This window comes from Melospiza georgiana, chromosome 9 (assembly GCF_028018845.1).
Source record: "Melospiza georgiana isolate bMelGeo1 chromosome 9, bMelGeo1.pri, whole genome shotgun sequence".
Classification (NCBI taxonomy): domain Eukaryota; kingdom Metazoa; phylum Chordata; class Aves; order Passeriformes; family Passerellidae; genus Melospiza; species Melospiza georgiana.
Window position 1 is genome coordinate 1,618,091 of NC_080438.1, and position 565,921 is coordinate 2,184,011.

General features: G+C 49.2%; 18 protein-coding genes across 43 annotated transcripts in view; 9 read left to right on the forward strand and 9 right to left on the reverse strand.

The window, feature by feature from the left end:
- Nucleotides 1-7,891, reverse strand: part of CRIP2 (cysteine rich protein 2) — a 15,060-nt gene extending 7,169 nt beyond the window's left edge. Inside the window, exon 1 of the mRNA XM_058030095.1 lies at nt 7,811-7,891. Coding sequence (XP_057886078.1) covers nt 7,811-7,853 — 43 coding nt within the window. The 5' untranslated portion in view covers nt 7,854-7,891. The remainder of the gene's footprint in view (nt 1-7,810) is intronic.
- An 8,474-nt stretch (nt 7,892-16,365) lies between these two features.
- On the reverse strand, nt 16,366-90,196 carry MTA1 (metastasis associated 1). Of its 2 annotated transcripts, XM_058030092.1 has the most exons (21): nt 90,090-90,196; nt 76,113-76,180; nt 73,686-73,779; nt 66,711-66,837; nt 66,478-66,541; nt 61,201-61,318; nt 59,505-59,607; nt 57,441-57,540; nt 55,805-55,993; nt 54,623-54,697; nt 47,926-47,984; nt 41,570-41,685; nt 40,611-40,762; nt 38,797-38,986; nt 38,325-38,414; nt 36,350-36,502; nt 35,489-35,524; nt 29,720-29,731; nt 24,918-24,949; nt 21,939-22,090; nt 16,366-18,014 (listed from the first exon to the last, which is right to left on the reverse strand). In XM_058030092.1, exons 1-21 carry the CDS (start codon nt 90,115-90,117, stop codon nt 17,876-17,878), a joined length of 2,097 nt encoding a protein of 698 aa, XP_057886075.1. In that variant the 5' UTR covers nt 90,118-90,196; the 3' UTR covers nt 16,366-17,875. The 2 variants fall into 2 exon arrangements, with proteins under 2 accessions (XP_057886075.1, XP_057886076.1); XM_058030093.1 differs by lacking the exon at nt 29,720-29,731.
- Nucleotides 90,197-96,876: 6,680 nt separating this feature from the next.
- On the reverse strand, nt 96,877-172,607 carry PACS2 (phosphofurin acidic cluster sorting protein 2). Of its 9 annotated transcripts, none has more exons than XM_058030083.1 (25): nt 172,480-172,607; nt 145,825-145,912; nt 142,785-142,874; nt 138,138-138,263; nt 135,959-136,121; nt 134,821-134,894; nt 133,996-134,076; nt 131,892-131,951; nt 130,564-130,721; nt 128,747-128,837; nt 127,940-128,017; nt 127,102-127,223; nt 126,482-126,614; nt 125,751-125,855; nt 124,220-124,326; nt 123,404-123,558; nt 120,154-120,264; nt 117,528-117,636; nt 115,713-115,745; nt 110,842-110,884; nt 107,556-107,598; nt 106,018-106,153; nt 102,720-102,946; nt 100,005-100,118; nt 96,877-99,155 (listed from the first exon to the last, which is right to left on the reverse strand). In XM_058030083.1, the coding sequence occupies exons 1-25, from the start codon at nt 172,605-172,607 to the stop codon at nt 99,037-99,039; spliced, it is 2,694 nt and encodes an 897-aa protein (XP_057886066.1). In that variant the 3' UTR covers nt 96,877-99,036. The 9 variants fall into 9 exon arrangements, with proteins under 9 accessions (XP_057886066.1, XP_057886065.1, XP_057886069.1 ...); XM_058030082.1 differs by having other exon boundaries at nt 126,482-126,617; XM_058030086.1 differs by having other exon boundaries at nt 126,482-126,617; nt 127,940-128,014; nt 134,020-134,076; nt 172,480-172,598.
- Nucleotides 172,608-172,924: 317 nt separating this feature from the next.
- SEC22B (SEC22 homolog B, vesicle trafficking protein) lies at nt 172,925-180,109 on the forward strand. The gene is made up of 5 exons (XM_058030629.1): nt 172,925-173,081; nt 173,306-173,415; nt 177,141-177,301; nt 177,616-177,762; nt 178,102-180,109. Exons 1-5 carry the CDS (start codon nt 173,007-173,009, stop codon nt 178,254-178,256), a joined length of 648 nt encoding a protein of 215 aa, XP_057886612.1. The 5' UTR covers nt 172,925-173,006; the 3' UTR covers nt 178,257-180,109.
- Nucleotides 180,110-187,618: 7,509 nt separating this feature from the next.
- Nucleotides 187,619-282,184, forward strand: NOTCH2 (notch receptor 2). Of its 4 annotated transcripts, XM_058029807.1 has the most exons (33): nt 188,443-188,459; nt 198,303-198,384; nt 207,994-208,253; nt 208,922-209,260; nt 217,395-217,517; nt 232,877-233,110; nt 234,351-234,506; nt 235,942-236,130; nt 237,189-237,302; nt 238,397-238,510; nt 241,775-242,008; nt 242,495-242,605; nt 244,205-244,397; nt 246,436-246,581; nt 247,091-247,210; nt 247,307-247,459; nt 250,865-251,093; nt 254,440-254,641; nt 257,784-257,937; nt 259,497-259,681; nt 260,432-260,564; nt 263,385-263,630; nt 266,250-266,362; nt 266,891-267,420; nt 268,136-268,483; nt 269,315-269,457; nt 270,368-270,578; nt 271,231-271,327; nt 271,781-271,949; nt 276,567-276,868; nt 277,169-277,316; nt 277,568-277,665; nt 278,566-282,184. In XM_058029807.1, exons 2-33 carry the CDS (start codon nt 198,314-198,316, stop codon nt 279,904-279,906), a joined length of 7,206 nt encoding a protein of 2,401 aa, XP_057885790.1. In that variant the 5' UTR covers nt 188,443-188,459; nt 198,303-198,313; the 3' UTR covers nt 279,907-282,184. The 4 variants fall into 4 exon arrangements, 3 of the variants coding, with proteins under 3 accessions (XP_057885792.1, XP_057885791.1, XP_057885790.1); XR_009114782.1 differs by lacking the exons at nt 188,443-188,459; nt 242,495-242,605; nt 244,205-244,397; ... (18 more) ...; nt 277,568-277,665; nt 278,566-282,184 and adding exons at nt 187,619-187,688; nt 240,533-240,853 and having other exon boundaries at nt 241,775-241,859; XM_058029809.1 differs by lacking the exons at nt 188,443-188,459; nt 241,775-242,008; nt 242,495-242,605; ... (19 more) ...; nt 277,568-277,665; nt 278,566-282,184 and adding exons at nt 187,619-187,688; nt 240,276-240,316; nt 240,533-240,570.
- Nucleotides 282,185-285,888: 3,704 nt separating this feature from the next.
- Nucleotides 285,889-286,808, forward strand: REG4 (regenerating family member 4). Its single transcript, XM_058030582.1, has 5 exons — nt 285,889-285,970; nt 286,059-286,156; nt 286,237-286,374; nt 286,454-286,559; nt 286,701-286,808. The coding sequence occupies exons 1-5, from the start codon at nt 285,907-285,909 to the stop codon at nt 286,772-286,774; spliced, it is 480 nt and encodes a 159-aa protein (XP_057886565.1). The 5' UTR covers nt 285,889-285,906; the 3' UTR covers nt 286,775-286,808.
- A 1,004-nt stretch (nt 286,809-287,812) lies between these two features.
- On the forward strand, nt 287,813-291,030 carry HMGCS2 (3-hydroxy-3-methylglutaryl-CoA synthase 2). Its single transcript, XM_058030271.1, has 9 exons — nt 287,813-287,925; nt 288,101-288,540; nt 288,755-288,880; nt 289,144-289,308; nt 289,379-289,547; nt 289,632-289,802; nt 290,298-290,404; nt 290,494-290,619; nt 290,701-291,030. The coding sequence occupies exons 1-9, from the start codon at nt 287,813-287,815 to the stop codon at nt 290,805-290,807; spliced, it is 1,524 nt and encodes a 507-aa protein (XP_057886254.1). The 3' UTR covers nt 290,808-291,030.
- Nucleotides 291,031-291,489: 459 nt separating this feature from the next.
- PHGDH (phosphoglycerate dehydrogenase) lies at nt 291,490-294,988 on the reverse strand. The gene is made up of 12 exons (XM_058030074.1): nt 294,761-294,988; nt 294,375-294,526; nt 294,127-294,192; nt 293,997-294,051; nt 293,824-293,922; nt 293,588-293,720; nt 293,360-293,508; nt 293,020-293,172; nt 292,772-292,904; nt 292,452-292,579; nt 292,038-292,266; nt 291,490-291,789 (listed from the first exon to the last, which is right to left on the reverse strand). The coding sequence occupies exons 1-12, from the start codon at nt 294,896-294,898 to the stop codon at nt 291,632-291,634; spliced, it is 1,593 nt and encodes a 530-aa protein (XP_057886057.1). The 5' UTR covers nt 294,899-294,988; the 3' UTR covers nt 291,490-291,631.
- A 4,230-nt stretch (nt 294,989-299,218) lies between these two features.
- Nucleotides 299,219-335,206, forward strand: LOC131086982 (myomegalin). Of its 8 annotated transcripts, XM_058030311.1 has the most exons (44): nt 299,219-299,271; nt 306,140-306,198; nt 306,369-306,547; nt 306,978-307,088; nt 307,510-307,586; nt 308,250-308,373; nt 308,448-308,602; nt 308,865-308,967; nt 314,749-314,868; nt 316,349-316,468; nt 316,700-316,792; nt 316,902-317,117; nt 317,629-317,787; nt 318,135-318,248; nt 318,419-318,556; nt 318,838-319,017; nt 319,245-319,439; nt 319,707-319,856; nt 320,841-320,919; nt 321,436-321,524; nt 321,694-321,810; nt 322,226-322,363; nt 322,666-322,781; nt 323,375-323,502; nt 327,678-327,766; nt 327,862-328,010; nt 328,112-328,427; nt 328,518-328,686; nt 328,794-328,910; nt 328,989-329,463; nt 329,993-330,228; nt 330,452-330,503; nt 330,867-331,081; nt 331,240-331,422; nt 331,960-332,166; nt 332,319-332,444; nt 332,544-332,663; nt 332,753-332,930; nt 333,012-333,136; nt 333,336-333,437; nt 333,551-334,107; nt 334,178-334,316; nt 334,418-334,464; nt 334,653-335,206. In XM_058030311.1, the coding sequence occupies exons 1-44, from the start codon at nt 299,252-299,254 to the stop codon at nt 334,683-334,685; spliced, it is 6,615 nt and encodes a 2,204-aa protein (XP_057886294.1). In that variant the 5' UTR covers nt 299,219-299,251; the 3' UTR covers nt 334,686-335,206. The 8 variants fall into 8 exon arrangements, with proteins under 8 accessions (XP_057886294.1, XP_057886287.1, XP_057886289.1 ...); XM_058030307.1 differs by lacking the exons at nt 299,219-299,271; nt 306,140-306,198; nt 306,369-306,547; ... (3 more) ...; nt 308,448-308,602; nt 308,865-308,967 and adding an exon at nt 310,086-311,481 and having other exon boundaries at nt 333,551-333,738; nt 333,970-334,107; XM_058030309.1 differs by lacking the exons at nt 299,219-299,271; nt 306,140-306,198; nt 306,369-306,547; ... (3 more) ...; nt 308,448-308,602; nt 308,865-308,967 and adding an exon at nt 310,086-311,481 and having other exon boundaries at nt 333,551-333,738; nt 333,970-334,107; nt 334,184-334,316.
- Nucleotides 335,207-335,425: 219 nt separating this feature from the next.
- Nucleotides 335,426-343,077, reverse strand: PRKAB2 (protein kinase AMP-activated non-catalytic subunit beta 2). Of its 6 annotated transcripts, none has more exons than XM_058030324.1 (8): nt 343,019-343,077; nt 340,190-340,360; nt 339,844-340,010; nt 338,905-338,998; nt 338,215-338,335; nt 336,944-337,077; nt 336,615-336,683; nt 335,426-336,267 (listed from the first exon to the last, which is right to left on the reverse strand). In XM_058030324.1, exons 2-8 carry the CDS (start codon nt 340,343-340,345, stop codon nt 336,190-336,192), a joined length of 819 nt encoding a protein of 272 aa, XP_057886307.1. In that variant the 5' UTR covers nt 340,346-340,360; nt 343,019-343,077; the 3' UTR covers nt 335,426-336,189. The 6 variants fall into 6 exon arrangements, with proteins under 6 accessions (XP_057886307.1, XP_057886304.1, XP_057886306.1 ...); XM_058030321.1 differs by having other exon boundaries at nt 340,190-341,806; nt 343,019-343,043; XM_058030323.1 differs by lacking the exon at nt 343,019-343,077 and adding an exon at nt 341,700-342,603 and having other exon boundaries at nt 340,190-341,358.
- A 550-nt stretch (nt 343,078-343,627) lies between these two features.
- On the reverse strand, nt 343,628-346,608 carry LOC131087013 (flavin-containing monooxygenase 5-like). Its single transcript, XM_058030360.1, has 7 exons — nt 346,420-346,608; nt 346,181-346,343; nt 345,380-345,522; nt 344,945-345,144; nt 344,506-344,855; nt 344,193-344,265; nt 343,628-343,985 (listed from the first exon to the last, which is right to left on the reverse strand). The coding sequence occupies exons 1-7, from the start codon at nt 346,543-346,545 to the stop codon at nt 343,628-343,630; spliced, it is 1,413 nt and encodes a 470-aa protein (XP_057886343.1). The 5' UTR covers nt 346,546-346,608.
- Nucleotides 346,609-348,528: 1,920 nt separating this feature from the next.
- LOC131086984 (flavin-containing monooxygenase 5-like) lies at nt 348,529-353,668 on the reverse strand. Of its 2 annotated transcripts, none has more exons than XM_058030316.1 (9): nt 353,552-353,668; nt 352,037-352,194; nt 351,644-351,832; nt 351,405-351,567; nt 351,016-351,158; nt 350,474-350,673; nt 349,854-350,203; nt 349,541-349,613; nt 348,529-349,333 (listed from the first exon to the last, which is right to left on the reverse strand). In XM_058030316.1, the coding sequence occupies exons 2-9, from the start codon at nt 352,166-352,168 to the stop codon at nt 348,988-348,990; spliced, it is 1,596 nt and encodes a 531-aa protein (XP_057886299.1). In that variant the 5' UTR covers nt 352,169-352,194; nt 353,552-353,668; the 3' UTR covers nt 348,529-348,987. The 2 variants fall into 2 exon arrangements, with proteins under 2 accessions (XP_057886299.1, XP_057886300.1); XM_058030317.1 differs by lacking the exon at nt 353,552-353,668 and adding an exon at nt 352,630-352,731.
- Nucleotides 353,669-355,423: 1,755 nt separating this feature from the next.
- On the reverse strand, nt 355,424-358,273 carry PLPP6 (phospholipid phosphatase 6). The gene is made up of 2 exons (XM_058030328.1): nt 357,812-358,273; nt 355,424-356,180 (listed from the first exon to the last, which is right to left on the reverse strand). Exons 1-2 carry the CDS (start codon nt 358,212-358,214, stop codon nt 355,810-355,812), a joined length of 774 nt encoding a protein of 257 aa, XP_057886311.1. The 5' UTR covers nt 358,215-358,273; the 3' UTR covers nt 355,424-355,809.
- A 393-nt stretch (nt 358,274-358,666) lies between these two features.
- FAM78B (family with sequence similarity 78 member B) lies at nt 358,667-361,979 on the forward strand. The gene is made up of 2 exons (XM_058030327.1): nt 358,667-358,929; nt 360,546-361,979. The coding sequence occupies exons 1-2, from the start codon at nt 358,667-358,669 to the stop codon at nt 361,066-361,068; spliced, it is 786 nt and encodes a 261-aa protein (XP_057886310.1). The 3' UTR covers nt 361,069-361,979.
- Nucleotides 361,980-366,491: 4,512 nt separating this feature from the next.
- PRDX6 (peroxiredoxin 6) lies at nt 366,492-375,334 on the reverse strand. The gene is made up of 5 exons (XM_058030330.1): nt 375,150-375,334; nt 372,087-372,243; nt 367,994-368,140; nt 367,439-367,585; nt 366,492-366,987 (listed from the first exon to the last, which is right to left on the reverse strand). The coding sequence occupies exons 1-5, from the start codon at nt 375,239-375,241 to the stop codon at nt 366,856-366,858; spliced, it is 675 nt and encodes a 224-aa protein (XP_057886313.1). The 5' UTR covers nt 375,242-375,334; the 3' UTR covers nt 366,492-366,855.
- A 51-nt stretch (nt 375,335-375,385) lies between these two features.
- On the forward strand, nt 375,386-388,993 carry TADA1 (transcriptional adaptor 1). The gene is made up of 8 exons (XM_058030318.1): nt 375,386-375,474; nt 375,697-375,788; nt 376,795-376,860; nt 382,913-383,010; nt 385,050-385,259; nt 386,253-386,404; nt 387,129-387,291; nt 388,148-388,993. The coding sequence occupies exons 1-8, from the start codon at nt 375,401-375,403 to the stop codon at nt 388,298-388,300; spliced, it is 1,008 nt and encodes a 335-aa protein (XP_057886301.1). The 5' UTR covers nt 375,386-375,400; the 3' UTR covers nt 388,301-388,993.
- A 28,610-nt stretch (nt 388,994-417,603) lies between these two features.
- On the forward strand, nt 417,604-430,470 carry LOC131087014 (tumor necrosis factor ligand superfamily member 4-like). The gene is made up of 3 exons (XM_058030361.1): nt 417,604-417,795; nt 427,645-427,687; nt 430,133-430,470. Exons 1-3 carry the CDS (start codon nt 417,604-417,606, stop codon nt 430,468-430,470), a joined length of 573 nt encoding a protein of 190 aa, XP_057886344.1.
- A 29,551-nt stretch (nt 430,471-460,021) lies between these two features.
- LOC131087015 (uncharacterized) lies at nt 460,022-464,550 on the forward strand. The gene is made up of 6 exons (XM_058030363.1): nt 460,022-460,168; nt 460,857-460,901; nt 461,567-461,624; nt 462,336-462,366; nt 463,105-463,178; nt 464,225-464,550. Exons 1-6 carry the CDS (start codon nt 460,022-460,024, stop codon nt 464,548-464,550), a joined length of 681 nt encoding a protein of 226 aa, XP_057886346.1.
- Nucleotides 464,551-565,921: the final 101,371 nt, after the last annotated feature.

Here is a 565,921-nt window from a genome sequence, read left to right on the forward strand (position 1 = left end):
GGGCGGGAGGGAGGGGCAGTGTGACGGGGCAGAGCCACAGCCATTGCACCAGGGTGCACAGGAGACTCCTGAGAGCACCCCCAGCAAGCACACGAGAGACGGACTTTGGGGACTCACGTGGGTGGGAAGAAACTCCAAATCCACGTCCTGCTGATGACACACAGGCTGTAGAACCAGACCCAGGCAGGAGCAGACAGCAGGGCCAAGGGATGCCCCACCAGGGCCTGGATCTGGCCTGCCTGCCCGAAGTTGCCAGGGCTATTCCCTGCTGGCTCCAAGCCCAGGGGCAGGGAGGGCCCGTGTCTCCCCAGCCCCTCACAGAAGGCAGCACACGAGGAAGGGGCCAGAGCCGCCCTCCTTTTCCTCTGCAGCCCTCATCTGCCTCTGGGAGCAGAGAACCAGCTGCAGGGTGAACAGCCCCCCGGACCCCAGGGACCCCCCAAAACCAGGGGAATACGGATGTGTCCCAGCACCCCAGTGCCGTGGGGCCATGGCAGGAGCCCTGCATCCCCCCAGCCCTCCAGCAGGAAGGTTCCTCCGCGGGTGACCGGGGCGGGAAACCGAGCGTGATGGGCTGAAAGCCGAGCCGGGGGCTCGGGGCCAAGGAGCCGCTGGGCCGTGTCACGGTGGATGCACACACAGCCAGGCCGGGCTGCGCTCCCCCGGCCCGGCCCAGCGCCGCCGCGGGCACAGAGCAGGGAGGAAGCTCCCGGCGGATGTTTTCCACAGGCCACGGCAATTACAGCTGGCCACTGCTCCCACCAGCTCCTTCCTGCTCCCGCCGTACAAAACGCTCCCCCAATGACCCTCCCCCCGCCTCAAAATAACATTTCAGCAGATGGAAATCCTGGCTCCTCCCTGCCAGATGCACCCCCCCGCCATGCATCCCTGAGGCACGCAGGGCCAGAGGGATCCCAGCGGGGCACGGGTAGGAGGGAGGGGAGAGCACCCGGAGCACCCCGGGCACAGGGACAGCCCGGGAACCACGGGGGCTGCCCTCGCCTCCGCATGCAAATGGTGGAAATGCCGCCCAGCGGCTGCTCGGGCATCCTCTGGCTGCAAACAAGGATTCCCGGGGGATGCATCCGGCACCGGCACAGGCGGGATGGCTCTCCAGAAGGCATTGTTTGCGCCGAGCGGAGGAAGCAGCTTGGAGCCGCTCCGGCCCATTTCCAGGGCAGCAGCCTGCGGCCACACCATCCCATAAATCACCGCGGAGGGAAGGGACCAGCGCCCAGATTTCCTGTCACTCGGCCACAGCTGCTCCGCTGTTGCATCAGCTCCAGAGGAAAAGGCTCTGGCCACATCCTCCTGCTCAGGGCAGCCCTGTTCTCACCCGGGGCCCTGCACAGCCGGGCACCGTGGATGGCAGTGACACGTGTGCCCCCGAGCAGGGCACCGTGGATGGCACGGGGCACACGTGTCACTGCAGCCAGCCTCTGCCACCAAAGGCCGTGCTTATGATCCCCCTGCTCTGCCCCCGAATGCCCCCTTGCACACTCAGCCCTGCAGCCAGGCCAATCTAAACCAGCTGGGCAGGGTTAAGGGTGCCTGACTGCAGGAATTTGGCCTCTGCCACATGTGTGTGGCTCGGGGTTTGCCAGCCCTGTGTGGGTGGGCACAGGGTGCCTATGGATGATGAACCCCCAGGAGAGGTGGAGGCACAGCTGGGGACACATCTGGCTGCAGGATGTGCAGCCTGTGGGGTGAGGTGGGTTTGCTTGGTGCAGGCTGTGAGGTGGGTTTGCCCTGTGCAGGCTGTGGGGTGGGTTTGCTCAGCGCAGGCTGTGGGGTGGGTTTGCTCAGTGCAGGCTGTGGGGTGGGTTTGCCCTGTGCAGGCTGTGGGGTGGGTTTGCTCAGTGCAGGCTGTGGAGTGGGTTTGCTGTGTGCAGGCTGTGGGGTGGCTTTGCTCAGTGCAGGCTGTGGGGTGGGTTTGCTCTCTGCAGGCTGTGGGGTGGGTTTGCCCTGTGCAGGCTGTGGGGTGGGTTTGCTCAGTGCAGCCTGTGGGGTGGGTTTGCTCAGTGCAGCCTGTGGGGTGGGTTTGCTCTGTGCAGGCTGTGGGGTGGGTTTGCTTGGTGCAGGCTGTGGAGTGGGTTTGCTGTGTGCAGGCTGTGAGGTGGGTTTGCCCTGTGCAGGCTGTGTGGGGTGGGTTTGCCCTGTGCAGGCTGTGGGGTGGGTTTGCTCTGTGCAGGCTGTGGGGTGGGTTTGCCCTGTGCAGGGACACCAGAGGCCAGGAGCAGGCAAGCAGCCGAGGGGGCTGTCCAGGCACACTGATCCCATGGCTCCACAGCAGCCCCGCCCCACAGACAACGCGGCTCAGCCCTTAATTAGCCGCCGATCCCAGACAAAGCAGCTGGCACAGGCCAGAGGTGGGTGCATCTTCTCAGGTGGGAAGAGAGCATCCCTCCTCCCAGTTTCTGTGCCGCCGGCCCCAGGCCCTCGCACAGGTATTTCCACAGCCTGACGTCAGTGCTGCTCCCAGGCGGAGCCTTGTTCACCGAAAGGAGCCACAACTGCAGCTGCGTCTCTGCAAGGGCTGGGCTGTGCCCCATCCATCCACCGCAGCCCTGGCAGGGCACGGGGGAGGGCTGGCAGTAAGGATGGCAAATCCCCACAGGGATCCAGAGACAGGCATCCCTGGCAGAGAGGGATGCTGTCAGACTGACTGTAGATTCACTTCAGAGCAGTTGCAGACACAAAGGAATGGAGAAAGGAAAGTGCAAGGAAAGGAGCCTGGTAAATGGCTGGAAACAAAGCCGAGAGCCGTGAGCCAGCAGCCTCATCCCTTCCCCAGCTCCTCACAAAGTGGCCAGGAGATGGAAGAGGTGGAAGGACAGGTTGAGGATTTCCTGCCCTTGCCATGCCAGGCCATATCCCAGGCATGCTGGCCTGCCCAGTGTCTGCAGTGCCCTCCCGTGTCCCCAGCCCTGGCACAGGTCCTCTCCCCCATCCCCAGCCAGTGCTGACGCTCACACCGCACCCTGATTTGTGGCCAAACATATATATTTAGCTTCCCTGCAGCAAGGCAAGGCAAGGCAGCCCTCCAGCTCGCTGGGCTCCCTCCAAGTGTGCAACAAAGCCAGCTCAGTACAGCCTTGCCATGGAGCACAGCCTGGGGAACAGGGAATATCCTGAGGGGCTCCCACTTCCAGCCAAGGGGAGAGACAAGGGCTTGAGCCCCCGTGTAGCTGAGCCACTCGGCTGCAAGAGAAGGTTGGTTGATTTCCAGCCCCAGCCTTGGTGCCCAGCACTGCTCTCATCCCCTGCTGCTCCCTGCCTCTCCTCTGCCACAGCCTCACCTACTCCTGCTCTGGTTTGCAGGAGGTCCCTCACCATTTTCCACAGGGCTTCATCAAGCAGCATCAGAATGGGATGTGTGTGAGGCTGGGCAGCGGCCTGGCTGTGTCTGTGCTGGGGGAGGATCAGCAATGTTTCCAGCCAGGCCTGAGCCCAAGGAATCAGCTGCTTTCCACAGCAGCCCTGCATGTGAGGCATGGCAGGCAGGACCCCAGGGAGGGCAGGGGATGCAGCCCACACTGCCCAGGGACACCAGCACAACAATCAGAGGCCCACCTGCAGCCCTGCCCTCGCCCAGCACACAGCCAGGCACACACCAAACGCTCCCTGGGTAGCTGCTGGCTCAGAGCACACTGTTCCTTCCTTCTGCACTCTGAGATGTCATCTCTGGCAGGCAGTGCCGGGAGAATAAGACAGTTTCCTGGCCCGTTTCAGCAAGAGCAGGATTCTGGGACATGCTGGAGCAGCCAAGCTTGTCAAAGCACCCCTCCTGCCCCATGGCTCCTCACCTCTCCACCCTGCTGGCCCCCCACAGCTCCAAGCAGGGTTCGGCCCAGGGCTGAGGATGCTCAGGGGCCACAGCACTGGTGGGACAGCTCTCCCCGTCCTCATGCCGGGAACCATCTCCCACCATCACCTCCCTGGCAGCACCAGGCCCTTGGCAGGAGCAATGGGCACCACCACAATCAGGAGTGGCAGCACGGCTCATGCTCCAGGCTCAGTGTTTGATTGCAACACTGCTGTGACAGATTTTCCATTACTCCTTGCTTGGGCGTTCCTGCTCCGCCTTTCCCTGCCTTTCCTTTCCAGTCCCACCACCTCACCTCTCCCCATCCCCGTGCTCCTGCCAGGGAGGGAGGGAGGATGGGAACATGGGCATCTCTGTCTGCCTGGAAGCTGGGACACGGCTGCAGGACTCCATAATCCAGACACAAACAGAGCCACCAGGACCAGCCCTGGGTCGCACAGGGCTGCCCCCAGCACCCACAGCCCTGGGGCAGCACCACCCTGCCAGGAGCCCCAGCAAAGCCCAGGACACAAGAGCAAGGGGACTCAGCCCTCACACCACTCCGTTCCACACTCCCACAGACCATTTTCCATAGCCCGTGCTTTTTCCTGAGGGAAAAGCTGATGCTAATCAGCCTGTTCTTCAGCTTCCCACAGAGGCATCCCTCCCATGGGCAGGGCTCTGCACAGGAGCAGGGAAGTGGAGCATCCTTAGTTACCGCTCCGCAAGGTGCTCCCAGAGCCGGCAGGAGGCAGTTCCCGAGGAGCCCATGCTGCAGGGCAGTGCCCACACGGCCTGGAGAGCCGCTTCCTTTGGTAGGGACGGCAGGAATGGGAATGCAGCCCTCCTGCCGCTCCTGCCCCACCGCCTCCCTGCCCGGAGCCAAGCACAGCGGTTACTCATTAATTGCACAGTGCCTTCTGCAGCTTGAATTTCGCCGGTGCCGTGCTCGGCAGGGAGAGCAGCCCGGACCTGGCAGCACCCCGTGTGCCCCCGGTGTGCCCAGGCACCTGCTGCACGCTGGGCTCAGGCCTCCCTCATTTCCCAGCTGGATGTGTCCGTGTCCTCAGTGCCCCTCTGGAGAGCAGCTTTAAGCCTGGGGGCTGCTGAGTGACTCGCACCTGCTTTGGCGATGCCCCTTTGGGAACAGACAGAGCAGCAGCTTCCCCCAGGCCGGGCAGCGAGCTCCCCAAGAGCCGGAGCCGCCGCACGTGTGCTCGCTGCATCCCTGGGGCTTGTGGCTGCCCCGTGCTGGGACGGGAAAACAGGAAACCCCCTGCTGCTCTGGGAAGAAAGGATGGGAGGCGGACACGCTTGGCCAGGGCTCCCGGTGACCCTGCAAAACTCATTTAAGGCTCAGCAATGCGAAAGGGAGCTGGGGAAATGTGGTGGCTGTTTGGCTGCAGGATACTCCGGTTCCCCCGGAGCTTCCTGGCAGCAGCGAGAGCCCGAAGGCGGCCCCGAGCCCAGCGCTGCCACCTGCTCGGGGGACGGGAATGGCCCCGCTCCTCCTCTCAAACATCCAGCAGCCTCCCAAAGCAGGAAAGTTAGCCCCAGCCGTTCCTGGAAACAATGTCACAGACCTCAACCTCCTTTCAAAAATTTGAAAAAAAAAAAAAAAAAAGGGGGGGGAAAAAAGCCAAAAAACTATTTTTATATTTCCCCGTGCTTTTTAAAGGAAAAAAACTCATTCTATAGCTCAGGAAACGCCCACATCCTCCTGACTGCGCAGGGAGGAGCCCACTGGATTTTTCCAGGGAGCATGAAGCAACAGGCACGCTGGAAATGAGTTTTCCATGGGCACCGGGAGTGCGGGCGCTGCGCGGGGCCGGGAGCGGGAGCTTCTCACACATGACCGGGGCTGCAATCCCAGGCATTCGGGCAGCCCGAGCTGCCAGCGCTCATTCAGCACGGCCAGGGAGGCTCCCGAACAAGCGGGGCTTTATGAATCACCTCCCGCTAAGCTTCGGGCCGGCCCAGGAATTCAGGAGCGGCACCAAAGCCCGGACGCGGAGCTCCCTCCCATCGCTTTCCCAGCGGAGCACGCCCGGGATCCGCACCCCGGAAAGACGGCTCAGGATTTGCATGGAGCTTTCCTGCATTGAATAAACGGACTCAGGTTTATTCTTCCAGAGCCTGGGCGGTTCCTCAAGGGAAAGCTCAAGGCATCAGCAGGGACGTGCTCCTGCCCATCTCAGCTCTAAAGCACAGAGAAGGTTTTTGCTCCCGTTTCAGCTCAGCATCACCCCCTCTCCCCAGGTGTCCCTCGGGGGCAGCATTCCCTGCGGGAAGGTGTGGGATGGGGGCTGGCACTGCCCCGCTGCCAGGCACCTGCCTCCAGGGCAGGGAGCAGCAGAGCCCGGGACAGGGACACGGCACTCACAGAAACCCTCTGGGGAGAGAGCAGCTGGGGCCGGGGGTACAGCCCTGTTCCCCCCCACACCACATCCTCAGGAGACCCACAAGTGCCCCAGGACACGGGGAGAGAAAAGAGCAGGGACACCGCTGGGGGCCGGTGCTTCTCCTGCTGGCACAGCCTGGCCTCCTGCTCGGGTCCCTGAGCCCAGCCCCGACCCTCCCACGCAGGGCAGGCTCATCCCTGGAGCCGGGGGAGCAGCTCTGCCCCCGGGTCAGTGCCCAGCTGGCTGGGGAGGCACTATTTTTTGCTTAAAAAGGAAAAGATTCATACAAAGAAAGACATCCAAGGGGCCAAGCCCTTCCCACCCACACACAAATAGGTTTATTTAAAGGAGGAAGACAGCAAATTCCTATTTCCCTGTGTTTACTTGGAGATGGCCGGACAAGAATGAAAGCACCAATGCCTCCAATGCTCAAACATCATCAGGACCCTTTGGTATTTCTCCACCAAACAAACACACTGAGGCAACAGGGGCCGGACCCCGGAGCAGGGGGGGAGATGGGCAGGGAGGGCCGTAGGGAGGCAGCTGCACCCCGCGGTCAGCTCGGGCCGGAGTCCTGGATCCATCCCCAGGGCCATGCCGAGCTCACGGAGCGGGCCCGAGGTGCTCCCCCGGGGCAGGGTCCCCGCCGGCCTGGCACTGCCAGGGCTGGGGCAGCTCCTCGGGGGCACCAAGGCCGGGGAGGCTCAGCCGCTGCCCCAACCTCGCTGCGAGCCGAGCCGGGCCGGGCCGGGCGGCGGCGCTCAGCCCGCGCTGCCTGACCGGACACACGCCAGCCCCGCTTCCCAGAGATCCTGACCGGCCACAACCCCAGCAGGGCCCTCCGAGACCTGCGGGGACTGCCCTAACCCAGCCCGGGCGTGCTGAGATGGACCTCCGAGCCCAGGAGCTGCCTTTGAAAAGGTCCCGTAGAAACCCCAAAGCCTTCGTTAGCTCGCCCAGCGGGGAACAGCCCGCTGGGGGCTGGCGGCGCGGCCAGACAGGAGGGGTGAAGGGCACACCTGGGGCCAGGTTCGCAGGGAATCAAAGAAACCGGCTGCCAGGAGGTTTTGTTTGCACCTGCCGCTGCCAACTTCCCCGCCCCAAGAGATCCTGCGGACTACGGGAGCCCCATCCCGGTACCGGCCGTGTTGGGTGGGCTGGGCTCCCCTGACCCAAGGCAGCAGCACCGGGGGGCAGGAGCCAGCCCCTCTCCGCAGCCCAGGTGCGGGCACACAGCCCAGCCAGGGCTCCTCACCGCCTGTTCCCCCCCCCAGCCCAGCAAGGCCGGGCTCACCCAGACGCTCTGTGCCCCAGGGCGGGCGGGCAGCACCCTCAGCACAGGGGATGCGGAGCGGAGGGTCCGCTCCTCCTGCCCGGGGGGAGAAGGAGCCGCTGCCGGGCCGGTCCCCGAGCCCCGCGGGGATGCGGCGGAGCGGATACCGGGGCAGTACATCCCATGGGGCAAAGGGGATGCACCGGGGCTCGGGGAAGGGGAAGGCAGCGATGAGCGCTGGCTCTGGGCTGGGGGACCGCTTTGAGATCCCGGGGATGCGTCTGGGCGCGGGGAAGGGGATGCGGGGCCGGGCCCCGGGGATGCGCTCACCGAAGTACACGGTCTTGTCGCACTTGGGGCACTTGGATGCCATGGCGGGAGAGCGGAGCCGAGCCGAGCCGTGCCGTGCCGAGCCGTGCTGTGATGTGCCGCGCCGTGCGCCCCGCTCCGCCCGGCCCCCGCCCACCGCCGCCCGGGGGGAGCCGGGGCGGGGCTGCCCGCCGAGCGGCGCCGGGCTCGGCACGGCTCGGCACGGCCCCGCTCCAGCCCAGCGCAGCAGGTGCCCGGCCACGGCGGCGGAGAGAGCACCCCCTGCCCTGGCTCCCATCCCCAAAGGCTAAAATCGGGACACGAGTGCTCCCGACTTCCCTTGCCTGGGAAAAACCCTCCATAATAAACAGGTTGTAGTTGAGCGACGCGACTTGTGGGGTTTTACCGGCCCCAAAGGCACCGGCCCCGGCTGAGTCCGGGACATGAGTGAGGGGTGGCGATCCCGGGCAGCCCCCGCAGAGGGGCTCGGGCATCTCCCACCGCCCGTGCCCGCCCCAGCCCCGCTTGCTGCCCGGCTCCAGCGCCCGCGTCCCCGGCTCCCGGCGCCATTCCGCTCCGTTGCCATGGAAACTCCCATCTCAAAAACCCCTCCGGCTGCGAAGGGATGCTCAGGGAGCCGTGAAGCCACGGCGAGGATACCCGAGCAGCCGGGATGCCGTGGCGAGGCAGGGGAGCCCCTCTGTGCCCCGCGGCGGGGCCGTGGTGGGCGCAGGGCCGGGGGTGACAGGGGTGGTGACAGAGGTGGTGACAGGGGTGGTGACAGGGGCGCAGGGCCCGCGGCTGGGGAGCTGCCGTGTTGGTAAACAGGACATCTGCCGCGCCGCCAGCGCAGCCCTGCATTATTCATCAGCGGCAGCCTGGCCCTGCTCCGCCGCCATTGTCACAGAATTCCTTTCCCTGCCGGCAGCTGCTGCAGCTGCCAAGCGCCCGCCCGGCCCCGGCGCAGCCTTGGGAAGGGAACCCGGGCTCCGGGACGGGACACAGTGACCCTGCCGGCAGCACGGGGCCGGGGGTGCCCCGCAGCGGCTCCTCCTCAGCCCCTGCGCCCCGCGGCGCTGCAAGGCCCAGGCCCCCCTGTCACTTCCTGGCCAGCTGCTGCCACAACAATGCGTGGCTTTGTCGCCGCGGGGTCCCTGCGGGGCAGGTGGCAGCGCTGCCCCCACGGCCCCCGGAGGGGCTCAGCCCTGCGTGCCCCACCGCGGAGCCAGCGTGTCCCAGCCCGGGCCTGCGGCGTCCGGGGAGGGCAGGAGCTGCGATTTGTGGAGCTTCTGATTTCCAACAGAGCTTCTGATTTCCAGCAGAGCGGCTGCCCGCTCCAGAACAGCCCCAGAGCACTCCTGTGGTCCCTCTGTGTACCCGGTGTGGCTGCAGCCCTAAAGCACCCCAGGGCAGCAGGCAGAGCCAGCACAGCGTCCCCTCGCACTCACACACTGAGGGAACGGCCTGAAAAGGCTCTCCTGTCTAAATCCTCCCCATTGTGAGGCGGCCTCAGCTGGTGTTCCAGCCCTGGGGGCTGAGGGGTGCAAGAGGAGGAGGATGAAGGCTGCATTCACCTTGTGGCCTGGTTGGGGAGGCCCCAGGAGAAAGCCTGGGCACCGCCACGCTGCAGAACCAGCACCCAGAAGGTGCCGGCGGAGGGCTTTTCACACATGGAGGCTGGAGGGAATTAAGACAAATCACCTAAAGGTGTGAATCCCTGCCTGCAAATGCGCTAAATCCCAAGCGGATATGTTGGTCAGGAGCAAAGTGGCTTTAGCTGGTCGTGTCTTAATCTGCCCCGATTTAGGCTGGGCGTGCTCCTGCACTGAGGGCAGGGATGTGACAGGTGACTCGGGTGCCGCAGGCAGAGCCAGCAGGGATGGCCGAGCTGCTGTGGGGACAGCACGGCCAGTGCCAGGGGGGACAGCCCCTGCCGAGGGGACACAGGATGCTGGCAGGGGGGTGGTGGCACGTGAGGGACTCCCCCGACCCCGCTGTGCCTCTCCCCTGAGAGCACATTAATAATTTTCACCAAAGGATGCATTTTCCGTCAGAAACTGGAGGGGCCCATCCCTGCCCGAGGGCCGAGCTGGAGTTTCCCTGGCAGCGGGTGACAAAGGCGCCTTTCAGCGGCCCGGGGAGGTCTCTGGCACGGGCCATGCCCCCTGCAGCAGTGCCCGGGGTGTCCCAGCCGAGGGGAGGTGATGGAAAAATGAAAATGGAGGTGACCCATTTTCCTGCGGCCCTTGGGATTTCCTGAGCTGCAGCCTCCGGCCTGGGGCAGCCTCAGCGCCCCGGGGCACTGCCCGTGCCTCAGTCCCCGCTCCGGGGCTGTGCGGGGCCTTTCCCCGCCATTTTAACCCGGCCACTTCCCTCAGTGCTGCGGGGAGCGGAGCAGGAGCCACATCCCTGCAGCATCCCCTCCTCAGCTGCAGTGAGCCCCAACAGGCCCATCCTAAAGCTGAGCCCAAACAGACCCATCCTAAAGCTGAGCCCAGAGCAGGCCCATCCTAAAGCTGAGCCCGAACAGACCCATCCTAAAGCTGAGCCCGAACAGACCCATCCTAAAGCTGAGCCCGAACAGACCCATCCTAAAGCTGAGCCCGAACAGGCCCATCCTAAAGCTGAGCCCAGAGCAGACCCATCCTAAAGCTGGGCCCAGAGCAGACCCATCCTAAAGCCCATCCTGGAGCTGGTCCTGCAGCCCTATCCCGGCACCAGCAGCTGCCCAGGGCCCAGCAGGGGCTGCGGGACACAGGGGGGCTTTGCCTTTGGGCTGGCCCTGGAGCAGGGATTGCCTCCACTGGGAGCCTGCAAAAGGTGCGAGGCTGGGACCCCTGCCCAGGGCAGGGCAAGCAAAGAGCTTTGTGCAGAGATTAAGGGAAAGTGAGAAATAAATAAGGAATAACTCCCTCCAGGCTGCCTCTCCTTTGGCTCACCTCTCTCCCCCTCCCCGCGCCGACTCCCCTCAGCTCTTTTTTCTTCATTCAGATACAAATACCACAAAAACTCATGGACCAGACAGAGCTGCTCCTAAGGGGAGCTGGAAAGCCTTCCTCTGCTCTCATGTTTTCTGGCACTTAGGACCCCTTGGATTTGTTACAGGGCAAGAAGAGGCTGGGAGGGGGGCAGAAATTAAAGAGGTTATGGGAAAATCCCCTGCTGCTAGCTTGGTGTGCCCAAAGATCAGTGATCCCTGTGTGGCCTGCAGAGCCTTGGCTGGTGCACCATGTGCAGCCACAGGCCCAGGGCCCTCTGTCCTTCGTGACAAGGTCACCCCAGGGTGACACACTTCTCTTTTTTCCACCCCTGGAACTCCCATGTCCCAGACACAGCCCACAGCCAGGACTGGTGGTTAAGAACAGCCACTGCCCAGGGACACCCCAGCTATAACAACTCTGCCTCAGATCCTTGCGGCAGGCAGGAATTTCATGGAAAAAGTGGTTGGGCTTCCTTCCCTTCATGGGCTGGGAGCAGCTCCCTGTGATGGGATGCAACAGAAAGAGCCTTTCACGAAACCTGGCAACGCACTTTTTTCTTATTGCATTTATTCTCCACGGCCCTCCTGGATGCCAGCGTGGGTCTGGCTGTCCTAGACGGCGAGCAGGGCAGCACCCTGCCTGCAACAGGGGATATCTGTCCCCCAGAACGAGGAGCTGGCTGGGGTGGGGAGGCAGCCAGGGGACAGCAGGGGACAGCCCCACGCCCGCCGGGCACCCAGCCCTGCTGCCCGAGGGTCGCTGCACAGCTCTGGAGGGAGCATCGGGAAGGATTAGCAGGAGCCGAGGGCAGATGGAGGGGCAGAGGAAGGGCGGCCGAGGGCTGGCAGGGGCTGGGGCTCGTCAGGCAGCACATGCCGCTGCCCCGGGCTCGGCACGTCAGCGCCCGGCCCGGCGCCGCGGGCCCTGCAGCTCCAAGCACCCGCTCCTCGCTCCTCTCCTTTAAAAGGCATCCGAGCCCCTGCCCTTATCAGGCAGGGCCGATAGCGCTGTCACGCCTGCGATAAACAGGTTCACAGATTTTGTCCTTGCCATCTGGAATGGATGGATGTCCCCATTGTCCCTGTGACCGCTTCCCGAGGGGCCGTGGCTGCCAGCCCGGCCTGGGTCGGGGATCCCAGCGCGCTGCACAGCGGGGCTGAGGGTGCAGAGCTCGGTGTGAGCCCCTGGGGCAGGAATGATCCTCCCGAGGGTGCAGAGCTCGGTGTGAGCCCCTGGGGCAGGAGTGACCCCTGGTGTGAGCCCCCTGGGGCAGGCAGGATCCTCCCGAGGGTGCAGAGCTCAGTGTGAGCCCCTGGGGCAGGAGTGACCCCTGGTGTGAGCCCCTGGGGCAGGCAGGATCCTCCCGAGGGTGCAGAGCTCAGTGTGAGCCCCTGGGGCAGGAGGGATCCCCCCGAGGATGCAGAGCTCAATGTTAGCCCCTAGGGCAGGAATGATCCCCCTGAGGATGCAGAGCTCAGTGTGAGCCCCTGGGGCAGGAGTGACCCCTCTGAGGGTGCAGAGCTCGGTGTGAGCTCGGGGCAGGAGGAATCTCTCCATGATCAGCCGACCAAAGGCAGGAGGGCAGCTGCAGAGACCTGAGCACAGCTCTCAAACCCCGTCAGAGCCACGGTGGGACTGCAGAGAGCAGCCAGGGGTGGCCACTGCAGAGCTGGCACCGGCGGCTCTCCCCAGGTTTTCCAGGGAAAGAAAGGGTGTCCCAAGGAACGGGCTGTGCTCAGAGCCAGGCTGCAGAGGCAAAGTTCAGCTCAGGGCAATTGGCCATAGAGCCCTGGCACAGCCACGGCCCCCCCGGCCACGCTGTGGGCAGAGGTCGGGCTGGCCATGGCGCAATGTGGCTCTGAGGGCCGGCACTGCAGCAGGAGCAGTGTGCCCAGGGGCTGCCCAGCTTCCATGTGTCTGTGCCCCACATGCACCTCCAGGACACTCCCAGTGAGCCCTGGGGTAGGGAAGGGACTGGACACACATAACCCAGCACCTCACGAGTGCTGCAATGTCCCCACAGCACCATCTTCTCCTTCTCCATCAGCATCACCCACCCACCCACCCACCCACCAGGATGCATTTGGCCTTGGTTCCCCCAGACATTTTGGGCATCTTCCTGGAATGCAGGGAAACTGAGCTTGGCTTCTCATCCACAGTCTCCACACATTCACCTCCCTCCTGTCCTGCCTGGGGGCAGCCAGAGCACAGGCAGGGGGAACAAACTCGCTCCTGCTCAGATGGAAAATCTCTGAATGAGCAAAACTTGGCTGAAACCCTCTGGCCAGAACCTGTAAATCTGCTCCCCATGACGCTGCCAGCATCCCACAGAGCACTGGATCCAGGTGGAGAGTCCCCTTGCAGGAGGGAAGGGAGGAAGCTGTCTGCAGAAAGATGCTGAATTTATGTTATTCATTCTCATTCCAGGAATGTGGTGAATGAACTTGCAAAGCCCAGGGCAGGAATCAAGTGTGCTTCAACCCTGACCTGCCCTGACTTTCTTCCAGGCTGAAGAAGAGGTGGAGACAAGCCCCAGCCCCACAACCCATCTGAATTTACTGTGTGTCTTTTCTTGAGACAGCTTTCCTCCTCCTGCATGGGTGAAACGTGATTGTCAGAGACTGAGTCTGCCACCAGGTTTTGAAGCTGCTCAGGCAGGGCAAAACCCTTCTGTCAGTGCCCAGGCAGGGAACGAGGGCAGGAGGGACAGGGGGACGTGGGCCACCCCAGCCTCCTGCCTTGGCAAGGGCCATAAACACCACCCACACTCCAGACACGTTCATGTTCTGGGGATCACGGCAGATCCCATCACTGTTGGCTCTTGCAGGCTGACCTTGAAAGGCACTGACTGCATTTACAGGAAAAACCCCAAACAAACCCTCTCTCATCAGCCAGAGAGGGCTGTCATGCCTCGACTTGCCTTTCTGCAGTGATCTTTCCTTTCTCCCTCTAATGCTGCTGCCAAAGCTTATTTGGGTTAATGGTGCTTTTACGTCTGTGCCCTCTTGATGGATTAAGGAAAATAGAAAAGATTCAAGGTGCAGTTTCTGTAAGTTAGTCAAATTCCTTCCTTCTCCTTATAGTCAAAATCTGCCACATTTTATTTGTGCTGTCCCCACAAATCCCCCAGCAGGCTGGCACACCTCCCGTGCCACTGCTCATCCCCTGTGAACCGGCGAGTGCCCCCTCCTCGTGTGGCAGTGGGAAGCAGCTCCGCCGTGATGCAATCCCACCATCCCAAAGAGCCTCTCCGGCTTCCCAAGGTCTGGCTTGTGTAACACTTGCACAGAGAGCCAGAGCCCGCAGCAGAGCTGGCACCGGCTCCAAATTTCCATTTCAAAAGAAAATTTCAGCGTGTATTTTGTTTTACAACTCTCCAATAGTGTCCCAGTTACAGCCCTCCTCCCACAGCAGGAATGCCAGGTTTGGAATTGTTAGTTTTGGTCATACTTTGCTTTTTTTCATATTGTTTCATCAGTGCTGTTACGGTCAGGGTGCTGCCTTCATGTTGCAGCAGCAAAAGCAGAGATCACAGAGAGCTGCTACTGACAAACTGGTAAAATGCAAAATGCAATGTAAAAAAGCGCCCCCAAAACACCCAAGTTAACTTAAAAAAAAATGAAATCTGTAACAAAAGCATTTTGGCATGAAGTATTGTAGGAATGTTTGGATTTTTGTTTTGTTTTTAAAATACTTTCCTGAGCAGCTTCCTGCTTCTTTTTAAGCCTGTAAAATTGCAGGCATGGCATGGCACTGAGTCTGGAGGCCAGCATGCTCCATCCACGTGAGCACAGTGCTCTCCCGGGGATCACAGCTGGGCCTGTGACATCTCTGCTCCCACGTCCGCATGGCAGAGAGGGGAAGGAGGGACTGGGATGCCAGGGACACACAGCTAAGGGAAAATACCCAGATGAACATGGCAACACTTATTACATCCCAACAGACCTGGCCTGTCCGGGTGGGCAAGCACTTCCCAGCTCCAGCCTCTCCTCCCCCTACAATCTCAGGGGCTCTGAAGCAAGGAGAGGAAGGGACCTGGAAAATGGGACATTGCCCCAGCTGTGTGAACACTTCTATTTTGACAAGGCTCTAGAGCACGAGGGTGAATAACCAAAGGCAATTCCTGCAGCAACAGCACAGGAATGTGAATACAGAGGAGAGGCTGGCACAGGAGGGGCTGTGGCAGCAGCAGCTCAAGGGCGTGATCCCTCAGGCTTGGACGGGGCAGTGCCTGGGCCTAACACTCCCTGCACTTCCCAAGAGGCAGCGTTTTCCTTTGGTGGCCAAAGGGATCTTCCAGCCTCCCTCCCAAGCTGGTACAAATGTAAGCCAGTGAAACAAACACATGGCAGGGGAGCCTGCTACCGCACGCCAGAAAACAGCATCTCTATCGAAGGACACGCAAGGGTCCTTCAAAGTTAGGGCAGCACAGGACGTGCTCGCTCTCCTTGCCTGGACTCCTTCCCAGAGCAATCTCTGGAGCTGCTCCAAGAAAGCTTTTAAGCTGTTGGAAACCGCAGGGCTGGCACCCCCAAGCGGTTCTTGTGCTCTCGGTGCAGCCGGAGCCTCTGCCGGGCTCATGGAGAGCTCAGCCCCGGCCCCGGAATCCCCAGCACGGCAGCAGCCCCAGCACCTCGGGCTGTCCGATCTGTTCCACCCCCCCGGGCTGTCCGATCTGCTCCATCCCCGGGATCCTCAGCACAGCAGCAGCCCCAGCACCTCGGGGCTGTCCGAGCTGCCCCAGCCCAGGCACTGCGGGGGCCAGCTCGGACCCGGGGTTTTCCAACGTGATGTGTTCAGATTTCCTTTTGCTACCGGAAGGAATCCACGAGAGCGCTTGCCCTCACAGAGACAGAAGTGTTACAAAACCCTCCTGCAGCCGGTGTTTCTCAAGTACAGAGGGTTCATCCTAAGGATTGATGGTGACAAAGTAAAACTGCCAATGGTCACTGGTGCTGCTCGCAGCCGGAGGGCTTTTGTGCCCTTCCTGAGTAGCACATGCTTCAGGGATGTCTGTCCTGTCTCACTTTTAAGCTGAGGACAGGAAAGCCTGACCTGTAGCACAGGATACACTTGGACCTGCCAGGGTGCACAGGTGCTCACAGCCACGGGGTGAATCTCAGCACTCCTGAGCAGCACACGAGAGCAAACACCACGGAGCCCATGCTGCTCATGTGGGAGGACAGAGCAATGCAGAGGAGCCCATGCTGCTCATGTGGCAGGACAGAGCAATGCAGAGCTCAGAACTGCCCACGGGCTGGGCTGCTGACCCCCAGGGATGTCCCTCTGCCACACGCCAGAGGCAGGCCCAGAGCAGCAGGACCAGGAGCTGCTGTGGACAAAGGGCTCATTCAGAGGCCAGCCCCACATCTGCTGCCTGTTTGAGGAGGAGGAGGAGGAGGGAGATGCCTCTGAAGCGCAAGGAAATGTTTGAACTGCACAGGGGAGGAATGAAACTACGAGTGACTCGGACTCTTGCCCTGTAGTGCTGGCCCAGGGACCCTGGAGAGCAGGACACAGCCCAGGGATGGGATGGAAGGTGTACAGGTGGAACCTGAACAAGGGCGGCTTTTCAGAAGAGACAAAAAGCAGATGTTTCACAAAAGCTCACTTTCCAGGTTTATTAAGTAAAGTTAACTGAATTGTTTTCATTTTGTGGGGATTCCTTTCCGTCTAACCCGGCGGGTTAACAGAGTTGCACAGAATCACGGTTGGACTGTGATAACCCAAATACAACTTTGGCTCATCTCACCGCTGACACATATGGAATGACTTGGGGGTTATTACATGCTGTGTCTGCTTGAGGCAGGTACATGTACAGATCAGCACAAGTTGCAAATGATAGTTTACATCCTTTCAAAACCGAGCAGGGCATCCAGCAAATGCACTGCCGTGACAAGACATATGAAAAAGAAATGATACAGACTTGCAAATACATAAGAAGTTGAAGAGATGCAAGAAACCTCAAACACAAGAAATGTCAAGGGGGAAAAAACCACTTAAATTCAGACACAATATGTTCAAATGAAAACCCAGCTGCAATTTAAAGTCCCTTCAAAATGGGAAAAATACAGTAACGCAATTAAAGAGAAACCAGGTCTCATCCTGGGAAACGTGTCCAAAAGCACTGATGCACAAACAGGTTCAGAGTTCTAAGCAAAATGTCCCTGGGCATTGGTGTACTTGACTCTTGGAGCCAGAGCAAAGCAATTCATTACACTTGCTGGGCCTACTGCTAGCAGCATGTAGGATCCCAGGTGTCACAGAGAAGGCAGCACGCAAATGCTGGTTCCTGGGAGAAACGCCACGAGCCACAGCTCCCAGAGAGCAACTAGAGTAAGGACACCTAATTCTGGCAGCCTGGCTCCACTGCACACAGCGTTAGTGTAATGTTCTGCAAGGTTCTTCAGTTCTTAGCTCACTCCTTTCTCAGCCTGAGTTGGTCTGTCTTGTGCATGAGCACAACTGGCTGTACAAAAAGATCCAAAAAACAGAAGGGACAGGACCAAAGAAAACTGGCTGAACCTGGGGCTGGCTTTCAGCTCCTATTTTCAAATATCAGTCAAAGATTGGAAATTTATCTACAAAAGAAATAATATAAATGAAATTAAAAAAATGGCACCGTCCACAAAATTAAAAAAAAAAAGAGAAAAGAAAAGAGAAATCTTACAACACAGCCTCATAAAATGGCTTTGCAACGATAGCTCAGTCACAAAATGAAGGGTTCTAGCTCTTCGTACATCGGAAGAGGAAACAAAGCTAAAAAGTACTAGTCCACATTCTCTTAATAAGTTAAACTTACTTTCCCTCCCCCTTCTACAAAAGGGGTAGAAGCAAAAGGGAAAGGAGGCTACTAAAAATTAAAAAAAAAAAAAAAGAAAAAAAAGGAAAAGATAAGAAAAAAAGATAGGAGAGAGTGCAAGAGAGAGAGAGAGAGACGACAGAGAGAGAGAGCAGTCTGTGGTCAGAGGCTCAGAGCAGGGCCGAGTTCCTTTTAAGGGTTTAAAAGATGCAAAACAGTTCCTCAAAAGTTCCCTCTCTTCAACAGTTAGCTCAATGCTGTAGCCATGGAAACTCGAGTGGGTACTGCAGGAGATTGCCGGCGTTAATCCTCGATGATGATGGGCTCGTCGTTCATGGGCTGGCGGAGCTGCACCGCCTGCATGGGCCGCAGGATAATCGGCTTGTAGGGGCGTCTGGCGGCTCGCTTGGCTTCCGAGGAGGAGAGCAGCTTGCGGATTTTCCTGCAGACAGGAGGGAGAAAGGCACGGATTACACAGGCTCCGCTCCTCCAGGGCAGACGGGGCCCGCACACGCCTGCTGGGCTGGCTGGCGATGGCTCCTGCTGCAATGGCTGCCCTGGGAAACTCACATTCTCTGATTTATAAACCCCCCAGTGAATAAATCTGAACAGGAAACTGCAGCCTCTGCTCCAGAATCCCTCCTCTGGAGAAGGCATTCTGGTCCAGCCTGGTAGGACCAGGGTGCCTTGCTGGGAACAAAGCACTGAAATAGTCAGGACAGCCAGTTTCCACACCATTGATTTATTCTGAATTTATTTTGATGTGCTGCAGGTAGCTCTGGGGAAGTTTACAAAGCCAAGGCAACACCAACAGGGTGTTTTGTTTCCCCTTCTCCCTTCTCCCACACTGCATGTGCCCAGCCCAGAGATGGGCAATATTCACACCTTGTATTTGGTTAAGGATTTCCCTATATGTACAACACTGGCAACAAATCCTATCAGATGCAGGAAGCTGTTTTCCATATGGACAGAAAGACACACCAAAGCTTTAAAATTACCAAAGTAAATTAGACAGAGACAAATACTGAATGATTGCTTGTTTTTCTTAATACTTCCTTTATATCTGAGCCTGGTATCATTAAAAAACCCCATCCAAACCCAAAAACGCAGCAACAAGGAAAAATGTACTGTGTCATTAAAATGAGGCATTCTTCTATACAGAGGATGTTGTGGTGGTCAAAGGCACACAGAGATTAGAAAGGAAAATAATAAATAGTCACAAGAGTTCTCACTATGTACATACTATGTATACCCACCAGTACCCACTATGAGTCTTCAGCTCAGGAACTGGGGCAACAAGAAGGGTCTGATAAGGCAGCACTGCCTTCCCTCACAGGCTCCTGACAGAACAAGGTTTTGCCTGACCACGAGAGACAAGAGAAGAAGGGCTCTGCAGCCCACATTTCAGCCACCTATCCCCCAACTTCATTTAAGGAACACTATTGAGGCCAAAACCCCCTTTTGTTGGTTGTGGTTTTGGCTGGTTGGTTTGGTTTATTTGTCAGTGGAAGAGAGAGCTTCTCACTGAGCTGATGCCTATCACTGTGCTATGATTTCTGCCTTTAAGATGTGATGGCTGCTGAAGAAAGTGGTCAAAATACCTCCCTTATCCTCAAAAACTTACCCTTAGCACCACCAGAACTGACAAACCATCAACTGCAGCTGAAGATTTTGAATCACTTATCAGATTTGGTCATCTCTTCACTTGGTTTTTTTGCCCACTGAGCAGGACAAGCTGCTGCACTTAGACACATTTTTTGTTTGCCCAGTGTCCTCATTTCTCCAGCACCCCCTCAAACCAAAAGGGTGAGGAGAGGTGAAAACAAGCTGGCAAAGTGGTGGTGGGGGAGAGAGAAAATAAAATCCTGATTTAATGACTTTTCCAAGATGTTTGACTGCAGTTGATCCCCTTTGAGCCAGCAGAGCTCCTTGCAGCATCCATGTGAGCTCCATCAGCCAGGCTGCCATCAGAAACACGTCCTGCAGCACTCTGGATTCTGATCAGGTCACCGCTGCCTCCGCTTGCCTGAGTTAGAAATGCCAGCTCCTCACTGGGAGCCTTCAATTCAAAACTTACCCTTTTCATTCAACCAGCTTTTCAAACTGCTCCTTCAGAGCCACAGAGTTTTCCAGCACCTCTGTTGCGTTCTCAACAGAGCTACACAGAAAGGGGAGAGGGGGGAGCGTGTAAAACTTCAGGGAAACCTACTTGCTGTGACTGAAAACACAGCCTGACCCTCAGCTGGAGGACGAGATGCAGATATTGCAGCTAGATTGATTGCTAGGGAGCCAACACAAAGCTCAAATTGTTTCAGAGCTCACAAACAAGTCTTACATTCCTGACACTGGAATGCAGCAGATGGTTCAGGGAAAAGTTAGAGGTGAAATGCCCGACAGAAAACCCGTGCCACTGACAATGCTCCCTCGCTCAGGCTTCCCTGCTCTTCACAGCCTGCCAAAAATCTCCTTTCACCACTCATCACTCAGCTAAGCAGCATGGCTGTCAGACAAAGAAGCCTGGGTGTTTTTTTTTTTCCTTTTCTCTCTCTCTCTCTCTATTTTTAAATGGAAGTGATAAGATCTTACTGAGCTGATGTCTATCACCACGATTTTCATTAGAGTTGTGCTGGTTGCTGTGGGACTGATCCTTCCTGCCTCTGTCAGTGGTTCTACAGTAAATTATTGTCACAACCAACACCAGACTGGGTGAATATTGTCACAGTTCTGTCCAGGTCAAAGGGCAGGACCTTGTACTGACAGGCTGCCACCACGTACCTGGAGTATTTAATGTGCCTTGGATGGTGCAGATGTCAAAAAGAGCTCCCTAGATGCAGGATTATGAAACAAGCCTTGAGCATCTAAGGAGTGCATACCCTGTGTCCCCAATGGCACATGAATCTGACGGCTGCAACAGGATCCCAGTACCTCTCTATCAGAGCAATGAAATCCTTCTCTCACTTTATTTTCAATTCTATATGGAATTCCATATATAACTTCTTTCTTTCACAGCATCTTGCAGGCACAGAAAGGAAAAGGGAAAGACATGGCAAAGATATGAGCTGGTGTGAAATGCACAGTTGCATTAAAGGTGTCCATAGGAACAAGTCTGACCAGGAAATTAATTTCAAGTGTCTTCTGAGTTCCAACAAGGTGTTTCCTGGACTGAAACCTGATCATCCAATAGATCAGTGGTTAGTAACTTAAATGTTACTGGTACTACCTATTCTACAAAGCCCATCTTTGATGCTAGGCCCACAGAATAGTTCCTTGACTCTTGAAATGCTTTGTAGGTTAAAGGAGAAGTTTGGAGATACCAGGACTCCCAACTGTGACCTTTGTGCTGAACAAATGAAGACTCAAGAGCAGTGCCAAATTTAGTAGTACCAGAAGAGACAAAGCACTAAAACTCCCAACCTCCTTGGTCACTTGAAGGGCTCAGACATCCAGTAATTGCCAGGTCCATCTCTGCAAGTGGAGGGGAAGGTAAGTGCTGCTCTGCTCCTGGGGCACTCACTGATAGTGCAAGTGTTGATAACTCCAGGCTTCAGACCAAGACAGAAGCCAGACACCACGTCTGCTGCCAGGGAGGGCTGGAAAGCAGGGCTGCAGCTTTGCTCTGACCTTCCTCAAGGTTACCCAGAAGGGAGGCATCAAGTTCTTGGGAGGAAACCACACAAGCCAATTTTTCTCTAACTTCTCATCACACCCAGGAGCAACACTCCCATCCTAGGAATACCAGTACTGGGAACTTTGCCTGAGGGATTGGGTCACATAGCTTCTACCACTCTGTCAGCAGTTTGTAAACAGTTTGAAGTGAAACTCACACAAGGAAAGTTTCTTCTACTATTTTTATCCTGTGGGCAGACCAACAAGAAGAATTAGGACTAGCAGAAGCAGTACCACCAAAGGAGGAAGATTGACACTGTGGGACTAAATCTCACTGCTACTGGTGGCAAATGCAAATCACTGACAAATGAGTCAGCTCAGCCTGTAGAAACCCTCTGTCACTGGCAGGTTCCAGGAGCCCTACACACGTGGAGATGTCTTGAGGGGTAATGCCAGAGTTCAGCATGCAAGAGGACATGTGTGTAGGAGGCTCTGCTGCTCACTGTCACCCATGAGCCAGGAGAGCCCTATCCTGTCCCACTGAGATGGCACCTGTGAGGGCACTGATGGGTCTGAACCAGGTGAATTCCCACTTCAGCCTTCCTCCCCTTGGCATCCATCTCTACAGCAACTGCTCTGCAAGAAGAACAAGAATCTGCTTTCTCATGATCATTTCCCTCCCTCTAACCACAGCACCAGCTGCAGCACCCACAAATCAACAGACATCCCCTTAAATCCTCTGGAACACCACATTTCCTACCTGGTTTCTTCAGTGGCCATGTAAAAAACATCATCTGGTGCATCAATCCAGTTCATCCTCCTCCTTTTCACCGGAGGCATGGATCCACCACGAATTAATCGGACTTTTGTTGGGTATGATTTCCCATTGAGCAGCAAGTTTCGGCTTGGTCCCTAACGTGATACATAAAACAGCACAGTCAGGGCCTGCAACAAACCTGCAGCAACAGGTGCTAAGCACACAAAGGAAAAGAGAATTCAAGTTTTTGTATGGCTTGCTGAGAGTTTAAGGTAAATACCTCCCCCTCTGGCCCAGGACTGAACACGGAATTCACACATAAGCAATTGTTCACAAGCAGAACAAGTCAGGCGCCTTCGATATGCAATAGGACAGCAATACTTCAGCGACAGGACAAATAATAAATGGGAGGCATTACCAATATTTTGTGCCTTGTGTCTGAAAGATGACATCAAGTTCAAAAGATTGAGCATCAGACTCAGATTTCAGCCACTACCATAAATCTAGAGCAACTCTATTGATTTCATGGAAGGAAATTAGCTACAGGGCAAATCAAATACAAGAATCAGAATTTACAGTTATTCTGGAGTACCAAACTTACCCACGTCCTTTTTGTTCTAGGGAGGTCAATATTTAATGAGGATAGTATAGAATTAAATATGTTGTTGAAAACAAATGTAGTACTACAAAGCTTAGCAGCTTTCATGATAAAACCCTGTTAGTATTGAACACCACAGACCTCCCATAACAACACATTTTCTTTGCAAATCAACACAGGCATCATTTTCCAGACTCACAGTAAGCCCCTTACACTCAGCTGGAAAAACATGAGCTGTTATTAAGAGAGGTGCAGATGAAAGGGAGCAAAGTGTTAAGCTTCTCAAATGCAGCTGTCCTTGATCACTGAAGTCCAGTGCTGCTGCCCCTCTTCCTGCTGATCAGCACATTGAGAAATCCCACTGAAATCAGTAACACTGAGCAGCTGGGAAAGATGCAAAATGAAGGCCCAGAAAATTTGATATGCATGAATTAAAGCTGGTCAGAAAACACCCTGGCATAAACTCAATTGTGGTATTTCACAGGCCATCTCCCCAGATGCACCAAGGCTTCCCCTTCTGCCCACGGAGTGGGAAACTCAGTGTGTGTGTGAGGGATGTCTGCCCTGGGAGACCCACCTCAAAAGGAATGGTGTGGATATGGGGACTTCAAATCAGGTCATTGCAATAACGAACTGAATTTTAACATCCTGACTTAGAAAGGGAGGAATTCAGTCTAAAAAACCAAGGGGGGAAACCCAACAAATCCCTGAGTATATCCCATTTTTTATCTGAGCAGAAAACAGAAAATGATAATAACTTATTTTTTGACCAGCCTTAATCAACTGCTCTACAGCAAGATCTGCTTCCTGTAGAGCATCAGGGCTTTAGAGCTAAACAAACAAACCCCCCACCTTTTAAAACCCTAAGCTCTTTAAAACTGTTGCATACAAGTGAAGTAAGAATTTAATTTCTTAGTTGCCCAGCTCCATATTATACAAGACAGCTTCAGCACCACTGCAGACCACTGAAACACTTCAACAATTGCTTTTAGATTTGACATTTGTTAAGCAAAAGTTTTCAAATAAAAGCTTTTCTGGTGGCTTTAATTTTACCCCCTTCAGGTTTCTCCAAGAAAATCCATTCATTAAGGTTGCAAAGCATATTTTCTCCACATATGCAAGATACACAGGAGAACAACTCCTGAAAAAGTTACTGGAAATACCTAGAAAGGGCACTCCTGTGCTTCCAGGCTGCCCTTTCTCTGCCTACATGGTGAAATCTATTTTGAATGATACATCCTAAATGAGGACCTTTAATTTTTCATTCACACTTGATTGGGCAACTTGGAATCGAGGCAGTGCTGGGAGTTTCACACTAAAACACCTAAAAAGTATGAAGTCATCAGAGATTTCTCCCTCTGCTCTGAGTTGGTTTATTCAGCAGACACAAACAAGTAGCCAGTCTTCTCAGTGACACGGGATGAAGCTGAATTGATGGAGGAGTACAATTTACCACTCCAGATGGAGGAACAAACCAAAGGAATGCTCTGTCACCCCAAGAAGCCTGGCACACCCACGCTCTGGCCTCCCCTCAGGCCAGTGCTCACCTCCCCAGACGCTGTCAGGTTGAATAAAGCCTGTGACCACTGTGCAGTGACCATCAGCCACCCCTGCTGCTGCTGACCCGTGTCACAGGGACCCTGCTGACACCGATGCCTTGTGGCACTGCAGCTAACGAGGCAAGCTCCCCTTGATCAACATCAGGAGATCATTTTGGGGGGGAAAAACGCATGCTTGAAGTTGTTTCCCATAAGCCACGTGCAAGGGGGGAAGGGATGCACAGCCTTTGCACTGGCCCCTTCACAATTTAGTGAGAAAGCATTCTGCCAGAGACACATCAATCAGACTGGCTATTTGCTTCTGTCCTTTGATTAAACTCAGCACAACAGATGAAAGGCTACAAATATTTTTTACTCAAAAAAAAAAAAAAAAAAAAGAATGTAAAATACAAGCATTCTCAGCAGGTAACTTGCACACCAACTTGCTAAAAAAATGTAAAAAGAAACTGTTTTCCAAACAAACCCTTCCATCATTTAAACTTTTCTCCTTCAGGGAAACACATTCCACCTAGAAACACATCCCAGAACTTTGCTGGAAGCAGCCACTCAGTTTCTGCATGAGCAGAAACAAAATGCTCTGTTCAAAACAGGATCTCATTTATAGATATAAAGGTAGATAGATTTGAGTTTTAAATTGTATTTAACAACTAAGATGATTTAGATGCCCCAAAACAGTATTTTTTCCTTTTTCAGTGAATTGGGAATTATGACCAGCTGCAAACAGCAAAGGTGGAAGTGAAGCACTACGGTTTAATGGGGTGTTCTATCTACTGTGGGTTAATAATTCTTCTTTTCCCTGTTTTGGTTAAATGAACATTCTCTTACCATTTGTCTGGTTTGTCCGTGGTTAGGCAGACCTAACAAACAGGAAAGAGAATAGAGCTGGTAAGACCATTGCTTTTCCAAGACAGAAAAAAGTACAAAATCAAAACACACGCAGCTATGATTACAACTGTGTTGTTTTGCTCAGCTAGAGCTGCCTCCTGAACTGACTCTGCCCTCCTAGGAAGGTGACTGAGAAAAGCTCCCTTGGCAACGTGGTTTGAAGAGCAGAGGCCCCAAGTCACAAACACGTTCCACTCACCCAGCCCCTTCTCCATGTGCTCAAACCCTGCTTCCCACTAGCACTAGAAGCACACCTCCCTTTCAGACCCCAGCCTTGCTGTGCATCTGGGGAAAAACCTGACATTCTCCTTCACTCTGAGCAATTCACTGACGTCAAGGAGGAGAAAGTGGAAGGCATTATTCACTGTCAAGGCAGCAACAAACAGAATCTTCCTTATCCTCCCTGGGTCCCCTGGGAACTGCTCAGCTCTGACGTCAGCTACGGGCTGGGAGCAAACAGAGTGGATCTGCTGGACCTGCCACGAGCAAACACCTCCTGAGGCACAGAGCACAGCCACTGAGCTCTTCCAGAGCCCTCTCCCAGGCACACACAGCACCAGGGCCTGTGCTGTGCTCTCAGGCACCCCTCACACTGCCCCCAGCTGCACTGAGCGCACACAGGAGCCTGCAGGGGTCTCAGGGAAAGGCCTGCTGCTGTCAGGCAGCACAGCCTGGCACACCATGGACTGGGAGACCCAGTAAAGCTGTTTGCTAGCACTGTTTGGTTTTACAAGATGCACATTCCCAGAAAACACCACTTCATTACCATCTGTGCACCAAACCACCTTCCTCAGCCCCTTCTGGCTGAGAACCAAAATGTCAGTGCAGCAAATCCAACAGGTCCTACAGGACAGGCATCAGCAAATGCTATTGCTGTCTGTAAAAGGTCTCAGTATGAATCCTCCTTTCACATTCAGATGATCTTTGAATCTTCCCATTGATAGAGAGTTAGCTGGGATTAAAAACTTTTTAAAGAAACCAGCAAGAATGAACTTTCACAGCTCATGGTCTGTATCCCAGCAGGTTCCTGGAAGTTCTCATTGGTAAAACTGTTCTTGCATCAAGTGTGACAGAAAACACAGGGCACAGTAGTGTCAGGAGCAAGGAGGGTGAAGCAGGGGACATTTCCTGAGCATTGAGTACATCACAATATACCACACTAGAATCATCAGTTTATATCAAGTGTATTTTCCATCCTGTGTAGATGTTAAACTGTTGGCTGCTTCAAATGGGAAGACACATGGTCTCAGCTCTTGCTGCATTTTTGTCCACAGAGATGGAGAAATAGCTGCCAAAAATATCTCCAGCAGGCCTGCAGGACAGATGTACCAGGCACCAGTAAGAAGGCCAGTAACAACCTTTGGGTGTTGACAAAGGCAGTGTAGGCACCAGATAATCATTTGTTTTTACATGGGAGCAAGCACAGCATCCAAAACACAGCTGTGAGCAGCTGTTTGGGATGGATGGATGGACAAAGGGCTCCGTGGATGCTGGGAAACAGCACAGCCAGCAGGATGCAGCCAGAATCTGTCAGCCTCAGAGCTAAGCTCCAGCACTTGTTACTTTCCTCCCCCTTCCATAACCGAGAGATTATGTTTTCTCCATTCACAGAAACCCTGAGATGTAAATCAACTGATGCTAGTCCTTGGATTGAAGCCACATATTTTCTTTCAACCACACTCCAGATCAGTTCTTTTCTTGTAGCAAGAACACCCCTGATGCCAGAAAAGACTGTCCTGATATGTGGCACTGCTGCACTGACTATTGCTGGGTGAACAACAGACAGTAAACAGTGCTACTTCCAAGCACCAGAATGAAACCAGAATATTCCATGGTGAGAAGCTGAGGGATGCAAACTAAACAAAGGCTGAGCTGCTGCTCTGCTGAGCCCCAGAGCCCTCAAGCAGCACAGAAGCAGTGCTAACAGCAGGAACACAGCTCCCTGCCAGACTGCCATTTCTGGGATAAAGCTGCCCATGACAACTTTTTGCTGCAATAAAAGAGGACACAAAACAAAGCTACAGCTTCAATGCAATTTATACCCTTGCCTTCACAGCAATAAGGTATCAATTAGCATATTAATATTGGTGAATTAATCCATGAATTTTCACTTTAGTCACACTTCAATAACTGGAGTCTGAAAGAATGAAAACAGGCACTAAAATGACCTTATTCAGTTTGCAATTAAAAATAATATCACAGTAAGAGCATATGCAGCCAAGGCACTGCTATTAATGAGCAACCTCCATGCACAATCACCACCAAAGAGAGGCACAGAGACAGCACATCTGTAACCCACTGTGGAACTGCTGGCAAGTCAACAGGATGCATCTGCTCTGGAAACAATGGATTTTCACCCAAAAGCTTTTGGTGGCTTCTGTGTGAGAGAGGAAGCCTGGGAGACAGGCACCTCTAAAAACGAAACCAAACCTGTGTCTGTGGGTGAGTGGTGGCACAGGCAGAGAACTCACCATGCCAGACCCACACCTGCCCCACGTGCCTGCTCCACTTTCACAGAGGAAGATTTGAGAGATGTCTCTCCATGCATCCACAAGCAGGTTAAAAATAAGATAGCGTAAGAATTTAAATCAGGAGCAAAATATAACAGTTCTGGCAGCTCCTCTCCAGGAAAAAAAAAAATAATCTGAGTATACTTTATGGAGGAAGGTCTAGAGAATTCACAGGGTAGAAAATGTGATTATTCCTTCTGATGAGATCTAAGGTCCAACTGCTTGAATTTGCACAGCTCCACATCAGCATCAACACTGACCTCCTCCAAATGTCAGAAAAACACACAAACAACAAAAGGAAGAGTTTTCAGGATTCACCATACTTCTAAAACCACAAAGTGTAAAGGTATACAGTGACAAATCTAAGCAGGTCTTCCACTCTTTTGCAGCCAAAGAAATTGAAATATACTCTCAAAACTCCAGACTAAATGTTAGGGGGGGTAGCATTGAAAAGAACCCAAAGCTGTAGAAAATCTCTTGCCATCCAATTCTTCCTGCCAGTCTCCTCGATACACTGAAATAACAAAGTCAATTGAAGCTATAGCTGCAGAGAATCATAAATGTCCTTTGCCACAGCCAACTGTACACCTCACTGACATGGCAATGAAACAGCTGATCACTGCAGAGAATAACTGGCACCCTCAGGGCAGGGCTGCTCCCCACAGCTCAGTGCCAAGGACCTCAGAACTGCTCCTCAAGCTAAGCACAGTCAGAGATTTGGGATGAAAAGCAGTCCAGCAGATTACTATGCCCCAATGATCCCTTCATTCCTGAAGTACCAAAGCTGCAGGTGAACAGACTCTGTCCCAAAGAAATACAGGTGGGGAAGGACTGCAGTCAAACAGCAACACAAGTCTGTTACTGCTGCTACTTGGCAGCTCTGTGCTGTCTTTTGAGGACAGGGAAACCACCTCTTAGCCAAACAACCTGTTCCAACAATCTCATGTCATTTGCATCTCATGGTTTAGGATTTGTTAAAAAAACAATTTGAACGAGAGAATGCCTAAACCTCCAGCAGCAACTACAGCACTGCTGTGGGAGTAGGGGACAGCTGGCACTCAAAAACACAAGAGAGCAAAGGAGAATCTCATTTCCCAATGGAAAGCAAACCAGCACATCTGGTCCCACTGGATGCCTGACTCTAGACATGTTCTTCGCTGCTCCAGTCCCATCCTCTGAGACTCAGCACCTCGATGGCACAATCCCAAAGTTACCCCCACTGCTCACATTCTGCCTGTTGTGCCAGCACCACACAACACACAGCTGCCATGTGGAGAAGCAGGAGAGCCAAAACCCTCAGCAGTGAGCCAGTGCAGGCTGGAGCACAGGGAGATTCCCATGAAGTTACCACAGCAAGCTTCAAGAAGCTGCTGAAGCATGGAGAACTTTCTGCTTGGTCAGAAACCAGCCAGTGCTTTTCCACACCTGAACATACACCTGCTGCTGGGGATTCACAGCCCATTTCAGTCTGACACAAGTCTGTACACAACTGACCTTGTACCAAGGAGGAAGACAGCCCAGCTTCCAGCCTGGACACAGGGCAGAGTTAGTAAACTTGTGTTTACTCAAAGTTACTGACTCCAATCTTCTGCACATCCACCACACACAAAAATTGTTTCATCAAGCAATTAGTCACAGATGGCATTTGGTTTCTACTTTGTTTACCCACAAGAAGTATCATGCAGAACATGTAATATGCACTAAGACTCAGAAGCACATCTTCAATCACAACAAATGCAGAGAATTTCACAACCAGTGACTTCACTATTGCTTTCTAAAATTCATATAACTCTTCATGTGCATTTTCCTTTTCCAAAGTAATCCTCCTCCTGGGACTCCATCATTCCCAGCACTAACAAAAACATCAACAGTACCACATTTGTGAGTAAGCTAGAGAAAAATATAAAAATTCATGCATGAATAAGGCTTGATGAACAGGGATTTCAATTCCAAGTTACTGGTTCACTCAAGGCAGTTTCAGTGTGTTGACATACACACACACACATTTTTTGCCAGCTTGCAAGAACACCTCAGCACCCCTGCCTCTCTTATAACTACCAGGAGTATTTTACCACTGTGAGTGTCCACCAACAACCAGAGGCTACAAACTTTCAGAAATGTAAGTGCCACAAGCAGAACAGAGCATAAATTGTGCCAAACACCACCTAGACTTAACATTTTCTTTAAATTCTATTGTACATGAAAACAATGTTAAAATTGCAATTTACTTACCTAAGTAAGTTCCTACCAAGATTGGCAAAGGAAAAGGAAAGAAAAGATTTAAGGTTAAAAAAGGGAAAGATTCAAGTAGCTCAGAATACAGCAGCTCAGCCCCATGCAACCAATAGAGATACACAGACTGGTTTGGCCGTAATGAAACACAGAAGTGATCACAGTTCTCTGTTGGACAGATAAAACCAAGACAACATCAAACACACAGCAACTCCAAATGAGAGATTTTGCAAAGAGCAGCTTTAATTTTGGATGGGTAAGTACTGGTCTGTACCCAGCTCCTTCCACCAAGCCCTGCACATCAACATCCCTGGATTTTGACAGCACTTCCTAAAATGCTTGGTCCAGCAGGTCACAGTCACTTGCTGCAACCACAGCCCCTCCCAGATGATGTGTCTGCTCATGCAAGGCTGCACCTCCTGCTACAAGCACCTCAAGAACCCTCTAACACTTTCTGAACAGTGGCATCCAACTGCAGAGAGCCAGCAGCTCTCCTTGGATAAGCATACTGAGAAGGGAGAGCTGCTCTCTGTCTCAGGCTTGACTCAATCAATACTGTCCACTCACATTCCAAAAACAGCATCGTGGTGGATTCTGCCTGCCTAAGGCAGACACCAAGTGCTTAAAAAAAGAGGAGACAAAACTATGCACCTCTCTGCTTTAGGATTTGCTGATCCAAGCTATCTAAACTAGAAAGCACTGAATTATTCACTGTTCTTAGCATTAGGAGTATTTTGCATCATATACAATATACATACATGTGTGTGTGCATGTATTAGATATATATATATATATATATATAAATGATATGTGTCACACATTCCACTCAATTACAAATTCAGGCTTTGTACTATCCAGGGCACTTGCAAATCTGCCCTTGCTCTGTTATACATTAATTTCCTCTCACATTAATTACACCTGCTCTCTACCACTGCCTGGGGATATGCACTCTCCTCTCAATCAACATTTGCATCTTACTCCATGCCACCACTACCAAACGAAATAGTTTTCACTAGCTGATCCACAGAGCATGATGCCCATCTGCTGATTTTATTTTCAGATCTTTCTTCACAACACCAAAAGAACCTAATCAGAATATCAAGGCTAAACTGAAGGCAAGTGAAAATTGTTTCACTTAGCATCTGAATAAAAAAATCCCATATGAAATCCTCAAAAATAATCATTACTTTAGGCAAATCTTAAAGGGAGAAGGTTGCACAGGCACATGGCTATTGGGGTCTCTAAAAAGCAGTTCAAGCAACTTGACATTCTTCCCAGCTGTGCTGCAGCTGGCACTGAACATTTGCCCTCTTGTCACTGGTCAGCATTACTGGGGTCTGGATTCCAACAGGTGAAGCCAGGCCTTTTCCCCAGCACCCCACCATTTATTAAAGGATTTGCCATTTACAGTAATTCCTGGATGGGCACATTTCCACTGGCTGGTCATCCCTCAGTTTTTAGAAGGACAGCTGGGGTCACTGGTGATAAAGGCAGAATTTTAATGCAACTTATGCATACAGGCACGTCCAGATTTTCTGCAAGTCTAAGTCAGAAAAAAACACACATATATATATGTATGTGTGTGTGTATCAAATATTGAGATAGTTTTGGTCCCCTACATAGCTGATGTTAGACAACTTCCCTATCTTTCCACCTTGACAGTTGCTTTTGTTCAAGAACAGTCCTTCCACTGCCATCCTCATCTCTTGATAACTGAGCTAAGGCCATGCCAGGCTGGTGAATGCTTCCACTTTTGGTTCATTCACTTTTCCCAAAAAGGATGTGAGAAACAATGAACCAGAACATGTTAAATTAGACTGACATTCCATTTGGGTTTAGAAATCCCCAGCAGCAGAAGCAAGGTATTCCAACAGTTAATTAACCTCACTCAAAAATCTGCAGCTTTTTTGCAGCCAAAGTCCCCAACTGTACCTTCTGGCTACTGCAGCTTGTTATTCCACTCCCAGCTAGACTGAAAGCCCCCTATTATTAGACTTCTGCTGTTCCTGTCAGCAGAGACAAGCATCTACAACTTCCACTTTGACAGAAGCAGTTTCCATTATACTGAGTGTTTTCCAGTCCCTTCCCTGTTTTCATGGCTCTTCTATAAACCCTCTCCAGTTTTCAGCATTCCATCCACCACCAGGTTATCAATGCAAGTTTGTTGCTGGGAAAAGCCTTCCCTTTATTGCAGCTACTCATTCATGTTCTCCCTCTTTCTGCCAATTTTAGGAGTGCATGTGATGACCCTGAAAAACAATTTTGATTAGATGAAAGCCAGCACGGTGTAAAAGAGAGGGGAGAAAAATAAAAATCCAACAATGCTGTCTCCCTTCCCCCAGCAGGAATTTGCATAGCCAAGTACCACACAGATCCCACACAATCAAGTAAACAGGTTCCTGCACACAAAACATCCTCTCTCTCTCTCTCCCCAGAGGAAGTTTCATGGCAAACACTGTCATTTGAGCTCCAGAACACTACTGAAAAAGCAATAAACTACTGATTTTTTAACATCTCACTCTATTTGACAGCTTATGAGACTCCATGTACTTTTCATGTTCCAAAAATAGGATTCTGTAGCAATTTGTCCATGCTAAGTTAATGCTGAAGGAGAGCTGGGAAGTGTACTCTATCCCTAATGATGCCTCCAACATGATTTAAAGAGGAGGAAAACAAAATAGATGAAAGAACTACAATCTTCTTGTAAAATAAAGTGGAAGCAGTGAGAACATGACATTAAGACTATTTTCCTGTTCTTGGAATTCAGGCACTGGTCAAAATTCAAAATGCCTGGCCAGATATATCATATTCAGAGCTTGAAGAAGTGTGGGTTTCAAGGGCTAAGCAGAGATGAGTCAGAAAAACTAAAGTTACAATTACTTAGCTGGAACTACAGTAGCAAGAGAAAAAAAAAAAAATAAACAAATAGACAGAATTCCAAAGGAAAAATGTGAACTGACTCCTTGAAGTTCATCAATTGTAGTGTATAAAAACGTACCTTAATGCTTTACACTATACAGACACAAGCTGCTACGTGGCTCTTTCCTGCAAATAAACCTCTTGATTATATTCTGCTTTACACCCTGGCCTTGAGGAAAGCCTTACAAAACCATCATGACATAATTTCATAAGTGTTCAGGCTTCCCCCTGTGTTTGGAGGTGATGGCCCAGCACCATGAGCCTTTCGTCACCAGCACAGAGACTTCAGCTAAAGCCCACCATAAAAGATGGCACTGTCCCCTGTCACAGACTTTGGCACAGTGACCTGTCCAAACCCTGAGATGTCTTCCAGGTGCCACCAATGCAGCACATCAGCAGGAAGCAGAAAAAGCCCTGGATAACAGATACAATTTGGCACTAGGTTAACATTTCTTTGGAAACTATTTAAACACAGGTGGACAAAGTGTCTTCCTGCACCTAAAGTTGCACAGAAAGAATTTCAGCCTCTCTGTGCAGACATCTTAACACCATCTTTTTTTTTTTTTTTTTTTTTTTTGCAGTACACACCCCTAAAGTGACCTAAACTAGTCAGTATGTCAAGAAGAGATGAGAAACATGAAAATAACACCCTCAATTTCCCATAATATCTAGGTAAATGCAGAATCTGACCAATTATAACAAGTCAGGCTTATTCTCAATATTTTTCTACTATTATAGGTCAACTATAACCCAAAAAAATCAATTATTCTGAATAGATGGGTTTATTTCAATCCTTTTATACTCACTCACTGGCTCCTAAATTGTGGCCACAAGGATTCATCACTCTCATTGCCATTCACCTCTTCTTCAGGGCAGTTCCAACTGGTGCCCTTCCTGCCAGCAGCCCCCCAGACTACTAAACCTGGATGACTCCATCCAAAACCAAGGAGAAGCCTCAGTGCCACAACCCCAGTCCTTCCATGGCACAAGAAACCAGTTGTATCCACACCCACAACCAGCAAGGTTTACCAGTTCACACACAAGGCAGCTGGGAACCAACACACAAACTGGCACCAGGACAGAAAGAGATCACCAAACTTCCACCATCTGCTTCCCTGTGCCCAGCAGATCTTGATCCAAGTTCTTTAAATGTTGTTTCCTTGCAGGTGGAACCCTTTCCTCTCAGTCCTGGCAAAGCTTCCAGCAACCCAGGCTCAGGAAAGATTACAGATGCAAAACTGCAGCGTGGCAAACATTTTCCATTCACGAATAAATCTCAGCCAACAGGTTCAAGCTGAACTGCTCACAAGAATATCCAGTTAACACTCACTAAACAGATTCTGGGAGTGAACTGGATTCTGCTACCTTGCAGTTACAGGAACAAGTACTCCAGCAAGTATTTCAGTGGCTGGCTGAGAACAGACCCAACAGGAAGAGCAGCAGGTGCTCAGGAAGATCCAGGCCCTGCACAGCTACACACACCTGCTTCAGAGAAACACAAACTCTGAGGAACAGGTACTTCCCCAAAAATCACCTTTGCAGATGGCTCCAGCAACAGTTCTAAGTGAATGGAGCACTAAAACAGGGATCCTCCATTTCCAGAAAATCATGTTGGGTTATCATCAGGTCCAGTGCTCTCTGCAGAGATAGCATTCCAGAGGGAAGGATCTGTTCTACCTCCTTCCTCTGGGCCACAACATCTCTGAGCTTCCCAGGTGTGCCATCTGCTGAGGAGGACATTCAGCAGGGAGCAGCAGCAGCCCATAAGCAGGTATTCACCAGGTGCTCTGGAAATTCTGTGAGTTACTCTGCACCTACATCCCTCATTACTGGACAAAGCCTCTGAGGAAGCCAAACTGACCAATGCAGCAGGGATTTGTTACTCTTCCCAAAAGACAAGTTACAAAGCACATAAAAACTCAGCAACAGGGTATCAAGGAATAAATTCCCAAGGAGAGCAAGACAGTAGCACAAACCCTGTCATCACTGCTGCATTCTCCACATACACTCATATTTGCATGCATGTAAATATGGGTAACAGCCATCCACTGTCTCAGCCACAAAACACAAGGATTATCATCAGGGCATGCAGTGCTGGCCAGTTCATGGCAACATGTAAGCTTTTGTGTCTGCCTGTTCACAGTGACATTTTGTGGTTGTCTGTCTCCTAAATATTCAAAATTGGTCTGTTCTGCTACATTTGGAGAAGTGACATCATATATACGTCACAGGAATGTATAGTATATATTCCTGCATGATCACAAATGAAAGATTCTGACATCTCTTCAGTACTCAGAACAGATTAATTTTTAATCAATGGAAATTTTGAAAATCATTTTCTACTGCCTGCAGAGAACGTGCAGACAGTCTCTAACCAGTGAGACTGTCCACTCTCACAGGAAAATACAGAGGGCTGAACTTGGGACTTGATGTAAATACTGTCTTCTACTTCTTTTGGTCCAAGCGAATTCAAAGCAGTTCAAGACATGTGAAACTTTGCTTTCTTAGAAGTCAAAAAGTGAAACAAGCCCTATTTTCAAACCAACCATCACAGCTTTCTGCAGTTTCACAGAACTGCTGGAAGACTGTTCTGTCAACTTGAGGAATTAGGAACCAATTCTCAACACAGGACTTCACGTCTTCAGTACAGTTGCACAACTTGTTGCCTGCATGTGAAAAGCCTGAAAGGTGAGCAGCAAAACCATGGCTGGAAGTGGTTACCCAAGGAACACTTAGACATCAACACAGAAGGTGCACACAGACTCATTAGCCACAAAGCACAGACAAGCCAGCAGATGAAACTAAAAATCACTCTCCTAGCATAAGCTGAGCGCAGCTTCAAGGTCTTACCCCTGCTAGGCATCAACAGGCGCTTCTTCATGTTGCCTGATAGAGCACAAGTGAACAGAAAAGAGAAAAACATCACATCAGCAACCTGAACAGCAGCAGTTTTAAAAGTTCTTAATGTTAAAACACAATCAGATATCATCAAATGTTTGTAATTATATAAGCTACTTATAAAGTTAAAATTAAAGGTAAAACTGAGAAAGACTCGCTCCCTCCCTGCTGGAGTCACCACTACACCAACTGTTCCTTTCCCCTGTTAAGGAGAGCTACCTTCTGTGTTCTTACTCCTGGTATGACCATTTCAACAGACCCTTTTCTCTCATCTGACAGAGGCTGCACTTTCTCTTCCCTGACACTCTCAAGCAAGAGCAGTTCTTCAGAACAGAGACCTGGAGTCCGCGCCGGGAACATCCTGCTTCTATCTCCCACTTCAAACACCTTTCCCTTGCCTCCTCTTCTTGAGGAGCTGAAGCCCAAGCACAGAGGTGGCCAGTAACAGGGCCAACAAGGGAAACCTCACTCAAAAAGGCTATCAGGGTGCTCTTCACACTACTAATTTAAAAACTGAAGGGAAGATTCTCCTTTGCTATCCCATTTGCAAGGCTGGCCAAGGCAGGCAGAGTTCCACTAGCACAGTGACTTTGTGTGCATGCACCTCCTAGGCAGTACACACCGTGTGCCTCACCCAAAAAAAGGAGAAATAGGACAGGTGGCTTTTACAAAAGTTAAAAATAACCTCCCTCAAGATTCAGAAATTCAGAATTTATATAAAGGACTATGAGTTTCGATAATCTCCTTGTATACCGAAAGGAACAGAAGAAAAAGCCTACAGACACAACATAAACTTTGTGGAAAAATATTTACCATCCATTCCATTGTGTTGTTCATAGCTTCTTTTTCCCAGGATAGTTGGGGACCCATTATTAATGACAGGTGTAAACTTAGCAGGAGTCAGATTGTTGAGAGAACTGGACAAGCTCTTTGCAGGATCTGGTTTTGGAGGACATGGATGAGACTCTGGTGGAAAACAGCAAAGTAGAATTTTTTTATTAGCAAATATACTGGAATTATAAATCTGAAAACAACCTGCAAACTTCCCAGGTTACCAAGTACACCTTTTCTTAATAGTTTGGAGATTTCTACTGATATAAAGCATTTCCATATATTTAGGAATTCACCACTACTAAAGACATGAAAGTCATTATCATACTATTACCCTAAAATAAGACTTGATAGCAAAAGCACTTTGTATCTATTTCTGTAACACTGTTCTCCAATAATTTGGGGTGATTTTTGGGGTGCTGGATACTACAACCCAACTTTGGCCATGTTGGTCATGCAACACACCCCTAAACTCTGGGGAAATTACAACTCTGACAGTCTGCCAGAAATTTCTCCAACAGCAAAAAAAAAGTGAAGATTCAAAGACCCACTATAAAGAACACAACATCTGAATTCAAGCTTTGGGCCAAGGCAGACATCAAGCCCACTCTCTTCAACTTTGAGTTGAGAAAAGACTTTGAGAAAGTTACAAAACACAGCAAATGGGAACTTCAACTGAGTCCTCCCTCACAGGCCCAACAGCAGAATAAGATATAAATTCAATCCCACTAACACCACCAAAAAAACCTCCTTGCCAGTCCTCCCTCCATTGCCATCACTCTTTTCTCCCAGCTCAGTAATCCAGTGGAGACCCTGACACAGTGCAAAGAAAACTCAAAATCTGCTGCTACTTTGTGTACAATTATTAAAATAAGGATTTTGTCCAGCAGCATATTTCTCCCTTCATTTGCTCACTTTTGTTGCACTGCATGTTTCCAAAGGTTTCTCAATCCATGTACCCCATTAGTACACAGCAGAAGTACAACACCCAACAGAGAGCAGTAAATATTTAATACACCCTCAGCCTTACAAATCAACAAAAATGTTCAAAGAAACCTGAAATCAACTCCAATGCTGCTTATCTAAATGAAAAGGCAATCAACTTCCTTGCTAAGCTGGAAGCCTTCAAAGAGGAGACACTGTTGTTTGGCTGCCAGAACAACCTGAGGGATGTCTGCAGGGCAACAGGGAGCACTGGGGAAGAGCATTTGGCATTTGCCTGGAGTCAGCACTGCATGTTACACAGCATCACTCTGGATGCTTCCAGCAGCTCAAACTTACACCAAAGTTCTGCATGGGGCTACACAGTCCTGCCCCATAGATCAGCTCATGAGGCAAAAGTCCTCAAGAAAACTGTGATTAAAAAAATAATAAAAATCCCATCAAAACCCAGGAGGAAAGTGAAAAACAGAAGTATGATCCCTCTGTCTAGATTCAGCACAGAACAGCCATCAGCTGATTCACAAGCTGTGGGACACAGTGCTGTCCTAAACCCAAGAGGCTTCTTGGAGGACCCAACTGCACAAACTACCTCAGACAGCCCAAAACCAGAAGTGAATTATCAAATGTTCCCAAAACATGATGTTAGTGCCTCCACTAGCAGATGGTAACTTGTCTCCATATACATCAGAAGCCACAGCAAACACATCCCTCCCTTCACTTGAACAAGTTTTTGATACAGCTTTATGACCCCACAGTGGACTGCAGAGACACTGGCTCTGCCAGATAAAGCATGAAAAGTAAAAAGGACAAGGTAAAAAGAAGGGGTTTAGGTTTTCTTTTGTTTGTGAGGTGGGGTTTTTTGTGCCCTGTTTCTTGTTTGTTTGTTTGTTTTTAATCCAGAATGAGCAGCCAAATCTGGATCCAAGTGGATAATCCAAATGGTCAGCAGAGTATCTAGGAGGGTGTTTGCTGTGTTTGGGGGGTTTTGCACGTGATGGTTTGGTTGGTTTAATACCTAAATACCGGAGTACTGCTTCTAAAGGCTTTCGAACGACTTGCTTTAATAGCAATGGGTTTTCTGATGCCTCAGGTAAACGGGCTGTGCCTGTAAAACACAGAAAAATAATTAGAGGGTGAAGACATTTAGCTATTATAGCAAAACCAAGTGAGTAACTCCAGTGTCCCGAAAGAGCTTCGCCATTAAAAGGAATTTTACAGGTGGCAAGCAGATCCTGGCAACAGGACACAAACACAGAGTGCTCCATGTAATGGCAAACACAAATGTTTTAAAACAAACAACTCGTGAACTTTCAAAGTTATTTTGCCCAGCCTACCATCAGTTAGAAGGCTCTGCAAGCACACCTAGGTTTTATGAAAGCACTAGCTACGTGCAAGAGAGCATCTCAGCAAGCTGCAACTCAGAACTTTCCAGGACAGGAGTCTCCAAGGACTCCTTGGCAAGGAGGTCCCAGCTGCAGCTCACTCACATTCTGCTTTGATGGCTGCACTGTTGATAGGCAGATAGGGGTGTCTTGCAGCGTGCCAAGGGCGCAAGATATCTCGACATAAACGTCTGGCAATTCTGGTCAGTTTTGTTGTGTGCAGATAGAAAGCTTGTCGTGTCTTCATAGCAAACTTGGGACTGCCACTGTTCCGTACTGGCACACCATGAGGACTCTGAAGGGAAAGGAAAACAAAAATGGCTTCTGAAAAAAGTAATTACTAGAAAGTACAGCTGTTAAGAAGAGTAAATATTATATAAAATCACTTTCAACTACTGATTCTCAGACACAAGAACAGAAATGGTTTTACAGATTAAAATATTTTTAACACAGTATTCCCCATTTCCCAAGTCTTACCCCTAATATCTCAAAGGATAAAATGAAGGTAAATCTTTTCACTTTGCAGGGAAGCATTTATTCCTATGCTGTCACAAGCTTTAAGGCAGGGATCCAAAAGCCAGACATGAAGAAGTTACCTGCTGCTATCACATGATTTAGAGCTTACAGGCTCAACAGAAAGACTCTCCAGTTTTGGGTGCTCAGGGTTGCTCTGGAGGTACAATGCAAACTCTTACAACAAAGCATTTGTCAGAAGGAGGGCAAAATCAGAAAGAGCTGCATAACAAAAATATACACCAAAAACCTCATTTTCCAAAGCAAATGTATGGCATGCAGGAATGGTTTTGGTTCAAAGCTGCAAGAATTTCTTTTAATTCTTACTCGTAACAAATGTACTCACAGATAGATTCCATATTTATTGCATATAATAAAGAATACTACTGGAAGACATTTATCAGCTACTGAGAACCAAAGTAGTTATCTTCTTTATGAAAAGCAACTAAGTCAACCAATGAAATAATGCAAGCAGTACCTTATCTCAGACCAACCCATAGCTGGAAAAGAGGAAGAAATTTCAGTTTGGGGAGAAGGCTTTTCCTTCTATGACTATTTACATACTTTTAATTAACAAACAAGAGGTATAAGGCAGTTATCTCAGCAATTAGGAGGCTTCAGAGGGCAAAGAGAAGCCTGGATAGGATAAACGTTAAACAAAAGAAATGTAAAGGGAATGACAGCAAAGAATAGGAGAGAGGAAAGAAATTTTCCTGAAATAAAAGTTCAGTGTGTGCTATCCTTCTATCCATGTGATACAGTTACCTTCTCCAATCAGCTTAATGTCTAATGCTTCCAGATTAGACTACTACCAAATTAATAAAAAAATCTGAGAATTTTAGTTTTTGAATAAGAGAGAAAAAAATGAAACAAACAGCTCATACAATCCTAACTCAAATATATCCAAAAAAAAGGAGGACTATTAAAAAAATTAGGATTAGGTAGAAAAACAAGATAAATGAGCTCCAAAAAGTCACTAGCTATTTGGGGTATATCTAATTTTGAATATGCCTTGGGAGAGTAAATAGGTTTCAGGAAATAATTAATTCTTTTGGAGAGAAAAAAAACAGTGCTGTTCCCCCTACAGCAAAAATCATGGAAACCAAATACCAGAAACACTGGCTGGCAATTCAGTTTCTCCCATCTCCACTAAGTCATTTTAAGCATTTGAAGGCTGGTTTGCTAAACAAACGATGGGTTTCTTTCCCTCAGGGCAGTACTTGGCAACAAATTACTTCTAGCGAGGTTAATGCGCCAACTTCTGCTTGACACTGAAATACCAAACCCAAGGACAACAACGAGGGCTGCAGGCATTCTTTTGGTGGTTAAATATTTAAGAGCAGCGAGCAGGCAGTTAGGTGGCACGGCACTCAGCTTGCCAGGCAGAGGCAGCAGTGGATACCCACCAAATTATTGCGGTTTGGTCCAGGCCTCTCCCCATCTAAGCGCGTTGGCATTTTCAAGCCACCGTATTTCTTCCAGTAGGTCCAACAGGATGCACAGAGGCGACACTGCATGTTAGGGGGACCCCAAGAATACCACTGGTAAGACTGGGTGGCTAGAGATAACAAAGGTGGAAATTATATATATCCTTACACAGGATCACTTTTCAGATCTTATTCTCTTTAGAAGCAGCACAAAAGCAAACATCCCCCCCCACCCACACAGAGCAAAGTTCAAACAGACCTTGAAAATTGAGGATGGCTTCACTGCCATCACCACTGTTAAACATACTTGTGATTTCAGCAGAATTGATTACATTAATTAATCTGCATTCCTTTTTAAAAGCTAACAGAAAGAAACAATTATTAAGATGGGAAGATTTCCTGCCAATGGATGAGAAGGTTCTCTTTTTGCAAGAGAATTTCTGCACAACATGGGAAACAGCAAAGATTGCCTTCAGGAACTTCCCATATATTAATTTTACAACTGAAAAATGTAGAGAGCCTGTGACTTGACCTCTCATACTACATCATTCCAGCATCTCTACAGGCTCCCCATAAAGAAGCACAATCATGAGAACTCAGTGTAATATCAGGCAGCAGATCAAACACAGTGGGGTCACATAGTTTGAAAACTACTAAAAATGATGACAAAAATTGTCAAATTCACACACTAGTGATCTAAATATTCACTCAATAGTTACATGCAATTATGTAGAACATTTACTAGCTGCCCCTTTAGTACTTCATAATTCTATTTACAAATGTAACACTAGTAGTTAAAAAACAAAACAAACACTAAACAAAAACAATCTCAAAAACCTCCAAACTTTTAAATGCTGCAATATCCAGTTCTGCCCCCACCCCAGCACAAGACAGCTTTGATTTAACATTTCCATCTCAGCTGCCATTGTGGCACTTACTGTAACAGCTCTCACAGGCCCGTCCTGCTCCTGCGTTCTGTGCCTGGACTCCAGTGCCATTTACCACTCCTGGTTTGACATTATTTACATTGATCTGGTTGGGGTTTGGCTTGTTACTTAGGACACAAAGCAAAAAGAATGACAAGTGTTAATTGAAGCATGCAATTTTTTATTTGACTTTTGAAGGTATGGCCCAAAATGGTTGAAGACTGAAATTTCATTCAGTATGTGGCTTCCAGAACCAGCTGTAATTACCAGCAATCTGACTTTTATGAACACACTGTCTCTAATAATATTTAATTAATACTGATAATGAAAATAACTACAATGATAGTTGGATGTCATTTACAAGACTTCAAAACCTTTTAACAAACAATAAACCAGTCCAGGTAGACTTATACCTTACTCACTATCCCAGACATGTGAATCCAGGTAAAAACAGATCTCACAAGTCCTCAACATGAGAGATATTTTACTTAAATCTCCAAAAAGAAAGCTGGGGGCAGGAGCAGCAGGCAGAGAGAGGACAGTGTCTGCTTTAATCAGGGAAATACAACCCTGGACTGCAGTCACAAATATTTCCATGTTGTCTCACTGCAAGGGTTTGCATCATGTGGCCACAATTCCCACAAAAACACCCAACATACAACAACATCTGGGTCACCCAGCTCATCCCTATACCCTCTTCTAAAACGATGATTCTGGAAAGGCCAAGAGCTACGAGCTAAAGCAAAAGCTACTGGTGGGAGCTGAGAATGGAAGGCCAACAAAACCTTGGCATGGAGAGCAGTATGGAATAGCACAGAATCTGCAGAGGAAGAAGTGTCTGAGGGGGAAAATGAGGCCTTCAAAAAATTGGGCATGGGAGGGAAGGAGGAGGACAGAGTATTGCTGGGACAGGACTTCTGGAGAATGGAGGAAGGTGGAACAAGTTGTACATGAAGTTTCACATGAGGAGTTTATCAAACATGCAAGGACTCTGGAGTTCTGTTAGGGTTCACATTATAGAAGCAGCAAAGAGCAGACAGGCTTTGGAGCCAATTGCTGAACATGAGCCCCAACTGCAATGCTGGTTACATTCCTATCGTCTTCCCCTACCTGAAGACTGAAGGGAGTGGGCATATTCCTTTTATTTCCAACTAACAAACCCATTATTTGGAAGGAGAAATATCTTAAAATGGCTTTCTGCAACCTCCTTTTCTTACACATCATTTGCACACTGACACAGGAATCACAGTGATTGCAGTAACCCAGAATACTTGCTGTGTTTCACCCAGGCTAGAGCTACAAAAACAGCATTGTGGGAATAGAGCCAAATCAATTTCTTTCTAACGGGGCACCAGCATCAGGTTTCATGTTCTCAGCAATGGAGTTTCAACTGACATAATACTGAAGACAACTGGAAAGCTGATGCTGGCCCCACAAGCCAGAAAACATCCTTCTTCTCTGAAAATGTCCAATCAGACCCTGAGATACAGAGCTCAGTAAAGCTCCATTTTGACAGAGACAAAATAAGTTCTGCTGTGAATGAACTACAGGAACTACACACAGGTTCCATAAGGAGGGAAGAGTGTGTTTGTCCAGTACAGGAAAAACTTCTGAGAGTGTTCTCACTGTAAAATTCAGAGGCTTTTTGCAGCAGAGAAAGCTCAGGAGGCCAAATGGCACAAGTAGTTTGTTCTTATAGTGCACTGAGCAGCACATATGCAGCTCAAAAGCAGCAAAGGAGATTAAAAAAAGACATTTAGATGAATTCACAAGGCTGAATACTTTTTCATCTCCTTTTGCTTATTAATTTGCCCAGCTCCTGCAAAGATGAAAGTGTTTCAGGGTGCTTATCAGAAGGGCACCGAGTTCTGACCCCGCACATGGCAGGAGATCCCAGGGCAGTTTAACAAAGGGGCAGTTGAAAGAGGGAACATTCACGCTCCTCTGCTCTGGGATGTCACTATAGTAACCTGCTGCAAAAGAACTTCTGCCAATGATTCACCAGCAAACTCCATGTGCAAACATTGCCCCAATGCTGCAAAACAAACAGCCCTCCCAGACACACTGCTACAGGCAGCGCTGCTCCACAGAGCAAGAGACTGAAGTAAAGAAAACCAAGGCCTTATGCTTCAACATCAGGCCTGTTGCTTCCCTTCTACACCTTGGATTTATTCCCCAAAAATATAGCAAAATAGTCTGACATCCATCAGCAAAGCCCAACAAAGCACATCCAAAGAACTGGGACTAGAAAGGAGGATCATGGCCTGACTCCATTATCCTCTCTAAAACCATTCACAAGCCTGTATTAAAATACAAGTGGAAAGCGTGCACTGGTGCAAGCTGATCACCAAACCACACTGATCAGAAGGACTAACATGCTGTAGTTGAGGTAAACTCCAGGATTCTGCAGCACTACAAGTAGTGAAGCTGCAGCAAGCACCAGAGAGTGTCCTGCTCCAAAGCTACGGTCAAGTTTCTGAGTGGCAGTAACAGTAAATTTCAGGCAGATAATGTTTTCATCATATGAGAAGCAAAAAGCTCTTAATTGTTGATGATATGTTAATTAAACTTGTTTGATATCACCAAAGCTGCCACAGCTATTAGCAAGAGAATCAGATGAGTAACCGGATGAATCATTAAGCAATTAATGAAGCTGAAGCTAAAGATGCAAATAAGGTAGTGAGAATACTGATGGTATGGCAAACTGTCATTTCCAGTTCTTGTTTCAGGAATGGAAGTCTCCTAAAGGGGTTTCAGTTATGAAGGAGCAGTCAGTTCTGCTGGAACAGGGACCATGAAGTGCAGATTTCTGGGCTGTACTCTTCAGCTCAGTCCCAAGGGAAGAGATGGAGGCAATAAAGCACATGCAGAGAGAAGCCTGTCAACAGAGACTGAGACCCCTGCACAAAAAAACCCAACTGCAGATAATCCTGATCCCCACAGAAGGCTGATAGCCCTTCAGTAGATAAGCAGACAGCATTTGGCCCACAGCACAGTGATAAAATTTTTGTTGTTAGAAATAATTATAACTTAATACCATCCTGTGAATATTTCCTGTTATTGAAGAACCCATTTGTGCCGGATGCAACAAAACAGGTTAGTAATAAAGCCTTAGAAATAAAAACAATTTTAAATCCCTTTTTAAGGCACATTTGTGCCATTCACCTCTAAGCACCTAATGGAAGTGTCTGGATCCAGGCAACAGAGGTGAGCTTTTCTCATGGCTCTCCAACCTCCTGTAAACACCCACTTCTAAGAGCAGGTCTAATGGCCATTAAACAATGATTTCTGAATAGGGGCAGCTTTCTCCAACAAAGTGTTGGGGATTGCCATTTTAACTAGCACAGTACAGAGGGAAGAGCAACATTACACCTTTTAAGTTTTCCATGTTGCCATGGACCTCTGCACAATGAAACAGGGAAGAAAAACGATCTTGCTCCTCAAGCAGAGGACAACCAAGAAACAGACAAAGGAATTATCTTCAGCTTGTTAGGCAGTTGCCCCTTGTAGTGAACCAAAGCTTTGACCTATTCCTCCAGTTTCCCTATTGGATTCACAAAAGGGGCACAGTAGGGAGAACAGTTATTTCCCTGCTTCACAGCCTTTGAGATGCTGCATTTGCAGCTTGTCAATGTGCTTTGAGATTCTCAGATAAAATGCTGTAAATAGAATGTATTCATTAACACATACAGATGTAGAGTTAAAAGTTACATTTTGGAGACTGAAAATCGTGTGCAGCAGTTCAGTCTTCCCTTTCTGTTCTTACCCCTTCTGGTATCACTTAGATCAAAGCAAATGAGGGAAAAGCCACACAAAACTGGATGTCTCAGTCTTCACAACTGCAGATGTCCTAATCCCAAAAAGCACAAGCTACATAATCAGATCTTCATCAAAAAGAAGATGGTGCCTATGATGCCTGTAAGATTAGTAAAACCAGAGTACAGCTTCCACAACAACCTGAAGAGTATGTCTGGGTACACACAAGAAGGAGAAAGAGTCTGAGACTACACCTGCATGAAGGTCTTCCAAGCACTGCACTCACTTTGGAGGATGGCAGGACGAGGATGTGAGAATGTGGAATCTCTTTGTGTGTTCAGACTTCTGTTGCTGCTTCACACTGACACAGACAGTGCTACAGAAAACAACTGAAACATTTGTTTTTCAGTATTTTCTGAGTTTAACTGATTTTACACTTTTTCCTTTCACCAGGAAAGCACATCAGTGCTTTTCAGTCAAAGAGTTTCATTGCAAAGCCATATTTATAGACATCAGGTTCTGTCGAGTCAACTACAAATGTCTGCCCCAAAATCAGGGTTATTCTTGGAAAAGGTACAGAAATGCTTATTCATTCTGAGTCAGAAGAGTTTTTCTAAGACTTTGGTGTAGGGCTTGATAACCTCACATCAATTACCTGTATGACCCTCCATGCTTCAGTTACCTGCATCAAAAAATTTGGGGCACAGTTTCAAGTTAAAAGATATCAACTCTAAAGCTTTACACAGAGCTGCTATTTGTCACTGTGTAACATGTACATGACCTTTGAAGACAGCTTCTATTCTTTTTCTTATTATCTTCCTCCTCTCTGCTAGATTTTCCTATTTACCATCAGAGAAACAAACCAGAGCCCTATCAATGGAAGACAGCCAGAGGAAAAAAAAGGTAAAATTGTTTGAGCATGATATCCTCCAGGGTCTCTCACTGCCAACAATTTTACACCAGTTACTGTTAAAATGGGTTTCAATCAGGTGATACACTTCTGCATAGGTCTTGTGACAGCCTACATCAAGTAATTTATTTTTGAGGTGACAAGTGGATCATTATGGCTCAAGCCTAGAAACAGGAATGGGCTCAGTAACATGATAAGGACAAATCAATAACATTGATATTTAGATCCCTACACCATGCATTGCTATTACAAGCCAAGAATATAATCTCCTTCTAGGTCACAAGATAATGTAGATGTCATACAGTCTCTATATGCCAGCCCTTGTACTCAAGCTTGTGTAGAAGTAATCCAAAAAGCTTCGAAATATTTAATTGTTGCCACCTTTAGAGGTGTTAATAGAAAGAACACAGAAGAAGCATTCATGTGAGATTAAGTAAGTCAGTCATGTAATTGCTGCTTTCCCCGATACACATGAAAGGATATTGAAGGAGGAGGAAAATGTATCCCCTATTTTATGAACTAAATAATATGCAAGTTCAGGTACAACACTGATAAAATGAACTGTGACTGGAAATCACAGCCAGAGACAGAAGAGCAGCCATGTGGGCAGAGCCAGGTCTCTTCCTGGAGCAGGGAGCTAAGCTGCTGATTTGATTATGTGTTCTCTAGGTAGGAAAAAGAATTACCTGGCTGAGGGATAAGATGCCACTCCAGGCAGCCATTATCAAATGAGCACCACAACCTTCCAAACACAAAGCCCTCCCTCCACACATTCTAATCCAAGAGAACAGCAGGACTGCCAGGCTCTCTCATCTGCAATATCCTTCTGCATCTGCAGTCTAAATTATACTGCCTTTTGCTTTATGAGCTTATCACATTGTGAATTCATGCTTAATTTGATGTCCAGTGTCCCCCTGCAGAGTAACACCATCCACAAAAAGCAATACTGTTGAAAAATGGTGTGACAAGAAATCCATTTGGCTTCACTCTGAATATTACACCTCACTTTTAGTAAATTCACCTGAGAGGTATTGACATATGATCATGGATCCTCTATTTTCAGAAGAAATAAGGGGCTGTCTTGCAAGCTAAATATATAAAATTTAGTTTTATCTAAAGTAACAGAACAGATGGTAGAAGTTCATAAATATTTAAAAGGAGACAGCATAAAAGAGCAAAGAAGTTATTGGGGATAATACACAGGGGAGCATATCTGGGAGTGAAAGTTGAAAAGTGAAAGGAAAGGGTAGACTGGAAGTTCTGCATTCTAACTAGTACTGACTTGGTGATGCAGATGAAATCCAGGAGAAGACAAACTAAAAATTTTGTTTTAAAACATATGTACACCTATAAATAATTACACATTTTTTTTAATATATAATGATATATAGCAAACATGCATTGGTGATCCACTGCTGAGAAAAATTAAGAAAAACAGATAATTATTAAGCAGTTAATTAGCTACCCTTTTGTTCACAACCATGCTGACCTGCCAGCAAGTCCCCAACTCCCAGTCCATACAAAAATAAAAATTAGAAGATAAGTAATAGTCACTTCAGGATGGGAACATTGCAGAGAATGCAGGAAGTGAGCAACACTTAGCACAACATCCTAACCAGAAAATAATAATATTGGTAGGACATGGAAAATGCTACACCAATCCCTCTACAATGAGATAAAAAACAAAACAAGGGATACTTACTAGTTGGGTATATACACTTGTTTTAGCTTGCTTTCTGCTTCTGCTGCTTTCAATCGTTTCTTTGAATAGAAAAAAGAAAATGGTTAAAATAAAAAGAAAATAAGAGCCATCTCAGCTGAGTCAAGTAGTAAACCTATAAAGACTTCAGCAGCTATTTACTGAGCAGCTACCATTAAATCTCTTTCCAACAAGAAAATGTTCACTGAAGACAACTGCGGGCATCACATAACTATGTAGCTTTTCAAAAAAATCAAATAGATGTCAAGCAAATATAAACAAGGACAAACTTTTCATTCCCATTCACTTCAAAGTAAATCCCTTTTTAAAAAAGTTTTTATTTCCCCTGCAGAAGAAAATCTGATATGTCACTGTCAATTCTCCATGATAACATTCACCAGTTGGACAAAAAGAGATACAGCAATACAACCTCTCCATCACAGTTCCCCAACAGCTGCACAATTCAAAGTTTCAAGTAAGACTTTTGTGTTGATACCCCTAAATTTCTGAAGGCTCAGTGACACAGGATATTTTTTTCTTTTGACATTAGTAAGTTCAATAACTCCTTTTATACTCATACCTCCACTATTTAAGCAATAAGAGAGACACTGTGAGATTCAAGTTTTCTCTTTATTACATTTGCTAAATAAATTTAGGGTGAATCTCTGGAGGTGTCTAGTTCAAGCTCTGCTCAAAGCTGATACCAGCTGTCTGCACAAAGCTGTGACACCGTTCTCCAGACACACCAGCAGTATGGGAATATTCCAGACAAACAGGCTGGCTTAACATTTGCTATGCAGCAGCCTCAAGGCACAGTCTAGGAAAATAATTGTAAAGCTCAAGTCAGTATCTCCAGAGAAGCAGGAAGCATCAGAAAACATCATAAAATTGAAGAGTGTGTCACTGAGGAGCTGGACAAACATAAAAATTGTTTTTACAGAGACAACACAGACACGCAGAAACAACAAAGTAAATGTTTCCTGTAAGCATAAAGCTTTTATTAGGACAGTTTTAAGCAACCATTTTCCATAGGACACACTGGCAGTTCCTCACCAAAGCTCTCTGGACTACTGAAGAACTCCCCTCTTCCCTTTTCCTGCAAATAACAGTCACCCTACCTTAGAAACCAAAGTGAAGTTGTCAGACAAGAGAGCAAGGAATGAGAAAACAGAACCTCTGAAAATCATCCTAAGGCAATGGCCATACCTACAGAGAGCTGCACTCCTGGCTGACTCCTTTCTGCTGCCATGGGCCACTTTCCCTGATTGCCTCTGGTAAACTCCACCTAGGACAAGAACTGCTGCCTGAAAACTGGCCTCCAGAGAGCCCAAACAAAGACCTGCTGGAGACAATCCTTATCAATCCCACAGATGGGCAGGAATCAATAACACACATCTTGCTGCCAGTGATGGAACTGAAGAGGCTCTCCTGAATATGAACTGCAGGTTCAAACAATGTTTTCAAGACACCGTAACTGAGCATCCTGATGTAAGAAACAAAACACCCCAAGAGGGGCCCCAAGAAATGCTGTCAACCATGGTTCTCCAAACAGCACCAGAAATCCTCCTCTACCTTACAGAGACACTACACAAAAAAATGATCCTTTTAACAAAATGCATGCTCAGATGCCCCTCAGCTCAGGAACTGGAGCCTGCTCCACACACAGCCTCAGCTGAAAAAGAGGATTTCATGCTCCAGGCACAGACTGCCACAGGCACCTGCATCAGCAGATGAACAGCTCCAGAGCTCATAGTCCCCCCAGGAAATACATGGAAATCTAACACCAGACACTGCCAAGCAGCTTAAAACACTGCTTGATGACCAGTACCAGAATCCAATTTCCTGGAGACTGGAAATTCAGGAAACTTACACCGGTAGAGGACTGTAGTGCTTTTGAAGTTTCTAGTTTGTGAGAGGAAAAAAGTGCAGTTTTCTTGACAACATCTCCCAAGGGGACTGTCTGGCATCACTATGTTATGACAGTTTTGGAAATGTATGAATGCAAGAGCTTCATCCAAGCACAAAACATTACCAGTAAGTACAATACTCTCCTGTGCACAACATGAAGCCACTTGCCTTGGGGATGTGGCTGCTTTAGGGTATTTTGTTCAACAGGTGATGGATGTTAACCTCACCTCACAGGTTTCCTTTGTGACTGATGACCATGGAGCAAGCCCTGAGCTAAGAAGTGCCCAAAGTCACCTGGACCTCATAACATCCTCCTCTCCTCCTGCTGCCTGGGGAGCAGCACAGCACACAACAAAGGGCAACACACCCCTATGACAAACAGCACAGCAGGAAAATGGAGGGTTTCCAGAAGGCACCACAATGCCCTGGGTAAGAAAAGGATCTGCACTAAGTACCTGTGGCTGAGGGCAATCAATACAGATATGATGGGTTTCCTATTTCCTGGCAGTGACTGATCCCAGAAGGTACAAAAGAAAGGTGCCTGAAATGTAGTTGTGCACAATTTCAGAATAATCCCTTCCCTGAGAGAGTGCTTTGCTAGGTCCTTTGCCAGTTATTAATTGATCTGTGCCTGAAGCATATTTATGCTATAAATTCTTAATACTGTCTGATGTAGTTATGAATGTCCTCACTCCCAAGAAAAACCCAGAACATCTGTAACTTTTTCTAATGTCTGGCCTAAAAAAAAATCTTTTTTAATTATTTATATACACAGATCTTAAGTATATCCTCTTATTTACCTCATCATATTTTCCCCATCTATAAAAGGAAGATACTACCAACATATCTATCCCACAGGGACCAAGGGATTAAAATCTAAGCACTGCACATTCAACTTGGTGCAAACATCTGTCTTTTATATATCCTCTCCCACATTTGCCATCCTACCCACTGAGCCTGAAAGAGTTTTATAATAGGTGACATATCAGAGCAAATGTTTGTGGTCATTTTCTAAAGAGTGAACACTTACAAAGAGGAAATAACAGCAGTAACCCAGGAACACTGTGGATACTTCAATATCCACAGCACAAGAGTGGGGTTGGTGGACAGCATGGGGATACCTAAGATATACTCAAATATTAAGTCTTTATTAGTTTGATAGGAAAGACAAATTACACCTTCTGGGTTCAGAGGAGAATTTTCACACTGTTTATTGTTTTTTCAAACCTCTGAGCATACAAGTGTTGAACACACAACGGAGGTCAGGGAGGTGGGACAGAAGAGGCAATTAGTGTGTGATGCATTTGGCAGAAATGCTCCCAGCTGCTTGTGCTCCAGCAACACATCTCAGAATGGATGGGTTGTACCTATGGTCTCTGACAGTTCTGGCAAGGAAGTGACCAAGTTCCATATTACCACAGGTTTAACAGGAGGTGTTTGGGGATAAAACATCCCACAAACGGGGAAAAACCTTTCATTTATGTTATTTCTACACTTCAGCACGCAGACCTTTATGAAGGCTGGTACATTAAGACATCACTCACAGCTCTGGGCTAGGTACAAAGCAGGCTTACATCCCATCCCTTCAGAAAGATGTTTTCTATCTGCATCAAGACTGACCCAGAGATCTCAACTTTGTGGAGTCAAATGGAAGGGCATTTCCACTTTCCCCAGTGGGTTCTCACCATGCAGACCTTAAAACCAGCTTCCACTGTCTATTCCTCCTTTACTTCTCTAATGCCACTTCCACATAAAAAATAGAACAGTAGAAATTGATAGTATTTGATCTTCCCCTTGAAGTTATCTGCTTCTCAGAAACAAATAAAAATGGAAAAAATAAATTAAAGCCTTGAACTCTCAGAAAGAATGTGACCAATTCAGACAGTTATTTGCCACTGCCATGTCCCAAGCTTGTCTCAACCTATGAAAAATTTAATGTTTTAAAGTTTTCAGGACTTCCTCTAATGATAAGCACAATAGTAGAAGCATTTAGTCTTTTAAAAAATCACCCTGGAATTCACAACTACGCAAGAGCTCAACCTTTAACTGAATGAAAATGTAGGCACAGCCAAACACCACATCAACCCTCAGAGCTCTCAAATCACTGGGAGAAGTCAACAAACAGCTGTCAACCAGTCAAAGCCATTTCAAACCTTCCTTAATCAGAAGCAGACACTCCTGTGTACTGACACAGAAAGTCTGTCCCAGGAAAAGAACACGTTCAAAGGAGACCCAGGATAGTGAATTTGGAATGCACCACCCTCATTTTGCTCATGACAGCTCTGCAAGGCTGTTATTGACAGGACAGCTCTTGGGATCACTGTGGACAGGCATTCAGGAGCCTGCACTAAAACACCAATCCTGTGTTGACATTGTAGCAGAATCAGTCCTAGCAGTTCTGTTCTTGGGGTCAGTCCTTCTCGAGATGACTGAGCTCCTACTTATGCTGGCAATCTTCAAAAGGTTATCTTCAAATAAAAATTACTGGGTAAGAGATCCAAGTGCACGCTCCAAAAGAAGCCAATTGGCACACATCTCCATCTCAGTGTCCTACTCACAAGACAAGGCAGTGCTGCACTGAGCCTGCTGATCTCAGGTACACCAACAGGAGTACAAGTTAGTGTTCAGCTCTCAGAATGGGCCTTCTGTCAAAGGAACTCAAAATGTCCCTTCCTCCATGGCAAGAAACAGAGAGACTGTGATTCAGTACTATGGCAGTGTTTTCTCATGCCAAGAAAACATCAAGGGAAACAGAAATCCAGAAGGATGCAAACAGCTCCCAACTAACTCTTGCCTCTTCAACCAAGCAAGCAATTGGTTGGTGACACAAATCTTCATTGCTATGTTTTCTAACTCACAGAAATAGACAATTTAAATGCACTTTTAATGTTCATTCAACCAAAGATTTTACAAGAATAAGCAAGTTATTAATACTTTTATTAAACCCTGTAACATACAGATTTGCAATACAATTTAATCATGTTCTTGGAAAGAGGGAAGTGGAAGTGCAAAAACTCGAGGTACACACTTTGCATATCCCTACTTGGGATACTTTCTATATCTTATATACAAAAATGCTGTCAGCCTCAGAAACATTTTGTGGTATTAGACCAAGGGAAGAGTCTGCCTAGAACAAACACTGTGAAGAAACAGATGGAAAAAATGGCAACAGATGTACTTTGTCAAAGACACTGCACTCATCAAGTAAAACACAAATTATTATTACATCAAGTAATACACCATTATTTGAACTACAACTTCCTATGCTTTCTCTTTGTGGTTACATATAGATAGATCTCTCAAGCTTTTTATAAATGTTTCATGGTATTATTTGCTTGTACAAGCTGGGAATTTGAGATGAGGTCTTCAACTCAGTTCAGACCTAATTGATGTGGTATCTCTGCACTGCAGGTTCTACCTGTTCAGCTTATACTGTCCCCTAAGAGCAGAGCCTCTAATTGGAAGTTTTCCCCAAATCCTACACCCTGGTGAACTCCTGGGCAGTACATGTAAGGTGCAGCATAACCACAAGAGAAAACCCAGTGCCCAGGAACAGAACAAACCAGTATAAGAAACTTTAGGCTTAAGGTGTTCTTTAACTGCTGCAAGAGCAAATAATTAAAGTCTTCACATAATTATCCCCTCTGCAATTTTGCCTATGTAAAAATGAACTTTAGGAAAATGGAGAAAACAATGGGGAAGGAAAAACCATGAGCATTATTCTTCCCAACCATGCCAGCTTCCATCACCATCTCGTGTTTCTACCATCCACTTTCTAACTGGAATGAAAAGTTTCAGTCAGAGAATGAACTTGGGGAAACAGTGGAATGAGGATGCCACTAATACTTTTATTAAAAGTGAAATATAATTGAAGCAAAAAAGAGTTCTCATTTGTCACGAGGGGACCTCTAATTTCAACAGTGCCCCAGCCAGAAAGAAAATGGTAAAAATCACATTACAGCACATGGCAAACACTGGTCAATGCCTCAGGCACCTAGTCTTTACCCCAGGTTGAACTTCCAAAGAAACAAGTTAAGGCAGGACATTGTCACAATTCCACTTTTTCTAATACCTCAACTAGATGCTTCATCTTAGGACTGGTAATTATAATGAAAAACCCATTCTAAATTTCTTCCATCTTTTACTCAGTTTTCCTGTCAAATATTGTGAGTAGTTTTCAGCAACTGATACTCTGCAAGAATTTGCATGCTGCTTGCATTGTGCTTGCTTTATGTCAGGGACCAGCCTTTGTATTTAAACAAGCAGAGATAAAAATGATGGTAAACACTACTCAAAAGTTGCTTCTCAAGTAGAACAAGCCTGGGAATTCGAGGCAGTGACACTTCCCAGGTAAACACTTGACTCACAGAGCTAACATGGGGCAGCCTCGTGCATCTGCCACCCAAATCATGGGCAGCAGGGCTGGGGAACCAGGGTGGGGCCTCCTGCACAGCCACTGCCCCTCCAAGAAGTCACTGAAGGGAACCTTGAACTCCACAGTCAAACAGCAACTGCCCCGCCTTCCCTCCTCTGCTGAATTCCAAACCAGACATCAGAAAGCTCTGAGAAAACAGGGTAGCAGCAAACGTGAGAAGAATGCACTCTTGCCAACGCTGTTTGTATCCAGAAGGGCTGATGAGTTTAGGGACAAGAGATTGCTCTGATCATAACTCATAACTCACCTGTTGGAAAGGCTGAACCCCGAGAGGGAGAACAGAGAAACAAGGCTTGGATTCACAGGCAAGGAAAACAATTTCTGTTAGAATGAAGGAGGTGGTTTTGACTCTCTTACCTGCTGAACATATCTGTCTGTAGTTTTCCACATATAGTAATATTCTATAATGCTTGTTAAGGACTTCCATGGGAGCTGGGGAAACAAAGGAAAAACAGCATTTATTGAAGGGAGCTGGCACACAGTCTCACTGAAATTCACAGGATTCTTCTGACTGATGGTTGCAGCAGTCTTGCAACTACTAGCCCTCCTCAAAAAAAAAGCCAGTCTGAATCTACAAAGGGGATTAGATGCACATGGGACCCATGTTAAATTAAATGCCCTTTCAAAATACTCTGAGCTTTCAGTGTACAAGTGGAACAGGCTGCAGGTCAATCTTCATGCTGCACTGGCTGACAGCAAACCATTCCAGAGAGGCACAATGTGGAAGGAGTCCCACAGCTCAGACTCTGCTTCAGCAGCAGTTAAGGCAAGAGTCACAACTACAGCATCACAGTTCTGATAAGTTTGGCTTCAATGGAGCTGGCCCATTAAAAAAAAAAAAACAAAAAAAAAAACAAACCAAAACAAACTGCTAACAGAACTGTGCCCTGCCAGCTCTGTTCTCTGTGTGAGAAGCATGAGGATTTCAGCAGGACCACAGAGTGTGCTGCTGTTTCCAAGTCCCTCTAATAGATTAGAGCACAGGACAAACAACACTGAAACTACTTGTTTTGTTCCAGAGCATCTGAACAATGACACAGTGAAACTTGGCTCTTCTTACAGGGCTCCATTCAATCTGCAGGCTGAGCACCTAGGGTGGTGCTTTGGCCAAACTACAGAACACTTCCCTTGCATGCCCAGGATTTCTTTTGAAAACTTTCAAAAGGCCCTTTCTGAAACCATACTGTAAAGGTGACTACATTTTCATGTTTCAGAAGGCCAAATACTTATCTTCCTTTAAACACAAATTACTCTAGAGCAGCTTGGCTGTCACAACAGTTTCCTACATCCTCCCTCGGCTGTAGTGGAACAGATGATCCTAAATTAATCTTTCTACAGGAAAAACTATCATCATCTGTGGTTTGAAATTCTGACTGTACACCAGGCTGTCACTAGTATGAGGTCTGCCTTTCCCCACTTTACAGCAAGACACACTCCAGTTCAAAGCCCCCTTGCTCACACAATGAAGAACACAGTTTAGACAAGCTGCAAGCCAGCTCTGCCACCAGTCACCACAGGGGCACCTTTTTATATACTTACAAAATCTTGCTGAATGTCAGTGAAATCTTTTCCATATTTTTCTAGTGCTTCCTCAAAGAGGTTTGCCTCTGAAGCAGACCACTCCTCCATCTCATCTCTGCACAGGACTGGCCCACCTTGTGGCACAAGTGCAGAGATTGCCTTGGAAATGTCATAGACATTTTTGTGCAAAGTGTCCATAGCATGGAACTAGGGGGTTGGAAAGGAGAAAGAAACATAAGGACAAGTATCTGGGGGGGAAAAATGTTCAACAGTGAAACAGCAATGACAAATTCTGCACTGAGATGGGAAGGTGTGGTATTCTGTATTTAAGGAAAAGTCAGTAAAAGCTGGTTGCCACCTCACACTGACTGTAGCTGTCAGTGCACAAACCTAACATTCATTAACAGTGAGGTTTGTGGAGCACAAGTTCTTGTGTATCAATTATTCCTATCAGCTCCTCACCAGCAGCACCACTGCAGCACTGCTGGTGAGAAGAAGCACAGGATAGATCCACTCCCCCCAGGACTGAGCCACCATCCCCAGATGGGGCATGGAGATAAGAGGTCCAAGGGAGTTTCCTCACACACGTAGCCATGCATGTTCTTTGTCAAATAATCCACAAAAATTTCATATATGAAAAACAAGAGCAGCAACACATGTACACATCCCCCCCCTTAAGGGCAGAAACCTCAACAAAGATTCAAGTTAAGTCACACATCACAGCTGAATAGGAAAAAAGAATGACTCTCAGGGGCAATTACTCCTCAGAAAGCTGAGCTATGGCTGTCTGCAACTTGTGATTTATAAGGGCTGAGAACATGCTGAGAGGGAGGAATTGCTATTAGTAAATGAAAGCTTGGCTTTATTTCCACGTTTCTGCAGTTTTAATCAGGATGTTATTTGCCTTTCATCATACCAGTTTTGTGTATGTGCATAATTAACCTACACTGTTCTAGACTGGCATTTGTTCTATGTATAAGTTTACATTACTCCAGTAATGAGGTGAGGCTTTCATAACAGTTCTCTGGAGACTTCAGATATTTTATTCAAATTTTCATTCAACTTTCTGCAGCATGAAAGTTCAAGTTTTTTCCCTTACCTCGATCTACTCAGCAATATTTATGATTATGAAATGTTAACAATATCACTACTCCTCAGGTACTCTCAACTGGCAGTCAAAGAGAACAGTATCAACTGACATCTCTTATCTGACCACAAGCTTTTCCCCCAGACATCCTTGGTCAATCTCACCCAAGGATGCCAGTGACAATCTGGTGTTGGGGAAGTGATGAAGAATGGCATTCTGGCATTGTAACACTACAGACAGGCAGACAATAATTTGTGTTCTTCTCCAGAGAGCTACTGAGCCCGTGCAAGGGATGAGCTGTCAAGCATGTCATCAGACTATTTTAATAAAACTAAGCAAAAAAAAAAAAAATTGCCTCATAGTATTATCTGTGATGGATCATAAGAGGCACAAGGCCAGAAGAAGTTACTTCATCTGTAACTAAAGGATTCCTTTTCAAAAGCAGGGTCTGCTTCACAGCAAGCCACAACTACAATCCATCTGTCCCTTCCTCTTTGCCAACTGTTAATGCTGAGGTGAATATTTTGCATCTCTCACAAACTTAAGGTCCCCTAAAGAAAATCTTACCAGTGTGATGTCCCTGGAGGCTGCTGCAGCACTCATGTGCAAACTTGGCTGTCTGACAGAACTACTGCAATCCAGGGCTCGGGCAAAAGTACCAACAGACCTGAAAGGAATTAAACACAGCGTTAACTTCGCGTGCAAAACCAGCATAAATATAAACACCCCGACAACACCTTCTGAGATAAGAGACTCCATTTCCCAGTTACAAGATTACATGGCTCATTCTGAGCCACAGACCATTCTCTCCAAATGTGGTTTGTTATTGTGAGCACTTTACTTAGCTCCTATGATTGAAGAGGCTTAGGCATGGCAGAGGAAACAGAGGAAGAATCAGGGGTCACCAATGGGGAGTTTTGAGCTACTCTCTTATCCCTTATCTCCCAACAGAATTGAGCTGCAACAGGAACAGAGCACAAGCAAGCTTTATGAATGACAATAATTTCCTTCACAATGACAAAGAGCAGTGCTGCACTGTCCAAAAGGTACAGAGACAGATGCCAAGAAAAGACACAAAAAATGCAGCAATGCATTTTTCTAAAAGTTTCAGAAAATTTGAAACAATATTATTTTACAACTTAACATTGTATTATATGTATTTCATAAAGCCTGCATAACACAGCAATTGTCAAATACTTCACAACTCATCATCTCTGCATCTGAAGCCACAAGCCCCATGCTCTTCACCTTATTCCTAAAGAAATTAGTTGGAGAAACCTGTAACAAGCATTGGTTCTCAAAATTCCTACTCCCCCTCTTGCTTGCTACACCACATGGGTGCAACACTTGTGCTGCTGCACAGTGAACTGGAGCTGAACTCCTCTGAGCAACAACAACAACAAAACAGGCAGGCTGGGTTTTCCCCCTGCACTCAGGTGACTTCCCCAAAGCAGCTGAGAGCACAGAGGAACAACATTGGTGCCAAGCAGTGCAGGAGTAGGAAAGGTAAATGTTTGACAAGCAGTTGTCATCAAACATCTAATTCTGGCCAAAACCCAAACAAGCCTCCCCCATCAGTGTCTGTGGTGACTCACACCTCACTCTCCTCCCAGTCACTATCCCTGCCCCACAACTCCCCCGAGCTCAGCTTCAGCTGAACTGATACTTCTGTATGTGTGAACTAATTATAAACTGGAACACTTTGCTGATTCTGAACAGAAGCAACTCCTGCACTCATCTTTGCAGTGATTCTCATTACAGCCTGCACCTTGCAGCAGCAAACCCAGTGGGCAGCACTGACTGCCACAAAGAGCCACTCAAACCAGCTCTGCCAGCAGAAGGTGGAAACGCCCATCACAGAGCAGCTCCACTGTCACTACAAACCAAACCACGTGAAAACCCAAGAGGGGGAAGGGGAAAAAAAGGCAGACAGAAGCAGGGTTCATCTATAAAAGTACCACCTAAAACACAGAGAATTTGGAGAGTGTTACTGTGTATTTTTTCCCTAAATTATTCAGTCATCAATTGCTATGAGAGCCTAAAATTTATTAGAGGCTTCTGTTTATAGAAATGGATACCAATGAATTAGCTTAAGAACCTTTTATAAAGGAAGAGCTGATCAACAAAGATTGCTTTGGGCTTAAATGAAAACATCAGTAGAGATTTGCAAGGTTTTATTTTATTATGCCTACCTCTTGGAATCTAGGCATTAGAAAATATCCTCAGCCCATCATAAGCATTTACCAGAATTCTTAGCAAACCATTAATGGATGTTAAAGTGTCACTGGCTTTGAAAAAAACAGTAAATGGACAGCGCAAAGAACTGCCAAGAATTTAATTCACAAAGTCTTCTGCATGCTGACTAAAGTATTCAAAAAACCCCACCAACTACAGGATCATTTTCACATGCAACTTGCTTTGCTTTTATGAAACCAAGTTGTAAACCTGAGGAGCTGTTCCTAAAATCATGCTATTCCCATGAAGGCACGTAAAATGTACCTCATCTTAAAATGGAGCAAGTGAATCAAGCAACCAGAACCAGCACTCATGCTCATACAACAAAAAAGAACACAAGAAAGTGCCTGGAAGAGTTACAAACACTTCTTCAAAGGAGAGGTGAAATACTCTTACCGTGCTACCACCAGGAACTGGTCTATCTGCTTGTCTACTAGTGGGTTAAAGGCTTCCCAAACTTTTGTTTCAAGTTTTGACTGATCTCTTCCATCATCCTCACCTGGTTGAAAAACAAATCAGAATTATTCAGTATGGCTCTTTTAAAATATGAGTACTTTCTAGATTCCTTTTTATCTCACAGTAATGTCACTGTTAGCCCATCTCAGTTACTCTGCCTAACAGGCCACTGTGAAAATTTCACTCACTTATTTGTAAGTGACAATTTCAGCTTGACAGACACAGCAACACAGCTCATCCAAATTGGGCAATCAGATTTTCACAAACTGGTGTCAGAGGATGTGTCATGGAAAACAGAGTGCATCTTTCTCCAAACGAGACAGTTTCTTTTCAGTCTCTTTCCCCAGCTCATCTGTCTTCCTCCTTTATCTTGCAGCAGTTCCAGGAAAACAGAGGAAAACAGACACACTCCAAGCTGCTCTGAGCAGGCAAAGAGTAGCTGGTTCAAGCCATCTCAGCTGCTTTCTAGGAGGGAAACCATGGCATCAGACACTCTTCATTTTCCTGAGTCTAAACAAGCCAGAATACCCTGGCAAAATACAGGAGCCACTGAGACTTTTTCTTTCTGCTTCCTTTAAAACATCTGGCAATTGTCCTTCTCTGAAGCCCCATGTTGGCCCACTGAGGGAACAGGATGCCTTTCAGATTAGTTCATCCTCACTTAGGAGACTGGCCCAGCTGTTGGATAAATACTGGTTCCATAGACAAATTAAACAAGAATCCTGACCCTTTTTTTTTGCCTGTCTTAACATGAGACTAACAGTGTCAGGAGAGCTTCTAAGCAAAGACAGAAGCACCTCTGCTTTCCACATCCTGGCCCATTCCAGACTGGATGTGGTCTTCCCAACACAGGTCACAACCCTCTCTCTCCTAGGAGCAGCTTATGGATAGACCTTGCCCTCTGCATTACACAGGGCTCAGGGAAGAACAATTAGATACCAACACTCCTCATCCCTCTCAGTTTTTCCACCCACTTTAGGATCTGTAGGGTATTGCAGAGACAAATCTAAAGTTAGTTACTATCTGATAAAGATTCCTGCTTCCTGCTACTTGTCCCTCATCCTCAGGCCCTCATGGCCCCACTGCTCCATGACACAGGCTGAAGTCTCAATGCATTGCTCCAGCCAGCAAATTCTTCCTCCTGCCTGTTCTGCAGGTGAGAACTCTAGGCTGGCAGCCAACACTGGCATGGGGAGAGGGCTCCAGGGAAAAGGCACCCAGCAGTAATGGGCAAATTGATGAGGGCAGACAGCATTTAATTGGCAGTAATTTGGGAGGGGCACTTATAGGGAAGTGAGGCTTGATTAAGAACACAAAAGGCTTTACAGATGTGATGGAAATTTGTGTTTCCCATGGAAATTCTGAAATCTCTTAATAAAAAGAGTGCAAGCTCCAAGAGAGCCCATTAATTCAATTTATTTCAACAACTTTTATGATTTGGATGAATGCCCATTTAAAGACCCATTTGCAAGAGAACTAATTGCCTTCAGTGGGCAACAGCCTCCCCAAAGGCAGCCACTGCTGCACACATGGCCTGGCAGTGGAAACCATCTCCCACACCTAGGCAGGCCTCACACAGAGAAATGGCCATGTTCAACATGAACTCTTGACAATTTAAATAAATTACAGAAATTACCCTCTTTTAGTAAGTCTGTTATATCTGCCTGGTATCTGTTTCCAACTCGAATCTCTCCTTTATCAGCAAGCAGGGTCTTTTGTTGAGGATCATACACTAGTGAATAAAAGAAGAAATCCTAAAAATAAAACAAGAGCAAAAAGGTAAACAGTGTTATTAGCTTTTACTCCCAGCTTTGCAACCATACTACCAAGTTTTTACAGTTTAAGTGTGGTTTCATTACATGTATATATAGATTTTAAAATTGGGTGAACAAAAAGTAAATAAATGGAGTTTTTAAACTGGTGGTTTAAGTGCTGCTACTTTCTTCTATATTACAAGTCTTAGCTCTCAACAGCAGCCTCTCTCTTAACATACAGCCTCTCAAATTGAAGTGAACAAAGCTCCTCTTGCACACGCAAGGCTCAGAAGGGCCAGGACACAATTTTAGTCACATCAGTTGTTTCAGAACACAAAATTGCCACATCCCATGCAATTCCCATATTCCAAACCAGGAGGATTAGACATCAGTGACCTATCCACACAGGAACACCAGCACATATTGAAGCATAACTTCAGAATGTTACAGCCAGACTAATGCAACCCCAGACAAACCCTGTGGCCTCGGCTGGGCTTGCTCTAATCTGTCAATGTCTCTCATGCTGCAAGGCCCAAAGCTGGACAAAAACCAACACAAGTGGTCTCAGAAGGGATGCAGAGAGGGGATGACCCCCTTCCCTCCATCTGCTGGCTACACTGCTGCTAACACAGACCAGGATGTGCTCAGCTTTCCCTGGCACAGGGATGTGCTGCTGACCAACTTCTTGCCTGCTACCATCTAAGCTTAAAGCAGCACATTTCTTTCTGCTCATTATTAGGAGAGGGGCAGCAGATTTGGCAGCAGCAGTAATTAGCTGCAGGTGGCAATCCACTAATTTGTTGCTTTTGTTCAAGGAGATGTGGAAAAGGCTAAAATAGCTGCTTGGCTTCCGCTACCTTGGTGTGTAAAATTAAAGCAAGAAGGAATTCCAGAATGAGAATGTTCTGCCAGGGCAGAGAAAGGAACCAGCCAAAAATTTTAACTACCTAAAACTGTACAGTTTAAGTAATTAAACTTTTCTGCATGGATAAGTACTGAGCTATAGCCATTGACCAGGTATGCTCCATCAAAGTATAGGGTGCAGCTCTGGGCAGGACTAAAGCTCTGGTAGGACATGGAACAACAGACCTTTTGTAACCTCTGTCCACAGCAAAATGTTCATCAGGAAGGAGAACTGTCTCAACAGAAACAGGATGTGCAGTATGCCATTTTCCATATCTCAGGTTTCTGGCTTATTTTTTCACTCCCCTTATTTCTCTGGCACTAGCAGGCACCCTGTTTAAATACATCTCATTTCATGCTCACCTCATTTTTCCCTTTCCCTATATTTGTATGTGTCAACAGCATGCAACAAAAATTAGGACAAAACCAGTGAGAGTTTCAAGCCCTGTTCAGCTTTATGAAGAGGTGGCAAAGGAAAAGAGAGTCTCCCAATCTGTCATGCACAGCCCCAGAAAAAGAAGAATTACTGCAAGTTTCCACAGTAACATGGCAAAAATTCTGGAAGACAACTGAACTTCAACTGGAAAGGTTGTCTGTAGTTGGGTTTAGGGTCAGAGGATTTGATTGCATCCTAAGCAAATGATACTTTTGAAAAAACTCCTACTCCCACAGACACCAGGGTCAAGTTACATCAACCTACGGGCAGAAGGCAGCTTCAGAGCATAAGAAAACTCATTTCTATCACATCTATGTAAAGAAATCTGGGTCTCCTGCTCCCTGACACACTCAAAGCTCGAGACATTGCAATAGTTTGAGAATGTATCACTGTGGAAATAAAATGTAGGGAAAGCTTTTGTCTCACAGGCTTCCAGGTTATAAATACAGTGTTTCATTTGTTCCAGCTCCAAAATATCTGACTGCAGGACAAAGTATATGCAGTGCAACATTAATGCTTTGAAGGCATGTTGCCCAGCAAACATACAACACACTGCAGAGTAACAACACAGTGAGCCCCAAAGAAGACCAATTCCACAGGCAATTTCATTAGTCTTTTTTGGCCAAGCAAAGTCATACATTGTGGAGGAGGTTTCTCCCATGATATTTGATTGTTAGACGCCCTATTGCTTTTCTTTTATTGGTTATCACTATAAATTTTGTCTACAAAATCTCAATTAGTTTCAGGTCACCCATTTATGTCTTGTCCATTTCTGTCTCAAATCAATCAGGTCGAACAAAAGAATGAAAATCCCCTGGTCTCTTCTCCCCATCCAGAGCCTCCTCAACAGAGGAGAGATGGAAGCCTGGGGGCCCAAGTGTGAATTCTACAGAGACTGCAACCCCTAGAGGTAATGCAACACCACTGCCATCTTCCCTCACAGACACTGAGATTCATTCCTGCAGACTGAGTGGCACTGCTGAAAACATGAATACACATCAGCTCAGTGCCAATGCAAACTAAGAAACAAACCAGATCCTCGTGTACTCTAAAGCATGTGTGAACTCCTGACCACCACTATGTGATGAGAGCAATTTTTCACAAGGGTTTCACAAGAGTGATGCTCACAACAAAGTAACACTGCTCTTCAAAATCCTCCACACTCATTTGTGCTGTCAAACTGTGTATGCGGGGTTTGCAGCAGTCCGAGAAGGGTTTTCTCTTTTCATTTCAGAGCCCAGGAAACGCCCAACACATTCAGAAAAAATTAACATGACCTGCCAAGAGTTAAAATTGAATCATGACTTTCTGCCTCTCCCAACTGCTAGAGAGACAGATCTGCTCAGAGCTCCCCTACCCAAGCCCCTAAGCTACCCATAGCTATGCCAAGAACCAAAGTCACCAAGAAACTGGAGAAAGAAAAGCCAAAGTACACCACAGAAATAATGGTTACTTCATTGCAGCTTGCAAACTTACTTTCATGTATTTGATATATTTTAACCAGAGAACATTTTATTTTTAGGGGGCTACCAAAAGGAACAGATATGCCAGACATCTGCTCAGCAGGCAAATTCACACAAGCCTCTGGATATAGCCAGGCAGAGCAGTAAAATAGATGTACATTCAAAACAGGTTCCTGCAGAATAGGGAAATCTAGTGCTTTTGCCATAATTGGCTATTATCTCCATGGGAATTAGGTGTCTATAGAAAACTCAGGTTCTCTAGTTGCCTTTTTTTCCCCTCTATTTCCTGCTATTCTTCACTTCTGCTACAAATTTTACAGGCACAGTGAAAGAGTCAGAGCTGGTCCCCTCCAGCCTGCTCTCCAAACATGCAAGGCAATCTTCCTGAGGAAGATGACAGAGAAAGGGTGGAGGAGGAGAACAGAGATAGCAAAAATGTCATTTTGCTTTGCTTACTACCTTCCTAAAAAATTCTGTCTGGATGTTTAACCTGCTTCAAGGCTGAAAGCCTACTTTTAATGGTCATAACATTTGGGAAATCAAATACCAGGTTCCCTAGAACTGCTTAGGCTTTATTGACAAAAGTCACGTTAGAAAAAAAGGAACTACCCTGAAACATTTTGAAAGCAAAGGTTGGATGAAGAACAGGAGGCATGGGGAAAGAAGAAACAGTTCAAAACAATACCACGAAGTGTTAGGAACCCATTGGGCAACAACTATCTCCTTTTCTTAATCTCTTTACCCTCCACCCAAGCATATTTGTGTTCCTGAGCTTTTAATTTCTTTACCATCTGTCCAAGTTAGTTTGCACCACAGCAAAATGCCATGCTAAGTGACAGGACACATTCAGGGAACTCTCTCATTCTGTGAAATCTCTAAGTGCCTGCTCAGTTCTAAAAATAACCCACATCACTCATCTCGCATTTTGAAAGTTCAAAAGAATGGGAAAGAAAATTATCTTTCTGTGCATACATCTGCAGCTGAGCATTGCATGATCAGAGGAAAGCATCTCTCTTCACTCTCAGCACACCTACCTGTAACACCAGTGATAATAAAAATATGTTGGGAGCAACTGAGAACAAACACTACTTAAGAGCTGGGTACTAAAAAATCTGAAATCATTTCAGTTTGATTAACTTGTGCTTTCAAACTGGCATATCCTGGGCTTCTAGCTGGTTACAAGCACTGCTGAATACCACGTCCCTTGTTTGATGCTCTGCCATTTGGCAGCCTGCAGCAGAGCTGACATTTTTTGGTTTCACATTCCAAAGAGAAACTCAACTATTTAATCCCTGTGCCTTGTTTAAAATTCTCTTAAACCAAAGTATCAGATTGAAACTAATCTGATGCTTAAATAAATACTGAAGAAAGCTACAAAAGCATTTAAAAAGAAAGTCCAGCTATGAGAGAGACTGCAGTATGCTCCTTGCAAAAAATGGCCTCTTTTCTCCTTTCTTAAAGGCCACTAACGGCCATCACCCTACTGGTTTTAATTACAAGATTTCCTCTCTTGCATAACATTTCAATGTTTTCAGATGCAAATTATTTGCTTGCAGATGTGTTCAAATAATAATATCCTGAAGTTCTTTGCTAATCTCCACAGTAAATCTCTCACAGACTGTCAGACTCCAAGACTGTCTAACCCAGAGGTCCAGCCACAACTAAAGGTATAGAAATAGAACTTCTAAAAATACAATGGTAATAACTTAAAATCACAAAATACCTGAAAAAGTAAAGCCCAATATTTATATTCTGAATGGTGTTTAACCGTGCAAGACAATTCAGTTTCAAGTTTTGGTCTGAGATACCTTTAAAAAGAGACTGGGTAAATTTCTGTCAGATGTCACCTGACAAGCAGTTTTTCAAGGATTTAAGTGTCAGTGGTGGTCTATGAAGGAGTCCAGATAATTATTTTGACCAACGAACACAAAGAACAGGGAACTAAGCTCCTCAAAAATCTGAGGCAAGATCAAGCTTAAAGCATATTAACATAAATCTGTATGATTTCAGGATAAAGCAAATACAGAGAAGCACAGCTTGCTCCCTGCTCTACAGTTACAGCATCTCCCAGGGTTGGAGCTCTCAGCCTTGCCACACTGATGAGCAAGTTGGGTTCGCTTTACAGAAGGAGAGGCAGTTCACTGTCACACAGAGATGTAAACACAAGGTCTGGCCCCCAGACCCACAAAGTTTTATGCACAATGATGACTGTACAGAGCCTAAAGCTTCCCACTGTCAATGCCCAGTACATGCAGAAATGAAAGAATTCTTTTTAGAAAACTTGCAAAAAGGCACCAAACCTAAATTGTGCCAGAAAAAAACTGTTCAAGCTTTAAAATGCACAAAATGGTTCCTACCTCCCGTTCCAGATACGACTTAAGGGATTCTGTCTCATTTAACAGAGTAACGCTGCATTTGCCTCTAAAAAAAGAGAAACACATCTCATGAAAAAATACAACTTAAATGCTCGTGTGATTCACAAGATGGTGTCACTGAAGTTGTACACAGAACTTGAGCTTACACTGAAGAGCACTTGAAAAATAACAGTGTTGTGTGATTTTTTAATAAAATGGCAGAAAACAGTCATTACCTAATGTGTGTGGCTGGCAGAGATTCCAGCTGTCGTGAGAGAAACAACTCACGGTGTCGTAGCTGATGCTTCTGTTTCTCTGGTAAATCAACCATTTCTGGATTTTCCATCTCCTCTTCCATTTCTCCTAGTCATAAAGAGACAAAATTGATCAAGAACAAGACATGGATTGACTTGGAGCAAGTCAGAATGACCTGCTCCAAAACCTTTGCTAAATAACAAACTTTAATTACATTGAATTGGCCATTTGAACAATTACATGATTAGTAATCTTGAATGCCTGTGAAGAATTTTATTTATTCACCACCACCACCAAATTACCCCAGGCACACACAGGTCACACCAAGCTGGAAGACACACAAATCTGCTACCAACAGAGAAGTTCTGGGAAGAGAGAGAGAGAGAGAGACAGAGAGAGCTGCTTTTGGAGGCCATCAGTGCATCAGACTCATCCAGCAGAAGCTGACACATGATGAGTGAGGCATACTGAAGTCTTTCCTCTTTGCCAGGCACAAGTTATCACAAACCCTACTCCTCTTTCAGGACATCCCACTGTCCCACGCCAGCTTTAACAGCTTCTGCAGGAAATGCCCACTGGAAAGGGCAGTTTATTTAATTAGTGTTTATTTTGTACTCTCCTCACCCCAACCACAGCCACAGGATTAACTGGAATGTAACCAAGTGCCTGGGGCCACTCCTGCCACCCTGGTTGCCCAACCCACAGCACACACACCCAACTGCAGCACTCCCGCATTGCAGCAGCCAGGATCCACCACCTCTGCCTTGGAGCTATCCAATCTCCATCCAACCAGTTCTCAAACATACACCAAAGTAAATACATGAAATCCCACCCACACTGACATGCAACTGATCCCAAACATCTTCCAGCATCTTTCTTTTAGGAAATAAATTGTATGTTTTGTGTTTGTTAAGAAGTATTCTGCCACTTAGGCCAGCTAAAGCTGTAAAGGGCAAAATACTCCAAGAAAAAAACTCCAAAGATCCTCCATGGCAAATGACTGAGAAAGGAGAGATCAGACTTTTCCCTTCTCTAAGAAATTAATGCAGTCACTTGTATTTTGCAAAACCACAGGCAAAGTTTCCCAGACTGTAGCAGAATGAGCTGTAAAGCCTCATGCATGAATTGTAAAACTCTTAATTTTACAGCAGCATTACTCTAAAAGAGCAGACTTATGCCTCCAGCTTAATTCAACAGTTGTTGCCAAAAAACATTTCTAATGAGAAACACATACAGACACAGTCATGATTTATATACCCTTAAGATTAGTTAACTAAAATCCCCATAGTTATCCCAAAAATAAAGCAAACAAAGATCTCCATTTTATAAAACACTAAAATTGCATTTAGTTTAAAACAGGCCACCATTACACCAAAGGTGGTGACAAAAAATTATGTACCCTTCAGGTTGCCCACAATTTATCACCATTTTACTGCCCTGAAAAAAAGACCTGCAGTTTATTTGCTCATCAGGTAGGCTGCTCCAGCAAGGAAGGAAAAAAAAAGCAGCATAATTAACCAGACTTCAACACACAATAGCTGCTACACCACATGAGCTGGTAACCATACAGCAGCATGTACTTAGGTTTTAATATTTTCCTGGGAACTAGAACACCAAATTTACATTTGTTGCACACTCTCATGGGTCTGCAATTTATTTACTGAAGTGGATTCTGTTTTAGATGAAAATTAATATTGTGACTGCTAGACTACGCTGTAAATATACCACGAACAATCCAGCAAGTTCCAAGCTCATGTGCCTGAAAACTGAAGGATGCACAAAAGAAAAGGGAATTCATGCCTGTACTTACAGCAGCCTTTAGAAATTACAGTAGTGCACTGTATAATGCAGGGAAATACTACAAGGAGCAACCTCAAATAGTTTGTATCTTCAGTATATTTGATAGCCTACAGCTTTTAGAAATTACATTTTTCTAAAAAGTATGTCAACCCCTTTGTGCCAATGGAATCTACCGACAAAAGGAAAGCACCCAGCACAACCAAACTAATCCCAGAGACTGCATCCCGTCAGGTAGGCTCACCTTCCAAGCAGTATTTTATTTATGTGCCTTGCTTTTGTAATAAAACACAGAAGGTGGAGAGCACACATGTTCTTATGGCAGCTCTGCTATGAACAGCCTCTCAAAACCAAAAAGCACAATATATTTCTTTTCAAAAACAGACAGACATTTCTACAGATAACAAACATTTCCCTCACACACAGCAGTAAAACTGTCACAGCACCCCCAGACAGAGGCAGGAACATTCCAAGAAATAACAAACAAACACATCCATATGAACATTGCCCCTCCTTTTTCACAGCCATGATTTAACCCTGAAAAAAACCAGACCTGACCAATGTACTGGGAACCAAGGGATGGAGGAGAGAAAGACTGGATCTGGGACAGGAACCTCTCCCTCACTGAGGTCAGGCAAAAGCTGCTGGACAAAAAGCACCCAGCAGCACCTCACTCCCAGAAACAAAGCACCCAGCAGCACCTCACTCACTCCCAGTAACAAAAAGCACCCAGACAGCTCAGGCTGAGTCAGACCATGAAGCACAACAGGGGCTGTCCCAGCCCCAGGACAAGTCTGACATATCTGCATTTCACCTTCCCACAGCTCACCCACTCACACTAACTGGAGCAAACACCACCATCAAGAATGGAGGCATCTGAGGGAAAAAAAAAAAACCTTTAAAAAAATAGAAACATATATTTATAAAATATCCAAGGAATCTTTTCAGACAGATTTGCCTGCATTCCTTACAGTACTGTGGAATAAGTGGTATGGGAATACAGGAGGTGCAGTACATTGGGACTTCAGTGCTCTCATAAAGCCTTACTTCAAATTAATCTTTCTGCTTGATAGATGTGCCTGTGCAGATTTGAAACTAAACATTTAATCTTAATACAAACAGTAATATATCAGCTATGCAGCAGTAGCCAGTGGAATGCTGCAAGAAGTGTATTAGATTAAGTATTATTTGATATTTAATGGCAGAATCATTAATAGCACATTAGCAAAGCTTGAAGATGACTTACATTAGGAACAAGAGATAGGCAGATTAGGCACAAACAGCAAGACTTGTGTGAAAGCTAACATATATGGGGAAAATAATTAGAAAGAGTAAACTTTGAGTTGGCAGGAGAAACCCAAGAGGCAGTAATTGTAATTTAAAATGACTGGGTGTGTGAGATGTGAAATTAAGCATCAATATTTGCTAGACACGAGAAAGAATAGCAATTTGCTACAGATCAGATTGGGCTCTCCAGAGCATCAAAAGCAGAGAGCAGCAGCCCTTTCTCTGCATTTTGGGTGTCATACAAGTAGCTACATGACAGAATTCAGAAATGCACGAAGGTAAACAAGACACAGAAATCAGGTTTAGAGAGCAGACAAGGTTTACCAGCTTGGGAAACAGTCTGCAGTAACACAAAAATTAGTTAGCATGGCTATAACCAGCAAAATAATGTAAAGAATAAAGAAATAGAGTGGGGCCAAATCATTGGGAAACACAGTAAAACCAGTGCTACTGACCTGCACAATAGCAAAGGAAGCTGCCACTCGGGCTGCTTTAACAGCTTAACTAAGGACCTTGGAGGAACATTCTAGAAATGCTGCATTTGAATAAATTAAAATACAACAACCTGGAAGAAGGTTCCTTCTTCCAGGTTCAGTTTCAAATGCCTCGTATGAAGCTGTAGCCTTAATCCTTTTTTCTCTACAAAAAAACAGATTTTGACTCATAGCTGTAGAAAACATGGAGAAAGTTTTAACAGGCAGGAATCCCTACACCTTGAGACTTGAGAAGGAGTTTGCCACATAATCAGTGTGGATCCCCTGCATGAAGCTCTGGTGGTCACCTCTTGTCATGGCCACTGTGTCAGGTAGCAAACAGACAATATTTTGGACACCTTTATCTTTCCTCATTACATCACTCCCACAGAGAAAAGACACAGTTCCCCTCCTCTCAGCAACAACTGAGTCAAGGTGTCATTAGTGGATATATGAATTGGACTCCTCCTAAATCTGCATGTGTGGGGCTGGGAGAAAATAAAGAAGGAGAATAAAATGGAAGAAATTAAAAGAGATAATGAAGTTTGACAATAGCTTCACAAATTTAGATTGGTGTCATTTAAAATGTAAAGAAAATTCTCAATAAATGCCTCTGTACCTGTTTAGGCACAGAGGTATCATGCAAACATCTATTTTCAGAAGCTTTGGTACTTCCAAAACCAAGCTGCCCTGTGTGCCAGAGCACCTGCTGAAAACCAGCCACAAATCTGCCAATCCAGACAGTGCTACATCAGTTCCCCAGCCACTACCAACTGGTCAGTCACAGCCACAAGTATTTAAATAATGATTAAAAACTGTGTCAGACATTATATAAAGAAAATACATAGTGACAGCATCCAACAAAAGGTTGAGGAGTGAAGTATCTTTCCCATTTCTCTTCCATCAAGTCCTGTCTGCAATCTTGCTTTCTAAGTCTCTCAGCAAGAACTAAAAACAGTGTCTTACTGGTGAAGCAAGTTCATTTCAGAAACAGTTGGAGAAACTCCCTAGAATAATCTGTGAGGTGATTAAAGAGGCTTATGAATAAAAAGCACTAACAAAGCATGGAAGACATCATAAGGCTGAAAGATTTATAGGACAGCCCAGACAAGCTTTACATCATACGATAAAAATAGTAAGATCACAGATTAAATCCAAGAATCAGGTTACATACATCAGGTACCAATTTATAGTCACCAACTACAGAATAAGGCTCTTCCAACACATTTCCCTGTATACAGACTTATGAGAACAGACAACATTTCAGAATTGCCTGTTTCAGATATCTGATGGATCACCCAAGCTAAAGTGACCTTTTTTTTTTAAAACTTCAAAACATTGACTTCACAATTACATCTTTTCCTTCCTTTACTGGAAGAATAAAAAAATAACAAAATATCCATACAATTTTTCCATTCATGCCGTAGCAGTATCATCTCCCCACTGCTTAGCTCTCTCACTGCACTGATCTCAACAGTAGGTCTAAAATAAAGGCATCTTAAACAGAAGACTGTGTGAATCCAGAAATGGCTGCAGTCAGAAAGCTCCATTAATCAGCTGAACAAAGGCAGTTAAAAGATCAGCGATGCAGACACGTACATCTACTGCAAATGCATCAAAATGAGGCAACAGGAGACTTTATGGAAATGAACTCAAAGTCAGTGACAGTGTGCAATATCTGTGCTAGAATCCTAACATCTCTAAAATTTAATTTCATTATATCATGCAGGATGTTGATTTTTTTTTCAGAGTAAAGAACTAATGGCTGCCCAAAAAGCTTAATTCTGTTCTCTCTTCTCCCTTCTTACAAAGAACGGAAACCACAGAGCAGCACATCTATCTAAATAAATGGAAGTCATTCAGTAGCAATTTTATTCTGCACCAGAAAGAAAGATACTAGACAAAATGCTAGTTACTAATGAAATTTACTCTAAGAGGCAGACTCGGTTGTCTCTGGTTGCTCTATTATTAGGATTTTGCTATAGATGAATTTTCCCATCTTTCAAACAACACATATGAACAATGAATTATTTGTTTGCATTAAAAAAAAAACCCACTTAGATTTCTTATCACAAAGAGAAATCAGCATTTGCAGGTTCAAAGAGCATTTATGTGGGTCCAAATTATTTTTCATTTTCGGTCTCAGCTCAGTGTTTCTGTGAACCCTTCCCACCTGCTTCCTTTACTGAACCTAGTGAAGTGAGACACAGATGAAGGAATCAATAGCCACGTTGTTTATGGTGAGGCTCCTATTGAGCTTCAGCATCCTCAGATAAAATGAATACTGCTGCACTGAAGAGATCTAAAAAAGCTTTGCCTGCCATCACAATTCTGTGATACAGCAAACTCTCCCTCAACACCACGACCTCTTTTCAAGGTATGGCTGCAATGGGGGGGATTATTTGGACAGACTACAACAGAAAATACTCAAATTTATCAGTAAGGGATTAGTTTTGCTGCATCTTTTCCCCAATGGCATTAAAGCAGTGAGAACACAGCAAGCCATTATATTCCTTGCTAAAACTGAGTATCTGATTCAATCAATCCCCAGTCACTCTATTGATACACACACCAAGCAGCACATTAAAGACAGTGATGCTTGCCAGCTAAATCACAGTTCTGACATGCCCATATCTGATTGCTTCCCTCTCATTTATAGATGTGCCCTGAATTACAAGGATTCATAAGGCTGTCCATGCTTTTTACTAAATTTTAAGCAATCTGAACAGCTACAACTCACACAGTTTGCTGCTTACAAGAGGAAAGTTACTCCACTTGCTTCCCAACAAAAGGGCTTTAAGTATTCAAAATAGTGATAGGAGAGTCTCAGATTCTCTGTTTTCAAAGTCTATTTATTGAGCATGTTCAGACAAAAGCTGTGTCACTGCAAGAAATATTATTAATATTGAAATTCAAAGAGAAATCCTGTTAGTCAGGTTTCGAGCTGGCCATGTTTCAAGTTGCTTTCCCATAATCAGTCTACTTGATTCCCTCAAATAATGTTTGAGGGGTTTTTTAATATACAAACCAAACAATTAATGAGAAGTTATATTAACAGGGAGAATATATTCTCTCGCCCCAAAATTAAAAAATTAATTTCTGTGGTGCAAATAAGATGTCTTTACTCAGCCCTAGCTGAAACCTTCTGTCTTGTCCCCACCAAAATCCAACCATACACAAATGAGGTATTAAAAGGTTTAAGGAAAGGGGAAAACAAAACAAAACAAATTAAAAAAGAGAGTCAGGTAGAAAGACAGAAAAGTCAGCCAAACAAGTAATGCAAACTGCTAAAGATGACTACAGAAAAAAATACATTTAAGATACTGATACTTGAAATCCCAGAGCTGTCCCCAAGTCTGACAATTCTGTGCAGAAGCATTTGAACACAAAGCAGCTTACTTGCATGTTTGTCTGCCAGTACAATGAGTGTGCTGGAGATGTCTCTCCTCCTGTAGAAACACACCACCTTTGCTTCCACGTTTCCATTGGCAGTCTGAAACAGGGAACACAAGAACAAACTGATCCCTGACCAGGAACTTGATAAATTATCGGGAATTTTGCACAAGAGCTACACAGAGCCTGCACACATTGCCTCACACACAAACTCCTGTTGCATGATCCCTTCCAGGGGAGGGAAATTCCAGGCAGTTTGGCTCTGCCCTGGTAATGGCTCCTGAGGAATCACCACTTTTAAGTTACAGATGTTTCAAGCAGAGAAAACCACACTTACCTGCCATTGCAACCTATTAACAAGTCACTTTGCTACTTTTGAGGTGATGCCTATATTAAAGAGCCCTCAAAGGAATCTTTAAAAACCTGTGAAAAATAACTGAACTCAGATCTAGGCTGTTCTCCAAACTCTACAGGGCAGTAGAAAGGCAAGAAAGAACCCAGCCATTGTTACTTTTGCAAAAGAAACGACATGAGATTCTCTGACAGCACTGGTGAGCTAAATAATGACCAACACACAAAAAAATCATTACAGAAGGAGGACCAAAGAAGCTGCACCAGACAATAAACTCTTTTTGTATGTTGTCACTGAAATAAAGTCAGAATTTTTGAAAGATTATTTACTTAACACTCTTAAAATGAGATAGGTGATCAAATGTAAGATGGCACCTGTCAAACAGTGCAAGTGGCTTTTGACAAACTCTAGGGGAAATAAACCTACTGGTTTGTAACAGCCCCAGCCAATTTACTATCTCTAAAATCAAATAATGCAAAAGTAACTCAAGAGTTGTAGCCTACCACTGAAGACTCTTTGAAAACCATAATGAAGGCACAGTTCCCAAAAGCAGAAGATACAAATTCCCTGCTAGGGAAGTCTCCAAAAAAGGGTAGTAAACCAGCAATGTGTCCACAAGGAAACAAAATAAAAATTTATGTACGTGCTCATTTCTAAGATGTGAATGAACAAAAAATTTCAACTTTTCTAATACCAGTTTTCTTAACACAAATTAAAAAAAAAACCAACACAGACATCACTTACGTGCACAGATATTTCCCTTACAGACCAAAAGTCTTCACTAATTTCTCAGAATTTCTACCTTCTTCTGGTAAATAATTCAGAACTTTTAAATTTTGAGAAACTAAAAAACAAAGGCAGGAACCATCTTGTTCAAACACAGACAGCTTCCATGTAAATTCATCTGGTTTATTTAATTGCCAAAATTTCATTTACACTCAGTTAAAAATAAACGAGTTGGCATTCATTTCAACCTGAAACATCCATTTTTAAAGTGTAGGCCAGAGAAATCACAGCTCAAGCAAGAGTTGCACCAAGATGGGGGATCCAGGTTGAAAGTTCATCTTTTTTTAAAGGTGAGGGAAGAAGGAAACTGAAGAGCAAGAGGGGAAAGCACTTTCCAGGAACGTGAACAAGAAACCTGCACCCTGTAATGGACTGGAATACAGACAGTGATACCTCATGGATAGGGATCCACTGGGAACATTTTAACAATTCACTCATGTTTCTTTAAGGCAAATGAGACTTTAAGGTATTTCAGTTAAAGACCTCCACGGGGCTACCAAGGATGCCCTAGCACTTCGATTTTTATTGGTCATGAAATTGAAATTGGTCATGAAATTGATACATTTTCTCTTCCAAGTATCTGTCTGAGAACTCCACCTTTTCCAGGACTGGTGGGTGAAGAACACCTGATACCAGTCAGGTATTGCAAATACCAACCAAACCTGCAAACCCAAACCAGCAATGTGACATTCCCTCTGTGAGGGCTGCCCTAATGTCAGGGCAATGTGTTAAACCTGAACACATGGTGTGTTTAGGATACAACCAGTGGCTTCAGAACCCTCTTCCCCCCTCAGCCAGGTCAAACTTCAGCTGCCTTCCCACACAGAAGCCCTCATGCTTCCCTGCTCAATCCATTGAAAGGCAATTTGGCAGATCAAGCTCACTGGCCCAACAGGACAATCAGCAAAGACAAAGTCTGAGCAAGCAGATCACAGCTGCAAACCTTTCTCCTGAGCAAGAGTCCCCCACAGGAAAAACCAAATTAAAGCTCTCCATAGGCAAACTCTTGTGTTTTCTTCATATCCTGTGATCCTGGCATGGAAGTGAAGAACTGCAGAAACCTGCCCTAAAGGTGGGCATCATCACCTTGAGAATGACATGCCACTGATACTCAGTTCTTTCATACCAAAGGAGAACAAAAGGTCTTAAAGCACTCCAGAAAATTATCAGAGAACAAATGTATTTTTAAGCTTCTAATTACCAGAGAACTGCTAAAGAATTGTTTTGATTTTAATCAAATCAAACAGATCATAAATTCAATTAACTTCAAAGACTTGATGTAAAATAATGTTTACCTTATTGAGCTCTTCTATTCTTCGTATCAAATAGGGGTTACTTGAAGAATTCTCGAAGTAGACATAATCTGACAAAAAGAAAAAAAGACTCTTTAAAATATGAACTGCTAAAAATCAAATCAAAACCTTTATGAGCCTGGAGAGCAAAGCACGTGATGTTCCTCCTCTCTCTGATCAGATTATTTCCACTTAGACCACACTGTTGTCTTTACTTGGTTCCTGTTCTTACCAAAATCCAACCACTCCTCACCATCAATATGTGATCTCTCTCTTCCCCTCCAGTTTACAAGTATGGCTCATTTACTTAGAACACAAATAGTTTCTCACCTTTTTCTCTACTTCTTGATCTTTTACACTTATGTGATCCTAGAATGCCCTCAACAAGTTTCCATATCGCTGTCCAGACTTATCAGCAATATTTGTATTTTGAAGTGGGATAAACTTCTAAAGTTATAGGAAAAAGACAAGTTCTTACCAAAGGTAGTGCCTTAAAAAAAAAACAACAAACCACCCACCAAAAAAAAACTAAAACACCACAGAAACATGCATGAGTGCCATATAAATTATTTGGTGTTAGGGAACTCCAAGCCTCAGCACTCTGTAAGGAAACAGATGCTCATGAGCTCTGAATGGACTGGCCTGTCTCTCCCAGTGCTCCAGAAGCCCTAAGCCTGAACGGAGACAAAGAGGGACCGAATCCACCTCCTGCTGACGAGGTGCTGACCTTGCACATAGATCTGACAACAATTCCTTCCACGACTATCTAAGGCGATTTCCCTCCAGACTTCCCAGCTCATTTGTGTTTGGAGGAAAACACCCGTAGCCGCCGGGCACGCCTCAGGTGATCTTTTGCAATGCCGGCATTAGCACGATGCTCCGGGATGAGCTGGTGTTCAGCAGCGCTCAAACAGGGACAGCTCCTCAGGGTTACCCTCAATCCCCCTGAAATGCTGCTCAAAAGGGCAGTGGGACGCACAGACACTGCCCCCTCCTCCCCAGCCCAGAGAAGGAAGACATCCCCCAAAGGGCTCTGCTCCTGCAAAAACTGCACCAGGAGAGTTAAGGGGACCCTTTTATCTCAGGGCATTTAGCCATCACAGCCCTTCCAGCTGCCCCGTGTGACACCCCTGGAGCTGCAGACACACCTCTTGTCAGACTGCTGCTCACAGGTCTCTCTGGATTTACAGACCCACCCACTTGCTGCGTGGGACACCAGAGCACAGCACTGACCACCGGGCAAGGGACCCCAAGGAAGCTGCTCTTGCAAAAATCCCAAATGCCCTCCTGCCCTTCAGCGGGGCTGGCTGCCTCAGGAGCAATTCACTAACCAAGAATCCCATGGGTTACGATCCCAAGAGCAACGACTCTTAACAAACCTATTTTCCAAGCTCTTGTCTTGTTAGAAAGTGTGCTGTTGTCAAGACACCTTGATAGTGAGGTGCCAGCCTGGTCGTGGTGGGATGACCAGTGAAGAGTTTCAATGGTTATGCTCAGCACGGCTCTTGGGTTACCGAGCCACAGAGTGGAACCAGGGCTAAGGAGCACTGAAATAGCACACTCAATTTTTGATATTTTTGTGCATTCTGTGCTCCAGGCCTCTCAGGCTGATCATCAGCCATCTTCACACACGCCAACAAGCACCTGAGCGACTCCAAAACTGTACTCCCAACTGCAAGAGTCAGTTCCTCTTCAATATCACATCCCTGCAGCCTTTAAACTGGTGGAAGGTCTCAAGTGAGGAACAGAGTCTGGACATCTGGTTTGCAGAAAATTTTGTGGGCTGGTACCAGAAATGGTTAAAACACCCAAGTAACTAAATCCTAAATTTCCATTCCCAAACGCTAGCTCTGTGCAGCACATCAAACAGGAAACAACAGGCTCAACATTACCATGACCAACTCTACCAGAAGTCACAAAACCAAACAGATATTTGGCAGTTTCAGCAATAACAACTGCTGACTGAAATAACAATGGTGGGCATTAAGCAATTTACTGATCAGCAGAGTAAAGAGAAATAAGGTGTCTCTCCAAGCTCACTGGCCACTTCTCACTGGAAGGCTCCAACAAGTGAAGAAAGGATGAGCTCTTTCCCTCCAACCCTCCAGTAATTCCTAAGACAACCAGCTACTCCTCACTTCAGGTACTTTGACTGAGGCAGATGCAAAAAATATTATTTTGTAAGCACTGTGCCTGAAAATTATAAATTAAAACTAAAAATGCCAATTTATGTCTTGAAAATATAACCTTGACTTTAATCCCATGGGTTTCAGGTGGCTGTTACAAATGCTCATAGCTGACATCATTTTTAATCAGCTTTTTGTGTGCATGTACACGCATATCTTCTCAGAGACACATTTTATACCTCAAGTGAACATTAACTTCATTTTTTACGTAACTCCAGTTCATTGATTGTAAAATCTGGCATGGATTTAAAGAAAGCTTATCACAGATGAGTGGTTTACCAAAGAACAGCAGACAGTGGTATCCAATAATAAATAATAAACCCCTCCATTGCTGTCCAAAGGCAGAACCAAACCTGGCCCTCAGGATGCTCCAGGAGCTGACACATGACAGTGCACAGCTGCACTCCTGGGCCAGTGCTTGGTGACTTCACCATGCCAAATCCACAGCCCAGTTCATCTCATCCATGTTTCAGACTAATTCCACAACTATGCTAAGCATTCCACCACTATCCATGCAGCTAATGGAGACCTATTTCCCATTGCTCAAATTACCTGGAAAAGGGCTTCTTCCTCTCTGCAAGTAATGCAGAGCACACTGCAAGCCACATAACACAAAATAATGCACATCAGAGGAAAGTGTCTGCATTTTTCATAAAGATTTTAAATACTAGAACTAAAATTAAAATGCTATCTTGAACAGAGAGTGGTCTGAACTCCTGTTCCACACGTATGACATGGAAATTTTAAGTTCAACAAACCATTCTCCACACTGATGCTCGGGCTGGTGAGAACAGCTCTGAAACTCCACAAGCATCCAAGCCCAAGAAGCCTGGTTTCCTGCACAGGTTTAAAGCAGGCACACCACTGGGCCCTACACTGCCTTTCTCCTTGAGTAGCTCTTCCACCTCACCACCAGCTTCTCCCCAGGCCTTTCTCACACTGCCTACCCCACTAATGTGATTCCCAGTTTGCTTTCAGGGCAGTGCCTACACACACACAATAAAGAGAAACCTTCCACAGGCTGCCAACAATCCAGCTGTCAATGGGAGATGTCCTGTATGTGCACAGGGGGGTCCTGTATGTGCCAGGGGTCCTTACCCTGGGCTGAAAGGGGGATGGGGAAGGAGACAAAATTAGTCTCTAGCCAACAGGGAGATCTCAACTCCTACTAAGAACAGGACGGAAGAGTTCACTAAAACAAAATAAAAGGTCTAGGGACAGAAAGGTAGAGCCTGATAGCAAACACAACAAGTCAGGCCCTGCAAACACAACTGACTGTCCTTGCTGATTTATTTGCTTTCCTACCTACAGAATTGAAGAAAAGGACTAGTCTAAAACGGCTCTGCATCCCACAAGCATGACATGCCCCCTAACCACCACAAAACGCACATGAAGGCAATCCCTCACCACCCAGTCTGAAGAGAGTTTCAACCCCACACCTTCCCAACAGCTGCTGGCTTCAGCTTACCATCCCTGAATTAATCAGCCATAATTAATGGCATCACTCATGCATGCCAGTTATCTGGGATCAGGCTACAACAATCACTGAGGAGTGTGGGAATACCAAAAGGCAGTGAGGACCATCACACAGATCATCACCCTCTGACAAACTCTAAATGCAGCTCTTCCCCTTGCCTGTGCTGTTATAGAGCAGAAGCACCCACATACAGAAATCTATGCAAAAAAAGGCTTTATATCCCATAATGCTTTTTCTGAACATGCACAACACAACTTGCCAGAAAGCAATGCTGTGTTACACAGGTAATGACTGAACTGCTAGAACACACAGACACAAGTACAGCAGCTAAAACTGGAATGACAGCCTACAGAGCACAGAGGAGGAAAATTTTCCATAAAGGCAGTAAGATAACAGTTCTCAATTCACAATTAACATCACAGAATTTCTTTTTGCTCTCATATGCTTCTAAGACATTATTGCAAAAGAGTTTCTTTCTCTGTCTTCTTCGTGTTCAGCTGTTGCTTATGTCTACATCAGTCCATGGAAAAGAAAATCAGGAGGGGGTACAGCAAAATAAATAACACACTCTGTCTAGAGGTCATATATTTATAAGATTAGACATGTCTGAGCTACCTAATAACCTTATGGGCTTTTAGGTGATCAAGTTGCAAAAATGCCCAAAAGTATTTTTATCCTTGCCAAGGCACACTTGCCTTCCAAGCCACAAGTGCTTTCTGAGGGCTGACCTGGCTGAGTATTCCCTAGCTCACCCCCAGAAGTCTCACACAGTGGAGACTACCCAGGGTATCAGGGAGGCTGGAGCCCTCCTCTTCCCACACTCACTGCCACTGCTGGCTACAATCTGCAATTCCAGGCACCAGATAAAGAAGTAACTTCACAGTTGTAGCTATTTCCCCTCCCCAACCCACAAAGCTGCTGCCCTGAATTAGAGATGAGCATCAAGAGAGTGCAGAAACTTCTGATGACCTGCTTATTTTATGACTTCTTTTACAGGAAATATGTGGCTCCTCATACTCTGGGCTCTCCAGCTTTGGGCCAGTTTCCTTCATTAAGTTCCAGTGTTCAAATTATTCACCAGCTTTGTCCCTGAACTGTCAATCATTTTACATTCTGGATAATACAATCCCTCTTGGTATGAAAGAGGAGGTTGGAGAGGCAACCCTACAAGTCGTGCAATCTCACCTGGCAGAGCCCAAGTCCTACTGCCTTCTGGCTCTTCAAAAAGCAGCAACACTCCCAGCAGCAGTCACCCAATGAAATGTTTAGTTAGAGCAGAGTTTCAACAGAGAAAGCCTCACCAGCACAGTACTTTCATTACCAGAAAGGCAAAACTGAAACAGTTCTTTCTATTGAAAAAGGAATTATGGGGTCTAACACATCTGGCAATGCACACAAATCAGGTATTTACAAATTAATGTCTCTCACAGATCAACAAAGGTATGGAAGATACACTGCCAGCACAGGCTCAATTTAAATTTTACAGGACAGCAGGATCTGTGGCTACTGCATGCACTGGATGCATCAGGCTGAGGATGAGGCAGCACATGCTATGGGGAACACCAGCACTGCCACCCAACCCCTTACAAGTTAAAACAAATACCTATAAAAGCACTACAGCCAGCTAGTGAGGGACATGGCAAAAGCAAACATCTCCCCTGCACACAGTTACCAGCAAACATCACTAATTTAGCAGGGGTAAGTTGAAATACCCCAGTTAAATCAAGGCAGCTCTGCTCTGTTTCTTGAGCAAGGATTATCTACACATTCACAAGGTAAACAAAATGTTCATGCTATATTTTCTTCCAAATGTGCAGAATGAGAAAGGGACAGCCAATGTTACTTGGCTGTTTTGAGATGCAACCTATGGATCACTTTTTCTGACAGGCCTCCAAAAATCCAGATTCAATATTACCCAAAACATAAGTCAAAGGAAAAGCAATTCATGGCAAGATCCATCTAACAGGACAACAGATTATGCACAGGCCTATAAAAAAGTTGATACAGTTGTTTATCCATGCCAGGTGTTATAGCAAGAGTTATTGCAACAACAGCCCCAACAAGAACAAAAAACCCTTTACCAAAACACTAAACTCTGAAGGACCTGTAATATAAACAATACCTAAAGTACCTTCCATAGAGAAATCTATTCAAGGTAAGACATAACCTATATTTTTGAAGTCAAAAGAAAAATAAATCAAAGTTAATGACATGCAACTTGCTTGGACAAACTACTGATTGCTTAATCCATTTTAAACTCTGAAACATTATGATATTTGGAATTTTCCAGATGTTTTCTGTTCTTTGTTTTCTATCATTGCAAGGGAGGGGGCAAGAAAAATTCCTGTCCAGCCATCTAGTATAATTTTTTTGCCTGATTCTTAGTGAAACAAGGTTGATGCAACTCCATTATTCATGCATTAGTTCTTCCCTATTAACTCCTGAACCCTTTGTTCAGACATTTCACAAATGGACAGAAGTCTCCAAGATAATTAAGTTCTGATCATTGTTCCCTATACAAAAGGCACAGACACAAAAACTACAAGTGAGAAAGGTAAGACAGAGATATTAAATGGTTCCTGTTTCAGAAACAATTAACAGACTGGGTTTTAAAGCAAATCACTGGAGATTGCACAGTGTTTGGAGGAATTATCAGAAGTCCTTGCTTGCTGATGCACCTCTCAACTCCCCCATCCCATTGTCAGGGCTGCTCAAGGCAGGTCCTGGGCTCAATTAACTTCTAACCTGATTCACAATGGCCAGGTGTGCTCCCAGATATTCCCCCTCTCACAGCAATCACCTAGGGACTGAAGATCTCAGCCCTGTATGTACCCAAAGCTCACACAGGTGGCACCTTTCCCAGTAAAAGTGTACAATTCCCAAGTAAAGGGAAGAACCACCTCATGGAAGAAAACCCACAACTTCTGGACTGCCAATATCCTTATTTCTGCTCCTCACAGCACTGCTGGCTGTTTTCACTTGCAGACATCTATGGAAACAAAACAAAGGACAGGATTATGGGTGCCAGCTGCACTTCATGGTAAGAACTGTGCCATACTAGAGTAACTGCTACTAGGGATGCCACCCCAAAGGGGACAAAAAGTTTGCAAAAAAGACTAGAAAAGAAACTACAAGAACCCTAGAAATAAAAAGAAGCTTCCAAAGCACTACCCTGAGGACAAAGAAGCAATTTTCCTGTTAGAAATCAATTATATGGCAGTTCAAGAAAACCAATTTCAATTAATCCACTCCCAAAACTCCAGCTATAACTAAGGCACATTTGCATGTGGCACTGACACTTCAGGTTCACTGAGCCAACTCCCTCCAGCTTCCTGCAGGACAACCCTATGCTAAATATTCCTAGAGGACAACTTCTTTTATTCTGTGCTTTACAGGAGACATCAAAGCACCATTTGAAGGCCTCTGGACACAAAGCCTCTTCTGCCACTTCAGTTCCCAAGAATGCAGCCATACCAACATTTTCTGCAGCAGCAAAGTTGTGAACCTATGTAATTTCAGCTGCATCCAGTGCCATTCTTTGTGCATCAATACCATGGAAATAGTTCAGGCTTAAAAAAAGAAAAACCTTCCCCAAGGGGTGTTGTAAGGGAAGGCCAGGATGGTCTAATTTACACAAGAGTCACTTGAGCAGACAGAGAAACCAGTGAGAGTTCCTTAAATCATGGGGGAGTATTTGGAGGGGGTAGGGGGATGGAAGAGGAGTATCCTCAAGCTACACCCTAACAAAAATCACCATCTGCAGCAGCCAAGGAAACAGCCTGTTCCGTTGTAATTGTCATTGCTAAGGAGAGATAAGAAAAGCATTCTTTTCCAAAAGATATTTAGGCAGCAAAGAAGATGACAAGAAACTAGCATTGTGTTCCCTGCAAGAATCTGGAGAGCTGCAAAACAAGAACCTCTGTAGTACTCAAGACACCAAGTTTAGCATCACCTTGAGAAAAAAATAAACTAAAAAAAAAGTTGTGTTTCTCGTTCAGTTTACTTGCTTCTTTAAGGGCAACGTTGAACTTCAGTTTGCCAAAGTGAATTAACAGCTTAGGCCACGGTATGACAATGCATTGAGTCCAAAGGTAGGGCTTTGAGTGCCACATCAGAAACATCATCACAGCTTCACAACGCAAAGCACGGACAAAGTGTAAACTCCTGCCAGCATTCCTGCAGATGTTTCTTCAAACCAGAGTGCCAGTGAAGCTGATTCATCCTCCACCCTCTCATACCACCCCCTCAAACTGGGACAGCCTCTCCCTGCATGGCAGGAGGCGTGCACATGGTAAACACACTTAGGCACTCACATGGGTCAAAAAACTGTCTCCAAGCAAACCAAGCCCTGCCCAAGCTGTGCTAGCCTGGCAGAGGAAGGGGAGAACAGCCACAACTGCTTCAATGGACACCCTACCGAAAGAAACAGCCACAGAAACTGTCTCACTCATGTTCAAATTTGCTCAGATGTTGACAATTTAACTCTGTAAGGACAAGCCCTGTGCTAAATCAGGAATGATCTGTTCACGCCACACTAACTTCATGCTTGGTCAAGTGTCATCTGTCCTCCTACATCTTGCATGAAAGCATAAAGCCCCCAAATTAATTAATAAGTGTGCAATTGAACAGAAACATGACCATGTTTCTGACCCATGATCTGGCAATGCACAGAAGCCCATGAAGACTCAGCAGCTTGCAAGTAACACACGTGTAAAGGACTGGAGAAGCCCAAGTCTTTCCTCCACCTGCAAACTCACTTTAAAGCCACCAACTAACTTCTTTGCTTTGCTTCACTGATCAATGCCAAGTAAAAATTATTTCACAAAAGCTTCTCCTTCCTAAAGGTGGTCCAGCCAAAGAGCTGGAAGAGAGGAACATGTGAATAGTTTCTTTGAGGCCCAAAAGCTGGACCAGTACTTTGCAGATCCTTCCAGATTTGATTTTACAAATAAAGAGGGACAAGGAACCACTCCAGATCTTCAAAAACACTCTGAAGCAGGGCCTCTTTGCATACTGGATTTATGGTGGTGAACTCCAAAGACCCAGAACCAAAATATCTTACAGGAGCACCTCTCCCAACAGTTCCTGTTACCCAAACCTCATGGGAAACTGAGGCAAAGCAGCTGCAGGACTTGGTCACTCACCTGCTTGGGGATTTAAGAAAAAAATAATGTGCTTGGAAAGCAACAAGATAGAGTACAAAAAACACCTTAGTTGATGCAGAAGTAACACAGATTTCACAGGTTACTTTTTGCCAGCAGATGCCCAGAACTACCAGAAGCCAGCCTCCAACAGCTCATACCTTTGCTTTCAAGTGACCCCAAACTGCTCAGGAGTGCTTTATACATCAAAATAAAAACAGTAACAGCAACCATCTCATTCTCTCCTCATCCTACTGGGGAGACTGGGCACCTCATGTCTTTAAAGAAATCAGGACGATTAAACATGAAAAGTTGCTTGAAAAAAACTGGATGCAAGTGGAAGGAACATTTTGACACTCACCAAAACCCATCTAGTTAAACAAAACAAGTTTTAAAGTCTTTTTTCCACACTTTTTAATCAAGTGTCTTTTCTGCCCCCAGCCCAGCCCTCCCAGAAGTGTTCCCAGGCACAGCCTCCCACCCAGCAGAATTCCCCAATAAAAGGCTGACAAATACTGATATGGGGGAGAGGAGAAAGGGCAGGGAAGGAAAGGGAGACTGCAAAACATGTTGAGATAAACTTGTGTAACTAGAAACAATGAAAGGAAAAGATCAAGAAACCCACTGCCTAACTGTTGCTGAAAGGTGATAAGCTAGAAGCTGTCCTAAATTTATTAGGGCAAATGACTGCAGAAGCCTATTAGTAATTTTCAAGAATAAACTCTCATTTTTTAATCTTTACAGGTTATTTAATACCTCTCTACTAAACCCATTCCCAGCTCAGGTTCCCTGCAAAGTCAGAAAACAAAAACCCAGCAAGCACAAGCAAAACAAGGTTATTGCACAGGAAGCCCTCCTGTCACCCAAAACACACACACACTGACAGGAGGTTTACAAGTGATCCTGCAGTCAAATGATCTGAACTGGCTCCAGATCCAGACTCCAGCAACATGTTCTATGCAAGCTTCCTTAACAGCCCTCAGTTCTTCACCAGGAAAGCTCAAACAATGATTACTGACATCATTATTGTGATGCCAAGAGGACTGGTGCACCATCCCTGTGCTCAGAGCTCTCTGGCAGCACGAAGGAAAACAAGAGCTGCAGGCTGGATGCCAAGGGGGAGCAGGGAATGGGATGGGGGCAGGTTAAAGCAGTCCCCAGCCACACATGCCCAGCACCCTAAGGTAGCAGAGAGAGGGTGTCATACTGCCATTCCTAAAAACTGTGGGGACTACACTGATGAAAGATGTGTGACTGCAGCACACACAGGCAAAGTAGTAGCCAGTAAATTCTGGAGCTGAAGCCTCCAGCACACTGGAATAAAGCTGCTGTGAACCTTGGGTGCCCACATCAGGCACTGTGGGTCATCATTTCCCTCACTTCAAAGCTGTTAGATGCAGCAAGTACCTCTATGCTCAACTGCCTTGTGATTGCCAGTTAAACATACCTTAAATGTACCACAGCCTGAAAAAACAGTGATAATTCTGTAGCTGAGCATGCCCCCAAACAAGAGGGTAACCCATAAAAGTCAAAAACCCATAAAAGACTCCACCTGAAAGTATTGACTGACATTTATCTCAGCAAAAGTGTTGTCTTCAGTAGTTCTTCCTGCATCCTTCCTATCAGTTCTTTCCCCATCCCCTTGTTGCCTGCCCTCCCACTGAGCCCATTCAGCTGTTCACACAGTCCCACAGTGAACCAGATTGGGTAGCTGATGCAAGATTAAAAATAATCCAGGAAAAAACAAAAAGTGAGGAGGAGGGAGGTGGAAAAAAAATTAAGTTCCTCAAATCAGTGCAAGATGAAAATGCAAAAAAAATCATTGTTTCACTGCATCAAGGGAAAGGCCACAGGGTCACAAACCTGCAGTGGGGCTCAGCCAGCTGCCAGCACTACAGGAGCACTTGTCACACCAGAGTTAAACTCTCCTGGAGAAGGTGGAGACACACTACCTGCTGGAAAGTCTCTTGATACCAAGATGACCTGTTCCCTGCCAGGCAGCTGACACAGCACTCCCCTGAAAGCAGAGCCTGGCACTAGCCAGAACAATGAGCATGTCTCTCCCACGTGCATTTTTTCATCAGAGGCCCCAAATTCCAGCTCAGAGGTCCCAAGCTTCCCCGATCTGGTGTTTATCCAACATTCCCATACGCTCTGTGATCATGCAGGCTGCCAGCCCTGCCCATGAAGAGGCAAACCAGCCCACCATGACTCCTTCCAAGTGAAAGCAGTCCACTTTCCTCGTGCTGCCATTTGTTTCGTGGCTGCACAGCAGCTGTTAAGAAAATCTTCACTTCTGCTACACCGGAGGCAGGCAATCCCAGGGTTTCCTACAGGCCAACAACTAAGATCCTCCATTTCATTTTGGAATTTGACACCCTGGCATTCTTCCCCACACATTTCCAAAGTTTTACATCCCCCCTGAACTGTGCTAGCTTGTGACAGTCCCATCTGTATTGGAAACCAACTCCCTTCCCATCAGAAACCAACCAGGAGAAACTTGGCAGGATCCAGCAGAGCCAGCTGCTCTTTCCAACAACTGGATGCCCCCGGCCAACTTACCCCAGAGAGGCTGACAACCATCCAAGGGGCAGCTCCTAAGCCCCCAGCACGGCCCCTCTGCTTCTCACACAAAGGGGGAGAGCCCAGCCCCACAGCACGGGCTCCTCAGCTCCTCTACCCAGCAACACATGAAGAGAGCAACACACTCCATGTCCACTTGTTGTCAACCCACCAGTGGCTTCTGAAAACAACCATTCATGGTGCTTCATGCCCAGGCCTAAAGCAGTGACCATCTTTTCTGAGGGAACAGAGCTTCCAGGAGCAGTATTGATCTGTGGTGAGCAAGCTGCTTTTGGCAGCTGTCAGGTCTGGAGCTCACGCAGCACATCCGTAGTCACAAGTGTAACAAGAGATTATCTGCTGAGTGTTTGTCTTCCAGTGGGAAGTGTATGAAATGACTGTGCACAAATCCCAGCCTGGATTTAATCCTGCCCTGGAGTTCACACACAACTCCAGTGCACAAAACCATTAGTGGGAGACAGCAGCAGCAGAGGTCAGAAAGAAGTCGATAACACACACACTCCTGGGCCCGGGCTGAACAGAGCTCCCACACAGAAACAGCTGCATCCATCCATATGCTGATCTTGGTAATACATCAAATCAAGACTCCATCCATATGGACCATAGCAGAGCACTGCAACCCTGGCTTCCAGCCAGCTGCCTTGCCCTCTGCCCAGAAACGCTGTGGAGCAAAGCCTGGGCAACATTTCCAAGTGCAGGAAGGACAAAAAGGTAACGGAGACCAGCCAAAATGGGTATTCCAAAGGCAAATCCCACCTGACCAACACGACTCCCCCATCTGGGACGAAGATGGCTCTGTGGCTGAGGGGTGTTGGACACCTTGACTCGTGTCAAAGGCCCTGCTAAGCCTCCCATAGCATCCTTCAAACAAAAATGCTTGAAAACTGGATGATATGATAAAGGTAGGGCGAAAACTAACATCAGGTTTAAAGGATCACAACCAGCACTTGCAACCTCCACTGGGCTGCTGGTCACTAATGGCATCCCTCAAGGATCAGCCAGCCCTGCTCAGAAACAGGGATAGGATGGGGGATAATGGGAAGGGGGACCCCAGCTGGAACAAGAGACAATCCAACTAGGCACATGGAAACAAATATTTTCTATAAGCATGGCCAAGCACTGAACAGGGCCCAAAGTAAGAGTGGCATCACCATTCTTAGAGCCTGGGATGGATACAGCCCATCCACTGAGCACTCGGATCTACCAGGAGATTTTTCTAGCAGGAGGTCAACCTAGAGGTGCTTTCCCACCTTCTGTGGGATCCACAGTACAGATTTAGCCACACAAAATGCTAAGAGATGACATTCCCCACAAGACTTGGCCATGCAATGCTGAACAAAAATTTCCAGGAAACTATTCCCTCTGCAAGTCACACCAGGGTGAATTTCCACAACTCATCTTGCCTATCATCCTACTCTCAGCACCTCCAAACCAACATAATGCTACAGGCATGCTATCAGCTTGGGCAACCCAAGACACAAAGCTGAAACAGCCAAGAGTCAGCTCTTACACCTCTGTGAAACCAGGTGCAACCAGAAAAAAAGTACAAACACGACAAAAGCAGCTGCATTTTTCAAAAAGTAAGGGTAGGCCAGAAGAGCAGAAAGAACAGAAAGTAGTTGTTGATGGAGAGCAGCCAGACAGGATGGCTTGGCCACCTTTGCTATATTTTTTCTCTTGTTTACTTTACTTCGGTTTTGCAGAACTCCACAAGAAACAGGACATTTTGAAAAGGAGGGAACTCCACAAAAACATCGTCCTATACAGCCTATAGACTTGGGGAGAAGGAAGCTCCACAGAACAGCTTTTATGAAGGAAAATGGCTGAGCACAAATTCATGCCAGACCACCCTCAGTTTATGTTCCACAAAACACAGTCCCAAACCCCGCTGCCTCTCCTTTCTCTTCACGTGAGCCAAAACAAAGGACAATCAGACAGGAGCACAACCCTGAACAGAAGACTAATGGGAAAGCACACAACAAAACAAGAGTGGAAGGGGAGGCCAAGATCTGCAGGACGCGCCTCACAGCAGCCCCCCGCTCCACCAGCAGCCTCTGCCCATCTTTGTGCTCCTTATCGCAGCAACTCCTCCTGGCTCCCCACCCCGGGAACCTCGCATGACCCCCCATCCGAGCAGCCTCTCTCTGCCCGCCGGGCCCATGCCGGGCCTGGCCCCATGGCTGCCGTGCTCCAGCCCCAATCCCCCCTCCCACCCTGCCCCGGCCGCCGAGCGCCCACCGCCTGAGCCTCGCTCGCCCGGCTCTCCCCGCACCCCCGCGCTCCGCACGGCCCCACGCGGCTGCCGCCGCCCGCCCCGGCCATCCCGCTGCGCCCCCCGCCCCGGCTGCCCCAGCCCCGGGCGCGGCGCCCCAGCTCGCCCCGCGCCGGGCCCCGCAGCCCTCACCCCGCGTAACCCCGCGGCAGGCCGGCAGGCGGGCGGGCAGGCCGGGCCTCCCTCCCCGGGCGGCCCCCAGGCCCCTGCCCCGCGCCCGCCGCCCCGGCCCCCGCCCCGGGCCTGCCCCGCCGGGCCCCGAGCGCCGGCCGCGCGCGGGAAGCAGCGCGGGGCGGGCGGCGCCGCCGCGGCCGCTCTTACCTCCGACCCGGTACATGTTGGCGGCCATGCCCGCGAGCGGGCCGGGTGCGGGGCGCGGGCCGCTCCCGCCGCCGCCGCCTCCAGGTGCCGGATCCGCTGGAAAATGGAGGCTGGAGCGGGCGGCGGGGGAGGGGAGCGGGGGAATTAAAGGGGCCGCGCCGGCGGACGGGGAGGGAGCGAGGCGGAGGGCGGGGCGGCGGCCCGGGCCCAGCGGCGGCGGCGGCGGCGGGAGGGAAGGAAGGAAGGAAGGAAGGAGGGGAACGAGCCAGAGCCGCCCGCCCGCCCGCGGCGTGTGAGGGCGGCGCTCCGGCCTGCGAGGGGAGGGACGGGACGGGAGCGAGCGGCACGGCCTCCTCACACACACACACACACACACACACACACACACACACACACACACACACACACACACACACACACACACACACACACCCTCTGCTCACACACACAGCCTCTCCTTGCACACGCACGCGGCCTGCCCTCGCACACTGCCCGCCCTCACACACACGCACTGACCGCCTGTGCACACCTGTGGCACACACACACACACTCACACTGACCGCCTGTGCACACCTGCACACACTGACTGCCTGTACACACACACGACACCCCTACCATCACACAATCCTCCTCACGCAGCTCTCTGGGCCTCACACAGGCTCTGCTCTCCTCATGCCCTGACATGGCATGGGCAGCCCTACACACGCTGTGGAGACTGTCCTCAGGTACACACTGACACACACACACACAGAGACTGTCCTCAGGTACACACTGACACACACACACAGAGTGGAGACTGTCCTCAGGCACACACTGACACACACACACACACACACTGACACACACACTGTGGAGACTGTCCTCAGGCACACACTGACACACACACACAGAGTGGAGACTGTCCTCAGGCACACACTGACACACACACACACACACACACAAACACACACAGTGGAGACTGTCCTCAAGCACACACTGACACACACACACACACATACACAGAGTGGAGACTGTCCTCAGGCACACACATACACACACACATACACAGAGTGGAGACTGTCCTCAGGCACACACTGACACACACACCACCTGTGCTCACACGTGTGTGCCTGTACTCTCAGTCTGTCTCATGTGCTGGTATTCACACACAGCCTCCATCATGTACAGGCACCACTGGTGATTTCGGACAGCCCTCACGCTGCCTTGTCCACACACACACAGAGCCTTCCTCACACACACCCAGCCACCACAGGCCATGCACACCCAGGGCAGGAACAGGGTCCCTGCATGACACAGCCCTCCTGGTGCACACCCCTCCTGCTCACACCTACACCCGTGTGCTTCCCACACACATCCCTCCAGCCCTACACACCTCTCCTGCTCACACTCCCCACTCCTGCACTGTCCCACTGGTGTCCCCTCTGTGCCTGTGTCCCCACTGCCACGCCGGGGCTTTCCCCCCTCCTCAGGGGTCAGCCTGAGAGGTGAAATGATGGCTTTAGCTTTCCCTTGCCTACTGAGCTGTGGGTGTCACTGCTCCTGGGCACACCAGGGCTGCTCCACACAGGTACATCCCTTCTTCTACAGCCCTGCCCAGCTCCTGTCCAGGTGTCTCCCCAGCAGCCCTGCAGTGGTTACACAGTTGTGGAACAGCTGTCAGCTCCAGATCACTCTGCAAAACTTGCACATTGCCACTGCCACTTCCTCTCCTACAGGAACTGGCTGATGCCAAAAAGCACCCCAAGAAACCACCATTCTGTGGTACATAACACCTTCACAGCAGGTCCCCAGCAGGAGCTGACAAAGTGCAGCAGTGAAGGCGACAGACCATCCCCCAAGGACTTCTCCATGCACGTGGCCAAGGCTGGATGGTGGTGCTCAGTGAAAAGCTGCCCCTCTGATGGCCAGCAAAGCAGACCTGGGGCACTGATCAGCTCTCAGGCAAGGCAGGATGAGTACCTTTGGCTCCAGCACAGAGCTGGAGAGTCACCTGGTGTTACCCAAACCAGGACCTCTCCACACAGTCACACAATTGAGGATGGCCAAAATATATCTGTCATGAAACTCTTCGCTGGAGTATGTGATCGACAGTGCAAACAGTCAAACCCTTTACTGGGTATGGGCTGGGCAGAGCTGCTGCCTGCACTCTAAACACACTTCTCACAAAGTACTGAAACACTGCCCAAAGACTGCCCAAAATACATACATTTTTCAGAAAGAACAGGGCTCTTGTTAAAATTTGCTTTGTGTGTTAGGGAAACAACCCTAATCACCACATTTCTGACAGTCCTCAGATGCCAGGAGGGCGCAGGGCTCTGCTTTTATGTTCCCACTGTGCACGAGGGAGCATGGCAGAGTGAGGAAAACACTTCTGGGGGTGAAAATCGGTCAGCCAGGAAAGGTCAGTGTGCCGGGGAGCGGGGCTGTGATATTTCCTCCTTCCGAGGCACCGGGGGAGCGCGTGCCGGCACTGGCGCCGGGCACACCGCAGGACACGAGGGCTTGGCCACTCTGCCGAGCTCAAAATAATCCAGCAGGACACAGAAAAATTACCCAGAGCAAATATTTACAAATGGCGTCCCAGCGCACTCGGTAGCTGCACACGGAGAAGCGGATGGTCACACGGCCTTGATTAGTTTTTCCAAATGCTAAATTGTGGTTTAAACCATAGTGAGAAAAGCGTGTTGGATCTTCCCCGCTGTTCCTCTTCCAGGTTAAGCAGCAGCTGTGGTCAGGGCCAGGGTGTTGTGCAGTGGGAGGGAGGTGAGCTGGAGCTGCCACACTCAGCCTGGCAAGGAGAGAGCTCCTGCAGTGCCCCATCTGCCACCACCAAACCCCGCTCCCATGGGTGCCACTGACTCCCACCGTGCAAACCCGGACCTCTCAGAGGGCTTTTGGTGCATCCTGGCAGGCAGAACTCACATTGACACTTCTCCCATGGTACTGAAGGTCTGAGCACATGGTACCCAGAGCTGCAAAAGAAAGATGCCAGTGCTTTGAGAGCCGGGGCTGCCTGGCAGAAATTCATCTGTCCCAGTGCATGTGAATGAGGGAGGCTCTCCAGGCCCATTGCATGCAACCTGCTACACTCTGACTCAAAGTCATTCTTGTTCCACCCAGCCCTCATTTCTTTCTCCTCTTTTTCCAGGCAACAGCAGAGTGTGCCAAGGGCCCTTGACTTGGTGCTCTCCCTGCTGATGTGGGGCTGGTCCTCTGCTTCCCCCAGCAGCACACGAGCCTTCCCACCACCCCAGCCTCTCCACTCACACCCATATTCACTTGCTGAGACAGATTCCTCCATGGGCTCTAAAAGGTGATGTTCAGGACGTGCTTCTTTCATAGAGCCAGGCCATCAGTGCAAGTTTACAGCTGAACCTGTGCAGAAAATACCCAGCCAGAACACAGCCTTCACGTGTTTGTCTCCCCCCACCCCCCCATTTCACCACCAGCCATTTCACCACCCCCTCCATGGCTTTAGGTGCTGTTTCTGCCCTCCAGAGTACTGATCTTGCCCTCTCCTGAGCTACCCCCATTCCTCCTGCCTGGAATGATCCAATGCCTGCTCTGTGCCACCATGTGTGGGCTTTGTGTCCCCCCTTCCAGCAAAGGGCTTGGGCCATAAATGCATCTGCACCTGGCTGAGCATCTGAGCTATCCACAGAGACCTGTGTCCCTGCAGAGCGGCCTGGCCTGCTCTGAGGGGCTCCCTTCACCCCAGCTCTTGGCTCCACCAGCTGCCACCCCTCCATCCCTCACCCTTGGGTCAGGACAGTGTAGGGACACAGGCTGCTCCAGCACAGCATTCCCATTTCTGCCTCCAGCATCCTGGATCCTAAGGACTGTGGCCAAAGGCCCATTTCTCACAATTTCTTCTTCACCTCCCTTCCTCAAAACAACAGCTTAGCTCTCCTCTTTCCTTTCTCTCTTCACCTTCTGACTCCCCAGCACCAAGCCCAGGTTCCTGGAATCCCACACATCCCTGAACATCCCACAGTCCTCCCAGGAGCACACACAGCTTCAGGCTCCCCTTGGTACCCCAACACCACCGTGTCCATCCAGTGCAGCCCGCAGATGAGAAACAAGCACCAGCCTGGTCCTTCCCTGCTGTGCAGAGGTGAGGACTGAGTGCTGGAGAGGGCACTCAGTCGTGTCCAGGAGAGCTGCAGGAGGTGTGAGCAGATCCTTCTGGGAGAGGAGGCAGCTGGGAGAGCAGCAGGGCTGCAAAAACTACGGAGAGGGCTCGGTGCTGGGAAGGACGTGCCAATCCACCAGCTCTGCCCTGGAAGTGGCAGCTGGATAAATAACACAAGAGAACCCCCAGGGCAGAAAGCCATGCTGCTGTTTCCTCCTGCAAACAAGTGCCCCGGGCATGCCAGAGCAGCCCCTGCTGAGAGACGACTCAGGGGACGGGTGTGTGCTTTCATGTCCAGTTTTATTAGTGTTGCATTAGTACCATAAAATAGTTGACGAGGTCGAGCACGTTGCAGTTTGTTCCAAAAAAAAGGCTATTTACATTTAATCTGTCTTCATAAAAAACAACCCTAGAACCCAAACAATACAACAATGAAACAGATGGACAGCTCGGGAATCTACACAGTGGTAACGTCCCCTCTCAGGCCGGACAAGCCTGGTGGCACGCAGCCCCGGGATTCAGGCGCTTCCCATGGCTGGGGCACGTCCACAGCCAGGCAGGCCACGCTCCAGCCACTGCCCAGCCAGGGCTGCAGCCAGCAGCTGGCTGGATGTGGCCCCAGAAGAGTGGCCCTCTTCCTAAAGGACACCAGCAACCTGCTGCTTCGCAAGTTGGCACGTCCCCTTCTGCCCCAGTCTGTCCCAAAGCACCAGAGTGATCCTTCCTGCAGGAGCCAGCCCTGCCAGGAACATCTCCCATGAGAATACCATTGAAGAGGCTCCAGGAAACCTCCAGGAGATGCTGCTGCTCATTTCTGGCCTTCTCCTGTCAGGTTAAGCCCAGAGAGAGTGCTACATTAAAATGCCACCACTCAAATATCTGCTGAGATCAAGGGGACAGACCCATCCAACCTAATTTCCAGAAAGCTCCAGGGTCCCAAGCCCTTTACAGCAGCATGGCCCCACTGTCCTAATCCCAGTTTCCCAAACCCTTAGCACACCAAGCAGCAGAAAAAGACCACTGGTTCTGCTGCCTCTTGACATGATTTCCCTCTTAACTTTGGAGATTCCAGGGGCAATATCCTCTGTCCTGGCTCTCCAGTGCTCCTGCCAGCACACGCTGCTGGTGAGAAGCATGACGTTGCTGCAATCACAGGTTAAGCACAGGGCAGTGTGGTTCCTGGCTGAGTGTGATGGTGGAAAGCAAACAAGCACATCTCCTCAGCCCCAGAAACCTTCCAGCCACCTACCCCTGCAGGATAAAGCCACAAGCTTTATCTCCTGTTCTAACTAAAGCAGCCACACACAGCCAAAGAGACCACGGGTCTCCCCGAAGTCATGTGTAATTCAGGAGGGCTCTGCAGTCACCGCTGCCACAGGAAGTGACAATTGGGCAGCACGGAGCTGGAACAGCCACACGAGATGTCCCTGACACCGAGAAGAGCCAGCCCTGGCTGAGCACTGGCAGGGCTGGAGCCCAGCCTTTGTCTCCAGGAAACTCAAGCCAGAGGAGCAGGAAGCGCTCAGGGTGCAACACGATGCCACAAACCCCTTCCATCTTTCATCTGCTCTCCGGAGCTGCTAAACTAGGTCAGCTCAGCACGGAGCCAGCCCCTCCCAGAGCTCACCCCGAGCCAGAGCCAGCCGGGGGCCTGGCCCACAGCAGCTGGAACAGAAACCAGAGCTCCGAGAAGCCACAGCCAGAGGGGCAGGAGACACCGGCCCTGAGGGGGCTGGGGTGGGCTCTGGGACACACCAGGGGACACCACCTTCAAAGCACCTCCTGGCTAGAGAGCCACTCAGGTGCTGCCCAGCCCAGGCCCTGCCTTTGCTGTCAGGCCACACAGCTCCAAAGCAAGCATGAGGGAGATAGCCCCCCTGAGTTTCTTCATTTGAAATGTACCTTCCCTGCGCAAACTCTCCAGAGCTGAACACAGAGCTCTCTGCTCTGAGCCATCCTTCTGCACTCACTGACACGGCCATGACCACCCAACCCCACAGGCTGGCACAGCTCTGCAGGCACGGGCCCTCTGCTGCCCCAGAAACTTCTCCTCATCCCACAGTGGTGATCCTTCAGGTCAGTGGAGCTCACTCCCAGCAAGAAACTTCCCCAGAAACTGTGGGGAAGCTGGGAAACCTGAGATCAGTCACTCATTCATGGGACCAGATCTAAAGCTCCTTCCCAAAGCAGTCTGAGCCATGTGCTTTGACACTCTTTTTTCTTAGAGACAGAAAACTGTTTCCACTCCAGACAGGGACAGAAACAGCTGCACAAAGAGGCTCCACAAGAGAAACAACAGAGGCACAACAACCTGATCAGAGCTGTGCCACCAAATTTGCATGCCAGCCCTTGCCTCCAGGGCCAGGAAACACCACAGCCACCCCTGGGCACACAGCTGCCCACAGGCAGGCCCAGCCTGCCATGCTGGACTCCCTTTGGGATAACAAGGCTGAGGAGTCAGGATGTTTTCTTGCATGGAAGACACAGTTCAGAGCAACAACAGCTTTCCATACAGGGGAAATCAAGCCCTCAGGTGTACAGAGAGGCTCCCGATGAATTTGCTCGTATAAAGTCAGAACAAATCACAAACCAACATGAAATGCAACGAGCAGAAGTGTTTCTCTCACACATACACACACACACACACACACACACACACACACACACACACACACACAGAGTACAGCAGGGCAACACACATTTGATAGGCAGGACTCTGGAAACCCTGTCCTAGCTACCAGATTTCTTCTTTACAGTAGGTTGAAATACAAAGAGGAGCACAGTGATGGTTCTCCCCTCACCCCCCAGTAAACAAAGTTATTGCAGTCAGTCAGTCAGTCCAACCCACCTCTGCAGCAGCACCACCAGAGCTGCCCAGGCTGCACACAGCTGGAGCCCAGCCCAATCACCCTTGTCACAACAGTGTGAGATTCAAGGGAGAAATCACACACTGACTAATCTCCTTTTACAAAGCTTTTTTTTTGATGCAACAGCCTCGATAAAGATGTGATGTGCTTATACACCCTCTCCCACGCTGCCGCTGCTAGGCAACGCTGTACAGCCCCAGAGCATCAGCTCAGGTCACCCAAAAACATCAGCTGAGGGACACAACAACATCCCCCTACAGCCCAGCTTCTGCCACAGCCAGGAGCCAGCCCACAGCAGGCAGGAGGAACACAGTATTGCAGCTAGACAATGTGTCCTACCCAGCAGCGTGCCACCAGGCTGGGGACAGTGTCCTCCTCCCTGCTGATTTGAAGGGAATACCCAGCCCCTGGCCATGGAGGGTGCCCTTGTGCTGGGAAAGGTTCCACAACATCAGCTGGTGAAGCAGCCCAAGCTGTGACAGGCAAGCTCTCACCTCAGAAGCTCCCTGCCAGCAGCACACCACCAGTACCTGCCCTGGGAGCCAGCTGGGCCCCAGGCAGAGCAGGACCTGCTGAGCAGAGCAAAGCAGGCTCCCCACGCCTTTGGAAACTCAAGGGTAAGGGTTCAGGGAGAAAAGAAAAAAAGAGTTGAAAAGCATCACTGCCCTCAGAAAAGTGCCTTCTGGAAATGCTCACAGAGCCTGGCTTGCCCACAAGGGGGGAGCCAAAAGGGCCCATCAGAAATTTCAGTCCCTTAGCCTGAAATGCCAGAGATGTCTGTTCTTTCACACTGCAACAACACCCTGCTCCCCATAGCCCAGCCAGCACCTGACAGAGCAGCCTGTGCCACCCCAGGTGTGCAGTGTGACACATGGGCAGGAAGGCAGCTGGACACACAGAATGCCTGCCTGGCTCCCAGTCCAGCCACTACAGTGATGCATCACTCCACAGACAACGGCTCATCTTCCTGGGTTTGTGGGGTTTTTTTGGCAAATTAATATTTTTTCCTGTTATTTTTTATTTTATTTTATTTTTTTTTTAGAAAGCATTAAAAAAAATCTGCAGCTGTTGAAAAAAATCCTTTCCCTTTCGAGGCTGGACGAGGTTTTATTGACAGGTAAATAATCGGTGTGAGCATGTAATAGCAGCGACCCCACTGACGTGGTGCCCCTCAGCAGCACAGCCAGCTGGGGAACACAGAGACTGGCCAGGTTTGGTCATTGTCACAGACCTGGGACACGGGAGTTTCCTTGTACTGAGTGATTCCCTAATTCCTATTCCTGCCCAACCCTCCTCAGGCATCGCTTCAGCACCAACACCTGCCTCTCCCTATGGCAGGCTTCATGCTCCGAAGGGGATCTCCTCTCCAGACCTCCCTAACTCTGCAAGTGGCTTTGTTTTCCACACCAGACAGTTGAACTCCCTCCAGACTCGCTGATCTCTCATCCTTTGGCAGCAGGAAGAAAGACTGGCCATCCTTTTCTCCTAGAAATACAGAGTGGGAGCCAAACTCATGGAACACACACGAACTTCTGCAAATCTGTTTGAGCTGATCCACGGCTCCCCCAGCCCACTCACACCAATGAGGTCTCAGGTTAATAAGCAGTGCAGTTACTCAGCTATCTGCTCGTAAGTGGTAGGTGTTCTTGGGCAGGTTGCCTGCTCCTGCCAACTCCCCCACAACTTCACGTTGTCAGCACATCTATATTTAAGACTGGTTTGTTGGTTGGTTGGTTTGTTTTTTTTTTTGCCTTTGTTTAAAGGGGTTTCCTTCCTTTGTAGTAAACTTAAGAGTTAATAGAAAAAAGTAATTCCAAAGTAATCCAAGCACATCTGTAATTAATTCTGCAGGAGAGGGCAGAGCGACGCGAGTCAGAGTTGGCACGCAGTTCCTGGCTCCTGGTGTGCAGTCCTCGGCATGGGCAGAAGGTCCCTGCGCCGAGCACAGCTAGAAGTTGGATTTGGAGTGTCCAAATATGCAGATGGGAAAGTGCTTGACATGAGAGGACCACTGTGCTGCCAGCTGAAAGAACTTGACGTCGTTCCACTCCACGCCGTCGATCAGGACTGCAGGGGAGGGTGAAAGGAGAGCAGAGTTAGGAAATGCTGAGGGGAAGTGGGCAGCCTGAGGCAGCTCTGCCACAACTCCCCTGCAGTCGGCAGAGGGAGCCTGGCCACGCTCAGCTGCTCTGCCCCACTCAGCTGCACTCACAGGGAGAAAGGAGCACACCAGGTTTGGGGAGAAGAGCTCAGGTTGTTGTTCCAGCATCACTCACTGACACCAGAGCTCCCCACGCTGCTGATTGCAGTGTCACCTGATCCTGCTTCTCAGATTTCCTCAGCACACCTCATCATCTTTTTTGGCACTCTCACCAGGACACCCATGTGTCCCAGAGAGCTGACACATGTCCTGTGAGCGCCCCTCATGCCTGCCAGGGACCAGGCCAGGATGAAGGAGGTGACCCAAGCAGGTATCTCTGTTGGGGATGACTAACTGAACAGGCTACAGGGGTATTTTTGCTCCTGGATGCCCAGCTCCACTGACAGTCACTCCAGGTCTGTCTACAAGATGCATATATGGCTGTGGCATGAGCATGTGCCAGTGTCCTGCCCGGAGGGGCAGCCACAATGTCACCACCTGCCACCAACAACACTTGCACCAGATGTGCAAGAGAAGCAGGGGATGACAGAGAGGGGAATGGAGCCCTGTCCAACCCTTGTCCTCATGCAGAGCACTGACTCAGAGCCAGCTAAAGGAGGATTTTCCCACATCCCAGACCTGTTAAAGCCTTCCCCATGCTGGGCACACCGAAGCCCATTCCCCAGGAATATCCCCACCACGCTGGCTTTGTCCTTTGCCTGGAGGACAATCCCAGCATGTGAGCATTGCCCCAGCAGCCAGAGGGATGCACTCACCACGCAGCATGTTCTGCTGATGTTTCGCTGTGCAAATCAGCCTGCTGATTCCTTCAATACACTGGCTCTTTGACTCAACCTCCTTGTCCTTTGTTTTCTTGGGCAAAAACATCACTGGAAGAAAAGCAAACCAGCACAAGGTCAATCTGTGCCACTCACAGGAGCTGCACTGATTCTTGTTTGAGCTTTTGCATTTAAACATTCCTGTCTGACAATTCTTACTCCTAAGGTCCTCAATTTTTGGCAGGAGTCTGTCAGTGCTGAGCACCATCACTGATGCACATGAGCATCTTATTCCTAAATGTCTCTTTGTGAAGCCTTCCCAGCTCATAATCCTGATCCCAAAGGGCATGAGCTGGGCCCTCTGTTGGGACACCATATAGGGAAAACATTTGCATCTGCAGTGCCAGGCCTGCTGCACTGCTCAACACAGCCTGGAGAGCAGGAGGGATTACAAAATGGGGGCAGCTGGTGGGGAGGGAAGTCATAAGGAGAACTAAAAAAGGGTCCAGCTCTCCAAAAACTGTCCAAATGCATGAGCAAAGATGTACAAACTGATTTCACAAAAGCTGGTGCTGTTGAACACCTCTGCTGCAGGCTGGGCCACCCCAGGGTAGAACGTTTGGAGTGTCTCAGAACTGTCCCAGCAGCAGGACACTCCCAAAGGGGGTCACCAGGGCTGGCAGCTCAGCACCACAGCTGTGCTGGCCTGGCACTGACCTGGCTGCAGGGCTGTGCACCCATGTCCTGCAGCCCAGGAGGCCCTGGCAGCCTTCCCTCAGAGTCCACCAGGAGTGACTCCCAGGCCCACGGGCAGAGGAGGTTGTGAAGGACAACTACTGGCAGGCAAACTATAAATGCAGAACTGCCTTGTGCTTCCTTGAAAATAATTTGTTGCAGAGCTGTTTTCAATTTCTAAAATGTTTCACATTACCAAGGCCAGGAGCAAACACAAAATCACTGACAACATTCAAAATGCCATTTTGTTAGTTTGGTTTGAGAAAATGAAGCCACAAGTTTAAGAGCAGGAGAGCATTTATCTTCTACTTCCTTTTGACCCACAAAGCATTCTGTGCAAAAGCATAAGAATTATAAAATCATGGAATTACTGAGGTTGGAAAAGATCTCCAGGGTCATTGAATTGAACTGCTAATCTAACACTGCCAACTGCATCCCTAAACCATGTCCCCAAGTGCCACATGTCTACATCTTTTAAATACCTCCAAGCACAGGGGGATGGTGGCTTCATCACTGCCCTGGGCAGCCCCTTTTGGGGCTTCACAACCCTTTTGGTGAAGAAATTTTTCCTAATAGCTAATCTGATTCTCCCCTGGCAAACCTTGAGGCTACTTCCTCATGCCCTGGGAGAAGAGAGTGACTGCCACCTTGCTCCAATCTCCTTTCAGGTAGAGAGTGATAAGGTCACCCTGAGCCTCCTTTTCTGTGGGCTCAACACCCCCAGTTCAGCTGCTCCTCCCAGGACTTTGCTCCAGGTTCTGAATGCCCTCACTGGCTCTTGTGGGGTGGGTGCAGGAGGAGAGTGGGAGGCCACAGACTCCACTTCAGGGGTACTCCTGTTTTGTCACCTCACAGGGATCTGAGATACTTTCTGGGCTTTTGTTTTCCCTTACATGCCTCTTTCATTCTCTGTGGCTCTTTTGAGCTAAAGGCTCATAGGATGGGGATACCATCCCAGACAGTAAAGCCATCCCAAGTTTCCAGCACACTGCCAGAAAGGAGGGGCTCATTTACCCTCACTGGTGCTGGGGCACGAGCTGCCTCTTATCTAATCCAATACCCCAACACAGCACCAGCAGGCTCCCAAGGAACACAGGGAAACTGTGCAGGCATGTCCTGGCTCTGTCCCCAACTTTGCCCTTTTGGGCTATACCATCTTTTAACTTCAGCCACCAGGGGTGAACACATCCCCTTTTCACCTCACGCAGAGCAACCACCCTTCCAAACCCTGTCACTTCACACAGCCACTCCTCAGCAACTGATTTGGATTTTGGGGGTAAAAATAGGACTGAGGTGCTGCAATCCAGCACGGACAAGTCAGGCAGCCCTGGAGCAGCAGCACAGGGACAGAAGGATGTTGAGTTTGTGAGGTCCCAGGACAAGGTGAGAGATGAGGAATCTGACTCCATGTTCTCAGAAGGCTGATATTATAATTACAATATATAATATATAATATATAATATATAATATATAATATATAATATATAATATATAATATATAATATATAATATATAATATATAATATATAATATACAATATGTAAGATACAATATGTAATATAAAATATACAATATATACCATATACTATATACTATATACAATATATACCATATACTATATACTATATAATATCCTATTATATTATATATAATATTATATTATACTATACTAAAACTATTCTAAAGCAAGAGAAGGATACAGACAGAAGGCTTAACAAGAATGAATAATAAAAACTCGTGACTGACTCCTCAGAGTCTGACACAGCTGATGGTGATTGGTCATTAAGTAAAAACAATTCACAGGAAACCAATTAAACAGGCACCTGTTGGTAAACGATCTCCAGACCACATTCCAAAGCAGCAAACACAGCAGAAGCAATCAGATAATGATTGTTTTCATTCTTTTCTGAAGCTTCTCAGGAGAAGAAATTCTGGGGCTTTTTCAGGAAATATGACAGGGACAGAAGGACACCTCACCTTTCTTGTTCTTCTCCTTTGTCACCACGGTCATGGACATGGTTGGCGTGGTGGCGATCTCGCCGCTGGCGGGGAGCCTGCTGACCTGCAGGGACCGGAAAGTGCATTTCAGTGTGTTTTTGGTGGTGGAGGGGTCCTTCTTCTCTGGGTCTCTCTTCCTGTCCATGGGTGGAGCTGCAATCCAGTAATCCACCTGCAGGCCCATCAGCTCAGCACCGAGGCCCTGGCTGGGAAACAAGAGGAGGTGGTAATTCCTGCGTGCCTCTCAGCAGGGCTCTGTCAGAGTGGCTGCATTGCTGGTCAGAGGATAAACTGCTGGCAGTGACATTTCATAGTGAGACTCTGCAATTACAGAAGCCCAAGAAGCCACCCCTGAGAGATGCAGCTGGGTCCCACTGCACAGAACCTCAGTGAGCTGAGACAAGCTGACCTGCTGCAGTCACGAGGGCGAGCAGTGGGAAAGGGAGCACACAAGCACTTCCCCCTGTGACACAGCAGCAAAGGCAGCTCCTGAGGTGGCCCAGATTACTTCACCTTTGAGAGGGAAAAGAGGCTGTAAGCACCTTGCTGCTGCCCTCTGAGCACTGATGAGTGACTCTGTCCAGGCACAGCACTGCCAAAACCAACTCTCAGCTGGGGTGAACAAGCACTTGGCAGGTCCCTCAACATCAGGCACTCAATTCCCAGTCTCCCTGACTTGCTTCTTGCAACTGCCTCTCCCCAAGCCTTGCCACTTGCTGGGGAATTCCACTGCTGGAAAAAAAAATGTTCTGCCAGCCCTGTGATGTCTGCTAAACAACAGCAGATATCAGGATATGCTCTCTTGTTGACAACTCCTTGCATCATGTGGTAGCAGCTGTGCATCACCAAAACCTGCTGCCAGGTTTTCCTGAGCCAGCAAAGGTAAGATGAGCAGCCTGGGAAGCTCCAGCCCTTTCCTGCCCCTGCCTCTCACTGATAACCCTGAGGGGAGCAGACCTACAAGTGACAGCCTATACTTCTTCCTACACAGTGACAACCGGCGTTGAATAATACACAAGTACTAGACAAAAACCTAAATTTATCTACTAGTCTGTGTCCCCAGTTTGAGAAATGGCAGTTGTTAAGGAAGATAAATCTGTGATCTTGAATGAAATATGCATCCCTCTGCACCACCCGTCTAATAAGGAACTCAAGGTAAAACAAGGACACCCCATCCCTACAGTCCTCTCATTTCCTTTTCTTTGCCATTTATTCAGCTAAAAGTCAGACTGCAAAGCAGAGTTCATCTTTGATGACTAAAACCAGGGTTTTGGTTCTCAGGGCAATACTCAGAAGTGAGATTCTTTAAGGATGATGCTTTGATTGAGTTGCAAATCTCCTTTGCATCACATTTCTCAACTCAGTCATAAAGACAAAGCATCCCAATATTCACTAGGCCCAGGCAAGATTTTATGTTCCCTTCCCAGTTAAACACATGGCTCAATCATTCAGTTTTACACCCTCCACCCCCTGTGCTGTCACTTAGAGATCAGGGGAGATGGAACAATGTTGAACCTGCAATTCCTCATTTCTTGATGATTTTGCCACACAGTATGAAACCAAAAAGTACCAGATTCCTAGAGCTGGAGTATCAGGTTCAGATTTATCACATCCATGGCTCACAGCTTTAATATTCCATGCTCTTGGGGTCACCAGTTTCCAAACTACTTCCACCTTTGGAAAACCCACACACAAAGCTCACACACAAGAATTCAGCTCTGCTCCCTGGAGCCTGGCCAGCCCCCAGCTCTCTCTCTCTGCACTGCCAGGCAGCTGCTGCTGGGGCACAGGGGCTCTCCTGCCACCCAAGCACAGGGACACACCAGGAGGGGCCTGGGAACTGGGCCCTGGCACCGGTGAATGGGCACTAACACCTTCCAGGGCTGGGCACCTAAACTGGCACTGTCACATCTCCATTGCCTCCTGTTCAAAGGGAACTCTTCAGCCACTCTGAGAGGTCAGAGGTTCAAGGTCACTGCAGGACACCCTGGAGTGGGATGACAGGTCCCATTCTGTCCCCAGCAGGCACAGCAGGGGATGGTGCTTAGGCAGAGCACATCAGCCCAGCCTCAGAGCATGCCCTGGCACTTCCACAGCCTGACAACTGGGGATGCTAGAGAGGAGGTCCCTGAACCATCCTTTAGTAGCCATTAATGGATCTGCTGTCTGTGAATCTGTCTGACCCCTCTTTGACCTGCTGATGCTGCTGCCACAGAAGCAGCAGGGGCAGATGTGGTCCCTTCCTCTCTCCCTTTTAACTGAGCTCTGCAGTGCCACTGTGTGCCCCCAGCTGTTGTGCCACAGCTTCAGAGAACCCCAGAACTGCTGGGGAAGAGACCCCTAGAGGTGACCCAGTCCAACCCCCCTGCCAAGGCAGGGCCACCTGGAGCAGGTGATGCAGGGATGCAGCCAGGTGGCTTTGGGATGTCCCCAGAGAGAGAGAGAGAGACTCCACAACCTCCCTGGGCACCTGTCCCAGTGCTCTGCCACTCTCTACAAACCCAACCCCCCCTGACTTTGCACACCTTGAGTGGTTTATCATTTTCCTCTCCTCTCCTCAACTGCAGAGTTCAAATGTTTCTAGTTTCCCCTTCTCACAAGACTGCTGCTATGTTCCCTTAGAGGCTATGGGGAGTTAACAAAAGCAAGGGGAACTTCATGAAGTGCCTCTGAGTATCAGAGCTGCACACAGAGTGTCAGACAGCTACACCAATGCTTTGTGCAGCAACAAAATGAAGAGTCCTGCCCAGGCCAAGTCTTACTGGCAGCTTTCTAAGGGTTTTCTCCCTTCACCCCTAAAATTTTCAGCTAAACCAGAGCTCAGTATTACCTGTAGGTGCAATCCCCTTGCTGTTCAGGTGTGCTTTCAGGCACACACGTGAATAGGAGCTGCAGTTCCACCTTACAACTGCCAGCATTACCCTCACAGGGAGTCACCTTCCACTCACTTGGCCTTTACAAACACAACAATCATGAGGGATTAGTCTGGCACCCACATGTAGTAAAGAGTCAGTAATTTTTTTGAATACACATCTTCCCAAGAGAATCCTGCTCTTGAGACAGGCAGCCTTCCCCCTAAGTGTAAAATCCCCCCTGCCCTCCCCAGCCCCCTGGCAGCCTCAGCAAGGACACAGTCACTCCAGAGGCAAAAGATGTGAAGGAGAAAGGTGACAACTTCCTTTGCTAGGGATGAAGGAAGAACTACTGGTTTTCCTCTGGAGTTCTCAGCCACGTGTATGCCAGATAAGCCAACCAAAGGAGACAAAACATGGTTTACCTTGGGGAGGAGAAGCTGCCTGTAACAGATGGTGAGGAAGGGGGCGTGGGGGAGGCTTCTTTCACAGCAGGAGACACGGAAGGCGGGGTGGAAGAGAGGACAACGGAACTTGAGGGAGCGGCGTCATCAGAGTCACCTTAAAAAAAGGAAGCCAAACTGTTTGTCTGGGTTTGTCTCACAGCACACAACACTGGCATAAAGCTCAATCTCCCTGTCCACGCTCCTGCTGCACAGGTTTTGCTCAGATTCAACCCAGAGGTCAGCTGGCCCATCAGTTCTGACTGGCTCCACACTTCTGAGGGGCTCTGTGTGTCTGGGTCCAAGGCAGGCACAGACACTGACACTCCTGGGGCTGCTCCTTTGGCATCTGCTCTCCAGGGTTTGCTCCCAGCTGATTCTGAGCCTCCTGCACAGACACTGACCCTCCTGGGGCTGCTCCTTTGGCATCTCCTCTCCAGGGTTTGCTCCCAGCTGATTCTGAGCCTCCTGCACAGACACTGACACTCCTGGGGCTGCTCCTTTGGCATCTGCTCTCCAGGGTTTGCTCCCAGCTGATTCTGAGCCTCCTGCACAGACACTGACCCTCCTGGGGCTGCTCCTTTGGCATCTGCTCTCCAGGGTTTGCTCCCAGCTGATTCTGAGCCTCCTGCACAGCCACAGCCCAGCCCACTGATCTCCTTCCTACAGGGAATCTCCCCCTGCAACCACTGCAGGGCAGCACCACTCCTGGAATCCAGCACCTCTGGGCAACCACAGGGATCTCCCCCTTCCATCTGCCTCCACCCTCCACAACCAAGGGCTCACCCCCTTCCTGCTGGCCCTTTGGGATGGTGGGAGCACTGTGGCAGCAAGGAGTGACCCACAGAAGGGCAGCCTCCATGCACAATCCTGTGTGTCACCCAGGCCACAAGAATCTGGGATTGACAGTGAAGCAAAACAAGAAACAATCCCAACACAAGGAAAACAACAGTCCTGTGCATATGGAGGGAAAAAATAAGTTCACATTGACAAAACAGCACCACTCCATGTCTGTGTGTGTAAGCAGACAGTGTTCTTCTGCATATCAGCTTTGTGCTCCCCCAGTAAAAAATAAATGGGCCTAAAATGTTGCCCACCCTGAAGTTCCCAGGCACTGAGATCAATTTCATTCAGGAATTGAGCCCACTGCAGGGAGACAGGCATGAACTTCTTATGAACTGCCTCCTCAGGCTGAAGCAGGAACCTCAAACAAGTGTAACAGTGAATCCACCCCACTGACAACATTAGAAAAATGGTGTTTGCACAAACATGAGAGTAGAGCTTCCCTGGATGTAGGTGTGGGAATTTCAGCTGGCCTGAAGCTCCATGTAAAGTAACAAAGACAAAAGGGCCTCTCCCAAGAGAGAAGGCTCTCTTTCTGCAGACAAACCACTGGGAGCTAATAAAATCCAACTCCACCTCCCAGCTCCAAGGCATCAGTGATGGAGGAGTCTGCCCAGCCCGTGAGGTCAGGCTGCCATGCTGCAGCACACAGAAAGCACTCACAGGATGGTCCTTACCTGATGTTGCAGAAGATTGTTCCACTATTCCAACCTTCACCACCTAAAGGGGGCAAAACAGAAGAGCTCCATCAAACAAGAGCTCCCTGAACTTGAGGAACCCAAACCCCAGCCCTGAGCTCATCTCTGCACTCCCCTAGGCACTGTCCCTGCAGTCAGAGAAGTTCAGGAGTCCTCTGAGAGCCAGGCAGGTCCTGGCAATGTCCAGCCAAGCAGTGCCAGCTCACAGCCCTGCCCTGACCCACACAAGGGACAGCACAGACCCTGCAGGGCTGTCACACACCTGCCCAGCTCTGCAGCCACCAGCTACAGGGGGGAGAAGGGTCAGAAATATCCCTTCAGCACTGCTCTGATGCACCTGCTGATTACAGACACGCTGCTTCCACTGCAGCATAGCTGGGGTTTGTGAGGAAACCACAGAAGCAACAAAGAACAGCTTCTGATCAGAGTTATCCATTCTCTAAACAAGGGAAGTGTCCAGCAAAGAAGATAAAGCCCCTAGCAAAGCCTCTGGAGGCAGACAGGGACAAACCACCACATGGACAGGTCAGAAGGATCCAGATCACACTGTAATAAGGGCACAAACGTGTGTGGCCAGTCACCAGCTGGTACACCAAGATTAATGACAAATGTCACTGGCAATAGCTTGTGGAACAGAACGTGCTGCAAACAAACTCCCAAGAACACACCATGCCTAGAAAGATAAAGTGGCCCTTGGTGATATAAAAGCAGAGGCCTTCTGCAGTGATAATCTGCTATGGTACACAGGGATCATCACTCTTAACACTGCAGAGAAGAGAGCCTTTTTAAGGCCCTTAAGAAACTTGTCTCCAGGGCTAATGTCTACCCTACACAAATGCTGACAAATGGGAGAAAGCTGCCAAGGGAGCTCAGGTCAATAAAAACTGCTTTAGAATGAGCACTGATGACACACAGGCTGTGTGGTTTGAAAACAGAAGTTCAATAATTTCAGACGTGACCATGTCTGGATCACATCTCTAGGGAGCACATTTCTGTAATACAGGGTCCAAAAACAAAAAGGAAAAAAAAAAAAGTTAATTCTTAGAAGCAAAATACTTTGCAGAGTTTAGGGGGCAGGGAGATATATGCTCAACAGTAGATCCTGGAGAGTTGTCAGGCTCTCTGGTGGATTCTCATTTAGATGCAGTCTTGAAAAAGCCCCCATGAATTCAGCAGTGTGTACACAGGTTCCCTGAGGGCTCACTGGCTTGGGAGAGGAGGCATTTGTGCTGTATGTGTTAAACACCAAGAGGATGTTCCACAAACTGTCACTGCCTGTGAACAAGGGCAGCAGGGTTAGGGGAGGGACCAGCCACACAGAAAACTGCCTGCAGCCACCTTGATCTGCAAGCCAGGCAGGAAATCTCTTCTGGCCTTTTCCTCCTGGTTGGCTGACTGAAGATGCTCAAGTTCAGCCACATGGCAGGAACACGAGGTTAAACACTCTCCCTTCCCTCCACTCAGGAGGGGCATGAGAACACTGCAGGTCCAGCAGGCCTCCATCCAGGAAAGCTGCACAGCCAGCCCCCTGTCCCTCCAGGAAGAGGCACATCCTGTTAACTCTCCTGGACACTGCCTGTCAGCCCAAGGCAGCCTGAGCCTGGCCCCCTGCAAGGCTCCACTCCCACCACTCTGAGCCCAGCTGAGCAGCACGGCACTGCCCTGCCCATTTCTGGGGCACAGACTGCACAGTCCAGCTGCAGGACACCAGGTTTTGCACCCCAAAAGTGCAGCCAACATCAGCTGCAAACCCAGAAGTCACTGGCTCCCTCTCTTCCTTGTCCAACAGCTCTGAGCAGGCTGCAGCTGAAGGGAAGAGCCTCAGTGCTCATGTCCATGTGAGACACCTGCAATTGGGATTTCACTGGGTCAGGAATGCTTCAGAATCAGGAGCAAGCAGCACTGATTTCACCCTCACCACCAGTGACACAGGAAGTCAGTCTGTGCTTTCAAGGCAAGTTTTTTGGGGGGCTGGCAATGGTATGTACACACCAAAGCAATTCCACCACTTTCACATAACCAAATCCAGGCTGGAAAAGCACTGCTAATGTCAGGACGACAATCATTTCAGAGAAACTGGATAAGCACTCTGAGCCCCATTTGCTTGCACAAAATACAGGACTAAATCAGTCCTGAAAAAAAAGCTTGCAGAGCCCAACAACAGTCTGGGATGTTCCAAGTCCTCTAGGCTTTCCATGTTAGTGGGAAAGGTGAAACAACTGTTTTGTAAGAGCAGTCCTTCAGTAGAAATTGCAGTTCATGGGAGATACAAGTTGCCAGCAAAGCTCATCAGCAGGGCACAAATTCGGGAGATGTGTCTCTCTGCCTTTGCAGAAGGCCTCTCCCCATCAACAAACAAAAGCAGATTGTCATCTCAGGAATACTGCAGAGAGACACTCTCACTGTGAGGAGACACAGAGTGAAAGCAGGGTCAGCCTGAGGGCAAGAGAGACTAAGCTCTTTAAATGCCTAGGGATTTCAGAGGAGCTCTGATGCACTGAGGGACACAGAGGGGACACAGAGGGGACGTGTCAGGGTCACACCGAGCAGGCACAGCAAGGCCAGAGGGCAAGGCAGCAGCAGGAACTGGGAAGAGGAGATCCCAGAGCTGAAGAGCAGCCAAGGGGTTTCTTCTAGCTGCAGGTCAACGACTTTACACCTAAAACTTAATGCATTGAAGAGCATGATCAAATAAGGGGAGGGGAGCTACAAAAGGCAAAGAGCACACAGTGCATGAAATACAGTGACAGAAGAACAAACATGGCCCTGTCCAGACACTCTGCACCTCAGATGGGAACACTTAAGGACAGGGGGAAAAACGAGGGACTATCCCAAATAAATAACAGGGGTATAAATTGCCTTCCTGCCAGGATGTACTCTTAACTTCCCAGGAACAGATGGGATGCTAAGAGGATGGGAGACCATCAGTGACAAGCATGCAGAGAAATCACAGTGAAACAGCAAATTTGGCCAAAGCAATCAACCAGGGCAATGCTAGGCACAGCATCCCTATGATCAGGTTTCCAGGGACACATCACATTCCTGTCTGAGACGTAAAATACACCCTGTAGTTTGTTGAAGTGTCTTAGAGGTTTGCTTAAATATCAGGCAGCTGCATCCAACCATGAGACAGATTTTCACACTGATCATTTGCCTTAGAGCACCCAATGGCTTCTGCTCCACTCCAGAAACCTGGTAAGTTTGGGTTAACACCTGAGAACATATCCCAGCTTGCTTGAGACAGCATCACCGCGACAACACTCACCCCGACAAAGGGAATGAACTTCTGCGAAGATTCTTCGTCGGGGCTAAAGGCAAAGAGAAGAGAGTTGTTAGCAGCTCGCCTCCACCCCGCGCCATACTCACTGCATAGGTGGCATTCCAGCATGCAGCAGGGACGGACAGGATGCAAGCGCCACTCCAGCCTCCTCTCGAGGCCCCTGCCAGCACCGGGAGCCTGCAGGGGCGGCAGAAGCACGGCCCAGGGGGGAGCACAGCCTACGGGGCAGCACAGCCTACGGCAGAAAGGCTCTTCCTCCCTCCCTCACGCTCCACAGAGAAACATGCTCGGACGGCGTGGCAGTCACCACAGACACACGGCCTCCAACTGCGAGGAAACGGATCTGTGCCACCACAACACACGGCGCTGGGTGTTACTGACTGGAGTCCGGGGCGCTGTGCCCGCACCGCCTCACCGTGTACCCCCTTGGAGCCGGGTGCCACGGCCGGCACATCTCCCTTGGAGCCGGGGGCCACGGCCGGCAGATCGTCCGTAGAGCCGGGTGCCACGGCCGGCAGATCTATGGGACACATCTCCCATGGAGCCATGTGCTACAGCCGGCACATCCCCTTGGAGCTGGGGGCCACGGCCGGCACATCTCCCTTGGAGCCGGGTGCCACGGCCGGCACATCTCCTGTGGGGCACATCTCCCATGGAGCCATGTGCTACAGCCGGCACATCTCCCATGGAGCAGGGTGCCACGGCCGGCACATTTCCCCTTGGAGCCGGGTGCCACGAGTCGTGGCCCTGCCGCGTTACAAGCCGGGACCTGCCATTACTGCCGCAGCACTGGCACGGCCGCGCCCTCATGGCCGCGCCCTCATGGCCGCGCCCTCATGGCCGCGCCCTCATGGCCGCGCCCTCATGGCCGCGCCCTCATGGCCTCCCTGCTGCCGGCAGCTTCCACAGGCACAGCCCCGGCACCGGACACGCAGCCATAGCAGGGCCCAGCCCAGCCAAGGGCACACCAGCCCCAGAAACAGGCGGAGACAACGCCACACACATCTGGAGAGCCCCTCTGCTCTGGGCCCCGCCAGGAAGATGAGGGTGAAGAAAGGCAATGAGGCCACAGTCAAAGCCAGCAGGAATTAGGGGGCAAAGACAAGAGGAGGAAGAGATGGACGAGGAGGAAGGCAGGCCAGAAGGGCCTGCAGAGCCATTGCTCCCTTCAGTGGCAACAGAGGTCAGGCACATCCACATGTTTGGAGGAGCTACAGCTCAGCAGAGGGAAGTGACTGCACAGGCAAGACACACATTTCTCAGTGACTGAGCACAGGAAACAGGTAGGAAGCACACAAACACAGACTTCTCATGTTTCTCTTCCTGTGCATCCCCCAGTGGTCAGAAAAATCCATCCAGCATTGCTTTCATCCAGAATTTAGCTGGGAGTAGCATAAATACTGCAGGTCTTTCTATGCTGTTTCCAGCACAGATCAGAAATGCACCAAATGCACAAAGGTTGTTAACCTGTGCGATCAGCACAGGTTGGACACTTTCCTCTAAGCCCCAAGGAAAGGATGCCATAAAACTGCAGTGAACATGACTCAGCCAGAATTCCCTCTGGTCTAAAGCAGAGCACGATTTTGCAAACAGCCTCTTGCTTTGGCTCAGCTCTGCTGATCCATCTTTAAGAAAAAGCCAGGGCCATTGTTCCCTTTGTACCTCACACCCTCAGGCACTGCAGCCTCGCTGCTCTCCTCAAGCACAGGACAAAGTGACCAAGTCCCTGATTCCGTGCTGGAAGGCAGGAAGGTCCCATCTTTGCAAACACCTCTGCAGGGCCCAGCAAACACATCTCCTACAAACAGGACGTTTCGAGCTCCAGGTTTGCAAAGGGAAAGGAGAAAACCACAGAGCTGTTGGGAGAGGCACAGAACAGAGGCTCAGCTCTCTTCTCTTTCCTTCAGCTCCCTGGGTTTGGAGGCTGGCAGAAAGTGAGCCCCACTCACCAAGAGGGAAGCACCACAGCCACCCAGTGATCTCTCAGCTACTGATGGCTTTGCTCTGAGCTCTGAACAAACCAGCCATGTCCAGTTCCAGCAGAAAACTCGTTCTTGTTCCCCTGAGAGCTCTGATTCCCACTGCAGAGAGCTCAGGGCCAATTCTGAAATACATCATTTGCTTCAGCCACCATTTATCAGGGCCCACAGCGATGCACAGGCTGCTCCTGAAGCAATGCAGCTGGATTTCAGCTCAGCCAGCCTAGTCCTGTCACACATCCTCCTGGGAACTCTGCTCTTGCACATGAGTCTCTGGAAATGCAGCTTATCAGAGCAGCTGTTCTTCTTGTGGATGAGAGAAAAGATGAGAAGACCATGCTTGCTCTTCATTTCTTCCTTCATGCTCTTCCCAATTTTTGTTCTTCAGGATCTCAAGATCCCAAAACATGAATTCAGAATCCTTTCACCTTGGTAACAGCTGCTTTGATTCTTCCTCCTATCACAGCCCTGCAACTGAAATATCTCCCAACTCTGGAAAGGTAGCTAGGGTTAACTCCACAGAGGGTTAACTCCACATGCCCAAGGCTTTTTTTTCCTTTTTTTTTTTACCCACAGGGCTTCTGAAGGCCCTGCTACCTCAGCTGCAATTTAATGCCAGATGTGGCCCAAGTTTGTGATTTTTAGCAGTAATTGATGTGACCAGGAGGGTCTCAGGCACCACCTTTATTCCAGTCAAGTCCTGAAGGAGGCAACAGAAAAGAGAGGACTTCTGTCACTGAAGGACTGTCAGGCCTCTGGGCCATTTCAGGCCAGGCACCACCACCACCACTCACCTATGCCATGAAATCTGTCCTGCCCCCTGGGCAACTCCAGCTGTCTGCTGGCTAACACTGTCCTGCTTCCACCAGGGCCAAACCAAACAAGGGACAAAGCAACACCAGGTCCTCACGACACATCACACGAGTCTCCTCTCAGCCTTCCCAAAAACCTCCTTTCCAGCATCTTCACTTTCCTGTGGTGGGCTGGACATAACCAACAGGACATCCATCATTTCTCGAGCCTTGACTCTCCTCTGCTGCACTCCTGTTGCATTTCCAGCAGCTGCCCAAGGAGTTTCCTGCAGTAACCAGCAGGTAAGATGAGCTCTGCTGAGCCAGAGGAGGGAACAGGCCCCTCTTGGCCAGCCAGATTCAGGTCCAGCAGCTGCTGCAGGGTGTGTTTGAGGAGAAGCACTCAGAGCAATGACCTGGACTGCTCAGCCACTGCCTTGCAGGGCCTCTGAGACACACAGCTGGCAGGATCAGTGTAATCTGTGCTCCCTACTGCCCAGGAGCCCTCCAATCCAAGGGAACTGGGAGCAAGAGCTGGGAAGTGCTCCCAAAAGCTTTTGGTAAACACATAACCAGGCAGGCAGTGATCCAGCCCTTGCCCTGACAAGTGAGCAATGCTTCCATTTCCAACAGCCAGGCTGCTCCCCAGGTCCATGCAAGGGCTATCCAGAAGCCACAGGGCATGAGCTGTGCTGGGCACTGAATTACAGTGGGTGACACCAGCCCAGCAATCCAGCTGCACTGGGAATTGTGAGAGCTGACTCTCAGGCCTCAGACACTGCAGGGTTTCTTTCAAGAAAGCAATGCAGAGACACATCAGTGACATGCACCTCGTGGTGAGAGGCCCACCCCATCCCCAGGGTCTCAGCTCCCCAGGTGCTGCCTGGATTGCACTGCTCCTTCAGAATTCAGCAACCAGGGCTCCTCCCAGAGCTCACAGACACAGTCAGTCACCCAGTGTAACTCAGAGGAGCTGCAATGGCACTTCATTTCCTTTGAGAACCCCCCTCCTCCCAGCCAGCCCCTGTGCTTTCAGGTAAGGTCAGCAGGTGCTGCAGAAGACCAGGACAAAGCTTTGGCACCATTGCAGTCCATCACAGGCAGTTCATGCGCCAACCTTTGCCATGACAAACAGAACAAGGGCACGGGGAGAGAGCGGGGTCAGAACAGGGACAGCTGGCAAGAGAGTTGTGAAGCAGCTCATCACATACAGCTACATCCTAGAGACTGGCTGGGCTTTCCTTGCACCACTAGGACTTGTTTAACAGAGCAAATGCCAGGATTCTGGGAGAATTCTTTTGCAATGAATTTGTAGGTAGTGCTGCTTGTTTCTACCTGGACCACTGCCTTGAAAGCTGGCCTTGGAGAAGCCATTCACCTCTGGCCTCAAGGGGGAGGGAGTTGCAGTAACTTTGTGTGCTGAGTACAAACTAAAAAATGCCCAATAATCATATGATTGATATCAGGGACCCTGCAGAGCATGGGGGGTTTGGAGGCAGCTCAGAGAGCACAGCTCCACTGCCAGCACACATCTGTCTTCTCTTTCTTAAGCTCAGAGAAGTCCCATATGTTTGGGGTGCTCTGCCAGTAAGAGACTAGTCCTCAAATTTTTGATTACAGGGAGGAGATTTGCTGGTGTGCACTCAGATACTGCACAGCTGATCCTCACCCTGAGCCACTGAGTGCCACCTACAGCACTCCAGCTCCAACAGATGGGAACTGAAAAGCCTTTTCTCAATCGTGATCCTTCTGGAGCTATGCTGTCTTCTGATGGCTAAGGGAAAAGGCAAGGAAAAAACCCACATTCTCCATGTTGTACTGCTCTAAGCTACTCTCTCACCAAATCCTTCGTTCCCACTCAGTCTACATCCTGGGAGCCCAAATGTGTGGTCCAAAGGCACAGCAGTCACTTTCAATGCTGCATTCTGCCAGCAGATGCCATGGTTTCAAATCAGTGAGCAGAATTCAACCCAAAGCACAAACTGTGCATCCCAGACCTGCAGGAGCTGTTAAACAAGGCACAAATCACCAGTTCACTGGGAAAAGAGAGAGGAGCTGGGAGAGGGAACCTAAAAGGAACTGATACCTTATGGTAAAATCAAAATGAAAGCTCTTTTTCCTTTTCAGCAAGCAACCAAAGAAAAAGATAAATGTGTTATTATACTTACAACAAAGTGATACATTTGTTTAGATAGTGCTAATGGAGACACAATTTCTGTACTGTTTTTAACAATACCCTTCCTAAATTGCTGCCAGTGACAGGGACCCCCATTCCTAAAGGAAAGCACACAGGAGACACTGCCCATGCTCCAGTGAGAGCCTCTGACTCACTCTCCTTTGCTCACAGGGCACTGACCTGAAAGCAGAAGTTATTTTAAGGCAGACACACAGAAATACTGAGAGATTGCAGGTTATGCCAGAGTCTGACTGTGAGTTTCAGCAATCTCTCTTCCCAATAACCTCCTAAATGAAAACTATGAATCTAAATGGACCAGACCAGCCTGGTAAAGCAGTCCTGCACACTGCTGGGAGGGATACAGCTCAAATACATTTCAGCTGTTTTCCAACAAAGTGCTGAATTGACCTTCTGGACACACTAGAAACTCAAAACCTTTAAATGTGTTGTAATGGCACAAATGAAGCTGTAACAGGATGGAGGGGGCAGAGGAAAGCAGTGCAGAACCCAGCACCTGAAGGGTGCAGAGGAAGAACCAGGCAGCCTCAGAAGGAATTCCCACTGCACTGGGGTGTCTGAGCTCCCTGCTGGTAACCAAAGTAAGTCTTCATACCAAAAACTAGATGCAGAACTGAAGGCAAGAGCTTCAAGTGCTCTGTAGCTCTTTAAACTTCATCCTTATTATCATGTTAACTTTAACAGAAGTCCACAAATACATGAAGAGACTAGACTAGTGTCTTTTACTTGACTAGTCAGTCTGGAAATACAGGAAAAACATGTAGAATGGGTGAAATTTCACTGAATCATTTCTGCACAGTAATGTGAGAGCAGACAGGAATTCCACAGGAGTGCAAAAGCAATATACTATGAGAATTTCCAAAAAGAAGGGGGAAAAGTGATGCTAAGCACACTTTCAATTTCTCCCAATTCTTAGGCAAAGGAGACACTAATAAGGGATGTTAATGGACCAAAAATGAAAAAGCAAACAGAAGTAATTAAAAATTAACAACATCCAAGTCTCATAGGGAGTTGCTAGTCCCTAACTGAGGAAACTCACATCAGCTGAGTTCAAATCTATCATTCTCCTCTGTCCCTTGATAACAGTGCTTCTCTACCCTTCAGTGACACTTACTCTTCCTCCTGGACCATGGCCACAGGAGGCCCTACCTACTCCTGAATCTTGTTTTAAGTCTCCAATCCTCCCTCCTACAGCCTGCTTATCCCTTAAGAGAAGCTGAAATGAAATCTGGTGAATGTCAGCCCTCCCCAGCAGGAGTCCTGGTAGCTTGCAACTGCCAATCAACAAGGATTTTGTCTCTCCTGCAAGAAGCTCTGCTATTTACACTCCAAAAAGAAAGGGGCTTAGTTCCCTAAATGCCAATGTAAAAAAGGTCAGCTCTCACAGAAGATACTCTGTGAGAGAATGCCAGGGTCCAGTCTGACACACCTAAGATCACTGTGGTGAGACATCTCTGGAACATAAGCATATAAACCCTGTCCATCCCCATCCTGCACTTCCCCAAACCTCTTACATCTTGAAAAAACAGAATCTCTGCACTTAAAGCAACCCTGCTGCTGTAGATTCCCTGAGTGGGACACACTGCTGGGTGCAGCCTCCCAAGGCCTTTGCTGTTCGGTTTTCAGACTGCTGGCACAACATGAGAAAAGCACTTTACTCTCAAGCAGCAGCTGGTGCTGGGAGCCAGCAGGATGGAAGGGCCATACCTCTTCTGTTTGTAGGTCAGCATGGCTTCAGCAATGGGCAGCTGGTGAGCACAGTTTGCCCCTGCTATGTACTGAGTTATCCGGGACACGACGTCGGGCGCATCCGAAACTGCAGAGAACACAGGAAAAGCATTCAATGACTGCTCACACAATGCCAGCCCTGGCCTCCCTCAGACCTGCCAGCCCTGGCCTCCCTCAGACCTGCCAGCCCTGGCCTCTCTCAGATCTGCCAGCCCTGTTCTCCCTCAGACCTGCCAGCCCTGGCCTCCCTCAGACCTGCCAGCCCTGGCCTCCCTCAGACCACTGCCAGCCCTGTTCTCCCTCAGACCTGCCAGCCTTGGCCTCCCTCAGACCTGCCAGCCCTGTTCTCCCTCAGACCTGCCAGCCTTGGCCTCCCTCAGACCTGCCAGCCTTGGCCTCCCTCAGACCTGCCAGCCCTGTTCTCCCTCAGATCTGCCAGCCCTGTTCTCCCTCAGATCTGCCAGCCCTGTTCTCCCTCAGACCTGCCAGCCCTGTTCTCCCTCAGACCTGCCAGCCCTGTTCTCCCTCAGATCTGCCAGCCCTGTTCTCCCTCAGACCTGCCAGCCCTGGCCTCCCTCAGACCTGCCAGCCCTGGCCTCCCTCAGACCACTGCCAGCCCTGGCCTCCCTCAGACCACTGCCAGCCCTGGCCTCCCTCAGATCTGCCAGCCCTGGCCTCCCTCAAACCTGCCAGCCCTGGCCTCCCTCAGACCACTGCCAGCCCTGTTCTCCCTCAGACCTGCCAGCCCTGTTCTCCCTCAGACCACTGCCAGCCCTGGCCTCCCTCAGACCATGCCATCCCTGGCCTCCCTCAGACCTGCCAGCCCTGTTCTCCACCTGCTGGTGGTGCCCACCAGCTCTATACCTAGCACAAGAAGCTCTGCCTACCCCAGAGCACAGTAAAGCTGAACGCGTACTCAGCATTTCTGACCAAATCTGGGGTCTTTTAGATTTGTTATAAGCTTTTCTTTGTCCCTGCCCAGAGTCAGCTTTAGATATTTCATGCCTTGGCTGCAGGTGTCTGCTGGACAAAGTGCCTGGCCATGTCTCCCAGGTGAGCTGCTCTTACACCAGCACTGAGTTACCCGAGTTTCTGATGAACTCATGGCCCTGCTCAGTTGGCTAAAAAGACTGAGGGGCACACAGGGGTAGGAAGAGCACAAAGATCCTGTGATTTTGTGAGACTGTGGTTCATTCAAGTTGACACAAAGACATTTGCTAAATGCCTTCCATACTTCTTTGGTTTCTACCAAAGAGCCTCAACTGTGAGATCCCAGGAACACAAGTGACCTTCAACAGGCACTTCCATACTTTAAAATGGGCATTTTAACCCAGACTCTTTGTATTTGAACAGTGAACTGGTAAGAGTTATGGTTCTCTGCCAAATCTACTTGTGCCATTATGGAGTTCCTGTGCAGCTGCCACCACACAGACAAAAATGCAGAATGTACAAAGTCTGCACTATACAAAAATGAGGTGGACTTTTCCTTATAGCATACAATCAACCAAGGAACAGATATGGCTCTTTCTGGGTTTCTACAGGCAATGAAGTATTCCTAATTCAGACACAAAAATCAAGTCTGTATTGACATTTTTCTGCATTTTCAAGTGCACCAAGTAATTAAACGAAACCAGTTCCATACACCAGTTCTTCCCTGAATTCAGGATTAAGGGAAAGTGTAGCTTGGAAAGCATACTAGGAGATTTTTAGTCCAGCCTCCTGCTCCAAACAGGGCTGACTTCTGCTGGAAACAGCTCTCAACAATTACCCCTGAAGAGGTCTCTCTCCTCCTCTCATGGCTAGAGGACTTCCAGGAACATTCTGGGAGTCTCAGGAACTCTGCAATTCCAACAGGGAGAACCACATTGCAACACTCGTGGTGCTACACAAACTTCAGAGCTTTTTCCTTCTAATGAAATTTCTGTGTGGGCAATGCTGCCACAACAGCATCAAATCTCAAGCCTTCACATAGCCCTTAATGTGGCAAATCCTCCTTTCTCCTGTTCCTTTCCATTCTTGAAGAAAAGGAGGGAGAAACTGTAAGCATTCATATTTTAAACAAATTAGTACTTTGACTGAAGTAAGGTTTTAATCTGGCCTAGAACAAACTCAGATCAGAACAGGAACTTGTTGGTCTGACCTAGGGCAGCTCCCACTTGTTACCACACTGGTGAAGAACAAAATTCTTCTTTAATGAGAATGTTTTCAAGTCTGCTGGCAGGATCTTTCTCACACACAACTAACAGAAGTTAATCTTCCCAGAGCTTCCAGTTTTCCAAAGGTTTTAGGCTGCACAGTTCCTGACGGAAAGCAATGTACTGAACTTAGGAGCAAGACCTCCACATCAAAGAACAAAGCTGAGAGCTAGGTAACAACAGCATGACTCACAGGCAGCTAGTTAATGCCTCTGGGAGCCAATAACTGATTGCAAACCACCATGGGCAAGACTTAGAAAGGTCAGCATCTGAAATGGGAATGTGGTGGAGTGAGGAGAAAAGAGGAACAAAACCACTTGTCTGCTTCCTCTTGTATTTACTTGACCTCTGCTAAAAGTACTCACTCGAGCTTTTCATCCCACACAGGCCAGACAGACACAGAGTCTTACCAGTGGTCTGTGCTTCAAGTTTGTTGAACAGATCTCTCCAGGCCAGATCTTGGAAGAAGTTGTTGTATCTATAATCTACAGACCCCAGATACTTGGCCACTGGATGGGAGCCTAAGAAAGAAAGGAAAACATCACAGCTGTGCTCTCCAGCACTGGGTTTGTTTTGTAAGGAATTAAACCCCAACATCAAAACCACACTGGACACCTCAGAAATAAATTTCTTCAATTATAACCAAGTCATTTAGTCCAGCTTATCTCTACAAGAGCATGCAAATAGACTTCCCAGTGCAGACTGCTTCAACACACTGCTATCTTTCACTTGAACCTTCCCCCTAACAAATTAAATTTTAAAAGGCCAAAGGAAACAGGACTGGGAAACTGCTGAGGAAATAAATGATTTGGAAGGCACAAAGGTTCTACAGCTCTCCATGTCTCTCAGTTTTGCAAGCAGCTCTCCCCAACAGCCCTTCCTGCCCACAGGCTGCACCACAGCTGTTCTGCAACACTGAGAAGAGGCAATTGCCCCCAGGCAGGAAAAGCAACCCAGGGAGGCTTGTTTAATCTGTGGAGAAGGGCTAAAAGCTCAATAAATAGGCTGCAATTTGAGGCAGAAAGCAGAGCCCCAGCATCACAGGACCCAGTGAACACTGGCAGGTGCAGCAGGTCCCTGCTCACTCTGGCTGAGCCTCATAGCCCAGCTCCTCCATAAGCATGGAAAGATCTCCTGCAGAAGCTTTGTGTGTCCAGCCTCCAGCCCTGCATGGAGATCTGAGTGCACACTGACACTGAGCAGGACAGGGAAGGTGTTCAAGTGACAACCTCTGCCCTGGGAGGGTTCATTATGTTAAGCCACCTTCCTTTAAGGCCATCTATGTCCCCAAAACAAACAACACCCCCTAGCCACTACCTCCACAGTCTCTGAACACAGGAGAAAAGGTGTGCCAGGATCACCCTGCCCAACCAACCTGGAAATCAGGCTCAGCACCAGCCCTGAACATTTACACTCAGCCATGAAGCAGCCTCAGAACTCCTCTTAATCACATTATTTTCCTCCTTCCTGCACACCAAATTTGCCCATCAAGCCTCACTTCCAGACAGCTGAGTGAACTGGAAACCTGAGAAATCCCTTCAAGATGACCCCAGTTGCTGAACTGCTCTCACCATGCTCCAGGAAAGCTCTGGTGGAAAAAAAAAAAGACCCAAACAATAAACACACTGTCTCGGGGCTCCAAGCCTCCAAGCTGATTTCCAGCCTTCAAGGAGAGGTGAAAGCAGGAGGTGCCTCTGAGCTGCCTCAGGCTCAGGAGAGGCTGGGACCCCACATTTCCCCTGCAGGGAGTTTTGAGCAGGGCACACAGCACAGCTCTGCACCCTGGGCTGGAGAAGCTTTCCCACACTCTGCACATGGAAACAAGTAATCAAAGCAAGGCTCCCAAGAAGTCCTACCCATGGGAGCTATCTAAAATGTTCAAATACCCCAAACAGCAAAAAAAACCCCTCAACATTCGATTTTCCCCTTTTCAGCTAGGATACAGTGTTTTAGACAGCAGAGGAGTCTTACAGCCATGCAATCAGTGGCATGGAGCAGGACTGAATCTCCCAGTTCATATGTTTACAGACACTGAGCATTTCTGATTGCTAATAAACCACTGAGGGCTGACTCTTCTGTCACTGGAGAGTGTAGCTGTGGACTCAGAAGGTAAACCCATCCATGGAGAAACCCTAGTTCACCACCAACCCCATTTCAAAGGTATTGCAAGCAGCAGAGAGGCTTTTCCTTTAAGACATTCATGGCATGGTCACCATTCTGTCTTTGGTGCTTTTTCAATTGTCAGAAATGAGAGGTGGCTCCTCAATCACTTTAATGAACTGCCAGAGAGCTGGCCAGAAATAAGCACTTGATCCAATCAGGAAATACTGCAGACTTCTGTGGAAAAGATCCTGTTAAAGAAGTTACTATATTTAAAGTAGAATCTAAAAAGAATCCACAGTTCTGAAGCATTTCATTATCAAAGTGTCTGGTTCATTTTTTTTGTTTTTTGATTACAAAACAAAGTTTTAAGATTAAAAAACCAACCTAAATCCAAACACTAGTTAAATCTTGTGTTTCACTTTCAAAGAGAGTATTTTCAGATCATTAAAAACTGCAGGACAGAAAACTCTTATTCTGAGGCCAGGAGACAGTCAGCAAGTGAGCAGCAAAGTCTCAGACACAGATTCTCATTCAAAGCACATTTAACCTTGCAGAAATTAATATTTTTTTGTTTTTCCTCCCTAAAGGGCTCTCTCTTCTCTTCCTGCCAACCACTTTGGAAACGAAATGCCTTTTTTTACAGAAGGATTCCGTTCTTTCTTTTCCTCTGCCTTTTTTATTTAACTTTTGCAAATGCCACCAATGAATGGACAGCCTAACTCCAGTGTTTACGGTGCTGAGAAGCAGCTTCTGATTCCTATAGGAACTTCCATCAGCTGCCCCCAAACCCAGAAAACTGGAAAACACTGGCAAAAAGGGCTTTTCAAGTGTTCTTGCATCACTTACATGCTCTGTCCACACAAGCCAAGCCCCGGAGCACACCAGCAGTGCCCAGATGTCCCTGCCCACTGCACCAGTGACTCCCCTGCTTCCCAGGCCTTGCCACCACCACATTCCTGACTGCACCAGGCCCCTGGTGCTGCTATCAGGGCGTTCCACCTCCCTCAGCACAAGCAATCCAAGCTGGGGAATGTTCCACCCAGGCAGGCTTGATGAGCTGCTGAAAGGGCAGAGGTAAAGTGAGGGAAAAACCTGAGCAGACCAGCACGAAAAGTAAAGGTCAAGAGATGCATGTAATTTGAATAATTCAAATTCTCAGCAGTTTCAGAGCCTTTTAAAAAATTTCAACCCCTCTTCTTAATAGTTTCTGAGTCAAGCCCAGGGAGGCCAGAACAGTTATTGTTTTGGGAAACGTGGTGCCCACTGAATTTAACATTTCAGCCAGGGAGAAGGGTTTCCAGAACAATTCTGTGCATAAGAGTCTCCCTGTATGGGGAGGAAGTACTTAACCCCTTGCTTCAAACAAAAGCAGACTTTGGATCAGGAACTTAGAGATGGAATTCACTCCCACAAGAGCAGCAACATCAGCACCACACAATCATGTAATAATTTGCCTCATTTAACCCATAGCCAAAGCTCCAGAAAGGCTTCTCCTGAGGGAACACAGCAGATTTCACCCATTCCCCTCCCTGTGAGGAAACACCATTCCTTATTTACCTAGAGGGATGATCAGAAATTTCATGTAGCCCAGCCAGTCGGGGGTTTTGTGAGACAGCTGCTCTACAAAGAGCCTCAACACAGCACTGAGGTAATTCTGGGCTCCTGCCACTGCAATTTTAATTGGGTTTGGAGGCTGTGAATTGCAGTTACAGCTAGACAGAAAAAGAGGAAACGTATTTGTAATTGTGCCTTCAACCACATATTTCAGAACAAGCAGCAAAAAAAAGACAAACCAAAAAAACTGGTTAATAACAATTATAGCAGAAGAGAGTTTGTTCAATACACAAGGCAATATTGCAATGATTCTCAGCAGCTTAAAACATTATTCATAAAATACAACATTCTTCAGTAATTTCTTAATTGGTCTCCCTGCTCCTTCTTTTGCACATTTTGATATTCTAAAGGGCTGGGCTCAACTATATAGGTTAGGATGTACCTAACTAACTGCTGGGTCAGAGAACACACTCAGGTACCCACAGCCTCCAGCAGGTAAGCAGGGAGTGCCTTCAGGAACTGAGGAATTATTCTGGCAATTGGAAGGGAGACCAAGAACTATTTAAAACCCTTTTATTTGTTTTGCATGCACTGCACCCCCAAGGCAGCCCCCAAGGCACAGTCTCTGATAATCACTGCTGCTGGGGGCTTGCATGTCCCACACGAGGCAGAACAGCAGAGGTGGTGAGTGCTGAAGAGCCACAGAATGCAATTCTGACTTCAGGAGGGCAGACTGGAAAGGTTTCATGCAGTAGTTGAGAAATGAACTCGCTGAGTCCTGGGGCACAGGAGCTGAGAGGCTTTTAGGTGAGAACTTACTATCTCTGTATCCTGGAGACAATTGTGCTGAAAGCTGCCTGAATATCAGCAGAGGAACATGTGCAGACCACTGGCAAGGTGTGCTTTTGCAAGACATCTGAAAGGTACTGAGGAGAGAACAGAACATTTTGAGTCCTTTTTTTCAGTACAGTTTGTCACAAGAAGAAAATGTGCCCCCCTCAACCTCCTGAGTATTCTCACACCCACTCCTGGGCACTCTCCCTGTGTCTGAAGGTGATGTGGCTGTTTCACAAATGCCTCCTCCCTGCACAGCAGCCAAAGGAAAGTTCTCCTAGAAAAATGGAAGCATCTTCTTGACAGACACAACACCATGTCCCAGAGATGCAGCACAGTTTTTACAGCCACAGAGGGCAGGGCCAGCAGAGCATTCACTGAGCAGACAGCCCTGGGAAAGAGCAGACACTGCTTACCTGCCTGCTTCTGGCAGTGCAGCTGCAGCTCTCTGATTTCCATTTTAAAGAAATGCAGTGCTCTGCCCACCCTTAAACGCTGAAGAAAGGGAAGGGGGCTACCACACCCATGCTCCTTGTGAGGAGTTGTTTCCCCTCCATGCAGCTGATGGGGGCACCACACACCTCAGGTACACATGAACATTAATTATAGCACTCAGTAATTATCTCACACTTTCAATTTCTGCATGACTAATCTATACACTCCAGTCCATATCCCTCATGCCCTCTGATACTGCAGGCACAAGCTGCCAGAACCCCTGGAAGGTGATCTACAGTATCTTCTGTCCATCTCTAGTAGGCATTTCTGTGTCTTCCAAGAACAGAGACAGTGGAACCAGCAGCTCAGATGGTATTTTTGCTCTCTCACACATTGAGACCCTAGTTCTTTCAGAAACAGAAAGCCAAAGCAGACAATGCAACTCCACAAGCCTGGCACAAGTTCCCCAGGCAAGGGCCACCCAGCACGTGTACATTGGTCCTCTTCCATACGTATTTCACTGCTTTCTCAGAATAAGGCTCCAAAAGGAGGAAAATTTGCTCCAAATTTGTAAAAATTCCCAAATTTGTTGTCAGCAAAAGGAAGTATTGGTCAGAGTTCTCCTTAAAACAACCATCACTCAGCAAGGATAGGGTGATTCCTGCAGTCAGCAGTCACAGGCACGTGTACATGGCTACAGAGCTGATCCAAAACATTTTCTCCTGTTCACCACCTGTGCTCAGAAATCTCAGCCTAAACCACCACAAGGTCAGACCTTCCTTTGTCCCAGCCTACCACAGTTTAGGGGGCTTCTGAGTGCAAGGGTTTAGCCACACTCCCAGTGCTGCTAACCACAAGGAATGGCATTGTTTGGGGAAGAAAACACCTCTGTGGAAAGGCTCAGGTGGCAAAGCTTTATAAGATCCCAGCATCTCCTGGCCAGATGAAATCCAGGCTGTGGGCACTGAGCACTCTGCAGGCAGCAGACCCTGCTTGGTCAGTGCAGAGCTCAAGGCCTGTCCATTCCTGAGGAAGAACAGTGCAGGAGAACTGTGCTCCAGGTGATGCCTCCTGCCCTTACCTGGCCTTGCCAGTCAGATGTATTGACAAGGATAATGTTTTCTGGCAGCTGGTCATCAGAAACCAGGATGTGATTCAGCTGATCATACACTGTTTTCCTGGGGATCTGGAAATAAAGACATAGAGAAGGAACAGTAAGAGGTGTCAGCTTTGGCCACCAAGCCTGCAGCTCCAGCTCTTGCCATTGATGTGCATGCTGGCCAGTCACCCCTCAGCAAAGGCACACTGGACACTCTGCAGCTTCCCCAGTGTTAGCCACCATGGATTTGTTGGCCACTACTCCTTCTGCTACGCACTTTTACTTACATCACTTTATACCAACCAACTAACAGCAGCCCAGGAATTTAACATTCATAAAAGCCAGGAACAATCTCCTTCAAGGAGGGAAATAAGTGAGTCCCACAGCTAACAAAAGCACAGCACATATGCTGTGCACAAGACAGTCCCTAGCAATCTGCCTTATTTCAAAGGAGTAATTCCTCAACACACCCCTATTCATTTCTCATTCTAACAATCTGCTCCAGTGCTCTGAGTTTATGGCTGGCTGACAAAGCTCCAAGCTGGCAAACCCCAGCGGACTGCATGGAAGAGAACATTTTAGCCAAGACAAATTCCCTCCTTCCTGCAGCTGCGGGGCCCAGTTCCTTCCCAGCAGGGACAGAGCCCCAACCAGAAGGACAAGGAGAGAGAGGAGGAGCAGGGAGTGGCTGGAGGGCAGCCGAGCCAGCCGACCTGTAGGTGGTGCCGGGTGTCCGGGGAGCGCTCGTTGTCCAGGCTGTTGGCTCTCTCGTTCTGCGGCCGCACCGGCTGCCTCTCCTTCAGCGACGTGCTCCTGCCCCGCCGGCCCGTCTGCTTCCCCTCAGACCTGCTGGGAGACTCACACTGCCAGGGCAGGCACGCTTCTGAGCGAGACACGGCCCCCAGAGCCCCGCCGCCCGTCTGGCAGCCCCAGTGATGCCAGCACAAGCACTGGGGAGGGAATTCTGCACGGAGATCTGAGCTAGCTTCAGCCCGGCTGCTTCTGCTTCTGACAGCACAGCTCACAGCTCAGCACATTGCCAGGAGTCCCAGGATGACTTCCACAGCCTGTGCTAACACCCACACCCCCTCTCTGCTACTGCTGCACCAGCATCATAAGATCCAGCCAGGCAAACTGCAGTCACACGCCCAAAGCAGCACAGAATACCTCTGGGCAATCATTTACCAAGTGCTCTAGACCCATTGCTCAAGGGCCCAAACACAGGAGGATGTCCTTGCAGCTTACTGCCTTGAGGCCACCCTGACCAAGTCCTAGCACACTGTCCATGACACCCCTGAGCAGCCTGCAGCAGGCACAGCCCTGTCCTCTGTACCTGGTGGATGGGATGATGAGGGACTCTGTCTTTGTGATCTTCCCACTGGGTGGGAGCTTCTCCACAAACACATCTGGAGTGGGGAGCTCAGCCTCCTGGACCTCAGCTTGCTGGTTAGACTCCTGCCAAAACACAGGGAACAGAATTAGCAGGAACAAACCCTCTGTCTCACCTTGAGAGTTTAGCTCTGGCTGGGGCACATTGAGCCTGCCTCTTCCAGACATCCTCCTCACTGCCAAAGGGGGGAACCAGGAGTGGCTGTCTGGGGCTACCTGTTCCCAGCTCTGCCTCACAAGGCAGCTGGAGGGAGGAAAGGTGTTCAGAGATGCTGTTTGGAACAGGCACTCTCACAGCTCAAAGCCAGGGACATGCCTCCTCATGCAATGCAGATGAATTCATCTTACCCAAATGAACTAGCTAAGACAGAAAGAGATGAGAGAAATGTTACACACCCCACGTTCCCAGCACAGCAACTTGAGCTTTGAGATTTCTACCCCAGGACCAGCTTGATTTCTGCCCCATCAGCTTAAAGTAATACTTCTGTCTGATCAAATGGAACAGCCTTGAGCATCCTTTATGTGCTCAGTGGCAAACTTTGGGCTAGCTGTTTGAACAAAAGTCAAAGAGAGCATTTCACCTGCAAAAGGCTGAAAGACAAGAAGCTCCAAACTAAGGCCAGGAGGAGAACTCAGTGCCATCTTCACTGCAGCTGATTTTACCCATGGAAGTTGTGTTGCATGTGCAGCTATACAGACAGACAGATGCACCCCACAGAATGCAGCCCACAGCTGACACCAAACTGACAGGAGGAAGGTCAAAAAGTGCATTTTCAACTTACATAAGGGACAGTGTCAGAAACACTGTCGCCTGCATGTTTGGTTCCAAGACTCTTTGTCTTTTCAGGCACTTCTACCTGCTTGAGAGAAGAAAAGTCCTCAGGAGGTTTAGCATCAGCACAGTTTCCAGCCATGCTCTCTGGGTCAGGCTGTTCAGAAGAGAGGCTTCTCCATTTAAACATCAACAGCTCTGCAGCATGGCCAGCAGTGCTCCCTGCTCACACATCACTGTGGGATGTGGCAAAGCTGATGCACAACACACAGGAGAGGCAATAAAATGCTCTGGGGTGGGACTGACACCTTATGCCCATTCAGGAGGGAATGGAAAAGCAGCTGAGCTGCCCCTGACCATTCACTGTCAGCCACCAGGAAAGATACCCCAACATCAGCAAAGAAAAGCTTCCTCCACAGAGTGCTAGGAAGTCCCTAAAACTCCCAGGCAACATCTCCCATCCTGGCAGTCATTTCAGGCACATGGGAAACTGAAGCTATTTACACCATCAGCAAGTATTCAATACATAACATGAAGATGCACCCTCGACTTAATACCATATTTGCATTAAAACAAAACAAAACCAACAACAACAACAAAAAAAAACCAACCCAAAAAACAAACAAACCGCAACAAAAAAAACCCAAACTGGCCAAAAAATCTCCAGTCCCCAAGAAGTCCAAATGAGATTTCTTAGCAGAAAATTTGTATCTCTGCATCCAAATCTTTGGGAAGTTGGGGGTGTCAGAGAGGGTGTTTCAATTTACACATGCAATTGGAGAGAGTGCAGGGAGGTAACACTTGAAATGTGACTTACAGGACTTGGTGGCTCTCTCTGGCTCCTGATGCTGTGGATGCTCCCAATTTCTGTCTGAGAGCTGGAGTGTGACAGTCCTTCAAAGTAAGGTCTAAATAAGAAAAGTAAAACCCATTTCTTATTACCAAAAACTGACAGGGCAAGTCCACCACACTCAGAGCAAAGCAGCACAACAGTTCCCAGAGGATCTCACTGCTCCCCAGTGGTTCCAGTAAAACAGGCTACTTTTGAAAGGAGAGGAGGGTGTCCAGGACAGTAAGAGAAGCCAGAAAAGTCTAGGCATTCCTGAATTTAGCTTCTGACTGACATACAGCAAGCAGAATTAAAGCTTCCCCCACACCCCAACACTCTGCTCCTGGCTAAGTGATTCTTGGGCTAATATACATTTTGTTTCCAGCTTGCATCTGGATTTGGCTGCCAGCCCTAGGCTCCAATTACACATTTGCTCAGTAAGATAAGGTACCACACACAATCAGATTATGCTTCCACTCCAAAGGCAGCTCATCACATCAGGCTACAAGACTCAATTACAACGTAAGGAACTGATTTTTTGTTGTTGTGGGGAAAAGCTGCCTCAAAGGCATCAACATTTATCACATCCTCTTCAAGATATGAACACCAGAACTGGACCTAGGAAACTACAGAGTGTCTCCCCAGGACCACACACAGTAAGTTCTTACTCCAGCAATCACATAGCCCAGCACAGTTTGCTCCTCAGCTCCAGGGAACAGGACATGAGCTCTCGGTGTGCAGAGTGGAACATTTTGGTTTGTTGCAAAGCAGCTGCTTACCACAACACATCTATTTTCAAATCCCTTCATGGTAGGGCCAACCAGCTGGCTGGAATCTTGGGTTAAGCACCAAACACCTGCACATGCCAGCAGCCCCACCATTTCCATTGCTGCCCCAGTCTATCCTTGGCATCTCCTGGCTCACTGACAGGGAACAGCTCTCTCCAGACCCAGAATCTGTTCTCAGCCCAATGAGGTTATTCAACATTAATGAGGCCATAATGACACCTGGTAATTAGCAGATTTAGCAGATGCTGTGCTGACCAGCTGCAGTGGTCAGTGCCATAAGTCTGTGTTTCAGAGCCATCACACACTGAGGGCCTGAGCCTGCAACCACACCCCAGCCAGAAGCAGGAGTCAGCTCAGTCTCACGTTTTCAGCCTTTATTGAGCAGAGTGTGACACAGCTGTGTTAGCTCAGAGCTCTGCATCTGCTTGAGACCCTGAGCCAGCAACTCCCAGCTCAGCCCCACAGTGCTGGGACTGACCCACAGGAGCTCTTTAAGAGCAGGCTGGAGCACATCCACATGTGCTGCAGTCAATGCCTTTGGGCCCTGAGGAATCCACTTGTTTCCTGCAGCTCTGCTTCCTTAATCCCTGCAAAGACACTCTTTCCACACAGGGTGTTATTACAGGAAAGGTCTTTCCAGAAAGACAGTGTGCCTTGTTCATCCCTGCCTCTACTCCTGCCTTAGCACACATTTCCTCCCTGGTTCTTCATCCCTGCCTCTACTCCTGCTTTGGCACACATTTCCTCCCTGGTTCTACCTTCCCTGTGCTCAGGTGGCAGGGCAGCAGAACTTCTGCAAAGGGAACAAGGAAGAGCTGGGACTGAAGGGAAGTCAGACCCTCCCACACCTCTAGATCACAAGCTGTCACTCTCATTCTAACACCACCATGTCAGGAGGGGGAAAGAAACCACAGAAGAGTGGGAATAAAACTGTGGCTGACAAAGCTACAAGCCCCAGCAGACTGGATGGGTTTGCCAGCCATCTCTCTGGCCCAGCAGAAGCTGCCTCACACTTACTTTAGCTTTGGCTTTGGAGTGCTCAGGACACTGTCATCATCCTCCATTTCTGGCCCGCTGTCACTGGGGTTCTCTATATCCAGCGTGTCATACAGAAGGTCCAAATCCTCCTCCACCTCTGGAACGTGCTCTGCTGGGTCCTGCTCCGAATCCAGAACCTACACAGGACAAAAAGAGGCATCACCAGCTCTGCTAGGAGCCAGACTGATCCCACACCAGCCCTGCAGGACACCAGTCCTGGCAGTAAGATTCTATTCCTGGTGCTAGGATACTATATCCCAGGAACACTAAGTACATGAGAAATGCTTGTCTTGGATCAAGCCTGTCAATGCCTGGTTAAGCAGGAGTTACATGTTGGAGCATGCCATTGGTTATGTCCAATAAACAAAGCTTTAAAGCTCCAAAGGAATCTCAGTCCTCCTAGAATCAGCACAAAACTCCAGTATCCCCAGCAGCGTAGCCTGTATTGGTTTTCACTGAGAAAGCTGCCCTGACTCCTCCTGATTTGATACCCAGAAATGTCCACAGGAGGCGCCTGAAACCTGGAGGAGGATCGGCTGCCAGCGGCGAGGCAGGAGCACCAACACCTCCCACCCAACTCGCTTCACACACAGCCCGCAGCAAGCAGGGGCAGCGCCCTGACCAGAGCTTGCTTTTGGAGCGGCAGCTGCAGAAAAAGCAGCAGCAGCTGCCTGGGCTCCAAGGCTGCTGACTCTGCCGAGCTGGGCTGGCAAGACCAGCAAAGCTGCTTGGAAGAGCAAGGCAGCACCAGGAGTTCCTCCCTCTTTCCCACAAGCCACAGAATCAGCCCCACAGCCAAAGGAGATGCTGACTGGTTTTGTGTTGGATACTTATGGCTACACAGGTTTCTGGACCTGTTTCATCCTCTCCTGCTCGGACCAAGCAGCTGACTCTTGTGGATTGAGCTCCCCATCCAAGTTTTTCATGTCTTGCCTGGCTGTTCTAGTAAGATGATCAAACAGGCTGGGCTTTAACCTCACAAGCAATACACACCATTTGGACTGCTTGCCTTTGAACGGGTCACAGATAATTTCAAAGCAATCTGCAAAACTAATGGGTATGCACACAGCTGCCAAAATCTGCTTTTGATAAAAGTGCATCTACAAAACGCTTGTTGACATTTAGAAATTGGCCCTCAAGCCTCCCTGCAAGGCTAGGGTGTAAGGAAAGGTCACATCCACTGTGGACTTGAAAACAAAATGAAGGGAACAGAAGGAAACAGGGGAGTGTTCCTGAAGACTAAAGCAAGATGCACCAAGCAGAGGGCAGCACACAAGGCAGGGAGGTTTACAGAAGGAATTACTCACCTCATCAGACACTTTAAACCTCTTCAGCAATGCCACAACCTTCTGTTTGAAGTTTTGTTGCTGCAAGTTAAAGACACTTTTACATAAGTAAAGCATTAAGTGAGCTGTTTTCTCCCAGCCTGCAAGAAGCCAGACACATCCGACACTGGTGCTACCCTGCTGTTTAAAATCAAACAACATCTGGCACCACCTCTCTGCTGTCCTTACACTGAAATCAGCTTCTCCACACCCATGATAACTTCATTACCACCAATGGTAAGTCCCACTCCAACGAGCACTGCAAATCTGAAAGATGGCACTCCACTTTTGGCTGGACACACAATGGATAACAATTTTTATCTGCCAGATCACCTCCCTGTGCCTTTTTGATATATTCCTGGAAAACACCTGAAAGTCAACTTCTCTGATTCTTAACAAGGGTGAGCCAACATAGAGAACTACCCACTGACCCCAAGAACAAATGTGATTTTTACCACCAAAGCATGAGGGGTTTTTTTTGCAGGAGTTTGCATGGCAGGTTCATTTATTTCACTAGCAGCACTGGTGAAAAGCTGTGGCACTTATCCTCAGCACTTGCCCCATCACACAAATGTTCCTTGAGTGGCACTCCCAGATCCTGGGCACAGCAGGAACCAAGGCCAGAACAACACAAGGCACACTGCTGCCCTCCCTTTGTGCTTGCTCACCCACAGGGGCTCCCCTTTTGCAGATCAAAGAGCTGAGGTTTGCCCAGCCCTTCTCTGCCTGTCACTGACAAACCTGATGGGCACATCCTCCAGAAGGGCCCAGGTCTCAGTGCTGGTACAGAGCATCTGAGGTGGCATCCTTGGGTCAGGAGGAAAGGGAGAAGGAAATGGCTGGAACCTGAACATTCTGAGGTGAAGAAAGTTGCTCATTTGCTGACTCTCCTGAGGTCCTGCCAGTCCAACTGCCTACTCCCAACTCTGGCCTCAGACACTTCACACAGACTGCACCCTTTATCTCTGAGCTCCTACCCTGCAGCTGAAGCTTAGGTGAAATAAATCCAGGACACTGTCCCTAGACAGCCCTGTTTCCACCCCCAGTGCATCCCTGAGGCTGAGATGCTCTCACAAGAGTGACAGTTCTGCTCTGGCTCAAGCAAACCCACCCATGACAACACCTGGGGGCAGTTCAGCAGCCCACAGAGGGGACACTCAGCATGCAGCAGCCAGGGGGACATGGCCAGAGCTGTTTGCTGGCCTGAATGGTTTTACAGAGAGCAGATCTGGTTTGGAGCTGGGCTGATGGTAACTTAACTGGCATCACCAAACCCAGTTTTGCACCAGCTGGACCTCCAGCATCAGTTCAGAGGTCAGGGCTGGAAGGGCTTTCCTCTTATGGGTTCCTTGCTCAATACCAGGTGGTGGATTTTGTCCTGACTGGTCACTGTTCAAAACAATATGGACACCAAGGGTATGAACTAGCACACTCCTGGTCTCACAGGAAGGGTCTTTATAGTGACAGATTCAGGTCAAAACAGGGTTTATTTCAGACCTCATCAAAATGTGGATTTCAGAAACAGCCTCAGACCATGGTGTGGTGAAGCTCAAGTCCCTGCTGCACACAAGTGCAGCTTTGCAGGCACACCCATGCTTGTGGGGGAGGGTGGACAGCCACATGCATCTTTCTAAAGCTTCTATATATACCATATCCAGCTACTTCTCTTGTCTCAGCACCACATGCACCACCTGAAGTTTATCCATCAAGCTCCAACCCCTGACTAAGCCACTCCATTCTGAGAACTTCTCACCGGCCTCTCCCATGCAGAGCATTCCTTCACTTAGAGCCACTTTCAGGACTTACATGAGCATGGATCCTGCACTGCCTCCTTCATGGGGATGGAATTTCATACACTTGCATGATTTTTGGAGCTCCTTCACCTTGCAGCCAAGGGCCACTCAACACATGCACACACCTTGGACGGTCCCACTGCCTGAACTGGCTGCTTTCTCTAGCTGTTCACATGCTGTGACCATGCCCCCAAGCTCCATGCTGGGCCAGCATGCCTGGTGTCCCACAAGCCACATGCACTGCACATCCTGGCCAAAGGCCATCAGTGTTAGTAAAACTGATTTCCACCGACCCTGGTTATGGACGTCGTTCTTACTATCGATCTCCGCTGCTTCTTGGGCTTCCCCATCTCGTACTCATCATCATCCAAATCCTGAACAGAAAGAGGAGTCCCGTGTTACCTTTGTCTTTCTGAGACACATGAGCATGCCAAAGTGTTCTTTCTATGCAGATGAACCTGCTGCTGTGTCTTCCAGGCAGCCAGCATTTGCCTTAATTGCAGTTATGATGGTAGAGGGAAAAGGAAGTGAGACAGGTCTGCAGGGACAGGAATAAAAGCTTGGAGAAGCAACACAGCCCTAGCTCTACATTCAAGGAACAAGGACAGTCACAGCCCCACATCTTGGTGGGTCCCTCTCTCAGTCCCCTCTGATAGGTGATGCCAGAGTCTGAAGGCAAGTAAGACCCAAACTCAAAAGCATCTCACATCCAGTCAGGGATTCTCCATAAGGACCTATTGCGAAAAAGGTATTAAAGACTAAAGGCTGCCTCAGACCCCACTGGCCCTTTAATTACAGCTGGAGATCCACGTTGGCTCTTTGAATCCAATGAGCACTATAGAAGCAATTAAATGACTCCCTGACCATTAAGCAGAGAAGCACAAGGATGCCAATGTTTTTCCAGGGAGCTCAAGTCCAAACACGTGAACAGATAAATCACAGCATGGTAGAAGAAATGGGTTACTGTGCAGGCCCTCTCCAGTGCAGCTGAACACTTGGTAACAGTCTCACACTGGCGTGGTTTAGATCCAGAAATAGGCTTTTAGTTTCAAGCAGGAGCTGGGAGTGCACATGCTCCACTGAGCCCTCTCAGGGAGAAGCCATGCCCTGAACAGTACCTGGCCCTGCACGGCATCATCACTGGCCTCCTGCTCAGAAGAGAAGCTCTCGTACTCTTCCTCGGAATAGTTGTCTGAAAGGGAAGGAAAGAGGGGAAAGATCCTGTGAAACTCCTTCAAGGTCTCATCTCAGGAGCAGAAAAGGCCAGCTGAAGGCACAAATCAAGAAAGGAGGCACACAAGGAGAAGATAAATTAGCAGGCATCTATCCCTGCTAGAACCAGTGAGATGGGAATTGTCTGGAGGAAAGGAATGAGGAGAAACACACCCAGTAAGAAGGAAGGACCAGGACACAGAGAAGGCTCCTCCTCCTCTTAATAAGAGGAGGAAACTTCCTCCCATTGGAAAGTACCAACCACCTGGTAGACAGCAGCAAGTAAAGAGGTTTCTCCACAAGGGAAATTCTTTTTCCCCCTAACCTGTGCATAACTGACTTAAAGGGGCAAGTGAAACATGACAAAACCTTTATGGAAATGGCCCTTCAGGTGAGCTGCCTGGCCCTAGGCAGCAACACACAAACACCACATGTGCACTACCTTCAGCAGGTCACTCTTCCAGCAGTGAGCAGAGGGCTGGTACCACATAAAAACATCACCACAGGCCTGAACCCAGTGACTTCCCTATACAGTGCACCACATCATGGATTTACACTCATTAAGCCAGGCCATCACTCCCAGCAAAACGTGCTGCAGGCTTGCAGGTCTCATCTAAAGTTAATGAAATTTATTGTAGAAAAATTTTCCTTCTTTTCAAAGGAAAAAGAAGATGGAAGAGTAGCTTAAATGTGAATCTCCTGAACACAACACTGATAGCCAGGTGAGAAGCTACAGGCTCCCAAAACATCCACCAATAATGCAGGGAGAGCACTGGTGAGGACACAGCCAAGCCTTGCTGATGGCTCAGGTGTGGTGTGGCATGCAGGAGAGCTCTGACAGCTGTCCCTGTCACACTCCCTGCCTGCACAGCAGCACTTTTGCAGAGTGGCTTTTCTTTGCACTGATCACTCATGGACAGAGCAACTTGTGCAGACCAGTCCTCATCTGTCCCAGGAAGCAGCCAAGCCCAGGTGGGGTAATTTAACTCCAGCTGGCTCAGGAGGACACTCAGTGGTCCTCAGAGAACGTGGTTGGACTCTCACCTGTAGACTTGATTTTCTGGCTGGCCTGCATCGTGCTGTCCTCGTGGTCGATTGGCTGACTTGACAAGGAGAAGATCCAGATTTCTGCCACCTTCACCGGAGCCTCTTTGATGTTGCTGAAAAGGCTCAGAACCTGGCCACCTTCTGTAGGGTGCTGCATCACCTGGGACAGAAATTAGGCAGAACAAATCTGCATTTAAGTGTATTTAAACTTGTATCATTTGCATACTACTAGAGTTTTTTTATGTTAATGGAGTTACTCTACATTTCCAGGACCTTGTAACCACAGGAGCCACTTGCAGGCAATCCTCGAGGCTCGTTGAGATTTTATCTGACTGCTAATGAAAGTGATGGAAGGAAACAAAACAAAATTCTGAACTTAAGAGCTGATTAGCTCACCCTTGAAGCAGAGTACTTGACTACCTCATTACTATGTGTTTGCTTCCCAGCACAGAACTGATTTGAATTATCAAGTTACCCACCTTCTGAACACCTAATTAAGGAACTTGATATTGCCTTAAAACCAAGCAAAAGAGCCGGCAAAAGCAAAAATTCTTGGTGAGATACAGATGTAGAGTGCCTCCTAAAGCAAAATATCCTTGCTGTGGAGAGCTGACACACAAATCTCAGAGGAACTGGCCACCAACCACAGGACAATGAAGCAGCAGGGCATGACAAACAAGTCAGAGGGACATCCTGGTGCAGGTTTCTCCTTCCTTTGCCACTCCCAGCTCAGAGGTTTCTCCCCAGAATGTTGTGATCTTCTCTTGCCCCACCAGAGTGAGTGAGCCCAAGCCCTCACCTGCACAGCAACACACACCAGGCTGCTCTGTGCCTCCTCACAGGGACCTGAACAGACCTGAGCTGATGAGGAACATATGTCCCCTGTTCTGAAACTGCTCACTCTCAACTCCAATTCACTGCTCTGTTTCAACAGCTTAAGAGAACTTTTTATATTTTTTTTAAAGAAATGAGTCAGTGGAGTTTAGGGGTCATCATCCTATAAACTCCAAAGGGGAAGGGAGGGCTTGTAAAATCAGTTTTCCTGAAGACTTCAATTTCATAAATATTCCAGATGAGCTGGAAAGCAACTATTTCCTAACATGGTGAACCTTGGAACATTTTTGACCTTCTAACCCCAGTCAGCTGACATTACAAACAGACATAAGAAAAACCACATGTAGCAGCAGCAAAATGCCCAACACTCAGAAGTTCACCAGTGACTCTAACTGATGAGCCCACATGTTTTCTGCCTTACAGCAGTATTTACTTTCTGCTTGTCCAACAAATCAAACAGTGCAGGAAAAATGTTAGCTGCAACACCATGCACTTGGCCAAATCAAATAAGGAACTCATCATTCACTGCAGGGCTGAGGGAAGCTGCACTCACACAAGAGAAGCACACTTTAGAGTGAATTATTTAATATAATAATAACTCACCACAGAGTAACATTGGCTTATTTTGGATAAAAGTCATTTGTTGACAGAATGCAGTCTGATGAAAAATATTGGTGTGAAACTGAACTTGCTACTGCTAAGCCCATTTCTAAACACTCAGACACTGAAACAGCAGAGATTAAACAGGGCATGAAGTAACAAAGCATGGAGCTATGCCATTCAGAAAGCCTTTGTGAATAATTTATCCATACTTGACTCCAGCATTAATTTTATCATTTACTTCTCATGAATAGAGCTCCACCTAAATTACCAACAGCCATGAAATAACAATGGCCAAGGGTTTTTCAAGCAAAATGAGAGAAATTGCTTAATCCTGAACTCTCATACTGTGGCACTGAGAAGCACAGCAAATCTTGCTTTAACTTCACCACTTCTCAGGGTTGGCAGACTTGCCCAAGTGACTCTGTTTCATTCTGCACTTTTGATCTGGACCCCCTGACTCTAATAAAGCCACAAAACAATACCAAAACCCTCAAAAGGTCACAAGCTATCCTTGTGACAGCTTTAGCCATTAAGAGATGAGGCAGAAAACGCTCGATATTATTACTCAGTAATAAAATCTGGTTCAAATATTGCCCTGTGAATACCGATTGCAGCTATTAAGACTGCAGCTATTTGAAACCCCGTCAGGTCCTTCTCAATGAGGCAGGTGACAAGAGTGGGTTTGGAGGGAAGGGAGGATGTCCAGGTGTGCAAGCAGAGCCTGTGGAGAGCAGCTCACCTCAGCCATGTTGATGCATCCCACAGCCAGGGTCTTGTAGCCTAAAATGGTTCTGTTCTTGTAGCGCTTGCGCCGCTGCAGCATGATCTGGAGCTTGTTGCCTTCTCTCTTCAAGAAGTGAGGGTACTGAGGTGGGAAACACAGTGCAAAAGTTCATTTTGCTTCCTGGCAGTATCTCCCAAGCTTCAGGGATAACCTCCATTCCTAAGGAACTGCCCCAGGACTTTCCTGCAGCTCAATCACACTCAGTGCACAGTTCTTCATTATCCCGGGGAAGACTCAAACAGCTCGGACAGGCACTCCAAAAACACAACCCAGGCACACAGAGCTGCTGCTCAGTTTGGGAAGGGCTGGGCCCAGGGAGATGAGCAGCCTCCAGGAGACACTGTCCCCAAGAGCTGATGCCCAGCAGTGGAGCCTTGGTGCTGCCCAGCACAAGGCAGGGACAGCCACAGACCCCACAGTCCTGGCAGGACACTGCCTTCCCTCAGCACAAGGACACTTCTTAATTGGTTGTATTTTAATTAATTAAGTCAAGGAAAAAAAAACAAAACTGTCCTACTGCCAGGTTATGTTGCAGAGACATAAATCCTCCCAAGGCATGTTCCATACAAGAAAATACATTTGTTCATACACCTCCTCCCAGAAAATACATTTGTTTATACACCTCCTCCAGGAACAGAAAGCTGTGAAGCCAAGCAGAGACTATTAGGGAATGAGTAAGGCTAACCACAACCATAACCGTGAAGGAGGAGCTGTCCAAAGGAAGAAAAGTCTTCAAGGAAAGATAAAGCAGCAACCTGACCAGTTCTCATGCCAAGAAGAGATGAGACTGGGACATGTGCTTCAAATATACAACATAAATAGTACTAAATAACCAGCAGACAGGAGAACCTAATTGCCAGGATCTCAAAGAGGACATTCCCAAGCAAAGGATACTTCTTTTGCAGGGAAGAACTACTTTCTTTTTTTTTCCTTGGGACATTATGAAAATTAACTTCCTGCCCATCAAAACACTTGATAAAATCACATAGCAAACACCCCCAGAAACCCCTGAGACCCTAATTTGCAGTCCAGGGCAAGCCTGACTGCTCTGCAGGGAGCTGGGAGCAGTGGCCACCCAAACAAGAAGAATACTAATTAGCTGATCTACTGCTCACTGCCCGAGGCAGAGGCACTGCAAAGAGAGGAGCAACAACCCACCTGACTAAAAGACAATCCCAAAACACAGAGCCTGTGACCCTACAGGTGTGCAACATCCCTAAAGAAGGATGGAAGAAAGTTACTGGAGAGAAAGGGGCAGGAGGGGCTCAAAAAGCCAGAAGCACCTTTCACACTCAAATTTAACATTTCACTCCTTCTGGGGCCCTTCTACATGTTGGAAGGGCAGCAGGGAAGAGGGACTCCTTGCTCTCAGCCCACTCCTCACTCTCAGTTCACAGCATTTGAGCCACACCAAGGCTGCCCAAGTACAAACCCAGAACTGAAGTCCCAAGTCACCCTTGGTGCCAGCCAGCTCAGTTTGAATGTGTCCAGTTTTTTGGGAGTATACAGCTCAAGTCTGCAGATGTACAAGTTTCTGTTTGTCTCAGCTGTGCTGCCTGGCCTCCTCTGATGGGCATTCACAGAGGGGGTAAAGGAAGGAACAGACTCAGGCCACCGAGCTCCTCCATCAAGAGCAAGGGCCTCCAGAAGAACAGATGAGCTATCTGATAGCACAGTCCAGCTTTTTTAACACCAGCCACGACTTAGCAACTCCCCAGAACTGCTTCAACACAAACTTTTCAGTGACTGTCAGTCCATGACAGAAACTGGAGAAGAAAATAGTTTGGCTCAAAACATTTGAAAGCTTTTAGAGGGAGCACCAAACACCTCAAGGCACCTCTGTGGGGTGAGAAAATGCACACACCAGAACAGTGAGAGTCAGGGCAAGTCTTTTTCTGAAGCCCCAACAATGTAATCTCTCCCATCTGGAAAGGTTTATTAGATTAAAGACAGGAATTAAGTGCAGAGCTCTTAATTAATGCCAGAGAGCTGTGATGTTGTGCTTGGAATATGTGGGGAATTTCCCTGGGCTCCGTGAACCCACAGCAGTGTGGGTCAGGAGAAGCAGACGTCCCAGCAGGAAGGGTGATGACAGCTCACCTGCCAGAAGGGTGAATTTTAGCTTCTGCTGCTGGCTCAGCTTTAGCCCTAGCTGGGAAGGGAAGCAGGACTGAACAGGACACAGACCCCAGTCCCAGCTGTGTGACAGGGCAGCAGCAAACTCCTCCTTCACTCTGAGTACAGGCAGGCCAGACACACCAGGGGATGCTCACTGTTGTACTGTCACAGACATCTTTTCATGAAAAATCCTTTCCTTAGGATTTTTCCTCCTGAGAAGCTGGGAGGCCTCAGGAACAAAATGTAAACAATGATTATCTGCTGCTGTGGAATGCAACAGGTGCATCTGGGATTGGTCTCGTGTGGTTGTTTCTAATTAATGGCCAATCACACTGAGCTGGCTCAGACTCTCTGTCTGAGCCACAAATCTTTGTTATCATTCTTTCTTTTTCTGTTCTTAGCTAGCCTTCTGATGAAATCCTTTCTTCTATTCTTTTAGTATAGTTTTAATATAATATATATCATAAAATAATAAATCAAGCCTTCTGAAACATGGAGTCAGATCCTCATCTCTTCCCTCATCCTCAGACCCCTGTGAATCATGGTCACATTGTACCAGCCAGCAGAACACCCCAGCTCAGCTCTGCCAAGGGAACTCTCCCTGCAAAGGGCAGGAATGTCACCCAGGAGAGGGAACTGAGCAGGCAGGCAGCACAAAGGCACGAGGGGCTGCAAATCCAGGCAGGCAGCACAGAGCCAGGCACAAGGTGTTGAGAGCTGACCGTGCAACAGGGAGATACTGACTGCTGCAAGACAACAAAACCCTGCTCTGTGACACCCACATGCTTTTACTTTGTGGCCCATCACCACTCTCAAATATATCCCAGGCACTAAATTCACATTGGAGATGAATTAAGCTATGGCTGCTAGCTAGAAGTAGCTCTCAGCCATTGTCCAATTAAGCAGCAGTAACAGTTGCCATAAAAATCCAGCTGTGCTGTTTCATGAATGCTTCCCAAGCCTTTCTGCATCCAAGACCACCAACCCTTCCTGCAGCCAGAGACCAGCAGCTCCTCTGTGCTTTAAGCTCACTCACCTCTGCTGCAGGCTCAGTGTCACAGCCACTCCGGTCCCCTGCTCTGGCTCAATCCCCAGCCCCATCAGGGGAAACAGAGTTCAAGGCAGTGCTCTGCACCCTGCTGCAGCATTGCTCTGAGCCCCAGGAAAAAACCCAACGCACCACAATCCAAATGAACTCAAAAAGATCTGCAGACCTGGCTCCTTGCTGACACAGGACTGGCAGAGGGAGACCTGGCTTGTCTTACAGCTTTGCTCCCAGCCATGGGAAAGCTGCAGCCACAGGATGCAGGTGTGGATATTCCTGGCATCCTTGGTTATTCCTGTTCACAAAGCAGGGGATGCAATGCTGCAGTTAACCCAGCCATCTGCAGGGTTATCATCTGTCTGCAGTGAAAGCTTTCCTGCTTCACGCTGCACAGGTCGGGGTAGCAACCAGCCTCACATCATCACCTGAGCCTTTCTCCCTACCACACCAAAGTCCTGAAGTCAAGCTCTAACCCACAGTCACAAAACACAGATAATCCAGGTATGAATGCTCCTGAGGTCTGTCTGCCTCTGCTCTATGTGTGCAGGATCCTCTCTCTCACTTTCAGCAAGCCAGCCCTTATTTACCTCATTTCCCTGCTCAGGAGGCAGCACCAGGGCAGCAGGCTTTGAAGAAAAGAGCAACCAAAAGATGCAGTTGTTCCAATTCCCAGCTGTTCCTGTGACTCCAGAGCCAGGAGTAACTATGAGCACACTGCTCCTGCTTCCCCAAATGGTGCCTCCCTCAGCAACTGCAAATCACAGACTCACCTGACTCGCTCCTACTACTGCCTTCTGTCAGCCTGACACTGCACACCACCCTCATGGCTGCCATCCTCCACTGCCTGCTCATTGAAAGGCAACAAAGGGCAAAACAGAGCAAAAGACTTGCTTGGCTTCAGCTCCTGCCACAGCCATGCCTTGAAGAGGAGAGCCTGCAGAGCCTTCCTGCTCCAGGATGCCCTGTGGAGGGGCTGGGAGCCAACACCCTGAGAGGAGATTCAGACAAGCTGTGCTGCTGCTGTTGCTCACCAGGACCTGCAGCCAGAGCCACCAGGCAGCCCTGCATCACCTCAGAGCCTCCAGGCAGCCCTGGGAGCCACCAGGCAGCCCTGCATCACCTCAGAGCCCCCAGGCAGCCCTGCATCACCTCAGAGCCACCAGGCAGCCCTGCATCCCACCAGGCAGCCCTGCATCACCTCAGAGCCCCCAGGCAGCCCTGCATCACCTCAGAGCCCCCAGGCAGCCCTGCATCCCACCAGGCAGCCCTGCATCACACCTGGGAGCCTCCAGGCAGCCCTGCATCCAACCAGGCAGCCCTGCCCCACACCTGGGAGTCACCAGGCAGCCCTGCCCCACCTGGGAGCCCCCAGGCAGCCCTGCTCCCTGCAGGCCAGCCCGGGGAAGCAGCAGCAGCAGCCCCGGCAGGAGCAGCCCTACCTGCAGAGAGAAGGTCAGTGCCAGCTCTGTCTCCACGTGTCCACTCGGGGGCAACACGATCTCGTGGGAGCGCAGGATGCGCTTGGAGCCCTGCAGGGAAACAAAGTCCAGCGCTTGTGAATTGCCCCAAGGCACCTCTCACATCCCATCCCATCCCAGCCCTGTTTACTGCACACCAGGAAACGTTGTCAGGGACTACCACACACAAGCGAACGGATGGCTCTGACCTTGTACTTCTGTGAAATATTAATGAGATGAAAGGGAGATATTCGACTAATAAAGATTTGGGCATATTTACTGTCCCTAACTGCAACAATGCAGCTTTTGTTCTGCCAAACCCCAGCACTGAAAAGCTGTGAGCCAACCCCCATCCCCGGAGTCCAAGTCTCTCTCCTATTTTCACTGCAGCCAATAGGTACAAGGCTCTTGTCTCCTGGGTCTGGAGCTGCAGCATCATGCTTAAATCTCTGGTGTTAGCCATGGCAGGCTGGGCTTTTCTTTTTGTGCACACACCCCTCCCCGGGGAACATGGAGACTTCAACCTGTTTAAACAATTGCCAGTAGCTAGGGATATTAAAGAAAAAATTCACTAAGCATCTCAGTGGAGTCTGGAGATTTAATGTATCACAGGGCAACTCCAAATGAACCCTGTGTGTGGGCTGCCTTATGCTAACAGAGTTACCAGGCTATTTACTGTGTGAGCATTTCATTCCAGGCAATGTTTGAAGGAAAACTAGCAGGAAAACATGACAGACTGCTGCCTAGCAAACCCTTCTGCACTGTTCAAACACAGTGCAAGTTTCAGAGGTCTCTGGCTCAGCGTTCTGCTGAGGCTGCAGATCTGGCTTTGTCCAGACGGGCACAGAACTGGAGCTCTCAAAAAAGCAGCATCTGGGAAATCAGAGACAGACTGGGGGGGGGGGGTAAACACCTCCAAGCTACATCCAGGGGGAAATGTGGTCTGCCCCATCAGCCTCAGAGAGCATCAGGAGATGAGGCAGCAGCAGAGACTCATCTCCATCCCCTCCTCCCAAAGACAGGGCTCAGGCTGTGATCTGCAGCCCTGCCCAGCTCCAGCTCCTGTCTGGGAACACCGGGGTGCCTGAGCCCCAGCAGATGTGACAGCACACACAGAGCACAGCCAGGCACCCAGGGGCTGCCCCCAGGACAAGCAGCACACGTGCCAGCCAAGCACAGCCAGCCTGGCTGCTGGCAGCAGCAGCTGCTGCTCCATTTGTGCAAAGCTCCTAATGGCAGCAAGGCTTGCTTTGCTGGTTACGCAACCAGAACCTAATGAAAGCCCAAATATAGCTGCTTTTAAAAGAGCACAGCAGATAAACAGAGCAGCGGCTCAGGAAACACAGCTGACAACTCTTTGAACATCTCTGCTCTGGAGGCTGCAAGGAAACATGGGAGATGCAGGTAGGATGCTCTCATTAGGTCTGGATTCAGTCATCCCCCTCTGGAAGGGCTCTGCTGTCTGACAACTCGAGTGCAATTCCCCACACAAAGGCAGTCGTTTGACAGAGACCTTGTATCTGATGATCCAGTGCCACCAGCCTCAAACAAAAGCCACGTCAGAAACCTGAGTGCTGGCAAATAAAGCATCCCTGGAAAAGCCTGTCAGCATCAGCATCATAACCTGCAAGCTCTGAAGGGATTTTTAATAGCAGGCCCTGCTGTGGAGAGGACTGCTCAGGTTCCAGTGTCTGAATCCTTCAGCAGGGCAGACCACAACCCACACACAAAATGGGATGTGAAACTCCCACGTGTTATAATCCCCTTTGGATCTGCGGGTCTGGGCAAGCTTTCCCCTATAGAAAGTGTAAGCAGCACTAGTCTGGGCAGGAAAAGGAGGTCTTGCTCTAATAAAAGCTTCTGAATTCTTCAACCCAAGTCTGGCACTCTCTGGCCACAGATCAGTCTCTGACAAGCCTCAGGTGCTTACAGTGATGCATTCATCATCCAGGAGTACAAACATATGGAAGCTTTCAGCCTTGATAAGCAGTATCTGACAGCCTGGAAACCCACAGCAGGGCTTCTTCACACACAAATCCAGGTGTGTGAAGCAATTCCCTGCCTTTCTGCCCTCTGCTCTGGGTGCACAAACCCCCTCCAACTTAACAGTGGCACATTTTTATCGCAGCTGGACCACTCAGAGATGAGAGACACCAATGAAATCCTCAGCTATGTGTTTTTCCTTCCTGATTTCACCTTCCAAACGAGACTTTGCTTGCTTTGACACAACCAGCTCTCTGCAGGGGTTTGCCTAGCTCCTCATTTGAAAAGCAGCAGCTTTTGAGCCCAGTTAATGTTCTACTTACAGGTCTGCCAGGCTTTTCCTGGTTAAGCACTTTAGGGTGTGCAGAGATGGGAGCACGTGGGCCCAGGCGCTGCTGTGACGCACCGAGCCCCCTTCCTTCCCCCTCCAGGCAGAGTGACCTACATGGAGGCACCTCATTAAATGGCACAAACATCTGCTCTGAAGTGGGGTATTTACTCAGGATGACAACTGTATTTTAGGAAAAGCAATTAGTCTGCACAGGCACCCTACAAACCCACTGACAAGCTTCGCTACAGACTCGACACAGCAGAGCTGCCCAGCAGCAGGGGAAGGCCCACACTCCCCCAAACCAAGACCCAGTTACCAAGATGTTCAGCTCTAGACTGCTAAACAGAGATCCAGGCTGGGATTTAGAGCCAGCTCAGGAAGAAAAGGGGACATGTGATCTGTGAAGAGCATTTTTACGTGCAGATAAGCTCATGCTGAGCCACTGGTAAACAATATTCCTCACTTATAACAGTGAAATTACTTTGGAACATGGGAGAAGGGTAAGAAAAGAGTCTACACAGATCCAGAACACCCTGATGGGCTTGGGAAGAAGTCTGTGGATGCAACGTGGAAGCTGCAGAAGTTGAAGAAGTCTGTGGATCCTTAGCTGAGGCAGAGACCTCTGAAACTTGAAAGCTCAGTTTGGGCACCTGCCAGTGGTGCATTCTTAGTCAAACACCACAATTCTTAGAACTGGGCAGTAATTACCTGCATTTTGACAGCAATGACCCCGGAAATAAGCTCCTTATCCAATTCCTTTAAGACTACCAGTTTCTTTAATGTCAAGCTGCACAACCTGCAAACAGGAACAGAAGAGAAACAGTTACAGAAATCACGTCTGAAAAAGGAAAAGCTCTGATCAGCTTTTACACAGCAGTATTCCAGTTTGAGGGAGAACAGGCTCCAGACACAAGCCCCATGCTGATGCAGACAAAGACAGCAGAAATATGTGAGGCTTCCTTGGCTTCTCAAGACTGAACTTCTCCAACCTTTCATAAATACAAGGAGGTGGCCAGGGGGTGCATCTGTCTCTGATACAGACCCATGGCCACACGAGAGCCCCAGACAGCACTGGCCTCCACTGACCACAGCCTGGGAGCCTTTGCTTTGAGCCAGACCAAAAGCTTCAGGGTCAGAGGAATTAAATTCCAGCAATATGAAAGCATAGGGTCAATCTAATTTTAAACTTGTCTACAAGGCTTTCCTAGATTGTTGGCTTTTTCAGTCTCAGACCCCTGGCTCCCAAAGATCTCGCTGCCACCTCTTCTTGTCAACCCACACATTCTTGTGCTCACCCCCAAACAAAAGTGCTAGCAAGTGGCTCAGGCAAGGGCAGGGAGAAAAAAAGGAAAGAGAAAGGAGAGGACTCGAGTGGTGCCCTCTGGCCCTGGTGCTCACATGCCACACATATGCAAGTAAATCACATTCTTCACCCAGGCAATGCTACATTGTTCTGGTTGGAGCTGTTTGCACTTCTGCCTCCCAGCACAGGGAGCAGATGGAACTCAGCCTCTGCAGCCCAGTTCAGGCTCTGGGTAAGGGGAACATTGAGGCTGTCACAGTTTCACACAAGTTACCACCAGCTGGGCGAATTCAGAGCCATACCCCTAAACAAACTTCAGGCAAAGATAAACCTGAAGCCAAGACAGCTCAGTTTGAGGATAGCAGAGGCCAGAGAAAGTTGCTGGGCGGGCTGTAGTGACCAGACATCATCTGCCACGCTGGCCAGGAGCCAGCACTGCCTTTGTGTCAGGTCCTTAGTCCATGGCAGGGGCATCTCTGGCCTCTGGCAGGGAATGTTAGCAGGCATCAGCACTGCTCCTCTCACACCCACTGCCGAGCTCTTTCTCCCAGACCAAGTGTAACATCAGGGCTGTTCATGGAGGGGTGAAGTCCAGCAGGAGATAGGAATGAAGGAGGAGCTGGTGCTGGATTTTGGCACAAGTGCCACTGACTGAGGCCTGCACCTGAACTACAGTACTTCATTCTGGTGCCAGGTAATGCAGCACTGCAAGGCTGACTTGCACCTCCACCACCTTTCCCACTGATGTGCTGCAATGCCTGAGGGCAGACAGGATCAGCCTGGGTGTAAAACAGCAGGAGGGAGGCAGCTAAAGGCTCTTCCCAGCAGCAGTGGGGACAGGTGTTGAAGCAAGTAGTGCTCCTCTCATCCTGAAGCACCCGTGGCTCTGCCTGAACTCTGGTCTCTCACACAGCAGAGAAGAGCCAGGCTCATGGTCTGCACTCCAGCACCTCCCCAAACATGCACCTGCCAGGACAGCACGTCTCTGCTCTCCTCTCCACCCCAACCCAGGCCATCTGCTCTCCCTCCTCACCTGCAAAGCTCTTGTTCCTGCTAAAACTCCCCAAAACCAAGAGAAGAGAGGACTACAGCTCTCTCCTTTGCAGAGCTTTGCATTACAAGCCAGCACAACCAGAGATGCTGCAGAAGTCACCAAGAGATGGAAAACCCAGGACTGCCAGGGTCCCTGTCCCCTCCTGTCCCCCTGTGTGCACTGGGAGTCAGGTGAAGCTGCATCTCCCAGACTGGGGTACAGGAGATGGTGCTGGCTTTTCCTGTGCATCCCAAAGGAAACAGCAGCACAGACACACACCCGTGGGCCAGGACCTGCAGGAGGGAGGCTGAGAAGCTGTTTGTTTTCCTTGTAACGCTGGAGCTGGAGGACAATTGTGCTCAGCCTGCCAAAAGCCACAGAGCTGCAGCCAGTCAGGTGCTGAGAGCAGAGGTAGGACAACACACTGGCATTGTCTCAGCTGACAGGCAAGGAACAAAGGCCTTTTCTCTGCAGCCCCGAGCTCCAGGATGGAAAAGGTACGGGAAGAAACAATGGTGTTGTCAGCACACAGAGCAGAGCACAAGGAGGGCGTTCTGTTCTCCGCCGGGCATTCCTTCAATTCATCATTTATGAGCTCTGATCAAACCCTGCGGAGCACTTGCTGCTTGGGGGGAAAAAAAAAATTAAAAAAATTAAAAGCCTCCTTTACAGTGATCAGAAAAACAAAAGCAGTTTAAAAAGACACGGGACACATCTGCTTTCTTCATCCCCCAGTGCTGGGCTGCTGGTACTAAAAGGCACTTCACACAAAAAACAATGGAATGTTTATCCTCTCTATCGGCGGGGGGCAGGGTGTGTGGGGGATGGATAAAAATCAGTTTAAATCCCATCAAATCACTCTTACCCTCAACACACTATTTCAGTCCAAGTTGGCAGCTTACAAATCAAAGCAATCCTCAGGACATGTGGCAGAAAGGGGCCATACCTCACTCAAATCACATGCCAAGTGTGTCCCTGCCACCAGCATGAGGATCCCAAAGTACTCACAGGTCCAGCGAGGATCTGTGTGCCAGAACTGCCTCTGATAACACTGCACCTATCTTTCACCAAGGTTTTACTGTGCTCCCAGCAAGTCTCAGGGGTCAGAACAGGGATCAGCCTCACAAGCCACTTCTATCAACAAGCCTGTTAGGTTAAACACCAGCAAGTCAAACAGAACAGACATGGCTGGAGCTGGAAAGACACGGAGAGAGAACAAGGGTACATTTGGAAGTGTCTGACACATACAGATATGATCTCTGTGAACACAGAGAAAATAACCTGGCACACACAAGGGGAACTGAGGGAGCCTCAGGTCTGGAGCTGAAAGAACCTAAAGTATTTTGAAAGCCTGGGACTGCAATTCAGGAGGGGCAGAGAAATCCTCCTGTCTTTGCACGTTTCAGCAGTGACCTACAGCTGCACAAGGAGAGTTCAGCTAGCAAAAGCACTAAGTTAGCTGAAGCAGACTTAAATAAGGACAATGGAAATTGGAGAGCCAATATTTCCACCCCTTATTGAAGGTTCAGAGTCGATCTCCCTGCCAGGAGCTCAGCTGGGTCCCAAACAGCAGCAGGAGCCTCCGTCTCCTTTGGCCCCTGATGTGTCTCCAAGGCCAGCTGGCACCAAGGTACTTTTGCCTGGTCCTGTTCTCAGGTCAACAAATCATGAGACGCCTTAATGCCACAATAAAACACCGTATTTTTACATCACTGCTGCAAGAACAGAGCTGGGGAGACAAAATTCGACCTGCTAATGCAACTTGTGCTGAGCAGCTTCACCTGCTTAAGGAGGCAGCTCTCTGCAAGGAACACAACATTTTGGTAACTGAGAAGCAGCAAGCGTGTCCAGAACAACCAAGGCAAGTGTGGCATTCTTTACTCACTGGATGTTTTGCTTTTGCATCCCTCTGAGTAAGAAGATCAGGAAAATAAACCCCCTCCAAGAAAAAGTCTGCTGGCCAAATTAAATGTCTGTTTCTCCACAGGGAGCACAGTAATTGCACCGAGACCTCGTTCACGCGGAGACAGTCGAATCAACAGGAAGGAAAAATTAAAAATTAAAGACCTGCATTTTAATTAAACCCCACAGAGGTAGAGAATAATAACAGGATGCACCACAGTTATAGGGGACTCCAAGTACAAGATGGGAGCTGGGGCAGGAGGACTGTAGCACACAGATAGCCTTTGTGCAGGTTAAGAGCTGTGAAGAGCTGTTCCTAGAGAAAGTGTTCCATGCCAGGAGCTCTCTCCTCTGAGCTCTGGAAACCTCAATCAGCCCAGGGCTATAAGGAAGGAATTGCTTTCCGTTTGGCCACTGGACAGTTTCACCTCATCCAAGTTATTTCAGCATTTTAGGGCAGCAAGCAGCCTCCCAGCCTGGTACTTTCAATGTCCACGCTGAGTGTTTTGCTTCAGGCCGACACTTTTACACCCACATCAGTCCCAAAATAAACCACGAGCCATGGAAGGAGAACTGGAGGGAGACACCCCCCTACACAGCTTGCCCAGACAAACAGAGCCATTCTGCACATAGCTCAGGGGTGTCTGTGCAGGGGGGGGCCCAGCCAGGAGCCCTGCACAGCACTCTGGGGACACAGCTGCTTCAGGAAGGTTTGGATGTCTGCAGCACACCAAGAGCCAGCAAGAAAAGAACAGCACACAGACAAACCTGTTGCTGCACTCGCACGCCAAAGGCAGGGCTCTGTACTGCCCTAGGAGCCAGCCAGGGGAGAAGGCAGGGCAGAAATACTGTCCCCTGATGTCACTGGCACACCAGGCGTGGGCTCTGGTCAAGGGCAGCAGCAGAGCCTCAGGAAGATGCTTCCTCACTTTCCAAAGCTCAGTGAGACAACTCCCTCAACATCCATTGTCAGGGAAGCTGCCAGGCAAGGTGAAAGCAAAAGAGGAGGCAGAGGTCAGGCACCCCAACTTTTGTCATGACAGAAACATAGCCTGAGCAACCTGCAAAGAAACCTAATAGTCCTTCATTCACATTTCCCACCAAGCTGACCTTTAATCAGCTGTTCTGGCTATAGATCCATTTGAGTAAGGTTTAAGCAGCCAGGAAACAATTGCAGAGCCACTATTTTCATTATTCTTCTTCTCAAGGATCTTAAAATCCTCTTCCCAGCATTCATACAGAGAATTAAGCTCTTAACATTCTAGAGACTAAGATCTATAGAAATGCTGGAGCAAGCAGGTCTTGCTCAGCCAGGTAGGAGGATGGCAGCTTATTTTACACAACAGGTTCTACCCAGGACCTCACAAGGACACACATGTACAGCCAGACACTATCCTTTTATAGCTGAAATACTGTCCTGCTCACTTCAAACACATTACATATATGCCTACTCCAAACTGAGCAAGCAAAAGGGGGTGGGTGTGTTAAAATTCTGCAGATCTGCAGAATTTTTACAAGATCCTAGAACTCCACACGGGCACGTTTGCTACCTGAAGTTAATATGACCGAGTAGTAAAGCACATCTGGGCTTAGATACTCTAATCCAATGTAACAATTGGAAAATGCTGAGAGATGTCTTCCCCCAGTAGGTCAAGACATTGCTGGCTGGCTCTAGGGGACTCACCAAGGGCACAGAGGGATCAGGGTCCCTGCAAGCCAAATCACCCTGAGCGAAAAGGCAGAGTTTGCATATTCCATTGGCACTTCTCATCTCTTAGTGCTTCAGTAATCTGGGAAGGACAGGGCACTGCTGAGACACACAGGTGGTAAAGCCAAACCTCCACAGCTCCACACACCCTTCAGGGAGCCAAGCAGAATTCCTTGTGGCAGTTGTGTCACACTCAACTGCTCCACCTGGCCAAGACACCTGCAGGGAATCAGCCTGTCTGACACCAACTGTTCACCTCCAGCTAGGTGCTCTGAGAACCAGCAGCTCCCTCTCCCTTTAGGAAATCCTCTCCGCAAGAGCAGGGGTAGCTCTGCACACAAACAGGGGTAGCTCTTCACACATCTGTTGGGCTCAGTTGGATCTCAGTCCCTGCACACATTGGTTTCCTACTCCTCAATTTGATGATTTCAAATCCTTTTACAGGGTGACTTGGAGGAAGGAAAAAACCCAACCACTGACAAAACAGGGATTAAATCTGTTTCTCAGACAGGCTATGGAGTATAAAGGAGTTGGTCAAACTCACCTATGTGTTCACACCATGCTGCCTGCAAAGCCAGGCACAGGCACAAATGTAGTTAAACACATGTCTCCTGGTTTGCCTCTTCCAGACCCAGCATCCAGAACAACAGGACTGCACAGCATCCTGATACCAAAGTGAGCATCAGTGAAAGTGCCTGTGGTACTGGTGAATTAGGTTTGATCAATGTTTTCAAAGTTTTGAGGCAGTAGGAAGAAGCTTTATTAGCTTTAAAGAATAAAGTCAGCAAATAATGAAAAGCTGATTCACGGTTAAGGCTCCTTTGACAGACATCAGGATGACATTTTCTATATTACAGATGACACTCACACATTTGATGTTTGTTGGGTTCATTCAGTAGCAGCTGGAGCAGCCAGAGGCACCACCAAGGAAGGAGATGGAGGCAGACCAGGCACAGCCACATCCATCACACCAAAGGCTTGTGGCAGCTGCTGGTCTCACAAGCTTGCGGGAGACACCCATGCACTGCAGTGGAGTTCAGAAATGCCAATCTCCCATTTGAAAACCTACTGACCTCTGCCAAAACACCACTGCCAGGGAGGGGGAGCCTTTAGGATGTGGGCTGGACAAGCCATTTCTGTAGCTAGGGCTTCATTTCTCAGCTGGTCGGCAACAAAGGCGCAGCCCACAAAGTTTACGTGAGCCAGCCAGGGCGGAGGGCAGCTCCCACCACACGCCTCGCACGCTGGCAAAGAAACACATACACAAATGAGCAAATGAACACGCCCTAGACCGAAAGGAGACTCAAAAAAAAAACCAAATCAGGGGGTGGGGAATGAAGAGGAGAGACCTTGGCAGCCGCCACGAACCCAGCAGCCCTCCACTCCTTGGATACGCTTGAGTGCCTTCCTTATGGAACCTGCCCCAGCAGCAGTGCCTGTCACACAGCGCTGAGCACCGGGACTGCCCATTGCAGGCGTGCTGCAGAGCCCTGCTGCCTGCCCGCAGCCTTCCTACCCACCCCGAGCCCTCCAGGGCCAGCAGGGGCCACACGAAGTCACCGGCAGCTGGGAAGGACCGTGGCAGCTGAAGGCTTCCTGCTGCGTCCAATGCGCCTCGTGGTTTGCAGCAGCACATCTGCCCTGGCCTGCAGCAGCAGCACATCTGCCCCAGTTTGCAGAGCACATCTGCCCCAGTTTGCTGCAGCAGCAGCATCCCCCTGCCAATCTGCCAGTGCTGCAGGAACAAAGGCAGCACCCAGGCTTCCAGCACGCACCCAAGGGAATCCTGCCTGCGGCAGCCAGCTCTGTTAGAGGTGTCAGCAATGGAAGGGTTAAATAAGTGCCTCGAGGCTCAGGGTAAGCCTCCAGCACCTGCCTCGCCCGGATAAGCCTCGCTCTCCTCCCCTATCCACGCCTCAGCCCGGGCACAGCATCCCCAAGCGCAGCAGCAGCGGGCCGGGAGCTGGCGCATCTCCACAGCAACTGGGGCTGTCACCGCCCGCTCCGCGGCCGTGCCACAAACAGCGCTCCGACAGACCGACAGACAGACCGACAGACAGACCGACAGACTGACAGACAGACGGCTTGTGGCTGCTCGCTCCCTGCGGGGCCGCCCGATGGCAAAGCCTCGCTCCGCGCTGCCCCGGCCGCTCCCCTCCGCAGCCGGCCCGCTCAGGGGGCAGCGCTCCATCAGCCAGCCCGGTTCAGGGTTCAGTATTTTCCTTTCGATAGCAGGAAGCACAGGTCTCCAAGGTCTCTTGCACTCTACTTTCAAAATGCCCGGTGTCCTTCTGCTTTTTGTTCCCATTGCTGAAGGGCCCACACCGTGCTCTGCACGCTCCTGTCCCCACCTGGGGAGACAGCACGGCCCCGGTCACAGCACACTGTCCCCAGGGCCTACAAATCTTCAGAGAAAAAGGACTCTGCCTCATTCTGATCGACCCCTTTGTCTGTAAATCAGCCACCAAGAGGAAAAAACGATGCCAAGAGGAGCCTGGACTTCAGGCTCAGCCAGAAGAGCTTGTAAAGAAGGCTCAGTTCTGCTCGGGTTATCCATCACTGTGATCTCCTCGGCAGGAGAAAGCAGGACCAGGGAGCCTCCAGCCAGGAACGCAGTCAAGGAAAAACAGATGGCTTCTTGGTGTAGCCAAAGCTGAACTTGCTCTCAGGGCATGAACAGTGTGCCATCTCTCTGCCTGATTTCTCTCCACTTCTAATAGCTCCCACAACATCACCTGACACAGAGGTGAGCTGAACAACCTGTCACCCCAGAGACCAGACTGGCTCACACCATGGGTCACATCAAATTACTTCTCACTCAGCCATCCAAGAACAATTCCAAGCTCACTAGCAAGTCAGGCACAGGGCCCTCCCACTCAAAGCCAGATCCTGATGTCATGTAATTCCTAAGACCTGGTGCTTCTTTGGAAGACAACCACATTACACCGTTTCAAATAAACAGACTGTCTGAAAACTGGTGTAGGAGTTTTTTAAAATTAATTTTGGGGATGGGTTTTGAACTTGAATTTTTCCTTTGCTGACCCCATCTGGACCCAAAGCCAGGGCAGGTGGACCATTCCTAACCACTTTCTGTAACCTTGATTTAAACCAGCTGCATCAAGTTCCAGGGAAGAGGCTTTTGTTTGTGAACTAGGCCATATCCAAGCTGGGAGAGCCACACAGCCATAATTCAGACCCCAAAATGCTGTTTGCTTCTTTACTGAGAACTCAGTGTCCTGTAAGAGTAAAGGCAGAGCAGCTGTAAGCAGTGAAAACCATTGTGAATTTGGATGGTACGTTTGGTATTAGCCAGCACAGCAATCAGATATGCAAAGCATGTTGCTGGCAGGCTTGCTTTCAGGCTAGGAGAACACTTCACAGACCCCAATGCCATTCCCACTGCAGCCAGGCTGTCCAACCTGCCAGTCTGGCCTTCTTCCAGACAGGCACGTGCAGCCAGACACCCCAACACTCTCAGAGCCAAGGTCTGCACTATTCCTTCAAGTTCCCCATGTTTGATGCTGGCCCCCTTCTCCCCTGACCCCAGAGATGAATGGTCTTGACAACCAAAGAAGTGACAAAATTAGTTACCAAAGTTTGAAACATAATTGTTTTGCACAATTCCCACTGTGCCTAAAATACAGGAGAACTATTTAGCACCCCAAAAAATCATTTCTCTCCAGCGTGCAAAAATACAGAACTAACAACTTGAACTACACGGAAGGAGGCAGGAGAACTGAAACTCTGAACCCCAATGCATTCAACAGCAGGTCAAGAAGGAAGGTTAGGAGGAACACCAGCTCCACAAAAGGCAATTTCTAGAATTGCTACAGCTGTGCCAAACACCCTGTGCAATGCTCACAGCCCCTCAGCTGTGCACTCTGACTCTGAGCCCACAGCTCTGCCTCACCTGTGCACAGGTGCTTTCACCCCAGGACTGCAACTCTGGCAACCCATTTGTTCTCTGGCCACTCAAAGGATGTTCCCAAACCAAACACATTACAACACTTAGAAAAGAAAGGTGGCTCTTTCCCAGAAGAGTTTATTTGAACAGCGCTGGTTTTTACATGGCAACGACACACAGCTGACAAAGCAGCCTCCATCAGCACTAAATATAATTCACAAAGGACTCTAAATCCTGCCACTAAAGCTGGGGCATTCAGCATTAACTTGCTGGAAACACTGATGAACAAACTGGAACAAAACACTGAGGGTAGAGCAGCTGAAAGGTACAGTCCCTCTCAGATTTGTCTCCCCAGAAGGGAAGGGGCAAACTGAGAGGAGCTTTGCCATATTAACAGTGGTCAAAAAAGGTCTGAAAATGCCAAAGCACTCAGCACTCCTTGCAAGGAAATGCCTCTGATGGAAGCTACACTGTGCTCCAGCACATATCCCTTGCATTTTTCCCATCAAATATTCTGGGCAGCACTTGCTCATTTGCACTCTGCCTGCTCAGAAGAGCACAGATAAGCCGGGAAGGAAATCACCAGAGGACAGAAATGAGGGATCTAGCGAGAGCCTGAAAGCCAAGCAGCTGAACACATCACCCCAGCTGATGCAAGAGTGAGATGGCTGAAGTGAAACTACCGGCACTGCTGCCAGGGATGGAACTCCAGCAGCAACCAGCAGCAGGACTTTAACTTCCAAAAGCAGCTGAACTGGACTGAAAAGGCTCACAGAGGGTGCAGTGCCCAGCCTGCTGCCAAGCACAACACCAGCTCTCCAAACACAGCCCTGGAAACTGCAGAACCCACCAAAAATGCACGAATGAACAGAAACTGGGATCTCTTGTAGGCCTTGAAGCTGACCTTACGCTGGAGCAGCAGCAGATTTAGCAGTGGCAAAGACCACAAGAAACCCTCCCCATGCCCTGAGAGGGGAGGCACCTGCAACACCAGGCCAACCTTGTGGCTGGGGGACAGCCAGGAATGCACCTCCAGCTGGTTTGCAAACAGTTCTGATTTCCAGACCACTTCTGATCCCCTCTCAGTAAGAGCAGCTTCATTTAGGGAAAATCCCCATCTCCAGGTGATCTCAAAACGTCTCTCAACAAAAGCTGAAAAATGCCTTCCCCCACAGCACGTCTCTTTACATCTAAATATACCCTGTGTGCTCTAGTTTAAAGGATCACTACTGAAAAAGAAAGCACTTGTTTGGAAATAACTCAGCACAAGGTTTTCTGTTTGTTTTCTTCTCTGTAGAAACCCCTCATGATTGAGATTTCTCTGTGTTCCTCATGAAAATGGGAGAAAACCTGGCAACTCGGACTCTGTTTACACTCTTTTCTGAAAGCTAACATCACCTTCGAGTTTATCAGGGAAAGAAGCAACCACAATTTTTCCTAAAGAAGTACAGAAGAATCCCAGTGCCAAACACTTGCTGTGGCAGGCAGAATACAGTGGTTTGCTCCAGAAAAAACATTTGCATTTCCTTAATACTCTAAACCTCTTCAGCAGCCGTGGGAAGTTGAGCTGGCAAGCAGAGATTCAATATTATTTAGAGATTACAGTTCTTCAGCATTATTGCTGGTGATATTTCATTCCTGAAAGCAATAAGGGAGCAGCAAAGCAAACCAAGTGCCTGAACTTGCTAGTTCAACCTGCCAAGAATATTTATTAAAACATCAGTGTGACCTGTGTAAGCCAGCAAAACAGTGGGCATTGAAAGACACAGGGTGCTCCAAGATGCTCAGAACTTGTTCCAGACTCCTCCAGGATTGTTTTAATGTTGAATACAAGCAATAAAACAAAAAGCAATTTATAACAATCATAATCCATTCAGTCCCCAGAACCTTTCATCAGGCCTGAGAGTTCCCACTGAAACTGGATTTATCAAGATAAACTGTAGATGCTCTACAAAATAAGCAGACTGAGGCAAATGAGGCGTGAACAAGCTGAGTTTGAATGAGAGGCTGCTCTTCTCCAGCAGGATATTAAGGTTCACTGCAGGGAGGGATTACCAAGGAGCCTATGCAGGAAAGGGATAGTTACTCCATTTGTGAACAAGGTCACACCATCAGATCATTCATGGAGACCAAACTCCACAGCCAGAGCAGTCCCAGTCCCCTGACAACCTTCTCTAATGCCTTTGCTGATGCAATCAGCTGACGCTAACATGACAGTGATGCTAAGAGCAAGGAATTGATATCAGCATCACTCTGTGGGCAGTGCTGGATGAGGCATGGCACATCTGGAGCCAGGCACACTTACCCAGGCTGTCAGAGAGCATTTCCATCACAGAAACAGCTGAGGATCATCAGCTGGGCATGAGACAAGGCCGAGTACCACAACGTCAGGGTGGGATTTAGCCTTGATTTTATGCTGTCCTCATCACTCAGAGCACCACTCAACATCTGATTTTCACTAGTGACTACAGGTAATACCAAGCATATCAACCTTTGCATCAGGATCTATGGCTAATTGTGCAGCAGAAACGTATTTCTGTGCATTATATATATTTCTAGCACAATCCTGGTGAGCCCAGCCTCTCTAGAGCACCAGTGTAGATCTTCTACACTTCCAGGTACTTCATTTCCATCCCTGTGAAGCAGAGACCTGCTCACAGCAAGCACCTTGATACTGGCTTAAGGGAAACACTGGAACTGAAGCAGTGGTAGTGACCTTCCACTAAGACATGGTGTGTTAAGTGTTATCATTTGTTAAGTAATCACACATAAATGTCCATCCAGTTACAAGTTGCCAAGCCATTCTCTGTTTCCACACCTGAATCAGAAGAACACTGCAGACACAGGTGGCTCCCCATGACCGGTCCTCTGTTTGCAGATGTACCACCTCAAACACAGATCAGCTTCCACCCAGAGCAGGTCCTCTTGGAGAGCTGATGGAGAGTGAATTCACTCGCAGGAGAACAGCCCAAAGTTACTCATGCAAGAGCCTGGAAAATGTGGTGATAATTTTGGAACCAAGATAGGCCCAGGAGACTCAGCAGGAGCAGCAGCAGTCTGCTGGCAGAGGACAGAGAACAGAGAAACAAAAGCTAGAGCAGCCTCAATTCACTGTTCAAGAGTCAGGAACTGTGGGAGACAGGACAAAATGTTGAATTTCCAGATACTAGAGAATTGTTTACATTAAACTACACTGAAGTCTGCCACCAAAGTGATTTAAGTACCTAGACACTGATAAATCCTTTCACCTTATTGACAAACAGATGTTGGATCTTTGAGATTCAGGCAGCCCCACAGAAACCCTGGCAGCCCCGGGCCACTGTGACTGTAACAGGATACTGTGTGCCTGCAGTCCCACTCCCTGGGCTTTGGCACACCCCAGGAAAAGCAAGGAATCACAAAAGCATCTGATGGATCCAAAGAGGGCAAGAGAGCTGCAAAAACTCTCCATTCAACGGGACAGCAGAGGAAAGCTGCAGCATGCAGCATTTTTCTAACTTTTGTCTTTGATTATACTCCAGCTGTCATATAATTTCCACAATCCAGTGTGGGGAGAGCAAAGGGAAACTCAGCTACGTCCCCTTTTCACAGGGACACATCTAACATATTTCCCCAGCACGGATCTCCCCTGCTCCAGATACTTCCTATCTGCACTCAAAAGTAGCAAGTGATCAACACATTCTCAGAGCTTGGTAAAAATCAGTGTCAAGTGTTTTCAACAAAATCCTTTTTGTTACCGCGCTCTGATGGCCACTGAAGCTGCCAGCCTGGTCAGAGAGATGCTTGAACGATGAAGCATCATTTTAAAAATGGATTTGCAGCTGGGCACATTTCACTTCAATCACTCAATTGTGAATTCTACCTCAGCAAGCCCTTGAAGAATAGAGGTGGGCTGTCAGGGCCATGCCAAGGGGGAGAGAAGAGAAAGGAATTCCTAGCAAACAAAAGAGCTCCAAGAAGCTGATACAACTTTGCTGGAAGCTATTCCCAGCCCACTCAACATTTTTTTCCTGCACACAGACATACCAGAATCCCAACAAGGGGCATTTTGCCCAGCTAAAATATGAACCATCAGCAAATCTGGCCACTGCTAGAGAGAAACACAGCAACCTGGTGGACGCAAAGCACAGCACAGTGAAACAACCTCAGAGGTGTGCAAACCCACGGGCCCAGAGGCTCCTCTGAGAGCTCACTGTGGTGGCAGCCTCACACGGGCACCTGCCCACGGCCAAGCAGGAATCCTGTCTGCTCTCCCGACAAGAGCTGTGTACACAAGACAGGAGTACACAAAACCCAAGGCACTGTTCCAGGCCTCCCCAGAAGGCTTGTGAAGAACAGCACAGCTTCACTGATGCTCACCAAGACAGTTTATTGTCCCTTCTGCATTGCTCTTGGGACTGAGAGCCACAGCAGGGGCCAGTGGCAATGCTGAGAGAGGCCAGGGCAGAAGGAAATGCCACAGAACACTGGAGGCAGGGGTTGGGACATTGGTGGGGTCGGGCTAAACCTACCCAGAACCCAGCTCCAGAGCAGATCCTGTACTCCAGCACCTGGGTGCAGCTGTTTTCTTAATGCAGAGATCCCCTGGATCCCAAGGGCTGTGTAACACCAAAAATGAAGCTACAAGAACCCGCAGGAGGGAAATGGTGCCAAGCAAACCAATGCAAACCCAGACAAGGCAGATGCATGGTCCAAGTGCATCAGCACTGTGAGGAGAGCTGAGCTTTGCTCTCCACACATGCACAGCCAGGGACCAGCAGCACAAAGCTGGCCTTGAATGCAGGTGCAGCAGGAACACAAACTTGGACATTTAGGTTATGATCCTGGAACAAGGAAACAATTGAATGAACAATAAAAGCTTATTAGAAATGGGTTTTTTTTAAAGACACCCAGCAGGACTTGCCATTTAGGTGTCAGAAGAACAGGAGCATGCTGACTGAAGGCTGGACTGAGAAAATCCAGCTCTGAAACCCCTTCTCTCCCTGGAAAAAGCTCCACGTGTTGGCTTGAACTAGCACTATCCAGGCTTCTGATCCTCAGGCACATCCCCCTGGGCCAAGGGTAAGGAGCCACCCAAGTTTTGTCTTAGCGAGCAGCTTTACACTTGAGCTGCTGAATGCTACGTGTTGGGAGGGAAAAATCCTCTGATCTGCTTTGGAATCTGCCAGTGGCTGTCTCAAATCCTCACTGGGACTGAACACGAACAGGCAAAGCTTATCCAAGCACCTGGAGACACCCAAAGTCCATTTGTGAAGCAAGGACTAAGTCTGCACTAATGGTCTTCAGGTCTATTAAGCAAAATAAAGCAGAATCATGGCAGAAAGAAGACACTGATCCCCCCAGCCTGAAAGAAATTGGGAGCGCCTTGAATTCTGGCACACTCTCAGGCACAGCATAGGGAAGAGGTAGAAGAGCAAATAAAAGGGAGTTCAGCCCCTAACAATCCACTAGCAACATGAAATATATATGATCCAGTTCTTGCAGTTCTCAGCTTTCCTTGCAAATCCTTCATTTTGAGGCAGTGGGTGCAACTTGATCGGGAGAGCAGCATATCATCTTTCCACCACCCAGAAAGCACGCAGATATATTTTCATCAAAGGGGTCCTTTTGGAGGGATCCCTTTGATGCTGGAAACTGCCCACGTGAGAGGAAGGGATCCCAGGGGAAAGGCTGCAGGACAGCCCCGAGAAACTCCGAGCAAACCCTGCAAACTGTGAAGCAGCAGGCAGAGGGAAGGGCGGAAATGGGAGGAGGAGGGCAGGATTAGAAGTGCTATAGATTTATGATAAGTGATGCTCTAACAATAGCTTTCTTTTAAGAAGGAAGCTCTTCCTGCTGTAGTTAATCTAGTTAGCCTGCCCATGCTTTCATGCACTGCATACAGGACAGGCAGCTCCTCAAGTAAAACCACCCACTTCAAAGCTCATAAAACACCAACCCAGTAACATGGACCATGGCAGAGGGGAAAGAAAGAGTTGCTCCCCTCAGCAGCTGTCAGGGAGCTGTTCCAGCCTTTACACGGGCTAAATGTGCAAGGAAGGTCTTTTTCAGCCATGTTTTCCATTTTCATAATTTCTCCCCACCCTGAAAGGTCATGCAGATGAAAACATCAATTTAACTAATGCCAGATGGAAGACAAGTTAAGCCATATGAATCTTTGCTGATTATATAATTACCTTCATTTCTTGCAGAAACATGGAAGTGCTTACAGTCGCTGGCAGATTATTTTGTACACAAACAAACATTTCTAGGCTGTTTGTACTTTAAAGAAATGAAGTCCACATGGTTTTGACCAACTGCTCCATTACCACGTGGCACATGCATGAAAAAAAAAACAAGCCTGAATTTGAAACTCCACCAGGAGCTTGCAGACAATAAATAACACTTTTTCTTCCCCAATAAGTAATACTTTTTTAATGGGCTTATCAATTCACAGTTATAGATTTACTGGACAGAAACTTAAGATGATAGATTTACTGGATAGAAACTTAAGATGATTTGCACACAGCGTTAAGTACATCAAATTATTTTCTGCAGACCTCAAGGTCGTTTAATTTACCTCTAATGAGCCCCAACACATCAGCGAGGAAAAGAGCATTGAAACGTTCAGGCTCATTTGCTCCTGAGCCACAGCAGTGTGGCAATGGGCAGTGCCAACAACAAACACACCAAACCACCACAACAGGTGCCTTGGGCACAATCTACAGGGAAACTTCACGTGTACAGGGGAAGGACAGCACTGAGAAACCAGCACAGATGCAGTTCTGTGAGCCTGACTATAAAGCCACGAGGAATTAAGGATCCACTCCACAGATGCTGATTTCTGAATGGAGCCGGCTGTGTTTGTAGGTGTCCCATTAGAAGCCGGGAGCACATGTTTAAATTTGCATAAGAATCGGTGTGAAAGATTCAGTTACATCCCCAGCAATCTCCAGGAGCTTTGGTTACACTGTCAGACACTCGAGTTAGGAAGTGTCTATTTGACAATCTCGCTGCAAAGAGCCCAGCTCCCAAAGCCTTCTTCCCAGGCAGAGCCAAAGCCAGGGAAAGGCCACCTCCACTGCAACCATCCCAGTCACAGACATCTTTTATGAAAAATCCTTTCCATAGGATTTTTTCCTCCTGAGAAGCTGGGAGGCCTCAGGAACAAAATATAAACATTGATTATCTGCTGCTGTGGAATGCAACAGGTGCATCTGTGATTGGTCTCATGTGGTTGTTTCTAATTAATGGCCAATCACAGTCAGCTGCCTCAGACAGAGAACTGAGCCACAAGCCTTTGTTATCATTCTTTCTTTTTCTATTCTTAGCCAGCCTTCTGATGAAATCCTTTCTTCTATTCTTTTGGTATAGTTTTAATGTAATATATATCATAAAATAATAAATCAAGCCTTCTGAAACACGGAGTCAGATCCTCATCTCTTCCCTCATCCTTGGACCCCTGTGAACACGGTCACACATCTCCTGAGCCGGACCCGCCCTGAGCTCTGACAGCAGCAGCCCCGAGCTGCAGAACACACACAAGCCCCTGGACCACCCAGGGTTTACAGCACAGAGCCTCTGAACACGGGGCTGGCCTTCTCCTCCCACAGTCATCCAAAGTCATTGCCTTGGCCCCAAGAGAAACTCCACCGAATCAGAAAGGTGGTGCAGGGCTGGGTTAAGGGAGTTACCTGCTCCATGCTCACCTGCAGACTCTCCCTGCACAACCACTTGGTCCCCATCATGCAAGGTGCAGCAGAGAACTGATCCAGCTGAGCACAGCCCACCTCTGCTCCCAGTGAGCCTCCACCCTGATGATCCCATCACCATGTGAACTCTCAAATGCTTGCACAGGCACAAGGCGGAAGGTGCTGGCCAGCAGCAGCCCAAGTGGGTAGTTTACAAAAGGCCACCAGGCACACCAGCTTTGGAGGAGCAGCTAAAAGCCATCTCTAAGCTTTCCCTGGATGGTGTCAGGACAGCACAACAGCTCTGCACACACCTGAGAGAGCTGCTCATGGAGCAAGCTGCTGGAGCAGCTAAAAGCCACCTTAACCTTTCCCTGGATGGAGTCAGGACAGCACAACAGCTCTGCACACACCTGAGAGAGCTCCTCGGGGAGCAAGCTGCTGGAGCCTTGCTGTACCTGGCAGAAGAGGTAAATGCTCGTGTCTCACACCCCCAAACACACACTGCACAGAATGGAACAGAAGGAAGACAGCCCTGATGCTGGGAAACAGGAACCACAACAGCTCTGCTGAGAACAGCGAGGACCTGTCCCTGTTACACACCACCACAGCCACACGGCTGAGGCAGCGCTGAAATCAGGACACGCACAGCAAGCTGAAGTGAACGCTGCACACACAGGATCTGGGAAGTTTGCAGGACTGCACTGAGATCAGACACCCATTTCCAGCAGAGCCTCTCCAGAGGTAATCAAATTGAGCTCTGGCACAGCCTCCAGCTGAAGTGTGCAATCCCTGAAGAAACTCAAGACTGAGTGACCTCAAACGATCCCGCTATATTTGTAAAATTGTGTGAGGAGATGTCCTCCAGCAACCCTATGACTTTCATAGGAGCTACACCATCAGACCTGCTCCCTAAAAGAGAAACAAATCCATGTCTCCAGTGCAGAAAATGGTGTTGCTTTCTGAAGAGCTAGGCCCACAATCCCAAAGCCAAATGCGTCCAAAGAGAAAGCCACGTCCCCAGCTGGTCCAACAGAACCTTGTGAGCTGTTTGCTGACATTTCAAGCTGGTACAAAGCTCTCCAGACTCTGTGATTCCAGGACATGCTGCAGAACAGCTAAGCAGGCAGCAAACTCTCTGCAGTAGAAAGAAGGCTGTGCTCCTCCATGGCTGGCACTCAGCAGCTGCCAGGACAGCTAGGAAATACAGTGGTGCAGCAGCTGGAAAAAGTCATGGACTAAATGGAAAGGAAGGCTGCAAACGGCCTCAGACATCCTAATGGTGAAAGCATACAGAAATGAAAAGGAGACCACACTGCTGTGTGAAGGGACACCTTGTCCACCTCACTGTGTGTTCCCACTTCTGATCTAGGACACCTGCTCATGGTTTTTTTGTTTGTTTGAGTTTTTTTGCAGGTGCGCTGAGCACAGCACATTGTTTCCCATTCCCAAAGCAGCAGAATGTCCGTGCAGGTCCCTCTGACAGAACATCCTGCTAAGCAGCTGCAACAAAGGGAACTGTACTGGCACGGGAACCCTGCACAAGCTCCTTCATGACAAGTCAGTGCCAAGCTACGAGCTCATTGCTTTAATGAGAGCGCCCAGCAGAGCAGCGTGCTGGAAGGCACAGCACCATCAGCCCCTGCCCCAGCTGTTCCCTCTGCCCTCCGTGCCGCCACTCAGGACAAGCCTGGCTGGCCACAGGAGCGTGCCAGCAGCCCTGCCAGCCCAGCAGGGACAGCACAGCTGGGGCTGTCACAGAGCATTCCCGGTGCCACCCAGGACACGCAGCCCCGATCCCGTGGGTCCCGCCCGGCTCTTGGGAGCTGGGGTGTGTCCGCATTAGCCACGCTCCTGGGCAGGCTGTGCTGCCAGCAGAAAGGGGAGACAGACTTATAGGGACTATATATAGATAAGGCTTCCTAAGAATCTCCCTATGGGGGTTATTCTCTGCTCTATATCTAGATCTGGCCTGCAGCCTGTTGGGAAACACGTACCAGACATGTGCAAGCTGCAGCTCGTTCTGGCCATCAATGAGAGCCCTGCACCAGAAACCCCTGAAACGCAGGCCAGAGCCACGTTATGAGCTCCATGGTTTCCCCATGTCTCCATTTACAGCCTGCCACGTGTCTCCCTGCAGAGGTAAAGATGCCTTTAGCAGTCCCTCTCCTGCACATGATATTTACTTAGCAGCAATGAGGAGCACCTCCAAGCCCTTGCACAGCAATGGCTTTGCAGAAAAACAAAAAGAGCAGGAAAAGATTTTGAACAATTGAGCTCAGCAGAGCAAAGGGATCTGATGAAAGCACATACTGTCTTTTTCAGAAGATTTTAAACAGCAAAATAAAGTGCTTTGTTGAGCAGTGAGCATGTTTCACCCTGCACACACAGGCATACCCTTCATGCCCTGCTCCTTCACAGCCTCCCACCTTCAAACCTCCACTTCTTCCCAGCAACACATGCTTTAAAAAAAAACAATTTAAAAAACAGGTCACCCTGGATCACCAGATTTGTTCCCTTTTTTCCTTTTCAGAACAAAACCAACTACCTCCCTGAGGTCCAGAAGGACTTGCAAGCTATGTAGGTTTTGGTTAAACACCAGCATTCCCCCTTGGCTATTGCCCTTCACTTTCCTCCTGCAGGCTCCAGAGCACCTGACTGCCAAAAAAAGCAAACAAGCAGGGGAGGGGAGCGGGTTTATCATGACACCAAACCAGAGCTCGGGGAGGGAGGTCCCACACTTTAGAGCACTGGGGGGAAAGTGGCTAAGCTGCCATTTCCCAGAAACAGCAAAGTGATCACATTTATCTGACTGTCTGCATGAGCCACAGCAAGAAGCAGGACAAGTTAATCAAAAGCCTGCAGTGCCCAGGTGCCCGAACAAGACACAGCATCCTTGGGGCATCTCCCAGCCCATCCCAACACTGAGGAGCCAAACAGTTAACTCTCCAAAGCAGTACAAAGGCTATGGATGAGGAGCACACTTCACACGACATCAAAGCTGATATTTTATGCTAATCCATCTGCTTACAGGAGAACAAATGCTATTTTCCTTGACAACTCTTCTGAAATCAGATCTGAGCAATCACGCACGTTTGAAACCCTTTTGAAACATCAGTAAACCAAACATTGTTACTTTCAGCGCAACAACTCCCAGGAACAGCAGCTCAGTCGGTGACTTCCATAAAGCGCCCAAAACACCGGTGCTGCCACAAATACCCCGAGCCAGGCGAGCCCCTCAACACTGGCTGGCCTGCAGACCCCACCTTTGCTCTGTGCACCTCCACCAAACAAAATCCACAGCATACAAAAGCTGCTCCCAGTTCTACTTTTGCTGCGTACCTGACAAATTAGACTGCTTTCCCGCTGGGGCAGGGGAAGCATTTGAGCTGCTGATCTAAAATAGTTATTGCCCTGCAAGCAAGTGTGCTTGGAAGGCAGCCTGGCTGCAAACTGGCAGCTGCTAGGCGAGAAGGAACAAGGAGGCCACCTCAAAAGAAAGGCACAGCTTGTGACAACGACACAGGCACAGAGAGGCTGAGCTGGGTCCCGAGGAGGAAACGTGTTCCAGACTCCAGCACACAAACAGAGCCCACACGTCTGTTTTCCCAACAAAAGGAGCTCCAAAAGGAGCCTCGCCTGGAGATCCTGGCCCCCAAGGACAGGGTCTACGTGTGTGGTAGCCCCTGGATTTTTAGGGATCCCTTCTCCAGGGATACGGGCCGCAGCAAGCAGAGCACGCCCGTCAGAGCTCTCCAGGCAACTCATTATTTTAAACAAATGAGTGATTAGCAAGGATCCACTCTCTCTCCTAGTGGAGCTGGCTGCATGCCCTGCAAGGCTCCACATCACTGTACAGTATCATAATCCAATTAAACCTCACCATGAGAGAAGCTTCACGCTATCACATTCAATTAGCCAGTTAAGCCTCTTATCATCTGCACGTTGGGATCCATTCGGACTGAAAACTCCCCCAGCACCGACTGGGCATCCTTCAGCCAGGCAAGGACACACAGATGTCACATCTGGAGCAGCAAGGAGGAGACTGTACAGCTTAGGAAACCCATACTGCTGGCTGATATGGAGGTAGAAGCACACAGGAGAAACGAAGCACAGTGACCAGTTCCTGCCCACTCACAGTTATGTGCTGAGGTGACTTGCTCCCCGACTTCCCAAGGAAACGGGTCAATTCTGAAGGAGCTCAAGGGGCCCAGAGGAATTTCAATGGAAAGGCAAAGCTAACAGAGGACCTGGCAACACAGAGCTGCCTGGCAGCCAGCCACCAATTCCATAGGAAATACCCTCCCTAGAAGGTCACCATAACGGTGGCACAATTTGGCCCCAAAGAATTGGGAAGAGCTGCCAAGATGTGACGCAAATGAAGGCAGCGAGCAGGCCAGCTTCCTGCGCGAGGCCAAAACACGGAGCGCTCCTGGAAAAGAGAAAGATTAAGGGTTGCAAGGAACATAATGGCCTCTTGTAACAGCTGAGTTGTTGCTTTTCTTTTCTTGGCAGAAAAGAGAGATGTTTGGTTGCTGGTTGATTAATCTATTATGCAAATCATTTCATAGCTAATTTGATACAGCCACAAGCTTGCCACAGAAATTGTCCGCCCGCTCCGAGCTGATGAAAGGTGGAGCATCAACAGCTCCATTTGACAAGAGCTTTTATTTCCTGGACAAGCAGCTGCAGGGGCACCTCCTGCCAAGCAGGGCTGCAGGAGCACAGACCAGACCTGCCAGGGGGCACGAGGGGAAGATGCTTTGGGCACCCTCACTTGGTGGAAGGCGAGGAAAGAGGCCTTTCAAAAGAGCAGCCCATTCCTTCCCAGCATTCTGCACTGGGCATGCACAAAGCATCCAGGTGAAAACCATGTAAAATCCCATCCAGAGACTTTGGCTGGCAGCTCTAAGGTTTTTAAGATCTGTTTCAGAGCTGTTCTTAAAATGCACAAGCTTCACCCTAAAAAAAGACTCAAAATAGGTCTCACCGGAGCTCTGACTCCAATAAACCACTCGGGCTCTAGACAGAACACTTGCACTGAACAAGACAAGCACCCAAGTTACATTCAGCAGGATCATGCAAAGGGATAGGATTTACATGGGGAACACTTAGGGGTCCCTCAGGTTTGATCTCTTCCCCAAAGACTAAGGAGGAGAAATAGGTTGTTTTAGCTCCAGGAACAAGGGTTGGTTCTGCCCACTGTATTTTCCTCCCAGCAGTTTATCTCCATTGCTCAGTCGTGGATGTTTTTCCTCATGCATCTCACACATTCAGCATCATCTCAGTGATATTTTTAAAGGCTGTCCTGTGCCCTCATTTGTATTCCACTTCCTTTCGAGGGAAAATGTTAGGCATTTCATGCTATTCAAACAAAGTCAAAACAAAGCCTCCAAATAAGCACTTCTGAAATGTACCTAGTCATCTGAGTAATTAGACATTTTCCTAGCTCCAAATGCACTGAAAATCTATTGTCAGCTCCCAATGAATGTGCCAGCAGTTATCCTAACCAGGAAGAGTTCTCTCCTAAATGTTAACATACCAACAGAATAGAAGGTTAAGATACACTTACATTAGATCTCTCCCTACCTGAATTAATCAGTGTTTTTAATTAGATAGCATCACCTGATCATAATTATTACTCCAGCAAGTTGTTCACCTTTCTCTGATGGCATGATGCACAGTTGGCATTGCTCAAGCCAGGTCAGAACACGCTCTCACTGGCCAGGAGAAGCTCCCATTCCCAGTGCAGGCATGCATCCTTCACACCAAAGGGCAAAGTGTTCCACTCCTGAGTGAATCTGTGGCAAATCCTCACAGGGAGAGCCAGCTGTGAACTCCACACAGACCACAAGCCCCTCATCACTCTGCCAGCAGAGGCAATCACCAGCTATGGGCGCAAACCTGCAGACTGCTGGAGTGGCTGCACGCCCCAGCAGCGCTCACGGTGTCCCTCCTGTCACACATCTGCAGTGCTGCCACCCTTCCACGCTCACAGAGCCCTCTGCCACTCATCAGCCCACAGGAGGCAGCCAGACAGAGCAGCGGGGGGAGATGGCAGCTGGCAGAGAGAGAGGAGCACACAGCCTGGGGCCCGAGCACACTGCTGGGATCACTCAGCTGCTGAACCCCAAATCTCACCCCAGCCCTTTCCACGGCCCCGGGGGATGTCCGTACCAGGGCTGCTGTGCATGTGCCATGCCACAGCCCTGAGCAGCCACAACCCCACATCCCCAGCCTCCTGTGGGCCCAGGGCATGTGTGTGAGCCCCTCTGCATTTCCTCACAGCTCAGTGACAGCCCCAGCCCTCTGGCACTGCCTTTGCACTGCTCTGCTCCACAGACTTCTTCCTGCAGCCCCCAGGGACACTGGGGCACACTGCTCCACATCCAGCTGGCTCTCAATCCACAGGTCAAAGCTTAGCAGCAACTTTCACCTGTTTGTGACAGCTCAGGCAGTAGCCTGAAACAAAACCCGCTCCAAATGGGAATGGCGGCTATTGCTGCCTTCCCTTGCTTCAGCAGACCCTTCCAACAAACCTTTCCACCAAGACCTCTCCTCCTCTGGACAGCCTCCACATGGTGCCATCTCCTCATGGGACAGTACTGCATCCTGCCATTCGCACCCACAGACTGATCAAAAGATTGGAAGGTAAAGAAACCAACACCAAAAATCCACAGAACAATTCTTATTTCTACTCTTTCAATAAGAGGAAAAGGTGTTGATTCTCTTGCTGCCATGCAGCAAGATCGCTCTCAGTGTTTACAGGTGGTAGGGAGAACTTTATGTAATGTAACCGTCCTCAAAGGAAAGTCTTTCAGTGCACAGAAGAAAGAACCAGCAGGAGAAGGTAGGCATCTCTCCCTTCTGGTATGCAGTGGATACGCCCAGATAGTGAGACATTTTGAGTCACATTTCTGGGATGACTAAAAGAAAGTTGCTGCATTTCAGAAATGCTATGGTCAAGCCTCCCAGGAGCTACGTGTGCTGAAGAATAAATCATAAAATCACTTCTGTAGACGGCAGAGGAGTGAGAGAAGCCAGAACAAATGCAAAACACCGCCTCACCTCGTGTTTCACACCAAGCACACAACTGCAGGACACCACCATGACTCTTCCCTACCATTCCTCCTTAAGTTTAGACACAGCCTTCTCACACAAGGAAACTCCATGGATGCACCAAGGCAGCCTTCCAGATTCTGCTGACACCCCACCCAAGCTGAGTGGACTTTCAGTAAATCACCCACCGGAGTGTGTAGAAGCACAAGCACAAACACACCCTCACAAGCACCCCACACACAACCTAGAGCAGGGCAGGACCACTGCAGGCACTGCTTCCACCCAGCCCCAGGCCACAGCAGCAGAAACACCTTGGGAATGGGCTAGGATTTATTGAGCCAAAAGGAAAAGGAAGGAAGCCACGTTCCCTCCCCAGGCACGCGCTCCTCTCCGTGAATCCTCTGACTCTGTGCCAAGCTCAAATCTCTTCTCAGCGTGGAAAGCCTGTCCTGCCAGCACAGACCCAGAAGGGAACTGGTGGAAATCTCAGCAGAGGCCAAGGCAGCTCCACAGTGTGTGGCCACACAGCAAGGCCCTCCACATCCGCCCCTCACGTCCCAACAGGCATTTGCTGGGACAACAAGCTCACTTGGGATATGGTTTCCCACGCAGAGCACTTCATTCTAAATATCTCTTGCTTTAAGATAAAAGAATCTTAAATGTCGTTGTGCCATAGCAAAAATCATCACCATGTGAATTTAAAAGGCAAGAGGCATAACTTAAAGGTTTTCAAGCTCCTGCTTTCTCTGACAGAAGGGTCTGTTGCAAAGCCTGTAATGAAATGATGATCGATGGTCAGAAACAGCAGCACTGACTGCTGCAGAACTTGGTGTTTGCCCAGCACACACCTCACTGTGCCACAGGACCAACATCCCCACAGAACCTGAAACCTCACCTGGGCTTAACAAACCCACCCGGCACCCACAGCTGCAGCCTGTGCCCAGCAGGAAACTCCACATCTGGGGAAATGCAGGTTCACAGGGCTGGCAGCAGCAGCAGGACGGAGCTCATCCCCCTGGCTGAGGGAAAAAAGGGCACCCAGGAAGAGCAAGCAAAGGTAATGGCAGCAGCAGGGCCAGAGCAGAGGGAGCCACCGCCACACCAAACTCCCTCTACCAAAAGCTTTGGTCCTACAAGGTCCCAAAAGCCTCAATTCTTCCATCAATTCCTCAGGGCAGGCAATCTGAGCACTTTCATCATCCCCTGCTTCACAGCAATTCCAGACTTTCCCCCTCAAACCCCAGTTCTGCCCCACGTGCCCAGATATCCACATGTGCTTTGCATTCCCCACATTCCTGCAGGCACCTCAACCATCTGCTGCCCACCATAATTCCAGCACCCAGGAGCCAGCCTTGTGCTCCCCACCAAGGCAGGGTCAGCGTCCTTACACTGCATTTTCTGGCCATCCACAGATTTGCAAACAAGCAGGCTATGTCGTGAGCTCGTTTGCAGATCTGCAAGTATCAGCATAAATGATAATGCAGAATGAAAAGTCCTTGACAGCGCCGGACGTTTGGGCTTTTATTTGTTCAACAGCCGCTGGTACAAGGCTGGGTGGGATGGAAACCCAGCTGCCTCACTGTAGCAAAGGGTGCAGTGGAGAGAACTGTTTCCAGAGCAGTGCTACTGTGTCCTGCGCACAGCAGGGACAGCGCCAATCGCACTGGAACCACAGAACGCTTTGGGTGGGAAGGGACCTTTTAAAGATCATTTCAGTCCAGCTCCCTGCCAGCAGCAGGGACACTTTCTTGTCTAGTGCAAAATGAAAAAGCACCGACTGCTCCTCCAGCTATTATTCCCATCCAAGTGACAACTTCCACAGCAAAGGGACTCCTCGAACAGGGGCACGTTCCCGCGGGTGCCAGAGCCTTTCCAAGATCTCCCATTGCAGAAAGGAAAGGCTGAAGGCGACACAAGCTGAAAAAGTTGCTGCCTGAGGAGTTGCTAGCACAGATAAACTGCTATAAACCCAGATTAGCAGGACTCAGGTATGCTTCTACCCCTCTCTGCTCCTGCCCACGATGTCAGACCACGACAGCGTTTGTGATAGTTACTCGTCCCTGCAATACAGGGGCATGGCCACCGAGTCCAGCCTGCCGTGTAGATGGCGCAGCAGACAGAGGGATCTGGGGGGTTTTTAAAGCTCGCAGAGCTTCACGTTCCTGCCAGGCCAGCCTGATGACTCTGTTTCCTTTCTGCCCGCTCGCTACGTCGTCGTTTAAAACAAAACAAACAAACAAAGATAAAGAGGAGCGCTTCAAAGATTTGTCTCCGGCGCGTTTAAATCCGCAGAGGCATTCTGTTCTGAGCTAGGCTTGAAGAGCGCAAAATTTCTAAAAACTGAGAGGAATGCCTGCCATGCGGGCAGGGAGCACGGCCGCATGTGTACACACCCAGCAGGGGAACGGGGGGACACGGGCACAGGGCGCAGAGCCACCCCGAGAAAGGGATGCGCACCCGAGCCCAGCCCTGCGGGCACTGCCCGGGAAAGGCGGCGGCACCGCGGCACCGGCGAGCCCCATGCCGCGCCGGGGGCTGCGGGACACGCACGGCGAAGGTGACCCCGCACACCGGACACGCGGCGGCACCCCCCGCCCTCCGCCGGAGCCCCGCACCGCCAGCCAGCCCAAAGGCACCGGAGGAGCCGTGCCCGTCACTGCGGGAGCGGCGAGGGCGGGAAGGGCCCTGCGGCTGCGGGAGGCTCGCACAGGTGATGCGAACGGGGCTCCAGGAGGCAGCCGCGGAGGAAAGGGGGTGCGGTCCGCGCCCTCGCCCGCCCGTTACCTGGGCACGCAGCTGGGGCTGGAGCCGTCGATCTCCCAGGTGGCGAAGAGGTTCATAGGCACGGGCCGCCCCAGGGCCCCGGTGCCGCCGGGGAAGCTGAGGCGGCTCCGCTCGGCCGCCGCCGCCATGGCTGTGCCCGCCGCCCTGGCGCGCGCCCACCGCGCCGGGCCGCCGCCGCCCCGCCCCGCCCGCGGGGGGCGCGTCACGGGGCGGGCCCGGGGGCGGGGCCGGCAGGGGAGATGGGCGGGGCTTACTTGGCGCGGCTGGAACGGGGCGGGGCTGCCGAGGGGGCGTGGTCACACGGAGCCGGATGGGCGTGGCCGTGCGGAGGGGCTGCGGCTGCTCCTAGGGGGCGTGGCTATACCGGGGGGCGTGGCCTCGCGTTGGCGCATGCGCGCGCGGCGCGGCCGCCCTACCCGCGGTGGGGCGGAAGTGCCGGCGGCGCGGCGGCCGCGCACCGGAAGCGGCGGTGGCAGTTTCCGGGCGGCTCCGTGGCAGGCAGGCAGGCAGGGCGGGCGCGACCAACCATGGTGCTGCTCACGATGATCGCCCGCGTGGCGGACGGGCTCCCCCTCGCCGCCTCCATGCAAGAGGACGAGCAGGTGCGGCCGGCGGGGCGCGGCCGGGGAGGGCCCGGTGTATCCGTGAGGAGCGGGCGGGGGGCGACCCACCGGGAGCCGCGCGGTCCCTTCTCACAGCGGCGCGGCTCCGGCGGCGGTGGTGGCGGGTGGGGCGGGCAGAGGCGTGGGGCCGGTAGCCCCGAGCCCCCCGGTGTGTCCGGTACCGGCCGTGCAGCCGCTCTCCTCCCTCCCTCCTGCCTCCTCAGTCAGGCCGCGACCTGCAGCAGTACCAGAGCCAGGCCAAGCAGCTCTTCCGCAAGCTGAACGAGCAGTCCCCGACGCGCTGCACGCTGGAGGCGGGAGCCATGGCTTTCCAGTGAGTACCGGCAGCGCTGCGGGACCGCGGCTCCCGGGAACCCGCCTGGAGCCGGGCTGGGTTGTTGGCAACGGGGCTGCTGCCGGCCCTGCTGCCCGGGGAGAGAGTGAGAGCTGGCACTGCTTGGCACAGGTGTCTGGCGCTGGCTTCTCATCCCGGTTCGTGCTTCTGACAGCGCAGGGTCTGTTCCCTCCCTGCCTTTCTCTCTGTTGTGCCCTCGCTGCATCCTCTGGGCGGCCCTTAAAGAGATCTGTCCTTGTACAGCCGTGTACAGTGCCCTCCTGCTGCCCTCTCTGTGCCCTGTGAGAGCTCAGCTTTCATGAATTACAAGCACATCGAGCATCTCTGAATATTTCTATCATTGTTGTCTTTATACCTGACAGAATTCTTTCTCTCATCCGGCGAAGTCAGTCTTATTGTTGCTAGATTTGTTGGGAGTGTTTAGTTAATTTCCTTAACTCTTTGGGAGCTCTTGACTTAAAAAGCACTTTTGGCATTCTCCAGCAGCGCTCCTGCAAGAGAGCATGGCTGTGAAATAAGGAAATCTTGCAGAGGTCAGACACCCTTACTCCTTAACAGCAGGGTGAGCAGAGGAGTTGGAAGGCAGCAAAGCTTGTGTGTGAGGGGAAAATGGTGCCACCCCCAGCAGGATCCCTCCGTGGCAGGTGGCTCCAGGGACTGGGTGTGTGTCTGTGAGGGGGAGGTGGCCTTTGAATGCAGGGCAGGGTTGGCTTTGGGCCTCTGCTCCAGCAACAGGAGCAAAATCTCCCACCCCAACCCTTGATTCAGAGGCGTGAAGAGATGAAAACAGGAGTTTTTTGGATGGGCAGTCTCTGGCAAAAGCCGTGAGGTTTTGGGGGATGCTTTTCCTGTGGTTGTCTTTTGTCTGCTAACTGTGACAAGATTTATAAAAAAAATCTTTTCTCTGGGCTTCTGGTTGCCTTTGATAGGGAGTTAGAGTGTCAGAGGATAACCCTGACTGGCCTGGCCACCCTTATCTCTGCTGGATTTGGGTGTTGCTGCTGGAGTTAAGTGCTGCTCTTCCTCTTGCTTTTTCTGAAGTTAAATCTCCGCAGAATTTAAAATCTGCCTCGTTTCTGAGTGTCTCCTTGGCACAGCGTGGGGGTGTAGCTCTGCCTGGCAGTGAAGCCTTGGGAAGGAGCCCGTGCAGATGCCAGTAAATCCCTTCTTGAGTTACCTCCATGATGCAAGCAGGGAGATGCCTGGCAAGGTGGCAACGCTTGCCCAGGAAATCAAAGCCTCTTAGTGTGGCTGTACTGGCAGCAGCTGTGAGAGGAGGCAGGGCTTGGGCAGGCCTGCTTTGCCAGCTGTCCCAAAGGAGCACCAGCTTACCTGGCTGGGACAGGAGTGCTCCTGCTCCTGGGCTGAGCTAGTCCCTGGGTGGGTTTTGCTGGCCACTGACAGCTGCTGCTGCAGAGCACTTGCTGCTGCCTCCTTTGAGGTGGGACATTGCAGCAGGAGCTGTGTGGAAAGAGCAATTTCAGGTGAGAAACTTTCCTCTGCAGGGAGGGGAGGTGACAGGGGAATTTGAGATTTAGTCTGAAATAATGCTGACCCGTGGCCATGCTGCTCACCAATCTTCTTGTGCCAGACCGGAGCTCTGAGTGCTGAGGGCAGCACAAAGCAGCACAGAGCATTCAGCTCTGGGGGGAGTCAGCAGCACAGCCCAGGGTGTTGCTGGGGAGTGGGGTGAAGCTGTTTTGCTGAGGTGCTGCTGAACATCTTCATCTTCATCAGCTCAAAGCAGAGCTGAGCTTTCCTGAAGCTTGAAGTTTAAATTGTGAGCCCTTGGGTGATTTCTGCCAAACGCTGTGCCAAGGTTTCAGCTGCAGGAGCTGTGTCAGCCCTGGGGCTGTGCAGCTACAGGAGCACCAGCAGCTCTGCTGTGCTGTCAGTGAGCAGGTGACCTTTGCCTGATGAATGGCTGAAGTGACTCCTACCTGTCATTCCAAAGCAACCCTTGGCCTTTGCCACTGTTAGCAGGATAAAGCTTTTCTCTCTCCAAATGCCCAGGGTGATTACAGGAGACCTGCTGGCTGCACTCTGAGCAGAGTTAACAGTGGCAGCCCCCCCCTGAGTGAGCACATGCAGGCAGGTGCTGTGCTGGAGCTGGGGGTGCACACAAAGGATGAAACTGAGAGGCCCAGCTGGGCAGGGACTCTGGTCTGAAGTTGACAGAATTGTCTGAATCTGGGGCAGAGCCAGGTGAGCTCGCTCCCTGTGGTGCTGACAGACCACCTTTAACCCAGCACCCTGAATTATCACAGCAGGGAGAAAGAAGCAAGTGGGAAATGCAGCTGAGGAGCTCCGGGCAGAGATAAACAGAGCAGGAACAGGGACATGTTCCTCAGAGTGCTCTCACCTGGAGGGTGCTGCCCCAGCAGTGCTGCCAGAATTCCCTTCTGACGCTGGTTCTCGATTTGCTCAAGTCTTACTCATCGTGGCAGTGGCTAAATCAAGCTCTGGGTGATGATCTTTAGCAACCCCAATGTGGCAAGCAGGTCTCCAGGGGTAAGGGAAGTGATGCAGTTCCAAGCTGAGGAACATAAAAAGGACCAAAGGCCACGGGCACATGGGGAAATGCTGTGGAATGGATGATGGCAGCTGCAGTTTCTTGTTCTGGTTGGGGTGAATCTGTTGTTGTTTGAAAGCTGCCAGGGTTCACATAGAGGCAGGAGGAATGGATACTCCTGAGCCCAGGAACAAGGTGAGGATGGCTAATTTAAAGGACATGGCCCTGCTGGGGTATCTGGAAAAACAGTGGGGAGTGGGGTGAAGTTGTTTTGTAAGCCTGATGTGTCTATTAGCAAAATTTTAAGCTGCTTATTTTACTACAGTGCCCTCAGGACTGGATCATTTCTTTAATACACTGCTAATCTTTATGCTAACCAGACTAATGCCTAATGGCATTATGCAGAAAGTCAAAGGAAGGTAACCTAAAAGTAGCATTCTCACTCCACCCTGAAGAATATAGATAAGCATTCAAAAGTGTTTACAGAGCTGTTTACTGTCTCCACCCCCTTGCTTTTGGTGGGAGTATTGTAGCCTTTATTTTTATATTGGCTAAGTGAGGAGCAAAATTCAGATAGGAATGTGGAGCAGCAGAGTGACAAAGTGAAGCCTAAATAATCTCAGGGTTGGTGGTGGGTGAGAAGAGGACCCGTGTGCCCTCAGCTGGAGGCAAGCCAAGCAGCTTTACACAGCAGCAGGAGTGTCACTGTGTGCTTTGGAGAACTGGTGGCACGGTCACACCTGCCCATGGTGAGCCTGTAAGGTCACCAGCACCCAGCTGGCAGCAGTGCCCCTCCCCAGCTGCCCCTGTGGTGATGCCTGTGCACAGCAGGCTGGTGGTGCTGAGGAAGGGCATAGCCAGCCCTCTGAAATGGGGAGGGACAGCTGGAACTCTCTTGTTGCTGGTATTTTGTTAAGCTAATGTTATTCACAGGCCAGCTTTTGTTCAGCTGAAGTCAAAGCCCAGGACTGTTGGCACGGGTGTAGGGGCTGAAGCTACAAGAAAATTTATTTTGGCTAAAGAAAAGATAGGCCATTGCTTTGCAGAAAGGTTTACACTTGATCCAGACATAGAAAAGCAGAAGTTCTTGTACCCAGTTCTCATTGCCTCATAGAGCAGAGGTGTGCAGGGTGGTGTTTGACAGGACAGGTTCAAAATTGATTGATTAATGCTCTGTCTGCCATTCTTTTAGCTACATCATCGAGAAAGGAGTGTGTTACCTGGTCCTGTGTGAAGCTGGGTTCCCCAAGAAACTGGCCTTTGCATACCTGGAAGACTTGCACTCAGAGTTTGATGAGCAGCATGGCAAGAAGGTTCCAACAGTCTCCAGGCCCTATTCCTTCATTGAATTTGGTGAGGTCCCTCTCCCTGTGGCTAGTCAGGAAACTTCTTGCTGGGAGGGAGCAGCAGCCATGGGATTCTCTGCAGCTTGTTGTGTGGAATTGACAGCTCAAATTCTCCTTGGCACTAGAGACATGGGTGTTCTGTGCAGGAGAATATGGAAGTGGTGCGTGTCCATTAATTCAGATTTCCTGCTTTTAGTCTTTGGCCTCACTCCAGTGAATATTTGCATGTAGTCTTCTGGCTGTCCCAGCAGTGCTCCCCTCCTGCAGCCAGGCAGCTCTGTGCTAGGTGAGACTCCCCCTGACAGCCCTGTCTCCTTCCAGACACCTACATCCAGAAAACCAAGAAGCTCTACATTGATAGCCGGGCGAGGAGGAACCTGGGCTCCATCAACACAGAGCTGCAGGATGTGCAGAGGATTATGGTGGCCAACATTGAGGAGGTCCTACAGCGAGGAGAGGCCCTGTCAGGTACTGGGATTGGCCAGGGTTTGGCACACAGTGCTGTCTCCTGGGGCAGCCGGGTGGGCAGAGCGTCCTGAGGGAAAGGCTTGACCCTGCTGAGAAAAGCAGTGAGCCCAGTGGGTGTTTCAGCTGGATCAGCTGTGTTCTGAACCAGCTGGCAAGTGCTGGTGCTGCTGCTGTGGGGGGACACCAGCCCCTCTCCAGCTCGGGGGGCTCTCATCCCAGCAGGACAAGCCCTGGGCACAGGGGGCACAGGCCACGCTGCCAAGAGAAACTTGTACACTTAATGTAACACTTGGGGAATGCTCAGTTAATCCTAACTCCTCTCCCCTTTCCCTCGAACAGCTCTTGATTCCAAGGCCAACAACTTGTCCAGTTTGTCCAAGAAGTACCGCCAGGACGCCAAGTACCTGAACATGCGCTCCACGTACGCCAAGCTGGCGGCCGTCGCCGTGTTCTTCATCATGCTGATTGTCTATGTGAGGTTCTGGTGGCTGTGAGCTGGCCCAGCCATGGAAGAGGGAAAGCCAGTGGCCTGGCAGGTGAATGTGTGCAGGACACTGCTCATGGGGGATGTGCATTAGAATCCACACAGGACCATCACCTTCGCAGGAGTGTCCTGGAGTTGTTAGGTGACACCTGGCTACTGCATCTCTTAGTGGAGCCTAACAATAAGGTGTGAGGGCTTGTTGACTGCAGGCTTTTCCTCTGAGGCAGTTTGCACTGGGATACTGCAGAGTTTGGCCTCCCAAGGTTCTTCCCCCTCCCGGGGCACTCTGGGATCAGTCAATCAGTGCTGTTTAGCATAACCATATTGTACATCCTCCTGTTGAGTAGCTCTAGTGGGAACTGGACTCTAATGAACATTCCTTGTGTTGGTAATGTTTGTTTTTTTAGAATCTGGGTCTGCAGTTCTTTTTCTTTCTTTCTTTTTCAAGACTCCCCTGTTTGCAGGCAAGTATTTCACTGTACATAAACCAGCTTTCACCTCTGTCAGAATACCTGTTGAGTGTTTTGTGTCTGACATCCTGGCTTGTTTAAATTGCTTTAGGAAGAAATGGATGTTAAACTATGCCTTAAAACACATTCTGTCCAGTACTAGGAGGGCCAGTGGAAGGCTTCTGTATTAACTGGTTCTGCAAAATTAAATTCCAGGTTTCTAAGTGTCCACTCTCCCTCTCCTGACAGCTGTGTGTGACAGTGTGTTTCCACATGAACAGGGTGTGTAATTCAATGCTGTTGGAATGGGCACAGTGCAAACTATGTCAGCACTCTCTATTTTTCCCTTCTAGCTTCAGATTCACTACATTATTTCCTTCCTTTTTATAACTGTGCTTTCCTTCCAAAATGTGTCAAAACTGCCAGCATTTCATCTCTGGGATCCTTGTTTTCTTTCTCCCTCTTTCCCTCACCCAAAACAACCAAAAAACCAAAACTCTGAATGTTGTTGTGAAGAAAAGGCAGTGTTCCTGCAAAGAACACTACATGAAGGATTAAGATGACTTCCAAACCGTGAAATCCTTTAGAAACACCACCTCTTTTACCTGTGGTCACCTTCTCCCTACCTCACTTGGGAAGTTGAAACTGTAGGTGAAGAAAAACTCATTATGGGGCAATAGTGTAGAGCTTCTTTCTTATGGGCCAATCTCTATATCACCAGTGTAATGTGATTTTTTTTTTTTTAATAATTTTTTTTGGTCCACCTGTGCTGAGAATAACATTTTAGCAGATTTTGGTTTTATTACAAAAAAAAAATAAAAATGGAGAGAGAGAAAAAAGAAACCCCACAGCTCAGGCACTCTGCTGCACTCAGATATCTGCCCCTTGATAGAGGAAGCAGGTGGTGTCACAGAAGGGAAGTGTCAGGGCTTCCCAGCACCTTTTACAAGCACATAACCTTGTGTAGTTCTGGATGTACAAACTGTGACCTGGAAGTGTTTCCTGCACAGCTGTTGTCCTGTCTGGGAATGCTGCCCAGATTGGCACCTTGTTGGACTGGCAGAATGCAGTCAAGCACTCGTCCACCGATGAACCCAGCAACTCTGAGCTGCCACATAGTCTAAAGCAATCCGGTTTCTGCATGATGCCTCTAAGTGTTACTTTGTAGGTTGCTTTATTATAATTATCATAATGATTTTAAGTCCTTTTGAGTGGTGTCCCTATGAGGTGAATGTCCCAGTGATGTAGGTGTGTGTAAGGGAGGTGCTGGAAGGTCTCACCGCTCAGACACCGACCGTCCGTGGGTTGTTGTGATTCAGGGGGTGATGTTTCTGCAGCACGGGGCAGCTCAGGGAGCAGCTGCCCTCTGCAGCCCCGGTGTCAGCAGGGAAATAAATGCTTCTGAAAAATCCCCTCTGCGGCGTGGAGTGTCCTGTGTCTCGTTCTTGTGATGCTTTCCTTCCTTCCAAGGACACAGGAGGGTGAAGACCCCATAGATGGAACCACCTGGGATATAAGGGCTCCCTTTTGGAGGCAGAGCTTGTTGAAAGACGTGATCTTGCCCATTTTCTGCTGCGGAAGCTGTACTTTGGTTATAGCAGGGGTCTCTTCCTGCTGGCACGTCTCTGCCTGTTGCCAGGAAAACTCCTTGGCACAGGCAGAATTGTATGGGGACAGTTTTGTGGCCACGCTGTTCAAGCAGCACAAACTGGGAGGGAGTGAGTGAGTGGGCTGTGTGTCCCCCGTGGGCTGTGCCAGCGTGAGCAGGGCATGGAGCCGCGAGTGCTGCTTGCCTAGAGGGGTGACAGGAGTCCTCCTCTCCCTCAGGCCAGCCTGGGCCTCCATGGAGCACCTTGCGGGCAATTTGAAACGCGGAGCCCCCTTTAGTCCCTCGAACAGGGTGGGGATGCTGCCGCTGCCGTTTTCTCCGTGCGTTTCATGTCGCTGCCGGGGGTGTGCGGTGCCCAGGCCCTGCCGGGGGTGTGCTCCAGCCGCTCCCTGCCGGGGCTCGGGGGTCGCGGAGCCGGCAGGGCCGGAGCAGGCCCGGGGCTCTGCCTGCAGGTGGCAGTGCCTGCGCGGTGCGGGGCTGCGGACACAAAGGGAGCTCCTCCTCAGGGCACCCCCAGCTCCTCGCCATGCCCTGGCGTGCCCGTGAGGCCGGGGCTGTGCCTGCGAGGGCCCCCGGAGCAGGCGGGGCTGCCCGGCCTCATCGCACCGCGCAGCCGGGCCCCGTGGCTGGGACGACACTTCCTAGGCAGCGTTTGCCTGTCGCCTCCCAGGCGGCGCCTTTCCCATCTCCATTCCTGCTGCTGAGGTCCCCCTGTGCTTCCAGAGGCTCTGAGCAGCCTTTGTCCGCTGGGCATCCCCCAGTTGCTGCACCTGCCCCCCCAGCCTGGCACACACGAGGGGTTTTGTCCCGTGGGGGGGAGCACAGGGGAAGTGGGAGCAGAGCAAACTCCTGGCGGCTCTGTAGCGCCTGAGCCCCTGCTTGGGTGGGTTTAGAGAGCAGAGCTGAGCTGAACTCTCCCTTCTCCATCAGCGTGCCCATTGCCACCGGGGAAATATTGGCACGGGGTACGGGCAGAGTGCAAAAGAAAAGATGCTTGTGCAGGGTGTCCTGGGAGCTGCTCTGCTCATCATGTGAGCACGGAGGTCAAAAGCTGCCAGTTTTGGCTGCTGACACCCCTCAGCTCAGGTCGGGGCGCTCCTGGGTGTCTTTGTGCTGTTGGGGACCCTGCTTGCTGCAGGGAGCAGGGGCTGTGTACCCCACTGCCCACTGGGGTACACAGGTTTCCTCCCTGAGTAACACAGTGACAGCAGACAGGCAGAGCTGGTTCCCCGATGCTGCCAAACCTACCGTGGGTGGGGCACGAGTGGAGAGGAAGAGTGCAGCAGGATGGCAAATGCTGGCTGGGTGCTCCAGCCACCGTGTCAGGTATAAACCAGGTCTCACCTGGCACAGGCTGTGGCCGCTCTCTGCACTGGCACCACTCTGGGACCAGGAGGGTTTTGGGTTCTCTGTTGACTTGGGCACCAGTTGCTTCTGCTTTGAAGCAGCTCCTTGCGCTTGTAAACCCCATTTTTGAGTAGGTTTTGAGAAAGATCCAATTCCAGCATCTTTTTCTCTGGGATCCCATGGTTTCTGGAAGCTGTTTTGCCGTGAGTGAATGTCCCAGTGATATGAGGGGTTGTGCCTGCAGCACCTGCCCAGAGCACTCAACACCAGAGAAGTGCTTGGACAGCAGTGGCCAGGGTGGCAGGGCTTGAAGCTGAGCCTTTGAACACCTTGGTCCTTGTTCTCCTTCCCTGTGTGGCCAGTGTGAGCTGCCACAGCTCTGGAGGGCTCTGAATCCCACCAGGGCCAGGGAGGGATGTCCCACAGAGCCAGGCTGAGGGCTCGGGAGGTCCCCTCTGCCCCTCACACTTTGCTGTGTCGCCTCAGTGTGACCTTTTGGAAAGGAGGATGTCGATTTTCTGCCTCCCAAAAATGAAGGCTGTTCTGGGACAGCTGATTGTGGGACCAGCCCTCCTCCAGTGCCTGAGCCAGGGCCACATCCTCCCCAGAGCACCCGGAGCTGTGCCATCTCCCTGTCCCAGTGATGCAGCTGGGCTGGTCCCGAGCACTCAGCAAGCCCCAGGGCAGGATTTGGGGCACCTGCTGAGCCCGGACCCCTCACAATCGGTCCCTGTTGGTCACCCCAGTCTGAGCTCTTTGAGGGTTGCTGAGCATCCTGCACTGGGGAGAGATGGGATTTGACTTTTTCCCTGCAGATACCCTCCTGCACTTCCAGCACAGTCTCTGCCCCCTCTGCCCAGATGTGTGCCTGGCTCTGCTTTCTCTGGAGCAGCCTTGCCACCTCCCCTGGCCAGCCTGTCCCCTTCTCCCCTGCCTTGTGCAGCGTTTGGGTGCCCTGCAGGGCTGCCCGGGGGCTTGCCCACAGCTCTGAGCCCTGCACAGCTCACACGGCTGCTCCCAGCTGCTGCATTCACGTCTGAGCTCACAAACCCTCTGCAGGGGACAAAGCAGAAGTTGGGGAGTCCCTGCTCCCCTGCCCACCCCAGCGGGGCTGTTGGACCCTGCCACGAGGCTTCCCCAGAGCTCACTCGTGGCTGCATGCAGCAACCCAGTGCGATTTTGGATCCTGCCACAGAAACCCCCTTGTGCTGTGCCCCAGCGCTCCGCAGAGGGACGATAAACCTGTTTCCTCTGCCACTGCTTTTTCTCTGTTTTGTCTTTTCCTCTCCTCTTCACCCCCACAGCCCTGCAGGAGCTCTCTGGCCACCGCAGGGCCCTCAGCTTCCCTGGCACGCTGCCATGCTCGCTGCAAACGGGATTCCCCAGCCCCAGTGCGGCACAGCACCCCGACAGCAGCGCACCCTCCCCACCAGCCACAGCTGGGGCACCCCAGACTGGCAGCAGGGACAGGATTTGCATAGAAGAGCAGAGCAAAATGTGCTTGCAGGAGCTACAGCAGCCCCAAATCCTATGTGTCGCAGACATCTTTTCATGAAAAATCCTTTCCTTAGGATTTTTCCTCCTGAGAAGCTGGGAGGCCTCAGGAACAAAATGTAAACATTGATTATCTGCTGCTGTGGAATGCAACAGGTGCATCTGGGATTGGTCTCGTGTGGCTGTTTCTAGTTAATGGCCAATCACAGCCCAGCTGGGTTGGACTCTCTGTCAGAGACACAAGCTTTTGTGTTATCATTCTTTGCTATTGTATTCTTAGCCAGCCTTCTGATGAAACCTTTTCTTCTATTCTTTTAGTATAGTTTTAATGTAATATATAGTTTTAATGTAATATATATCATAAAATAATTAATCAAGCCTTCTGAAACATGGAGTCAGATCCTTCCTCTCCTCCCTCATCCTCGGACCCCTGTGAACACGGTCAAACCTATGCACTGGGACCTGTGGTTCCTGAGCCTGGAGGCCCTGAGGTGTGTGTGGCACCTCAGGACCTTTCCTGGGGTTCATGTTCCCCCCTTCACAGCCATGAGCCCCTGTGATGGCATCTTGTCCCCCCTGCCTTGGCACAGGAGGGAACTCTGGAGGCGAGGAGGGACAGGGTGGCCTCCGGCTCAGTTTGGCTGCAGAGCAGCACAAGGCTCCTGCCTGGTGACAGGAGGGACATGACAGCATGCCTGGGGGCTGAGGCCGGGCTCTGGGTGCCACAGGAACAGGAGGGAGCCCCTCTCCTGCTGGGGGCCGTGCCTGCCTGGCAGTGCCACACCATGGCACAGGAGGGCTGGCATGCCCGGGCTCTGCATGTGCTGCGAGAGGAGCGGGATTTGCCTGCTGCCAATCGCTGCTGTAGCTACCTAGAGGCTGCTCAAGGTCAAGAGGAGAGTTACAGATTCCTTCTTCTTCAGTCAGCCCTGCATACAGACCCAAAAAAGGGAACCCAGCGATTGTGGTGAGCAGCTGCCCCTTCCTTGAGCCATGGCCACGCCACGGTGCCAGTGTCATTGCAGCACTGGCTGTGACCCCGGTGCCAGTGTCATTGCAGCGCTGGCTGTGACCCCCAGGGTGACCACAAATCCCTCTCCTATTCCACTGCTGCCCAGAGCCATTTCGGAGCTTAATGGCCACTCTGTGGGTCAGACCAACTTTGGTCAAAGCTGCGCAACTCCATCTGCAATTTAAACCCTCAAGGGGCTGCGGAGTGGGCAGCTGAGGCAGAGGGTACAAATTCCCCTGGGATTAGCAGCACAGGGAACAGGGAGCCCAGAGCATTCCTGCAGGGCTTGGAGCAGGAATGCCTTTGCACTTCTCTGTTTCTTTTTAAGACAGGCTGGCTGGCAGGTAAGGTAATTCGTGGCATAAGCCAAGTCATGTGGATGTTAAGAGTTTGCAGATGAGCCACAGGACAAGCTATTTGCAGCACAGGCACAGGGCTGCCAGCCCTGAGGATTTTGTTGGAAGCCTCTCTCCCTCCTGCTTTTCTTAAACCTCTTGGCTGCTGACATCTTGTAACTGTGAAACACCACCAGCTCCCATTTTAATGGGGTTCCAGCTTTCCTGATCATAAAGGAGAAAGCTGGAACATTTGACTCCAGCATGTTTGTCCTAAGGACCCCCAGATCAGGGCAGGTTATCTGGGACAACATGTAAAACCAGGGATGCAAGGCAGGCATTGGGGTGTGGGCTGAGCTGAGGTCTGAATGCCTGAACCACCATCAATGCCACTGAAAATTACTGCAAGAAAACACAATTTATTCTGAGCAAGCCAATACAAAACTGTTGAAATCAGCAGCTCCTCCAAGGTGAGGAAAACAGAGAAGTGCCATGAGAGAGAGACACTGGGGGCAAAGAGGGGCAGGGCACGGTCAGAAACCAGGCAGGACTGCAGGAAACCTTGCAGAGCTCTCCACTTCCAGTGTCTTCTCTGGGTGGGGAGCTGGGGCTCAGGTGGTGTGTGCTAGGGCTGCATGAAGATGAAGCAATGCTCAAACACATTTCTAGCTCCTCATAAATAAAGGATTTATAGCCTAACGACAGGTTCATGAAGATAATGGGGAGCTAATTGAGGGACTTTGGCGTGGGGACACGGTGGGGCACCTGTCCCTGTCCCCTTTCTGCTCTGCTCTGTGCGTTCCCTGCTGGCACAGGCAGCTCAGGGAAGCTTGTCCCTCACCTTCCTGGCAGCAAAATCCACTCTGTCCATCCAGATCCAGTCACTCCCAGCCTCTATCATGCAGAGGACCCACTGGTGTCTGCTCTCAGCCCTTTTATCTCCCCAGCAGAGCTGCCATGAGATGCTTTCTCCCACGAGCAGCTGAGTCCATGTGCACCATGAGAGCAGAGAGCAGAGCAACCAGCAGGTTCCCCAGGGCTGCAGCAGGGGAGCAAAGCCTTCCCTCGCCCTGGCTGGATTCTCCCACTGAGCCTCAGCTGCCAGCTGGAGCTGCTGGCTCCCAAGAGCTGTGCCAGGGAGGCCGTGGAGCCCGCCCCTGTGCTGGGGCTCGGAGGCTTTGCTCACGCCAAGGGAAACAAAGTGGAGGATGAGCCACTTCAGGGTCAGGGGTGATAAGTAATGCTCAGCTCCGAGGGGAGCTGCAAGTGGCAGCTCTTGGTGAAACACCAGAATTCCTCCTGAGTTTGCACACCGGGGGCCTGGCCTGCCCCTCAGCAGGTGAGGAGCTGCAGGGAGGGCGGTGGGCCAGGAGCAATCCCGTGGAATGGCCATGGTGGCTGTGAGGCACAGCCGCCTGCCCACGAGCAGCTGCTGGAGCAGAGAGGGAGGCTCTGGCAGCTGTGCAGGATGGAGGGCGACTTGCCAAGGGGTTACACTGGAATACCTGGAAAAATCATAATGGGGTTAGGGCACTGGCTGTCCAGCCCCACGCCTGGGAGGGACTCCAGATCTGGAGAATTACAAGGGGGAAACAGTGAGGTTTATTCATTGCCCCTCTCTCCCCCAGCCCCGGTACAATCCTGCCTTCACGGGCCAGGCTGCCGTGTCAGCACTGCACACAAAGGGCTCTCAGTCCTCGGAGCCCGAGCCAGGGCAGAAGGATTTTTAACGCTTTAAATGATAGCCGAGGACTGGGAGGGATCTTGGGGCTGAATCCAGCTGCTGTCCTCCTGAGACCTCTTCCGTGGGAACGCAGGTCTCCTCCCGGAGCAGCTGCGGGGGTGAGCCGTGGGGCAGGGAGCCGGTCCGTCTGTCCAGAAGCTCCCCTGCTCTCTGGGGCATGGGATTCCCCATCCCGCTGGGCACAGCCCGGATCTGCTGCCTGCCCCCCACATCTGGGCGAAGGGCAGCGCAGTGTGGCAGCTGCAGAGCCCCTGTCCTCTCCTGTTCCTGCCACCGCTGCCGCCACCCGGCCGGGGGACACCGTGTCCTGCCGCCCTCGCTCTCCACTGCCCGCCCTTGCTGCCACCCGCTCCCATCCCCACGGCCTCCCACCTTCCTTCCGTGGCCCCCACGGTGCAGCTCTTCAGTCCCCATCGTCCTCCTCGCCCCCAGCCCCGGGACCAGCCTCGCTTCCCCGTTCCCCCATTCCCGGATCCATCCCCGGTCCATTCACCGGTCTATCCCTGGTGCATCCCAGCTCCATCCCTGCTCCATTCCCGCTTCATCCCGCTCCATGCCCGCTCTATCCCAGCTCCATCCCGCTCCATCTCTGGTCCATCCCTGCTCCATTCCCACTCCATCCCGCTCCATCCCTCCATTCTCGCTCCATTCCCAGGTCCATCCCCGCTCCGTCCCGCTCCATCCCCGGGTCCATCCCTGCTCCATCCCCGCTCCATCCCACTCAATTCCCCCTTCATCCCGCTCCATCCTGCTCCATCCCTGCTCCATCCCCGGGTCCATCCCGCTCCATCCCGCTGCATCCTGCCCCATCCCCGCTCCATCCCCGCTCCATCCCCTCTCCATCTCCGCTCCATCCCCGCTCCATCCCGCTCCATCCCCGCTCCATCCCCGCTCCATCCCGCTCCATCCCCGCTCCATCCCTCTCCATCCCGCTCCATCCCCGCTCCATCCCGCTCCATTCCCGTTCCATCCCCTCTCCATTCCCGTTCCATCCCGCTCCATCCCGCTCCATCCCGCTCCATCCCGTTCCATCCCGCTCCATCCCTCTCCATCCCCTCTCCATCCCGCTCCATCCCGTTCCATCCCCTCTCCATCCCGCTCCATCCCGTTCCATCCCGCTCCATCCCTCTCCATCCCCTCTCCATCCCCGCTCCATCCCCTCTCCATCCCGTTCCATCCCCGTTCCATCCCGCTCCATGCCCGTTCCCGCCCCTCTTTCCCGCTGTCGGGCGCCCCCTGCCGGCGGTCCGGGCGGGCGGGGCGGGGCGCGGCGGAGGAAGCGGGGGCGGCGCGCGCGGCCGTGTCCCTCCGCGCGGGGCGGGCGCCCAGATCCCTCCGCCGAGCCGGTGGCGGCGGGAGCGGCCGTGGCCATGGCCCGCGGAGCGGGGCCCGCGCTCGCCGCGCTCCTCGCCCTGGTGCTGGCCGTGCTCCGCCGCGCCGAGCCCGCCGCCGGTGAGTGCCCGGGGGGCGCGGGCGGGCGGTGGGGGGAGGCTGCGGCGGGGCGCCGAGCGAGGGGCGGCGCGGGGGGCACCGGCCGCTCTCCGCCGTTCGCCTCCCCCGCGCCGCCGCCGGGGACGGGCACCCGCGGCCGGGTGACATCGCGCGGGGGGCCCGGCGCCGCCGCCGCTTTGTGCAGCGGCCCCCGGAGGGGCGGCGGCGGCGGCTGAGCCCCGTGGGAACGGCGCTGCCGGAGCCCCCGCAGCCGCCCCGCGCTGCCCGGCCGGGATGCGCCGGGCCCGTGGAGCGAGCTGCGGAACGGGCAGCGAACGCGGGGAGAGGGCGTGCGGGGCTCGGCGCTCCGCGTACCTGCGCCGCGGAGCTTTGTGTGCGGGGACATTCCTGCACACGCTCGGGGAATCTCTGCCGCGCCTCCTCCTCCTCCTCCTCCTCCCGCTGCTGCTGCTGCGATAAAGCCATGTGTGCGCATCTGAGGGAAGTGCCGCTTTTGGGCACCGTTCCCCTGCACGCTGGCCTTATGTGCGAGGCTCGTTCGTAGCCACAAGCGAGGAGATCTGGTGAAGATCGATCTCATGGCATTTGCACAGCTCCTGCTCCCGCAGTGAATCCTGCACCGCGTTAAAGCTGTCGAGGAGCAGCAGTCATCGATTGATTGTTGCGTGCCTTCTCAGTACTTCTTTTTGCTCTTGAGTGGTTAGGCTGCTCTTTGGATGACTTGAGAAGAGTGCAGCGATGGGAGAAAGTATTAGTGGAAGTCGTTTAGGGGTGAGCGAGCAAGACATTGGTATTTTCAGTACTTTTGTTGTTCAGTATGGTTTTGGAGTGGAAATTGTTGAATGTGGCGTTATAACCACTTCTTGCTGGTTTGGATGCAGAATAGTTGGGTCAGTCAATCGATCTGTTTTGACTTCGAAATGGCCAGATTAAAAATGGTCAGTATTTGTCTCCTGGGAGAAATGTTGGGGTTTTTTTCCAGTAATCCCCTCTGAAAGCCGATTTAGTTTTGCTAATATGTTGCAAGAAGGTGCTTGGAGTTTTTTAAAAAAAGCTGTTTCACAAATGTGTTTTGGCTAGGCTTGTTCAAAAGGAGAATTAAAGGGTCTTTCAGGGGTAGGTGTCTCAGAAACATGCTTTTGTGGTAGCATGGACTTGTGGTGCCTAGTAGCACCGTCATTTCTGGCAATGGCTTACCCAGTCCACTAAGATGGCAAACCACTAATTTTGCAAAGACTAAATGTCGTGTCCACTTAGTGAAACTGTACTTTCATAGGAACACTTTGGCAGCTTATTGCTGGCCCTTTCCCTGAGGGGCCGAGAGAAGCAGCTGTGGCATCACCTGTTGTCACTTGCCTGGCTACTCTCGCCTGAGGTCCTCCCATGCTGCGGAGATTTTTTGCCTTTGTGGGTGAAATCTCTTCCTGGTGCTGAACAAAGGCTGGTCGGCAGAGGTGACAAATCCAGGCTGAAAGTGACTCCTGTCGTCGTGAGATGCTGACCTGCATCTGCTCGGTATCGCTCCCTGGGAGTGGGAGCTGCGCCTTGAATTAATGGGAAAGGCAGAGATGAAGTCACCGAAAGGGTATTTTCGGGTGCACATTCAGCTGGCTTGATGCTCTTGTGCAAGAGAGGGCAGGTACCTGATGTCAGCCCTCTTGGTCAATAAAGAGGAGGCTCCTGGATGCGCGGAGCTCTTTGCTTCGCGCTGCTCAGCCCTGTCTCATCATGCAAGCGCCCGGCTGCAGCAACTCGCTTTTCCAGTTTGGTTTTGCAAAGGGCTGCACTTGGAGGTGCAGTAAGCTGGGGTGGGGCAGCGACACCTGCGCTTTTGGTGAGAGGATCCTTGCCCGATAATTGCTGTGAACCATTCCCGTCTCTTCTGGCCCGGCTGTCAAGCCCACCCTAATTACCCGCTGTCGTTAATTACCGCTGGTGCTGTGTCTCACCAGGCTGCCTGCCAGTCGTGTTTCAGACAGGTTTCAATCCACCTTCAATTCGTGGACTGCAGTCTGAGGTCTTTGGTATTCACCCAGTGAAATTTGGAGCACTTCAGATAACGCTGACAGTCCTTGATATGGATTTGCTTATGGGAGAGCAAGTTCGGCTTGATTTTTTTGAAGGTGTTGCCATCTATCAAATTTGTTCTTATCAAAGATGCTGATTTAGGCTTTCAAAAGGGAGCGTTATGAAAATCTGGCTCGCTCGCATCACTTCCTGCAGGGCATCACTTAGTCAGATTATAAATACGTGAAGATCCTCCTGCTCCTGTTCTCAGGACTTGAATCCTTGGGAAAGGAGGACTCACGCCTCTGGTGGCATTTGGCATTTGAATGTCTTTCAGTGGATGGGTTGGGTTTTTGTCAGCTTCCACAGCTACTTCCCTCCCTAATTTTTATTTTTTTTTAATTATTTGCTGCTGTTGCAATAAGTGGGTGATTCCCTTCAGCAGATGCTGTTCGGGTTCTCCCATTTCCCAAACTGGTGTCTGTGCCACGGGGAGTACGGGGGGCTGCCTTTGAGCCCAGGACCAGGAGTAGATGGAAAAGCAGCAGCAGCAGGACTCTGGCAGCCTGTTTCTGCTGGGAATCTCTTTTACTCAGCATCAAACCCAAGCAGTTATTGTAACTGCCCAGGTAGTACAGTAGCTGTGCAGCATCTCCAGCTGTAGCATCGTTTCCTTTGAGTTTGTGCTCTTGGCCAATGGCTCTTCAGTGGAGCATGGGTACAGTGATGACTGTCCCCCCTCCTTTGGGACACCTTAGGGAAACAGCATCCACCTTATGGGGAAAAGAGCTTTCCTAAGCACGTGTTAGAAAGTAATTTTGTGGATTTTTTTTATGCCCTCAGTTTCTCTGAATTCGTTTTGGAATCGTCTCTCCAGCAGGAGTCGAGGGCTTGTCTAGGAGAAGTAGTGCTTGTGTCATTCTGAGCAGGGTCATCTGAGATCTGCAGAAATAATCGTCTGTTCTGTTTAGAAAATAGTCTGTTCCTAGGGCACATGTCCTTTTTTTAGACTGCCATGGGGATGAAAAAAGAGCTTTGTATCTCAGAATGGCACGGGCGCCTGCTGTTTGTTCCATGCTGCAAGCAAGCCCTGCTCCCGCTCTGCCCAGGCGCCGGGACAGCGTTGCTGCACTGCCCAGTGTTCATTTAATGATAAAATTTAACATTGCTGCACTGCCCAGTGCTCATTTAATGATAAAATTTAACATTGCTGCACTGCCCAGTGCTCATTTAATGATGAAATTTAACATTGCTGCACTGCCCAGTGTTCATTTAATGATAGAATTTAACATTGCTGCGCTGCCCAGTGTTCATTTAATGATAGAATTTAACATTGCTGCACTGCCCAGTGCTCATTTAATGATAAAATTTAACATTGCTGCGCTGCTCAGCCTTCACTTTAATAATAAAATTTAACATTTGTGCATGGGCACACATGCTCAGTGTTCATTTTAATGATAGAATTTAACATTTCTGCACGGGGACCATGCTCAGTGTTCACTTTAATGATAAAATTTAACATTTCTGCATGGGCACACATGCTCAGTGTTCACTTTAATGATAAAATTTAACATTTCTGCGCAGGCACACATGCTCAGCCCTTACTTTAAGAATAAAGATTTCACATTTCTGCATGGGCACACATGCTCAGCGTTCACTTTGCTATTAAAGTTTTAACATTTGTGCACGGGCACGCATGCTCAGTGTTCACTTTATTAATAAAGATTTCATATTTCTGCACAAGCACAGATGCTCAGCCTTCTTTTTAGTAAAGTTTTAACATTTGTGCATGGCCACACATGCTCAGCGTTCACTTTAATAATAAAGATTTCACATTTCTGCATGGGCACCATGCTCAGCCTTCACTTTAATGATAAAATTTAAAATTTCTGCACAGGCACATATGCCCAGTGTTCACTTTAATGATAAAATTTAACATTTCTGCACAGGCACACATGCTCAGCCCTTACTTTAAAAATAAAGATTTCACATCTCTGCACGGGCACACATGCTCAGCGTTCACTTTGCTATTAAAGTTTTAACATTTGTGCACAGGCACAGATGCTCAGCCTTCTTTTTAGTAAAGTTTTAACATTTGTGCATGGCCACACATGCTCAGTGTTCACTTTAATGATAAAATTTAACATTTCTACACAGGCACACATGCCCAGTGTTCACTTTAATGATAAAATTTAACATTTCTGCATGGGCACCATGCTCAGTGTTCACTTTAATGATAAAATTTAACATTTCTGCATGGGCACACATGCTCAGTGTTCACTTTAATAATAAAGATTTCACATTTCTGCACAGGCACGCATGCTCAGCGTTCACTTTATTAATAAAATTTAACATTTCTGCACTGCTTAGCCTTCACTTTAGAAATAAAGATTTCACATTTCTGCATGGGCACCATGCTCAGCCTTCACTTTAATGATAAAATTTAACATTTCTGCATGGGCACACATGGTCAGTGTTCGCTTTAATCATAAAATTTAACATTTCTGCACAGGCACACATGCTCAGCGTTCACTTTAATAAAGATTTAGTGCTGCAGAATGACGGAACACTTGGGAGAAGAGGCGAGCATGGCTCCCGCCTGCCAGATTGCCATGGAAACACCAATACCTTTTCAGCTCTTTAATTGCCTTCCCTACATTTTTTTTTTTGTTGAAAACTTTTTTTTTTTTTTTTTTCCCTCCTAACTAAGTGCTTTATGTTGCACTTCTGGATTTTGGGCATTTTGGCTTTGTTTGGAAAACTGCAAATGGGGAAAGGCAGAGGACAGTAGGGGAGATGGAGAGCACGGTGACTGACAGTCTTTCAAACTGTGCTGCAAGTTCATCCTAAATTCAGTTTCTGTTACAATGGGAGTTTTTATCTATAGCTTTTCAGCAGCAGCAGCAGTGTCACATGAACTGTAGCTGCATCTGATATACGTATCCGTGTTCCTGCAGCTTCCTGGGCCTGAGACCCCAAGGATGAAATAATTCAACCATACCTGTGAATCTACAGAATGGTTCCCAGCTCTGTTCTTAGGAGGGTTAGTTAGTAGTTTTTGCTGGTGTTTGGAATAGAGATTTGAGGCAGATGATGGCAGGGCATGAGGTTCTGCATGTCCAAGAGCTTTGTGTAGTCAGATTGGCTGTTGGCATCCTCTAATTAAAAAAAAACCAAAAAAACAAAAAAACAAAACAAAAAAAAAAAACCAACCAAAGCAAAACTGATTAATTTCTTCATGTTTACAGGGTCGTTCTTCTGAAATCCACTTAAATATTTTTCTTTTCAAAATTTTTTGCACTTGTCTAGAGTGTTAGTGAAGGAAACCAGTTTAGATATTGAAGTTTTCTCTGCCAAAAGGTGTCGGGTGTTGGTTGAGTGCCTTCACACTTCTCTGAGCTCTGCTTTGCTTCTCAGTTGATGAGTCTTGCATTATCCAATTGATTTCAGGCTTTTGTGTGTAAAAACAGTGGAGATGTCTTAATCTGATTAAAGCAATTCACTTTGCAGACTGTTTCCATGCCCTGTAGACAAGCTTTGTCTTTAACTACTACCCTCAGTGTGTGAAGTGCTAACTGGTCAGCTTGTTTGAATTCCCCAAATGTTAATGGTTTCTAAATCTGAGCTGGGCATGAGGCTTTGCTGCTTTTTCGCAGTGAAGATTTTTACCAGTTTGCTTCCTTCCCCCTGCGTGTGCCTGCCATAGGAAAAAAAGAAAAAGAAAAAGCTATTTTCCTATTTTCAGCTAGCTGGTATTTACTAGTGGTTCCTTCCCTGCTATACAATCTCACTGGAGCTGTAATCTCTTGAGGTTAGTGAGCAGCGTAATTAGTCCTTTGTGGTTTTCCTCCAAAATTTGGTTATCTTTGGGTATTCTCCCCATGTGCACAGTGCTCCTTACTCTTTACCAGCCCTCCCAGCAGCTGTGTGCCGTGCTGCTGTGGGATTTCGTCCCTTTCTGCTCAGGGAGGACCTTCCTGCAGGATGTGCCCCACGTTTCAGCATTAACCGCGCTCTTCACGCTCTGTTTTTCCCGAAGGGAGCCAGCAGCTGTCTTTCCCTCCCCTGGAATTCGAGACCCCCTTGATTTGTTGTGTGACTGGTGCCGATGGCCGTGCTCCTCTGAGCTGATCCGCCTCTGTGGAGCAGCCCTGAGCTGGGATTTTCCATGCCCCGTCTTGTGCTGCCCTTGTTGGAGGGCTCCAGATCCTTTTCCCTCCTCTCCCTTGGCGCACAATGGGTAGCGCGGTTGAACTGACAGCCTGACTCTCGTGAATCTCAATCGAGACAGAAAATTCACTGCCTGCATAAAATAAAGGTTGTAGGAACCTATTTTGCCCTTTACTTTCTGTCTAGTCTTAAATGTGTTTTTAGCTTGACTTTTTTTCCTACGTTCAAGCAGGTTGTTTTCCACCCACTCCCACAAGAAAGCTTTTGAACCTATGGGCAAGCTTTAACCGTGTGGGGCAAAGGTCTGGGCTCTGATTCTGAGTTTCTATGAACATAATGAAACATTTATGGGCAGGAGGAGGAGAGAGGCACATGCAGTGTCCTCCCTGGAGAAAGCTGTACCAGCAGCTCAGCTGTGTGCTCTGCCAGGACATCACTCTCCCCTTACTTAAAATAAAACCTTTGGCCAGAGCCTGCACCTCCTGAAATGCAGGATAATCAACCACAGAACTACAGGAAATCAGCTTTATAATGTCTTTCTCACAGCATTAATTGTTTTGGTATTTTTCAAATCTATTTCTGTTTGACTTTCTCTGAACTTGTGGGCAAGGAGTTTATTGGCATTACTTTCCTTTGGGTAGTTAGAACAAAGCCCTTTCAGACTTGCTCTGGTTATGGCTCGAGTTCCCTATAGCAAAGTTCTCTCAAAAGCTGAACTCTGACACAGCTTCTGATCTTAATCCTGCACTATTTCTTTTAAATTTATAGCCCAGAAAATATTTGAATTTATAGTCGGCAGATGACGTGTGGAAACCAAATCACAACATCCAGAAAATCTTGGCGTCGTAAAGAACACTGAGGCAGAAACAAAACTTTTCTTTCCCCCCTAGATTTTAGCTGTCTGTTTAGCCAAAAAGAAAAATTAAATCTAGTCATAATTGTGCCCCAGTTGTGGCTTCAGATTTGGATGTCGAAAATTCCAGCGTTCCCTATAGTGTGTGTTGTGCTCGTTTTACAGCGGTGGTTATCTGGTTTTGGAAAATGGTCTTGGTGGGATGTGAAATGCCAGGTTAGGGTTGGTATGGACTCCAGGCTGGGTCTGTTCCTCTCGGCTGCACTCAAGAGCCCTTTCCTGAGAATCCTTCAGCCTTGGCTGCAGCCACTGCTGGAAATTGGGCGCTCCTTTCTGGCGGGGCCTGCCCTCTCCAGGAGAAACCAGCCTTTTGAAAACCAGGGGGTGTCTTTTCTTCCCAATATCCCTGTGATGTGCCTAAAATCCACGAGGCCAGCCTATCTTCTGGCAGGCCAGAAAACCACCAACAAGTCAGCGTTTCTGTTTGTGTTAAACGCAGAAGAAAACTGTCAGAAGCAGCTGTCAGAGCCTTGACAATGTGCTGATGCTGTCTGTAGATGGCTTCTAGAAAAGTGGCTTTATCTTTTCTAGGCAAGGCTGCCTTCTCTCATGCTGTACACACCAGAGTGTTCCCAGCTCATGCAGTGCTTGCAGCAAAACGAGCTTTTTGTGCTGGCTGAGGTAGGAGGTAGTTTCTGGCACTTTCCACTCTTGATCTCAACATGGTAGAGTAGCAGAGAAGTAGCTTTTGAAGTGATTTGTGTTGAAATGCCTTGGTTTTGCATGTGTTGTGAAATTTTTATGAAAGATATAGTGAAATACAGGAAGACAGTGCTTTGTGCACAGAAATGCTAATTTTACTGTGAGAACTGTAGTCTTCTATTTCCCTTGTGATTTCTTTTTTTTTCCAAGAGAAGTCACATGACTCTTTACTTATTTTAATATAGAATATGGCTACATTTACATTCATTTCAGCTGTAGTTGCATTTCAAAGCATGTCTATTCAGTCTAAAGCTGAAAAAGTACAAAGTATTTTTGTGTTTGTTTTCTTAGCTTCTTTCACTTCTGAATTACTATAGAGAAAATATATCCCGTTGTCTCAGTGGAAGAACTCTAAAGGCTGGTAGTAGTTTTATGACCTGCTAAACAGCAGTTCAAGGTGGGAATAATTTGTCAAAAACCCCAGGAAAATTAATCATTACTTTGCTAAAGCCTCTCTGCTGTGTCTGTATTTGCCTCTAGCAAACCAAGTTGGAATCCTTGGTTGGGATCCTCCTTGCTGTGACCCCTCCAGGCTCTTGTTCCCCTCTGTGTGCCTGTGCTGGGGGAGGTGTTTTTGGCCAAGTGCTGGTTAAGCTTTTACCATGTGGGTTACAAAATCAACTGGCCGCTCAGTTCTCACTGGGGACGCGGGCACTCGACGAGATTACAAAATTGTGTTTGAAAGCGCGAGCACAAAAGAAATAATCCTCTGAGTATTTGCTTCGCTGGCTCGACTGGTGCGAGAAGAATGGAGATTCAAGGTGCTGGGGTGGGAATCCCAAGGCTGGTTCCCCTCCTGGCTCTCTGCAGTGTGGCACAGCTCGCTTTAACCCGCCCTGGAGAGCCCTGGGTGGGTGGTGGGAGTCCCTGAATCCCAGCGCTTCTCCCTTGGCCACAGAGCATTTTCTCTCGGACACGGTGCAACCCAGCCCTGCTAACTGGAGCTAATCTTTGCTGTGAGCACAAGCTGCTGCCGTGGTGGACAGCAGCAGATGAGGTTTGGAGTCAGAGCCGCGTGGAGGTTGCGGTTAAATGGGACAGAAATGGTCAGACAGGTGCAAGTGAGCCCTGCCTGCTGTGGGGAATGCCGCGCACAATCCCTGGCAGTGTTTCTGTCGCTTGGTAACCCTGACCTGGGGGTTATCTCAAAGGGGCTCAGAGTGGAATTTTGTTCATTTCCTGAGAGCTCTGCAGAGGCAGCGCCATCCAAGTGCCCCCTTTTTCAGAAATCGAGTTAACAGCAGCAAGCGTGCTTGTGTTGTGGGAAACACTGATACTCCTCACGGGGATCTGGGTTGAATTTAACTGTATTCTCTGTAGGGATTGCAAGTGAAACGTTCCTATAGTGCCTCGTAGTGCGTGTGACCTGTTTATGTGCTCAGGGTTATTGAGAAATAACACTTCAAGCCCTGGACTGCAGAAGCAGAGTCTGTTCCAAGCTGTCCAGTTGCTGGACTGAATTTGCTCGGGTTGCAGGGAGAGCTTAGTGGGACTGCCGTGTTAACTCTTCCCAGCCCCATTCCTTGGTCACCAGCACATCAACCTCAGGGGTGGTTTGCACCACTTCTCCCTGATGCCCCTTGCTGAGTTTGTATTGAAAATTTAGTACCACTTGAGGAGAGGAAAACCATCTTTATTTTAAAAAAAAGAAGGGGAGGCAGCCAACCCTCCAACAGCTGGCTGACAAGCGGGCAGTTTGAGTGGTTGGATGTTATTGATGTCTTTAGGTGCCTTTAATTAAGGTTGGCTAAATGCTTTCCCAAATGCAATAAGGTTGTGGAAAGGGGGTCTCTAAAGGCATGGAAGGGTGTGAGGTTGGGGCCAGGAGACAGAACTGGAGGCTGGGAAGAGCTTGTGATTTTTCTTCTGTGGATGAGCTCAGGACAGGACCCAGCTGATGTGGTTCTGAGAGCTTTATCTGGTAGTTTGGTGCTATTCAAATGGCAGGCTGTGGTGTGGGTGGAACAGCTCAATTTTTGTGGTTCCGAAAGAGTTCCCATCCTTCTGGTCACGTTGGAGTGCTGCTTCAGGTCCCTGTGAAGGGAAGAGCACTTGCCAGAGCTGGAAGTTCCATCAGGACAGACCTCACTGGAGCTTCCTTTAGACTTGGGTACAAACTGGCTGGCCCTGAGCTGTGTCGTGCTTCATGCCTTTTTAAAAACACAGCAGCAAAAACGTCAAGTGTGAGTGACAGAGCATCTCCTTAGGAATACCAAACTCTCTGCTGAAAGTTGTCAGCTGCTCTGGTGTTTTCCATTTATTTGCCAACATGATCCTGCCTGAAGGCAGAGGGCCACAGCAGTACCTGTTGCAGCAAATCCTGGGTTGCTGGTGACAATCAGCAGGTCAGCTCATGAGGGACAGATGCCCCTGTTTCAGTGCCAGGTGCCCCTTGAGACAGTAAAAAAGAAGAAAAGGATTTGAGACAGAGTATTCCAGGAGAGGGCTTAGGAGTAGCTGCTTTGCATTTCAGAGAATTTCAGTCCAGAATTTTGATCAGAAAGTGGTAACTGGGGACACTTAACCCAAAGTATGCAGGTGCCAACACGAGTGTCTTTGGAGCTTGCTGAAATTGCTTTGAAAACCCACCTTCAAGAAATTCTGGAAAGATTTGGTTGCCTGATGAGCAAATCTGTATTTGATTCTTCTTTCAGTCTGGCTCTTTTGATGCTGCCAGAGATGAAATTCAGCCATGTGATAGTGTCTTTGTTTTTGTTCCAGTCCTATAAAGTTTTCACTCCCCTGAGTACGCTAATGAAGCTTTGACCTGACATGTATTGTAGCTATGGGTTTGATGGTTGTTTTCTTTTCTTTTCTTTCAGCTCTGCAGTGTATGGATGACTCCAAGCCATGTGTTAATGAGGGAAAGTGCATTCCATATCAAAATGGTACAGGATATTGCAAGTAAGTTGGTTTCATTTCTAATCAATTTAATTACCCATTTTCTTTCCTTCAGGACCTTAGCCAGAAAGGAAATGTGATTTTTTGAGATTTTCTTAAGGGGTTCTCTCAGCATAACAGTTTTAGCACAGTTGGTGCTTCTTTATAATGGATTCATTCTTGTGTGCTAGCTTTTTGTAATGTAGGAGATCTGGGATTCTTGTTCAGTATTTGGGTTTGGATTTTGTCAGTTGGATTTCTTTGCACCAGGTTGGGAACTGAGGCCAAACCCATCGTAGAGGTAAACTCTGTACCTTGTTTCCAGACCCACAAGCTAAGTTGAAACTTGCTCTCCAACTTAATAGCTCACCTTACTTTATAGAGCTCCAGCCTCAATTTAAATATTTTTGAGGTTTTTCAGAACTATTCTCCACTCTGAAGTGTGCCAACTCCCTTCTACTGCTTGAGAGCAAGTAATACATGTGAGTTGCTAAAACACACTAACAACCACCCCCCAACCAAATATCCACATTTGTTTGCATCTTGTAAAATGATTTTGGTAAGTGCTGACACCCATCTTCACTTTGTTGCTGCATGGGAAGCTCATCAGCAGGAGCTTTGGCAGGGTGTGTGTTATCTGGAAAACATCACGTCTATTTAAATGCAGTTCACCTTTCAAACTGCAGTACTGAGATTTTTTTTTTTAATAAAGTGCTATTTTGCCAAAAAAAAAGAAAAAAAAAAAAAAAAAAGAATCCTCTTTTTTTGATTGGGTTAATTTACTACGTCTGCAGTAACCAGATTATTTTCTAGAGCTTGTTTACTTCATCAGTTCAAGTTGCGTCATTTTCTAGCATGCTAAGGCATTATCTTAGTGCCAGCATTCTTGAAATATTAGTGAATTTTCTCCTGTTGATTTGGCTTGGCTAACACAGAGCTGTGCTCCTCACACTTCTTTACACTTCCATCTCCCCTAACCACAACCTTTAATTCTCCATTAATGTGGTGCATAGAGCCTGATATACTGAAATTGCACCTGTGGCACACAAAGGGGAAATCATAATCTCATTGGAGGCTCTCCTCAGGTTTCAGATCAATACCTGATGTGCAGAAAGGCCACAGAAAAGCAAATACGTAACTTGTTATTCCCTGTAAGTTTCTTCTAAAATTTCTAACTGTTTCTGGTTCCCATTTCTTTCCTTTCCAGGCTTTTATATTGATGTCAGCTTAAAAGAGAGCAGGAACTTTTCCTGCTTTTCACTTCTATTTTCAGACTGAAACAAGAAATAGGTGTCTTCTGTAGGTCTTTCTGGTGTGTCCTTAAGCACGTTAGTCTGGAGCCAAAGTATGTAGGTCACAATGAAGGTAATAAGCAAGACTGCTATTGATGCTGGTGCTGCTTTTACCTTCCTCAGGACATTTTCTCCAGCTTGCATGTTCCTCTTAACCGTGTCTTAGCAATTGTTTTTTACAGCCTCTGTTGGTTCATCTGATTAACTCTGCACTGTTTGTGGTGCAGTCCAGATCTTGACGCATTTCCCTCATTACAATGGCAGCTTTGACCAGCGTTACATTTTTTTTTTTTTTTAGCGCACATTTACAATAATAATCATGCCTTCCTTCTTGTTGTGCAAAGTGTTCTTGCTGGTTTTAAACCTACCCCTCCTTCAAGAAACAGCTCAGCTCCTTTGCAGGTGCTGTATTAACTGGAAAGGCTAACAAAGAGCTGTATACAGAGATTACTAAGTGCCTTTTAGTTCTGGCTCAAGAACACATTTTTGCAGAAAGGAAGGAACAAAGTAGCAAAACCCACCTCAATTGTGGAGTGTCTACCTTCAGCAAGCTGATTCTTAGCATCCTGTTTTGGTTTTGACTTTTTTTTTTTCTTTCCTGCACTATGAGGAACTCTGAATAGGGGAACTTTCTCTCCGGTTTAGTAACCTAAATGACTTTCTGAATTTTTGATGGTTGTGAGAGTAGAAATGTTTTGCTCAGGAAAGTGAATTTATTACTAAAGCAAGTGGCTTGCCTTCTAAGTCTGCAGGATCTCTCAATGATTAGCAGCATCTCCACCCCTTCCACTTTCTTGAAGTTATCTGCAGTACTTCCTTTGCTGGGCAATAAGTTATTATAGCTGGCTCTCTTCCTCTTTCTGTATCTCCTCTTGGCTGAGCTCTTTGTTGTAGTGTGTGGTCAGGCCATCCCATCAGTCTTGCTGTCTCCTAGGTGAACTGCTGAGGGAGAACCTGCCTCAGCAATAACCAAATGTGATAAGATATGAGTAAGGACTGATAACAAAACACCTAGTCTGGGTATTTTGCCCAGCAGTGGATGGCAGCATGCTGCTGAAGCAGCTTCCTTTGAACACCCTGTAGCATCTCCTCCATTAAAAAGGAAAGCTGGTTTTCTGCTGAGAAACCTTTGTGGTGTGTGTCTGGCATCTGTTATGGGAACAGTGAGTGTGACCCCTGTAAGGAAGCTGGGGTTGAGCTTTATCAGATTGCTGCTGTGAGTGCCCTTTAAGCAGCTCTGTTCCCCTGGTGACGCCGCTGGCCCAGGCTGTCCTTCTGTGGCACTGCTCACAAAGTTACTGCCCTCCTCTGACCTTGGTTTTATATTTAGAAAATTACACATTCCTGTGTTTGCATCTTCCAGAGACAGGATTTTTTTGGTGTGTGAGAGCTCTTTTCTGCGCTCATTCAGTGACTTTCATGGTGAGGATGCAGGCCTTGGTCCACAGAATATGTCTGTATCTGCAGCAGCACTGGAGGGGACCCATCCTTCCAAGCTTTCTTGGTCCTGCTGTGACAAAAGGCAGGTTCAGTTTGGAGTTTGGCTTTGCTCTGCACTGTGATGGGTGAGGTTTTTTCCCCTCAAAGCATCTCCAGGCAGCCTTTTACCCACTGCAGCGTCAAACACGAAGGAACCTTCTTGTATCCTCTCATATCCAAGGAGAAGCAGGGCAACAGTTCCTCATTGCTCCATGCTGATTGTGACCATCTCAGCAAAGCCATTTCTTGTCTCCCTGCTGCTGGATGACTGGGAAGCAGTGGTGGGACGAGCCCATGGGCAGAGCTGTGATCTTGCAGCGTTTCTGCAGCTGCAGCAGGCCAGGGAGGAAGGTGTGGGCACAGGGAGCTGCTTCCAGGACAAGCAGAGCAGAGATTTTGGCATGGCTGTTTTCTGAGCACGAGGATCTGCTCCCTGCAGGATGGGGCAGTGCCTCTGCTTGGAATGGGGCAGGGCCCAGGAGCACAGAGTCTCCTGACTGACTGATTTCCCCATGTTCCACGGCTGTGGCCTCTCCCAGCTTCCCACCCCTGTGGCAGGGAGCAGAAGCTGTGCCAGGGGAGAAGCAGAAGTGGGGAGGGAGTTGACATGGGGGTGCTGCAAGGTTTAGGGCCTTGCTGCTTCTTGTGCTTGGCAGGCTCTGAGGGCTGAATTTCTGACCTTAGGACTGTTGCAATTTGTGTATCCAGAAGGGATAGCTGCACCTCTGTGAAACCAAGAGCTGCTTTAACACTGAGGGCTTCTGTTACTCCTGATGGTGTAAAACACCTCAGAGCTGTGCTCGGTCAAATGGGGACGTGGAGTGCCAAAAGAACAGTCTCCTGCAGCACATCCCAAGCTGCCAGGGTTTGCACAGCTTTGTGTGCCTCTGTCCCTTCAGTTAGCAGCATTTCTCCCACTGTGGGCTGAAGTTTGTCCACCTTTTCCATAGCATGATACAGTTTATGTGTAGACTGGCAGCAGGAGGACCTCCAAAAAATGCCAAACTCAAAGCAGCAATGGCATGGCAGTAAGGGGCTTCTGTCTTAATTCCAGCTGACAGTAACTTCAACTTCCTTGCAAGGTTTTGGCCTACCTTTCCTTCAAGATGGACCTTCATAAATGAATTTTAATTTGGATTTAAGAGGACTTCTGGGGCTGAAGGCAAGATCCAAGACCGCAGAACTGCTTCTGAGACTGCCTCTGATATCTGCTTGGGATCTGTCTCAAGAGACTAATCACTCCTAGGCTAGTGAATGGGGAATACCCATAGGAGACCTTGTAGCAGGATGAGGTCTGAGAGTTTTCCAGAAGAGGCTAAATGCAGAAGTTGAGAAGTTGTCCCTTTCTGAGAATGGTCTGCCCTTTTCTGTTTCCTTCTGTCTCCTTTCAGAAGTTAAAGGAGACCCTTGAGACTAGAGCAGAGGAAAAAGGGGAGAGTACAGCACGGCTAGCTTAGATTCTGGGAACAGAGTAGTGATTTTCAGTCACGGTTTTTTATTGTGAGTTACCTGTGCGCACCAAAAGCTCTTCAGAAAAAAGCTGAATGTGTTCAGAGTGTGGCTGCTGCTGCCCTGTGGAGTGGCTCTGTGCAGAGGCACTTTGTGGGCTGGGAACAATGGCTGAGTGCTGCTGTAAAGGCAGGGCAGGGAGGCCGTCCCATCCCAGCGCTCGCACTCGGGGTATGACGCACAAACGGGCGCCTTGAGACATGGGAAGGAGCGTTTGTAAAGCGAACCAGAGAATCCTGTTCTGCCTCCTGAGGGGAGGTGTAGGTGTGGGAGTCAGAGCCCGGGAGCCACAGGGAAGTCTGGTTAAGATCTGTGACAGAATAGCTGGGACCCTTCTCGCCTCAGCCATCAGAGGGAATTTTTCAGCCTCTTCGATGGAGCATCTTCCAATCAAAGAGGAGGAGGGTTGGGGTGGAGGGGGAGAGGCAGGGCTACGAGGAAATGCTTCCCTTTGCCTGTTAAATTAAAGCCATCTGCTTTCTTCTGTGCATCTCCAGATGATATCATGGGCCTGAGTAGAAAACTCCCATGAAAATCAAACATCTGGAAGTCTGGTTAGAATTGTCCATAAGGTGCATTTGAAGAGGCTGTCTCATGAATGTGCCCAGGCAGACACAGTACAGCAGATGAGGAAGTTTTTCCAACAGACCAGACATATTTTCCACAAGTCTGTTGAAAGCAGGAGAGAGCTAAGTTTTGGAAGGTAACTTTGGTGTAGTTCTGTGGCAGAAGAACCAAAAGCACAGCTTTTGTGGGTCTTCTGCTCTGATTTGCAGCGTTAGGTTGTTAGAGCGAATGCAGCTCTCTGGGTTTGTGGATACTTCAGATTTGGATAAGTACCTTTGTTTTGTTTCTACGTCTCTTGTTTAGCTCCATGAGAGCCTGAGCTAAGGCAAATGCAGGCTGGAGCTGAAAGGGAGGAGGGGGAAAAAAAAAAAGGCTGAGCTCTAAAGTATTTGTGCTGGAAAGTAGCCCAGAGAGAGTAAAGGAGAAGCTTTAATTAGAAGCAGCTGCATAGCTGATACAGCCCACAGGACATTTTCCCATTTCAACCTCTCTCTAGCTTTCAGAAATCATGATTTGAATTAAGTTGTATGTGAAATTTGTTCTTAAAAGATTAAATTCCTGTTGAAGTAGGCTGAGAGACCTCATGTGCTTCCAGAAAGTGCCAGAACAAACTTCATCTTCCTGTTTCTTTTTCTGAGTGTTAAATGGAAAACTGAGGAGAAACAGTGGCTTTTATTTGGAAAAGATTCGGTTTCCTGTTCTGATCATGTCATTTGGAGCTGACACAAGCTGCTACAATTTTAAGCTGCTCTGTAGACAAGAGCAGCTTTTTCCTCTCTTAAGAGAACTTGAAAGAGTATGTTGGGATGAGAGCAGAGCAGGGGTGGTGGGAAGCTGGAGCTGCTGTTGGGTTTAATCATATCCTATGAAAAAGTCTGGACTTAGACTGCATGTTTTCAGTGTTTGCCTCTGTTCTTAGAGAAATGATGTGGTGCCCAACATGAATCAGGAGCAAATATTTGCAGTTTTGTCTACACCAGCATTTAGAGCTAAATTACTAGTATTTGTGCCTAGAAATGTTTTTGACAGGAGACATGGTTGAAAGTCTGGACTGTAGGTTTTTTGTTCTCTAACATTCAAAAAGGATTGCACTGAATTGCTGGAGGGCAAAGTTGCATCACTCCGTGACCAGGCACTTCTCCAGGAGGAGAACAAAATGGTTGGTACAAGGGCCGGGGATACCTGACCTACCATCTTTCCATGGGCTGGCACGTTCCTCCGTCCAGATGAAAAGAGCTGAAGTTAAAAGAGGTTTTGCTGTTCCCTGTCGGGAGCACTCCCCCGTGTTTTTCTGACTAGCCTCAGAGCAAGCCCGGTCTTGGAGCGCTCTTCAACTTTGTACCAGAACATTTGTGTACAAAACGCTGCTTGTTTGTGGGTGATGGTTGTCTCAGAGCACATATCTCAGCTTTCCTCTTCATTCATACCAGCAATGCTCTTAATCAGTGTTTAGGCTCCCTTCTCCCTCTTGTCTAGGGGGAACAGCCAAATGCACCTTCCAGTGTCCCTGAGTGTTAGGGATTGGAGAGAAGACATGTTCTTGGGGTTTATTTACTTGTGAGGTATAAAACTTGAGAGGTTCCTCTAGACTTTCTGAATGAAAAATCACTTTCGCACTTAAATTCTAGGTTTTGGTTTATTTTGTGCTTGCTGGTTTGTGTTTTGGTTTATTTTGTACTTGCTGGTGGAGTTGGAGGAGCTCTGATGAGATGGCCTAGGTGGGGTTTTGTGAAACTCTGCTTTGTTGCTCTTTTCCTTCGTGGTAAAGAGAGCTACAAGTGCGTGTGCTGTGCTGTCTGAGGGGCTTGGTGCAGTGATAAAACCGAGAGAAATCCCTGTAACCACGACCTGTGAGGCTCTGGGGCTGCAGTTCAGCTTGCCATGGGCTGCACAGGGATGTCCAGAGCCCTGGCCCAGCCGTGGGTGCCCAGGCAGGCTCTGAGCAGGGGCAGAGCTCCGTGAGCAGCCGTGGGAGCTGAGCTGAGCCCCAGTCCTGGCACAGCTCTCTCTGCTGCCTGCCAGGGCTCGGGGGATCCTGCAGAGCCCTGCTGGCGCTTGGCAAAGCAAGGAAAGATTGGGATGCTAAAGGAAGCCCATAGCTGCATGGTTTAGGCCCAGAATAGCCCAGGACTGCCTCTCGTGTGATGTGGTGTGGCTCACGCTGACCCACAGCCTTGGGCTGCTGCACTGAGCCGGGCACAGGAGGCAGAGGAGGTTCTGCATTGCTGCTGTCTCAGGGTTTGCTCTCTGTGACTTTATTAATCCTGCCGTGCCCTGCAAAATCTCTCCTTTCATGTCTGCTCTTGGGCATGGAGTTGAAAGTACTAAGGTACGGTGAAAGGAGCCTAATTTGGGTGTGGGCAGTGGTAAATTACGATTGTGCACGTATGACTTTCCTGCTTTAGACAGATGGCTACAGCTAGTTAATAAATTTTAACATGAGAAAAAACAGTTGTGGTCATCTAGTAATGGCCCCTTGCATAACTTGGATAATAACCTCTGTGAATAGCTTTGTTTGAACTAGCGTGCATACTCTCCCTGAAACAGCCAATCCTGGGCTTCTCTTAAACAAGCATGAGTGATGGAGAAATTCCACTACAACCTTAAATGCGTTCTTCCAGTTGTTTCTCTCTGCTGCTGAGAGACTGTGTACAAATCTGTCTGGAAATAAAGATACTGCCCTATTTCTAAAGTGAATTCATCCAGCTTAAAGTTTTAAATGCTCAGTTCTGTCATGCCAGATCTTGTAGATTGGGAATTATTGTTAAATCTGTGTTTCATAGTGGACACTTTGAGTTTTGATTAGCTGTCTTGTTCCCTTTTCCCTTTGCTAAATAGACTGAGCCACCTGAGCTTTTCAATGTGGCCAGAGCTTTCTATTAATCATTACTGTTGGCTTCTTTGAATTCATTTGAGCTCTTCCCTCTTAAAGAGCAAACACCAGAACTGATGTAGTGGCAGTGCCAAGCATTTGTCAGGTGTAGCACAATCTCATTTATTCCTTCTTGATATTTGCCATTTGCACATGTAAAGTATCCCTGGCCAAACTGTCATGCTAGGAATTCACATTTATCTGGCTGTTAGGAATCCCCAGAGCAAGTGTGTTGTTCCCAGCTCAGTTTTCTGGTTTGGGGAGGATGCCCTATGTGTTTTGTTTCTAGATGTGTAACTTTGGAGTGCTAAAGTGCATTTTGGGTGCTGACTGCCTTGTTAAGCATGTTTCTACTCTCTGTCAACCACTTGTCTTCTCTGCTACCTACATATTTGACCAGCTTTGATGTTTTCTGTTGTTAATAATCAATAGATGTCTTGAATAGCGTAGGAACAAAGGCAGATTCCTGTAGGATTCTGTTAAACACAACTTCATGTCCATTCTTTGTTTTTTCCACTAATTTTTAGAGCCTGTCTGGTTAGTTGAGGGGTTTTGTTGTGATATTTTTTGGTTGTTTTCCTTTCTTTTTTTTTTTTTTTGATGGTGGGGGTTGTTGTTGTTGATGTGGTTTTGCTTTTTTCTTCCTCCAATCTACCATACACTTTTAAGTTTGTAAGGAAAAAAAGCGGCCTCTTTACTGTTCCATTCCTGCTTGAGGACTAGAGACTCTGTGTGTTTCTAGCAGTTGGAATCTCCTCCCTTCAGATATGAGTAACTCACTGATTTAATAATTACCCCTTTTCCTGATGTGGAACAAAGCATATCTAATGTTCATCTCTGATTTTTTTTTTTTTTTTTTACAATGAAATACGTGTTCTCTTGGGTTACTCACAGTTACAGCAGGCAGCTGTGCACTACAGAAAGAACTGCAAGGGGACAGTGCTGGGTGTTATTTTTATCCAGTATTTTTACCCTTGCAGCTTTCTGCTACCTGAGAGAAGCCAGTGGACCGGGGTGGGGGCACCGAGGTGGGCTTTGCAGGCTTGCTTGCCTGGATCCTCTGTCTCTGGAAGTGAAATGGTAAATCCGTAGCACAAAGGCCTGCTAAAAGATGGATTACAGCTGACAAGCGTAGTCAGACTGTATTGACATAAGTTTAGGTTAGAGAGAAGTAACTGCAATTATTCTGCACTTGGAGATCTTTGTATAAAGTACTGCCCTGGCTGCAGATAGTGTGTGTGTACTCGTTTTTCTGTGGGAGACAGAGGAACAATGACCTTGTCGTCAGGGTGCTGGCCAGGGGCGTGGGAGACCTGACTGCAGTGCTTGTGTTGCTATTTGAGTGCGGGCTGCAGGCAGTCCCAGTCCCAGATGCACTTATCAGCAGCGTGAGGATAACAGAGTATTCCTGTCTCACGGGAGCCCTGTGCAGAAAGAGCCGCTGCAGAGCCCCAGCTCCCCAGACACTGCATTTCTGCAATGTTTATAACTATCCTGGGAAGATGGATAGTACCTGCTGTTAATGCCTTATTAAACTGCTTGGTGTTCTTGTACAAAACTTGTTAGAACAGGAGTAGGTGCAAGGAGTTGTTACTCAGCAGTTCTTTACCACTCAGGCTTTTACTGAAGCTTTGAAGGGAAGTGCAAAAAGGAGGTTCTGCATTTGACACAGCCCTGATTGAATGTGGTGTTTATTTTGCAATGAACGATTTCACCATTTGCATTAAGCTTGCTCTCATTTGGGACAGCCCCACAGGAAGTCCCTGTTACATCTGTGACGTCAGCCTTTAGGTTTATTATCAATTATTGCAAACTTCAGGACTTTTGGTGGTTGTGGGGCTTCATTCCTGGAATCTTCCCAGAGCAGCAGGGCTTCGGGGACGGACTGCTGCACTAATTTCTCCTCTCTCACAGGTGTCGAGAAGGATTCCTTGGAGACTACTGCCAGTACAGAAACCCCTGCGAGAGCAACACCTGCAAGAACGGGGGAACCTGTGAAGCTGCGTCCCTGATAGGGAAACCAACCTGCAAGTGTGCTCCGGGATTCACGGGGGAGGAGTGCCAGTACTCAGAGTCCCACCTCTGCTACGTGTCCCAGCCCTGCCTGAACGGGGGCACGTGTCACCCCCACGGCCCAGACACGTACGAGTGCGTCTGTCTGCCGGGCTTCACAGGTGGGCTTCTGCCTCTGGGAGCCCCTCCTCGGGGGAGCAGCTTCGCCCCCGGAATGTTCTGGGGCGGTTGCGATGTGCTCTCGAGTTTTCTAGCTCCAGCACAGGAAATGAGAGGAAGTCTGAATGACTTCATGACCAAAAAAAGCAAAGGGGAATAGGGAATCAGACTCCCTACCCTCTACACGTAAGCAGAAAAATATTTGGATCTTGTGGGGTTGTCCACATGGGAAAACTGAATGCAGAAACTACTCTGGAGTGGCTGGTTACACTTTGAATTCAGAGTCTAGTTTAAAAAAAAAAGGGCAAATCTGGCCAGCAAAATCTGTCTATGGGAAAACAATATTTTGATGCCTGAGGGGAAGCATGGAAATTTATTCCTTTCACTCCTGAGGGGGAGGTAGTGAAGAAGAGTGGCCCTCAGTGTGGGTAGTATGACTTCAGGTTGTTTTTATAAATCACAACATTCTGTATCTTGCTGCAACCCGGTAAATGGCTTCATGCTGTAACTGCAAATTCATTTCCATTTCAGATAGAATACAGTAAAGTGCAGACATCAGTTTCCTGTAGTAATGTAAGGACTTAATTCAGTAAAAATTTCGAGGCAGTGCAAAAGAGATTCTGTTTTCTGCAGAAATAACCTTTTGTTAATCCGCCTTGATTTCCTAAAGGAAAGGAATGCCAGTGGATCGACGCCTGCACGTCCCAACCTTGTGCCAATGGGAGTACCTGCACCGTGTCTGGAAATAAGTTCTCCTGCACGTGCCTGGCGGGCTACACGGGCCAGAGGTGTGAGACGGATGTGAACGAGTGTGCCACCACGCCGGGGCTGTGCCAGCACGGGGGCACCTGCGTCAACCTGCCCGGCTCGCACCGCTGCCAGTGCCGCCCCGGCTACACCGGGCCCCGCTGCGAGAGCCTCTACGTGCCCTGCTCGCCGTCGCCCTGCCTCAATGGGGGCACCTGCCACCAGACCAGCGACTTCACCTTCGAGTGCAACTGCCTGCCAGGTGGGTCTCTGAGCCTGCTCGTTCATTGCTGCCTTGAGATATTGGAAAAGTCTCCAAAGCGCATCCAAAGAACGAGTCAGAGCTCTTCAGTTGCTGGTCTTGAGGTTGTTTATTAAATCTTATCTATAAAATTTTCTCTCTGCCCGGTTGAGGTCTGCTCAGCAGGGCAGCCACAGGCACTCTGTGTTGTCCTTTTATACTACAAACTATGTATAACATCTTTACATCTAACTCCCAATACCCATCACCCATGTTAGACAGTGCCCTTCTACTCCAAACCAATCCCAAAGTGCCAACACCACTGCAGAAAATGGAGAACAAGAAGAAGAAGGAAGGCTGGACACGCCCAGATTCCTCCATCTTGTCCCCATAACCCCCATAGCAAAAATCCTAAAATCTACATTTTCACCCTGTGATCATTTTGTTATTACACCATTCAAACCTGTGTGACTTTCAGGTCCTCATACAAAGCTGGCAGCTTGCTCCAAGGGTCAAAATCAGATCCCCAGGTGCTCTGGGCTGTGTGCCAGGGTCTCTGAGCCCCCTGGTGGGGTCCTTGGCAACTCTGGACACCCGGAGGGATGCACTGACTTCTGACAGTTTATTAAATCTTATCTGTAAAATTTTCTTTCTGCCCAGCCTAGGTCTGCTGAGCAGAGCAGCCAAAGGCACTCTGACCACCCCTGAGGCGGTGTTGTCCTTTTAGACTACAAACTACCTACAACATATTTATATTTAAAAATTTATATATTTATAAATTTAATGTTATATTATTTATGTAAACATAAATATAAATGTATGAATATTTAGATATAATAAATATACACGTATATAATAAATATATAACAAATATTTATAAAAATATAATAAATATAATAATAAAAATAAATATAATATAATAATAAATAATATAATAAAAATAAAGTAATGACAAAATTAATAATTATATAAATTATATAGTATTAATAATATAATATAATATAATATAATATAATATAATATAATATAATATAATATAATATAATATAATATAATATAATATAATATAATATAATATAATATATAATAAAAAGAATAAAGATTATATATAATAAATATATAAAATATTTATATGTTTGTAAATTTATATTTATAAAAATGTTATACGTAGTTTTCAGTATAAATAAATATATTATACATGCTACAAACTACATACGTATATTATACGTACTACTAGTATAAATAAATATATTATACGTGCTACAAACTACGTATAACATATTATAAATATGTTATATGTAGTTTGTAGTATAAATAAATATATTTAACATATTTATATTTAACAATTATATATTTATATTTAACAATTACTTTCAAACAGCTATCACCTATGTTAGACAGTGAACCTCTATTCTAAACCAATCCCAACGTGCCAGCATCACAGCAGAAGACGGAGGTAGAGAAGAACAAGAAGAGGGACTGGACATGCCCAAGTCCCTCCATCTTGTCCCCAAAACCCCCATTCTAGAAATCCCAAAATCAACCTTTTCACCCGGTGATAATTTTTATTATTACTCTGTTTAAACTTCTGCTCTCCTGCTGCTCCTCCCCAGAGCTCCTCTCGGGGTTTCTGTGCCCCATCAGCTGGGAGGGACGAATCTCAGCAAGCTGGGGAGCTCTGTAGTGCTCCTGCACTATTAATTCGTCTCTGAGTGCTGGGATTTCAGGACGCACAAAGGAAGGAAGGGGAAGACAGTCAGAAATTGTAAATTTCTGTGGAACCCAGCTAGAGTCAGAGAATCAAATAGGTAAAGGCCATGAGGTAGGTTCAAGGAGATTGGGGTGGTATCTCATAATGCCCACTTGGAATGTGAAATTCTGTGTGCATAAGCATCTACAAATACATAGTTTTGTGTAGTAAAGGCCTCAGGTAACTTCAGTGTTTGAAGAATGCACATGTGTCTTTTTCCTTCTCCATCCGTAGCCCTAAGACACACTAAGATCTATTCTCTTCTTTTTTTTTCCTTCTCCAGTTCCTCCAAATCTAACAGGATGCCAGTTCCAACTCACCACACCCTTTTTGTCTCCAGATAAATTTTGATTGCTTGTTTTCTGATGCTCTTAGCTGAGTTCATGCAGAGCAGTGGTGACATGCTAGCTCAGGATCTGGGGCTGCACTGGTTTCGTGTCACCTCTACATGTGGCCATGTGTCACCTGGTTGGGATGTTGTCTCATCCTGTCCTCCTCCCCATCCACTTGTCAGCCTTGACCACAGGGCCCTACCAGCTGTCTATGCATATTCAGGGTATTTTTAGGCTGATATTTTTTTTTTTTTTTACTGAGTAATTCAACTCCATGGGAAACTGAGTGTTTGGAAATGCTTTTGACTAGACTTCCTACTCGAGTGTATTGCAGTTTGGCACACACAGACTTGGTGTGTGGTAATCTAGAAAAGTAAACTCTGTTCCCTTCAGCATGCCTCTGCTGTTACTGATGTGAAAGATGAAGCTGCCCAATGCTCTTTGGGATGAATATAGAGTGGCTGTGTTCTCATGAGGATCATCTGGAGGCACATGTCTGTGTGGAAAGGGCATTTAGAACTTGTGAAAACTGTTTTCTCTTTTTGGAGACCCTTGTCTTGAGGTGTTGGCTCAAACGACCTTAAATGTGCATTGCCAACCTTAGTGTCTGCACCAGCACTTTCTGGGTTGTCTGAGCAAGCATGTGACTTTGAAGAATTTAGCAAAGTCAGTCTAAAAGTAGAAGGATGGATCATTATTTTTGAAAGCAATTATTCTAACTGTGCTTGGAGGGAGAGTGCTTTGAAAGAGTCTTTGAAAATGGAGTAGTTTAACTAACCATTGCCCTGGAGGAATTTATTGCTTTTCTGCTTTGCATCTTTTTAAAATGAAATTATAAACCAAGTATCTCTTGATTAACAGTCTTGTCCAGAAATTCAGAATTTCCTTTAAAGTCAGATCTGTTTAGCCTGTTCAAGGACTTTGGGGCCTCATGCAGGAGCAGTGTGGTGGGAGAAAGAAGAAAGAAAGATGAAGTTGGGAGGACTAGATCCTGTCAAGCTGATGAGTTTGCTTTAGAGAGTCTCTTACAGGGCACGAGAGTGAGTAGGAGCAGATTTTCCCTTAGACAAGTGTGTGGGCTGGCTGAAATACCGTCAGGAAATGGAAATGAGATTGCTATAGTAACAGTTACACACCTACACTCCTCACACGTTTTGGATTATTAGCTGTCTTTTTTTGACTTGTTACACAGTGTGGATAGTGGGAGTGAGTTAATGTGGCTCTGAGAGCCTTTGCTTTTCTATTTCCTGTATTTGTTTAAGTTGGCCAGGCTGTTTTGCTAGCTTGATTTTTTTAATTTTTTTTTTTTAAACCAGTCATTTGAAAAACAGCAGAAAAGGGAGCTGTTGGAGAGACCCAAATGCTTACATTAAACTCTCTGATAAAGGCAGGGCACCCAGCCATTTCTCTCCCCCCTTAGTGCAGAGCATGCAGAGCAGAATTTCTGAAGTGTTGGAAAAGGTTCTGTCTGGAAAGGAAAGGTCAACAGAAAGAGAGGAGAAATGGTGGCCTGTCACGCCTGGGGAGGATGTGAACAAGGCCTGCTCCTCTGGAGGACAGTGCCAAGATTATGGAGGAGAAATTCCACTTCAGACTCCCTCTCTGAACTGGAGCAATGCCGACGATGCTGTGACTATAAATGGAATTGCTCTGGCGCTTCTGGGCTGCCTGAGGATGCTGCCATTGCTGGGTGCTCTGGCCACAGAGGCAGGAGGCAGTCACATCTCAAGCTGCTGGAGTGCTTTCTGATAGGATTTTGCATCTTGTGACCTGTAAAAGTCACACTTTGAAGAAACTGTGCCCAAGCAGCATTTTAGGCATAATTAGGCTACTACTGCACTGGCCTTGAAATGGGCTCTTGTTTCCTGTAGATGTTTCCTTCTTAGCTTTAAAGTGAGTTTAATCTATTTGTAACTACAGATAGGTGAGAATGAGAGCTTGAAAAAGTAGGAAGAACCTAGAACCTGGAGCTGTGTGTCACAGCAGCTTTTCCTACTGTCACACGAGTGCTGTTTATGTACAGTGTAGTGCAGCTGCTATTTAAAATTCCCAGGTTCCCCTGTCACTTGTGGATGTACACAAACAAATCCTGCATTAGGTAATCCATGTGTTAAGTCAGCATTTGATGGCAAGCACCAAGTGAAGTTACATATATACACTACTGGTATTGCATCTATCTGGAAGGTAACCTCATTTTTTATCCCTTTGGCTTAATCATTTTTCCTCTGGGCTTTGTTGATTTAGGTAGGAACAGGGTTGTAGGCAAGTGAGCATGTTAGGTCAATCATAACAGTGTAGTAGTGAAAAAAAAATCCTTGTAGGAGACGTAACCTGAAGCATTACCAACTCCTTTGACTATAAGAATGAGCTAGGAGTTATAAATATTTGACAAAAAAGGACTTCATTTGGCAACTAACCTTTAATGGAATGTTAAACAAGTCAATAGAGGAAGTTCTTAGCTGGGAAAGTGATTATTCATTGTTATCCATCAAAATAATTACCCATTAACTAAGATAAGGACCCTAGGGAATTCCAAGGGCTTGTTCAGGAAGCGATCTGTCAGGCTGCAGCGAGTGTTTGTGAGAGCTGCAGCACTTCCTGGGAAGAGGAAGGAACCTCAGCTGCTTGTGAGAGCTGCAGCACTTCCTGGGAAGGGGAAGCAACCTCACACAGGTTCCTGGCTGAGTGTCACCACTGGGGACCCACACACACGGAGCTGCCTGTGCTGGGCAGCTGGGGTTGGGCAGGAGCACCTTCCCTGAGCTCTGAGCTCCTCCATGGCTGCATCCCTGGGATTTGGACAGGAGCACCTTCCCTGAGCTCTGAGCTCCTCCATGGCTGCATCCCTGGGATTTGGGCAGGAGCACCTTCCCTGAGCTCTGAGCTCCTCCATGGCTGCATCCCTGGGGTTTGGGCATGAGCACCTTCCCCTGAGCTCCTCCCTGGGGTTTGGGCATGAGCACCTTCCCCTGAGCTCCTCCCTGGCTGCATCCCTGGGGTTTGGGCATGAGCTCCTTCCCCTGAGCTCCTCCATGGCTGCATCCCTGGGGTTTGGGCATGAGCTCCTTCCCCTGAGCTCCTCCATGGCTGCATCCCTGGGTTTGGGCATGAGCTCCTTCCCCTGAGCTCCTCCATGGCTGCATCCCTGGGGTTTGGGCATGAGCTCCTTCTCCTGAGTTCCTCCCTGGGGTTTGGGCATGAGCTCCTTCCCCTGAGCTCTGAGCTCCTCTCTGTCACCATCCCTGGGGTCCCAGCTCAGGTGGGTGCCCCTCTGCTCCAGATGAGCAGCCCAGGTGCTGCCTCGAGTAGCCCAGCTTGGTTTTAGCTCTCTGCATCCCTGATTTCCTGTCAGCAAGGCCCTAAGTCTGGAAACAACCTGATTTTTTTCAGGCATAATTTCCTGTCCCCAGTACTAACTGAGCCTGAAAGCAGCCTAGATAGTCTGGGGTGTAATTGATAGGTTGAAATAAGGCTAAAGGACTAAGATTTGGAGGGAATTGGATCGGATGCTCAGCAGTGGGGTGGAGATTTCGGATGACATAGGAATAAAGTTATCTGCTTGTGTCAGTCTGTACTAGGGGAAGAACAACATGCTGCTAGCAGTGGGAACGCTTTTCCCCTTGAGGTTCTCGTTGCTTAGTTTGATGTGCTTTGAGATATGGAGCAAAAGCCAGGATGTGGATTGCAAACTGCTCTGGTGCAGGGAGAAAACACAGGACAGCATGTGAGTCCCAGCACAGGGGGGAGCAGGAAACAGTGTCAGGTGTCCAAATACATTAAAACAGTGAGCTCAGTGGCTTTCTGGAAGAGAGTCAGGTTATATAACTGCAAAATTAGATCCTGGGACCCAGCTAGAGAAAAGCTCACATATCTCAGAGCAGTTCTTTGGTAGTATAACTGGTTAAAATGTGAAAATACAGCGTGGCTTGGTGAGATTTTAGTAGTGGGGTGACTTCCATGCTTTATTCTGGAAAGAACTGAGCCTCTTTAAATTTGTGTGAAGTACAGTGAGGGAGTTTAAATGCCTGCCGTCAGAAATTTGTTTACTAGAAAGTAGGGCTGGTCTTCATATTATACAAACTGAAGAGATAAGAACTTAAACCTTTTGTCTTTGTGGTTGTGGGTGTATTTCCATGCTGATCACGTGCAATATGTGGTCAGTGGGATGATTCCTCCCAAGCTGAAACACAAGCTGATAGGACACCCCTGTGTTTTACAGCTGAGCCTTTGCTCAAGCTTGGTAGCTTTATACACTTTTAAACATGGGGATCTAAAGCTGATTGTTTTCCCTGGTGGTTGTTCCTCAGCAGCTTTTGCCAGGAATGTGCTGCTGTGATGGCTGGGACTCTGGGAAAGCATGTTATACTTCCTCTTTGTTTTAAAATTCCCTACTGTCACAAAATTTCTAGGATCTTGGGTGGAGGCTGGAAGGGCTTTGAAGGGATGGAGTAATATTGAAGGTCTTGTAGTCTTGGGGTTTGTTTTGGTTTGTTTGTTTGTTTTGTAATGTTGAGTCTGTTGTTCCTTGCTGATGTTAATGCACTTGATACAGCTTGGAACCTCCCAGCTCTTCTGTAGAGAAGTTCAAGGGATGGGAATGCACATGAATCACCTCAGGAATCCTGAGAGAGCAGCAGTCTGGAGAAGCTGGCTCAGGGCTTTATGTCTCATATGCCACACAGCACGATCTGTGTGGGACCAGATGTTACTGAGAGGGGCTGTGAGACTTGACACAGATGCTGTGGAAGTGTCTGGAACAGGGCATCAAAAGTAGAGGGGTTAAAGCCTGATTTTGGATGAGAGAACTGTGTCATGTTAATATTGCATTCCAAAGCAGTGAAGAGGCAGGGCTGGTGTTTTAAATTAACATGTGTGTTCTGGAATCATTTACTTCATCCACATTAGCATGCATTCCACTTGTGCTTTGATAAATAGCTCTCTCATCCAGCAGAAATGGCAGGTTTATTTAATGAAGCATGAAATAAATCAGCAGGGGAAATCAAGGGGAAGACACTTCACTGACAGCTCCCTTCCCTAACGTCCCCACTTCTCCTTCTTTGAAAAGAATAGGGAACTCTAGCAAGAATATTTTGTCAGTGTGTTCATTAGGAGCCTGGATTTTCATTGGGGAGGGGTATCTGATTTCTTCTGCTTAGTGTGTAAGCATCACTTGGGTGGTGGCTGGTTTGTTGACTGACTGACTTGTCTAACACTGAAGAGAGCCAGACCAGGACTTTAGAAACTCCTTTTCAAAGGAAAAACTTTTCTTTGACTTATCCAAGGCAGGCTGTGCTGAGGTATCCATGAAATGCATGCCAGCACTTTTTTTTTGCCATGGGAAAAACTTCTCCTGGCTGATGCTTGGTGGGCAGTGACAAGTTTTATCTCATGGTAATTGAAATGTCTTGGTCTTCACTTTGTCTGCTTTGAATGACAGTGCTCCTCAGTCACTGAAAGAGAAACTCCTCATGTCCTTTGGGTTGTGAAAGCACATTTGGCCATCTACCCATGGTGGAAGTGTTTTAGCTGTGTTACCTGACCTGCATGCTATTGGCAAAGGCATTCAGCAAAGTCGTGCTAGGTGGGGATGTGTCACTACAGAGCACGACATGGGGCAGAGCTCCACAGCTCCATCAGAAGGGTGCTTAAGAGAGATTTATTACAGCAACGTGTTGCCTTTATAGTTTTTCAAGATAATTATGTTTACATTCACTGCCCATTGGTCATAAGAAAGAAACAAAGTTCTCAGTAGGTGAGCAAGGAGCCAGGTCACTCTGTGTGAGCCAGCTCGAGTCCGTATCTTTGAACTTTCCCTCTTCCATCACGTTGTCAAGGGGACAGCCTTGGTGTCTTCCTCGAGACAATTACGGGGCTTTCCTTATCTTCAGGAAGCCTTTGCTGGCTCACAAGAACAGCACAAAATGCCTTTCCTACAGGGATTCATCAGGATTAGGTGAACAGGGCAGATCTTTAAGAAAAGAAAAGGAGGGGGAGCTGCCTCAGGGGTGAATTCTCCTCAAAATTGAGAGACTGGAAACCCTTTTCAGCCTGCTGCTGTTTCTGCTTTGCCCAGGTTTTGAGGGAACCGTCTGCGGACACAACGTGGACGACTGCCCGAACCACAAGTGCCTGAACGGGGGTGTGTGCGTGGACGGAGTGAACACCTACAACTGCCGCTGCCCGCCCCAGTGGACAGGTACGGAGCCTCAGGAAAGAAATGCAAACAACAATTATCTGATTGCTCGGAATGTGCTCTGGAGGTTGCTCACCAACAGGTGCATCTTTGATCGGTTCCATGTGAATTGTTTTTAATTAATGGCCAATCCCAGCCAGCTGTGTTGGGCGCTCTGAGTCTGTCACGGGTTTTTTATTATCATTCTTTTCTAGTGTCCTGATGTCCTTTTCTTTCTTTAGTATAGTTTTAGTATAGTAATATAATATAATATAATATAATATAATATTATATTATATTATATTATATTATATTATATTATATTATATTATATTATATTATATTATATAATATTATATTATATTATATTATATTATATTATATTATATTATATTATATTATATTATATTATATTTAAAAATATATAAAACATAATATTAAATGTATAAAACATAATATAAAATTTATAAAACATAATATAAAATTTATAAAACATAATATAAAATGTATAGAACATAATATAAAATTTATAAAACATAATATAAAATTTATAAAATATAATATATAATATAAAAATATAAAATAAAATATTATATATAAAATATATTATAATATATGAAATACATTTTATATGTTCTATATATTCTGTATATTCTGTATATTCTATATATGCTATATATTCTATATATAATATATAGAATATATAGAGTATAATATATATAATATCATATAATTTATATTATGTTATATATAATATATTTCATATATTTTATAGACATACTCTAGTATATATAGTGTATATATATACACTCTAGTATATATATATATAGAAGGCTGATATTATATTGTATTGTATTTTGTATAGTATACATAATAATATACTACATAAAATATAATACAATATAATGTCAGCCTTCTGAGAACTTGGAGTCAATTCTCATCTCTCGCCTCATCCTGGGGACCCTCACAACAATTTATAACCGCACTGGGGCACCAACAGGGATGTGGCCCTGGCCCCGTGCAGATGTCAGTCAGGGCAGATGCTAGTGCACCCCTTAAAAGAAAAGCTGTGGGCATCAGAACCACCACAACAAGGGAGAATTTCCCCATGAGTTGCACTTCTTGTGTGGATTTGCACTTTGTAAATGGAGAAATGGTTTCCAAAAGCACAAAACGTGGCTTTGCTGTTACAGCTGTGGGCATTTGCTGATACACGTAGGGGTATTTCTAAGTTGGGAAAATGCTCATGGTGGTTATAGTAATGCTGCTGAGAAACAGGGCAAATCTGAAAGGCAGGGGGAAAAGGAGGGAAGAGCAGTGTATATATGGGAAGATTATGGTTTTGCTACTGTTATTTTCCTGCTTGACTTATTTTTATGTAGAGTTCTCCAATTAGCAAAGCTCCTTTTGCTTCATAAATGAGCCTGGTTTTACTCAGAGTCTGAAGGGGAAAATAGCATGAGTTTCAAGAAAGTGTTATGCACAATATAAGGAAGCAGCTTACAGGAAACTGAGTGTCATATTTAGTTGCAAAATGTCTCCATACCTCAAAAATAAACAAACACCTCCGGTTATGGGCTGAGTTTTTTGAGTCATACCAGTCTTAGCTGGTGCACTTTTTCAGCTGAGTATGGTTTTGCCCTTATTTGAAAATCATGGGAGAAAAAAAGAAGACCTAAAATCAGTTTTTAAAATGCCTTTTTCCTTAGAGAACATTAATTCTGGTTGTAAAATGTTTGTCATTAAATGCAAAGGAGGCTGCCAGTTAAGAACCCTCATTAACTTAAAAGAATTATATATTCATAAATGAAGTGAAAACCACATAAGAGTGAAGTGCACCACAGCTTGCATAGCTCTTTGAAGCTATGTGCAAATAGGAGAAAATGAGTCCTCTCCTGAATGAGCAAGTGTCCTTGCTGCTGTGCTACTTCTCCTTGTCCTGAAAGCCTGCAGAAAGTGAAACCTGTAAAGGAAAACACGAGAGCTTGGGTGTGGAGACAACAAACCCTCAGTGACCCCTATGGTCTTGCTCCATCCCACAGAAATTATAACCCTTGTTTGTGATTTCTGGCGCCTGTCAGTAGCAAATTAATCTGTCTTACTCCCAAGCACAGAGGGTGTAATGACCATGAGCATGCAGTCTGCAAGGGATTATTCTGGCATCATAAATTTAGCTTGGCTCACAGGATTTAGGTGGGTGTCTGCTGTCAGCTAGGGATGACTTCTGCAGCTCCCCTGGAAGAGACCTTGGTCTCTCCATCACAAGCAATAGGCTGTGATTCTGTTTGGTTTTTTTGGTAGATTTTCTCCCCGATCAACTCTTTGCAATGCAGTTGTGGTGGTTCCCTCTCTGAACCCTTCATGGGCTCTGAGCAGCAATGGCAAAAGCGGCGAGGCACTGTTGTGGCCTCTCTTGTGCCATCTTTCTCCTGTGTGGGTGGCACTTGCAGAAAACCTTGTGTGTGTGAAGGATGCTTCCCTCCAGGGAAACCCTGGGAAGAGAGAGGAGCTCCCCAGCATGAGGTTGCTGTGGCTCTCTAGCCCAGTTTAGTGGAATGGCCTTTCTGAGAGTTTCCTTGTTTATGGTGCAGCTGAGGCTATCAGTGCAGCAGTGGTTTGAGGTGATGCCTTCTCAAGGCCGGTGTCTTTCTAGGATTAGCTCAGTGTGGAAATAAAAATGAGCTCACAATTTAGGAAGCAGCAGCTTGGCTGTTTGAACAGTGAAGGTTATGGAACTGTCCTGTCTGAAACGCACAGTGCAGGTTTCTGTGACTCCTCTGTGTCATCTCAGTGGCATTTTTTGTGAAAGAAGCTTTTTCTTTTTTTCTGAATGGACTCCAATTCCTTCCCTGCGTCTTCAATTAGAGACCAAGGAGGTGAGGAGAACACTGCACATCCAGAGGTGACACTGAGACAGGACACAGACCAGGGAGGATGGATAGAGGACTTGTGCAATAGTTTGGAGAGAAGGATGATGTTTTTTTCAAGGTTAAACTGCAGTTGGTGCTGACAGGAGTAAACAATAAAGCATGTTATTCAGCAGTAAGGAAATGCATAACTGCAGGCCCATCCTTTACACACAGGGGGTTTATAGCATTTTAAGTCATCTCTAAGGTAAGTAAAGAGGGGAGAGCTGAGCAGTCAGCTCTTTTGGAATTTGTCCTGATAAATGTTATAGCTCAACAGAGCTAAACTGTGAGAATGAACACCTCAGGAAAAAAAAAAAGCTTCCAATGAGAAGCTTTTGTGGATATTGGATTTTGTGGATATTGTGTGCTGCTAAAAAAAAAAAAAAAGGCCCAAATAACCATATCTCTAAGGAAACATCAGCCAAAAATGAAAGGATGTTAAATTTTCTTAGAACACCTGACAGTGTAGATGTGCTGTCTTCAAAACAGTCTCTGCTTTCAAGTGCTTGTCAATTCTTGGGGAAGATTGAGTTTCTCTGCAGTTTTAGTCTTTATTTAATCTTTGTGCTGTGGGTGATACTCTCTAGTGTTTGTTAATATGGTTTGTGCTTCATGGCACAGAGAAAGCAGCCCCATTCCTTGCTAGAAAGATCAAGAAATTGTACTGCATCTGATCAAGACAAGTTTTTTGTAAAGTAATATTGGAGCAACCTTTACTGAAACAGAATCTGTCCCAGTTCCTTTTGGTAACTACAAGCCTCTTGTAATTCCCTGACAGGTGGTAGGTTGGGCTACATAACTGCTTTTTTTTTTAAATACTCCTTTTATTTTGCTGCTTGCTCCTACCTTTTGTGATGCTGTTTGCCTTCAGTCTTATTTCCTGCTCCTCAGACAGAGCTCACTGCTCCCTTTCTGTTCAAGTGCCTGCCTTCTCATTCTCATTTTGCTGTTTTTTCCGGAAAGATAAAATCTTGCCTTTCAAAAACAGTGATGAGAAATTCCTGCTGTCACCAGTGGTTTTGTCACCTTCAAAGTTCTCGTATTTCATATGTTTACAGTGATTATCAATCTCATAAATTTGTAACTGGCAAGGCAGTCTCCGCTGTGCTTGGGTGAAGCTGCCCCAGATCTTTCCTGTTGCTGAATGTTAACTGATTGCTGGTTTGTTTGAAGATGGCTTTATCTTGTCCCAGGATGGGGCCTTTGTTAGAACCTCTGTGTGTGCTGGGTCCTTTCAAAGCACAGAGGTGCAGATGTGTGAGGAAGCTCCTCCTTCCCTTGGAGGTGCTTTTGTGAAAGTGTGAAATCTATTCCCTGTGCATGACGGGTCAGAGAATTTGGTGTGAGTGTGCTTTGAGTCAGTTAGCCAAAAATCCTGGCTAACATCAGATAAAGTGCCACGTGAGGGCTGTTTCATGCTGCTGTTCTTCAGCCTCATTGTAGTCTGAGGAGGAATGTCACTACCTTCTCTCCCTGCTCACAGACACTCTTCCCTTTCCCTTGAGCTGGCTCTGGGATTTGTTGAAGTGTGCCACTTTAACGCACTAATCTAGTAAAAAATCCTTTCCATCTGCCTTTTTTTTCCCCCCCTTTTCTTGCCTTTTTTATTTTTGAATTTTTTTTTTGTTTTGGGATCAGGAATCCAAATTCACAGAGCAGTTTGACAGGGAGGTGATGGCAGTCCAGGGCTGAAAGCCATGTGGAAGATTAGGCTGTCCCTCTGCACACGTGGGGAAACCATCAGAGAATTTAAAGGCTGATCAGTCATTCTAGCTACAATTCATCTAAAGAAACAAAGCTTGGTTTAAAATGCACCTGTTGATTCTGTTGAGCTGACCTGTGCAGCTTTGTGTCTAGAAAGATGTCTTGGGTGCCTGAGTGATTACCAGTACTGTAAATGCTGTAAATGCTGTAAATTATTGTTTTTCTTGTATGTCTAAGAAAGATTCCTGCTCCCCTGCAAAGTCTGCAGTGTTTTAGAGGCTCACCATGAATCTGGTTTTGGCCCAAATCGTGTTTTAGGAGCAGTGCACAGCACAAATAAAGATTTGTGCCCTCCATGGAGTTAAATCTTTTGCGCAGTTTGCTGCGTCAGAAGCTGTGGGGTGAGTCTCTGGGTTTGGGGGACCCTGTGCCCCTCTCAAGTGGATTTTGGAAGACTCCCATTATAGTGTTTCAGATGCAGGCTTGGCCTGCTCACTGCCTTTCATCGCTTCTGCCCTGTGGCTGGGAAGGCGAGACTCCCATGGCAGTTATATTTATTTAGGCTTTGTTTTCCCCTGAAAAGAGGGCTCCAGTGAGCTGTATATTTTAAAATCTAGGCGACCTTTGTCTCTAAGGGAAGCACAGTGTGCTAACAGCTGACTCCACCAAAGAACTCCAGCACTGGGAGCTAGCTGCAGCAGCAAATGTTTGTCTTGAGCAGAAAAGCTCTTCAGGCAGCAGGGCTGTGCTTTTTAATTAAAATAGCTGTTAGCTTGGTCATATGCTCTTAAACACTAGCACAAGGGTTACTTTTCCTGCAGAGCTTTAGGCAGGAATTTTCAAAGTGGGGTGTTAAGGGTTCAATTCCTATTTAATTAGAGTAATATTTGCTCCCTGGTTTTCTTTGAAAGTCCCAGCCTTAAACTCTGGGCAGACGTGACTTTTCTTTTCTAAGAAGGGGGATAAACATCAAAAGGCTAGTATGTAGCATTTTAATTTAAGATCATATGCTCTGGTGTTTTGTTTCTTAAAACTCTTTGCCAAATACCACTTTCCTCAGCTTCTGTGCCACCAAAGTACACAGTGGCAGGTCATGTTAGTTTAGTGCTCCAAAAAATGCTGCCTTCTTGGAGTATTTAGAGGGCCAAAGTGTGGAGGAGCTAACTCTGACAATAGGTGACATGGATGATAAATATTGGACATGCCAGTCTCCTAAATCATTAGATATACATCCTTGCTATTTTACAGAGAGTGTTGATGGTTATGTGCCAGAGAGCTCTGTCTGGGCTGTTCTCCTGTCCCTCCTGGTGATCCCAAATGATGTCCCAAGACCTTTGTGTGTGAGCTCAGCGAGGCTGGGTCACACTCCCGTGAGCAGTGCAGCAGCGTCCCGGTGCTTTTCCAGGCTTTATTAAAAAGCAGAGTGGCCTCTTTGGTACTGGCTGGCACCTGTCTGTGCCAAGCTTGATGAGCTGGCTGGTGTCACTGCAGGGGCATCTCCAGGAGACAGCTCCAGCAGAGGCCAGGAGCCATCGTGGGTCGTTCCCTTTGGTCGTGTTTGAGCTGGCAGACACAAAGGGAGCAGGGAGCACGTGGCAGCCTCCAGAGCTGGCAGCTTGAGTGTACAAATGGTTTGAAGTGCTGCACACAAACAGACTTCATCCTGGATGTTGTTTGTTTCTCTTGTGGCCCTTGATCTCGGTGTGGTGCGGAGGGGACGGATTCCAGAGGCATTCAGAGCTGCACCCTTGGGCCTTTAATGCGCTGTGGGCTCTGGAACACCTTCCACAGCCTCCTGTTTGCTCGGTGCTGCTTTTCATTTCCAGGCCCTGGGTGGGAGGCAGCAGTAATGGAGCACCTGAGGTGTGAACAGCTGAGCTGATCTGATGGCAGCATCCAGCGCTGCCTCTTCCCTCACGCCCTTGGTGCCTTTCCAGCTGGGGAAACACTCTCAGCAGTGCCAGATGAGCTCCTATGGAGGTGCCCCTGGGTTTTCAGTACCTCTTTTGAGTGCTTGGCACTGAATCAGGATGGGCCAGGCCATCCTGATTTAGTGGATGTCTGCTGGCGACCAGACTGATAGAGAACACTTGTTACATCTCCAGCTGACTCGTTCCTGGCAGGTCCTGTCCCTTCCCTTGTACTGAAAAATGAGGTGATTTGTCTTTGGGTAATTACTGGAGATGGGTTGCTGAGATAGCTTGAGAAGATGAAGCTTTCGTTGTAAGTTTTGGCTCCTGCTGTGAATTTTTTTTTTTTTTTGCCTCGCAGATCTTTTCACTTGTTTGGTATTTCCCTGATTCACTGGATTTTCCAGAGGAGGTGAAGAGAAGGACAGAGCAGAGAGTGGCTTGGTGATGTGTGTTTCCTGTGGGTTACATCTCTGTCCTGCTGCTGTCCCCAATCACCTCACCTGCCACCACCATATTAAACCAGTCTGTCACTAGTGCATCAGTTTTAATGAAATTTTAATGAATCCTGTTCTGGTCATTTGTGTTGCTGCCTCTGAAGAGCTTGGTCGGGACTGCTCTCTCTACCCAGCAGTCTGTGGGGAGTGATTTAGGGCAGTATTTAATGGATCAGGCCGTGCATAAGTCTCTTAAAGCCCGGAGTTTTGTGTTTGGGGCTTGTAAAATCCCTTGTAAAAGCCCATTAGTTCCACTGCATGCTTCCCAGTGTGGTTATGAAATTAAACTCTTTTCTCTACCATATTAGCCTAAAATAAACACAGATGCTTGCTCTGCTCATTACAATCATAGATTTGTCTTCAAGTGTTCAAGTTCTGTATTAAGCTCTTAAATTTTATGATTTCTTTGGTGGTATTTGACATCTATTTGAGATCAAATGAAAGCAAAACCACAACCTGAGCACCTGAGGTTTGGGAATGGCTGCTGCTGCTTTGCTGCTCTGGAAGAAAGATGCTGTGATGTCCTGGGGAAGGAGCACATTTCTGAGAGCTGAGATGCTTATTCTTTAGAAAACTCCTGAAAGGGGAAAATAGTTGGTATTAGCCCTTTTTTTCTGGGGCAGCTACTGTAAAATTTAAGCAAATAAGACCTTTTCTAAACACACATGCAGCTCTGGCAGGTGCAAACAGTGCAGTGCATGAATTTTGTGTGCCCTTGGAGCCATCCTTGGAGATGAGGGTGTCAGTCTCATTTGCTGGATTGCCTGCAGGGAGCTCTGGGGGTGGCTTTGTTGAAGGGTCTAGAATTTGGATGTGATCTGGGCATCACACCTGAAATCCCTTTCAGTATTGCCTGTTTATTGCTCAGGACATTTTGGTCTGGACTCTCTCCTTCAGAGAAGTTTGCAGTTCTCTGCTTTGAGATACCTAGTGTCAACAAAGCAAATTATGTAAACAATCCAATATTTTCTTTTGTAGACTTTGCCGTGTGCTGCATCTTCCCTGCAATAACTGATGTATTACACTCTTTATTAGCTCTCTTTGTGGGCAGCAGTTCCTTTATAAGTCTCCTAGGAAGTTCTTCTCTCCAGTGTCTGTCAGGCTATGAACTCTGTCTCTTTTTTATTCAGAGGTGGTGGCTGCAGTACTGCAAAAAGTGTTCCTGACATGGGCTGTGCCATCCCCATTGCACAAGCAGTGTTTGCATTAGTTATTGTTCCTTGCAGTCAAATGGCTGCTCTGTGGTGTTTGTTTTGCTGATTAAAGCTGTGATTGAGCAGAGGTCCCTGCTGAGCTCTTCCAGGGAAGCTGGTGTTTCCTCAAGGAGTGCCTAGCCCAAACCTTCTGCAGCAATTCTGTTTGCCTTTGTGTTTTGCTTGGCTTTTGTGCCTCCAGCCCTGCCTGCTGTTGCACTGCCCAGCAGCCTCACTTGGTTGAACCTGTCTGAAATCCCTGGCTTCCTCCTGGAAAAGAGAAATGTTATTTTGTTAAAGCCACCCCTGCCTGCTGTTTCATCACCTTCCAGGTCATTAATTGGACACTCCAGTGCCTGTGTGTGCATTAAATGTTGCTGAACAGTTTCAAGGAGCATGGGTAGTTCTGTGGGTTAAAGATTGAGCTGAATGCTTTTACAAGTGCACAATTCAAAAACATGGGAGCAGGAGTATTTTTCATAGATACCATTTTCCTGGAAGGCTCAATGGTTCAAAAAGCAATTTTCCCCTTTCTGTTTGCTGAGGAGGCTCACACAGGAGCACGAGGAAATCGAGCTTCGAGCTCATGGATGCATGTTGGGTTCCTCTGTCAGTGCAGGCATTTTTCTTGCATTACAAGCCAGAACTGGACAGAGGAGTGTCCTTCTGCAGCCAGCAGTGTTCTGCCAGCTGGCATCCTGAACCTGCACACGTGTGGTTAGAGAGGAGAAGGAAGTGCAGGGTCCTTTGGAGTGTGGCACCGATGACCTTCTGCCACGATTAGATTTGGGCATGTATACAAATACTGCTCCTTATCTCTTAGCCCCTTCTTGAGCCTTGATAAGATGCTGTTCACCTTCTCACTTAGGAGTCCTTTGAAATTTAGATTAAAAATGCAAACAGTTCTAATGAGCAATGCTTTTTTGAGCTACACTGGTTGCATTCAAAACCCATACAGCAATCTTTGGAATATTTTATGAATTAATTTGCTCTTTCAAAGAGTTTTTGTCTAGATCTGGTTTATAGTTCCCAGGTGGCCCTTCCAGGAGAGCTAGTGACCTCTTCCCTGTGTGCTGTGTCTGAGATAAGTGACAACCCTGAGCTACTGAGTGGAGGATGCCATAAAAGCTTCTTGAAACCTGATGTTCCTTTTCCAGTGCGTCCCTTAAGACCCCAAGGACCAGTTTGTGATTCTCACAAGTTGCCTTTCCAATGTCACTAAACTTGTAAGATATTCTGACTTCCAGTCTGAGCCCAGTGCTGGGGGGGTTGTGATTTTGAGAGAAATGGGATATTGCCATCTCCTCCCTGCTCAGTTTTCAAGGAGCTGATTATTTTTTTCAAGGCATAGGAAAGTATTTGCACCCTTTGCCCTACAAAATGTTTTTAGTGATTAAACTGTATTAGATCTGCTGTCAGGAGCTTTAGCCTCTGATACTCCAGCTGTGCATCAGCAGACTTTCCTGCTGTTAAGGGGCCAAAAAAGTGTTCTTTTTGAAAAGTCTGTTCTGCCAAAGATGAAGTCCTCTGCTTGAACTGTCTGGGGGTCCTGCAGGATCAATGCAGCTGGAATTGAGGTCAATGCAAACCCTCTAAGGTTTGGTAGGATCAGCTTTTTGGAGATGTCTGGTGCTGCTTTCCAGGGTGGCTGTATGACTGCTTTGTTCAAGCTAATGCTCCCCACTTTTGCTGTAGCATTGTTCTAATTTTGTGTGCTGCTTTACCTGTATAAACCAGGCTTTGTTTTCTTTCTAACACAAAGAAGGAGAAGGGCTGTTTCTCATCAATGAGATCTGGTACAACTACTTGGGGGAGGCCTTGCACCCTGTGTCTGCCAAAAGAGAAGCTCCTGGAGCTCCTTGCGGCTCCTGAGGCTCTGAAAATGGGAGCAGTCAAAGCAGCAAACATGTCTGAGTTACTCCCTATGGCTTTTCTGAGGGAGGGGAAATGTGCAGGAAGTAGCTTAGTTTCATAGTGGGCAAAAAGTGCTAAGAGTTGAACGCTGTTCCCCTTTTCTACTTCTAGTTTTCAATTTTGAAATACCACATGGACTAGCTGTTTACTTTGTACAAGGTCACTCAGAACCTGAGTCGGCATTTTACTCATTTCCCAGGCTCTGCAAATATCAAGGTCAGGCTAGGTTTTCATTACCTTCTTGGAGTAAGTTGTGTTTCCTTTCTTGTTGTCTTTTATGTGTATGTTCCCACATTTCCGTCAAATTATTGTGCTGTAAGTATATTCACACTTCACTAAGCCCAGCCTGTGTTTACTGTGTGTCTTTTAGAAATGTGATTGAAACTAGTGAGAGCACAAGGAAAGAAATACCTACACCAACGTGCAGCTAAATGAATTAACATTGAGTTCTTGTAGCATTCAGAGGTGACTTGGGTTTTGGACATTGCGCTGTGCAGTTTGTACAATCCATCATGGACTTTGCCCTTGGAAGCTGAATTTCTGTTCTGTGAATGAAAGACCCAATTCTTCCTAAAACCCTTAACAAGCAGAAAGCAAGCTTGCCAACTACATGGCTACAAAGAATTATATTTATTTTGTTACAGTTAAGTCAAAGCAGCATCCCATAAGTAAATTGTTTCAGAAATGAGAACTCATCTCATTTGATTTTAAATCTAACTAACCTGGCAGAGAGAAGTCTTCAATTAGGAACAAGGTCTTTTCATTAAAGTACTCAATAGTAAAATGCAACAGTTAATTGTTCATTTATGCCTCTTAATATGTTGAATTGGATTTCCTTTGTTTTTAAAACAAATTGCATTAAGGTGCCGCTCTGATTCATATTCACAATTAAACACAAATACAATTGTATTGCAAAAGGGGCATTAGAGATTGGAGAAGCCAAGTGGGGGACCAGATTCAAGGAGCTCAAATGCGGTATGTGTCTTTAAAATACAGTTCAAGCGCTTGAAGAAGTTTAAACTCTGTATTCTTCTCTTGTGGAGGCATTGATTGACCTTTTAAAAGTTTGGTTTAGTTTAGGGCTGCAGAAAGATGGAATAGCCAAGAACATAGGGTTATTGCAAGGACATCAATGATGTCACTTGGTGCTGTCCTTTCTAGAAGTGGAGAGCAAGCACTAGTAAAAGAAATACTAAAAAAATGCCTAAATGTTGGTCTTACCAGTGACACTCAAAATGGGAAGTCAGAACCAAGCCCTGATCGTTTATATGGGCGATTAGTTAGCCCATCTTTGCTTAAGAAAACACCACAAACAACTAAAAAACATCCCCCAACAGCAAAAAAGATGGACATTAAAAGCATGTACTGCCATCCTCAATCACCCTTGCCAAAAGCCCAGAGAATATTGCATGTTGTGTGTGCAGTTGTGTTGCATGGTGTGTGTGCAGTTGTGTTGCGTTTTGTGTGTGGGGTTGTGTTGCATTTCGTGCGTGCAGTTGTGTTGCATTTCATGTGTGCGGTTCTGTTGCATGGTGTGTGTGCAGTTGTGTTGCATTTAGTGTGTGCAGTTGTGTTGCATGTTGTATGTGGGGAGTTCTGTTGTATTTTGTATGTGAGGTTGTGTTGCATGTTGTGTGTGGGGTTGTGTTGCATGTTGTGTGCAGTTGTGTTGCATTTCGCGTGCGGGGTTGTGTTGCATGTTGTGTGTGGGGTTGTGTTGCATGTTGTGTGCAGTTGTGTTACATTTAGTGTGTGCAGTTCTGTTGCATTTCGTGTGTGCAGTTGTGTTGCATGTTGTATGTGAGGTTGTGTTGCATGTTGTGTGTGGGGTTGTGTTGCATGTTGTGTGCAGTTGTGTTGCGTGTTGTATGTGAGGTTGTGTTGCATGTTGTGTGTGGGGTTGTGTTGCATGTTGTGTGTGCAGTTGTGTTGCGTGTTGTATGTGAGGATGTGTTGCATGTTGTGTGTGGGGTTGTGTTGCATGTTGTGTGCAGTTGTGTTGCGTGTTGTATGTAGGGAGTTCTGTTGCATTTTGTATGTGAGGTTGTGTTGCATGTTGTGTGCAGTTGTGTTGCATGTTGTGTGTGCGGTTGTGTTGCATTTCGTGTGTGCCGTTCTGTTGCATTTTGTGTGTGCCGTTCTGTTGCATTTCGTGTGTGCCGTTCTGTTGCATTTTGTGTGTGCCGTTCTGTTGCATTTCGTGTTTGCAGTTCTGTTCAGCCAGTCAAAAGGCAAATGATTTTTTTGGGACACCACACTGTGCAGCGCTGTGGCTGAAACCTCTCCGTGCTCTGGCCGAGCCAAAAGGATGTGAGCACTGCAAGGGCTCCTCAGAGAGGGAGTCCTTTGATCTGGCCGGGCCCCCTCCAAGAACAGAAGGAAAATCACTTGTATGAAAAGCAAATAAGCTCTTGATTATTTTTTCCTGGAGGGAGTGGGTTGTGCTGGGCTGTGAGATATGTGTGACTGCTCAGAGCCAGCCCCAGCTCTGGCTCCTGCCAGGGTGGCCGCTGATAAGGCAGCACTGAGAGCTCCTGAACAAACCACTGCTAGTGTGACAAATGCATGCTTTGTGTGCTCATAATGCACAGGGGTGTTCCACAGATAACAATAGCAGGGGATCGACTTCTCCCCAACTCTTTCACTGAGCAAATCCGGAATTGGAGATTAATTCTGAAAACTCCACTGTAATTAGCATTGCTGTCAAAATTTTGTTATGGTTTTCCGAGTGATAAAATTATTGTTGTGAAGTAGTCCTACCAGAGAATGGAACATATGCCCAGAACACAGTTGTGCAGCTTATTCAACTTATTCTTTTAATAATACTTTCATTTCTTTGCCCCTAAGTGGAAAAAAAATTCCGAGTCTCATAGGATCAAAGGCTAGGATTTATCCAAGTACTTTGAAAACAAAAAGAATCATGAGTATAGTAGATGGAGATGGTTACATTAAGATGTTTTTAGATTCTTGCTCAGGATAAATGTTTCAGTTTGGTGTGTTGGAGGAGGGTGTGTCTGTGCTCTTGCATCATTATTTCTGTGCCATTAATAAACAATGTGACTTATCAACATCTGATAAGTATTTTTAATTTGGCGAGCCTGAATATACTGGAGCCCAGGTGCATTGGCAGAGAAGACCTGTGGCCTGCTCTTGAATTTTTTATTCTTGGAATACAGGGGGAATTCCATGCAAATGTAAATGTGCAGCAGATAGAGTAGCTGGGGAAGAGAAATCTCATGGTAGAAGGTTTTTACTGAAGAGTAAATTTACTGTAGAGCTTTGTCCCAAATAACAGCAAGCTGTTGGAAGCCAGTGAGAGAGGAGATGGTGTCAGGTGGGCAAGAGGGAAAGGTCACATCAGACAAATCAAATCTCACTCTCTGATAAAGGGCCATCTTCTGATGCTGTGTGCATCCTATCAATGTTTTAGGAAGAGTGGCAAAAGCAAGTTACCAAGAAGTGTTAAAAAAAAAAAAAAAAAAAAAAAGTCGAGCTATCAGTGCATAGAGGGTTTTTAATGTAACTGAAAGGAGAGAAATAGTTTATCAAGAAGAAGATTGTGGACTGTGACCAGTACTCTGTGGTTGCACATGTGTACCCATATGCTAGCCTGGGGAGAAATGAGCTGGTGCTCGGGAGGTTTTATCTGTTCAGGAAACCCAAAATGACTTGAAACTTCAGCTAAACAATTTTGGCTTAAAAGTAAACTGTGCAAATTTAATGGGGAAGATGAATAACTGTTGAAGCAAAATATTATTGCAAGTGGTAGGTTCTCCAGATTTTGATGTCAAAGCAAGATGGATTTCAGCAAAAAAATACTTCAGTAATGTGAATTGCAGAGCTTTCCCTAGATGTGACTGTAAAGTTCAGTATCCTCTGAAAATTATTTCATTCTTACTGGCCTGTGGGTCCTTTTCCTTAAATCTCTCTGAGAGTGTACATTTGTTTTCTTCTCTCTGATATCTCTGGTTGTAAAAACATTTTTGATTACTTATTTTGTTACTGAAAAAAAAGGAGAAAACGTCTCAATAACCAATAAACCCCCAAGTATTTGTGGTTGTCTGTACAATACCTGGGGCAAGGCAAAGTAATATTTCAGGTGGAAGAGTTTTAAGAATTCTAGTCTTGCTTACTGGGTAATCATCATTGAACAATTATATGGGAAATAATTAAATTCTCCTGACAAGTGTGACCTTGCTGCTGACCTGTTGATACTCCTTTGGCCAAGATTTTCTTGTCATACCATCTTTTCTCTTAGTCCCTGTGGCTGCCCTGCAGGCAGCTCTTCATTCTTTTTGCTTCTCACCTCCTTGCAGATGTATCTCCATGTGCTGCAGGCTGCCTGCTGGCTCTTGCACTGCGTCTTTTTAAAGTAATTATTTTAAAGTCATTCTTTTAAAGTCATTTGCAGCCCAGCTCCTGCTTTGGGGTTGTTTAGGGGTGCTGGTTGTGTTTGCCTGATTTGATGACAGTGCTGTGGAAATTGTGGCACTGGAGCATGCTGGAATTGAGGAGCATCACCTGGGGGACTACAGCATTCCCTTTGGTCATGTTGTCTGTGCAGGAACCCCCTTGAGTCTGGGCACCTGAGGTGCATTAAACCTGCTCTTTCTGTGCCTCAGTGTAGGAGTGACAGGGGTGGGATGGATGTGATGGACAGACACCAGAGATCTCTGCAGCCAGGTCGTGGAACTTGTGGTTTATTGCAAAGGGCCTGGGTGCAGGGCCCTGCTGGGAGCTGCCAGCCACAGCTCAGGGCAGGCCCCAAAGAGGTAGAGAGAGGTAAAGAGAGAGAAGGCAAGAGCCTGGTAAAGAGGATGAGAGAGTGAGGAAGAGTAAAAGAGAGCAGAGTTCCTGTTACAATACCATAAATCATCTTCTATGTTGAATATTCTAATTCTCACCAACTAATCTAATACAAGATACAAATCCTATAGCATTTGCATACAGCCTATAAGAATCATTACATTACCATACTGTGTTACATTTTAAGCCCTAAAAACTTCTCTTTGGACCCCTTCTGCCAAGCTGGCAGGGTCTGCTCTGACCCTTGGAGCTGTCTACAAGCAGAGGGTTTTGTTTCATCAAAAGGGGATCACCTTCAGCTAGCCAAAGCATTGTTTTCCAGTTTAGTAACTAAGGCATCTCAAAGCTTGCTTTCATTTCAATCTCACTTACAGTTTCCATATTCTCAAAACCTTTTGCCAGGCAATCTCATTGATAAGGCTTTCCTGTTTCCTCTTCCCCACTCCCCAGGCCAGTTTTGCACCGAGGATGTGGATGAGTGCCAGCTCCAGCCCAATGCCTGCCAGAACGGGGGCACCTGCACCAACCACAACGGGGGCTACGCCTGCGTCTGCGTCAACGGCTGGAGCGGGGACGACTGCAGCAAGAACATCGACGACTGCTTCACTGCCTCCTGCGCCAACGGCTCCACCTGCATCGACAGGGTGGCCTCCTTCTCCTGCATCTGCCCCGAGGGGAAGGCAGGTGAGGGCACACCGCTTGCACAAGTCTGGCACTTGCACGGGAGGTGCTCCCTGGGGTTTAGGCGCCTGTTTAAAGTGGGGCGTTCACTCTGCGCACTTCGCCGCCAGGAGGAAACTTGTCCGTGAGCAAGGGGCTGTTAAACCCCTCTAGCCTGGGACAAAGTAGTATTTGTGTCATGCTAGAAGACAAACTTAGTACAGTTCAGGTTGCAAGGAAAGATCTTTTTCTAGCTGTCCTTAAAAGCAGCTCTGGTCCATGCGCAGTGGTGAGAGCACTGGGCGTGGAAGGAAGATGTCAGGATGGCAAACGTGTGACATGGAAACACACGAGGTCCCAACTGTGTTTCCAGGGGAAGCCCATGGCACAAGAGGGACCCCTCACTCCTTGATGAACTGAGAATTGATTATCTAAAGGGTGGTGGTGGACTGAGAGTTGGTGATCTGAGGGATGGATGTATTGGGAATTTGGTGGGCAGAGGAGGAATGTTTTTGGAGGGTTTTCATTCTGAGTTTTGTCTGTGTTTCTCTTTATATATAGTTGTAGGTTAATAAAGTTTTTTTTCTTCTTTATTCCGAAGCTGGAGCCTGCTTTGCTCTATTCCTGGTCACATCTCACAGCAGATGCCAGGGAGCATATATTTTCATGGGGACTACTGGCGTTGCACCAGCATCAAACCGTGACACTAGCCCTTTGCAGAATCTGTATTTGCTTGAGAAGTTGCACACGAATGTGACTTGCTCTATGCCCTTTATAATAATTATAGGAATCCAGAAAACAAATTTAGATATTTTTATGTGATTGTGTTAGGACCTCACTGGTATAGTGGAAAATTTTCTGGTTTAGGTTAGGTGGAAGTGTATCTTCTAACTACGTGGAAATAAAAGTGATCTGCATGTCTGAATTAAAGTGAGTTTCATGTGCACCTTTTCAGATGTCAGAAAAATTATCATGCTGGTTTGAGAGAAGAGTTAGTTAACTGCTCCAAGGATGAGATTTTGTTAATGGTCAGCCATCTCCCTGTTTCAGAAGTGCTGGACACACCTCTAAAGTAACAGAATTTGTATTTAAATATGATGTTCTGTAAGTGTGTGATGAATTCCCTGTGGTAGTTCAGGGCTGAAGCCTGCTTAGATTTCTTGCTGTGGGAGTCTCTATCTGAAATATCAGGACACAATTTGTGTAAAATACAGTCTGACTGCTTCATCTCTCTATTTTAATAAACTTTTGGATGCTTCTTTAGGTCTTCTGTGCCACTTGGATGATGCCTGTGTTAGCAATCCGTGCCAGAAAGGTGCTCTCTGTGACACCAACCCTGTGAATGGAAACTACATCTGCACCTGCCCCCAGGGCCATAAGGGAGCAGACTGCACTGAGGATGTGGATGAATGTGCAATGGGTGAGTTTCTGTTTGCTCTCTGTGAGTTCAAGAATACGTATTTCATCATTTTCTCCACATACTTGAGACTCCTTTTGTCCCCTTCCATTTCAGTGTCTTCAGATGCATTTTAAGCTTGTGTGAGACCTGGGGCAAAGGGCTGAGCTGGAATAGTTGTCCATGTTTGAGCTGGAATATGAAAAGCCGGGGGATGCTTAGCAATTCTTCCTTGTGCAAGAGGGCTTTAGCACTGTGTGGGGAGTGCCTGCAAACAGATGTGAAAATGAAGCTGTCCCTTAGAACTGCAGGGTGCAACGAGAGCACCGCAGTTTGTGTGGGAGTTGTTGCAGCTACGGCCTGGGTAGAAATATATCAAGGCTGTTTGACAGCCAGAATGTGGCTGGATCTTTTGAGTGCCTTCCAAGACTGGTGACCACGTGGGCTTTTAAAGCCGTAGTTCTCTGGTAGCATGCTGTTGTGTTGTTTTGGGGATTAACTGCACTCTTACCGACTTACTTACAGTTTTGTGAGTGCTCGTTCATGCTTCTAGAGAGTGATGCGTGAAGGTAATGCCTAACCAGCACATGGAAGGGCTGGAAAGAAGCACTTCTTTGAATTTCATTCCTCAGTCTGCCTTGGACAAGAGTGCTGTTCCTTTTTGAAAACACAAAAAGGACAAGTTTGGCTGTTTTGTGGCTGTGGCGGCATCTTGTCGGCCTCGGGAATGAAGTAAATGTAAAATGTGATCTGGAAATAAAGCCTTGAAAACATAATTAGTTCTCTAATCCCTGCTAGCTGATACTTAGCTCTTAAGAGCTGTCATTAGTAATATGGGACAGAGTTACTCCTCTCGTCCCCGATGGTGACAGCAATCCTTCTTTTTGCCCCTGATAGGCAAGAAACTGCCACTGTTTTCTTCAGTTTTCTTTTCCCCAGCAGGATGAACAATCTTTCCCCAATATTACTTGCCAGAAAGGAATGCCCATGAGAAGACCACGACTAATAAAGAATGCTGTGGCTTTCCTGCTCTGGGGAGAGGTTTTCACAGAACCACAGAATAATGAGGTTGGAAGAGACCTCTAAGATCATCAAGTCCAACCCATGCCCTAACACCTCAACTAGACTATAGCACCAAGTGCCATGTCCAGTCTTTTTTTAAACACATCCAGAGATGGTGATTCCACCACCTCCCTGGGAAGAGCATTCCAGTGCTTTATTATTCTCTCAGTGAAGAATTTTTTCCTAATATCCAACCTATCCCTTCCCTGATGTAGCTTGAGACCGGTGGGGTTGGTCTCTTCCATCGGGCAGTCCTCTGGTTCTGTCAGTGCTGCCCAATGGAAGACACCAACCCCACCTGTCTGCAGCCTCTCTTCAGGAAGTTGTAGAAGAGCAATGAGAGAGAGAGAGAGCAATGATTTTGACCCACGCACTTGTGTCTTTCCCGTTCTTGCAGCAAACAGCAATCCGTGTGAGCACGCCGGGAAATGCGTCAACACCGAGGGCTCCTTCCACTGTGAGTGCCTGAAGGGCTACACAGGGCCCCGCTGTGAGATGGACATCAATGAGTGCCACTCCAACCCGTGCCAGAACGATGCCACCTGCCTGGATAAAATTGGAGGCTTCACGTGTCTCTGTATGCCAGGTGAGGGGAGGTTCTGACAGGGAACAAGGCCGCAAAGGGCTGAATGCTGAGACGGGGCCTGCTGTGGTGGCACCAGCCAGGAGGACCTGGCATTGGTGTGTGGGAGGGAGAAAGCAATTAGAGGGCTGGGAAAGAAACCAGTGTCTGCATCAGCCTGCTGAGCTGGGTACGTGTGAAAGTATTTGTTACTATACCTGGTAAAGTCCATGTGCAGAGTCATCTATCTCTCTGGGAAAGCCAAGCAGGTGCAACCTCTGAAGGAGTGACTGTGTTTTGAGGTATGCATATGGTGATTTCAGATAATGAATGGTGTTTGGGGTTTTTCTGTGCTTAAAATACCCCAAATAATGCGAGCTCCCATTGAACTGAGGAAGTAATTGTAAAACAAAGCTACTTGAATGAAATTGTGCTTGTAAAATTTGCATGGCCAATGTAACCAAGGACCAGTGTTAGTCTTCTGCTTTGCACTCTGATAGAAAGGGGTGAAAAAAGAAAAAGATGCAAGCTGCCAGTTGCACAGACTTATAAAGTACTAAAATCATAAATATAAATAAAGAATTGTGACCCCTGCAGGAGATCAGATGATACCCTGACAATTACAATGAGTTTTTATTAATACAGTATTTATTAATATATAAAATGAAAGATGGAACAGGATAGGCTAGTCCCAAGTATTTCACCCTTCTTAATCTTTTTCTTGTACTCTGCCATTAGCTATAAGCCCTTGAGCCAAAACAATCTGTTGTGTTTGTTTATATACCTTTTACAAAGTAATTAACCCCTTCTCAAGTGGAAGAAAACATTAGATGTGAATTCAGCATTGACTTCTGCTGTTGCTGGTTAGGTGAGCATCTTCAGCAGCAGAGAAACCTACACGATCAACATCCCTTTTTAGCCTCTGGTGTATATTCTTACCTCATAGTTTCTGTCCACACTGGAAACTTGCAATGAAACTCTGCTTAGACTTTCAGCACTGGTGTAAAACACAGTTACACTCTCAAGGGCCCTTTCTACAGCCTTCAGTCACCTCTTCTTATTTATTTTTATTTTTTTAACAGGTTTTAAAGGAGTTCACTGTGAAGAAGATATTGATGAATGCCTGAGTAACCCCTGTGTGAACAATGGAGTGTGTCTTGATAAAGTCAACCGCTTCCTCTGTGTCTGTCCTCCTGGTGAGTTCTGATTTCTGGAAGCTTTTCCTGCTTCACCCTACCAAGAGCTGCACAGATGTGGGTGAAATGTTTCTTGTGAGTCTCTGTTGTTTTTAGGGCAGTACCTGTTTGTGTGAGTGAAGTGCAATCACTATTAAATCAGAATAGTTTCATGTTGGTTGCAATAATGTTGTGCCTGTAACTGGGTGAGCATTGACAGACAGTTGGATACCTCATCTAAAAGGGCAGCTGGCAACAAGAGCTTCTGTTGTTGTGGAAACTACAGTGAGATTCTCAGCACATTTTAAAGATCAGACCCTCTGCACACTTTTTGTCTTTTTTCTGAGGTTTTTAGGCAGAAGCTGGTTTTGCATCAGTATAGTTTATGGTGCTTGCATGAGGAATGAGATGAATTGGGCTCCACTAGAAAAGAAAAAGAGCTGAGATGAGGGATCAATGTTAGCTGTAGAGTGAACATCACTTATTTTCTTCATGGGTTAAAAAAATTTTGAGTTCAGAATTTACATGACAAAAGCCTGCTCGGCAGCCCATCTTATTGACTAATGGTGTTCAGCTTTGGTTCCTTCCTACAAGAAGAGTTCCTCTTTTTTTTTTTCCCCTCAAACCGCCCAAGGATCTGCATCACCTGACATTACCTGTCAATACTTTGTTAACTATTTCAAGAACTATTTTGAAACTTCCAGTGCTATTTTGCAGCACATTCCACACTGCTGCAGTAATTCTAGTCTGAAGACTCTAGTGATGTATGCGCTGCTATTTTATTTTTAGCCTCTTGCTTTGATTGCCTTAAAGATTTTTATCAGTGGGCTCTCAGCTTTACAGGCAGGCATGCTATCCAGTGCTGGACACTGCTTTATTTCTTTTTGGCTTGGCCATTTCAGTTTTAAGCTGACCTGGAGGACAGGACCTTTGGAGGGTGGGTTTGATGAGGAGTGCGCCCACGCAGGGCATGGTGTGTGTGGTTTGTGATGCCGCTGAATGAAGATTGGGTGGGGTGGGCTTGAGGGTTTGCTGGAGGCGATTCCTGGCAGTGCAGCTGTCCTGGTGAAGCCCTTCAGTGACTCCTGGTTTGCCTGTGTCTGTGTGCCTCTCAGGGTTCAGCGGGGCCGTGTGCCAGATTGACATAGACGACTGTTCCAGCACGCCGTGCCTCAACGGAGCCAAGTGCATTGACCACCCCAACGGCTACGAGTGCCAGTGTGCCACAGGTCAGTCTGCTCTTCTGAGCCCCTGGGGGCAGAGGACACGGAGCCTGAGGACATGAAAGGCTGCTCTCAAAGATGTCACTGTTTTTCCTTTCTTTCTCTGAAATGCTGCTTGCTTGTTGCAGGGCTTTGTCCACTCCTTTGTGCAGGGAATAGTATTTAAATAGAGGGAGCCTTTCACTTGTGGCAGTTGAGCTCACAGTTGTTGGGAGTTCTGCCTCCCTCTTTCAGCACCATCCTTTGCTTCCCAGAAGATGACAGCTTCTTCTGTACTAGCCATGGAATCCACATAAGGGAAAACATGAGTGTGATTTACCTCCCTCTCTCCCAAGTCAGATTATATCATGTGCACTTGAAAAACAAGAGATGGGCAGAGCAGTGCTGCTGTGCATTCTGATTTCTGTTGCATCAGAAGGCTCAGTTGCATTTTATGTCAGAAGTTGCATTTTATGTCAGAAGGCTAAGCCTGAAATGCAGTACCAGTTGTGGAAGAATTCCACTCAGAATTTGAGTGGAAATGATTTGAAATGATTTGTCAGGTACCACAAAGAAATTATGGCAGAGCTGTGGCCAGAGCTCAGGTGGTTTTTTAACGCCTGATGAGTTACATATTCAGAAGCGTCAGGTTTAATGATAGGATTTTCTTATCTCCAGACCTCCAGGGGTGATGTAGATATGCTCTTATCTTCATTTTTACATCTGGTCAAATAAGAGGGTTCAGAGCTGTTTGTTCTAATTCTCAGTAAGGAGCTACACTTGGTTGCTTTCAGTTCATGGTCCCTGATACACTGCTCATGATACAGATTCAGGTATGAAATGCCTTGGCTTTAGCTCTTCCATTGGGGAAGAAGCTGAACAATTCCTGGAGCTGTATTACTCCCAATAATGTGCAGTGAGGTTGGTTACATTTATGTGCAAAATTTCTCATTTTGAATCATTCCAATAATCAAATTACTAAGGCAAATTTGACTTCACTGTGCAGAATGTAGCAGAGATTGGCCTAAAAATAGCCTGGTTTTTGTCACACGTGGTCTCCACCGTTCCCAAAGTTCCTTGAAGGGGCATTGAATTTGTTGAAAGAAGGAGAATGCAGTAGTTCTGACCAGGAGAGGAATAATTACTGTGGTCAGAATTTTCCTTTTGACTACTTCATGTGACAAACTAAGCAAAAAGAAGGAAAAGCTCAAATCTTCTCCAAACGTGGAAACTGTTTTAGTCTTTCTCAGGCTGGGGTGTGTTCTGGTTGCTTTCATTCACTGAGACTGCAGAGCTTATCAGGCCTGGGTGGGTCTGGGTAGTGTAGGGAAGGACCATGTGGAGAGCTGTGCCTTGAAAAGCAAGTTCTGAATTTGGCACCAAAACTACATAAATCAATACAGAAACTCTAGGTATCCCACCTGAGGAGAGAAGAAAATTGCTTCCATGAAGGCAAATGATGTAAAGGAGCATCTTCAGGCTGAAAGCAACCAAATGCATGTTACTGAAGCACCAGTTCTTAGTAAAATCCTTGGTTAAATATTTGACTGAAAATGGAAGAGGGATGCTGTTTTCCATCCAGTCTGAAGGATTCTCATATTCAACATTGAAATGGTTTTTTCCTAGTCTAACTCTTGTCTGCAAAGAGATAAATCATGTTTTGGTGAGGTATGTTCAGTTAGGAGATCCAGAAACATTCCTGATCTCCAAGTGGCTCAGTTGAGCTGCAATAGCAGGCAAGGCAATGACTGTTGAATGAACGTGTGCTAAGCATTATATTTAATATTGACAGCCTTCTGTAAGACTGAAATGTGGAGTTCTTCCTGGGGGCAGGTCAGTTACTGGACAATGAGTTTGAGTTTGTTCTTGCTCTGCTCCTCCCATGGTGTGAGTGCTGTGTTTGTGTTGTTCCCTGAACGGGAATCGCCGGCTGCCGACGTGATTGAAAACTGCAAAATGTTTGGCCAAATGCTGTACAGATAGCTCTATTTACTGCTTGCTTTTTGTCTTTTCTTTCCCTTCTGGCATTATTCCACTTCTCCTTCCCAGTGGTAGATCATGGCTTTTCTTTTCTTGGGTTGTTTCAGGTCTTTCCTCTTTTATTTGTCTCTGCCCTCTTTTTTTTTCCCCCCCCCTCTGCCACCATTTCTCCCCTTATCAGTTTGTTTTTCCTCCTTCCCTAACATCTTTTTATATCCATCTCTCTAACTAGCTTCCCTTCCCTCTCCCCACCCACTTCCACACCCATTCATCCAAGCATACGTTCGCAGAACTTGGAAATGTTAGCCGTCACCTGGTATGTTTGACCACAGAAATAACCACAAACCTGTATGAAAAATGGGGAGCCTCTTATCCACTTGTAATACTCAGGTGAGAACCACTCTTCAGCTGTTGAAATTCCCTGCAGCTTGGTTTGTATCAGTCTCCAGTTGGTGTCTTGAAATTTCAAGTTCTGCCTTCCTGCGCTTCAGCTGCTGGAAGGCAGCGTGAGCTGTTGCTCCAAAACCTCAGCTCTGAAAACCATTTATTTGAAATTGTCCCAGTTTTATATAGCTCTGCTCCATCATGCAGAGCAGGGCTCTTGAGGAGGGACTTGTTTGCTGCTCCTAGCCTCCTGAAGCCTCTAGCCCCTTTTGTGGATAGGTTCTGTCCCTCTCTGTTGCTCAGGATGTTTCCCAGCTGAAGCAGAATGAAACAGGCCAAATTGCTGCTTGTTTCATTGCTCCTGACCAAGAGGTTGCATGCAGCCTTCAGTAAATTTGCACTTGGTGCTGGATTGCAGTTACTGAAAAGCTTCCCAGTGAAGGAGGCAAGAGACTTTCTAAAAAGCAGAGCTGCAGAAGCTCTGACATGAGCCAAGGGAGTTCCCCTGGGAAGGTTTCAGCAACATCTTTGCAGTAATTGCTCATTTTAACAAGGTCAGCCCCACTCTGTCCCCCTGTTGCTGTGCAGAGGAAATAATGGCAGGAGTGTGCCTTCAGACAGTTTATACTGATGCAAGTAAATATTTCTGATGGAGATTTACATGTTTCCTCTCATGGCTACTGTTCCAAATAACCTGAAGGTGACCACTTCCAGTGCCAGGGTTCTCCGTGCATGCTGCTGTTCTGTAATGCTGTGAACAGTGGGGAGTGCTGTGTTCCAGGGCTGGAAATGCAGTTGAGGTGCCCAGTTACCCTTTGTGCTCTCTGCCACTTTGCTGATTCTTGATACAATTCTTTCTGTACCTGCATTATATTCACTGCAGCATCTTACCAGTGGACTCCTTCCTTACTCGTGGCTTTTCCTCAGGTTTTACTGGCACTCTGTGTGAGGAGAACATCAACAACTGTGACCCTGACCCCTGCCACCACGGGGAATGCCAGGATGGCATAGATTCATACACGTGCATCTGCAACCCTGGCTACATGGGTGGCATATGCAGCGAGCAGATTGACGAGTGCCACAGCAATCCTTGCCTCAACCAAGGGCGCTGCATCGACCTGGTCAATGGCTACCAGTGCAACTGCCTGCTGGGCACCTCAGGTATGGAGAACACCACTGCAAGGCTGGGATCCAAGCAGAACTCAAGCATGTGGTTATTTCTTACCTGTGCTCTGGTGTGGGCTAGGTTGAGAGTATCGTTTTCATGTTGGTTTGCCATGCTGAATTTTGGTGTGTTTGTGTGGATTGCCTGACCCTCACTGGTGCTGCAACTGATCTTGGGAGAATTTGCCTCCTCTTTACTCCAAAAAAAAATCAGGCCGGCAGAAAAATTAGGCATAGTGTTCAAAGTGTTTATTCCTCTGTTAAAATATTCAGTACAAGCTCAGGGTCATATTCAGTCAGCACCCAGTGGCTCGGGTGGCATTCCTTGGTGTTGCAGTGCTTCTGCATCATGACCTGTTTAAGTTGCCCCAACATGACTTTGAAGCAGGTGGGATTCTTAATTAGGCTATTTTGGGAAAACAGTTTTGTTGCCTTCTTTGTAAGATTTGCCCTCCTTATTCTTCTCTATCTTTTTAAATCCAGGAATAAACTGTGAGAATAACTTTGACGACTGTGCCAGTAACCCGTGCATTCATGGCACCTGCATCGATGGCATCAATCGCTACAACTGTGCCTGTGAGCCTGGATTTACAGGTAAAGTCAGCTACCCAGGGGCTCTCAGTTGTTTGGAAGATGGTTATCCAAATAGCCAGGGAAGTGCTCTTTGCACACTCACTGCAAGGGATTCAGTTGGTGTCTCAGTAAATCCCTCTAATCTTTGGATCTCAGCATCTTACATTACAGCCAGTTCTACCAAACAGAAGAATGGCCTAATCTGTGCTGTGAAATGCCATTCTTGTTAGGTAATTAAGTCCAATTCATGGTTCTTGGGTTTATAACAAATAAACCCATGTGACTTTGGTTTATTATTTACAGCCTCTTTCCAGGGACAGAGAGATTGTGGCCAATATGGAGAGGTGTTTGATTAGACTCTGCCTAGAGCTTTGACCATGAACAGTAATTCTATTTCTGTGAAATCAGAGGATTAACTTGATGTTCTCATGAGTTGCTTCCCACTCTGAAGTGTTTCAGTACTTCTCTGTCATAGCATGGTCTGTTCTGTTTTCTTTTTATACTACAAAATTTCTCTGGTACAGTCAAAGTGGGGCTGAAAAAAGAAGTGGTTAGACACCTCTGGATCCATGTTTAGAGCTCTGAGTCAACATCAGGACTGTTTCTGATGACTAAAGCACATCTCACCACTGTCTGTAAGGGCATTCGTGTTTTGAGCTGTGTAGGGTAATACAAAATAATCATTGTGAGGCATTTTATTACAGCTTTCTCATCATGTTTGTTACTGTTTATTACTGAATGATTCTAGTCAGAATAGATCTGAAATGCATTAGAGCGCTAAAATGTTTCATGTATCTTGTACTTTTCTCTTGGGGTCTTTCTAAATTCCTGATGCTCCTTCCTTCCCTCCTATGGCTCTGGCATGATGGAACTCTCTAGTTCCCAGAATAAGATGGGGGATGATGCTGATCACTCGTGCCTACCGCTCTCCTAGGTTGCTGGCATTCCATATTTGTTATCCTGCTGGATCTCTTACTGTTACACTGTTAAAATAATTCAGTAATGTGATGAATTGGCATATTCCAGTCTTTAAGGAGCTGGCTTGCATGGGGTCTTGGTACTTTGTCATTTCCTTCTGTTAAAAATGCTTTCAGCTTACTGCATCATTCACTCTGTTTAGCTTTCCAGCCTCACAAGTCCTTTTGGTCACTGCTTCAAGGATCTTGCAGTCGTAATCAGAGGCAGGCAAAACAGGAAACGGTGTTTTTAGAGCCCCTTTTGCGCAATAAACCACAAGAACTGTATTTACTGCAGACATTTGGGCACTATTGGTTGTTCAAAGGGTAGGTACTTCAAAGCAGAGCAGCGGGGCTACGACAAGCGCAGCTCAAGAGGTTTGTTGCAAGCATGGTACAGCCGAGTGGTTTTTGCTTTCCTAATCCATATTAACTGGTGATTTTAGTGGAGATTCTGGAATGGTTTGTAAATGCTTGCTGAGTGTAAGCGCCGCATCTCTCAGAAAAGCTTCTCTTGTTCTCTTGGCTTGAGCGAAAGCACGGAGGCACGTGAGCCCCGTGCTGCTGCCTTGGCTTCCCCGAGCCGTGTGCCTCTTGCAGAGGTGCAAAGCGAGCGGCGCTCGGAGGAGCGCGGCTCAGCAAGCGTTGTTTTCCAAACCCGCAGGGCCCCGGTGCAACGTGGACATCGACGAGTGCACGTCCAGCCCGTGCCACAACGGGGGCACGTGCGTCAACGAGGTGAACGGGTTCCGCTGCGTGTGCCCCGAGGGCTTCCACCACCCGCACTGCCAGCCCCAGGCCGACGGCTGCCTCAGCAGCCCCTGCGTGCACGGCAACTGCACGCACACCGCCACGGGGTGAGCGCCCAGACCTGCCTGCCGCCTTGTTCCCTTGCTCTCCAGACCTCCAGCTCCCTTATTTCTCAGAGTAGGATCCCAGTTTATCTGATGCCTGTGGCACAATCACAGTCGAGAATCTCACCTGTCTCACCCGCACTGCAGTGGCTTCCAGGGGCCCTTCCCACAGCTGAATCCATGGGTCAGCAACAGCAGTGGGTTATTTATGCACCATCTGCATCCAGAGCCCTGCTTGTGTTGGAGCAAGCGCAGCTCCTGCCTCCAGAGCAGAGCCAGGCTGCCAAGTTTCAACACAGCTCCTCGTGTCTACTCAGTCTGGGTTCTCTATCTTCTGCTACACTCCCTCCAAATCCTTTGGATTGCAGCTGCCTTTCCCACAAATCTACCACGGCAAACAAACAGCCATAATAGGGTGTAGACCTTCATTCACCAGCTGGTGTTTCAGCATAAGTGGTGCAGGGTGTACTGCCACCATCTAGAGGGAGGGTTTGGTGATTCAAGTGTGCTGTGGAGCTGTGGATGAGGTGAGAGATGAGAATTTGACTCCAAGTTCTCAGAAGGCTGACTTATTATTTTATTATATTATATTAAAAGAAATTATACACTAAAACTATACCAAAGAAAGAGAAAGGAGACATCAGAAGGCCAGACAAAAATGATAATAAAAACTTGTGACTGACAAGAGAGTCTGACACAGCTGGACTGGGATTGGTCATTAATTAAAAACAATTCACATGGAACCAATCAAAGATGCACCTGTTGGTCAGCAACCTCCAGAGAACATTCCAAGCAACCAAATAATTATTGTTTACATTTCTTTTCTGAGGCTTTTCAGGAGAAAAATCCTGGCAAAGGGATTTTTCAGAAAATGTCACAGTGACACTAGTGAGCCGAGTGAATGCATTTAAAATAAAGATATTGTTCCAAATTAAATCTTTGGGGAGCAGCAGCAACATGTTCCATCAAAACCTAAAGCCCTGAGCGTGGGGACTGTCTTTATTGGCTAGTGCTGTTCTTCCTACCCACACACTGTATCAAGGAACAGGCTGACAGCTTTTCCTCTAGGGATGGATATTTCACCCAGGACACTTTGTCCACTGCTGAGATTTTGTCAGCTTTGCTCATATTGTTGCATGTCTGAGAAAAGAAAGGAAAATTCTGTCTGGGTCTTTTGATGGCAGTAGTTGCTTCTGAATCTTCCAATGCAGGAAGACTAAATGCTGATTTTGGGAGCCCTCAATCAGATTTCTTTTTGGTAATGGTAATTCTGGGGTGGTTTTGTTTGTGAAAGTTCTCAACTATACGTGGAATAGCCTCCCAAAAATGTGCTGTATCCTGGGAAGTGTTGTCAGCATTTGGGCAGGGAAGTGATTTGGTGCTGCAGGTAGCTCTGTAGGGCAGGATACAGCACATTCCCTGGAGCTGCTTTTATTGCCAATTCAGCCTCCTTGAAAGCTTGGAAAACAGATTTTTGCTTACCTGGTTTGTCATGTGTCACCTTGCATTCGTGCACCTCACGCTGTGCCAGTGGAAGGGCAGGGACAGAGGCCAGTGTGTGCTGTGTGCCCTGAGTCCAGGCTGATTCACCAAATCCTTGCTTCTACATCATCTACTGCAGATTTTGAAACCTGATGGAGAAGATTGCTCCTGCTCCCAGCCAGCTGTTTTCATTTGAAACCACTATTTGGTATTAAATCAGTCTAGTTATCTTTGGAGCCTATTGTTCTCCTCCACTCCTTTTTTTCTAATTTTTTTGTGTTTCTGTCTTTGAATGTGTTGAGATGGTCTTATCAAAGCAGAAACATGTTGCTGGTTGACTGAACACTTTGTGAGAACTGTAATGAGGGAAGTGTGGTTGTAAGGGAGGGTTTATTTTCAGGATTTTCAAAACTGTACAGCTGGGGGAAGCCATCTAAAATAACTTAGGGCTCTTCTCAAGAGGGTTCCTCTGGTTTTCTCTCCAAAACTATTCTGCAGGAGAAGCTTGTAGAGGAGTTAGTTCAAAATGTCCTGAATTAATGCTGTTTTGCCTTTCAAGGTACAAGTGTGTCTGTGACCCAGGCTGGATAGGAGATTACTGTTCAACAGAAGGGAATGAATGTAAATCAAACCCGTGCCAGAATGGAGGAACCTGTGAGGATCTGCTGAATGCATACAGATGTACCTGTAGGAAGGGATTCAAAGGTGAAAATTCAGAAAAAAATTTGTTGTCTTTTCCCTTTTTACTTCATTGCATCTTTAGGGTAATTTCTTTTTGTTAAACTTTGTGGAAAAAATAATCAAGATGGGAAAGGCCATGGCTCCATGAAGTTAAATTAGTCAGTTCCTGTAGACATGATACAGTAATAGAATACTTGGCAAAAGCTTGTCGAAGCCTTGCTTGGAATCATTAAAAAATGACCTGTTGGAAGCTTAGCTTGATTTTCTTTGTAAATTATGAAATTTACATAAATGCCCTGGAAATTGGAGGGGCATTAAACTCAAAATGGCCATGGCTGCTTCTACACTGAGCCCATGAGGAGTGCTCTGCTCTCCTTTTCCTTCTGCTGGGATTTTCCAACATGTGGCAGTGCTGTCCACTGCAGTGTGGGATAATCACACAGTGTGAGCTACAACCTCTTTGTTCATTCTTTCCAAGAGGCACCGAGCTCTCAGCAGCACATTCTTCAGCTTTTCCCCATTCTCCTCTCCAGGTGTGAACTGCCAGGTGGTGGTTTCTCCTTGTTCCCCTAATCCTTGTGAGAACTCGGGCATCTGCCAAGAATCTCCTGACTCTGAAGGCTACGCCTGCCAGTGTGCCCCTGGCTGGGAAGGTAACTGGGCGCGGAGGGAGGTGTGCTGTCGGTGCTGGCTCTGAGCCTCCTGCTTTGCCCGGGACGGGTCTCACCCTCTCACTCTGCACCTTGCAGGGGAAAGATGCACGGTGGACATCGATGAGTGCCTCTCCAAGCCCTGCAAGAACCACGCCCTGTGCCACAACATCCAGGGCAGTTACCTGTGCGAGTGCCGGCCCGGCTTCACCGGCGGCGACTGCGACACCAACATCGACGACTGCCTGGCCAGTGCGTACCAGCGCCTTGCTCTGTGTTTCCCAGCCTTCCCCAAAAATCAGTTTGCTGCTGACTGGTTGATTCAGAAGGGTCTTTTATGATCTCTTGCCCAAAAAAACCCCCAAACTTCAGCGTTGTAATGTTTGAGGAAGTCAAAATCCATCGTGTTCGCCTGCTAGAGTGGGCCACGGTGTCCTAACTGATGGCAGCTGTTGTTCCCAGGTCCTCAACTTGAAAAGTTTACATGCCTTAATAAGAAGCACTGTTAAATGCAAAATGGTATTTGCCTGAAATTTTAATCCATCAAGTTAAAGTGCCACTGCAGGGCTTACCTGTATTTCAGCGTTCAGTTTGATGGAGGTGTGGTGGGAATCTGGGCTACAGCAGTCCTTCCTGAAATGTCTGTCTGGCATTAATATTCTGGGAAGAGTGGGTCCTGTTGCAGTTCCAGTTAATCCATATCTAAAAGCAAATTAGGCAGCAGGAAGGCCCTCTGCTGTGGAATAGGTATCAGTTGCAGGAGGGGAGGCCATACACTGATGAGTACCGGAATGGCTCAGATTGCAAGAAAACGAGTATTAATTTCATGTCCTTGACACTGCTGTTTATAAGGGAAACCAAATACATAGCAGCTTCTTTTTCTTACTGGGCGTATTTTATGTCATCATCAGATAAAATCAGAGTCTCCTGAGAAATGTCACGTGTTTAAAAGTTCATCTGTTACTATTTGAAAAGTGCTTTATCAAACCTTGGAGGAGTTCACAATGCTGTCATTCTTAGATTGGCCAGGTCTTTAAAAAAACCCAACCAAATGAACAGAAAAACCCAAAACAACCACCCCAAAACAAAACAAAAGAACCCCCAAAAACCTAATTCCCTGGTTTTTACTATCAGCTTAAAACCAAAATGGAGTTTTGAAGATTTAATGCGTGAACTCAGCAAATTGTGTTTTGCATTGGGAAAAAAAACCAGTAAATGCATGACTGCTGTAGAGAAGGATCCAAACAAGTCTATTAGCAAAAGTTACTGTGGGAGCCCCCAGAGCAGCACTCAGAGAACTTCTGAGGTGTCTGGCTCAGGCTGAGCTTTTAATTCCTTCATTCTGAGCAGACAGGTACAGTACAGAAAGTGTCACGGCGCAGTGACCCGGGGCTTTGCTCGCTGAAGCCAACAAAATCATTGCCTGCCCTGTTAGTTTTTGTGCGGGTGCCTGAAGATAAAAACGTTCTCCAGGTGTTCATCTTTCCCTCTGGAACAGCTGGGACATCTCTGTCCCTCCTCCTGAGCGTTCTGGGAGCTGTGGGATTCACCCCAGTGTTGTCTTAGGCAGCACACCCGTGAGGCTGAAGAGGCATTTCACATGGCTGCCACAGCTGATTTCATTTAGCATAACAGAAACCTTCCACGCCTTGAGCCAAATGTCTTTAATCTATGAAGCAAACAAACCCTCCAACAACAGGAACTTATTGAAAAGTTGATACCCGAGTCTCCTTCTTGTGTCAGTGAATGTGTGGCACGGAGAATTAATGCACAGCTTTTGGCTTCACTCATACATGGCTCACTGCCACAGACACAACATTTTATAGCTGCCAGGGGTCTTGCTTTGAATGTGCTTTTTCTCTGCAGTAGTCAAATGACCTTTAAATGGATGCAGGTGTGTCTCATAATACAAATTCTTAACATGTGAGCATGTTTCTCAATCAATAAATGAGCTTTAATTACCTTTCACATTTCTTTTCTTCACTTCCCAGTAATGAAATGAAAAAGGTTTGATAAAGCACTTTTCAAACATCAACAGAATTAGCTTATGATACTTGTGACAAACTGCAAATTTTTGGTGGATTCTATTTGCATTTTCCAGTTCATGTTTTAGTAGTACTTAAAGGTAGTCCTAAATCCAAAATAAGGCTCTGTAACCTATTTTTCAACGCCCTTGCTTTCTCCCTTCTTCCTCCCCCCTCCCAGTTTCCCTCTCTGCCTCCATATATTAGGCTTTTGCTCTGTGGAATGCAGAGTAGAAAAGGAATCTGGCTTCAGGAATGTGGGTCTTAAATCCAAAAGTGGAAGGAGAAAAGCAGGAAGAAATTACTGAAAGGCAGAAGCCCTTCAGGCAGATTAGTGCTTGTGGAAGCAGAAGGAATACAGTAGTAGGAGGTGGCTCAGACCAAAAAACAGTGGCATGCAAGTAGCAAGAGCATGGCAGAGATAAGGAAAACATCAATAAATGCAGTGATTGAGGAGAATCCTTGGTGGTGCAGGAGTTAGTGAGCTTTTCTGGCAGCCTTTCCCCAGCCAGTCTGTGATGCTGGGAAAAATGTCAAGTGCTCAGTAGTGCATAAGAGCTCATGTGTGTGCTCATATACACATACAGGTTTGATTTGACTGCACTGCTTTCGCGCTGAAAATTAGGCACACAAGTTCTCTCTTGTGTTGGGAGAGAATGTGCTGAGGTCTCTGATGAATAAAACTTGGTGAGGAAGAAGAAACAGTTGCTGCTCTGTTTTTATTGTATCAGTAGGCATCTGTCGCAAAAGCAGCATTTGAATTTTTAACCAAGAGGCTTTGGGTTTTGGTTGAACAAATTCCAGCAGAGAAACCTTTAAGCCCTGAAGGCTGGCCTTGATCCACAGCTCCTTGTGAATTTCTGATTGATAATGCTTTGCAGTTACCTGTTCCATAACGTGGCTGAGAAAAACCTGTCAGTCCTCTGTCCCACTCTGGGCTGTGTGGCCCCTTTTTTCCATACAAACAGCTGCTCTAGGCCTGGCTCTTTGCTTTTCTCGGGCTTGGTGTTGCTGAAATGGCCCCCGAGGTATTAAAGTCTTTTTTTCCCAGCCCTGCGACCAAAGAAGAAGTTGAGGTTCCTCAGCTCTGGTTTTCAGGGTTGATTATTTTCTCTTATCTGTTCCATTCTTTCTCTGTCCAGCAGGTTGGGTTGTGGCACAGTCCCTGCCCTTGGGGTGGTGTTGGCTTTTTATACTAAGAACTATGTGTACTTTATTTACAATAATTTTCCAATACCTATCACCTATGTTAGACAGTCTGTCTCTACTCTAAACCAATCCAGAAGTGTCACTATCACAGCAGAAGATGGAGGACAAGAAGAACAAGGACAGGACATGCCCAGATTCCTCCATCTTGCCTCTTGAACCCCCATTCTAAATCCCCAAAATTCTGCTTTTTCACCCTGTGACAAATTCACTATCATTCTACTCAAACTCTTGTGCCTTGTAACTCCTCACACAAAGTTGGTAATTGTTTCCATGAGTTAAAATCAAAGGCACAGGTGTTTGTGACTCTGTGCCAAGGTCTCTGAGCCCCCTGCCAGGGTCTGGAATCACCCAGGGCAGCCAGAGCAATGTCCTGGGTCCTGACACTGTCACCCATTTTAACACTGCTGTGGTGCTTCTGTCCCAGACCCCTGCCAGAACGGAGCCTCGTGCGTGGATGGGATCAACTCCTTCTCGTGCATCTGCCTGCCTGGATTTCACGGGGACAAGTGTCAGACAGACACCAACGAGTGTCTGAGTGAGCCCTGCAGGAACGGGGGCACCTGCACCCACTACGTCAACAGCTACACCTGCAGGTGCCCGCCGGGCTTCGAGGGCACCAACTGCGAGAGCAACATTGACGAGTGCACCGACAGGTGAGGCACTGCTCCATCCTGCTGCTCCTGCCCCCAGCCTGCTCCCTGCCTGCTCCTGCTCCTGCCCCCATCCTGCTGCTCCTGCCCCCATCCCGCTGCTCCTGCCCCCATCCTGCTGCTCCTGCCCCCAGCCAGTCTCTCGGGCTCTCTGTGGTCACGATGACCCTGTGGTGTTAGAGAGTCTCTTTTTCCCAGCCCTGAGGTTGAAGAGGAACTCAGGATTCCTCAGCTGCGGTTTTCAAGGTTGTTTATTCTCTGTTATGCATTACATTCTTTTCCTGACCTGCTGAGGTCTGTGCAGCAGGTCAGTCTGTGGCACACTGACCACGCCTGAGGCAGTATTATCTTTCTGTACTAAAAACTATCTGTACATTATTTACAATAATTTTCCAGTACCTATCACCTGTGTTAGACAGAGTGTTTCTACTCTAAACCAATCCAAAAGTGCCACCATCACAGCAGAAGATGGAGGCCAAGAAGAAGAAAGAGGAAGGACAAGGCACACCCAATTCCCTCCATCATGGCTGCTGAACCCCCATTCTAAAAACCCCAAAATTCTACTTTTTCGCCCTGTGACAAATTCACTATCATTCTACTCAAACTCTCATGGCTTGTAAATCCTCACACAAAGTTGTTAATTGTTTCCATGGGCTAAAAACAAAGGCACAGGTGTTTGTGACTCCGTGCCAAGGTCTCTGAGCCCCTTGCCAGGGTCTTGAGCCCTCCAGGGCAGCCAGAGGGATGTCCTGGGTTCTGACACCAGTCCTGCTCAGGAGCAGCTTCTAACCAGGGCAATTCTCCTTTCTGCCATTTGTCACAGCATACTTGTGATTCTTGCAAGGAAAGCTGGCTTAGCTGAAACACAGTTGTCTGGTCCTCAGTTTCTTCTAACATTCTTCCAACAGCTCCATTACAGCATAAATGTGACAGTGTTTAACAGAAGTTGAAATAAGTTAGGGATGCTAACTTATTGAAATATAGATAATTCATATTTTTGCAAGACCAGTATCACATAGGGGAGGGGAAATAATTGGTCATGAATGGTTGCTCTGTTGAGAAATACAAAAGCTGCAAAAATGGAAGCAATGGCCAAATTAGAAAAGCAGCAAAAATAAATTAGCCCTGAGTTGTTGACAAAAAATAATATGAAGAAGAAACCAAGAGAAACACTAAATCCACTAAATTCTGTGTTGGAAAGATTTAATCATCGGAGATCTTTTAATGCTTGCAAAAAAAAAAAAAAAGGGATGTGCTTTAGCAGTATCAAGATAAAACCTGAGGTCATTCTAAAGGGGGAGGTGTGGAACTGAGTTAAAATGCTCAACAGCTGGTCCTCATATAAATGTTAAGAGATCTTTGAGAGTTAAACATGTGATTCCATCATCTGCCTGCATATTTATTTTAAGCTTTGTTAGGATTGATGTAAGTAAGTTCAGGTTCTCAAATGGGAAAAAATTCTAACAATTTCTTTAAAACTTGCAGTGGTTAAAAAACTAATTAGAAGTACTCTGTTCTAGTCTAGCTACCAGAGACAAAGTATGCAAAACTCTAGGTTTTCTCAAGTATTTTCTGCACAAATAGAAAAAGATCTTTCCTATCTTTCATAAAATTGCATTTGAGGAGGAGGAGGTATTTTAATATCTTTTTCTTAAGAGCAGGATTGTGTCACTGTTGAGGGTGTGTTTAATTTGCACAACAGTTGCTGAATCAAGTGGAGTATGCTGGGTGTTGCAGCAGAGCTCCTGGCTCTTCCTTGAGGCTCATCCTGTTTTTGTTGTTGTTATCAGCCAGGGCAGGAACCAGTCTTGCAGGTATGAATTAAGGATGTAGCAATTTCCAACGCCCTGCCAAGCTGAACCAGTCACACCTTCCCAACCAAAATTACTGAGCTGCGGTGGTTGGCTGATTTGAATTTGGGTCAAGTGATTCTTCCTGGTGTTGTGTGAGAAGCTGCCTGTGAGAGAGTGCCCTCTCCTTTGGGTGCCTGGTTTCAGTGAAACACACCAGGGGATTGGCAGCTCCTCTGTCTCCCCTGCTTTGCCAGGAGTGGAAAAGGCACTTTGCTCTCCCTCTAAAAGAGAATTCAGCCCCCAAGACAGAGGAGTTCTCCGATGAGCAGTTTAGTGTTTGATGAGTAGGGCAATGCTGGCATCACAGTTGGAATTTTGACATTTAAAACTTGCTTCCCCTGCACTGGGGGTTCAGGGAGCTGAGTCAGGGGCTCCTCTGGTGGAAATACCCTTTGAGGGCACAAAGCAGGTAGCAGGCATGAATTTGGGTTGTGTGCTTTATCAAACTGATTATCTCAAGTCTGATCTAGCATTATTCTCAGAGGGGCAGGAGTTCCTTTACAAGGAAAACTGAGTCAATTTTGCATGAGTCAATTCCCCAAACTTTCCCAGTCCCTTCTCCTTAGGACACCTACTCTGGCAGAATTTCATATGATCAGAAGATTGGGGGGGAGGGGGTAATTCCTTTGATCTGAATTCTGCCAGGGCATGTATGAGCAGTTTTACAAATCAGGACTTAAGATTCTCATGAGAAGAGAGGGAAGGGATTTAGCAATACCAATACTTTCACATAATTTCAGTGAAGAACATGCTTGTGTTTTGCATGTTGTATGAACTTTTTCCTTGAGAAACCATACTCCTGATTCCTTTGAAGATTTTTTTTTTTTTTTAAAAAGGCAAATTGTTTTGTTTCTCATAATTTGTAATACAATTGCAATTTGTAATAAAATGTATCAGTTTGAGCAAGCCACATGAGGTGGTGTTTGTGGTCACATTGAAGCTGGGAAGATCACATTAAATTAGTTGCCTCCATCACTAATGACTCATTAAAACCCTGCTTTACTTTCTTGGTCTGCTGAGGTAGAAGTGAGCTGGAATTCCCTACGATTGCTGTTTTCTGCTTGATGCTTCTTCAGCCAGAAGTTAGCAGTGATCAAAAGATCCTGTTATCTGCTTTTCTCCTTTATTTCAGTCATGTTTTGTTGCTATAGGACACGAAAGAACACAAGCACACAGTGCTGTTCTCGAGGTGAAGAAAAAAAGGAAGTTTATTTTCTGACTCCAACATTTATAGTTTTCTTAGAGTGACAGAGGATTGGAGGGTGACAGTGCCACCCCTCCAATGACACTGGACAAACCAACAGTCCATCAAATTTCTCCTCCTGCATAAAGAAATGCAAAACAATGAGTTATTTACGGAAAGCATGTGAGAAAAAGTTCATTATAAGAACATCAGCATCAGAAGGCTTGGAAAATCTTAAAAAACCAGGGCAACAGTGTTTATGTTCCCTAATTGCGCTTTGTCTCAGCTTACCTTTGCTGCTCCTCCCTTGCAGCTCCTGTTTCAACGGAGGCACTTGTGTGGATGGGATCAATTCCTTCACCTGCCAGTGCCCCCTGGGCTTCACGGGCCCCTTCTGCCTGACGGAAATCAACGAGTGTGACTCCCACCCCTGCCTCAACAGGGGCACCTGCGTGGACAGCCTGGGCACATACAGGTGCATCTGTCCCCTGGGCTACACTGGCAAGAACTGCAAGGTGGGTGACTTCTGGGTGGCGTTGTTCTTTGAGCTGCCCAGCAGCAGAGGTGGCGAGGGACAGGTGTGGGGTGCCAAATGTGGCTGAGCTGTTCCTCCTTCAGTGCTGCTTGGCACATTAGGTGCCCCCGTTCAAAACTGGAAATCGTAGAGTGGGCTGCAAGAAGCCTTAAAGATCATCTGGTTCCACCCCCTGTCTATGTGCGAGGAGGAGAAGAGTGGTTATTTATTGAGAACAGGTGTCACTGGAACTTTCTAGATTAGTTTTCTTCAGTGAAAACCAGCTGTCACCCTGGAAAATGGCTCCATTTCATTCAAAGCATAAAATTGTCCTGATTGAAGACAGAGTCCTGTATTTAAAAAAAAAAACAACTAAACAAACCAGCAAACAGGCACCAAACTAAAACAGAATATCAGTCTGATTAGCAGGATTTAGATTTAATGGTTTAAATTGTCCTGATTGAAGAAAGAGTCCTGTATTAAAAAAAAAAAACACAAGCAACTAAACAAACCAGCAAACAAGCACCAAACTAAAACAGAATATCAGTCTTATTAGCAGGGTTTAGATTTAATGGTTTAAATTGTCCTGATTGAAGACAGAGTCCTGTATTAAAAAAAAAAAACAACTAAACAAACCAGCAAACAAGCACCAAACTAAAACAGAATATCAGTCTGATTAGCAGGGTTTAGATTTAGTGGTGCTTTTTTTTACAGGGAGGTAAATTTTATTCAGGGTTGATTGTAAATTTTTTTTCATGAAAAGCCAGAAAATGTTTTGGGGCAGTAAATGACGTGCCTGTCCTATTCACAACCTCAGTAAAATCTCCAGCCTTGCTTGCACATTTAGGTTCAGGCAGTTTCCAGTTTTCCACAGGAGCTGCAAACCCTGTATGCTGTAAATGACTGACTAGTGCCTATTAAAAACTCTAACTTGGCATGGCACAGTGGAAACAGAGTGATGTTTTTCAAATCTGAATTCTTTTTGATTCTGTTCTTATCAAAACAGCAAGAATGACTTGAGACTATTTTTGCTTTTGGAATGGTAAACTCTGTATTGGCCTCCTTTACCAGCAGTCTTGAGTGCTGCCATTAAAAAAAAAAAAAAAAAAAAAAAAAAGAATTTCTTAAATTGCTGGAAAACACTACAATTTTGTAAGAATTTTGCAACTCCCTTGGGTGCCAGCACGTCTTTGTAAAGCAGGGAGTGTTGGAAAGAAGCATTTTAGTGGCAGTGGGGGAGGTGCTTTTTCAGAAGTATGTTGCTAGACATTAAATTGTCAGGCCTGCTTCTAGGTATTGCTGATGGAGGAAGTGAATGCAAAGTAATGAAGTGATAGAGAAAAGCAGCCCCTCTGCTGCCCTCATTATGCATTCTGGGCACACCACTCCAGCCTCATTGGGAGAATTAGCATTGAGAGGGATCCTGAAGTGCTGTGGAGTTCAGCAGTTCCTCTTGTGTTATGTTTGCTTTGTTTTTTGCTGGAGAAAAGGATTAATGTTCCTTTCCCCAAGTTAAAAATGCTGTGGATTCTCAGAAGGTCTGCTTTATGTTCAGAGAAGCCTGATTGTAATGTATTACCCATTTTATGCAAGGAACCAGAACTTTCTGAATTTAGATAAGTACTCCTCAAAGCGGTATTGAGGAGATTTATAGATTACAGCTACACTGTAGTTCTTGTCTTAGTGGTAAACTGGCTTGACCTAATTAGCAAAGCTAAATAAGCAGGACAAAATCAGACAATGATTCATAAGTTTTAGAATTTGCATGTAAAACAGTCAGCTACTCATTACAAATGCAGAAGCAAGAGGCTCGGTGTTTTTTCTTCTTCACGCTCAACTACATGTGATAAAACTTAATTCCAAGTTTCCTTTTGGTTGCCTGTGAAAGCACAGATCTTTTTTTTTTTACTTTAATCTTTGTGAGGAGACAGTTTGCATCTGAAAAGCAGAACTTTCTGCAATTGAAATTGCATTTTACAGCCAAAATTCCATGCTACTCACTTTAAAAACCTCACCCTTCCTCAAGTCAGCTTGAAATCAATCAAATAGCTGTATTAATTTCAAGATGACATGCTTAAAAATGAAATTATGGTTAGTGGCTGGCTTATATTACGTCAGACAGTTATTTTGGGTCTTCACTTTCATATGATGATTTGCTGAGTTTTAGACTCTTTGTTTCTGTATGAGAAATCAAGAAAAGCAATATACTTTGGCCCATCTTCAGTTCATAAAACTTTTGTGGGGTTTCAGTTGAATCTTGGAAGACACAAAAAGTCAGAGAGACCACAGTGCAGCAAGTAGGCCAAAAGGAGGTATGGTGAGCTAATGATAGAAAGGAAAAGTATGGATCAGAATGTGGAACACATCTGTCATCCTCAGAAAGCAGTGAAGATGGGGGGGAGTTTGGGAGAATAGCTGGAAGCCTCCTGCTACCATGGAGCTAGAAAGCCAGTCTGAGATAAAACCCAGTTTTCTCAAACTGAGCCAGTCAAAGATCCAACTTCATGGTGAGGTGTGAGGATGGTGAAATAATGCTGCCACCTGGGGTTTGTTCCTCTGTTCACTTGCACTTTGCCAGGCATGTGAGACTGTCAGCAGAGTATCTGGCTTAGCTTGGGAAGGACTGTCCTGCCCTTTCCAGTGCCACAGGTGTGATGGTGTTCACAGGGGTCTTGGGATGAGGGAACAGATGAGGATCTGACTCCATGTTTCAGAAGGCTTGATTTATTACTTTATGATATATATTACATTAAAACTATACTAAAAGAATAGAAGAAAAAGTTTCTCAGAAGGCTGGCTAAGCTAAGAAAAGAATGAGTAACGAAGGTTTGTGGCTCGGACAGAGAGAGAGCTACCTGTGCCATGATTGGCCATTAATTACAAACATCCACATGAGACCAATCACAGATGCACCTGTTGCATTCCACAGCAGCAGATAACCATTATTTACATTTTGTCCCTGAGGCCTCACAGCTTCTCAGGAGGAAAAAATCCCAAGGAAAAGATTTTTCATAAAAGATGCCTGCGACACACGGGGGATCCCATATTGCAGAGCTCCCTTTCCTTGCACCTTGGCTTGTTCTCTTGAGTGCTGTTTCTCTGAGTGCCCGTGCCGTGTTTCACGTGGCTTGCTTGCCCTGCAGACCCTGGTGGACCTGTGCAGCAAGTCTCCCTGCAAGAACAAGGGCACGTGTGTGCAGACCCTGGCGCAGACGCGCTGCCTGTGCCCGCCCAGCTGGACCGGCGCCTACTGCGATGTGCCCAGCGTCTCGTGCCAGGTGGCAGCTTCACAGAGAGGTAAACCAGCATATCCTCTGGCCTTCAGCAGCTCTGGGCCCAGGCACCTCCTTGCCCCCTGCTCCCAGAGAGCTTTTCCTCCAGCTGGTCACTTCTCGAGTAAAGATGCTCTCTGCAGCTCTGGTGTGCTTGGGAGTCAAGGCTTCCTTGGTGCTCCCCATCACAAAAATGTCAGAAAGGAAGAATTAAATACTTCATGGGGCCTGAGTTTCAGTAGTGCTGTTTTACATGGACTGTCTTTTTGGAAAATGCATCATTTCTTCATGCTAAACCCCAGGCAGGCTAAACCCCAGGCAGGCTAAACCCCAGGGGTGAAGGCTGTCCCCTTCTACAAGAAAGGCATCTTGGAACTCATGATAAGTATTTTTGCAGAGAATACTGATTACTGAGTGCATTTTTTAGCCTTATAGGTTATACTATGGCCCCTCAAAGTAGTAATTTTCTACTTCAGATGATGTATATGTAAAAGATTTGGTTTTTAAGTGAACTTTGTCTGGCAACATGGCCTGTAGCCCAGGCAGATGGACACTGTCAGGCCACTTTTGTGCAGGAAATCCAGACAAGCAGATTAAGTGTCAAAGGAGAAAGTATGGGAGCTTGACACCTTTCTGGGGACATTCTAGGTACAAACACTGAACCTTTGTAGAGCAGCAATAGTATTTCAGATATGTACTCACCAGGCAGTGCTAAAGTAACACAGCAGTACAAATACTTCATGCCAGTATTGAATCCAGCAATCCAGAGAGAACAGAGCCTGACTTCATTTGTAAGCCAGTTTTGGTTCTGATCCACTGTAATTTAAGGAGTAACTCTTCAATTTAAAAGTTGCAACTCTTCAATTTGTTGGGCCTACCCATATCCATTCCTGTCTGAGCCACCAGCACTGGCAGCAATCGTGTTTTATGTGTGTGAAAAACGCCAATCATTGTTTTTAAAATTTTAAAAGTTTAATAGTAATAAAATGGTTATAAAAATAGTAATACAATTACAGTAACAATAATTTGGACAATTTGAATTAGGACAATATGAGACAATAGAAGGAAAGAGTTACAGACAGTCTGGGTAGCTTTTTCTGGGCAGCACAAGCCCGAAAAAGGACCCACATTAACAGAGGATTAACCCTTAAAAGCAACAGCCTGTTGCATATTCATACACCTCATCCATGATGCACAAATTCCATTCAAACACAGGATTCTGTCTGGGCAGTGTCAGCTTCTTCCTCTGAATCCTGACAGCGCATTTGAGGTGGGAAGAAGTTAATTTCTCCTGATAATGGAGCAAATAAATTCTCTTTCTCTGAAAGATTCAGGTGTCCTGTGGCTGCTATCTCACTGCAAGTCCTTTCTTTTAAAAAACATATCCTACATAGCATCGTTTATATTTTAACAATTTTTATAACTTAAAACTATATTTAACACAGTACTTAAGAGAATTAACACAGCGCTGCTTTCTAACACAACACAAATAATATTCATTTTAGTATTTGTGAAAATATTAAAAATCACGAAACGCCTGCATTTTTCACGCGTGTCTGCTCGCTCGTTTCAACCCCGCTCCAGGAGTCCCCGTGGACCAGCTGTGCCAGCACTCTGGGCACTGCCTCAACGTGGGGAGCAGCCACCACTGCCAGTGCCAGGTGGGCTACACGGGCAGCTACTGCGAGGTGCAGCTGGACGAGTGCGAGTCCAGCCCCTGCCAGAACGGAGCCACCTGCAGGGACCACCTGGGCGGATACCACTGCCAGGTACCGGGGGGCTAATGGGCAGCAAAGGCACCTGCAGCAATCACAAACACCTGGAACCGGTGGGGAGTGCCTTCAATTAGGTGATAAAAGCACCTGGAAGGAGTTTTTAATGTGGATGTAGCAAAAGCAGCGCTCCTGAGAGGTTTTTAAGAGTGAGTTAAGAGGTGTGGTTGGAAGGAGCTGTGGTTGATGAGCTTTTGAACTCTTTGTGACATCGGAGAGGGTGCTGTAATCTTTTTGCCTGAGGTGTGGTTTATATTAAAGTATTTGTAAAATGTATTAAAGGAATATTGTATTTTCCCTGTTGGGTGGGCAAAGTATCCCTTGCCTCCCATGGTGGAAAATGTTTTCCACTGCTTTCTGTTTATTGACACTGATGCAGAGAGTAGTGTAGACCATGAGATTGCTGTGTATCAACCTCCCTAAGCTTTTGGGAATGGTAGAACACCTTGGAAGCCCATGTCCAGAGGGAAAGGATGACTTTTATGTAAACCTTAATCCAAAACTACTAAGCCAGCTTTGGTGCTGGAGGGCATCGGGATTTGATCTGCTGTGTTTTGCAGCAATCTAATCACTTGAATTCCAATTTGCAGTGCCCTGTTAGGTGTCACATGGTCGAGTTGTGTGTTTAAGCTGCTTGTCCAGCTGCAAAGGCGGGCCTGATGTGCCCCACTGAGGGCTCCTGTGTCACTGTTGGGCTTTCTGAGCTATCTGCTAAGAAACCATTGACGCTTTTTTCTGTGCCCACAGTGTGTGCCCGGATACCAGGGGGTCAACTGCGAGTACGAGGTGGATGAGTGCCAGTTCCAGCCCTGCCAGAACGGAGGGACCTGCATCGACCTGGTCAACCACTTCAAGTGCTCCTGCCCGCCAGGAACCCGGGGTAGGCAGCTCAGCAATTAAGTGAATGTTGCAAAGGGGAATTTTCCTCTCTGGCTGCTGGTTTCACCAGACACAGTTTAAAGGGAGTGCATTCTGCTCTTTGAAGAATGTTCCCAAAGTACACTGCATCCCTTGGGATGCATATTTTCTCTTTAAAAATAAATGCTGCTTTTTTTCCCTCCCTTTTAATTTTTTTTTTCTTTTAAAGGAATAGGTCGTGGCAGTGTCCTTTGGGAATGTAGAGCCATCTTTGGCAATGTGGATGCAGGAGATTGCTGTTAAGCTCTCTCCCAAACCCTATCTGTTTTGATACAGTAAATCCAAGATTTCTTTTTGGCTAAGGTGCTATGAAATAAGTAGGAAACTTTCTTAGTTTTTGTATAACTTCCAATATCCTATACTTGCTTGAATTTTTGCGCTTCATTGTCCTCTGTCCTAGAGTCTTGTGGAAAAGAAGCTGAGTGACTACTCTAGGCTACCCTAAACTATTTCAGCATATATGAGCTCCTTTATTAAAAGTTCCATTTGGGGGAAAAAAGTTGAAAAAGAAAAGAAAATAAAAGTAGTCCACAGTTTATATCAGTAGTTTTCAGTAAGCATGATTCCACAGGCTATTTATTGTCAGGATTCTTAAAACCTAGTCTTCCCTTTTATATCTTACCTATGAACCTGGCTTCTACCTTTGAAAATACTCAAAATTTAACATTTTAACCAATCAGTAAATGCTTTCTCACTGTATGTTCTTTTTAAAGCTTATTTCTCAAGTCAGAGCAATGTAAAAATTTTAACTAAACTTTTTCTTTCTGAAATGTGTCATCTCAATGTTAGCAAAATCTTCAGATGTCAGATGGAACTAATTTCTTGTTTCATAAAGTAAATTTAAGTACAATTATAAAAGAATATATTTGCCTCTTGCCCACTCATATCACCAGTTCGTTCACTTTAGTGTGGCTCTTCCCACTCTGGATAAGTGTTTATTTCACTGTAAATCATTGTACTACCAATTATTCATGTATTGTTCTTAATATTATTCTTCAATTAAAAAAAAAAGGGGGCAAAAAAAGTACAATAAAACAAAAGCAGAAACAAACCTGCTTTTTAGGGTCTCTACATCCAAGAGTGTATTTAGGTACCAGTACCTGCATGGCCAGAATTTCTGTGTTCCACTAAATCCCCCACCATCCTTTGAGAGGTTCTGAGTGTACTGCTTTTAAACCTTCAGTCTTTCTTTGTTGAGATTAATTACTTTCTGGATGTGGCAGTTTTGTTGGGGTTTTTTTTGTAAATGAAAGGAATTGGAGGAGACTTGATACCATTATTTAGGATAGTAAAGCTTAGCTTTTGTCCCTGGCCCAGTTTGTAATTAGTACTTTACTGATGCCAGTATAAGCATCCCCCATGTTTAGGGGAAGGATTTTACTTGCTCTGGGTGGAACAACAGCAATAAACTTGCTCAGCTTCCCCTCTCTGCCCTTGTGCAGTGAAAGCAGAACCAGCACCAGACCTTGTCCCTTGAGAGGAAATCCCACAGGGAGGAGAAGAAATTGCTCTCCCTGGCTCACAGCTGCTTTTTTTTTTTTTTGTTGGTGTGCTGTGGCTTGTTTTAATGCTTGTTTAAATGCTCTTTGCCCAGGTCCAGGGCAGCCTGGTGGCAGCTTGTGGCTGTCAAGGCCAGCACGGGGCTCCCAGGCTCTGCTCAGTCTCAGGGCTAAATCAAGTGCATCTTTTTTGGGCTTGCTTTGGTTTTGTGTTTTTAATTATGCCCTTAAATTAAGTCAAGTATGAAAGCTGCCAAATACCAGGACAGCTTAGCACTGAGGACAGCCTGGATGTAAAACACATGTGCCCTAAGCCTGCTCTGAAGCTGGCTGTCTGCAGAGGGTGTGGAATTAAATGGTGTGTATTAAACTGGGATCTTTACCTGCTGATTTCAGGGACTGTGTGTGACATGGCCTTAAAACTTGATGAGCAGTGTAGGTGATGCCTACTGGAACAGAGGCTGGGCAGAGTTAAAGGAATAAAGATGGGATTTATTAGAGGCCTTGACAGGGATACACCTTTGGCAGTACAAGAACCCAGCCATGACTACACCCAGGATGGACAGTGGTTTACACATTTTCACATTTTTATAAGTTTTGGTCCATTTCCATCTTGGGGTTAATTGTTCAATTCCAGCTCCAGGTGATGCAGTCCTATCCTCCCAGTTTGCTCTCCTCCATTCCCTGTTGTTTGCACTTTTAGGGCCTGAAGCTGCAGTGGTGCCCTTGGTTGTGGGGCTGGAAAAGGATTGTTCTGTGTGACTGAACTGTGAGGAGAACCTGCCAGCACTTTCTGTGGAGTTCAGAGCTATAAACTAATGCAGCACAGAATCTGGAAAATATGAAGGCTCAAACTGAAAGCATCATAGGGAAAAGCCTGGCCAGGGCTACACTCAAGATGGACCCTGGGTCACAAGTTTTCACAATTTTATAAGTTCTGGTCCATTTCCGTCTTGGGGTTAATTGTCCAATTCCAGCTCCAGGTGATGCAGTCCCATCCTCCCGGTTTGCTCTCCTCAATTCCCTGTTGTTTGCATTTTTTGGGCCTTTTGGACCTTTTTGTTGTTTGCACTTGTTAGGCCTGAAGCTGCAGTGGTGCCCTTGGTCGTGGGGCTGGAAAAGGATTGTTCTGTGTCACCGAGCTGTGAGGAGAGCTGCTGACAGTTTTTAAGAAGTTCAGAGTTATAAACTAACGCAGTACAGAATCTTTAAGGCAAACTTAAGGCATCCCAGGGAAGGCAGCCGTGTCACTGTGTCCCCAAGCTGTCCCTCTGTCCCGGCAGGCCGGCTGTGTGAGGAGAACGTGGATGACTGCATCTCAGACTCGGGGGCTCCGCGCTGCTTCAACGGGGGGCAGTGCATCGACCAGATCGGGGGCTTCAGCTGCCTGTGCCCCCAGGGCTTCGCGGGGGAGCGCTGCGAGGGCGACATCAACGAGTGCCTCTCCAACCCCTGCAACCCGCGCGGGAGCCTGGACTGCGTGCAGCTCACCAACGACTACAGGTGCATCTGCAGGAGCGCCTTCACCGGTGAGTAGCGCACGAGCAACGGGATGGGCAGGACGGTCAGGGTGCATGGAGGTGAGAGATCTCTGCAGCCAGGGCGTGGAAGTTGTGGTTTATTGCAAAGGGCCTGGGTGCAGGGCCCTGCTGGGATTTGGGGTTTATTGCAAAGGGCCTGGGTGCAGGGCCCTGCTGGGATTTGGGGTTTATTGCAAAGGGCCTGGGTGCAGGGCCCCGCTGGGAGCTGCCAGCCGCAGCTCGGAGCAGGCCCCAGAGAAGAGAGGGGGAGAGAGAATGAGAGGGTAAGAGAGCCAAGTTCCTGTTACAGTACCATAAATCTTCTTCTGCGTTGAATATTCGAATTCTTACTAACCAATTTAGTACAATATCCTGTAGCATTTACACACAGCCTGTAAGAATCATTACATTACCACGCTGTGTTACATTTTAAACCCTAAAAACTCCTCTTTGGGCCCTTTCTGCCAAGCTGGCAGGGTCTGCTCTGACCCTTGGAGCTGTCTGCAAGCAGAGGGTGTTGTTCCATCAAAAGGGGCTTACCTTCAGCTGGCCACACCATGGTTTTCCAGTTGTCCACTAACTGAGGTATCTCAAGGCTTACTTTCATTTCAATCTCACTTATAGTTTCTATATTCTCAAAATCTTGTGCCAGACAATCATATTTATAAGGCTTTCCTGTTTCCTCTTCCCCAACAAGTAGTCATCAACATGCATTCCATTTCATGGCAGGATCTTGAGAAATGGTGGTTCTGTCCCTTCCTGGCAGTGCTGTTATCTGCCCACTTCTCTTCACAGTGTCTGATTGTTTCCCTACAGCATGTTTCAGTTTTTAAACCTTTCTTTCTTTTAAAACTTCTAAGAAATTTGGCTTCCAGAGCAGTCTCAGATGAAGGAATCTCCGGAGACACTTGGCTTCTAGGACTTCTCTTTCCTTGTGGTACTTTTCTTGCCTTCATAATTTCACATTTCTAATACTGAAAGTGTAACAGTTCATGTGTCAGCTTAGCTGTGACTTCTCCTTTTGCAAAGCAGCCATGTGCATTTTCTCTATAAATCATGTTGTCATAATGAGCTTTTGGCCCCCTTTTCTTCTCTTAGCTGCCTTTCCTCCTTGCATTGGTGATGTGGTCAGGATGGAGTATTCTGTGCACAGACAGGCTTTACATTCCTAGCTTGGTGAGCCTTCCACAATCCAACTTTGAATCACAACTTTGCAAGAATTTCCCACTGTGCAGACTTATGTCTCACTCTCTCTAGACCTCCTCTTTGTTAGTATTGCTGCTATTCTGCTTTCTGCCTCCCACTGGGCTTAAGTTTGGTCTAATAGTCTCCAGATGTGTCTTAACTTTCAGCTTTCCATTTTCCTTGTCAGTTTAACTTCTTATGCATTCAGTTTTCCTCCATTAAAACCTTTCACTTTCCCTGCTTACCAGTCACCTTTCCTGCATGCTTTACCAGCAGTTTTTACTCTTATTTTTTCTTAAAGATGCTGTGATTTTCCACTGAATTTGTGAGTTTCAGCTGCAAAGAAATCACAAAGATATATGTTTGAAGAATTCATGTAGTAGCTTTTGAATGCATTACTTATCCTGCCAGCAGAAGTTCCTGAAAGAGTGATGTATGAGGGAAGTGGAGCTGGTGGGACACTGGTGCAGGCCACCAGATGGGTTTATTTTAAGCCTGTCTGTCAAGGCTGCTTTTATGAATTATGTCTCATGTGGCTTCTGACCCTCATGGAAGGGTTGCTGGATCCTGTGCTGTGGGGAGTGCAGGCCTGCTGCACCCCAGGAGAAGCAGGGAGAGCTGCTGTGTCTCAGACATGAAGTCTGTCTGGAAATGTTAGGCACAAAGGGGAAACATGTTTCCTCCTCTAGCTGTCTGTGTTCTGCACATTCCCCACTGACCCCTGTGCCTGGGAGGGGACGGGGTGGCTTTGCTGTGGTCTGTGACTGGTGGCATGCCAGAACTCTGTGGGCCATCCTGCCCTGTCTGCTCCTGTCTGCAGAGTCCTGGCTGCACATGTCTGGAGACTTCTATTAATGTTTTCCTAGGGGGTCTAAGTCATGCTGAGATCATCCCCAACTTTTAGAAGTTTGCTGTCGGCCTGACTCTGGGAGCTGCTGCAAAGCTGGTCAGTGTATCAGTGCAGTAAGATCTCTGTCTGGCTGGTCAGTCTGAGGAGACTCTGCTTGATTCTCCTGTTCAGTTAGGGTACATCTGGTTCTGAGGGTTACAGTGTGAGCTGGCGTTGAACTCATTGAGCATCTCCCAAATAGTAAGGAGGTCTTAGGAACCCCCACACTGGTGTGGTACATCACTTCCAGCCTCTGTGCCTGGCTGACTTGGGGATGACAGCAGCACCCTCTGTCTCTGTGCTGTGTTCTGTGTGTTCTTGAGGAGGCAGGCACTGCCAGCTGTCTCCAAATGGACCTTGTGGATCTGGGGCTGTGCCTCCCTCTGTACTGCTTAGGCAGCCACGTGGAGACCACCCCTCATCCAAAGGGGCGCTCCCTCCTGAAGGAGCGCTCAGCTCACTGGTTATTGACAGTGTGTGTTGTGTGGTGATGGTTTGGGGTGGTCTCACACACGCTTCTCTGCTCTCTCTCTCTCTCTGTGTGCCCTGTCCAGGCCGTCACTGTGAGAGTGTCATCGACGTGTGCCCGCGGAAGCCGTGCCAGAACGGCGGCACCTGCGCGGTGGCCAGCAACATGCCCGAGGGCTTCATCTGCCAGTGCCCCCCGGTAAGCACCCACCCCTGCTCGCCCTGCCCTGCCTGCCCCAGCCCCAGAGCCCTCTGCCTGGGCTCTCACTGCTTACTGCAGGTGATCTACCCACATCCCTTCACTTATCTGCTCAGCAGGGAAACACAGGGCTTCCAACTGCCCCAGGAGAGTGATGCTGGCTGTTGCTACCCCAGACGTGTATGGTGTTCAAGTATCACAGCTGGCTTTTTTGTCTTAAATCTACCATTAAATTATATTAGCTTAATTAAATTAGCTTTTTTTTTTTTTGCAGTCTTTTGTTTTCTGTGCTTGCTGCAAGCTTCCCCTTGTTTGTGGCTCTTCTAGACTGTTTTCAAAATGTAACCGAGCCTTGTGATTTCCTTCTTTATCCATGAGGTTAGGTCCAGAAAGTCATGGCTGCTGCAGTGAGGCTAGAGGAGTTACAGGGGAGAAAGGATTTGCACGACACCTTGCCTCCAGCCCTCAGAGTGCTGAAGAATAGGTTTGTGGCACTGATTGTTTTGCCTTTTTTTCCCCACCCTGCAGGGTTATTCTGGAGCAAAATGTGAGTTCAACAGCCACAGTACCTGTGGACAAGTGAAATGCAAGAAGGGGGAGCAGTGCATCCAAACATCTTCTGGTCCTCGGTGCTATTGCCCCAAGCTGTCTGTGGGAGAAGAATGCCAGACACACCCAGGCTGTGCCAGTGCCCCCTGCCAGAACGGGGGCAGCTGCCACCCTCATTCTCAGCCTCCCTACTATTACTGCCAGTGCCCTGCTCACACGCAGGGCAGCCACTGTGAGCAGCCCGTGACGTTGAGCCCGGAGCCCCGAAGGTGCCTGGATTCCCAGTGTGCAGAGAAGGCCAGGGATGGCTATTGTGATGAGGACTGCAACACCCACGCCTGCCAGTGGGATGGAGGCGACTGCTCCCTGACTGTGGAGGATCCTTGGGCCAACTGCTCCTCCTCCCTGCCCTGCTGGATGCTTTTCAATGGACAGTGTGACGAGTTCTGCAACACGCCCGAGTGCCTGTTTGACAACTTTGAGTGTCAGCAAAATAGCAGGACGTGCAAGTAAGGCTCGATGCTGAGAACATTTTCTCTGTGTGACTAACATAGCTCCTGCCTGTGGCTCCCTTCTCTCCCATTGTTTCTCTGGCTGTCCTTGCTGAAAGCTTGGCATCCAGCAGTTTCTGCTGCTTTGTGTACTTCTCCATTTTTGGAGTCTGTGTGCTGTGCTCTAAGTCGATAACCTGAACAATGGTAGTGTGTTAACCTGCTTGATGGATGTGCCCTGCTTTCCCTGGAAATGTTAATAGGAGGCATTTTGCCTTGTACTAGATTTTAAGTGTGCTGCCTGCTATCCTGAATTTTTTTCCATGCCAGCAATACCTGTAGTTTAATCCCAGCTGAGCTTGCTGCTTCTGAACATGTTTTCTAGCTTGTTTGTAGCTACATTTCTTCAGTTATTTTTGACACATGCTACAGCTTTGCAGTGATGATTCACAGGAAAGTGAAGCAGGAGATGTTAGTATCTCAGTAAACAGAAAAAGCAGCTCTCTTACACTGTTACCAGAATGAAATGAATGAAATAATGGCTTCTTGGGGTGTGCCGTGCTTCCTATTTCCACCCTCTCAGGCTGCAAGCTTATCCTGGGCTTGTATCTCCTCTCCTGCCACCCTGATTAGGAGCATTGCTTTACCTCAAACGATGCTGCAGAGTGTGAAATGCTGTCCCCCAGCGTGCAGCTGTGCTGTGCAGAGCACAGATATGCTGTCCCTGCTGCAGGTATGACAAGTACTGCGCGGATCACTACGCGGACGGGCGCTGCGACCAGGGCTGCAACAGCGAGGAGTGCGGCTGGGACGGGCTGGACTGTGCCGGCGACAAGGCCGAGAAGCTGGCGGAGGGCACCCTCATCATCGTGGTCCTGATGCCCCCCGACGAGCTGCTGGAGGACGTGCGCAGCTTCCTGCGCACCCTGGGCACGCTGCTGCACACCAACCTGAGGATCAAGCTGGACTCCAAGGGGAACCCCATGGTGTTCCCCTACTACGGGGAGAAATCGGCAGCGCGGAGCCGCCGGTCGCTCGTGGTGGTTCGCAAGCACAGGGAGCTGGAGCAAGAGGTCATTGGGTGAGTGGGTGCCTCTGTCTCCCTCTGGCCCCTGGTTGTGCTGGTAACTCTTGGTTGTAGTGTTTCTAGATTTTCTAGGGCTGTAGGCTGTCTTATTGTGACCATGTTCACAGGGGTGCGAGGATGAGGGAAGACACGAGGATCTGACTCCATGTTTCAGAAGGCTTGATTTATTATTTTATGTTATATGTGTGTATATATATATATATATATATATAATATTAAAACTATATATATAATATTAAAACTATATATATATATAAAATACATTATATTAAAATCTGACTCCATGTTTCAGAAGGCTTGATTTATTATTTTATATTATATATATATAATATATTATATTAAAACTATATATATATATATATATATAATATATTATAACTATACTAAAAGGGTAGAAGAAAGGATTTCATCAGAAGGCGAGCTAAGAATAGAAAAAGAAAGAATGATAACAAAGGCTTGTGGCTCAGACAGAGAGTCCGAGCCAGCTGACTGTGATTGGGCCATTAATTACAAACAACTCTATGAGAGCAATCACAGATGCACCTGTTGCATTCCACAGCAGCAGATAATCATTGTTTACATTTTGTTCCTGAGGCTTCCCAGCTTCTCAGGAAGGAAAATCCTAAGGAAAGGATTTTTCATAATAGATGTCTGTGTCATTTTATAAATGGGAAAGTGCAACACTATTGCAACTGCCCAGTTTGGCGTTGGGGTAGGAAGGTTAATGTAAAATGCTGATGCAGTTTGACCTCCTGCTTTGGCATAAGTTTCTGTCTTCTAACTTTCTGTCACTGACTGCTGTGCCCTCTTACTGTGTCTCTGCAGCACCAAGGTGTTCCTGGAGATCGACAACCGCCAGTGTGCAGAGGACTCAGAGCAATGCTTTCACAACACAGAAGCTGCTGCAGCTCTCCTAGCTGCTCAGGCCATCAAGGGCATGCTGCCCTATCCTTTTGTGTCTGTCCAAAGTGAGTAATGGGAGAGGAAAAATTGCTTATTGAGGGGGCAGTCATCAAACTTGGGCTTGCAAAATACTCAGATTATTGATCATCGTCCTCTTGTGTCTCGCTGTTCAGTATGGTTTCTGGGAGGGGACCTGTTTGTCCCCAGTTATAGGAGTGTGTTTGTGCAAAGTGCACAGGGGGTTAGTAAGGCAGGATATTTAATTTAGAGCCAGTCACTTTAATACTTGTAGAATCAGTAATCTCTCGTGCTACAGCACTGCAGTGGTGATCTCCACACTAAAACCATTCATGTGCTTTAAGCCATGAATTCAGTGGAAAAGGTGTCATTTAGAGAGAAAGGCTGGGAGGCATTCCTCAGTCCAGTCTGCCAGATGTTTTCTCCTCTGGCAATATGTAATCTCTTTGATTTCTGCTCCATTTCCCTCAGTCTGAGGCTCAGCTGCAAACATGTTCTAGGCTGGCATTATTGCTTTTCCTAGTTGGGTTGTGCTTGTATATTCTTCCCAGGGAGGTGGTGGAATCACCATCTCTGGATGTGTTTAATTAAAGACTGGACATGGCACTTGGTGCTATAGTCTAGTTGAGGTGTTAGGGCATAGGTTGGACTTGATGATCTTAGAGGTCTCTTCCAACCTCATTATTCTGTGATTCATGTAGATCAGCTCTCTCTGTGCCAAGTGAGCATGGCTGGAGGAAGGAGCAAGATCTTTGGTTCAGCAGCCATGTACTCTGGAAAATATTTTGAGAAAGGGAAGTCAAAAAGAGGACTTACAGCAGTCTCAGTGGAGCCTCAACTCTGCAGAGACAATATGCCCCCTGTGGGAAGGGCTGTGCTGAGGAAAGAGAATCTGTTAGGTTGAAGATTGCTGTCTCCACTTTGTTAACCCCGCTGTGTTTCAACTGTAACTTTCAGGTGAGCCCTTGTTACCACCCAAGACCCAGCTGCTTTACCTGCTTGCCGTGGCAGCTCTGATCATCCTGCTGATCCTGCTGCTGGGGGTGATGATGGCCAAGCGCAAGCGCAAGCACGGCTCCCTGTGGCTGCCCGAGGGCTTCATCCTGCGCAGGGACCCCAGCAACCACAAGCGCAGAGAGCCCGTCGGGGAGGATGCTGTGGGGCTCAAGTGAGTTTGCATCTAGGCCACTCACTGGCACTCTGTTCATTGCTGCCTCGAGGATTTTGAGAATGTGGCTGAGATATGTTTCATCAAAGGCACTTAACTCTTTAGAGAAAGCTTCCTTTTAAGCTAGAACTTCTTAGGCTATTCCTCTAAATTTAAAAATGTCTGGTTTGGGCGGAAGAATTTTAATTTACTCTAATGTGTAAAATGCCAACAAGGAATCTGATCTCCTGGCTTTGTTGGGTTTTCTGACACTGAGCAGTATACATACTGTTTGCCTAATCTTCTCTTGGAATAGGTGAGACATTTTAGTTGATAGTGACAACAAACTTCTAATATCTCTAGCTCAATGCATCAAAAATGTGACTCAGAAGTAATGGCAAGTTTCAAAAGTTTTATGCAGTTTCACTTTTCCACTGAATTAAACTACTTTGCAGTTCTAAGTGCATTTAACCTCTTTTTAACTAAGTGCAATTAATCTACTTTGCAGTTCTAAGTGCCACTATTGATTGCCTGAAATTTTTGATTTCTTGGTTCCTCTGTTTGCAAGCTATCAAACTTACAGGCACCCCTTTGTTAGTCTCTGCAAGGCAGTGTAAGTAGCAGCAGTAGATCTGCTCAGGCTGCAAAGTGATATCTTCTCCTTGTTTGTCAGAAATCTGTCAGTCCAGATACCAGAGGGTAACCTGGCTGACCCTGGGACGACTGAGCACTGGGCAGGAGATGGTGGACCTCAGCCAAAGAGAGCTAAGGTAAGGAGCTCCAGCACTTAAATACCATCTGAAACTGCTGGTGAGACAAGCATCTGCATTACCTTCCCTTGCTCAAAACCTCCCTTGGCCTAGGGATTGGTAATTAATTGTATTTGAGGAGCAAATCCTCAGGTTAACACTGCCACCACAGGCTGGTGGAGAAAGTCAGTACCTTCTGTTTCAGTGTCCCCTCCCTACAGCAGCAAAAGGGACAGGAAGGTTAATGGCATGTCTTGCAGCTCAGGCCTGGTAATGTATGATGGGAGTATGAAAGCAGAAGTAAATGCAGACCACCATTAGCTTAAAAGAAAACAACCCCCCTAAAACACCAAGAAAGCAAACAAAAAACCAAAACACAACAAAAAATCCAAACTAAGGGCACCCCAAGAGCTTTGGGTGCCTTTGGCCACTTGGTGGGTGTTTTGAAGCAGCAGCTTGTGTGTGTGTGTCCAGGCTGAGGACCAGGCCCTGCTGCCCGAGGGGGACGAGCAGATCGACCAGCGCCAGTGGACGCAGCAGCACCTGGAGGCGGCCGACGTCTGCGGCAGCACCTCGCTGGCCCTCACCCCTCCCCAGGCTGACCAGGAGGTGGATGTGCTGGATGTCAACGTCAGGGGGCCAGGTCAGTGCTCCCAGGGTCTGTGTGTCCTGCCAGCCCGCCCTGTGCCCCTGCCTGGGGCTGCTGCTGGCACGAGTTCAGTGGAGTGTGCAGGGGCACCAGCGTGGTGCCCGAGGGAAGCACAGGGTGCACTGCTGGAAAGGTTAAACCATGGTCTGCAGCACATGGAATATCATGGAGCTAGGAGGAAAAGTTCCCCTAGCAAGCACCTGTAGAATCTCATTTATAACAGTGTGTGCTGTCAGAAATTCTGAATGCATAATTGTGCTGGAAATAAGCCCCAGTTTCTCCAGCTGGTTCACTGCAGATATCCATGCCAGGCTTTTCTAAGGACCAGCTTAGCAGATTTTATACCTGAGGTGTCTGTTATCAGCTGAGGAAGCAAGGATGGCCTTTTCCTGAATAAGATGACTTTTTGGCAGACAGTTTACCCCCATTAGCAGTGTGTGAGGTGTCTGTCCTGAACAGAGCAGCAATGCAGCAAAATTGTTGATGATTCTTTTTTTATTCTCTGATTTATATCTTCAGCTTATGATGGTCAAGTCATTGAATTCATAACAGAACTGTGGACTTGGAATGTTTCTTTAACATGCAGGCAGGTTTGCTGTCTCTGTCCTAAATGAGTAGATGCCCTGGGAACCCTCTCCTGCTTTTATGAGCGTAGTGCCAAAGCTGTGTAAGCTGGTAAAGGACTGGGTGGGTCACCTGGTGAGAACTGATCTCTGAGAGGAGCCAGTTGACCAAGGAGTGTGTTCTGGCTGGAAGAGCTGCAAACATGGCAATTGTTCATATGCAGAGAGAGGTGATGCTGGTGACATTGCTGCAGTGCCTTTTTCTGCTGTGTTTTGTGGGAATATTTCCATGCAATTTAAGGATGACTGGACCCATTCTCTCAGTTCCTTTCTATTGTCTTTTCTGCTCATTGACCTGTTAGCTCTCCTAAATGCAAAGGGAAGGAGGGATTTTTGTGTAATGAGTGTGAGAACGTAAACCATCAGTTTCTGCCAAATTTAAGCTTTTCTTTATTTCCCCTATTGAAACTTCTAGCTGTGTGGCAGGCTAGAAGCTTTCCAAGTGCAGGCAATAACGTTCTTAAGGCTCCAGTTTATTTTCACGTTCACCCAGAGCTTTGTCCAACAACAGCAATGAAATAATTCTGACCTGTGAGTTGTTTTCCTGCCATCCAGATACAATTGTGAAGCTTGCAGCAAGCTGCTCTAAGTTATTTCTCTCTGTGGCATCAGAAGCAAGCAGCTGTCAAGGGCAGAAATAATTTTATAAGTCTGAGAGGTGTTGGAATAAGGGGTTAGTAAGGAGGGGTAGGATTTCTCATAGTTAATGTGGCTGTTTCTCTGCCCTGGCCACCCTCACTTTCACAGGCAGTTGGAAAAAATGGGCCCCTCTGAGAGGTAGTTGCCCTCCGTCCCAGGAAGTCCAAAAGTGGATTTCACACCCCAGCAATGCTTTGCTGCCCCTAATTAATTACAAAGGGTGTTCAGGCTGACTGCCTTGAGTGCAGGTGTCAGGGCTGGAGCCGCCTGAGGCTGGGTGAGTTAGATCCTGGCTGCAGGTGCAGGTTGAACAGCAGAGATCTCTTCCTGAGAGGGGAGAATCACCTCAGTGTTTCTAAGGGTTTGTGCTCTCTCTTAACCCACATCTTCTGCAGTCCCTCAAATCTGGGGGTATCCAAGATCTCCAGTGTCCTCCAGAAGCATTTCCTGGAGATTTTCCCTGTGGGTTCCTTATATCCCAGCTTTCAGTGCCTTGTGCCTGACCTTCAGGAGTACCTGTCTGGTGAACTCCTGACTTTACTGCCTCACTCTGCGTTTTACATGTACTCAGGGGCTGTCCTGCTGCAAGACAGCAAACAGAAGAGTTTTTATAAAATGCTGCCCCCACCTTTGTCTCCCCATGCTATTCTTTTGCTGTGTCCCCCAGAGCAGTGAGGACATTCTTTTCACTGCAGTTATTGTGAATGTGTAACCAGGGTAATGCAATTATAGCATAACTAGTAACACCACCTATAATTAAAATTGATGAACTGTCTCTATTATATGCCCCTCTTTTTTTCAGTTACTGAAACTTCAGTGGTTTAGACTGGAATTTTCCATGCTGGATGTCTGCCTCCAGCTGGATACTTTTGGGTTCTTTTCCAGCTCTTTGAGAGAACAAGCTGGAAGGGGGAATAAAGACATTGTGTCCACAGCTTTTTTTTTTTCCCTAGTAGTCCATCAAGCACTTAATTGTGACTGTCTAGCTGGATGTGCTTTTGCTAGCCTCATAAAACCAGCCGTGTGTGGCCAACTTGCAAGGCTGTGACAAGAGCTGCATGTACCTGAGAAACTCTGGGGAGGGTGACAGCAAATTATTCCAGGGATTTAATGCTGTGCTGTCCCTTTGGAGAAGCTAGGCACGAACATCCAGGATAGCTGCAGTGATTGAGCAAGCCAGACCCGGCCTGTGAGTGGTTTTTTCCCAGAGCTGGGGTGCTGGGGGAAAGGAAATCTCCTTTCTGTGCTCTGTGTCTCTGCTCTTTGTGCTGTGGCAGTACGGAGGAGAGCACAGCCTGACTGGAATATTGAGGAGAGTTCATTTGGGACAAGGGAGCAGAGCCAGCAGCAGGAGGGAGCAGCACAAAGGGAGGTACAGCTTTGCAGAGCAGCAGAGAGGGTCTGCAGACAGGGCTGGATCTTGGAACTGAACCCAGCTCTTGGCTGCTGTCTGTCCAAAGCCTGGGGAAGGAAAGGAAAGGAAAGGAGGCTGTGTGTCCTGTGGTGGGGAGCCACTAGGAGGAGCGTGCAGGCTGCTGGAGCCGGGCAGAGCCTGCTCCTCCAGTGCCCCTGCTGGAAACGCACATTTCTACAAAGTTTAGGGACTGTGCTAAAGCAGAGAGCCAGGAAGCTCAGTGATCAGAAGCTGGGAAGGGGAGCAGGGCATTAGAGCTGTGTGTGTCACTTCCAGGAGGAGATACCACCTTGTTGATGTGCCCAGTGTGGCTTTGTGCTCTGTGACTGAGAGCTGTGCAGGCAGAGCAGCTGCTGTTTGTCCCCTGCTTGCCCATGGGATAAATCAGGTACTTGCTGAAAAAATTATATTTCTGCTGGTGGGCTCCAGTGGAGCGATCAGCAGGGTGAGGTTCCCCTCTGCTGCCACCTCAGTCCCTCTTGCTTTCCAGGTGCCTCTGAAGGATGTGCAGGAAAGCAGTAAAATCAGCAAGGAAGCATCACTGACTACAGCTGCAGTTTGGGGGCTTTAGGGAATGTCACGTAACATTCAGAGGCTGCTAGAATTGAAACACTCGGCATTTTTATGGGTTGCTGAAAATATGTGGAGATGTTTTAAATCTTAATTATCCTGCATTGAGGAGGGTGTAACAAGGGTGAAAGATCAGCAGCATGAGGTGATCTTCCTGCACTGTCCTCTCTGATTGGCAGAGAGGGAGGTTCATCAGAAGGGGAGCTGAGTTAAATTAGAGCTTTGGAGGAGTCTTTCCACTGACAATGCAGGGATCCTGGTTGGATGAGTGTGACTTTAGCCTTTGTGGGCATCCCATCACTGGAGGCTTGAGGAGAGTAAGACCAATAGCTCCCAGAGTACTCAGAGTGTGTGAGAATATTCATCCTGGGGCATATGTCAGCTTTGAGTGCTCGACTGTCACAACTTCAGGATCCTTCTTGTGATAACCTGGCTGTAGATTTGAAGGCTTTAACTTCAGGTTAACATTTGAAGTGAATGTCACTGATGTCACCAGTAATCAGTGGCTAGTTGTTGAATAATTTTTCCTTCAGCTGTTTCTTTTCCCCAAGGGTGTGATTAGAACATCCATACAAACAGTTACACTGAGTGGTCAAATTACTTTGATTTTTATAGCCCTCCTCTCAGCTAGCCTTTGCTTTTTGTGGAAGTTTTACACTTCAGCAGCAAAGATTTTCTGTTTTATGATGATCTTAGTCTTTAGAGGAATATCTTAAGTTCTGTTGGGTTTGCAGTAGGTTTGCATCCCATCACTGGAGGCTTGAGGAGAGTAAGACCAATAGCTCCCAGAGCACTCAGAGTGTGTGAGAATATTCATCCTGGGGCATATATCAGTTTTGAGTGCTCGACTGTCACAACTTCAGGATCCTTCTCGTGATAACCTTGCTGTAGATTTGAAGGCTCTTGTCTGCATTTCACTTCAGGCTAATATCTGAAGTGAATGTCACCAATAGTTGGTGGCTAGTTGTTGAATAATTTTTCCTTCAGCTGTTTCTTTTCCCCAGGGATGTGATTAGTGTGATTAGAACATCCGTACAAACAGTTACTCTGAGTGGTCAAATTACTTTGATTTTTATAGCCCTTCTCTCAGCTAGCCTTTGCTTTTTGTGGAAGTTTTACACTTCAGCAGCAAAGTTTTTTTTGTTTTATGATAATCTTTAGAGGAATATCTTAAGTTCTGTTGGGTTTGCAGTAGATTACTCATGCTTGGAAGGAAGACAACTCGCTAACTGTGGGACTTGAGGAAGAGGTCTGTGTTAAAGCAGCTGTCTGGACAGGAGGGACTGTGTGTAGCTCAGGAGGAAGGCTTGTAGGAGGGTTCCCATGCCTCTGCCAGGTTCCTGTATGCCCATCTCCCCCCTGCAGACGGCTGCACCCCGCTGATGCTGGCATCCCTGCGTGCGGGCGGCTCCGACATCAGCGAGGACGACGAGGACGGGGAGGACTCCTCAGCAAACATCATCACAGACCTCATCTACCAGGGGGCCAACCTGCAGGCTCAGACAGACCGCACGGGGGAGATGGCCCTGCACCTGGCAGCCCGCTACTCCCGGGCCGACGCTGCCAAGCGGCTCCTGGACGCCGGGGCCGATGCCAACGCCCGGGACAACATGGGGCGCACCCCTCTGCACGCGGCCGTGGCTGCCGACGCCCAGGGCGTCTTCCAGGTATGGCCCCTGGGAGCTCTGTGCTCATGTGGGCCTGTCCAAGCGGTGCTCTGCTCGCTCACGAGCCTTCCACAGTGTGGTGGTGAGGCAGAGCTGGTTTACATCCAGTTTGCTTGGGTATTCACAGCTTGAAGGGCTCGGCGTGTATTTGTTTGGTCTGTTTGCCCCTGTCTTTCTGGGTCCTTGCATTTCACTGCTCAGGCTGCTTTGTCATTGTAAAATTTCTCTTGAGATTCTGCCAAATCCTCAGTTTTGGTCTGTAGTGGTATTGAGAAAGGTCCATCTTGCCCTGTTGTCCAGATCCTGATCCGTAACAGAGTGACAGACCTGGACGCTCGGATGAACGATGGGACGACCCCGTTGATTCTGGCTGCACGTCTGGCTGTGGAAGGGATGGTGGCTGAGCTCATCAATTGCCAGGCTGATGTCAATGCTGTGGATGACCACGGTAATGGGAACACCACGTGCCAGGCTGGGCAAATAATTGCCGTGGTGTGAGCAGGGAGGGGTGGGTTGTGCTCTCCCAAAGTGGGAGCTCTGCATTTAATTTCATAGCTAAATCACACGCTGGGCTCTCCTGCAAAGTCCTCCAGTGGTTATAAACTACAGGCTGCTGCTCAGTGGCTTGGTTAAACAGTGCTGTAGGAGAAGCAGAATATCTCCATGGTTTGTTAGTGACGTTGTTGTGTTTCCCTGCAGGTAAATCTGCTCTTCACTGGGCTGCTGCTGTCAACAATGTGGAAGCAACACTAGTACTGCTGAAAAATGGAGCCAACAGAGACATGCAGGATAACAAGGTACAGTGTGGCAGTGCTCAGCAGGCCTGTGCTTCCTATCTCAAAGCATCTCTTTGCTGTTGGTAGTGAGTTTAGTTCATATTTACTGAACTGAGTGCTCAGTGCAGGTCTTCCAAACCCAGACTGTGACTGGAGCTCTCCCCAGGTGCTGGGTGTATTACAGGGTTCCTGATGTGGGAGAGCAGTTCTCTTCCTTGTTTGGCCAGGTGCTGGGCATCAATGCTGTCCTGCTTTCCTTGCAGGGGAGGAATGCAAGACACAGTCAGTGCTGTGTGAGAGCAGCAGGTGAAGTGCTGCTGGTCTCAAACAGCTGGATTGCAGTTAGCAGACAGAAAAATACCTGGTGGCACAGCAGCAATGCTGTCCTGTGATGTTTCCAGGGATCTCAGTGCAGAGTGGAGATGGGGGACAAGCTCCTCTGTTTGACAGGCTGCACTGTGCAGATGTTCTGTAGCCTCACTGTTAGTTTTTGCTGTGTCTTAGTCCTTGATTTATCTCCTCTGCCTAAAGCAGCTTTTTTGGATTATTATCACTCAGTGGATTTTAGAGGTAGCAACAAGTTCTAGTTCCTCACTGGGCTGTTTTAGCCTTTTGTACCTCTCCCTCATAGGAGGCAATAGGGGAAAGGCATCAGGTGCTTTCATGGTTCCTCCAAGGATCCAGGGCACAAGAGTGCCCTTCCTGGTGGGAAAGTTCAGCCTGTGCTCCACAGCTGTGTATGAAATTATCTGTAATCTGCCTTTTTCAGTGGGCAGCTCTCAGGATGGGTGGCTTTTGGAGGCTGTTAACGTGACACTGCATTATGCAGTGCTTGCCAGTCTGCCACACCATAAGGGATCACGAGTTGTAAGTCAGTCCCCCCACACTGGAGCTGCTAAAATATTTACTCTGTGTTTCCAGGAGGAGACTCCACTCTTCCTCGCTGCTCGTGAAGGCAGCTTTGAAGCAGCAAAAATCTTGCTGGACCATTTTGCCAACCGAGACATCACGGACCACATGGACCGGCTGCCGCGGGACGTGGCCCAGGACCGCATGCACCACGACATCGTGCAGCTCCTCAACGAGTACAACGTGGCCCACAGCCCCGCCGGGCACCCCGGGGCCATGCTGAACTCTGCCCTCTCCCCTGTCATCTGTGGCCCCAACAGGTCCTTCCTCAACCTGAAACACGCGTCACTAAGCAAGAAGTCACGAAAGCCGAATGCCAAAGGCATGCCCACCAGCCTCACCAAAGATGCAAAGAGGAGGAGGAAGAAGTCCCTCAGCGAGGGCAAAGGGCAGTTCTCAGAGAGCTCCGTGACCCTGTCACCAGTGGATTCCCTGGAGTCTCCCCACGCTTTTGCATCTGAACCGACCTCCTCTCCCGTGATGCCGTCGCCGGGGGTGCTGCACTCGTCGCCCAGCTCGCTGCTGACGGCTCCGTCGGTGCAGGCCGCGCACACCATGTCCTTCTCCAACCTGCACGAGATGCAGCCCCTGGGCCGCGGCTCCGGCACGGTGCTGCCCTCCGTCAGCCAGCTGCTGTCTCAGCACAGAACCACCCCTCCCAACAGCGGGCTGGGCAGGCTGCGGCCAGGCAACGTCTCCAGCGAGTGGATGAACCGCATGGAGGTGAACGAGTCCCAGTACAACGAGATGTTCGGCATGGTGCCCCAGGTGATGCATTCCCACCCCAGCGTTCCTCAGCAGAGCGGCTTGGTTCAAGCGGACGCCAAGCACCTAGGGGTGTCCAGGGAGTCTCTGCCCCCCATCATGACTTTCCAGCTGGTTCCCAAGGGCAGCATAAACCAGCAAGCACTGCCGCAGCAGGCCCAGTCCAACTGCGCTCAGAATATGGCTGGCCCTCTTAGCTCCATGTACCAGATCCCAGATCTAGCCCAGCTGCCCAGCGCCTCGTTCTCCATGGCTGCCATCCCTCAGCAGGACGGGCAGGTGGCTCAGACGGTCCTCCCGGCCTACCACCAGTTCCAGAGCTCGATGGGGAAGTACCCCACGCCTCCCTCCCAGCACAGCTGCTACTCCTCGGCCACAGAACGGACTCCTAGCCACAACCGGCACTTACAAGGGGAGCACCCGTACCTGACTCCGTCGCCCGAATCTCCGGACCAGTGGTCGAGCTCTTCCCCCCACTCTGCCTCTGACTGGTCTGACGTGGCCACCAGTCCCAGCAACAACCAGCGCGGGCCAGCGGCCGCCCACATGCCCGAGCAGCAGCGGAACAACATGCAGGTGTACGCCTGAACTAAAGCGGACTCCAGAACTCATGAAGGTCTTCCAGGATGGAAATGAAGAACCATTTTAGTATCCAAGAGTCTTAATGAGCCCAGGATGTTCTTTCGTTGGAGGGACTGTGGTCGCTGTAGACTTGTATGCTTTCATGCTAAATGGAGAACTGTAGAAGCTGGTGATGGAGAAGACCAGCTGGGTCACTTCTGACCGACTGGACGTGACTGCTGTCTGCACTGGATTCTCCAGTCTGCTTTTAAACACGTTCCACCGTTGCTTTGGGGAGACAGCTCTTCAGCTTAGTACATCTTGCGGTCATTTCTCCAGAAATTTAGCCAAAACCAGCTTTGTATCCTTATTTTGTTACTCCTCCTGTTACCCACATAACCTCTCTCTGAAGCACCTTCTACTAGTTCTCCTCGAGTTCAAGTTGCCTTGTCTTGACACAGCTCAGAGCTGCACCCACATTCCTAGCCCTGCTCCTTCCCTCGTCCACTCTTGCTCAGCAAGCGAGCTGGACCTCCCAAAACACCTGCAGGTCAAGTGACATCTCCTGTCACACAGCTTCACCCTTTCCTCTTCAGGAGTCCTTGCCTTGTAGAGACCCACTAACACCCCTTAGCGTTCTCACTGCCTGCTCCCCAGGTATTATGAGATTATATATACATATAGTCTTTTTAGGTTGTTTGTTTTGTTATTTTCCCTCCCAAAAACGCTGGTCTGACCTGGTCTTCCCACCACGGTGGCCTGTGGGCCCATCTCTTCTCCGAGACACCCCTGACCATTTTGACACACTACCCTCCCCATGCCCCCATCCTGCCAGCAGTGTCCATGACTGCCTCCGTGGGCTCCCATGCCAGAAGAGATGCACTGCAACTGATACAGGCCTTTTGGGATGAGCACGAGTGTTTCAAAAACTGGTAACACAAGCTCCCAGCGTTCTTGCACAGTAGTCCCCTCCCCTCCATCCAAGGGTGGCTGTGTGTCCTGTCCTCCAGATACCATATGCTGCCTCTTTATGGTGTTAATCAACAAGTGCCAAACATGTGGTTACATGTTTGCGGTGTGTGTCCTTCTGCGTCAGGAGTGACATCCAGCCCTGTGAGAAGTGTCCCTGGGCCACAGCCGCCTGTCCTCCCCTCGCAGCGCACGGAGGCCGCAGCACTGACTGCCCCGCAGGCCTCCAGCGGCTGGGCTGTGGCAGCAGACCAAATAGCTCAGAAACCATTGCCTGTGCAGCTTGGTGCTCAGCTCTGGGGCTGTCCTGTGCCCTCAGCTCCAGCCTGAGCGGAGATCTCCCAGCCCAGGTGGCCTCTGTGGGACAGTAGGGCCGCTCGTGGTGCGGCCGCCTCCTCGGTTTGGGGCTGTGGCAGCCAGCTGGCACTGACCTTGGCACACGGCCGCCCCTTCTGCTTTGTCCTCAAGAGCAGCGCTTCTCCGAAGGGCTCCAGACCAGCCAGCAGCCGAAGTGAAAACACTGTGGGGATGGTTTGCTCCTACCTCTTCAGGGGAGTGCTGCAGACACGTCTTCCAAAGAGCTCGGGGCGCCGGCTGCTGCCAAAGGACTGAGGGCCGCTCCCCGGCGAGCCGCCATCCAACACCCTACCGTGTACAGTATTGTCTCTGCTCTTCCCTCCGCTCTAATCAAGAGTCAAAGTTGCTTTGCTTTTCTTGTTTTGTTTTGTTTTCCGATTCCACCTAATGGTACATGAAGGCAGGGCCTCAGGAGGAGCTGGTTCCCGGGGCCATCGCTTTGGGCTGTACTTTTTAGTTTTTAGTTTTTAGCTCTGTGTGTGGAGCTGCCGCTTTTCCTGGCTCACACAGCATTCCCAGCACGCTGGCTGCAGCGGGGCAGCTGACTCAGACCTCCAGGGGTCTGTCCAGGTACACCTTTCACTGCAAAAAATGAAGTGTTGCTACAACCATGCTAAAGAAACAAAGGGCTTTTGCTCGTTAGCTCCAAATAACCAAGTGCCTTTTTATATATGTGGCTACCTTTTACAAGATGAGTGCTTTCTGTGGAATGAAGCCGGTTCTGTGCCTGGCTGTTAATATGATGGCCCTCTGCCTTTCTTCTCTATTTTTTTTTAACTACTTGTAAAGATAATATCTCCTTAAGGTGGTATTTTATCTCGTAAGTTGTAGAGTAACCATTCACACAGCAGCATTTTCCTATATTAATAATGGAAAATATTTGCTTATTTTTACATTTTTTATAAAAGTCTTTTATGAAAATAGTTGCTGCCAAATGTATAAGCAATTTTTATCCCCAGAATAAAAAGTATGTGCCCAGTGTCTGTGTGATGCTGCTTTCATCTTGTTTTCCTGGCTACTGTGGCACAGCCACTGGCTTCTAAATAAGTCAGGAGTGCTCTGTCCCAGCACCACATGAACCCCACATGTAGCTCCACCCAGGAGAGCTGGAAGCAGCCTGGAGTGGGTGTAGCAGGTGGATTTTGGGTCTCTTGGTTAGCTGGGAAGGGGGCAGTAAGCAGCAGCCAAGCAGCTGGGCATACTGGGAAGGATGGGGAGGGACTGGGATGGGCCCTTTCCTGGGCACTTTGGGTGAGAGCTCTCTCTTGCCTGTGGGAGCCAGGGAAGGCTTTTAGGAAGGTGCTGAGCGAGTGTGGGCCGGGCAGCGGGGCTGTGGATTCACTCACTCACTCACTCACTCACTCACTCACTCACTCACTCACTCACTCACTCACTCACTCACTCACTCACTCACTCACTCTCTCAGGTCCTGCTTGCTGCCCTTGGCTCTTCCCTGTCCTTCCAGTAGGGAAGAGGATCCACATCCCTGGAGCTGGGGCTGCCTCAGCAGCTGATGCATGGAATCCTTAAGGCTGGAACTGGAACAGACCCCTAAAGTTATCGAGTCCAACCTTTAACCTGGCACTGTTTTGTTCACCCCTTAACCATGTCCCCAAATGCCACATACAGATGGTTTTGGAGCATTCCAGGGATGGTGATTCCATCTCTTTCTGGGCAGCTTGATCCAATGCCTGACTGCACTTTCATTGACAAAATTTGCCCTCATGTCCTGTCTAAACCTCCCCTGGTGCAACCTGAAGCCATTTCCTCTCATCCTATTGCCTCTTACCTGGAGAAGAGACCAACCCTCACCTGTCTACTGCCTCCTCTCAGGTTGTTGTAGAGTGTGATAAGGTTCCCCCTGAGCCTCTATTTCTCCAGACTAAAGAGCATGAAGATGTGTGATTCTCCAGCCCCTGAAACAGGGAACCACCCCTCCTCAGTGCTGGTCTCAGGCAGGGAGAGTTTGACTTGAGCAATCAGAAAACGAGCAGTCAAAAGCTGCTGAGATGTGTTTGCAGCACAGAGGTGCCACTGAAGCCTTGGGCTCCCCTGGTGCTCACCTGGCTCTTCCCCAGCTCTTGCTGTGGGCTCAGATGGACCCAGTAGCTGAGTTATGGTGCTGAGCTGGGGTAAAGTTGCTGGGGGCATTTTAAGGGTTTAATATTCAAACAGTGCAGCTTCTTTATCTCCTGGTAGAGCCAGCTGGGCGAGTCCAAACCTCCGGGAGGCATTCATCCACCTTCTCCCACGGCTTGCACTTCTGTGCCAAAGTTTAGCGAGCTCTGCTGAGCCCCTGGCACAGCAGCATCCAGCTCCCTGGTGCTCAGGCTGAGACTTGACGCTGTCTCCTGGGGCTGCTCCTGCCTCCTGCCCATCCCAGCGTGGCCAGGGGCTTGTGGAAACTTGCTGTGCTGCATCCACACTGAACCATCCAGGCAGGGAGCTGCCGCGTCCCTTATCTAACTGAGGAGTAGTGCAGGAGCCTGAGGCTCCTTGGGGGAGATTTTTCACTGTTTTTCCATCAATCAAGGGTGGAGTTCTGTTTTCTGGGGAGTTGCTGTGTTTGCAGGGTTTTGCCATTGATCAGAGCAGCTGATGTGTGGCAGGTTGTTTCTTTCGGAAGTGATAGCAGGCAGCAGCTGTGTTTGGACACGAGAAGGTCTCACCCCAGAGGATGCCTGGCAAGCAGCAGCAGCTCTGTCCCGCTGTGTGGGTGAAGGAGAGGGGCCTGATCCCTCTCCCTTCCCGGGGCAGGAGCCAGACCTGCCCCTGCACGCCGGCAGAGCAGCTCCCTGTGGGTGTAGCAGCGTTCACTGACTGACTGCGTGTTCCAGCAAATGCTGCTGCAGAGGAGAGCCCGTGGCAGGTCCCTGGGCTGTGCAAGGCTTGGGCCTGACACAAAGATTTCCATGTGGGGGAAGCAGGGCTGGCCCTGGCTCTGGATCCTCTGCAGGCCACACTAATGCTGGTGAGCCCCAGGGCTGCTCCCCTCCTTCCCACCGGCCTCCGCCAAGGGTTTTGGGGAGGGAGAGGGCATTGGCCAGAGCTGGCAGCAGGATAATCATTCAGAGCTGCTCTGCTCCATCAGGAGCCAGCAAAGTGACTCTGCAGAGTGGCCTGGTGGCAGCAGGACCGTGGAGAACTCCACAGGTGCAGAGAACAGCCCGGGGCGAGGAGCAAGGACCGTGGCAGGGAAGGCTGTGCCAGCCCTTGCCGCAGGGCTCCGGCTGCTGGGCCCGGAGCTCATCCCTGTGCTCCATGCCGGCATGCTGGGGCTGCAGGGAGCTGCTGGGGCAGGGGGCTCTGCCGGGGGAGCTGCCCCTTCCCCCCGGAGGGACACAGTGACGAGGGCTTGCGTCACGGCCGGGCCCGAGGGCTGGGCATCCTCGCCGCTATCTGATGGCACCGCCAGCCCCCGGCTGCAGGCTGTTCCCACATCCCGGCCTCCCATCCTGCTCGCAAATATCCCCCGGCAGTTCAAACAAGGGCGGTGTGTGGGTGACGCATGGCACAGGCGGGCAGGGCGCGGGGCCCGGCCGGGTGCCATCCCCTGGCTGGGGACGGGGGCAGTGCCGGGGGTCGGAGCCACGGCAGGGTCCCGCTGGTGGCGGGGATGCCCTGGCCGGGATCGGGGATCACCGCGGGGCCCACCCCCGGCAGCCCTCGGGCGATGCAGGGCTGGCGCAGCGGGCATCCCTGCCAGGTGCCAGGCTGCTCGGGGCTGGAAGATTGTATCTGTATCGCGGGAGCAATTAATGATGATTGCAGGGGATTTATTTACCAACTAGGACAGGTTCTTCCTGTCTGTTTCTGGAGATATGTGAAATGCAAACAGGTTGGAGATCTGGGCAATTTTCCAGCAAAGTGGGGGGAACGGAGGGGGGTCAGCAGTAAGATTTTTATGGTGAGAATCACCTGAGTAGGGCAAACAGATGCTGGTGAGCACCAGGCTATAAAAGGGCAGATCCTCTCCTCTCCCGTCCCGGTGACTCGCCACAAGCCGCTATTCCTCACCATCTCCGGACAACAGGTGAGGAAGAGGAGCCTCGCCAGGCAGCTGGGGCCTCGGGATGCTCAGAGCCGGCTCACGGGCAAACAGGAGCTGGTGCCTCTCCCCACGGGAGCCGAGCTCTGCCCTCGCTGCATGGGCCAGGCCGTGATGCTGCATTTTTCAGCCCTGCGTTGACTTTTGTCGCTGCTTCTTTGAGGGGAAGAGGAGCTGAATCTGCAAATCGGCGCCGGTGCCCGGGGATTAGCCCGGATAAAGGGGAGCTGCGCTGATGCGGCCGATTTGCCTCCCTAGCCCGGGCAGCGCTGCGAGCTCAGGGCGTGCAAACGCCACCCTGCAGCCCCCGCTGTGCCACTGCCTGCTCGGGGTCCCGTGTCCGCCACAGCGCCCTGCCCTTGTCCCCACAGCGCAGTTCGGCTCTCCCGGGTGTCTCTGCCGAGTCTGGAGCTGCCGGGGCCAGGACAATTCGCTGCCAGTGTGGGCTGGGGACTCCCGGCCATGGCTGGGATGCAGAAATGGGGCAGTGCCCCGCGCCGGGGGGCAGACAGGGAGCCGCAGCCTGCCGTCCCCTCCGGGCGGCTCGGAGGGGCCAGGCGGGCGGGTTTGCGCTCTCTGAGCACAGGTAGCATCCTCTGTCCCCAAGGGACGCTGTGTGGTGACCCTGCCGAGCCTTTACAGGAGCACGGAGGATGGCGGCTGCGGCCAGACTCGCCTTGCTGCTGCTGGGCTGCGCGGGGCTCCTGCGGCCGCTCGGTGAGTGCCGGGGCTCGGGGGGCAGCGGGGAGCCCCCTCCCCTCCACGCCGGCTGCGCTCATCCCTGCCCGCCGCTCTCCCCAAACAGAGGGCCGGTACATCGGCTACTGCCCCATCGGCTGGTCCTACTTCTACCTGAGCTGCTTCAAATACTTCTCCGAGCCCCTGAGCTGGGACGAGGCTGAGGTAAGCCCGGCGGGGCACACGGGGGAACGGGGACCCCCCGTGTCCGCGGGGCGCCCCGGCACTGACACCTCTCCCCGCAGAGGCGGTGCCAGGACGTGCAGAAAGGCGCCCACCTGGCGTGGGTGGAGAACGCCCACGAGGCAGCCACGCTGCGCAGAACCATCTCCTACCACCAGCGTGTGCAGCCCGTCTGGATCGGGCTGCAAAAGAGCAAACAGGTGAGGTGCGGGCGGCAGGGCTGATGGGGGGCTGGGGGACGGCAGGGCCGTGCCTCTGAACCCCCCTCGCCCTGCTCAGAGCCAGGCCTGGCAGTGGACAAATGGGGAGGACTACGGTACCGCCGGCGAGGTGCCCGGGAACGGTGCCCGCGGGGGGAGCTGCGCCGCGCTGACCCACGACAGCGGTGAGTGGCGGTCCCCGCAGCCACCCCAGCCCCCGGGCGGGGCCGCACTGCCCGTCCCATCCCCTGCAGCGGGGCCGCAGCGGGTACAGCGGCTGCCCGTGGCCATGGCCCTCGCCATCCCGCTGCCTGTTCCTCCCGCAGACTTCTCCGTGTGGTCCAGCGCCGACTGCTCCCAGCAGCATCACTACATCTGCAAGTTCTACCCCTTGCGATGAGCGCAGCCCAGGACCCCGCGCCGGCGGCGCTCCTCCCGTGCCACCCCCGTGTCTCTCCCCAAAACTCCTATAAATACATCTTATAAAAAAAAAGAAGCATGCAAGTGCTGCGTGAGCCTGGTGCTGGTGCAAAGCTCTGGGCTGCTCCGTGAGAGAGAGACGGGCTCTGCCCCGGCTCCCCGAGTTTCCCGGCTTCCAAAGGCTTGTGCGGGCAGAGCTGCTCGGGGGCGAGCCCCCAGGAGCTGCGGGGCCGTCCCTCTCCTGGCTGAGCACTCGGCTTTGCTCGTACCAGCCCTCGGGTGCCAAACACCACGGGCGTCCCTGGGGAGCAGCTGGGGGCACAGGAGTGTCCCCAGAGTGCAGACACAGAGACCCGGGACACACAGACGTGGGTGGGGACTGGAGCTGTGGTGGCCGGGCAAGCATGGAGGTCCCCCAGGTGCAGACAACTCCACAGGGCTCCGGGGCCTGCACCGCGCCCCATGGCCATGCTGACAGCAGCACCGCGACCAAAGGTCCCTTTTGTGCCACTGTTATCTGGCCACGGGCATCACGTGGCTGTTTGCTCTGCTGCTTTGAAGATGGCTCTGCCCCCACCGTGCTCACGGGGTTTTTGCCCCCCCAGAGCTGCGGCACGTGTCAGGCGTGGACGGTGCCTGCCCAGAGCCCGGCCGCCCTCTGCTCGCTGCCCGGCCCGCGCAGTGACCGCAGCGAGCCGGCACCGGCACCGGCACCGGGGCTGCCGTGCCCCCGGGCACCCGCGGGACAGCCCCTGCCGCTGCTCGGCCCCGGCTCCGCTCCGCGTCCCCGGGTTTTGGGGCACACGAGACGGAGACACCTCGCAGGCTCCCCCCTCCGAGGCTGCGCTGCCCCCGCTGCGTTGGCCGGCGCTCGGCGACCTTTGAGCGCCAGGGTCCGGCGGGCTGATAAAGGCCGGGAGGGCCGTGCCGAGCTGCCCACGCAGTTTATAAAAGCACTCCGCCAGGCCCGTCCCGCTGTCCACCTGTGCGGCCGGCCGTCCCTTCGTCCAGGGCGAAGATGCTGCGCTTGGTGGGGCGCGCCGCGCGCTGCTGGGGGGCGAGGCGGGCACTGCCCGGGCCGGAGCGGGCACCCCGGGGCAGCCAGCACCCCGCGGCCTGGCAGAGGGCATGGTGAGCACCCACACGGATCGATCGGGGGGCTGGAGACACAACCAGGGTAGGGCTGGGGGGCTGGCTGAGCCCTTAAACCTTGCTGGGGAAGGGGAGCCTCTCCCTCCTCCTCTGCAGGGCCACCCTCTGCGCCCAAGGCTGCCACGGGATTGTTGCCACTCGCTCTGTCCCACAGCCTCTCCAGTGCTGCTGGGACAGGCGCCTGGCCCAAGGACGTGGGCATCCTGGCCCTGGAGGTGTACTTCCCTGCCCAGTACGTGGATCAGGAGGAGCTGGAGCGGTTTGATGGCGTGGAGGCCGGCAAGTACACGCGGGGCCTGGGCCAGAAGCAGATGGGCTTCTGTGCTGCCCACGAGGACATCAACTCGCTGTGCCTGACCGTGGTGCAGCGGCTGGTGGAGCGCGGGCGCCTCTCCTGGGACTCCATCGGCCGCCTGGAGGTGGGCACCGAGACCGTCATCGACAAATCCAAGGCCGTCAAGACCGTCCTCATGCAACTTTTCCACGACTCTGGCAACACCGATGTGGAGGGCATCGACACCACCAACGCCTGCTACGGGGGCACGGCCTCGCTCTTCAACGCGGCCGCCTGGGTGGAGTCCAGTGCCTGGGATGGTGAGTACAGGCAGGGGTGGGTGCCGTGGGACAGGGGGAGGAGGCAGGAGGTGGCCTGAAACCCAGAGATGCTCCAACTGCAAAGGGAGCCACTGTGCCTCCAGGCTCTCCGTCACCCATCTTGGTGTGACACATGGGATGGGAGCACACAAGGGCCATGGGACGGAGGCTTCCACCCTCCGGTGGCCCTGCCAGTCGCTCTGTGCCCCCCCAGGTCGCTATGCCGTGGTGGTGTGCGGGGACATCGCTGTCTACGCCACGGGGAACGCGCGGCCCACGGGAGGTGCCGGCGCCATCGCCATGCTGGTGGGACCCAACGCCCCGCTGGTGCTGGAGAGAGGTCGGTGCCGTGAGGCCCTGGGGGTGCTGAGCTGGTGGGTGCTGTCCCTGGGGGCCGTGCGTCCCTGTCCCAGCCCTGGGCAGAGCTGCTCAGCCAGAGCCTGCTGGGTACTCCAGGATGCTGGCTGGCCACATCCCTGTGGGCACCATGACTCAGGGAGGCTGCTGGGTTCCAGGGCTGGCACGGCAGGCGGCACCCCTGGAATGCCACCAGGCTGGGGTCTCCTCATGCTCTCTGACAGCTGGCTCTCCCCGTGCCCCCAGGCCTGCGTGGAACCCACATGGAGCACGCCTACGACTTCTACAAGCCCAATCTGTCCTCTGAGTACCCGGTGGTGGACGGGCAGCTCTCCATCCAGTGCTACCTGCGGGCGCTGGACCGCTGCTACGCCGTGTACCGACGGAAGGCGCAGACCCAGTGGCAGCAGGGTGAGTGGCAGCGCCCCTGAGGTGCCCAGCACAGCCCCCCGGATACTGATGGCCCCGTGTTGCCTCCCAGCTGGCATCCAGAGGCCCTTCACCCTCGATGACTTCAAGTACATCATCTTCCACTCGCCCTTCTGCAAGCTGGTGCAGAAGTCGGTGGGGCGGCTGCTGCTGAACGACTTCTTGGCCTGCCCCAACCCCGACACAGCCTCTGGCCTCTACAAGGGGCTGCAGTCCTTCCGGTGGGTCCCTGTGCTGTGTCCCCATCCCTCAGCCCAGCCAGGCACGTGCTGCTCTGGGGTTCCAGCTGGTCTCTCTCTGGGCAGTGGTGTGAAGCTGGAGGACACCTACACCAGCAAGGAGGTGGAGAAGGCATTCCAGGCTGCCAGCCAGGACATCTTCAACCAGAAGACCAAGCCCTCCCTGCTCCTCTCTTCCCGCAATGGCAACATGTACACACCATCCATGTATGGCTGCCTGGCCTCCCTCCTGTCCCAGTGAGTCCCCCAAAACGCTGGCTTGGGGAGAGGGAGGAGGTCATTTTGGGGAGGGCACATTTCTGGATAGAGGGGCAGAACTCATCTCCCCCTGCCTCAACAGGACCTGATCCTTTCATTGCACACAACCCCCAGTGTGGATGCCTCCTGCTCCAGGCCATCTCCCTGCCAGACTTTTCCTCCCAGCTTGTTGGAGCTGAGCCAGTGCCTAAAGCCCCTCTGTCATCACTGGGAGGATGAAAACCCTTGTTGTCGTGCCCAGCAGAATGAGTGACCCCCTGGGAAAGGAGTCATGGGAACAGACAGGCTCTGAGGGGAACAAAAGCCTTGTCCTTGGGCTCCCTGGCACCACCACACTCCAGGGCTACGCTCTCAGAAATGTGGCCCCAAGGATCTGCCTGCCCACAAAGCGGGCAGCCCCCTACACTGGCCCCCACAGCCCTGCATCTCCCTCTCAGCCCAAATGTCCTGTAGCCCCCTCACCTCTCGCTTCAGGTGCTCAGCACGGGACCTGGCCGGCTCCCGCATCGGCGCCTTCTCCTACGGCTCGGGGCTGGCGGCCAGCATGTTCTCCTTCCGTGTCTCGCAGGATGCAGCCCCAGGTGGGCCCCAGGGCACGGAGGGGCTGGGGAGGGAGGGCAGCCAGGGGCCGTCAGTGCTGCCCTCTCACACACGGGGTGCCCCTTGCCAGGCTCCCCCCTGGACAAGCTGGTGTCCAGCCTGGCCGACCTGCCCGCTCGCCTGGACGCCCGCAAGCGCGTGGCCCCGCAGGACTTCGCCGAGATCATGAAGCGGCGGGAGGAAACCCATCACCTGGGTGAGTGGGGCCGGGGGGGATGTCAGCCTGCCCTGCTGGGAGCCCACAGCACCCCTGAGCATCACTGGCCTCTCCCCGCAGCCGACCACGCTCCCCACGGCTCCCAGGCGGATCTGTTCCCCGGAACGTGGTACCTGACCCGCGTGGATTCCAAGTACCGCCGTGAATATGCCAGGAAGCCCATCTAGAGTGGGATCACCGGAGTGGTGAGCCCTGGGGAGGGGGATGCTCCATTTCCCCTGTTCATTCCCTGCATCCAGGACTGGTCTGTGCGAGAAAGTTCCCTTTGTATGGGCGGGGAATGGCCAGCAGTGGCTCGGGTCCCAGAGCTGCTGGAGATGGCAGCGGCTTCTGCAAACACCTGGGCAGTGCGGGGGAATAAAGGTGTGGATGGGAGGGGGCAGCAGCCCAGCTCTGGCTCCTGGTCTTGAATGGTCTCCTCCCACCCCCAGTCCCTCCCAATTAACAACCACCAGTCTGGATCACAGCTGGTTACGGGATTTATTCCATGGCCACCTGCCCTGTTAGACATGGGAGCTTGCCCTGACAGTCTGGGGGACTCGAGTGAGCCTCAGCCTCCCAGTTGCGACTTTACGGGGGCAAGATGGCATTTTGCCCACGATGTCCTCAAACTGAAACCTCCTCCTGGTAAAACCCGTGGGCAGGAGGGCACAGGTGACGCAGTGGCTCACGGGGAGGCTCGTGCCCCTTGCAGTGCTGCTCTCTGGGCCATGTCCCATCACGGGACTGCAGCCAGACAGGACCTCAGCAACCACAGGAACCTTTGCACCCTTCAGCAAACAGCAGCAGGGGCAGGAGGGAGGGGGTTTGGGGTTGAGGACAAAGGACCACACAAGGCACCACATGCTCTCTGCTTCTAGACCCTTTATTGAACGTGGGGCCACCCCAAACCCAATGTGGGGCTCAGGGAAGGCCATGTGCAATGCTTCCCCAGCTGGGAAGGGCCCAGATGCTGCAGCCATGGGGCAGAGTCCTGGTCAGCAGTCAGGGTCTATGGCAGGTGGAGCTGGAAGATTTCTGTGACACGAGACTTTAGCTCTCCAAGGCTGGGCAGGGCTGCTGAGAGCCCCACGACGCTCCACTGCTCCCCTGCCACCGTGCTGGAGCTGTGGTAGGACAGGAGCTGCGCCCCTGCCTTGCTCAGCAGCCCTGGAGGAGAGAACAGGAATGAGGGACCACAGGCTGCCCCACTGCCCCAGCAGGGAGCTGAGCCTCTGCTCACCCCAACTCCCCGCTCAGAGGCCCATGATGCTATTTCTTCCTTCAGCCCAAGTCCTTTGCTCAACATCACACAACCCCCTGCCCAAACCCCTCCATCCATCAGGGGCTCAGCTCCAGGCTGGCTGTGGGGGCTGCCCAGGCTGTCCCTGCAGCTCAGGGCTGGCCCAGGCACTCACCGGTCAGCGTGGCCAGAGCGCTGCTGTCAGAGGCTTTGGCTCTGTAGATGAGGAGAGGGCCGGACAGGGGGGCTGGCAGCTGGAAGGTGGCCCCGTTGATCTGCCGCAGGGCCGGGCTGCTGCCCTGCACTGTCCCTGTCACCTGCTGTGGGGTGCCCTGCAGGGACACCTGCACCAGGCCCGTGCTGCTGTCGGGCTCGGGGGCCACATCGCTGTGGGTGGCTGTGACCTGCCAGGGAGACACGGCCACTCAGTGCCCAGGTCCTGGTGTGGCTGGGGCAGGGGAGGGATGTGCCACGGAGCACCCCAGGGAACAGCCAGCCTCAATGCTGCATTAGCAGCACGGTGGGGTGTCCCCAGGCTGATGCTGCCTGCTGGGGAAGGCTGGGGTGCAGAGCCTGGGTGTCCACGCACCTTCAGGCCAGCCTCCTGGGCCAGCAGCGTGGCATTCACCAGGGTCACCTCCTTCTGTGTCCCTCCAGCCAGCAAGCCCGCAGCCACAGCAGGTGTCAGGTAGCTCCCAGCCTCCTTCAGGGGTGTTCCTGGGGTGCAGGGAGGAGGTGTGCATGAGCCAGCAGCAGAGAGGTCAGGCCTGCAGTGGAGTGGCCAGCCTGGGGCTGCTCCTTCCACCCACCCAATCCATCCACCCATCCATCCCCGCACACTCAAGGCTCCAATCCCACTGTTAACCACCTTCCTGTCCATCTGTTCTCCTGCCTGCCCACTGGGCTCACCTAGGGTGCAGACCTGCACGCTGCCCTGCACTTGCTTGCTCACTGTGTACAGCACCGTGCCCAGGGCCCTGGCCAGGGCAATCCAGGGCTTGGTCTGGGGTGAAAAAGCCTTGCTGAGAGCCTGCCCATTAACCTGCAGGAGAGAGCGAGCAGTGAGAGCCTGCCAGGGGTCCCCCACGGAGCACTGCTCCCACGGGTTCCAGCTGGGGTAGCTGAGGCACGGAGCTCAGGTGCTGCAGGGCACTCACGACGCCGGTCAGCCCCTTGCCCGTGGCCATGTCCACGATCTGCATGGCGATTTCCTTGCCACAGCGGCTCTGTGCCTCTCGTGTGCTGGCACCCAGGTGTGGGCAGGAGATGACGTTGGGGTGGTTCACCAGGTCACGGTCCTTGGGGGGCTCCTGCAGACACAGTTCCATCCTGCCATCAGCTCGGAGCACAGGGTGTTTACCCCACCTCCTTTGCCAGGAGAGAAGCTGAGGGCTGCTCCTGGTGCCAGCCCCGCAGGGTTTGCTGGGCTGCTTTGGGCAGAATTAAGGTGGTGCTGAGAGAGAGCCAAGCTCAGGGCGTCCCCACAGCCCCACTCACCTGTGTGAAGACATCGAGGGCAGCCCCACCACACTGCCCCGACTGCAGCGCCCGCAGCAGCGCGCCCTCGTCCACGATGCCGCCGCGGGCACAGTTCACCACCTGCACGCCACGGCGGCACTTGGCAAAGGTGCTGTCGTTCAGGAGCCCTGCAGAAAGAGGGCTGTGAGCAGAAGGGGGCTGCCCCAGCCCTCCCCGAAGCTCCCTGTGCCCGTGCCCGCTCCGTACCCGTGGTGGAGGGCAGCAGCGGCGTGTGCACCGTGATGAAGTCGCAGCGGGGCCAGATCTGCTCCAGCGGCAGCTGCTCCACACCAAAGGTGGCTGAGACATCGGGGGTGATGATGGGGTCGTAGCCGATGGTCTGAGGCAGAGCAGGCACTCACTCTTGCAGCCTGGCACGGTGGCTCTGGCCAGGTGAGGAAGGTCGATGCTCCCCATCGTTCCTCCCTGCCCCATCCCCTCACCTTCATGCCAAAAGCCTGCATGCGAGTGGCCACCTCCCTGCCGATGCGTCCCAGCCCCAGCACGGCCAGCGTCTTCCCGTTCAGCTCCATGCCCATGTACTGGGGAGCACAGGAGAGGGGTGAGCACACCCCACACGGACACCCCCACCCCGAGGTGCTGCACTGCCTCCTACCTTCTTACGGTCCCACTTGCCCTCCTTCATGGAGGCGGCTGCCTGCGGGATCTGCCTAAAAAGGAGGCGGTGGTCAGTGTGGGGTAGGGGGCTGTAGGGCACACCTGCCTGCATCCTGCCTTGTGCTCACCTGGCCAGGCACAGGATCATCCCACAGGTGAGCTCGGCGGCGCTGAGGCTGTTCCCGGTGGGAGTGCTGGGGATGGAGAGGGGTGTCACTGGTGTGAGTCCCCCGGGCTGACAGGGATCTGTGCCCCGTGAGGATGGAGGCACACAGAGGGGTGCCAGGGGTGCCATGGGTGGGGAGAGCACCCTACTGAAGTCTCCCCGGCCTCCCCAGGTTCACGGGCACGGATGTCACCACACTCCTGCTCTTACTTCATGACCAGGACGCCCTTCCTGGTGGCCGCCTCCACGTCCACATTGTCCACGCCGGTGCCAGCTCGGCCCACCACCTTCAGCCTCTCTGCCGCCTCCAGCACCTCGGCCGTGACTTTGGTGGCCGAGCGGACGATGAGCCCATCGCAGTCCTGAGGGGTGACAGACGCGGCGAATGGGACCAGGGTCGGGGTGGGTGACGGGACGGGGACAGCCGCCGCCGGGGTCCGGGACCTGCCGTGCCAAAGCGGCCGGGCTCTTGCATCAGACGGGAGGCGGGGACCGGTCGGAGGGGTCCGCTGCCACCCGGGACCGCCGGCCTGAGCTGTGCCCACCCAGCCACCCACCCACCCACCCAGCCACGCGTGGGTGCAGCCGTGCCTCACCCGGATCTCCCGCAGCAGCTCCTCCTTGCTCAGCCCGGGCTTCTCCTGCACCCGGAGGCCGCCGGCCTGCAGGATCTCCCGGCAGCAGGGGTCCAGGCTCTCGCTGATCAGCACTTTCTGCAGCTTGCCCAGGGCCATGGCGGAGCGGGGCGGCGGCACGGCAGGGACGGGACGGGACGGGGGTGCCGGCTCTCTCCGCACTCCGCCGAGAGGCTGCTGCCGCCCCTCCGCCGCGCTAAAAGAGCTGCGGGCGGTCACGTTTTTCGGGCTCATTGGGTCCCGTCTCCATAATCCCACCTCCTTCCCTTCCCCTCCCCGCCCCAGCCCGCCCGGTCCCCCCCTCATCCCCCCCGCCCCCGGGGGGAGGGAGGAGGCGAGGGGTGCGGGGCCAGGGCCGGGCCGGGCCCCCCAGAGGAAAGGAAGGAGGGGCCCTGCCACGACCCCGTGGGTCAGGGGCCAGCCTGTCCCGACTCTGCCTCAGTTTCTCCGTCCCGCATATAACAGCTCGGTAAGGCAGCAGGGGGACGGCAGCGGCAGACACGGTGGCGTGGGTGGCTCCCCACAAAGCTGGGGGTGCCGCTGGCAGGGAGCAGCCCAGCCCATGGCGAACCCAGACGTGCCCTCCCCAGCTCGCCCAGAAACGGGGGTTCCCCAGACCCCACAGCTCAGAGGGGAGGCAGTGCCGCGGCCCCGGCCCACCCCCATTGCTGTTGAGCAATGGCCCTGATAAGGGACCGGGGACAGGGGCCAGCCCTGGCCAGTGGCTCCCAATGCCGTGGGGTGCCCGGGAGCCACCCAGCAAACGCCCTCCATGCGACAAGAGCCAGGTGGCCGCGTCCTGTGACCTCGCAGGGGGAAGTGCTGGCCCTGAGACACGATGGGGAGGGGCCGGGACACCGGGTGCGTGGATGGCAGGGGATGCGGCCAGACCTTCACCGGGCACCTGGACCCCACACACCCCAAATCCTGCCCATGGGGAGCAGGGGCTGGCCCTGCCTTCCAGCACTTTCCACGGATGGGGGTGGGCGGAACCTGGGTCCTAGTGGGAGTGGGCGCGTTCCCAGGCTCTGCTGGACCAAACTGGCCCCGGAGGCTGCCAAACCAAGCAGAGCCCAAGTGACGGAGCTGTCCCAGCAGGCAGGAGGTGGCCAGAGCAGGACGGGTGTCCTCGCCACAGGCAGCGCCGCTGGGGTGGGAGAGCCCAGCGCTTTGTAGAGCCCGGAGCTGCGCACAGAGCCGGTGCTGCCCTGCAGCCACGGCCGGGGGGGAACATCCGTGACGCCAGAGCGGGGAAAGTCCAGGGCGGCCGGCGCGGGGTGAGAGATGCGGTCAAGGGCAGCGGCTGGTGAAATCCGCGGCGATCCCGGAGCGGCCCCTCGGCAGGGAGCCGTGACCCGGGCACCGCCACAGGGCAGCCTAGCGGCCGGCGTGGGCTGGGACACGGCCCCGCAGCCCTTGGCACCGCCGCTCTCTGCTTTAGCCATTAGGACCTTGCTCCAGGTGCCCGCAGGACACACCGGGACCTGCCACCCCGGCACCCCGCTCGCCGTGCCGGCACCGCCCGGGCTCCTCTGCCCCGCCTGTGGATGTTTGTGCTGAGGACACGCGTGGCCGAGCCATCGCTGCCTGTGCCGGCGCATCTGCGGCTTTTCCCGGCCGCCTGGTGCCCTCTCCTGGGGATGGTGGCCACCGGCACAGCCCCACGGTAGCCGGGCCTGCGGGGACACCGGCAGTGCTGGAGGGGTGGCTGTGCCAGCAGGCGTGTGCCCCCAGCCCCTGGCCACCAACAGGGCCGGCTGGAGGGGACACGAAGGCTGGAGGGGACCCCAAGGTGGCAGGGTCAGTGGGATGCGTGCTGGGGAACTGGGGCTGTGGTGGCTGATGAGTCACAGAAGGGATAAATAGGGGGATAGGGGGGCACAGCACCCCTCTGCTGACCCCATTTGCACCAGGTGTTGCGTTTAGAGCAAGGAATTTGGCAGAAAATAAACGCACCTGTGTTCCAGCTGCTCCTCACAGATCAGAGGGCTGGGGACAGCTGAGCTGAATTTCTGAGTATAACCAATTTGGCACTATAGGTCGTGTTCAGTAGGAATATCCATGAGTGCAGCTTCACAAATAGTGCAGCTGATTAATTCAACACCACAGGTTTGGTCGCATTCCATAAAAACCTCCCTAATCACAGATTCATGAATAGTGCAGTATGTGGAAGCAGCAGAAATACAGATACAGAATTGCTGGTGATAAAGGCACCAGCTGCAATAGAGTTTGAACAATAAAAATAATGTTGTGTGGTGATAATAACAATTGTATGCAGAAACTTACCATGAAGGTGTCCCCACTAGGGAGGAGGGAGAGCAGAGTAGCCCATTCTGTCTCCCAGGTATTTTTTGGTCTTCCTCTTAATCAGGCAAGATTCCTACCCTGCTTATATCCAGCCCAAATTTCTCCCCTTACTCCTATGTTATACAGAGCGCAACCCAAACGGAGAGTATGGAGATATAGATGTGGTAAGTTGTATTATTAAACTTATTAGCATGTGCAGGGCATGTGTGTTAATATTTAAATGGCCCTTAATCAGACAAAAGTTACTTTTTTTTGGCCACCGTGTCCTCCAAACTTCTGGTCATACGACTTTGATCCACTTGTCAGAGCCAAAGCAGAATCACCCCATCACCACAGCACCTCCTCCTTCTTTCTTGCCACCAGCTCTGTGGTTCTGCATCCACACAGGTGACACAGAGGATATGGAGAGGAACCCTGAGCCCTTGCCTGGCTCCTTGGTCATCATGCCACACAAGGACAGACTCTGCTTGGTGGCAGGTGGGTGGCCGTGGGGACAGCTGCCTGAAGGGCTGTGGCAGTGCAGGACAGAGGAGAATGGGGCCAAGCAGCAGGGAATGAGGGGGAGGGTCCCTGCAGAGAGAATGGGGCTGGGGGAGCAGCCAGGGGCAGTGCTGCTATTGGGGTGTCAGAACCCAGGACATTGCTCTGGCTGCCATGGGTGATCCCAGACCCTGGCAGGGGGCTCAGAGACCTTGGCACAGAGTCACAAACACCTGTGCCTTTGATTTTAGCCCATGGAAACAATTACCAACCTTGTGTGAGGAGTTACAAGCCACAAGGGTTTGAGTAGAATGATAGTGAATTTGTCACAGGGTGAAAAAGTAGAATTTTGGGAATTTAGAATGGGGGTTCAAGAGGCAAGATGGAGGAATCTGAGGGCGTCCTGTCCTTCTTCTCCTTCTTCTTGTCCTCCATCTTCTGCTGTGATGGTGACACTTCTGGATTGGTTTAGAGTAGAGACAGAGTATCTAACATAGGTGATAGATATTGGAAAATTATTGTAAATAAAGCACACGTAGTTCTTAGTATAAAAATTCAACACCACCCCAAGGGCAGGGACTGTGCCACAACCCGACCTGCTGGACAGATCTCAGCAGGTCAGAGAAAGGATGGAACAGATAAGGAAAAATAAACAACCTTGAAAAGTAGAGCCAAGGAGTCTCGACTTCTTCTTCAGTCATGCGGCTGGGAAAAAAAACTTTTTAATACCTCGGGAGCCATTTCAACCACAGAAAACCCGAGATTGGGGTGTCCAGCAGGTAAAGGAGTTGTGGGTGTCAAAGGGGACTGGGGTTATTGGAGCTGGGATGGGGAGTGGCAAAGAAGAGGAAAGGGGTGAGGGAGATTGGGGGTGTTTGGCTGGGATGGTGGGAGTTCAAGGAATGTCCCGGTAGACGACTGGGAAGTCATGGACAGTTAGAAACAAGTGAGGGTGTTGAGGGACTGGAATAGTACCTGGGACTCATGGGGTTCTGGGGTGGCAAAGGGAATTGAGGATGGCACGTTGGGATGGAGGCATCCAAGGATGACTGGGCAGGTAATCAGGGTGTCAGGACTGATGTTTGAGGGTGCCATGGGAGATCCTGGCTAGCTGGGGAGACTGTGAAGTCGGAAGAAGGATTGAGAGGGGAGAGGAAGGGATCATGGATTGTTTCTGGGGGACTGAAGTGTGAGGAAGGGTTGGGGTTCAGTCCAGAGGGACTGGGCAGAGTGGGGAATTGGGGCGGGGAGGTGGATGTGTCAGCCGGGACAGGATGGTGCCTGGCTGGGGGCGGCTGGAGAGATTAAGGATGGATGGACAGATGGATCAGGGAGAGGGCAGAGGGAGGGAGGGAGAGGGGAAGGAAAGATGCGGAGTCAGAGGGAGGGATGGAGGGAAGGAAGGAAGGAAGGATTCGGGGTCAGAAGCACGGAGGGAGGGAAGGATGCTGGGAGGCAGGGAAAGATGAAGGATGGAGGCAGGGAGGAGGAGGAGGGGAAGCAGAAGCGGGCGGAGCCGGCCGGTGCCGCAGAGCCGCCTCCCCGGCGCACGCTGGGCCGGCTCGGCAGCGCCTGCGGGGCCCCGGCGGCCCGGCCCGGTGTCCCCGGTGTCGGGCCCGGTGTCCCCGGTGACCGGCCCGGTGCGGCGGAGCCCGGCGGGGCAGGATGCGAGCCCCGAGGCGGAGGTGAGGAGCGTGTCCGTGCCGCGGGTGCGTGTCGGGGATGCGGTCGGGATGCCCGGACACGCGGTGTGCCCACGCCGGGCTGTGGCGGTGCCGCGGCAGGTCGAGGCCCAGGATGCCCCGGCAGCGGGATGCGGGCAGGATCGGTGCGCGCTCCCCCGGGGGAGCAGGGCCGGATAACTCCTGTCCCAAGCCCCGTTCCTTTGGGCTGTGGGCGTCCCTCCTGCTGCTGGTTGGGGCTGCTGCCGGGGCTGTGGGACCGCGGGTCGGGGGCTCTCTGGGCCCTGCACCGGGCAAGCCCGAGAGAACTCGGGAGCCGCTGGTGTGCACGAAAGGGACCAGGAGTCCCTTGTCCAGCCCCGGGGACACGCTGCTGTTCGCTGCCCTGTGCCACGGGGACCCGTGCGTGTCAGGGCAATGTGTGTGTGCCCGAGGAGAGGGTGCTGTAGCATCCTGGGCTGGTGCCCGCACCATCACTGAGCTCTCCTCGGCGCGCTGGGCATGTGAGGTTTGCTGGGAGGCGCTGGGCCGAGCGCAGCCCTCAAGGCAGGGGCTCAGGGTGCCGGTGTAGCTGTGGGGATCTCGGCTTGCCCCATCTCTCCGGTGCCGGTGTTGCTGGGGGGATCTCGGCTTGCCCCATCTCTCCACGCCCGTTTTCGCCGCCCCTGCTCCTCCCCGGCTGTGTCCATCCCTGATTCCACTCCGAGCCGCCGGCCTGGCGCTGTGTGCCAGGCCCCGGGAGCTGTGCCCTGCCCCGCCTGCGGGGCCGCGCCCGGAGCCGCCCAGCCCGGAGCGGGGCAGTGCCAGCCTGGAGCGGGGCAGTGCCAGCCCGGAGCGGGGTAATGCCAGCCTGGAGCGGGGCAGTGCCAGCCCGGAGCGGGGCAGTGCCAGCCCGGAGCGGGGCAGTGCCAGCCTGGAACGGGGGCAGCGCCAGCCCTGAGTGGGGCAGTGCCAGCCCGGAGCGGGGCAGTGCCAGCCCAGAGCGGGGGCAGTGCCAGCCTGGAACGGGGGCAGCGCCAGCCCAGAGTGGGGCAGTGCCAGCCCGGAGCGGGGCAGTGCCAGCCTGGAACGGGGGCAGTGCCAGCCCGGAGCGGGGCAGTGCCAGCCTGGAACGGGGGCAGTGCCAGCCCGGAGCGGGGCAGTGCCAGCCCGGAGAGGGGGCAGCGCCAGCCTGGAATGGGGCAGTGCCAGCCTGGAACGGGGGCAGTGCCAGCCCGGAGCGGGGCAGCGCCAGCCTGGAATGGGGCAGTGCCAGCCTGGAGCGGGGCAGTGCCAGCCCAGCGCCAGCCCAGCTCCCCGGCCGGCCGTGCTCAATGGGGACCTTGCTGCTGTGCCCCGTGTGCAGGTTGGCAGCTGGCCGTGCCATGCCGTGCCGTGCCGTGCCGTGCTCAATGGGGACCTCGTTGCCGTGCCCCGTGTGCAGGTTGGCAGCTGGCCGTGCCGTGCCGTGCCCTGCTCGCACACTCAGGCAGCCGGCGGCTTTGGGGACGGCTGTCCCCGCTCCTCCTCCTCCTCCGTGGTGGCACTCCGCCCCTGCTGAGACATTTGTGCCAGCGAGTCAGCGGGGAGCTGGATGTGCCACGCTCGGCATGCGAGCTGCCACGCTCTGCCTGGCCCTTCCCGGCCCTTGGCACAGCCCCTCTGCTAGCCCGGAGCCGCTGGCACACGGTGGCTGCCGCTGAGCACGGGGCTGGGCCCTGCTGTCCATCCCTCCACCCACCCCTCTGTCCGTCTGTCCCCCCGCGGGAGGTGATGCCGCAGCAGCAGGAGGTGAGTTGCTGTTGCTGGGTTCTAGCTCGCCGTGCTTTGGGGATGCTTTAGCCCAGGATGCTTTCCCCATGGGCAGCAGCCGCTCTGACACAGCCCTGGCTGCCGGCCCTTCCCTGTCCCCTCTCCCGATGGCACCCCGGGGTGCAGTGCTGAGCAATGGCTGCAGCGTGATGCCCCGGAGGTGCTGTGAGTCAGTCAGGGCTCAGTGCTCTGACTCAGGGCCATGTGCTGCCCCTCAGGGCTTGGGGGTGCGTGGGCAGCGCTGCCCAGCGAGCGGGGGGCCCCAGGGCTGAGCCCCCCTCGTTCTGTGCTGTGCTGGCAGCTCAGCTCCGTGCTCCAGGCTGCCGTGAAAGGGCTCTTGTCCTCCTGCAGCCCCAGCAGCACTGCAGCAGCCTCCCCTTCACAGCAAACAAATTCCCAGTGTTGGGGCGGTGAGGGAGGGAGCCCCCGCTCAGCCCAACGTGCCACGGCTGTGGCAGAGCCCTGGGCTCCTGCTGGCCCAGCAGTGCTGTGGCCTGGCACGGGGCTGCCACTCTGGCTGGCTGGGCACTGCCCTGGGATGGCCCTGAGCAGTCACATTTTGTTTCCCTGACATAAGGTTATTTTTGGGTTGCTAAGAGCACTGCCAGGGTCCCGGTCTGAGGCATTGTGACCAGCACAGGATGGCCTGGTATCAGTCAGTTGGGTATTCCCCCTGATATTCCCACCCTGTCCTTCCCTTTGTTCTTTCCTTATCTGCTCTGCTTGTGTCACTGCCCCACCAGGGACAGCAAGCCCTTCTCTAGATAGGAATATCACGTTCCAGTGTCATTGCAAGAGTGGCAGTAAATGTCTACTGCTCTCTCCGGCTCTTCCAACCCCTTTTGACACAGATTAAAAAGGGAACTGTGTACACTGAACCTCCATTCCCCATAAATATATATGGTATATATTTATGGTATATGGTACCACAGGCATATGGGATCAAGTTGATGGGACAACTTCAGTTGTCTTAATAATAATTCTTAAGTTCCCAGAACGTGCTGTCACTCCTTTATGTTAGGTAGATTCTGTCCATGTTCTGTTTTTTCTGTGGTTTGCAGGAGTACAGAGGTGGCTTCTTTAATCCAATAGACTCACAGGAACTTAACCTCCTGCTGGGGCCTCTGATGCTGGGCTGTAGGACAGCTCAAGGCTCACATTTTTCCTTGTGAAAAAGGAAAAACATGGGCAAAACCCACATTTTGGGTGAAACCACCAAAAGGTATTGGTAAAATACCAAAGGGTATTTTAGTATTTTGTTGGCAAAACCACCAAAGGATATTCTCCAACCAAATTGATTAGAAGGATGGAGCACCTCTATGAGGGAATTTGAGAGAATTCTCTCTATGAGACAATTTGGCCTCTTCAGCCTGGAAAAGAGAAGGCTTCAGGGGCACCTCACCTGATTGTGGCCTCCCAGTACCTGAAGGCAGCCCACAAGAAAGAAGGAGGGAGACTTTTTACAAGAGCCTGTCGTGACATGACAAGGGGAATGGCTTCAAACTGACAGGAGGAAGGTTTGAATTGGATAGTTGGAAAAAATTCTTTACTGTGAGAGTGATGAGACCTGGCCTGAGGTGCCCAGAGAAGCTGTGGATGTCCCATTGCCAGAAGTGTTCAAGGTCAGGCTTGATGGGGCCCTGAGAAACATTGGCTGGTGGAAGATGGCCTTGCCCATGGCAGGGGGATTGGAAGGAGATGATCTTTAAGATTCTGTCCAAACCACGCCATTCTGGGATGATTCAATGATGATGATGATATTATTGATCTACTGATATATTGTAACATTTGGTGGGTCACAGTTGTGGCTAAGATTTTGCCAGGGCTTTATGAGCCATAGTGAGAGAGTGTTTGTATCCCTGGAGCAGCCTATTAAAAACACGCTGCACTCCCTTCCAGGTGAAGGTGAATGAAGCCTTGTTGTGTTCCTGGAGTGGAATCACAAAAAACATATATTTTACATCCAGGGTTGCCATCCATGGGTGGGGCACTCCCTGAAGCTCTTACCAGTTCCTCGATATTTGGCACAGCAGTGGTTAAAGGCTCAGCACTGGCATTGGCATCTCTCTTTTCTCCAAATCTGGTCCCACCCCATCTATGTGCCTGTAAGCAACAGGTAACTGCCATCTCCATTCAGTTTTTAGCCAAACTGGTGAATTACATGGGGTGAAAGTTTGGTGAATTATCAGTCAGTGAATTACATGGGGAGTGGGCTCTGCAGCTGATATATTAGCAGCTTATTGATATTATTAGCAGCAGCTTTTAAATAAGGTACATTTGCAGCTTTTGAATGAGGGAGGGTAAGCACCCTGTGGGGGGAATGTGGGATCTGGATTTCTTTTAGGGTCAGGGTTGAACAGGAGGACCAAACGTTGCTGTGCATCAGCTGCCAGGTTTGGCTGCTCAGAACATTGACACCCAAAATGTTTTCATTGTGATCTTTTGTGCAAAGTGAGGGGAGGACATGTGCTTATCGCCTGGGAGCCATAAATCAGCCTTGGTGGTTTGGCACGTAGCACTTGCTCTGTTCACTCCAGTGATTTCAGCTCTGTCCAGTTTTTCAGTGTCCTGCTCTGTTAATACTGGAATTTGTGTTCCCTTATCTATTAGAAATGGCATTAATAGCTGAGGATGCCCACCTGGGATCAGAATGTGTGGGCTGTTACTATGTGTGCACTGATAGGATTCCTCCTGCTGAATTCCAGTCCAGCCTGGTTTGTGGCACTTTTCAAAGTGAATCAGATTGAATGGGATTGTTTTCCAGCTGTGATTCCCCGCAATTCACCAAGGCTCAGTTGACTCTTCTGTTTCTACAATGCATCTGCCTTCATACTCAGGGGGATTTGAAGGAGACAAAGAAGCATCTTCCCCCAGTTTTCTGTCATTTGGGTCATCCCATATGTCTCCATCCCGTTCCTCAGGGAATATGATTCATTTTCTAATCTCTATGATGTCAGGGGGAGCAGGAGCACACACAAGCATCATGTCTACCTTTTCTTCCAATTTTTTTTCTCCTTCTCTTCCTTGAAATGTTTCTGCAGTTGCTTTTCCCTATTTTCAGCTGTGGCCAAGTACATTTTAAGTTGCTCCTTTTCTGATTTCAAAGCAGTATATTCTACATCTGCCATTTTTTAGGAGAGAGGGTGCTCTGATTTTCCTTGTTGTTTTTCCAACACTTTTGGGCCCATTCTATTCCCTCTCAGGATGGTGCACACTTGTGTTAAGCCAAGTAATAACAACAATAATATGCAGAAACTTAGCAAGGTGTCCGTGGCTTGGGACAAGGGAGAGAGGAGTAGCCCATTGACTGTCCCCAAGGTACTTTTGGATCTTCCTCCTAACCAGGTGAAATTCTTATCCCCCTTATGTACAGCCCAATCCTATCCCCCTCCTCCTGTGTTACATGTTGCATGATCTAGATGGAGATTTGAGTAACAGAGCAATTTATGTGGCAGCATGTATTTCATTAAGCTTTTTTGCTCGTGCAGTGTTGTGTGTTTCATTATTCAAATAATCCTTAATCAGGAAAAAGTTACTTTTTTGGCCATGGTGTCCTTCAGAGTTCCTGTCACAGGACTTTGTTCCGCTCTGTGCAGTTTTTCAGAGCCAGGGCAGGACAATCCTATCTCACAGGACCTCCTCTTTTGCCCGGCTCATCCTTTCTCTCTGTCAACTGTGCACGTCTCCCTGTGCAAAGTTAGCAGTGGAGGCTGGTGAGCCTTAGCCCTTTCCTGGCTCTTTGGTCATCACCCCGCAGCATCCCCAGGATTTGGGGTGTTGTACTGCCTGGATGGGTATTCTGTCTCTGGGCATTGTGTCTCCCTATGCATCAAGTACTTGGCTGTGATCCCTCCTTGCTTGTTGTGCCTCTGGGTGTTGCCCCTCTGGGTGTCAAGCCTTGCATGTTATGGTTAATGTGCCTTTTTGGGTATTTTGCCTCCAGGGATGTCATGCCTTGGGATATCATGCCCCTGAGCACCGTGTTTCCTTAAGCGTTGTGCATCCTTGTGCATCCTGAGTGTTGGATGCTTTGCCTCTGGGGCACACCTGGGGCACTGCCCCTCCAGAGGTCACAGCTCCCTGGCTATTGTGCCTCTCGATCTCCTCAGGAGTCACACTTCTGGTTATTGAAATTTGGGTGCCTCTGGGTTCCACATCTCTGGGTAAGATGCCCCTGGGCACTGCACCTCTATGTGCTGTGCCTGCAGGTACAACACCTCTGGGTGCTTTGTCTCTGGGTCTCACACTGGTTGTGGTGTCTGGCAGGGCACACAGCCACACCTTAGTGCTGCTGTGTTTAGAGTCGTTGTGCCTCAGTTTCCCTCCATGACGGGTTGTTGCTGCAGGGTCTGTGGCACCCTGTGTCTGCCTCTCCTGCTCCCAGCCAGGTTGGCAGTGCTGTCCCTTGCTGCAAGGCTCTGGGGACATGGTCCCGGGGCCCCTACCATGGCTTGTGCCACAGGAACATGCTGGCCCTCCTTGGCTTTTGGGGCTCAGCCTCATGCGTGTGGGCGCACACTGATGCTGAGACAAGTGTCCACCACCCTGGGACCCTACCAAAAAGCTGTCAGGCTGAGATTATAAAATAAACATTCTGATTTCTTTAAAAGGAGAAAAACCCCAACAATCCAGGTGTTTTTTTTTTTTTTTTTTTTATTTGTCGGGTTTCTCCTTCTTTCTCTTAAATCATGAAATGACTCACACGTCTGAGCTGAAAATAAAACCAATTACGAGCTGGAAAGCCACGGCAGCACGGAGGCACAGGGTCCCTCCGAGAGCAGCCAGGCCCAGCCTCATGCCCCAGATCCCCCTGGGGGCTGTGGGCTCTGCTCTGGGGGCTCAGGTGGCCCTGACAGGGCTGCTAATGGAGCTAAAGTGCTGCTGAGGGGACGCTGCCATCTGCACAGCCCCCAGGGCCTCGTGTCTGCGCACTCAGAGCCTCTGCCCGGCGGCTGTGGGGAGGCACACGTGTGTCCCCACGTGTGTGCAGATACCAGTGGCACCCCGGTCACAGCGCAGGGTGGCACAGGGGGGGATCCCGGTGCTGTGTGTGACAGGCTGTGTGTGCTGCTCTCTGCAGGGACCCCTGCAGCAGTGACACTGTGCCAGCCGAGGTGCCCGGAGCCCCAGGCATGGCGGGTAAGGCACCCCGAGAGCCCCGGTCCCCTGCATGTCCCGCAGCGCCCGGGGATGGCCGCGGGTTTCTGGGCCCCGAGGCGTCCCCTTGTCTCTGCTCCCCTCGGAGCCACACGAGGCGTGGAGCGGCCGCTTGGCTGGTCTGACTGCTGCTCGCCCTTGCTCCCTGCCAGCTTCCCAAGAAGGGCTGTGGGGTGACGGTGATGAGGAGCCTGTGCCAGCCGAGCCGAGGGGGTGCAGCGGCCCCGCGGGTGCCCAGCCCCAGCCTGACCCCTTGGCGCAGACGGGTCTCCTCCGGGACCTGGAGATGGGGCCCCTCGCCCACACACAGACCCTGCGGGACTTTGAGCAGGTGAGAGGGACCGCGGGGCGCTGGGACCCGCATGGCACCGCCGGGTGCTCGCAGGATTTGTGCCGGGTCCCCCGGTGACAGCGGCGGGGTGTGGAGCGCAGCAGGGGCGGCGGGGCAGGTGGCGGCGGCACAGGGGGCCGGGCCCGGCCGGGCGCCACGCTCCCCTCACCGCCCTCACGGCTGCGGCGCGTGGGGGCCTCCGGGGCTCGGGTTTCACCAACCCGCTGTCCCCGCTCCAGCGATTCCTCAAATAGCCCTGGGAGGCGGAAAAAAAAAAAAAAAGAGGAAAGGGAGAGCAGCGGGGCCAGCGACGGGAGCTGCGGGCGGCAGGGAGCCTAGGCTGTGTCCCGGCGGCGCCATGTGAGGGGTGCCGGGATGCCCGCCTCATGGAGCGCCGGCCATGGCTAACGGGTACCGCACGCTCTCGCAGCACCTCAATGACCTCAAAAAGGAGAATTTCAGTCTCAAGCTCCGCATCTACTTTCTGGAGGAGCGCGTCCAGCAGAAGGGCGAGGACAGCCGCGACGATGTCTACCGGCGGGTGAGTGCCTGGAGGGGACGGGGTGAGCGGGTTTCCTCTCTTTTCTGGGAGGGAATGGGGTCGAGGGAGTGTAGCCGGGGGGGATGCCAGGGAGGGCTTCGGGCACTGGGGCTGGGGGAGCTGCTGCTGTTGGGAGTTTGCCTTCGTTTCCTCTGACAGGAGCGGGGAGAGGGTTTGGGAGGGAGTCCCCAGCCCGGGGTGGGTGACAGTGCAAGTTTGGGGGCACAGAGATGGAGTGGGTACACCCCATCCCGGAGCCGACAGGCTAAAATGCCACCTGTGCCACTCACTGACAGGAGCACCCAAAGCCCTGCCATGGCAGGGGGGTCCCCCATGCCACTTCTTCATTCCCCTGGGCAGTGGGGCTGGGGTGTCCAGGCAAGCCTGAGGGCATCCTACCCACCTCCTTCCTGCTCCATAGAACATTGAGCTGAAGGTGGAGGTGGAGAGCCTGAAGCGGGAGCTGCAGGAGAAGCAACAAGCCCTGGACAACACATGGTGAGTGGGGCTGGCCAAGCCCCTCAGCCCGGGGCAGACCTGGTGCCCATGCTCTGCCTGTGGTGACTTTGTGGGCACGGGCACAGGGGATGTCTGCCTGTACCCTGCCCGGAGCAGGCAGTAGAAGGGTCTGCAATGGGGCTGGAGGGGTTTGCAATGGGGCTGGGCACCCACAGGGCTCCTCTTACAGCCCTGGCGCCAGCCAAAAATAAAGGACAGCACCTGTTTGGGGGGGGGAGGGCAGCACCGTGCCCAGGGGCCATGGCATGGGTGTCTCACCATGGGGCACTGATGGTGGGGGGGCAGTGGCACAGCAGCTGTGAGACCCTGGTTTTGGAAGCGTGTGGTGGGTCAGAGCCTAAACATGGCTTGGTGCTGCCAGAGGAGCGGTGTCCCCAGGGCAGGACATGGGGGCAGCCAGGCTTGAGGGCACCTGGAGGGGTACAAATCACCCAGCCCAGCTGGTTTGGGGTGGAGGCTGTCACAAAGACTGTGCTGTGCCATGCTGCACACTGCCAAGCCACACCGTGCTGTGCCAGGAGTTGCCATAGCAGGCTGTGGCACACCGTGCTGTGCCAGGAGTTGCCATAGCAGGCTGTGGCACACCGTGCTGTGCCATGCCATGCCGTAGCAGGCTGTGGCACACGGTGCTGTGCCCGGCAGGGTGGCTGCAGAGAGCCAGACCAGCCGCAGCCAGGCCGCGCTCCGGCAGCAGTACGAGGAGCGGCAGCGGGAGTCGGAGCACGTCTACGAGCTCCTGGAGAACAAGATCCAGCTCCTGCAGGAGGTGAGTCTCAGGGGATGGTGAGGCCAGGCAGGAGGCACGGGTGCTGCCTGGGGGCTCACCCTGCTGCCATGCAGGAGGCCAGGCTGGCACGCAGTGAGGCCGAGCAGGCCACGGCGCTGGCCAGAGCCGAGGCGGAGAGATGCCGGGAGCTGACAGGGAAGCTGAAGGAAGCGGCGAGGACAAAGCAGGAGGACAGCAGCGACAATGGCTGTGGCTCCATGGCCCAGAGGTAGGTGTCCCAGACATGTCTCCTCTATGCTGCCAGCCTGTGTGCCGTGCCAGTTCTTGGGGACTACCGAGGAGCTCGTGATGTGCATGGCTGAGGGGCAGTGCATATCTGGTGGGATGCAATGGGGGAGAGCTGGTCTGTGGGAGAGGGGGGAGCAGTCCCGAGGCTGCTCTGCTTTGCCCCAGAGATTGACCTTTGTCCTCAGTGTCATCCCATGGCCATCCCAGTCCCTGAGCATCTCATGCCCTCTTGTCACTTTCAGGAGGATCGAAGAGCTGACCCAAGAGCTGGCTGCCAGCAACCAGCTGGTGGAGATGCTGTCAGCAGAGAAGCGTGACCTGCAGCAGTGTCTGGAGGGGGCCCCGGTAAGTGGGCAAGGGTGGGGAGACCCCAGGGAGGAGCTCATCCACCCAGGGCTTGGCTGGTTGTTGTCATCCCTGTCCCCTTCTGGGGCTGTGGCCAGGGCTGTGCCGTGTTCAGCCTGGCAGGGCTGGGTGATTGCCAGGAGCTGGGAGGAGCAGGGGGGCTCAGAGGACACGGTGTGAGCTGTCAGGGGACGAGCCATCAACCTGTGCAGTCCTTCTGAGGGTGTTGGTGCCGCTTGCTCCCGTCTGCCATTTAAATCCCAAGTCTTAAAATACCCCTGGCAGCCTGGCGTGGTGCCAGGCAGGATTTCGGGGCTGTGAGAGATCAGAGCGGCATGTTCCTGGCAGCTGCACAGCTCTGGCCGTGCTGCATGTTGGTGGCACGGCGCTGTCCCCAGCCGCCGCGGGCTGTCAGTGCGAGAGCTCCTGTGGGGACGCTGCTGTGCAGGTGCTGGTGGCACTGTGCTGCGGGGACGTGCCCACCCACACTGCCTGCTGCGGCTGGGCACTGGGCACGGCACTGGGCACGGCACTGGGGGCGCTCCTGGCTCTGAGACAGGCACTGGGACAAGGATCCGGCACTGGGACAGGTGCTGGCATTGGGATGGGCACTTGGCACAGGCACTAGGGTGGGGACCTGGCATTGGGACAGGCACTGACATTGGAAAGGGGACGTGGCACAGGCACTGGCGTAGAGACGTGGCACTGGGAGAGGCTCTTGCATTGGAGCCAAGCGCTAGTGTGTGTGTGTGTGTGTCTGGCACTGAGACTGCATCCCTGCGCTGTCGCGTCCCGATCAATCACTGTCGCCTCTGTCGCGACCCCTAACACTGCCCGGGCGTGGCGCAAGCCACCACTGCGCATGTGCAAGCGGGCGTGGCAACTACATATCCCGGCCGGCCTTGCGGGCCATGCGCATGCGCGGGAGGGTGGGCTTGGCCGCCATCTTGAAATCTGAGCCAGAAGCCGGGCGCCGCCGTGGCAGGAGCATCCTCGGCTCGGCGCGGTGGGGCCGGGGCGGGACGGGACGGGACGGGAGGGGCGGCCCGCGGTGAGGGGCAGCCCCGGGGACGGGAGCCGTGAGGAGACAGGGGGCAGCATCGGGGGCTTGAGCTGTGAGGCGAGGGAGCAGCATCGGAGGGGCGGGGGGGCCAGCCCAGGTGTGGCTGTGAGGATGTGAAGGAGGTGGCGCAGGGTGGGATGTTTCTATTGAATCAAGGTTTCCGGCGTGTGACCTCCCTAAAAAGAGGGGATTGGTGCGGTGAGACGTGCCGGCGGGCTCAGGGACTGAGGGAGATGTGCTGACCTCGGCAAGGTCTCCTGAGAGCCCGCAGCAGTGGGTTTGTGTGCCGGGAGGGAGCGAGGATGAAGGAAAACTGCCGGATCTGCGGCCGGGAGCTGTGCGGCAACCAGCGGCGATGGATCTTCCACACGGCGGCCAAGCTGAACCTCCAGGTGCTGCTCTCCCACGTCCTGGGCAGGGAGCTGTGCCGGGACGGCAGGTCCGAGTTCGCCTGCAGCAAGTGTGCCTTCATGCTGGACCGCATCTACAGGTTCGACACCGTCATCGCCCGCATCGAGGCCCTCTCCATCGAGCGCCTGCAGAAGCTGCTGCTGGAGAAGGACCGTCTCAAGTTCTGCATCGCCAGCATGTACCGCAGGAACAACGACGACTCCGGCACGGAGGACAGGGCTGGGGAGGGGACCGTGGACCTGTCCAACCTGCCTGATGCGCGGTACGCTGCCCTCCTGCAGGAGGACTTCACTTACTCGGGCTTTGAGTACTGGATGGATCAGGAGGAGCACGGCCTGGAGCCGCACAGCTGCCACGGCTCCGAGGGGGCCGGGAGCCGCCCGCGGCGCTGCCGGGGCTGCGCTGCCCTGCGTGTGGCCGACGCCGACTACGAGGCCATCTGCAAGGTGCCCCGGAAGGTGGCCAGGAGCATCTCCTGCGGGCTGTCCAGCCGCTGGTCGGCCAGCATGGGCAACGAGGAGTCGTCTGTGTGTGATGTGGCCGAGTCCACCTGCTCCAGGGTGGCTGTGGATGGGGACAGCATGGAGGAAGGCACACCCGCGTCCTCTCTCGAGTCTCTGGACACCACGGTGGAGGCCAGCCCTCCGCAGCAGAAGGATGAAGATGCAGATAAGGGGCTAAAAGGGAATGGGAAATGTGACGATTTCTCGGATGATCGCATGACCCCGAGCTCTTCCCTGAGCGGGAACAGGCTGGAGCTGGCCCTCAATTTGATCAAGACTTTGGACTACAAACCCCTTCAGAGCCCCCGAGGCAGCAGACTGCCTATTCCTGTGAAGTCCAGCGTGCCCCCTCCCAAGCTCAGCCATGACTTGGCAGATGGCAGTGCTTCTGCCGGCTTAGCATGTGCTAGTTCTTCCTTCATGAACACGGACAGAAAATCGTTTTCCAGAGCTCCTTTGGGCCTTCCCCTGGAAATTTCCGAGCTGCAGGAGCTGTGGGATGACCTCTATGAGGATTATATGCCGCTGCGGGTACAGGTAGAGGTCACGGTGCCGCCCTTCCATTGAGCATTGTCCTCGTGGTCCAGTGCCGAGCCCGCTGGGGATTCTTCTGTGCTGAGATAATGCAGCCAGCCACGTGTGGCTGATCAGGGGCTAAGAATAGGCAGCCCGGTCCTTTTTAGGTGTGCTGCCTCTCTCCTCAGTCATTCTCTTGTCTCCTGTTTCCTCCCGGTGTTCTGGGAAATGACCCTGCCCCCCCTCCATCAGCCCTCCCTGACACTGCAGCCTGCTGGGTGTGGGTCTGAGCTCTTTGTCGTTTTGCTGCTGAGAAAACACCCCTTTCACTTCATCTTTAAGCTTAAAGTCGGCGTGCCTTTTATCCACAACTCCAGGGAGTATTTCAAGCTTCTGGGCATGTGTTTTGCAGCAGGTGTGTTGTCTTTGTGCCTGAGTAATGGTTGGAGCGTGGGGGAACACCTGCCTCTGCAGGTCAGGCCTCCACCTGCCCAACGTGCAGAGCCACCCAGGCATCTGTGGCGTGTGCCCTGAGGAAAAGGTGTTTTCCTCGCAGGTGGATTTGTGCCAGAGGATGACTTTAGGGTTGGTATTCAAGATAATTGGTTTATTTTCTGATCCTTTGAAAAGATCTATCACTTAGCGGCAGGTGTTGCTGAGAGGGGATGAAAGCTCCTGCTTTTGGCATGCTGTTATCTCTCTTGATAGCAGTCCTAGCTCCAGGTCGCCTCTGTTTAGCTGGCTTTAATGAAATGTCCTTTAGTATGCCGTCAAGAAGCTGAATTCACTTCTTTACCACGTCCAGTAATGAATAGAAGGCCTCAGTCAGGTTCAATAGTGGAATATCCGTGTCAGCCTAATTGCATTCCCATTAGCAGTAGTGCTGCCTAATGCTGTGGGTAGCCTGTGGGATTAGGAAAATGCTCGTTTATTTCTATGGCAACTGTGGCGGTGCCGGATTGCTCTTTAGCCGGCTCGCTGTCCCATCTGCTCGGGCGTTTCCCGGAGCTGTGGGCTTTTTGCCATATAAAAGCCTGCTCGAGAATCGATGCTAGGGAGGAACGTAGGAAAACGAGTTTGGAGCACAAAGGCACCGCGCCGGCAGCCGAGGATGTGAACCAGGGCATGGCAGCTCATTCGCTGATGGTTCTCACTGCTTGGGGTGTGTTTGCAGGGTGAAAATGGGATTTCTCTGAGCAGCGTGGCGGCGTGTTTGCAGGTTGGCTTTGTGTGGCTCCCCCTCTAGGAGCTGTGTTTTGAGGAGTTTCTGCAGCCTCTGCCATCCGACCGGCCCTGCCAGGATTTTATCCTGCGGGATTTTTTTCACTGCCGGTCCCTCGGTGTGACAGCAGCAGCTCTTCAGCTCAGGGTCTGGCTGAAGGGGGAAGGGCTTAATCCTTCGGATGGCTTGAAGAGCAAAAATGGGAAGGCAGATGCAGCCAGTAGGCTGAGTAGTTCTTACACAAATGATTTTTCTTTCAGTTTGTCACAGCAACACCCTTCCTATAAGTCAGGTGCTGCTGCTGTCCAGTGATTCCTGTCCATAAATGTGAAAGGAATATCTAGAATATACAGGACCACAGTTCTCTCACTGCTTTTGCAGTTCTTTACATTTGTGGAGCATTCTGATGTCAGGGCGTGTGGCCTTGTAGGTGCCATCTTCCGTTTCTTGAGCCATCCATTCCTCCCCTTGGCCAGCACAGCCGCAGGGCGGTGGCACCAGAGGGAGCCTTTGTGAGGCACTCCCGCAGCTGCCCTGACAGCCAGGCTCTGTGCTGGGCACTCTGAGCTCGGCAGGCTCAGAGAGGGCCCTGATTGTCATTTTCAAAGTGTTCTCTTGGGTCAGTGTGTGCTGGGGCTGCTGGAGAGATTGGCAGTAAAATGCTGATGTTGGAGAAGTCGACATGGCTGCGGGGAGGCACAAGGGAGGCAGCTTGGGCTTTGGAACTTTGGACTCTGGAGCTGGCTCTGCATTTCCCCTCCCTGCTCTCTTAGCTCTTTCCAGGTTTTCAGCCCTTTTTCTAATGTGAAAATTGAGGAAATGTGTTTTCCTTCCCCCCTCCCCCTCTCTGTTTTAATCAGCCTTATTTCAAAATAAGCTGCTGTGACAGATTCCAGCAGGTCTCCCTGCCTCATCCAGAGCCTTTTGGCAGAGAAAATTTGTAATCAGCACAACTGTAAGGATTCACTGAAATCCTAACAAAACATCAGGGTAAAGGGAGGTGTTACTTGTGTCTGTGAGAGGCACAGATCTGAGGGAGCTTCCCTGTGCTGATGGCTTCCCCACAGACAGCATTTCTGTGCCCACTGAGGATGAGAATTCAGCCTGACAGGGCTAATTGGAGCTGACTGCTCTGGGGCTGGTGCTCCAAAAAGCCCTGCCACGTTCCCACAGCCTCTGTGCTGCATCCAGCAGCCCTTTCCAGGGCTCCCACCTAGAGCAGGCACCAGTGCAGCCAGTCTTGTGTGGCTGATAATATTCAGGAACGCTGAAGGAGCCCTGTGAGGGCTGCAGAGGCTGGCTGGGGTGGAGTGCTGCCCTAAGGAGTTAACTCGCTGGGCGGGGGACAGCAGAATTGTAAGGAGGGATGACAAGGGATTAGTGTTGTGCTCAGCCAGCCGGCTCTGGCAGGCCACGTGGCACAAAGTGGGCTGTTTACATTCCCAATAAATGGGTATGTGTCATGAAAAAAAAATCTCAGCTGTGGCACTGAATTCGCTCCTGTTTGAGGAGCTGCAGGGAATTGTACTCGGTGTGGGTGCTGGAGCATGGGAAGTGGTGAAGGAGAGCCCAGAAAATCACAAATGGAGGGGTTCAGAGCAGGGGGTGACTGCTAGGAGCTGGTGGGAAGGATTGAAGGCTGTATGCTTGATAAAGACACAGAACATGGGAACCATTTCAGTGTGGCTTTTGAGGCTTTTTTAAAATGCCAGCAGGGCACAGGGGAAGGAGAGCAGGTTCAGGGATATGACTTAGCCCACAGACGGTGGCTAGAGCTCAAGAAGCTGCTGGGCTCGTGGTGCAGCAGTGAGGGGAGGCAGGGAGCCCAGTGAGAGCCTTGGTGCACCAGGGCACTGGTGGCAGATGAGGCAGAGAGCTGCCAGGTGCCAGCCTGGCACCCCAGGGAAGGGACACACGGGCAGAGTGGTGTCTCAGAGCCAGTTAGCAAAGCACACAGGGCGTGTTTAAACCCTGCTGCAGGGCCTGTGGTGGCTGACAGCTGAAGGGAAGAAGCCAGGGCAGGAGTTGGGCCGTTGTCTCAGGTTTCTCTGTGTTTCTCCTTGCAGAATTTGCAGCATGAAGGGCAGCAGGCAGCTCCAGGCAGCGCTGCAGAAGGGGAGCACGTGGCCGGTGTGCGTGCAGCAGAGCTGCAGGGCAAACTCCAGCACTCTGAAGCTGCCAACAAGGTATTTCTGCATGGAGAGCACATCCAGTGCTGTGAGTCTGGTGTGGTTAGTGTCAGAGGGTGCCTCCTGGTACCTGCACCTCTCTCCCAGCAAGGGTGTGTGATTCTCAGGGCTATTGGCTGTCAGATTCAATTAAAAGCATTTACCTTTTTTTTTCCTGCAGCTGGGCTGTGTATATTTTCCATATTTGATTTTGCAAATCATTATTTTGAAGGAACTTTGCACTTGCTGTGTAAATTTTCCATATTTAATTTTGCAAATCATTATTTTAGAGGAACTTTCCACTTGCCTGGCAAGCCTTCCAGGAGCTGGTGAAGGAGATGCACAAGGGTGTTTCCTGTCTCTTGGATTTGCATGGGCTGAGCCTGGTGTAGGAGAGGGAGTCCTGGTTTCATTTCTGTTTAAATACTTGGGAAAGAAACATGTATCTGAGTTCTCTTGAGGCAGATCAATACTAACGCATGTTGAGAAGGGTATATGTTCTTAATTCTGCTCTTAAACTCTATATCCTCTGGAAAAATCCTCACATCAAATGTGGGGAAAAAATTGGGATGGAATAATTATTTCAATCTGGGGATGGCCATAAGGTGCTGCAGCTGCCTGGGCTGCAAAGCTTGATGGAAATAGAGACCCAGGGCTCAGCTAGAAGAGTTTAAACAGGTTAGGGGGTGTGTCAGGTCAGAGATAACAGGACAGGTGTGTCAACAGATGAACAACAGCAGGAAATGATGTGGCAGCACCAGCTCCAGCTTCAGCAGTTGAGTCCTGAGTAAGCTCATAGGAAGAGATGTATCATTCAACTTTGAGAATGTCAACAGGCAGCATGTTTAAAAATGCTAATGAGCACTTGTTTGACTGCACAACATGTCCTGTGTCATGAGCTTTATGGTGAAAACAGCAAACTGTCCTGAAACTGAGTGGGTAGTGTTCTCTTTAGGGTGAGACCATCAAAGGCAAAGGTTTCTCAGGTTATAAACCAGCCATAGAGACTGCTGAGAGGTTCCTGGCAGTGGCCAGGGTCTTTTGTGCTGAAGCCAGAACTTAATGCTAAACAAGCCACTGATTTGATCCGTGAATGTGTAGCTTCTTCATGCTGATATTTTTCTTTCAGATTTTTGGGAGGATTTTGGGCTGAAGCAGCCCCTTTCCTTTTGAGTAAAGAGAAACAAATGATAGGAACTGGAGGGAGGGCTGTGGGGCAGCCTGAGTGAGGCAGTATGGTCTGTGAGCCCAAACCTGGAACCTCTGCCCTGCACCTGAGGCAGCAGAAGCACTGCAATAAGTGCTGTGAAGGGCCTTTGTGTTTGCTCATTGGTCTCCACCCAGCTCCAACAGGATTTACAGACTCTAGAGGGAGCCACGTTGATCTCGATGTGTTCAACACCAGGGCTGTATGGAGTAAGGAGTGTAAGGAGTCTTAAGGGTGTTTACACAGAGCATTAAGCAGGATTAAATAAACCCAACCTGTTTCTGTCTTCAGTTGTTACAGGAAAAGCTGAATGAACTGAATTTCGAATTAAAATCTGTTCAAGAAACAGCACAAAGGCAAGATCGTACAATCCAGAGTCTGAATGAGGCCCTGAAGAGCAAAGAGAGTAAGGTAATAGTTCAGGGTGGTGCTCCCAAAACCAGGGAATTCTGTTCCAGCCCTGTGGGCAGTGCCTGAGAAGGAATGCTTGAGCCACTGCTTGGCATCCTGCACCTCACTCAATTATTTCTTGCAAAGCCTCTTTCGTGTGGTGCTGAGGTGTCATAACGCAGGCTGGAGGCTTGGGATGGGAGAGTTTGTGCTTGCTTTGCCACTGACTGGGTTTGCTGTGCCTGGGCTCAGACAGAGGAGCTGTACCACATCATCGAAGGGCAGAACGAGACCATGGCCAAGCTGCGGGACATGTTACACAGAAACCATCTGGGCCAGCAGCAGGTATGTCCTGGAATACATAAAACACCTCACATACATCAGGTGTTTAAATCCTTCACGTGAAGAGAATCTCTTGAGTTTCTGTGCACCCTGCTTTTTGGTTTTTTGCTAGGTGTCAGAGAGCCCACTGTCACCCCAGGAGCAGCAAATGTCACCGCTCGACCTTCAGAACGCCCTTTTCTGCACCAAGCTGGAGGTGCAGAAACTGAAGAGAGCTCAGCGCCAGAAGGAGCATCAGCTGGCTGAAGCCAAGAGAGCAACCCAGCTCCTGGAGACCACAGTCCATGAGGAGGAGCAGCAGAAAGAGGCAACCTGGAAACACAACCAGGTGTGACAGGCACTTAGCCTGGAAGTTTCTGGGTTTGCATGACTGAGGAGCACTGAGGTGGTCAATACTCTGCTCTGGTTCATCGTTTCTGCTGACAGCAGACTGGGCACAATTGCCTAACCCCTTGTCACATGTGTGGCAGGGAGAATTCTCCAGCCTCCTCAGTGTCATAGCTGAGGATTAACAATCAGCAAAGACCCTTGATAGTGGGTATGTTGTCACTTGTACATCACTTACTCAGGACTCAACTTCTGCAAGTGTCCCATCTCTTTTTGTGATGTTCATGTCCCCTGCTGCACAGCTTAGCTGTGATTGACTAAAGCTCTGCCTGTGGCCAGAGCAAGGGGTTTAGGTGGATGGATACCCTGGGCAATGGAATAAATTCAAACACCATGGCAGTGTGTTTTGAGATGTGAAAGTTGTAGCATTGCAGATAGCTATTCTCAGACTGGCCTACTGTTTATGGTTGTGTTGAGGACTGAATTGCAAGGTATTTGCCTTTTCTTTGCAGGAGCTGCGTGCTGTGGTGCAACAGCTGCAGGCAGAGCTGCAGGACAAGGCTCAGCAGCTCCAGACTTTGGAGTGGGAGAAAAGCTGTGAGCTGCAGGCCCAGGAGCAGAGGGTTCAGCGTTTGACTCAGCAGCTGGCACACAAGGAGCAGCTTCTGCAGGTGAGATCAGCAGAAAGATCTGACTTGAGCATAATTAAATGGAGTCCCTGCTCCTGCTTTGGTGTTTGGCCATGCAAAAGTCTGTCTGTAGCTTTCATGCATGTCCTTTGAAGAAAGGAAGGAAGGAGAGGGCTTCTGGGCCCCCAGGGTGAGGATTAAGGCACAGGTATCCACATTCTTCAGCCCCAGCAATGCCTGGTGAGCCCTGGCAGGGTTAGTCAGCCATCCCCAGGTGCTGGGACTAGAGCAAGCATTGGGTGGAGGAAGTTATCCCTGTGTGCTGCCCTTGGGCTGGGGGAGGTTTCTGTACTGTCAGTTGCACTAGGGGGTGTGTGTCTGATCTCTAGGAGTCCAGGGAGCTTCTGCAATGCCAGCAAAGCTTGGAGAAGAGCCCTGCAGCCATGAATGCCATGTTGGAGAAGCTGCAGCAGCGTGTCAGCGACAGGGATGCTGCTCTGGAGGTGAGCACATGTTGCAGGCAGTGTTTCAGCTGTCCCTGAGGCTCAGCCTTTGGGTTACCATGCTCTTCATGGCTCGTCCCCCTGGCAGGGGGAGCTGAAGTCCAACACACAGAGGGTGTTGGCTGCAGAGCCCCATGCCCCCATTGTGAATGATGCCCTCTGTCACCCAGAGAGCAGTAGATGAGAAGTTCTGTGCCCTGGAGAAGAAGGAGCAGGAGCTGCAGCAGCTGCGCGTGTCCATGCGGGAGCGCGGCAGCGACCTGGACAGGCTGCGCAGTGTCCTCTGCAGCAACGAGGCCACCATCCACGTGAGTGCTGGCCCTGCACAGCCCAGCAGGGCTCTGGGGACAGGGTGTCACACACACCTTCCTGTCAGTGCTCTGGGGACAGTGTCTGCAGGTGTTTGGCTTCCTCTGGCCTCGTGGTGGGGCAGGTTCCTGGCGCACTCTTGTTTGGGCTGGGCAGAGAGGCCACCTGGAGCAGATGGGTGAATCTGTGTGACTCTGCTAGCAGTAGAGAATTTCCAGTTTTGCTTAATTCAGCATTAAGTTTGTGTCCCTGCTTGAGCTGCTTCTCTTGTGGTACTCAGAGCCTGGAGAGCCTCCTGAAAGCCAGAACTCTGGAACTGGAGCAGGTCTCAGCAACCTGCCAAAACCTCCGCTGGCTCAAAGAGGAGATTGAAGCCAAATCTGGCAGCAGGCAGAAGGAGCAGGAGGGGATCATCCAACAGCTGCAGACCTGCCTGCATGACAGGAACAAGGAAGTGGAGGTAAGGCCTTAGCTTGGCTTCCTGAGCCTTCAGTTTGTCCATAGAGAGAGTGGTGCCAAAGCAGAGGCTGCTGCTGCCTCACCTGAAGCTGCGCTCAGCGTTTGAAGGCTGGCTGCTTCTGGCACTTGAGCATACCTGTGCCTGCTGACACTGCTCCCTCAGCTACACCCAGGCTGGAGAGTCCTTGAACAACTCCCAGTCTCACTCCTTTCCTCCCCCTTCCTCAGGAGCTTACAGCAACCCTGCTGTGCAAGCTGGGCCCCGGGCAGACTGAGGTGGCAGAAGAGCTGTGCCTGCGCCTCCAGCACAAGGAGAAGATGCTGCAGGATCTCCTCAGTGACCGCAGCCGGCAAACCATGGAGCATGATGCTGAAATTCGGGAGCTGCTGCAGGCTCTGAGCACCAAGGAGCAGCAGAGCAGAGTGAGTTTGGTGCAGTGCCACACTGGGAGGCTGAGGTGGGTGCCACTGACTGTTGTTATGCAGAGAGAAGCCCTGGAGTGGACTGAGAGAACAGAGCAGAGTTTGGAGGGCTGCACTGGAGTGGGTGTGAGGGGCCAGGAGCTGGTTTGCAGAGCACTTGGAGTCTCCAGTGACACATGAATGTTGAGGTGGTTTCCCTTAGTCTCCAAGGAAGAAGAGGGACTAGGACCCTAACCCTAGTCATCCCTGATTTCCCCCCTCAATCAGGTGGCTGCAGAGAAGATGGCACAGGCTTTGGCTGAAAGGAGCAGTGAGCTACAGCTGCTGCGCCAGCACGTGTTGGGGAAGGGGAAGGACCCTGTTGGGACCCAGTCAGCTGGTGCCAGGCCATTGAAGCAGGACAAACAACCCATACAAGTAAGAATCGTGCACTGTGTTCCTCTGCCTGTGGCCTTGGGGCTTCAGAAAGAGCTGATTGCCACAGAAAGACATAGGAGAGAGAAGAGCACCACAGAGAATGATAGAAATGAAAGTGGGATTAACAAAAAGTCTTCCTATAGGAGAAGGAGAAACTGAGGAGCAGGAATGCTGCCTGAGTGTTCTGATCTTGATTTCACCAGCCTTTGTCACTCAGTGTCTCTTTTTGTTTTGATGGAGCAGTAATTGAATCCCTGGGGCACATGAGAGTATGAAAGACATGCACCCTTTGACCTTGTAGCATTGACCCACTCCTTCCTTGGGCTGGGCTGCCTTGCTGTATTGTAATCCCCTCCCTGACATTGTCACATTCTGGAGGGGACAAGAGAGCTAAATTTAGGTCTCACTAATTCTTGGCAGAGCCTGCTGGCTGTTTGCTGTCTCTTCCACAATTGGAGTTGGTATTTTTAAAGCAGCTTTGCTAAAACCCCCTTTGAGGCTGAGCACAGCTCCAAGGCTGCATATGCCATGGCTCCCACTTGAGCAGCTGTTAATGGTTTACTGATGAGCTGACTTGTTGAATGTTTTTAGGCAGCTGTAAACAGGTTTCTATTCCCAGCTCTAGAGACTTCCAGGGATCTGTTTTCCTTCCTGCATGGTCTCTTTGGGCCACATCTGAGATAAAGATGAGTCTCAGTTGAAAGATGGTCTTGCTGCAATTGATGAAACCTGTTTAATCTTTACTGTGAGGACACTTGCTGCCAGCAGCTTCCCAGTGCCAAATAAAACAAGGCCAGTGCCCTCTTCCCCACAAGTACAACCTCTGGGTGCAATTCACTTGTTCCTGCTGCCAGGCTACATCCCCTTCATTGTTTGTTCACGTTTTAGAGGTGTCAGCACAACAGCCAGCAGCTTTGCTGCAGTCCTGGAGTTCTGGGGAAGCTGTGTGTTCCCCATGAAAATGCAAACCTTTTATGTTTTCAGGAGATACTGCAAAGAGCTTATGGAGCTACAGTCATTGCTGCATCCCCACAGGAAGACAGCAGCTGCAGGACAGAGGGAGGTGAGTGTGGGACAGCATCTTTTGAGGTCCCCAAATATGACCAGGGCTTTCTGCTGTGGGGGAAACATGATTACATAAAACTGAGGAAGAGCAGAGAACTTTGAACAAGAGAGTTTTGAAATAAAGCTCTGCCTGTCTTCTGGGTGGTTTCTGAGGATGGGAGTAAGGGAAAGAGAAAGCTGTTGGGTTTGAGGTGAGGAGTTTCTGCTCAAGATCTGATGCTGCCCACTGGACAGTTTTTGACTTTGTTTCAGGCTGAGCTGAGACAAATGTGTAACTGTTTTGGGACCAGGACACATGAACTTTGCCAGGGGTAGGACAGCAGGCCTGTGATGTTGCCATTGCTTTTGGCTGCTGTTTAAAGACCAAGCAGGGAAGACAATCATTTACTGAGGAACAGTGTGATAGGGAGCACAAGCACCAGGGCCCTGTCTTGCCAGAGAGGGATTATTGTGTGTGATCCTGAGGTCTGAACTGGCACACGGTGTTCCTGCAGTAACCAAGCTGTCTTTGCAGTTACAATGTCAGCAGCAGAGCTGGAGAAGGATCTTGTCAATGCCAAAGAGGAGCTGGAGCTAATGGCAAAGAAGGAAAGGGAAAGCAGGGTGAGCTTGTGATGGAGCCTGTGCTGATCTCCTTTGCTTTTGGGAGACCTTAGGGCTGCCCCTCACTGGAGACTTTGGACCCTGCTCTTGTGAGGGTGCCCCAGTGGGAAATGGGGGGCAGTGTGCTGCAGGGGGGTGTTGGCTCTCAGCAGTTCTCTTCCCTCTGCAGCGGGAGCTCTCTGCTCTCCAGTCTGTCCTGGCCACACAGGAGGAGGAGCTGCAGGTGCAGGCCTCAGATATTGAGTCCTTGACCAGAACCATCCAGATGAAAGAGGAGCTCATCAAGGTGAGATGCTGTGCTGGGCTGGGGGAGTTCCACCTGGGAATGCTGCAGAGGAGTCTCTTTGTTCCCCACATCCTCAGAGCAGTGTGGCTGGCTATACCAGATGCTATTGCTGCTGGTTTGCCTACAGCTCTCAGGTTCCTTTGGCCAGAAGGCAAAGGCCCCAAACCCCCAGACTGTTCTTATTTGGTGTTTCAAGCCCTTTAATCAGAGTGCACCCCTCTTGGTTCTTACTGAGCACTCTGGTCTGTGCCTAATCCACTCTCAGTGCTCTGGCATTTTTTCCTTTGGAGACCTGGATCTTTCCAAGCACTGGAAACTTCTGGCAGTTGCATTCCAGGGAGGTTTGCAAAGGTGCAGCTGTCTTTGTTACTGATCCCTTCCTCACTGAGCTCTCCTGCTGTTTGTTGGGTTTCAGGATCTGCAGATGCAGCTGGTGGATCCTGAAGAAATTCCAGCCATGGAAAGGCTGACACAAGAAGTGCTGGTGCTTCGGGAGAAAGTGGCTGTGGCAGAGTCCCAAGGACAGGAGGCTGCTGGAAACAGAAGGCAACAGGTAATGTGCCAGTGGGGCAGGCTTGGGTGTGTTTGTGTTTCTGCTGGCACTCAGGTATGAGGCTTTGTTTTCAGCCAGGATGTGCTTGTTCTTGGAAGCTGGCTGTGTGTGATTGTGGGAATGCAGAGGAGATCAGCTTTCTTTAGCACTTGTCCAAAGAGCAGAGGCTTTTTGGGAGTCCAGGGATGACATGGACACAAGCAAGAGAGGAAAGGGAACCCCCAGTTTGTCAGGGACAGCTAGATAACCTCCTTTGGTTTCTGTCTCTGTTTAAGAGCTGCACCTTGTCTCTTCTCTCCAAGCAGTTGTTACTGATGCTGGAAGGGCTGGTGGCAGAGAGGAATCGCTTAAATGAGGCTCTCCAGGCAGAGAGGCAGCTCTATGGCAGCCTGGTGAAGTTTCACACACACCCAGACAGGTAAGTGAGGCTGCCTTGGCCCTGTGCTGCCCTACTCTGTGAGAGTTTTCAGTTTTAGAGGGACTCTAGGCAAAGGATCAGCCAAATGCCTCTTTGAGATTCCAAGTTTTAGGCTGCCTTTTTCCCTTGAAGAGGCTGCACTGTGTGGCTTTAATGGCTCCCTAAACTCCCCCCATTGCCATGAGATTTCCATCTCTGTTCTTGACTTATCTTTTCCCAGCTCAGTTTCCCACCCACACTTGGCCACCTTTCAGAGACTGCTGACAAATTCTCAGCCAACTGTTGGCTTGATAAGGATCCCTCTAGGTGCTTATCCAGGCGGTGGCCTGTCCCCTGATTTAATCCCCTGCCCTTCACAGGGCTGCAGCCTCTGGGATATTTGAGCTACCTGATAGCCAGGGAGCACATAAGTGGAGTGCTTGGGAAAGTACTGCAGAGCAGCTGCGATTCCAGGCCCCTGCCGCGGGCTGGGGCCGTTTTTGGGGGTGGCTGTGCTCCGGGGAGCTTGGGGGTGAGGCAGGAGGTGACGGAGCCCCGGGGCTGTGCCTGGCTCGGTGTCCGAGGGCGGGGCCGGCCTAACCCTCTTCCCTCAGCGCTGCCAGAGACCACGCCCTGCAGGTGGAGCTGGAAGGGGTCCACGAGCTGCGGGGCCAGCTGGAAGAAGCCCTTGGAAGAAGCTTGGAGTGTTTGAGCAGGCTGGAGACGCAGGGCGCCATAGGAGGTGGGGAACAGGAGCGTGTGACAGTCGTACCCCAGCATGCCTTCTGAGCACGGGCCCGCCTGCTGCCACGGAAACGGTTCACTAACCTGTGTCACTGACTGAGCTGTGGTACTTGCTGTGGTACGATAGAACTGCTGCAGGGCTTCTCTTGTTGTTTGATTTTTGAGCTGCTTTGGAAACGGCGATCAGTGCAATCCACCTCGTGTCTCGTGTACGTTCCTGTCTGACCCACCCTGGTGGCCACTGATGTATTTGCACATTCAAATCATTCCATTTTAGTTATTCCCCTCTATCTCCCTTCTTTTGCAACCACCGTGGGCCAAATAAAGATTCCCTATCTCTGAAGGAAACACCAGATGTTTTCTATCATCTCCCAAGTGCATGAGTGTGAGTTTTTGTATTCCCTCACCATTTTTCTTACCCAGTGACACCCACCCCTTGGGTTGATGGTGGCTGGCCCAAAGGGAGACAGTGTATCTGGAAAAGTGTGTTCCAGAGATGAGAATTCAAGACCTGGGGACACTTGCCTGGGCCTTTTACACAAGACTTGAGTGTAGAACCAGCAATTCAGTTTATGCTTAAACCAAATCCTACTCCAGTGTTCATGATTTTACTGACTGGCTTTTTTTTTCCTAATTGTAAGTAGTTTCAACCTAACTTGTGAGTGCCTTCATGGGAGAGTTTCCTCTTCTTTTAGACAGATGGTTTGGGGGGACTGAGACCTGTCCCTGCTCCCAGGGTCTGGGCTGGGTCTGCTCCCTTACTCAAACATGTACATATCCCTTACATGCTCCACGTGCCCCTTGGGCCATGGGACCTATTTCTGAGGTGTCTGTCTCCCTTGGCACCTCTGCTTCCTTGTCCAGGTCCTCTTCCACCTTCTCTGGGAATGTGGGAGCTGGTGTGAAAGCTGAAAAACAGTAGCAACAACCCTGCAAGCATCAGGGCTTCCCCTGCACAGTGGGCTGTGGATCTGCTGTCTTGTACTCACTTCTCAGGGTGGCAGGAGCACATTTTGCAGCTCTGAGCATCTGTTTGTGCTTGCTGGGGAGGCTGAGCTAGGGGCAGGCAGAGCAGAAGAGCTCTGTGGTGCTGGGCTGCACACCTGCACTGAGACTGCTGCATGGCTCCCTGCAAGTGCTTCAGCTGGCACCACCTGTGCCTTGTGCTGCCCTGGGGGCTTCTCCTCCCCGTGCCCCCGGGGCTGGGGGGCAGCAGAGCTCCCCTTGGCACCCAGCAGGGCAGCACTGCCCCACTGTGACTGCAGCCCTTCCCCTGTGGCTCGAAGGGACACAGCTTTTCCTTTCTTTGTTTCATCTCATTCCCTTCTTCTCACTTCTCCTGTAGCACCATCTTCTCTTCATCCTTTTGCTTCTCACTTTTTACAAGCCTTTGTGTCCCTGTTCTTACCTTTCCATTGTCCCCCTGCCGTCCTGGCACTGATGCCCAGCTGGTCCCTTGGGTGCCCAGACTCATTGGCACGGCCTGAGAGGAGTCTTGGCTGGTGCTCAGGCACCTCCCTTCTGCCCTGTGTCTGTTTTGCTGTTGGCATCACTGCTCCTTAGGGGCAGTGTTATCCTAGGCTCGTGCCCCCCAGCTTTTCTGGCCTCTCCTTTAAGGCTCCCTCTTATCTCTGATAGTCCTGGCTGAGCCTTCCCTGCCCGAGCTCACCCTCTGTCAAACCGTGCAGTGCTTTGTGCTGTCTCGTAGCTCTTTGTGGAAGTCATTCCTTCCTCCTGAACTTCCCCGAGGACCTTGCTTCCTGTCCCTTGTCCCCAGCAGTGTGAAGGCTCCTGTGCAGCCCCTTGTGTCCCGTGTACAATTTGCAAGCATGTAACTAATCCTCTGTGCCTTCAGGCTGGGCTGAGAGCCTGCGGAGTGTGTGGGGAAGCAGAGCTGTGGCTGCACCTCTTGTCTCCCGTGCTGGTGGCACACAGAGCCGAGCAGCCTGGTGTGCTCCTGCTGTGGCGGGGGCTCAAGCACACGGTGATCATCCAGGGCAAGCTGCCCTGTGTGCACACATCCCTGCTCCTCAGCCGCCTCCCTGCTCTGCCCCTTGCTTTTAGTTGGGTTTGGGGTCCTTTTTCCTTGGGAATTGCGCTCCCTTTTACCCAGCCCGGGAGCGCTGGGAGCCGTGTGGAGCTGTGGGCAGTGGTGAGAAGGATGCTGTGTCCTGCCACAAGGGCTGGTTCCCAGAGCAGCTGTGTGACCCTACTGTGGTCCCTCGGCCACGGCGACCCAAAGAGAGCCTTGTGGTGGCCCTCAGCCCCCAGCAAAGTCTGTGGCCGACGGTCTGATCCCCTCACCGTTCCGGGCCCCCAGGCAGGCGCTGCTGCCGCCCCGGCTGCTTCAGCCGCCGGCACCTTCTGCTTCTGTCCCTGGGGCTCCTGGCTGAGCTCCGGCTGTGCCGAGTGCCGCCTGCAGGAGCTGCTGCTTCCCTGCGCTGCTGCTGCCGCCCAGCGATTCCCTCCCAGAACCGCGTTTCTCCTTGTGTGACAGTGATGGCTGTCCCTGCTCCCTGGGACAGTGATGGCTGTCCCTGCTCTCTGGAACAGTGGTGGCTGTCCTTGTGTGACAGTGATGGCTGTCCCTGCTCCCTGTGACAGTGGTGGCTGTCCTTGTGTGGCAGTGGTGGCTGTCCCTGCTCCCTGGGACACGGCTGCTTCCCTGGACAGGCTCCACCGTGCAGGGTGGTGTCTAGCCAGGTTCAGCAGTGGGGTGCCCCCACGTTTTTGCAGCCTCGTAGCACACAGGGTTCTCCTGAGCGTGTCCCCAGCTATGAGCACAGCCTGCCCTGCTGCAAGGCACCTTCCTGGGTGCTGCTAGGTTGTTCTTCCTGAGAGCCAGATGCATCCCTGCTGGCTTCTCCTTCAGCAGGGGTGCTTGGCATCTCTCCTGACAGCATCTCTCTGTGCTCCCCTGCTCTGTGTTCTGCCTTGCCTGGCAGCTCCAGAGTTGATGGATTTGGCCACAGGCAAAGCAGTTACCTCTCCTTTGGTGCACAGGCAGCTGTGGAACCTGGCCCTGCACAGCTCTGGGGGACAGTCTTGGGCCCTGTCTAAATATCTCTCCCCTGGGGAGAGGAGGGATTTGTGACCGTGTTCACAGGGGTCTGAGGATGAGGGAAGAGAGGAAGGATCTGACTCCATGTTTCAGAAGGCTTGATTTATTATTTTATGACATATGTTATATTAAAACTATACTAAAAGAATAGAAGAAAAGGTTTCATCAGAAGGCGAGCTAAGAATAGAAAAAGAAAGAATGATAACACAAAAGCTTGTGGTCAGACAGAGAGTCTGAGCCAGCTGACTGTGATTGGCCATTAATTAGAAACAACCACATGAGACCAATCACAGATGCACCTGTTGCATTCCACAGCAGCAGATAATCAATGTTTACATTTTGTTGCTGAGGCCTGTCAGCTTCTCAGGAGGAAAAATCCTAAGGAAAGGATTTTTCATAAAAGATGTCTGTGACAGGGATTGGGGATACAGCCGTGTCCCAGCTGCCCAGACAAGGGGCTTGTGTCCTCACCCAGGCTTGGCACCAAGGGCACAGGAGCAGAGCTGTGTGCAAGCAGAAGAGCGTGACCCCAGCTCTGCCCAAGCTCTCTGTGCACATGTAGGGACACAAGTGTCCCTTTAGCTCTGCCAAGCCAGCCCAGGGCTTGCAGGGAGCCCCAGGCCATGCCTGGCAGCACGGTTTGGGCACTGAGGGCAGCGTGGCTGCTCCTGGGCAGGGGATGTGGGGTGTGCACCCCAATCCTTCCCCCGGGCTGGGGCAGTCCAGCGGGGCTCCCTGCCCAAGCCTGTGCTGCTGCTGCTGCTGCTGCTGTGGCGTGTGGAGTGGCTGCAGGGTGGGTGGTGTGTCTGTCTGTCTGTCTGTCTGTCAGGGCAGCAAGCACAAGGCGCGGATGGGGCAGGAGCCATTGCCGTGCTCCCATCCCCGGGGCTGTCCCGTCCCTCACTCTGGGCCAGCACGGGGTGCAGTGTGCGGGGAGGGGGTGGCAGCCCCCAGGGACAGCGGGGGAAGCTCGGCCCAGCCCCGGGTGCGTGTGGGAGCAGGCACCGGCCCGGGGCTGCCCGCGGTGACCGTGGGTACCGGCGGGAGGAGGGGACAGAGACAGCGCTGCCAGCGCCCTGCTCTGAGCGCCCCGTGTGCTGTGCTGTCCCCAGGTCAGGCCGCAGGGTCACACACCGATGGCAGCACCAACTTCACGGACAGCATGAAGGAGGAGGCGGCCCGAGGCTTGGCACCCCAGCAGGTGAGTCGGGGCAGCGCCACGCCGGGAGCGGGGGTGGCGGAGCCGGGCATCGCGCCACCGCCAAACCGCGTCCCTGTCACCCTTTGTGCCTCCAGAGCAACCCCCGGGCCCGCAAGGACAACGGGGGCACCGAACGGAGCGCAGCGCCCACCGTGCCCGAGCGGGAGCTGCGGGCTGAGCAGGAGCTGCGGGAGCTGAAGGCGCAGCTGGAGGAAGCCGGCTTCTCCTCCGTGTCCCACATCAGGCAAGGGCTCTGGGCTCTGCAGCCGGGGGGGCAGCGGCCGGAGGGGACACCCTGCCTCACCCCGGCCTCTGCCCGTCCTTTACCGTGCCTTGTGCCCCCAGGAAGGCGATGCTGAGCCTGTGCCTGGAAAACGCGGAGCTGAAGGAGCGGATGGGTGAGGCCACGTCGCTGCTGGAGAGCGGGGAGCAGGAGGAGCCGGGGCTGGGCAGCGCTCTGGCCCCCGAGCCCCGGCGGCTGCCGCGGAAGAGCCGCGGGGCCCTCGGGGACCGCCCGGGCGGAGGCAGCGGGGACTGCCCGGGGCTCCCGGCAGAGAGGGGAGCGGCGCCCACCAAGCGCCCCGCGCTGGAGACCCGAGCCCAGGGGGACACGGCCAAGAGACCCTGCCCCGGCAGCCCCGGCGGAGGGGACGGGAGCCACGTAAGTGCGCAGGGAACCGGGATGGAGATGAGCGTGGAGCTGGGGATGAGGGTGAAATGCGGAGCTGAGGGTCCGTCTCCCCTCCGGCAGGCGGAGGGCTCGGTTCCCGGCGGGGGCTGGCCCGGGCTGGGCGCGGAGCTGCGCTCCCAGGCGGCGCAGGAACAAAGGCAGTGCCGGGAGCTGCAGGACAAGCTCGCCGCATCGGAGGCCACGGTGCGGGCACAAGCTGAGCAGCTGGAGAAATACCACGTCCTGCTCCGTGAGTGAAAGGCCAGGGTGGGGTGGGGGCGTGCTCTGAGCCCTGTGCATGGGGCAGGGGTGGGGAATCCTGCCCGGGGGCCCTGAGCTGATGGCGCTGCCCAGCAGGTGAACCTCAGGCACAGCAGCTCAGCAAGCAAGTGCAGGTGGATTTCCAGGACCTGGGCTACGAGACCTGTGGGCGCAGCGAGACCGAGGCTGACCGTGACGAGACCACCAGCCCTGGTAAGGAGAGCCAGGGCTCCGGGGATCCCTGTGCTCTGCCCCCTGGCACAGAGGATTGACACGCTGTGCCCTCTGCAGAGTGCGAGGAGCCAGATGTGTTCAGTGAGACCAGCCTGGGTGAAGAGCTGGGGTCCCCGTGCCAACCAGGGATGTCCAGAGTGGGCAAAGCTGCCCAGAAAACCATGGCCCTGGAGGATGTGGAGGCGCTGCACCAGCACATCCAGGACCTCAAGGCCCAGCTGCTCAATGCCAACAAGGTGATCCAGAGCCTGCAGCGCCGTGCCCGCTCCATCTCCGTCACCAGCGGCTACACCTCGAGTGCTGAGCGGCCCCTGGCGGCCCCCAAGGCCCTGGCGTCCCCGGCGCACAGCCTGACGGACGAGGACGAGGGCTGGCAGTCGGACGGGCACGGCGCGCTGTGCCCACCCGCGCTGCGGGCGCACCGCGACCTGCAGAGCCTGGTGCACCGCGTCACCCTGCTCGAGGCGCAGCTGCCCGCGGCCAAGCACGGAGCCGCCCTGCCCAAGGAGCTGCACGCTGCCACTTGGCCCGGGTACGGCCCTGGGGGCTGGAGCACACGGGGAGATACAGCCATTTCCAGGAGCTGCCCGAGGCTGGTGGCTCCCTGTTGCTTGGTTTGCCTGCAGGCAGGTTCCTGGCGTGTTTGTGTGCTGGGGCAGGGTCCCAGCCGTGGGTGATGCACAGACTCCCTCCATGGTGTAGCAGTCTGAATTATTGCTAGCACAGTCCAGGATAAGGAAGCAAAAAGGACCTTTGCATAATATCCACAGATGTTTTATTCAGCGAGATGTTCAGGTCCCAGCACCCACGCCCAGAGGGTTTCACTTTTTCTCTACAGGGTCCTGGGGGCTGACTCTGGTCTTGGGGCACTACAAAGGTGAGGGACAGTCAGGGAATAGGGAAGGAGTGGCTCAGGAACACAGGAACAGACATAGGAACAGGGGAAGGAGCCAACAGCTTTATGAAGGAAGCTTCTTCTCCACACCATGGCACTCCATCCCTGCTGTGTTCCCAGCGGGTCTGGCTGCCCTGTGAACACCCAGCTTGCCCATCTCTCCTAGGAAATACAACTCCCTGATCCAGGCCCAGGCTCGGGAGCTGTCCCACCTGCGGCAGGTGCTGCGGGAGGGCCGTGGGCAGAGCCGCGGCCTGGCCCAGCACCTGCGGGACGCCCTGCGCTCCTTCGAGGACCTCCTCCGGGGCACTGACATCGACTACTACCTGGGCCAGGGCTTCAGGGAGCAGCTGGCCCAGGGCAGGCACCTGGCTGAGAGGCTCAGCGACAAGCTGGGCATCAGTAAGCACCTCTAGGGGGGCAGTGGGGCTGGGTGTGGTGGGCTTGTGGTGGGTCAGGAAGGGATGCTTTGATGGGCGAAGAGCAGGAGGTGCTGTCACATCATGTGCTTGTGTGGGATACCTGCTTTGGTTTGGGCTGTCCTGTCCTGCTATGGCTCTGTGTGGGACCAGCATCCTGGGGCATGGAGACACTGACTGGCTCTTCTCTGGCCTTGATTTCTCAGGAGATCGACAAGACGGGGAGGATAAAACCAGTCACGAACTCCTGGCACAGAGGTACCTGTTCCCAAGGGAGGCTTTGTGGGATGTGTTGGCATGGGCACCCTGAGGTTATCACTGCTCTTGGGGTGGGAGTCTAGGGTGCCCTCGGGGTGTCTGCCCCAGGTGGATGTCCTGGGTGGGGCTGCTCTGCTCTGGGGATGGCGAGCCCCGTGGGCACTCTGTATCTCTGAGCCCTTGGGGTCTCTGCCCCAGGTGGATGTCCTGGGTGGGGCTGCTCTGCTCTGGGGATGGCGAGCCCCGTGGGCACTCTGTATCTCTGAGCAGCCGTGCATCACTACTGGGACACAGCACATGGGGGATCACGTAGGAAAGGGCTGTGGGATGGAGCTTACACCTGGTGATGGGCCGTCTCCACAGGCTCAGCCAGGAGCTCCAGAAGGAGCAGGTGATTGAGAGCCTGGAGGTGAAGCTGCAGGAGCGCTCTGAGTCCCCAGGTAGCAGCTGCCCACCCTCGGAGTCATCCCACTCTGCCAGCAGCTCATCCTTCACCTCCGAGGGGCTGGAGCCCTGCTCCGATGGGGATGCAGCCAGCGAGTACAGCCAGTGCCACGAGGAGCCTGCCCAACACACAGGTACCACCAGGGGCCACAGCTGCAGCACCTCTGGACACAGGGACTTGGCTTCTCGGGCTGTGCCAGGGTCCCCAGAGCACCAGGGAGGAGGGGTCTCTGCCAGGCTGAGCCAGAGCCCCTGTGACACCTCTCTCTCTCCATGTCTCTCCTGTCTCTAGGCCTCCACTTTGGCTCCTTGTCCCAGCCCGTTAGTGCCCCCCTGCCTGCCCTGGCCCCCTTCCTCCCTGCCGGGCCCCCTCCTCCTGCGGCCCCGGTGCTCCTGGGCTGCTGTGGCAATTCTGTCTGCTCCCTGGCTGAGGCACAGCAGGAGCTGCAGGTGCTCCGGAGGCAGCTTGGAGAAAGTGAGCACACTGCCTCGTGGCTTGGGTTTGCTTCTGCCTGCCCTGCATGCTGTGCTGTTGACACATCATCCCCACCCTCTCTGACCTGCATGTCCTGCCCGGGATCTGCTCCTTCTTCTCAGGGCTATGGCTTTGAGGTTGGGTGCCACTGCTCTGGCTGGGGACGGTGGGAACATGTGGCTTTCATGTAGAGAGGACCTGGTGGGTTGGAGGGGCCCATCCCAAGACAGCATTAGCCCTAGGTGTAGACACTGGCACATTCCAGGCCTTCTAGGAAAAGGCTGATTTGGTGAGGTGCTGTATAGGAGTGGGGCTGAGACCCTCAAACTTGTGTCATGTAATCATCAAGTGCTGGGAGAGCCCCAGCTCCTCAGGGGGAATAGGTTTGGTCGGGATGGGAGGTGAGTGATGGGGACACTGGAGTGCACTGTTGAGCAGAGCAACAAGGGAGGGGAAAGCAGATGAGGGAGTTCATTGCCCCATTCTTCCTACCTGCTCATTGTCCTCCTCCTCCTCCCCGCTGTCCTGTGTGTGCAGGTGTGACACTGCCCATGGCACCGGCAAAGCCCACAGTGCCACTGGGCCCCTTTGGAGCGGGCAGCAAAGCCCCAGCACCGTTCTGCCAGCATGGAGCCCTGCAGGGCCCGGCTGAGCTCCCCCGCGGCCTCTGGGACGTGCCCCCGGCCGGCCAGCTGCTCTGTGGGGCCCTGCCCGCGGGGTACCCCTGTGGGCAGAAGCTGACAGGTATGGTCCATGGTGGAGAGCACAGGGCATCCCCCCGCCTGTGGGGTGCAGGGGGGAGATCCGGCACCACAACAGCCGCGGGACAGGGCTCTGCTGCGGAGAGAGGCCGGCACAGCCCTTCCTGCCCTGAGCTGTGTGCCTGGCTGTGGCAGGGGCAGACCTGCTGGAGGAACACCTGGTGGAGATCCGCAACCTGCGGCAGCGCCTGGAGGAGTCCATCTGCACCAACGACCGGCTCCGGGAGCAGCTGGAGCGCCGCCTGGCCGGCAAGGGCAGCGGTACGGGCTGGGGCCGCGGGCCGGGCCCGTGCTCAGCCCTCTGCTCACCCCTGCACAGCGGGGCACCGGGACAGACACCCGGCACTGCTCCCTCCGCAGGACTGCCCAGTGATGCCTACGGCCAGACACCGGAGCTGGGGCTGCAGCTGAGCAGGGAGAACCAGGCTCTGCACGAGGAAAACCGGACCCTGCGCCTCCAACGGGACCACCTCTCCCAAGGTAGGGCCGGGCCGGCAGCCTGGGGCTGAGCCCCGGAGGGCCCTGCCTCAGTGGGGCGGTGGCGACACCTCCGTGCCCTCTGTCCCCAGAGCTGGCACGGGTGCAGGAGACTCTGGTGGCTGCCTGCTCCCGGGCACGGGAGGCCGAGGCCGAGCTGGTCCAGAGGCGCGGCAAGCAGCGGAGGCTGGCGGAGGAGCTCTCCGAGTGCCAAGAGAGCGTCCGGCAGCTCCGCGACGAGCGGCGCTCTCTGCAGGAGGACAACAACAGGTAAGGTTTGGGGCACTGCGGCCCTGGGGCCACGGGACTGGGAGGGGTGGCTGGCACGGCACCCACGCGTCACCTCTGCAGGCTGCAGCACTCGGTGACGCTCCTGCAGCAGCAGAGTGAGGAGCAGCGCCTGCTCCTGCAGACCCTGCGTGCGGAGCTGCGCGTCTATGAGAGCCTCCCGGGCGCCTCTGCTGAGACACGAGCAGGTATGGGACCCACGCACGCCATCCCTGCCCTTGGGGTGCCTGGCCCCTCTGCAACCCCTGGGTGCTCCCAGACACTTCTCCTGGGGCAGCAGGTTGCACACAGTGGCCCTGCTGGCAGCAGAGAGGGAGGGCAGGACCCCAGCAGCCCCAGGCACGGAGCCACATCTATCTACAGGGGCTCAGATGTTTCTTGTTCCAGGCTGCTTCCCATCCCCTCCAGTGCGCGATGTTGGCACTAACTCAGCAGCTCCCCTCCTGTCCCCGCTGCCCTCCGGCACGTCGGTGCTCCGGCGGATGGACGGTGGGTTCTGCTGAACTGCTGAGCAAGCCTGGAGAGCTCAGAGCAGAGTCGAGTGCCCGGGACGGGACAGGGGAGCGGGCAGTGCTCCCCTCCTAACCCAGCTTGCTCCGCAGAGCCCCGCGGGGCAGACGTGCTGCTGAGGAAGAGCGAGGGACTGACGGGGGCTCATGTCGTCGGGCGCCTGGACACGTACCGAGCCCTGGAGCAGCACATGGTGCAGGGAAAGGCCCTGGCCCGGGAGCTGATGTGTCTCACACGGCCAGCACTCGGCCTGCCCAGCTGCCCGCTCCCGGCAAAGGAGGTAAAGCGTGGGCAGGACGGGGCAGGCAGCAGCTGGGGGCCAGACCCTCGGTGCACCTCCGAGCATTACATGGCTCCCGAGCCCACAATCAGCCCCGAGGGCTGCAGGGGCAGCTGGAGGCAGGGAGCCTCCAGGCCAGGGAATGCTGCCCAGCTGTGCCGGGCTGAGCACCCGGCTGCGGCGGGATGGGGGTGCCCAGGCAGCAGCTGCTCCCGCACCCTTCTCCCGCAGGGATGGACGGGCACGGGGCAGGGGCATCTGTGGGGCAGCGCCAGCACTCTGCACGGCATCCTGGAGGAGTGCGTGTCCCTCCTCGCTGCCTTCTGGAGCACCGTGCTGCCCGTGAGCGCTGCCCAGCACCAGGGCAAGGTGAGCAGGGGCTGGGGGCCGGCGGGGCACTGGGGCCGGCGCTCAGAGCTCACCCCCGGCCCTGTCCCAGGAGCAGGTGCTCCAGGGCGAGATCGCGGCGCTGCGGGCCCGGCTCTCCGAGAGGGAGGATGCTCTGCAGAGCACGGCCAGGCGGCTGCGCTGCACAGCCCAGCTCAAGGACAGCATGGAGCAGTTCATCGTCAGCCAGCGTACGTGCTCGGGTGGCACAGCCAAGCTGGCCTGCTCCCCACGTGCCCCATGTGGCTCTGTGGCACAGGGACCTCACTGACCCCATCTCTCTCTCCTGCAGTGACCAGGACCCACAGCGTGCTGCGCAAGGCCAGGACAAACCTGGAGGTGAGTTTGCTCTGATGCCCTGGGGATGGACACAGACGGCACACACCCCCGGTGGCTGTCCTGGAGTGCTGAGGGCTAGCTGGGTGAAGCACGGGGGGAACACATTCTTGTCTGTCCTCAGCCAGCATGTCCCTGTCCCCAGGGCACAGCAGTGCTCTTCCTCATTGCCATGTCTTGTCTCTTGCCAGGTGAAGGCCCAGCAGGCCCTGCCTGTTGCGTGAGCCCGTGCAGGGCAAGGAGCCACGGCCAGCAGGGAAGAGCCCACTGGCTGCTGAGCTGAGCTGTGCCAGAGGGCTGGAGTGGATCCCATCCCTGCTGCTCTGAGGGCTGGAGTGAAAGTGGTCTGGGGTGTCCAGAGCTACGCAGTTAGTGGGTTTGGGCTGCTGTGGTGGTTGCATGCCCTCCACCAGCCTTTGCTTGGCATGGCAGCAGCAGCTGCTGGCTTGGCCTTTGTCTGGCCCATGCTTCAGCACTTGCTCCCTTCCACCCTCCGTGCTCAGACTGGGGTGACACAGCCCCCCATGCTGAGCACACCTTGCCCTGGGACCTGGTCCCCTCTGTACCCCATGAGTCCCTGTCCCTGCCTGTGGATGTATGTATATGTATATAGACAGAGCTATTGGAAATGCGCTCTGGGGACTCGGCCCGTGTCGGGGCCCCAGCGCAGGAGGAAGATGTAAGAAATGCCATATTCTGTTCAGTGGCTAAAGAGTCCCCAATAAAGGTTTCCTTTGGGTTGTGGTGTTTCTGGCATGCCTGTCTGCAGCCGTGCTCCCCCTCCCCAAACCACAGGGTGCCAAAGGCTGTCCCCAGGGGGTGGCTCTGTGCCCTACCCTAACCACCCAAGGGCAGCTCTGTGCTGCACTGGGTGCTCCCTTTCCTGCTCTTCTGGACCCCCCTCCAACACCAGGCAAGCAGCACCGAGAACAATAAATACTGTAATAAATAGAGAACCCCCTGTCCCACGGCGCTGCTGCGGCAGCAGGCGGTGCAGCCGGGGTCCTGGAGTGCCTGCCCGCCTCTGCTCTTCCCAGGGCGTGTGCCAGTGCCCCTCTGGCTGTGACAAAGTCAGCCCTGTCCCACAGAAGCAGCTGATGCTGGGCACAGGGCGTTGCAGTCCTTGATGGTGCTCTCACAGCAGCAGGTAAGTGGCTGTGTCCAGCTGTGCTGTCCATCATGCTGGCTCGATGCTGAACCTCGCAGAGGTTCAAAAAAGCTGGGGGGCAGCCCCACAGCCAGGGCTGTGGAACAAGGGGCAGGTGTCAGGCTGGAGTGTCACGGAGCCCCTAGCAGACAAGGTGGCCTTGGAGATTCAGCACCAGGGCAGCAGCACAACCGTCAGAAGAACAGGATGTGTTCCTGGAGCCTGGACTGGGTGCAGTGCCAGGACCACCTTGAGGCCCTCACAGGCTGGAGAAGACAGGCAGGGCGGAGCCCTTTTCTGTTGGGAGTGAGTAAGGGCTGTTCTGGTGAGCAGCAAAGTGGTCCCAGAGACTCACAGAAGCCAAGGGAAGCTGCAGGTGGGTGGAAACCAAGGGCTGAACCACGCCGGCAGGATGGGACAGCGGCACAGGCCACAGTGGCCCTGAGCTTGTTGCCGGGGCCCGTGTCCCTGCCAGGTTGGAGGCTGGAGCCAGTGGCCAGGTGTCACACAGTCACACAGTGGCCAGTGTGTGCAGACAAGCGGCGTTTGGTGTCCTGCGTGGGGAGCGTGTGAGGCCTGGCTCAGATGGGCTTGTACAGCAGCGTGGTGACGTACTTCTTCTTGTAGCGGTGCGTGGCACTGAGCACCATCACGCCATCCTGGGGGAGACAGCGTCAGCACAGGGGGGCCAGGGCACCCCTGGGGCTCAGGGAGCTGCCCCAGCCTGTCCCTGCTGTCCCCAGTCCAATGCACAGCAGGGCAGCGGGGCAGAGCTAGGGCAGGGTCTGATACGTGCTCAGCTCCCCCACGCTGCAGGGAGGCAGCTGAAGGGAATTGTCAGGTCACACCCTCTGTCACACCCTCTGTCCCTGTGTGTGCCACCCTCACCGGGCAGCCAGCTCCCATCTGCACCCCCAGCTGAGCAGGTTCTGCTCCCTGCAGGTGCTGCAGGCTCCTGGGAGCCACAGCAGCTCCTCACCTGCAGCCTGGTGGGAGCTGTGCTTACCTTGATGGAGAGCGCGTAGAGGTGATTGAGCATGACGTGGTTGGGCTCGGGCAGCAGGGCTGGGTCACACTAGGAGGAGAGGAGTGTCACAGGGGCACAGCAGAGCCCTGATCCCCCTGCCAGCACAGGGAGCTGCTGTCTCAGGCAGCCTGAGCTGCCACCACCTTTGGCCGTTCTGAACAGGCACATAGCTCAGCTAAGCACCAGAGGCCAACGGGAAAAGTGGCACTTTTCCTAGGAAATGCCAAGGGCAGCCCAGGCTCCCTGCAGACAGGACTCCCTTTGTGACCCCAGCGTGGCTCTGTGAGTGGGCAGTAGCTGGTACACACCGAGATGTTGGTGTCCTTGTTGAGGATGACCTGGAGGAGGTGGGGCGGGAGGATGGGCGGCGATTTGAAGCGCTCCTCGGGCCGGTACACGTACATCTCCTGGCCGTACGGTCCCGGTGGGGAGCTGGATAAATCTAGAGACAAGGCAAAGGCAGAGACATGAAATGACTGAAGCAGGATGGGCGAGCACAGAGCAGCTCCTAAGAAGGTGAGAAGGACTCAGCAAGGCCTTTCAAGCACAAACATCCTCCACAAGCCATGGCAGGGATCTATTCTATAGCAACAGGTCAGACTTTCCACGGCACAAAAAGCAGCTGGGCGAGCCCATGGCAATTCCAAGCAGGGCTGTAAGCTGGTGCATGCACTGACACAACACTGGCACCCCATGTTACCCATCACAAGAGCCCTCAAGCACAGATCTCAGCTCAGCCAGGTCCCTCTCCCTGCAGGAAGCAGCTGGCATGCTCCAGAGCTGTGCCCTCAGCAGCAGGGGCACAGGGAGCAGGCTGCTCTAGGTGCTGCCTGATGAGGAGCTCCAGGGAAGGCAAACAGCAACTCTACACTGAGCAGCTGTTCCAAACATGGGAGGGACCTCGGGAGCTCGTGGGCACTGAAAGCTGGACTGGCCACATCTGATCTGAACCTTTGGGAACAGCAGCCCCCAGAAGGGCTCCATCTCCTTGGGCTGCTGCTGCTTGCTGGCTTCTCTCCAGTACAGCATCTCTTGCCTGGGCTGGGAAAGGACATGGAGCTGGGCTGGCGCTGAACCAGGGACACACACACACCACTGAGCTTCCTGCCAGCATTTCACACTGAGCCAGCACCACCAGCGCCTGGGTGGTAACCTAACCTGCTGCTGTAACACAAGCACACAGTGCTAGCAATGTGCTAGCACTGGTACAAATTACCTTGGCATGAAAACCAAGAGTAGCTGCTGAAAATAAACTGGATCCTGCTATCACCTAGCTTGTACCCTGGATCAGATGACTTACAGTTGACCAGACAGAAAGGGCTGATGTCCCTGGCATTTACCAGTCCAAAATGGCTCCCTCAGCCACGCACTGCAGCAGCTCTGCTCTGGGGTGGTGCTAGCACAGAACAAGTTACACCAACACAGCCCCTCCAGAGGGATGAGGGCACACTGCCCAGCACTGCTCACCCCAGTGAAGGCTCACACCTCTGCCCAGGGGTCTGTGCACCCAGAGCAGCGAGTCTCAGAGCAGAGGAGGTGGGAAAGAGCACATGCAAAGCTCTAATGCCACAAAACTCACCCCGACCTGAGGTTTCGGAGCTCTCCAGGGAATCCACCTTCAACGCATCAAACACCTCAAAGTCAGACTTCTTGACGTGGATGAGGTTGTTTATCGTGCCCATCTGGCTGGTAACCACAGGCTGGAAAGAACTGGAGTGAGAATCTCCCTGTGTTCAGCCCCAGCTGAGGCACACTCAGTGCTTCCTAGATCCTCCCAGCCCAAGCTGTCTTTGCTGCAGCACTACCTCCGAGCACAGGAGGCTGGTGTAAACTCTGCCCTACACTTGTAGACCTCTGCTGTTTACCCTGGGAGGATTTTCCTTTATCACAGGCTCCTACATCACCTCCTATTTCCATCCTCCATCCTGCTACATGCCCATGGGTAGCTGGGTAGTCCTTCCCATGCTGCTCCCCCATGATTCAGTTTGGAGGAGAACCTGTGAGTGCTGACCTCATGGCCCATCTTCCCACTGCCAATTCTCAGAGGGACTTGAGGGCCTTCTGGCATTTCCCTGCCCTTTCCCAATGCTTCTCCATAAATCATGAATATGTCCAGAAGAACCAGCCTCTGAAATGACTCAGGGGATGGAGGTGTGCCTTTTGTTTCAGGAGACAGTCTCTGCTCTCCCTGCTCCCCCTCTGCTGCATTACATCCTGTCTAGTTCCCTGAAGAAGCCAAGATCTGAAGGGATAAAGCTTGGAGCATTACCTCTGATGGATCATGAACCCACTGGCCATCCACAAAAAATTTGTACTGGTGCTCTCCTTCTGGAAGGTCCAGGATAGCAACAAAGTCATTGTGGCTGTGCAGAGAGAACAGATGTGCAAAGGCATCAGCCTGTTGATGCTCTGAACGCTGCTCTTTCACGGGGCCCCAGGAACCAGCACTGCCCAGCCCCTCTACCCCAACACCTTCATGCAGGGTCAGGCTTGCTCATCGTGAGTGACCCAAGGCATGGCCACGACAGGCACGAGCATTCCAATGCTCCTTTGAGCATTCCAGGGCTCAAACCCCTGGCAGCCCAGCTGCAAGTGCCAGTCCTGCCCTTCCATGCCCTGAGAAAGTGGATGTGACAGACACCCTGTGCAAGACAGGCTAAGAAGAACATGTGGGCAAAGCTCCTGCCCTGTGCTGGCACAGCAGAACAGGAGCAAGTGGGACAGCTCTGTTTACCAAATCTGAAATTGAGATAAACTCATTCCAGATTAATTGCTAGAGTCCTACATGAGCTTCCATGTAAGTCACAGATGTGCTGTGGAACAGTGAGAACATCATTAGGGCAGGGAGATATGTGAGGGACAAACAATAACACCCACTGGCAGCCACACAACAAGGCATGGGGTAATGCTGCAGCCAAGGGAAGAGCTGACAGCTTCCAGAGGGCTGCTGCATACCTGGGCAGGGCTCTGCTGCCAGCACTGGCTGCTGTGTGACATCCAGCTGGGCATGCAAAGTGGCCCATCCTGTCCTGTCCCTGTTTCACAACCTCCCACTGTCCTGCAGCACCACGCAGGGATGCAGCTGACTGTGTATTTGCCTCAGACCCACAGCTTGAGCGAACAGAGAAAAGCCAAGAGAGCAAAGGAAAATGTTCTCTGCTCTGGAGCAGACACAAACATAGAGTAAATGACTTGAGGGCCTGGCTACCTCTTGATGAGCGGGATCTTGGTGCTCCAGTTGTTGAAGGATCCGGAGATGAAGACCTCCTTGCCTCCATCAGCCCAGCGTATGACAGTTGGACGAGCCTGTTGGGATGGCTTCACTGACTCCTCCAGATCTGGCTGCCACGACACAAACTCCTTGTCCCCAGCAATCTGGGCAAAGAAAACCAGAGAGATGTGACCGGATCAACACATCCACACAGCTGCCCTCTACCAGCCACACACAGGAGCACCACAGCGCTCCTCCAGGCCCCCAGGCACGGCTGGAAGCACAGCCCCACACAGGCAGCGTGCCCGGAGGGCAGGCAGGGAAGGCAGCAGGCAGCCCCTACCTTGGAGTCGTGGGAGCTGAAGACGCTGGGGTCGTCGGTGCTGCCCACCATGATCTTGTGCTCCTTGGCGGGGTGGGAGGCGCCGGAGCCGTCGGAGCGCTGCGACTTGGAGCCGTGGCGCTCCCCGGACACCCGCTCGCTCGTGGTGTTCCCCATGGCCCCTCAGCAGCCCTGCAGGGACACAGCAACAACAACGCTCTGCCTTTGCCCACGGCCCTGGCAGCAAGGAGAGGAGCAAAAGAGCCGTCTCCCAAATGCGCCTTGCCAGCGGAGATGAACAGCAACCCTAAAAAAGGCCCCGAGTTCACTACCAAGTTTGGGAGCTGAATGGGAATGCAACAAACAAACAGCTTGACCTAATTATAGCCACATCCTTAATAAAACCCTCACTCTAGTTAAGTTGGTAATTATTAAGACTCCAAAACCAATACAACTTCACCTGTGTCCCACATCAGCCCTTGGCAGCCAACAGAGTAGAGCTGATGTGAAAAATAAAGCCAACCTTTATTGTCAAATCAACTGCCTGGCGTTAACAGAGCCTCTTTCACAGTCCTGCAGTCAGGCTCTACAGACAACCCAGCAAGAAAACATCCAGGGAGTGAAAGTAGCAGCTGTTTTACAGTCCCCAACAAGTCTCGGAGAGCTTGCAGGCAGAAGAGCAGAGCCTTGTCCCTGCAAAGGCGACGGGCAGCATTTAAAGTGTCCGAGTGGAATCGCCCAGGCTGGAGCTTGTCCAAGGAGCAGGGCTAATGCTGTGGTGTCTGCAAAAAGCTCAGCTCTCAGCAGCACTCACTTATGATTCACCAGGCAAGCCACCGTGTCAGCTGCAGCCCAGCACAGCACAGCACAGCGAGCAGGACCATTTGCTGTCACCTAGCCAGCACCTGCCCGGCTCTCTGCAGGGACACGGTGAGGGAAGGGCAGCCCTGGCCACCTCAGTGTCCCTCTGCAGCTGGAGATGGCCCCCACACCCAATCCCACCCAGCCCAGAGAAAGCTAAACAGAACTGACCAAGCCATGAACAACCACACACCTTTTAGGATAAACAACAAAGCCACTGCAAGCTACACAGGACTCTTCAGGCCTTACCCTCTTTCCAGGAGCTGAGATGGACTGGGGTTTTTGCCCACTTCCAGGCTTATTTTGCAGCTTTCAGCTTACTGTGGGATCTGCAGAGCAAGCAAGGGGACAGCCAGCCTTGCTTCATGCGCTCACTTGTGACATTTGGAGGTTTGTTTAAAAGATCAAGTTATATGAAGGGTGCCAAGCGAGGCAGCCAGCCAAAGCCAGGATTTGGAACATTATGGAGCAATTACTATTTCTTAAATCCTGAGGGCTAAAAGGCAGCTCAAGTGGGCAGCTAAGCCATACCCTCACCCCTCTCAGTGCAGATCAAGTACACCTGAAGATCCAGGTCAAATGAGGTACACCTCTTGCTCTGACATCTTCCCCCTCTGCTCTGCAGAGGCTCAGACAGCTCCTCACAAAAACTGCCCCTGTACCACCAAACCTGCTGCTGAGGAGTTTCCTCTCCAGGATCTCCACTGAGATCTCCTTACTTCTCATCTACAGGGAGGAAGGTGGGAAAGGCTCAACTTCCCTTGTAGCAGGACACACCTGGGAGATGTGCAGGTGTTAACAGGTGGGAAGCTTCCCTTTCTCTTCTCCAAAAGGATTCCAGTCCCTCTGTCCCTTACAGGCCACGCTCTCCAAACAATCCCTGATGTTTATCCCAGGTTCCTGTCTGGCGTGTGCCACCTGCATCCCCTGCATCACGCACACAGGCACCCAGCCTGTGCCAGGACAGGTCTTTGTGCACAGCCTGCAAAACCTGCCTTTGCTGAGTTAACTTTTACAGCTCAAACCCTCCTGCATCCAGGCCAGCCCTTGTGGCACTGGGAGATGGCGTGACACAGGTACACCCAAGTCAAGGATGGAAATGCTGCCCACACCACAGCCCCAGCAAACCTTCACGGCACATCCCAGTCTGGCAGCAAGCCCCTGCCATTCTCAGCTTCTCATGTGGAAAACGATATGAGAATTACACCCATTGCCCTCCGCGCGGGATGTGCCACGCTTGCTGCCTCTCCCACCCGGCCAGAGACTGCCCTGGGAAGCACGGGCAGGCAGCCCGAAGGGGTTCTGCAGGAGGGATGGGATGGGGTCTGTCCGGGAGCACTGGGAGCACCGGCAGGCATTCATTCCCGGGGGCTCTGAGGGAGGGATGGGGTCTGTCCGGGAGCACCGGGAGCACCGGCAGGCATTCATTCCCGGGGGCTCTGAGGGAGGGATGGGGTCTGTCCGGGAGCACCGGGAGCACCGGCAGGCATTCATTCCCGGGGGCTCTGAGGGAGGGATGGGGTCCTGCATCTCGCCGGGCTGACACCACCCGGGGAAGCCGGATCCGCCCGGACTCTCCCTCTCTCGGAGACGAGAACCAGAGCTGAGCCCGGAGCTCGCCGTAAGGTGAAGGGGATGAGCTGGGAAAGCGGGGGCGGAAAATCTCCCTCCAAGCAGGCAGGGCTGGGGCTGGGGCTGTGCTCGGCGGGGGCGGTGGCGGGGCTGTCACGGCGGGCTCGGCCCACGGGCACCCGCGGGTCTGCCGAGGCCCGGGGGAGGAGCGGGACACACCGGCAGGGCCGGGCCCTCCCGAGGGGCTGCCACACGGGGTCCGCCCGCTGCGGGGTCCGGGACACCGCTACACCGCGGGGACGCGCAGCCACGCCTCGCCCACCGCCTCCCGCAGCGGCGCCCGGGGAGCCGCCACCCTCACAGCCACCCGCGACACCCGCCCCGCCGTCCCCGGGCCCGGGCCCGGCCCGACCCCACCTGCCGCTGCCGCCGCCGCCGCCCCGCTCTCCGCCTCCGTCCAAGATGGCGCCACCCCCCGCCGGCCGCTGCGGGGCGCTCTGACCCGCCCCCGCCGCGCTCCGCGGCCGCGCCCCGCCCCAGACCCGCGGCCCCGCCGCCGGGCACCCGCCATGTTTGCTGCGGGCGGCCGGCCCGCCGCTGGCCGGGGCGCGCGGGGCGGGGGCCGCGCCGCCTCAGCCGCCGGCGGCCATGTCTGCTGCGGGCAGGGCCCCCAGGATGGAGCTCAGACTGACGCAGCCAGGCACTGTGCTGTCCGGTCCCCGCGGCACGGTGACAAGCTTTATTGCCTTTTCCCGAGGCCCCCGCTTGGGCACGTTCCCAGTTTCTCCACCACCTCTGTGACCTAAGCCATAGATAGAGCTCGTGGGGCTGCCGGGCCAGGACTTAGGGAGCTGTTCCCAGAGCAGCCCTTGAGCAGGCTCGGTGGTATCACAGCGGGAAAGCGCCACAGAGCAGGCTGCACCCTCAAGGAACGGCTCCCTCCGTGCTCCGGCGCAGCTAGCGAGGGAAAGCCCAAGGGAAAAGGAGGAGACTGCCGGCAGCACCTGCTGTCTCCTTCCCTTTAGGCTAAGCAGAGAGCGAGACGTAGATGAGGGTGGCCATAATCATGCCGATGCTGAAGAGCACCGTGAGGACGTGGGGCAGGGCGCTGGGCCGGGCGGGGCGGCGGGCGGCCCGCGGCTGCAGGGCGCTGACCATGCGCTGATGCTGGGTGAGGATGGCTTCCCTGGCTCCTGCCCACGCACCCGGGCCCCGCAGCCGGTACTGGTACGGCGTGCACGGACCGAAGGCCATCTCCATGGCCAGCCTGGGGTCCGTGAGGAACAGGGAGAGCAGGTTGGGCTTGACCCCCAGCTGGCAGGCGAGCTCGTCCATGTAAGGGATGTAATCCACCTGGACGGTGTGCCGCTGGCTCTTCACGTACCTGCGGGCAGCGAGGAGGGCAGGTGGGTGCTGGAAGCAGAGCTGGCAGGTGCCCTGCACACCAGGAAGGCAGTATTGGACTGTGGGTAGTGTGGCCAACGACATCCCTGCCCTCTGTTGGCACACAGAAATGTGCCAGGACACATCCATGGGACAGGATGGATGCCCAAGAGCAGCTGTGCCTAAGGCATCCCTGCAGGGATCTTACCTCTTTGCCATGGCTTTTTTCTTCTGCTCAATGTCAGCCTCCATGTCGTGCTGCAGGGGCAGCTCGTTCAGCCCTGGGGAGGATGAGACACAGCAGCCACTGTGGTGCTGGCCCTGCCTGGGTGCTGTGCCTGTGCCACCACCACCGTGGTGAGTGGGCTCACAGCTGGGGCCTGTCCAAGTGCCACGGGATGGGAAGGAGCAGCCTGTGGAGCTCAGGGTATGGGTGTGCCTGTGCCTCTCAGAGAAGAGGCCATCTCACTGACTGCCCTCGCTCCAGGACTGCATCCACAAGGCAGGTTTGCCTGACTTACGTTTGAAGACACGGATGGCCCAGCGACTCTGGAGCTCTGAGATGGGCATGATGGCTCCCCAGGGCTGGATGAGACCAATGAAAGCCAGCGTTGGCTTCTCCAGCTCAGTGGGGAACACGAATTTGTAGAGGGGAATCTCGTTCTCCACCACCTTCACGCAGCCGTCGAGGAATGGGAAGGAGAAGCTGTATCCTGTGGCAAAAACTATGACATCGACATCTTCCCTGGTGCCATCCTCAAAGATGGCAGATGTCTCTGTGAACTCCTGGACGTTCGGCTTCATCCGCACCCTGCCCGAAATGATGCGGTTGGGCAGGTCGTCGTTGACAGTGGGGTGTGTGTCAAGGACCCTGGAAGGCACAGACAGACCTGGTTCAGGTCCTGGCAGGGGGATGGGCATTGCTGGAGCACGTACCTGGGGTGCTGCTGGGGCGCTCACCCATGCTTGGGCTTTAGGCCGTAGAGCGTGTGGTCAAAGCGGGCATTCAGCTTCCACTCCATGAAGAAATTCAGGACACTGTTAGGCACCACGTTCTGGACGAGGTGCACGAAGCGAGTGCCGTAGTTGTAATCAAAGGGGTACCCATTGTCTGCCACCCGGTGCAGCACCCAGGACCCACGCCTGGTGCTGAGGAAAACCTTGAAGGAAGGGCAAGAGAGGTGGTGGCATGGCAGCATGCTCAGACCGGGCTGGGCCCCTGCTGTGCTCCAGGGACAGGGAAGCCAGCACAGCTACTGGGACCACAGCAGCCACCCCCACAGAAAGGGGACAGGGTGCTTGTGCCAGGTGCTGGAGGCTGGGGAGCCCACAGGGGATGGTGGGTGATGATCCCCCCACTCTGGGGTCCCATCCCTGTGAGCTCTCCCAGCACACCTGCTTGGCTGTGTGGCTCAGCTCCACTGCGATATCGATGCCTGAATTCCCAATGCCAACCACGACCACCCGTTTTCCAAAAAAAGGCTGAGGGTTCTTGTAGTCCCGGCTGTGCAGGTAGCAGCCCTCAAACTTCTCCAGCCCTGGAAGAGAGAGGAAAGCCATGCTGGGATGTGGAGCAGGAGGGTGGCTGCCCCCTGTTCAGACTGGTGGTGTGTTTTGGGAACAAGCTAGCACCAGTGTGACCAACCGGACTTATGCAGCCCTGGGGTAGTGCCCAGAGGTGGTGGCATCACCAGCATGGAAGATTCTCAGTGTAGCCCTGAGCATCCTGCTTAAGCTTTGGGACCAGCCTGGCTTGGAACAGGGCTTGGAGTGGAGAATTCCATGCTTCCATCCCAGAATTCTGCTGCAGATCCTGTCTGGTGCCATGCATTGCCAGTAGAGGAACAACCAGGGTCTGTGCCATCTCGCCAGACCCTGGTGACAGTGTGCTCCAGCCTGTTCCCCAGCCAAAGAGGACCTCCACAGCTGAAAGCTCTCCAGGCATTTTCCCCTGGTACCCAGAGACAACACCACCACCAGTGCTGAGCCCTCCAGCCTTGGTGAGGAGCTGGAGGGCCCCGCAGGTGCTCGGCCAGCAGCATGGGGAGGGAGCCTGTCTCAGGTGGGAGAGGCACGCTGGCAGCAGTGACATCTGCCAGCAGGATGCTTTGGACACTCGCAATCCCACCTGGTGTGTTAAACCTGCAGAGGCACTTAGGGCTGCCAGGGAGCAGGCAAGCAGCCCACAGGCCGTACCTGGGAAGGAGCCGAGCGGCAGATGAGCGTTGGTGTGGTGCCCGCTGCACACCAGCACGGCGTCGAAGACGGCCGCCTCCTGCTTGCCCTCGCTCTCGGTCAGCACCTCCCACTGCCCGCTGCTGGCGAAGTCGGGGCGCTTGGACACGCGGCACACGCTGGTCTGGCACAGGGCAGCGCTGTCAGGGCCCCCGTGCCCCGCTCCCGCCGCCACCGCCCCCTCGGGCCCCGCGCCTCACCCTGAAGCGGATGTGGCGCAGCAGGTCGAAGTGCTGCGCGTACATGCGGAAATACTCCATGATCTTGGAGTTGTGCATGTAGTTGGGGAAATCCTCGGGGATGGGGAAGTCGCTGAAGCACATCATCTCCTTGGAGGTGTTGATGATGACCGAGCGGTAGATGCTGGCACGGCCGTCCTCGGGGTGCTCCTGTGGGAGGGGGGCACAGCTCAGCGCTGCCCGGGGAACGATGGGCCACCTGCCTGTCCTGCCTGGCACCTCCCCCGTGGGTGCAGGATTAAGCCACAGGTTGTTGTGCCGCCCATCCCTGCAGCCAGAAACTCTCCTGTGGTTGAGACCCCCCGCCCCAAAAAACAGGGATGTATCTCTGGACTGGCGGGAGCCAGGCACTGGTGACAGTGGGTCATGGTGGTCTTGTGCCTCAGTTTCCCCACTTCCACCGCTTGCCCCAACGAGGCAGTGCATTCCCAAAGCTCCTGTGGTGCCATTGCCCTGGCTGCCACATCAGGTCTCACCAGTTGTGGAGGCAGCTCCAGTGCTTCCTGTTGAGTGGCTGCTCCTGCTTACCAGGTCTGTGCCTCGACAGCTGGATGCTGCTGCTCTGGTTCTGCTCCACCAACTCTGTCCCTGACCCATCACAGCTAGAACTAGTGGACTGTGACAGGTCCACCCCAGACCCCACTGTGACATGATGCCACCTGTTTTCCCCCAGGGCTCTCCCACAATCATATCAGAGCATGGTGGGAACTGGTCATTTTGTTGGTGGGTCCATGGGATTAAAGTCAGCAGCTTCATTAGGTGGGAGCAGAGACGAGCTCCAGGACTGCACGGAGAGAAGGCACAGAGAAGGCAGGACACAGTGTCTCTATGTGGGTGATTGGCACAGAAGCAGAAAGAGGAGCAACCATGATTCCAGGAAAAGGCTGGGCAGGACAGGTACACAAAATGGGGTCAGATAAGACAAGATAAGATAGGTAGGCAAGGGCTGGGAGTGATCAAGAGCAAAACAGCAGAGTAAGGTGTGGATGAGATTGGGAAGGGAGGAATGGGAAAGGGGAAATTACGCTGGGGCAGCAAGCCATGGATTGAAGTTCTTGAGGTGGCTTCATCCTGCTGCTGCTGAGCAGGAGCTGGGTCCTAAGTGCCTGGCACACCAGCTGGCACCACGCTGCCAAACCACTTTTATTTTCCTTGGTTTCCCTCGGAAAGCTGCCTGCCGCACGCATGCAAAGCAGGGGAACGGTGCACGGTTATCTGCCAAGGACTGATCGCAAGCCCGTCCGTGCCGCTGCCAAGGAGCAGCCTGGCTGCTCAGGCCTTACCTCGAAGCGCCAGAGCCCCCCGATGTCCTTGCTCCTCTCAAAGCAGGTGGCCTCCAGCCCCTCATCCAGGCAGCACTTCAGGGCGCACAGGCCGGAGGCGCCGGCGCCGATGACGGCCACTCTGCGAGCAGCCATGTCCCCAGTGTGGTGGTGGCAGGGGTGTGGGAGAAGCTGTGGCCAGGAGGTGCAGAGCCAGGCGTGTCCCTCAAGGGAGGCTGCCCGCTGCTGCTCGTTTTGAGGGTGACTGTCCCTATATTTCCTGTGGGTGGCCAAGGTGTTACAAGATCTTCCAGACATGATCTACAGGTTTCTCTCACCTCCTTGCCACACCTCCTGGCCTGCCCTGCCCTCTGCAAGAGGCACATTAAGTTCTGTAAGCGTTTAATGATGCCGACAGTGCCCCAGGACTTCCTGGGCAGGGCAGAGATGTGGCTGTGCTTTGGATTTCGGCAGGTTGCAGCGTGGAAGACAAACCTAGGGGATGTGGGGGGAGGGCGTGGGGGCTGGCATTGACTAGCCCAGGCATCTGATGGACAGGACCCCCACCCTTTAACCGCTCTGGGTCCCCAGCCCACCCAGCCACCTTCTGGAGGAGCTGTGTGCAGGTGACCAGGGTGGCCCTGAGCTGTGCCATGTGACCACCAGGACCCACTGTGGCGGGACACACCTTGGGAGAGGCTGTCTCGCTGTGGAGCGTGTGTGCACGTCAGCCTATGGTGTAATAGGCCAGTGCTACAAGGCCGATCTCAAACCCGTGAGCATTCCCACAGCACATCGAGAGTCGTGATGGTGTCAGTAGCAGGACAGACACTTGGCTGTTTATTGCATTTATCCACTTAGAAAGTGTGCTGTGCTTTTGCTGCTTAGCTCTGGTGTGCGTGTGGCAAAATTGGCACGGCTGGGTTACAGGGGACAGAAAAGCCTGGAGCGCTGGCTGAGAGGGACTGGAATTTAGCCTGCAGTGAGCAGGTTTCCTCCTCAGTCCATGACAGCATTCCCCAAGGGGAGGTGCAGAGTAGGAGCCCAAGCATTATTTTGGCAGCTGGGGAGGCTCTGTGCATCCCTAGCTCATGGTGTGGTCACAGCTGGGCTGTGCCAGGCAGCAGGAAGGTTTCTGCCACCACTGGGGTGCACAGGCTGCCAAGGGCCAGAGGTGGCCAGCCAGTCCCGCAGCCCATTGCAAAGCTGTCCTGGTTCAGGGAGTCACACCAGGACAAAAGCCTCCCTTCCTGTGCTTGCAGGGCACCTACAAGTAAGCAAAAACGGCTGCCAGGATGGCCACAGCCCCAATCAGCTTGAAGATGAGGGGCATGGCAGGGGCTGAGGTGCTGTCTTCCACGGGTCGTGTCTGCAAGGGCTTGAGGATGCGCTGATGCTGGGTGAGGATGGCTTCCCTGGCTCCTGCCCACGCACCCGGGCCCCGCAGCCGGTACTGGTACGGCGTGCACGGACCGAAGGCCACCTCCATGGCCAGCCTGGGGTCCGTGAGGAACAGGGAGAGCAGGTTGGGCTTGACCCCCAGCTGGCAGGCGAGCTCGTCCATGTAAGGGATGTAATCCACCTGGACGGTGTGCCGCTGGCTCTTCACGTACCTGCGGGCAGCGAGGAGGGCAGGTGGGTGCTGGAAGCAGAGCTGGCAGGTGCCCTGCACACCAGGAAGGCAGTATTGGACTGTGGGTAGTGTGGCCAACGACATCCCTGCCCTCTGTTGGCACACAGAAATGTGCCAGGACACCTCCATGGGACAGGATGGATGCCCAAGAGCAGCTGTGCCTAAGGCATCCCTGCAGGGATCTTACCTCTTTGCCATGGCTTTTTTCTTCTGCTCAATGTCAGCCTCCATGTCGTGCTGCAGGGGCAGCTCGTTCAGCCCTGGGGAGGATGAGACACAGCAGCCACTGTGGTGCTGGCCCTGCCTGGGTGCTGTGCCTGTGCCAGCACCACCGTGGTGCGTGGGCTCGCACCTGGGGCATGTCCAAGTGCCACGGGATGGGAAGGAGCAGCCTGTGGAGCTCAGGGTATGGGTGTGCCTGTGCCTCTCAGAGAAGAGGCCATCTCACTGACTGCCCTCACTCCAGGACTGCATCCACAGGGCAGGTTTGCCTGACTTACCTTTGAAGACTCGGGTGGCCCAGCGACTCTGGAGCTCTGAGATGGGCATGATGGCTCCTAGGGGCTGGATGAGACCAATGAAAGCCAGCGTTGGCTTCTCCAGATCAGGAGGGAACATGAATTTGTAGAGGGGAATCTGGTTCTCCACCACCTTCACGCAGCCGTCGAGGAACGGGAAGGAGAAGCTGTATCCTGTGGCAAAAACTACGACATCGACATCTTCCCTGGTGCCATCCTCAAAGATGGCAGATGTCTCTGTGAACTCCTGGACGTTCGGCTTCACCCGCACCCTGCCCGAAATGATGCGGTTGGGCAGGTCGTCGTTGACAGTGGGGTGCTGTTGAAAGACCCTGGAAGGTGCAAGAAGCCATTAGGCCTGGGAAGGGAGTGTCTCTGCTCCGTGTCCTGCTCCAGCTGCTGCTCCCTACTCTGGGCCAGCTGCCCCTACACTGCTGTCTCCAAGAGTCCTTGGAAGGGGCAGTGGTGGCTCCCTCAAGCATTGCCTGGGCACAAGAAGATAATAACGCAGTCCAAGCACAGGGAGCAGGGAATGGCCAAGCTGGGCAGGACACAGAAGGAGGCAGACGATCCCTTCTAGGCAGGGGAGTGTTTGGTGATACCTGTGCTTCGGCTTGAGGCCGTAACGGGAGTGATCGAACCTGGCATTCAGCTTCTTCTCCACGAAGTCACACGTGATGGAGGAGCTGAGCAGCCCCTGCAGGAACGTCTTCAGGCGGGTGGTTAAGATGGTGTCGATGGGGTAGCCCTGATCTCCAACGCGGTTGAAGATCCATGCACCCCTGCGGGTGCTGAGGAACACCTAGACAAGGAAGGAGGATCTCTGCCTGAAGGTGTGATAGTCCTGGGAGGGCTGCCCTGCGGGGGACGTGCCCTTGCCCTGGGATCACTCTGCTTTTAGCTGCCCAAGCACTGGGTAAAGACCCAGAGGGCAGAGGGAGCCAGTGGCTGGCAACTCGCAGGGGAATAGGACCAAGTCTCAGTTGCCTGGCAGCTGGGTTTGGCAGGAGCCAGCACTGCCAAACTCAGCGAGTGCTGGCATGGAGAAGCAGCTCTGCAAGTGCCTTGGTCCTGGTGTCCCTGCAGAGCTGACAGTGTCCTATAGGGGCAATCCTGCTCGCTGTGACCCCCTACTCCTGCTTACCTGCTGGGCTGTTTGGCTGATCTCCACAGCCAGGTCTGACCCCGAATTCCCAATCCCGACGACAACAACCCTTTTGTCTCTGAAAGCCTGAGCATCCTTGTAGTCTCGGCTGTGGAGGTAGCGGCCCTTGAACTTCTCAATTCCTGTGAGCAGAAGGAGGAGGGATGCTTGGCTTCCTGGTGCCAGGTTGGAGGATCACCCCCCAAAGACTGGAGATGCTCTCTTACCCCACCAAACCACTCCTGGGGAGCACAGGAGCTCTCCTAGAGTCAAGGCAAGGCAGGGAAATGTTGGGACCAGGGGGGAAAGCAGCAGGGAGAATAGGGACAGGCATGGACTAGCTTTCCACTGTCTCTGGTGTCCCCTCACACCAGTGTACAGGGCCGTACCTGGGAAGGAGCCGAGCGGCAGATGAGCGTTGGTGTGGTGCCCGCTGCACACCAGCACGGCGTCGAAGACGGCCGCCTCCTGCTTGCCCTCGCTCTCGGTCAGCACCTCCCACTGCCCGCTGCTGGCGAAGTCGGGGCGCTTGGACACGCGGCACACGCTGGTCTGGCACAGGGCAGCGCTGTCAGGGCCCCCGTGCCCCGCTCCCGCCGCCACCGCCCCCTCGGGCCCCGCGCCTCACCCTGAAGCGGATGTGGCGCAGCAGGTCAAAGTGCTGCGCGTACATGCGGAAATACTCCATGATCTTGGAGTTGTGCATGTAGTTGGGGAAATCCTCGGGGATGGGGAAGTCGCTGAAGCACATCATCTCCTTGGAGGTGTTGATGATGACCGAGCGGTAGATGCTGGCACGGCCGTCCTCGGGGTGCTCCTGTGGGAGGGGGGCACGGCTCAGCGCTGCCCGGGGAACGATGGGGAAGGATGGCTGGGGCTGATGAGGATCTTCTTTTCATGGAGCCCCTGCCCTCAGTCTCACCCAGAGGATCCCCCTATGGCCGGCTGCCCCCCACCAGCCACCATGGACCCCTGTGCTTGGTGCTGACCCCAAGCAGGACACGAGGCCAGCAGGGTTTACCTCAAATCTCCAGAGGCCTCCGATGTCGCCGGTCCTCTCGAAGCAGACGGGCTGCAGCCCCTCCTGGAGGCAGGCTTTGATGGCGCACAGCCCGCTGCTGCCCCCGCCGATGATGGCCACCTTCTTCGCCATGCTGCGCTCCACCGCCGGCTCTCTGCCTGCGGACAGCGTCGGACAGCGGGCCTGAGCTGCCAGGGCTGCGACTGTGCAAGGTTTGACCCTGCTCAGAGAGGTCCCAAGCAACAGAGGCAGCCCCTCAAAAGTTTGTCTGGGGTTGCAAAGCCGCTGCTGTCCCCCGCCAGGTGTGGACCTGGCCAGTGCTGGGTTTTGCAGTACTGCGGTGCCGCCTGTGGACGCCTTGAGGACAAATCCCACCGAGTGTCAGGGAGCCTCAAAGTCTCCCTGCCCGTGCCATGTCCCGGCGATGGAGGTGCCCTGAAGTGCTGTGCCCTGCTGTGGGGACCCACAGCTCCCTCCCCGTGGGTGACAGCCCCTCCGCCTGCCCTTTGCCCTCTCCCTTCCCCGCGGAGATGGCTGTCGTGCTGTCGCGGTGCCCGCTGGTGCCGGCAGCTCGGGGGACAGCCTTCACCGACCTGCGGCCGTGGGACGAGCAGCCCAGGGAAGGCTGGTGGCGGGCACGGCCCGGGCGAGGCTCCGCGCTCCGTGCGGCCGGCCCGCGGCCTGGCTCGGGGGTGCGCAGCGTCCGGGAGCGGGGCCTCCCCCTCCGTCACTCCTCCCACGGGCGCGGGGAGAGGAAGCCCGGACCCGGCTGGCTCCCGGCCGCCTGCTCGGCTGTTCCTGCAGCGGCGGCGCCTCAGCCTCGACCGGCGGCCGCAGGAGCCGTCCCAGGGCATGTGCTGCGCGGGGACACGGACACGCAGCCCATCCTTGTGGTTGCGTGCTTGGTAAACAAGCGCTGTCCTGGATTTTGACCCTAGGATTATCGGGATCAGCCCACGCCTGCTTGTTGTGGTACCCGGGTGACACACCGCTCTGGCTGCTCCAGGGGCAGCCGGCACTGGATCGCCCACATCCCCTGTGCCCCGGGCTGGGCGTGTGGGCACAGTGTCCCCGTAGCCACGGCTCACCCCTGGGCTAGCAGAGTCCTTGGTGCCAGTGGGACCCCGATGAGAGGAGCACCACGCTGCTGGGGTGTCCCTGGTGTGAGGGTGGTGGGACCAGCCAGGAAAAGGCTGTCCCTCACAGACCATGTGGATCCAAACTTGCTGCTGTCCCCTGGCACACTCACAGCCAGACAGCCCCTGAGGCTGCGGGGAAAATTTGCTCTTCCATATGCAGAGAACTTTGCTGTAGAGCTGAGCAAGGCAGAGGGGCCAAGCTCTGCAGCTGAAGTGGTTTTAACCTTATAAACTCATAGTATGTTTGCAGTAAGCTTAATAAAGCTCTTTCTGTCCCTTGCTGTCAGCAAGGGCTGATCTCTGCCCGAGGCAGAGACGCTGAGCTGCCAACCCACACTCTGTCCCTGCCTGTCAAAAAGCATCAAAAGCATCTTACCAAGCAAGGGATCAGCACGGGAATGGAGAGCTGGCAGCACAGGCAGTGCTACTCTTCCTGCTCTGCTGTCAGCTGGCTTCTGGCTCTTGCAAGCTCTGCACAGACTGCTCCAGGGCAACAGGTACAGGGGACCTCTCTGAGCTCTCCACCGCTCTGCTGTTGCTATGAAACCTCTGTGCAGGCTGCCTCTGAATTTGCCCTTCTCCCTGCAGGAGGCTGCACAGCCTTGGACTTTATCCCCTTGTAGCTGGACTCAGTACACACAAACTGTGCTGCCGGGCAGCAGGGGCATGCCGTGACATTTTGGTTTAGGTTGGTATTTGGTTGGTTGATGTCTGTGGAAATTCACAGTTCCCCATACCTGGCAAGCCCACAGGATGCAGATTGTGTGTCTGCTCTGTACGGTGTCTGCTCTGGGCTGCCACAGCGGGCAGAAATGCCGTGGGATAAGTGGAGCAGAACTTCCTCTGTCCTATCATGGCTGCACCCAGGCTTGGAGGTGACAAGCACAGAGAGCAAAGGTCTCTCTGGTGGAGCTGCAGAGAAGCACAGAAGGGCTGAGAGGGTGCCAGGCAGCCTGTGACCCAGCAGGGCTGGGCAGTGGTGATGGTGGGTGCTACCAGGGTCTCATGGAGTGTCATGCCCGTGAGTCAAGAGCCACTTTTTGGCACACGCATGTGTGGGAGCCACAGATGCACAACAAGCCCTGCCCACCCAAACGCTGCCCACCCCCAGTGTGCCACCTGCCTGTGCTCCCACAGCCACCACAGGGCTGGTCCTCTGGGGCAGGAGGGCTGGCTGGAGCGTCCTGGTGCTGCTGTGCAATTGCCAGACTGGCCCAGCAGGCTGCCAGGCCTGCAGTGCAACCCAGGGGATTATTTTTTGGTCAGACCTGGAAGCTTCACTGTCTCACCCTGTCAGTGGGTCGGGGTTCATCTCCAGGGGAACCTTGTCATGTCAAGCACTTCCATTTCAGCCCCTGTACAAGTGACAGTGACAGGGTGCTCATACCAGCAGCCATCAGGCTGCTCCTGTGCACACTCCACCCAGGAGAACAGCACACTTAAACACTGCCTGCTCTTAATATGACTTAATTGGTGTTTGCCAGGGCCTGAGTGCACTTAGACCTCAATGACCACAAAGAGCCTCACCTGGGCCCAATCCCTTTACCCACGTGCCAGGAGCACTGTTGAAGCTGGTTATGTGAGCTCAGTCTACAGCCCTCGCTCTCTGCCTGGCTGTGGTGCCTGCTAAAGTGTGTTCTATGATTTTCTGGCTCAGTCTCGGCCCCAGCTCATTACAGAGGCTCCTTGTGGTCCCCTCCTGCCAAGGACCAGCAGCCCTCTGTGAAAAACAGGCCTGCCAGTGGTGCCAGGGGAGGAAAGCCAGCCTGCCTGGAGCACAGGGAGCCGTGGCCGTGGTTGGCAGAGCCAGGGCCTCTTGCTGGAGGAGGTGCAAGCAAGGCTCAGACCTGGGGCTGGGTGTATTTCTGGGCTCTGGGAAGGGGCTGGCTCTGCAGGACTCTCTCTGCAGCCTGGAATATGCTATTGATCAGGAATCGCTGTGAATGCATTGTAACCCCTCAGAAACTGAAATCCCTATGGAGGGCAAAAGGAACTGGGAAGCTCTGGACAAGAGCTTCAGCAGGCTGCTGCTGGGGGCTGCTCACTGTTGCCCACTGAATGATCAACCCTTCAGTGCCACTGTCCTTTCCCAGGGACTCTGGGGGCCATGTGCTTGACATGTAGCCTTAGTGCAGCACTTAAATTGAGAGCAATAGGGAAGAGATTGCTTAGGGAGGCAAAGCTCTGCCTAACTCTGAGGAAAGAGCCCTGTGGGTCCCCTCCAGGCAAATGTTGTAGATGTGCAGGGTATGTTTGGACAGCAGCATGATCAGTGTATTTATAGGATACAGATACAGGGGTGATTGCAGAGAAACCTCTGCAGAGTCACAGCTACCACGTACAGCACGGGCCATTGCAGGTGCCCAGAGAGCATGCAGATTCACAGCATGAGCAGCGAGCTGCCGCCTGGGCGTGCCGAGCCCTCCCCAGGCTCTGCAGAGACCGCTTTTGGTCACCAGAGAACAGTCAGCGCAGCCCCCGCCTGGCGGCCCACGGGAGGGAGGACAGCACCGGACATCTGAGTGCAGGCCTGGAGCCTGCAGCACCGCTCCTGGGGAGGCCTTGGCCGGACCGACGCCGCTTCAGCACCAGAATCCCGTCCTGCGTGCGCTCAGAGCCGCGTGCCGAGGGCGCTCAGCGGCTCCAGGGCGCGAAGAGGGCGGGCGCGGTGGCCGGGGACAGCCAGCAGTGCTCCACCACGCCGTAGAGCGCGTAGCCCAGCAGCAGCCCGAAGAGCACGTCCGTCATGTTGTGCCTGCCCAGCATGACCCGCGAGACGCTGACGACAAGGGCCCAGAGCACCACGAGCACGCGCAGCGGCACGGCCAGGACCAGGTGGCGCAGCACGAAGCGGCACACGAGGGCGGCCCTGGTGGCGTGGCCCGAGGGGAAGGAGTACTTGTCCACCGAGATGGTGACGAACATGTCCATCTTGTTGTGCGTGGGCCGCGGCCGCTTGACGAGCCCCTTCACCACGGCCACCATCAGCAGGTCCAGCAGCAGCGCTGGGAGAGACAGCGACAGGGGTTACTGAGGGCGGGACCGTCAGCCAAGGGACATCGGCTGTCAGAGCTGCCCCAAGGTGACGTCCTTCCCCAGGCAGGGAGAGCACAGCACACAGCTGCTCTTGGCACTCTGCAGCAGCAGCAGCACATCCTCAAGCTCTGCTCCCTCCTGCCCCAGCAGCCCCTTGGCCTGCCACAGCCTGCACCCCAGGGCTTTTCTCTCTGCAGAACCTGATCTTGCCATGACTCTGGGCCCAGTCTCCTCCTGCAACAGAGGCATGAAGTCCCCAGAGCTCCCTTGCTGGCAGTGCTGACTCTGCACTGCTGTCTGCCCTGCTGACCGGGGTCAAACCCGCTGGGTGAATGATCAACCCACTCCCCTTGGGCACAGGTCAGCCAAGGGGGAATGCTCAGGGCTGGTGGCCTGCCAGGGCTCCTGGGCTCTGCCTGCTCCCTGCTGCTGGGGGAAAAGTTAACCCTGCTCTGGTTCTCAAGAGATTAATCAAGGATAAATGATGGTGACTTGCCCCTGAGGGCTAAAGGTTGTTGTCATAGAGGAGGCAAAGCACCTGTGATAAATGTTCAGACAGTATTTGGCAAGAGCAGCTTCTCATCTAGGGCAGAGGGTACTTTCCCCATCCCTGTTAGCTCAGCTCAGCACAGCACCCACAGCCAGGGCTACTTCTTGTTGTGTGAGAGACCAACTTCTGTTTGTCCTAAGACATTTCTGGACACCAAACCAAATCTTTTGGTTGCTTCAGTTAATTTCCTTTGGTTAATCATTTAAGACCAAATTTCCTTTTCGTTTTTTTTCTCCCTGACATGTAAAACTAGATTAACTGCTTTTTCTCTTTCTACACAGGATCTGGGAGTTCAGGTTGGACATGAGGGAATCCTCCTTCCCCACAGGGGTGCTGCAAGCCAGGGACAGATCCCCAGGGAGATGGGTGGCTATGCCCAGAGCACTGAGGTGCTGGGACAGCTCTCCTTGGAGCAAAGGTCAGGCTGGAGGCAATCCAGTTCTGCTGTGGAGCTCCAGTTTAACCACGTGCTGCTAGATGAAAAAGATGCACAAAACTATGTTTCCCACCAAGCAAATTTCAATTCGAAATTGAAGCGTGAGACACTAATTATTTGCTACTTAATACAAGACTAACAACAGAGAGAAGGTCTGGTGTCCTAGAGCTATAACAGTTTCTAAATACGCAAAAATTAATCCTCTTAAACAGACCTAGGCTGTTCTGTGTGCGTGTATGAAACACTACAGCACGCAGGATTAAAAGTCGTGCTTCAAACCAGGTTTCCTCACCGGCTGGAACAGAACAATCCACGAAAGCCCTGCGGGCATGAAGCCAAGGGTCTGTGTGCCAGAGCAGCTTTTCAGGGGAAGGCCTGGTGTCTCAACACTGCCCCTGGAGCGTGCTGTTGTGACAGGCGTGGAGCCTTCAGCCCCGAGAGCGTTTTGTAAGCGCGGGAGTTTGCCAGTGCGTGGTGCCAGCTGTGCCAGGTGACTCGTGGCGCTCACCCTTCAGCCGGGCGAGCCCGCACAGGCTGCTCAAAGCCAGCCGGCGCTCTCGGCTGCCGCGCTGAGCCCCGTCCCTCGGGTGGCCCTCCCCAGCCCCCCGGCTCACCGAAGAGCAGGTTGAGCAGCACTTCCCTGGCCGCGGGGCTGTCGGTGTGCCAGAGCCCGTAGGCGGTGCCGAGCACCCAGGGGATGCCGTGCCCCGACACCTCGATGACCTTCATGAGCGGGCGGGCGCTGCCCCAGGCCGAGCCCTCCCCAGCGCACACCCCCAGGCGCTTGGAGGCCCACAGGTCGATGGCGAGCAGGGAGCTGAGGGCGATGCCCACGAAGGACGGGTTCAGCTTCATGCAGTCCTCCTCGGGCAGCGGGGCGGCACCGGCGGCGCCGGCGGGCTCCCGGCGGCGGGACGGGCTGTCCGGTGCGGCGGGCCCGCGCTGGCTCAGCGACAGGAACTCCAGGCGGCCGCCGCTGCCGGCGCGCCGCTCGCGGCCGCTCCGGGGGCTCGGCATGGCGACGGCGGGCGGCCTGCGGGAGGCGGGCGCCGGTCACCGGTCACCCGCTGCCAGGCCCGCTCGGAGCCCGGCATGTCCCCGCGCCCGGGGTCGCTTCCCTCTCCCGCTCCCCGCGCCCTGCCGGTTATCCCCGCCCCGCCCGGGCGCGGTGCCCCCGCCGCTCCCGGCGCGTCCCCCGGTACCGGGCGGCCCCGGCGCCGCTTCCGCTTCCGGTTCCGCTTCCGCCCGTGACGCGCGCGCCGCTCCCGCCGCGCCCCGCCCACCGGCGCGCACGTGCCCGCCGCGGCCGGCGTACGGCGGCCGGCGAGGGCCGGAAGAGACGCGGCGGCGCCTTCGCCCTGCCGGCGCCGGTGCGGGCGCCGTGCGGCGGGCGGCGATGCGCGGCGGGCGGGCGGCGGCGGGACCGGCCGCCCCCCCGGGCCCGCGGTGACGGCGGCTCGGCCGCGGCCATGGGGTGCCTGCAGAGCGTGGCCTGCAAGGCGCGGGTGCGCCGCGAGCAGATCGTGGTGTCGGACGTGTCGGCCACCATCGAGCCGGCGGCCACGGCCATCGAGGAGAGCTCGCCGGTGGTGCTGCGGTACCGCACGCCCTATTTCCGCGCCTCCGCCCGCGTCCTCATGCCGCCCATCGCCCGCCGGCACACCTGGGTGGTGGGCTGGATCCAGGCCTGCAACCACATGGAGTTCTACAACACCTACAGCGACCTGGGCGTGTGAGCACCGGGACGCGGGGGGCTCCGGGGCGCGGGATCCGGGCTGGGAACGGCACTGGGGGCTCCCCGGGAGCTGCACCCCCGGTATTGGGAGTTGCATCTCTGGCATTGGGCTCTGCACCCCGGCATTGGGAGCTGCACCCCGGCATTGGGCACTGCACCCCGGCATTGGGAGCTGCATCTCTGGCACTGGGTTCTGCACCCCAGCATTGGGAGCTGCATCTCTGGCATTGGGTTCTGCACCCCGGCATCGGGAGCTGCACCCCGGCACTGGGAGCTGCACCCCGGCATTGGGAGCTGCACCCCCGGTATTGGGAGCTGCATCTCTGGCACTGGGTTCTGCACCCCGGCATTGGGAACTGCACCCTGGCATTGGGAGCTGCATCTCTGGCATTGGGCTCTGCACCCCGGCATTGGGAGCTGCACCCCGGCATTGGGAGCTGCATCCCCAGCATTGGGCTCTGCACCCCGGCACCGGGAGCTGCACCCCGGTACTGGGAGCTGCATCTCTGGCACCCTGTGCTGCCACCCCGGCACCCTGTGCTGCCCCTCTGCCCCACCTTTGCAGCCACACACGGGCAGCACCTTCACCCCAGCCCCACTGCCCGACCCCCCAGTTGCTGCCCCTCCAGCCCCACAGCTGGTCCCACACCCTCCAGCCTGGGCCTCGCCTCTCCAAGGGCTTTGTGGCCGCTGTCTCTCACCAAGCATTGTTTCTCCTGTGGCACTGGGAGTGGAGCACAGGCTGTGCTGGGGGAGTTGCCCCCTTGGCCTGTGGTACAGGAGGGAATGGTTGCAGTGCTGGGCAGAAGTAGCAGCAGGAAAACAGCTTTCCCAAGGCTGGGTGTGACTTGTGGGAATGCTGAGGGACAAGCTGTTGGCTCTCTGTCTGTGTCTTCTGCCTTTGGAAAGGGGTGATGCCAGAGGGGAGATGTCCACAGGGGTCTGTTCTGCAGCTTGCTGTGGGCTCCTGCTGCTGGTGCCGCCGCTCTGTGGGTGCTGGGGAGCAGCAGGTCCTGTTGCTGCATCCTTGTGTCGCCACAGATGGGTGTGCATGGGGCATGGAGCACTTGGGGATGTTGGAGGATGGCACAAGTGTGGCCCCAAAGCTGCTGCTGTGTTATTGTCACACCGTGTTGGTAGCATGGCCAGCAGCAAAGACTTGGGCTGAATGCTCCCCACCAGCCATACTGCAGGGATTTCATGGTGCCAGTGGCAGGTTTAATTGTGGGATTCGATTGCTGTATGTTAAGGCATAAAAATCACCGATCTCCTGCAGGAGGAGGCTGCTGAGGGGCTGGGCCTGTGCTGTGGTCACCATGGTGCAGCTGGGGGACAGGGATGGCTGTTCTCCAGCACAGGAGCTGATTAAGGGGAGAGTGACCCCAAAGACACTCAGCAGTGGGGTTTGGCCCAGTCAGTTTAATTGCAGGTTAATTAAAATGGCATTGTGTTGGCAGAGCAAGGGCTCGAGCTGGATGTGCTCAAGGAACCGAAGCTGAATTTGTTCTCCATGTCTGTCCCTGAGAGTTTTCTGCAGGCAGGCAGGCAGGCAGGCAGGCAGAGGGTCCCTGTGCTGCCATTTCCCTGCTCATCTTCCTCTTCCTCTTCACCAGGTCGAGCTGGGAGCTGCCCGACCTGCGGGAAGGACGGGTGAAAGCCATCAGCGACTCGGATGGGGTGAGCTACCCCTGGTACGGAAACACCACCGAAACCGTGACCCTGGTGGGGCCCACCAACAAGATCTCCAGGTTCTCGGTGAGCATGAACGACAACTTCTACCCCAGCGTGACGTGGGCCGTGCCCGTGAGCAACAGCAACGTGCCGCTGCTGACCAGGATTAAGAGGGACCAGAGCTTCACCACGTGGCTCGTGGCCATGAACACCACCACCAAGGAGAAGATCATCCTGCAGACCATCAAGTGGAGGATGCGCGTGGACATTGAGGTGGACCCCATGCAGCTGCTGGGGCAGCGGGCGCGGCTGGTGGGCAGGACTCAGCAGGAGCAGCCGCGGATCCTCAGCAGGATGGAGCCCATCCCGCCCAACGCGCTCGTCAAGCCCAACGCCAACGACGCCCAGGTGCTCATGTGGAGACCCAAGCGAGGGCAGCCCATCGTGGTGATACCCCCCAAGTAGGGCGGGCAGCCGAGCCGCCCACGGACGGGGCTGCCCGGCCAAAGCTCCCCTCTGGGCTCTCCTGCCTTTCTTGTTGTGCTTGGAAACGTGGCTCCTCCTCGGGCACAAGTAGAGCCTGGCTGGCACGAGGGCGCAGAGGAGGGTTTGCTGAGCTGGAGGGTTTCCCGGGAAGCGGAACGGAGTGCTTGCAGCTGGCACCAAGGACTCGTCTTTCCTTGTGGGGCAGCACGAGTGTGGTTGAACCGTGCCCGTGGCAGATGCTGCTTCCCACGCAGCCAGAGGGAGAAGCAGAGGCTGTTCCTGTCCCCGTGTCCCTGCCGTGTCCGTAGCTATGCATTTCAGATCCGTGATCATCCCCCACCGTGCCCGCCCGCCTCCCGCAGTGGGGTGGGACCGGGCGGTGCTGGGGGCGGGCAGAGCCCGGTGGCACCGCCCGGGAGGGGTTTCTGCAGCCCGGGGGCAGCGGGACACGTTTTGCATGCGTCTGGGTGTGTTTGGAGTAGTTGTGAGTGTAGGAGATGCCATAGCTCTTTTCCGTCTTGGGGTGAGGTGTAAGGGCAGGTTAGATGTCCTTTAGTTGTGAGGTGCACTAAGTCTTTGCATCCCTCGGCCTCCCTTCTCTTTGGGGAGCAGGAGGGTTGTCAGCCCAGTCCGGGTGGGAATGGGGGCAGTGCCATTCTCCCAGCCCGGGTGCTCTGGGTGTGTGGGGGGCCCAGAGCAGCCCAGAGGCACCCCTGGACTCGCTTTGCTTCACTGCAGACCCCCTCCCTTGCTAGAAGTTGGGTGCTCGCTCGTTTTCCACGCAGATGCTGCCCCACGTGGAGGCCTCTCCCAGCCACCCCTGGAGCAGGGTGGCTGCTGGCTGGGCCGCCAGGGCACGCTTTGTGGTGCCTGCCCAAGCCCTGTGTGAGGCAGGGCCGTTCAGGGCAGGCCTGGCTTAGCCTGGGAAGGAGGAGCTGAATGTGCTGCCTGGGGCTGCCTCCTGCTGCTGCTGCTGCTGTGCTCGGAGGGGTCACAGGGGGATTTATTTGCCTTCCTCCTCCCTCCTTGCTGCCTGGATGGCTGGCCCTGGCTGCTCCGTGGGGCAGCACGCTGCTGTGGGATGCAGCTGGCAGTTCCCAGGATCTCTCCCTGGAGCTGCAGCAGAGGCATAAACCACGGCTGTGCTGCTGCTGCTCCGGGTGCTCCGTCACTCCTGGGCAGGTGCTTACGGCTTTTGCTGCTTTCTCTGCTCTGTCCTCCCTGGCACGAGCCCTGCAGCTCCTCCAGCTCGCAGCCCTGCCTTCCTCACACTGCAGGGAGGCTGTGCTGCCCTGGGGATGCAGGTCATTCCTGCTGGGAAGGTCCCTGTGCCATCCCGCTGGCAGTGCTGGGTGACACTTCCCTACACCCGGGCCCTGCCAGCACAGGGGCTCCCGAGGCATCTTAGACCAAAAATCCCTGTGAAATCCCCCTGCTATTTATTGCCCTCAGTAGTGTTTGCTGCTGATCCAGTTCTTTATTTATTATTTTTCCCCTGGGAGCGTTTCCTTTGGATGCCCTGGCGCAGCAATTCCGTGTGCCGGGGCTGGTGCTCCCGCTGGGCTGGGATCCCGCTGCTTTCTGTGCCTGGGTGGGTTCTGCAGGGGGCAGGCTTGGAGGGAGGCAGGGCTTTGAGCTTTGGTTTGCTGTGTTTTCTGCAGCGGAGCTCCCACAGGGAGCTTGTGGTGTGGGAAGATGTCCTGCTCTTGTGAGACTGTGGTTTTGTCCTGGTGTGGGACCGGTGGCGGCTTGTGCCATCGCTGATGTTTTGTTTTTCAAAAAGTGTGTGTGGAGAGGGGTTAGAAACTTGAAATACAATTTTCCTTAAGGACTGGGGGAGGAGGGGTAAGTACCTTTTTGGTTTGAAGTAAGGCAGGTGTATACTTTTGACCCAGGGGGACAGAAACATCTCTGGCAGCATCAGAGCTGAAACGCCAGAGGAAGGGGCTCCCCAACAAACAGGGGGCTCCAAGGTGGCCTTTCCTGCTGGGAGAGGATGCTGTGTCCAGAGGCTGCGTGAGCCAGCTCCCCAAAACCCACGGCAAGTGGCTGCAGGCTGCTGTCAGCCCAGGGAGTGCTGTGGCCCCACCGTGGCTCCCGTGCCTGGGAGAGCAGGGACGCTGCTGCAGGGATGCTGTTGGACCCAACATTGCCACCTTTTGGGATTTGCTGGCCAGGCTGAGCCTTGGCACTGAGGCAGCAGTGGCTGGATTTCTGTCCATGAATGTCTGCAACATCCTGGTGCCAGGTCAGGCTCTGTGCCTGGCTGTAGCCGTGTGCCTGACGCCCCAGGGCTGCCCCAGCCTGCAGGCAGGTGTTGGCTGAGCCCTGGGGCCGTGCCTGTGTTCACCTCTCCAGGCTTCTGCCAGGCTTCCATTCCTGCTCCTCTGACAGCTGGATTTGATGCACACTCGGCTTGGTGCACGGCTTGTCTTTGTGGGCATTTCCCCGTTAAAAAAGAAAGGGGGGAAAAAAAAAAAAATTGCAAAAATTGTTTGCAAAGAAACACGCGCAAACAGTGTTTACAGAAACGCTCACACCTGGGTGGAGATGGAGCTCTGGGGCTGCTGGTGCTCAGGGGAAGGAGGGAAGGTGTGGGGGAGAGTTCCCATGTAGGATTCTGAGTTTGTCTCGTTCCCTGTGGCTGGATGAGCACTCAGACTCCTGGGTTCACCCCCACGGGATGCTCTCCCTGTGCCCCCCTTCCCCACCAGCACCCCGTTATCTCAGGGAGGGGCAGCCCATGGAAATGCCCACCCTCCTGCTCCCTGTGCCCTGAGCGCCCCTTCCCCTCCTTCCCAGCCTCGGGTCGCCTATTTATTTATCGATCTATTTATTTATTTAAGTTATTTATTGGTATTTATTGACAACTGGAAGTCGGGGTGGGGCGGGGGGGGGCTCATTTCTGCTGCACAGTGGGGGCAGCTGGGTCTCCCCCACACCCAGCCCCTGCCTTTGGGGTGCTGCTGGGCTCCCCAGGCTCCCATCCCCTTTGGGAGAGGCAGAAGGGGAGCACACGGTGCCCGCGGGGAGGGCACCCGGTGCTGCTCCCTCCCTGCCCTGCCCATCCCTGTTTACTGACCCGGCCTCCTGGTGCCTCTCCCGCTGGATTTGCCCTTTCCAGCCCCTGGAGAGGGCGGGAGGAGCCAGGGTGGGTGAATGTCACTAGGGGGAACAGACCCAACCAGGTATTCTGCTGCCGCGTGGGGAAAATCAGAGAGAGAGAGAGAGAGAGGAAAGCTGGTTCTGCAGAGTGCCTTAAACACAAATGACTTTACCCAGTAGGGGGCTTGGACTTGTGTCTCTGGATGTTGTTACCAACTCGGAAAAAATGTTGCATTTCACTTCTCTGGGATTAAAAGAAAACTACTGGAGCTGTACTGGAGCCAAACCTTGTGTTTGCTTGAGTGTCTCTGGCTGGTTTGTACCTCTGGGGCCGTGGCAGCACTGGGGAGGGAGCAGGCAGGAATTCATGGAATTTTAGTGGCTGTCCCTGCTGCCTTTAAGCCCGTGGGTCTGGTGACAGAATTTGCTCCACTTTGTCCTTTCTGGTGACAGAATTTGCTCCACTTTGTCCTTTCAGGTGGCTTCTGTGCTGTCCCAGAGAGGTTCCCTGTGCTGGCCCTGCGGTGCCCTGCCCCAGGGCATGGTCTGAGCAGGCTCTTGGCACAAATCTGCCGTGGGGCTGTGTCCTCACACCTCCAGAAAAATGGGCAGTTGGTTGGAAAGCTTGGAGGGGGCAGAAGTTCCTTTGTCCCTCAGGAAAGCAGATCAAAGTGAGGGAGCAGCAAGAAGCCCAGGAGTTGGTGCAGCCCAGCCATGGGAACTAGGAAGGCTGCCCAGCTTGTTAAAGCTGAAAAGCTACACTGAAAAAAAAGATGTTTCCCTTTTGAAATTGTAGCTTCCCTCTCCCCTTTCTTGCAGAGTGGAAGAGTGAGAACAAAAGTCAGCCCAGGGACCAACTGTTCCTATCTTCCAGTCAAAATAATACATGGGAATAATAAGGAGTTTCATAATGAAGGTTCATTTTAAAGCCATTTGGGGAAATACACCAATATTCACTGCATAGCTCCTGAAGGCAATTAGAAATTAATAAACCTATTTTTGGGGGGGGGGGAGAGAGGGGTAATGAAAGAGGGTTGTGTGTGCTGCCTGAGGTTTGGTCTGGAGGGGGATCTCACTGCCTTTGGTGCTTTGCTCACCTTGAACATCAAAGGCCCACTTTGTGCCCAAGTGATCTGATTTCTTTAACAGCTGCTCCTTTTGGGCATCGCTGGCTGTGCTGGGCACTCAGGGGTGCTGGCAGCCACCCTATGGGCTATTAGCGAGCAGCTTTCTCTCCTGCTGATAAATTAAACCATTGCTCATCTCTTGACAAATCCCTGAGGAGGAGGTGTGGGAGAGCAGGAGTTTGTCGTGCTGCTCGTGCCCCAGGAGCAGGGAAGGACGTGCCCTGCAGCCAAGGACAAGGCTGAGGGACATTGTTCCTGCCCAGCAGGGACAGCACAGCTGCCTTGTCTGAGAGCCTGTGCCCTGGGACAAGCTGTCCCTCCAAAACTCCTTCCTTGCAGAGCAAGAACAAGGGCAGTCTGTGCTGCCTGGGCACAAATCCCAGCCGGCGCCCACAGGGAACGCAGCAAACTTGTGGGAGAGACAAGGGACGCTGCAGGTAGTACTGAAGGTCAGTTTATTTGCTTAATTCCCTCTCCCACAAAACCTGGAAACCGTCACCTTCCAGCAAGAGACAAAGAAAGCATTAAGAGGTGAAAGATTTAGCTCTGCAGCTCCTCCCCTACTCGTGGAGCACACTGAAAGGCACGCAGCAGCTTGGAGCCCCCAGAGCTCCTGGCCCAGCAGGACAGCCCTCCTCAGCACACCTCGGGGCTGGCACCAAACGGGGGAGGACAGCACAGCAGGAGCCCTGCAGTGCCAGCTGGGGACCAGGCAGGGCTGGGCTGAGGCAGGGAAACACCCAGGAGTTGGTTCTGAGAGATGGGGTGGAGGGACAGGAGGGCTGGTTCCGAGCTGGTTCTGGGCTGCAGGGACACGAGGGCTGGTTCTGGGCTGCTTCTGGGCTGGGCTGAGGCAGGAGAACACCCAGGGGTTGGTTTTGGGGGGATAGAAATGGAGGGACAGGATGGCTGGTTCAGGAGGGTTGGTTCTGGGCTGGTTAGAGCTGGCACAGGGCTGGTTCAGGGCTAATTCTGAGCTGGTTCTGAGCTGATTCAGGAGGGTTGGTTCTGGGCTGGTTCAGGGCTGGTTCTGGGCTGGCTCAGGGCTGATTCAGGAGGGTTGGTTCTGAGCTGGTTCTGGGCTGGTTCAGGGATGGTTCTGGGCTGGTTCAGGGCTGATTCAGGAGGGTTGGTTCTGAGCTGGTTCTGGGCTGGTTCTGGGCTGATTCAGGGATGGTTCTGGGCTGGTTCAGGGATGGTTCAGGGCTGGTTCAGGGCTGATTCAGGAGGGTTGGTTCAGGGATGGTTCTGGGCTGGTTCAGGGATGATTCTGAGCTGGTTCTGGGCTGGTTCAGGGCTGATTCAGGAGGGTTGATTCAGGGATGGTTCAGAGCTGGTTCTGGGCTGGCTCAGGACTGGCTCAGGAGGGTTGGTTCTGGGCTGGTGCTGAGCTGGTTCAGTGCTGCCATGCAGCAGCAGAGTGCCAGGACGGGGCCGTGGGTGGTGCGGTGTCAGAGGGGCGGGAGCTGGGCTCAGGAAGGCTCTGGCATCCCAGCAGGACGGACAGACAGACAGACAGACAGGCAGGCAGCCCTCACTCTGGCTGCGGGGTGTAGCGCAGGTACTTCTTGCCCGAGGGCAGCTCCTTGGTGAAGACCCCTTTGGGGAAGAGCTTCTTGGCCTCCTCGTCGGCTAAGGTGGGCACCACCATGACGCTGTCACCGGGCTGGGGGGCACATGGGGACAGTCAGGAGCTGGCAGGGCCGGGCACGGGTGACACTGGAGCCAGCAGTGAGGGCAGGCTGGGGGAAATGCCCAAAGGGAGAGATGTGCCACCTGCCAGCCCTGCCAGTGGCATTCCCAGGGGAATAGGGAGTAAGGAGGGCAGAGTTTGAGCCTCTCTGTGATGCTGGATGGAGCACAGCTTGCCCATTCCTACGGTTCAGGTACCCCTGGGCAGGTGCTGCTGGCTGCCCCTTGAATTCCAAGCCCTTGGGGAAAGATCTGCTTTGCTGGGAGGTGGCCGAGCCAGCCCAGCCCAGTGGGATTTCATGCTGCAGCACACAGGAGCCTGCAGAGGCCAGGCTGCTCCAGCTGCTGCTTCCCCCAGCCTGTGTGCCCCTCCAAGGGGGGCTGGCTGCCATTTCCACGCCTGTTCCCAGTGCCCTGCTCCTCACCTTCCAGTCCACGGGGGTAGCGACCTTCTTGTAGGCTGTGAGCTGCAGGGAGTCCACCACTCTCAGGATCTCATCAAAGTTTCTCCCAGTGGTGGCTGGGTACAGGATAGAGAGCTTCAGCTTCTTGTCAGGGCCAAAAACGAACACCTGAGCACAGGGAGACAGTGTCAGGGGCTGGGCACGCTTGTGTGGCTGCTCTGCCGGATCTGCTCAGCCCCGATGCTCCTTCCTTGCCTGGGAGATGCTGAGTTGGGACAGGGAGCAGCTGATGCCCAGGGAATGGGCTTTTGCTCTGGGAGCCCCTGTGTCCCAACACCAGCTCGTTTTGCTGCCTGTGCCCTTCTAGTGCAAGCACGGGAGGGGAAAGGCAAAGCCCGGCAGATCCAGCACTGACAGAACTGAGTTTGGGACAGGCACAACCAGAACTGGCAGATCACAGAAGCCAAGGGAGCCAGCCCAGCTGCTGGGGGTGGCCATGCCCGTGCAGGGGAGCTGGCCCAGGCGCAGGGCAGGCTGGCAGCCGTGGCTCTGTGCTCTGGGACAGGCAGCACTCACCACACGGGCCGTCAGGGGCATGCCGTCCTTGTCCTGCTCGTCCGGGTCCAGCATGCCCAGCTGCACGGCCAGCTCCCGGTTCTTGTCAGCGATGATGGGGAAGGGCAGCTTCTCTGCAGGCTGCTCCCCGTTGTAGGCATTGATGTCCTGCAGGGACACAGCAGTGGCATGTCCCATCAGTTGCCAGAAAGCGGGTGACAAACCAGAAACCTTTGTGCCTCCTTGTTCGGGAGGTCGTTCTCAGGCTGTCTGTGCTCGCAGCCCGGGCAGCGGGGCATGGAGCAACAGGGAGTTCCTGTTAGTGACACACAGAGAGCTTGAACTGAGCACTGTGCCCTCTTCCAGCTCCCTCCTGCACTGCTGACAGGTGTGTTGGCGTCACAGCTGGACTGACTGTGCTGCTAAGGAATTGTTTCTCTGGTGGCAGAGCAAACCAGCTGATGAAGAAAGGCCCAACACTGCACAGGTCTTGTGCAAGGCACCAATTCCATCCCATGAGTCACTCACAGCTTATTTAACTCAAGGCTCTCAAAAAAATCCACTGGAAGCCTGAGAGCAGGTGCTGGGGCACTGCTCACTCCTTTCTGAACCACACCTGGCACAGAAGAGAAAACCATCCCCCTCCACAGCCCTGGAGGCTCTGCCTTGTGAACACGGTTCATGAGGTTGTACTGATCCAAACTGGACCTGCTTCACAAACACACACACACAAAAAAATGTATTTTGAGCATCTCTACACTTGGTCTGGACTCACCTGGGGTTGGCAGTGCCACCCTCACAGTGCCAGGGAGCCCCAGCAGTGCTCGGGGCAGCACAGGCAGGGCACTGCCAGCATCTGAGCAAGCAGAACTCAGGGCTCCTGCCCCAGGACAGGGCAGCCTGTTCCTTCCACCCTTTTCACGCTACAAAGAGCTACAAGCAGTGCTGCTGTGAGCCCCCCTCGCAGGGCTGTGCTGCCTTATCAGCTCAGCTGATAGCTCAGGGTACAAACCCCCCCTGCCCTCCCCAGGCTCTGAGTGTGGGGAGCAGGCTGGGCTCTGCACACAGGGAACCCAGGGAGGGCAGGTTGGAAATGCTGCCCCTTGGCACTGCTCAGAGCACACCAACAGCAGCAAGAGCAGGCCCTGCACCCTCCCCGTGGCTGCTGGTGCTGACTAAAGGGGCTGTAGCCCTGCCCCAGCTGCTCAGGATGCTGCAAGCAGGCCAAGTGCTGCACACGTGGCCAAAGGTTTCCTTTCCAGCTCTGCTCTTTGCCTGTTTTCTCCCCAGGCCTTTCTGTGTCAGCACAGCTCTGCAGAAAGGGGCCACTGCTCTCAGCTGGGCTGTGGCCAGGCCTGCCTTGCAGGGGAGCAGGGAATTGGTGCTGCTGTCCTGCAAACCTGCCCTGGCACAGCAGAGCAGGGAAGGAGGGCAGAGCTGAGGAGAAATGCAGCTGAATGCTCCCCAGAGTCACAGGAGGCTGCAGATGGACACCAGCAAATGAGAGGCACCCCCTCCTCTCCTTAGAGCAGGGCTGGAGGATGAGCAGAGTTTCTGAGAGGTATTGTGTGAATCCTATGAAGTGTAACTCGTTCCAAAACGCACGTAATTTCCTGGCCTGGGGAGAACCCAGCCTCACAAGCCACACTGTGCTGCAATAAAACACCCATGACTCCCTCCCCTAATCACTGATTGTCTTTCCAGAGTCCAAGCTGAAACCAGACATCACAGGAGGGGCTGATTCACCAGTGAGTCACCTCGGTGCAGGTATCCCTGGCCAGAGAGAGCACTGGAAGCTCTGACAGCACAGCTCAGGGGGCTCAGGCATTCCCCCAGCCCTTGCAGAAGCACAACCTCCTGCCTGGGGAGCTGGGATCAACCCCTGGCTGGGCCAGAGCCCCCAGCCCTGGAGCAAGGCTCTGTTCTGTGCCCAGGGATGGCCAAGAACAGCTGGAAGGCACACAGGGACTCCTGGCTGCATCTGGCCCCACCTTCCCAGGCAGATCCCGTCTGAAACCTGGCAGCAGAGAAGTTTCTGTGTCGTTTCCTGCAGGAGTTCAGCCTCCCCTCTTTCCCCCTTGCAGGCTGTGCCCCAGGTGAAAGCAGCTTCATCCAGGCAGGGAGCACAGTTGTGTTTGGGAATGCTGCACACAAGGGCTCTGCCCAAAATGCACTCCTGGTCTCGATCCAGTGGCACACAGGCTGCATGGAACACTCCTCACCAGCTGGATCTTGGGCCCTGGAGGATTTCCAGCTGTTTCTGTCTCACAGGTGCTGAGCTGACACTTCCAAACCTCTGGCTCCAAGGCTTCTCCCAGCCTCACCACAGCTTCACTCGCTGCCCCTCCGTGGTTCTACTGGAAGGTTTTCCTGCTCTGCCTCCCCCCAGCCAGCACCAAGGCTGTTCTGCAGCTTCTCCTGCTCTCACCCGAGCTTGTGCCTTGTGAATAATTCCATGGCATCAGCAGAGTCAGCTCGTTGTTCATCTCTTTTTCAGATCACCCGAGTCTGCTGAACCCCACACATCCCTGCAGGATGAAAGAGCTCAGCACTTCCCTCCTTGACACAAATCCCTGCTTTCCTGCAAGAAAGAGCCTGCCCTTCACAGAGCTGACTTGTGGAAAAGCTGCCTGCAAATTCAAAGGCTTTGCAGAAGTCAGCAACACCCTAACACCTCAGCTTTGGCCAAGCAGATGAGTCTCCCTCACAAAAGCACAACACAAATGTTCTGTTCTGGCTAATGACATGTTGTTTGCTAATTTGTCTGCTGGTTTCAGCCAGCTTGAGCAGCACAGAAACCTCATTTACTGGGATTTGTACACTGCTTTTCCCAGGCCCTTCTGGGGCTTGCTGGGGCACTGGCCATGCAGCACTCAGGTACAAAGGCTGATTTAAGCAACAAGGCAATTAGCTAATTTCTAAAGCCAGTCAGTCACTAAATAATGTCCAACCGAGTGTAGAAATTTCTCACCTTTGATGCCTCTTATTGCAAGCACCTCTCACTCCTGGAAAATACGTGAGAACATTCCCAATTTTAAGAGCTAAGGGGGTGGCAGGTAATTCACCCAAGGATTTTACACTCTGGCCATTTCTGTCTGAAACACTCATTTTAGACCCCTGCCACCTCTAGCCCTGGAACCATTCTCCCTGGTAGCACACACAGGCTGCCTTTGAAGTTTTCCTTAAGTTCCTTGCAAGGTCCTTCACTGAGTTATTCCACTCCCATCTCTTTTTTGTTCATTTTACACTTAACATTCTCCTATTTGTGATTTTACAGTTAACATGTCTCAGTTTGTTTTCTCCTCCCTGCCCCAGCACAAACTGTAATTTTCTCCTCACTTCTGATGCCTCTTTTCCTTTCCTGTTTTATTACAGAGCTTCCTGGGCTCTGTGGGCAAGCTGCCTTCCTCTGAGGTTCTGGCCTCACCTCCACACATTTTAACCTTTTTAGTAGTGGTGGGACAGCAGTAATATTGCTTTCCTCTTGTATTGATGCCTCAGGTTTGAGCTTTTATACTTTTCAGGTTCTGTGCTGCTTTAGTGTGTGGGTCTGGGCTCCATATCAGGGGATGGTGAGCTCTGTGCACAGAGCAGGGAGACAAAATAATTCCTGCTCCAGCTGGGCACCAAGGACAAATGATCCAAATCTCAGCCCCAAGAGCACAAACAACGTGGGCTGGAGAGAGAAAAACAAGAAGGATGGGACTGCATGGGCTAAAGCTGGAATTGGACAATTAACTCCAATATGCCACTGGAGCAGAACTTATAAAAGTGAGAGACCCCATGACCAGTTGTGCATTTTGTGACCATTTTGGTTCATCTTGGGTGCAGCCCTGGCTGGGCTCTTGTGCTGCCCAAGGTGGACCCACTGAGGCCTTTAACAAATCCCTGCTTTATTCTTTAGCTCTGTCCAGCCCCTGTTCCAGCTCAGCCTTCCCAAGGCATCACCATCAAACACCACCTGGACTCGGTGGGGTGCTCCGTGACGACGGAGAAGACCTTCCCCACCCCTGCTCTGCATTTCAGCGCCGCCACGTTTTGGGACGTGACACTTGGGACCTCCAAGCCTGCGTGGGCATTTCCTGCAGCCCCCGAGCCCCCCCGGAGGCCGTACCTTGCACCAGGAGAGGTGGTCCTGCACGCTGTCGATGGAGAGCGCGATCATCTTCACGTTGCGCTTGCTGAACTCGGGTGCCAGCTTGGCCGCCCGGCCCAGCTCCGTGGTGCACACCGGGGTGAAGTCCCGCGGGTGGGAGAACAGGATGCCCCACCTGCAACGGCACGGAGGCAGCTCTGAAGGACACCCGCGGCTCTGGTGTGTACTGCAAGAGCCCGAGTGAGGGATGTGGGACTCCAGGGGCTCTCCAAAATGCAGTTTATTACATCCAAGAGGTCACAGCAGAACAGAGTGGTGGGTGACAGAGCTGTGCCCACAGCTGTCAGCTCCAGCTGCAGGCAGGCCTGGAGACCCTTAGTTTAGGTTACATTGCATTATAGACTTTTCTTTGCTGAGCATCTTAATACAGAAAAACCAATCTATACCTTAACTTTTATCTACAGCCTGTCATAACTGCTATAATTACCATATTCATGTTACTGTTCTCCAATCACTAAAAGTCAGTGCATTGCAGTTTAAGCTAGAAGTTGGTTTTCAGTTTTCTTGCAGTGGGAAATTCTGAGGCCTTTTTTCTGCTTGCAACATTGGCAGTCCTGTCTGCCTGTGCTTTCTGCTTGGTAAAAACATCTTCTTGTTTGCGGTGGGTTTATCCTTTGCTCCGAGCCATAAAAACCCCTTCTAACTAACACACCCTTTGCCTCCTTGGTTATCCAGTAAGGCTGGCTCAGCAATTCTTTTCTTCTATATCAAAACTTGCTTCCACCTCTACTCTTTCTTCATATTCTACATTCAAAAATCTTTCTGCTACACCTATCTGTCTCACATATCTGTGAGACTTTCTTGTCAAACTTTCATCGTTCCCAACGCTGTGCAGAGCGGAGTGCAGGAACAGCTCGACTCTGATAAGGAATTCCTGGAGTGCAGGAACAGCTGGTGAAGTGCAGGAACAGCTCGTCTCTCTGATAAGGAATTCCTGCCCGGCAACTCTTCCATCCCTATCACCAGAAACTTCCATGAGATAAGCCCTGCTCTGGGAAACTCCCTGCACCTCGCTTCCCACTCTGCCTCCAGGATCCTGCAGGAGACTCCGGAGCAGCCCCTGGCGCTTCCCAGGGATGTGGACACAGTGCTGTGTGAGGAAGTTTGGGGGAGCCAGGTGTACAGGGCACCCCCACGAGAGAGGGGGTGCCTGGCCAGGTTATTGCAGAGCTGGTCACTGATTCACGAGCTGGCCACTACCCCTGCACCTCCCCTCCACACACACAAACGTGCATCGTGCAGCACAAAATAATGGGACGGGACCAAGCCTAAACCCAGCTGCTGCTGTGAGCTGCACTCCGTTAAAAGGTAAGAATTAATCAATAGCAGGGGAGGCCAGAAGTTAACATCATCACATCGTGGCTCCTGTTGCACTGACACAGCCACCTCAGCTTGGCAGTGATGGATTTTCAGTCTTCAGAGCTGCAAACACTAATCCTGCACCTCCCAGGTAAGGCAAACAGTGCGCAAGAAAGGCAGCAGTGCAGCCCAGCAGGACGAGCTGGAGCAAAAAGGCTCTCATGACTTCCCAGGGGGTAAAGCAAAGCCACCCCCAGCGCTCCAAATTCCCTGCCAGAGACTCCTTCCACCATTTCTCAGCTCAAACCACACAGATCTTGCTGCACCGATCTTCACGGGCCTCCAGCAGCATGACAGGAGGGGAAAGCCGTGTCCAAGAGCCTTGGGAATGCAGCTGGAGGGATGAAATGAGGGCTCCTGCAGCTCTGCCAGGGCCGTGTGACTGCCACGGGTCAGCAGCAGGAATTATTGGTGTGCAGCTCCCCGGCCACGGTGCCAGGAGGCTGCTCGGACAATGCCCGCGCTCCGTGAGGGAACAGCGGCGAGCAGGAGGGCAGAGCTGCGTGTGCCAGGCTGGAGCAGCCATTTCCAGAGGGGCTGAGGCTCTCAGGGCTCTCACTGCCCTCTGCCCGGGCTCACAGTGCCCACAGCAGCGCCCGACCCGAGCCTGCCAAGCGCTGCCGGGAGCGGGGCCCGGAGGGGCCGGGCCCGAGCCGGGAATGGGGCAGCCGGCTCTGAGGGAACGGCGCCCGGGGCGGCGGGGCCTTGGTCACCCTGGCACTGCCCGGACACCGGGCTGTCCCCTTTGTCACCCTGGCACTCCCAGGACACCGAGCTGTCCCTTGGTCACCTTGGCACTCCTGGGACACCGGGCTGTCCCCTTTGTCACCCTGGCACTGCCGGGACACCGGGCTGTCCCCTCGGTCACCTGGGCACTGAGCTGTCCCCTTTGTCACCTTAGCACTCCCAGGACACCGAGCTGTCCCCTTGGTCACCTTGGCACTCCCGGGACACCGGGCTGTCCCCTTTGTCACCTTGGCACTCCCGGGACACCGGACTGTCCCCTTTGTCACTCTGGCACTCCCAGGACACCGGGCTGTCCCCTTTGTCACCTGGGCACTCCCGGGACACCAAGCTGTCCCCTTTGTCACCCTAGCACTCCCGTGGCACCGGGCTGTCCCCTTTGTCACTCTGGCACTCCCGTGGCACCGGGCTGTCCCCTTGGTCACCCTGGCACTGCCGGGACACCGAGCTGTCCCCTTTGTCACCCTAGCACTCCCGTGGCACCGGGCTGTGTCCCCTTTGTCACTCTGGCACTCCCGTGGCACCGGGCTGTCCCCTTTGTCACCCTGGCACTCCCAGGACACCGAGCTGTCCCTTTGTCACCTTGGCACTCCCGGGACACCGAGCTGTCCCCAGCGGCGCTCTGGCCAGCCGGGCTTTGCCCCTTCTCTGTCCTCCGGAGCTCGGCTCGCCCTCCGGGGACGATGGGGACGGGATTCTGCCCACCGGGAATCCCGCCGTGTCCGGCCCCGCGGTCCCACGAGGAAAAGCCACGTTTTGGAGCGAGCCCCCGGAACCGCGTGACACGGGGCTCAGCGTGCGGGAGGAATGAATGAAGGAACGCGGTGAGCGGCCCCGCTCCGTGCCGCCTCCCCGGGATCCCCGGCGGCGCCGACATCCCATCCCACCCCCGCTCCCGGTGTATCCCCAAGCACTCACGAGTCTCCCAGGAAGTCGTGGAAGCGGATGCGACCCTGCGTGGTGTCCGCCTCGAAGTTGGGCGCCTCATCCCCCAGCAGCAGACCCGGCATGGCTGCAGCTCCCGATGCAATTCCCGATGCAATTCCCGGTGCTGCTCCCGGTGCTGCTCCCGCAGCCACCGCCGCCCGCTCTGCGCCTGCGCGCCGCCGCCGCCCCCTGCGCGGGCACGTGAGCGCGGGCACGTGACGGGCCGCGGCGGCGCGGCCGCGATGGCGACCTACGTGAGCGAGCTGGAGGCGGCCAAGAAGAGCCTGAGCGAGGCGCTGGGCGAGAACGTGAAGCAGTGAGTGCCCTCGGGGAGCCGGGCCGGCCTCTGCGCCGCCCTCCCGGCCCCTCGCGTTCTGCCTCGGCGCCGCTGCGTGAGGGGGCAGCGCTTCTGCTCCGCTCCCTCAGCCGAGGCGCTCGGGGAGGGGAAAGAGCCGCGGTCTGGGCGAGAGGTTGGACCCGATCCTCTCGGAGGTCTTTTCCAACCTCATTGATTCTGTGGTTCCCTGCTCTTCCCGAGGTACTGGGCCAACCTGAAGCTGTGGTTCAAGCAGAAGATCAGCAAGGAGGAGTTTGACCTGGAAGCGCGCAGGCTCCTCACGCAGGACAATGGTAAAGGAACGCGCGGGGTTTGTTGCCCTGCCGGGCCTGGGAAGGCTCCTGCGGTGCTTCCCGAGCGGGGACAGTGCTTGTGAGGGAAACAGCAGCGCCAGGGCTCCGGCAGCAATGGGGTTAAAGTGGTGGGAGGCGCCCTGGCCCGCATGGGGAAGTCCCTGGGTAACCCCGGCGCTGACGGACAATTTGGCGTTGTAAATGTGATAAAAATGTAAAACATGCTGTTCGAGCAACCCAAAAGCCAGTTTTAATGTCACTGTGGAGGCACAGTCCTTTCTGCACTTTCCCCTTGGCTGTAGCTGGAGCAGGGGAGGGAGCCCTGGGTTCCCCGGGCTGCATTTGCAGCAGGCAGGTCCTTCCTGCCCTGGGACTGGTAAAGGGGGAAATTCCTCGGTCCTTGCTTCCCTGTGTGTCTGCAGACATGGGTGGGCATTGCTGAGCTCACCGCGGGGGCTCCTGGCTTCCATGTTTGTGATCCCTTAGGGAAGGGCAGGGAGGTTTCTGGTGCTCGGGCTCCAAAGAGGATCCTGAAACCCTCTGAGGTTGTTTTCACTTTCTCTTGTGCACATTTACTCGATGTTCCAGAAAACCTCTGCAATAAAGTCCTGTTTTGTTAGAGCCTGTTTGAGCTGACTTCATCTTTGTGGTTCTCATTCTGGTGTATTTTGTAACAAAACCAAAAGCACTGCATGGCAGGAGGGACAGCAGCTGCTCCTCTGACTGGCTGAATACACCAGAACTTGTCAAGCAGCCGTAATACACTGTGTGTGTAATACTGAGAGGTGACCTCATTGTTTCTGTGCAGTGTGTTGTTGTCACAGTAGTAGATTCTCAGCCCAGGAGAAGAAAACTCTCAAAAAACTTAAATTAAAAATTGAGCAGGTGGGGAGAACACAACAGTGGGAAAGCTTAGGGAGCAGCTTTAGGAAGGCATCGAGGGGGTAACAGGGCACTGGTGTGCTGCTAATGAGCTCTCTCTCTCTCTCTCTCTCTCTCTGCACAGTCCATTCTCACAATGATTTCCTCCTGGCTATTCTCACCCGCTGCCAGATCTTGGTTTCTGCCCCAGGTGAGTCCTGAGAAGCCTCATTAAACCCTTGGTGTAGCACTGTGCCTGCCACTTGTGAGTTTGGGGGGGTGTGTGTGCAGTACCCCAGTGTCCTCAGCCTTCATACTCATGGGGGTTTTTGCCACCCAGGTAAAAATGTAGCAAAATGATGAAATTATTTCGGCAGAGATGCTTCTATGGCTAAGCTGTGTGTGCTTGGCTGGAGGCTGATGCTGGGTCGGTGCCTGTGATAACCTGGTTTGAGCTCTGGGTCGGTGCCTGCTGTGAGCTGAAGGGTCAAGGCAGAGGCAGCCTTCTCTTTGATGTGCTTTGCTTGCCCCTTTCCCTCTCTGAACTTTGTTCCTGCTCGTTGTGGAGAGCTGACTTTTCCTGACTCATCTTGATTTCAAGTACATAGCTGATAGAAAAGTGCTTACAGGGGGGCCTTGGTTGAGCTGTGACCTGTCGACCCAGTATCTGCAGAGAGTTAACATTTTACCTCTGGGAGCATCTAGGATTACATTTTACCTCTGTGAGTGTCTGGATTGGCTGTATTTAAGGGTGCAGATGTGTTTTGTTTGTTCTCCAATAGAGCTCCCAACCCAGGGATGTGGTGGCAAGGGCAACTGAGCTGCAATTCAAGGTGTGGAGCTGCTGTCTAGGAAGGGAGAGAAAATTGCTACAGCTCACATGACCTGAGAGATGAGTTTTTGGAGAGAATACCTGCCACTGAGGTGCCTGTTGTAGCTAGAGGAAATAATGCCTGCAAAATTCATGTATGGCCATGAGGTTTTGTGTTTAGAGCTGGTCCTTAACTCTGCCAGCTGTGCTAATTAAATGTTGATGGCCCCCACCTCCAAACTTGCACTGTTTGTTGTTGATTGAACTGCAAAAACGCCTTGTGTGCCCTAAACTTGTTCCCTTTAGGGAGCTGCACTCGTGTAAATCAGGTTTATGTCTGAATCTGCTGCTCCTTGCTTTTAACTTTGAGTAATTAATTACAGCTGGACTGGATGAAGAGACTGCACAGGAGCAGAGATTCCCCTGCTGGTTCACCTGGAGCAGCTGGGTGTAAATGAGGAGGGCAGGGAGGCAGTGCCTGTCTCTTTATGCCCCTCAGTCATGGTGTGCAGCTGTCTGCTCAGGATTCCTCAGCAAACTCTCCCAGGTGTCCCTCCCCAAGGCAGCTCAGGATTGTTTGAAGGTGGGAGCCCCTGCACAGAGCAGGCTGCTGCTCCACGGGTATTTATTAGTTCCTGCCTGACCTGCTTTAATTTCAAGTCCCTGGAGGTTGTTTTCTCCTGTCCCATGGCAGCTGCTCTCTTCAGAGCCCTGGAAGAAACCTGGATGTGGTGGTGGCCAGCTGGCCACCAGTGCTGCTCACCTCCAGGGCTCTCAGGCAAGCTTTGCCTGGCTCTGTGGCCACAGATTGCATAAGCCAGCTTGAAAAAAAGTCAGTTTAGTCATGGCTGAGTGGTCTTAAAGATGGGCTTTGGTGCTGTGGGGCTAACAGGGCATTCTGCTGCTCCCTTCTAGCAGCTCAGCTGTGCTGTGCACAGATCAATGTCCCAGTGATCTGGGAGCTGAGCTTCCTTTTCTGGGCCACTGGGATGCTTCATGCAAGCCCAGGAAAATGCAGTATCACTGGAATACTAGATTTTAACATCTAGATTTCTCTTTCTTCCCCTAGATGCCAGTCTGACATCTGCTATTTTATTTTTTTTTTTGTTGTGGTTTGGTATTTTCTCTCTCTCTTTTTCTTTTTTTTTTTTTTTTTTTTCCCCTCCATGTAAGAATGGAAAGCTAACAGGCTTTTGTCTCTGCCACTGTCTTTTGGTTAGAAGGTGTTTACTTGATGACTCAAGGAAATAAGTGACTTTAAAGGAGTGTTTTTGAGGCACTTGGCATGCCACCACAAGGGTTGTTGGTGCATGTACTTTCCACTTTCTTGTGAGAGACAAGGGGAAAGTAACCACGTGGTCAGTGGTCAGGTTGTACTTGATGCTGTACTGGAATAAGAACCCTTGGGGAAGGTGTTTTTCAGGAGTGATTACTGTGTATGATGAACATGCAAACAAACCCATCTGCTCCCAGTTTTGCTGCCTCTTGTACTAGTGGTTCCACCTGGGATTTAGGGAGCACCTGGTGAATGTCACCCTTTCTGAGGATGCTTTGCATTTCCCCCTCTCGTCTGCTCAGGCTGTTGGTCACCCAAACCACTTGAAATCCCAGTTGCACGCCTCTCTGCCACGGGGCACTCAGGGCTGGCTGGTGCAGAGGCAGGGAGCTGTGCTGTCCATTCTGATGTGAGGTGTGGCCATTTGGGGCCAGCTCTCCTGGCTGTGTCCTCTCCCAGGCCCTTGTGCAGGCCCCTAGCTGGTGGGATGGGCGAGGAGCAAAAAATCCCTGGCCTCTGTGCTCTGCACACATCCCTGTGTCACCAACATTGTTCTTGGCACTCACCCTAAACACAGTCCTGTGCCAGCTGCACTGGCAAAAAAATTAACCCTCTTCCACCCCAAAGCAGCACACTGGGAGTTTTTCTTCCCCAAAAAATTCCATCAAGAGGGACGCTGGCTTAAATCCTTTCTTAACCTTGCATGGACTTGCTTACTGAGCTGACCTTGTTTGTTGGACAGTTGCAAGCACTCAGGGTAGCAAGGTTCCTTGAGTTAATATGTATCTTGTTGGAACTGTTCCTTCCCTTCTTAGTTTTATTGCTGACATTTAGCTGAGACAAAATTGCAAACACTGGAGTTAGTGATGTAAGGATTTAATTTGTTTAATAATAAATAGTCTGAAGCCATTTAAAAGATGGTTCAGTGAATTAGAACTTGTGTGGAGTAACAGGAGCATTTTATTTCATCAGGTTTGTCCACAGGCTTTGCTTAGAGGGCTTTCAGCTGTGAGATTGGCTCAGGTTGCTCATGTTTGCTTCTCTCCAGAGTACTGAGAAGGGAGGAAAAGTAAGAAAATGGGAGTGTGAGGAGAGGAGAGCAGAGGAATGTGCAGAGGAGAGCCAGCAGAATATCAACCAGATATCAGCAGAATAGCTGACCAAAACCCTTGTTCCTGCAAGAAGATTAAAACAAACAACCCCCCCAAATTGAAGATCAAGTAAACAGGCTTGTGGGAAATGTGTGTTTTCTCTCTGCTTCTTTCTGTGGTGACTTTCTCTGTTTCTTTGTCCTTTCCTCATGCAGCATGTCAGGCAAACGTGACAGGCTCTGGACTGCCTGGTGCCATCATGGTGGTGCCATGCAGAGATGTGGCAGCTCCTAGAAAAATGCTTTTATCTCTTGCTGATCTTTGAAGGCAGAGCAGCAGCTGTGGCTTGTTGAGGTCTGATTCCTTTGCTAGCAAGATTAAATAAAAGCTGCATTCATCTCTGAAGTTTCATGTCTGAGCCAACCCAGCCTTGTCATTTGTGGCCAGGAAGGCAAGTACTGGTTTCTTAGAATGCTAGAGGGAAATTTTGCTTTCTTCATCTAGTGCAAGTTGGGCTTGGTAATATGAAAACCTGGAAAAGGAACCAAAAATTGTGCTGTGGGCTCCTTATAATGGGGAATAGGAGATTGTATCTCACCTTTTCCTTGTTTTGAGCTGAGTTTGGCTAAGTTCTTGTTAAATGTGCATGTTGAGATACAATTAAGTTGCATCTTTCAGATCTACTGTCAAAGCCTATAAATTTAGTTGCCATTTAAAACCTACTGTATCATTTTTCCTATAAAAGCTATTTTAAAAATTCTGACTTAACTGTAACCTATGATATCTGTAGAACATTATCAGAGGAAAGAGTGTTTGCAGTTTCCATCTGCACTCATTGCACTTTGTCTGGTCACAAATGAGGCTGTGAATGAGCTGTGTGAGACCTGGTGTGGTTCTCCACAGTGGTTCCCTATGCTCCATTATTAGGGCCTCTCCTGTGATGTATTGATGAGCAGTGACACCAGCCTTACAAGTTTTAGGGGAGGTTTTATTTATTACCTTTTAATTTCTTAAATGGACCAGTGGGTTCTGACAACAGGGTTTCTAGGCTGTGGGTTTCCACCTCTCTAACAGGATGTAGCTAAACTTTTTGGTCAACTTTATTAAAATAGGGAGAATGTGCCATCTCTGTGTGTGTAGGTTATTTCTAATCCCTTCTTAGCAGCTGACCATTCAAAAGCTAAACCTGAATCCTTCAGCTGAGCCTGATGCTGTTAGAAATTTTGCTTTTCCATGGTGCTTGTACTCCAGCTGTGTGTGTGGGATGCTCCCCATAGCCAAGGACTTGTAGTGTTACATGATTTGTGAGGGTTCATCAGGGTGAGATAGATGAGAATCTTGCTTCATGATTAGAAGGCTGGATTTATTAATATGTGATATATAATATATTATGAGAATAGAGAGAGAAGTTGTTAAGCTAAGAATAGAATAGAATGCTTAACAAAGTTCTGTGTCCAAGCAGAAAGCAAGCAAGCTCTCCTGTGAGGGGTCAGCAAATCCAAACACTCACAGAAGACTAATCACAGCTGCACTTGTTGCATTCCACACCAGCTGATAGCAATTGTTTACATTCTTCTTCTGGGGCCTCAGCTTCTCAGAAAGGAAAAATCTTAAAAGAAAGGATTTTTATGAAAAGATGTCTGTGACATTGTAGCCAGCCTCATTCCTTACAAACAGGGCTGTGGTGTAATTGTGTTTGAGTTCCTGACTACAGCAAATTAACCATAGTTAATTCTCAATTACTGCAGATGAAGCATAGTTGGGACAGCCAGAGATAAACCCAGAGATTGGTGTGAAGCTGGTGAGAGCTGTGTGAGCAGGAGAGAACCACAGCTGAGTGTTGGTCAGTGCTCAGTGACGCTGGCCAGGCTGTGGGTGCTGACATGTGGAAAGGCTGCTGTCACCTCTTGTCTCTGCCTAGAGGAAATGGCAAATTCTGGCTGAGCTGTGGCCAGGGGATGCCCAGGACATTGCTGTGCTGTCAGAGCTGCCTGGCAGGGAGCTCCAGCCTCAGCTTTGGGGCACTCTGAAATGCCTTCAGAGCCAAGCTGTCCAAGCTCCCAGCAGTGGGATGTGCTGAGGGCACACTGTGCTCCAGAGGAGAGGATGCTGCCTTGCAGGGAGGGTGCTGTGCTGCAGGCACACAGCACAGGCTGCTCTGCAGCCACGAGAGGGCTGTCCAGCCTCTGAGTTGCACTTGTTCCCTGCCAGCAAGCACACACACATCCAGTGCAGCGCTGTCCTAAGCCAATTCCTGAGGCAATTCATTGCTCACAGTTGCTGTAAGCCTGTCAGCAGGAAATTTGCTGGGCTGTCCTTGCCAAGAGCTGTGTGATTATCAGGATGTGGTTTGGCCTGCTCTAGGGGTAGCTAGACAGCATTCAGTGGACTTTTGAGCTGATGATATGACCAAATGTGTTTATTTATTAGTACTAAACAGGAACCTCTTTTTCAGCTGTTTGCTCACTGGTCACATCAGTGACATCCTGCTCCTGGGCTCAGTGGCCTCTGCACTTCTTCCCCCCTCTCCTCCTCTTCAGTGTAACAGAGCAATCAGCTTGATGTAGTGATGTTTAATAAGGATCCATGACAAATCTTGCTGAAGGAGAACTGGGGAGTCAGGCTGCTCAGTTCAGATTATTTAACATCTGACCTGATCCAGGAGTGGGTGAGAGGAGAACCCACCTCTGGGTAAGAGCTCTAGGCAAGCTCTTACCTTCCTGATGGAACAAACACCTTGTTCCTTCCTTTTGGATTTTCTTACAGGCTGTGCTTATCTCTGTCCTTCCACTGTGGGTTTTGTGTGGTGTGGGGACAGAAATTGCTACACAAGTCATGGGTGTTGTGAGTGAGTCAAAGTAGCAAGGGGCTGACAGAGGAAGGGAGGGGCTGCCAAAGATGTTCTCCCCTCTTTGCTATGGCTGCTGAGTTTGGGTTGAGGCTTAACAGGTGCCCAAATGTTAAGGGTTTCATCCTGGCCCTAAATCAGCAACACTGAGTCGGTGTTTTGTGTTTTTTAGTTTATTTTTTTGTTGTTTGTTTGTTGGTTGGTTTGTTTTGGTTTCTTTTTCCTTTCAATTTGTAGAAGGTGCTGGATCTCTGCCATGGCCAGGTGGCTCTGCAACTAAACCTGGGAAACCCAAAGGGAAGAAAAAGATTTCTTCAGTTCGCCAAAAGTTCGATGTAAGTGTCTGTGGTTCTCTTTGCATCTGCCAAATTCCTAAAACAAGTGATTTACTGTTTATTCAGGCAGCCAGATAGAATTCTCTGACTAACTCTCAAAGTGTTAGAAGTGAGATCCTGGGTGTAATGTTTTCAGAAGGTCAAGTTGTTTCAGAGCTGAGAATGCCTTTTAAAGGTGCTATTTTCTGGTAGGTGGCACAGAAACGTGCAAGATCTGGTTCGCTTTGCAGCAGGTGCTCTGTACATCCACCCTGCACTGTCACACCCCTTTCTGCACTTGTTTCTGTGCTGCCAGACCAGTGTGGAGGGGAGATTTGGGATTAGGCACTCTGTGTGTGCTTCAGAGACTAAAGGAATCCAGAGGAATGCAAGTCCAGCTGAAGGCTCCTTGTATCTAGGAATTGTCAGAGGTTGCAGTGCTCACAGCTGCAACCTCTGTTGTGATGTTCTGAATTCAGACTGTGTTACCTTGCCTGTCTTAAAACTTGACTGTAACTCTTGAGTTCAGTAGCACGTAGATGAGAGTTTGAGAAGCAAGTTGTGATGTAGTGGAAGTCTTAGAATTTGATTTACTCATTATCCTGAGGATACACCAGATTTCCAGTGTGTGTTGTACACATGTTCAGGAATGCTTGGCAGTAAGCACTGGATGAAGTGTATCTTATGATTAATGGGCTTTTCTGGGACTAGTGGGATTCCTGAGTAGTGTGAATTTGGAAGTGCCTTGGTATTTCATAATGTTTCCCTCACTGGTCAGAGTAACAGCTGTGAATGACCACAAGTCCATTCCAGTTGGCTTCTGCTCTCCCAAACCATATTCCTCTTGAGAGTTGCTTACGTTTTGAAGGTCTTTTTTTCCAGGCATGTGACTTTCCTGTAATGAAAGCATAAATCTTTAGAATTATGGGGAGGGAAACCTGCTTTCACATCACCAGTGGGTGGATTGGTTTTTCACTCTGAGTTAAATGCCACACTGTCCTTTGACTAAAGCAGCCCCCCTTTCTCCCCTGAAACTAAGATGTGAGAAATCCACTTTGCTGCCTATTCATTGTTCATATTTAAAGTGTGTGTGCCCTGGTGCCCCATAAGAGCCTTGCAGCAATCTCCATTCCACAGCCACTGGAAAGTAGAGGGAGTGTGTTGAGTCCATTTCCTTGTGGGTCAGAGCTGAGCCAAGCACATGGGCTCAAGGATCAATAATTTCCATTTGCTTTGTTCCCCCCTTTATCTGGAGACTGAGGAGCCATCACAGGTACTCAGAGCTTGAGACACAATGCAGCCAAGGATTTGTGCTGGAATACATATGGCCTGGGAAATGCCACCTTCTAGTATGAATTCCTCTTCTGTGATGAGTATTTTTGCTAAATTACTGAGTCAGTTCTGAAAAATAGTCATATTCCATCTCAGTGGCTGTTCTGTAGCACAGCTCTGCTTAGAGTAGTGAAAGTACACAGGGAGCCTGAAGTATGAAATTAGTGCTGGAATTGGGCTAAGTTTAAAGCATTAGAGAAATGTAAGAATCAATCACACAAGTTGAGGATCACGGGCTTTAATCTGGAGGGCAGCTGTACAGATGGTAAGTAAAAATATTCTGTAATTCCTTCTGTACAAGGAATTACTAAATATGAGAATTCTTCAACACAGAAAGTGTCTGAGAGATGTGAAAGTCCAGCCACTGGCCTGGGTAGTGTGAAAGGAGATGAATGCAGTCAGTGACTGCCCTTTTTGAGATTCCCAGGAGAATCAAACAAATCTGGCAGGTGGGGAGGTACAGAGCAGACCAGAGCAGGTGAGTCTGCATGTGCTGTGTAGAATTTCTTGCTGCAGTGTGCTGTGGATACCCAAAGTTCAGGTGGTTTGGGGTGCTACTGGACAAGCCCAGTGAAAGGATACCAACACAGACTTAGCAATTTCTTCAGTCACAAGCCATTGGGGAGGATTTTGAAAGGATTTTTTATAGGTGTAAGCTTTCTGAGTGGAGTAGGGATGTCCCCTGTGAATGAATATTACCTGATGCTTTAATGTTGTGTTCCTGACAGCACCGGTTCCAACCTCAGAACCCACTGTCAGGAGCCCAGCAGTTTGTGGCAAAGGATCCTCAGGAGGATGATGATTTGAAGCTGTGCTCTCACACCATGATGCTCCCCACACGTGGCCAGCTGGAAGGAAGGATGATTGTCACTGCCTACGAGCACGGGCTGGACAATGTCACCGAGGAGGCAGTGACAGCTGTTGTGTATGCTGTGGAGGTGAGGCTGCCCTGGGGGGCTGCAGTGGTGGTGTAACACCAGCAGCAAAAGGCTCTGTGTGCAATCTGGGGCTTTGTCCCCCTGCATGGGGTGGAATCCTGCTGCTCTGATTGTTCTCCCATTGCCCTTTTGTCCCCTGAGTAATGTGAGAATGGAGAATCTCGTGTCCTAGATGTAAAGTCTGGGACTTCTGCCTGCAAGTGTTAGTTTTGCACAGTACCCCAGGCACGCTGAGGTAGCTGTTGTGGAAAATGCTATTCCTGTCACTTCAAAGCAGGGACAGAATGGGAATGCCAGTTTGACCAGCTCTATAAAAAGCAGTCTGTCACAGGCACAGTGTCTGGCCTGGCCATGAAGGGACACAAGCAGGTGATACCTAGTCCAGGTGAAGTCCTGGTTTGGCTCTGGCCAGTGGTTGTGCATCACTGTACACGTGCCAGGAATGACACAGCCACTGCTTGGAGCACTGATGTGTGGATGGTTTTCTGCACTCAGCATGTGGAGGCCACCTGAGTTCCCATCTGGAGTGAGGTGAGGCCAAATGAAGAAGTTGTCTGCTTGTTTTTTCCAGACAGTTCCTTCTCCAGCGCTGTTGAGGCAAATGACAAAGATGAGTGAGGGGCTTTTCACTGTCATTTCAGGGCGTGTATTTCAGTTCAAGTGTAACATCCAGTGTCAGTTATGAAATCTTAACGTTTAATCAGAGGCTGGGAATTTCCTAGCATTGAAGACACCCCTTTGACATTTGAAGCAGGGCATCACATATTAAAGTATGGTTCACAGGCTGATGTTTACAGTACTCAAAGTGCCACATTCTCTGTATCCAAGGGCTGGATAATGAAAACCTCCTGTAGCTTGTGCAGATATTGGTTCCCTTCCATCTTTAGGTCCCTGTGGTCATAGCAGCGCTGCTTCTGTCTTGCCATTTATTGAGGCCCTTCTGTCCACGAGTGAGTGAATCAGCACATATCACAAGATTGCTTTTCCTTGCAGAACCACCTTAAGGACATTCTGACCTCTGTGATATCCAGGAGGAAAGCCTATCGTCTGAGGGATGGCCATTTCAAGTATGCCTTTGGAAGCAATGTCAACCCTCAGCCATATCTGAAGAACAGTGTTGTTGCTTATAACAACTTAATTGAATGGTAAGGAGCTGGCAGCACACTGATGATGTACATGGGTTTTGCTAGTCTTGGAATTACTCCATGCCTCAGTTGTATCTTTGATGTGTGTTGATGGTGTCTTGCTTTCACCAGCTAGGAAGGCATTGTTGGTATGGAGGGTTGTACAGCTAAACAGGGAGTGTGAATGTGGGGATTTCCCAGCACTGGAGTGAGGACCCGCAGGACACTGCCATCCTGTCATTTCCTGCATGCTGATGGTTCTGTGGCACATCTTTCCAGTTAGCAGGGCTTTGAGGCCCTTCTGTTTGGAGTGTCAAAGAGTTTGTGCAGTGCATCTGGCAGTGTTTGTGTACGAGAAGGCAGTTTTGTTTGTCTGTGGCAGCTTCTAGCAGTTGACAGGAGGTCGTGGGTGTTTGAGGATTTGATTGTAGTGCTACAAACAATTCTGCCTAACGGCCAGTGTTCCAGCTTAATGTTGTGTGTGCCTTAATTTTTATGCTGGGTAGAAGCTATTGGCTGCAAGTAACAAAAAGTTGCACAACTGAGACCATTTCAGCAGGGCTGGAGCATGTTGAGGCTCAGTCTGCGCTCCTTGTTAAACTGGAATTTGAAATCAATTTTTATTAGAGCTGAAACGATTTTATGTACCACATCTGTGGTGCAGAACAGCAAGGCTGCTGCTGTATGACAGGCACAGCTGGTGCTGGTTTGTGACTGGGATGTTTTCTGCCTGCTCTGTCCCCAGCCCCCCAAACAATGCCACACCCTCGGCAGGTCAGAGCCTGGCCCCCCCACCTGCCCCTGATGATGCTGAGCAGCAGGCAGCCCTGCTCCTGGCCTGCTCTGGGGACACCCTGCCAGCATCCCTGCCTCCAGTCAACATGTATGACCTCTTTGAGGCACTGCAGGTAAGCTGGGCATGTCACACCTTCGTGTCACAGGGTGCCAGCTGCCAGTCGTAGCGTGGTTTACGTGCATGGTGGGGGATTTGTAGTCTCTTCCCATAGTCTCTTTCCTCCTTTGGCTTTGATTTGTTCCCCCTGTTAACTGCTGGTTTAATGCCTGTTCTGATCCCCTTGGTCACAGAGCTGATGAGGAAATCCCTGTCTCACAGCTGTGCAAGATGGGTGAACTCTTAGCAGAACTGAGCTGGGTTTTGACAGTGGTGCAGCAAAATACCTTACCTGGCATGTCCCTTCTTACTCCTCATGTTCCACCTGGGTGCTTAGAGGAATGCTTGGTCCTGGCATGCAGGGCACTGCAGTGGGTTGGCTGGGATCACCTCAGCCCTGGGGAGGCATTTGAGCTCAGCTGGGTGAATTTTCATTGGCAGTGTATGGCTGTGGTTCCCTCCTTCTCTGGCAGTTGTGGGGGCGCATTGCCTACTTTGAACGTCTAAAATTAGTTGTTAGAAATTCCCCCTTGATGATCTGTGCTGTTGTGAACAGGCCTTGGGATTTTGTCTGACAGCTGTGGATGCAGACCACAGAGCTGTAATCAAGCATTCATCTCATGCTTAGTCAGAATTGTTTTTTCTATGGTTTTGATGATCAGCTATTGATTGCCACCTCAAGAGCAAAATTACTGTTTCCTTACCGTGGCACTCCCTTAGCAAGTGGTGTAAGAGGTGGCTGTGCTGTGCTGGCTGCTGTGGCAGTGCTGTGACATTCCCTTTGTCCCTGCTCTGCAGAGGGAGTTATTCCCTGGGAATATGGGCAAATGTGTCTGGAGGTGTGCAGCTTGTTTCCCACCATGCCTTTCCAGGTGCACAAGGAAGTGATCCCTGCACACACAGTGTATGCTCTAAACATTGAGAGGATTGTCATGAAGCTCTGGCACCCCAACCACGAGGAGCTGCAGCAGGACAAGATCCACCGGCAGCGCCTGGCCGTGAAGGAGGGGCTCCTGCTCTGCTAGAGCCCTCAGCTGCCTCCAGCCTGCTCCTGGCACTTGGCATTCAGGTGCTCCTTACAAACCTGTGTCTGCATCTCCAGGATGATGTGATTTATGAGTCAGCTTTTCCTATGGAAATGGGACTGAGTTGTGGGACACTGCTCTGCTGCCCCAGAGTCCTGTGCCGTGGAGGACTTGCAGCAATGCCACTGAATTGGGAAAGAGAAACGAGACACATTGGCAAGGACTGTTTTTAGGAAAAATAAATGAGAGTGGAAAGAGTTGGTTTTAAATAAGGTGTGCTCTTGTCTGCTTTTGTGAGCATGGAGAATCTGCCTCCTTGCCCTCACTTCTCAGGTAGTTTCCCTCCTGAGCTCAGACTCCAGAGGCCCTGTCCAGCTTCTGTTGCAGTTGGTGGGATTCTTTTCATTAACTGGTTATGGGGTGGGCTCTTGTGCAGATGAGCAATTCTGTTAGCTGATGTTGTTCCTCTTCTACCAGAGGAACTTCTGCTTAGAAACTGTGACAAAACAAAACTATGACAAAAGGGAATTGTCTTGGTGTTGAAGACTCCTTGGATTTGCAGCATGAACAAATCTCTCACTTCCTTGTAAAAATATGCAGCCTTGTATTACTTCATTATGGAATTATGCAGCCACACCTCCCCTCATGGGAGATGTGCAGATCACTGTGTAAAAGGAGAAATCCCACCTTGGGTGCTCTGCTGTATCCCTGAGTCAGCTCTGGGAACAGAGCTTATTATAACAAGAGAATTCCATTAAAGTGTCTTAATTACTACATGGCCTGGGTTTGACCTCAAACATGAAGGTACCTGCTGAAGTGTGACTCACTGTGCCTCCAGATTAATGGAATTGAAACAGCTTCTTCTGGGGGAATATGAAAGGGGAAACTCATGGTTCCACATCATTCTGGTTTTCCTATTTGGAAGGTATTTGGATGGAAGACTTGTCATATTTCTTGTGAAGTTTTCTTCTCTGCTGTACCCCCAGGACTGAGGAGGGTGTAGATCCCTGATGTTTCTTCCCAGTTACTGTTTTTATAACTTCCTTTCCTGACCCCTGGGACTGTTGATGTTGCACCAGCATTGTAACAAGGGGCTGTGCAGCTGTCCCTGCGTTCCTGGCTTTCCTGCATCCCCTTTGGGATGAGCTGTGCAGTCAGGCATAGCAAGAGGCAGTGTCTGGACAGGTGTTGGTGACTCTCTTCATGAGGAGATCACTTTAGGATTGTGAAGAAACTGGGAAAGGCAAGGACACAGAGCTGCAGCAAGGCCTGGCAGGATGGGAGCAGTTGTAGGTAGGTCTGGCAGTGTGTGGTTCAGAGGGAAGTGGAGGGAGAAAAGATGGGCAATTCCTTTTGATCCTTTTCTTTTGACTGCTTTGTTTTTCTGTATTTAAGCTGGTCAGAGTGAGTCTGAGCTTAAAAGTTGACCTCAGTGGCTTTTACATGAGAGTTTTTAAAAGCAGTATTTAACCTTAGTAGCTGCGTGGTGATGAGATCATCAAGCCACCCAAAATACAGCCTGTGGGGTGTGGGAGGGAGATTTCCCAGGTAGTTGTGATGCTTCTGGTGTAAAATGAAAGCAGTAAGTTTGTTTGCTAGAAACTCTGGGGCAGCTCTGAGGATCTCAGATCTGAAGAAAGCACCCAGCCTATGACAGCATCACAGGCAGGTTCTGAAACAACTTGCAAAGTGTGGCACTTCAATCTCCCTGCTGTTTGCCTGAGCTGTGTTCTGAAGAGCCAGGTCATCTGTTCCACCCTGCCAAAGTGGAGTGTTTGCTACAGCTGCTGCACAGCAGAGGCTCCAACAAGGAACTCGTGTCAGCTGCATTGCAGAGATCTGAAAACTGAAACACGTTCTCAAAGCACTTCACCATGAAGTGTGAGTTTTTGTGAGCAACAATGCTTTACAGGCTTCTTGGGTGATGGAGCTGCAAGGGATCACAGAATATTCTGAGTTGGAAGGGAGCCACACTCCTGGAGCCACAGGAGTCCAACACTTAAGGGAATGGCCCATATGGGGATCATTATGAGCACTGTGCTCTAACCAACTGAGCTAATCCCTGTGCCTGGCTGGAGGCTGCATTTCCAAATAGTTTGGCAGGGTCTGGCTTTTGCCCCAAGATCCACCCAGAACCTGCCAGCTCTGTGACAAGCTAAGCTTGAGCAGATGTTATCTCAAAAGCCTTCAGTGGAACTTCAAAGTTACCTTGGGCAACCTGGTGTGCTTTTAGTGGCCTTCACCACTGAAGGCTTTTTCCTCTGACCCCTGCCTCTTGCTGCAGGCCTGGGATTTGTTACAGTCATGCCAGAATATGGAAAGACAGAAGGGAAGGCAGCAAACATCACCTGTCATGTCCTCAAGAGTGAGAATTGCATCTTATGCTCTTAACCCCAAAGGAGCTATGGAGTGTACTGAAAGTTGCCACTTTTGGAGTTTCTATTGCTTCTGCTTCCATTTCTAGATATGCAGTGAAAAACCATTGGCCACTTCATGAACAGGGGGGAAAAATGCTCGAGGTCTTCACTGGGCTTGCTTCATTGCCTGGGTTGGGGTGAAGTTGTTCATCTCATCCCAGAAATGGTCAATGTGATCTGCATCCCTGTGAGTGTAGGAGTCAGAAAGGAAATCTGTTACTTTCCAGACCTGGCTGAAGTCTGAGCAAACCTTTGCAGTTGTGTGGCAGGCAGGAACAGCCAAACCCTTGCTCCCCAGACTTTGGCCTTGCCTCCCTGGGGCTGTGTTGGTTATAATTAAAAACCCACTATTTCCATTTGAATTTCTGAAGCCAGTTTCCCAGTGGTGAGCTGGGTTATAATTAATTAAAGGCTCCCACAATCAGATATCTCCTCCAGTGCAACGACAGCCACTTCTGAAATGCCACTGCGGTCTGAGCAACGAGCAGGAGCTGGGGCCACCTTCACCTCACAGGAAGGGCTGCTGGCCTTTCCATGGAGCACCCTGTAACCTCTTTGAGTCCTTTAAAGGCTTTTAAAACCCTGGTTTGGAATGTGTCAACAGGGCTCCTGGCAGCTGTGCATGTTCTTCCCTGCTCCTCTCTCCACGCGCACAGCTGGCAGCTCTGCATCTCTGGTCCTGGCTGAGCAGTCTGCCCTGTACTTCTGTCTGTATCTCACAGAGATGCTCCAGAGGGACTTGGCAGAGGAGCAGCAGGTGTTTGTCTGTGTAGTGTAGCCTTCCTGTGGAACGGAGGCTTGATTTTCAGGTATTTATAGTTTGTTGGTGTGTTGTTGATGGGAGCAGCCACTCTCTTTTTCCCTAGAGCAACATAAATATTTCAGACTTTTTTTCCCCACTGAAACTTTAATTTCTCACTAAAATGCTGTTTTCCCACCACAAAGAAAGCAAAAGGCAGCTCAGCCTACTTCATTTTCCCCTCTGTGAAATAAAGCCTCTTCAGAATACTCACCAGAAGTTTGTTCCAAGTTGTGAAATGTGGGTTTTAGCTCTATAATAAGTAGAGTATTGAATAACTCCATAATAAAAGTAATTCTTATCAACTCTCTGCATTCTCTAAAGACAAGAAAGGATGGAGAAAGAGCCTGGCTCTGCTCCTGTGCCATGGGAGTGCCTGGTGCAGGTGCAGCCTTGCTGTTTCTCTGATGGCTCACCAAAGGATTGATGGTGCAGGATCATTCTCCTTTCTCATGTGTTGGAGATTCAGAATGTCTCAGAATGTCTCAGCTGGACTCCATGGTTTCCCCTGGAAGCTGTGAGAGCTGGGCTGGACCTGCACTGCAGGCAGCAATGACAGTGTGTGCTTCCCTTATCCTGCCAGCACAGCCACCAGCAGTGGAGGGAGCAAGACTGAGGTGTCAGAGCAGAGCTTTGTCTTGGTGTCCCTTCTGGAGCTGTCACTGGGGAGCCAGCAGCTGCATCTCACAACCCTTTGTGTTCACAGTGCTAAAAAAAATGGGGGTAAAAAGCCCTTGGAGCAAAAAAAAAAATCAATATTTCCTCTGCTGCCCCAAACCAGCTTGTACACATCGGTGCAGCAAGTCCTAAATCCTGTCAGAAGAGATCCATACCATGTGTCCTTGTCCCTGGACAGCAGGGCCCTGAGCAGCACATCCCAGTGTGCTGAGGGTTTGTTTTGTTTTTTTTTTGTTAGAAATGTTGGAAAAGCTAACAGGAAGGCTGGAACCTGGTCTCCAAAGCCAGGAAATGTTGAGGGCAGCCTTTGCTCAGCCAGCTGGGTGCAGGGAGCAGCACGGGGCTGTGCAGCAGCTCCTGAGGTTTGCTGGCCCTGGCACCTGCCCTGCAAGGACATGGGGAAGGCTGGGAAGCCCATCACCACTGCCAAAACAGTTCTCTTGCCATTTCCTGGAGCTTCCCAGCAAAACACAGCAGGCAAGGCTTGATTTAGGGTGTTCTCTCAGAGGAGACCCCTCGAGGCACGGGTGCAGTCTCTGCCAGAGGGACACAGCAGTGCCTGTCAGGGCAACTGCCCCTCTGACCTCGTGGCTTTGTGGGCTCCAGCTCCCCTGGGAGCTCCCCTGCTGGAGTTTGTGTCGTTTGAGTCTTCAGGATGAGTGGAAGGAACAAGGGAGGCAAGGACAGGAGCCCAGCAGCACTGACACACGGGCTGATAAAGCAGCTGAGCACAGCCCAGCAGTGAGTGACACACACCAAGCACCGCGCTCCTGCCACTCTGGGAGTGCTGTTTGAGGGCTCAGCCTGGCTGTGCCCTGCTGCAGGGGGGATATTCCAGCTCATCCCAGTCTCCTGTTCCCACTCCCAAGACTTGCTGTGCAAGGAGTGGATGTATTTGCAGCTTTGGCGTTGGAGAGAGCAGTCCGTGCTCTGGATCTCTGTAAAGTGGCCTCCTCCACACCAAGGCTTGAGGGAGGAGCTGCCCCCACACGCTGCTGATCTCAGTAAAAGCTAACTTGCCCTCCACAGCCAAAAAATAAAGGAATAAAGCAAGCAAGGTCTCAAGTGTATCGTTAATACAGAGCGGCTCCAGTTATTTCAAAATCACTCTTTGAAATACTGAGTCCCTCAAGACTTGAACCAATTTTGCTTTTAGTCATTAATCAGTGGCTATAGCTACACAGTTATGATTAAGCAATTGCACTGTGAACGTTTTAGGCTTGCCTAATCTTTTGTTTTGAGGAAAACAAAAGACAATCCCAAGATGAATGGGCTGCCTGCATGAGAGACACCAGGAGTGAGCTCAGCAGGACTGAGGAGTAACTTGGGGAAAAGTAATTCTGTCCACCAATGACGGGCTCAGTGGGGACAGGGGGAGCAGGGCTGTGCCTGGATGGCAGGGATCACCTCCCCAGAGAGGGCTGAGCACGGCCTGGCTGTGACAGGCAGAGCCTGGCTGTGACATCAAAGGTGCCCAAGCACAGCTGGGCCTCTGCCTGGCCTGTGCAGCTATCCCTGCTGGGTCTCCCTTGAAGCTTCTTGCTCCACCCCAGAGCTGCTTGAGGTGCCCTGGGGCAGAGGTGCCAGGCCAGGCGTGGAGCCAGCCTGGTGGAAGCACATCCTGCGTGTCCTGAGGTGCTGGTGGAGCTGGGAGAGGAGCAGGCAGGGCACAGCTCCCATGGGTGGCTTTGTTGGCATCGTGGTGAGGACACATATCTGCTTCCCTCAGCGCTTCGTGGCTCTTGATTTTCTGCTACTAAAAGGGAATGTGTGACAAATAAAAGCACAGGCCTGACTGCCTAAACACCAGATTGTCCAGACCATGGAGGAGCATCTTGATGCTCCCAGCAAGCCTTCACTCAGTGGCTGCTCTCATTCCTATTCCTGTAATTGTTTTTCGTTCTGTTATAAACTTGGAGGAAACTTGAAGACCATTAGTCACAGCTTCTGCTTTTCTGAGGCTTTAATTGCTTATTTGTTAATATTTTCTGAAAATGGTAACCACAGGGGAAATTGTGGTCCTTAGCCAGAGGCTGGCTGGGATGATTTTTACCATTACAGTGTTTTATGAGAACAAGATTTCCAGTTCCTGCAGAAATACCTCCTTGGTCCCATGCTGCCCTCTCTGATATCAGTGCTCTAGGTGAGTCCCACACCCGTGATCCCAGCACCCTCCAACACGAGAGGGCCCTGGGCATGGGTCTGTGCTCCCTGTCAGTGTCAGGGGTGAGAGGGAGGAGCTGGAGCTGCTTCCCAAACGGAGACTGAGGAGGAAGAGGAGCACGAAGGCTTTCTGTCACAGAGCAGGGTATGAAGGCATGTGTGGGCCACTTTTGGGCCCTGCCTGAGGCACATTTGCCCAGGGTGACAGCACTGCTGCCTTGTGCTGCTCTGGTGGAGCAGGTGAGGTTTGCCCCAGCTTGTTTAAAGTCCAGAGGCTGAGGGAGCAGCAAGAAGTGCTGCTGACAGCCATGCAGGGAAAGGCTGTGGCAGTGCCCAGCTGTCTGGGTGCTGCTGGCACACCCCATCTCCTCCCAGCCCCTGGGGTGCCAGCCTATGGCCATGTCCCCTCTCCGTGGTGCCCAGCTTGCTGAGTGGGCTCTGTGGGGCCGTCACCAAGGAAAGCCCACAGCCCTGTGGGACCAGCCCGTGCTGTGCTGCTGCTGGAGGCTCCTGTGTGTGCTTGGGTCTTCTGGAAATCCCCTGGCACCGTGGTGGCTGTGTGAGTGTGGCAGAGGCTGAGGTGGGGCATGAGGGAGGTCGGGGAGGGCTGTGGCTGCCACCGCATCTCGCTCTGCTGGGGAAATTCCTTGGCGGTTTAGCAATATCTTTGCATCATCCTTATCTATGGTTATCTATCTATTTTCTGCTCACTTCAGGAGTGAGTTTTCTATTTAAGGCACATCATCTAAAGTCCAATTCCTTCCCAGGATCACCAGGCAGAAGCCCATCACCCTTCAAGGATAAAGGCTGATGTGTGTCCTTGCTCCCAGTCCTTGCTCTCAGTCACCCAGATAAGGGCTTGCCTGGGGAGAGGGTCTGGCATCTCTCATGGCACGAGGGTGCTGCTGTTCCCCTTGCTGGGCTGGGCTCAGTCAATTCCACATCCATGGGATAACAGAGAGGATTGGGGGCTGCCTGGGTAAGTAAGATCTGTGTGTGCCTCCTCCTGTAGTGTTTGTCACAGAACCACAGCTTCAGTTCAGTTGGGAAAGGCCTCTGAGATCAGCGGGCCCAGCCCGTGACCCGACACCCCCTTGTCACGCAGACCATGGCACTGGGGGCCGTGTCCAGTCCTTAAACACCTCCCAGGGCAGCCCAGTCCAGTGTCCGGCCACCCTTTCTGTGTGGAAATTCCTGTGAATGTCCAACCTGAACCTCCCCTGGCACAGCTTGAGGCTGTGTCTTCTTGTCCTCTCAAAAACAACCTGGGAGAAGAGGCCAAAGCCCACCTGGTTACAATCTCCTTTCAGGTGCTTGTAGAGAGTGATAAGGTCACCCTGAGCCTCCTCCAGGCTAAAATCCACTGATCCCTGGGGACAGCCCTGATGTCTGGATGCCAGCTGGATGTGGCACCAGGCACCACCACTCTCTGGGCCTGGCCAGGAGTGCTCCTGTCCAAGCTGCAGCTGTCCAGGGAATGCTGTGGGAGATAGTGTCAAAGGCTTTGCTGAAATCCAGCCAGACACATCCACAGCCCTCCCTGCCTCCACCAGGCTGATCAGCTGCTTGTAAAAGGAGAGGAGACCAGGTTGGCGAGGCAGGAGCTGCCTTTCCTGAGCCTGTGCAGGCTGGCTCTGCCCCCGTTGGCTGTGCTGTGTGTGCTGTGTGACTGCACACAGGGTGATCTGCTCCACAACCCTCCAAGGCCAGGCTTGTGGGCCTCTTGCTGCCCATCTCCTCCTTGTGGACAACCTCCAGCCATCTTGGACCTTCCCACTTATGCAGAATTGATCATAAATGAGGGAGAGCAGCTTAGCAAGCACTTCCTCCAGCTCCATGATGACTCCAGGATGGAACTGATGCCTTAAGAAGCTGACCTAGAACAGAGGCTGGACAGAGTTAAAGAACAAAGTAGGGATTTATTAAAAACCTCAATGGATCCACCTTGGGCAGCACAAGAGCCCAGCCTGGGCTGCACTCAAGATGAACCAAAATGGTCACAAAATGCACGACTGCTCACAGAGTCTCTCACTTTTATAAGTTCTGTTCCATTTGCATATTGGGTTAATTGTCCAATTACAGCTTCAGGTTGTGAATTCCCATCCTCCTTGTTTGCTCTCTTCAGTTTCCTGTTGTTAATACTTTTTGGGCCTGAAGCTCATAACTGCTTTCCTTGGTCTCAAGCTGGAAAAGGAATTGTTTTGTCTACCTACCCTGTGAAGAAAACTTCCTAACACTTAATATGAAGCTCAGAGCTCCACACCTAGGCAGCACAGAATCTGAAAAATACGAAAACTGAAACCTAAGTCCCGCTGAGCACCTGAGCTCAATTCATCTTGGTGGCTCAGGGAGCCACAAGAGTACAGGAGAGTGAGCCCCTGAATGGGCCCTGTGAGGCTGCCCCTGGCCAGGTGCTCTCACAGCCCCTGAGCAGTCACACCTGGTGGGAAATGCTCCTCCCAAGCCTGAGGAAATGCAAATTCCTGCCTGGGGAATTGCCCCAGCCCATCTCACAGCCCATCTCTGGGAGTGTGCAGCCCACCAGGCTTTGCTGTGTGTGTGTGGAGAGCTGGAAGGGACAGTGGGGATGCCTGGGGGGAAAAGGGCTGAAAAGGGGAGCTGCAGTCAGCCGCAAGCTCCTCTGAGGGCTCTGCACCCATGCATGGGGTGCACAGCAAGCTTCATGTGCTGGATGCATGACAGAGCAGTTGCCCTCCCACCTCTGCCTCTCTGTGAGCTCGTTTCCTGCAGTTTGCCTCCTCTTGGGCGCCTTGTGTGCTGTAAATCATTCAGCTTGGAAAAAAGCTTTGAGATCAGATGTTAGCTTGGCACTGCCTCAGAGAAGTGCTGCATCCAGTGACTGCAACGAGTTAATTTTGTGGGAGCGCGCAGGAAACCTGAGAAACGCAGAATTATTTCTCCTGGAGTCAGCACCGGCTGGGCTGTGTGAGCTGCTGCTGCTGCTGGGGTGTACAAACCCCAGAGAGCAGATGAAATACTGCTCCCACAGGGGGCTAACCATTACTGACTGCAGAGCTCTCCAAAGAGGCACCCCTAACCCTGACCCTGACACATTGGCTTCCCAGCTGTCAGCAGTCAGAAATCCACATTATTAACTTTATTACCTCCCTTCCTCCCACACGACTTCCTAGAGCTCTGTTCGCCAGGTGGTCACCAGATGGAAGGGAAGCTGATAAAATGGTCCCAGGATTTCTCACTTTGTGCTGATGTTGAGCCAGGGGAGGGCACAGGCACCAGCCCAGCAAAGCCACCCAGCCCTGCCAGGGTTTTGAGGTTGTGCTGTCAAGTCTCAACTTCTTTTAGCCAAGGTTGGGATTAAATGTGTGAGACGGAATTTCTTGCTGGACTCAGGTGTTTATTAGTTCTTATTTATATTGCAGTCCCACAAACCCTGAGCTCTACAGCGCTTCACTCTAACACACTAAAAATGGAGCCCCATCTCTCTCTCTCTCTACAAGGACTTTTAAGGATAAACTGTCCAATTAAGAAATGACATGTGGATTATTTTTACTTTTAACCCAATAACCAACCACCCATCGCCTGCAATGGGGACTTTTTTACCCAATTACACAAAACCATCCAGACCCATGGAGAAGAAGGTGAAGAAGAAGGACCAGACTCCACCCTAAAACCTCCATCTTGCTTTACATATATTACTATATTCTAAACCTTAAACTCTAAGTTTTCCACCTGTGATAATTGCACACTTCCATTCAAACTCCACACCCACAATCTCAGTTCTGTCATTCCATTTTGGAAGCCTTCTCCACAGCCTCAGGTCAATGCAGTGTTCTCTTGGGGGTCAGTGCCTGTCAGCACAGAAAGTCTCAAATTCTCAGCAGCCAGGGCTCCAACACCATGTGGCACTTAGCAGTCATTCAATTTGTTTAAGCTGATTATCTGCTGGATTAGCTGGCAGCCAGCAGATTGCCAAGAGACTTTTTGAGCCCAGGAGGCATCAGCTTGAGAAGAGGTCTAAAAGAAAACCACAAAGATCTGGGCTGGTGAGGAGGAGAGGGGAGGTTTGTGGTGGCATGGATGGAGCAGAGCTCACAGGGCTTGTTCCAGTCCTTCCCCTGCCACTCTCTTTTGCTGGGGCCATCACTGGGTTATGGCTCCAGGGAAACTTCTCCCTGCTCCCTGCATAGCAAAGCTGCTGGTTGTGGAAACCAGCCAGTTATTCTTCCTTCAGATCTCGTGAAACCCAGCAAGCACAGAGAGGGACTGGTATTTCTGCGGAGGCAAGAACTGCTCAAAAATAAGATCTGCCCAAGCAATGTGTGGTTTGAGACAGCAGGTGCCTGTGGCACCGGAGGGCTGCAGCTCAGATGCTCTGGGCTCTCTGATCCTGCAAGGCACAGACACACAGTTCCCTCAGCTGCTTGTCTCCTTTCTGAGCCTTCAGAGCACTGCTGGGCTCCTCACAGGCTTTGAGGGTGACCTGGGGCAGCCCCTGCAGCGAGGGCAGGGTGAGGACAGCTCTGGGACAAGGCTGTGTCCCTGCTCTGCAGGCAGTGCTCCTCTCCAGGAGCTGGTGTCCAGCACAGAGGAACGCTCTGCCCCACAGCACCGCCAGCATCTGACAGGTTGGGTTTTGCTTTTTCACCTTTAAAGATTTCAAAAGCCTTGGGAATGCCAGCCCTGGGTTGCTTTGACTTGGGGAAAATCACAGCCTTAAGCAGCACGTTTTTACCCCAGGTTTGACTACATCCATGCTGTGTTACTGAAGGCCCACAAAGGGCTCTGCGTGGGGAGAAGAAAGGACACCAACCCAGCACTCCCAGCACCAAACCCCCTGCTCAGGCTGAGGGGCACTGCTGGGGCAGCAGTTGGCACCCACTGTCCCTGGGGTGTCTGCCTGCCTGAGAATCCTGTAAAGGTTTGCTCTGGGACCCTAAAGCCCATTCAGTGCCAGCCCTCGTGCTATAGGCAGGGACCCCTTCCACTAGAGCAGGTTCTCCATTCATATCTGCCCTGGGCAGCCTTTGCCAGGGCCTCTGTGCCCTCACAGTGAACAATTTCTTTCCTAATATCTACTCCAAATCTACTTTCTTTCAGTTAGAAGCCATTCCTCCCTTATCCTTGCCCAAAGCCTCTCTCCATCCTCCTTGTGGGCCCGTTTCATGTCTCTTTTCAGGCTGAGCAATCCCAATTCCCTCAGGCTCAGAGGGCAGTGCTGCCCAGGGCTGGCACATCAGGGGCTCCCAGGCTCTGTCAGCACTCTCAGTGCAAGGCACAGGGAGCTCTGCTCAGGAATGCACATTTCTGTTCCTGCATCCAGAGCCTGGCAGCGCTCCTGGCGTGCCCCACAAGGCCCTGGCTCTCACCCCAGCTGAAGGAGAACCTGCCACCTCCATGTCAGAGGCTGGAATCTTTCCTCCACCTCGGCTTCCTCCATGCCGGGTCTCTCTGTTGGGGCTGGGCTCTGTCCCTGCTGGGCTGTTCTGCACTGAGGTGTGGCCCCCGGGCAGGGATGGTTCTGCAGCTGGGGCTGCCCGTTGTGGTGGGCTCCTGGGGGGCAGCAGACACACATAATCCACCTAAAACATTTCCAGCTGACACCTGAGCAGTTTCAGTTTTCCCATCCTAGGTGCTGCCCAAGTCATAGCAATATTGATGATATGGCAGGGTGGGGAGACATGACTGCGCTGCTCCTGGCACTGTGCACACAGGACTCCTCCACATTATCAGCTGAGCTTTTCTGGGATATTTTTTTTCTTTTATCTTTTTTCTTTTTTCTTGTTTTGCTTTGTTTAGCCACACAATACCAGAAGACTTTTTCCAGGAAGAAAAACCCCGAAACAAAACTGATTTTTTTTGCAGTTAAGGCCAAACCTAACCCTGAGCCCATATCAAGCTAGTGCTAGGAAGCAAAGGAAGCTCTTCAGACACTCCTGCTGGCATGATAAGATCCTAGAGACAGAGGTTTTAAAAGTCTCCCCTTCACTCCAGTGTCCCTGTGGGAGGCAGGGTGTGCCACCAGACAGGGCTGAGAGCATCACAGCCTTGGGACAAGTGTGAGTGCCACAGAAAGCCACAGGGCTTTATTTTCCAGCACTAAGCAACATCTCTGCCCAGATCTGCAAGGATCTCGTAGATGGCAAGTCTGCAGCTACCAATGAGTCATAACCACAGATACTTCTATCCATTAGCAAAATTAGCCTGCCAGGACTAACATAACCACAGAAAAATCAGTGGAGGGAGTAGTCAGGGACTACTGACTCAGGGACAATGTTTGTTGTGGCAGGAGACCCAGATACCACCACATCTCAAGGGGTTTGGGCTGTGCCCTGCCAGGTTTCGTGCCCATCTTTCAGGCAAACATTCTCCCTGAGTCAGTTTTCTACTCCCTCTGCTGATTTTTCTGTGGTTACCTTAGTCCTGGCAGGATAATTTTGCTAATGGATAGAGGTACTCTAATAGTTACTAATAATAGGAATTGAATAACAGATGAGTATCTAACAATAATAAAATTGTTAGATATAATAAATAACAAATAATTCCCACATGGCACAGGGGTGTCACCCATGGAAGCCATCCCAGTGCACATGGCACAGGGGTGTCACCCATGGAAGCCATCCATTCCCCACGGCACAGGGGTGTCACCCATGGAAGCCATCCATTCCCCATGGAACAGGGGTGTCACCCATGGAAGCCATCCATTCCCCATGGCACAGGGGTGTCACCCATGGAAGCCATCCCATTCCCACATGGCACAGGGGTGTCACCCATGGAAGCCATCCATTGCACATGGCACAGGGGTGTCACCCATGGAGGCCATCCATTCCCAATGGCACAGGGGTGTCACCCATGGAGGCCATCCATTCCCCACGGCACAGGGGTGTCACCCATGGAAGCCATCCATTCCCACATGGCACAGGGGTGTCACCCATGGAAGCCATCCCAGTGCACATGGCACAGGGGTGTCACCCATGGAAGCCATCCATTGCACATGGCACAGGGGTGTCACCCATGGAGGCCATCCATTCCCAATGGCACAGGGGTGTCACCCATGGAGGCCATCCATTCCCCACGGCACAGGGGTGTCACCCATGGAAGCCATCCATTCCCACATGGCACAGGGGTGTCACCCATGGAAGCCATCCCATTCCCACATGGCACAGGGGTGTCACCCATGGAAGCCATCCCAGTGCACATGGAACAGGGGTGTCACCCATGGAAGCCATCCATTCCCACATGGCACAGGGGTGTCACCCATGGAAGCCATCCATTCCCCATGGAACAGGGGTGTCACCCATGGAAGCCATCCATTCCCCATGGCACAGGGGTGTCACCCATGGAAGCCATCCATTCCCACATGGCACAGGGGTGTCACCCATGGAAGCCATCCATTCCCAATGGCACCGGGGTGTCACTCATGGAAGCCATCCCATTCCCCACGGCACAGGGGTGTCACCCATGGAAGCCATCCCAGTGCACATGGCACAGGCGTGTCACCCATGGAAGCCATCCATTCCCCATGGCACAGGGGTGTCACCCATGGACGCCATCCATTCCCCATGGCACAGGGGTGTCACCCATGGAAGCCATCCCAGTGCACATGGAACAGGGGTGTCACCCATGGAAGCCATCCCAGTGCACATGGCACAGGCGTGTCACCCATGGAAGCCATCCATTCCCCACGGCACAGGGGTGTCACCCATGGAGGCCATCCATTCCCAATGGCACAGGGGTGTCACCCATGGAAGCCATCCCATTCCCAATGGCACAGGGGTGTCACCCATGGAAGCCATCCCATTCCCACATGGCACAGGGGTGTCACCCATGGAAGCCATCCCAGTGCACATGGCACCGGGGTGTCACCCATGGAAGCCATCCCAGTGCACATGGCACAGGGGTGTCACCCATGGACGCCATCCATTCCCACATGGGACAGCCTCCCCATGGGACAGGATACCCTTGGCCTCGTCCCCCAGCACCCCCACACAGACACAGACAGCATTTCCTGGGAAAATGCACACATCTGCTGCTCCTCTTGGCACTAGAGGCTGCTCGCAATTGCGAAAGAAAGGCTGAGGCAGACTTTTTAATATTTTCTTTCATTTTTTTCCCCAGAATTTTGCGTTTTTTTTACGTGTGCAAACTTGTTTTGTTCTGCAGGCTGAAGGCCTCTCCAGCTATAAAGGGAGCAGGGCTGGGCTGGGGCTCTTTGTGCCTGGGGGTTCCTCTGAGCTTCCCTCCCCTCTGAGGTGCCACAGGTGACCTGAGCTGAGCTGTTCCCATGGGAGCTGGTGGCTCTGGCACAGACACCCCCAAAGGAGAGGAGATGCTGTGAAAAACGAGGTAATCTGGGGCTCTTTCTCCCATGCCCAGCCTTGTAGGGGGCTGAGAACTTTGGCAAGGCAAAGTTCTCTTAGGAGAAGAAACTGTTTTGCTCAGATCTGAGTTCACTGTTGCGTCTGTACTGAAGATGCAACGGAAAGAATTCATTTTTCTAGGTTCTATGCGGCTGCAGACACTGAAAAAGCAAAGAATCCCCAAACACGAGACGAGGAACAGATAAATTATCAAGATGGAGATGTTGTCAAATTCCTGAGTGATAACTCACTGATTTTGCAGTCATGCAAAGAAAACATTAAAAAGCCATTCAGTGTGGGAATCTGAAGGACTCTCGGAAGGAAGAGGAGAGGCATCAAGTGCTCCAAGGATCTGTTCCACTTGTGAGCTCTGGTGGGGAGAGGGCACTCTGGGTTAGAGCAGAGCATCTGCTGCGGGGAGGAACTGGGAAACCCTTCCCAGCTGCCAAGCAAGGGGAGTGCTCAGCACACGGAGCTCATTGCAGCGTGCTGGGAAGAGCCCTCAGCACTCGTGGGATGTGTGGGGAAAGGGATGAGCCAAGGTGGGAGGAACCAGTGGGAAAACAGGGGGGAAAGGGGACAAAAGGGGCTGCTCAAGTGCCTGTCTGGCCATGCCCTGTGCCTGGTGGTTACAGCACACCCTATCTGCTCCCCAAACTCTCTTCTGCTGCTTCCCTGCTGTTTGATGGGCACATGCCCATGGGGAGTTTGGAGCGCCTCTGTGCTGGTTCTTGGCTTCTTTTCTCTGTCCAGGTTGGGATTGAAGGCACTGGAGAGGATATTTCGTGTCCAGACTAAAATATTTATTTTTTCTTGTCTATGTTACAGTCACACAGTTCTGCAGTATTCCACTAACAAGCTACAAAATGGCTAACTATCTTCCTCTACAAGGTCTTTTAAGGCTAAACTATCCAATTAAGAAATGACACCTGAGTTATTTTTACTTTTACCCCAATAACCGATCACTCAAAGTCCACAACACAGACTTTTGTATCCAATTGCACAAAACCACCCAAACCCATGGAGAAGAAGGTGAAGAAGGACTTGCCCTAAACCCTCCATCTGCTTTATATATATTGCTATATTCTAAAACCCTCAACTCTAAGTTTTCCACCATGTGATACTACACACTTCCAATCAAACTACACATCCATAATCCCACTTCTATCATTCAATTTTTTTCTCCACAGCATCTCTCTCAGGTTAATGCAGTGTTCTCTTGAGGGTCTGTGCCTTTCAGCACAGGAAGTTTAAAATTCTCAGCAGCCAGGGTTCCACCAGCCTGATGGGAGGGACCCCACGGGGCAAAGCATCCTGTGTGCCAGGATGGGGCTGTGGGTGCCTGTGTGGGCTAGCAGCCAGTGAGCCAGGCCAGCTGGAAACCAGGATAAAGGGCTCAGGAGCCAGGAGGGCAGAGTGCAGAGGCTGCACATCCAAGACTAGCAGCTGGAGGAATTTATATTTTGTGTATATATCTATCCGAGCAGGGGCATCCCTGATGTTGGTGAGGGAGAAAGAATGATGATGCATCTGACTCCATCATCAGAAGGGTAATTAATTGCTTTGTTATACTATACCGTGTACATTGTATGCAAACTGAATCTGCCATGCCCTCACTCTTGCTCACCACTGCTCATCCTGCACTCATCTCTGGTTCTCTTGTGACTGTCCCATGACAGTCCCACACACACACAGCTGGCCCTGACAGGCCAAGGGAACCAAACATCCTCACATCTCCATATTGCATTCTGCTTCAGCACAAAACAGGCACAGCAAGCAGATAAGAATTGTGTTTTCCTTCTTCTCTGCTTGTCTCACAGCTCCTCTCTGTTCAGAGGGCCTGTGGATACCACAGATATTGTCTGGGCTCTCATCCTCATAAGCCAGAGGATGAGGGGTGTCACAGACATCTTTTATGAAAATTCCTTTCCTTAGGATTATTTCTCCTGAGAAGCTGACAGGCCTCAGGAACAAAATGTAAACATTGATTATCTGCTGCTGTGGAATGCAACAGGTGCATCTGGGATTGGTCTCATGTGGTTGTTTCTAATTAATGGCCAATCACAGTCAGCTGGCTCAGACTCTCTGTCTGACACACAAGCCTTTGTTATCATTCTTTCTTTTTCTATTCTTAGCTCGCCTTCTGATGAAATCCTTTCTTCTATTCTTTTAGTATAGTTTTAATATAATATATATCATAAAATAATAAATCAAGCCTTCTGAAACACGGAGTCAGATCCTCGTCTCTTCCCTCATCCTCAGACCCCTGTGAGCGCTGTCACAGAGGAGGATGCCAGGAACAGGATGACGCCACTGGCGTGGTTTGGGTGAGGACTGTGCATTTTCTGCAGCGGCGCAGCGGTGTGAGCTCCAGCCTGCAGGCAAGGGCACCCTCTCCCCCCGGGGGATGCAGCCAAGGAGCCCCAGCCGTGCCCAGGGCAGAATCGGCCGGGCTGGTTTTCACCTCAGGAGCAGCGAAAGCGGCAGATGGAGGGGAGAGCCAAGGCAGCCCCGGCTGCAAAGCCCCTGGGGAAGGGCTGGTGCTCAGCGCTTCGCACCCCAGCGCTCTGCCGTGCCCCTGGGGCTGCCAGCGTGACACGGGCAGGCAGCCAGAGCCCGGGGCTGCCGAGCACGGCCGCTGCTGTGTGTCAAACAGAGAAACCCCGGGCACGGCTGCTGCTCTGTGTCAAACAGAGAAACCCCGGGCCCGGCTGACTCATCTGGGGCTCTCGGTGCCGCCGGGCCGCGGGCCGGGCACGGAGCGGCGCACTCATCGCTGGAGAGCGGCCGGGGCAGCGCCCGCAGCGCCCACGGGCAGCGCGCCGGGCACACGGGCACACGGGCACACGGGCAATGCCTGCCTGCTGCACACCGGGCACACGGGCACACGGGCACACGGGCAATGCCTGCGGCACTCATGGCACACGGGCACATGGGCAATGCCTGCTGCACACCGGGCACAGGGGCAATGCCTGCTCCTGCTGCACACGGGCACACGGGCAATGCCTGCTCCTGCTGCACACCGGGCAATGCCTGCTGCACACCGGGCACACGGGCACACGGGCAATGCCTGCTGCACACCGGGCACACTGGGCACACGGGCAATGCCTGCCTGCTGCACACCGGGCACACGGGCACACGGGCACACGGGCAATGCCTGCGGCACTCATGGCACACGGGCACATGGGCAATGCCTGCTGCACACCGGGCACAGGGGCAATGCCTGCTCCTGCTGCACACCGGGCACACCGGGCACACAGGCAATGCCTGCTCCTGCTGCACACGGGCACACGGGCAATGCCTGCCTGCTGCACACAGGCACATGGGCACACGGGCAATGCCTGCTTCCTGCACACTGGGCACATGGGCTCTGCATGCCCCTTCACACACCAGGCACATGGGCAATGCCTGCTGCACACCGGGCACACGGGCACACTGGCAATGCCTGCCCCTTCACACACCGGGCACACGGGCACACGGGCAATGCCTGCTGCACACCAGGTACACAGGCAATGTCTGCTGCACACCGGGCACACTGGAAATGCCTGCCCTTCACACACCGGGCACACGGGCAATGCCTGCCCCTTCTCACACCGGGCACACGGGCTCTGCATGCCCCTACACACACTGGGCACACCGGGCAATGCCTGCCCCTCACACAGCGAGCACACCGGGCAATGCCTGCCCCTCACACACCAGGCACACGGGCAATGCCTGCCCCTCACACACCAGGCACACGGGCAATGCCTGCCCCTCACACAGCGGGCACACCGGTCAATGCCTGCCCCTCACACACTGCAGGGCCCCACAGCAGCTGGGAGATGCCCTGGAGATGCACAGATGGAATTGACTGTGACACACCTCTGAGCTTGGCCAGCTTAGTTTGATAAAGTTAACAAGGCTGTGGGTAAGACAATGATAAGTTAGATTCAAACTCAAACAGGGGACCCCAGCCAATCTTACTGAATCTTGAATGCAGACATCTAGTTGGTTAGCTCACTAACTAGATGTCTCACTCACTAACCCTCAAGTGTGGAGACTTCCACTAATTCAGTGTTTTGAGCCCCCTATAAAAGGGGGCATCATTAATGACCATTGGCTGTTGTACTGTGATCTCAGCATGTTCAGTCATGTGCCCATCTCCAAAACTGCCACTAAATGTAATAAGGGGCAAAAACACCTGGAAGAAACCAGAATAATTTGAATTTGCAAGAGTGCCTTGCCGCCTCTGGTTTGCACTCCTTCCTTCTCCAGGGAGGAATCAGCAACAGCAAAGCAGCAGGAGCTGTCCTGGTGTTGACAATATAACTGTGCTGCTGGGTGATGTGTAGACAGTGAAGATTGAAAGCCCCAAGGACTGATCTGCCCTTGGCTAAGGTGCCAAGCACTGCCTGGTTTTTGGAGACGTGGGCCCTTCCTCATCTCGCCCAAAAGTAAAAGTTTAAGCCTACAGAAACCCTGCTGTGATGAGAACTCTTCATTAAAGTTGCACCTAGATGATTCAGTGTTTCACAAGTAAAAGGATTAAAAAGAGAAAACTGAGCCCTTTTTTCTTGTGTGCTGTGTTAGAACAGAGATTGGGACCAAGTCCCAGCAACCCTCCCCCTGCAGGGTGTAGAGAAGGGAAAATCTCCATCAGGACTTGAGTGAGACCAAGGAGAACATTGGGAGAGTTTACAGTGGCTTCAGATATTTCCTAATATTGGAACAGTTATGGTGGAACTGTTACACTGGATGCAAGTGCAATATTTGGCGCTGAGGTTTTTTTAATCTAAGTGCTGAGGTTTTTTTAATTGCTGAAGAAGAAGTGGTCAGGGCTGAAGGATTAGTGACCATGATCTGGCTGCAGTCAGCGTGAGCAAAAGGAGGGCAGCCCCAGCCAGTAATACAGCTACCAGATATTGCAAAAGAGCTAATATAAGTCAGGGGAAACTATGAGCCAAACTGACCAGGTGGAAAGAACAATAGCTAAATGACTGTGAATGGAAAGTGAAAAAACTCTTTAACATGTATTTGAGAGACAGCAAAGGAAACAATTTAGCCAAGAAGGTTAACCTGACAGCTTAAAAATGAGAAAACAATGCTGAGAAAACAGAAAAGGAAAGAGTTCACAGTGTTCATGAAGGTGCAGCATTGCTCTAATCAGTGTGTTTTTATTGACACCAGATCCTGACTCAGTCTCTGAAGTTCCCCAGTGAGTGGATTAACCTTTGCTGGTGAGGCTGATGGTGAGAGGCAGGCGAAGTGCTGCTGCATGCATCCCGACCAGCAAAGGATGCTCAAACATCATCCCAACAAAACACTGGCACAAAAGGGGTGAGGTGCCTTAGGCAGGAAATGGCGCTGGGGTCTTTCTTGCCGGGCTAGGAATAACATCTAACCCTTCTCCACCTCTGCAGTGCAACACTCTGGGCCATCACCACTGCTTAAAAAGCACAAATCACCCCAAAACAGAGGCTGGGACTTGCAGAGAGAGCTGCTGCAGTCTCCAACCTCTGTCCCAGAAAATTCACCAGCTCTTAACTCCCTTTATTCCTACTGCAGTCTCCACCTGCCCACCCGACTGCTCATGCTTCAGCTATTTAAGGCTAAAAATTAGCTGAAAATAGCTATTAATAAGGCTGAAAAAAGGAAGCACCCATGCCTCAAAATCCTTCCTCAAAAACCTGCTTGCAACTCTTCTCAAGTTTAAAAGAAGTGAACAGGTTAGAAACACACAGGAAGACTCAAGAGCTGCACCAAAACCTCATTTTCAGAAGGGATGACTTCAAGACCATCTTTGCTGGCCAAAAACCTCCCACGGGGGTGATTAGGGGAAGCAGTCAGGGTAATGATGGCAGGGCCAGATAGGAGGAGAAACCACTTCCTTACCCCAGAGCAGAGCTGTATCTGGGGCATCAGGGTCTTCATGTCCCTCCCGGGGATTTCTGACACCACAGGAATGAGTGAGAATGGAGCTGGGCCACCCAGACACCTCTGCCAGAGCTCCATTTCTGAATGTCAGCCCTAGAACTCTTTCTTTTCTTGTCATAGATTGATTGCTGTCTGCACCAGAAAAATGTCAAAGATGTATTTGGTTTCTCTCTGTCTATGCCTAGCAGCAGGACAGCGAGTTATGGTGGGATTTCTGGCTGAAGCAGTGTAAGACAAAGGAAGGAAGATGTGTGTGACTAAGTTCACCTCGACCTTTCAGAGGTGCCACACTGAATGCTTGTGTGCCTTAAGGTGTGGCTTTCGTATTTTCCAGATTCTGTTCTGTATTTGTGCATAACTCTGAACTCCACAGAGAGTGTTGGCAGGCTCTCCTCACAGCTCAGTCACACAGAACAATCCTTTTCCAGCCCCACAACCAAGGGCACCACTGCAGCTTCAGGCCCAGAAAGTGCAAACAACAAAAAGGTCCAAAAGGCCCAAAAAGTGCAAAAACAGAGAATTGAGGAGAGCAAATGGGACTTCATAACCTGGAGCTGGAATTGGACAATTAACCCCAAGATGGAAATGGACCAAAAGTTATAGAAGTGTAAGAACTCCTGACCCAGGGTCCATCTGGGGTGTAGCCCTGGCCAGGCTCTGGTACTGCCCAAGGTGTATCCTGTGAAGGCCTTTAATAAATCCCTGCTTTATTCCTTTACTAAATCTCTATTTTATTCCTTTACTAAATCTCTACTTTATTCCTTTAAGGCTGATATTATATATTATATATTATATATTATATATTATATATTATATATTATATATTATATATTATATATTATATATTATATATTATATATTATATATTATAGTATCATATCATATCACATATTATATTATATTATATTATATTATATTATATTATATTATATTATATTATATTATATTATATTATATATTACATTACATTACATTACATTACATTACATTACATTACATTATATATTACATTACATTACATATACTAAAACTATACTAAAGAAAGAGAAAGGAGACATCAGAAGGCCAGAAAATAATGATAATAAAAACTCGTGACAGACGCAGAGAGCCTGACACAGCTGGCTATGATTGGCCATTAATTAAAAACAATTCACATGGAACCAATCAAAGATGCACCTGTGGGTGAGCAGCCTCCAGAGCACATTCCAAGCAATCAGACAATTATTGTTTACATTTCTTTTCTGAGGCTTCTCAGCTTCTCAGGAGGAAAACCCTGGCGAAGGGATTTTTGAGAGAACATCACGGTGACACAATGCACCTCAGCATTTGTGTCCCGTTGTCCCTTCTCTTGGCCCAGGGACTGTGACAGCCAGGAAAATGTCTCTGCTCCCAGCATCTGCTGCAGGTGTGCCCTGGGGAGCCCATGCCCTGCTCATCTCCCTGGCATTCACAGGGATTCACGGTGGGATTCACCCCAGCGAGGTGCTCGTGCTCCTCTTCCTGTGGAGACATCCCCAAAATGTCTAATATTCACATGAATGTCAATATTTTTTATTTGTGATTTCACGGCGTTTCCAAACCGGCCTGACCAACATGAACTCCTCCTCACTGGCTCACTTTTTTGCTGTCAGCAACCCTCAACACACACGCACACATCAGCCAAAAGGTGGCTGCACGCAAGGAGCAAGGAGAAGCCACGTGGAGGTGAAATTAATCACAGAATCATGGAATATCATGAGCTGGAAGGGACCCACAAGGATAGTTTAGTCCATCTCCTGAATTTTTAGAGGGGCCTCTCCACCTGCCACCTCCAAGAATAACTTTTCAGCTCAGATTCATAATCTATTTTAGCAAAGGAAACATATATAATTTTTTTTTCCAGCTTAGCAACTAAAATCAGTCAGAAATCACCTGATTCTTAATGTGCTGAATGTGAAAGACATTGGTGTTTTTTGCTCTGATGATCAAGGGAGACAAATAATTAATGTGGCTCAGACAGTGGAGCAGGACTCCACAAATCTTTTAGGCAAAAGTCCTTGACTTTGACAAACAAATCTGCCTTAATTACAAAATACTTTGTTTCTGGAGTGGACAGAGACATTAAACAGCATTTTCCGTGGCACACAAAAACCTTTCCTTTGTAACAACTTGCTTTTCTCCCCCTCCAAGGCTTCCTTTGCTATTCTGTACTGATTTATTAAATCAAGACAGTTATTCCTTGCTGGAAGACAGGCACCCACACACAATAGGACAACCCAGCATCCAGAGTAAGTTTTACTGCTTGACTGCAGCTGAAATTATTGCTAAAAGGTAAATTATAGATAAAAGCTACCAGCAGGAGCTGAGAGGCCAAATCCCACCTGTGAGCACATCCCAAGGAAAAGGGCACACTGCAGAAGGGGCAGCTCCAAGGGGACAGGGTGCATCCTTCCATTCTGTTAAAAACAAATTTGTATTGAATTTTTAATATAAAATAATTATATAAATTATAAAAAATTATAATTTAAATTTAAATTATATTTACATTTTAATTTAAATTTAAATTATATTTAATTATATATTTAATTAAAATCTAAATTATATTTAAATTTAAATTAATTATATTTAAAATTATATAATTATATAAATTATATAAAATTTAATAAATTTATATATAATTTATATTATATAAAATTTATATTAATTTTTATGTATTGATATATATTATATATAATATATAATAATATATATTATAATATATATATAATAATATATATTATATTATATTATAAAATTATATATTAATATATAATATATTATATAATTTATTGTTTTATATATAAATATATAATATAATATAATATAATATAATATAATATAATATAATATAATATAATATAATATAATACAATATAATATAAATAATATATAGTTGTATATTAATGTATAATATATTATAAATTTTAATGAAATTTTATAAATATTATATTATATAATATTTCTATAATTTAAAGAAAATATTATAATTTTATTAAAATATTTTGAAATTCATTAGACACAAATTATATAAATTTATATAATTTATTGAAATTTATCATAATTTTATTAAAATTAAAATTATTTAGAATTAATCACACAAAAGTAAAAATCACTCCATCACTCCCCAGCTGCTGAGCAGCAGTTTCACACAGCCCATGCCTCGCAGGATTTATGAAAAAGAGAAGCAAGGCTCCTGCTGGAGATGCAGTGCATGCCCACAGCTGCTCCTCTGCCCAAGGGCTTTCCTTGCCCCACAGGCAGCGCCTGGTTTTGCTCCTGGGAGCCCACACTGCTTGCTACCCACTTCCTTTTTCCTTGTTTGCAAACACTTGAATTGGTTTTTCCATTCTTCTGAGCAGTTAAATTCTCCTGTGTTGTCTGACAATTCCCTTTTCCCGGCTCGGAGATGGGGCAGCTGAGAGGCATTCCTGATCCCAAAGTTTACACACAAACACAAACTGTGCGAACCTTCTATCAAACCCTAAAAGCTCTCCACAAATCTCTTTCCTACACTCTGTAACTCCCCAACTCCTCCTTTTTGAGGGGATGAGAGCACTCTGCCTGAGAAATGGGGGTTAAATTCAGGTGGGAGCAGCAAGGGCTGCCCAGTGTGGGTATTATATATTATATATTATATATTATATATTATATATTATATATTATATATTATATATTATATATTATATATTATATATTATATATTATATATTATATATTATATTGTATTATATAGTATCATATAATATCATATCACATTATATATTATATTATATTATATTACATTACATTACATTACATTACATTATATTATATTATATATTACATTACATGACATTACATATACTAAAACTATACTAAAGAAAGAGAAAGGAGACATCAGAAGGCCAGACAGGCTTTGCTCTGTCACTGTCACACCCCGAGTGTCCCCAAGGGACTCCGCTCTGTGCCCCTGCCCAGGGATTTGTGTGGGAGCCCAGGAAATCCCTCTGGCTGCCCTGGGTGATTCCAGACCCTGCCAGGGGGCTCAGAGACCTTGGCACAGAGCCCAGGACCCCTGAGCCTTTGATCTTCACCCATGGAAAAAACAATTACCAACCTTTATATAAAGAACTGCAAGTCAAAAGAGTTTAAGTAGAATAATAGTTTGTCACGGGGTGAAAAATAGATTTTTGAGGGTTTCAGAATGGGGGCTTGGGGTCCCAAGATGGAGGAATTTGGGTGTGCCTTGTCCTTTTTCCTTCTTCTTCTCGGCCTCCATCTTCTGGGTGATGTTGGAAGTTTTGGATTGGTTTAGAGTAGAAGCTCCCAGTCTAACATAGGTGATGGGTATTGGGAAGTAATTGTAAATATTGTACACATAGTTTTTAGTATAAAGACATAACATTGCCCTGGGGGAGGCAGAGTGCCTCTGTCTTTCCTGCTGGACGGACCTTGGCAGGGCAGGAGAAAGAATTTTATAGATAAGGAACAATAAACAACCTTGAGAATGAGAACTTGCTGCAGACATCTTTCATGAAAAATCCTTTCCTCAGGATTTTTTCCTCCTGGGAAGCTGACAGGCCTCAGGAACAAAATGTAAACATTGGTTATCTGCTGCTGTGGAATGCAACAGGTGCATCTGTGATTGGTCTCATGTGGTTGTTTCTAATTAATGGCCAATCACAGTGAACTGGCTCGGACTCTCTGAGACAGAAGCTTTTGTTATCATTCTTTATTATTCTATTTTATTCTTAGCTAGCCTTCTAATAAAATCTCTTCTTCTATTCTTTTAGTATAATTTTAATATAATATATATCATAAAATAATAAGTCAAACCTTCTGAAACACGGAGTCAGATCCTCATCTCTTCCCTCATCCAAGAACACCATCACAAGAACTGAAGAGCTCTGACTCCTCCTTCAATCACCAGGCTGGGAAAAGAGACTTTAACACATCTTGGGGTCTTTGTGAGCAGCAGAGATCCTGAGAACTGTGGGCACTGCAGGATTTAGCCTTGATGTAACCAGCACCCTTCAGGCACAGGTTTAAATCACTCAGCTCCCCAGTGTGGGAGAGCCCAGAGATGACGGGCTGATGTGGGAGAGATTGGATTGTTGTCAAACCCAAACAACCTGCCCTGCTTTCCCTCAGTCCCTGCTGGAATGCAGCTCCATTGTGTGTGTCACCCAGAGGAATTTCTTTGGAAAATGACGATAATGACAAGGCAGCCACAGCAGCACGTGGCCAAAGCCATGCCAGCCTGCTGCCCACCACAGTGACCTGCTGGCTGCCAAAGGTTCGGGCAAAACCCCAAAAACTCCAACTTCAGGGCCCCTGTGGAGGAGGAGCCAAATGAATTCTGCTGAATTATTCCCTTCTGATGAGCGCAGCAGATTTTGGGAAGCGCTGGCTGTGTGCAGTGCGTCTGGGGTGTGGCAGGATTCCAAAGGCCTGGGAGGATGCAGAGGGAGAGGAGAGCCTCTGAAAGCCTCCAGGCAGCATGTGCAAGGCAGGAGGAGAAGCTGAGAGCAACCAAAGCCGCCAAGAGCCTGTGCAAGCTGTTTGTGCTGCCCCTGGGTGTGTTTGTGATGGCCTGAAGGTGTTTGTGATTCCCCTGGAGGTGTTTGTGATGCCCTGGAGGTGTTTGTGATGCCCCTGGAGGTGTTTGTGATGCCCTGGAGGTGTTTGTGATGCCCATGAAGGTGTTTGTGATGCCCCTGGAGGTGTTTGTGATGCCCATGAAGGTGTTTGTGATGGCCTGAAGGTGTTTGTGATGCCCTGGAAGTGTTTGTGATGCCCTGAAGGTGTTTGTGATGCCCCTGGAGGTGTTGGTGATGTCCCTGAAGGTGTTTGTGATGCCCTGGAGGTGTTTGTGATGCCCATGAAGGTGTTTGTGATGCCCTGGAGGTGTTTGTGCTGCCCCTGGGTGTGTTTGTGATGCCATGAAGGTGTTTGTGATGCTCCTGGAAGTGTTTGTGATGGCCTGAAGGTGTTTGTGATGCACTGGAGGTGTTTGTGATGCCCCTGGAGGTGTTTGTGATGCCCCTGGATGTGTTTGTGATGCCATGGAGGTGTTTGTGATGCCCATGAAGGTGTTTATGATGCCCCTGGAGCTGTTTGTGATGCCCTGGAGGTGTTTGTGATGCCCCTGGAGGTGTTTGTGATGCCCTGAAGGAGGTTGTGATGCCCTGGAGGTGTTTGTGATGCCCCTGGAGGTGTTTGTGATGCCCTGAAGGAGGTTGTGATGCCCTGGAGGTGTTTGTGATGCCCCTGAAGGTGTTTGTGATGGCCTGAAGGTGTTTGTGATGCCCCTGGAGGTGTTTGTGATGCCCTGAATGTGTTTGTGATGCCCATGGAGGTGTTTGTGATGCCCATGAAGGTGTTTGTGATGCACTGGAGGTGTTTGTGATGCCCTGAATGTGTTTGTGATGCCCATGGAGGTGTTTGTGATGCCCCTGAAGGCGTTTGTGATGGCCCTGGAGGTGTTTGTGATGCCCTGGAGGTGTTTGTGATGCCCCTGGAGGTGTTTGTGATGCACTGGAGCTGTTTGTGATGCCTATGAAGGTGTTTTTGATGCCCCTGAAGGTGTTTGTGATGCCCCTGGAGGTGTTTGTGCTGCCCCTGGGTGTGTTTGTGATGCCCCTGGAGGTGTTGGTGATGCCCATGAAGGTGTTTGTGATGCCCCTGGAGCTGTTTGTGCTGCCCCTGAAGGTGTTTGTGATGCCCCTGGAGGTGTTGGTGATGCCCCTGAAGGTGTTTGTGATGCCCCTGGAGGTGTTTGTGATGCACTGGAGCTGTTTGTGATGCCCCTGAAGGCGTTTGTGCTGCCCATGAAGGTGTTTGTGATGCCCCTGAAGGTGTTTGTGATGCCCCTGGAGGTGTTGGTGGTGCCTCTGAAGGTGTTGCTGGTGCCTGTAGAGGTGTTGTCCTCTCTCCTGTTCTGGATACCATTCCAAGGACGCCACCTGAAGTGCAGCTTTCCTGCTGCCAGTGCTGCTAACTCAGGCTCAGACACACTTGCTCTGGGGAGTGCAGAAATGACGAGACAATTCCAGAAATACATAAGCACAACCTTCACAGAGAGATTTTTTGTTTTTTTTTTTAGGGTTTTAGGAAGAAAACCAGTACAAAATCCAAAATCAGGGAGAGAGGAGATGGAGATGGGGATGAGCTCGTGTCTGGTTCCAAGGCAGGTGTGTAAAATGTGGGAATCCCAGCCTTGCATGGGGCTTGGGGTGTCTCAGCTCAGCCTCCTGGTGTGTGTGCAGGAGCTGAGCAATGAGCAATGAGCCCAGCTTTCCTTTCATGGAGGGAGCAGGCTGGGAGCACTCAGAGCAGCTTTCCTCATCATGCCCAGACATGATTGCAGATCCAACGAAGCAAACAATCCTGCTCACACCCCTGCTGCCCCCAAGGCAGTGTTTCACTCCTCTGCAGGGCCTGGGCAAGGCTGGCTCCCATCTCAGCCCGAGTTCCCTTTGGTGCTGTGAGACACAAACCCCAAACTCGGGCTCTGCACGCCAGGAGCTGCTCTGGGGCAGCCCCAGCCCTGCCTGCTGTGCTCCTGCTGGAGGAAGGGGGCTCAGGGCTGCTCCTGGGGCTCAGCAGGAGCTCCAGCACTCCCAGCACTGACCAGAGCTGGGAAGGGAACAAGGATTTCCGTACCAGTGGGAAGATGTGGAAGCTGAGCCTTCTTCACTCAGCTTCCGTGACCTGTGGCGTGTTCTGCAGCCAAACCAGGGTGTGCTCCTGACTCACCCACCCTCAGCCCAGCCTGGGGTGGCCTCACAGCAGCTCCCACCCAGCTCTGCCCTCCCCTCCTCATCTGGTTCACGTTCACAGGGAACATCCTTGCCTGGATGGGAGAGCACATCAAAGCCCATTGCCCCTGCCTGCTCTGCCTGCAGGTGACATGACAGGACATGTGCCTCGTGACAGGTTCAGAGGGCACATTTTGGGGAAGGGAAACTCTCTGCCAGCTCATCCCTAGAAGGCAGGCAGGTATTTGCACTCCCAGCGGGCTCCTTCCTCACCAGGAAAAGGCAGCGCCTGACTTTGGTCACATTTGGTAATTTACAGCAGAAAAAAGTCCAGCACAAAGGAGCAGCAGAAAGAGCAGTGCTGGACTGCCCCCAAAGAGAGATGCAAAGTCTGCCACCCAAAATAAGCACGGGAGATGGACCCAGATTGACATTTGGCAGCTCTGGGTGTCACTTGCTAAAGGCACAAAGGGACCAACCAAAGGCATCCCAAGGTGTCCCCTGTCCCCTGTCTCTGCCAGGAGAGCAGCCTGCATGGCCAGGAAATGCCCCTCTGGAGGCATCTTAGGGACTACACATTTCCAACAGTTCTCAGTTTTCTCAAACAGTTCTCAGTTTTCTTGCACGGCATCTCAAGGTTTTGAAAGCAGAAGAAAATCGTGAAAAGGGAAGTGAATGTTTTCTCTCCAATCCCTCATGCTCTCCACCTGTCCCACATCCTTCCCTAATCATTGCTTCTTTACAGAAAAGAGATTTCAGGAGCAATACAGGATGCTAGAAAGGAGAGAGCCAGCCCTGTAAACTCCACCTGAGGGTGAGCAGAGAGGTGAGAGGTCTTACTCAAAAAAGACTGAGAGAAGACAAGCACTGTCCACCCAACTCTTCGTTATTATTGGAAAGAACACATACCAACACATCCACAGTTGAGGCTATGAAAGACATAAACACCTCTCCTTACTCAAAACTGAACTGGGATGCAATAAATCAGCCCCCACATTCACACAGAAAACCAAAAAAAAAAAAAAAAAAAAAATTAAAAAAAATAAAGAAAAGAAAGAAAGAAAGAAAGGAAGGAAGGGGAAATTTAGATTAGTCACAAAGAAGTTCCCCCGCCTGCTTCTGTGTGCATAAAGCAATCTCCTGAAGGCTCTGCCTTCACTTCATCTCTGCTCTGGGCCAGGAGCTCCCTCCCAGCCCTGCTCCCAGCCAGGCCCCTGGGATGGAAGGGGGGGCTGGCATGGACGGACAGACGGACGCCGAGCCGGGGCAGCAGCCGGAGCGGCCGAGGGAGGCAGCAGAGCAGGAGGGGAGGCTCTGGCAGGGAGGGCAGGCCAGGAGCTCCCTGCACCTCATCTCTGCCCTGGCTCAGTGGGTTCTGCTGCTCGCCTGCCTCGTCTACCTGGGAGTGCATTTCCTGCGGCCCTCCAAGGTAAGAGCTCGGCCCCAGCCTCTGCCTGCTGCCCTCCAAGGCTTTCCATAGGCTTATCTTCTTTTTTGTTTTAAGAAAAGGAAAAACCTTCTAAGTTCATACCTATCCCTTCTTAATCCCTTCTGTATGATAGTATACTTTTTAAAATTTATTTTATTTTTATTTCAATTGCCTGCCTTCAAAATGACATTCAGTGTTGCCCAAAGCTTTCCATAGGCTTATTTTATTTTATTTTATTTTTTTTAAGAAAAGAAAAAGCTTTTCAGTTTATCCCTATCCCTATTCAAGTTTTTAATCCCTCCTGTATGATAGTTGATTTTTTTAAAAATTTATTTTATTTTTATTTCAATTGCCTGCCTTCAAAATGACATCCAGTGTTGCCCAGTGCAGGGTTTGGGCCCAAGTTTCCAGCAGAGTGACTGTTCCAAGAATGCTTTTTACACTGCCCCTGGGGAGAGAGGTCTCACTCCCTCCCACTCTTGCCCCTCTCTGCAGTGACTTGTGCATATTTCCATTTAACTGAATGAGACTGAGTGTGTGAATAACAACCCAGTGTGCTCATGAACCCCCCCTGAACTTGCAGAGTGTGCTAAAAGGCAAGAAGATGTGTGAGAAAGCAAGTCACCCTTGGGACAGCTCTAGCAGGACCCCCTGGCACCTTTGGGCGCCCTTAGCCTGGGTTGGGAGCAGCAGCTCCTTCTGTGCCTGCCTGAGCAGGGCTGGGGTGTGCAGGGAGAGTTCTGTGTGCCCAAAGCACCTGAGCAAGCAGGACAAACGCCAGAAGCGCTCGGGGCTCACAGTGCCCCACACAAGCTGAGCAAAGATGGGTTGGTTTGCCTCTCTCACGTGCTCGCAGGCTGCTGGATTGTCAACAACCCCTCACTGCTGCTTCAGAGCTGCAATTTCTCCTCCCACTCCTTCTCCAGGAGCTCTGCACCACTTTAAAGCTTGCTGTGCTTTGTTTTAGCCCAGATCCTGCTCTCCTCCCACCCAGGCTGGGCACAGAAGGAAGGCAGGCATGTACCCACGGCCTCCTGCTCCTCATGCTGCTCAATGAAACCCTGTGCTCTGCACAGCTGCCACAGCCCCGAGGCTCACAGGGGCGATTAAACTGCACAACAACCACCCAGATAACACTGAAAGATAACACTTATCGTTCAGGTCAGCCCTCTGCTCCTTGCCGTGCCTTGGGAGAGAGGATTGCACTGCAAGGCAGCAGAGGAGGGCACGCAGTCCCAGTGCTCAGGGTGCAGGAACCTCTCCCAGCTCACACTCTGAGCATCTCCCAGCCTCTGGCTCCTCTGTAAAAATGCTCCAGAGGAAGGGAGCAGGGCCTGGCATTGCTGCCTGGGAGCCTTGCAAGCCCAAGGGAGCAGCAGCAGCCCAGGGGACACAGAACATTCTGGAGCTTCTCTTCCTCCACAGAAATAACTGAAACAGGGGCTCCAGCAGCAGCAATGGCAACAGATGAGAAGTCCAGGTCCTGAGAATCCCCAAAGGACCTTTTCAGTTTGAAACACTTGCTAACCACAGGGTTAGGACTATTATTTGTGTTGTTTTACCAGACAAGCCTGGTGTCCTGTTTGGAGAGCCCTGCTCCGTGCTGGAGTGGCACATGGGGAGATTTCACTGCAGTGCAGCCACAGGGCTCAGCTGGATAACCATGAACTGGCCACACAAATATCTCCTGGAGGGGCAGCAGCTTGGATCTGACTGGGCTTTTGGGGCAGTTTAGGGATATTTGTGCAATTAAGGCACAGCAGTGTGAGAGAGGCAGGCTTGGGGTGCTGCCCATGGGGTGAATGAGGGGCTCTCCCTGCCCTCCAAGGTGCAGAGGGCAATGCTAACTTTATTTACAAGGGAATAACTGTGTTTTTTTCACAGAGACACTGTATTTGATTCCTTTCCATAGTCCTTGTGGAAACACAGCTATTAAAAAAAAATCCCTCCTGGGCTGTTCTGTGAAAACAGAGCCTGAATAATGTCATGGCCCATCCTCAGCACAGGCAGCATCTGCAGCCTGGACTGTGCTTAGCAAAAAGGGACAGTGATCTCATTTCTGTCATGGTGCTGCTAGGAGAACAAACCCCGGCTGAGATTTCCAAATGAGGAAGCTAATAAAAAGGTCGCTGATAATCTGCTTTTGCATCTGCTGGAATTGCCTTCTCTTGCCACAGCTTTCCTCTCGCTTGGGAGGTGAAATCCCTGATCGTGGCGAGGAGAAGGTGCAGCCCCGCTTCCAGGGCAGTGTCACCTGCCACCCGTGGGACACCTCCACGTGTGACACAGCCCTCAGCCAGCCCCTGAGGTTTGTGCTTATTCCCGAAGCTGGTGCCAGGTGGGATGGCCCTGGACAGTGTCCCAGCCAGCAGAGTCCCTGTTTGGGGATCCAGAGCAGGCAGGGCGGGTCTGTGGTGTGTGTAAATGGCACAGGGGAACCTGAGGCTCTCAGGAAGAAGCAGCTCCGTGTCCTCAGCCCTCCTGGCACATTTCCTCATGCCCTGCGAAGGCAGAGCAGAGAAACAGAGGTCAATAACAGTGCCACCAGTACGTGGTGTCCTCAGCAGGATTTAGGCGCCTGCACAGAGCTCTGAGAGCACACAGTAACTGCAAGAGATACATAAAACAGGCGATTTGCTTTAGTGCCGATGGGGTCGGTATTGTTAGAAATACAACAACAACAAGTTTGTCTTTGTTGGCTACACCCTGTCCATCAGCGGCCAGATCACACAGATGGGGTGGCAGACCTTGCGTGACCCCAGACATGTGCTCAGGGCTTTGCTCTTGCCTCGTTGAGAAACTACCTGGAAATCCCGGCTGTGTGAGGCAGGAGAGAAATGCTTGTGCATTTAGGAGGGAGATCAGGCGTGAGACCGCAGCGGAGGCAGCGGGAAGGGACGGTGATGCCAAGGGAGGCAGCTCCAGCCCCTCACGGGCGATGAATCTTGCGTGTGCCAGCGGCCCCAGCCCCGCGGGCACGGAGCAGCGGCCGAGGCAGCACTAGAGGGTGCCAGAGCAGCTTTGCCAGCTCCGGCTCCTGCTCAGCCCGGCACTGAGCGCTCCGAGCTCCGCAGCCTCCCCCTGCCTGCCCCGAGCCTGCGGAGAGGCTGCGCTCACACTGTGCGCTCACACCGTGCCGGGAATCTGTGCTCACACCGTGTGCTCACACCCTGCACACACACTCTGTGCTCACACTCTGTGCTCACACCCTGCACACACTCTGTGCTCACACCCTGCGCACACTCTGTGCTCACACTCTGCACACACACTCTGTGCTTACACTCTGTGCTCACACCCTGCACACACACTCTGTGCTCACACTGTGCAGGGAATCTGTGCTCACACCCTGCACACACTCTGTGCTCACACCCTGCACACACCCTGTGCTCACACTCTGCGCACACTCTGTGCTCACACTCTGCACACACTCTGTGCTCACACCCTCCACACACACTCTGTGCTCACACCCTGCAGGGAATCTTTGCTCACACCCTGTGCTCACACCCTGCACACACCCTGGTGCTCACACTCTGCACACACACTCTGTGCTCACACCCTGCACACACACTCTGTGCTCACACCCTGTGCTCACACCCTGTGCTCACACCCTGCACACACACTCTGTGCTCACACTGTGCAGGGAATCTATGCTCACACCCTGCACACACTCTGTGCTCACACCCTGCACACACCCTGTGCTCACACTCTGTGCACACTCTGTGCTCACACCCTGCACACACACTGTGCTCACACCCTGCACACACCCTGTGCTCACACTCTGTGCACACTCTGTGCTCACACCCTGCACACACCCTGTGCTCACACTCTGCGCACACTCTGTGCACACTCTGCACACACACTCTGTGCTCACACCCTGCACACACACTCTGTGCTCACACTGTGCAGGGAATCTGTGCTCACACCCTGCACACACTCTGTGCTCACACCCTGCACACACCCTGTGCTCACACTCTGCGCACACTCTGTGCTCACACTCTGCACACACTCTGTGCTCACACCCTCCACACACACTCTGTGCTCACACCCTGCAGGGAATCTTTGCTCACACCCTGTGCTCACACCCTGCACACACCCTGGTGCTCACACTCTGCACACACACTCTGTGCTCACACCCTGCACACACACTCTGTGCTCACACCCTGTGCTCACACCCTGTGCTCACACCCTGCACACACACTCTGTGCTCACACTGTGCAGGGAATCTATGCTCACACCCTGCACACACTCTGTGCTCACACCCTGCACACACCCTGTGCTCACACTCTGTGCACACTCTGTGCTCACACCCTGCACACACCCTGTGCTCACACTCTGCGCACACTCTGTGCACACTCTGCACACACACTCTGTGCTCACACCCTGCACACTCACTCTGTGCACACTCTGTGCTCACACCCTGCACACACACCCTGTGCTCACACTCTGTGCACACCCTGTGCTCACACCCTGCACACACACTCTGTGCTCACACCCTGCTCACACTCTGCACACACCCTGTGCTCACACCCTGCACTTTCCCTGTCCCCCTGTGCCACCGAGCCCGAATCCAGGGAAGCCAGCCCAATCCCCATCTCATGGGCACAGCTTCCCTTTGTGGCAATGAGCCCAAATTAATGGAAGCCAGCCCAGTCCCCACCTTCTCCCTGTGCCACCAAGCCCAAATCCAGCCCCATCCCCGTCTCACATCACACCTTCTCCCTTAGGGAGCCGTTGGCACGGGTAAGGGGAAGATCACAGAGCACAGAGCCCAAGATTCACCCTTTAATCAGGCCAAGGGCTGAAGATTTGTGGTTGTGTAGAGACTGCAGATTTGGGCCTCCTGTGGTTATGATGAGAGACAAGTTCGAGATGCCAAGTTCAGATTTAAAAATGCAATGCACAAACTTGGTGTTTTGCATATCTGAGCAGTAGGATACACGCTTCTATATTTGCATTCACTTTCTCTGTTACATTCATAAAATACAAATCACAGGGTCACAGAATGATTTAGGCTGGAAGGCACCATGAAGATAATGTCTTTCCAACCCTCTGCCATAAGCAGAGAGGGACACCTGCCACTGTCACAGGGTGCCCCAAGTCCTTTCCAACCTGGCCTTGGACACCTCCAGGGATGGAGCATCCACAGCTTCTCTGGGCACCCTCACCAATGCCTCACCACCAAAATTAGGGAGAATTTCCTCCTAATACCTAACCTAAACCTGCCCTCTGTCATTTTAAAACCATCATCACTCCAAGCCCTTGTCACATTCTCTCTCCAACTCTCTTGTAGCCCCTTTGGGTTCTCCAAGGTGCTTTGGGCTCTCCCTAAAGCTTTTCCTTCCCCACACTGAACAACCCCAACTCTTTCACATAGCAGAGGTGCTCCGGTCCACTTTAAACCCATACCAGGGCACTGAAGAGCCTCTGAGGGGCCCACAGATCCAGTAAGGGCCTGAGCCAAAGTGCACCGAGCCCCAAAGGCAGGCCCACCTGGAACAGGGGTCTCATGAGCTCTTGGAGATCAGTTTCACACCCAAGATAGCTCAGCGACCTCAGAAGGCATCAAATCAACAGGAAGGCTCCTGTGGCAGTGTTGGAAACAAACAGGTTTTCAATAAAATGGCAAAATAACAAAACTCTTTACAGAGAAAAACTGAGCCGGGTGCAAGATGTCCTTGCCCCTGCTGAAACACCTCACAAAAGTTTCTTTATTCTCTTCTTTTTCTATTTTGCTCAAGCAAGATTTTTTGGCTCCTATTCAATTTACTACCCTTAAGTTTGAAGTGAAGCCCTCCAAGTCCTGTGAGATATCTTTTCACCTCATTGAGGAAATAAACTTTTAGGCTTATTTTTTTTTTTTTTGGAAGTTTTGCATGTTGTTTATATTTTAGATTCAGTGTGTCAAGAGAATGTATTGAAAGTATAAAAATGTATAAAATGTATGAAAACCTTATAGAGATATAAGGTTTTTTAAAGTTATTTTGTTTAATTTATTTTTAGAATGGATTTTAATTTTTATTAATAATTATATTTTGCTTATGTATGTAATATTTCTTTGTGGCTTTTAAAATTAACTATTTTGTGGTTTTAATATTGTAAAAATTGAGTAGATGAAGAATAAGAAGGAGATATTAGATAATGTTTAAATTTTTAATTTTGTTCTTTATTTATTTTAATATTTATTTTAATATTCATTAATATATTAATCATTAATTTAGTAATGTGATAAAATTTATGAATAATTAGTTAATAAACAAATTTGTAAAATTATAAATCATTAAGCTATAATTTATTAATTTAATATATTTTAATTTTTATATTTATTTTTATATTTATATATTTTATATAATTTATTTGTTTTTAAAATTTAATTTTACGGGGTTTTTTTGGGATAAGTTATATTATTATTTACTTCATATATTTGTAGATTTTAATTTATTTTAAAGTTTTGGAAGTTTTTTTAATGGATGAAGGTTAAAAGTAGTGGGGTTTTTTTGGGATTAGGGTATTTTAGGATAGGTAGAGAAATATCTTTTATGTTTTCCTTGCTGCTTGCTCTTTTATTACATATTAATAATAATATAAAATATTATAATATAATAAAATTATATAATAATGAAATATTATTCAATAATAATGAAATAGTTTTCCATATAATGAAATAATATTCCATAATAATGAAATAAAATTATATAATAATGAAATAGTATTCCATAATAATGAAATAATAGTCCATAATAATGAAATAAAATTATATAATATCGAAATAGTATTCCGTAATACTGAACTAATATTCTATAATAATGAAATAAAATTATATAATAATGGAATAGTGTTCTATGATAATGAAATTATATTCCATAATAATGAAATGCTATTCTATAATAATGAACTAATATTTCATAATAATGAAAAATTATTCTATAATAATGAAATGAAATTATATAATATTGAAATAGTATTCCATAAGAATGAACTAATATTGTATAATAATGAACTAGTATTCCGTAAGAATGAACTAATATTGTATAATAATGAACTAATATTCCATGATAATGAAAATTATTCTATAATAATGAAATAAAAATTATATCATATTGAAATAGTATTCCATAAGAACGAACTAATATTCTATAATAATGAACTAGTATTCCGTAATAATGAACTAATATGGTATAATAATGAACTAATATTCCATAATAATGGAAAAATTATTCTATAATAATGAAATGATATTCCATAATAATGAAATGCTATTCTATAATAATGAACTAAAAATTATATAATATTGAAATAGTATTCCATAAGAATGATCTAATATTCTATAATAATGAAATACTATTCCGTAATAATGAACTAATATTGTATAATAATGAACTAATATTCCATAATAATGGAAAATTATTCTATAATAATGAAATTATATTCCATAATAATGAAAATTGTTCTATAGTAATGAAATAAAAATTATATAATATTGAAATAGTATTCCATAAGAATGATCTAATATTCTATAATAATGAACTAGTATTCCGTAATAATGAACTAATATTGTATAATAATGAACTAATATTCCATAATAATGGAAAATTATTATATAATAATGAACTAATATTCTATAATAACGAACTAGTATTCCGTAATAATGAACTAATATGGTATAATAATGAACTAATATTCCATAATAATGGAAAATTATTCTATAACAATGAACTAATATTCCATAATAATGAAAAATTATTCTATAATAATGAAATGAAATTATATAATATTGAAATAGTATTCCATAAGAATGAACTAATATTGTATAATAATGAACTAGTATTCCGTAAGAATGAACTAATATTGTATAATAATGAACTAATATTCCATGATAATGGAAAACTATTCTATAATAATGAAATGATATTCCATGATAATGAAAATTATTCTATAATAATGAAATAAAAATTATATCATATTGAAATAGTATTCCATAAGAACGAACTAATATTCTATAATAATGAACTAGTATTCCGTAATAATGAACTAATATGGTATAATAATGAACTAATATTCCATAATAATGGAAAAATTATTCTATAATAATGAAATGATATTCCATAATAATGAAATGCTATTCTATAATAATGAACTAAAAATTATATAATATTGAAATAGTATTCCATAAGAATGATCTAATATTCTATAATAATGAAATACTATTCCGTAATAATGAACTAATATTGTATAATAATGAACTAATATTCCATAATAATGGAAAATTATTCTATAATAATGAAATTATATTCCATAATAATGAAAATTGTTCTATAGTAATGAAATAAAAATTATATAATATTGAAATAGTATTCCATAAGAATGATCTAATATTCTATAATAATGAACTAGTATTCCGTAATAATGAACTAATATTGTATAATAATGAACTAATATTCCATAATAATGGAAAATTATTATATAATAATGAACTAATATTCTATAATAACGAACTAGTATTCCGTAATAATGAACTAATATGGTATAATAATGAACTAATATTCCATAATAATGGAAAATTATTCTATAACAATGAACTAATATTCCATAATAATGAAAAATTATTCTATAATAATGAACTAAAAATGATATAATATTGAAATAGTATTCCATAAGAACGAACTAATATTCTATAATAATGAACTAGTATTCCGTAATAATGAACTAATATTGTATAATAATGAACTAATATTCCATTATAATGGAAAATTATTCAATAATAATGAAATGATATTCCATAACAATGAAAAACTATTCTATAATAATGAAATGCTATTCTATAATAATGAACTGAAAATTCTATAATATTGAAATAGTATTCCATAAGAACGAACTTGTATTCTATAATAATTAACTAGTATTCTGTAATAATGAACTAATATGGTGTAATAATGAACTAATATTCCATAATAATGGAAAATCATTCTATAATAATGAAATAAACATTATATAATATTGAAATAGTATTCCATAAGAACGAACTAATATTCTATAATAATGAACTAGTATTCTGTAATAATGAACTAATATTGTAAAAAAATGAACTAGTATTCCGTAATAATGAAAAATTATTCTATAATAATGAAATGATATTCCATAAGAATGAGCTAATATTCTATAATAATGAAATAAAAATTATATAATATTGAAATAGTATTCTTAAGAACGAACTAATATTCTATAATAATGAACTAGTATTCTCTAAGAATGAACTAATATTGTATAATAATGAACTAATATTCCATAATAATGGAAAATTATTCCATAATAATGAAATGATATTCCATAATAATGGAAAATTATTCTATAATAATGAAATAAAAATTATATAATATTGAAATAGTATTCCATAAGAACGAACTAATATTCTATAATAATGAACTAGTATTCTGTAAGAATGAACTAATATTGCACAATAATGAACTAATATTGCATAAGAATGAACTAATATTCTATAATAATGAAATAATATTCTTCAATAATGAACTAATATTCCATAACAATGAAGTAACAGCCTACAATAATGAACTAGTATTCCATAATAATGAACTAATATTCCATAAGAATGAAGTAACAGCCGACAATAATGCACTAGCATTCCATAATGCTGGACTAATATTCCATGTGAGTGCCATACCCCGAGCCCATGGGGGCTGGCTGGCAGCAGCTCTGTGCCCTTGGCGCTGCTCTGCCCCTGCAGGGAGGACTGAAGGCTCCTGGCAGGGCGATGAAAGGGCAGCAGCAGCAGCAGCAGCGGCGGGGAGGTGCCACCCGGTGCCCTAACGAGGATTTTTCTGCTCTGTTTTCCAGCCCCAGAGTGACAAAGCGCTGTGGACCCACATCCGATACACAGGTGGGTGTTGGGGGGACCCTGGGGGGGCCTCGGTGGTCCCAGTGCAGCACCCACATCCCCGGCACACTGGGAGGGATCCCCACAGGACCTCCCTGGCATCCCGTGCCCCCCAAAATACCCAAATGGCTCTCAGGTGCCACGGTGCTGGCTGTTTCTCTGAGAGCTGTCAGGGCAGAGGGGCCAAGCCCGCCCCGGTGCTGCAAGGGGACAAAATCAAACAGTTGGGTTTTCCCAGAGCAGGACAACAAAAGCTGAAAATCTGCATGGATCCCTGCAGCCCTCACCTGCCTCCCAGAGCACCCTTTCACTCTGTGAATGAACAAGAAAGTAATTTCTGACAATTTGCTGAATGCACGCGGCACGCTCTTGGGTTTTTCTAAAGCAAGTCAATGGTTTCCTGATTTATGAAAAATGTAAATGATTTCCTCAGGAGGAGTGGGTGAGAGCACACACCATATCAGATGGCCTGCTCTGCGTGCCAGCTACGCTGGAGCTTTGTCTGGTGTCACACCTCAGAGATAAAGCCAATCAGTAAAACTTTTTAAATAACACTGAAAATATTATCGACGGTTTCGCTTTCAGTCAAAAGCGCGAGGCAGCAGGGAGCCCGACCTAATAGAAACTCATGTCCTTTGGAGGAAAAGCTTTGGAAGTTTGTCCCCAGCCCAGAGGGGCTGTGCTCCCTGCCTGCAGAGCCCCTGGGTGCCCCAGGGGTTCCAGCTGCTGTGCTGAGAGAACAGGGCTGCAGCACAGAGCCTGGGAACCGCGGCGCTCCGTCCCACCCGAAAACCTTCATTGACAAGTTCCTGTTTAATTTCTCCTTTTTCTGCTCTGTACTATTTAGTTCCTTCTGCTTCTGTCTCTTTGCTGCTTTTTCCTCTTGTCTTCTAGAAAAAAAAAAAAACCAAACAAAAGAACAAAACCCCACAACAAACCCTAAGACAAAGGCTTATGTTACCAGCATCTCAACAAAAAACACTTTTTGTCATCCAGCTCTGGGTGCCTTCTCCTCATCTTATTTACTGTCTTAACTTTCCTGTTCTTTTTATGAACCTGTTCTTTTTAAACTCACAGTGATGCTTTACTTGCTGTATTTTTCTGTATTCTAAGACACAGAGTAAGTAAATTGTGCATAAATAAAAATTTGGAGGAGCGATCCACATAAACCATGTGCCAAAAGGCACAGCTTGGTCAAGAGTGGTCAGCTGTAAATTTCCATGGTGGATGATGTCTAGATAATATTTTAACTCTGGTCTGTTGGATTAAGCTTTTTTTTGACTTAGAGATGGAGTAACTGAGAGGTGTTTTAAAAACTTTTATTTTATTTTTAGTCTTATGTGAAGGATGAGACAATACAGATGTTATAATTTCTGTTGTTATAATTAAAACCTAATTATTTCTTAATTACAATATATTACATGTTTCTTGGTTTATTAGTTTTTGTTACACTATATTGTAAATGCTTTAAAGTTAATAATCTAAAATTACTCTTTGCCGGTTTTACTACAATGTATTTTTCATTGTTTTATTTCTCTAAAGTATTTAGTCTTATTTGGAAGGCTATCTTTTGAAACTTGTTTCTAGTTCTATTTCTTTCTCAACAATGTTTGTCTTATTCTATGGTATTTCTAAGTTAGTATTTTTTATTTCAGACTTTTATGCAGATGTATGCTATGTGAGTCTCTTGTTAGGCTTTGAGAATTCTCTACAAATCCATTTCTCACATTGATCTGCCCTGTTCTCTATTTTACTCTCCCCCTTTTTTTATATATATTTTTCAATCTTCCCTGCAGTCAGGAGGTGTAAACTGTGAAAAATGCCAATCACTTGTTTTTAAAATTTTTAAAAGTTTAATAGTAAAAAAAGAGTAATAAAACTTTGGACAATTTGGATTAAGACAATATGAGACAATAAGAGCAAAGAGTTAAGGACAGTCTGGGTACCTTTTTCTGGGCAAAATAAGCCCAGAGGATTAACAGAGGATTAACCCTTAAAAACAACAGCCTGTTGCATATTCATACACCTCATACATGATGCATAAATTCCATTCAAACACAGGATTCTGTCTGGGCAGTGTCAGCTTCTTCCTCGGAATCCTGATGGTGTCATCCTGCCCGAGTGAGGTGGGAAGAAGTTCATTTCTCCTGATAATGGAGCAATAAATTCTCTTTGCAAGATTCAGGTGTCCTGTGGCTGCTATCTTGGTGGGAGTCCTTTCTTTAGAAAAAGTATCTTCCTTAGCACAGTTTCTGTTTTAACATTTTGTTATAACCTAAAACTGTATTTAACACAGTACTTAAGAGAATTAATACAGCATCACTTTCTAACACGACGCATATAATATTCATCTTGATATTTGCAAAAAGCCAATTGCAAAATACGCATTTTTCACGTAAACCAGCCCATTTGTCCCCAGGGCATCACCTCTGCCTCCTTGCATTGCAGGCAGGACCACCAGGGGAGCAGCCGTGAACCTCTCAGCGGAATCGGGGCCCATCCAGATCCGGAACGGCTCCGTCCTTGTCCCTTGTGACGGCCTCTACCTGCTGTCCCTCAGGAGCACCGTCATCCTGGAGAAGGAGGAGAACTGGCTGAACCTGACCCTGCAGGGCAGCAGCAGCATCCTGTGGGAGCAGATCGTGCAGGGCAGCGAGAGCACAGTGAACCTCACCACGGTGCTCTACCTGTTTGAGCAGAACAGCATCGCGCTGTGGACCAGCTCCAACGCCACCCTCTGGGACCTGTCCCTCAGCCTGGTGCTGGTGGCCGACAGCAAGTCCTAGCTGCAGGGCTGGAGCAGCGTGGAAAGCACGAGACTTGTATGGGCAGACTGCTCTAGAGCCCTCCCTGGGCTGGGAGTGCAGATGGACCACAGGGAATGCAGATGGACCACAGGCTTTATTTAGTGCAAGACTCGCCTCTTTGGAGCTCCGTGCAGCTGAGTTGCTACCCAGGATGGAGCTTCCCAGCACTGGGGAAAGGGATGCGTGGAGCTCTTGAGAAGAACAGAAATGAAAGCCAAAGAAAGTCACCCAAGCTTAGCTCATATTCAGAGAAACCCCAGGATTCTCTATTTACTTGACAAGGTCTGTATATAGTAGAAATGTGTTGTTTTTTTTTTCTCAAATAAAAGTCTGGTGAGTCAGGAAGATACCTCAAGTATCTTGAAGCCACTTGGAGCAGGAGGAGCACAAATCTGCCTGGCAAGATGGAAGCAGGGAAGAGGCAGCAGGGAATGCCTTTGGAGTGAGCCAGATGAGAGGAAGGGCTGTGAGAGAAGGTGGAGTGTGGAAATGAGCTGACAGGACTGCCCTGGGCAGCAGGAGCACTGACTGTGGAGTTTTGGGGAGCAGCCTTTGAGAGCAGAGCTGTTCCAGCTGTCTGCAGGCTGCTGAAGCCTGAGCCCAAGGAAGATCTGCTGTAAGGCCTCACAGGAAAACCTCCTTCAAGCACACACACACACACTGGCTTGACCCAAAAGTGATCCAGGCACATAAAATTTGGGCAAACATGAAGACTTCTGGATGTGCTGACCTCTCTCTGACAGTGGAAGGTGCAGGTGTGAGCATCCTTTCCTCAGGGAGCACCCTGATGGTTCTCATGGCTTTGTCCCACAGGTGTGCACCAGAGATTGCCAGGCACAGCCTCCACGGGGCACCAGGCACCCCTCAGTGACCCTGGGCTGCTCATCCCTGCTCATCCAGCTGAGACAGGTCCTGCCCATGCTGCAGGCAGCCCCTGAGCCCAGCACAGCCAGCCTGGGGGGTTTTTGCTTGCAGCAAGGCAGATTTTAACCACCCTGTCAGGTTTGGACTTTGTGTCTCCCAAAGAACTCAGATTTTAACCACCCTGTCAGGTTTTGACTTTGTGTCTCCCAAAGAACTCCACCAACATTTCAGTGTGTCGCTGCTGGCTGCACACCCCAAAGTCTTTTGTTAGAAGTATTTATGTATTTAAATGACGGGCATAAGAATGTTACATCAGATTGCTTAGAAACACTGGGAAGGGCTCAGACCAGGCTGTCAGCACTGAACTCCTCTTTGAAAATGCTCCCAATGCTCTGGGCTGGTCCTGCTTTGCAGACCCAGACCTGGACTGACACACTCGTGGCTGAGCACTCCAGCAGACTCAGGTGCCACAGGCAGCTAAGGACATGCTCCAGGCCTTGGAGAGCTTTCCTGGCCTTTAGGATAAGGAGCTTCCCCACCTGGGCCAGGCCAGGGCCTCAGGGGAAACTGGCTGAAGCACTCAACCCATGCAGTGCCCAGAAGCAGCATCTTCTCTCCTCTCACTGAGAAGCTGTGGCTGACTTGCACCCACAGGATGCTCATCATCAAGGGATATTTTGGGTTTTTAACTGGCCACGCTCACCACCACGGGGACTGAAGGCAGCTGCACTCTGCCCCGAGGCTGGGGATTGTCACACTGCCCAGCAGAACTGAGAATGTGTTTCTCTTCCTAAAAATAATAAATCTTTCCTTTGCAACATTTGGGTTTGTGGTGTCCCTTGGAGGCGGTGGCTGGGGGAGGAGGAGGTTGGAAGTGCCTGGTGAATGATGTGTTCAGTGTTTGAGCAGACACTTCCTGTGCTATGGAAACTGTATAAAATTTTCACATACTTCCTTTTTTTACAGTTCAGCTTTTGTTTCAGCTCTCCAGGAGGGTGTGCAGGGCTGATGCTGACACAGGGCAGGCCATGCCGGCGGTGTGTGCAGGGCTGCACAGCACAGCATGAAAGATGAAGCCTGGAGAGCACAAATGGATTTGTTCTCTGGAAGGCTGCACCCTTTCTTCTTGTTTAGAGCAGGAGAGGGCATTTCCCTCACTGATCCCACTGACCTGCATCTATACATACACCTGCACTTGCCCTGAAATAAAGGTTGGGATGATTCAACTCCCAACATTGATTGCTTGATGGACTGGCTGTCCTCATCATGAAGTTTCCGTGCCCTCAGCTTTTGTTTGTGTCCAGAGACCCCTTTCTTCCACCAGGTTAAAAGTCTCTTTTGTTGGATTTGTGTTGCTGAAATGGCTCCTGAGGTGTTAAAGAGTCTTTTTTTCCCAGCCCCACGCTTGAAGGAGAAGTTGAGATTCCTCAGCTCTGGTTTTCAGGGTTGATTATTTTCTCTGATCTGTTCCATTCTTTCTCTGACCAGATCTGTCCAGCAGGTCGGGTTGTGGCACAGTCCCTGCCCTTGGGATGGTGTCGCCTTTTTATACTAAGAACTACGTGTGCTTTATTTACAATAATTTTCCAATACCTATCACCTATGTTAGACACACTGTCTCTACTCTAAACCAATCCAGAAGTGTCACCATCCCAGCAGAAGATGGAGGACAAGGAGAAGAAGAAGAACAGGACACTCCCAGATTCCTCCATCTTGCCTCTTGAACCCCCATTCTAAAAACCCCAAAATTCTACTTTTTCACCCTGTGACAAATTCACTATCATTCTACTCAAACTCTTGTGCCTTGTAACTCTTCACACAAAGTTGGTAATTGTTTCCATGGGCTAAAATCAAAGGCACAGGTGTTTGTGACTCTGTGCCAAGGTCTCTGAGCCCCCTGCCAGGGTCTGGAATCATCCAGGGCAGCCAGAGGAATGTCCTGGGTTCTGACACTCTTTGATATGAGAAGCTCCTGGAGACAATCCCTCACTACAGAGGGGCAGCACATTCATTTTCCTGTGCTTGCAGTCACGGAAAAGGGGTTTGTGGTGTGTCCTCTGTGATAGATGAGTAATACAGTTAACAGACAAATATCAGGTCTATAGGTTAAGAAAAGTTTTATAGATTCATAGTTCTGTTTTAGCCCCTTGTGTTGTCATCAAGAGACAGGTGAAGTTGGGGCGTTTGGGAGGGACATCTTGTCACTGTGGCAGCAAGTGACCTCCAGTCAAGGTTTAAGGAATTGATTTCCACCACTGGACAGCAAAGAAGGGGTCAATGGACAGAACTTTGGGAGGGGCTGAAGGGTTAAAAGGCGAAACCTCCATTGTGAGGGTGAGCACATGGTGGGAAAAATCCTGTCATATTTTCTCTATTCGGTCTTCTGTTGTATTTTTGATAAGGTTTAATAAACCTTTTGTGAAAAACGCCAATCACTTGTTTTTAAAAATTTTAAAAATTTAATAGTAATGAAATTGTTATTAAAATAGTAATATAATTAGAGTAAGAAAAATTTGGACAATTTGGATTAGGATAATGTGAGAAAATAAAAACAAAGAGTTATGGACAGTCCGGGTATCTTTTCTGGGCAAAATAAGCCCAAAACAGGACCCACAATAACAGAGGATTAACCCTTAAAAGAAACAGCCTGTTGCATATTCATACACCTCATCCATGATGCATAAATTCCATTCAGACACAGGATTCTGTCTGGTCATCGCCAACTTCTTCCTCTGAATCCTGATGGTGTCATCGTGCACGAGCAAGGTAGGAAGAAGTTTGTTTGTTCCGATAAGGGAGCAATAAATTCTCTTTCTCTGAAAGATTCAGGTGTCCTGTGGCTGCTATCTCACTGCGAGTCCTTTCTTTAAAAGAAATATCCTACATAGATAGCATCGTTTCTATTTGAACCTTATGTTATAACCTAAAGCTCTATTTAACACACTACTTAAGAAAATTAATACTAACTTAACACTAATTAAGCATAACTTTCTGACATAACACATATAATATTTATTTTAATATTTGCAAAAAGCCAATCATAAACTGCGCATTTTTTCACATTTCCCATCTCTCCTGGCTGACCTTAAGGGTGACACAGCTGATGCAAGAGCCACGGCCACTCCTGGGGGAGAAGGAGCTGCGGAAGGTGCGGCAGAGCAGGATGGGATGGAGGCCGAAATGAGGGGAAACATTCGCAGTCCATTTCCACCTGTGTGCCAATGACCTCATTTTCTACCACGTAGGTTATCAGTAATAATGGCTAATGAGCCGTTTAATCAGCCAGCATGAGTCACAGCCTGTCGGCTGCACTGCAGAGAAGGAGAAAGCCACGGCGTGCTTGGCAGAGTGCAGCCGGTGCTGCTTGCTGCTCTGGAGCCAGCACTGTGCAGCTCGGGCAGCAGAAAGCACAGGAATCTCATGTCCTCACTCAACCATCAAAATGGGAAAGTGTGACAGAGACTCGAGCAGCTTGCTGCAGTAACTAATCGGGAGGGTTTGACTTATGAGAATTTTCTCAGCACCATCTCTAACTTCAGAGCTGATCTCTGAGCTGGCAGTTGGTTCCTGTTCTCCAAGAGATCCAGACCAGCCCCAGAGATGCTTGCTTCCAGCTATGGGGCAATAATCCACCAAAATAAGCAAATTGAGCAACACACACACGCTGAGGGCTGGGAGGAGTTGGTGACAGGCCAGAAATGAACAGTGGTGAGCATAGCAGGATTTATCTGCAGCCTTCTGTGCCCTAAGGCCAGGGAGGATCTGGAGGCTCTTTGCTCATATTCCAAGTGGAATGAGGAAGGCTGCTGAAGGCTCAGTTCTCCAAGCAAATGAGTAAATCTGTTAAGGGCTATAGAGACAAGCAAGCAGAGTGGAGGCTGGGGGCACATCTCCCCATGGAGACGCTGTTCAGCATCCCAGAGCAGAACACACCCCACAAGCTGGGCTGGGACAGGCTCCCTGTGCACCAGGGAGGAGGAGCCTGAGGATGAGAAAAGCCCCAGGCCAGGGCAGGAGAGGACAGTGGGGCTGGCTGACCCGTCCCAGGGGGAGCAAGGACACTATGCAGAGAGCCCAGGCGAGCTCAGGAGAGATGTGAAGCTGGTAGGGGTCCATAGACGGACTGTCCTTAGGACTTTAGGAATGTTGGACAGTCAGAAGGCAGGACTAAAGCAGTGTTTCTCCTGTAAGCTCACTGCCAGTGAACCAAACCTCTGCAAACACCTAAACACAGCCACTGCCTCCTCAAAGAGCCGCTTCCTCCTCTTGCACAATTACCTTTTCAGCAGGACAGCTCTGTGCTCTTGCTCACCTGGTGCCCAAGGGGGTTTAGGAGCCCCAGGTGCTCACAAGCACGGGAGCACTCCCATTGCTGCACTTTCTGCTGCCTCTGCATGTCACAGGGGTTTGGAGTCCGTGCTGTTCTTTGGTGGCCAGCCAAGGCACAGGGCAAAGTTTGGGGCAGGTCAAAACTTGATGTGGGCACAGATGTACTTTCCTAATAATTTCTTTCATTGTTTGCTTTGAGGAAAAAGTTGCACCTATTTCCTGGCAACTCAGGGACCTGTTTCATTTCTGATGTAGAAAAGGTGGAAGTGATCCCACTGCAAGGACAAGTGTTTAATCCAGCATAGGATCTGATTCATAAAGGATACAGCAGCCCCATGATTTCATCACCAAATGCATGCCTGAGACATCACTGGTGTTATCTCATGGAGTTAAAAGGACTCACTTCCCTTTGTCTCGTTTTGGTGATTTAAGGTTTCCATTACTGCCAGTGTCTGCTTATCTGGCTTACTGTCACCAGCACAAAAAGTGAGTAGAATGCCTCCACCCAATGAGGACAGACAGATGAGACTTGGTTGCAGGCTTTTTTAGGGTTTATGTGCAGCATTTTGAATCATTAGTTGATCTGCTTCTGCCTTTGTCACTTTCCATAGGACCCAGAGACATTGACACACCTCCCAGCAAGAAACTTCTTTAGTGCCTCCTATGTGCTGGGATAACATCTGGGCTTGATAGTCTGAAAGCCTTTTCCAATATTCAAATCTGAACCCCACTGGTGCGACCACAGCATATCCCAGAAAACCTACTTCCTCTCAAACCACCAGCCTAAACTGTTCTGTTGTTCCGTGTGTTCCACCCTGGAAAATGTGAAGAACTTACTCTGATGGCTGCTCACCCACTCTGAAAAGACTCAGATTATCAAGCAGCATCCATACTTTACAAGAAAAGGTTTGCTCCAGCTCGCAGGAGAAAAATCTCACTGCCTTTCCAGTTGGTTTCAGTAACTCAAGTCATCTCCTTGTGTTCTGCTTGATCCTTTTCCCAGAGATGTCCCTTTCTAGAAGCAGGGCTGGGTGCTGCCCTCCCGAGCCAGTGCTTCATGGCCCATGTGCCAGATCCTGATGTTTGCACTGCCTGTGCTGTCACAAACACAGCCAGAAACCTCACCTGGCCCATCCCAGAAAAGCCAGGATCCCTCCTGGATGTTGTGGTTGTGGAAAACACCAATCACTTGTTTTTAAAAGTTTAATAGTAATAAAATGGTTATTAAAATACTAATATAATTAGAGTAGTAAAAATTTGGACAATTTGGATTAGGAAAATATGAGACAACAGAAACAAAGAGTTACAGACAGTCCAGGTACCTCTTTCTGGGCAAAATAAGCCCGAAAAAGGACCCACATTAACAGAGGATTAAGCCTTAAAAACAACAGCCTGTTGCATATTCATACACCTCATCCATGAAGCATCAATTCCATTCAAACACAGGATTCTGTCTGGGCAGTGTCAGCTTCTTCCTTTGAATCCTGACTGCATCTTCAGGGCTGAGCAAGGCAGGAAGAATTTCATTCCTTCTGATAATGGAGCAATAAATTCTCTTTCTCTGAAAGATTCAGGTGTCCTGTGGCTGCTATCTGGTGCAAGTACCTCATTCCTCTCTTTTAAAAAAAGGTATCTTCCATAGCACAGTTTCTATTTTAACCTTATGTTATAACCTAAAACTATATTTAACACACTACTTGAGAAAATCAACACAGTATAACTTTCTAACATAACACATATAATATGAATTTTAATATTTGCAAAAAGCCAATCATAAAATACGCATTTTTCACAGGGTACAGTCACACACACACCTGTGTCCTGTGCCTGGGTTTGCAAAAGTACCTGCAAAGAAAGAGATGGAGGGACAGAACCCTCCACTGACCCTGCAGACTCCCACAGGGATCTACAGAGTTTGGACCAGAGAAGTTCCAGCTGTCTGCAGGAGGTGTTGTGTTGGGAAGGATGAAAGTTTGACAAGAAGGTCTCACAGATATGTATGTTCTTGGCAGAATGATTTTTGAATGTAGAACCTAAAGAAGGAATAGAAATGGAAGCAAGTTTTAATACAGAAGAAAAGAATTGCTGAGCCAACCTTACTGGATAACCAAGGAGGCAAAGGGTGTGTTAGTTAGAAGGGGTTTTTATGGCTCGGAGCAAAGGATAAACCCACCCCAAACAAGAAGATGTTTTTACCAAGCAGAAAGAGAGCACAGGCAAACAAGGCAGCAAAGTTGCAAGTAGAAAAAAGGTCTCAGAATTTCCCACTGCAAGACAACTGTAAAACAACTTCTAGCTTAAACTGTAAGGTACTGACTTTTAGTGATTGGAGAACAGTAACATGAATATGGTAATTATAGCAGTTATGACAGGCTGTAGATAAAAGTTAAGGTATAGATTGGTTTTTCTGTATTAAGATGCTCAGCAAAGAAAAGTCTATAATGCATTGTAAACTAAACTAAGTGTCTCCAGGCCTGCCTGCAGCTGGAGCTGACAGCTGTGGGCACAGGCTCTGTTCTGCTGTAACCTCTTGGATGTAATAAACTGCATTTTGGAGAGCTGCCTGGAGTCCCACATCCCTCATTCAGGCTCTTACAGTGTTGGTCTGAGGTGAACACCAACCACACCACTAACATCCCAAGATTTGAGGTCAGCACAACAATGCTGAGTAAAGAAAGCTGTGTTAGACCAGAGAAGAGGCTGAATCATGATCAAAACCCAGAGTGGAAACAGCTGGTGCTGCACAATTAACACCTGCCACGCTTCACATTGCAAGTACAGCTGAGCAAAAAAGCAGAGAGAGGCAAAATCACCAAAGGGTGAAAGGAAAAGGGTGAACATAGAAAGCTCTGAGGGGTTTTCCAAGCAGATTGTGAGCATGGCTTTGCTGAGAGACAAGGGGCTCCTCCAGCTGTGTTGGGTGCAAGCTCCAGACCTGCAGGTGAGCTGGGAGCAGCTCCTGCACACAAACTCCCCAGGACTGTGTGTTTGGGATCCTGGGAAAACCTCACTCACAGACCATATCCACGAGGAGCATGGTGATAAGCCCTCCATGAAAAACGCCAGTAATTCGTTTTTAAAACTTTAAAAGTTTAATAGTAATAAAATTGTTATTAAAATAGTAATATAATTAGAGTAATAAAACTTTGGACAATTTGGTTAAGACAATATGAGACAATAAGAACAACGAGTTGCAGACAGTCCAGGTACCTCTTTCTGGGCAAAATAAGCCAAAAAAAGTACCCACACTAACAGAGGATTAATCCTTAAAAGCAACAGCCTGTTGCATATTCATACACCTCATCCATGATGCATAAATTCCATTCAAACACAGGATTCTGTCTGGGCAGTGTCAGCTTCTTCCTCTGAATCCTGACAGGGTCTTCAGAGCTGAGCGTGGTGGGAAGAATTTCATTTCTTCTGATAATGGAGCAATAAATGCTCTTTCTCTGAAAGATTCAGGTGTCCTGTGGCTGCTTTCTTTGTGGGAGTACCTCATTCCTCTCTTTTTAAAAAAAGTATCTTCCAAGCATAGTTTCTATTTTAACCTTATGTTATAACCTAAAACTATATTTAACCCACTACTAAAGTAATACAGCATGACTTTCTAACATCACACATATCATATTCATTTTAATATTTGTGAAAAGCCAGTCATAAAATATGCATTTTTCACAGTGTGCAAGCATTGCAGAACAGCCTCAGAAATACCCAAACTGAGATGGGCAATCCTCAGATATTTGTGACACAATACCGTAACCGCAGTCCCTGCTCAGTCTGTCTGAATTGTTGTTGCAGTTTCCTGGGTTTGGAGAAAGTGCAAAAGTGTTGCAAGAATGAGACCAAATGTACTTTCCTTTGAAGGATTTGCACATACTCATGCTTTTGATGCTCGTGGTCAGGAGGACAAGGAGAAAAGCAGAGTTTCAGGCCTCCAGGTCTGACTCACTGTGCTCAGTTTGGGACAGAGGGTGTGAAGCAGGACAAAGAAAAGAAACCAAGTTGCTCTCACATGCTCTTGGGGCCACAGTGACCACATAGTGCTGCTGGCTCCGAGGATAGAACTGGTGTAGACAAAGCCACTCATTCCCAGCCATGCTCCAGAAGGACAAGGCCAGAAAATGTTTCCCTCAGGCTGGGGCTAGAGCACAGCCTTAGGCCCAAGGGAAACACTCACAAGAAGTGGGACATTGATAGGCATCAGTGCTGGGCAAAACACCTTCATTAATGTGCCTAGCTGGGGGCCCTCAACAGATAAGGTCATTTTTCATTACTTGAGAGGATTTCTTCCCTTATGACTGTGACTGTTCTCTGACTAAGCTAGCTTGGTTTTCAATCACAGCAATTCTTGTTTGAAACAAGGTGACCTTCCATGCATTTGGGATGGTGTGTGTGGTGCAGACTCCCAATGCTGTGTGATTTAGGCCTTTGCCCTGGGGAGTTTGTGAAAAATGCCAATCGCTTGTTTTAAATTTGTAAAATTTTAATAGTAATAAAATGGGTACAAAAATAGTAGTACGAATGAGAGCAATAAGAATTTGGACAATCAGAGTTAGGACAATATGAGAAAAGAAAAGCAAAGAATTATGAATGTTCAGATGCTTTCCTCTTGAAAGCACAGCTAACTAACAAAGAATGGACTCTAAAAGCAATAGCCTGTTGTATATTCACATATCTCATATAGAATTCAAAAATTTTTTTCAAAAAAGGGTGTTGCCTGGTTATTGTCAACTTACCCCCTCACCATCTTGTAAATCAGTCATCATGGAGCCCACCAAGTCTGGTCTTTCCCAGTAAGGAGGCAATAATTCTTCTCTTGGTGATTTTGGTCTCTTTGCTGTTATCTCTGTGCGTAGAATTCCTTGAGCTAGTTAGAAAAAGTATCTTACATCACATGGTTTCTATTTTAATATTATATAATAGCCTATAATTATATTTGACACACTACTGAAAATAGGACTAATGAGCATAACTTTCTAACATAACACATACAATATTCATTATAGTATTTGTGAAAAGCCAATCATATAATACACATTTTTCACAAGCGGTCAAGCCAGGAGCTGTCCCAGCCTGTGTGTGCTTCCCAGAAGCCTTCCAGGTGGGAAAAATGTGTATTTTATGATTGGCTTTTTGCAGATATTCAAATGAATATGATATGTGTTGTGTTAGAAAGTTATGCTGTCTTAATTGTCGTAAGTAGTGAGTTAAATATAGTTTTACATTATAACAAAATGTTAAAACACAAATGTGCTATGGAAGATACTTTTTTTAAAGAAAGGACTCACAGCAAGAAAGCAGCCACAGGACACCTGAATCTTTCAGAGAAAGAGAACTTATTGCTCCATTATCAGAAGAAATGAAATTCTTCCTGCCTGGCTCAGCCATGAAGATGCAGTCAGGATTCAGAGGAAGAAGCTGACACTGCCCAGACAGAATCCTGTGTTTGAATGGAATTTATGCATCATGGATGAGGTGTATGAATATGCAACAGGCTGTTGCTTTTAAGGCTTAATCCTCTGTTAACCTGGGTCCTTTTTTTGGCTTATTTTGCCCAGAAAGAGGTACCTGGACTGTCTGCAACTCTTTGTTTCTGTTGTCTCATATTGTCCTAAATCCTAATTATCTAAATTTTCATTACCCTATTTATAGTGCTATTTTTAATAACCATTTTATTACTATTAAACTTTTAAAATTTTAAAAACAAGTGATTGACGTTTTTCAAATGCTTCAGGAAAGGTCTTGTGGTGGCAGGGCTGTGACATTCCCTGTGTCCTGCTGTGCAGCAATCCCTTGGGAGCTCCCACCTCCAGTGCTGGTTCTGTTTACAAAGATCCAGATGTTCCCCCACGCATCCCAGCTCCCACTTCCCGTGTGTGCACCTCCTGCCAGCACATCAGGAGACATCCAGACCTCAGAACCTGAGGGACATCCCAGGCCTCTTTCCCCCCAAGGCTGCCCAAGCTCACTGCCATGCTCTGTAGTTAGAATTCTCTCTCTTGAGCCTGAAGCTCCCTGGTGTCAGAAATGCTGGCTCACTTCTCATAATTTAGAAAGGTTTATTAAACCTTACCAAAAATACAACAGAAGACTGAATAGAGAAAAAGGACACAGTGCTGGAAGCAAAGAATTTTCCCACCATGTGCTCGCCCACACAATGGAGATTTCACCTTTTAACCCCTCCCAAAGTTCTGTCCTTTGACCTCTTCTTTGCTGTCCAGTAGTGGAGATCTCTTCCTCAGGTCCTGACTGGAGGGCAGGTGGTGCCACAGTGACAAGCTGACCCTCCAGGATGTCACAAACCCAGCTGTGCCTTGATAACCATGCAAGGGGGTAAAACACAACTGTAAATCTATACAACTTTTCTTAACATCTATACATGATATTTGTCTGTTAATTGTGAGAATCAATCATCACATTACACACCTGTCACACTGGGCAGCTCATTTTGTCACCCTGACACGACTCAGTGTGCCTTCTCTCAGCAATGCTGGGTTCTTCTCACCCTGCTCCAGTTCTGTGGCAATGTACATGGAGATGGGACATAACCTAAACCTTCCTTCCCTGGGAAACCTGAAAAATCAGGCAAAGACTGAATTCTGCCAGTGACATTGGCCTGCTTTAACATGGGGGAAAGATCCCAAGTGAAAGACAAGCAAGAGGCATCGTTCAGCCTCGTACCTACGATGGGGCCTCTCTCACTGCTCCATTGCAGCCACCTCCACCCTCCTGCTGAGCTTGTGTCACCCTGCAAAGGGCTGGGACAGCCAGAACAGCCACAGGGACCCCAACTCCACTTGCAGGGCTGTGATGGGCGCCACATCCTTCATGGAATTTACTTCAGGGCCTGTGGTGGGGAAGCACCAAAACCAGGCCCAGGAGCAGAGAGCAGAGCTCCAGTCCTGCCCTGCCCTTTCTCTGCTTGGCTTGGGGGCTGCAGGCAGTGTGTGGGTGTTTGTGGGTGTGTGTGGGTGTGTGTGAGTGGGTGTGAGTTGGTGTGTGTGTGGGGGGCGTTGTTTGTGTGGGTGTGTGTGTGTGTGTGTGTGAAGCCATGGTTGTGCTGGCTGCTCTCTGAGCTCTGTGCTGCATGCCCACCAGCCCTGAGCCCTGTCTGAGGCTGCCTCCTGCCCACTGCCTTCCTCTGTCACCTCCTGCTGTGTCCATCCCTCAGCCCGGGCCACAACAGCGGCCAGCAGAACTCTCCATTTTATCACTTCATTTATCATCCTCACAAACACCCCTCCAACAACCATTCCACTCTCCATTAAAATAACTGCCCTACTTTAACAGCCCTAGGCATCGCTCTAGCCCTAGAAATCTCAAATATACCCCAAACACTCATCCTCACAAAACAAACCCCTCTCTCAAACTTCCCCACATCTCTAGGGTATTTAACCCCTTCATCCACCACCTAAGCATGACTAACTTCCTCAACAGAGGACAAAACATCTCTGAAGTGTGTCACAGAGATTCCTGCACCAGCCCAGGGGCCACTCTGATATTTCCAGCTGTGCAAAGCCACCACAGCCATTCAGGACCATTTCAAACAAAACTGGGAGTCCAGGCCTGAGGATGCATTTTGCCCCCACGTTTCTGAATTCATGCCCTGCTATTTGCTGTGCTTGGTCTCACAGGAGCTGGGAGGAAAACGTGGCACACACCTGGGATATCTGCACCTGTGTGAAGGGTGTTTGTGATAAATGCCAATCACTTGTTTTTAAAATTTTAAAAGTTCAATAGTAATAAAATGGTTATTAAAATAGTAATATAATTAGAATAATAATAATTTCAATTAGGACAATATGAGGCAACAGAAACAAAAAGTTATCGACAGTCCATACGTCTTTCTGGGCAAAATGAGCCCAAAAAAAGGGCCCACATTAACAGAGAATTAACCCTTAAAAGCAACAGCCTGTTGCATATTCATAAACCTCATCCATGATGCATAAATTCCATTCAAACACAGGATTCTGTCTGGGCATTGTCAGCTTCTTCCTTGGAATCCTGATGGTGTCATCCTGCCCAAGTGCGGCAGGAAGAATTTCATTTCTTCTGATAATGGGGCAATAAATTCTCTTTCTCTGAAAGATTCAGGTGTCCTGTGGCTGCTATCTGGCTGTGAGTCCTTTCTTTAGAAAAAGTATCCTACATAGCATAGTTTTTATTTTAACATTATGTTATAACCTAAAACTATATTTAACCCACTACTAAAGAAAAGTAATACAGCATGACTTTCTAACATCACACATATCATATTCATTTTAATATTTGTGAAAAGCCAGTCATAAAATATGCATTTTTCACAGTGTGCAAGCATTGCAGAACAGCCTCAGAAATACCCAAACTGAGATGGGCAATCCTCAGATATTTATGACACAATACCGTAACCGCAGTCCCTGCTCAGTCTGTCTGAATTTGTTGTTGCAGTTTCCTGGGTTTGGAGAAAGTGCAAAAGTGTTGCAAGAATGAGACCAAATGTACTTTCCTTTGAAGGATTTGCACATACTCATGCTTTTGATGCTCGTGGTCAGGAGGACAAGGAGAAAAGCAGAGTTTCAGGCCTCCAGGTCTGACTCACTGTGCTCAGTTTGGGACAGAGGGTGTGAAGCAGGACAAAGAAAAGAAACCAAGTTGCTCTCACATGCTCTTGGGGCCACAGTGACCACATAGTGCTGCTGGCTCCGAGGATAGAACTGGTGTAGACAAAGCCACTCATTCCCAGCCATGCTCCAGAAGGACAAGGCCAGAAAATGTTTCCCTCAGGCTGGGGCTAGAGCACAGCCTTAGGCCCAAGGGAAACACTCACAAGAAGTGGGACATTGATAGGCATCAGTGCTGGGCAAAACACCTTCATTAATGTGCCTAGCTGGGGGCCCTCAACAGATAAGGTAATTTTTCATTACTTGAGAGGATTTCTTCCCTTATGACTGTGACTGTTCTCTGACTAAGCTAGCTTGGTTTTCAATCACAGCAATTCTTGTTTGAAACAAGGTGACCTTCCATACATTTGGGATGGTGTGTGTGGTGCAGACTCCCAATGCTGTGTGATTTAGGCCTTTGCCCTGGGGAGCTTGTGAAAAATGCCAATCGCTTGTTTTAAATTTGTAAAAGTTTGAAAGTAATAAAATAGTTACAAAAATAGTAACACAAATGAGAGCAATAAGAATTTGGAGAATCAGAGTAGGGAAAATAAAGGACATTAAAAGCAAAGAATTACAAATGTTCAGATGCTTTCCTCTTGAAAGCACAGCTCACTAAGAAAGGAATGACCCTTAAAAGCTGTTGCATATTCATATATCTCATACAGAATTCAAAAATTTTTTTCAAACAAAGGGTGCTGCCTGGTTATTGTCAACTTTCCTCCTTCTTCTTGTAAATCAGTCATCTTGGACCCCACCAAGTGTGGTCTTTCCCAGTAAGGAGGCAATAATTCTTCTCTTGGTGGTTTTGCTGTCTTGTTGCTGTTATCTCTGTGCATAAAATTCCTTGAGCTAGTTAGAAAAAGTATTTTACATCACATAGTTTCTATTTTAATATTATATAATAGCCTATAACTATATTTAACACTCTACTGAAATTAGGATTAATGCAGTATAACTTTCTAACATAACACATACAATATTCATTTCAATATTTGCAAAAAGCCTATCATATATTATGCATTTTTCACAAGCTGTCAAGCCAGGAGCTGTCTCAGCCTGTGTGTGCTTCCCAGAAGCCTTCCAGGTGGGAAAAATGTGTATTTTGTGATTGGCTTTTTGCAGATATTCAAATGAATATGATATGTGTTGTGTTAGAAAGTTATGCTGTAATAATTTTCTTAAGTAGTGTGTTAAATAGAGTTTTAGGTTTTAACACAATGTTAAAATAGAAACTATGCTATGGAAGATACTTTTTCTAAAGAAATGACTCACAGCCAGATAGCAGCCGCAGGACACCTGAATCTTTCAGAGAAAGAGAATTTATTGCCCCATTATCAGAAGAAATTAACTTCTTCCTACCGCACTTGGGCAGGATGACACCATCAGGATTCCGAGGAAGAATTTGGCACTGACCGGCCAGAGACCTTGTGTTTGAATGGAATTTATGAATCATGTATGAGGTATATGAATATGCAACAGGCTGTTGCTTTTAAGGGTTAATCCTCTGTTAATGTGGGCCCTTTTTTTGGGCTCATTTTGCCCAGAAAGAGGAACCCTGTCTGTCCATAACTCTTTGTTTCTGTTACCACATATTGTCCTAATCCAAATTGTCCAAATTTTTATTACTCTAATTATATTACTATTTTAATAACCATTTTATTACTATCAAATTTTTAAAATTCTAAAAACAAGTGATTGGCGTTTTTCACAAACACCCTTCACACAGGTGCAGATATCCCAGGTGTGTGCCACATTTTCCTCCCAGCTCCTGTGAGAACAAGCACAGCAAATAGCAGGGCATGAATTCAGAAATGTGGGGGCAAAATGCATCTCAGGCCTGGACTCCCAGTTTTGTTTGAAATGGTCCTGAATGGCTGTGGTGGCTTTGCACAGCTGGAAATATCAGAGTGGCCCCTGGGCTGGTGCAGGAATCTCTGTGACACACTTCAGAGATGTTTTGTCCTCTGTTGAGGAAGTTAGTCATGCTTAGGTGGTGGATGAAGGGGTTAAATACCCTAGAGATGTGGAGAAGTTTGAGAGAGGGGTTTGTTTTGTGAGGATGAGTGTTTGGGGTATATTTGAGATTTCTAGGGCTAGAGCGATGCCTAGGGCTGTTACAAGTAGGGCAGTTATTTTAATGGAGAGTGGAATGGTTGTGGAGGGGTGTTTGTGGGGCTGATAAATGAAGTGATAAAATGGAGAGTTCTGCTGGCCGCTGTTGTGGCCCGGGCTGAGGGATGGACACAGCAGGAGGTGACAGAGGAAGGCAGTGGGCAGGAGGCAGCCTCAGACAGGGCTCAGGGCTGGTGGGCATGCAGCACAGAGCTCAGAGAGCAGCCAGCACAACCATGGCTTCACACACACACACCTATTCACACACACACACACCCACACACACACACACCCACACACACACCCACACATACCCACACACCCACAGTCACCCACACTCACACACACCCACACACTGCCTGCAGCTCCCAAGCCAAGCAGAGAAAGGGCAGGGCAGGACTGGAGCTCTGCTCTCTGCTCCTGGGCCTGGTTTTGGTGCTTCCCCACCACAGGCCCTGAAGCAAATTCCATGAAGGATGTGGCACCCATCACAGCCCTGCAAGTGGAGTTGGGGTCCCTGTGGCTGTTCTGGCTGTCCCAGCCCTTTGCAGGGTGACACAAGCTCAGCAGGAGGGTGGAGGTGGCTGCAATGGAGCAGTGAGAGAGGCCCCATGGTGGGTACGAGGCTGAACGATGCCTCTTGCTTGTCTTTCACTTGGGATCTTTTCCCCATGTTAAAGCAGGCCAATGTCACTGGCAGAATTCAGTCTTTGCCTGATTTTTCAGGTTTCCCTGGGAAGGAAGGCTTAGGTTATGTCCCATCTCCATGTACATTGCCACAGAACTGGAGCAGGGTGAGAAGAACCCAGCATTGCTGAGAGAAGGCACACTGAGTCGTGTCAGGGTGACAAAATGAGCTGCCCAGTGTGACAGGTGTGTAATGTGATGACTGATTCTCACAATTAACAGACAAATATCATGTATAGATGTTAAGAAAAGTTGTAAAGATTCACAGTTGTGTTTTACCCCCTTGCATGGTTATCAAGGCACAGCTGGGTTTGTGACATCCTGGAGGGTCAGCTTGTCACTGTGGCACCACCTGCCCTCCAGTCAGGACCTGAGGAAGAGATCTCCACCACTGGACAGCAAAGAAGAGGTCAAAGGACAGAACTTTGGGAGGGGTTAAAAGGTGAAATCTCTCTCCATTGTGTGGGCGAGCACATGGTGGGAAAATTCTTTGCTTCCAGCACTGTGACCTTTTTCTCTATTCAGTCTTCTGTTGTATTTTTGGTAAGGTTTAATAAACCTTTCTAAATTATGAGAAGTGAGCCAGCATTTCTGACACCAGGGAGCTTCAGGCTCAAGAGAGAGAATTCTAACTACAGAGCATGGCAGTGAGCTTGGGCAGCCTTGGGGGGAAAGAGGGCCTGGGATGTCCCTCAGGTTCTGAGGTCTGGATGTCTCCTGATGTGCTGGCAGGAGGTGCACGCACGGGAAGTGGGAGCTGGGATGTGTGGGGCAACATCTGGATCTTTGTAAACAGAACCAGCACTGGAGGTGGGAGCTCCCAAGGGATTGCTGCACAGCAGGACAGAGGGAATGTCACAGCCCTGCCACCACAAGACCTTTCCTGAAGCATTTGAAAGATGCCTATCACTTGTTTTTAAAACTTTAAAAGTTTAATAGTAATAAAATGGTTATTAAAAATAGCACTGTAAATAGGGTAATGAAAATTTGGATAATTAGGATTTAGGACAATATGAGACAACAGAAACAAAGAGTTAAGGACAGTCCGGGTGCCTCTTTCTGGGCAAAATAATCCCTAAAAAAGACCCATGATAACAGAGGATTAACCCTTAAAAACAACAGCCTGTTGCATATTCATACACCTCATCCATGATGCATAGATTCCATTCAAACACAGGATTCTGTCTGGGCAGTGTCAGCTTCTTCCTCTGAATCCTGACTGCATCTTCATGGCTGAGCCAGGCAGGAAGAAGTTCATTTCTTCTGATAATGGAGCAATAAATTCTCTTTCTCTGAAAGATTCAGGTGTCCTGTGGCTGCCATCTGGTGCGAGAACCTTTAAAAAAAATATCCCACATACATATTTTATTTTACTTTATCCCATATACATCTTATTTAACCACAAATGTACATTTCAGCTACAAAACTACATTTACCATACTATTAAATTGTTAATACAGCACTACTAATCATATAACATACAATCCATACAACATAATGCACAGAGTAAATATCTGTGTAGAGCCATATAATATGCACTTTTCACAAAGCAGTTCCCTGGGATGCTCTGAGGTCAGAATTCCTGCAATCACAAAAAATACTCCTCCTTTCCTGCTGCACCTTCTCTGCCTGCCCCTCCTCTGGTGGCCTCGCCCCAGGAGAGGTGCAGCTCCCTGCAGCACATGAGATCACCCTGCAGGTGCTGTGTGGGCAGTGGCATCTGTCAGCAGCCTGCCCCACTGCTGAGCCCATAAATGACATCTCCCTTCACCAGAAACACACGGAAAAAGTTTCAGTTCTTTTGCCTGGGGGCACTGATGGGAAGGGCTTCTGAAGGAGGTTGAAAATTAAATAAATACAACAGCTCCCAGCTTGGTAGTGCCAGCTCATCAGTTTCTGGGCTGGGCAGAAAACCTCACTGTGGCTGCAAAACTGACTGAAATCTTCATTTTTCTTCTGCCCGAGTGTGAAAAATGTGTATTTTATGATTGGCTTTTGGCAAATATTCAAATGAATATTATATGTGTTATGTTAGAAAGTTAAGTAGTGTGTTAAATATAGTTTTAGGTTATAACATAAGGTTAAAATAGAAACGATTCTCTGTAGGATACTTTTTTTAGAGAGAGGACTCGCAGTGAGATAGCAGCCACAGGACACCTGAATCTTTCAGAGAAAGAGAATTTATTGCTCCATTATCAGGAGAAACGAACTTCTTCCTGCCTTGCTTGGGCAGGATGACACCATTAGGATAATGGGGAAGAAGTTGGTGATGATCAGACAGAATCCTGTGTTTGAATGGAATTTATGCATCATGGATGAGGTGTATGAATATGCAACAGGTTATTGTTTTTAAGGGTTAATCCTCTGTTATCGTGGGTCCTTTTTTGGGCTTTTTTGCCCAGAAAGACATACCTAGACTGTCCTAAACTCTTTGTTTCTATTGTCTCATATTGTCCTAATCCAAATTGTCCAAATTTTTATTACTCTAATTATATTACCATTTTTATAACCATTTTATTGCTATTAAACTTTTAAAAATTCTAAAAACAAGCGATTGGCGTTTTTCACACCGAGTCTCAATCAGCTTTTCTGTTCTGACAGTAAATAGAGAAGGCACCTGAATGATCAGAGAGGTTTGGCTTTCCCTTTCCGCCCTCCAGGCAGCATCAGGTAAACTCCTGAACTGGTGCCTGCATCCTGCTAAGGGCAGAAGGCAGGGCTGGTGTAAAACCTCCCAAATAAAGAGATGATCCCAGTGGTGAGAAGAGGTCAGTGAGCAGGGGTCGTTGGGAGTGCACAAAGCACTCAAATGGCAGCTCTTGACGCAGTCTCTGAAGCATCGTGCCTTTGAAAGGTTAGATTTTAGGATAAGGTTGGTGACTGTCCTTAATCAGAGGAAACAGACTCGATTTAGGTGAAAATCCCTTAATTTCTGCCAAATCCTCCAAGGAATGCAATTCAGTAGTTGGACAAATCAGTTGAAGGATTGGACTGAATCCTGTTAATGTAGTTTTGATACAAATAAAGACGCATTCCCACAGGCAGTAATTTTCTCTTAATTCCTTTCAAGATTGTTTCCATGTTTCATGTTAAAAAAGGGCTTCATTTCAAAAACAACACTGTTTTTTTCAAAGACAAACAAATAAAAGCCTTAAGAGCAAAACAAAATGTTTTGCGTCTTACGTCTGACCTTTTAACATTTCTGTCTGAAGGAAGACCATATGCTTTTCCTTCTTGATCTTTACAAATTTTCAGCTCATAAACCAGTCAGTCACACACTCCCTGGGAGGCTTTTCATACAAGCCACAGGATCTGTCCAGGACATCTCCCATATGCTGGGAAATCTGTGCAAGGAAACACAAATCTGGGGAACTTGGCAGCTGCAGGACCCTGCATGGAGCATCAGGATGTGACATGGGACCTGTGCTGACTGCTCCTTACAAAATGAGCCCACACAGAAGGGAATATCTCATTAAATGAACAGATAGCAGGATTAAGCGGAAAACAAGGACTTCCAGAAGTCTTTTCATGCAATAGGCCATATAAAATAACCTGCTGAAGTCATTGCTCTAAGAGGAAAGTGGAAGGTGGGACAGGCTCAGAAAGCAGCCAGTTCACACACAAGGAATTCCTCAGAAACAGAATACACATCAGACCTGGTATCTAAGACAGGATCCACACTGGATGGGCCTCTGAGCTCACTCAGCTCAACCACGGTTACACAAGCCTGAATGGAAAGGGCAATACTCCAAAAATTGGGTTCCCAGAGCTGAGTAGCCAAACCACAGCAGTGTCAGGCCAGGCTGGCTGTGCCCAGCGTGGGCAGCTCCATGCCACGTGGCCCTGTTGAGCTCCACAGGGCACAAAGCACCAGTCAGAAGCTCTTCAGACTTCTTTATTGAAGCAACATGTTGCTTTTATAGTTTTACAAGATTTTAGTTTAACAAACACAGGCATTGGTCATAAAGGAGAAACAAAACTCTCAATAGGTGAAAGGAGCCACTGTGTGAGCCAACCAAAGCCCAGATCTTTTGCTTACACTTTTCTCTCTCATTCCTCCAGCTGTCAGTGATAGCATTGGCAAATTCCTTGAGAGAGATATGAGGCTTTCCTTATCTTGAAGCAGCCTTTGCTGGCTCCCAAGAGTAGCACAGAAGTGTCTTTCCCACAGCCACGTGCCAGGGTTGGGTGTCCCTGTGGCAGTGCTCGTCATCTGCTGCCCTGCCAGGGCAGAAATCCCCTCTTGCAAAGCTCATGTGATTGAGGGCAGGGAGTTGTGCAAGGCAGCCCTGGAGGTGCTGATGACACAGCCCCAGCTCCATCGGAAGGCAGTGGCTCTTCACATGCATGGAGGAAATAAAAGCAGCGTCTGATGATGCAATGGGGAGAAAGTCAAGAGGGAGGAAACTACAAAGACATCCATGAAGGAGGAGAAGAGGGTTTAATTAGCACAGCCACCCTGGAGCAATGCTGTGGGCAGCAGGGACAGCTCAGGGTCCCTGGGGGCTCACCCAAAGCTGGGCTGTGCCCCTTGGGGGGCACTGGGGGAGGCAGGAGGTGCCTGGCTCACACTGCACAGCACCCTGACATTGCTGAGCTAAAAGGCAACCCAGGTTTCAGCCAACACTTTCAGAGCTTCAGGTTTCTTGGCAGGCTGGCCCACAAAGTTTTCTTTCTCCTTTATGACCAATGCCTGTGTTTGTTAAACTAAAAACTTGCAAAACTATAAAAGCAGCATGTTGCTTCAAAAAAGAAGTCAGAAGAGCTTCTGTGGGGCTCAGCAGCTCTGAGATGAGTGACAGCAAGAGCAGGGCAGTTTCATTTCACCAGGGAGGGCAGAAGCAGAGAGAGGCAGGCTGCCAGATGCTGATGCAATGTGACATTCTGAGCTCTAAGTCTCTGACAGATCAGGAGAAGAAAAATGTCAGCGTCCGGGTGGGTGATGCAAAGCCTGGGCTGGGAAAGGACCATGCCAAGGCTTCACAGCTCTCTCAAGGATTTCTTCTTTCCCATCTCAGCAATCTGGGATCTCTGCCAGAGGAGGAGCAGGATGGGTGAATAAACAAACAGTACTTCACTTTCCTAAAGCAATTTGTAAGGCGAGTGAAAGAGCCAAATGAGGCAACAACTGCTCTTTTCCTCCACTCCTCCCTCTGGGCTCCTTGCCACAACATGCCCTGGGTATGCAGGCACCCCTGCACTCCACAGCATACCCAAGAGCTCAGAAATGCCACACAAAAACCGAGCCCCATCCTTCTGTACACAACCTCTCACACTGGAAAAGGCATTGCTACATACTTGTTCCATGCCAGAGCATCACCACCCTCCTCATGGTAAACAATTTCTTCCATCTCATCTGAGCTGCCCTTCTTTTAAAACCATTTAAAGCAATGGTTTAAAACCATTACCCCTTGTCCTGTCTGTCTGGAATGTCAGTCCTCACCTTTCTGATAAGCCCCCAATAAGTACTGAAAGGGCCCAGTGAGCTTTCCCTGGACCCTTCTGTTCTTCAGGCTGAACAACCCCAGCTCTCTCATCTTTCTCCACTGGACAGGTTCTCCATCCTCCTGATGGTTTTTGTGGCCCTCTTATGGACTGACTTCAACAAATCCTTGTCTTTCCTGAGCTGAGGGCCCCAGAGCTGGATGCAGACCCCAGATGGGGCCTCACCCCAGCAGGGTGAAGGGGCAGAACCCCCCAGACCCCCTTCCCCTGAGCTGTTGGTCACATCTCCTTTCCTGCAGCCCTCGTTTTCCTGCAATCCATTTGGATGAATGGGCTGTGTGCAGGGCTGGGTACAGAAGTACAAATGTCTCAAACCCGGGCACGAGAGCAAGAGTGTCACAGAAGGGCAAGGTGAAACTCAAATGGTCTGGAGAGAGTGCCTGAAAAAATGAGACACAACTGAGGGAGGAGAAGGTGCAAGTCCCTCCTCTGCACAGGCAGGAATGATCTGCAGTAGAAATGCAAAAAGGAGTGAATAGTTTGTGAGAAAAGCCCCTGGGGGCTGCAGAGTCCTGAAGGTGACACTGGCTGGAAAAGGCAGGAATCACTCTGTACATGGAAGCTGGAAGGTGTCTGTGGGAGGGCTGAGTCCACAGCCAAGTATCCTTTTTCCTGAAAGGGCATGAATCAGTCACACATAACCACAAGGAAAACTGGGATATGTGGGGATGTGGGAAACATCTCCCAAGAGTCCTGCTGGAAAGATTTGTGTATAAATAATGATGCAGAGAGAAAGGAACAGCCTGAGCACAGTGCACAGGGAAGGGGCCAAGGCTTAACCTTGCAGCCCAAGGGAGACTGATGACAAATCCCAAATTGTTAAGGAGAATGAAGACCTGGAACAGGGGGACTCTTTGGGGTCTTTAGTTGCACAAATTCCTTTCAGGTACCATGGCAGAAGCAGCTGGTGCTCCTGCCATGGGCTGGGCTGGGGTGAGGGGGTAGAGGACCTCCCTGGGCACATGGTGCTTGCAGCTGAAGGAGAGAACAAACATCAGGTTTCTGCAACAGCCCTGCTGAGAGCTGGAAAATGAACTCACCCATCTATCTGCAAATATCTAACAGATTTTCTGAGACTGGTGCAGAGCCACTGTGATTTTCCAGATTAGCCATGACCACTGGTACTCTGTGGGTGAGGAGAGTGCCAAATATGTGAACAACCACTTCCCTATTTGGTGTCCTTGGAAGACCATAATTAGCACTTTTTCATCCTGTCCCATTCACACAGTTTCCACTCTCACGCCACAGCTCCCCCACTCCTGCAGCAAGAGGCAGCAGAGGCTGCACTTCTTCCTCCTGCCCCAGGGACGAGGGCTGAGACATCAGGAAATGCTTTTTTAGAGTTTTGAACTACCTAAATCACTGTTTTCCTCCAAGGTGCCAGACAGAGCTCCCTCTCTGAAATCCTTTGCTGCTGCTTTGGTTTGAATGCAGGAGTTGGCCAATTGCAATGAGACTCTCTCTCAATCCGAATTTTGACAAATCTGCACTTGCAACAAGAGAGCCAGAGTGTTGTCCCTGCAGCTCTGACAGCTTAGATGGCCCTGACATCCTTCACCCAAACAAGAACTGCCAAGAGGCTGGAGCAGGTCTCCCTCCACTGGCATCCTTGGCCCAAAGGGCAGCCCTCACCTGCCACTGACCCCAGCAATGCTGAAAACACAGCCAGAGACAACATTGCTCCCCAGTTTCTCTGCGTTTCAGTCTTTCTCATTAGGCTGATGAAGACACTCAGCCCTTGTGGGTATATCCAGATGGCAAATTTCCAGGATCCCATTGAACACAGACCCACCCCTCACTTCTGTCACTATTCAAGACAAACCTCATCCACCCAGCAGCCAGGGGCTGACTGGAACACAAATGTGGAATTTTTGGGGTCCCCCGTGGCAGGAAGGAAATGATGAATCTGACTCCATGTTCTTAGAAGGCTAATTTATTATTTTAGGTTATTATATTATATTAAATAATCCTATACTAAAACTATATAAAGAAGAAAGAAAGGATACTTTCAGAAGGCTTAACAAGATACTAATTAAAAACCCATGACTCTCTGGAGTCCTGACACAGCTGTCTGTGATTGGTCATTAAGTAAAAACAATTCACCTGTTGGATAAACAATCTCCAGACCACATTCCACAGCAGCAAAACACAGAAGAAGCAACCAGATAATTATTGTTTTCATTTTTCTCTGAGGCTTCTCAGCTTCCCAGGAGAAGAAATCCTGACAAAGGGATTTTTCAGAAAATATGACAGTGACATACAAACAGATGGAAGACAAGGGCAGGCAATGCATGAGAGACCAGCCAGGACAGGGTGCCAGAGAGCTCCAATCACTTCCTTCACTCTTAACTCCCAGGATTCCCACTGGGGCACTCACCACTAATAGTAAAAGGTTTTAAAATCATAGAAAATTTGGGGAGTTAGAAAAAACTAGGCTTAGTAGGGCCTGGGAAAATGTTAAAGGTATGTTAGGCCTTGTATTTGCTGGATCATGTGAAACTGCACTTGTGTAGTCAGTATATGATAAAGATATAATTGTTAGATGTGATTAGATATAATTATTTTTTAAAGAATCATGAGAAACTACGTTAGGGGGTTGAGGGGGATCATGAGAAATCCATGTTTGGATGAAATCAATGTATACAATACAGCAATGTAAGTTTAATCATTAATATGTAAGTTATACAACTATAGAATATAAAACATGTTGTTGAAGATTGCCATGCAAGATGTTTTCAATTGCCATCTGTATGGCAGATTACCTTTTGTCAAGTGGGCAGTTTGCCTTATCTCTCTCTTTGAGTGACCACATTCACACCTCCCTTGGGAGGGGACATTGCTGATAACAGCTATTGAATGTCCTTGCATGGCTGATAAGAACTACAGCATCCCATTGGGAGATGTGAGCCCAGAGGGAGGAGCCAAGCATTCCTGCCTGGATACAATCTGAGGTTTCAAACATTCCTGCCTGGATACAATCTGAGGTTTCAAACATTCCTACCTGGATACAATCTGAGGTTTCAAACATTGCTACCCAGATATAATCCAGAGGTTTTGAGACACCAGCACGGGTTTCTCCACTGGATTCCTCAGAGGAACAGCAGCTGTCTCTCCTTCCACTGGATCTTCAGAGGAAGAATCCATCCTTCTCTACAGGATCCCTGCTCCAGCAGAACCACCCCTGACACTGCAGGAGGGCTGCAGCCACAATTCCAATGGGACTGCCACCAACACCCTGACCCACAGGGTGTCAGGCTGGGTTCTGACTCTGTCAGTGTTGTTCTAGTGTACTGCATTGTTTATTTTATCCTTTTATTTTTCTTCCCTATTAAAGAACTGTTATTTCCTGCTCCCATATTTTTGCCTGAGAGCCTCTTAATTTAAAATTTATAGCAATTAAGAGGGGTTGGGAGGGTTTACATTCTCCATTTCAGGGGAGGCTCCTGCCTGCCTTAGCAGACTCCTGTCTGTCCAAACCAAGACACATGTTCAGCTTGAAAACATGTCAGGTCAGATTTGGGTCTGTACCCCTGACACCCAGAGCTCTTTATAAAAGCATCTGCATGTAATCAGTCTGTGATTGTGTGTTCCTGAATGCCAGCACCCCTCTGGCACTGTGCCACTGCACAGCCTGTGGCCCTGAGATGGGAACTCAGGGAGCCCAGGGGCTGAACCAGAAGGGATCCTGCCCTGGCTTCCTGCTGGTATTTCCACCATGGAGCCCAAATTTTTTCCCATTTTTGCCCATTGATATTGTCATAACTCCAAATCACTCAGTTTGGGAGAAACAGGGGCAGCAGGAGTGCCCAGACACAGGGTACAACAGAGAGAACTGAAACTCAAAGTAATCAATCATTCTCTTTCTCTGCCCCTGTGGACTGGTGCTGAAACTCCTCTAGGGCTTTTCTATGCTTCTTACGCCTCTCTCATATTCCTGGAAAGCTGTGGCAGGTGGAAACAATGCCAGCCTTCCCACAAAAACACAGAAATGCAGCCTGCACCACAAGTAAAGACAGGGCAATCTTTGTTTTGACAGAAAACAAGCTGGTCAGGACTTGAGAAACCTACTTCAGGATTAAAGCAAACTTCATACCAATGGTGCCTTAATTGGTGATGAAACATGCAGATATGTATGAGGCTTTGGAGAGCAGCTGCCCAGAGGACAGGGTGCAAATCCCAGAGGGGCTGGGACAAACAAGGGTTGTCACAGGGACAAACGAGGGTTGTCACAGTGCCACGCAGAGTCATGGAAAGTTCCTGCCTGAAAACGCCTGTGGCAAATCTGCTGCTTCCAGTCTGTGCCTGAGACATTACCACAAGTCCCCAGGGCTGGGCTCAGGCAGAGGAAGTGAGGTCCCCAGTGAAGCACATGATAGTCCCTGTAATCATTTGAACAGATATTTTGGATTAAGAAGCTGGCAGGGAGTCAAACACCTGCGCCTCCACACCCCGACACAATGGAAATTCAAAGGCAGAAATTACCTTGGTGTATTTTGGGCTGTGGCATTACCAGTGTGTGAAGCCTGCCAAATACTCATGTTCTAAAGATACCAGAGAAGGGAAGTAAGGGCAAAAAGGCAGGTAAGAGTCACACCCTGTTTCTTAGAACCATTTAGGTTGGAAAAGAGCTCCAACATCCTGCAGTCCAACCATGAATATAACACTGCCAGGTCCACAACTGAACCATGTCCCTGTGTCCCTCCATGCAGAGCACAACTGCTTCTGCACTAAATTTGTTTCCATGCCTCCCTGACAGACTATGAGGATGGAGGAAAAAAAAAGAAAAGGAAGCATGACAACAACATACAGTGGGCGCCCTGCCAATTTACACACTGGTTGCAAAATCCCATTCCGAGAGCTGAGGCTGCTTTTGAGAACTGTGAGAAATTAGGAAGAGAATGAGCCCAAATCTGGTTGTGATTGAATATTCTGCTCTGCTCAGCCTGAGTTCTTTTTTTTGTTGTTGCTTTTTTCACTGAGACCAACAAGGTTAAACACTGGCTGAACAAAAACTGCTGGGGTCTGTAGGTGAAATGCAATTGAGATGCAGCCATAAATATTCTTGTAAGTAGAGAGAGAGAGCCTTAATTTAAACAGTGATTTCACTGCTCCCAAGCCTGGCTGAGGCTGGTGGGACCTGCAGAATGAAATGCTGCTTGCTGCCAGGGCTCCTCCAGCCCTGCACAGGGCTTGTGGCAACACTGGCATGCAGGCACAGGGCTGCAGTGTGTTTACAAATAACTTGTTGTTGTTGTTGTTGTTTTGTTTTGTTTACTCCCTGGCAGTGTATTTACAAATAACACCACAAAAAGGCAGATTTACAGCACTGGCAGTGTATTTACAAATAACACCACAAAAAGGCAGATTTACAGTCACTGGCAGTGTATTTACAAATAACAAGAAGGAAAGGCAGGTTTACAACTCTGGCAGTATATTTAGAAATAACACCAAGGAAAGGCAGGTTTACAACTCTGGCAGTATATTTATAAATAACACCACAAAAAGGCAGATTTACAGTCACTGGCAGAGTATTTACAAATAACACCACAAAAAGGCAGATTTACAGTCACTGGCAGAGTATTTACAAATAACACCATGGAAAGGCAGATTTACAGTCCCTGGCCACTGCCCTCCATTGCTGCCCCTTAACAGTGGGGCAACTGGATCCATGCTTAATGTACCATGACATCATGGATATAAAATAAATGTAATACCAACTGGACTCATGGTAGAGTCCAACCTGTTCAATATTCAGAAGCATTCAACTCCAGATCCTTTTTGGCCCTGCCCTTGTGTGATCATTCCCATTTAAACCCTGCATTTATTGAAGTGACTGGCAAATTCTGCATGCCAGGACTGACATTTTCTGCCCTGAGCTCTATCTGTGGCCGCAATAATAGCTCTGTGTTTGGTCAAAAGGTCTCCCCATGCTGGCCAAGTCCTTAAATGATTTCCTTTGGAAGGAGTTTGTGGAAAGTACCTTGTGTCCTTGACATCAATCGTGTGAAATCACCACGGTGTCAGGCAGGAAACCTCCTCAGGCTGTGGGGGTGACACAGGAAAGCCACCCCGAGGCTCCCCTTTGCCACAGCGGGCAGCTCCACACAAATATTTAATTTTGGCTTTATGCAGCCAGAAGAGCTGAGGTTTCACCTACAGGCTGGGAAGATGCAGAGAAGAACCAAGAGTAAAGTTTATAAAGTTCATTTTTTGTGCATTCCATCCCCAGAAAGGGAGTGCAGAAGAGCTGGCAGAGATCTCTCAGCGACATCTCTGTGACATCAGAATTTCTTTTCTAAATAAATCAATGGAGAGCACTTTTTCACATTCAAAGAAAAGAATGTGCAGGATGTAAAAATAGAAACTACTTAAACTACTTCCAAGGTTGACTCTTAAAATATTTCTTTTAGTTGGTTTTTTTTTTTTGTTTACATTTGTTTTTTACTTCTCAATCCTATTTGCTTTTTTAAAACTTTTTTTGTTTGCCTTCTCCACACAACGCTTTAATCACAGTTTGGTTCCCACAATACAGAACTCAAAAAGCAGGTAAGAAAAAAGAAAAAAAAAATATAGAATGGGAAAAGCTAAAATTTATTTCAGGAAATCCTTGAATAAAGCAGGTAAGAAAAAAAAACATAGAACAGGAAAAGCTAAAATTTATTTCAGGAAGACCTTGAAACCCAGCTCGTTTCAAACTGCAAGCTGAAAGCCATCTCCAAAGCCCCAACCCTCTTCCTACTCTTCCTTGTCCTTGAGTGGCACCAGGAGGAAGCTGGGGCTGGCTCTTGGATCCCATTTGCTGTTCCCATTTGCTGCAAAGACGGCTGTGGCGTCACAGTTTGGAGCGAGGGTGGTTTCACTTTTACTGTGAATCATGTCCCCAGGGAACTGGAAAAATGCCCGGCTGTCATCTGGCGTCAGAATGAGAACCAGATCCCACCTGCTGCCAGGACAGAGCAGGCACTGGCAGCTCCAGGGACAGCAGCAGGTAGGGTGAGGTTCCTGTGCTTGGCACCTCATCCCTCCGTCCCTCATCCAGCGAGCTCTGAGCTCCCTGCAGGGTTTTTAACTTTGACCCCTTGCGCTGATATCCCAATTTTTGGAGCCCGTCGCTGGTTTCATTTCAGGCCTCCCGGGCCAGGAGCCAGCTGAAGGCTCCCTGCCTCAGTTTCGTGAGGAAGTGCAAACGCACTGCCTTGGAGCCTGGGCTGATGATGAAACCCTGTGGCTCCTCCTCTTGGCCTCATTAGCATGGGGAATTCACGAGTATAAAATCCTGTCCATGTCCCGCCGTGGCAACACGGACCCCAGGAATCCTGGCAGTGCCTTCCTCAGCCCTGGTGCTGCTTGCATCCTCATCCTCCCCTGCAGCTGGACTGATGTCGGGCATCATGGAGCCACCAGCCATGCTGGAGGATGAGAGTGCTCCAGAGAACAGGAGATCCACGTACCTGAGGGTGGCTTTTCATGCTCTCATTTTTGTGTTGATTATTATCTCAACCCTGGTCCCCATCGGCTTCTGTTTGCTCTATCATCAGGTAAGGACAAAGAAAAACTCTTAACTCTGCAGTGTTCCTTCCTAATTTTTAACAGTGTTTATTCCTAATTATTAAAAATTATTAAATTATTAAGTTAATAATTTAATAATTATTAAAAGTGCTGTGTTGATGCTATAAGCTAACTCCAACCTAGAAATTCTCTCCTCTTTGAAGAGTGCTAATTTCCAAGATTTCAGCTGAGGATGTTTGCACCAATCCCTTACTGTCTCACCAATTCCTCAACGTCTTCAGCATTTTCCTCTCGTTTCCTTCAGCTTAAAAAAAAAAAGTCAGGTTTTATTTCTCTGATTTTTCTTCTCCTGCACTGGATGTGCACTGTTCCAATGTGATATCAAGTGGTGATGCTCTGTGGGGACCAGAGAGGCTGAGAATCCGTGGTAGTTCCCCAGGCACAAAGCCTTTTCACGCTTGGTTTTTACAATCTAGCACAAAAACCAGTTATTGAATCAAATTTTGCTCCGTGTTTCATGAACTAATCCCAACGAGCTTTTCCTAACTGTACACGCAGTACTGAACAGAAATAAATACTCATGAGCCAAGTGACTCACGGGTTGCAAGTCAGCTTATTTTCTGCTTTCCAAACTGTGAATCTGTGTTCTGGAGGAGCCAAGAACTCATTTGGGATGCCGGGTTGATCCCGCTGTAATGTACCTCCCTGTGGTTCCAGTTCATCAGGGGAAGGCACAAGGAAAAAGCCCCTTTCTGTTATGAGGTAGGGTAGTGTGTTCCCATGGTCTGGGAGCTGCTTGGGGCATAATGATGCCAGGAACCCCTCTGAGGACTGATCCTACAAGGCAGAGAATTTTAAAAAATAAAATACAAAGTCTGCTAAATTCCCGCAAGAGAGAAACGTTCTCTGCATCTTATAGCAGGAAAATATAAAAAAAACCCCAATATAAATTATTTGCTTTTAATCCATTTTAAGCCCCAAACCCACAGCTTCCATCACCCATTTGGGAGCTGTGGAGCACCAGCTCTGTGAGCTGCAGCCGCAACTGAATCCCCCTGATGGCAATGAGCACATCGATGTTCACACATATTCCACTCCCTCCCTTCTTCTATTCAGGAAAGTTTTTCTGTTTACTCACTTTCTGTCAGTAAAGAGAAAGTTTCTTTAGTGAGTGAAAGGACTGCCTTCAGTCCTGTTCAGTCCTGGGGAAAGCAGGACAGGGCAGTGGAAGCCTTTCCCTGCAAGGCAGCCAACAGCCTCCCCAGCACTCAGGACAGCTACTTCCTAAGGAAGGAATGAGGTTGTGCTCCAAGAGCAAATTCAGCATTTCTGAGCTTGCATTCAGGAAGATGTGAGAGGTGTGAGGCAGAAGCAGGTCCCTGTGCCTGTGAGCTGATCCCAAATCTGCTTTTTGTGCGCGCTGCCAGAGGGAGAGCGGAGCTGCTGTGCAGGAGGAGCAGGAGCTCCACGAGCAAAGCCCAAGCTGTGAGTCATGGGGACAGACTGAAATCTCTTGCCATGGAGTTTCCAATCCATGGAGACACGCTGGGCTGGAAAGGCACTGCAGGACTGACTGCTGGCTCAGAAAGGCCTGTGCCTGTGGCCCTGAGCTCAGCACTTACAGGGAAAAAGGCTTCAAACCAGCAGCTGGGCTGCCTGCCCTGCCTGCCCGGGGTGGCAGTGATGATTTTATTTGCCTGAGTCACCCCACACTCTGCACAGAAGGTTCATGGGTTTCATGAGGGTGAATTAGCACGAGGCTGTGCAGCTTCTCACGTTTTTGCACTGGCTTTAAGTCAAGTCCTCGTCCACAGAGCCATCGCTTGTGAGCATCCACAAGAGCTGGGTGCAGGCATGGAATTAAATCCTGTCACCCAAGAGGAATGTAGGACTTCACCCAGGTCTGCTGCAGGTCGCAGCTGATTGATTGTCTTTTTTATTTTTTTTTAATTTTGTGCAAATACCACCAAAAAGGATATGAAAAAAATGGACCTATTTTAAACATTTCAAAACTTTGTTAGAAAACATCTGGTTTTTCGTAACAAAACAGGGCTTGTGTTTGTAATAGTGGGTAGGAAAAAAAACTTTTCTTCCCGGGAGAATGCTTTTGTAATGATAATGCTCCTCTAACTGAGTTCACTGATAAATGGAAAATCACAGGAGAAAACACTGACCAAGCCCTGCTTCTCTCCACAGGCACCGGGGGCCTGCTGGGCACACGGATATTGTAAGTACAGAGATTCTAGACCTGCTTTCTGCCTTATGCTGTGCCACAGGGTGGCTGTGTCACAGGCCTGGGGCTGTTTAAGGACAGGGGTCAGCAGTGACAGAGCCCCCAGGGCACTGTGACAAACGGGGTGGCAGCCAGCAGCTGCCTCTGTCTGTGTGAGTCACCTGCACCTCCCCAAAATTGGCCTGTGAAACCCACACTGATGCCTTCAGTTTGAGCCTTCATATTTTCCAGATTCTGTTCTGCATTAGTTTATAACTCTGAGCTCCATATAAAGAGTTGGCAGGCTCTCCTCACAGCTCAGTCACACAGAACAATCCTTTTCCAGCCCCACAACCAAGGGCACCACTGCAGCTTCAGGCCCCAAAAGTGCAAACAACAGGGAATAGAGGAGAGCAAATGGGACTGCATAACCTGGAGCTGGAATTGAACAATTAACCCCAAGATGGAAATGGACCAAAAGTTATAAAAGTGTGAGAACTCGTGACCCAGGGTCCATCTTGGGTGTAGCCCTGGCCAGGCTCTGGTACTGTGAAGGCCTTTAATAAATCCCTACTTTATTCCTTTAATAAATCCCTAGTTTATTTCTTTAATAAATCCCTACTTCATTCCTTTAAGAAATCCCTACTTTATTCCTTTAATAAATCCCTAGTTTATTCCTTTAATAAATCCCTACTTTATTCCTTTAATAAATACCTACTTTATTCCTGTAACTCTGCCCAGCCTCTGCTCCAGGGAGCCTCTCAAGGCTCATCACTTTTACAGCTCCTGGGTGTTAATCACCAGCTCTCCAAGCAAACCCCAGGGCAGCTTTAAAGTAATGCCCGGTAGAGTGGCTGAAACCCTCAGAGAGGTTTAATTAATTAAATGAAAAACTTCTGCACACACAGAATTTCAGCTAATGACTGTTCCCCTCCTGAAGGGCTGTAACCACAGCAGCCAGCATGATTACTGTCATCCTCATCATCCTCAGATCCAGCTGAAATTCCACCTGGGAATTTTTTGTTATTAGAGACCAGCTCAGACCCAACTCTCAGTGTTGAAAATCCCCCATCTCCAGGTGCTTTCCACAGCTAAGCTGTCCTGACAGAGAGCCACCCATGGCCACAGAGGTCCTTCACAGCCTCTCCTGGCAGATTGAGACTCCTCTCTAGCACTTCTTAGAAGTCAGTAAACTCAAAAGGAATGATTTTGAGGAATATTATAATATTACTCGATATTATAATATCAGCAAGTTATTATAATAACTATAATAGTTATAATTATTATAATATTTACAATTATTATAATTATAAATGTTATAATTATTATAGTAACTTGCTGTTACTATACTAATTATAATATTTATAATAATAATATAACTATTATATTTCTATAATAACTATAAATATAATAATTATATCATTATAATAATATATAATATATTATCATTATAATAATATATAATAATAATACATTATATATTATTATGTTTATAATATAATATATATTATATATTTGTTAATAGGAATATTATAATTACATTATAATATAATGATTATATATTATAATTATATAATAACTAAATCATAATTATATTATAATATAATAATTCTATTATCATATTATATTATGATTGTATTTATTAATATAGATATTATTAATAATTATAATAACAGTAATAATTCTAATAGCAGCAAGTAGAATGACAAGTAAATAATAAGTCAAGAAGTGAATGGGGAGTGAGAGAATGGGAGGCAGCGATAAAACATGCTCATGTACAGAACAAGGCGACAGAATTAGTCTGACATGGTTGCTCACCACACCATTCTGTCTGTGCTTTCCTCAGTGAACGATTCTTCACAAGACCCAACAGCTTTGATCTGGGAGTGGAAATTACACCACTGCAAGGGGATTGTGCAGGGCCAAGGGGAGTATCTCATCATCCAGGAGAGTGGCAGATACTTCATCTATGCTCAGCTCAGCCGCAAGGAGCCCCATAAGGCGCCTTTTTCAGTGATGCTTTACGAAAATAAAACATCAACCCCGCTCAACAGTGCTGTGGGGGCTCTGAATGGCACAGTCCACTTTGCAAGGCCCTTCCTCCTGAAGAAGGGAGACAAACTGTACTGTAAGAAAAACAAGGAGGACTACCACAATCTGCTGGAGCCTCAGACTTATTGGGGCCTGTTTAAAATGTAGCAGGACTGCTCCGAGTCAGCTCCTCCCTTATTTCCTCCAGGAAACCTCAGGTCGTGGATGAGGAATCTGGAATGTCTCTTGGGGTGAAATCCAGCTTGCTGGAGTAAGCTCGTGTCCTGCAGTGACAGTGAACAGCAAACTTTGGTGGTGATGGATGGCTGCTGATGGACACAAAGCATGAGCAAAAGATGGAGGGAGAAAACCCCTGGATGCTTTGTGGGGTTGACTCTGAGATCCTGGAAAAACAAGTGCCTATATTCAGCCTGTTCTGAGCTGGGGAGGAGCTCTACTCTGCAGCTGGCTGCATTTCACAGCTGGGTACCTTGGTCAGTCCCCTGGGTCCCTTCTAACAAGAGGTGCTACATAAAGACAAGATATTTTATATCCTTCCCGCACAAGCTGCCAGTGAAACAACCTGTCCACAGCAGAGGGACAAAATGGTTCAGAAACGGCACAGGAAAAGCTTCTCAGCCCTCTCCACAGCCTTGCCACTAGCAAGGGAAGCACACCAAGAAAACTCCATCCCCATGGGCAGTTCAGAGCACAGGGAGCTTCCCAGTGGAGCTTTCCAGTGAAATCCAAGGCAGCTCCATGGCATGGTGCAGACAGCCCAGCACAGGGAGCCTGGGATGCGGCCCAGGGGGATGGATCACTGCTGGCTGGGCAGCACAAAGCTGCTGATGCTGTGCAGGAGAGCTAATGGTAGGGGAGAGTGAGCACAGAGGGGAGACAAGAGGATGGAGGCTTGGAGAGCTGTTCCCAGAGTTTTCTCTCCCATGCTGTGTAGTGGGCAGGGCAGGGCAGACACCATGCCATGAAATGGGGAAGGGCTGAGCATCCCCCGCTTCCCACAGACACAGCTCTGCCATCCAGCACCGAGCACTGCCGGGAGCACAGCAGGGATAATGTGAGCCAGCAGGGAAGCAGGGCACCCTTCCCCTGCTCACTGCAGGCTCTCTCTGCTGTGCCAGCCCAAATGGTCACCTGCAGGTCACAGCACACCTCAGAACCTCAGCAAGGTCAAGTGCTCTCACAAGGCTGCTTCACAGCCTGCTTCCTCCTGCTTCCTCCTCTCCCTCGCCTGGGCAGGCTCTCCAAGGGGCTCTGGCTTTTGCTTTCCTGCCCCCTGGACCTGCTCCCATGGACCTTCCTGCTCCCACCACCATGGATTTTCATGGGAAAGCAAAGCAGCTGAGAAGCTGGATGGAAAGAAATGATTGCTTGGGGTGGACTGAGGCAGTTAGGAGTGCTATTTGCTCTTATAATTTTATATTCTATGTATTGTAACTTCAGAGAATGTAAAGTCAAGTTTTTGCAGCTGTGCCTGCAGTCCTGTGTTTGGTTTTATACAATCTATTACCAATTAAAATTATACTTTGGTTCTTACATGGCTTTGTTGATTCCTTAATTTAAAATTAAAAAAAAAAAAAAAAAAAAAAAAAGAAGAAAAAAACCAAGAAACACCCTTACAAACCGCAAGTATATCTCAGTTCTTTGACACAGGCTGAAAAAACAACTGACTGACACATTTCTCTACCCTTTATCTGCTTTCACTAAAGGATCTCCCCTTCTCTGAGAGGCTGGCAGTGTCAGCACAGAGTGCGATCCGTTTGCACTGCACAGTCCCAGGGCAGAACTCCCCATCTTCCACGGGGAGCTCCATGCACCCCTCAACCCTCCTCAGTTTCTTCTGAGGCAAAGCAAGCCCAGAAGAGTCTGCTGGGCATGAAGAACTTTTTGTTCTGCACATCAGACCAGCCAAATCCAGACCCTGCAACAGCTGGCATGAAGATCTGGCTCCAAGACCCCAAAGATCAGCTCAGCCTAAGGAGAGGAGAATCCAGGAGTGCCCAGTTCCTCCTCTCCCTCACTGCATGAGGAAAGGATCCCACAGGCAGCAGGGCTGGCAGCAGCATCCTGTGCTTGCAGGCAGAGACAGCTGAGCCCTCCCTGGGGGAGAACAGCCCTGGGCACCCCAGGGCCCACAGCCCAGCCAGGAGCTGCAGGCTCTGCAGGGACAGAGCTCACAGAGGCCCTGGAGGGCTCTGGCAGGGACAGGACAGCCCAGGCTGCAGGGCCACCAACCTGGAGGGTCTGGTCAGGGTGACAGCCCAGGCTGCAGGGCCACCAACCTGGAGGGTCTGGTCAGGGTCACAGCCCAGGCTGCAGGGCCACCAACCTGGAGGGTCTGGGTCACAGCCCAGGCTGCAGGGCCACCAACCTGGAGGGTCTGGGTGACAGCCCAGGCTGCAGGGCCACCAACCTGGAGGGTCTGGGTGACAGCCCAGGCTGCAGGGCCACCAACCTGGAAGGTCTGGTCAGGGTCACAGCCCAGGCTGCAGGGCCACCAACCTGCCCAGCTCTGGGTCACAGCCTGTGGCTCTGGGTCACAGCCCGTGGCCAGCTGTGCCAGATGTCAATGGTTCAATGCTCCAGAAGCTGCCTGGGTGCAGAGCCTGCAGCTTTATCCAAGTGCTCTTCCAGCAGGACCTGAAGCCACCAGAGCTGCCCTCCCCAGCCCCCCGGTCCCAGGCTCTGTCTCCTGCATTTTTTCTCCTGCTGGACCCCCACATCTCTTCCTTTCTCCCTCTCCCTCCCAGAAGGCAGCAGCCCCATCCCTGGTGCCTCCCTGGAGCAGCAGCAGCCTGCTGTTCTGGGGTCCATCAGCTGCAGATTTCTCCTGGGGACAGCCAGGAACCCAGCAGTGCTGCTGACACAGCAGCACATCTCCAGCTCCTTTCACACTGTGCATCTCCTCCTCTCCCAGCTCGCCTCAAGGGAAAGGGAAATCATCTTTTCAGTCCCATGGAGGGTGCTAAACATCTGTATGGAATCCAGCTCAAAAGTCATTCTTAGCCTTGTTCATTAAGCCATTAATGATGCTAAAGCATGCAAAGTACATTAAAAACCTCTTCTTAAACAGCAAACACACCCTGTGGCTGCTAGGGTCAGGCAAACTGATATAATGGCATTAGTGCTGCTGCAGAGCTCATTCTCTGTCCCAGGGTATGAAGTGACACAGATCTGACCACCCCAGTGAACAAACAGGTTCTTATCAAAGGAGCCATCTGGCAATAAACCTGAGAAATTCACTTTTATGGGAATAATAAATATATCACACCAAGCTTCCTTTGGGGTCCTGTGTCCCCAGACAGACTCTGGAGAGGTCCTGAGGTACCTTGTGCCATTTCTCACCACCAGGATTTGAAAGGGACATCAAAAGGTGACTTTGCTCTGACGGGAGCTGCAGGTCAGGACACCTTCAGCACGTGGGGAGGCAGCACAGCCTGGCAGGGCTGCCACCCCCAGAGAGTTTGGTGCTCACTGTTGTGCCTTCCCCTGGTTCTTTGGAGCAGGAGGCAAAGGGGAGTTTGGCCTCTGCCCCCTGTTCACTCCCGGGGGGTGCCAGGGTTGTTGGTGTGGCACTCACAGCCCCCTGGCAGCTGTGACAGCCCTGTCCCATTCCTGGCAGCCCCAGCTCCCTCCCGGGGGCTCAGCCTTTGTGCCAGGGCTGGGCAGCCACCATCAGCTGCTTCCAGCTCTGCCCCAGCTTTCACACCAGGCTGGTGTCGCTGAGGCCTCGCTGGCTTCTCCCAGCACGAGGTAAAAGTGGTTTATTGCACAGTGCTGACAATGGGAATTTGTAACAATCTGTCCTGGTTCAAGGGAAATGTTGAACCTGTCACTTCAGCAGGAGACATCAGAACGTGCTCAATGGGTCACCCTGCTAAAACAAATATCCCCAAGGTAAATTGATGAAGGGCTGCAGAGGGGCAGATGTGGGAATGCTGCAGCATGCACAGCCTCTCTGTCACTGGCAGCATCAGGTGTCAGCTGCAAAATTGGAATCTGCACACGTGGAGAGCTCCTGCTTGCCCCTGTCCATTCTGAACAGTCCAGCCTGGCACTGCTGGTCTCTTGGCTTGAGATTGATTCCTGGCCTTAGAAGAAATCCAGAGACTACAGCACATCCACTCCATGGAGCAGCTGCACTGTCTGACTCAAAAATTATTGCTGTCCCACAGCACCAAAACCCTGCTGCAGGCTGGAGTGGGATCTCTGAGCTCACAGCTGATCTGGCCCCAGGGTTTCCAACCTGAGAGCCACGGTACAAGCAGCCCCACAGCTGGGCACTGCAGAGCAGCAGCAGGTTTGGAGGACAGAGGTGCCATCCCTCACTCACACTCATTCTCCAGCCTGGCCAGTGGAAAAGCCAAATGGACAATGGCAGGTTATGGGTGATGAGCAGTGGAAAAGAAAAGCCAGACGGACACTGGCAGATTATGGCTGATGAGCAGTGGAAAATTGAGAGATTATGGCCAATGACCAATGAAAAAGCCAGATGGACACTGGCAGATTATGGCCAAAGAGCAGTGAAAAACCCAGATGGACATTGGCAGATTATGGCCAATGAGCAGTGGAAAATCCAGATGGACACTGGCAGATTATGGCCAATGAGCAGTGGAAAACCCAGATGGACATTGGCAGATTATGGCTGATGAGCAGCAATTGAATGCTAGAACTAATTGCTTATCCTTCGTTAGGAGTAATCAATGCCAGCATCAACCAAATGCCAGTGTTTGGATTCCTTCAATGTTTAAATGTTACTCCTTTCCTTGCCCCTGGCATCTGGGAATGCACTGCAGATTTAGAAGATGTGTTACCCACACACCTCAGGATGGAAACGCTGCCTTCCTGAAAGAAAATCTCTCTGCAGAACTGTCAAATCATTAATTTACATGAAAACCCCTCTTTTTTTTCAACATTTTGAAATGAAGACTTGCCTCTTGGAAAGCCTTTTCACTAAGGTGCAGGGTTGTGTAAAAGTGGTGTATTTCTTTATGTCATGATGCATTTTAATTAAATGTGCTTTCAAATCTATGGGAAGTATAATTTCAAAGAAAATGAATACATCATGAGATTGAGTGTATAAATAGATGGTCATGTGCCTTCAACCATGGAAAAAAAGTGTGGTGGTTTTTTCAACAGGGCTAGGGGATTTTTCTGCTCTGTCAGAAGCTTACTGCACTGCACAGCCTCCCCAGGATCAGAGATGCAAATGGCCCTTGAGGGAGACATTTCAGTCTCTTTAGAAGTTAGCCACAATGTAGTCCTAAAAAAGAAATAATCAGATTTTTAAACAAATAAATACTTGAATACAAGTAACCACAATATAATCAGCAGGTTTTTTGTTCAACAAACAGCCACAGTCACCTATCACCCCCACACCCTGGTGCTTTGCACTCTCCGGGGTCAATGGAGGTTGTTCAAGGATGATCTGAAAGTTCATCCAGAAAGTGCCTCAAAGCACATCAAAAACAGCACAGAAGGCAGAGATGTAACAATATATTTAGACATCTTAAACCACAGTGTGCTCCAGCCAAACCACTTTTAGTAATTCTCAGCAGAGCCCTCTAGAATTCATGAAAATGTCTTGGTTTGAAAAGCCAGGTGTCTGCTAAGGAAGGCATGAGCCTCCCTTGAAATGGAAAATGTAAATCCCCTCCCTCTGAATTATTATAATTTTGAAATTAAGGGGGGCTCTCAGGCAAAATTATGGGAGTAGGAATAACAGTTCTTTAATAGGAAAATTAAAAATACAAATGTAATAGGTACAAAAAAAGAGAACAAACCACTGCCAGAGTGATCACAGTCCCTGTCCCCTGTGTGTCAGGGTGGTGTCCCAGCCCCATCCCATGGGGGCTCAGCCCTCCTGCAGTGCCAGCTGTGGCTCTGCTGCAGCAGGGATCCTGCACAAGGGGGGAGTTTTCCTCTGCAGCTCCAGGGCTGCTGCAGATGGGCCTGGGCTCCCTCTGGCCATGCAGGGCAGCAGAAAGCTGCTCCTCTGGCAATGCAGGGGGCAAAGGCTGCTGGGGTGTCCCAAAGCTCAGATTGTATCCAGGCAGGAATGCTTGGCTCCTCCCCTGGGCGGAGCATCTCCCCGTGGGATGATGGGATTTTATGCAGGACACTCACTGGCCCATTAACAGAAGAGAATTAATAATTAATGGCTCATGAACAGAAAAGAACTCCTGGAGGGAGGATTGATTGTGGAAGAGATAAAGAAAACTGCCCAATGAACAGCAGAGAACTGCTCCACCTCTAACAGCTGGCAAATAGAATACACACTTATCTTACGATCCAGGACTAGGTTACTAAGACATACATTGTACTAAATTAAGAAAAAAGAAACTAAAAAACAAAATTCCAAGACCACAAAAACTAAATAAAAGAGAACAGTGAAACACTTTAACCAATCACATCTGAGAAGTACATATAAACCACATGAACTGATAGAAACACCAATTAAGAAATGCATGATCAGTGTGTTCAGTAGTGTTAGAAAATATAAATCAAAATAATATAAACAACAAAGTAGCTTCTACTTAATCACATTAGTTAGTTGTCCAAGAGCCCTAATCTCCCACACAGAGACATTTCTGATGATGCTGTGCAGACCCCCCTTGTTGGGGACACTTTCCCTGCAGGGGCTTCTCAGGCTGCTCCCAAAGTCACCCCACCAAGCCTGGTGGGGTGAAACAGCCCCGGTTCTGAACTGCCCAAAGACACAGTGGTTTCTGCCTGGGTCTCAAAAACAAGGCAAACTTCACTGGGTCACTGAAATGAGTGGATGGTGCTGCCCCTCAAACCATGAGCCCAACCACAGAGGAAAGGCAAATGAAAACCTTTAATTTGGGTTGCTTCAAGAAAACTACTGAGGACCCACTTTTACAGAGTAGCTTCTATTGTGTAAGCAGAACTATCATTAATTTTGCTTCTAACTTCCAGTGCTCAAGACTTCTGCAGCTCAGTGCAATAAAATGAGGCAGATGAGGACATCGTAGCTAAGAAATCTGGCTTTGGTCCTGGAGGGATGATGGCTGCTCTGAAAAGCCTTTCCTTTCGATGACACAGCCTGTGCCTCCAGGGCAAAAATTAACTGTCCCAATGGGGTTTTTCCAGGGAGTGAATTCAGTCTGGCACCACAAATTATGGACTGTTAATTTCAGCTCTAAAGACAAGTGCGTGGAAAGCTCAAAACTGCTGAAACAGCCTGCCAAGAGAGCCAGTGGAGATGTAACTCGGTCATTCCCATCCCTGCAGAGTGACAAAAGCTTTTACCTGTTTAATTATACATCCTCTAAATCCTCTTTAGGTGAATGGAGCAGGTCTTTGTTTCACAGCTGAGTGGAGGGTGAGCATGGCACTTTGGATTTCTGCTCTCTCCTCCCAGATCAGAGAAGGGCTTGCACCACACAGAGCTCCTCCATCTCCCAGGCACACCAAAAGCTGCCTCACCATGGGAGGTGAGCAGATGCTTTGTGAGGAACCAGCCACATCCAGGTTTCTCTGTGCTCTGGGGGTTCATAGCACCTTTGCTTGTGGTAGAAGAGAGCTCACAAGAGCTTCAAGTTGGAAGCTCTTTAAGTCTTCCAACTGGTCTAGAAAAATCTGGCACTTCTGCTCATAGATAGAATAGAAACAGTATTTTTAAACTGATTTCTTAACAGAAGTTACTTTCCCAGTTCTAGTTACATGAATGCTGCTATCTAACCTCCCACAGATTTTGGTCTAACAGGCAGAACACCTCATGGAGAGAATGAAAGCATCATCAGCACTTTAGAGAGAGGGAAGGAAGTCACAGCAAGATGCTATGATTTTCTTAGGGTCACCAGAAGTGCAGAGATGAAACCCAACCACGGGACCCAGGGGAAGGGACCTTGCCTGTTACCAGGAACCGTGTGGCCAGCAGGAGCAGGGACATGATTCCTCCCCTGTGCTCAGCCCTGCTGAGGCCACACCTCCAGTTCTGGGTCCAGTTCTGGGCCCCTCAATTTAGGATGAATGTTGAGATGCTGGAGCATGTCAAGAGAAAGGCAACAAGGCTGATGAAGGGTTTGGAGCACCAGTCTGATGAGGAGTGGCTGAGGGAGCTGGGGTTGTTTGGCCTGGAGAAAAGGAGGCTCAGGGGTAACCTTATCACTGCCTGAAAGGAGATTGTAACCAGGTGGGCTTTGGCCTCTTCTCCCAGGTTATTTTTGAGAGGACAAGAAGACACAGCCTCAAGCTGTGCCAGGGGAGGTTCAGGTTGGACATTCACAGGAATTTCCACACAGAAAGGGTGGCCGGACACTGGACTGGGCTGCCCTGGGAGGTGTTTAAGGACTGGACACGGCCCCCAGTGCCATGGTCTGCGTGACAAGGGGGTGTCTGGTCACGGGCTGGGCCCGCTGATCTCAGAGGCCTTCTCCAACCAAACTGACCCTGTGATTCTGAGATTTTGTAACCAAACACCCTCAGCATGGACCATAGCCACTGAGGAAATAACCCAGAGAGTGCCACATATGGACTCGATTATCAATTTTTTCCCTTCTTATGAAGAAAAGTGCCTGTTCAGAATATCCCAGGAATGGACCAGAGTGCCAGGAACATAACTGTGGTGCAGCCCTGGGTGGTGTCACCATGCTGGCCAGCACAGGGCTCACCCACCACTTCTGCCCTCCTTGGACACCTGCCTCTGCTATGGATCCCTGGACTTTTTCAAGCTCAAGAGCAAAATCCATCTCTGTTTCAGGTCTTTTGAAGTAGGATTTCACACTGAATGGCTCTCCCAGCACAAATCTGGCCAATCCCACGTTTCATCTCATTTGAGATGGAAACAAACAAAAGCGTTTCTTTCCTCTGCCATACAACTTCAACCTGTGAAGAAGAAATTCTGATTTCAGGCCATCCCTCCCCAGAGCACCTCAGCTGTCACTGGGTACTGCTACCACAGCCTCTACTGCACATTGCAGAAAACACATCTGCTTTGGGACTCTTTGATAAACACTACAAGGGGTCCGGACTGGTTTTGGGAGAAACTGCTTCATGGTGAGGCCCTGCTGCTGCAGAAGATATCTGCTGACATGGCCAACAAGCTGCCTCCTCTTATGGCAAACTTCTGAAGAAGTAGAAAGGATTTGGAGGCAACACATCCTGTCCTTGCAGGGTAAACAATTCACAGAAGAGCCACAGAAGGGAAGTCACAGGGGTATGACTCACTCCCAGTATAAAAATCAGACCAAGGATTCCATTACACCATACTGGCAGAGGGGTCAGCTGGATGCTCCTCCATCCTGCAGCCCCCAGCTCACTTCTTGCTGTCACAAGGTAACACCTTCCCCCAGCTCCGTCCTTGTAGGTTCCCTGGAGGGAACTGGCTTTGGGTCCTTCCAGCCCTTCAAACACTTCCAGGAGAGGGCTGGTTGATGCAGAACAAGACTTCTGCTCCCAGTACTCCTAAACACTCCTGGAATGGTGACAGCTCACTGCCACCTCTCCTCAGACAGTGCCACAACATTTTAAACAGCCTTGCCACTGATTTCTCCCAGCTCCAGCTACCAGCAATGCTAGTTAAAGGGTTTGCTCTTTCCCCGAGAGGCTTTGGAGGAAAATGAAAAAATAAAAGGAAAACGAGGAAGGTATCAAGAGATTCCAAGACAGCAGAAATGAAGTATTCTGCTTCTGATAGGCTCCAGGTTGTATACCTGCTTTCACAGTATTTGAGGCCTTTATCAAAATTTTTGAATATTTGAGATTAGCAATAAGAGAAGATCAAGCAAACCATATAAGAATAATAGCAATATTATGTAAGCACTTAAGTGTTCCCTGGCTATGGACCTCATTATGAGATTTAACTTTGAAAAACTTTTACAAACTTTTGAGATGCATGGAAGGTGTTGCAAGATGTGGTGAAGAGAGGAATACAAGAGCAAGCTCCAATTTTAGCTATTTTTGTGCCGATCTCAGTAGCCCAGGAATTTACTGAGGGGGTGTCTTGAAAAGAATGCCAGTCAGGAAAAAAGAAACAGATTCCTTCAAATATGTGTCATGACTGCATAGCTGGAGCTGAATGATGGGAAGATCTTTCGAATTCCATATCTAAAGCTAATCCAGGAACTTGCATTTTAGGCCAGAGTGAGTAATACCACTGGCTTTTGATCCTCATCAGATTAAATTTTAAACACATATTTGCAGATCAAGTTAATTGTATGTGCAGCCCTTCTCCTAAGAGGTCATGCAAATTCTTCCCATTCTTCTCTCGTGAATATTCCCTTCACATCCAGCAAGTCTATACCCATGAGAAGTGAAGCAGGGACAGGTCATTTCTCACATGAGGGAGAGGAAACACCTGAGCAGCCCCTCATGATCTGACCAGTCCTTTAAACACCTGCCTGAGCAGCAGTACTGAAATTTGGGGATGTGTTTAAATACTTTTAAGAAAATGGACTACAGAAAAGCTAGTGAGGGTGGGAACCAGGGGTGAACCTGTAACAGTTAACTCTTGTTTGGCACAACTCTTTTGGAGAAAAAGCTGGAAAATCTTGCAGTGCACAATAAAAAAATAGAGATGGCTTAATCCTTTGCCCCTTGGGCATAGTGGAAAAGCTTTGGCAAAGCTGGGATCTGGTGCTGAAAATAGATACAGCTCTGAGAGGAGCCCTCCAGAACTTGGAGCTTGCACTGTCCTATCAGTGGATTTCAGCTGAGCTCTGTCTTGTACTCATCAGCCCTGCTGTGCCAAAACTACAGCAATTTGGGATGATTCTCCTTTCAACTGGGCTGATACCAGCTGTGTAAAATAGGTAGATTGTGGTCAGTGCAGAGGGTACAGAGACACATGCAGAGAAACAGCCTAAAGCCAGACTCTTTGTACCCCTGAGGAATATACAGCTCTTTCATGTAACTGATGTTGACATCCTCTCTGGAAATTTGACACTTTAATAAGCTTTCTGTTCTCAGCACACATGTGCCTTTTGATCTGAGGTTCCCCTTTATGTGGAGAAGATGACAATTTACGGCAGCTTAGTCGAGTGTGAAGAAACACATCATGAGATCAAATATTTGGGGATCTGGAGGAACATGCACCAAAATCTGCTGCTCAGCCACCTACTGATCCCCTGACAGTGGCAGCAGGAATTTCTTTCTGTATTGTTAAACACACTGCTCTGTGAAACCTGCATTACAGACTGAATGGTGAATGTTAATAATAATATTCACATGGATTTCAGAATGACTCCTTTGGTTTTCCTGTAGCTGCCCCAAAAACCCTGCAGGGAATCATCATCTTACCCCTCTGGAGAAGCTCTGTGTGGCTGGGAAGACTTCAAATATGTGAAACCTGCCACCCCCTGAGGTTCCCCTGATGGGGAGACCCCTAAAAAATTCTGTGCCAGGATTGAGAGACAACCAGGACTTTCGGTTTTTTGGTTTTCAGGTTGTTTATTTTTCTCTCATCAGAAGTTCTGCATGATGTCTGCACACCAGAAAACATACAAAGAGAAGGCACCAAAAGTCACAAGACACACAGGTCCAAGGTCTTTTAAAGCTATTTTGTCCCATTAACTCTTAGAACATATTTTATTTCTACCTTTCTACCAATAACTATTTTTCTGTTCACACAACATCTGCATTGTGGCTCTTTCTAACCAATCACCCTGTGCCACCAACACTGCAGAAAATGGAAGAGATGAAGAACAAGAGGGAGATCAGACAATGCCCCAAATCCTCCATCTTGTCTCCTATCTACCTCCATACTAAAAACCCAAATGTTTTTCACCATGTGATAAACTACACTACTGTCTGTTTCACACACTTGTAGATTCCAATTAATCCCAAAGTCTTGGAAGCTTTCTCCATGGGTGAAGGTTAAAATCAGTGTTCTCCTGGGGATCAGGACTTTTCAGGACAGGAAGGGAAATATTCCCTGTGCCCTGGGTTCCAACAAAATGACTTGCAGCCACTCTGCCCCAGCCCTGCCACTTACAATCACATTAATACGCTCTCATATTTATGCTCCCTTTGTGTTCATTCATTAATATGTGTATTTCCTACCCTAACAGAGGAGCTGCTCCTCCTTTGTGCCAGAGGCACTGAAGAGCTGCTCAGCTTGCTGATGAAGGCACCAGAGCCAGAGCCAGGGCAGCCAGCTCACAGCCAGCTTCCCTTTCCTCCCTCTACAAACAATTGTCTAGACAAGCATGAAGCCAGAGGTCAGACTGGGGCAAAGAACAGAAAAGCCTGTGCCCTGTGCTCTTCCTGGCACTGGATAAAGAGCAGACCTTGTTTCTCTGCCACCTGGAGGCCCTCAGGGCTGCCCATGGCCTGGCAGCTGCAGCAGGTACCCAGTGCAAGGCTCCCATCCTCCCTGAAGGAAACCACCAATGTTCAGAGATAGGAATTTCTTCAGAGATAAGAATTTTTGATTCTCCTCCCGCACCCATTTGAGGGGTTCCACAAAGGATGGGCTCAGATGGAGCTGCTGCCTCAGACAACAGAGGTGCAAGCCCTTAGATGAGCCTCAGAAGGAATTCAGTCCTGCTCATCCCCTCCCTGGCACAGAGCCTCTACCTCCAAGACAGAAACAGCGAAGGCAACAAGGACATTTTGAGAAAGCACTGAAAAAAAACCATCCTAGGGACCACATTTAACATCAGATTTTGATCCAAATCACCCTGGATTTTGTTCATTCTGAACAGGAGAATGCATGAGGTGCTTTATGCTTCCAAGACTTTCAGGTTCCAACCACAGGGAGGACATCCAAACCTGGCCTGGAGGTTTGGATGGACATTCAAACCCTGCTGGGCTGGAGCCAGCCAAGTGCAGACCTCAGCCCAATACACAGCTGGGTTACTGGCAAGGAAAGGGAAGATGTCAAGGAATCAAAACATGTAATAGTGTACATACCACTTATCACCAGTCTAAGTGAACCAATTTGTTTTCACTGTTGATGAAGATCTATTAGGAAATACTTTCCAGGCCACTAACATGTTTATATGTATGTTTTTAAAATATGATATTTGTTTGTGTGCTGAAATTCAGACAGTTTCACAACAGTCACTGAAAACCCAAGCTGGGTTATACACTAATATTACTTGCTGGGGAAATCCATATAAACAATTTATCTCTCACTGTTTATAGTAAGTCCTACGTAAATGGGGGGGAGACAGGACATCCATGCAGCCCAGTAACATCATCTTAACCATGTGGCCTTTTAATATGTGGGGACTGAGGGCACTGCCCTGCCCTCAGCAGTGCTCATCCTTAGCTTTGTGTTGACAACTCGTCTGGATAACTTTAAAAGGAGCAGGAATTTAAGTCTGCCTTCAAAGGAATTTAAGCGTGCCTTCAAGGGCAGAGACAAGATGAAGTTTTACTAGTAGCTTTTAATACTCGTTGAGTTGTTACTCTTAATTAGTTGATACTCTCAATTAGTTGATACTTTTAATTAGATGTGCAAAGAAATGCAATAAGGATATGGTTCCCATCATTACTTCAGTGATTTTTTCCTGGAATCCCACTGGAGTACTGCAGCCCAAAATGGAGCTGTCCTGCCTCTGCTGTGATGAACTTGGACCAGTGCTATGAACATAAGATCAGAACTGAGAGCAGGAACCATTTCTACAAAGGGTGCTCAGAAATTGGAACTGAATTCCAGAACTGCTGGAATTCACCCGCAGACTTCATCTGAGCTCTGCCTGTGGGACTAAGCAGGTAACTCAAGTCTCACCTGGTCAGGTCTGCTCATGCCACTGGTGGGACAGCTCCTGATGTGCCTGGAGGGGTCCCGGCCTTGGGGGCAGCCTTTTCCCTACTCTGGCACTTGTTCTTCACCGCTGCAGTTTCAGTGAGAGGGCTGTGGTAAGTAGGGCTGCACCATCATGGACTCCCTGCCCAAAAAGCCTTCTGTCCTAAGTACAGAAAAGGGGAATTCACATTCCAGCTCGTAGGGAAACAAAAGTGCTGAAGTGATGAGCATGAAGTCAGATGAGCTGAAACAGATCTGGAATTATAGCACATCTGCCTTGATTCCTGAGCCAGGACTTCAGTGACAGGGTGATGGCTGCTTACCCACTGTCCCTCACAGAGCTTCATCTCACTTGCTTGGAGACAGAGGAAAAACATGGGGACACACAAAGATGAATGTTTGATTTTCAGGTGCAGCAGGAAGATGTGATCCCTGCAGCACCCTGCATCTGGCCTAGCCATTAATTTTGAGTAATTCTGAGCAACACAGACCACATCCTCCACAGAGCATGGCCTTCCTCATAAACTGGCAGACCAGGAATTCCAAGCTGCTTTGCAAGTGTCTTGCAGTAAAGACATTCACATGATTTTTCCCGTCAAGGCAGTGCTTGGTCTCCTTTCCCTCTCATTTAATGCATTGTCATTATTTCCCTTTGTGCATGATCTCTTGGGGCTGTGTGTCTGGAAGGACTCAAAGTTTCCCAGTTTTTCCTCCCTACACTTCAGTGTGTCTGTTCCCACTTGGATGAACTAGATGAGCAATGCATAACAAACAGGGGACTCTGTAAGTCTACCTCTTATCCTACAATTTTCTAGGAAACAAGTTTAAAACAGACAACAATTTCTTCTGAGTGCCTGCAGCTGTTCCACATCAGCAAGAGATACCCACAGGTGGGGAAAAGGCTGGAGCTGTGCCTTCCTGGGGCTTTCCTGCTCTCCTTATGCCCTTCCCAGGGTGGAGCTGACAGCCACAGAGAGTCTGCTCTTTAACCACAGGCAGTCACCTTCTGGCTCTTCGCTTGGCCAATATGTTCTCCTCTGAAGATCCTGGAAATGTCTGCTGGATAAAGAGGGGCAGCAGGCAGCTCCTCCTCCACCCAGCACTGCCAGTCCTGTTTGCTTCTCCTGCAGTGCCTGTTGGGTTTGCTCAGCCTGGTTTTAGGTAGCAGGGGGGGCACAGAGGTGGCTTCTGTGGGGAGCTGCTGGGAGCTCCCACCATGGCCAGCATGGCCAGTCCCTGCTGCTCTGAGGATGGACATGCTGCTGGCCAAGGCTGGGCCAGGTAGGGGGGTTGGTAATGCCTCTGTGATAACAGGTTTAAGAAGAAAATCAAAACAAAGTGGGCACACACAAATTTGTTTTTCCTTCTGGTCAGAGAAGAGGAGGAGATGAGAACTTGTGAGGGAACAACACAGAGACACCAAGGAGAAGGAAGGGTAGGAGACACCAAGGAGAAGGAGGGATAGGAGGTGCTCCAGGTGCCAGAGCTGAGATTCCTCTGCAGGCTGTGTTGAGACCATGGTGAGGCAACTGTGCCCCTGCAGCCCGTGGGGATCCATAGGGGATGCAGAGATCCATGGGGGATGCAGAGATCAGTGGGGAATGCAAAGATCAACTCACAGCCCATGGGGATCCATGGGGAATGCAGAGATCCACTCACAGCCCATAAGGACTCACAGGGGATGTTGAGATCCATGGAGGATGCTGAGATCCATGGGGATTGCAGAGATTCACCCTCAGCCCGTGAGGATCCATGGGGGATGCAGAGATCCGTGGGAGATGCAAAGATCTCCTGGATTTGGCCAGTGTCACATCTTGACACAGTGCTAATAATACAGGGGTACAATAGAAACATTTTAAAAGAGAGTATTTTCATGTCAGTGGCTGGACTATTCAAAGTTGAGGTAATAGAATGCAAACTGCTTTGCAAATGCTAAGTGTAATTCTAGTTATCTGTGTGCAGATGAACCACACATGCTTAGGACACCAGGACTCATTTGCTGCACAGAAAATATCATCCATTAGGGACGGATCTGATCCAATAAGGAAGGGAGATCCAGTCTGTCTGTAATTGCCACAGAAGCTGGACCATACCTGGGGCACAGAGCAGAGGACTGCAAGCTGACAGACAGCACACTCACAGATGACTTCAGGAGAGTTGGATAATTTCATTTTATCCCTCCATAAACAGCATTTTTATGTGTTGCTGAGCAAATAACAAAACCAAAACCTCTTAAAAGTGGCTGTTAATGGTGTATTCCTCATTCTCTGAGATGCCTCTTATTTTTACAGCCACATGGATCCATAGTTGCAGGTTAGATGAAAAGGTCATTTGCACATATTTGACAAATAAAATAAAATAAAATTAAGGGCCATCCTCACCCTTGCCCTGAAGGCAGTAAGGTCCCAGAGCATGCAAACAGAGCAAGAATATGACCAGTGAATAAAAGTTTGCCCTGATTTGAATATGACCAGTGAATAAAAGTTTGCAAAGATGCATGGGCAGCTCCAAGGCTGTGATTCCCAATTTGTGGATGCTCGACCCATTGGCCTTCACAGCAATTTAACACACAGGTGCAGTCTGAGGTATTCAACAGAGATTTCTGCTTTGAATTTTATGCATGGACAGTGGCCACTGCTAGTTTCAATTTTCAGGTTTTTTTTAGCATTCCTAGTACCAAAATTAATTTGCCACAGATTCTTCTTGTGCACAAAGAGCTGCTTACTCAGCATGGACAAACAGGAGAAGAATGGTCTCTGATTTGGAACAGCCACACCTGTGCTCTGCCACCTCAGCTCTACTTACAGACAGCAATTCACACACTCACAGTAAAGACACAGCCTTAGAGCCTACCTTCTGCTAGGCTGATCCTCGGGCACCTAAAGTTAGACTGAGTTTTAAATCAAAGTACTTAATGCCACCTCCGCATCCCACTCAAACCCCAAACCGCAATGTCACACCCAGGCACTGCTGACACCTTTCTAGATGTGAAGTGGCAGCTACCTGTTTCACTTGTACTTTGAATGGAGTCTGGCCTATTGGCATAGGAATATGCCTGCCCAAAACCCACCAGTCCCTGATCAAGCAGAATCCTTCCTCCTCGAGCCACTTGCAGAGCCAGATGTCAAAATTTCACCTCCCTCCTTCCCTGATCCAGCTGTACAGGGATCATTTCAAAGAATATAAAAAAAGAAAAAACAACAAAAAAGAAAAAAAAAAACAAAAAAAAACCCCAAAAAAACCTGTTAGATCGTTACACCAGGACAAGCTGGGACTCAATGTTCTCTTTCCTCAATAAAGCAAGCCCACAGCAGATTGAAACAATTACTTGTGGGTGTACTACCCAAAAGCAGGACAGACATGAATCACAGACATAGCACCGCAGTGCCAACAGGGATAACTTTGGGGTGACAACTGCTAATGGCAGCAGGATGGGTTTGGGATCCCTGCAGGGTCTCACCTAGAGTGGAAACAGTGCAAAGGCCAGCGAGAGTCACTCCTGTGGGGAGGCACTTGCTTACAGCTCACCATTTGCATCCAAGTTACCATAGGTGTCCTTTGAGTTGTCCGCATTTAATTTACACAAAGTTCTTCTTCCGAGAAGAGATTTGCTGCTTAGGGCACAGAGAAAAATCAGCAACTTCAGCAAGATACCCTGAGTAGTTCCCCTTTCAGATCCTGATGAGATTCCTTACGTTCCTCCCTTCACCATCTGATGGCTTCTCTGAAGTACACGTGAGAATTGGGGGCCACCAAAACTTCACAAATTGTCGGCTCCTTTGGCTTATGAAAGTTTGTGACCAAAATAGATAACAGCATCAAACAGCACAAGTGATGGTGAGACTCCCAAACAGTACTGAAAGAGAAAAACACACCTCACTTCAAACACAGCAGCTTTCTGTGTTTAAATCTCAGGTCTTGGGTTTATTCAACATGAAAACATGAAATACTTCACACCCTGTAATGTAATGACTAAGGCTAGGATTGCAGGACAGCACATAAAAGAGGTGGAATAAAAAAAGCCAACTGAAATTGGAAATCACCTTGTACTTTTAAGCCTTTTCAGAGCATTCATTGGGGTTTATTTTTAAAAAGGATGGTGGCTCTGAAACAATAGGAGACGTGACCAAATTCTCAGTTTCACCTTGCCTTTTATGGCTCAAATCCATCATGTACTAATTACAACTGTTAAATTTTACATGTACTCATCTAAGATTTTAACCACTTTTAGGCATGGGGTATTCGAAATAGTGCCAAGGCATTATCCTGAAATCCCATTTTGGGTAGCAACAAAGGGATTATCAAGGAAATTATGGCAGATCCTGGTGAAGCAGTAACTGTTTTATGCATCCCTACAACTGAATTTCCCCCAGGCCTAGAGCTGGCCTGTGAATCAGCAAAGAATCTGTGCCAGGAGATATTAATCAGTCTCTGCCTTCTGTGGGTGTCACAGCTTTTTTCCCAGTACTGTGAGCTGCAGAGGGATTATTTGACGTGGAGCCATCCATCAGACGGTGCAAAACCCCCTCATTTCCTTTGAGAATAGCACTTCCCAAGACAGAAAAATTCTATTAAAAAACCCCACAGTTTTTAACCTGCAAGGCCAGGTCCTCTTGCAACAGCCTCAGCAGAGCTGTGATACCTTCCACAGGCTGACAACTGCTCCATTTAGAAAGCTGCCAGGAGAATGAATGCAGGGAATCATCCTGCCCTGCAGCTGAAGGTTGCTCAGGGATATTTCTGGTTGAAGACTTTTTTATTTTCTATTTCTGCCTCATTTCCAGCCCTGCACCATTCCTGGCCTTCTCTGCAAGGAGCAAACGTGGGACCCCTTCATGGGTGCTGCCCTGCAGAGAAGGGAAAGCTGAGCTGCGCTGCAGTTTGCAAGGGCCCTCCTAAGGGCACAGCTCATCAGATTTTGGGTTTAAAGCTTCTAGGTTTTAGAAATGAAGGTTAAGGAATTGCCTGTCTTTGAGAGTGGTTAGCAATCTGTTACAGCTGCAACACAGCACATCCCAGAGATCCCAGAAAGGTTTGTGCAGATCAAAACTGTAACAGCAGCTCAGATCAGGGCCCTGCCATTGCCAAAGGGAGTCTAAACCTCATGTCTCTTGCTGCAGGCACTGTGGTGGGCCTTAGGGAGGGATTCAGGAGTGAGAGAGCTTCTGATAGAAGAGATCAGGAGCTGTCCCTGTCCTGGGCAGAGAAGAGTCAAGAGTGAAGCTGAGCTTGGGAAAAGTGGGGGTGGGAGGAAGAATTTTTAAAATTTTATTTCTCACTACCTCATTCTGTAATCAAATGGCAATAAAATTAATGAAATTAAATTTATTAACCAAAAAAAGTAAATTAACTGAATCATTCTGATGTCAAATCTGGTTTTTATGTGATGGTAATGGGTGATCTCCCTGTTCTTATCTTAACCCATCTTATTTACTCCCCATGTCCTGTTGAGGAGGGAGAGAGAGCATGCCAGATGGGCATCTGGCAGACTGGCATGTTTAACCCACCAGAACAGGAAAATGCACATAAATCTCAAAAAAGAACAGCAGAGTTCTCCCTCATCTGAACCTCATCCGAACAATGAGATAATTTGAGTCACATGGGAATCATGCTCTCTCCATTTTTGTTTCATTTCTGTCAGACACTTCTCTTTGATTTCAGGGTCTGAAAAGGTCACACCCAACAGGGATGAGAGAGTAAAAAATACGTGTTGAGAAGTCTCAGGAGCATCTCAGTAAAAGAGCTGAAATTATCTGTGGCTGTCCATGTCTTTGTGCATTATTGCACAACTGTCCTGTGCAATTTGTTGTGGTTATTTGGATCCTGTGCCAACTCTTTCACACACTGTAGTAAGCATCAGTCATAGGAAGGCACATGGAAGCCAGGCTGCCTCATAATTATGTGCACTAAAACATGAGGACAATAATTACATCCTTCATAATTTCATCATCTGCTTAGATAAGTAGGCTGAGGAGCCCTTCTTTCTTCTTGAAATTCTGCTTTTCACTTCAAACCTATATTTGCAGGTTAGCAACGGGGAAACACTGAGTACAAACCAAAGCCTCCAGGATAGTGACAACATTCCTCAGGGTATAGTTTAATTCCTTATTTTCCATGGTTGGAAAAGAAAGGAAGCAACTCACACCGGGGTTTACAAAGCAGGAATGCAGAGTTTGTTTCAGCATCCCTTTCTTTTCCTCAGAAAATAGAGAGTAAGAAAGGAAAAGTAAGAAATCTTTCAAATGGAAAGGCTGCATGTGATGAAGCCACAGGCTGAATGTGCTTCCTTTGCAAATTTTTACCAGACTCAAGTCCTCCTCTTTCCCACCCTTTCCAGATGATGATTTTCCAAGAAACATCCTCCATTCTTAGTATTAATCACAAGAGAGGCCTCCAGTGACCAGGTTAAGAGATGCTTAGAGACAAAAAAATGTTCTCTATTTGCTTGGCTAGAGAAGGAAATTTTTCAGGTGGAACTCCCTGCTTGTGGCTGGGATGTGTCTGTGCTCCACACTGCAGTTGACATCAGTCTCAGAGGAAAAAATTCCCCTTTTTTCTGCAATACAGCCATCTGCCAAGTCAGAAGGACATGAGTAAGGCAGATCCCTGAGCATCAGAGCCTCTGATTCCAGCAAAAGAACCAGCACACCCAAGTCTCACACCAGCACCAGACCCAGAAATCAGGAGCCCCCTGACTTCAGTGGGGGACTGACAAATCCCAGAGCAGAATATCAATGTTAGCAAAGATTAACACCTGTGAAGCACCCTGCATCCCTTCCTTACCATGACCAGCTCTCCTGGGAATCCCAGAATTGGTGCCATTAAAATTTCCAGCCCTCATTCTAATATTAACCTCAGTTTATCTCCTCTTTTAAGGAGCAACCTCACAAGTTTCACAGAAAGTTGTTCAGAATGGTTACAAAAGTTTTGGCAATTTTCAGCTTCATCTGTTAATGAGCTATTAGTTTTGGTCTCAGAATTAAACTTAAACTGAAGAAAGCACCTTCTTTATGTGTTTATAGAGTAACTTGGCATGCTTTGTAAATTACCATCTGGCTAGGTTTAAACAACAAAAACTCCCCACTCTTTTTTATTTATTGGAAATGAACCTCTGAAGGCTGACCTGGCCATCCTAAGAATCCTTCTGTACCATTCCAGGTAATTTAGTTATTTAATTTCTTTTAAATATCAGGGATTCAAACTGTATACAGTACTTCAAATAGGGTCTTCAGACAGCTTCTACAATTATACTAATATTTGAGATTTGTCTTTACTAAGAATTTAAAGTCTTGTAAGGGCTTCTTACATTTGAGTCATTAAGGCAATCCATCTTTTTCTCTTCTACTCCACCCTCTCTCAGGAACAACTTCTCACGATATTGCAAAAGTTCTTTCTCCTTTTATCCTAAAAAAGCAACTTGGACCCTTGTTGTTGCCTTTAATCCTCAGATCAAAGGAACAACTCCATTTAGCAAACTGACACTGAATTTTCTAAAAAAGCAGTCTTCCACAGTAATGGCATTAATCCCAGCTGTGTCATTTGCAAACTTCGTGACCAAATTTCTAATTAGGCCTAATTCATATGCAAAGAATATAACAAATAAGGTCAGGCCTAGCTTCAATCCTAACTTGGTTCATCTTTGCCTTGTAATTTCCATGATTATTTTTGCCACTGAAGAGAAGATCCTTAGGGAGGTTACAGATCCGAGTTTTGCTTGACTCTTGTTAAAGTCCATAGCATCACCCTTTAAGAAGTTAGTAATCTTTCTGCAGAATATAATAAATTAGCTCTGAAATGACTGCCCTTGTGTGTACCTGCGTGAAGATGTTTTTCCTTATCCCCTTCCACTGCCTCCCTACCCTCAGTCATTCTTCCTCTTCCATGTCAAGAGTTGATACATTTAGCAGAAAATTAGGAAATGTATCAATTTCAGGGGAAGAGAGTTTTCAAATTTTGAAGATAGGCACTGTATCTGCTACTTCTCTGTTCCCAAGTTTAATTAAAAAAAAAATCTCTTCAAATCCATCTGCAGTTTCAAGTGCCATTTTTTTTCTGTAGCCATGAAAGAGCTCACTCAGGGACCGTCATATTTTCATAGCAATTAGCCTAAATTTTGCTTCCATTCCAGATGTTAAATTTACCTTACCACACTTACATTTTCACTACTGACTCTAACATTAACTTACTGGAATATGAGTCAAGGCATTAATTCAGGATTTGGGCCATACCTCAACCTACACCACCTTCTTCAAGTCCATCAGCTCCACTTCCTCCACAGCTGTTCTTTTTCAGTTTATCAGGCCAACAGTTTTTTCCCTCCATTACTCATATTTCTTTTTTCATGTATAATTTCAATTTATTATCCATGACTAGTCTGAACCTGTGTGGTCCTTGGACATTCATTCTGTGCTTGCTGTCCACGGAGATTCCCCTTGCTTGGGGTGTTTGCTCAGCTTGGGAGGTCCATCACTGGCACCACAGGACACAACACAACGTGGACTCACTGCTCTTTCCAAGGTAAAAAAAGGGACTTTTTATTTTCTGACTCCACCATTTATAGATTTCCAAAAGTGACAGTGGATTGGAGAGTGAAAGTGCCACCTCTTCAATGACACTGGACAAACCAACAGTCCATAAAATTTCTCCTCCTGCAGAAAAGAATGCAAAAGAATAAGTAATTTACATAAAGTGTGTGAGAAGTTTGTTACAAGAATGTCAACATCAGAAGGCTTAGAAAATCTTTAGAAATCAGGGTGACACATCACTGTTCTTCATGGCACCTTCTTACTTCATGGAAATGAAGCTGAAGCTTTGTGATTTTGGCTGAAATTCTATGCCCAGAGTCTGATACTCCCACTTCAGTTTAAGCCAGATGTTTCTGTGTGCTATCCCAGCCTACCTTTAGAACTGACAGTACCTATTTGTGCCAGGATTTTAATCTCCACCTGCCATCTCCATGTAAAGGCCAGCATCCACAGTCTTTCTAGTTAGATTGATGCCTCAAGTTTGAGCTTTTATGTTTTTCAGGGTCAGTGCTGCTTTACTGTGTGGGTCTGGGCTCCATATCAGGGGATGGTGAGCTCTGTGCACAGAGCAGGGAGACAAAACAATTCCTGCTCTGGCTGGGGACCAAGGACAAATGATCCAAATCTCAGGCCCAAGAGCACAAACAACGTGGCCTGGAGAGAGAAAAACAAGCAGGATGGGACTTCATGGGCTAAAGCTGGAATTGGACAATTAACTCCAATATGCAAATGGAGCAGAACTTATAAAAGTGAGAGACCCTGTGAGCAGTCGTGCATTTTGTGACCATTTTGGGTTCACCTTGGGTGCAGCCCTGGCTGGGCTCTTGTGCTGCCCAAGGTGGATCCATTGAGGCCCCCTAATAAATCCCTGCTTTATTCTTTAGCTCTGTCCAGCCTCTGTTCTAGCTCAGCCTGCACAAGGCATCAAGATTAAACTTGTTGTGATGGACCAAAGCAGTATTAACCTCACCATGGCTATTCCCAGCAAGCAATTCTCTCACTATGGCAAACAGCTCTCTCTCACAAGTGTAAAACAGCATCAATCCCTTCTGGAGGAGCAGGTCTGGTTTTCATTTTAATACATCCGAAAGAACCCATGCTGCTCATATTACAGAGACTAAAGGCATACTTGGATACAAAACCAGTTTGGGCTTGGCACTTGCTTGCTGAAATTAATCTCTCTACTCAGGACTCATCTTGACTTTCTTGAATTGTGTTATCCTTGAATTTGTGATTCCTCCCTAACATTATTCCAAAATAATTGGTGAGAAGGTAGGTATAACACAACCAAAAAAAAAAATGTAGATAATTTTGCAGCCCATTTTTAGCAAACATAATGATAAACAACAAAGCACTTTTGGTCTCCTTTACACTCCTCAAAGCTTTGTGGGCTTGGTGGTCTTGAAACAGATCCAAGCTGCTTAACCTCACCATGGCTATTCCCAGCAAACAATTCTCTCACTAAGGCCAACAGCTCTCTCCCACAAGTGTAAAACACCATCAATCCCTTCTGGAGGAGCAGGTCTGGTTTTCATTTTAATACATCCGAAAGAACCCATGCTGATCATATTACAGAGACTAAAGGCATATTTGGATACAAAACCAGTTTGGGCTTGGCACTTGCTTGCTGAAATTAATCTCTCTACTCAGGACTCATCTTGACTTTCTTGAATTGTGTTATCCTTGAATTTGTGATTCCTCCCTAACATTATTCCAAAATAATTGATAAGGATAATTTTGCAGTCCATTTTTAGCAAACAAAATGATCAACCACAAAGCACTTTTTGTCTCCTTTACACTCCTCAAAGCTTTCTGGGCTTGGTGGTCTTGAAACAGATCCAAGCTGTTTCTGCTGCAGCCATGCACAAGTCACCCAGCTCACTCTGCCTCACCTGAAAGGCCAAACTGATGAAACGCTCACTTTTACAATACAACTTCAGGAAGTTTAGCTGCGTTTATTTCCCCAGTTACAGCACAGATCTCAGCAGAGAGGATCAAAGACCTCAGGCTGATCAGCCCAGGCGGGGTGTGGCACAGCATTGCACAAACTCCCCCTTGGGCATCCAAGCCCAGATGGTGTCTGCCCACATGGTCTCAGAAGTCATGGGGTCTCTGCAGTGCTCAGATGTTAGAAAGGTACAAAAATGCTTCATGGAGAGCAGAGTATTAGAAATACCTCTCTTGTGGGAAAGAAAGTGTTGCGTGTTTCCTCCTGTCCTGCAGGCTGATGCCAAAAAAAAAGGGATGTGAAAAAACCTTGGGAAGATTTAAGTCACGTCCATAGCATTCCAGTCAAGAACACACAAAATGAAGAATTTTGGCAGCAGCTTCAGAGGAAGGAATAAACCCACAGGAAGGCAATAGTTTTGAGACTCTCTCATTCTGGCTTTGGCAATCAGAAAAGTTGGAAAGGGGAAGTTTCTAGATGGAACCCCTGAAGCTGGCTCTTTCACAAAGAGGGTCAGGCAGAAACCACCCCAAAGAAGACCAAGACTTTTCTCTTTTCCTTCATTCACCTTGCTGATTTCTGCACACCTGCCTTTCACGCATCACAGCAGCTGTGTGCTCCAAAGACACACATTGACACCCTCAGCCTGGCCCCATGGCAGCTGCTCATCTTCAACTGCTCCATGCCAGTTGTGCCCCCACCCATGGGGACTCAGATGTGCTCACAACTTCTGTGCACTTTACACCCGGAACACATCTCACACAGGGTCCCACCCTCAGCCAAGGCATCCTGGCATCACTGTAGCTTGAGTGCTGCTGATAAAATTCTCCTTAGCATTACTCCTTTTTTAGCCTTGGCCACACAGTGAGGGCCAGCAATGGAGCTCAGGTCCCAAGGGCATTCAGAGAAGTGTTAATAGGGTGCCAAGGTTCCAGCAGCTCAGACCTGGATGATTTTCTCTCTTGCTGTATTGCCCATGAATTTCACTGCACTTGTCCCTAAAACTGCTGCTTTCCCTCCCTAGCTTCTCTTATCTCCTTTGAGATATTCACCCTTGCCATTTCTCTTGTCTCCTTTCCATCCCTTTTGATCTCCACCTAATGACAAAGCACTGTGGAGGCACCAACTCATAATCATGCTCCTGCCACTCTCTTTTCAAAGGGCAACTGTGACATCTCCAGATTCACTGACCTAACCAGAGATAAATGCTGCCATTTGTGCCAGGAGAGTGAACAACTGAGCACATGAATGCAGACAGCACAGAGAAGATAGACACAGATAAATCCATTTGGAAAGGAGGGGTCATTCTCCAGTAAGTTTTGTCCCTAATGTCACTGCAGCTGTGCTTTGTCACCCCAGGCTGCACACACAGCATTGATCAGGGGGTAAGGTCCCTTGCTCCCTGGGAATTCTTTGCATCAACCCAACAGTACAGGTTTCTGCTGTTATTTAGTCCTGGGAAACATCTCAAGGAAAAGGGAAGGCTGAAACAGCAAGAATTCAGCCCAAAAAGTTTTGCCTAGAAAAGTGATTCGGGACGACATCACCATCTGAAACCCCAAGGCCTGCTGTTCTTACAACATCTGAGGGAAATCCCTTGGCAGAATGCTGCAAAACAAAGACAACCTCTCCAGTCTCCTGACTCCCTTCTATCCACTTGGCTTCCACTGCCTGCATTGCTAAAGCACAGCTACCCTTCCAAAAGCAGAAGGAATGTGGTCCTCGGATGGGAAGTTCAGTATTGCTTTCCTCAGCTTCTGCAGTGTAAGGACTTGAAGTCTTTATGAACTGAAGATAGATAATGGGAAAAAAGCATCCAAGCCCAAGGAATGTAGGACATAAATGCTCCACTAGCCCACTACAAGATGATCATGGCAGACATCAGGTACAGGATGCTTGGCACAACCAGCTTGGCTCGGTGTCTGAGAGTGAAGCTCTAAATACCATCCTGTTCACTCATGGATCTGAGCCCAGCTGGTGTGATGAGCCACCAGCCTTCCTTGGCTCTCTTTGAGCCCAGAGGAGATGGATGGAAAAGCAAACAGAAGGGTTGGGCAGAACAGCCCCATCCCCTCATTTCCCAGGCCAGGTGTTTGTGACTGAAAAGCCCAGGACAAAGCTTCCATTTCCTTGGCACAAGCAGTGCTGGGCTGCATGTGAGTTGGGGACAGGACTGGTGTCCCCAGGGCCACAACGTGTCCCCATTTCCCTGCAGTCCTGCCCAGGGTTGTACCTGAAGAGTGTGGTCCAACCTCTGAACGTGGCAGCACAGAGCTGCTGCTGGGCCCAGCTTAACAACCAAGGCACAAATAGGGAGAAATGGTAGAAAACAGAAGCACTCCCACTTCCCACTGCCAGACCTCCTTCCTGGTCACACAGGAACGGGAATGCCTGCTCTGGCAGAGTGGACATTTGGAGAAATGCAGCATTATGAACAACCCACACACTGACGCAATTTTGCCACCAACACAAAAACCTTTTTATGCTGACTTCAACATTTTCCACCCTCACTTCTCCATGATGAGACCAAAGCCTGGTGGGTGCAGGGAAGCTTGTGGGATGGATACCGAGATGCTTGGAAATCACCAGCCTGGTCAAGGGGTCACTGCTCAGAACTGGGAAGATTTTCGATGTGTTTTGGAGAAAATTTTGAACTCCTGGAACAGCTTACTGGGGAAGGTGATGAATAGTCGACTTAGTGCTTTTTCATTCAAGACTGGCGTACCCAGCAAATACTTGATTAATAAAAGCATGAGCTATGTGTTACCAACAATCCCATTTAATACCAAAATACTCTGGTTTTGATCACCGGCCTCCTCTTCAGCTGGGCAACATTTTGTCATGAGGGGCAATTAAAATCCCCACTCAAACTGTTACAGAGTAAACAGCTAATTATGCTAAAATCCCAAGATTCATTCAGATCCTTTTTTTTTTAGATCCAAAGGAGTCTGAACAAAGACCAAGGTACATTTGTGCCAATGTTGACTGCAAACAACAAAGCCAGAAATTTTCTGTGACTCACAGGTGAATTTCAGCATGGACACGTCATATTTGCAGCTATCCCTTTCTGCAATCGTTGCAAAAAGTTCTGAGATGCATCAAATCCAGAAACGGAACGAAAACAGAAACCGAAACGCCAAGCATGCGGAAAACTGAGAAGGCCCATTATGTAATTATTATTACTGGCATGGAAAAAGAGGAAAGTTATTCTTTCTGTCAGTGTCAAAGAGGACAAGCTGCAGACATAGTGCACCTTCAAACATGGGCAATGGTAAGGAAATATTAGCAGGGTAAATAAGCAGCTGATGTAGCACACAGCAGGAAGGACAATTCAGCAGGACTTGAAACAGATTGCCAAATTTTAACAAGAACATGTTACAATCTATTCTGAAACAAAAACAATAACACCAAGGCAAATGAATTAATTTCGGGCAATGCTGGAGATCAGATTTAATCAGATTTTTGCTCTGCAGCCAATCCTCACACAGTAGCATTTGACTTAACAATTCTCAAGACAATTTGCAGAGATAAAATCATTAATGCTGAAGTGAGGGCAGGGTAAAACGAGCTAGGAGGTTGTTAAAGAAATAGAAAGCCACATCAAATAGTGCAGAGTGGCACTGCTCCCATTTCTGCCTAGCCTGGGAGAGGGCTCCCTGCAGGGTGTCCTGCACAACTCTGCCTTTAATTCTTACGTGAGGAGCCTCCTGCTTTGGCTCAAGTCCCCTTGGTCCTTCCCTGTGGCAGAGGTTCTGCCTGCCTGAGTGTTCTTACAGCGAGACCACCCCCAAGCCTTCCCAAAATGTCAGAAAGAAAAAGGATTCATGATGAACTGGATGTTATACACTAGAAAGTGATTACATTATTACAAAGGTAAAGAATACAGGCACAGACAGCAGCAGGACACTTAATAAAATAGACAGAAATCAGAAAAGGGAAACAAAACAAGGAATTAATAGAAGCTTAGAGCCAGAATATCCACCCTCAAGCACTGCTCAGCTCTTGTCTGCAAAGCATCACAGTCACTGAAAACAGCAGAACACAGGAACCCTCTCCCACTCACTTCATTGCCAAATCACAACTCTGAAACTGAAAGACATTTCTTTTTTTCACAGATGTCAGAGGAGACCCGAGACTAGTAAATTATCTAGCAAATAAAATATCTCCTGTAAATAAAACCAGGAAAAATCACACACACGTTTAGTTTTTTGAGCTGAGCACACCAAAAGCTTGTTTTCACGAACTCCTTTGATGTCTGAACCACTTTGGCCATATCTCTGAAGAACAGGCCTTCCTCAGAGGTATTCCCAAATAGCTCAGGACTGGCTGTGTTAGTGGCCATGTCAGTGGATCATGTTTGTGACCTCCAGAACATCTTATCCACATGACATTATCACACAATGCCTGAAATTAGGGCAGAATTTCATCACTGATCACCTGGGAAAACTGGATCCACCTTCAAAATTACAGCCCTTACTATTGTGTGGCCAGTACAGCCTCAGCTATGCTGTTAAAATTCTGATGCTTTATCCTTGGAGCTGAGATGAACTGGCTGCTCTGTGGTTCTCTGTGATAATCGGTTCAAAGACCACCAGCCATCAAGCTCAGCTTGCAATCAGATAATCAGGGGTGGGCAAACCTCCAGAGCAATTCCACGTTTAGCAACTGGAGCATTACCTGACTCTTGTGACAATGAAAGGTGAAGCATTTGATGGGGGGAAATCTGGGTTAATTCCTGATGTGGCAGAAGAGTTAAGAAGGGCAAATCCAAGAAGAAGAAATGTATTCAGGAGCTGTGGTGATTCACAGGCACAGTCAGTTGTGGCTGCAGGAGCCAGTGGATGTTTGGACAAAGGTGGAGTGGCCCTTTCCCACGTTTGTTTCCAGACCTTTCTTTCAGCACTCTGCCAAAGCCCGGAAGGAATTCTGAGCTCATGGACACAGGAGCTCCTCCAGCTCATTCCATGCTGCAGCCTGTGTATAAAAGCAGCCTCAAAAGAATGTTGCAATATTTCAAAGAACTTTTCTTTCCAAAGTGCCTGAGCACCTATCCCTGGGGGCTCGGAACACCTCATTTCCAGGTACTTAGCTTGCACTGGGGCAGTTCCACTTCCCTTGCACAGGGATACTTTCATTATCTCTTTCCCTCCACACTCCTGTTTCCCACATGATGAAATACTTGATAACACCACCAAGGCACCAGAAAAGCTCAGGACAGGCTGGCAAAGGACACAGGAGCTTTTTTGGCGCTCTCACTCAGCCAGGATCTGACGCTGCACTTGTCACCTCTCAGTTTATTTGGCAATAAATAAAGGGAGTGCATGTGTGCACACCTGCACAGGCCTAGCCCAGCAGCTGCAGGGGAAGTGTTCTGTTGACTCGGGGCCTCTTTTCCGTGCTGAAATAGCAACAAAAGTTGAAACAGAAAGAGCAGCAGCACAGGTTCACACAAGCATGCACCAGGATGCCAGGGCACGAGGAATCCAGGGGAGTTTGTGACAAAGGAGAAAGTCTTGCACAAGAGAAACCAAGCAACCCAGAACTTCCTAATGGAGTGAAATCAGTGCAAAATGGGCGTTCTGCCTTTGAGAGGCTGAAGGGATGAGACTGCAGATGCACTTTTATGTGCTAATGAGAACATCTGCCTACAACTACACCTACAAGCAACTACACTTGTCCAGAAAAGCTGTGACTTTGGAGCCTCAGCAGCTGCCATGGATGCCTGATGACAGTGCCTCACTATCCTTACCACTGGGACACATCTCCTCCAGCTCACTACCTTTCTTCCCCACTCACAAAGGATCTAGAGAATAATTTACTTTCCCGCATGGGGTTATTTGCTTGTTTGAATAGTGTTCTACCCCAATGAGGCTGTAGCTCTTTTAACAGAGAACAGCAGGAACAACCTTCCCAGGATTTCTCCTGGGGAAGGCAATGATAAACAATTCTTATCTCTACTTGCTGCTCCTGTTGTTTGGCACATGGTGAATGCGTTATAGAGATTGTGTACTGAAGAAGGGATTTCTTAATTGGCCACTGGTGATGGTTGTTTTGTATTGATTGACCAATTAGGTCAAAGCTGTGTCTGGAAAGGGTCACAGGTTGCTCTTTAGTATAATACTAGTATATTATTAGTGTAGTATCTAGTGTAATATAGCACAATTTAATAAAGCAATTGTTCAGCCTTCTGAATCATGGAGTCTATCCCCATGTCAGGGGTCGCCCTGCATCGGTAAGTGGTGATTCCTTGTGTGGGTGAACACTCTGCCTTGGGTTCTGCTGGCTCCTCTGAAGTGTGTCCAAACACCAGCCTGACCCTGCTGACCCCTTCGAGGGCACAGAGAGACTGGGGTGGCTATTACTGAACCCAGCCATGTGTCTGGCACCAACTGGAGACCATCTGGATCTCTCTTTCAGAGGAACTCAGGCTGACCTCCAGCGTTCCCTGTGTAATATATGGTAGAAATAAATCATGCCATTAAAGGATGTACGTTATAAAGACTGTAAAATCTGAAATGTGTCTCTGACCACATACGTCCCAAGAGCAGATGTCTATTCAGATTCCAACGAATTCCCAGAAATGGCTAAGATAACAATCGATGCTTTACTGTAAGAATGGACGCTTCCAGGACACGGTCACCGGTATCTCAAGTCATCGGAAACCACCTAAGAGCGATCATCGCCCTGCCCATTGCATCAATCAAGATGGCCTGCACCCCAGAATTATACATCTGAATACACGGCTTCCCTGGAGCCCATCAACGCTATGAACCTGGAGCCGATCTTTGTCCAGTCTGCACACTGAAAGGAACAGCCATGAATGTCAAGAGTTACAAAAGAAATTGGGACTCCTTCGCCTCGGGCACAATAAATTGTATAAAACCTCGCCGCAAGAAGTGGCATTCGTGAACGAGGGATATTCTGGCGCGATAGAGGTTGGATCCAGGTTCACCCAGTGCCGATCCCGGGCTCGACGGTGCCTCTTTGGCTGTGGTGGTTTCGGAGACTGAAATTCGGTAGCGCAAAAAGATTAATAAATCTTTTCAAAATTTTTGATAATTTGGCTCACGATTGATCATTTAAAACACCTTCAACATGGATTGGACACCTTCTACCCTCCTAGAGAGGTAACTGTGATCTATCTCCGTGTTTTCTTGAAGATTTCTCCCTTGAGACTGTGTTTTGGGCCTGTAGCTTAAAGGCTGGGACTGGAGACAGATCTCCCGGCAATAGCACTGTCACCAACCTGGGGTGGGCTTGCAGTTGGAATGAGATGCCTGCAGAATTAGGCATCCAATTTACTCTGGTGGAGCAAGTCCCCTTTGGAGTGTGGAAATTTCTGTCTCATCAAAACAGAATTCCTGTGTCGGAAGAGACTCTCTACAGGTTTTTCAGATGGGCAGAAGCTCATGGTTTCCCCATGCATGTGGAATCCTCCCTGGATTTATGGGCCTGGGATTCCCTGGGTCTCTACCTTTCAGGGAAGCTCAGGAGAGGTACGAGGCCTGAAGTGCCGATCTGGATGGCACTTTCTGACACTGTGAGGGGGGAAACCTTGTTGTAAAGCGGGTCTGTTTCGGTGGGCACGTCTGACTTGGACGTGGAGGAGCGCCTCGCCTCACTCCGGGCGGGCGGCAATTAGCCCGCTCCCCACAGCGGGACGGGGACCGATCCGTTCAAGGACAGTCTCTGCTGGTTCCCCCCCGGCACGGAGCAAGGGGAGCAGCTTTGCCCACGATGAACCAGGGCACATCTCTTCTGTCTCAGAAGAGCAGGAGAGACCTTCGCCACCTCCAACCCCTCCTCCTCCTCCCCATGGGGCGTGTGGGTCAGCCCCGCCGCTGGGCTCTCCCCCGCTGCGCCCCATGAGGGTGCAGGGCTGCCCTCGCCGCCGACAAGAGAAGCAGCTGGTTCCGCGACAGCGGCCGCCAGCCCGGCGCTGGACAGCACATCCAGCCTTCTTGCACAATTGATTTATCGATGTCGGCGCCTGCAGCGCCGGCCGGGGACTTCCCCCCGCCGGTCCCGCTGGTTCCGCCGCCTCCACCGCTGCCGGCGGCCGCCCCGCCCGCTGTTTCCCTCAGGTTGCCAGACAACGCTGCCAGCGGCAGCGAGCGGCAACGGCCTGTCCCCGAGCCAGGGCGTGCTTCCACCGCTCAGTGCCGGCCCGACCGCGCTGCGAAATGAGAACCGGCGTGTCTCTGACAGCACCTTCACTGCTGTGCCCTGGGGCACCTCATGCTGCAAAATGAGAACCAACATTCCTCTGGCAGCACCTTCACTGCTGTGCGCTGCGGCACCTCGCACTGTGAAATCTGAGAACCGACATTCCTCTGACAGCACCTTCACTGCTGTGCCCTGGGGCACCTCGCACTGCAAAATGAGAAAATGTGAAATCTGCACCTCGCACTGCAAAATGTGAAATCTGAGAACCAACATTCCTCTGACAGCACATTCACTGCTGTGCGCTGCGGCACCTCGCACTGCAAAATGAGAACCAACATTCCTCTGACAGCCCCTTCACTGCTGTGCCCTGGGGCACCTCGCACTGCAAAATCTGAGAAACAACATTCCTCTGACAGCACCTTCACTGCTGTGCCCTGGGGCACCTCGCACTGCAAAATGAGAAACAACATTCCTCTGGCAGCACCTTCACTGCTGTGCCCTGGGGCACCTCACGCTGCAAAATGAGAACCAACATTCCTCTGGCAGCACCTTCACTGCTGTGCCCTGGGGCACCTCACGCTGCAAAATGAGAAACAACATTCCTCTGACAGCACCTTCACTGCTGTGCGCTGGGGCACCTCGCACTGTGAAATCTGAGAACCGACATTCCTCTGGCAGCACCTTCACTGCTGTGCCCTGGGGCACCTCGCACTGTGAAATCTGAGAACCGACATTCCTCTGACAGCACCTTCACTGCTGTGCCCTGGGGCACCTCACGCTGCGAAATGAGAACCATCGTTCCTCTGACAGCACCTTCACTGCTGTGCCCTGGGGCACCTCGCACTGCGAAATGAGAACCAACATTCCTCTGGCAGCACCTTCTCTGCTGTGCCCTGGGGCACCTCGCACTGCGAAATCTGAGAACCAACATTCCTCTGGCAGCACCTTCTCTGCTGTGCCCTGGGGCACCTTGCACTGCAAAATGAGAACCAGAGTCCCTCTGACAGCACCTTCACTGCTGTGCCCTGGGGCACCTCGCATGTTCCGCTCTGGTCTGCGGGAATTGCAGAGATATTGGCAGCATGGTGGGGATGGGAGGTGAAGAAAAAGACCCCACTCTGCAGATTGGGTTTGGGTCCCTTGGCCCACCCATCAAGTTTGGGTCCCTTGGCCTGTCCATAGGGTTTGGGTATCTTGGCCTGCCCACCAGGTCGAGGTCCCTCACCCCGTCCATCGGGTTTGGGTCCCTTGGCCTGCCCACCAGGTTCAGGTCCCCTGCCCTGTCCATCAGGTTTGGGTCCTAAGACCCACTGTTAGCCTTTCTGGGAGAAAAAAAAAAAAAAAAAAGAAAGAAAAAAAAAGGTGGAAAAGAGCTACCAGCTCAAAGTACTGGAAAGCCACAGGCCAGCCTCAGCCCAAGTGGTTGTATTAAAGGCTATGGCCATGGCATTCCAGAGATTTTCTCAATAGTGCCTGATAAGTATATAATGTCATGTGATGGATTTCTAATAGTTGTTAGTAACCTTCTTCAGCAGTTCTCTGTTTCAGGACCAAGAAGGACACTCAGTGATGTCAAAGATCAACATGTCCAGCCGATGGACTTTCTCCTGAAACTCAGCTCTTTGGACTTGAAACAATGAGCATTCTTTGCATTGTTGTTTGGTTTCTTAAATTTAAACCTTGTTTTAGTGATATGATAGAAGTAGATATTCTACAGGTAAAGAGTCTCCCTGAACATTCTACGTCAGCATCTGATTGAGGTTCTGCTTGACAACCAGCAAATTGCTAAGGGAACTTCTCAGCTGTGTTTGCTCTCTCTTCTGCAAGGGCCCAGCAGAAGAATTGCAAACACAGCTTCTTTTCCTTTCTTTTTTATTGTAGTAAAAAGGGTGAATTGTGGCTGCAGCTCTTGTCACAGAGAGCAGCAGGCACAGCCTGCCCAGGATTTCTCCTGGGGAAGGCAATGATAAACAATTCTTATCTCTACTTGCTGCTCCTGTTGTTTGGCACATGGTGAATGCGTTATAGAGATTGTGTACTGAAGAAGGGATTTCTTAATTGGCCACTGGTGATGGTTGCTTTGTGTTGATTGACCAATTAGGTCAGAGCTGTGTTGTGACTGTCTGAAGGGGTCACAGGTTTTTCTTTAGTATAATATTAGTATATTATTAGTATAGTATGTAGTGTAATATGGTATAACTTAATAAGCAGTTGTTCAGCCTTCTGAATCATGGAGCCATTGCATGTTATTCCCTGGCTGGGGGTCATCCTGCATCAATATTCCTACTCATCCTTCTTTTCTCACATGAAGTAGTGCCAGGTAAATTTGAGCTACAAAAGCACATATTTAAGACCTCCATGGAAGAATAAGCAAGCTCCTGTTCCACATCAGAATCAAGAATTGTCAGGCTGAGTTTGTAAGACGCAGCCTTTATTTCTAGTAATAACATGACAGAAGCTCAGGCTCTTAAAATTAAGTTAGTAGCTAAGAAGTTCCTCCCTTCAAATTAAACATCTTTGATCTGAAGATAAAGACAGAATAAACATGGAAACTCAAATTCATTCCTCTTTGCAGGATCTGCGTCAGGCAGGTACATTTGTGGAAACGGAAACATTTGTGTTGTTGACAAATAGGAAAAAAAAGCAATTGGAAGGAATTTATTTATGCTTCTTTCTGCTATTTCTGGGTCCTGGATTGCTAACACCACTCAGAAAAAAAATGCAGGTGGGTTGTTCCTGAAAGCTCAACTCAAACAGCTGCTCAGGAGACATCTGTCAGAAAAGGAATGTCTTCTGATCAGACAGAAAATTCTGCCACTAAACAGTCTGTGTATCCCAAAGGTTGGACAGCTCTGCATTGCTGCATGTCCCAGCCAGCTCTTCCTGACTCCTGGCTTGCTCCTGCACAGCCCTGACACCCTCCATACCCCACAGTGCTCCTCAGAAGCCCCACTGGCAGCACCAGCTCCCTCTCCCAGATCCACACCCACCCCAGCTCTTCCACATCCCCACACTTCCCCTCTACTCTGCATCTTATCCTACTTGCCTCTATAGGATTTCCCCCTCTCTAAGGGGGGAAAAGCTGGCAGCATTGAGACTCTAAGGCAACCTCTTTGCCCTTGAGCCTATCAAAAGGAAAATTGCTTGATGCAGAAGAGAAGTTACATGATAAAACCACAGTCCAGACTCTGTGGAGACAGACTCCCTTCAGACACAGACTCCTGGCTGCCAAACAGGAACTGCTGAGGAGATGCAGACAAATCCTCTCAATCTGGCTGCCTTTAATTTCTGCTTTACTTACAAAAGTGTGCACAGGGTAATTCTGCCAAATTCCAGTGAGCATTTGAGGGGCAGAAGGAAAGCCCTGGTCAGCACAGGAGCTGCAGAGGGAGCAGGTTGTTCTCTCCTGGGCAGAGCTGCACAGTGGCAGCTTGTGTCCATAAGTCTGGCAGACTGACAACTAGCTGAACCCAGCATTTAATTGGAAAGTATTCCCATTTCACATTGCTTCCCAGCAGGAGATGAAATTACAGGAAAAAGTGTAGTAATTGTGCTAATCACCTACTAATACTGGAAATTTAATGTGTGCACACACAGTTCTCAAACTAAGAAAAACTCTCAAAAGTCTTTACAACTGACAGATAAGAGGAAGGGTTTATGAATGCTTGAAATACACCTACCCTTACCAAAAGTTAGTTTGAGATTTCATTGTGGATAACTCTGAAAACTCTGAAAAGACACTGACAAGAAAAGAAGACATCAGGGGCTGAAGGTTAAAAATGTTTTTTCCCCCAGAGGTTTTCAAATTGTTTCCATATTCTAATTTCAACAGGTGAAATGTGTGCTCCTCACGTTGCAGATCAATGGAATTCAGGGTGATGGATGAGACAAGAAATTTTGCTCAAATATTCATAACAGTGAAACCTGAAGGTGAATTTAATGGTCACAGAGGGCTCTTGTGGGCCAGGGTAAGCGAGCAGAAAACCAGCAGACAAAACTCAGTGTCAGTAAGTGCTGTGTAACACAGCTGGGAGAGAAAACCTGGCAGTGCACATGCATGCCAACAGTTACTGAATTAATCTGGAAGGGGAACCCAATGTCTTTATACAGAGCCCTGAGGGCAAATTAATGACTCCTGAGAGGTAACAGAGCCTCAGAAATTACCCTTCTGCAAGATACACTGGAGTCAGGCAAAGAAAGGGGCAAGTGAAAAAACAAAAAGGCTTAGAAGCTGAATAAGGATTACGCAAAAAAGGATTTTTCAGTTTGGAAAACTTTACTATAGGAAAAAGAGTAGACAGACATATAAGAGACAAGAAGATTCCTCATTGCACAAAATCGAAGGGCAGACAATAACTTTTCCAGGGAATAGATTTATAAGACACAAAACAAATTTTTCTTGCTTTACTGTATAATTCTACACAGACTGTGTGAGCTCCCATAGGAAACTGCAGGGGCTAAAAATAAAAGCTGGTTTACAAAATCATTTACATCATCATGCAATCTCCTAAAATCCATAAACATTGTGATGATAAAAATGATGCAATGTGCTGTAAACCAGAAAGTGAAAGAGTACATATGCTGCTGTCCTCTGAGAGCATCTCCCCATGCAGAAGGGCAGGATGCTGGGATGCTGTGTGGGTTGGAGGCTTGCAGGAGAGCCCTCTTCCTCAGCACTGGACATTTCCATATTTTTCCAGATTTGGTAAATAAATTCTCTTTCTCTTAGTAAGCACAGTTATTCACCCAGCTTGAATTTTCACTTCCTTGTGATTATATTGTGGCAAGATAAAGCATCTATCTCCCAGGAAAGGAAGTGGCTCTTTTTATACCTGTGCCAATATAAACCTATTTCCCTGAAAAGAGCTACTTCCACTAGAAAATGCCTTTGGGATTTCTGAAAGCTCTGGCAGATACCTGAACTCCAATTTCCAAGGTTCCTAGTGGAAAGTTAACACCACCCCTTAGCTGGGAGGAGAGCAGGGACTGTGGGGTGTTCTAATGGCCTGTATTTCACAAATCAGTTCCCAAAGAGAGAAGAACAAGGAGACAGAAGAGCAGGTACAGAGAGACACCAGGAGCTGAACAATCATGAGCAAAAGGCTAATTTTCTGTGAATGAAGCTGGAATATTTTTCAGGATATGGCTTTGTTGGAGTCCTGGCTGCTGAGAATTTGAGACTTTCTGTGCTGACAGGCACTGACCCCCAAGAGAACACTGCTGTTGACCTGAGGCTGTGGAGAAGGCTTCCAAAATGGAATGACAGAACTGGGATTGTGGGTGTGGAGTTTGAAGAGAAGTGTGCAATATCACAGGGTGGAAAACTTAGAGTTCAAGGTTTAGAATATAACCATATCTATAAAGCAAGATGGAGGTTTTAGAGCAGAGGCTGGTCCTTCTTCTTCACCTTGTTTTCCATGGCTTTGGGTGGTGTTTTTTAATTGGACAGAAAAATCCCCATTGCAGGACATGAGGGATTAGTTATTGTAGTAAAAGTAAAAATAATTTAGGTGTCATTTCTTAGTTGGACAGTTTAGCCTTAAAAGACCTTGTAGAGAGAGACAGTTAGATATTTTTGTAGCTTGTCAGTAGAATGCTGTAGAACTCATGACTTGTAAGACTGTGATATAGATAAGAGATAATAAACACCTAATTCCCAACAAGAAACACCACCTTGAGTGCTTCAATCCTGACCTTAACAGAGGCACAAAAAGTGATAGAATTGACATGGGTTTTGCAAAATTGTTCAATCTCAAGCAGCATTTGAGCCTCAAAACAACTCCCAGGTAACAGAAAATTAGAGGAAACTTCAACAGTTGAGAAGGGGGATTAACAACAAGCGTGCCTTGCTGCCCACTCTGCAGAGGTTGTTCCTCATGCTGCTCCAATTTCAGCACCCTGGGAGCCTCCAAAGGCAAGAATTTGTGTTTTGGTTACACTTGAGGTCTTAAGGAGCCCAAAACAATTGACAAGCCTTGGTTGTTTGTGTTCTCCTAACAATGTGGAGATATTCTTGGTGGTTTGGAGAGGGATTGATGTGAGGCATTCACAATGGCAGAAGAAAGTCTCCCAAGCAAGGTGGAGCCCCTGATTTCCCATTTCCCAAATCCCAGCTCCTACCTCAAGCAACCTGGTTTTTACAGCAGCAAGGGTTTGAGCAAAATCTCAAACTACAGAACAGAATTTGTGTGGAAGGAAGATTCCAAAAAACCTCATGTTAGTAAAATAAGTGAGTAGAATAGTGACAATCTCACTTAGGCTCTCCATGGGTGATATCACATCCCCATTGCCAGGTCTGTCACCATGTTAAGCTTAGCTCATGCAGCTGGGGATCTGTCTGACTTTAGGACATTAAATTGTCAAACTCACAGCAATTCCCTAACACCAAATCTCCAGAACTCCTACCAGCAATGCTAAAATGCAACAAAAATTTCCCTCTGAATAGGGCAGCCCCCCATGGGATATGGAGTTCCTCAACACAACTCCAATAGAAGTTAGAATTTACTGTATAAAATACAGAACAAGTCTCAAATTTACTCTTGGGATTCCTTAGAGACTTTCTCTCTCAGAACCAGTAAAACATGGCAGGACTGAAACCAGAGTTAGAAGGAACTGAAAAGCACTGCAGAGAAGTTTTGTGATGCCTAAGATGCATTCTGCTCACCACTACTGAAACAGAAAGCAGGTGAAGTCCCTTCTCTCAAAGGAAATTAGTGAAAGCTTTGGCATTGACCTGTGTAGGGCCAGGATTACAGAAAAAATACAGAAGAAGACAGTAGGAAAGCAGGTAATTGGCAGATATTCAGATGATGCATGAGTTGTAGCAATTCAACACTGCACTAAGCATTTAAAATTTGTGGTTTGCTTTGCATAGGTTTCTTCAAAGGAGAACTGATGGGTTCCCTCTTAAGATTGAATAGAACATATTGGCAAGTTTTCTCACAGGAAAACTGAAGTTTCCACAAAAATCAAATTGCCCCCTCCCCCTTTTTATCTTTAAATTTTGGTTTGAATTTCTGGGAAGAAAATGATAAAGCGAAATTTTGGTCAGATCACTCCTTTCTAATATTTCACTTTGCTGATCTGTGCTGCAGCTATTTCATTTCCAGGCAATATTAGATAATACAGGGATACACTTTCCTTGCAGTTTGGAAGAAATTACTCTTCCTAGGCTCAATAGAGGATTGTATGTCTTGTACAATTTTTAATTTACTCAAGCTGTGTATCCTGCTGCAGGAGCCAAAACCCCCATAGACAAAACTGTATTCAAGATTAGAATGGCAGCAACCTAATCACAGCCTGCAACTCATGAGCTAAGAGGCTCCCAGAAAAACTGTACTTAATACTGAGCTACGAGAAAATACACAAGCCTGACTCAGATTTTTAAACCAAAACTGTTTTCCTCTGGAGAAATGCCAAAATAGCTCAGCAATTTACAACACACCAGTTTTTCCAGACACCCTTCAGTCTAACACTTCAGAGTTTTTTGACTTGATGTGGAAATTCAGAATTTTGATCAGCTTCTTTGGTGATTTTGCAATGGGCAACAGACATAACCCAAACAAGGCATGACCCTCTTTGAACCCACCTGGACCTCCCTGGTCTATGTCTTGGGAAGAGGAACAAGAAGTCTCTCCTGAGGCCAACATATTTACTGTATCAAGGCAATCAACAGATTATCTTTCTCAATAGAATCTGGGACTTATTTTCCCCATATTTATTTCTGGGACATATTTACCCTAGCACGGGTGGAGAGGGGAATGCTATGCTTAAGAGAAGCAACATGTGATGGCTGAGAAGAAAACAACTTTCTGCTCTGCAAATCCACCTTACCAGCAGCTTCCCTGTCCTCTTCTGATAAATCACTGGCAACTCTTCCCAAACTACCACACAGCCCTGGAGCCTTATTTAGATTTATTTAGACTAAAACCCACCGGAATGCTGAGTTGTATAATTAAAGACTGCCAGTACTTTTTACTCTTAGCATTTCCATTTTATCTTTTTGAGAAAATAGTAGAATCTTTAAAGCCAACAGTCACCTGACAGTGACTTTGCTTTGGGCAAAGGCACAAGAATCAAAGCCTAAAGGGAGAACAGAACAGCAACACTGCCCTTGTTCTGTGGGACAGCTTGGGGGTAGGTCAATGTTAGATCACCAAAGTGACAAATCTCAAACCTGATCCCAGGGAAACCCCTCACTATGAGTGCTCAGGCAATGAGAGAGGAATATGTGATAGCAGAAGAGCCAGCAAGTGAAATTAGACACAAGTTATTCTCCTTACTCCCTTAGTCTTCCAGATAAGTGGAAATATCGCTGGAAATTGTCTTCTTACAAATGAAAACTCCTGAGTCAGAAGAATTAAATAGTTTCACTCTAGTTAAAGATGTTTATATGAGATGGGCAACACCTGAATCAAAGAATGTCTTGTACATACAGCCATTAGGAAAGTTCACTGCAAAACAGAAATCAGCAACTTCCAGGCTATTTCCAGAGCTTCTTGGTGGGCAAACCAGAAGATAAAGTTTCTCCCCCTTGCATCACCTGCGTCATTTTCCATGGTGCTGGGGCTGAACACAGGAAACAAGTGATAAGCTGTGATGGGAGATGATGTGTCCCATTTGCCACTCTCCCAGAACCAGGAGCCTGTGGGTGGCAAAGCTCTGGGTCATCTTGGCAAAGACAACAACTCAACAGGGGTACAGGAGGGGAAGAGAGAATAAAAAACCTTGTGATGCTAAAAAAATTCCCTCCATCCCAAGGCAGAGTTATCCAGCTCAGGACTTGGGCCCTGTAGCCATCCCAGGCAGCTCCTGCAGCTCCTTGCTCTGGAAAGCCAGGCTGGCAGAAGACAATGCTAGCTGGAACGGGGAGTTTGAGGCTACACTTGATATTTTGGGATGCTGGGCTTCACAGAAAGAGTTCTCAGAATACATCAATACAGTCCCTTGATCTGCCACGCACGCCAATGAGAAGGTGAGATAGGTTTCAGGCCTCATCCTGCCTTACCTCTTCTGAAAAACCTCAGTTGAGTCAGAATGAGTCACTGTGCCTCTGCCCAATCGCTTGTTCAAAAACAAACAAAAAATATAGCAGCCTGTACTGCTCTATGTTGAAATAAAACATAGTTCACCATTTTGTGTTCTGAAGAAACTGAATAAAAAGCCCCAACTAGCAACAGAACATAAACACTGGAATAAGAGCACAGAGGTGAAGTGTAGGTTGTACAACCCAACAGAGCTCTTTCTGCCAACACTTGCCAGCCTGGTGAGCTCCAGCTCTATTTTTGAGACAGCCTGGAACCCACATGCAGGACCAGACTAAGGACACTCCTAAGGAAATCATCCTGCCCAAGAAAATCCTCTCAGATCCTAGTATCATACAATAGTAGCCCTAAAGATTCTAAAGGATGAGCAGCTGTAATTTCAAGTGGCAAGAGCAGGAGCTGGGTTTAACTGAGCAGAGCATGGCAGAAAGAGGCAGCTCCAGCACATCCCCCAGAGACAAGCAGAACTAACTCTGTTTCCTACAGTTTGTCTTTAAGACTGGTGGTTAGCAGAAACAAAGTTATGAACCAGAGGCAAGTCATCAAGAAATATCATCAAAAGCCACTTTTCATCAGAGCAACCACAAAATGGTATTTAAATATGATTTCACCCATACACTTCTAGTCAAACCTCACGGAAAAATAAAACCACAGATTTTGCTCCTAATTGTTGAAGAAGGCAGAAAGCTGCTAATATAATTCTCCTAAGGCCTGGGTCAGTGCAGCTTTAGCACTGCAGAGAAAGGAAGGACTGGACAGAGACTTGCACAGAAAAAACTTCTTCGACAAAAAGACAATAAAGAAGAACAAGTATCCCAAGAGCAATACAGCTTCTCATGGGAAACTTGAGAAAAAGGAGAGGTAGATGAGGAGAACAGAGGGTTGTCTAGTTAACAGGAAGCAGCCTACAGTTTGTCTGGAAACATTTAGAAGATGAAACAGTTAGAAAAACAAACAAGCAGCATGAGATCCCCAAACAACGTGAGAAGCTTGTCACAGAACCGTGCTGGATCAACTCCACCGGGGTGGAAGGGATCAGGACAGAGCTGTGCTTCCTTCTGGGGACAAGGGTCACAGGGAAGAGTTTGGAAATGTCCCTTGAGCAAGGGAGAAAAAAAGAGAGAGCAAGAGCCACCAGGGCCACATTCAGAGCCTGCAGCACAGGCCTGGGGTTCTCTGTCCTGGCACTGCCAGAAGAGGGACACACTCATGAATGAGCAGAGCTGCATCTCCTGCTTTTTATGCTCCTTTTTCTGCTTTGCTGCCTTCCCTGTTTCTTCACATCCTAGGGAAAAGCAGATGAATTTCAGGGAGGTGATGCAGTCACCATATGTCTTTTTTTTCTCCGTGCTTCTTGTGTTCCGGAAGAATAATTAAAGTCAGGAAAAAGCTGCATGGTATGAGCTTAAATCCAGACTAATCCAGGATAATTACAATCAACCTCTGGTATGACCAAGGTGTGTAGTCAGTGTTTAACACAGGGTGAGTGAGGCAATTGTTCCCACAAGCCCATCCCACACATCTTGCACTCTCCAGAGCAGCCTCAGCACAGCTCAGCAGCTCTGTGAGCTAAGGGTGACTCAATTCCTTGCTGCTCCTAAAATAGTCCTATAAAAGCAAGACCAGGAGGGGATGGGACTGAGGAGGCCACAGATGGAACTGGAGCCTTGTGAGGCAGAGTTTGAGGACAAGAGCTTTCCTCAGCTCTGCATGGGCTGAGCCCCACAGAGGCCACCCAGGGCCATCCCTCTGTCCTGACAACTGAAAACTTCCTCTAGCTCTCCTGGAGGGATGGGTCACATAGAGATTGTGGGAATCCATAAAATCAGAGGGTTTTGGGAAAGTTGCAAAAGGCAGGCCTCAGAGACAGCAGAACTGTGATTAGAGACAAGCAGTAGCCATGAGATTGGGCAGCAGAAAAATTATGTAAGAAGTAGAAAAGTAAGGATAAATAGGAAAGACAAACTCTGGCAGGGACATCACAGCCAGAGTTGCCAATATGAGCAAGATTCAGGCAAATCACAGATTTATACATTTGTCCAGCCCTGGTGCCACGACCCAATAGTGTTGGCTTCTGGTGGGGTCAGGCACTTGCAGCAGGGCTGAGAGGAAATCTGTGAGCCAAAGGCACTGCTGTCTCCTCAACGTGAGGAGAGTGAGGGACTGGAGGCAGGCCAGGCACTGAGCAGAATTCAGACCCTGCTCCCTGAGGAACCCACTTCACAAATGGAGAGGGGGAAAGGGCAACACACACTTACAAATATGTCAGTAACAGTGTCTGGGTCAGGCTTTGCTGGAAAGGATTTGTAAGACAAAGCCCTAGAAACTCCTGACCCCAGGAAGAAAGGGACACAAAACATGACTTCAGCCACTCCTTCCAGATGCTGTGCCTGGCTTAGGGACAAACGGCCTGGGCAAGTAAAACTAGACTGCATAAAACAAGCAAGAAATCTTGTCTGTGGAGCTTCCCAGCAAGGTCACCATCTCTGATTCCTCACATTTCTCATCAGCTCAGATCTCAGGAAGGCAAAAGCCTGGAGGTTTCCAGGCATCCAGAAGGAAGAGGGGAGCACATTCCCCATGTGCAGTGCATGCATAGCTGAGGAGCAGCAGAAGCAAACAAGCCCAAATTCAGTGTTTGGGAAAAACATTGTATCCGAATATGCCCAAATTTGGCTTACAGGACAAGATCATAACTGATCCTGTGCTCCTCACTAGCTGAGAAACTCAGTTCCCATCCTCTCACATGTCATGGGGAGAACTGAGTGGGATATTCCCAACACAGCCACACCCCAGAGAGCAGACATCTCCTCAGCCTGCCCCTGAGGTCTGCTTTATTGAGCAAGCCTGAAATCATGGCTTTCCTCTCCTGGCTTTGCAATGTATTAGGGTCTATTAGTACATCACTACTCACGTAAGAAGCAAAACCTCCAGGTCTGCTGATGTCTTAGTAAGGAACTTTTGTCTTTTCCATTAATATTTAGGGCCTTTTATTTTTCTTTGTAATGTTCCAGAATATGTATATATCTCTCTCTCTCTATTTTTATATATATATATATGTAATATTTATATTTATACATATATAAATATATATATTCATATCTATATATTTTTATATATATGACTATATATATATATAGTCATATATATATATGACTACTACATTCAAATTCCATGATACAAACCTGCTCTACCTCCACTTTCAGCAGCTCCACGAAGAGCTGTGTGCCTGCTCTCAGTGCAGGACACTTTGCTCTGCCACACTCATTTCCATGTACCTGTGACACACCTGCTGTGTGCTCCCCCCAAAACCTGTACCTTGAAACCTCCTTTAGCTCTAGTAGTATATTTCCAAACCAATGGCTTTATCTTTCATTAGCCATTTGGTGGACTAATTAAATGTTGATGACAGCTTTCAGCTGAATTTCTGCGGGTGTTAAAAGCTTTGGGATCAGCACCACCTGGAAGCGCAGGCATGATCAAACTGCCCTCTAGTGGGAAAGCCCCAGTCACATCCACAAATTCTCTGGAGGAGAATTTGGGGATCCAGAGCACAGCACTGAGCAGCCCCAGGGTCACCACAGGTGACACTGCTGTGGCTTTCTCCTACACTGCCATTCACCAGGGCCTGCAGGGGACATCCTCTGTCGGCTGGCACCACATGGATAACTATCAATGGGCAGGCAGCTCAGCACTGTTAAAAGCCTTTACACTCACCCTGGTGCCAGCACCAGGGCTCAATGCACATCAACAGTGACAGCTGGAGATGGAGAAGTGTCCCCAGAGTCCCCCCTAGAGATGCCATCACGCTGGACCAAAGAGCTGAGCACCCCCAAAAGCCCCACTCTCCTGCCACCTGCACCAGCCAGAGCAGAGCCTTAAAGATGTTCTGTGTTTTCCTTTTTTGCAGAACTGTGGGTGAGGCAAAACTTGTGTCCACCACCAGCTCAACACTGTTTTACAGAGCAGCACCTCGTCTACTAGAGGAACTACACAGCAGCCAGGCTTCAGGAGGCCTGTGTGGAAAGAAAATTAAGTCCAGATAACTGTATGGCTCAATAGTGAGAACTTTTACCAGAAGGTGCAAACGGGGAAAGAGAAATGACAGCACAGATTGTGCAATGGTTATGGCAGCCCTCTGCTTCCAAATGGGCCTTGCCCATCTTTAACTTTCAGAGCAGACATTTTGGAGTTTGTGGGGATCACACACTGTATTTACAAGGTCTCTTTCTGCCCAGAAATGCTGTCTGGCTGGTTGAACTACTAACACAGGCTCAAATCAGCCTTCCTTGGCTCCTGTAGGCTCACCCCAGGAGCTCCTGCACCCCCAGATGTGCCCAAGCAGACAAATCCCACTCCTGCCTCAGCCACAAGGCCTTGCCCACAGGAGCACCATGGTCCTGCTCAGCCCATGGAGGAGCTGTGCTCAGCTTGTAGAAGGCTTCTCATCAACAAAACCTCACACAAGGCATCTGCCATGGGTTACTCTTCTGGGAAACCAGGTCATGAGCTGCAGGGCCCACACTGGTGTGGCCTTCTGAGGCTCCCAGGCCCAGGATTGATTCCAGGTTAATCCATGACTCTTAGGCCCAGAATTGATTCCAGGTTAGTCCATGACTCTCAGGCCCAGGATTGATTCCAGGTTAATCCATGACTCTCAGGCCCAGGATTGATTCCAGGTTAGTCCATGACTCTCAGGCCCAGGATTGATTCCAGGTTAGTCCATGACTCTCAGGCCCAGGATTGATTCCAGGTTAATCCATGACTCTCAGGCCCAGGATTGATTCCCGGTTAGTCCATGACTCTCAGGCCCAGGATTGATTCCCGGTTAATCCATGACGCTCGGGCCCAGGATTGATTCCAGGTTAACTCCTTAGTCCCTCTCCAACCATCCCACCCAGCCTCTCCTACACTCACAAGGTATTTAAGCTGCCACAGTCTTGGGATCCTTGTTTTCACCACACAAGGTCATTCACAACCCTCCAGTAACTTCTGCTGTCCAATAGTGATTTTCTGGCTTCCCATGTGTGCCTGCCCGTGCCAAGAAAAGGAATTTCACTTCTTCTCTGTGTTTTTTCATCTTGCAGAGGGATGGAAAAAAAATAGCATTTTTGCTTCTTAATGCTGGTAGCATTATTTGCATTCAAATGAGATGAAACCAGTGGTAAACAGCAGAAAAATTCTGGCTGTGTTAAGCAGAATACAAGACTAAGATTTGATAATGATAATTTTGGGGCACATTTCTTGTTGCATTGGATGATGACACAGCAGTTTAGCCAGACAGCTAAGTCTGTGCTTAACTGCAAATGTGCAAATGAATTTAGGGAGTGTTTGGGGCTGTCTTTCTCATGCTTGGTTTTCCTGGGCCTGTGCCATTACCTCATCTTTATGGCAGTGATGGAGGAAGGGCTTTTTAGCCACACCTGATGATGAGTGCCCAGGTGAAATGGAGCTCACTGAGTGGTGGAGCCTTAGAAAATCAGCTTCACTGTGGGGTCACCAGCAGACACAAGTGGAAAGTGATATATTAAAATAATATTTTTGCTTCTTAATGCTGGTATCATTATTTGCAATCAAATGAGATGAAACAAAGCCCATTTCAACTAGTCCACTTCCAAACAACAGGGCAGTAAGAGGGATGGAATAAATGCAAGGCCTAAAACTGCTGGAAAGGCTTTGTGAGGCAAAGACCTGGAAACTTAGGGACAAACTGCCTGGGCAAGTAAAACTAGACTGCAAAAATCAAGTGAGAAATCCTTTCTGTGGAGCTTCCCAGCAAGGTCACCATCTCTGATTCCTCACATTTCTCATCAGCTCAGATCTCAGGAAGGCAAAAGCCTGGGTGTTTCCAGGCACCCAGAAGGAAGAGAGGAGCACGTTCCCCATGTGCTGTGATAATTGCAGCACCACCTCCTCTTCCTTTGTGCAGGGATACATGGAGAAATGAGAGTGGGTTTTTCGGCATTATGAGTCAGCCCAGTAAAGTTCCTGCTGCCATTATACTGCAAACCTCACATTTGAATGTGACCACAACAATGTCACACCATTCCTCCCAGCCCCTTCTTCCTGTAAAGCAAAGTGAGAGCAGACTGCAGCTCAGGGCCCTGATTCCTGCATCCTTTAAGCTTCTCCCCCTGGACCAGGACAACAACAGGGCAGTATTTAGCTGACCCTCCACAGCAGAACAGTGATCCCAGCTTGGACTCTGCTCCTTATTTCGACCCCACAGGATCTGAGGGCTCTGGCCCAGACACCACAGAAAGACAGAGGTTTGCAGCTCCTGTGCAGAACCACCTCCTTACAAAGGTTTGTTCACACAGCGTTGGGTTATAAAAAGCCACCACAGCTCTTTCCCATGAACAAGCCATGGGATCCATCACCCTGGACAGCAATTCTCCCTTCCTCCAAAAGCCTGGAATCAGCTGTGTGTGCCAAACCTCTTACAAATGATTCCCTTCTTGAGCTAAAGTGGCCACTGAATGGAATTACCTCCAGCAGGACTGGTTTCCCTCTGACTGAACCTTGCAGTTGATTTCTTCAGCCCAACTCAAGGCTTATTTTATTTTTCCTCACAAACTTATACACATCTGCTCCTGTCTGCAGGTTGTGCCAGTAGATCCTTCCTGCTGACAGCAGGGCACAGGCTGGCAGCCTTAATTTTAGAACTGAAAATGCTCACCACTGACCAGGACAAGTTCTCAATGTTGGACTCCAGAGCTTCCACCCACCCACTTGAGCAGGCCACCAAATTAACAAATATTTGCAAAGTGAAGTCACTTCAGCAGGCATTTTAGGCAGTTTTCTATTCTGAGATAGGAACATCCAGTACCACACATCCAGTAGCTTCCTTTGATCCTGTGACAGCCCTTTGAGAGCAACCTGGAATTGTCCTCCAAGTTAATTCAGAACCTGAGGGGATCAAATGACACAAGACAATTCAGATCCAAGAGGTTTTGCCTTTGGCTGCAGCTGTAGAAGTGGCCATTTTATAAAGTGACAACACATGGTCAGCAGCCCTTTCTTCTCTGAGCACTGATTTTTGCAATGGCTGTGACCAGCTCTTCTTCAGGGCCAGCTGAGGAGAGGCCCAAGGTCAATGCAAGCACTTCCCTGTTCACTGTGTGCTCCTGAGAGTGGCTTCTGCTCTCCAATATTCGGGCTAAAGCTTGGATACAAAGATACAAAGCAAAAATTCTGCAAATGAATGGAGCTTGCCAAAAGGAAGATGTGCAAGCAAACCTTCACTTTTCCCTCAGCTCAGAATTTAGTCCTTTACTGTCCACTTCAAAATTACATTGACAACCAACAAGGAAGAGCTTTGCCCTGGGCTTTGTCTCCACATTTGTGATTTTAGAATGATGTTTGGATTAAGATATTTCAGTGTCTACTCCTACATAACTTTACAATTAAATTGCAGAAGTGTTTGCCTGATGCACGGGGGACCAGCATAGTTTGCACTGTGAGGATTTTAGAATGAAGAGGGTGTCCTTTCTCCAACAATGAAGACAGACCAATCTGACATATTATTTCTTATTAGAGATCTGCTCAGCCCAGGTGACAGCTGTTTGTCTCAAAACATGGCTTAGAAGCACTCAACTGAAATGCATACCGAGTTATAAACCAGACTAAACCTATTTTCTGCATTGACTTGAAGAGATAAGGTGTTACTGGCACTTCTTCAGGTGCCCTGGGTGAGCTCCTGCCAGCTCCACAGGTCTGCAGAGAGGGACAGAGAGAGAATGAGCACAGAGGGACCCTCTGCACCCAGCAGTGGTGCCTATTTGCCCCCTCCCTCAAAGGCAACGTTTGCCAAGGGACCTGGGACATCAGAATTAACCAAGGCAGTGGTGGATAGAAGTAACAAGACCACACAGGTTTCACTGTGACTCCAGCACCAGCTCAGCTCCAAGTCATTTTGAAACTGCCCTATACCACAGTGGGAAACTCCTCAGGGCTGGCAGAGCAGCCTGGCCTATTTGAGCAGATATTGCTTGTATCTTAAAGTCAATTGGGAATCACCACTGCACGTCAATGTTGCCTTTATCTCTCAGGTTTCCCCTCAAAACAGAGCACAAATATCGTGGCAGGAAGATTGGGTGTGGGGTACAGCAGTGCCAGCAAAACTCAGATGCACAAAAGCAAACACTGTCCTGGTTCTGAGAGCTTTTCCTGAAAGCACAGCAGGGAAGACTGAAGGAGAGGCTGCCAAAAAAACCCCAAAATCAGGAGGTCAGTCCAGGATGGACACAGCACACACTGAAAACACTGAGAGGAAGAGATTTGCTTCAAAAGGGGGGGTCCTTGGTCTGCCCTGGCATTTTCATCACACTGTGGTGGCTGGGCAGAAAGGAGGACTGTAAACTACAACAAAATGTACTTATAAACCCACCTTCATTCAGGATTCAGCTGTAAATCAACTGTTTTGCCTGTTGAACATCACAGGAGAGCAAGGCTTGGCCCTCCTCTGCTCTCTGCCCTGTAGCAGGCCCTGCTGGGAGCTGCCAGCCCCAGCTCAGAGCAGGCCTGAAAGAGGGAGAGAGAGGAAAAGAGAGTGGGAAAGAGAGAGAAGGCAGGAGTGTGGTAAAGAGAGAGAGTGAAGTTCCCATTACAATACCATAAATCTTCTTCTGTGTTGAATATTCTGATTCTCACTAACCAATCTAGTACAATATACAAATCCTATAGCATGTACATACAGCCTGTAAGAATCACTACATTACCATACTGTGTTACATTTTAAATCCTAAAAACTCCTCTTTGGACCACTTCTGCCAAGCTGGCAGGGTCTGCTCTGACCCTTGGAGCTGTCTGCAAGCAGAGGGTGTTGTTCCATCAAAAGGGGATTACCTTCAGTTGGCCACACCATTATTTTCCAGTTGTTCAGTAACAAAGCTTGCTTTCATTTCAATCTCTCTTATAGTTTCCATATTCTCAAAATCTTTTGCCAGGCAATCATATTTATAAGGCTTTCCTGTTTCATCTTCCCCAATAATGGGGACATCTCTTTTCATTTTCCAGGCACAGGGCAGGAGCCAAGAGAGGTGCTGCCACCAGCAGTGAGGCACAGATTCCCTGGCACCATCTCAGTCTGCAGGAGGAGACAACAGCAGGACAAACACAGGGAGGTACCAGCACAAACCCAGCAATTTACAACAACACCAGAGCTTGACCCAGAGATTCTGCCACACAGATGACATGAAATGCATGCTCTGACCACAGAAAGAGTGGGATAAATAGGAGGAAGCAATAACTTAGAATGAAAAATCAGAAGATAACTCCTACACAGGAGTGGTTTGTGTCATGCAACAGTGAATGCACTGACCAAGGAAAGAGTGGGATAAGCAGAAGGAAGCAATAGTTTGGAATGAAAAATCAGAAATCAAGATAACTCCCACACAGAAGTGGTTTGTGCCAAGCAAAAGTGGGGTTTTAAAGAGGGTACTAATGGAGGAATAAGGGAAGTGAAGACAAAAAAAAATAATTTTGCTCTTCTCATTAAGAGATTGTCTCCTTTTCAAGAAGTTTGACAGGGTCACAGAAGGAAGGCAGTTTTTTCATGGCCTTGGGGTTGGTTTCAAGAAGCAGTATTTGCTCAGGCTGACTCTCAGGTGGAGAGTTTGTAGTTCACAGAACTGGGGGAGGTCCTGGCTGGGAGAGGAAAGGTTCAGTAATGGGAGTTTCCAAGGTTAGGGGGATTTTTTTTACCTCTCTTCTGAGAATCTCTCTGAAGAGAAAGTGCTGTGGCAAGGATGGAAGGAGTCCCTCTCCTAAACCATACTAACCACAGGTGACAACATGCAATTAACAGTTCATAAACAGAAAGGTGGGGCTGTCAACCTGCTCAAAGCACTCCCTTGCTTTCAAGGAAGAGGAAGGGAGATCAGCCATTTATCACCTGATACAGGAAGGGCAGGAAGAGCTGATGCATCCCTATCTGCTCCTGCCTCATCACAGGCACCTACCAGAAGAAAGAACATCCCAGAAGGGAAAGCTTGGTAGCACCAGGTACCATGAAACCTAAAGCCACAATAATATCCTGCTCTGCAGTCTTGTGAGACACGTCAGGCTCATCAGAGATTAAAAAAAATGACCACTCTGCAGGTCATAACATAAAAACAAATGTTGTTCATGGAAGGGAGGGATTGGTTATAAAATAGCCTGAGCCTATTTGGATTATGTGCCACTAGCCAAGAGTCCATGCAGATTTACAGTGCAGCAGCCACATGTCCAGCTTCAAAGCAACCCATCAGGCAAGGTGCAAGCACCACTCACTGCCTCTCAACCTCTAAGAAGTTTCCCAGATTTCTGGGATTTCCCTTGGAATCACCCTTGGCTACAGCAAATGCTCTGGTAGCATTTTCCAAAGTCATTAGCATGTGTGAATGTTCCAATCTCTACTTGTGTCTGCTGGTGACCCCAGAGTGAAGCTGATTTTCTAGGGCTCCACCACTCAGTGAGCTCCATTTCACCTGGGCACTCATCATCAGGTGTGGCTAAAAAGCCCTTCCTCCATCACTGCCATAAAGATGAGGAAATTGCACAGGCCCAGGAAAACCAAGCATGAGAAGGACAGCCCCAAACATTGTTTGGAACACACAGTTTTGCACATTTGCAGTTAAGCACAGACTTAGCTGTCTGGCTAAACTGCTGTGTCATCATCCAATGCAACAAGAAATGTGCCCCAAAATTATCATTATCCTGTCTTAGTCTTGTACTCTGCTTAACACAGCCAGAATTTCTCTCCTGTTTACTATTGGTTTCATCTGATTTGAATGCAAATAATGCTACCAGCATTAAGAAGCAAAAATGCTATTTTCTTTCCATCCCTCTGCAAGATGAAAAAACACAGAGAAGAAGTGAAATTCCTTTTCTTGGCATGGGCAGGCACACATGGAAAGCCAGAAAATCACCACTGCACCTCTTCCAGAGCTGAGCACACAGGCCCTGAGCCTCCCAGAAATCCCAAAGACAAAAGCACTACAGCTTACACACCAAAGGGGGCTTTCCAGGAAACCTGGCTCATTTCAGAATAAACCACAGTCCCTCCCTGTGGTACCCACAATCCAGATCCAGAGTAAATTCTTTCTGCCTCAGGTTCAGCTCCAGCAGAGCCCCCTGCTTCTGGGAAGGAGCACAGCGTCTCCTGTGACTGCCCCGAAGAAGATAAGCATGTAAAACACTGATATTCCTCTTAGCAGGTTGCCCCAAAGTTCCCAGCTGTTGGCTTCCATAGTCACCAGCAATGAAGAATTCAACTCCAGGACAAGAACAACAAAAAACAAAAACCAATTTCCCTGCAGAAGAACTTCTAAGGTTTCCTCCCCTTTTCTCTTAGACCATTGATGAAAATGGTGACCTGGGGTAGATTAACCATGTGCTTGATTCACCCCAGAAAGACATCTTGATACACACAGAGCTTGCTTCCACTGCTTCCTCTGCTCTCACAATGAGCTAATTGCCAAAATATTTCCCACTGCTTTTCATCTTCCAGCCAAAAATCTAAAAAAATGCATTACAAGTTTGTAATGAGCCCACGAGCCCTGTCTGGTAGAATAAAGAGATTTTAGCCCCCAGAAATTGAAAGAGAGAGGGGAAAATTACTTGGACCACACCTACTGGCAAAACTACAGGGAAACAGGCAATGAGCAGAGCTTCATTTGTTTGAAGTCAGCTTAAGAGGCTCAGACTTGGGGGCCAGCACACAGTGCATCCCTCATGGGCATACATACCTGTGAATAAATGGGTGGGTGTCCCTGACCTCCTCACACTACAGCAACACGTGGAACATCTCCCTGATTCCAGCCCTTGCAAGCCTTTGGTCACTGCTGACACTGCCAGGTGATGCTGCTCCCCCAAAATTCTGCAAGAGCAAGGAATGCTTTGCACTGCCAGGCTGGCCATGCTGCAGAGCTGATGCAGCTGCACTGGCTCTCCTGCTGAATCACAGCAATCCCACAGCACAGCAGGAGAAATCCCCACTGCTGGAGCAGGACACAAATCTACTTGTCACAGAGGCAGCTGAAGGGACAGCGTTACAGCTGGGGGCATAAATGGGGATTTCACAGAGCCCTGAAGAAAGTTCAGTAAGTAAACAATTCGGTTGGAAAGATTACCCTGACAAAGGTCAAACATGACTGCTCACATATTTTTTTTTCCTTTTTCCTCCATCCCCACTTCATTGTTCTCCCATGTAGCACCTCAGCGAGCACAGGTCTAGCACAGATTAAAAGCCATATTTGATGCTATCTGCATTAGTAGATGGCAGTGGCAGATTCTGTGTTGAATTTGGCAGCTGCTAAAACTGAAAGAAGTACTGGTCCAAGGCCTAGGGATGCCTAAAAATAATGCCAAAATAATATGCAAAAGTAAAAGAAGTAGTAGTTCTAAGCTGAGGAGTTTGTAGTTTAGGTAACAGATTGCTACAGAAAAGAATTCTAACTATTTCTGTTTCAGTGGGTTAGCTTTGGCCAATTTGGACAAGAGAAGCAGCTCTCACCTTGCTTGGATCAAAGCCAGGACAAATCAACCCAATCTGCTCATTGTCACAGGGAAATGGGGGCTCCCTGTCAATTGTAGCTGCCACAAAGCTGCTGCTCTATTTACCAGACTTGTTTGTTGTTGGCTGTGTCTGCAGTGCCCCACAGCTATAAGGCAATAAAGAGAAGGAAAAGGATAAAACCTGACCATGGAGAAGAGGAAAGACTCTGATGGTGGGGGGTTGAACGCAGAATTCTAAATGAACTCTTTCCCATGGCCACCTTAAAGCTGAGTGCTGTGGTCACTACTGAAAGCTGCAGTTACCAGTTCTGTTAACGTTTCACCAGTTTTGGTAGCGGCCTCTGGGAAACCCTTGCTCTGGTCCAAGGAACCACAAATGCTGTGGCAACAGCAGGGAAATCTGAAATTCAGACACTCAGCCAGATGTATCTGTGCACGAGTGTGCCATTCACATTCTCTGAAAAAATCCCTTCACCTAGGGTTTTTCTCCTGGGAAGCTGAGAGGCTTCAGAGAAAAGGAAAACAATTCTTATCTCATTTGCTTCTCCTGTGTTTGCTTATGGGGAATGTGTTTGGAGACTGTTTACCCCCAGGTGATTGTTTCATTGGATTCTGCTGTGAGTTGTTTTCACTCTTTGGCCAATTGTGGCCAAGCTGTGTTGGGATTCTGGAAAGAGTCACAAGTTTTTATTATTATCTTTTTAGCATTCAGTAAGTATCCTTTCTGTATTCTTTAGTGGTCAGGACCCAGGACATTTCTCTGGCTGCCGTGGGTGATTCCAGACCCTGGCAGGGGGCTCAGAGACCTTGGCACGGAGTCACAAACACCTGTGCCTTTGATTTTAGCCCATAGGAACAATTACCAACTTTGTGTGAAGAGTTACAAGGCACAAGAGTTTGACTAGAATGATAGTGAATTTGTCACAGGGTGAAAAAGTAGAATTTTGGGGATTTAGAATGGGGGTTCAAGAGGCAAGATGGAAGAATCCGGGCATGTCCTGTCCTTCTTCTCCTTCTTCTTGTCCTCCATCTTCTGCTGTGATGGTGACACTTCTGGATTGGTTTAGAGTAGAGACAGACTGTCTAACATAGGTGATAGATATTGGAAAATTATTGTAAATAAAGTACACGTAATTCTTAGTATAAAAATTCAACACCACCCCAAGGGCAGGGACTGTGCCACAACCCGACCTGCTGGACAGATCTCAGCAGGTCAGAGAGAGAGAATGTTATAGATAAGAGAAAATAAACAACCCTGAAAAGCAGAACTGACAAATCTCCACTTCTTTTTTGGTCATGGGGCTGGGAACAAAAAGGACTTTCTGATACCTTGGAGATCATCTCAACCACAGAAACCCGAGATTTAGTATAGCATAGTATAGTATTCTTTAATATAGTATAGTATAATAAAGTAATAAATTAGCCTCCTGATAAGATGGAGTCCTCCTCATCATTCTCTCCCCTCAGTGGGGTTGCCTGCATTTACAATACATGAGTGCCTTGGCAGGCTCCCCACACACCACAGAAGGGGATCCATGAAAAATCCTGTTCACAACAGTTCTGTAGGAATCTGAAATCCATCTCCTAAACACTAGCTGCTAGATCAGAAGCAAGCCTGCCCATTTCTGGAAAATGTGGTTGCTTAAATGTTTATTAGAAGAAATCTTTTCATTTACCAGCAGGTGAATTTAAAGACATTACCTTGGATGGTGTTACCTCAATTAACTTTGTATAACCACAGACTGGTTAATTGTTTCATTGGGCTCTAGTTTTATGGCTTAATTAAAGCTTTTCTTCTAGAAAAATACCCTAAATCACAACAAAGCTCATTTCTAGGTTAATTGCCTCCATTATTACCTGCTCTCTAATAAAACAATGTCTCCCAATCTCTTCTTCAAACTATTTTTTGTTAGATATTTTGATATTTAAGCTACAAAATTCTTAGCAAGAAATTCTGAAAAATTCTGAAAAAGTTACAGAAGAAACTACATCAAGAGCAGGTTAAAAGGTTTACATGTGGTGGGCAGGTTTGTTTCCTGCTATCTTAAAAATCCTATTGGTCAGTCCAGAAGGGACTAGAGAACAATTTTCTGTTTGTTGACAAAAGACCAACAGGAAGCCAAAAGCCACAAAACTTTTCGATTTAGGGAGGGGTTCATTGCCCAGTTCCATGGGCAATGTTTTTATTTAACCTAAAGTAAATAATTCATGACTGCATTATTAAAATATTCTCACCCCTGTGACCTTAACATATGAAAGCCATTACCAAATATTTGGGTTTATATTTAGAATACAACATATTTAGAAGATGACATTTATAAAACAGCCTGGTATCAAAAACATTGCAACAGGAAAAGACATCACAGCCAACACCCTTTGTCTAAGATATGACAAGCAGCATTAATCACAAATAGCCAAAATGAGCAGTCATCATCACCATCATTTCCAAATAAATTCTAAAAATTCTTGTCAGCCTTGGACCAGAGAAAATCCCATGGCTGTTGTGTGGCTGTCAGGGATTCTCAGCCCCTGAATGTGTTGAAGTGGGGTGATCTTCTAAAGCTCAGCAGGAAATATTTTCTCTTGCCTAGGCTAAGTTACCAAGCAATTTTTAATTCTTTATAGAAGTAATAAGAGAATAATAATGTATAATAGAGAAGAAGAAAGAAGAAGAAAGAAGAAGAAAGAAGAAAAGGAAAGAAGAAGAGGAAAGAAGAAGAGCAAGAAGGAAGAAGAAGAAGAAAGAAGAAAAAAGAATAATAATAATAATAAAGAGAATAATAATGATAATAAATATAATGATGTAATGATAATAATAATGATAATAATTATGATAATGATAGAAGCATCCCATTAATGCAGTGCCTTTGGACAGGGGTTGCTGCTCTCTGAGTGGAAAAGGACTTGTGACTCAGGAGGAAAAAGGGTAAAATGTATATAAATGTATATAAATGGCAGAGATGCTGCTGCTTCTGCAGGCATCACAGGACAGCCAGAGAAAGTGTGAACCCCAGAATTATCAAACACAAGTAGGGAAAGGGGATTTCTTGGTGTCACTCAAATGGAAAGAGGGAATTTCCATCAAGGATGCTCCTGTTTGTCAAAACTCATTTAAGTGGCAGTGCTTTGCAAAGATTGAAGCAGCACAGGCTGAATACTGCCCAAGAGGAAAAGCTCCTCATCTCCCAGCTGGGGGAACCCTGTGCTGCTGGGCAGAAGGAAGCACAGAGGTGATGTGAAAATGCAGAGTGACAGGTAGGAGGACAGCTGGACACTGCCCATCTGAGCCTGCTCCAAAAATCCTCCTTTTCTTTGGCATTCAGAGCAGGAAGAGGCTCATTTCAGAACCATGATCCTTATTTAGAACCCTGCTGCTTTGCTAATAAACTGGATAAAGTAACACAAAACACAGGGACTGTTCTTGCCACTAGAACACGTTTCTTACAAGGTTATCTTTCTTTAAAAAATAAGAAGGAGTTAGCAGACAGCTCCACTTAGGAAGTGAACAAAAATAAAAGCACATGGGAAGCTAATTATTAGCAAGTCAAGATTCAGGAAACACCTGAATTAAGCTTCAAGCACTCATGGTGTACCTTCCAATTACCCCTAAAAATAGTGGTTTTCCCTAATCATCATTGCACACAGAAGAGCCAGAAGATCATTTGCTGAGTGTTAGTTGTCATTTGTCATCTCCTCATTGTTCACTACACAACCCTGATCTTATTTAAAACCACTGACAACTTCCTCTTCAAAACTTCCACTAAAAGGGAGTAATTGCTTCTCTTCTCAGAGAACTTGCTATAATTGTCTGTACAGAGCAGAGAGCTTTGCAGCACTGTGAGCTGTGCACAGAAATAGGAGCAGGGGGGACAGGACAGCCTGGGATGGACAGGGCAGAGGTGGCACAGCTGGATTGTCCAAAACCAGCCAGAGCATGATTTTTTGGGAAAGTCCTGACAGGAGCAAGGATTAGGCTGCAGGCAGCCCCACCCAGAACAAAATATGGGCCCCACCATGCAGATCTCAAGGCACCACAACCCCAAGCAACCCTGTCACTGTGCAAGAGTTCAGGAACCCCCTGGCTGGGATCCCATCCCTTTAGCCTTTGGACAGGTCTGCTTTGGCCCCTGTTGTCCATAAAATCCAGAAAGGCCTGCACACAACCTGCTTGATCTTGGTTTCCTGGGGAAATTCTGCCTGAGGACAACTCACAGCACTGATTTTCAGCCCAGATAGTTAAGATGGTCCCGGTTTTAAAAAATGAAAGCATACATTGTTCCAGGCTGAGCCATCGGCTGTTTCGTTACAAAAAAACCATCTGCACCTCTACCTCTTTCCAAGAAGCCAAACCACTGGGAAGCAATGGATTGTAAATGCACGGCCACCAACGAGGGGAGAGAATGATGCAGCTGACTCCATCTTATCAGAAGGCCAATTTATTATTTTATTATACTATATTATATTAAAGAATACTGTACTATACTAAAGAATACAGAAAAGATGTAAGAGCATAAATGAGGGATGTGGGACTCCAGGCAGCTCTCCAAAATGCAGTTTATTCCATCCAAGAGGTCACAGCAGTCCAGGGTTATGGGTGACAGAGCTGTGCCCACAGCTGTCAGCTCCAGCTGCAGGCAGGCCTGGAGACCCTTAGTTTAGGTTACACTGCATTATATACTTTTATTTGCTTAATACAGAAGAACCAATCAATACCTTAACTTTTATCTGTAGCCTATCATAACTGCTATAATTACCATATTCATGTTACTGTTCTCCAGTCACTAAAAGTTAGTACATTACAGTTTAAGCTAGAACTTGTTTTTCAGTTTTCTTGCAGTGGAAAATTCTGAGACCTTTTTTCTACTTGCAACATTGCTGCCTTGTTTGCCTGTGCTCTCTTTCTGCTTGGTAAAAACATCTTCTTGTTTGGGGTGGGTTTATCCTTTGCTCCGAGCCATAAAAACCCCTTCTAACTAACACACCCTTTGCCTCCTTGGTTATCCAGTAAGACTGGCTCAGCAATTCTTTTCTTCCATATCAAAACTTGCTTCCATCTCTATTTCTTCTTCAGGTTCTACATTCAAATTCTTTCTGCTAAGCACATACATATCTGTGAGACTTTCTTGTCAAACTTTCATCTTTCCCAACAAAAAGATACTTACAGAAAGCTAAAAAGATAATAATGAAACTCGTGACTCTTTCCAGAGTCCCAACACAGCTTGGCACTGATTGGCCAAAGAGTCAAAACAACTCACAGCAGAATTCAATGGAACAATCACCTGTGGGTAAACAATCTCCAAACACATTCCACATGAGCACAACACAGGAGAAGCAAATGAGATAAGAATTGTTCTCCTTTTCTCTGAGGCTTCTCAGATTCCCAGGAAAAAAACCGTGGGTGAAGGAATCACATTCAGACAATGTGAATGCCACCTCAGTGTCCTTCCTACTTTTACCAAGAATGCATTCAAAACAAGTGAGGATGGACACACCTTGAGTTTGAAGCAATTCTCTTGTACAGTAAATGACTTTCCTCCTTTGAGTTTCCCTGACAGAGTCTGACAGAGATATCCAGCTCAGTTCTGCCTTGACATTTGACATGGAATCAGCTGAGGATGTGTAACATGCACTTGTGGTATTTGCTGGGTCCCCAGGATGAAGGAGGAATTGAGAATCTGACTCCATGTTCTTAGAAGGTTTATATTATATTATGCCAAAACTATGCCAAAGAATAGAGAAAAGATACAGTCAGAAGGTTGCAAAGAATGATACTGAAAATGATACTGAAAATTCCTGACCCCTTCCAGACCCCCGACACAGCCTGGCTGTGATTGGTCATTAAGTAAAAACAATTCATGTGAAACCAATCAAACAAGCACCTGTTGGATAAACAATCTCCAAGCCACATTCCAAAGCAGCAAAACACAGGAGAGAAAAATAAGATAACATCATTTTTCCTTTTTCTCTGAGGCTTCTCAGCTTCCCAGGAGAAGAATCCTGGCAAAGGGATTTTTCCAGAAAATATGACAGTGACATGAATCTGTTGCTGTGCAGAAAAAGCTATTTCTTCTTAGCCTCTATCTTACAGCAAACACCATTTCCCAAAAGCAACCCAGCATGGGAAGCAGGAGGTGGCAGAGATCACATTAATCATTAATCATTAATCATTCCCCTTTGCTGCTAATTCCAGAAGACATTCCAAAGCCCTGATGAAGCCTTGCACTCTTCCCTTGCTGTTGCACAGACATCAAAGCGTACACAAAAATGCGCTAAGGAAAATTGATTCTCTTAATTAATTAATCTCTGATTGCCTGAGTAGTTTGTATCTGAACTTCAGTGCCCAGACAAGAGGATACCTACAAAGATGCTGCTGCTGACTTCCCACCTTTCAGGGCTCCATGATTCCCTCTGGCAGTGTTAGGGCAGCAGCTGCACTCCATCTCAAAGGTGTTTCCCAAACTAAATGATTCTGTGATCCCAAGAGCATCAGCTGTCCTGAAGATTGACCACTGATACCCTTTAGGGGCAACTTAGCCACACCTTCACTCCAGGTAAGCATCACCAGGGTGCTCTGCAGAGCCTAAAGAATGCTCAGAGATTTTGATTATCATCCCAAAAAACCAATTTATCATTCATGAGAAACATTTATCATTCATGAGAAAAGCTAAACCACATTTATGCTGGTTGAAAGCCACTGAAAGTAAAACGAACTTTATCAAAACCAAGACTGAAATAGTTCCTGTGCAATGAAACCATCTCCACCTGGGAAAGCAAGGCTCCCATCTGCAGAAATATCCTTTAGTGATTCTGGCAAGCTGAATTCAGGGTGCTCAGTCCCTAAAAAAATGAGGAATTACTTCACCTTATCACTATGTCCCCAGGACTGGTAGACATACCATCTCCCTGCTCAGCTGGACTGACACTCTAAAAATAATGAAATGCAACATTCCACAGCAAAATTGCAACATTATTGTGGGTGATGAGCTGTTCTGTCCACACACCAGAGAGCTCCAACCCTGCTGCTCATCCTCAGAGCCTCCAAGCAGCACGTTCCTCCTTCCACCAAAGGCAGGCAAAGGTTTTGTGTTTCCCTACCAGTTGTGGACAGTTCATGGAGAAGCTTTCAGCCACCCAGACTTTGTCAGGATCCAAGGAACTGGACAATATTTATAAAAACATATCCTTCACAGGTTCTCTCTTTTACTTCCCCCTGGTAAATGCAGGTTTAGGCATGGGAAAATGCTCACAGGGAACATTTTTCTTCAGGAAAAACATAAAATGCACCATTTTCCCTATAAAATTCACCTTTTTCTTCTTCTTCTTTTTTTTTTTTTTTTTTTTAATTCTAGAAACATCAAATGCTGCTCCTGGTTAGGTTTTCCATGACAGAAAAGTAACAGTTTTTTGAAGTGTTTTTATTCAAGCCCTATTTTCCATTCAACTTGAAAGGCCTGGATGAAACGCCAGGGCTGTCATCCAAGGGTTTTATTTGTTCATTTTTATGAGCTCGCAAAATGCACCCCAGCTCCTCTCCAGTAGCACTGGATGAGACTTTACAGGAACTTCTCCTAAATGCAAATTCCCCCACAGCACATTCCCTGGAGCCAGTGGTGAGAAAAGGCTCCAGCTGGGAGATAACATGATGACAATTTTTCTTGAGGAAAAGGCAATTTTCAAGTAACTGTTGATATCCCACCTCCACAAATAGTTCTGAGATTGCTTCTACTCAGTCCAGGACAAAAATGGGTATCTTTAAACATTCCCATTTGCCATGGGAAGAGGGTAGAATTTATTTTTTTATCAATGAAGCCTCTGCAGTATGTTCTGCAGTGTGATTCCCACTCCTGTTTAAGGACAGACTGGGGGCACCAGCAGGTCTATCCTATGGGGAAGCACAGTTTATCAACCCAGTGCCTGTTCTCATTAATTTATTTATTAAAGAAGGCATTAATTTACCTTGGATGAGGAAATCAGAAGTGATCCATGCCTGGGAGACCAGAGCACCTCCTTTATTTTGAGCTGTGCCATCTCACCTGCTTTGCAAAAGGACTCTGCCTTTCTGTGACAAAACTTCTTTGAAATTCAAAGAGTATGAAAATAAAACAGTGCCAAAGTTCTGCTGACACAGACTGCTCTGAAATGCTCCCCCAGAAATTCAGGTGGTAAAGGAAAGCACCAAGAGGCATCAGACCTCAGCAGTGGGAGGATGACACAGGAAGGAAAAGGGTTTCTTTTCAATGCCTTTCTTTTGCAGGTTTCTTTTCAATTCTTTTCATTTATTTAGAGAGTAGGAATATCAGACAGGATTTCTGCTCAGTGACAGGACATTTTCCGACACTGCCACAGCTGTTGTGCAGTTAAGCACAATTTCCCTGGAATATGAAGCACAGCAGATCTCTATTGTAAATGCACAGTGAGCCCCATGGAATGATGTGTCTGACTCCATCTTATCAGAAGGCTCATTTATTACTTTATTATACTTTATTATGTATAGTATATAATTATTATATTAATATATCTTACTTTATTATATATATTAAAGAATACTATAGTAAACTATACTAAAGAATACAGAAAGGATACTTACCGAATGCTAAAACGATAATAATGAAAACTCGTGACTCTTTCCAGAATCCCAACACAGCTTGGCCTTGATTGGCCAAAGAGTGAAAACAACTCACAGCAGAATCCAATGGAACAATCACCTGTTGGGTAAACAATCTCCAAACACATTCTACATGAGCACAACACAGGAGAAGCAAATGAGTTAAGAATTGTTTTCCTTTTCTCTGAGGTTTCTCACTGCCTTTCAGCGTCCCAGGAGAAAACCCTGGGTGAAGGGATTTTTTCAGAGAATGTGAATGGCACAGGTCTGTAAAGGAGGAGCAGAGCCAGCACAGTGGTGCCAGGGCAGTGTCACTGCAGTCAGGTTACACACCTGGTGCTAAGGACACTTGTCCAGGTGCTACACAGCAGCCAAAGCCCAAACCTCAGGGCCAGGAGGGGTCTGGATGGAAAGCCACAAGGTTAAATCTGTCACAGGATCAGTGTCTGACTGCCTGACAGCATAGGGAGAAAAGAGAAACATGAAAGGAAGGCAGAAGTGACTCTCAAAGAGCAGGGTCTGCATGTGCAGCAATGGATGACAAATACTGTAAATATTTGTGCTGGCAACACCAGTGAGAAGAACAAACCCACAAGAAATAACTGTTAGTGCCTCTCTCCAGTCAGCCAATGCTGCTGAAACAGAAAATCAAACTGCAAAGATGGAAAAGTAAAGGAGGAGAAGGATCAGGTCACAAGGTGACAACAGGCAGAAGGGCACCAGTTTTGGCTGGAGTAGAATAACAACTCCTGGCCTAACTGGATCTCAGCCACACCACTCCTCTCCCCAGGATAAACCCATTAGAGAAGGGGATTTCAGAGGTGGCTCTTGTACCCTGTGCACCAGGGAGCTGATCCTGCAGTAGGTGAAGAACACTGATCACACACTGGTGAGGGCTTAGCCTTGTGTTTGCCTCACAAGAGTTCAATTTAATCTCAGCTCTTTCATTCCTGAGATATTTCTCTCAATGTTTCCAGTGGATGTGTCCATCACTCAAATCAGAGCAAGAAGGACCAGTCAGGCTGACCTAGCTTCTCTCAGGTTATCTTATTTTCCCCCTCCTCTGGTCTAATGCCATTTCCTACTTTAGGCCAGAAATATTTACACATACTCCTCCCAAAAGCCGTTTTGAACCCAACAGTCAGAGCAGAAGCGTGACAGTCATCACATCAGCAGGATGAGGGACACTCCAGTGTTGAACAATTGCACAGAAAATGATCTTGTGTGTGAGAGTAAGGCCAAGAACCGATCGCTTATTACACAAAAAGCTGAGCTGGTGGCTGCATGCAAGCCATATAAATAAATACTCACATATGTATAAAGGATGAAGATTTCCCAGCTCTGTTCCTTAATTCACCCCTATAAACTCCAGAGGGGAGCATTTTTATAGCAGAAGTGGGAAGCAGAAGTCATCCCACAAGCATCTGAGCCAGCTAGATTTTTAACCCAAGTGTAATACCCAAGTACAGGCTCAAACATCAGGAAATCACTACTAAAAGGTCAGATTCCCTCTGGAATGGGTCAGCACCCTGCTGTCCTCCCAGAGAGACTTTATTATCACCAGCTTTCTTACTTGTAACTTGACAGCTCTTTGTTTAGGCGGGAATGCTAAGCAATGAAGAGCAAAGATGATAAAACAGAAGCCTTTTCCCTCATATTGCAAATTTCCAGTGTAGGGAGACTGGAAAGGACAAAGACAACACCCCAGCTCCCCAGATTTCAGCAGCCAGGTGAGATGAGCAAGCCAAGTCCTCCCCCTGCCCTCCTCAATGTCATTGCAGGAATTATTTGCATGGCAAGGAGCAGATCTGTGCAAGGCTCCCCAACAGTCACATTCAGGGCATTTGTGCAGATTTAGGAGGCAACAGATCTTCACACCATCCTCTGAAGAGTGTGTGAGGCTACACATCACCATCTGAGGGAAAAACAGAAAGGGCAAGAAGGCTTTCAGAAAGCTGTGAAAGCACAGAAAGCACAGAAACAGAAAGAGCAGAGCACTCAGGGCTAGCTGCAGCTGCAGAGTCTGGGAGCAGAAAAGTTACAGTGGTACAGCAAGCAAGGACATGAAACTACAGTTTGTGTTTTAGGCTTGGCTAAGATAGATTTTAAGGCTGCAGGAAAATATGCCTAACAAGATAGCAGAAGGTTTTAAGCTTAATAATGTGGATTGTTCATAGAGAGAAGACAAGCAAGCCTTGTGAGAAGCAGGTGTGTGTGGGGGCTTTTAGTGGCTGACTAGAACAATTGTCTGTAAGCTTTAGCAATGTGCTGTTGGCTAGAAAGTTTGTTAAATGCTCTGTAACAAAGAAATCTCTGGCTGCTGCTGGCTGTACATGAGCTGTTGCCATCTTTCAATCGTCTCAGCCATGTGATGGCTACAATAAAGAATTTACCCCAGCAGTCCTGCCCCATTTGTGCAAACCCCATTTGTGTAAACCCCATTTGTGTAAACCCCATTTGTGTAAACCCCATTTGTGCACCCCAGCAGTCCTGTCCCAGCTGTGCAAACCCCATTTGTGCACCCCAGCAGTCCTGAACCATCTGTGCACACCCCATTTGTGCAAACCCCATTTGTGTACCCCAGCAGTCCTGTCCCCTTTGTGCAAACCCCCAACAGAACCCTTCACTTCTTATATGATCATTTTGCTAAAACCCAAGCAGCTTTTCTGTGCTTTCCAGCCCTTGCAACTTAGAGATTTCAGCTTGGAACAGAACTTTGCATCTTCTGTGGAGCTTTCCTGTCTCCCTGTGCTGTTCCATCCGGCTCTGTGAGAGCCAGACCCTGCAATTTGTGAGCAGCTTCTTGGTGGGCAGAAGGGGAACATCACACCCATTTTCACCGTGACTGCAGCAGTCCAAGTGACAAGAAACACCTCTGAGGGTGAGGAACTCCCAGAAGGTCCCTTCAGAGCAGGCAGTGGGTTACACATGGAGCCCAAGTGCAGGACTGACTGAAGCAGACCAGCTTGGGAAGGGCAGATCCAAGAATCTCTGCGCTGGAGACCTCCACTGCTGTCCCAGGCACATCTCAGCTTCCTGCAGGACACGGGAAGGGGACATAAAGTGGATTTGCAGGCAAATATTCACTGATGAAAGCTGTGTCTCTGCATCTGTGCACAGGATCAGGCAGTCAAGGGTCGCTGGGATGAGAAATCTCATTGAAAAATCTCATCCAGCAAGTGCTTTAGGGAGGAATATCACTGTGAGGATACATCTACATCCTTCTGTGGATCTGAGCTCAAATATCAAACTGCTGTTGTGCTTTTCCTAGCAGGAAATGATGCCAGGATCCACATGGAAGATCCATTTCTTGGTGTTCTACAGCAACACACTGAGGCAATGAAATCCCCAGGTCAGTCACAGGTTCCTGAGAGATCTTCAGCCCTTTTTTAGGAACCTTACTCAACCAAATGCCCACACTCTCCATAAGTCATAAATATATGGAAAATTAGCAGAACACTGAGTCTGCCTTCTGAGAGATGATGCAGGGTCTGAGGGGAAAGCTCCTGGGACCACAGAACACCCACCACACTCAAAAAGGGCAGCAATTATCCCAAAGAGAGGAGGAGATCATGCAAACAAGGGAAATCTGGCTTCTCTTGTGGGTGAAACCGCAAAAATTATGTGAAGCTTCTCCTTCCTTCCTCTTCCTTTCATTCTGCCCACACACATCCTATGCAATCCAAGCCCGAGAGCAATGAACAGAGCACAGCTGAGCATTAGAGGGGTCCTCTCAGAGAGAAATCTCTGTAAAACAGCAGATTTTAGGGCAGTTGCAGGCTGGTGAGCAGGTAATTGCTAAAGTTCTGGTGGTTTGTTCTGAGCACATGCTCAGCTCTCCTCAGTTACTCTCCCACAGGATCCTCTGCATCTCAGGGCTTATGCTCCATGCCAAGAATGGGCAGCACGTTGGAAAAACAACTCCTCTTTTTCCCTGGAGCCCTCAGACTGATAAAGCACATTAATGCAAGACTGTTGGCTTGATTTTCCCCTAACAATTCTAGGTAGAGCTTGTGCAATCTTTGTTAATATTTCCCTGCTCACAGTACAAAGTGCCTGCAGAGGAAAGGGAGCACCAGGGTATTGTGATTAAACATCTCCCAACAAACCAAGACCTCCCTTCCAAGCCATCCACATGTCCCTGACCACCCCATGGCCCTCAGCCAGGACAGCTGCCCTGTCGAACCCAACAGCCCCTTTATGACACTGCCAAAAAGGGATTTGCAGAGCATAAAAAGATGTGTTGCATATTGCAGGACCCTGCTTCATCCATCCCAGCAAGCAAAACTTGCTGAATTCCCAAACTGAGAAATTTAGGTCAGTCACAGATCTACTTTCCAGAAATGGAGCTAACCCCTGTGACCAGGCACATTTCTGCACTTGGATGGGGTGTTGGGAAAACCCCACTTCTTTGGGTTAACCTCCAGCTGAACCATTTCACCCTGTGCCTCTGCACTTGTGTTTCACCTGTGACTGCTCGTAGCACATCTCAATTCCCTGTGGATAAGTGCACCTCTCCCCAAAACTCCCTCTTTCTTCTTCAAATTGCCTCCTTCTCCCCCAAAACCGCCTCCTTCCACACAAAGAAGCTTTGTGAGCTTACCTTGCACATGAAATTTCACCACCCCAGCTGAAACCTCTGCATTTCCTACCCCTCTGCACTGCAGTTTCTCAGGCTGGAACTGCCACCAGCATTGCAGATGTTTGGGTTTCTATTTCACTTGAAATTAATACTTTGTATTTACATTAAATATGGATTTATATTTATCTTTGCACCAAATTCTCCCTGTTTGCTCCCACTGAGAGCTGCAGTGAGGTTTTCAGCGGGATATGTGATTCCAGCTGCCTTCCAGAGAGGAAAGAAGCAATTGCAATGTCAGTTTTTATGTGCCTAAATCAAGCCCTTGTTCCCCACGCCCACTGCTTTTCAGTGATTGGTAACAAACTCCATTTGCTGTATTCTCATCCAGTCACATGGATTTTGTGACACCCCCAGCACCCTCTCTGTTAATGGACAGACTGATGCAACTGCCTTTGTTTTGCAAATATTTCTGGTGCTTTGTGTTTTGTTACTCATTTCCAAGGAAGATGTTGTGTTAGGAAAAACCCACATTTTTGTTAGTAGATAGCAGTGGTGGTAAATACTTTAAACAGGCTAAACCCTCACAAACTTATTTCCTAACTTCACTATTACCAAATTCCTTTTCATTCCTATTTTCAGGCAGCCTAAAGAGGACCAAACAGTATCAATAGCTAATGAATAAACATAATTAAATCCAAACCACAGCCCAGAGCTAACTGTGAAGGATTTCCACCCTGCCCTGAGCTGCAAGGGTGTGCGTGGGCAAAGCTTTCCACTCCTCCCTGGCGTGTGGCACCTGTGCTCCTCTAGCCAGATCCCCAGGATTTTAAACATCACCCTCTGAACGTCACTCCACGTCAAAAAATCAGCCATGAGAGGGGCAAAGTGTAATACCCACACTCAGGAACCCAAGGGCTCCACCAGCACCCAAAACCAGGACAGGAAAGTCCCCAGGGTCCAGGCCAGCTATTGCTGCTGGGGCTGTGTACAAATCACAAACAGGACAGGACTGCTGGGGGTAACAGCTGAAATGAGGGATGTGGGACTCCAGGGGCTCTCCAAAATGCAGTTTATTACATCCAAGATGTTACAGCAGCCCAGGGTCATGGGTGACAGAGCTGTGCCCACAGCTGTCAGCTCCAGCTGCAGGCAGGTCTGGAGACCCTTAGTTTAGGTTACAATGCATTATATACTTTTCTTTTGGTTACAATTCATTATAGACTTTTCTTTGCTGAGCATCTTAATACAGCAGAGCCAATCTATACCTTAACTTTTATCTATAGCCTATCATAACTACTATAATTACCATATTCATGTTACTGTTCTCCAGTCACTAAAAGTTAGTACATTACAGTTTAAGCTAGAAGTTGTTTTTCAGTTTTCTTGCAGCGGAAAATTCTGAGACCTTGAGACCTTTTTGCTGCAACACTTGCTGCCTTGTTTGCTTGTGCTGTCTTTCTGCTTGGTAAAAACATCTTCTTGTTTGGGGTGGGTTTATCCTTTGCTCTGAGCCATAAAAACCCCTTCTAACTAACACACCCTTTGCCTCCTTGGTTATACAGCAAGACTGGCTCAGCAATTCTTTTCTTCTATATCAAAACTTGCTTCCATCTCTATTCCTTTTTCAGATCTTACATTCAAAAATCTTTCTGCCAAGCACACATATCTGTGAGACTTTCTTGTCAAACTTTCATCTTTCCCAACAGCTAGGAACATGCCTTGAGCTGTTTTACTTTCCAGCATCAGTCTCATTACATGGTTATGACAATGGGAAGATGCCAGCAGCTCACATCCCTGGCAGCAGACAAAGAACTCAATGTTACAACTCACTTTAAGAGTTTTTTGACCAATCACACAAAGCCAAAGCACATTGACAGTAGTTCCATCCAAGCACAGGTACCTTTGGTTAAACCATGCTTGCTTATTTTCAATACAATGCCTGCTTGTGAGCCTTAAAACACAATGCACAGAGCTCCATTATTAAGCTTAAAACTTCCTAATATCTCACTAGATAAACTTTTCTGTAGCTTAGGGAGTTATTCTAGACAAGCATTAATACACAGACCATTGTTCTATTTGTCCTCACTTTTGTACTTCTTACATAATTTTTCTGCTGCCCAATCTCATGGCTGCTGAAAATCCTTTTGCCCAGGATCTCTCTCCTGGGCAGCTGAGAAGCCTCAGAGAAAAGGAAAACAATAATTATCTGATTTGCTTCTCCTGTGTTTTGCTTATGTGGAATGTGTTTGGAGACTGTTTACCCATAGGTGATTGTTCCATTGGATTCTGCTGTGAGTTGTTTTCACTCTTTGGCCAATCACTGCCAAGCTGTGACGGGACTCTGGAAGGAGTCACGAGTTTTCATTATTATCTTCTTAGCATTCATTAAGTATCCTTTCTGTATTCTTTAGTATAGTTTAGTATAATATATATAACAATATTATTATATAATATATTACTAATATATTTAATTTTAATTTAATAACTTTAATATAATATATTCTAATAAAGTAATAAATAAGCCTTCAGAGAACACGGAGTCAGATTCATCATTCCTCCCTGCCAATACAATAACTGAGCCCCCAGCACTTACTGCCAGGCTGCCTTGAGTGCTCCCAGGGCTGGAGAGGCCTGGCCAGCCCTGTGGGATGGGGGGCAGCATCAGAGTGTGCCCCTCATTGATGCCTCAGGATTTGGCTTTTATGTTTTTCAGATCCTGTACTGCTTTAGTGTATAACTCTAAAGCTCCATAGCCTGTTAGTTACTGTCTTTCCATTTTATTTTATTCAGACAAAACAGTTCCTCTCCCTGGGCCTGAAACTCAAGGATACCTTACTGCCTCAGGCCCTGAAAAGTATAAAATAAAGTGAGTTGGGAGGGAGCAAACTGGGGGTAAATGTCTTCATTACCTAAAGCTGTAATTGGAGGATTAACCCCTGATAAATAAATGGACCAAACTTTAAATTGTCTGAAAAACTCATGAGCATTGTCCATTTGAGTGTAGCCCCCCAGAGGCTTCTGGCTGCCCAAGCTGTGCCTATTGAACACTTTTAATAAATACCTCCTTTTATCCTCTTAATCTGGTCTAGCCTCTGTTCTGGGTGGCCACTCCAAGGCATCGCCACCAGCAATCTGACAATCAGACAATCAGCCCAACCCTGACAAACCTGTTGGGCTCTGCTTTTTCACCTGCCAGTGCCAGCACCATCCTGCCAAGGTCTCTGCAAATTGTTTGGGCTGCCAATGAAGAATCCAGGAAGACCCAGGGGGTTTTCTCACCCACACAGAAAATATCTCTGCCCTGAGATGCCACGGGAAGAAACCCAAGCAGGTAACACCAGCAAGGACTCTGATGTGTCAGAGTCGGCATTTATTTCCCCATCACAGGCTTGGCAAACAGCAAAGTTCATGTGCGTGTTTAGGATGGGGAGCAGCACAGCCCTGGTGCAGTAGAACTGGTCTCCAGGGCACTGGCAAACTAAAACAACAAGATGAGTTTTTTCCAAGGAACTGCACGTGGGAAGAGAGTGTAGTATCCAAGTTGTTAAAAAAAAAAAAACCAACAAAAAAACCAACAAAAAACCCAACAAGAAAAAACACCCCATTCCCTTTCCTGCTCAATCAGTTAAGAATTAGTCAGGAAATCCTACAGAGGCAGCAACACAGTTGTCACAGTTATTTTTGGTATCTGCAAGAAATCAAGGGGGCTGCAACTGTACGGAAGAAGATTAATGTGGTACAGAAGGAAGTTAAATCATAAACATTTAAACAAAGGCAATAAATCTGGAGGGAGCTTCCTGCTTTAAAAAGTAATTTGGCTCATCAGCTGATTTTGATTTAAAGGTGATGTGTGCTGGTTTTGGCAAAGCCACCAATGCTTCCCTCGTAGTTACTGAGATATTTCAGGACACTGCTTCTGGCTCAGCTCTGCCTGACTTGCAGCCCCAGATGGCCTTGGGGAGCAGCAGCACAACCCAGCCCAGCCACAATTGCAGCCCCAGAATCACAGATCACTGCAGGGGTATTTGCTCTTGCCACACTTTGAAATCCAACCACTCTCAGGGTCAAAAGTCCCAACGTCACGAACCACACCAGCACCTCAGTGTGGCTGCCCCAGGCACAGAGGGGAAGTGCTGCCCACACAGAGCACGTGTTTGGGACAGGAAGGTTGCCTCTGAGTGCTCTGCAAAACCCCAGAGCAAAACCTGAGCCAGGGGAGCACTGAGGAGTGCTGCAAGCCCTGTGGGCAGAGCCAGGAGGGCCCCAGCAGCTGCAGCACCCCTCTCAGCTCAGCAGATATCACAGCTGTGCCGGGTGGCATGCAGGATCTGCCTGCCCCACCCAGGCAGATGTGTCCAGCTGTGCCTGAGCCCAGCCTGAGAGGAGGAAGAGGGATAAACGAGCCTCCTGTTGTACCTAGCACCAGCCTGCCCTTCTGCCGGGGGCACAATAGGGCCCTGCAAAGGACACAAGCAGCCCTTGGCATTTGCAGATAAATACATGTGGGGAAGCAAAGATCCATCTCTGTAGGCAGAATATTTAATTTAATTTACAAGCATGGAGTTAAAAATACAGATAAATTGAAATAGCAGGTGGAGGCAGAGCTGTCAGGTCTCACATCCCTCAAAGAGTGCATAACAAAGTGGTGCCTCAGTCAGGAGCAGCTCTCAGGAAGCAAGGCTTTCCCACAAAATGTCCCACAGCCTGGGAAACCAGAGCTAAGCTTCCCCTACGCTGACAGGCACTTCATGACCTCACCAAACAAAACTGATAAATGGCAGGAATTAATTGAAAAGTCATCTATTGCTTGGGCAAGAAGGCAGATCTGCACTTGGAGGGAGGCCAGATCCTCTTTCCATTGTGCAGCAGCCAGAATTTCTGTTTGATGCTGCCACCCTCAGTTTGGGGGTCAGTCTGTGTGTCCCACCCACTGCACACCCAGGCTGGGGGAGTTCTGACTGCTGAGAATTTGAGACTTTCTGTGCTGACAGGCACCAACCCCCAAGAGAACACTGCAGTTGACCTGAGGCCGTGGAGAAGGCTTCCAAAATGGAGTGACAGAACTGGGATTGTGGGTGTGGAGTTTGAGTAGAAGTGTGTGATATCACATGGTGGAAAACTTAGAGTTTAAGGTTTTAGGATACAGTAACATATTAGTATATTATAATATATTATATTAGTACACTATATATATTATTATATATTATTATATTATATATTATTATACATTATTATATATTATTATATTATATTATATATTATTATATATTATTATATATTATTATATATTATTATATATTATTATATATTATTATATATTATTATATTATATTATATTATATTATATTATATTATATTATATTATATTATATTAATTTTTAGTACATTCTATTAGTATATTGTATATATTAAAGTAATATATATAGAGCAAGATAGAGGTTTTAGGGCAGTGGCTGGTCCTTTTTTCTTCTTCTCCATGGGTTTGGGTGGTATTTTGTAACTGGACAGAAAAGTCCGCATTACGGACTTTGAGGGATCAGTTATTGTGTTAAAAATAAAAATAATTTGGATGTCATTTCTTAATTGGATAGTTTAGCCTTAAAAGACCTTGTAGAGAAGGATAGTTAGCCATTTTGTGGCTTGTTAGTGGAATACTGCAGAACTGTGAGGCTGTAACATCGATAAGAAAGAATAAACATTTGAGTCTGAACATGAAATATCCTCTCAAGCGCCTTCAGTCCCAACCTGGACAGAGAAAAGAAGCCAAGAACTGGCATTTAGTGGTGCCCTGTGTGAGGACTGAATTCCTCACCTTCAGCCCATCTGAGCCCTTTCCTCCTGGCAGCAGCAAACCCCTTCCTCCAGTGCTGTGTCCTCAGTGCCACCCAGGATGGCTCCAGAGGCAGAGCCAGGGGCTCTGAGCTACAAATGGCACCACAAACGGGACCACAAAGAGCTCAGCAAGCTGTCAGCAGTTATGAGAGGCAGATTAAATCTGTAGTAGTGCCCGCGGTTCTTGTGCGAGGGAAACAAATGCAACTCTGGAATGAACAATTCAAAACAAGCACATGGATTGTCAATTTAGGCACAAAAATGACACAAAGCCCATGCAAAGCAGCAGCTGAGTTGATTTGCATGGAATGGCAGGGGTAGAACCTACAGACGTTTCTCAACCACTGCTCTTCTCCAAGTTCACCCTCACATATGTGTTTGTAGGAAGGTAAATTTTCCTGTCCCTGCCTCCTGGGACACTGAGGGTACCAGATTTGTGCTGCACTCGCTGAGCTCCCACAAAACAGTGAAGGAATTGCTCTTCTCTCAGGAGCAGACGCAAAGAGGTATCAATGCAGGGCACCCCCAGGCAGGGAATAATGTGAATGATGTGCTCTGGCTCCATGGTTTCAGAAGGCTGAACAAATACTGAACAAAAACTATATTACACTAATACTATACTATATTATAACTGTATATAATACTAGCATTAATTATACTTATATCATATATATACTTATATTGTAATAATATATAAACTTATAATAATATATATACTTAGATATATAGTTATAATACTATAATAACATATAAATATTATATTACTATTTAAATAACTTAATATGTTAATAGAATAATATAAATATTGTATGATATATAGTGTTTAAAATATTATATATAATATTTATATATTATATTAATAATATAAGATATTATAAATGATATAAATAATATGTTTATAAATAATAATGTTTGTAAATAATATAATATAATATAATATAATATAATATAATATAATATAATATAATATAATATAATATAATATAATATAATTTATAAGTTATAATACTATAACTTGTATTATAATACTATATTATAACTATACTAAAGAGATACTACAGAAAAACCTGTGACTGTTTCCAGACAGTCACAACACAGCTCTGACCTAATTGGTCAATCAATCCAAACAACCATCACCAGTTGGTCCAATTAATAAATCACTCTTGGTAAACAATCTCCATAACACATTCCACATGGGCCAAACAACGGGAGCATCAAACAGAAATAACAATTGTTTTCCTTCTTCTCTCTCTGAGCTCTCTCACTGCTTTCTCCAGGAAAAATCCCGGGAGAGAGAATTATGTCTGTCTCTGTTCAGAGAATGTGAATACCACGAAGAGGCACCTGAGCTCAGGGCTACAGCTCTCAGCACAAGATTTTGGTTAAAATTAGGCTGCCAGTGCCAAGTCAGGCTGAAATGGCTGGGAGAGGTCATGGTGGCGACCCTGAAAAGCCTTGCAGTTAGTTCAGGCTCATCCACCCAAACCCTCAGTGCTGCTGGCCCAAAACACCTCCAGAATCAGAATTCCCCAGCTGAAGCTTGCAATTCTTTCCAGATAAATACGTACATGAGCAAGTGCTGACAGTCTAAGTCTTCTTCCTTTTTGCCAGAAAAGAAAATATCGAAGGCTTACAGTAAATAAAGATGACAGTTTAATTGTCTGCTGATAAAGTCCAAGTTTCAGTGTGTTTCTTGGTTTTATATTAAAATCACACCCAGTTCAATTTCTTTAACTGTAATAAGATAGACCACATCATTAATACACACCAAGCCACAAGGAATTTATTAGTGGTGCTGTTTGGTTTCATACCACGACATGCCGCTTTGCCAGTTTATCTGTAATTTTTCACTGTCTGACTAGCAGCTATGAAAAAAGAGCCTCTGCTTTGCTAAGTGAAACCCTGAACAATTCATATTCTGCTGCTAAAGAAAGCTTGACCTGTTTAGACTTTACTGTAGAAAAAATCTCAACCTATTCTGACCCAAAGACTTTCCTGCACTCAATTTTCAGGAAGCTTCAACAACAAACTCTTACTAGAAAGTCAGTCGTGGTAAGCCAGCTATCTGGATGATTTCACTGCCTGGACCAGGAAAACAACAAGCTCCAACATGCACTTTGGCTTATAAACAGAGCCCTGAAACAAAAACAAACAAATGTGCCATTAACCATTTCACCCTGGAGCCTGAATTTCACAGGAATTTAAACAAACAGACTGCTTCTAAAAGGGGCTATCCCAGCACCTGCTGGCTCAAAGCTGTACCAAAACAGGAGAGTCTTTGGGGTGTTCCCATAAAAAGAAAAACAGCCTTAGTCAAAGTGAAATCCCAAACTCTCCAGTGGTTCTTTTAAAACCAGTGGCTTTAGGAGTAAGCTTGATATTTGGCAGTTGCTACACACAGAGAGCTGCATTTCAAAATACAAGAGCTGCTCCTGATTTCACTCACATTGAAATAACTCCAATGAATTTATAAGCAAAGTTACACCTCAGAAAGGAGGATGTAAAGGTGGGAAAAGAATCAAGCCCACAAGGAGACTTCCCCAAATGAGAATTTCTGTTTAAAAGCCATTTCTGAGTGACCCATCCAGCACTAAGGCACTGATATGTGCCTGTCAAGCTCCAGGCAGAATACACCTCTGGTGCTACATCCCAAACCCAGCTCACTTCCCCCCCAGCCCTGCCCAGATCAGCCTTTTCCAGCCCCTCCAAACAACACAGAGAGAAACAAGGGCTGGGTAGCCACTGCTTCCCACTGCTGTTAACATCAAGGGCACAGATCAGGCGCTCCCACACTGCTCCAGCAGCTGCCCCTTTGTCCTGCCTAAGCAAGGCAAGGAATGAGCCACGCACGGCTGCCCAGAGCTCCTTTAGCAGCAAACAGAACTGTGGGGACAGCAGAACTGCTTCAGCAGGACCCCCTGGCTCTGAGGGCAGCCACAGGGGGCTGGAAAAGGCACCCATGGGAAATAAACTCAGCAGAAAGCAGCAATAGGAGAACGAGCCCCTGCCAGGGAGTTCGGAGCAATTCTCAGAACAAGCAGAATTCACATGGAAAGATGATGATTTAAAAAAAATATTTAAAAGCTGGGTTTGTTAAGGTGTAAGAGCCTGAATGAGGGATGTGGGACTCCAGGTGGCTCTTCAAAATACAGTTTATTCCATCCAAGAGGTTACAGCAGTCCAGGGTCATGGGTGACAGAGCCTGTGCCTACAGCTCCAGCTGCAGGCAGGCCTGGAGACCTTTAGTTTAGGTTACAATGCATTATAGACTTTTCTTTTGGTTACAATGCATTATATATTTTTCTTTTGGTTACAATGCATTATATACTTTTCTCTTGGTTACATTGCATTATATACTTTTCTTTGCTGAGCATCTTAATACAGTAGAACCAATCTATACCTTAACTTTTATCTGTAGCCTATCATAACTGCTATAATTACCATTTTCATGTTACTGTTCTCCAGTCACTAAAAGTTAGTGCATTACAGTTTAAGCTAGAAGTTGTTTTTCAGTTTTCTTGCAGTGGAAAATTCTGAGGCCTTTTTTCTACTTGCAACATTGCAGGCTTGCTTGCCTGTGCTTTCTGCTTGGTAAAAACATCTTCTTGTTTGGGGTGGGTTTATCCTTTGCTCCGAGCCATAAAAACCCCTTCTAACTAACACACCCTTTGCCTCCTTGGTTATCCAGTAAGGCTGGCTCAGCAATTCTTTTCTTCTGTATCAAAACTTGCTTCCATCTCTATTCCTTCTTTAGGTTCTACATTCAAAAATCTTTCTGCTAAGCACATACATATCTGTGAGACCTTCTTGTCAAACTTTCATCTTTCCCAACACTAAGGGCCAGCTAGACACCAGGTTTGGAACAAGTTCTTTGGGTTGCAAGGTGAATGTCCCCAGGGATGAGTGACCAGTGCCCTGACCCCACAGGAATGCAGATGCCAGCCTGGGCTGGGCAAAGCAGTGGATGCCTGCTTTGTGTAAGAGCAATCTCCATGGCAGGGACACGGGACTGGGGCTGGAAGAACATCAGCTCACACTGGCTGTGACTTCACACCACTCCAGCTGCATGTGGATGTCTCCTCTAGGCTTATTTCCAACATTTCCATCATTTCCTGTGTAATAAACACCCGGACATGTCCAGCCTCATTCCTCACAGCTGCACCATGCAGGGGACCAGGGCTGGCCATAACTCACCTGTTGGATCCTCACACTCAATTTGCCTTTTTCACCAGAACACAGTATGGATGGTTCCTAGTCATCCTGTGAGCAGCCACTGTCCTGACATCTCCTCTCCTTCTCAGTATTTTCTAACTGATCAGGCTCCTGCTAAAGAGCAGTTTTTCATTATTAGTCACTGCTGAGTTTCACCCGTTTCTTCTGGTCTCAGCATTCCTGGTACCATGTTCAAGCTCCTTTCCATGCTGAAGCTGTTTCCTAACTTCTATCCAAGGCACATTTTAACCAGCACCAGGGGAATTAAGGAAAGCAGTGGCTGAGGTTGAGCCCTAAGGAGGAGCATCCCTCACCTCCAGCCATGCCAGGACCCCATTTTGCTGTAGCTGTCTCCCAATGGAGCAACTCCTGCAGTACTTTTCAGCAATCCCTGTCTTCTCTCACTAGGAGTTGTTTTCCTGTTTTCCCTCCTGGAATGCTGCCCAGCGGGTGAAGGGGCACAGTGAGCTGTACTGGGGAGGTTTGAGCTGGGAGCTGCATCTGCTGAAGCTGAACAGGCACAAAAACTCTAAATGCTCATTCTCATTTAGGGAATTGGCCATCTCCTGTCAGCTTTAAATGACTCCTAATGGGCTGAAACCAGCTCACAGTAGACCTGGAGCCACTGCCTGACAGGAAAACCTCTGGGGGTTTGCAAATCATCTGAGGCACAAGCGTGTCCACGCATCAGTGGGGAGAGGCATGACCTGCCTGTGATGCCTTAAATTTGAGCTTTCATATTTTCCAGATTCTGTGCTGCATTAGTTTATAGCTCTGAACTCCATAGAAAGTGTTGGCAGGTTCTCCTCACAGCTCAGTCACACAGAACAATCCTTTTCCAGCCCCACAACCAAGGGCACCACTGCAGTTTCAGGCCTAAAATGTGCAAACAACAAAAAGGTCCAAAAGGCCCAAAAAGTGCAAACAACAGGGAATGGAGAAGAGCAAACTGGGAGGATGGGACTGCAGAATGCTGGAATTGGACAATTAACCCCAAGATGGAAATATATAACCAGAACTTATAAAAGTGTGAGAACTTGTGACTTGTCGTCCATCTTGGGTGGAGCCACCTTGTACTTCCCAAGGTGGATCCTGTGAAGGCCTTTAATAAATCCCTGCTTTATTCCTTTAATAAATCCCTCCTTTATTCCTTTAATGAATCTCTACCTCATTCCATTATCAAATCCCTACTTTATTCCCTTAGCTCTGCCCAGCCTCTGCTCCAGGGAGCCTCTCAAGGCATCACTTGCACCCAGTGCAGTTCCCACATGGTCAAAGGTGGCCAAACACACATTTCCTGCTGCTCAGCAAATCCTAAAGGCATCCTAAACCAACTGCATCCCCAAATCCTGAGGGTTCCTTTGACAATTCTCTCCCAAATTTGCTCCAAACCAAGACAGGGTTCTACCCCAGTTTGATTGGTAAAAATTTTAATCACAGCTTTAATTAAATCCAGGCAGCTTTCTTCCTTGTTTAGCTACACATGGATCCCTGTTCCAACCCACAGAACACCTCATTCCATCAGCTGGTCAGCTCACTGAGGGCCAGCCTTGTGTTCTCACAGTCAGGACTTACCCTGAGGATGAATCCTCTGCCTTGGCAGATGGGAAAGACATGGGGCATGGAGCCAAGGAAACATCTGAATACACATCCCAGAGACCCAGGCAACACCACCCCTCCAAATAATGCAGGAAGCAGAAACAGCTTCAAAGAGACTTCCTCTGGATTTACTTCAGAATTTAGGCTGCGCTTTCTCCAGCCTTTGGAAGATATTGCCAGAGGCTCCCAAAGCCACATTTTTATCGAGGTCACATTTCTCCTCCCAGGTTCCCATCTGGTTTCAAAGCTGCACAAAACACAGATGGAGCTCATGTGCATTTAGACCCAGCCCCACTGAGCAGGTTGGCTGGGCTGTGTCAGACTGGTGACCAACCCTGAGGGATTTTGTTCAGAATTCTGCTTACTGAGAATTTCAGACTTTCTGTGCTAACAGGCACTGACCCCCAAGGGAACACTGCATTTGATCTGAGGCCGTAGAGAAAACTTCCAAAACTGAATGATAGAACTAAGATTTTAAGTGTGTAATTTAAATTAAAGTCTGTAATGTCACTGTCCTGGGTTAACTATATGGCCCCCGTATTAAAAAACTAAATCACTCTAAGATTCTAGAAATAATTACAAACTAATCAAAAATAAAATCTTTAATCTTGCTAATAAAAAACCCCAAAATAACAAGTGCTAAAAAAAGCCACCATATAACCAATTACCAGCAGAAAAAACACGCCACACTCTTTTTGCTGATAATTCCTGCTGCATTGTAAAAATAAAACAAAAATAAAAAGCAACTGTATAAAACCACACACAACCAAATAATAACCAAACGCTACCTCTACACTAATTCATAAATAATAACCAATGCTCTATAAAAATAGCTAGAGTTTTAAAAGCTAATTAACAGCATTAAAAACTCCCGTTTAAATAACTAAAAAATAAAAAAACATCACTACCATAGTAAAAAATCTACCTGTAAAAATCCACCATGTAAATGCCCATATCTCCAAAAATAAATGCCCATATCCCCAAAAATCCCCAATAAAAACCACCAAAACAATAAGCAAGTAAACCAAGCTACAAAAATAGGGGAGGAGGAGCCAATTAAATCTGCTTTCCTAAAACAACCCCTTTAAAAGTCCTCTCCCAAATTTGCCCTAAACCAAAACAAATACAATCACGTAGTGAAAAACTTAAAGTTTTAGAATATAATATCTATAAAACAAGATAAAAGTTTTAAAACAGAGACTAGTCCTTCTTCTTCACAGGTTGAAGTAGTATTGTGTAATTAAATAAAGTCCACATTACAAACCACAAGTAGTTAGTCATGAAGTTAAAAGTAAAAATAATTTAAGTATCATTTCTTAATTAGACAATTGAGGATTTTGCATCTAAATGCAAAATTGATGCGACTAAATGCAAAGTTGCTGGCGCAGTGACCCAGGTGCCTTAGGCAGCCCCCTTCCTTTTCCATGGCCATGGTGAGGCACAGCAGCTCCTGCAGGGATGGGAATGGCTGCAGCACACAAAGGGCTTGGAACCCTGGCAGTCAAAAATCAACTCATCCCCATGGGCAAAACCGTCCTGGGCTAGGACAGGTGAAGCCAGGGAGTTCACTCATCTCCAGCCCTCAGAACAGCATTTGACCTGAGGCTGTGGAGAAAAAAATTGAATTATAGAAGTGGGATTATGGATGTGTAGTTTGATTGGAAGTGTGTAGTATCACATGGTGGAAAACTTAGAGTTGAAGGTTTTGGAATACAGCAATATATATGGGGCAAGATGGAGGGTTTAGGACAGGTCCTTCTTCACCTTCTTCTCCATGGGTTTGGGTGGGATTTTGTAATTGGACAGAAAAGTCCATAGTGCAGGCTTGGAGGGATCAGTTATTGGGTTAAAAGTGAAAATAATTTAGGTGTCATTTCTTAATTGGATAGTTTATCCTTAAAAGGCCTTGTAGAGAAGGAATGTTAGCCATTTTTGTAGCTTGTTATTGGAATACTGCAGAACTCACTGCTTGTGAGACTGTAACATAGATAAGAAAAAAATAAACATTTGAGTCTGAATACAAACTATCCTCTCAAATTCCTTCAATCCTGGCCTGGACAGAGGAAAAGGGAAGGCAAAACACAGCACCCAAGCCCTTGAGGTGGCAGTGGCAAGCACTGGTGGTAATGGCACTGCTTTCAGTGGTGTCCCCAGAGCCACCAGCCCACACAGGGGCCATCAGCTGCTGTGCTTGACAGGCTGTTAATAGCACCCAAAATCACCTGAGGCTGGGACTTCTTACCTCAAATATCATCCCTCCCCAAAAATATCCACACCATCAGAACCTTCTAGCGCTCTCTGTTCTGCACTGGCGCCTTCTTGGTACCTCATCAGATACCACTGCTGGGTTACACACAGAAAAGATGAAATGAAATGAGGAAAGGATGCAGGGGCCAAACAAGCAATGTGTGTGCCTGGCACTGCAGCTGGGGGCCAGGAAATCCTTAAATTCAGGCCCCAAATGCTGCCACTCACACTGAGGCCACAGCTCTCAACTTCCAGGAGCTTTATCTGTCAGGGGCAGGCGAGAAAATCTGGTGGGATGGGAAAACCATCACAGGAGAGGCCCCTCCTCAGCACCTGCATGGCTGAGGGAAGGATTCTGGATAAGATCGGAGCCCACATGGCACCAGCAAGAGCAGGAGCTGTTAATTGGTGACAGGAAATCTCACAGGATCAATTGCCACAGGAAATCTCAATCCATCCCTCAGCATCGAGCAAACTCTGAAGTGGAGTCCTTCCCCCCCGGGCCTGCCAAAACAAAGCCTCTTGCGAGTGAGTAAGAGATAAAGGTCACAGCAAAACCAGCGAGTTTCACAAAAAACAGATAATTCTAAAAGAAAAAGAGGAAAGAGTTTTGTTCATTTCAGTGAATCTGAGTCAACTTTTCATCTGTGTTTTTTGTGAAACTCCTCTGACTTTCGGTGACCTTTCTCAGAGAGCTGCAGAGCGCTGCCAGCCTCTGACATTGGAGGCTAAATGCAATTATTGCACAACACAACAAAAGGAAATGGGCCAGGCTCTGGGAGATGGAGCTGAGCACTGCTCAGGCCAGAGGTCTCAACAACCAAACCCACAGTGGTGCAAACTCCCTGCACTGCCAAATCAAATTTGCCAATGGAGCACAGGGCACCTACCCACAAGGCAGAAAGGCAAACACAAACATAGACATTTCTATTTCTAAGGGGCTCATAAGGGTTTGACCTAAGCAAAATATAAGAAAACATGGCAGGAAAACCTTGGCAAACTGAGTAGTCCGGCCCCTAAATATGCTACAGATATTTGGCTAATTTGCTTCATATATCTTTTTTTCCCTCCTCTTCAAAGGAGGCAGCAGAGGAATACGAACTCAATGGCAGGAGGAAAACACCATGGAAAAACATAATTTCCTTTCTGAAAGAGCCAAAGAGACCCTTCAGTTCAAGAGGATGCTCCCAGAATTCCCTGGTTAGATTCTCTCCTGTCAGGGTGGGATCAGAAGCCAGGTTTTAATGCTGACATCACCTGTTCCCCAAGCCACGGTTTTATGGGAAATCTCTCAGGATCTTTACAAAGTAGAACATTCACCTTTCTAAAAAAAGGCTTTAATTGTATTCCTGTTTTCATATGAAATCTCTTCTCAGATTGAGTCTCGATTCTGGGTGACTTCAACCACCAGTTTCTATTTCTCACCCCCAGCTGCACAAATTCCTTCTGTTTGTGCCTCTCACTGACCAATTTTTGTTCCTTTGTGTGCTATTTTGGAGCAGAGCTGCAATCCCCTTCTCATCTAGGGCACCCTTTTTCCTATCATCCTCCCACTACCACTCAGACACCCTGCACATATTTGGCCCTTGCCAAAATAACATAAAATAACATTGCCAAAATAACATCCTGTCCCTCTGGCTACTGTTCAGCAGAGGCAAGAGGAACTTCCATCACTGATTCAAGGGGTCCTTTTGCTGCTTTAACTGGCTCTGCCAACTTGCTGCTAAAAACTCAGAGGGGTGAATGTGGCATTTTTGGGGTCCCCCATCGTGGGGAGGAAAGATGAATTTGACTTTATGTTTTTAGAATTATATTATATTACATTACATTACATTACATTACATTATATTATATTATATTATATTATATTATATTATATTATATTATATTATAATTATATTATAGAAAGGATACTTACAGAAGGCTTAATGAGATACAAATTAAAGACTCATTGCTTTCTCCAGAGTCCTGACACAGCTGGACTGTGATTGGTCATTAAGTTAAAACAATTCACATGAAACCAATCAAAGACCTACCTGTTGGATAAGCAATCTCCAAAGCAGCAAAACACAGCAGAAGCAAATGAGATAATATTGTTTTGATAAACAATCTCCAAACCACATTTCAAAGCAGCAAAACACAGGAGAAGCAAATGAGATAATGTTGTTTTCCTTTTTCTCTGAGGCTTCTCAGCTTCCCAGAAGAAGAATCCTGGACAAAAAATATTTCAAAAAATGTGATAGTACCAGGTGAAGATGCAGATAAGAGCACAAGAGTCAGACAGGCTACAAGCTGAAGTGTGCTGGGAGGGCCCTGTTGTGCTCCAGCCCCTGTTCTTGGGTACCTTCTCCTCTGAACAGCATCTTCCTTCACCAACTTGTCCATATCACATTTTCATATCAAGGTGATTATGACACATTTTTCATAACCACCCTGCTAACCAAGAGAGGCCCCTCCTGGGCCTGTGTGGTTCATGGTCCTTCTCTGCAGATGCCCTGACACAGCTGTGCCTGACCTGCACATTCAGAGAAACCAGGGCTCCTGCTAGGTTTGTGCCCGCTGTTTGCTTTGCAGAAAAGGCACAAAAGTGTGGAAGGGGCTAACAGCAGGCCTGTTAGTTAAAGGAGTGAGAAGAAGCTGAGAAGCAAGAAGAAGCTGATAAGGAGCTCTCCCCAAGGCTGTAACCAAGGAGACCAAGAGAAGTGAGGAATTGAAGAAAGATAAGGGAGAACTTTGCGGCTGGATGAAGTATTTTTAGAAAGTTAGCTGAAGCCACTGTAACTTTTCACCAATGGTGTTATGTTGATTTATTGTGACCAATGGTTGGGGTAGGAGAAGTATAAACAATTAGAAAGTGTATAAAAGGTCATGTTTGATAATGAAGAGTTGCCACCTGAGACTGCCTTGTGCTCTCTGCTTTGTGCCGTGACTGCAGTGACAGTGACAGAGATGTTCACAGCGTGTCCCATCGTGCCTGGCCCTGTCACTGCTGTGCCATGGCTGCTTTGGCATGCTGGGACACCAGTGCCTGCCTTTTAGTCACCTAATGCACACAGAAAAACCACCAGCAGAGCAAACACCTTCAAAGCTCTCTGTCGCCGTGATATTTTCTGAAAAATCCCTTCGCCAGGATTTTTCTCCTGAGAAGCTGAGAAGCCTCAGAAAAGAAATGTAAACAATAATTATCTGATTGCTTGGAATGTGCTCTGGAGGTTGCTCACCAACAGGTGCATCTTTGATTGGTTCCATGTGAATTGTTTTTTATTAACAACCAATCCCAGTCCAGCTGTGTCGGACTCTCTGGTCAGTCACGAGTTTTTATTATCATTATTGTCTGGCCTTCTGATGTCTCCTTTCTCTTTCTTTAGTATAGTTTTAGAATATAATTGTTATAAAAGAAAATGTAATATAATGTAATATAATGCAATATAATGTAGTATATTATATTTTAATATAATAACATATATTATATTATATTATATTATATTATATTATATTATATTATATTATATTATATTATATTATATTATATTATATTATATTATATTATATTATATTATATTATATTATATTATATTATATTATATTATATTGTAATATAATGTAATATAATGTAATATAATGTAATATAATGTAATATAATGTAATATAGTGTACTATAATGTAATATAATAAATCAACCTTCTGAGAACTTGGAGTCAATTCTCATCTCTCACCTCATCCTGGGGGCCCTCACAACAACACCACAACAACAATTGGTGACCACAGCTCCCATCCTGTGGCAGGTCAACACCAGGACTCTTTGAATCCGTCAAAATTCAAGCTTTGCAGCAACTTGGCAGTGAAGGGGTGGGAATTTGGCAAGTGGGGAACGAGACTGGCTACCAGCTGACCCAGCCTGGAGGGTGGCTGGGTGGGTGTCCCTGGGGCTGCAGCAGCCACACACCCTCACCTGCGGGCGCAGGGACCCCTCAGGTGGGGCTCCAGGGGGAAGCTGGGGCTCCCAGGGGCTCCCCAGCGTGTTCACACACAGCATCTGAGCAGGGCTCACACCTGCCTGTGAAAGTGCACTCTGGTGATTCAGAAAATCAAAAGCACAGGAGGGCCACATGAGCAATGTTCCACGTAACCACAAACCACATCAGAGCCAGCTCAGCTGCTGGGACAGGCTGCAGCTCTCAGCCTGCCTGAGGCATGCTCAGAGGCATTAAAGCATCTTTAGACACTGAAAGAACTCTGTGAAGAGCAAGGGTGAACCCACCAGACTGGCCAGGAGATGGCTACAATGGGGGATGGCAGCTGGTTCTCCCTTAGACTTTTACAGGATGAAGGTTCCGAGCTTGCCAACAGAAAGGTGTCAGAGCTGCCTTCAGGTGGGAGCCATCCAGCCTTGCTCAGCACCACACTTCAGGGATGCCAGAGGCACTGAGTGCAGGGCACTGGGTGTGGAAGGGTTTGGCTCACTGCCCTGGCACAGTTTGGGTTTGCACACCCATGGCTGGCTCCAACCCCGCATCCCCTGTGCTGTGAAGAAAACCCTGGCAGGGCTGGGGTGGTTACCCAGTGACACAGCTGGGGACACAGCTGGGAAGGGCTCACAAGGTCTGGTGGGTGCAGATCTCCCACCTCCAGCTCCTGACTTCACCTTAAACCCCCAGGAAGGATTTTTCTGTGATGGTGCTCACAGGGGTCTCAGGTTGAGGGAAGAGATGAGGATCTGACTCCATGTTTCAGAAGGCTTGATTTATTATTTTATGATATATATTACATTAAAACTATACTAAAAGAATAGAAGAAAAGGTTCTCAGAAGGCTAGCTAAGCATAGAATAGCAAAGAATGAATAACAAAAGCTTGTGTGTCAGACAGAGAGTCCGAGCCAGCTGACTGTGATTGGCCATTAATTCCAAACATCCACATGAGACCAATCACAGATGCACCTGTTGCATTCCACAGCAGCAGGTAATCATTGTTTACATTTTGTTCCTGAGGCCTCCCAGCTTCTCAGGAGGAAAAAAGATCCTAAGGAAAGGATTTTACATGAAAAGATGTCTGTGACATTTTTCCTTGTCACCATCATCTCCAAACACCTCACCCACACGTGGCACAGCAAGGCAGGTCCCTGGGTGGCCTCAAGTCCTCTCCCAACACTCCCAAGGACAATGCCAGCCCAGCAGTAATGAGCAGACCACAAAAACAGGTCCCACCTGGCTACGACCCTGCCAGGATTTGCTTGTTGGGGACCAACAGGCCAGAGGCAGCAGCCAAAATGACAGAACAAATACAATAAAAAAGGGAGAGGCGCTGAGATGGGACCCCCAACCCAGGGTTGGGAAATTAATCATGAATTTGAAAATATATATAATATAATATAATATAATATAATATAATATAATATAATATAATATAATATAATATAATATAATATAATATAATATATAATATAATATAATATAATATAATATAATATAATATAATATAATATAATATAATATAATATAATATAATATAATATAATATAATATAATATAATATAATATAATATAATATAATGTCAGCTTTCTGAGAACTTGGAGTCAATTCTCATCTCTCACCTCGTCCTTGGGACCCTCACCACAACACTGCAACAACTGGTGACCCTCTGGTCAACCTGTAGAGCTTTAAAGTTATTTTTAAAAAACCCCTCTGTGTTATAAAAAACCTGTCTGTGTGACCAGCCTGCCTGAGGATGGATACACACATCCATGCCATGGGCACAGGATGCAAACAAAGTCCCAGTTTGGCCCAGCCCTGCCTCCACGGGCTCCATGCTCTGTTCCCAGCTGTGTCACAAAGGCAAGGGCTCAAAATTTATTTCCCAGGACAGAAATGCAGTCCCTTTCCCCTCACACTTTCCCACAGCAGCTGGCAAATGCATTTTCTCGATCCAAAATGAGGTGCAGCAGTGATGGGCACGCAGGAGCAAGCAGGGATTGTTTGGTTTCCTCAAAGGGTACACCAGAGGCTGTCCGATGCCCTGATTTAAACAACTCATTTGGAAGCTATCTGTCCAAACTTTTGAGAGAATGCCTTGCTGACTGGAATTAAAGAAAAAAACACAACAAGAGAGGATCCCCAGGAGACACAGGGTCTGCTCCACACTTCACAAACGCTGGCCCTGACAAGGCCCGTTGAGCAATACCCTAATGGGGCACAGACAGCTGTGGGCAGGATCTTCCTGAAAGCCCTTCCCCTGCAAAATGTCCTTTTTGGGAAGGGTGGGAGATGGGGTCAGCTCTGTCCAGGAACCCCTTTCCTCATCAGCAGCCCTGCTATGGCTCCGGTGCCCCCTGCAATTCCCTGGGGCTCATCCTCCTGCCTGAGCTGCCTCTCCCTGGGCTCTGACAGCAATACCAATTGTGGGTTTCTCTGGGTCTGGATGGAAGGCACTTGAGATAGTATTTCATGTTCAGACTCAAGTGTTTATTATTTCTTATCAGTAAAACAGTCTCACTACTGTGAGTTCTGCAGCAAGGCACAAAATGGCCAACAATCTCTTGTTCCAAGGTCTCCTAAGACTAAACTATCCAATGAAGAGCTGACACCTGGATTATTCTCCCCTTTTAACCCAATAACTGATCCCAAAGAGCTGCAATGGGGACTTTTCTGCCCAATTACAAAATGCCACCCAAACCCATGGAGAAGAAGCAGCATGAAGAAGAAACCCAAGACAACACCCTGTGCCCTCCATCTGCTTCCATCCACAGCACACTGAAAATCCCAAACCCTAAATTTCTCACCAAGTGATACACCTACACTATTCTCTATAATCTATTTCACACTCTTGTGGATTCCAGTCTACCTTGAAGTCTGGGAAACTTTCTCCATGGATGAGGGTCAGAGTCAGAGCTTCCCTGGGGTCAGGGCACCCCAGAGCAGACACAGGAATATTCCCTGTGGTGCCCTGGGTTTGCACATCCCAGGAACATGGAGCAGCAGAGATCGGAGCTCAGGGGATGCTGGTCCCCCCTCTGCTCTCCACAGTGCTCCAGCCCGGGCTGCTGGGGGATGGAACTGGGATGGGAGCACCTGGAAAAGGGGATGGGAGCATCGGGAACACAGGGATGGGGATGGGAGACCCCGGGAACACGGGGATGGGGGCAGGATGGAGCAGAACAGGAAAAGTCTCAGTGGATGAGAGGCGGTGTCAGCGGAGCAGAGAGGGAGAAGATGGAATTTGGGAGGGATTGCTCCTGCCCCAGCCCAGGCTGCAGCACAGCCAGGAGTGCTCAGGAGCTGTGGGATCCTCCGCGGGGATGGATGGATGGATGGATGGATGATGGATGGATGGATGGATGGATGGATGACGGATGGATGATGGATGGATGGATGGATGGATGGATGGATGGATGGATGGATGGATGGTGGATGGATGATGGATGGATGGATGGATGGATGGATGGATGGATGGATGGATGATGGATGGATGGATGGATGGATGGATGGATGGAGGGATGGATGGATGGATGGATGGTGGATGGATGATGGATGGATGGATGGATGATGGATGGATGGATGGATGGATGGATGGATGGATGGATGGAAGGATGGATGGATGGATGGATGATGGATGGATGGATGATGGATGGATGGATGGATGGATGATGGATGGATGGATGGATGGATGGATGGATGGATGGATGATGGATGGATGGATGGATGGATGGATGGATGGATGGATGGATGGATGGATGATGGATGGATGGATGGATGGATGATGGATGGATGATGGATGGATGGATGGATGGATGATGGATGGATGGATGGATGGATGGATGGATGGATGATGGATGGATGGATGGATGATGGATGGATGGATGGATGGATGGATGGATGGATGGATGGATGGATGATGGATGGATGGATGGATGGATGATGGATGGATGATGGATGGATGGATGGATGGATGGATGGATGATGGATGGATGGGTGGATGGATGGATGGATGGAAGGATGGATGGATGGATGGATGGATGGATGGATGGATGGATGGATGGATGGATGATGGATGGATGGGTGGATGGATGGATGGATGGAAGGATGGATGGATGGATGGATGGATGATGGATGGATGGATGGATGATGGATGGATGGATGGATGGATGGATGGATGGATGGATGGATGGAAGGATGGATGGATGGATGGATGGATGATGGATGGATGATGGATGGATGGATGGATGGATGGCCGGGCTCGCTCACTCTGCTCCTCCGTGGAGCCTCCCTGCCCTCTAGTGGGTGTGGAGGGATTGTGCGGGAGGATGTGAAAAACGCCGATCACTTGTTTTTAAAATTTTTAAAAGTTTAATAGTAATAAAATGGTTATAAAAACAGCAATATAATTAGAGTAATAATAATTTGGACAATTTGAATTAGGAAAATATGAGACAATAGAAACAAAGAGTTAAGGACAGTCTAGGTACCTCTTTCTGGGCAAAATGAGCCCAAAAAAGGACCCACGTTAACAGAGGATTAACCCTTAAAAGCAACAGCCTGTTGCATATTCACACACCTCATCCACGATGCATAAATTCCATTCAAACACAGGATTCTGTCTGGGCAGTGTCAGCTTATTCCTTTGAATCCTAATGGAATCATCCTGCCCAAGGGAGGCAGGAAGAAGTTCATTTCTCCTGATAATGGAGCAATAAATTCTCTTTCTCTGGAAGATTCAGGTGTCCTGTGGCTGCTATCTCACTGTGAGTCCTTTCTTTTAAAAAAGTATCCTACATAGCATCGTTTCTATTTTAACATTTTGCTATAACCTAAAATTCTATTTACCACAGTACTTAAGAAAATTAACACAGCATAACTTTCTAACACAACACATATAACACTCATTTGAATATTAGCTAAAAGCCAATCATAAATTATGCATTTTTCACAAGGAGAAGCCATACAGGCTGGATATTAGGGAAAAGTTTTTCATGGAAAGAGTGATAAAGTTCTGGAATGTTCTGCCCAGGGAGGTGGTGGAGTCCCCATCCCTGGGTGTGTTTAACAAAGCCTGGATGTCGCACTGGGTGCCAGGGTTTGGGTGAGGGGTTGGGGCTGGGTTGGGCTCGATGATCCTGGAGGTCTCTCCCAACCCAGTGATTCTGGGAATTCCACTGCAGCTGCAGGAACTCCTTGCTGGAGTTCTGAGCAGTGTGGCAATCACTAGAGCACTGTGAAACGATGGCATTAACCCAGCCCCAGGCTCCTGTGAGCCACCTCCTGTCACCGTGATATTTTCTGAAAAATCCCTTCGCCAGGGTTTCTTCTCCTGGGAAGCTGAAAGGCCTCAGAAAAGAATGAAAACAATAATTACCTGATTGCTTGGAATGTGCTCTGGAGGTTGCTCACCAACAGGTGCATCATTGATCGATTCCATGTGAGTTGTTTTTAATTAATGACCAATCACAGCCAGCTGTATTGTACTCTGAGGAGTCAGTCACAAGTTTTTATTATCATTCTTGTTTAGCCTTCTGACGTATCCTTTCTTTTTCTTCAGTATAGTTTTAGATAATTATGATATGATATGATATGATATGATATGATATGATATGATATAATATAATATAATATAATATAATATAATATAATATAATATAATATAATATAATATAATATAATATAATATAATATAATATAATATAATATAATATAATATAATATAATATAATCCTCCTGGCCATGCAGCATCCCCTCCATGCTGCAGGACCCCCTCCTTCACCTTCACTGCCCCTCCTTTGTGTTTCCACCCCATGCTGGAATTGATGTCCATGGAATCATGCATATCAGGTAAATACAATTAATGGAAATTCAGTGTCAATAAAATTAATTTCAAGCAAGCAAGCTAAGTGATTGACTTACACAGGGTCAGCTGGTGCAATGTTAGAATCAAATTGGGTCAGAGTTTGTGGGCTTGAAGAGCACCCACGAAATGTCTCCCACTGCTGAACAGACAGAGGAGAGAAGTCAGCATGATGAGGAAGATGAGAGTAAGAGATCACTGAGGAGATTTAGCACAGTAGTTCAGAGGTATATGGAAATAACCATATTTGCACAGGAGAGTACTTCACCTGGGAAGCACACATATACATATATATAAAGTATTTCGATTTCTGAGATTGTTGTAGAACCAAGTTTGTTATCTGGCAATATTAATCTTTATATTCACATTTTATAATGAAGATAGAGGCGCACAGGCCACCCAGAAGTACCTTCAGAGTTCACACTTACCAATGAACACCATACGAGTAAAAGAACTGGTTATGCCGCTTGTATAATTTAGAGATAAAAATCAGAGACACGTTGTGTGCATTTGTGGTCATAAAATCCACAGAAAGGTTCCTCAGCTTTGTAGCTACCAAGTTTCAAATGTGTTAAGCAAAGGTTGATTTTGTTACAAGATCCCAGACTGAGCAGGGTGCTCCAAGCACATCGATCACAAATTATTTCAAATGTGATGTTTTTGAGAGCTCAGTTTTTACAGCAAGAGGAGGGAGCACACAGGCTGTGTGATGCACATCTGATAAACATTTGTGCATCCCTGCACACAGGAAAGGCAACAGAGGGCACTGCCCTGATAACACCAAACCTGCCAGCCCAAAATAGAAAGCACAGGAAACCCCAAAATGGGAGATCTCAGCAAGCACAGCCCCCAGGGTGGCAGCACTGAAGGCATCTGTCACAGACATATTTTCTGAAAAATTATTTTGCCAGGATCTTTTCTCCCGAGAAGCTGGGAAGCTTCAGCTTCTCCATGTTTTGCTGCTTTGGACTGTGATTTGGAATTATTTACCCAGCATGTGAAATTGTTTTTGCTTGATGACCAGTGACAGCCACCTGTGTCGAGGCTGTGAGCAGTCACAAGATATTATTATCATTCCATTCCTTTCCTTTCAAGCCTTCTGATGAAATCCTTGCTTCTATTCTTTAGTATAGCTTTAATATACCATTTTCTTTTAATATAATATATATAATAAAATAATAAATCAGCCTTATGAAACATGGAGTCAAGATTCTCCTCTCTTCCCTCGTCCTGGGACCCCTGTGAACACAACCACAGGCATCACTCAGTGATCCAGTGAGGACAGCCCATTTCCCCCAGCAAACTCAGCCTTGTTTCTGTCATTTCCACAGGGTGGTGGGGGCAGCAGAAGGGTACACACAGAGTTTACAATCAAACACCACGGGTCAGCACCACCAGGAGAGACCAGAGAAATCCTGAACTCCCCCTCTTTTGCCAAAGCAAAAATCTCAAGGGAAAAAGAAAAGCATGAGAACTGCCCTGGGAGCTGTTTGTGCACAGCAGCCTCTGCACCCACAGCCTGCCTGGGCTTTCTGCAGTTATTTAGAGTGGCTGCAATCCCAAAATAGAGACAGCCTTCCCACCCTGCTCTGGATCTCCCCATCGGGCTTTTCCCCTTTCTGTGCACAGAAACATCCCAATTGTGACTGTGTGACAGTGACACCTCCCAGCTGGGACTGTGTGACAGTGACACCTCCCAATTGTGACTGTGTGAGATGGCATTTCTTGTTGGGACTCAGGTGTTTATTAGCTCCTTTCCGTGTTACAGTCTCACAAACCCTGAGCTCTACAGCACTTCACTCTAACAAACAAAAAATGGAACCCCATCTCTCTCTCTCTCTCTCTCTCCAAGGGCTTTTAAGGATGTGGGAAATGCCAATCACTTTTTTTGAAAATTTGAAAAGTTTAATAGTAATAAAATGGTTAGAAAAATAGCGATATAATTAGAGTAATGATAATTTGGACAACTTGGATTAGGACAATATGAGACAATAGAAACAAAGAGTTACGGACATCCAGGTACCTTTTTCTGGGCAAAATAAGCCCGAAAAAGGAGCCACGTTAACAGAGGATTAACCCTTAAAAGCAACAACCTGTTGCATATTCATACACCTCATCCATGATGCATCAATTCCATTCAAACACAGGATTCTGTCTGGGCAGTGTCAGCTTCTTCCTCTGAATCCTAGTGGTGTCATCATGGCTGAGCAAGGCAGGAAGAAGTTAATTTCTTCTGATAATGGAGCAATAAATTCTCTTTCTCTGAAAGATTCAGGTGTCCTGTGCCTGCTATCTCACTGTGAGTCCTTTCTTTAAAAAAAGTATCCTACATAGCATTGTTTCTATTTTAACCTTATGTTATAACCTAAACCAATATTTTAACACACTACTTAAGAAAATTAATACAGCATAACCTTTTAACATCACATATAATATTCATTTTAATATTTGTGAAGAAAACCAATCACAAAATATGCATTTTTCACAAGGATAAACTGTCCAATTAAAAAATGACACCTACATTATTTTTAGACATGGCTCCCACAGAGGAAAGGGCTGGAGCACAGGGCAGAACAGTCCTCAAAGGGTTCGGAAAGCCCAGCTCAAAGCAGGGAAGAGAAAAGCCCACCCCAGGAGGAATCCCCACAGAGGGGACCCTTGTCACCCTGTTCTTCTAAGTTCTTCTGAGCCTTTTGCATTCTTGTCACAAACTTTCTCACACACTTCTGTAAATAATTATTGTTTTGCATTCTTTTATGGAGGAGGAGAAATTTGATGGACTGTTGGTTTGCCCGGTGTCATTGGAGAGGTGGCACTGTCATCTTCCAATCACCGTCACTTTTGAAAAATCTATAAATGTTGTAGTCAGAAATGAAACTTCCCTTCTTTTCCCTTGGAGGTTCCAGTGTGGTTTTATTTCGTGTCCTAGAGTGACAGACCCGCCTGCGGAGGAGGAGCGCGGCTCCTTCATCTCCTGAGAGCATTTGAATTTGGGGAGGTGGGTGTAGGAAAGGCATTTTGTGCTGTTCTTGTGAGCCAGCAAAGGCTTCCTGAAGATAAGGAAAGCCCCGTAATTGTCTCGAGGAAGACAACAAGGCTGTCCCCTTGACAACGTGATGGAAGAGGGAAAGTTCAAAGATACGGACTCGAGCTGGCTCACACAGAGTGACCTGGCTCCTTGCTCACCTACTGAGAACTTTGTTTCTTTCTTATGAACAATGGGCAGTGAATGTCAGACAGACACATTTTATGAAAAATCCTTTCCTTAGGATTTTTTCCTCCTGAGAAGCTGGCAGGCCTCAGGAACAAAATGTAAACAATGGTTATCTGCTGCTGTGGAATGCAACAGGTGCATCTGTGATTGGTCTCATGTGGTTGTTTCTAATTAATGGCCAATCACAGTCAGCTGGCTCAGACTCTGTCCGAGACACAAACATTTGTGTTATCATTCTTTCTTTTTCTATTCTTAGCCAGCCTGCTGATGAAACCTTTTCTTCTATTCTTTTAGTATAGCTTTAATGTAACATATATCATAAAATAATAAATCAAGCCTTCTGAAACGCGGAGTCAGATCCTCATCTCTTTCTTCAACACAAGACCCCCGTGACCACGGTCAGAGGGAGGATTTGAGGAAGCGGAGATTTGAGGATTTGGGGGTTTGGGGATGCCCTGAGCTGCTGCATCTCTCGGAGGAGCCGCTCCCTCCCGGCCGGGCGAGCGCTCGCTCGGTTTCCTGTGAGTCACCAGCGCTGCGAGATGTAAAAAGCGTGGGCAGGGCACAAACAATGCAGAGATGCTGGAGGTGATTACGGAGAGGCAGAATCACCGCCAGGATGGGGTTTTTTCCTGCTTATCTGTAGGGTGTCTGTAGGGCTGATGGCATCAGCTCAGCGTGCAGAGCAGCTGTCACCTCTCCCTGCCCCTGTGCCAGCGCTGGTGAATGGCTCCTCTCAGGGTTTGGGGTCCTGGGCTCTGCTCCTTGCAACAAAACTTGCTTGGGGAGGACTATATTATTGGGGGGAAGCAGCAAAAGCAGGGGGGAGTGAGAGGGGTTTATTGGATTTGCATGGCAAGGTAGCAAAACCCTGGTAGTTATATTCTAGTTCAAAATTCTAGTAAAATTCTAGTTCAAAATTAACCATTCTTTGGAAAAAAGATAGAGAAAGCTTTTACCCTAACTAGAGAAAGGCCACTGGTGAAAAACAGCCTGATCTGGGTGAGAAACGAAACACCTGGCGATTGAGCAAATCAGAATTTCTCAGGCTACTTATTCTCTACACCTGCGTTTCCCTTTCTCCCTGATTGCCTGGCATCCAGAGAGCCCCTTCCCAGTGCTCCTCCAGGGAATCCAGCATCCCTTTTCACAGCCTGCAGCCCAGGGCAGCAGGAATGGAGCAGGTTTCTTTATGCCAGCTGCCACCTCGGGCACAGCAAACAACGCCACCCACACGAGGTGCCTGCATTCATTCATTCCCCCACACCCCTGACACCAGCAGCATTTTCACCAGGAGCAGTGTTCACAGAATTACAAATAAACACAGTAAAAATAAAATAATAAAATAATCAGAAACAGTGCAAAACCTCAAAGGAAAAAGCATCACAAGAATCTTGCTGTTCTTACAGGAGAACTCCAGCTAGAACAAAGATTTTATAACTTTGGGGAGGATTTTGAAACAGATTAAAGAAAAAATTACTCCCTTTACCAGCCAGTGTGGGAAAGTAAGCCACTAATGTGGTTTTCAAACATGTATTTAAATGAAGAGCTGTCTGTTATCTTGGAAATAAACATGATGCTGTCCCCCACGCTTGGTGGCAAACGTGCATCCTCTGGCAGCAGAGCAAATAACTGAGCCTGGGCAGCTGCAATGCTTTTAGCCAAGCAGGGAGTTTCAGAGCAGGAGAACAGGGCTTTGGAAAGAAAAATGGCATTTCTCCTGGTTATTTTAAGTCAGCTGATTTCATGCATAAAAATAACAGCCCTGAAACAAAATTCTGCACCTCAGGAGTGGCAGAAACCACCTCAGCATGGGTGAGAGCGTCAGGCAATACAGGATGGTGAAAGCACTGCAAGGAGTGAGCCTTCCTCACTCAAAGCCTTGCAAAAACCTTCCCAAGGTGGCCCTTATGGGAAGGGAGCTCTCACTGTGCACTTTCATCAGCCCTGGACAGGCACATGGACCCTCTGTGGCAGCACAGCCTGGCGCCGGGCACAGCCCTGGGCTCCCTGCCAAGGAGATGCTCAGCGTCTGACATGCAAAGGAACCAAAAGGAGGGCACAATAGTTTTAAAAAAATAAATAAAAATTTCAAACTAAGTGATGGAGAGGGCTTTTTCAACGCCCCACAGCCCCTCAGCAGACACACAGAGCTTCCTTGCCTTTTTCCAGAGGGGAAGGGCAGAAGCACGCTCAGCTGAGGCACAGCAGGGCAGGACCAGGCACAGGGCGAGTTCAAAGACCCATTTCTGCAGGGGCTGCTGACAAACAGCGCCGGGACAGCCACTCCTTGTGACTCCTGCCCCGTGTCCCATGTCCCATGCAGCTGCAGAGCTCCCCCAGAGCTCCCTGGCCTTCAGCTCAGCCTCCTCTTCTCCTCCCACCAGGGCACGGAACAAACGCGGTGGAGGTGGAAAAGAGGTTTGTTTTATGTCTCATGGAAATGCCTGCCTGGTCTCTTATCTCCCCAGATCAGCTTTCACAGGGGAAGCACTTGCACTGCCTCTGATCAAGCAGTGCTGGGGAGATGGAGGCGCACACCGGCGTCCCCCAACACCACTGCTGGGCCCAGAACACAGCAGGCACAGCAGCCAACCCCTCCCTGCCCTTACCTCGCCAGCAGTGCCCACAGCCAGCTCCATCACTGCCTCTGCTCCAGCCAGGCGCAGCTCAGCCAGTTCCCAGTGGGACGGTGGCAGCAGAGCTGGGAATGCTCCCTGTTCCAGTGGGTTGATGCCAGCCAAGATGGGAATGCTGTTCCAGTGGGTTGGTTGATGGCAGCAGAGCCACCAACAGGGAGCATTCTGTTCCAGTGGGAATGCTGTTCCAGTGGGTTGATGGTATCACAGCTGGGAATGCTCCTTGTTCCCAGTGGGTTGATGGCAGCAGGACTGGGAATACTGATCCAGCGGGATGATGGCAGCAGAGCTGGGAATGCTGTTCCAGTAGATTGATGGCAGCAGAGCTGGGAATGCTCCCTGTTCCCAGTGGATTGGTGGCACCAGAGCTGGGAATTGTCCCTGTTCCAGTGGGTTGGTTGGTGGCAGAGCTGGGAATGCTGTTCCAGTGGGTTGGTGGCATCAGAGCTGGGAATGCTCCCTGGAGGCGCCCGTTTTGGGGTGCAGCCTCCTACACCCCCTTTAGCCCCTGTGTGCCAGCCTGGGAGAGTGACAGAGCTCCAGCAGAGCTCTCTGATCAGGTAAAGTCACCGAGGGTGATTTCTTAGGTGGTTTCCTCTGTTGTAAACACTGTTTGATCCCTGGTGAGCGCTGCTGGGCCTCGCCTCGTTCGCTCCCCTGCGAGATTTCAGGCTTGTGACCACAGATAAACCTCTGTGTGCCTGCAGTCCTGAGAGCCTTGCAGCCCCCAAACCTGCAAACAGGGCACTGTGGAGCTGCACAGCAGCCAGGGGCACAGAGACACAGCTTTCACTGCTTTTGCAGCTGGGCAGCCTCGACAGAGCTGCAGATTTTAGAGCCAAAGCGCCCCAGTCCCTCTGCGCTCCAGGTGTCACCACAGAGATAAACAAAGCTCTCCTTGTGGGCTGGGATTCTATTCCTGCCTTTGGAGTTTGTCCAGACCCAGGAGCTGTCCCAAAGAGCTCTGGAGATGTGGTTCCAAGGGGTGACACTGAGATATCCACACAGCTCTGGGTCACAAACAGATACCTGGTGCATTATTGAAACTCCAAGGCTCCTTTTGGAGCACTGCATCAGCAGCCAGAGGTGAATTAGCACAAAGCCAGGACACTTTCAAACACCCACAACAAACTTAAATCCACTCACTGACCCAGGCAGGAGCACTAAATTGCAGAATTTAAAGCAAAAAGGAGAAAGGCACACAGCCTCACCTCACACCAGCACAGCAACCCTGACCTGGCTCCCACCCACCTTTCCCCACCTCAGTAATTTGCCCAGTCAGGCCAAATTAGGGCAAATTAAGCTTTGCTGTGCCTTGTTCTCCACACAGGTGTGGAGAATGAGCAAATCAGAGTTCCTCAGGCTACTTAATCACCAGGTGTTTCATTTCTCACCCACACCAGGCTGTTTTTCACCAGTGGCCTTTCTCTAGTAAGGGTAAGAGCTTTCTCTATTTTTTTTCCCAAGAATGGTTAATTTTGAACTAGAATTTTGCTACCCAGGTTTTGCTACCAAAACCTTGCCATGCAAATTCAATAAATTCCTCTTACTTCTTCCTGCTTTTGCTGCTTCCCCTAAAAGTATAGTCATTTCCAAGCCTGTGACAGTTTTGCTACAAATTCCTGACTCTTTTTTGTGTACTGGGCCATGAAGAGAGCAGTGATCCCTAGGCAAGGATATCCTAGTTAAATGGGTTATCAACAGCAGAGGAAGAGCAAGGGAAGGCTGAAACCTATCCAGGTTTTCATGAAGGATTTCTCCTCTGTGTGCTCGGGCCCTTTGCCGTCCCATCACTTTGCTGATGAACCGACCTAGAACTTTCAGTTTGATGCACTTCATATCAACCCAACCCACACTGCTCCCACGAGGATGATGTGACAAATCTTCAGAAGAGCTGTCCGAACCCACTTTGGTGTGGTCGCATCTCAACAGGTCTGCAGGCTTGCATGTGTAAAATGTGTTCATTTTAACAGTGCCCTTTGAGCCTCCTTTCCTCAGCCTTCAAGGCCTCCATGGTTTTTGATCATGGAGATTCTTCCCTGCAGAGCTGTTTCCTGACAAAGTGTTTAGTCATTATCTTCTCCTTACCAGGGCTGGGATTAAATGCATGTAGATGGTATTTCTTGTTGGGACTCGGGTGTTTATTAGTTCTTATCCATGTTACAGTCTCACAAACCCTGAGCTCTCCAGTGCTTCACTCTAACACACTAAAAATGGAGCCCCATCTCTCTCTCTCTACAAGGGCTTTAAGGACAAACTGTCCAATTAAGAAATGACACGTGGATTATTTTAACTTTTAACCCAATAACAAACCACCCATGGCCTGCAATGGGGACTTTTTTACGCAATTATACAAAACCACCCAAACTCATGGAGAAGAAGGTGAAGAAGAAGGACCAGCCATTGCCCTAAAACCTTCATCTTGCTTTATATATATTACTATATTCTAAAACCTTCAACTCTAAGTTTTCCACCCTGTGATATTACACACTTCTATTCAAACTCCACACCCACAATCTCAGTTCTGTCATTCCATTTTGGAGGCCTTCTCCATGGCCTCAGGTTAATGCAGTGTTGTCTTGGGGGTTAGAGTCTGTCAACACAGAAATGTGGCATTGAGGGGTCCCCAGGATGAGGTGAGAGATGAGAATTTGACTCCAAGTTCTCAGAAGGCTGATTTATTATGATATTATTTATATTATATACTAAAACTATACTAAAGAAATAGAATACATCAGAAAAGAATGATAATGGAAGCTTGTGACTGACTCCTCAGAGTCTGACGCAGCTGATGGTGATTGGTCATTGAGTAAAAACAATTCATATGAAACCAATCAAAGATTCACCTGTTGGTGAGCAACCTCCAGAGCACATTCCCAAGCAGTCAGATAATTATTATCATATTATAACATCATTATTATAACATTCTTATATATATAATATATAATTATAACATTCTTATATACAATATATGTATAAGATATATAATATATCATATATATAAGATATATAATCATATATATAAGATAAATATATCTATAAGAGTATTATATATTATATATATAAGATGATAATATATATTCTAATCTTATATATATATTTATCTTATATATATATATGTGTGTGTGTGTGTGTATATATATATAACATTAATATATATTATTATAACATTCTTTTCTGAGACCTCTCATCTTCCCAGGAAAAAGTCCCGGGCAAAGAGGATTTTTCAGAAAATATCATGGTGACACAGAAATTCTCAAATTTTCAGCAGCCAGCTCACATCCCCCACTGGCTGTCCTGCCCTCCGTAACCTCTGCTTCCTGCCCACCGTGCCTTGGTTTCCTGTAGCTGCCTTTGCACCCAACAAAGAGACGTTTTCTGTTTGTGTTTGCTGTGCCATCAGCCCCTGAGCTGTTTGTCACCCCTGCTGCTGATTTTGTCCCTCTCAGAGGGTGGCAGGGAGGTGTCACTGTGGGAGCACCTGCAGCTGGAAGAAGTCTGTCACCCCAGAGGTGTCTGCAGCTGTTCATCCCCTCCTGCACATCCCTCCTCCGCCCTGGCTGCTGCAGGAGCCTTTCCCTGCCTGGCAGCATCGCCCTGAGGGCACAGACAGAGAGGGACAGTTCCAGTTCTGGCTGGCACCTGGCCCTGAGCCATGGCGTCAGGAGGTGACAGAGGCTCTCTGGGGAGCCCCTGCCTGTGAAAAACGCCAATCGCTTGTTTTTGAAATTTTTAAAGTTTAATAGTAATAAAATGGTTAGAAAAATAGTAATACAATCAGAGTAATAAAAATTTGGACAATTTGAATTAGGACAATATGAGACAATAAATACAAAGAGTTATGGATGTCTGGGTACCTTTTTCTGGGCAGCACGAGCCTGAAAAAGGACCCACGTTAACAGAGGATTAACCCTTAAAAGCAACAGCCTGTTGCATATCCATGCACCTCATCCATGATGCACAAATTCCATTCAAACACAGGATTCTGTCTGGGCAGTGTCAGCTTCTTCCTCTGAATCCTGACAGCGCCTTTGAGGCAGGAAGAAGTTCATTTCTTCTGATAATGGAGCAATAAATTCTCTTTCTCTGAAAGATTCAGGTGTCCTGTGGCTGTTACCTCACTGCCACTCTTTTCTTTTAAAAAAGTATCCTACATAGCATCGTTTCTATTTTAACAATTTTTATAACCTAAAACTATATTTAACACACTACTTAAGAGAATTAATCCAGCATTACTTTCTAACACAACACGTATAATATTCATTTTAATATTTGCGAAAAGCCAATAATAAAATACATGCATTTTTCACACTGCCCAGCCTCCTGTGCCAGGCAGGGCTGGCAAGCAGAGCAGAGTGCTGCCAGGTGCCATCCCACCCCGGAGCTCCTGCCCCTGCCACCACCAGGTGACATGGAAGCCTCTGATTGTCACCTCCCACCCTCCAGGGAGCAGCAAGGGTTGTCACCACAGCCCTGCAGGACACGTGGAGCTCTCCAGGCCAGGGAACACACTGCATGGAGGGGGCTGGACACCCTCAGCACCAGCCCTGCTCACAGGGAATGGCCCTGCTGTAGCATCAGGGAGGAAGGAGCTGCCAAAGGGCCTCAGCTCAGCACAGGGCATGGAGCCAGAGCTCCTGGGGCAGGGAAGGCTCCAGCAGTCCAGCCTTGGTGGAAGGATGGACCTTGTCCCCATGGGAAGATGGGCATGTCCCCATGGAAGGATGGAGCTTGTCCCCATGGGAGGATGGGCTTCATCCCCATGGAAGGATGAGCTTTGTCCCCATGGAAAGATGGGCTTCATCCATGGAAGGATGGGCTTTGTCCCCATGGAAGGATGGAGCTTGTCCCCGTGGGATG

Coding starts and splice junctions, on each gene's coding strand:
- MTA1 (XM_058030092.1), bottom strand. CDS start 90,117: ATGGCCGCCAACATGTACCGGGTCGGAG. Junction 73,780..76,112: donor GAATAGAAGAGCTCAATAAG/GTAAACATTATT, acceptor TCCCTGTTTCAG/ACTGCCAATGGAAACGTGGA. Junction 22,091..24,917: donor ACGGACAAACCAGACAAATG/GTAAGAGAATGT, acceptor GTATCACGTTAG/GGACCAAGCCGAAACTTGCT.
- PACS2 (XM_058030082.1), bottom strand. CDS start 172,607: ATGGCGGCGGCGGCCGAGCGGAGCCGCCTCAGCTTCCCCGGCGGCACC. Junction 145,913..172,479: donor AGCCCCAGCTGCGTGCCCAG/GTAACGGGCGGG, acceptor TCCTGTTTGCAG/GTTGTGCAGCTTGACATTAA. Junction 120,265..123,403: donor ATTTCTGATCATCCCTCTAG/GTAAATAAGGAA, acceptor TTTCTTTCTTAG/GCTCCCATCCAGTGGCCAAG.
- SEC22B (XM_058030629.1), top strand. CDS start 173,007: ATGGTGCTGCTCACGATGATCGCCCGCGTGGCGGACGGGCTCCCCCTC. Junction 173,082..173,305: donor CCATGCAAGAGGACGAGCAG/GTGCGGCCGGCG, acceptor CTGCCTCCTCAG/TCAGGCCGCGACCTGCAGCA. Junction 177,763..178,101: donor GCGAGGAGAGGCCCTGTCAG/GTACTGGGATTG, acceptor TCCCTCGAACAG/CTCTTGATTCCAAGGCCAAC.
- NOTCH2 (XM_058029807.1), top strand. CDS start 198,314: ATGGATGACTCCAAGCCATGTGTTAATGAGGGAAAGTGCATTCCATAT. Junction 198,385..207,993: donor AATGGTACAGGATATTGCAA/GTAAGTTGGTTT, acceptor CCTCTCTCACAG/GTGTCGAGAAGGATTCCTTG. Junction 233,111..234,350: donor CTGCCCCGAGGGGAAGGCAG/GTGAGGGCACAC, acceptor ATGCTTCTTTAG/GTCTTCTGTGCCACTTGGAT.
- REG4 (XM_058030582.1), top strand. CDS start 285,907: ATGGCGGCTGCGGCCAGACTCGCCTTGCTGCTGCTGGGCTGCGCGGGG. Junction 286,157..286,236: donor TGAGCTGGGACGAGGCTGAG/GTAAGCCCGGCG, acceptor CTCTCCCCGCAG/AGGCGGTGCCAGGACGTGCA. Junction 286,375..286,453: donor GGCTGCAAAAGAGCAAACAG/GTGAGGTGCGGG, acceptor CGCCCTGCTCAG/AGCCAGGCCTGGCAGTGGAC.
- HMGCS2 (XM_058030271.1), top strand. CDS start 287,813: ATGCTGCGCTTGGTGGGGCGCGCCGCGCGCTGCTGGGGGGCGAGGCGG. Junction 287,926..288,100: donor GCGGCCTGGCAGAGGGCATG/GTGAGCACCCAC, acceptor TCTGTCCCACAG/CCTCTCCAGTGCTGCTGGGA. Junction 290,405..290,493: donor CTCGCAGGATGCAGCCCCAG/GTGGGCCCCAGG, acceptor GCCCCTTGCCAG/GCTCCCCCCTGGACAAGCTG.
- PHGDH (XM_058030074.1), bottom strand. CDS start 294,898: ATGGCCCTGGGCAAGCTGCAGAAAGTGCTGATCAGCGAGAGCCTGGAC. Junction 294,527..294,760: donor AGCTGCTGCGGGAGATCCGG/GTGAGGCACGGC, acceptor GTCACCCCTCAG/GACTGCGATGGGCTCATCGT. Junction 293,173..293,359: donor CCCTCGATGTCTTCACACAG/GTGAGTGGGGCT, acceptor CTGTGTCTGCAG/GAGCCCCCCAAGGACCGTGA.
- LOC131086982 (XM_058030304.1), top strand. CDS start 310,333: ATGAAGGAAAACTGCCGGATCTGCGGCCGGGAGCTGTGCGGCAACCAG. Junction 323,503..327,677: donor GACGCAGGGCGCCATAGGAG/GTGGGGAACAGG, acceptor TGCTGTCCCCAG/GTCAGGCCGCAGGGTCACAC. Junction 330,229..330,451: donor CAGCGACAAGCTGGGCATCA/GTAAGCACCTCT, acceptor TTGATTTCTCAG/GAGATCGACAAGACGGGGAG.
- PRKAB2 (XM_058030324.1), bottom strand. CDS start 340,345: ATGGGGAACACCACGAGCGAGCGGGTGTCCGGGGAGCGCCACGGCTCC. Junction 340,011..340,189: donor TCAGCTCCCACGACTCCAAG/GTAGGGGCTGCC, acceptor TTCTTTGCCCAG/ATTGCTGGGGACAAGGAGTT. Junction 337,078..338,214: donor CTCCGAAACCTCAGGTCGGG/GTGAGTTTTGTG, acceptor CCTTGTCTCTAG/ATTTATCCAGCTCCCCACCG.
- LOC131087013 (XM_058030360.1), bottom strand. CDS start 346,545: ATGATGTGCTTCAGCGACTTCCCCATCCCCGAGGATTTCCCCAACTAC. Junction 346,344..346,419: donor TGCGCCACATCCGCTTCAGG/GTGAGGCGCGGG, acceptor GCCCTGTGCCAG/ACCAGCGTGTGCCGCGTGTC. Junction 345,145..345,379: donor TGAGCCACACAGCCAAGCAG/GTGTGCTGGGAG, acceptor CCTTCCTTCAAG/GTTTTCCTCAGCACCAGGCG.
- LOC131086984 (XM_058030316.1), bottom strand. CDS start 352,168: ATGGCGAAGAAGGTGGCCATCATCGGCGGGGGCAGCAGCGGGCTGTGC. Junction 351,833..352,036: donor GAGGCCTCTGGAGATTTGAG/GTAAACCCTGCT, acceptor CCCCTCCCACAG/GAGCACCCCGAGGACGGCCG. Junction 350,204..350,473: donor GGCCTCAAGCCGAAGCACAG/GTATCACCAAAC, acceptor TGCACCTTCCAG/GGTCTTTCAACAGCACCCCA.
- PLPP6 (XM_058030328.1), bottom strand. CDS start 358,214: ATGCCGAGCCCCCGGAGCGGCCGCGAGCGGCGCGCCGGCAGCGGCGGC. Junction 356,181..357,811: donor GCTGCTCAACCTGCTCTTCG/GTGAGCCGGGGG, acceptor TGTCTCTCCCAG/CGCTGCTGCTGGACCTGCTG.
- FAM78B (XM_058030327.1), top strand. CDS start 358,667: ATGGGGTGCCTGCAGAGCGTGGCCTGCAAGGCGCGGGTGCGCCGCGAG. Junction 358,930..360,545: donor ACCTACAGCGACCTGGGCGT/GTGAGCACCGGG, acceptor CCTCTTCACCAG/GTCGAGCTGGGAGCTGCCCG.
- PRDX6 (XM_058030330.1), bottom strand. CDS start 375,241: ATGCCGGGTCTGCTGCTGGGGGATGAGGCGCCCAACTTCGAGGCGGAC. Junction 367,586..367,993: donor TGCCCCTGACGGCCCGTGTG/GTGAGTGCTGCC, acceptor CCCTGTGCTCAG/GTGTTCGTTTTTGGCCCTGA. Junction 366,988..367,438: donor CTACCCCCGTGGACTGGAAG/GTGAGGAGCAGG, acceptor TGTGCCCCCCAG/CCCGGTGACAGCGTCATGGT.
- TADA1 (XM_058030318.1), top strand. CDS start 375,401: ATGGCGACCTACGTGAGCGAGCTGGAGGCGGCCAAGAAGAGCCTGAGC. Junction 375,475..375,696: donor CTGGGCGAGAACGTGAAGCA/GTGAGTGCCCTC, acceptor GCTCTTCCCGAG/GTACTGGGCCAACCTGAAGC. Junction 376,861..382,912: donor GATCTTGGTTTCTGCCCCAG/GTGAGTCCTGAG, acceptor TTCAATTTGTAG/AAGGTGCTGGATCTCTGCCA.
- LOC131087014 (XM_058030361.1), top strand. CDS start 417,604: ATGGACGGACAGACGGACGCCGAGCCGGGGCAGCAGCCGGAGCGGCCG. Junction 417,796..427,644: donor ATTTCCTGCGGCCCTCCAAG/GTAAGAGCTCGG, acceptor TCTGTTTTCCAG/CCCCAGAGTGACAAAGCGCT. Junction 427,688..430,132: donor GACCCACATCCGATACACAG/GTGGGTGTTGGG, acceptor CTTGCATTGCAG/GCAGGACCACCAGGGGAGCA.
- LOC131087015 (XM_058030363.1), top strand. CDS start 460,022: ATGGAGCCACCAGCCATGCTGGAGGATGAGAGTGCTCCAGAGAACAGG. Junction 460,902..461,566: donor AAGCCCCTTTCTGTTATGAG/GTAGGGTAGTGT, acceptor GCGCGCTGCCAG/AGGGAGAGCGGAGCTGCTGT. Junction 461,625..462,335: donor CCACGAGCAAAGCCCAAGCT/GTGAGTCATGGG, acceptor TTCTCTCCACAG/GCACCGGGGGCCTGCTGGGC.